The sequence below is a fragment of the Meleagris gallopavo genome, chromosome 1, assembly GCF_905368555.1.
Source record: "Meleagris gallopavo chromosome 1, MGAL_WU_HG_1.1, whole genome shotgun sequence".
In the NCBI taxonomy this organism is placed as follows: Eukaryota; Metazoa; Chordata; class Aves; order Galliformes; family Phasianidae; genus Meleagris; species Meleagris gallopavo.
This window is the reverse complement of record NC_139404.1, coordinates 186039495-186500242: the sequence shown is the minus strand read 5'-3', so window position 1 is coordinate 186500242 and position 460748 is coordinate 186039495. Positions and strand designations below refer to the sequence as shown.

Genomic DNA, 460748 nt, shown 5'->3' with positions numbered 1-460748 from the left:
GAGAACACTAACATTTACCCACTGGGAACACTCCTTGCAGATCTGGATCACTTCTACAGCTTCTGGTAATTAAAAAGTTACAGAAATCTTTTATAATACATCCAATTCACATACAAATGCACCAGCTTTCAATTTAGTAAGATAACTTGTCAGAAGCAAACTTCCTTATTTATTGCCTTGAAGACTTGTATAATGCTAGATAAGCAGGAATAAAAAATGGATCTTTTTTATCTTACAGAAGAAAAAATCTTCACTCTAATAATGATTGCTCCAATTGCTTCCTAACACTGGAACTCAGTGCAAAATATGCCTACAATTAATCATTTGGTGTATGATGATACACATTTGTCCAGGCCACCAGCCCCAGCTCTGAGCCCCACACTCTGACAGTTTTTAGCAATTCTTTTAGGAGAATCTTCTTCTAGGAAAACTCCTAGGCTTCAGGCTAAAGGAACCTGCAGGTACTGACTGCATTTTAACAGGCAGATTCATGGGTTATGTTAGGAGGAGCACAGTCCATTGCATGGTTTAAACCTGAGATGTGATTTCCAAGAACTGCTCCATGCAGAATCTCTTGGCAGCACCACTGACATTCACTGTTTGTTTTCCTTACCTCTACTTTGCTCCATGCCTTGCTCCTTCCTACTATTTCCCAGCTTCTGCATGACTATCTGAGTAAGCCATGGAACAAGCACACAAAGTCTAAGCCCATTTCCTAGAGAAATAACAGTGAGATTTTAAAAATTACTGTGTTGTCCCTGAGTTTAGGGAAACACTAAAACTGCAAGATACCCAGTTGCCCAGTACTTAACCTTCTCGTGGTTGAACCAAGCTTCATGTTCACAGCAGCATCTGCTTTAATGGGCATGGTTGTGATGGACTGATGGTTGGAATAGGTGATCTTAGTGGTCTTTTCTAACCCTAATGATTCTAAGATTCCGTTTTCCCGAAGTTTGATCCCTACCTGCTTGAAAGCCAGTTGCTCCCAGTTCTAATTGGGCTGTCAGATGCAATGGTAAATGTGGCAAAACGCAACAGAAGATGCATGAACTTTACATACATAAACGTCCTAAATAAATGTGTGGCATATGTACCTGTAAGGAATATATCTGAGGCATATCTCTGCTTAAATAGTGATTTTCCATGCTTTTTATACTGTACCCTGGGATGAACTTTCCCTTAGAGCAAAAGTGTAGAGGTCTGGGGTTTTTTTTGTACTCGTAAGTTGTTTTTTTTTTTCCCATACAAATATTTTAATGATTTTAGTCCCATAAGCCCAAGAGCTGCAAATGCATTTTTTACTTGTTTGTCATAAGGATTATCCAATATAAAAAATAACCATGCTTTCAGCCAGAATGAGTTTGCACAATGCTTACTATTAAACTGAAGTCAAAACTCTTTTCATTATACTGAAATAAGTCTTCATAAAAGTGCCACTTGTGAAACTCTAAAACCAGCAATGGTAAATTAAGAAATGCTTTAACTGGTGTTTAGGAGGTGAACACTGGCTCCTATCAAAGGCAACAACAATCTCTTAATTGATTTCAACAGTTCTTAGTTTTTACACAGAGATTCAGCTTTCAGCTTTCTCACCTTTTGACTTTCTGAAGTCTTGAATTATTTCCATCCCACCAATATCTCTTTTACCTGTCATATATTAACCAAACTACCCTGCAGAGTTAAGTCAATCGTTTTCGCTAAGATCCCAATACATGAATGAAACTAAGCACTGACTTTTTGAGAGGGTCACACAGCACTGCTCACTTGACTGACTTGTTGTTAGATTGACAAGACATGGATTTACACGTTCAGCTTCATATTCCTTCTCCTGGGAGCATCCAACCACTTTGATAGGGCCTGGATGTGTATACAACAGAGGAACCCAAGGGGGTTGCATGACTGTATGGAAATGCATGCATGTACTAAAGACCAAACTGAAAGTGAATTGATTTCAGGAGGCAAAATTCACTGTAACGTTACTAAGAGCATGATTTGGATGTTTCTCTTCCAAATATACTTATTTCCATCCTCCTTGTGAAGAGTAGTTGCAGAGGGATCTGCAGTCTGTTTCAGTCAGATGTGCTTAACAGAACATCCATCTCTCCTTCCTCTGTAAGACAGTGTCATCAGTTATCTAATTGTTTTTCAGACTTCTTATCTTTCACTTTTTGTTAATGATTTTCCCATAAGCAACACTGTTTGTTTCTGGAATTACTTGAGTAATGCCCACTTAATTGTCTTTCATCTGTTTCACCTTGTAATGAACTCAGATAGGAGCAGTGATTTACCTAAAAGGAAAAGTTCTTTCAGCCTTCAGTTAAATATTTACTCATGCCTTTTTTGGCTTGCCTCGGTGACTTATTCCCATGCCCTTTGAGACATCACTATCAATTCCCACTGACTTTATAGACACTTCTCTGCTCATTTGGGGTTACTCAATACTGTTTGGACTCATTTTCTACTACTTGACTGCAAATATTCTTGTATTTATGTTACAAAGGCCAGCAGAGACCTCATGAAGTACTTCCTCTCTTTCTTCCAAAAGTACATTGACAAGTGGTTAGGATTCAGACATTTCAAACTGCGTTCAGACTGGACTGTAGGACTGGGACAGGATTAAACTAGAACTCAGGGTGATTAAGAAATTACAGATTGAAGGACCTATGTCACACTTCCCTCATCACATCACACACTTACTATCAGTAAAAGGAAGATCAGTGCTGAGGTACCTTGAAACCTCTTGGCTTTCCGTAAGATCATAGGGTGTAGGATGAAGAAGGCTTTATTTGTGCATTACAATATTTCCTCTTAAGCATTAAGGCTTTTCCTATGGTGTTAGGCATCATCTAACACGGCTCCAAAACATCTACTGGGACTCTAGGATTGATTTTCTGTACCTAAGTAAGGAATTTGGTGCCTGAAATCTGCTGTGAACTTTGACTTTAATGCCTGCAGTCCAGAAAACCATTTTTTGTATACTCCTAGCCTTTCCGTGTAGCTAAAGAGAGGAGCTTTTCTGAGTTTTCCACTCTTTCCCAAAAAGGATCCTTCCATATCCATTCTGTTTTAGCTGAAGGCTCAAGATCTCTGCAGTTCAGTAAGAGTTGATGGCTTGGTCAGCTTTCTGCCTGAGAATTCACCTCCCCAGATGATTCAGCATTACCAGAATTGCTCATTTGCAGAAGCTAACACCCGAGCTTTCTGAAATGCAATGTGTATAATTTCTGCTTGTCCCTTGTCTATGAATGACATTTATATGGCAAACATACAATAATGAGGCAAAACAGAAATATTACAGGATTGTGTCTAAAATGTTTATGAGTTTTATCCTGTGTATTAAATATGACATCCCTATCAAACACAGTACGGCATGTTTTTATTTCAGTATTTCATTTTATAAACCACAGCGATGCTGTTTTGCCTTTTGGCCTTTTATTATCAATACCCTGACCCTTGGGTACCTACATGCCTATCCTATACACACAGATTTCAAGGTTTGGTGGCTTTCAAAATAAAACAAAAGGGAATAAAGAGTGTTGGTAAGAAGCAGAGCCCCTAAGGTATCTTTTGCCTCTGAGGAAATATCTGTGCACTGTCAATCTGAAGAACTACTAAGGGTGGTGGCTGGTCTAGGCAATCCAAACCTTCCCATACAATTACTCACATAAGAGTGCCTCAGGTTAGGAGATATTTGTATTTAGCTTGAAGATAACAACTGATCAGGTTCAAGACAAGCTGGCTTGAACAGGCCTTGTACATGCCCACAGGCATGGAAAGGTATTTGGGAGGGACAGTGCTAAGTCTTCTATGTGCACGTTTAATCTTTGGTTGCTGATAAAGTTTAGGAAGTGTGAGAAAAACCTCAGGGCACAGCCTGTGCTTTGACAGAACACCGACATGTGGAAGTGTTCTACTCTTCCACTAAAGGGGATTGAGGCAGCAACGTCACGACTGTGTGTACCTTTCTTTAGAAGATACCCAGCGCTGCTTTTCACAGGTTGGTTAATTGGTCCAAGGAGCTTGTTATTAAAAAGTCCCACTGGCTACATCTGTCATACTAACTGCAACAGACCAGTGATTGTTGCCTGGCGAGAAGCCAAAGGGCATGTTATGACTCATATCCACATGACTAAACTCTTTTCTCCCAAAAAACAGGGTGGCCACACCCAGGCTGCCTATTGGGAATGGCCCCAGGAATGCACGGTTCTTTGTGCTGGGCTCAGGTGTTGTCTGCTAGTTGGTGCTAATCCATGTCAAGAGACCATTAAGCAATAACAGATGATCACATGCCAGTCCTAGTGCTAGTGTCATAGTGCTGTTTAACTTACTAGTCTAGATATAGCCATTAATATCAAGAGTTTAGCAGGATTCTTGAAAGAGACAGTGTATTTATGTATCTAATAAGAATATCCGAAGGGACAGGAAAAAATACTTCAAAAGGAAAAAACAAAGCCAGATTAGTGTTTTTTGTTTGCTTGTTTTTGTTTTTGTCTTTTTTTGGTGGTGGTGGTGGGGAGAGTAATGATAAAATACTAAGCTCTTCTGGGAACCGTTTACACAGAAATGCTTCCTAAAGGGTTTCTGATATCCTTCCTAATGTCTGGTGCTGCAGGTTCTTGAGAAGAAGGTGCTGGATTGGTGGTCCTGTGCCCATTCTGCCCACCAGTCACACAGACACAGAATCACAGAGAATGGCCCGGGATAGAAGGGACCTCAAGGATCATGAATCTCCAATCCCCTGTCACAGGCAGGGCCACCAACCTCCACATTTAATACTAGAACAGGTTGCTCAGGGCCCCATCTATCCTGGCCTTGAACACCTCCAGGGACAGGGCATCCACAACCTCTCTGGATTCAGCACCTCACCACTTTCTCTGTAAAGAACTTCATTAATTCATTAATTCATTTGCTTGTGGTACAACTGAAAACTTTGGTTCTCACCTGTTCGATGCTCAGTGGCTGAGGACCTTTTCATACAAGTGATTTTCCCTCTGTGTGCCACATGGATATTGAAATAATACTAAAGAATCACAGAAATGTGGAGTAACTTAGGTTGGAAGAATCCTTTGGATATCATCTATTCCTAAGCTCTCTCAAAGTCAGGCTGACTGGACCAAGAGTTTGCCCAGTTGGTTTTGAGTATCTCCAAGGATGGAGATTCCACTCCTCCGGGCAATCTGTTCTAAGCCTTCACAACCCTCACAGTAAAGAAGTCTTTCTTAGTATCTGTTTGGAATTCCTGCATGGAAATTTTCATATCAAAATTCCAGAAAAAGCCTTAGGGTCCCCTGGGAGTCCATTGCCCCCCTTGATCTGAGCTACCTCAGATCAGTAAAGCTGTGCTTTTTGTATACGCCTTTGGGAAGGGCTGGTGTAGCTGGGACTGAGAGTCCTTTGGGGACACCAGGAGACAGGGAAAACATTGATTCCATTAGTAATGTATTTTTTATTGCCCGGCATTTTTATATTTGTGGGAAATATACAGCAATGTTGTGTCTGTCATGAATTTTGAACTGACTCATTTAACTGATCTCCCGCTTAAACTTTTTCCTGTGTTTTCTTATTTAAATGCAAATAAACAAAGACATGGTCTCTCATGAGAAGACATACCATGGTTTGCCTCCTGGGGACCTGCTTTTAACTCCAGGATGCAAAACATCAGAAAGGGCTGAGGAAGCTGTGTAGACATGGCAACATGGGCAGACTGAGCCAGCCAAGGCAGTGATCCTTCATAGGGGCCTACCCACATGATTTCCCTGGCTGGAAATGGCAGCAGGAAGTTTGGAGTAGCCACCAACAATATCTGCATCTCCTCTCCTGAGGGCAGAATTTGGGACACAAATGTAGTCATTATATGAAAAAATACAGTGATGCCTAAGTCAAGAGTGAATCTTAGGGAATAATCTGCACAGGAAGATGAGTTCCCATGTGGAGAAGCAATCTACTCTGCTGGTGTGACCTCACCTTGAGCACTTAATGCAGTCCTAGCCATCACAGCAGAAGGACATAAAACTGTTAGAAAGCATCCAAAGGAGGGCTGCAAAGACAGGGAAGAGTCTGAGGGCAAGGTGTGTGAAGAGCAGCTGAGGTCTGTGGTGTGCTCGGCCCAGAGCAGAGCAGGCTGAGGGGAGGCCTGATGGCGGCTGCAGCTCCTCACAGGGAGCGGAGGGCAGCGCTGGGCCCCAGCTCACACCGTGGGGCAGACACTACCTCACAGTGTCAGAGTGAAGACACAGATCATGAAATCACAACAGGGCACCCTGAACCAAAATGACTCATGAGACATCACTTCCTTTAGATGAGTGTCTCTACCTTTGATGAGCAGTAATTTGTCTGTGGGTATTTTATGTGCTGTGTCTATTTACACTGAGAAGCTATTAGCATAGATAATAAATCCACATGCCCCTTTCAGCACAAAGGCAGGTTTCATCTATGAGGTGAAGCTGGAAGCCACATTCTATATCTCCCGCTGACTCCAAATTCCTATCAGAAAAGGGCTGTGGAAATACAGAATCAGGCCTAGGGAAAACCCAAACGCTGTTTATTCATGTTCGTTCTTCTGAATGATATTCAGGCCACTGAAGGTTAGCACAAAGCCCAGCCAACACATAAGCCCCTCGGCAGGATGTTTAAGTGGCGTCTAGGCTTTGTGTAGGGTCCCTGCACTAGCATGTATTTTTACCAGCAGGGAGAAGGGTTGCTTTGTCCATACTGAAAAGTACACAGCCAGCCTTCTTGGTAGTATGCCTCTTAATTTCTTTTTGATTTAATCCTTTGCACTTAGGGGATGCTAGTTGGTTGCCTCTAAGGAACAAAAGCTATCACTCTGAAGCAAGTGTTTTTTTATTCATGCAACCCAAACAGTTAAATCAAATTGAAACAGTCAAAGAACCAAATCTAGAGCAACTTTCTTAATTGCCGCGTAAAGTTTTTGTTCCTTTCATTAATATTTTTAGGCACTTAAAAGCAGTATTTTAAATGCTAAGGATTAAGTACTGTCGGCTCAGGCATGCAAATACTCTCTCATCTTTCTTCATATGGTCTACCTGAGCTCTGACTAATGGTAACCGCATATCTTTGAAGACAGCACCTAATCCGTAAGAGCTGCAGTAGCTGTATTAGGCATAGCTCATCACAGGAATAACAGTATATGCCAATACAAATCCATTTACAATGATAAAGGTACCTTCACTTTGCACTGTATATGAAGATTTCCCTTTGCTGCTACTGTGATGCCATGACCACTGGCTCTTTGGATGTTAGGATATTGCATACAGGCCACATTGCCTTTGCATGGTGTGTTTCTAGTGATAGTCTCAAGGGTTTGGGCTGTAAAATGGCTGTCATGTAAAAAGAGGGGCTGAAAAACTCTGACAAAACTGTCAGCTAGATAACAAAAACAAAGATTTGGATCAGTGGCTTGGTAAATATTCCAGGAACTGCTCTTCCCTCTATGGCACTGGGGGGCAATCTGCCCCATTTTCTCTGTCTCCCTGTGGAGGTGGATGTGTCTGGTATTCATTAGAGGGTGGTTAATACAGTGGGACCAAAAGAGCTGAGATAATAGTTGTGAAGCACTGCAGGCTCCTGGCTCAGGCAGGGGGCTGCGACTCAGCTGTCCTGGCTTGCACTCTGTGTTTGTCACACTGACTCAGGTCAGGCTATGAGCAAGTCCTGGGTGCTCAGATTCCTCTCACCCTTATTCTAGGCACGCATGGCACTCTCCAGCACAGAGACTGGTAAAGGCTTTGATAAAAAGCACTTTCAGTGCAAGGATACTGGTATAGAATCATAGAATCATAGAAGCTCAGGTTGGAAAAGACCTTAAAGATCATCAAGTCCAACCATGACCCATACTACCCTAACTCTAACAACCCTCCACTAAATCATGTCCCTGAGCACCACATCCAAATGGCTTTTAAACACATTCAGACTCAACCACCTCCCTGGGGAGCCTATTCCAGTGCTTAACAATCCTTTCTGTAAATAAGTTTTTTCTGATATCCAACCTAAACTTACCCTGGCACATAAAAGTGATGCGGGAGAAGTATTTTACCAAGCAGACCTATAGATGTCAGAATGGGAAGGGGAAGATGGAAACAGTATCAGTAACCAGCCAAGAGGCAACACTGGGTAACTGAGAAGAGCATGGTGAGGAACCCTGACCCAGTAACTGCCGTGCACAGGACTGCCATCACAGCATGGGCTTAATCACTGAGCTTAAATCCACGAGTAAACAGCTGCTTTCCAAGAGCTCTGAGCACCTAAATGAGATGCTCTTGAGTTCCTGTGAAGTATTTGATTATATAAACTTACCTTGTCAGCTTGGGTGTTGGGATGTCCTTTCTTTTTGACGAGTAGGAGTGTCACAAGGCTATGGGGTGGGAAGAGTTAACCCTGTCCCTTATACAGCCAAGCAGTCCTAGCACATCTCAGCTAACTTCAGGCACTTTTATCTCAGGCATCACCTTTGCCTCCACTAATAAACAGACCAAAGAATGCCACTGGGTACAAGGACTTGAGCTGCTGTTACACTGTCAGAAAGGTCCCTGACATTGGTACAGTGATGGGTACTTGCCCTGCCCCAACAATACCCTGACATGAAGAAATGGCAGGAGTGGCTGGCTAACCAGAGAATGATGCTATCCAGAGCCACCTCGACAGGCTGGAGAGTTGGGCTGACAGGAACCTCGCTGAGTTCAACAAGGAGTACTGAGTCCTGGAAAGCAGCACTGCGGAACAGGACCTGGATATACAGAACAGAATCCAGAATAAGCCACCAAGATGGTGAAGAGCCTGGAGCACCTCTGCTGTGAGGATGGGCTGGGAAGATGGGACTGTTCATTCTGAAGAAGAGGGGTTTCCAATCAATATCCATAAATATCTGACAGGAAGTGCAAAGAGGAGGGAGTCAGGCTGTTGTCAGTGGAGTCCAGTGCCAGAACAAGAGGCTGTGCACAAACTGGAACACAGGAGTTCCCTTTGAATACCAGGAAGCACTTCTGTGCTGTGCAGATAATGGAGCACTGGCACAGGTTTCCCATAGAAGCTGGGGGTCTCCTCCTTGGAGATCTCCAAAAGCCACCTGGACATAGCCCTGGCCACCCAGTGCTGGGTGGAGCAGGGGTTAGAGCAGATGGACCCAGATACTCCTGCTAACGCCACCCATTCTGTGATTCTATGATGACCTGGGAGCCCAGATGGGTGGGCTGGCTCCCATCTGCGGTCCCCACAGACACCTTGATCTAGAGGACAGCTGCATTTGTTGCTAGCTGTACTTGCTATTTGACCTCAGGGATGGAACTTAGATGCATTTAATTTGCAGAGACAAAGCCTAATAATCTGGAAAGATATAGATGCTTCCAGAGACTGAATCAGCCTCCCCTTCCCCCATCCCTGGATCTGGAGCACTCCTGGAGGTGTCTGTCTGTCTATCTGCATTGGAAAATGAAGGTGTTATCTTCCTGTGCAGCTGCCTCAGCCACAGGCAGAGTCAGGTCAGACAGACCAAGGTATCCAAGCTATATGGGATTAGACTGGAGGAATGCATTTTCCCTTGTAATTCACTGGATGAGAAACTAGCTAAATGATTGTTATTGTCCAGTACTCCTATCCTAGGTTTTTGGGAGCTGGAATCATAGCATGTAATGCTTTGACAGCTTCTCTGGATGCTTTTAGAATAAGAATGTAAGGCTTTGCATTCACCCAAGGTCACAGACCGCTGTATAAATTGTAATTCATTTCCATAATGTTCTTAACAGGACTCTTGAGTAGTAGTGCCCCCACTTGATGAATGTACAAGCTGAGGTTTGGAGAGCTGAGAGGACTTTTATCCTGTTTCCCATATAGATCCTCAGAGATGAAGCTGGAAGAGCAACCCCTGGGGCTTGATTCCTCATCTCCCAAACCTGCCAGCTGAGGATGTGTCTTACTTTGTTTTAATGAAGCTCTGTTTGCTGTTTCATTTTACAGGCTGTTAGCCCAGAATAATGGAACATGGGTACACTGATGGATGACAGGAAGCTTCTGCAATTTGCTGAAGTACAACTAATAGCTGGCAAACTGAAGATAAACTCTGTCTGTAAATACAGTTTGGGTCAGAGTCACTTTAAGGTTTCTGTCCTTGTGTCAGCTGCAGCTCAGTCTGGAGGTTGAATCCATGAGTGCAGAAGTAATGCTTGACCCTGCAGCCTGCTTATATCCCAGGCCTCCAAGACCACGAGTCTTTCACATCTGGTCAGAATAAAGGCAGAGACAGGCAGCAAGGGGCGAGGTCTGATTTCTGTCTCGTACTGAGTTTTGCTGTCCTCGAGCTCTTCTCTGAGGTGAATGTTCTTGCCAGACATTATCAGCTTCAGTGGTTTGGCTCAGAGTTTTGCTCCAGACTCTTTTGTTCTGTTGACTTTTGGATCAACTCTGCACTGGCTCTGTTTTGAAAGTTACTTTACCCATATTAATGTTTAACTTAAACAAGTATTAAATCATAAGTCTTAACATGAAAATGTTTTAGTCTCTGGACAGTTCCTTTCCTTGTTGCTTTTGAGCCATACACAAGCACAGCTTCACTTGCCAGGATTTCTTCTGTTTGGTGCTGGTCTCATGACACTGTTATTACTGCTGTTTTAATGCAGTGAAAGAGAAAACCAAACCAAATCAAAACCCAAACCCACTATCATATTGTAGGCAATACTGTGGGTTCTTGTGAATCAGACAGCCTAATGGTGAGGGATGGAAGCCTGAAACTCATTCTTTTTCTTCCCATTGTAGCTATTTTTTTTCCACAGAGAGTGTTTTGGAGCTGGGGACTTGATGGTAGATCTGAAAGATCTATAAGGAAAGAAAATATCTCTTTCTGCCTCTTCTGATCATGGTCCAAGCATTTGAAACCTGTACCAATAGTGCTGGCAGAGAAAAACAGATGTAAGTGTTATTAGGACAGTACTGTGATGAAGAGCAACTCAGCTTTCCATATTGGTACCTACTTTGGTCCCAATTCCCAGGGTACATGCTGATCCCACTGCCTTCGATTGCCTTTCAGATCTCAAAGAGGGACTTCTAAAGGCTTAATATAATCCATAGTATGCATCTACCACTTTCCTTTTCTGGTGTTACTTTGTTCCACACCCTCACTTTGTCTGTGCCACTCTGTGCAGATTAATACATAGTGGAGGAGGAGGCACCGTTAAAATGCATCACGTCGTGGTGCTAATCAGTGAGAATAGAAACATGGACTTGGCCTTCTCCTCGCCTTCTGCTCCTTAGGCAAGACAGTGGAAATAGCAGCTAAGGCCTCTCCAAACTTATACAGACCTGCTTCCATCCATATTTGTCTGTGGAGAAGGTTTTTAGAGAAAGAATGACTTATTTAATCTTTATTTCAAGCACATTACATACAGCCCTTCGTTCTGAGTAAACACACATAGTAATTCCTTGCAGATGAAGAGAACTATGAATATGGAGCAATTGCTGAGCCTGGCTGTCCCCTGCTTTTGCTCACACAGGTGAACGTGCCGCCAGCTCACACTGCTTCAGCTCTCTCCTGCTGTGTTTCAGCTGGGATTCCATCCTTGCTCTCAGTCAAAGAAAGGCAGAGCTTCATGCACCAGCTCAGCTGATAAAGTCAGGGTGATGGGTACGTGTCCAACTGGTACTGTCAAAGCAGTGCAGATAAGTACGTTTTGTATAGATTGGAATTTATCTAAGGCTCGGAATTTAACAGCTCTGCTTTGCAAAAAGGTTGCAGGGTCTTTAGGGAGCATGGGTGGTTTGGTCCTCATATTTCTCTCTCTTCTTCCAGCAGTACATGTGCTGTAATGTACAAGGGATGTAAAACAAAAGTCACTTTCTATGATGACTGGGAGGCTTTCTTGGAGCCTGTCAACTCCCTCCTGATTTCTGCTGCTGCTGACTGGAGCTGATCACAGTCTGAGGGTAACTCTGGCATCTCTGCCTGGTTTCACAAAACAGAGCCAAAAGCCAGCAGCATGAGTAAGGCAGGATCCCATGTGACAGAGTAACCACTGCTTTCCTTGGGAAGATATTTCTCATATTAGAAAGTCCAGCGAGTGGAAGGGGGAACTCTATAACAGTCATTTGGCTTGGGACTGTGGAAAAGAGATGTGATGCCACCTTAATCCTGGCCTCTCTCACCTTTACTTGGCATGGAAAAACTGTCTCTTCTTTCCACTGGCAAAGGCTGTGCAAATGGTTATCTGATAAAAGGTGCTGTAGCTCTGTGCTCCTTGCTGTGATTTGTATTATATTAAATGTGAAAACTCAACAAACTTTTGCGTTATCAATACCTGGGCAGAATCCTTCCTCTGACACAACCCCCCAAACGAGGAGGAAGGTCACTCAGTGAACCAAAGGGGTGCTAAGAGGAGCTGTGCACACCTCTCCTGTCTCCATCCAGCTAACTGAGATAGCTTGCCAGCCTCCCTCATCAATGGTGATGCATTCCATTTTTCTCCCCATTACATGTGAAGTTTAAATTAATCATAGCAGCAAATAGAGACAGAATCTCTATTGACTGATTTTGGCTGGAAGTACTCTTTCCGAGTTCCAACCAAATTTTTCATGGAAGTTAAGATCATTTTATGATACAAGCATGTCTCACTGTTTTTATGAGAAGACAGCTGGATTCTACAGAACAGGTGTGAGTTCATGCTCCTACAGTTTCAGTCTATGCTAAAATAATAAAAGGAATATATACGAGGGAAGCTTTTCTCCCCTTCTGTAAAATTGCTGCTATCAGAGCTAGCTGAAACCTTAAGTTTCCATTCCACAAGAAATGCCAGCATTTTAATTCCAATTCTATTATGGTCCAAACAAAGAATGCTATTCTGACTTTAGCTTTTTGGAGTATTAATATAATGTAATATAGAACAAAATATGTCCGGGGACAGAAAGTCATTGTGAAATGAAAAGTCAGTTAAAGTCATTAAACCAAAATATCATCAAAGTCAGCACTGTTACAGAGAGTTTTCAATGCAGATGAATCAGAAAGGGAAAATGTGTTGTCAGAATATTTTCATGCAGGCATGGATGCAAGTGATGTTTTAACTACAGTTGCATTATTTTATAGGTAGACGAAGATTAAGTAAATATATGTCTCTTCCTATTACAAAATCCAGACACTAAGTTCAGTTGTCCTTTGGTATCCTTTTACATAGTGTTGGCAGAGTGAGAGCTGCAGCAGCCTTACAGCAGAGGATCTGGTACAATTCAGTAAATAGGTTTTATCTACCGAATATTTTACACTGATTTATCTTCCAATTTCCAGGAAATTGCATTTCTGGGAACAAGGCGAGAAGACTTTCACCAAGCGACTCTCCAGCTTTGAGGAGAAGACACCAGCATTACTTCCTAGGATGGAAGAATGAGCTTCCAGAATTTTCCAGGATTTTCTTGGAGGTGATCACAGAGGCAGCTGCTCTCCTCATTAGCACTTCTCAGAGCTCATCTCTGAATGAGATAGGCTGTGTATCTGTTCCTCAGTTGATATTAGCCTTGCAAATACCTTCACTCTTGCCTCATGTTCAACAGGTTTACAGAGATATATACACAAGGCACGCACCCCGCTGAGCTGCCAGGCTTTGAAACACCTGTTTCCATCACAGGGATATTTTCAGGCTGCCTGACCCAGAAAAGATAATGTATCTGAGCCACAGAGCAAGAGAAATGCTGACATTTCAGAGCAGTTGGCATGAACCCCTGCCTGGCTATCGGCTCCTTGTCCTTGACACACTTCAAGTTCACGTGGGACTTGGATTTGATTGCCCTACTTTGGCAATTCCTTCCTGCTTCACAGAACAAACTGCATCTCTCAGCTGCAGGTCCTTCAGTCCCTCACAGTGGCGCTGAGCATCCTGTTGAGCTGGCGTGGCCTCTTTTCTTCATATGATGGTCTGGATCCTATTGTGGGAAGCCCAGAGGTGGCAGAAATACATACTCGTATCTCATTTAGTTATTTATTCACTGCCATTCCCTTTTTTTTAGCTAGGAGTAGTGCTGGGATCTGTAACTCCGCTGAGGTTGAGCTTGGCTGTTGGCAGCTTTTTGGAGAAATCTCCTCTGTTTTGGGGAAAAAAAAAAAAAAAAAAGCTATGATCTTGTCCGCAGTGGGACTCCTAAGTGAAAAAGATTGTGACCACCTACAGTTATTCACAATTAAGTGCCAAATGACCTCTTGGAAATCGCTGGAAAACACTACTGCAGGATTAAGGATATAGAATCATAGCATTGTACAATCATAGAATCGTAGAATGGCTTGGGTTGGAAGGGACCTTAAAACCTATGCAGTTCCAGCCCCCTGCTCTGGGTTGGTTGCCTCTCACCAGCTCAGGCTGCCCAGGGCCCACCCAACCCAGCCTTGAGCACCTCCAGGAGCATCCATGTCTCCTCTGAGCAATGCTACCAGGACTGGAATACAAGTAACACGGAGGGCACAGGAACTACCAAAAGCAATAAAACACAGTACTGCATATATTTGAAACACAGACTAATAAAATAACTAGCTGCTTCTATCACTGAACATCAGTTTTTCACCTGCTGTAAATTAATATAATTGAATAGGCAAAGTTGTGACCAACCTCTTCTTACAGACCTAAAAAGGCTTTTCTGCTTCTTATAATTTGTAGTAGTAAAAGTCTACTTCCCCTGTAGAAAACCTGTCCTACTTCCACTCTATCAATTAAACAATTGTGGTTTCATAGGCTGCCCTGTTTTCCTCTACAGATGCAATACTTCCAAGAAGCAATTGGATGTAAGTCTACCAAAACACAAACTAATTACTGACTGATATTTCTAGACACAAGTGTTTTTTTCATCAGAGGATACCAGGAACTTGTCTTCTTGGCAGCGTCTTTGTAATTCCAGATTTATCACTGATTTCAGTGGCTGACCAGGAGGAGAAAAAGTTATGTAGCAAAATTCAGGGGAATGAACTGTGACAAGGGAGAATGGAAAATGTAGGCTGGCCTCCTGGTGAGAGGTCTGTGAGGCTGAAGGATAGTCCTCCATGGGAAATGACTTGTGGGGGATTGTGGAGAAATTTTGTTTCTAAGGGAGCTCTCCTTTGCACCGAGCACAGCCTTTTGCCCATCCTCCCTGTCTTTCCTAAAAAGTGAGTGTGAATCTATGGCAGTTCATCTGTGTCCTCCAGCCATGCCAGCATCTCACCACGTACTCATAACCCAGTGCTGACGTAGCTCTGCAGCTGCAGAGACCTCCAGCTCCTATTTGTCTTCCATGGAGCACAAGAAGGTTGCAGAGCTGGTGGAGTAGGTCCAGAAGGGGGCCACAAAGGTAATCAAAGGGTTGGAGTACCTCTGCAATGAAGAGAGGTTGAAGGAGCTGGACTTGTTCAGTCTGGAGAAGGCTTTGGGAAGACTTTATTGTGGCCTTCCAGTACCTGAAGTGAGCTTATAAACAGGAGAGGGAATGGCTGTTTACGAGGATGGATAATGATAGGACAAGGGGAAAGGTTTTAAACTGAGCCAGGGGAGGTTTAGGTTTGATATTAGGAGGAAGTTTTTCACACAGAGGGTGGTGATGCACTGGAACAGGTTGCCCAAGGATGTTGTGGATGCCCCATCCCTGGAGGCATTCAAGGCCAGGCTGGATGTGGCTCTGGGCAGCCTGAACTGGTAGAGGGGCAACCAGCACATGTAAGGGGTTGGAACTGGGTGGGCTTAAAGGTCCCTTCCAACCCAGACCATTCTATGATTCTAGGGAGGATTATTCCTACCCACATATGAATCTACCTCAAAGTCTTCCTTGGCAAGTCAGAAGAGACAGCCCTCAGAGGATTTTGACAGGGTTCCTTTTTGTCACACACTCAAACTGGCTCCATGGCAGCAGCCAGAGTTAGGCAGCTGGCACTTTGGGGATGTAATCTAAATCCAGTCTTCCAACAGCACTGCTTTCTGACGTGTTTATCAGCAGAAAGGCCAGAGAGTGAGTTAAGTGAGGAAGATCCCGGTGTCCTCTTAGCTGCATTTAGATGGAGCAGCCTGCTGGTGTGTGAGATACTTTGGGTCCTGCAGCACCACCAATCCCAGGGGAAGCCACCTGTCTGTGCCTAAACCAGGAGTATCCTGATTCCCATGTGCAAGGTCTCTGTCAAACTAGGAAAGGAATTAGCCAACATGAGGAAACAAACAGCTCCTGAAATAGTTTTCTAAAAGAGACCTCCAAGTGCTGCTGTTTTCCAGCTCTGCACTCCTTTTGCTTTCTGATCTTCAGACGTTTCCTGGAAGGACAATCAGCCCCACAGATTTATTTCTATCTCTTTGAGCACATTAGAGACAAATTAACATTCCTGTCTGTCCTTCAATGGATGACATGTGGGGTTTTATTATGGGAGCTCTGTCAGCCTCCTGAAGCCATTATAGGCATGTGAACTATGAAAGAATATGAAATTTAAAGGCAAGTTAAGTTCTAAGGTTAGGAGAGTAGCTGAGAAGTAGAACTGAATGAGAGCAATACTGCCTACAGGTCTGGGTTTCAGGGAACCTCAGCTTTATTCCATGATCCACTAATGCAATGTGCAAACACAGGCAGATAAACTTGCTTCTACTTTAATTGCAAATCAGGGCAAGAAAGCATTCTTTTTTAATTTATTATTTTTTTTTAGTAATGCACATCACAGTGCAACTGAATTAGACCTGTGGATTCTGGGGTAGCAATAAAATATAACGCTGTCTTTAAGCAGACAGCTCCCATTTATTTCAAGGAGAATACTGATCAGGTCGTCAGGTCCTAATTAAGGCTGACTCATCTGTCAGCTTCCCCTGCCCAGCTCAGAACGGGGGGCTCAGCCTCATCTCCTCATCCTTGTGCTGTGTGCCACCCTCACAACAGAAACCCAATATTCACATTCAGAACGAGCATTTGTGATGCACTGATTTAATTCTGACCAGGCCTGGCGTTTCCCTGGCTTTGTTCACGTCTGCGCTTTCTTGGGTGCTGTCCCTTATTGTAAGCCTAATAAGTACATAAAGGGCAAGGAATGGGGATCCGGGCAGGCTCACAGCAATGAGCTTTGAGGAGCTTGTTTGCCCGGGCAGACAGACTGGGTAAACAATTAGCTCCAGCTCAAACGTGCAGGCCCTGTGGAAGAATTGGATGCTTGGCACCGGCCACTCTCTATGACATTCAAAATCTGGCTTTTCTCCAATCCAATATTTAAACATTTGCAATCGTTTGTCCAGCTGCAAAGGAATTTCTGCTGCATTCTATTTTTGTAAATGGAGATTCAGCTGATGTTTACCAAGAACTTTAAAAAAAACCTGAGCTTGGCTTTACAGCAAGGGTGAAAGTTTGTTTGAAAGTCATAGAATGGAACGGGTCAGCAGCTACCAGCAGTGTACACTTAGGCAAAGTCCAACCTGGAGCGTTGCTTTCATGGACCCTTCTGTGTTCACTGACAGTAGCAACCAGACAGCTTTTAATGAAACATAATAGAGAATTTGTTATTTTAAAAGTGCCTTTCCATTTCTAATCATGCCTGTTGCAGTACAATGGAGAATTGTATCCTTATTCCTTCGTGCCAGCAGTGCAGGAAATACTCAGCAAGTGCTTAACAAGTACTTGTTTTAAAATATGTTAACAAAGTGTCTCCAGATCGGTGAAGTTAGTGCACTGTGAGTCATGCACACACGTTATACCTTCTGAATCAGGACATCATATTTATTATAGTTCATACCCTTTGTAATTTCAGATTGATAAAGATGTACCCAGAATCCTAGCTGTATATCACAAAGCCTATGTTTCATCCTACTTTACTTCATCAAGCCCGACTCTTTAGAATAGGAGACTTCATTAAGTTCCCAGGAAATTGCTCTGCTGTATGTCGTGGATCTGCCAGCTCAGCTTCAGCACAAGTAGAAAAATAATAAAGTCTGGTAAGCAATGGATAAACAAGAGCAAGAAAACACTTTTGTTAAAATACATTTGAAGAAAATGGGGAAAAAAGGGTTGATTGTGATTTTTTTATTGTTTCCTTGAGAACAGGAGAGTCATTCTTTCACATCGCCACTAAGCTTGCTACATATTGTTCTCCTCAGCCACATATGCACAAAACATTTAGAAAGGAACGGGGCAGATGGATGCAGATCTCTCAGCCTGCCAAGCTGTACACATTTCCACAAAGAACTCTCAAAGCTCACCCAGCCCCAATCCCCTGCCATGGGCTGGTTGCCCCCTACCAGCTCAGGCTGCCCAGGGCCCATCCAACTTGGCATTGAGCACCTCCAGGGATGGGGCACCACAGCTCTCTCAGCAGGAAGCAGCTTAGAAGATTGTTGAAGAGATTGGGAAGAACTGGTAAAAGCTGGGCAGAAGCTAGCTGGCAGCTAGGTAAATTGCACACATTCAAAGCCTTGACAAATGTTGGGCTATTTTTCCTTGTTAAAGGAAGCAGTTTATAAGGCCTCTGAGAAAGGCTTATAGATTTCTCTGGGACCAGGCTGTGACATTAAGCTGATGGGAGCAGAGAAGAGGAAAAAGGTAGAGCAAAAATGCATGCATTAGCGTAAAATTAAACGTAACATAAATGAACACAGCAGCCAAGAGACTTAGTAAGAAGAAAACATCTCATTTTAGGCTAATACTCTGAGTCTGGATAATAAGCAGGAAGAATTCGCCTGTTCATTAATAAGCATAAGTTCGACTTAGCTGATATCATTGAATTTAGTGGCAGGATTCTTCTGATCAGTTAAAATCACTTGTTATAACCGAGCCGGCAAATGATGGTCTCAAAATAGCAGAACTGGTATTGTGTCAAAAATGGCTTAGCCTCTTTCTGTCACTGATAAGGGAAACCATTGATCTCAACTGTTTCCGAACCACAGGATAAATATCTGCATAAAGCACCTCTTACAATGTGCAGAGCAAGAGACTTAGAATGATGGAAGCTGAATTTCCTGCAGTGACAGTGAGATTTTCTAAAAATTGCTTATGACAGTTTCCTATATTGAAAATCCACACTAAAAATATACACTTCCATTGCCAGCTAACAGAGGTATCATTTCAAGAGTTGAATATCATTGTTTACAACAGTTGCTAAAATGAGATATTTTAAAAGGAGTTTTAAAGAGCTTGTCTGGAAGGCATCTTGGACATTGCTGCAAGTTTTCAGTTACCCTAAAGCAGAAGGAAAACTGCAAAGCTCTGGGAGAAAGTTACAGTGATGCAAGTATTTGAATGGGTTGTATAGAAAACCGTGGGCTTGTCCGCTTGATTCAGATCTCAGATTAAATAATCTGATAGATGAAGTATTTCAGAAAGGATTGAATGAATACAGTTAGGATTTGTGGAAACAGCTTTTGTCAAAGAACAATACTGCTTTTGGTGCAATTACACTTTTTAGAATAGCAGTAATTGTACTGATACAGAATACTCCTACGTGGCTACAGAGCAATGCTTCTCAGAGACAGTCATAGGCTGTTGTCTAACACAAGGAGATATCTACACTCTGCTTCTCTTGTTCACGTTTTCAGCGTGGAGCCAGGAGTTGGACTTCAACCTTGAGGGTCTTCCAACCCAGGATATTCTGTTAAATTCCAAATGCCATATACAGGTTAATGCATCACTCAGCCCTTGGTACCAAAGTCCTACTCTCAGGTCTGTAGTACCCACGCATTCATATGATTTGGCTTCTGTGAGGCTGCGCACTCATAGCGAAGAATTAAATTTATCCACTTAAATCTTCCTTCTTGGCTTAGAAAGAAACTCAAGTTAACTGAAAGAATGTAGACCAAGTACGTAGATTTGGCACTTAGAAAACAGACTGTTTTGCTGAATACATTTGAGAATATTTTCTGAGCACATTTGAGGAAAGTATTTCCGGATCACCAGTAAGTACCTGGTACATAGCATGCAGAGGCACAAAGCTACTGTCAGACAGTCATCTCTGAGTTTTGATGTACACTGGTGTAGGAAATAAATTATAAGTAACCCGGACTTCTTATAACTATTCCTTGTGGGATCCATCTCTGCAAAACATTTTACCAAATGATTTTCCTGTGTGCTAGGTTTTGATCTGTGGACTGCAGTAATTATTGCTAACAAAGACCTACTGGATGACTTCGACCACTAGAGGATATTCAGAGTCGTTCGCTTTCCTAAAGTTATCCCCTCACACAGTTTATATATCCTTTAGAAAAGGAAAATCCCGTGGGATAGTATTTCACAATCATTTTGCATGGTCATTTTTTTCCAGTGACACTCCGCTCAGATACGTCTTTTCTTATCTTGCTGCTTTATACTCTTGTCATTATATTATTTAGTGCTATGTGAAATAATTCCTCCTTAGGGCTCTATATATTCCACAATGCAAGTATAAATAGTTAGATTTCTCTCTAGCTAAACTATAAAAATATCCTTTACTTATCTTCTTTTTTTTCTTAACTACCTCCATTTGTCCATGTCTCACATGGAACTATGTAGCCAAAACTGCACTGAGTACTGCTGCTGTAGTCTCAGCTGAGAAGCATAAAAGAGCAATTATTACCTTGCAAATGTAAGATGTCATCTGCCAAAGGGAAGGAAAGGATCATAGGTTAGTGAAACAGGTTGCATATTTGGGAGGAAAATCTCCTCTGTTTTTATAGCTGGATACGCAAGATTTGGAAAACAAGCCAAGCTCATCTTAGCAAGATGTGAAGAAGAGATTTCCAAAAGCAATTCTCTGCTGAGGAGCACTTAACTCTGAACAGTGTATTGCCATCTCACTATAGAAGCCAAACGTCCTCTCCACATGAGTTGTTTAGGCTTCTTCTACTGACACCCCAGAGAAAGTGATTGCTGAGTGCAGTTCATCCCAAAATACCTGCAGCACCTGATGTGGGTGCAATGGATTACCCTCTGGAGGTGCCTCTTCTCCAATTTAAAGATGACCTTGCTCAGGGTACTGGCATCATTTTTAGATGGCTAAAATTATCTGAGGTCAATTTTGTTTACTCGTTCCCAAGCTAATCATAACTGACCTCTTCTGCTTTGAATAGGACTCCTCTTCATGTGTCAGACCATGGGCCCCTATTACACCATCCTATATGCTGGACATGACAGCTATACTGCCTTCTTTATGCTAGAGGGAGGTGTCCCTGCCTGTAGGCAGGGGGTTGGAAATAGATGATCTTAAGGGTCCCTTGCAACCAAACCATTCTATGATTCTATGCTCTATGCCCTTACATTCATTCCTCTTGGGAGTACTAATTCATCACGGTTATGTGGACTCACTGAAATTCTACCAGCAAAAGCTGATTGACTGAAAAATTAATGCAAAAGAGTTCATTAAAATAGTCCCTGCCTGTTTTACCTTTTTTTTCTTTCTTTCTTTCTTTTTTTTTTTTTTTTTTTTTTTTTTTTTTTTTTTTTTTTTGTAGTCATTCTGTGAAAGTCAAAAAGACCCACTTGCTTCAGGCATCCCCACAGCCCTACATTCATCCCGGGATGGCCTTGCCAGCAGCAGCACCTTCAGCCCTTGTTCTCCCTGAATGGAAGCTTTAACCATCTAAGCTCTGTCTGCATTGCCTGACCCAGAATAGCTAGAGCACAGCCTGAAATAGGATGGGGTCCCTCATGAGTCACGCTGCTAAACTCAGGGTGCTCAGGCATCACAAATTCCACCAGCTTTGCTGCACAAGAGGACTAGGAAAGGCCCTTCCCAGCATTAACCACATGACATTATTGCAGAGTTGACAGGTTGGTGATGAAAGGTTTGGGCCAAACACTGTGCCCAAATGGGCTCTCATGTGGGGTGACACAAGCTCCAGCCTCCTCCTTTGCTGTGTGAGCTGAACATGAGCGTCTCTTTAAACAAGTTGGGCACAAGGTGAGCATGATCTCAAAGAGCTGCTGAAAAGCAGTCTATTAATATCCTCCATGGCGTAAGAACCATACAGTAACCTCACGGTCACATAGAGAACTTATAAAGTATTATAGCTCACTATTCTTAGATGAGTACACTGTGGATTCAGAACTGCCAGAGCACTGAAACCTACAGCAGAATCTAAACCCAGCAGGAAGACACAGGCTAGCATAAAGATAAAAACAGCAGTGATGAATGTGATCCAGCTTCACACAACACTGAAGATTCCCTTTTGCAGGAAATTCCTGAGGGTCTCAGTGAGTGCAGTTGCGGCGAATGTTTTATTTTTAAGGTGTTATTTTGGAATTACTTCACTGTATTGATATGCTGTTTATCCAAATGGTAAAGACGCAGTGTCTTACAAGAACCTCAGCCTTGCTGGAGCAAATCCAGGTGCCTGCTTTATTTCAACTTGTTTTCACTATGATGAAGTTAAAGGGGCACTGTTAGTCTAAATATCACTTGTCATAAATGTTTTCAGTAATACGATTACCAGTTACTCCCAAGATCTGTAAAGTTTAGAGCATATATGATATATATACTTGTGAACTTTGAACCAAGCTGAATTTAAAATGTTTCTCCTTGTTTTCTTCTGCTGGTTTATGTATCTCATGGTTTGATCAAAATCTCTATATAATAGACTCTACTTCAAGCACGTGTTTAAAGAACCTGTCACACAGATGTAAATAATCCTAAAGAGCCTTTCAGTTGAGATTTCTGACCTCTCCCTTTCCCCCTTCCCCTCAAAAAAAACACCCTACAAAATTATTCCTAAACGTATTGATTGGCCTTCACTGTATATTCAATCCAATGTCACCTCCTGTGCTTTCCACATAGTAGTAGGTTATTTTGTCAGTAATTTCAGAAACCTTCTGTAAAGCTTGGGTCATCTCAGGCAAAGGTGCTTATTTACAGTTACATCTGTAGATGAAATTGTGCAATTGAAACCTTCTCCTATTAGTGAAATGTGCTGCTCAAATTATTCCCACTAACCCAGGAAGAAGATAGATATGTCAAGTGAGACTGACCTCATGTAACCGTGGGCATCTGCAGTTTAACCCCTCCAACAAGACAATGGAAGGAAATGAGCATTTGTAAAGGACAATTGCCTGGCCTACTTTAGGATGTAATAAATCAGGGCTGCAAAGGGAACCCATAGTGGTCATGTCTGGCTTGTAGTTGTTCTTATTTGGGCAGAGGAATCCTCTCTAAGGGTACAGAGATCCACTGCATCATGCTGTTGACAACATATCTGCCAAGACAAGAAGGGTATTGTGTACATTCAGCTGTCAGTTCTCCTGCTTAGAAATCTTTTTCATACTATGAACAACTGAGTTTGACTCCTCATATGCTTCCTTTAAGAGCTGAGTCAAAGCATCGTTCTTCTGAAAACTGGGACTAAGTGCCTCCCCCCAGCATCCTTGTATCCACAGTCTTGGAAAACTAAACATTCTTTCTGGGTGACCTCATCTTATGGTGTAACATTTCTGAGGCCAATGTGTGGCCTTCCCCTTCCTGTCATCAGAGCTCCCAGTCATGGGACAGCTACTGTATTAATATCACAGTACTACAGTGAGATTGAACATGCTCTCACACTTGTTGCACAGATCAGGAACCAAGACAGCAAAGAGCTTTCCTGTAGTGCTGCAGAGAGTAGGGGCAGAGATGGGGACAGAACTTGCTTCTCCAAAGCCATTGCTCACGCCCTCATTACTCCATCATTCTTGCCTTCAAAAATGTCTTTGAAGGGTTAGAGAATATCTTCACATTGAACTTCTTCCTTCCACATTTACAAAAATCTTTGGGAAATGGGGCACCTGTATGCAGGGTTCTTTATCCCACACAAGTAAAAGGGTGCCTGCTGAATAGATGCCATGACATGGGGAGCCCCAGCCCTCTTCTGCTGCATTACATCAGCAGTGAGCAATGGGAGGACTCATTTGAGCCAATTGTGGGTTGTCATTCTTCCTTCCAGACTCAGTGGCCTCTGAAATCACTCCATTGTCTGCAGCAGAATCTGGCACAGGCCCATAATGCCAGGTTACTTCACTTCCCTGCAGAATAAAAGATTTCTTCAACCATGAGAAATTATCTCCTGACAGTGCTATTCATTAGGACTCCCACCTGTAGACTGTTTCATTTTCAGCTTACTCGCAAGGTGGTGAAAAGTCAGCATGTGTGTTATCACTTGACAATATAGTACAGCTAATACCTCTTCACCCTTACACATGTTGTCACTTATTGCTCTTTACCTCAACAATGGCTCACAGTAATGCTGAGATCTTGGACTTCACCCTTTTTTTTTTTTAAAAAAAAAAAAGCTCACTGACCAATTTCTCCAGAACTCTTGTTTCTTAGGAATGGTACACACAGAAAAAAGTATCTGCAATTCATTCATTTTTGTTATTTCTTTTGAATTGGAAAGTTAAAACATTATATTTTTGTTTGAATGAATTGCCTAAACACTGGTTTCCAAACTTATCTGAGATGTCTTAGAGCATCCCACCTGACTTTCAGCTCGTGCTCCAGACCTGTAGAACTATATCCTGTCATGGAATACCCCAGGACATCCCAAACCCCTGCAATCTATGAGGCAAATTCCACCACAGGCATCTCAGCATTGTCTTGTATCTCTGCCTGTTATCCACTGCAAACATTTTGATCGGTGTCATATTTTCTATGTCTGCGTTTATCTGAATTGCGTCTGGAGATCAAGCAGTCCCACAGTCAGCCAGAATGTGAAGAAAAACATAAAAAAAAAGGGAAGAACTATGCTAATATTCATTGCTTCTTCATTCCCTAAAACCTGTGTGATTAAAAAAAGGCTGAAAGAGGGAAGGCACAGTTCAGTAGTAGATTTGAGGCCATCTAGAAATGTCTGCAGGGCAATGTGTACAGTATCAGAGGGTATGAGAAGACAAGAGGCCTCATCTGGTGTGAGGCCTACTTCAGTCTGGAAGACTGAGAGAGGAAAGTTGGGAAGTGCTCTGGAACAACAGTGTTGTCATTCTCTCATTCTCTGCAGCTGAGAAACACCTGTCTGAGTACTGATGATTTTTGTATCTCTTGCACATTGCAGCCATCTCTTCACATCTTTCTGCATGCTAAGCAGGGTTGGTGCATGGCCCAAGTAAATGCAAATTTAAAAATCCATTCCTAAGACTTTATGCTCCCCTAACAGCCCAGCTCCTCACACAGGGCCGGTGCTTGGGGCAGGGCTTCAGGCTTCACTGGCCCTTTGTGAAAGTCTTAGCATGGAGAAGAGATCAGCAGAAGGAAGCAAATAAACTGGTTCCTGCAAAATTTACATTTCCTTTCTGGGGCAGCGGCCATCAGCTGGGAATTTTGGCAAAAGCCTTCACGGATTATTCTCTCGGAGCTAAAACACATTGCAGGATTTTTGCCTTCTTGGCTCCAGCTCCTACTTTTCCTGCCAGGTATCATTATAAGAATTCAAGCAGGATGAGCAATTAAAACCCATAAAAAGAATGTGTCTGACTATTAAAGTCAAATATCTGATGAGGAAATGGAGGTGACAGACTGCAGAGCTCCTGGACAATGTGCTTCAGTGAGGGGGATCACCCAGGGCTCGGGGTGCACGGAGAAGTGATGTGCTGTACCAGGGACCCGAGGTGCTTGGTGACTTGAGGGGATCCCAAAAAGCCATCACTCCACCCCAAAACTGGGGTGGCATTCAGTCCAACTGAGGCTGAGGTGACCACAGACCTGTAGCCACCACAGCACCGCAACCTTGGGTCTAAAACAAAACATAGAATCATTAAGGTTGGAAAAGACCAATAAGATCATCTAGTCCAACCATCAGCCCATCCCTGTGACTGTCCTATACCATGTCCCAGAGTGCCACATCTCCACGTTAATCTTGAAAATCACTAGGGACAGTGACTCCACTACCTCCCTGGGCAGCCTGTGCCAATACCTCACCGCTCTTCCGGAGAATAAATTTTTTGTAATATTCAACCTGAACCTCCCCTGGTGCAACCCGAGGCCATTCTTTCTCATCAAATTGCTGTTACGTGGGAGAAGAGGCCGAGCCTCACCTCACCACAACCTTTCAGGGAGCTGTAGGGAGTGATAAGATCCCCTGAGCCTCCTCTTCTCCAGACTGAACAATCCCAGCTCCTTCAGCCATAAGATTTGTGCTCCAGACTCCTCACAGCTTTGTTGCCCTATCCCTGGACATGTTCCAGGGCTTCAATGTCTTTCTAGTAGTGCGGGGTCCAAAACTGAACACAGTACTCAAGGTGCAGCATCACCAGAGCTGAGTACAGAGGGACCATCACCTCCCTGCTCCTGCTGGCTGCGCTACTGCTGATACAAGCCAGGATGCCATTGGTCTTCTTGGCCACCTGGGCACACTGCTGGCTCACGTTCAGCCAACTGTCAGCGAGCACTCCCAGCTCCATTTCTTCCACACAGCCTTCCAGCCACTGTTCCCCAAGCCTGCAGTAATCACTAGAGCTGTTGTAACTGAAACGCAGGACACAGCACGGAAAAGGGACCCACCAGATCAGGGACCACAGGCACTTGTTGCTTTGGTGGGACTCCTACAGAGCCACCACCACACCCCAAAGCCTCTCACCCCAGGACATGGGTGACCATAGTCCCTCAGCCAGCACAGCACCACCGCACTGGGACTAAAACCAGCAGTGAGTGGGAAAAAAAGAAAAAAAAAAAAAAAAGAAGGTGTTTCTCTTCAGGAAACTAATAAAAAACAGTAGCACGAGGGTAAAAAGCAGAGCGGCGGCGGCCCGCGGAAGAAGCTTGCAGGGTGAAGCCTGCAGGGCGAAGCGCGCCGGGCCGTACCGTGCCCCAGCCTCGCCCGCTCGGGCAGAGGGCGCCTGCGCCGCCGGGAGCGCTGCGGAGCGGCAGAGCGGAGGCGGCGGCCGCGGGAACCACCTGCGGGAGGCGCCGCTCCGCCCCGCCCCGCCCGGAGCGCGCCGCTGAGTGAGGGCCGGCGGCCCCCCGAGCCCCGCGGAGGCGGCGGGAGGGATGGGAGCGGCTGCGTCGCCGCCACCAGCACCGCCCGCCTGAGCGGCTCCCGCAGACGTCGCGGGGAGCTGGTCGGTAGCGGGTGCCGCCGAGGGGAGGGGGGACAAAGGAGCGGCGAGAGAACGGCGAACTTCGAGGACGGCGCTTCCCCGGGCGCAGACGGTCGGCTGGGAATTTCGGGTCATTCATCGGCGGCTGACGCCGTCCGGCGGCGTTCTCTCCTCCGTGCTCTGCGAGCGCATCTCGCGGGGTCACCCGATGGCAGCAGCTGGGCAGGCAGCTCGGTAGTGCTGCTGCTGCGGTTGTGCGGCTCTTGGAACGGCGACGGGAGAGGCTGACCGGTAGGTTTCTCTTTAAGTTTACGTTACTTTTTAAATGCCTTCATTTTGCTACTTAACCGCTTCTTTGGTAAAGAGGAAGGATCTCCTGCGCACTGATTTTTGGTTTCTTGTTATGAATAAGGCGTTTGCTGTGTTTCATTGCAACTACGGGCTGCTTTATTACCAGAGAAGACACGATCGCAGAGGCGTCTGTCAGTGCTATGGTCTGCGAGTGCTGCCTCGCACCTGCGGCCAGGTATAAACTCGCAGCTGTTGCTTTATTGCCGAGGGCTTTTACAAGCGTTTCAAACAGCAACAAAGGTCTTCGAAGGGTGAAGAAGGCGTTTTATTGCGCGTCTCTGTGATGCGAGCAGCGGGGAGGGGTGGGAAGGCTCGGAGCAGTGAAGTGCGCTGAGTTCCGCTCTAACGCAGCTCAGCCTAAGGACAGGTACGGTCTTTCCGAAGCCTTTTTCTGGGGGGACGAAGTTGTGCTGCAGCTCCTGCCTCGTTCTCTCCGTCGGGCGGCTGCCCTCTGCTGTCTGAAACTGCCTTCCCAGTGCTGGAGTGCTGCGTGGGGATGGCAGGGAGGTGAGCAGGGCGGACTGCAGGTAACTCCTCGCCTTACGCTGTCGGAGTGCACTGCTGGAATCTCTTTGCTTGTGCCAGTACCCCACAGGATGCTTCCAGCTTTCCCCTGCCAGCTAAATTAACCTGACAACTTTTAGATCTGAGGAGTGTGATTTAAATTGAGATTACATCGACTGAAGAAGCTTCAAATGTCATTTAAGGGAGTTACTGTGGTGGGAAGCAGATGACAGCAGACTGCATACGAATATGTGCCCTTAATAGTGAGATCTGTTGCCTGATGCACAATGTCAGTGTGACTTGGTCTGCTGTGAGCAGCTGGCAGGGTCCTCATGATCACAAATTAGGGCAGCTAACATTAACAAATGCTGGTGTATATTATCTTTGTGGGGATGGAGCAGTGACACCTATCACTGTTACCTTCTTTTTTTTTTTATTTCCCAAATTACTGTTACACACCAAATGCATTTGATATACATCAAGTGTTTCTTGTTATATTGCTTGGAGACTGTCTAATTTGATAGCTTGCAAAACAGCCAGCATCCGGTGTTAATCTTGCCATAGAAAGAGCCAGTTTAATGATAGCCTTTGCAGAAATATTAAGATTGGAAAAGACCTCTATGATCAGCTAGTCCAACCCAGCCTGCCCTCACCATGCCCACTGACCACATCCCTCAGTGCTGCATGTCTATGATTCATGAATACCTTCAGGGATGGTGATCACCACCTCCCTGGGCAGCCTGTGCCAGTATTCCCAACAATGAAAGAACTCAGGCCCAATATTTGAGCTGGACATCTTCGGACTTTATTGGTCTTCTGTGTCTGAAGTCTTCTTCAGTGACCCTTTAGGGTTGGAGCATTCCTCGCACAGCACTTGAGGAAAGGCGTTTTCTTTTTTGTTCTTAGATAGCTGTGGTCATCTCCTGCCTGATTTGCTTTAGTTTGCTTGGTTGAGGTATTTCAAGAATGATCCCACAGTTGTGATCAACGTAACCTCAGCAGGGTTTAAATGTGTAAGCTCAACATAATTGTGAAGTTTTGTTTGAATAATCTTTGTGTAAGGGAGATCCTGGCTGCCTTCTTGCCCAGGGCGCGCTGCCTCCTGCCGCGATTCAGCTGTATGGCTAATTTTCAAGTAAACTGAAGTTACACATTTTCTTGACACAATACTAGTGCACGCTGTTCTCTGCAGCCCAAGGCACTCTGCCTGGGGTTCATAAACACATTTACCTCCCCGTGCTCAGAGGGAGGTTGGTTTGCATCTCTAATTAATTAAGTTTGTGAAGGAATAAGTCAGTATGTTAACTGAAGATTCCCTCAGGAATTGTAGGCTTGCTTCATTAGCTGCCCTGGTGTAATCGTACCATCCTTTCACACCGTAAGCTGAAGGGAGAGCAAATGCTACATGGAGCAGAAAGCTTCCTCTGGTGTGAGCTGCGATGGGAAGCGAGCTGCCTGTGCAGCACTCTTCTCTTCTCTTATGGTGATTTCCTTTTTCCACCTGCCCATTCCTGCTCTCAGTGTGATGTCTCAGGCTGGAACAGCAAACTGTGAGGTGGCTGAAGAACCTCTCGGTGGAGTCAGAGACTAGGTGGGAGCTTTTTGAGAATTTCAGAGTGCTGTAATCTAGTGACAGTAAGGATGTGTGTTGTGTGCTGGAGTTACAGCATCTGGATGTGGCGATTTATGCATAGTCTGAATTTTCTTTATGCTGCGTGAAGGCAAATTCTATGGCTTGTCACAGAAGTCAGGTGGCTCAACATACTCAAGGGTTAAATGTTTCATGTGCTAACCTAGGATGCTTGTTTCAAGACACAAGTTAAAGCATTAGCTTTACATTGAGAAGCTTAAAGAATTTTGTGGCATTTTTGCTGCATTCAAATCATTTGACCCTTATTTTATAGTACTTAGTTAGCAAACCATTGCTTAGCAAGGTAAATGAGTCTTGGAACACTTTGGGGTGAGTAACTGGGCTTTCTTTTGCTTTCCACAGAGTGGTGTTCAGAATGGCTGGCTTGTGCACTCTAATCCTCCTTTTGTGTGCTGCTAAAGATGTGATGCCCTCCGGTCCTCACTGGAAGCCAACTTGGCCCTCTTACAGAGTTCCAGTTATCCTGCCACAGTCTACCTTTAACTTGGACAAACCACAGTTTGATGCTGAAGCCAGACTGGAAGTGGCATCTCCGTGTGGCCCAGAGTGCCACAAAAGTTCTCCGCTTCCAACTTATGAAGAAGTGAAGAACTACCTGTCCTATGAAACCTTGTATGCTAATGGTAGCCTCACTGAAACCGAAGTGGGCATATATATTCTGAGCAGCAGTGGTGATGAGTCTCGAGGCAAATCTCGAACTAAGAGGCAGATCTATGGCTATGACAGCAGGTTTAGCATTTTTGGGAAGGACTTCTTGTTGAATTACCCATTCTCCACGTCAGTGAAGCTATCTACAGGTTGCACGGGGACGCTAGTGGCTGAAAAGCATGTGCTTACTGCTGCTCATTGCATCCACGATGGCAAGAGTTATGTCAAAGGAGCTCAGAAACTGCGGGTGGGGTTCCTGAAGCCTAAAGTGAAAAATGGCAGCAAAGGGGCCAACATCACCGGCTCGGCAATGCCTGAGAAAATGAAATTCCAATGGATCCGGGTGAAACGGACACATGTCCCCAAAGGATGGATCAAAGGCAATGCCAATGATATCGGCATGGATTATGACTATGCCCTGCTGGAGCTCAAGAAGCCTCATAAAAGAAAGTTTATGAAGATAGGTGTGAGCCCACCAGCAAGACACTTGCCTGGAGGGAGAATTCACTTTTCTGGCTACGACAACGATCGACCGGGAAACCTGGTGTATCGTTTCTGTGATGTCAAAGATGAAACATACGACCTGTTGTACCAGCAGTGTGATGCCCAACCAGGTGCCAGTGGATCTGGGGTGTACGTGAGGATGTGGAAGAGGCAGAATCACAAATGGGAACGTAAAATTATTGGCATATTTTCAGGCCATCAGTGGGTGGACATGAATGGCACCCCGCAGGATTTCAATGTAGCTGTTCGCATCACACCCCTCAAATACGCACAGATCTGTTACTGGATCAAAGGCAACTATCTTGACTGCAGGGAAGGATAAAGATGTAGAAACTCCTTGAAAGCACTTAATGACTGGTTTTAAATGAGGAAAGGCTAGACTTTTGCTGCAAATGTGTGTGATAGGGTTTTGTAATGTCAGGATGTGATATATGGCTTTTCAAGCGAGCCACCTTGTCGGGACAGAGGCTACGTGGTGCTATCATAGCAGCTAGAAACTGGGATGTAAAGGGGCATCTTCTGGGTGGGAGAAGGAGCAGGTGGACTTGCTGGGTTTGCAGCTGAGCAACTGAAGATTAATTAGGGGCGGATCAATAAACAGTACAAACTCAGAACCATCTCCAAAGAATCCTATAAAAGGGACGGTGTTGACTATCTCATGCCTACAATGTTTGTTTTAATAAATCCTAGGATTAGTAGAACTGCTTTGATCTGAACTTTTAAAAGAAAATATTTCTATGCTCTTGGGGGCTGAAGAGGGGCATTTAATGGTGTTTGCAACCCAAACATTACAGCTTTGTGTTCCTGCATGAGAAAGGGAGTGTGAAAAGGGCAAAGCATGCACTGTGGGAGATGACTGCCACACAAATAGCATGAAGGGTAAATAACTGCATAACACTTGTAACCTTCTTTCAGCCTGAGTGATTCAAGACTTTATTAGTAACATAGTTAAGAAAAATGTTTTTCGAGCAGACAGACCTTGATGTTGTAAGGTCTTAACCTTGAAGATGGTGTTGGTCATAGGAGCAGTGCCATTGCATCCTGCTTTTGGAAATCATATCTGGGCTTAAATCTTTATAGTACCTGTGGCACAGCCTTACACCTGGTAGAATCCCTATGAAAGTATATGGGGACTGATACATGTTTTCTGTTATATCTTAGATTTTTTTTTTTTTTAATGGAAAATCTGATGTCAGCAACTCAGAGGGGAAGCCTGTCTTTGCACTTGGTGGCCATCTGAACTGCTGACTGTAAGGCAGACAAAGGATAGAGCAGGACAAGGGTTGTCCTGAAGTTTCCACCCTTCTTGTTGAAGATCCACGCTATTCAACCTAAAAATAAGCATGGTAGAGGGACCCTAGATTTGTGTCTCTCTTTTGTATCCCTTTCACATTGTACTTTGTAGAGCACTTTGACTTCTGTTTCTTGTGTTGTTTGGGTCACGGAGTCCCCTTCCCTCCCCAAATCCTTGAGTTACAAATAATTCTTGGCAAGTGCACTGTTCAGTAATTCTACAGCTGAAGTAGAGCCAAATTACAGGATGCAATATGAACTAGTTAGGAAGTGATGCTCTGCTGTCTTTTAAAGATGTCAGCAACTTTTACTACAGCAGAATTTTAATTTAAAACAATAAGTGCCTTGCATAGGTAAAATCAGTCCAGACAAACACTTGTGGCTTAGCAAACAGCACTGGGAGATCAGCGTGGTCTGTACAGCTGTTTCTCAGGTGGCTCGTGCCACGCAGCTGACACATGCTGCCATGACAATTTTATTTTTTTTAACTAGGAGGATAGACACTGGCTCCATTTCCAGTCTCAATTCCATCCATCTTCCACTGTCTCCTAAAGCTCACCCAGTTGTTCTGTTGCTAGGTGTTATGGGGCAAAGCCACGTCTCTTGTGTGAGATGGCAGAGCAGGGAAGGAATGATTCTGAGCAGAGCTTCCCTGTGCTACAAGGAAAATGTTAATTCAGCTAAGCCTTTCTTTCACTCTCTTAATTACTAAGGCATTTGTAAACATATGCCTGATGGTGCTTTCTGTTTGTGATGGCTTCAGCTCTACTTCTGAAAGCCATTTCTTGCTAGAGCTGCCTATGATTATTACTTGTAGAGGTGCAGCATACAAAAACATGGATCCTCGTGGAGTTTGGTGCACTCAGATACAAGCAGTTACTAATGCTTTGAAATATGAATAATCGCCTCATGTATCTGACGTCTTTTTCTCTGCCTTTTTATTTTAATTTCTTTACTCTATGGCTGTTATCTGGAGCACTTTTGTTTGAATGTATCACAGTGAATAAAGAGAAGTTATGGAATTTCAATGCAGATATTCTTGTATTTGTGCTATACTTGGGTTTTCTTTTCAATCCCATTTCACAAGTACTTATTTGTAAAGGCATTCAAGCACTGAGAAAGTTGTATTTACATCCTCAGTGATGTTTATTTTCTTATAGTTTTCTCTCCACCTGTTACGTAAATATTTTTGTTTTCAGTAAGCTTAATTACTACTGTATGTTTTGGGGCAGTAATAATCAATCTTGGCTTTTGTGTAATTGTTGTGGTTCCAAAGCCAGTCATGACCTTGGATTAGTTAAAGCTGAAAATGACATATTAGACTGAAGAGTCACATTGTTTTTATTAACTTCAGGGCCAATAAACTTTGGAGGAATTTGAACCAGTCAATATAAAGACATAAATCAGGTCCATCTCTTCCTTTCAGTTGATGCAGTAAGAAAAAAATTCCTTTGAAGCCAACTGGGGTCACTGCTTTTAGAGGAACACCAGAGTGCAGAAATGTTCTAGTTTGTGACTTGGGAATTGCTACCCATACGATTTCCTTACCTCTGGTTGTGGGCTTGAGTGCACGACTCCTGGTCTACGTTATGTATCTCCCATCTGCTGGGCTATATTCTCAAGTGCTTGCTTGAACTCTAGGCTGAGATCTTTAATTCTTTTGAGGTGTCTGGCAGAATGGAGTTGTGCTGAAGGCCAATAAGCTAACACAATAGGAGCAAGTTAGGGTTTTGGTCTTCTTATAAAGTTGTGAGGCAAGTGTAGAGTAATCAAGGAGTTGTGTCTCTGTATTGTAATAAGAATATTCCAGATTGTTACTGGAAAGAAAATAAAATCTTAGATAATGTGAGCAGAATTTTGGCTTATGCTCAAGACCATTGCACTTGTGCCCATCTGGGCTTGTGGTAATTTAGCTGCAGATTTGTTCAGAACCAGGTTGGGTCATTGCTAAGCAGTTTTGGAAACTGTTATCTTTGCCTTGATGATGTAAAGGGGGTTATTCCAAGACCAGATGTAAAAATGGTGAGGGAGATAGTCACATAGCCAAAGCAGTTCATCAAGGAAACACATGGAACTAAATCATACACAGGCATGGCACTAGAAATGTAGTTGTCCAGTTTATCATCACTGTTGCTTATCTGCAGATCTGAATTGAGTGCCTCATAATGGTTGTACTTTAAGGCAGAGCAGCAGATGGATATAGGGAGGCTGTTCTGGGTGTGAATGGGAAGGATTATAATCTTCTGTTCCTGCATCTTGAAGAGACTGACACAAGATAAATTCTGGTTATTACAACACAAACCCCTCAGAGAGCAGATGGCAGCTAAAGGCTCGAGAAGGCACAGAATGCGTTGAGCTCCTCCAGAGCACAGCAGTGAGCATGGTTCACTGGAGGCTGCAGAATATCATCACGTTCCTTTCTCAGAGGAAAGGTATTTTCCTTGCATCTGTAATTGTTTTGCAACCGAATTCCCAGGCCTGCCTGTTTAGAGGGCAGCCCTCGTCTTAAAGATGCATGCTGAACTCCAAGCAAGTATAATACATGCTTGAAATTCTTTTCCGTGTTTCCACTTAATCTGCTATTTGTTAGCTGGGTTTGGTAGAGTGCCAGCCCAACGTGCACAGCCCTTCAGAGGGGAGGCTTTCAAAGAGTGGATCAACTATGACGGGTGGGTAGAAACCGCTCTGCTCTCTGATAGAGAAAAGGAAGCACACAAGATTTATAGTGAATCAGTTGCTGTGGGTATGTGCACATACAGGGCTGTGCACAGGTACTGGTTTGGTATATAATGGTGTTCATTTCCATTCCCTGTTCTGCTAGACATAGAATAAAAACATCCATGCTGAACTATGTTAAGCTTCTTAAAATGAGTGTGTAAATGCTAATCTGTGTGACACTTACGTGTGAAAGATGTAGATGTGACCCATCTGTAGGTACACAGGAAAAGCATAAACATTGTAAGTGATGGGAGTTATTTCTGGATGCTTTTTTCCTGCCTGACGTGGTGGCAGTTTGGTAGTGTGTGGTTTGTGTCTGCTCTTAGAACTAGTCCAGGCTCTTACAGGTAAATGGCTTAACAGCACTGGAAGAGGAACAACAACTGGAAGAGAAACGTCTTAGCATACCCTGAACATTATTATCAACACTGATTATTCCCAAGATAAAATAGAGTATTAGCACATGCAGTGAAATATCTGATGCCTGTTAGCTGATGGTTGCTTGTTTTCGATTTCTTCAGTTTTGGAAATCGCCGTTCATGCTGATGTGGCAAGGAGAGTGTTCTGCTGATGACCCTGACCATCTCCAATACAAAAAGTGCCACTGTAATTTCTTAGAATGGTTTAAGTTGGAAGGGACTTTTAAGATAATGTAGTTCCAACCTTCTTCTATAGACAGGGACCCTCCCTCTAGGCTGGGTTGTTCACAGCCCCATCCAGCCTGGCCTTGAGTGCTTCCAAGGAGGGGGCATCCACAGCCTCACTGGGCAACCTGTTCCAGTCTCACCACCCTCACAGTAAAGGATTTCTTCCGAAATATTGGTTTATGATAGGTGTGTGCAGGTTGTCAGCTATTAATTGTGGTGACAGCAATGGTAATGTACAATACAATTGTCCATCTTATCCTACAGAATCTCTTATACGTGCTTTATGCTGTGTTATCATAGATTTGATGATTTTCCACAGCCTACATAGAAGAAGAACTTGCTTTAGTCATGACTTGGATTTTTTTGACATCTGCTATCAGCAATGCAGGTAATATTTGCTGCTGCGGGCAGCTCAGAAGAGGACAAAAATGTTCATCTCTGCAGATGTTCATAAAGGCTTGTATAAAGTCCTGCTTCTGAGCTGAATTTGAATTACCTTTGCCTTCATACAGAAGGGGATAGGTTTAAATTGGGTTGTTTAGTTTGTTTTAAGGCTGTGCTAGCTGGGTAACAGGTTCCCACTGCCTCCATCTTTCTCCTTCTGTTCCTTGGAAAAGAACACTTCTCTTGGTGGAAAAAGATGGTGATCCTTAAAAATGAGATGTAAAAAAGATGATGCCATGGCTCTCAACTGCAGCCTTCATTTCTCTTGTCAATGATTTGCATTTTACTGACTTCCTGCAGTGTTGTTCACTCCAAATGGAGCACCTGGGGGCTTGTTTCAGTGTTGGTGGGGGGATGAACATGCAACAGGCACCAACACAGTGAGCTGAGTGTGGGAGCAGGGACTACAGAAACAGGTGGGACCGCTGGGGCTTTCTGTCCCTACGGTCTCACAAAAGTTTCAGTCACTGAAGAAGCGTGGGGTGGAAGAAAATGTCACACTGGGCTCAATGCTGCACCCTCCAAAGCATGCTATTGTGTTCGGTGGGAGCGGATCCCTGCGCAAAGGGACTCACCAAAATGTCACCAGTGTGGGAGCACGGCTCGGCAGCCAGCCCTCTGAGGGGTCTTTGTGGGCAATGAAAGAGCAGGGAAGGCTTTCCCAGCCTGTGTGGGTGGTGAGAGGCAACCTTTTGTGCTTGTCAGGGCATTCCAGATGTGTGGAGATCTCTGAAACACTTTCCTGAACTACAGAGTCAGATTGGGAGAGCTTTGCAGGTGGAGGGCTGCAGCCTTGCTCAGTGAGTGAGCTCAGAGATGTTTTTAACTACAGCTAAGTGGGGGTTTGGCCACCTTGTGGCCTTTCTTGATGAACTTTGCAATACCTCCATCCAATGGGAAGTCATCCTTTAATAGGTCTTCGCAGTGCAGAAAGCCAACTATATCCTGCATCAAAAGGTGCGTGGCCAGCAGGGTGAGGGAGGTGATCCTACTGCAGCATAGGAAGTTCTGCACAAATGTGCGTAAGAACTTCTTTACAGTGAGGGTGACAGAGCACCAGAACAGGCTGCCCAGGGAAGTGTGGAGTCTCCTTCTCTGGAGATATTCAAGACCTGCCTGGACACCTACTTGTGTGACCTGGTGTAGGGAACCTGCTTTGGCAGGGGGGTTGGTCTCGATGATCTCTGGAGGTCCCTTCCAACCCCTACAATTCTGTGATTCTGTGATCCTGCTCCTGTGCTCTGTGCTGAGACCTCACCTGGAGTACTGCATCCAGGTGTGGAGTCCTCAGCATAGGAGAGATGTGGACATGGAGAGTGTACAGAAGAGGGCCACAAAAATGATCCAAGGGATAGAACATGAGGACAGGTTGAGAGAGCTAGGCTACAAGAAAGAAGGGGACAGACTCTGTAACAGGGTCTGTTGTGATAGGACAAAGGGAAATGGTTTCAAATTAGAGCACCTGATGGAGCTGTAGGTGCCCCTCTTAATTGCAAGGTGTTGGACTAGATGGCTTTTAAGGGTCCCTTCCAACTCAAAGAATTCTATGATTTTATGAATTGTGGAATTATAGAATATCCTGAGTTGGAAGGTTATGGTCATTGAGTGCAACTTCTGGCTCCACAGAGGACCACTCAAAATCCAAACCCAGTGTCTAAGAGCAGCGTCCCAACACTACTTGAGCTCTGGCAGCTTGGGGCTGTGCCCACTGCCCTGGGCAGTCTGTTTCATGCCCACTGCCCTCTGGTGAAGAACCTTTCCCTAACTCCTCTGACCCTTGCTTAACTCAATTCCATTCCTGTAAAGTGTGTCTGCAGTTACCTGCATCAGGGAGTCACAATTCCCACTCTTTATCACAGAACCAGGCTTCCTGTCTCCTTGTTTGAACCTGAGCTCATTGTGGCAGCATGGTCCCCTTTACAGTGAACAGTCATAGGGTTTGTATAATCGAATATTTTTAGAGTATTTTTCAGTAACTGGATCCCTCAGTTCTTCCTGTGTGATATTTATTCTGCTGCTCCCCCCCAGCCTTTAGTCATCACTGAATTTCATCAATGTGTCCCCTCATGCACTGGTAAATATATTTAGTGAAGATTGGGTAAGAGTGATGCTTGAGAAGCTGCCTGCAACCTCCCTCCCCAACAGTTCTTTCAGCACCTTTTGTTTTCACTCCAGCCAGACTCTATTTTACTAACAATTCACTCTATGGCACCAATTCAATTGCTTTGCTGAAACCCAGTTAGATTCACAAAAAACAGTTATAAAAATTAAATCGTTGCTTGAGCAATGCTAAGAATCTGCAATAAATCAAGTACAAAATAACATATTTCATCACATTTACTTTAGGCTTTTTTTAATGCTTAACAGAAAGAAATACTTCAGTTAAGACTGTAGTATTGGGGCATGGCTTTTGGTTTATTATTATTGAAATAATTTGGGGCCTTATGGGACAAAACTTCAAAATTATCCAGAGTGCAAGCTTAGCAAAAAGTTGTATATGTTCATTTTTGTTCAGCAATAATCCAGACCATATGAACTGCATTTGTTCTCTTTCTTCCTATAGCTGATTGTTTAGAAGCTGATAAACCACAGATAAAGCCTAAGGACGTAACTTTGCATTAATGTTTTTTTAAATCCTCCATAGCTGCTTTATCTGATGCAGATGAAAGATCTTTAATGTTGTCATGATGATAAAACAGCTCATTCTTTTGATGTCAGATAAAACACAATTTTGATGTAATTCCAAAGCCAAGAGTCATAGAATCTGCTGTCACAATATCTTCCTCTACACTTGAAAAGGCTGTGAGGCACACAAAAATAGTGTTGCCATCTTATTCCTCCTGGTTTTGGCTCTTGCAATCTGGAAATTACAAAATCAGTCTGTGAAGTCAGTTTATGGAAAGCTTTAGTAGAAATCCTCTGTTTGGAATAGGAAATATTTTGCATATTTGAATGTAAGAGTTAAATCAGGAGTCACAGTTCTGAATGTCACTGGCATGAGGTTGCACAATCCCTTTATCTCAGCACTGCTGCTTGTGCAAGGGGCACCTTTCCCCCTCCTCGCCTTACTTCTGTTGCATGTTGTGGTGACCTGGCATGAGCTGGGGTTTGCCAGGACCCTGCTTTGTCCCTCCACAGGGCAGCAGGAGCAGCCTGGCCACTTCTGGCTGCTTGGCACTGAGCTGGACTTTGTTCCTTTCAGCAGCATCGCAATACCACAGCCAAAGTCATGTACCCACCTGACCTGAACAAATCCTATTTCCTCCAATTGACTTCCATAGTTCCTTATTGGGTAACTTGGATTTTGGTTTGCATATCTCTGTTAACTGCTCCCAGCTGTCCATAATGATGTTTTGAGAAACTGCAATCTCTGGACTGTTCTGCAGCGAGACTTTTTGGCTTACTGGTACCAAACTCTTGCCCCATCACTGTTTGGCTTGCTATTATGTGTATTATTTTTCCAAAACCCTGTTGCTGACTCTGGAGGGACTATTCATATGAAATAAGGGAACCATGTGCCTCAACTGCACAATTGCTTTTGTGAAAGATCTGTGAGCTGAAGGTGAAATGGGAAGAGGCTGCGGGAATTAATGAACAATTAGACATGATCTCTCTGAATTTAGTACGTATGGAAGCTGTAGGTGTTGCAGCAGGTGACCAAGTACCCCACTACAACATTCTTTAATAAACCTAGTAGCCAAGGTTTGCAGCATCTAAGTTCTCCACACATTTTTGTTCCAAGTCTTTTCACACAGAGGGTGGTGACACACTGGAAGAGGTTGCCCAAAGAGGCTGTGGATGCCCCATCCCTGGAGGCATTCAACGTCAGGCTGGATGTGGCTCTGGGCAGCCTGGTCTGGTGGTTGGTGACCCTGCACATAGAAGGGGTTTGAAACTAGATGATCATTGTGGTCCTTTTCAACCCAGGCCATTCAATCATTCTATAAGTCTGGTTTGTGCACAATAAGTATGCGCTAAGTGTTCTTATCAAGGCAGAACATGTTATATTAAAAGGCATGTAATGAGAAAGCATGGCTTGCTTGCTTTGATCTTAGGGCTTCTCCCATTACTTGCCACTGAAGGTTTACATTTGCTTTTCATGCACTATATGCAATTTGTTTGGCTTTCAATAAAAATGACAGACAGGATTAATAACAGTCCTGATATCTCATCAGGAGATGCATTCCAGAAATATCTGTCTATCTGCACAGTCTGTATAGGATCCTTGTCAATAAAATTCTTCTTTCCTCACAGAAGTTTCATTAATCTGGAAGACTGCTTTCCCCATTACCATGGCTCACTTTCATGTGTACAGAGTTATTGAATGTAACTACTGATCATTTCTAAAGAACAAACCTTTCATACTACTATTGCCTAGGTTTGCTTTTTGTTTATTAAAAGAAATTATTAAAATAATGCTCTTTGTGGCAAAGGATGAGGCTACATTGTAATGCTCTGGGGCACTGAAGAAAGCACAAAATACACAGCATGCTGTGTAGTTAAGGGGTTTTATCAATGAACATCAACCTTGCATTAAAAACACTTCCTGACAACAAAGGAATGGTTAAACTTAGGACCCTCAGATTCCAATCTCTGCCTTAATGAACAGAAATTCCTCTCCATATTTTCCTGCCAAATTTTATCTTGTCTGTTCCACTCCTCTTTCTTCTTCATCTCTACCATCTGGTGCTGGTAACGTTCCACTTTGTGTTGTCTAACTGGTTATCAGAGAGTTAATGAGTACCTGGGTAATACGGGAAGGAGTCATGCTCCATCCTTCCCACACATCCTGTTCAGTCAGTGGGATTTCCCCCTCCTCAGCTTTATTTGTGATGCAGTAAAAATAGCTCAGCAAAGTTCCATGCAGTGTTGTGAATGGATTTTATTTTTAATCCAAATATGGTCGTTTCAAAGAATCACTGATAAAACTGCTATTAAACACCTCTGAAGTTCTTCATGCCCTCCAGTCTCAAATGGTCTAACAAAACAGACCCATTACAACGTATAGGTAAGAGATAGAGAAGATGAGTAGCAGGAGCTTGGAAATAAAACTGGTTCTTCTTTTCTGGTGCATTAAACAATTTTTCAAAGGCCAATGGGCATGAACAAGCCCAGCCTTGGAAAGGAAGGGAGATAAGGACGTGTTTGGATGTAATTCTCAAGAAGGTGAGGTTGAGAGATCATCTTTCTCAGAAACAAAATCATAGTTTCTCATCCTTGTGTCAAGCCCAAGGACTATCTTTATACAAAAAAATGGAAATGTCCACCAGATGCTGAGATCTTGGTGGCAGCACGTTGAAAACAGGACCTTGATCTCCTGAATTTCACGGATTTTATGCCTAGTGAGTATATATTTTATGTCCAGTAGGGTCCAACTGCAAGACCACATCCAATCTCAAGGCAATTCATGACATTCAGCCCTTTGCTTTGACTGCTACATGTGCAAACATCAAGAGATCTTTCTAGAAAGGTCAAAGTTGCTAGGTGTCTATAAAGGTGCTGAATCAGGAGGCTGGGAAGAGTGGGCTTCTGCCAGGAGGCAGCTTGGCTTTCACAGTGAGCAGCTGATCTATGAACCAATGAAAAGCCCATCCAGACAGAAAATAGACAGCATTACAGATTAAAGTCTTGAGGTCACGGTACACAGGCTTGCTTTGAGTGAGCCAGCCCAAACTCTTCTCCATCCCTGAAGTATATCAATGGGACATATTCCTCCCCTGTATGTGTGAAACAATTAGTCCAAGCTACAGGTTCCTTGGAGAACAGTGAATACAAAGCATTCACAGTAAGGATGAACTCTTTGAAAACGGTGGTTATCTGTACAGAAGAAACTTTTGTAGAGCATATATATATACATGTATATATTTGTTTTCTTCTGAGAGCCTAGGGAATACTTAGCTTTTGAGCAGACATGAAAAAACAAGAGAAATACAACTTCAATTCCCTGATCTGCTAAAATATAAGCTTCTCTTCTAAATCCAGCAGCACTAGAGCAGCCTTTTTTATCCAAGGTATAGCTAGTGCTTTAATCCTATGCAACAATCTCTTTCAAATCCTTATTTTGACCCAGGAATGGGTGATGTATACAAGAATGTGTCAGCAGGAAGCTAAACATCAGAACATCACTACCTACAGTTTGAATTTGCTAGCTAGAAGTGGATAGAAACTTCCATTCCCTGAATGAAGGGGAAAAGTTGCTTTACCAAAAGAAGAAAAAAATGGTGTAAAGGCATAGGAACATTAATAAAAGGAAGAGACAGGCAAAGTAGTTATTTCTTTGGGAAATTTAATGTTAATATTAAGGGAAAAAAAAGAGAAATTTGCTACAAAATTAATTAACTGGGTGATATCATCACAAAGAAATCCTATAAAATATTATCACCCTATTGTACAATTTCATCTAACTGACAGAAGAGATTGACAACTCAAACACCCATAGGGATTTCTGACAGGATTCAAACGTAAATTCTCTGAAGCAAAGTAATCTGGGATCTGGGTAGATGTTATTTTAGACAGATTTGGTCTGCTTCAAAATTGAGACAAATTAGAGTTGAGGTTTTCTATGATCAGACAAGTAATTTAATTCAGAGTAAGAATTCTAACATAGAAGAAATACTGAGAATTGGCCTCCTGGTTGTGTTTCTACTCTGTTGAACACAAAAACTCAAACCATAGTGGCCTGTCTGGAGAATTTAGTTGTAACTGAAAGAGAAGCCAACAACAAACTGTTTCTGACTTTATACCAGGATGTAAGAATAATCCAGTGATCAGAGGTTAACCTGGAATTCAGACCTGGATTTATTTCTCCCATCTGTGTAACCATGCACAGATTTGGAAGATGTTTAAATGTCAATCTCCAATGAAATAAAGAAAATTAGATGTGGGCTTTAGTTTCTCTGGATGCAATTTGAATGGAGTAAATACAGATGTCTACAATGTGATAAACACTCCTTTGCAGTCAATGGAGAGAAGAAGCCATCCTGTAGGTCAGGATCCAAGTTTCCTTGAAGCTGACATTTAAAATAGGGCAGATGAGTCACTGCATAAAATTGTTTTTCTCTATTGTCAGTCAAAGGAGCTGAGGGCTTCCAGCTCAGTTACAGGAGAGCAAAACTTTCCTGTTTTGGAAAGGTAGCCGACAGCTAAAACTTAAATTTGGAAGATACTCAGACACTGGTCTACCAAACATCAATGTACTATAGATAGATTTAATGAGTCAGACTGCAACATACTTTTCCTCTTAAAATGCAAAGGACTTTGAGTCGGATGTGAACTCCCGTTTAGGGTTCTGCCCATCTTTGAGAATTGTTCCTATTTTCTGGGATGCAATGACAGTAATTGATATGAGGGAAGAGTGGGAAGCCAGAGGGAAACGCAAGCTTTTGCCCTTCCTCTTCACCAGACCCCACATCACTGGGGCCTGGGATGGGCCCCAGCACACTCTCTCCTTTCTTTTGCCACAAGACTGTGTTACAGACCTCCAAATTAAGGAAACTTTAACAAAAAAACAGTGCAGAAGAAAAAAAAAAATTGAAATTGTCCCTGACTGGCTTAGTTCTTAGCTCCGCATAGTTTACATAATTTGCATCATTCCATTGTTCTCTGTAAGCGCACTTTTCCTTCCCACACTCAGTGCCTTCCTCCCTCCCTCTGTCTGCAAGGCACACTTGTTTCATGTGGCTGCAGCCCTGCGTGCATGGCCCGGCATCATGGCACCCACTCTGGAAACCACCTTGAAGTCAGGAAAATGGAGTTTCCTATCTAATTCCACATTTGGTGTTGTTTTGATCCTCCATTCACATCAAACGCAAGCTGAAATAACCATGTTCACCTAAAGGCATGCCTCCTTCCACCAAATCCTTTCTGTATTGGTCCAGGAACAGAAAAATTGCTTTGACCTTCAGAGAGGCTTTCCTGTTTCTCTGGCACCATTTTTAGGCGCTTGCCTCGATCCCGAATCCCTGGGATTTTTACAAGAAAGGTTCCATCACATCCTGCCTTGTTTCCTCCCAGCTGCTTTCTGCAGCACTTAGCTACTGACCACTTTCTGCCTTCAGCTGTGAGCTTTCCTAAGCCTTGCAAGATATTACAGTATGAATCTCCAAGCAACAATATGTTCTGCTTTTTCCAGGCAGCTCCCAGCACCATTTCCAACCTCCATCATTTCTTATCTTACCTTCTCCTCACAAAGTTCATGCATATGCTATTGTTCTCTAGAGCTGATGCCATGTGTTGTTTTAATATGCTATAAAACACCCAAATTGAAGACCTTGTGCAGGGATGTGCTGGATCACCAAGCCTTGTGGTAGAGAAATGTAACCCCCAACCTTCAGAAAACCCAAATCATATGAAAGACTGCCCATGTTCTTCATAGGACGGCGAGACTTTTTGGGGGAAATACTGAGCCCATTTTTTTTTTTGCAGCTCCTAACAGATGTGAGGGTTTCATGTGTAGGAAATCAAACATCTGATATGGGCAATAGTAACCTATTCACTTTCACATGGATCACCTTCCCATGCAAGACTCTTGGAATTCATTTAGCTGTTTTTCACTGGTTTATATGGCTTTTCTCCTCTCCAGCTTTGAGCAGAACTCCATGTGTGCTCTCTGTAGCTATTTTTTGACTTAAGCAATATCTCCCTTTGCTGTAACTTTCCTCCCAGTGAACTTCCTTCTCCTTTTTATACTATTGCCTGTAATTCACCTCTTCTCACCCTTGAAACACCACAACATCTCCCATCTTGTTGGTTACCTTGCCTACAAGGAAGGAAGATGGCACAAGATGCTCTGGGACAGACTGAACAAGGATCTGAAAGCAGGCAGAGGTAGAACAAAGGGATTCAGAGCTGTCCGGACATGTTTTCCTATAACAAGCCCACCAGAAGGGCTTTTGGATGCAAATTCAGTAGAGTGTGAACATGAGCAAGTTGGGTGGTTTTGTCCTGTAGGCAGGTGATTGGCTTTCCACCATCTCTGTTGCTTCAGGTTCTTACTTCCACATTTTGAAGACTGTCAGTTTTCTGTCTTTTTCTTTTCCAGCAGTTTTGGGGAATTCTAAAAATTCACAGAACTACAGTTGTCCCTGCGCTGGGTACCAGCAGGCCTGGCAGTTCCTTTGGCTTTTACAGCTGCTGGGTTTTTTTTCTGCTTTTTCTTTCTTGCAAGTCTGACAAGAGTCTTAAAAGTCTCTTCTACTGTTATGCCCTTAGTAGCACTCTAATACATTTAGCATCACAGACAGTAATGGCAAAAAAGATTTGTTTCATTATCTAGTTCATCCCTCTGCTGTTGCACAATTATTCCCCAGGGAGTACTTCAGGCTTCCATCCAAGAAGTTTTAATGCTCAGCTTCAATCTCAAAAGCAGCCTTGCAAACGTGATAGCGCAAGGCTCATTGTCTGCCTTTCAGCCATTTCAAAAATTAATTTGCCCAAAGTACAAATAAAAGGTTATTTTTACCCCCCTTCCAACAGTCAGGCCCATAAACTGTTTAAAACATCAAAGCCAAACTGGATTTCTTCTGGCTTTAACTTCATTAACCAGAAAGAATTCTCCTCTGGAAATGAATCCGCAGCTGTGTTGATGGTTTGCAATCCAGAATTAAAAATCACCTCCCTTTCTTATAGCTCCGTTAGCACTTTAGAGAAGCCTGGAGGGGAAGATAAGGAAATTATACTGTAATTAACACAGGTAGTTATTTTAGAAGAGCGATCTTTAGTGAGTAATATTTGTATGTACCAGTATTTCAAGGAACTGCATTTTTAACAGGGTGCTGAATTCTAACAGTCAGTTTTCTTAAGAAATGAATCACAATTCTTTCAGATCAGGCTTGAGTTGGACTTAGTGATCCTTATGGGTCCCTTCCACTTTGGGATGTTCTATGATTCTATGTTACTTGTAAGCAGGAGCAGGGACAGGTGATTAACACAGTGCTGCAAGGAGGAGACAGGTCTCTTGAGTTACCATGGGAGAAGCTACTTTACCTTGTCTTGATAAAGAGATATAAGGGAGCTGTAGGGACACAGGTAAGCCCCTAAACTTATTTTTGTTTCATGGTACAGCCACTCACTTTGTCCTAGGGTATAACAGAATCATTGGATTGTTTGAGTTGGAAGTTTAAAGCCCATCTAGTCCAACTCCCCTGCAATGAACAGTGATACCTACAGCTAGATCATGTTCCTCAGAGCCCTGTCCAGGTATCAACTACTCTCAAAGAGCTCAGGAAATGTTTTATAGGATTCTCACCCACACTCATGACTGGGCTGGTGTGAGTATTAGCTCATGGTTGCTGAATGTGTTTTCAAGAGTTCTGGACATCAGTAGCAACAAAACTCACACAGCCAGAAATAGTAAAAATCACTGCAAATGCAACATATTTTTCACATTGTAAAAACAGATTAATCTAGAGATAAATAAACACCGTGTGGAGGTTTTCCCATTGCTTTGATCAAAGAATAGTTTCCTTGTTGTTTAATTTAAGCCCAAAGGTCTGCTATTCCTCTCACTTAACAATCACATGCAGTTCAGTCTAAAATGCACTGAACCTGGAAGGTCTCCAGATTTCCCACTTCCCTTCTTTCCATCACTTGCCCTTTGCACCTTTTACTGCAGATTTAGCTTTGCTCAGAGGGTTTTATCACAGAATCACCAAGATGGATGGAAAAGACTTTCAAGGTCATCCAGTCCAACCATCCACCTACCACCAGTATTTCCCACTAAACCATGCTCCCTAGTACACCATCTAAAAGTCTCTTGAACACCTCCAGGGACAGTGACTCGACCACAAACCTGGGCAGCCCGTTCCAGCACCTGACCACTCTTTTGGAGAAGAAATTTTTCTTCACTAGTTAAGTGGGAAAAGAGGCCGATCCCCAACACTCACCTTGCCACAGTCTCCTTCAGGTAGTTGTAGAGAGCGATAAGATCTCTGTTGAGACTCCTCCAGACTGATCAGTCCCAGTTCCCTCAGCTGTTCCTAATAAGATTTGTGCTACAGACCCCTCACAGCTCCGTTGCTCTTCTCTGGACATGCTCCAGGGCCTTAATGTCCTGAAGTTAGCAGCCCAAAATAGAACATGATACTCAAAGTGCAGCCTCACTGGAGCTAAGTACAAAGGGACCATCACCTCCCTGCTCCTGCTGGCAACACAATTTCTGATACAAGCCAGGATGCCATTGGCCTTCTTGGCCACCTGGGCACACTGCTGACTCATGTTCAGCCAACTGTCAATCAGACTTCCTAACAGTCTACCCCAAACCTGTAGTGTTGCCTGGACAAAGGCACAACTTTGTTGTGGACAAAGTGCAGGCCCTGGCACTTGGTCTTGTTGAACTTCATCCCATTGGCCTCAGCTCAGTGATCCTGCCTGTCCAAATTGCTCTACTAGGCCTTCCTACCCTCAGGCAGATCGACACTTCCTTCCAATTTGGCATCATCTGCAAACTTAGTGAGGGTGCACTCAATTCCCTTGTTCAGATCATAAATTAAGAATATTAGGCAGGGCAGGCTCCAATTCCAACCCACAGGGAACATCAGTTGTGACTGGTCACTAGCTGGATGTAACTTCATTCAACACCAATGAAAGCTGAATGAAAATTATTCTGGGAAAGCCTCTGGCTTAGCTTTCTGAATAAAGTGCTAAGTGTCTGCAGCAGGAGCCCTTTGAGGGGGCTGCTCAGAGGGGTTCTCAGTTCTGTGGTCCCTTTTGTTAGAGGTGTGATATGGCCAGCCTGGGAGTCCTATCTGCACCTAGAACTGCATGACCTTCCAACTCAAGCCATTCTATGGCTCTATATTCCTTGGGAGACCCATGCTTACTTTGGTGGTGTTTGCAGGGTGGAAGAGGATTTGAATAGGGTCTGTGACTGCTTCACCAAGGGCTATTCTCGAACAGACGTGCCTGGGGCTCCAGTATATTGTTATGGAGCCCTTGCTGTATTAGGAACTGGCAAATTACCTGTGCTTAGAGCTGGATTTGGACTTCAGGGCTATAATTCTCTTTGTCAATACATGTGCTTTAGGCAGCTCTGAATGCTGCCCTGGTGCAGAAGATGGGAACTCAAGGCTTAAGAAACAATTTTGTCTTAAAACAGTTTGTCCCCCTTGGAATGTACTCTCTCCTTCTGGTCTGATCGTTTGCAAAATGTTACTTAAAAGAGACATAATGTAAAATCCCAGCTCCAGATGTACCCTACACTTAGTCCAAATATAATCAAAATCTGAGGCTAGAACCACATGCCAGTTTTGCAACTGGCTGCCTGACAGCAGTTAAACTATAACCACGGAATCAATCAGCCCAGCACTCTGGGAGGTTGAAATCCAGGCCAGATTTTGAAATCTGGGACCTCTCTTTAGTAATTTACAGCATACAAAAAGAAATTCAATAATAAGCCTGGTTTAGCTTCCATAAAACCTTCAGGTCAATAGAGAAGCACTTCCACATGTTCAGATCTGTCTGGTCCCTACACTCTCTGCAGTGAAATGCTTGCACAGCATGATGTGAGACAAGTTGGTATTTTCAATATATATATATATATATTTTTTTTTGCATGGGTTCTAAGCTAATTCCCCTTATTCTCACTGAGAAAGAAGAAAAATACAAAGGAGGTTTGCTGAGCAGCAGAGCAGCTCTATACAGCAACTGCATGTACCACAAATGACATTACTTTGCTGAGGGTTCAATGAGCCGTTCAGTTCTACCTCTTCTCTTGAAGCAGTGGCTCTTTCCTCTCACCCAGGACTTCTGAGACCTTTGTTCTGCAAATATTTTAGGGTAGCAAATTCCTTGAAAAACAAGAGTTACTACAGTTCATTAAACTCCTGATGCTTTTAAATGTACAGCTGGTACTTTTACCAAATGCTGTCATTTTTGCCCTATTTTTCTTGTGCTGTCATTTTTTGATGATAGCTTATTTATAGTGAAGAAAAGGTCTGTGAAACAGCTGCCAGCAAAGTGGTGGTAGCCAAATAACATCTGTACATGTGAAAATCTTTCAAGATAATATACAAAGCAACACTATTAGAACGAGTTTTTCTGGAGTTCAGAGGGTGCTTCATGCAGGAGTTGTTCTGTTGAAGCCTACGTCTGTTTTTTTTTGTTTGTTTGTTTTTAATTAAAAGACATAATTAAATAAGAATAGTGAAAAAGTTATTGGAATAATTTTTGATTAATTAATTAAGTTATTCTTTCCATACCTGCCTGCGTGTCATTTGAAGAGAGCACCTATCTTTGTTGAACACATTCTTTGTAAACAATAATGTGTTAACACTGCAAGCAATTTGGTGAAATGATGAGGGCCAGTATATCCTCACCCTACTGCTAGATATATTAGATTATAAATGGCATAGCCAAAGGTTGGCAACCCTGCCTGTGGCAGGGGGTTGGAACTAGACGGTTTTTGAGGTTATTTCCAACCCAAACCATTCTGTGATTTTATGGTTCTACTTCCAAATCTGATTTGGAGAATGATTGTTAAGAATGTCCAGGTCTTTTTGTCTGAGCTTGCGGGAATACAAGAAAAACTGTTCAGAGCAAAAGCTGCGGAGCAAGATAAACAGCATGAGCTGAGCTAGGAGAAGCCATGATAGTGCATAGATGTGTATATATCAACCTATTCAGGTTTTTTGTTACTTTGGATATCATAGAGTCATAGAATCATAGAATGGTTTGGGTTGGAAGGGTCCTTAAAGATCGCCTAGTTTCAACCCCTTGCTATAGGCAGGGACACCTCCCTCTAGACCAGAATGCTCACAGCCCCATCTAGCCTGGCCTTGAGTGCTTCCAGGGAGGAGGTATTCACTACCTCACTGGGCAATATGACAATTTACCATGATGTAGCTCTTTAACCTGATTCTATCTATATTCAAACCTGAGCTTTCACTTAACCCTTCCCTCCAGAATCTAAAATTAGATGCAGAATTGAGTTGGCTGACCTGGGAATGGAATCCCTCTTATTTGGAGAACATGCAGACGTCTTCGAGGAGGTCTTGAGAGTCAGCTGTCTCAATTCAATTCACAGCAGAGAGACCTGTGCCTAGCTGCATTGCTAGCAGGAAGGCTGCAAGCTGGAAAGGCTGATGTAGTGTATGAAAAGAACTTTGAGATGTGTGCAACAGCCACCATTAGTCATAGGGTCCCCACATGTGCACTGGGTATATCCAGGAGCAGCAAAAGTCAGGCTGCTCCATGAGGCCAGGTTGGGAGTGAAGAGTGACCTTGGCATGGATAGAGCACTGTCACACGTGGGCCAAGAGCAGGGACTGCCTGTGTTGACCACCTGCCAACCATTAGACTAGGCCAGGCCTGGGGACGAAGCTAGCATTTGTGTCCAGACAGCCAACCTAATCAGGAGCAAGTGGAGATGGGGACAGGGACAGGACTGGGGACAAATGTGCTTACTGCATGGGTGCAGGGTGATCTGGGCAATAATTTAAGCTTGTGGTTGTCCTCAGGGCCCTGACACTAGTTTGCCAAAGATCACTCATGAGCAAGGCAGTGTGATGGCAGGTGAGCCCTGCTCTGGAGAAGAATGCTGCAACAGGCAGTAGATGTGGTCACATGAATCTCTGCCTGACCTTTACCTGCTCTGCTTCTGTGCCATCTAGCTCTGTCATCTTGGCCTCAAGTCTCAAAAGCCTTAAGCCAGAATCCTCGAAAGTAATTTGGATTCTTACCACTGTCTTCATTTTTTTCTGAGATAGCCAGTTCCTGAGATGGGCTCTTCCCTGTCTCCCAGCTCTGCTGCCAAGTGTGCAGTATTTTCTACCCATCAGGAAGGCATCATCAGGGAGAGGACCAGACTGGGTGTCAGCCAGAGCTGTCTGTCACAAGTGACTGTAGGGAGCTCAATTATTAGAAATTAAAACCACACCAGGGAGAGACACAAGCAATTCTTGCTGCAAACGCAAAAGCATCTGGTAGCCAGAAGGCACTGCTCTGATTTCAGTCAATTTAGTCGAATTATCTCTCTTGGAACTTTTCTGGAATGACAAAATGACAAACGTGGCCTGTGGCATAATGTTTTTATAGGGCTGAACCTGTGCCTGGTTGTGTTTGTCTTTTCCTGGCTCCAGGGAGAGCAGAAGCAGCAGTGTCCCAGTCCCTGGGCTGCTGGGGCTAACTCTGTGCAGAGCTTTGGCTGAGGAAGGTCCCCTCTCTGCCCTTGAGCTAGATGAGAGCAGGGAACTGCTTTTTCTAACAGGAAAAAAACCCTTGTCTGTATTTGTCATTCTTCATTAGCCTTATCTCAGCCTCTCTTTATCCTCCCTTGTCCCGTGTTGCCTGGCCGCTGTAGCCCTTAATACTTCCTCTCTCGATAAAGATGTCTTGTTCGAAGTGTATTTATATCATTGACTTCAATTGCCTTACTTGGCATTCCGACCCTTTGCAATCGGCTTGTTTGTTGTTTTCTTAATCTTGGTCTGAAGAGCAGGGTTATAAAAATATAATGGATATTTAGTGAGGCCCAGCCCTTTCAAGGAAACATTTCCAGGCTTTCATCTGTGCGTTCTCCTATCAGCCCTGTGGGATCATGTAAGGTCCATGGGGCTGTGCAAAGGGGCAAGCACCACTTGGCGATCAGTGATTCTTCAGGAGGCTGAACCCCAGCAGCACCAGAGCAAAAAGCAGAGTGATCATCATCTTTTACACTTCTGAGCTCTGTGATGTCTTTCATAGCAAAGGCAAAACTGTGTGCTTTGGGTATTTCTGATTATCAGCCTTGCTGCAGTGCTTGCAGCATCACATCTGGTTGGGCTGCATGCTCCACTCTGCACAACAACCTCATCCTCTCGGACATTTAACTCTGAAGACCTTGCAGCCGATTTTTCCCATCCCTTCCTGGCCTTTGTTGCATAGATTAGATATTGAAGGGGAACTTTATGAAATCCTTGATTCCTAGTGTCATCCTGCAGAAATTTGTAGGTCCATGCAGCAGGAGCCAGCAGTCAGGCTTCAGCTATAAGTTACCCATGGAAATAAAGGATTAAAAAAAAAAAGAAAAGAAAAAGAAAAAGAAAAGAAAAAAAAGCAAACCCTCTGAATAGTTCTTAAAAATACTTGGAAGCTCAGGCCACTTCTCAGATGTATCAAGTGAGATTGCAAGAGCTGGTAGGACAGTGTGTATGTTTGATTTCTAAGTCTGAATTTCACTGAAACTGCATGATAGAAAGTGATTTTGGTCAGAAATCTCAGTGTCTTTTGTTATAGCACAGTTTGAGGTAGATAGCCCAGGCAGCCACTGCTAGTGCTGGCTTCACTTCCTCGTGATCGGAATCCAAACTTCAGGCTCAGGTTTTGAGTATGCAGGGCATGGTAAAACATTTTTTGTGGTTTGAAACTAGGTGTTATTTTCCATGTGGACAAAGCTTGAAACTCTTCTGGCACTTTGCTTTGAGCCATGGTATTCATCTCCGGGATTTAATTCAGGGGTATTTTGAGAACTTTTTCTTGCTGTGAAGAATATATCTGCAGAGGGAAAAAGTGGTGCACACCATGGAGTACCCTCTGGAGGGTATCCATGGAGTGGATGCATCTGGGACATATGAGTGGTTAGACATGAGTCACGTTGACTACAATTACACTGATGGCTCATGTTTTGTCATCTGGGTGGGATTCAGTTAGACAATAAAACAAAGAAGTGCATGTGTGTACATGAGGACTGATTGTCTATGCTCTCTTTATAGTCAATGGAGATCCAGCCAACACAGATTACATAATTTGGTTCACCCTGAAGGAGTCACCCTATAGTCAATCAAATCATTTCCAGACTGTGTTAGTGGAGACTATAATGAAATGTTAGTTCTTAGTCCGCATGCAGACACCTACAAGTACCTTCCTGAATCCCACACCAGTTTCTACTGTGGTGCACACCTTTGATGCCTGTTCAGATATTTTATAGGAGTCAAAATTTTGAGCAATAACATTATCTTTCATCAAAGTCCACCAACTTGGATATATCTCTTGGGCACCTGAGTTTCAAAATCTTGGCCACTGTTTTTATTCTTGGATTTCTCCCTCTAGACAGGTCAGTTTGTCTGGTTCTGGATGTGGAACAGAAACCTAACACCAAGATATTTCTCCAAGCTCTGCTGGCTTCTCCATGAATACCATCATGTGTGACTCATGCTCTTTGGCGTGGATAAGTAATTACATTTCAAATACAGTTCTGTAATTTTATTTCCAAATAAAGCCGAATGGAAAAATATTATTTATCTCTGCACATTGTGCATTAAAAATACACTAACTTTGTTACAATAACAAAACTGTTTAATATCCTACATTAAGGAAAAGGCTTTTACCAGCCATTTTTAAGTCAAACAAATCTGAGTAACTTTCCCGTTAGTGAAATATTTTCTCATTAGCCATGGCAGGGGAATACTTCCTTGCTGTCCCTATGGAGTAAAGCTAGGCTGTGCTACCTGAGAGGCTGTTTGGGATGGATTTCAGTGGAGATTATAAGGAGCTATAAAGCTTCTGACCTTTTAAACACTAAAGCGAAATGTGAAATGTCTCTTAAGTATTCACAACATTAAATCTCAGGCTGTGTCTTTAAACTTATCTTTAATTAGACACTCAAGTAACATCATAGCAGAAATAACCCAGTGTGTCAGCACCAATGTAGCCTTCAGCAGCAGACACAGATGCTGTCTGGCTGCCCAGCTCCTCCTGCACTTGCATTCCTCCTATGTGCACTCAACTTCCCCACTGGTATCTAACACTTCACCCCAGGCTCCTGTGGAGGAATAGGGAAAATCATTAATCATGATAAAAAAATATGAGCCTGGTAAAGCTGCAGCCTGCACAGTAAGGAAGAAAAGGTTAATGCTTTAAGTGTACCCTATATTTTCCAAATCCAGGTCGGAAAACGTAGGGTTTTCATATTGCTCTTCATAAGTGTGCCCTGTTGTCATCCCAACCATGGCTTCACAAGATCTGTGTGACCTTAGGCAAACCATTTGCACACTTTCTTCATAGAATTATAGAGTGGTTTGGGTTTGAAGGGATTTAAAGCCCACCCAGTTCCAACCCCTGCCATGGGCTGGTTGCCCCCTAGCAGCTCAGGCTGCCCAGGGCCCATCCAAGCTGGTCTTGAGCACCTTCAGGCATGGGGCACCACAGCTCTCTGGGCAGCAGTGCCAGGGCCTCACCACACTCTGAATAAATATTTTTTGCCTAACATCTAACCTAAATTTCCCCTCTTTTAGCTTATAACCATTCCCCCTTGTCCTATCACTATCAGACTGTGTAAAAAGTCGTTCCCCTTCCTACAGCTCTCTTCAAGTATGGGAAGGCTGCAATGAGATCTCTCCAGAGCCTTTTCTTCTCCAAGCTAAACAAGCCCAACTTCTTCTTCAGCTATTGGTGTCAATAAGGTTATCCTTTCTCCCTGCTCTTTGCTCTCTCCCTCAGCTGCATCAGCAAGGAGGAAGAACACAGCCTCGGCACCATGTGAATGCAGTCATGCAATGTTGGATCAGAGCTTGCTTCAATTCTACCTGTCTTGAGCAGTGGGAAGCAACTTCATGTCTGTCCTGATCTCCCATGCAGATTTATCCAGAGTGACCACACCTGAATGCTGGAAGTCATTAATGTGCTGCACTATGCAGGTTCATTTATCCTTCTTCAATAAAGGTAAATGGTGTATGAAAAGAAGGCTATTATTCAGCTACCCTGACAGGACATTTAGCTGTGAAATACTTCAGCCTCTTTAACATTTATCTCTTTGCAATTATGAGAATTGCCTTTTACTATAAGTACTTTGCACAATGCTTATCTCAGGGGAGTTCTTATCTTTATTGCTTTATGTAGGTGTTGTTCTAAGGCTGACAATGATAATACAAAGCTTCGGAAAAAATGATGTCCTTGTAATGGTGTTTTCTTCACTTCTTACTGTTTAGGGAAATTCATTTTGTTCCTAGTAGCGTGTTTTATTTAGGAAATTCAGCTTTTATAAGGGATATTGCCTTGGAGGAAGGGCTGGTTAGACCCACGTAAAAGACAGAGAGCTTTGGAGGAAGAATCATAGAATGATAGAATGGGCTGGGTTGAAAAGGACCACAATGATCATCCAGTTCCAACCTCCTGCTATGTGCAGGGTTGCCAGTCACCAGACCAGGCTGTCCAGAGCCACATCCAGCCTGGCCTTGAATGCCTCCAGGGATGGGGCATCCACAACCTCCTTGGGCAACCTGTTCCAGTGTGTCACCACCCTCTGGGTGAAAAACTTCCTCCCAATATCCAACCTAAACCTCCCCTGTCTCAGTTTAAAACCATTCCCCCTTGTCCTATCACTATCCACCCTCATAAACAGCCGTTCTCCCTCCTGTTTACATGCTCCCTTCAAGTACTGGATGGCCACAGTGAGGTCTCCCCAGAGACTTCTCCAAGCTAAACAGTCCCAGTTCCCTCAACCTTTCCTCACAGGAGAGGTGCTCCAGCCCTCTGATGATCTTAGTGACCCTCCTCTATGCCATCATCATTTGCCTTCAGATGGCGAATATTGATCAAAAGCAAATATTTTCATCTGGAGATGACCTTGTAGCTGAGACAGAAACAACAATTGCTTGCACTGACAGAGACTGAGTCACCTTTTGGCAGAGCTGATCCAGGCAGGAAGGGTTTACCTAATTTCCTAAAGGTGTTCAGGAACTAAATTTGTTTGATCTCCTTTGATAGCTAGACTCCAGTGAAAAAAATAAATAAAAACACCTCTTTGTTTCATCTCGATCCTGGGTTTTCATTATTCCTGAGGTTGCACTGTGGTTCCTGAAGTACAATGGGTTTATCTGCTGGTGTCAGAAGCTGCCTGACAGCCAGTGGAGAGACCTGTGCTCATGGAGACCCAAAGCATGGTGAAAGCAGTATGAGTTCTCTTGTCTTCAAATTGGGAATCACAGCATGTGAAATGAGAGGTGATGAAGACATGGGTCACTAACACCTCCTCTATCTTGCCAGAAATGAAATAAGGTGCTTTTCAAGCCGAGCCCTTGAGAAAGGGCATCCAAGTCTCAGCAGAGGCCACAGCCATAAAGGGAAAAAAAAAGTCAAAAAAGTAATTTTTCATGGTATTAGAGAGTCTTTCTTTTCCCCTGGTGACGTATTACATATTCTCAGTTAGTTTTGCTACCATCATTCTTTAAGAAGTTGACAACATCCTCACATAGCAAAGGAGTTGAAAAAAAAAAAAAAAAAAAAAAGGAACTGTATTTACTGGTAAAGATGTTTTAAGAGTTTTCTTTTAGTTGTTCTGGCAGAGACACGGTGGTCCCAGCTATGGATAGGAAAGAAAAAGTCCCATGCCTGCTTGCAAATTGGAATTTGCCATGCATAGGCAGAGGAAGGGCAAACAGGAACCCATCACTTTTGAAATGTAGACAAGCTATCTTAAAACATTTATGAGAATTTGAGGTACAGATGGAAATGAGTTAACAGGATGAGCAGCCCTGAACAAAAATTTAGCATTGCGTATTTGGGTAGACTAAGTGTAAATAACCATTTGGTGGAACCTCAGAACGTCAGCTAAAGCTAGGGAAGGCTTGACAGGAACAGGATAAAGTCTAAGATCCAGGTGGGATTTCGTCTATCGGAAAGCATGCAAAAATAGGGGATTTTGTACATGGTGGCTATGAAGTGACTATGGAAACATGTAAACATGTCTGGCCTTGGCTTATGCAACAGATGGAATTCCTGCATACACAGAACCTTACCAATGGACTTGGTTGGCTAAAATAAACTTGTACTGTTGCTTCTCCTTGCGAGCTCTGCACAGACAACACAGTTCACAGCATTAAAATGGGTTTATGGTTTATGGATTATGAACACTATTGTTTATACCATTCCAAACCAATTATTGGTGATGGAAAAGTAATAAAGAGCCAAACCTGATTGCAGATTTGGATTTGGGTGCAGTTTAGACACCACAGGAGAATGTTTAGGGTGAAATCCTGAACCCACTATATCTGAGTGTATATCGTTTGGTTCACTGGAGCCACCTTTAATTTTTTCATTAACTTTGTCTCTTGCATCAGAGATAGCAAAGGCACAGTTAACCCTGACTTCTACTTCCTGCTAACAGCAGTGCATAGACTTTCCAGGCTGAAAAATGTAATTTACTCAGCTCTGAAACAACCATAACTAATTATGAGGAAAATAAAGGATTCCCATGGTCTGTACTAGTGAGATGTATGGAGACCAAACTGTAACAGGAGTGTGAAGAACAGAGGAAGGAAGACCCTACTCTTGTTTTATTTATTATTATTATTTTGCAAATAGCCGTCTCCATATTCAAAGAATCTGTTTTATGCCAATATCTCAATCTATTAGATGGGCCAAAAGGGGTGTTTGTTTTCTTCAAGATATTGGCTTTGATTTCTCTAAAGCTTACTATTATGAAAATATCTGGAACTAATACAATTTCCATTTATTTACAGCAGTCTCATTTTGAAATATGTTTGGTCTTTGATTGTATTAGGACTGACTCTTTGCAAGGACTCTTCTCTGTGTGACTCCTGCCCGTGCTCCCATCACAGACTTCAGCAGCATTGTGGCTGTCCTGGGATGCTTCTACACAACCTGCTCCAACTTATCTCCAGTTTATGTGGCTTTATTTCAATGCCATTTCACATTGGTTTCACTGCAACAATTAAATGTCCCTAGTGTCATTTGTGTTTCTATCACAAATTATTTTTCCCTATGCCAGAGAAATGGAGACAAGTGAGCAGAAGGGAATAAAGGGAGGGAAGTGTTTATCGACAGCTGAATGCCTTCCTGGCCTCAGCCTGGATCATTCTTGCATGTGCTTTGATTTTGTTAGTATTTTTCCTCCAGAAATTTGTTGCATTTTGGAAGCTAATTTGCCTGTATAGAGCACAACAGATTTCCAAAAAGAATGACTGAGGGGCTGGGAGATGTCTCCTCTCTGGAATGATTGTTTCACACTCTTTTGAGAATGTGTCAGGTAGGATATTAAAAAAAAAATATTCTCAGAAGGAGTGGTGAGGCACTGGAACAAGCTGCCCAGGGGGGTGGTGGAGTCTCCGTCCCTGGAGGTGTTCAACAAAAAGGTAGATCTGGCCCTGAGGGACATGGTCTAGGGCAGTCATAGTCATGGGTGCTGGTTGGACTGAATGATCTTATTGGTCTGTCCAACCTTGATGATTCTATGATTCTGTTATTCTACGGGAATAGTAGAAACTCCCATAAGGATATATAATTACTGTCAGAGTCCCATGACACTAAACTGGGAGGAGCTTTGACTCTCACAAATGTAGAGGGATTGTCCCCTCTGCTCTGCATTGTGCAGCCTCACCTCGAGCACTGGATGCAGGTTTGGGTGCCACGATGTAAGAAGGACATAAAACTACTAGAGAAAGTCCAAAGGAGGGCTATGAGGATGGAGAAGGGTCTGGAGGGCAAGTGGTGTGAGTGGAGGCTCGAGGTCCCTGGGTTTGTTCAGCCCAGAACAGAGCAGGCTGAGGAGAGACCTCATGGCAGCTGCAGCTCCTCACAGGGAGCGGAGCCGAAGCACCGTGCCACTGCCAGAGCAGGCCCTACTTTCACCACTGCAGCTCGAGTATCCATTTCAGTGCTATACTTATTGCAAAGTGGCACAAAAGCAGGGGATGCATATTGCCTCCCCACCTCCTGGGGATCACAGCACAGCTGGAGCTGGGACTTTACCCTGCCCAGCTGCTAACAGAGACGTTAGTGTCTTTTAAGAGACTCATGGAGACACGGAGAGGCAGTGCAAATATTTAGATTTCTAATAATATTGGCATTGCTTCAAAGGACTCGCCTTTCCCCTAGACAAGTGACAGCAGACTAAAGGTGGCTGGCAAACAGCACTGAGAAGCCACTTGGCATTCTCTTTTTCACCCTTCGTATTTGACTTTCTATCATGGAAATATGTTAAAAATAAATGGTAGATTTGCAAAGGACATTCTTAGTATGATCGAAACAAGCCTCAGAGACCTGACCTGCTACCATCCCAATATTTTCCCAGTGCAGCAGATAAGGCAGGACCCATCATATTCCCTTTGGAGTGTGGTGGCTGGGACACAGCTGACAGCCTCCAAAACTGGATGCAACAGGCACTGTCTATGGCAGGGCTTGTTAGGTAAGAAACTGTGCTAATGTGGATGTGCTGCTTTGCTGAACTGGTATGGGCTCAGTGAAACTTACATTATCATCTTTCTGCAGTACTTTGTTGTATCAAAACCTACAGCCTGAAAAGATAGGCAAGACTGCAATGAGGGAAACCTTGCTGAAAATGGCTATCAGCAGACATCTTTCAGATATGGTTGAAAAAATATGGAAAGAGAGAAGGGAGGAAAGAAATATTAGTTTAAATGCGAAGAAGTAACACTCCATAAAAGAGACTGGGGATGCTTACATTCAAATCATATAGGTTTCAACCAACACTAAGTCAGGAAGGCAAAACAAAGGCAAACTGGAGGAAACCAGCCTGCTTCCAGCTCACTGGTGTGACTCGCAACCATCTTCTGCAGCAGCTGAAGGGATGTCAGGGGTGACCCCGGGCAGGGCATTTCACACCAGTCTAATCTGCCAGGTGTCTGACATCAGACACCAGCACCCTGTTTGCCAAATCCAGGCTGACTAATGCTTCCCTGACCTTGGCTGCTGCCTGCCTCACAGGGCAGGGGAACTGGCAGCATGACAGCTACACAGGCACTTCATCTTCAAGGCATTTTATTTAGCATTCCTGCAAGAAGTGGGGGAGTGGAGAGGCTAGGCTAGAAGGCGACGGGAGGGGACAAAGGGCTGTGCCTGGGGGCCTGGGGCCATTGCTTTCAGGTCTGGAATTTGGGCTCAGGAATGTCCAAGCCCTGCAAGCATCTCCTGTTCCTCTGACAGTTCCTGCAGTCAGAAAACAGCCTGCTCCTTTTCTAATTAGAAAGTAATCTCATCAAGGCAGGAGTATCACTGTCATTTAACATCTTATCTTAGTTATGGTAAAACACAGAAATGGGACTAACCCTTTGTGCTTCTCTATGCTATAGAAAGCAGAATTTGGACTGAGGTGGGCAGCAGAGTGGAGTAAGAACATTTCTGTGTTTTCTTTTTATTATTATTGCTATTTTTAAAGATTGTTCAAGACCGAGGTGGGGGATTAAAAATATGGAAGCTCTATTACAATATTTTGAATCTAGGATATTTCCTTGATGGTTTGCTTGCACTGTGATCCTTTGCCTTCATTTTAGGGGTGAGGGAAGCAGGAGGGGTTGGCTGATTTTTGGAAAAGCAATGAAACACAGCATTCATCTCCTCCGATAATAGTATAAATGTGAATTGGACAAAAACGCTGTTCTGGCTTTGAAGTGGACTTTATGCTGAACGAGAGATGTCTCCTACCCTTTGGGCAGGGAGGCGCCTTCCATCATTTCATCGTTTTTCTCTGAAGGAGGGCAGCAGTCCGCAGCCTCCTCCTTCAGCCTTGCTCTCTGAGCTTCCCCCGCTGCCCCCGGCCCCCGGCCGTGTCACTTCGTCTGTCGCGTTCGTGCATCTCCCCCTGGCGGCCACCTCCGCATCGTCCTGGGACGGAGCCCCACGCTGGGTTGGGTTTTCATGGAGCGGAATCAGTTGGAAGGGATCTTCAAAGGTCATCCAGTCCAACCCCCCTGCAATGAACAAGGACACCTACAGCTCCATCAAGTGCTCAGAGCCCTGTCCAGCCTGACCTTGAATATCTCCAGGGATGGAGCATCTATCACCTCTCTGGGCAACCTGTGTCACTGCTACACCACACTTATTGTCAAAAACTTCTTCCGTATATCCAGTCTAAATCTCCCCTCTTTCAATTGGAAGCCATTTCCACTTGTCCTATCACAACAGACTTGCTACGGAGTTTTTCTGCTTCTTTCTTACAGCTCCCTTTAGATACTGAAAGGCCGCTCTCAGGTCTCCCCTCTTCTTCAGGCTGAACAGCCCCAGCTCTTTTGGGCTGTCCTCGTAGAAAAGGTGTTCCTTCCTTTGGATCATTTTTGTGACCCTCCTCTGGATGTGCTCCAACAGCTCCATGTCTCTCCTGTACTGATATTCTACATCTGGACTTGTTTTTGTAAAGACTTGTGAGTGAAGAATTCTTCAATATTGGCTTAAAAAGTGAGGACTAAGGGGCAAGATTTCCTTATCTCCTCAGATTTAATGCCCAGATACACTTTTGCTGACTTCTTTCAGACTCCTTCTGAGCTTTGTGATGCTTGGTATTACTGTCCCACGGGGGTGTCACAGGTCTAAAGATGAACCAGGCCCATGTTTTTCTGCCTCAGCTGGCAGATGAGCTGGGAAAGCATCAGTCTGCTCAAGCACTAGCTGGGTGTTCTTGTCTGCAGATTGATAGCAAATATGGAAGCAAATCCAAGGGCATGGGATCAGTGTCCATGCTTCCTAGGGCACTCCTCCAATTACTGAACTACTTATCTTTCTTCTCTGGTTAACTCAAATTAAGTTACTTGCTGAGTGGAGCAGGTCCCAATGGAAGAAGACAAGGAAATTGCAGCTACATCTTCAGCTGGGTGGCAGGGCAATGGGAAATGTTGGTGTAGGTCACAGAATCACAGAACTGTAGAGATGAAAGGGACCTCTAGAAATCATCAAGTGCAAAACTCCTGCCAAAGCAGTTTCCCTACAGTAGGTCACACAGGAAAGTGTCTAACCAGGTCTTGAATATCTCCAGAGAATGAGATTCCATAACCTCTCCAGGCAACCTGACCTACTCTAAAATATTCACCAGAAGATCAGTGGAAAAGCATCTCAGGCTTCTCAAGCCCAACCTACGAAGGATGACATCCTTGTTCCAAGCCAGAAGGGCATTAGAAGCAGGATGACCCCATGTCAAAATGAATCTGGGCAGAGGAACCTCTTTGTATACAAGCAGAACACGAACTTGGAATGGAAAGGACCCAAACACACCAATAATCAAGCAGAATCAGAGTTATGCATTTGATGACTTTATTTGGGGATATCAGTCAGAATGGTTCAAGATGTGTGAAAAGGTTTCAATGAAAACAGTCCAATCAAAAGACTAAATACCACGTTGTCAGTATAACTGTCAAAATATTGTCAACCACCAGCATATATTTATAGCTGCCAGCAGAACTCGTGGTCTTTTCCTGGACCACTGATGTTTGCTGGATGATATTCACAAATAGCCATCTGGGACGAAATAAAGAGCCATGGAAATTTTTACAGATAGAAACACAACGGTCATTTTACACAAAGAAAGAGAAATCAAGATTTATTTTGTTTTCTTCACCAGTATGCACAGCTGTGAAGTAGATTTCTCAAGGTCAGCCTTCATCTGGTATAAAACAGCTCTTACTTACTATTAGTAGTGTAGCTACACACAGCTACTGAGATACATGGAGATTTAAGAGGCAAAACACAATATGCAATGTTTACTTGGCACAATAAATGACCATTTATTTCGATGTAAATACTGCTGATAAATAGCAGGTGAAATCCAAATAAATATAATGCATTTTATCCGTGCAATGATATGCAGATCTGAATGCAGGCCTGCATTTTTTTTTGTTGGCTCTCTCCCACAATAACATTGGTTCTGGCTCCTGTATTTCATCTTCACAGTTGGGATTAGGAGCGCTGGATGCCCAAAGGACATAGATTAGGTCCAAAACCTGCCTGGCATCCAGTGTTGGCAATACAACTCTTCAAAAACTGTGAACTGGTTCATCCCACACATACAGATTTGTAAAACTGAGAGCTCGTTTCTCTTTCACATTTTCCTCATGGGTGTTTCAAATATCCCATATTTTTTTGAGCTTCTTACTGTAAAAACAAAGGCCACAAGTGATTAGGTTTTGTTTTAATTGGGAAGTGATCATGCTAATGGTAAACAACACACATTTAAAAGACTTGATGCCGGTCACAAACAGGCCATCTATGGATGTTTACTTTTATTTATCTGTACTTCTTTTCCTTTTGGATCAGCATGGCAAACCCCACAGTTTCCTTTTTCTTCTAAATTTTTTTTCACTGCTTCCCTGTTCAACTGAAGTTGACATGCCTCAAGAAGAACCATTCAACTGTTATATTTTTCTGAACACCATTTTCTCAGCTGATCCCAGGATCCAACACTTTTGCTGTCAGAAAACTTCACGTTCATTTTTTATTCCATCCTTCCACCCGCACTCCAGCTAATGTGTTTCAAGCATTCACTTAACTGGACAGAACATGTAATTGGAGGAATAGCACTTGCATGGCCATAATGTTATCAGCTGAGAACTTTACAAAGTGTTCAATATAGTTGTGCTGACAGATGCCCAATAGCAGCTTGGTTACAAGGCAAATAAGGAATGTTTTCACAGCATGGAAAAAGCAATGCATGGACTTTTAGAGATCTATTGCTGTCAGAAATGTGAGTACTTGTTGGCACATATTTAATGTCAGAGGATCACTAGATCATCTATTTTGCCCTCTGACGTAATGCAAACTGTAGTGTGTCATCCAGATACCTGTATATGGAGACCAAAGTCTGGGCTTTGGAGCTCCAAAAGTTTGTCCAGTTTGTGTTTGTTAAATTCAGACACTCTCAAGGTATCCAGCCCCGTTCTCTTTCTCTCACTGTGCCTATAGAGAACGTTTGATAGCAATGGCAGATCTCTGGAACTCTGTGTTCGTTATCAAATATGAACACAGAGGACTATCAAGGAAAATTCATTGAACTATATTTTATCAGAGAATGAAAGACATTTTCAGAGAGTGCCAAATAGTGCTGGAAAATGTGACTTATATTAGCAATTCACCAGAAAACTTCTGAGGAAGATTCTTTATACCTAGGAAAAACCAGCTACCTGTATAAAGGAAATAGAATGGGAAATCCTTCATATTAATTAGAGCAAACATAGAACAGAACAAGCCAAAGATAGAATTATTACGATTGGAAAAGACCTCTCAGATCATGAAGTCCAACCCATCTCCACCATGCCCATTAAACCACATCCCTCAGTGCTGCCATCATCCATGAGAAATTCTGAATGTTTCATCTTATGTGTTCTAGGTTGAATACTCTGTCGTCCTAGGACAGCAGATCAAGATCCAATTAGAAAATGCCCCCTTCTCATTACACTCAGCACAACAGATCTAAGTACTACTTTATTCCCTCCTGCCTCTTTGACGTAGCTTAAAAGCAAAATCCTACAACTAACTTACAAATAGCAAATTTCAAGAATAACTATTAAAAAGTTATTCCAGCCAAATAACGGCACACTCATTGAAAGCACAGATGTTATTGAAAGCATAGTTAGTTGTTACTCATTGAATAGCAGTCTCCTTTGCTTTCCTGTGCCTTACCACAGCTCAGTAATCACCTGATATGATGCTGAGGTGAGGCTAGACTTGTTCTTCAGACCTGCTAGGATCAAGTCTTCTGGTAGGTACCACCTGGGTAGCTTTGCAGCATCCAGAGCAGATGTATTTCAGGAAACACAGGTAAGCACTCCCAGATATGATGACGGTGACAATGATTATGACTGTAGCACTGAGAACTGGTGACCCCGAATCCTCTGTGATGGAGTACTGTCCTCCTGTGGCAGAGAAGGGAGGCAACTCCGTGTTCTCTCCTGATAATGACAGAGTAGTCACAAATCAGAAACTGCATTAGGAGGTGAACAAAAGCCCTTAGCCTTGCACAAGGGTTACTAAAAAAGAGTTACTACTTCACAAAGGTACTTAGAAAAGGAAAAAAAAAAAAGCCAATGAAATGGGAACGTGGCATTCAGTTCACTCGGTTAGGTCCAGAAGTTCTCATGTGAGCATCTGAGCCATTGTCTCTCAGCTTCCTTGCAATAGAAAGCAAGAAATAGGCTCTTTGGGGACACAGTGAATGTGCCTCACTGTAGCTGTCTTTAGCATGAGACAAATCTCTCCCTCAAAGTGTTTTTTCTCTGTGGATATTCTAAAGGAAGTCAGAGGCTGACTAGCTTGGAAACAGATGCCTATATTTGGTCAAACGAATCCCACACATGATGCTTTTCATTCTTGGAAAAAGAAAATATGAAAGCTTATTAAAACTGGCTCTGTGGAAATATCTCAACGGGTGGCATGGGAATTGAAAACAAAATCAATGCAGTGAATGTGAGGATAGGCTGCAATTGTACCTGGAAATGATGCTGGAGTATTTCCTGTTATTGAAAGGTAAGATGTTTGACGTGCTTTGACCTTGATTTGGCTTCACCAATTCCTTTGGACTATCCTGGACACTGGCCCTTGCCCTTACCCTGGGGTTACATGCATGCAAGAAATAACCTCTATAACTACGGACATCCAGGATGTGACACTTGGAAAATCCACAGTGGAAATGCAGTAATCTCTTTGGCTATGATTTTTTTAAATCAACAATATACCACCTTTTCTCCAAAATATTGCTAAAAAAAACCCCAAACAAACAAAATAAATAAAAAAAAAAGCTCAACAACACAATGTTCCAGCAGCTCAGACCACATCCTTCTTGTCCACTGAGTTGTTACTCTATGTCCAGAGCAATACTAGATATCAATTCAGAGTTCTCCAAATACCATTCCTCTATGATCGTTGGTGTAAGGCATGTATATGCTTACCCTAACTCCTGTACTTAGGTTAAGGATGTGATCACATTGGTTTAAAATCTGTGTCTGAGCCCGCTTTCTGTTTTCCTTTCCAGTTCCTGGCTTATCAACATTCCTGAATAATTCTATACTTTACAGCATAGACATTTCTGTCTATAGGTTATAGATAACATGTCATACTGGTATTATTTTTTGAAGCTATTTGACCACTTTCACATAGAGGGCTGATTTTCAAGGCAGCATATTTACTCCTCTGCCCAGCCAGCTATAAGTCTGCACAGATTCTTACTCCCTTAGCAAAGATACAGTGATTTTTGCAGGATGTCACCATGCAGAATCCTGCTCTCAAACTTAGAGCAGAAACAAAACTCAGCCCATTTTTTTTTTAAAAGCTTTAACTATGAGCTTATTTTCTTTCCTTTGACCCAGATGATTTATTTTTCTATACATAGGTTGTGCATTTTGCATACCTAGATCTCTCTGCTGTTAGCAAAAAGAAGACCAAGCTGTGAGATTTTCCATGTGCAATTTCATCTGAGTTCAAAGGACAGCATGCTGTGTTTTCTGAAGGAGTTATCCTTATGTACATTTCCCAGGGGAATCTATCAAAATGAGGAAACAGAGCTTTAAATAGGATTTTCCTTTGGAAGCTTACTAAAATCACCATTTTAATTGAGAGCTTTTCTTTAATAGGGGCCAGATTTTTCCGTGCCTCATCTTGTGAGCAGAACAGGGATTCTGATTAGTTGGAAGTCTGGAATATTTGGTGGCTTATATTGGTATTTCTCATCTACAACTTCTTTCCCCAGCACTTCAGCTATTTTAAATGGGAGGTCTTCAAGTGCAGCCACTGCTCCTACTGTGCTGACATCCCACGGATCTCAGGCTCACACTAATTAAACACTCATCTCTGTTATGATGGCAGACAAAACACTCCCCAGCAGAGCCAGGATGTGGGCTTGATTTTGGCTACATCCAATATGGTTATAACTGGCTAAATTGATTAGAATGCCACTGTTACTTTCTCCTTTTTACTTGTTTTGTTGCTTTTTCCTGCTCTTTGTGTTGTCTCACATACAGACTTCAAACCATGTTGTTTAAGGGCTCATTAAGTGGGTGCCCAGAGCCTCCAAATGGAGAAGGTGGGTCTATGGGGTGACTTCTTGCTCCTGCAACAGAAATACACAACAGGAGCAGCTCTTGCATTGAACCAATGGAGAAAGCAAAGTCGGTGCAAAATGTGAAGCACTGCCAAAGAATTTGGATAGTGACACAAACAGACCTGGCACCTGTGAATGACAAAACAGCCCTTCATTTTCCTTTGTACTGTTCTCCAAGCCCAGGTTCATTTTTCACCTAACTCATGTTTACTTCTGCATCTCAGTGACTGCAGAAATGTATGCATGGCAACGCCGCAGAAAGAGGGAATGCGACTGCCTGGGACCATGTCTATTGAAGCTGATGTTGGCATACAAGCCCTCTCTTTCAGCAAATAAATGGTATGCTAATTGCATGCTCAGCCTCCCTGCATAGATGCAAGAAGTGGCAGAGCCATTTGTCCTGCCCAGGGAGAACACAGAGGGCTGTTCAGGCTTGTTCTTTCTCTGCACTGTTGACTTTTCCTATTAAGTTTCTCTGCCCCTTGATTTAATAACAGATTGACTGCCAGCTTGGCTACCCACAGTGCAGACTTTGCTATTCTTTGTCAACAAGATGTTCCACCAAGGAAGGGAAAACATCAAGCGTCACTCTTACAGGCAAGGATGGGGAAAAAGGCTGCATGGTAGAGAAGAGGAGGCTGTTCTTAGCTTTTGCTTCTCTGCTGCACCATCCCAAGGTTATGTGCCCTCACACCCAAGGACCTACACATTTCTGCTGACCAGCTTTTGTCTTCATCAGGTTGCTCCCAGCAATTTTATCTCATACTCATTGAATCATAGAATCATTTAGGTTGGAAAAGTCCCTGAAGATCACCAAGTCCAGCTACCAGTCTGTCTTCCCCAAGCCTTTACTGCTGCATGGGCTTGTTATGACCCAAGTGCAGCATCTGGCATTTAGCCTTGTTGAATGCCATGCAACTGGAAGCAGCCAATTGACCTTCCCTATCCAGATCCCTCAGCAGAGCCTTCCTACCCTCAAGCAGTTCAGCACTCCTGCCCAACTTGTGTCATCTGCAGACTTACCGAGGGTGCCCTCAATCCCTTTTTCAATATTGTTGATGAGTGTATTTAACACAAATGGCCATATACTGATCCCTGGAGAACAGAGCTTATCTTTTTATATTTGTTTTTGTATTCCCATGTTCATATTTACACTTTGCAACTCTGAGCTCAACTTTAAGGTTACAGTCTTTGAAATTCCTCTTGAAGACCTAATAATCTCTCCTTCTAAAATCAGCCAGCATGTGCTGGGTGGAGTGCAGATCTGCTCTACTTATAGCATTTAAAATTGAAGAAGCCATAAAAGCAGGCTGTTCACATAAGCAGAATTGTGTCTGCTTTGTCTGTCTTCTCACCTACTCAAATTCTGCTGTTTGTCTTCTCACACTAAGGACAAAACTGCTTCAGTATATTTAATGTGTTACTGAATTGTGGATAAAGCCCTTGATCATAGAAAGGCACATCTGCAGAACCGCATACAGGATTTTTTGCTATTCTTATTTTTCTTTGATGTAAATCAGTGCACAAAAACTGACCTCTCCCATGAGCATGTTAAGTGATTTGGAAAGAATTTGGGATGAGCATTTTAAGTTATTTTTTACAACTCGTTTCTTTAATGTGAGTACTGTGTGCAATGCTTGGGATCAAGATGTCTGAGGTTGATTGTCCTCTTAAAGGATCTCTCTTTTGCCAGAACACATTTTCTTGAATGACCCAAAGTTGTGTTTGTGGCAAAATGGAAAAGACCAGCGCTGCCATCACTTCACAGAGACATGTTTGTGGAGCAAAGGTAGCACTTATTGCTCTGGGCTCCTCTGGGTTTGTCTCCTCTCTTGTGGATTACAGTATCAGTCACATCTGATATTTAGATCTTTCTGAATGCAAACCTCTCCTGAAGGCAAAGCCAGTGTGTTGGTTTTTGGACACCCTATGAGATGGGAAGTTTGTGCAATATCTTGCTGTAGTGCATTACTGATGTGTAGTGCAGGGTTTGCATGCCCAGTGGAATGAGATGTCAAGTGAAGTCTGACACCCACATTTTACCACAATTAATTTAATTTTTCATTACTAGGATACAAGTACTAGTACTACTTCAGGAGACTTCTAAAGATACACAAAGTCTTTCAAAATTCCTTGGATACACATGGAAACACATGGGCTACAGCATGTTCTTTACTTAAATATGTTGATGTGAAGACCAAGGATTATTTCTGTCTTTAATGTCCACAATACTCCGGAGAGCCCTCACTGAGATCATGTGGCTCTTTGCAAAACAATTCTGTGTCCACACTAAACTCTTTTCCACATAGATGGTCTGCAGCTCTCCCATCTCCTTGCTCAAGATAGATTTGATGCTCAGGTTTTCTGGCCATTCACCAGACACTGCAATTCCTTCTGTCACAAAGTTCTATGCCAAGAACATCTCAGTAGAGATGAGATTAGCAGTGAAGTCTGCAGCTGTTTACAAAGGTCTCCATCTGACATTTTCCCAATCCAAACCTGTAATTCACCCTGCAACTCATCGGAGCCAATCTCAGCCACCTGTTCATCAGATACTGCATAACAGTGTGAAGCCACTTCTTGTCCTGTGGAGATGACTATGCTCAGCAAGTCATTGCCACCTCCAGTTCATAACAGTCACTTCATAATGCCTGTGATGTGTAAGAATGTGCTAGATGAGTACAGTACAGTAACTTCAGGTATGAGGTTGCTCAAAACTCATGGCATCCAGCTAGCAGAAGGCTCTCTGTACAGCTCCATTGAGCGTGATACGTTCTGCAGACATAAAGACAGAAAAATAAATGTCCCTATATGTAAGTCAGCTGGATGTGGAAGAATTAACACAATAGGTCAGAAGGCAGGAGATGTGATTGAGTGGAAATAAAGGGGAAGAAAATTCTGCAGATACATGAGATAGACTATCAAGAACATTTTCTAGAAGACATATAAGGTTAGGATCCATGTGCCATCAGGCTGCTGGTGCTAATAGTAAGAAAAGACAAAAAGATTTTGCTATACTATGCTGTAAATAGTGATTCGCATCTAAGCACACTTCTGAAGTAGGACACAGATTCATAACTACGATTTGCACTGAAACACACTCTGCAGACCTCCTCACCCCATCCTTTCTACAAATCTTTTGCCTTTTACTCAAGAGAGTGAAATCCAAAGCGTTGTGAAAAATATTAAACATCTCTTAATTTTTTATTTTTCTTAGTGCTTCTATTGTGCTAGAAAATGTATGAAGCATTTTATGGTGGAACTGGATAAAATCTTTCTTTATGAATGATATTATATAAAAATGACGCTCCACAGCTGTTAAAGAAGTGATAGGAAAAATAGAAGCCCTCCATGAGAGAAGTTTTAGACTGGATATAAGAAAAAAGTTGTTTACAATTAGAGCGTTGAGGCACTGGCACAAGTCGCCTAGAAAGGTGGTGGATGTCCCATCCCTCGTGACAGTCAAGATCAGGCAGCATGGGGCTCTGAGCACCTGATGGAGCTGTAGGTATCCCTGTTTATTGTAGGGGAATTGGACTAGGTGCCTTTAAGGGTCCCTTCCGACTCAGACAATAATGTAGACCAATTGCTCCAAAAGTTAAGGCTTCAGAAAGTCTCCGTGGTTTGTAAAACACTTAAGAGCAAATCTAACTGCCATCCTTCCCGGACTCTTGCCTTACATTTTTGTTTAGCTCCAAAGCAAACAGTAAGTGCCTGGAGAGTTATTTTTCATGGCAACTGTCTGAACAGAAAATATTGATGTGTTTGCATTTTATGAAAGCAGGTTGTTCAAACAGCTTGCTTAAATACTGAATTAAAAAATTGATAAGCTCTCTAGTAATGTTTTAATTTGTTTCTTCCTTAGTACTTAGCCGAAACTCTATTATTCATCACATGATATTAGGAATACTGATGAGACTTGCACCTGGTTTCACCTTGCCCATGTTATGAAGTTTGGATTCAAAGTTAAATCTTGTTGTAGGTAAAGTTTCAGGCCCCTAGAGCTTTGGATCTGGGTCAGATACGAAATAGCCAGAAGACTGTGCTTTGGATCTGGTTTATTTGTCTGTAGGAATTATCATGTCTAATTTTGCAAGATGAGTGCAATTGAAAATGATGACATCCCTCAGGAAAATTATTCCATGAAGCCTCCACCATGTGAATGGATTTCATTGGCTGGACTATTAAATTCCAAATGCAGTTTAGCTCTTCACATTTCTTTGAGTTGTAGTCACCCAAGCTATTAAAGAACACAAATAAGAAAACATATTTTAAAGTGGTATCCTTGATCTTGGGGATGTCCCTTATGTTTACAGTTATCTGCAAGCTTACTCTGTGTGTTTTTCATGATTAAGAACCTCTGTAATCCACTGGAACATAAAGTGTTTGATAAAAAAATGCATGTAACTGAACTTCTAATAGTTCCAATAAATACGTTAATTCCCCCTGATTTAACATCTCTATTGCCATCTCTATTTGTAAAACAAGTTGCAATACTCCATTTTCTGAATCACTGGCAAAGAGTTCACCTCAGATCAAAAGACAAAGCAATAGGTGGGGGGTTTATATATAACACTTAGCAGCAGTGAAAATGCCAAGAGCCCCAAGACACATCTCTGCTTGTACTTTCTTGGACAGCCATTGCAAATGTCCCAGGAGTCAAGAGCTCATGGTTCTCCAGAGACCAGGAAACAGAATCTCTTGCTTCTTTTACTGCATGTTTAAGAAAATAAGTGTCTTAGTTGGTAAACACAGCCTTTGGTTCTTAACAAAGTTGATAGCCCTGAGGTTGATACCACCACAACCCACAGAGCACATTTCCTGGCTGCTTTGCTGAGCCAGGCTCTAGGGCTGCTCTCTGCATGATGCTGGTGGTAATTCTGGAACGTAGTAATTGTCACGGCCTGGATTGCAAATGATCCTAGCTCTGCAAAATGGCTTGGAAATACAAACTGAGAGGAAACAAAGGTGTAAAACTCAGCCGGCAAATAGAAAGATGAAATGGTTCCTCTTTAGAGTAAACCACTCCTAATAGTGTTGGGTAGCTTTGTCTTGCAGGAAAACACGCCTGCAGATGCTCCTCTCCTGGCACATTCCTTTGTGCCACACCATGGTCCTACTGAGCTAGTGACACAAGCTGTTTCGTGCTGACTGTGACCCCTGCAGAGACCTGAAGCCTACTGAAGGAAGAGATGCAGCAGTGGCTTCCATCTCCTGCCATTATAGAAGTGTCACCTGCTGGGCAAGATGCTTCAAGTGGAGGGGAGAGGGAAGGAAATGCAGTGCTTTTGCTCTGGGACATTAATGGCTTAATTAGAGCTCCAGAGGTGGGTGAATCATCCCTGATGTGTTGTACCAAGAGTGTCAGCCACACGAAAAATAACCAAGACAAAATTAGCTTTCCTGCTTTCCTGTTGTCCCATCTACAGAATGACTCAAGGTACCTTTTTCCCTGAGTATTTACTCTCTTTCAATGAAAACTATTTCACATTTGATGCAGTCACAAAGAAATGGCATGTAAAAGAGAAGATAGTGAGATCATGCTAGACCACTAAAGCAAATGGAGTCTGGGAAGAGGAATGAGTTGATTTGCCCCTTTTAAACACCATATAACACCATCTATATGGTTATTTTATTAGAATTGTATAGATTTATTGTGCAGCTTTGTTGCAACACTGACGTAGCAGTCAACGTTAATACACTGTTCAGATGGGTGGCAACAGAGCAATGGAAAGATATTAAGAGACTGGCAGATACCTGGAATAAATTAGCAATTAATTACATATTAGTGGCACAACCAAAATGATGTTCAGTAGAAAAAATATTTTCAAAATCTAGCTAAAGATATCATAATTTAATGAGAAGAGGCAGGGGACATACAATGTCGCTACCATACAGGCATATGTAAGTTTAAATTTCAGAGGGACGATAAGCCATGAGGTAAGACTATGAGTAATAGGATGAAGTTATGCAAAGGAAAATTTAGGATGAATTACAGGAAAAAAATAATTAGTTTCACTGAGGTACTTCAGACTCATAGATTCCCAAAGGAAGCAGGAAAATCCCAATATATCTGTCTCCTGAAAACAATCTCTCAGATATTTTAGCCAGCTGAGATCAGTCCCTCAGCTTCTTCTGTGAATTACAGTAGATATCTAAAAGCACATTTTAATCAAGCCAGCTTTCCATGAGTCTGTATGTCCACAGGCTGAGAGCAGACCTTCTGAGGTAGCTGAATGCCTAAAGAAGCATGGAATTGCTTGTAGGACTTTTACATGCAGCGTAAAATAAGGATTTTGTGTCCCATATGTCTTTTTAGTTCCTACATATCTTTGGGGTGTAATCTTTAGTATAGATGAAGAGTAAATTAGAGTATCATTAAATCAGACATGCAGAGAGCAAAATCATCTTGCGGCAAGCAAACCATTAGAGAACAGATGAAGAAAATGCTATGCTTCAAATGTAACTTGGCAGTTTCTCGTCATCTCTGTAGGAGTCATAGCTATCATACAGGAGAGTAAACAGAGCATTTTGAAGTGAGAAGAATGCTTTCCAGTTTACCTTCTTGGTATGTAAGTGGAGATACTACCGGGGGTCACTCCTTTTGTGGTTTGTGAATGATAAAAAAGACACTTTCCACCAAAGACTGGGTGCATCGGAGCAGTTCTGAGGATACAGTTTGGAAGATGAAGTCACGCAAGTGCTTTGAAATATTTTCTTCTCCTTGTATATCATGCACAGCTTTGAAAGTATCAAACACCCATAAAACCACTCTTAACATTATTTGATAGAATCATAGTATTGCTCAGATTGGAAAAGACCTTAAAGATCATGGAGTCCAACCACAACCTAACCGTACTACCCTAACTCTAACAACCCTCTGCTAAATCATGTCCCTGAGCACCACATCCAAACAGTTTTTAAACACATCCAGGGATGGTGACTCAAGTTTATGAGATTCCTAAGGTACGCTACAGAACTTTAAAGAGATTTGCTTTAGAGACTTACAATAGATTGTAAGTCATTTCTAACTTCTTACTTTCTCCAAAACCTGCAGGAGGTTCTTATTATGGTGATCCTATCAAACCTATTTCAAACTGTTTCCTGCTTTGTATTGACTGGGAATCCCTCAAGATGTTATGATTGATTTTAATTCCCAAATGATGGAGAATAAAAACTGCAAACTGAGTCTCTCTGGAATAATTCCTTCTCCCTTTATGTTCTGTGTACAGCTACATACTGTAACTTTCATTGTACGTTATGAGGGTTATGATATTTTATTCTTTTTTTAATTAAAATGAGGGAATAACTCCTGAAGGAGTGTTGAATGCAACTTATACTCTGGTCTCAATTTTAATTAGAAAAACATAGCAAGTACAGGGGTAGTCCTTAGCTGTTATAAATCAGCATAATTGTGCTGAGTCCAGTGGAATTACATCAGCTCACGTCAGCTGAGGATCTGACCCAAGATGCAGGGTGATTAATCTTCCTCACATACTCTTGTGGAAATTACATCTTCATGTATATGCCATCCCTTCAGCACCTGCCAGAAAGGTTAACAAATACATTCACTGTGTTGTAACCCTAATGTTCCATATTCCTTACATACAGAAAACATCTGCTATTATATGTCATTCTTAACATCTGTCACCCATATTTACTAAATCCTAAACAAAGACACACTTTTTCCAGTAATGTCTGTGTCTACGTATTTCCTTTAACATGCTTCTTCTAAACAATTCTTTCCAGGTCCAGCTCCAGGTAGAAAAGTTAAATTAGCCAAACAGGATTAAAGCTGTGGCATGTCCAGTGTAACTGCAGAAGCATCCATACCAATGAAGGAAATAAAACCATAGAGTCACAAAATGGTTTGGGTTGGAAGGGACTTGTAAGCCCACCCAGCCCCAACCCCTGTCATGGGCTGGATGCCCCCCACTAGCTCAGGCTGCCCAGGGCCCACCCTGGCCTTGAGCACCTCCAGGGATGGGGCACCACAGCTCTCTGGGCAGCTGTGCCAGGGCCTAGGTGAAGCAAAAGTTCCCTTTTCTCCTGCAGGGAATCCGTTGAAGCAAAATATCTGAACAGTTTTCTTATCACAGGTTGCACTTCTCGGAACACCAACTGCTTTGTTGCTCATTTTGTGGTGATTGTGAGTGTGATTCTCCATTTGCTGGAGCTCATACTAATCCATCAATCACACCTCTTCGCATCTATGGCAGGAGAAATAGTTTGGAACAAAGCTTACATCTGGATGCAGAATAATCCAAACAGGAGACAAATGGTCACAGGAAAGCAGGTTCCATCACTTTTGCTGTTTGTGGAACTACTTATTTATATGTAGTTTCCAGGTAAAGCAACAAACACTGGGATATCTCAAAATGTATTTGGCATTTTGAAATAGATGTGGGAAAAGAAGAATCTGGAATTCTCCACCCTGGTTTCACAGATTGCACAAGGATTTATCCAACCTTAGCTGCACTGGGAAAGGAAATGGGGAGAGATGGAACAGCCATGGAGCACAGCACAGAGGTTCTGTGGTGCATCTGGTCCCCTGACACTGCTCATAGAACCTGGGGCATGTCTACTCTAGTAACTTCAGCTTAAGACCTAGATTTCAGTCTACACCAGTGCAGGGAATTTGCCTTCTTTGCTAAAGCTGAATGCAGCCAGATTCCTTCTTCTCCTTGTTCTCAAATGGCCCATGGCTCATCAAAGAGAAGCACGGATTCCTGCCCTTGGGTGTAACAGTCCCAGGCACCTGCACATACTGGGGAACTCAGCTTGAAAGCAGCTCTGCAGAAATGGGCTTGAGTCCTGGTGGACACCTAATTGAACAGGATAAAGCCTTTACTGCTGAGAAGGCTATTGATATCCTGGGATGCATGAAGAAATGTATTTCCAGCAGGTCAAGAGAGGTGATCCATTCTCTGCTTAATACTGGAGACGACACATCTGGAATCCTGTACCAAAGCTGCCTGGACATGGTGCTGGGCACTCTGCCCTGGGTGTTGCTGCTGGTGCAGGGGTTGGGCCAGGTGACCAAGACGTCCCTTCCATCCCCAACCATTCCATGATTCTATGTCCCTGAGCTGGTTGTAAAAGCAGACAAACTGCTCCCTAGGTCTCATATCTTGGAGAAATGGTATTTATGAAAGAGCAGTGTGGAACCTGCAAGATTCTCAAATGCACAGATATCTGGTTCATCTGTTGATTCTGATGGACCAGCAGAGGAACCCATTGGTTACTTCTTGGAGATTTTACATAGTGAACTAACAGTAAAGCAAGCTGAGGATACTCAGAGGCTTTGCAGTTATCTGAAGTTAATTTGTGTAAAGTTGGACTGTAATTTGTTTTGTTCCACTGCGGTCTCCAGTGTTGTGTCATTCATTAGTTTTCTTCCCAGCCAAGTAAATCATCTGCTAGTACTTGTGGGCTTTTTAAATTTACTTAGATTTTTATTTATTTTTTTTAGCCTTGCCCGGTATTTAGTTTATTTAATAACTTCATCCAAAATCAGATTTTTCCCAGTTCCCTTGCAAACAAATTCAAGAAGAGCCGTGTGCCTCTGACTAAGTTTGAGTAATTTTCTTTCTTACAAGATTCTTGAAACTTAACAGATAAACTCCATGTAATCAATCCTCAGTACTTTATGAAACCATCAGCTATATTTTCATGAGTTTTGGAAATACTGAATTTACTTCTGAATCTACAGCAGTCCTCCAAGTAAACATGAAAAATGTCTCTGACGAAATCAAGCTATCCTACTGATTCTTTCTCAAGTAATCTGGAGACATACTTGTAAAGCAAAGAAAAGAGTTTTGGGGGAATATTTAACTAGTCCTCCACATGTTAAGCAAATGGGTCAGATGCAAAAGTTCATTAGGCACAAGGAAAGACAATGTGGTGCCTTGAATGTGTTGCCTTGTATGAGCGATGGTACAAGAGCAACTGATGGTATAAGAGCAACTGATGTTCCAGACACTTAATCCAGAAACATAGGCTTCTGCTTTAAGTATTTGTCATTAGAAATGAGACACTGTGAAATTATCATCTAGATAAGCAGCTATAATGTTAATATGTGTTTTTAATAATACAAATGAAGATACGATGCCATATCCCAGTGCATTAGCATTTTGCTAGTACGCAGGGTCACAATGCACATAAATGGTAATTCTGGAGCACTGTTCAGAAGAGAAAATATTTAATACTTGGAAAGTTCTAAAAATAAATCCATGTAAATGAAGGAAAGAGATATTATGGCTTAGTCACTAGCTTAAAGCTTGGGACACCCAACTTCGAGCCAGGTTGAACAAAGTTGTGACAGAATAAAGAATGAAGTGCCAGTGACAGAACCATGGCCATAGGTCCAGATCAATATTTTGGCTTCTATGCAGGGTGTTTAGGACTGACTGCCCCTATCACAAATATGGCTGGCATAGAAAACGGAGGTACCATAACTCCCATTCTCAAATGAGAATTAAAGTACTCCTCCATAGAACATTTTGAGAACTGAGGTTGGCTGTGCATTGGAATGAAAATTGGCTACGATCTTAGCTGAAGATAGAGCTCAGATTACTTCCACTGATTCACATGATCCAAAGCATCTAAAGATTGACTTGAGGTACAACAAGTTTAAAAAAACATCCTGGAGACCTCAAAATCAGGTTAAAAACTAAGGAGAGATTCTTGTCTCTGAGATGCTCTTCAACAGAGGACATTCCCCTTCAGGAGATGTTCAGGTGGGATATGAGGAAAATTTCTTCTCAGACAGAGTGTTGAGACATTGGCACATGCTGCCCAGGGAAGAAGTGGAGTCACATGTCTGGAGGTGTTCAAGAAACACGGAGATGTGGTACTTGGTCAGTGGGCATAGTAGTGGTGGGTTGAGGTTGGACTGGATGATCTTTTCCAACCTTAATGATTTTAAGATTCTAAGGGATAATGACTAGATATCCCGGAGATTGTTTTTAAGATATCAGTAAACAATCACAATATGTAACATTCATTTCCTCCAGAATAACCTAACTAGCACTTTCCAGTTAATACAGAAGGGGGAAATCCTGACTGTGATGAAATCACTGAGAGTCATAGAAGCATAGAATGGCTTGGGTTGGAAGGGACCCCAAGGATCATCAAGTTCCAACTCCCATGCCACAGCCAGGGCCACCAACCTCCAGAGAAAGAATCACCATTAATTAAAGAGAGTGAAAAAATTCACTGTAGCCCTCTCTGCTCCTATCTACTATGTTACTGTGAACTGCGGCAACCTGAACTCTTTAACTCTTTTCTTAAAAATAAAATAAAATAAAATAAAATAAAATAAAATAAATAATAATAATAATAAAAGAGGACAGAGCAGTTAATAAAGCATGGGCCAGAATTTTTTTCTGTTTTTATTTTTGTAAGTATTAAGAGTCTTTAATGTACTGCCAAATCAATCTGTAGTAACTGGGACTCCAGTTCCCTGGATGAGTGGGTCCTGGAGCACCTCCCAAGGATTTTTGTTATGGCAGCAGATTGGTTCTGTGAGCAGCACTGAGCAGTGGTGCTTTCACAAATGGATACTCTATAGTTCAGTTCCCTGACAGTATGGTGCTGAGAGCACCTTCAGTCATCAGCGTGCATCTCTGGGTTCTGGAAGGGCTTGGGGTGCACCAGTGTCTTTTCTGAACAGTTGAGTAGTTTCAACTATGCATAAAGAACCAAGAGCAGACGTGTGTCCCTAATGGGCACAGGCCACAGGGTCCAAAGGATGCTCCTCTATTAACCAGTCTCAAAGAACATTCTAAATCTTTTTTACATGGCAGATGACTGCTTCCCACCCAAATCACAATGCTCTGACTGGCCTGTTGATAGAAACAAATGCAAAATACTTTTCACAGTGGGTGGTAGAGAGAACAGAAAACAGCTCAACTGATATTCTGTTACACTCAGTTTATTAGGTGAATTGTTATTGTCCAGAGGATCTATGATTGGTTACAATACAACTTGACAAGCTGTTAACTGCATAAAACAGATACTACTAATGTGTTCACTATACTCGGAACAGCTGTTAATGGTGCATTTATCTCATTCAAGTTGTTGGCAGAGGAGAATTAATTTGAGATATGATAAGAGAAAGTAAGTCTACAAGCACAATCAAAATTGGATTGTTATTCTAAAGCAGGAGAGATCTCCATGGCAATGAGTTTCATGGGAATATAATTATTCTTTCTTCTGGTTTTGTGTTGTTGTTGGTTGATGCTTTGTTTGCTTGTCTGTTGTGCTATATTCTCTTATGTCATGGAATCTAGAATCATTTGAGTTGGAAGAGACCCTGAGGGGCCATCTCATCCAACATCCCTGCAATGAACAGAGACACCTGCAGCTACAGCAGGTGCCTCAGAGCCCATCCAGACTGACCTTGAGTGTCTCCAGGGACAGAGCATCCACCACATCTCTGGGCAACCTGTGCCAGTGCTTCCATCATTGTTCTGTCACCCTAGCTATGTCATTCAGAAAGAACTACTTTTAATCCACAGCTATGGCTTATCAGGTAGCAGAGTGGACAAAATGTTGTTATTTCTTTCCAATTAGTTCTCTTCTTTCCACCAACATTAAAACTTTTGGTTGGTTCCAGTGTAATTCTGAGCATTTCTTCTAACTGTATTTATTTTGTGCTCTTTTCCAGCTGGAATGGAAGCTGTACTGACTTGACCCGAGAACCCACAATTAAATGCACTAGGAAGACATTTCACTTTCAGGCTACAGAAATATTTGTCTTGGAAATCAATACATGGCTCTTATCTTTCTATATGTTTCCTAGATTGTGAGTAGGAATGTTTCCAACCACCACAGCTATATTTTACAATAATTATGCTGTTTTATTCCTGACCCTTTCTAGGCAATATGTATAAGGATCATACATTTCAGCTGTGCTTTCCTCTCCAAGGATCACATAAGATTTTCTGTGTCCATAGAGGAAGAAAAACAAACTGATAGGAGAGAGATATCTAACTCAAAACTAACACAGAATCACAGAATCACAGAATCTCAGAATCTCAGAATCACAGAATAGCCAGGGTTGGAAGGGACCTCAAGGATCATGAATCTCCAACCTCCCTGCCACATGCCACCAACCTCCCCATTTAATACTAGACACAAATGCCTGCTTGGGAGATCTTGACTGAGGTATGTACCTGTAGCTCTGAAGCATCAGAAGGAGAAAGAATGGGGACTATGAATACCCATAATATTGCTCCCCTACCTTTGAAGCAGAACATACGCGGTTATAGCAATGTTTCCATCTTTTGCAAATGGCTTATGGGGCAGAAGAGGAGATGAGAATGAAGAAGTTAATGCTGAGTAAGGGAGGAAAATACTAGAGCTCCCAAGCATCCTGCAAGATGCATCTCTCTAGATAAAACTACAACTGCAGTATTGTAATTAAACAGCCAAGGAAGAGGGCGGTGATGGTGACCAGAGAGTCCCAAAGCTGAGGGGGTTTGGGGCAGGTTCATAGAATCACAGAATGGCTTGAGTTGGAAGGGACCTTAAAGGCCATCTAGTTCCAGGGTTTCCAACTTTACCAGGCTGCCCAAGGCCCAGTCCAGACTGGCCTTGAGCACCTCCAGGGATAGAGAATTCACTGCTTCTCTTCATGAGAGGGTGATCAAGCATTGGAACAGCTGCCCAGGGCAGTGGTCGAATCCTCATTCCTGAAGATATAAGAGATACATGGATGTGACACTAAGGGACATGGTAATGGTGGGACTCAGAGGGTCATAGAATCATAGTATCAGTAAGGTTGGAAAAGACCTCCAAGGTCAACTAGTCCAACAAATCTTCTACTACCAATATTGCCCACGAGACAAGGATGGTGGTTGGACTTGATGCACATAAAGGACTTTTCCAAGCTGAATGATTCTATGACTCTAGAATGCACAGGGGTGAGGGCAGGAAAGGAGACCTGGAAGTGACTGCTTCTATTCTCTTGCAGTATTGCAGCATTTAAGTCCACATATAAGTATGTAAAGGCTCAAAGAGCAAAAAGGGAAATCAGTACATGGCATCTAGCTCTTGCCAAAGGACACACTCCTGCTTCCAAACAAAACAAGCAAATAAAACCCTATTCGCTCCCATCCAAGTTCCTCTTTCATGCTACTCCAGCAGAAAAGGCTTCGAGTTTTTACAGACAATAATAACAATTTCTAAACATAATAATAATAATAAGAGAAAAAATCATTAGTTATTCTATCGATGCTTATTTTACACTCTCTTCCAACCGTTCCCCTGAGCACTCAGCCCCCCCCGCAGGGACATTCAGCTCAGCCCCTCACAGGAACGGGGACTCGAGCTCCACTAGGGGCTGTGCTCCTTTCTCCTCCCACCACCCCGGGACTCTCCCGCCCCATCTCCATCCGCAACCCCCCGCACTCACCCGCCGGCCCCGGGCCGGGCAGCGCCAGCAGCAGCAGCAGCAGCGGGGGTGGAGGCACGGCCCCGGCCCGTCCCGCAGCCATGGGGTGGGAGCCCGGCGACAGCAGCGGTGACCGCCGGCAGTGGAGCAGCTGAGAGAAGAGCCGCCGCGTCCCTTCGGGGTAGGCGGGAGCCGTGTGCTCCCCCTGCGGTATTGTATCCTCTCCCTCGTAGTGAAGGAGGGGGACGCGCCCACCGCGGGTACAGGTGTGGGCTGTACGCAGCGCTGCTGACCCACCGGTGGTGCAGGTGAGGCGGCAGGGGGTGTCCCCACCCCTACCCCGAAAACAGAGCACGATGGGTTGGTTGAGCTCATCAGCTCCGTGCCACACTGCTGGATGTCCTCACCTCTCTCCTGTCCCCGGGGAAGGGCAGGTGGTGTTTTCCTGTTGACTGGATTTACACGGCAAGCTTTTGTAGCAGGAGGTGAGGGCTGCCCTCTGTGTGTGGGGTCCAGCGCTGCCCCGTGTCAGAGCAGAGCAGCTCCAGCTTCTCCAACAGAGATCCGCCGCGAGGCAGAGCTGAGCCACGAGCGGGCTGGGTGTGCTTCTGGGAGAGCAGATTGAGGGAGAGTAAACAGGGCTGTGCAACTGCAGCTGGAAGAGGGGGGGCTGAGAAATCATGGAACTGCAGAATCATTAATGTTGGAAAGGACCTCTAAGTTCATCCAGTCAACCCACCCCCACCATGTTCACAAACCACCTCCCTCATTGCCACATCTCCACAGTTCTTGAACTGTGGCAGTCTGTGCCAATGCTTCATCACTCTTTCTGAGATGAAAGGGAGTGAGCCACGCAGAGCAGAGAGTGACCATGAAGTATTGGCAGAGAGAAAGTGTTATGGATTGTGTCTTTGGAAAAGAAAGGCATGTCTCCACGAGGAGGTCTGTGAAAGGGATGGATATTGAAGACCTGTGTCAGCCCATGGCACAAATAACTGTGGTTTTCAGATTGTCTAAAGAGGACAACAGGACACCATGGTGTGCATGCAGATGTTGGAGCTAGAATTAACCCACTCTCAGTGTAGTATAAAGACAAAGAATTTGAGAAACTGAATGAAAGTAAGAATCATTTGAAGGGCCTAAAGGAGCCAGTGGGCATACAGACCTGGGACCTAATGGCTAATACAGAGAGGACTGTATACTTGTGTACCTAACGGCCTAAATTTTCAGGATCTTAACATGGTCTCAGTCTTTCCTGGGCACCATGCTCTGGGTGTTCCTGCTTGAACAGAGGATGGATCTGATGAACCCAGAAGTCTCTTCCAACCCTGATCATTCTGTGATTTTGTGATGTGTCTCATTGCAGAACTTCATCTTCTTTCATTCTCCCTCATTTAATTGTGAGTTATGTGGTGGGAGACCATTAATTCCTGGCACGTATTTATAACCACATGAGAGAAGTTCACCACTGTTTTGCTTGTGGATATTTTCTTCCATTTGGAATTACTGTAATAAGCCACTGTCAACTGAAGTGAAGGAAAAAGAAATATCACAGCAAAGTAGTCTGACATTTCTTAAGATGACCTGGCATTTCCAAAGATTTTTTCAGGCACTTTTAACACAGGCCAAGAAATCACTGAGGCTAGAGACTCATGAACAGCTCTCTTTATAGCTGGGTCAAGTATTAACACTATAAAAACCGAAAAACATTTCCACCCCAGCACAAAAAGCATAGCCCAGGCCCATTAATACATGTGTATAAATCCCCTTACTACCCTTACCTAAATATCAGGGCCTTTGTGAATTTTGTGAAAGAGACTGAAGAAGTGCTTGCCTTGAGCTGAGGGGAAAGCACCCTTGTTCTCTCCCACGAGGCATGTGGACAAGACATGTGTGTGGCCCCTGGAAGCCCCACCTCGGCAGGAGCCCCAAGCCCACACGTGGCAGCGCCTCACGCCCTCCCTCGGGGCGCGGGTGCTGGCCAGGGTGCTGAAACCTTGCTCCAACTCACCCCTTATTCACTATCACGAAGTAGTTCACCTTTGCTTTTTTTTTTTTTTTTTTTAAAGTCCTTATTGTTTTTCTCTATCCATTACTATATTTTCCATTTCAACGTGTTTTGTCTTTGTTGTCGTTTGTCAGCTCAGATTGCGCCAGTTCAGTTCAGTCATCCGTCTTTTCTCTTAATGAGCATCTAGTTCTAGTGAAGATTTCAGAGTGAAAAGGTGGAATGAAGAAAGTCTGAATGTAGTCCATGTCTTGAGGAAGCCAAAATTCATGTCTTTTTCAGCCATCCATATTTAAAGACTCCTGTCTCGGTCCCCTGTTGCTCTTACCCACCTTTCCCTCAGACAGAAATTTCCACTCATGTATTACAAATTTACGGCTTGTGGAACAATGCACCAACTGAAGCAGCAAAAGATTCCCATAGTGTGTAGGAAAGGCAGGCAGGAATATTAAGGTTTTGGTGTATGGGATGTGATGGTAATAAAGTTGTGTTTGTTTCGTTGTAGTTTTGTTGTTGTTGTTTGTTTTTTGAAGTTTGTCATGGGTGTTTGCAAAGTAAAATTAACTACTCTTATCTATGTCACGTTCAGTTATTTTCTAGGGAGAGTGTGTGACTGTCAGGGAGACGTTTCAAAAAGCAATGTGGCTCCCTATATCTAAATTCTGTCTTACTATGAAGATATTAGAAAACAACCACCAACAAAAAAGTAATAATCTCTTACAAAAAACATAAAGATCATTGTCCCATTTTGTAAAAATTAATGTATGTTTCACCTCAATGAGTCCATTTGTCTTCTTTATTTTCAATAGCTAAAAAAGAAAGGAAATTGTGGTTTACTCTCTCACATCACACAATGTCAGGTGTAGCAGCACCAATGAGATAAAAATGTTCAGCTGAAGGGACTCTAGCCATGCTTAAAAGTCTCCAGGGAGGTCTTCTAGGTGATGTAATGTGCCTCACTCACACCAAAATGTGACGTTGTCACAGTTCTTTTCTTGTGTACCATGTCCATAACAAGAAAAAGATTAACTTAACATGTTGTAGTAGTATTTGGTGGTCCCAAGTGACTTAATGTTTACTTGGAATAAGACAGTAGAGTAAGGTCATACATATTTCATAGCTAGTGTGGATTTGACAAGGGTAAACCATTTTTAACTTCTAAAATGACACTGTGGATGTGGGTGAAGGTGAAATGGTAGGTGTTGTCTACCTTGACCTTTGCAAGGCTTTAGGCACAATTTGCTAGAGCATCCTTGCTTTCAAGCTGGCCTACTGAGGTGGATTACTAGGTGGATTACTATGTATGGAATAAAATGGTTGGCCCTTTTGGCTCCAGTGCACATTTATGTCTCAAATTGAACTTCTTGTCTAACAGAATCCCCAGATCTGTTTCCCTGTGGCTGCTCTCCAGCCTCTCATCCGCCAGTCTGTACATGTAGCCAAGGTTGCCCCATCCCATGTGCAGAATCTGGCACTTGTTCTTGCTGGGATGTGCTCATGGCACCAAGCCTTCCATAGTTCAAGAAGTGTGTGGACAATGCTCTTAGACATAGAGTTTGAATTTTGGGTGGTGCCAAGAGTAGGACTTGATGATCCTTGTAGTCCCTTCCAACTTGGGATATTCTATGTTTCTTTGATTCTATGGTTTCAACCCAAACAAAGTCCTGCTTGTAATATTCAGTATGTAATGGTGACACAAGCAACTTGGATTAGAGGAGTTCTATTCTTTATTTATTTATTTTTAAAAAATAACAAAGAAATGAAAAACGAATGGCTGCAAGAAAAATATTTTGATATGAGTTTTGACAATCTGGGCAATCATGTAATGTCAAATTGCCTGTGTCTTCAGCAACAGTGTAAAACTGCAGGCACATTTTCACAGCATTAGCTGCACCAAACAGCCTTCCTCGTGCATTAAATTTTGTCCTACTTATTGGTTTCTGCTAGGCAATCAAGTTGATTTTCCAGGAGCATAGAAACAAACAAATTCTCAGAACCCAGTTGGAACTTCTGGAGATTGGTGTTATTTTTATTTGCCTTACAAATGGTGCTGAGACCTGGCTGTGCAAAGTACTCAGCATTCTGGTCCTAATCTAGCAAAACAAGCATGCATTTAATCTCAGCCTCTAACTTCAGTGTTTCGCTAGATCAGAGCCAGAGGGAGTACCATCAGTACCAAAGATATATTTGTTATATAGCTAAACAAAAAAGGCAGACTTTTCAATAGTTGTCATTGCCTCCTTTTTTCATCCACATTTTTTAAAGTAATTTTTTTTTTCCTCTGATATGCCCTAACATTATATTGTTGCAAGTAAAGACTATATGGACTGGGTTCACACACCTGAATAAGCTTAGCTCGTAGCTGCATTAAACACAAGCTTGTATTTATATTTAATTTCCTTCTCCATTTATACATATAAATATAAATTGTATCTGCTCTCCTAGACTGTGTACATGAGTATCTCATTTTTGTGCACTTGATATATCTTATCGAGTTGAAAAGGGCAGGAACTGAGGCACTTTCTAAAGGCACACAGCTGTTCCTGCAAAACACATCAAAATTACTTTGACAGTCAGGATTGCTGAAGGAATACAACTCCGATATTCCTGTTAACTCTTACCATTTACAGCCGAGCACCGCTAGATGTCCTCTGCTGCCAACCCTGCTCCTTCATATACAGTTAACATATTGCTACCATGCCCTCGCTTTATGATTATACTCCTTGCATTGAAAAGCACATTATAACCAGATTTTTTTTTTTTGCTTTGAAGACGAATGTTAGAGAAGGTGTGATCACAGTATGTCCTGAAGAAATATTTGTACAGAAAAATTGGAGTTTTTCTGATTTCCTTCCCTTCTTCTATTCTACCTTATAAGCCACACTGTCACCATCACACAAGGGAAATGAATAGCTGGAGGCTCTGAGCTTTGACTCCACACCAGTGAAGAACTGGCCAGGCTCCAGCCATCACAGAGCCTTTTGTTTTCTTCTCTAACATGAACTCTTCATGCTGATCATCATGTCTTGTCTTTATACCTACAAAACCATCTGGTATCCTTTGGTTTGTTCTGGAGCTTGGAAGAGCCGAACCAAGCCAACTAATGGCACCGAAGTGACAGAAAATGTTGTTACATGAGCTTGCAGTCTGCATGATAATGAAATTCATACCTGTAAAGCTATAGAAACAATCTGGCATACAGTGAATGGAGAGAGGATAGCCATATTGTGGAAAAAGCATCTCATTGCATCTGGACAAAGAGTAGACTAGTCAGAGACTTGACTAGAAAGCTGTTTGTGCCCAAGGAGAGTGCGTTTATACCAAATAATGTACCACAAATGGAAGTAAAAAGATTTTCCAAGTGACAAGCATGTTTGTTATATACAGAACTCTAGGAATGAAGATTGTACATAAGAGTATGGGGACATCTTATGTCTTATACTACCTTCTGAGTGCCTGGGCTGAGGCTTTTTCTGAAGAAGCAAGCTTACATTTCAGGGTTATATTAATTGAAAGAACTTTTTGCTCAGAGCAAAATGAAATGTTTCTCTGTATTAACAATTGGAAAAAACTGTAATTTCAGGTGAGGGAAGGGAAAAGCTTTTCACAAAGGAGAAAAATCTCTGTAGAACATTTAGGCATTGAATTATTTTTACATAAAATGGTGAAAGACATTTCATTAATAGATTTTTTTAAGAAAAGGGCCTATAATACAGAATTAATTATAAAATCCCACGTGCTTTCAGTTTGGCAAGCCCACTTTTTCTCAATGATGCAAGCTATGCCTTATTCTATTCAATCTTTCCTCTGCCCATCTATTTTTACTATCTTAATGAAAGGATTAGAAAATGGGGCTCAGAAATTATTTTCTACTGCTTTTTGCCTGGAGTATGCATTTATTCCTTGCAGCATTGTGCTTACTTTTTTGTACTGTTCTTGTGCCAAAATAATTGTAAGATATTGTGCTATGCTGAATAAAAGATTTTGTTTGTTGTCCAAATAGTTTGCAGGCTGGCTGTGAATTCAGAAGTAGTTAGGGGCTGGCCATTAACTTCTCTCAATTCAAGATGCTTTACCATGCCTTCTACAAGTCAAAATAAAAGCAGCTTTGCTCTGAAGCACCTAATTTATTACTTGACAATTGAGAAGACATTTTCTCATACCTTGTATTAGCTCCATGAGTGCCTCTTTAGCCACCACTGTGTAATATAATATACATGCTGTAATATCTATGCCTTAAGCTTTGGTGTTATACGTTCATAGAGGTGTCTGAGGGATAGCAAGCAGATAATTACAGCAAAATGTAGGGAGCCTGTGTTAACGAGGAAGCAGCTGTGGTCTGAGAGTTCAATCTGAATTATCACAATGGCATTTCATTATCATTTGCATTTGCAGAAGTTGTAAACGAGTTGCACTGATGCATGGAAATACGGAGTAGAGGCTGGAATTTTTCACGCTTGCTTTGAACCTCATATCTAGTACTGGTAGATGCCTATTTTACTGCACTGGTTTTCTTTTTCTTTTTCTTCTATTCTGTCACAGACAGCATAATATTTATATTGGCAATGTTCTCTTTTTGTGTTTGTTTTTTTTTCCCCCCCCCGATACTTCACTTCATGCCTAATCATTTTGTCTCACTTTATTGCATCTAGCTTTCTCAAGTCATGCAAGAATTCACTTAATCTCACTAGAAATCATGTCACATCCCCTCTTATTTACATTACTTCATTCTTTGTCACCTCCAGTTAAAACAGGTAGAAGAATCTGGCTTCTTACTGCATGTTCCTTCAGACACAGAATGGGTGCACAAGCCAACCGCTCTGTCGGTTGCACACAGGCTTTTGGCATCTAACCTCAGACATCTCATATATAGTACTTTTCTCCATGGAGATCCGTCGTCTTTCAAACACAGTCCAATTTGTACAGTTACCCTTCCGTCAGCAACTAATAAAATCAGCTGAACAGATTGATCGATTTTCTCTAGCTCAAAGAGCAATGCAAAAACAAAAGAGGCTGCAGCAACACTGGGATTAGGGACATAAAAGTGCATTTAAGAAACGGTCTCTGTTTTTTCTTTTTGAACATTTCAGAAAGGAAAAAATTACTCTGCCACTACAGACCCCTTGGTGGCCATAGAGAAGCCAGGCGTGAGGATTTCTTCATTTCTGTTCCTTATTACTAGGAACAATACGCTCCTATATGAATATGTCCAATCATACTGTTCTGCAGACACTAGGCTTAAGAAATATCAATCCAGTGCTAGGGAGTTGGAATAGATGACCTTTACAGGTCCCTTCAGACAAAAGCGATTCTATGATTCCATGAAATAATAAAGATCATTCTAAGATGATGGATTATTCATTTTGAATGATTGTATTAAGAATAAAGAAAGCACCATGACGTCCTTCAAGAACTCTTGAAGACTTGCATTCAGCTGCATTGCCTTTCTAATGTCTACTGTATAGAACTTGGATAAAAGGCCTTGTAAGAAAGCAAAATATGTCCTGGCAGCACCCTTGCTTTTCAAGAGCTTCTAAGAGATCAGTTCAAACTGTGACCATAGTACATCAGAATAGACGAGAGGAGGAGAGGAGAGGAGAGGAGAGGAGAGGAGAGGAGAGGAGAGGAGAGGAGAGGAGAGGAGAGGAGAGGAGAGGAGAGGAGAGGAGAGGAGAGGAGAGGAGAGGAAGGAAAGGAAAGGAAAGGAAAGGAAAGGAAAGGAAAGGAAAGGAAAGGAAAGGAAAGGAAAGGAAAGGAAAGGAAAGGAAAGGAAAGGAAAGGAAAGGAAAGGAAAGGAAAGGAAAGAAAAGAAAAGAAAAGAAAAGAAAAGAAAAGAAAAGAAAAGAAAAGAAAAGAAAAGAAAAGAAAAGAAAAGAAAAGAAAAGAAAAGAAAAGAAAAGAAAAGAAAAGAAAAGAAAAGAAAAGAAAAGAAAAGAAAAGAAAAAGATAGTGCAATTGGAAGGCACCTTCAAAGACCATAGGGCCTGATGTAGTGGAATGCAGCCATCAGTGAGCCAGATCTATTTGTTAATAAATCTGATGACTAGGTTCATCACACAGCTCTCTGCACAAACACTCTACAAAACTGCAGACCTGGAAATGATAATTTTAATCCCATATTTCCCCCCAGAAAACATCAGGAAAAAAAATCAAAAATGAAAAGTGATCAACTAGCCAGCAGATCTCTGATTTGATTTCTTGTTGAGTATCCATCTAAGGAAGGCTAACTTCTCAGTCAGATCCCATTCTCATTGGATCATTTATTTCTTTACCAAGCAAGATTAACCAACGTGATGTGGCAGGAGTTTTCAAATTACACAAATTGTTGGCTTGAGAATTCCTCTCTCCATCCCTTATTGACTAGTCATTGAAAACAGTGCTAAAGACAGCACTTACACTCTGGATTCGTCTTGTACTGAATTCAGTTTCTTTCTGTAGATCTTAATAAAGGCCATTATTGGGTCCTGGCAGCATAAATATTCAATGTCCTAGGCATTACATATCTAGGTGTTACATGCTCTCATGGTGTTCTTTTTTCTTGTTTATGACTGCAAATACTGATCTGTTGAATATATAGAAAATGTGAAATGCTGCCAAGTACAAATGAAGTACTGAACTACTCTGAGGGCACTAGTCTGAATAAAACACAAATTGTAATTATTATATTATTTCGCCATATGCTTTCTTGTCTGAAAAATTGAGTTAGGAAAAAGTTCCCCTGTAGTTTATCTAAGCTATCACTTACATTGCCTTTTCCTCCAATCAGTGATGGTATATCAGATAGACAAAAGCCTGTCATCATGCCAACCCACTTAGAAAGCTCTTGGACAGGAAATACGGCCAGCGAAAAGCAGAAGTTCATCAGAAAGGATTTCCAGCATTTTTCCAGCTGACAGGAAACTATAGTTACCACAAGGGATTTCATGATGTTTTCACTCCAAAACATAGGTCAATAGCCAAACACTCGGCTCATGACTCAAGCAAGAAAAATGTAAAACATCAGGTCCAAATCTACACTATGAACGTGCTGTATGACCTTAACCTAAAGGCATCAGATTCACTTCTAAGGATGACAACTTTTGTTTGAAGAAAAACTACCTGCTTTGGCAGGGGGGTTGGTCTCGATGATTTCTAGAGGTCCCTTCCAACCCCTACAATTCTGTGATTCTGTGATTCTATGTAGCAACATTCTGAGGTATTCTACCTGCTAGGACTGTGGCAGTAAAATACCTTCTGCTGATCAACAGCAAATGGGAAAGTAACAGAATACATCTATATTCTGGATAATTTGAAAATGCAAAAATAGTCTTAATTATTCCACTGCATTGCATCAAGTCTCATTTTCTTGAAGTTTTGAATAAGCAATGACAAAGGAATAGTAGCAAAAACACCAACTGCATAGAAGCTGAAGCTAGCAGGAGGTCTTTCCATTTACATGGTAGGTGCTTATTTTCACAATCACTGTAACAGCAACTAGTTCACAAAAACATTTCATGTAAAATATGTCCTTTATAAACTCTACTGTGAGTGAAGAAATATTTATCCCTGTTTTGCAAAGAGGAGAATACAAGGCGTGCTTGAAAACAGAAGAATACTAACTGTGCTGGGAATGGACCCAATTCTCAACTGAGAACACCTGTGAAAGAAGAGTCTAGCTGAGAGAAGATCACACACACCTTCACTCTTGCAAAATCTTTTAAGATAGCTTGAGATGCAGAAATGATGATGCACATAAACAAATCAGTATCAGCATCAGAACCAAACCTCGAGAAACAATCTTGGAAGTTCATACAGATGGATATAGAGCTGCTACAGTGAAACCACATTAGCATGCAACTCGTACAATAGCCTCATAGTTATAAATGTTGTTGATAATTGTCTAACTGAGATCAGAGAAAGGCAAACTCACATCTTGCCTGTGTGTGTCTGTGTAGACAAAGCCATAAATCCTAGCCTCAGGCCAGAATGATGCAGAACAAGTTATGGGTGTCACCCATCACCATCCCTCAGACAGCAAAGGCAAAGGAATGCAGTGGAGAAATTTTGGTTTGCTCCACATATTCAAGGCTAATTCTCATCTACAGAACTGTGATTATCAGGCATCAGGAGGAAGAGCTCTGCCACTTCCAAAAGGACCTGTAAATCTGCCTGTCCATCCATGGTCAGTTCTAATCTCTGTTATTATTAACTATCAGTGCATTATTTTATGCGTGATCAACTAGTGATTTGATAATAGATTCTTAATTATTGGAACAAGTACTTGTAAAATATCTCTAGGTAATGCATTTTAGGTCATTATCATGGTCATCTTGTGAGCTTTTCTTCATGTGGCATCGCTTTGTTTCATTTTCATGGGTTTTAGTAATTTATCTTCTAGCAAATTAATTTATTTCCATTTGTTTCTGCTTCCCACTGAAACCTCTTTCACAGAAGGGCTTTGAAATGGCTTCCCCAGCTCTTGTGATAGGAATGGCTTTCTTACATTAGTTATTCTTAATTTCCTTTACAATTCAGAGCAGAGCTGAAGTCAGGGGGAGGGGGGGAAGGGCTTTGCTCTGGTTAGAAGATAGCACTTCATGCAAACAAATGGAAATAAGACAGACTCAGGAATTTAAGTGTGCATGTTGTTCAAGATTAAAATATTCCCATGGGAACCAGTGCATCAGCTGTTTCCAGTCTGATAGGGAAAAGCAATTTGGATGGGAACAGGTGGAATTCTTCCCAGCATGAGTCATTTTTCCTTTGGCTCCTCTTACTGACATTGGTACAGGTCCTAACACACACTTTTTTTTTTTTTTCTTTGTTTTACTGTAAACCCAATCAATTGGGCAGCATGTAGGATGACTAAGCAGGAAGATATGAGAATATTTTTCAAGATTGTTGATTTTGGCTGAAAATGGACTATCTTAGTCTTTTTGCTCAGATAAAATACAGACGAGTAACTTGGGCTGCAGGTAACTTGAGCCTTTTTCCCCAGAAATGAAAAATTACTCCACATGTCCATCATGAATGCTATTCCTACAAACTGGGAGAAGGACAAAGGAAAGAGAGCATCAAATCAAAATTATTCAATATTGATGAAACATTGCTGTTAAAATTTGATAACAACTTGACAGTCAGATTAGGATCTGGCTTCACTAAACATCAGGAGTGCCTACGTGTGATTTTTGGTTTCAAGTAAATTTCAGGTCCTGGAGAGGCTGACAAATCCTGCATGGAGAAATTGATCAAAGAAGTTAAGCATATCATACTCTCTTGTTGTCTTCTTCACTATTCCTCTAGTACTGTTTCTGTCAAGGCTCCATCAGTAACAGGTTGAAGCTGGAAATAGCATAGATGTTGTGGCACATTACAAATGAGATTTAACGAAAAATGCCTAACCCAGCAAGACAGCCCTACCACTAGGAGCAATAGTTGCTTTTCTGATGACTAGCTTAAATTTTGCCCTGTAAAAAGGTTGTTTCTTTTTTAGTTTTTAGTATATGGAGATTTCTTCCAGGCAGAAGGAGAAAGGAATATCATATATGCAAGTACTTGTGAGATACATGTAGGGAGATGTGCTGCAGCACTGAGCTCTTCCTGCCTGTGGTTTCTGCATCTGCCTTCTTCTGGCTCCTTCCTATCCTCCTCTCTCCCTTGAGGCATTTGATATTGGATAGTAGGAAAAAATTCTTCTCAGAAGGAGCGGTAATGCATTGGAACAGAGTGCCCAGGGAGGTGGAGGACTCAGGAGTCACCGTCCCTGGAAGTGTTCAAGAAAAGGGCAGATGGGGCATTTAGGGACTTGGTTTAGAGGGCATAGAGTGATGGGTTGGTGGTTGGACTTGATGATCTTTGAGGTCTTTTCCAACCTTAATGATTCTATGATTCTATGAAACACGATAGAGCAAAAGCCCTGAATCTTTCTGTGAAAAGTTTTCTCCAAGGTTTGAAGGGAAGTGGCATGTGAACAGTGAAAGTTCAGAGTGCTTGTAATGTGAAGATACTTTGTTGTTGGATTTTTATTGGTATGTTTCTTTTGTTTTCTTCTGGTACAAAGTAGCAGGAAGCATTAGTAAACAGTACATGTTTTACTAGATGCTCCAAGAGCAGAGCAAGAGCAAGTTGAAGTCCATGTTCCTCTCTGCTTTCAAAGGTGTTTTTTTTTTTTTTTTTTTTTTTTTTTTGCCTGGGTAGAAGATTGACATTTGTGAACTGAGTGTGTTTCCACTGGGCAGAACAAAGATTTCCTGGCCTTGAATACACGCAACAGTTAGGGGTGAATTCTGCATCAAAAAATCAATCCTCCAGACCACAAACACCAAGAATGGAGAAAACAAGCACTTATGTCCTGGTTCTATAGGTGACAGACAGGTGCAGATTTTGAAAAACCCAAAATTACACATCTATGCATTAATTTGTAGGCTGCCAGGGAGTTTTGTAGGCTGCCTCAGAGTCATGCATAGTGCTTCAGCCTATCCTATGAGTTATATATCAAGAAGACACGTCAGTCACTCACTGCATGTGGGCAGCAGATGGGGAAATTGATGACTGCGTTGTGCTTACGGCTGGCCTCGTACCTGCCCATGAGATGTAGCACAGATGTGCTATGAAGGCCAGAATTTGAACCTAAATCTCACTCCAGAGCATCCCTATTTGAGCTTTGTTCATGTTGCTGCAGATAGCATGAGTAGGTATATGGATCATGGCCTATATTTAAAGTCAGATTAAATAGAGCTTTATCCAATTCGCAGTTTATCCAACTCCACAGTGTCACCAATGTTCCTGTTCCTCATCGAGATAAGTCAGTTTGTTGGTCCTTGTGACTTCTGTGTGATTTTCTCCACAACACTGGCAGAAATCCCATAGATAAGCTGGAAATACAACGCAACTAATAAAAACATAATTAAACTCTCACAGCTTCCTATTTCCCATTTCTATTACAGCCAGCTGTGTGGCACCATGACTAGAACTGCCTGGCTTGGAGGCTTCTGTCCAGCCTCAGCTGTCGTCATGATTGCCATGGGGCAACTGAGACCTTCAGGTAAATGAGAAGACTACCTAGTAGTGTTGGGGTCGGGTTTAAAACCTCTGCTCCTGCCTTCCTTCTCTCTCATCCAACTCTGTCCTTCATCTCCAACCTCAGGTATATCATTAAATGCGTATTCTCTCTTAAGAAGCTCCAGGAACTACATAGATCATACAAGGCAGTCACACTGGTAAGCCTCCAATCCTCTGGGACCTCTCCAGTACACCAGGAACATTGATAGATGATGGAAAATGGCTTGGCTATCATCTCTACCAGCTCCCTACCACCCTTGGGCAGATCCCACCTGGTCTTGTTCTTCCCTTGGCAAGTCTTGTCCCATCTCAGCAGCTCTAACAAAGCATCTTCAGCATATACACCTTATTGTCTTTTGTTCACAAGAAATAGATGTTCAATATATTCAAATATTAATTCTAACTCTCACACTCGCATCAAGTGAGGTCAATTCTTGTTACATCGGGCTGTGATGCAGAATCTCCATATGTTTTTATGCTTGTGTAAAGAGGTTCTCACAAAGCATTACATGGATTTTGCAAAATGTTCTTTGAATACTTTTTGTAGGCAGTTTGCTTTTCATACCTTCTAGAGATTGTTTTTTTGGGCTTCACTTTTGTGTTTCCGCTTGTAATACTGTGTACTGATGTCACAATTTGTGTGTCTGGTATTTTGGCACTCTGATATGTTTGCTTTTACTGTAGTGGATGGGAACTAGTCGAATTTTACAAAGTTATTTGTTGTAAAAATGTAGGGTAGAAATAGGATTGAGACAAATGATACACTAGTCTCCTGTGCTTAAATTGACATATTATGCACCAGGACCACAGACAAGAAATGTGTGCTTCAGGACCCATACAGCCATAGCTAATTACTCTCTGTGCTGGATTGAGTTAGTCCTCAGAGTTATCTCAGAAACTTCTCAAATGCAATTTCATTATTATATATCTAATTCCAATAGTATGCTCTTTCCTTCTGCAGATTCAGGTGTGTAGATGGAACCAAGAGGTATTGGCAGATGAAACCTTGGATGTGAAACAGTATTCTGTGTGGGTTGCTGAAGTGAATAAGTGCTATGGAAGCTTGTGTTTTGCAGGATGTATTTGCAGCAAATATTTCAAAATTTGAATTCAGCAGTTAAAATTTCAGAGACAGAATCTCAATGACAGTCCCATCTTATGAATTCATAGAGTCACAGAATCAGAATGGCTGAGCTTGGAAGGGATCTCTGGGTCCATCTGCTCCAACCCCTGCTCCAGCAGGCACACCTCGAGCAGGGTGCCCAGGGCCATGTAGCACTGGAAGATCTCCAAGGAGGAGATTCCAAAACAGGACTGGACCCAGTACTGACCCCTGAGGTACATCACTACTTACTGACCTTCAACTGGACTTGGAACCACTGATCACCGTTCTCTGGACTTTGCTGTTCCCTTCAGTCAGCCTCAAATTCTGATGACCTAAGATGTTTTGTACTGCATCAAGATTAAAATGGACATCTTCCAGAGTTTGTAATGAAAGATGTAAGACAGAACAGTCAATATATGGCCTTGGGAAAAGGACACTTTCCTCAGTGTAGGAAAGTCTCAGGAAGGAGTAACCTAGATTCAAATTCTTTGTCTGTCTTGGGCAAGGTTGGGACTTTACATACAAAAATGTTCTCACAAGCAGCTTTATACAGCCCTCAGATAAAAAGCCACTGAGTAATTGTTGTCTTGTTCGAGTCCTGTCCTTGGCTACTGACTAAAGAAATCTTTATTTCTCTCACCTTATGTCCTCAGATTGGGAAACTGAATACAATTTTCTGAACTCTCTGTTAAACCAACTAGATTTTAGCAGCAGAGACATGCATCTGATTTCCAGAAAGAGTACAGGCTATTATCCAGTTACATTTCCTGACCTGAACTGTTCCCACACCTTCAAACAGATGGTACTGCTTTTCTTTAGCTATATGAGGGCTGCTCTGAAAGTAATGCCTCCTACTTTATTATGTTGGCCCATGATGTCAGAGGTGGATGTTGGTGATACTGCAGTAGATGTTGAACCTTCCCACCAACCATTGGGAAATGGCTGTTTATGAGGGTGGATAGAGATAGTACAAGTGCGAATGGTTTTAAATTGAGACAGGGGAGATTTAGGTTTGACATTAGGAGGAAGTTTTTCACACAGAGGGTGGTGACACACTGGAACAGGTTGCCCAAGGAGGCTGTGGATGCCCCATCCCTGGAGGCATTCAAGGCCAGGCTGGATGTGTCTCTGGGCAGCCTGTTCTGGTGGCTTGTGTCCCTGCCTGTGGCAGGGGAGTTAAAACTAGATGGTCACAGTGGTCCTTTTCAACCCAGGTCATTCTATATTCTGTTACATCTTGTGGCTGTGTGACAGATGGCAGCAGAGAGGCAGTCTGACAGAATGGTGTCAGACATGGAAGTGTGTATGAACCAGAATATTTGCACCTATTGACGTTCACCAACACTTGCTGAACATTTCTAGAAACCCAGCAATGAATGTGAACACAGTGAGGAGGTGGGTGGTGCATTTCAGCAGCGGTGACACTGACAGTGGGTCACCACCACTAGTGCAGATATGAGTGTGACATATAAGCTCTTGTTCATCGCTGGTGAAAATGCACAAGTGGTGGTGACTGTGTTGACAAATACTGTTTTGTAGCTGAGAATTTGCTCTATCAAATAGTGGGAATGTGCTCTTTGCATCTGTTGTAGTTTCTATGGAAAGAAATAGGAAACATTATTTTCAGAATGACTGAGTCTCTAAAGGTTTTTTTTCAGACTACAAATAGCAGAGGGATTCAAAACCCATAACACTAAAATGAGAGGTCTGTCTGCCTACACAGTACAAGCCTTCGTAAAGTGAGAATATTACTTGTACAACGTACTTTCCATTGTGCTTAGTGTTAGGATCTTCTGCTTTCTAAATTCCGTGATTCATTTCTAAAGACATATGGCTCTGCTGTTTGAGTTATGTTGTCATCCAAGGAATGAACACAGTCCACATGTAAAAAACATTCCTTTCCAAACACCGTTCTGGGCTTTCCTGCAGACAGGTTTGTTCAGAATCATCAGTGGCCAGCAGTCTGGTTTTTAAATCTCTTCTTACAGCTTCATCTCATGTAAATGAATAAATCTGACTACCATGCCTGATAGGTAAAAAGAAACACAAGTATATTTATGTAGCAAAGTTCAGCAGACTCCAGTTTTAACTGCTAAGCACTCTGTCTAGAAATAAGCCCTGGCTTCCTGTCTGCCAGATTTATTTGTAGACTCCTGGCAAATTACTCCCAAAGTGGAGTACTGCAAGTTCCATTCATTTCTCACATCACTTTAACACTGACTTCCTTGCACATGCCATGTGAAGTCACCCAAATACATTTGATTTACTCACTCTCTTAGTTTCACGGAAAGATACTGTCCTGTGATCCTGGCACCTATAGGGAACAAGCATCCACCAGTGCTTCTGAATCAGAGGAGCCTGCTATGCTCCTGTTGTTTTATCATACCAAGGCACTGTACAAGAAGAAAGAAAAAGACAGACTGTTGTATAAATATGGTGAAGTGATGCTCTGAGTGCAGAGAGATTGAAAGACAGGCAAATGATCACCCTTTAAAAGGAGCGTGAATCACATCCAGATGTGTGTGTTCAGTTCTTTATCTGTCCACTGTAACTCCTGACAAAATGCCATCAATGAAGGCACCAATTACGGAAGCTGAATGTAGTCTATAGTTGCATCACAAGAAGACAGTCTCTGTTTTGTCCCTCAACTCCTGTTTTGGAACGCTTTATTGTGGTGAATCACAACAGTGAGTCCAATTAGTGATGCTCGGAGGGAAAATGAAGATGTTTCATTTCATGAAGTCGTCATCAGAAATGATGGATGCAGTTAGAAGAGCTATTAGGATGCCCAAAGGCTTATGCTGTGAGGCTCCCTGTGTTCAGTTCCATTTTCTGAATGTGTGTGTGATAAATTAATGGATTCAGGAACGTCTGAAAGAACAGGAGGATGAAGAAGAGGGATACGTAATGCTGTCAAGCACCACCTACATAATGCTCATCTGCTATTGTAATTTGGTACCAAGATTGTCTGATGCCAGACAGCAATGGCTACATTCACCCATGATGTAACTCTATCAAAGGCCAACAAGCTGTGCTACCCAAGGGATTAGTCCCTCTTAAATATTTTTCAGTGTTGGATGTGCTGCAGCTGACGTGTTAACAACCCTTGACATATGCTGCAGGAATAACTTTGCAAAGCAAGATACAGTAAACCTGTAATATAGCTCTATTAATATTAATTTACATTAATCAAAGAATCACAGGATGGCTTGTGTTGGAAGGGACCTTTAAGCCCACCCAGCTCCAACCCCCTGCCATGGGTTGGTTGCCCCCACCAGCTCAGGCTGCCCAGGGCCCATCCAACCTGGCCTTGAGCACCTTCAGGGGTGGGGCATCACAGCCGTCTGGGCAATGCCAGGGCCTCACTGCCCTCATCATGAACAATTTCTTATTTATAAATATTACATACCCACCCTCCTTCAATTAAAAACTGCTACCCCTTATCCTATCACCATACTCACAGTCCCTCCCCAGATTTCCCACAAGCCATCGTAAAAACAGACTCCCACAAAATTTAATGACCAAGTACATCACAATGAGAAGCGGTCACACAGCCTTGCTGTGAAGGTAATCCCAATTCTAATGGTGAAAATGTAGATATGTGGGCTGTCTGGAAGTAGGCATGTGCAAGGTGCTAGGGAGAGTAGGAGGCCTGCAGGATGCTGATAGCAAGGCAGTGACTTTGGAAACAGAGGGAAGGTTTGAGCTGGCTCCTCTCTCACAGCCACAATCCAGATATATCAAGTCTGACACAAGCCTATTTGAACACCTGGTGAAGGACACTATAAAAGAAAAGGGCTGGATAAAGCTGATATCGTAATGCAGTTTAGGACTGGGAAGCAATCAGTCCGTTCTCTGTGTAACACCTGATTTGTGGTCTGGGGGGGAAATGACAGAATGTAAAGTATTTGGCACTTCTCCCTTTGTGGAGAAGTGGAACTGAAAAAGGAAATGGGGAAATTCATTCAGGGAAAATGCACACAGAAAAGAAAATAGATCGAGACTCATTATTTAAAATTCAATTTCTACACCACTGTAGAGGGCACATGTGACAACCTGAAATAGGGGGTACAACTCTGGTTGGCTGTGCTGAGGAAGTATTGGATTTTCCTGGAACGTGTGCTGGCACACTAAATTGTGGCACCTGGGGAATATAGACCCAAATAAAGATTTTGTTTTCTGAAGCCATTTCCGCAAGCTGAACTGAAAAACCAGTCCTGCACCTCCGATCCTCTGCTGTCCGTGTGCTGGGTAGGAGGCTCTGCTCACCCCTTGATGAGCAGAGGCATGACTGATCTCTGCTCGTTATGATTTTATCCGGATCGTGGGGTTTCTAGGAGCTGATAAGGAGCAGGGGCTCTGTGCACTGAGACTTCTGTGGGACAGCCGTGACACCTAGTGGCCACATGCACACATGCAGCAAGGAGCTGTTCTACGGCCCTTGGAGGCTTTTAGCTCCTGCCAGGCATGGGAAAGACAACAAGGTTTCTGTAAGAGCAAGAGTGAGAACATCAGTAGATATTTTCAAAGCACCTCCATTATTTACAGAAGGTTTTGCTCTGTTGAGTTCCCTACTGAGGATCTCCATTTCCCTGTGTCAATCTCCCTACTGGAGAAGAGGCCCAGGGGAAACTTTATTGCTCCCTACAGCTCCATGAAAGGAAATTGTAGTGAGGGGTGGTTGGCCTCTTCTGCCAGGTAACAGCGGTAGGATGAGAAGGAATGGCCTTAAGTTGCACCAGAGGAGATTCAGGTTGGAGAGTAGGAAATATTCTTCTCAGAATGGTAATATATTGGTTGGAGTAGGAAATATTCTTCTCAGAGTGGTAATATATTGGTTGGCACAGGCTGCCCCGGAGGTGGTGGAGTCACCGTCCCTGGAGGTGTTCAAGCACTGTATAGATGTGGCATTAAGAGACATGGCTTAATGTGCACTGTGCTGATGTGTTGGTGGTTGGACTAGATGATCTTAGTGGTCTTTTCCAACCTTAATTATTCTAAGATTTTATGAAACAGCAACAGTGGGTTTCACTCCCAAAGTCCTCATCTAATGACGATGGTGGGCCATGCTTGATCACATGAGGAATGAGCGTGTGATCCGAGACAGCCAGCACACCTTCACCAGAGGAAGGTCATGCTTGACCAGTCTGGTGGCCTTCGATGATGGAGTGACGGCATTGGTGGACAAGGGAAAGGCGACCAATGTCATTTACCTGGACTTGAGCAAGGCCTTTGACATGGTCCCCCACCACATCCTTATCTTCAAATTGGAGGGATTTGGATTTGATGGGTGGACCACTTGATGGATAAGAAACTGGTTGAAAGGCCGCAGACAGAGGGTGGTCATCAATGGCTCTATGACCAGGTGGAGGCTGGCAACGAGCAGCGTCCCGCAGGGGTCTGTCTTGGGACCGGTGCTCTTTAACATCTTTATCAATGACATCGATGACGGAATCGAGTGCACCCTCAGCAAGTTTGCTGACAACACCAAGCTGAGTGGTGCGGTTGACATGGTAGAAGGAAGGGATGCCATTCAGAGAGACCTCGAGAGGCTAGAAAGATGGGCCTGGGTGAACCTGATGAGGTTCAACACGGCAAAGTGCAAGGTTTTGCACTTGGGCCAGAGGAATCCCAGGCATCTACACAGACTGGAAGGAGCGGTCCTTGAGAGCAGCCCTGCGGAGAAGGCCCTGGGGGTCATAATAGAGGAGAAGCTTAACATGAGCCAGCAGTGAGCCCTTGCAGCTCGGAAAGCAAATGGTATCACGGGCTCCATCAGAAGAAGGGTGGCCAGCAGGGACAGGGAGGTGACTGTCCCCCTCTACTCTGCTCTTGTGAGGCCCCATCTGGAGTACTTTGCCCAGGTCTGTAACTCCCAGTACAAGAAAGACAGGGAGCTGTTGGAGAGGGTCCAGAGGAGAGCCACGAAGATGATCAGGGGACTGCAGCACCTCCCCTACAAAGCCAGGCTGAGGGAGCTGAGCTTGTTCAGCCTGGAGAAAAGAAGGCTGTGGGGTGACCTCATTGCAGCCTTTCAATACCTAAAGGGAGCCTGCAAACAGGAGGGGAACAAACTCTTTGAAAAGGTTGATAACTGCAGGACAAGGGAAAATGGTTTGAAGTTGAGGGAAGGAAGATTTAGGCTGGATGTCAGGGGGAAATTCTTTACAGAGAGAGTGGTGAGGTGCTGGAACAGGCAGCCCAGAGAGACTGTGGATGCTCCGTCCCTAGAGGTGTTCAAGGCCAGATTGGATGGGGCCCTGGGCAGCCTGGTCTAGTATTAAATGGGGAGGTTGGTGGCCCTGCATGTGGCAGGGTGTTGGAGATTCATGGTCTTTGAGATCCCTTCCAACCCTGGCCATTCTGTGATTGAAAAATCAATTGGAAAAGGGATATCTACTTTCACGGTACGAAGTGATTCTTTCCTTCTCAGCCATGAAGGAAAAGTATCCTTTCAGAGAAGATCTGCTACATTACCCAAGTAAGTGGCAAGGTGTCGAGGGAAACCTGAGGGAATTAGCTGTGCTTCGAGGTGATGCATAATATTGAACAAAGACAGAAGGTAGATAGAGATTGGATGCTGGGAGGAAATTCTTGAATCGGAGGGCAGTGATGCACTGGAATAGGTTGCTCAGAGAAGCTGTAGAGCTGTTACCCTCTTGCTTGGCAGATGAGGGCCCCATCCAGCCTGGCCTCAAACATCGCCAAGGATGGGGCATCCACAGCTTCTCTGGGCAGCCTGTGCCAGTGTCTCACCAATCTCAGACTACAGAATTTCCCCTACGACTTAATCTAATCTCCTCTTCTAGATTAAAACTAGATCAAACCATGGCCTATCCCTATCAGACCTTGTAAAAAGTCACTCACCACACACACTAGACACCAAATATGCTGTTAACTTGCCATCTTTACTAGACCCTCCAGAAACCTAGACTCAGATCTGAAGTGCTAGCGTGGCACCAGGGCTGCAAGTGTGCCCAAGGGACAGCTGCACTCCAGCATCTGCCACGAGGAGCTGTGCCAGCAGGTGGAGGGAGGCCGTCCTTCCACTCTGCTGCACAGCAGCACCGGGTCCTCACTCTGTGCTGCCTGCTTGGGCTGCCACCCTCTTGCTTGACGGCCCGCGCCCACACCCTCTGTGAGGCAGTGGCCGTGATGTCACAGTGGGTGTCATAGAGCAGCCATTGTGACGTGTGAAGCTTGGAGCAGAGCAAAGGCTGCCGGGCTCAGGCCAAGCATCAGTGCGGTCTGGTGAGGCGCAGAGAGAGCAGGGACTCTCGCAGTGCTCGCTATCAACGCACAATGACGTCCAATGGGAATAGGAAGGCCTCCTGCGCGGAGGAGCCAGGTGAGAGCACAGCATCCCTGTGCACAGCTCCCGATGCTGGACAGAGGGGTGCTGGGGCTCTGCCTGCGGCTGAGAGCTGAGAGGGGAGGAAGGGGCAGGCAGGAGCTCCCAGACAGGCACGGGGCAGGGCCCCTCTGCTCCTTGGCAAGGGGGCCCGGCTTCAGCTGTGGCTGCCTTGGGCCTGCCATGGCCCCTTCCCCTCCACCACCTCCAGCCAGCATGGCAGGCACAGAGCAGGACCCTGGGGACAGCCCTCAGGGACACCTGGCCCTGCCAAGTGCTCACCGCTGCTCACATTTGCTCTCTCCTCTGCAGTGTGTGTGCTGTGTGGCCAGGCAGATGTCGACCCGGATATCTGCGGGCACATGCTTTTTGAGACTGGGATTCGTGTCCACGAGTTCTGCTTGGTGAGTTCCCCCGTGAGCTCCTTGTGGACTCCTGTCGGGGATGCTCCCTTTCTTTCTGTCCTAATGAGACCGTGCTCTTCTTTTCTCTCCTACAGATGTTTGCCAACATCCCATCCGAAGCAAGACAGGAATGGCCAAGAACTCAGGGCCTCCCCGTTGCTGCCATCACACGCAAGGTCAAACAGGCAAACATGCAGGTGAGGACCTGTATGGAGCAGGCAGATCTCCTGGTGCCAGGAAGGGCTCACACCAGCTTAGTCTGGACCCGAGGAAAGCAATCACAGCCCTTCCAATCGCCTCCAGGACAAAGTCCTGCCCTTAGGAGATCAGCCCTGTCCCCCAGGCTGCTTTATAGAGCATGGCCCAGCAATGCCCACGTCCCGTGCCCTGCCAGAGGTGTGGGGCCAGCTGTGGAAGCCCTGAGCCTGCTGCTGACGGGGCTGTTCTGCTCTTTCCAGCAATGCTGTGTTTGCGGCGAGAAGGGGGCTGCCATCACATGCGCAGAGAGCGGCTGTGCACGCAGCTTTCATCTGCCCTGTGCCGTGGTTGGGGAATGCATCAGCCAGTACTTCGGAGAGCACAGGTAAGGGCTGTCAGCAGCAGCCAAGCCACGGAGGACCCGCAGTTTCACCTCCCAGAGCTAGAGGCAGGGCCTGGGCGCTCTTTCCTGGACCTCTGCCCTCCTCACAGCACTTCTCACAGTGCTCATCCCTTCCATCTTCCCCCAGGTCCTTCTGTTCGGAGCACCGCCCTCGACAGGTGACTCAGGAAGTTCCAGCAGAAGGCAACGACTGCCTCATCTGCCTTGAGCCTGTGGGGGACAGCTTGTCCTACCACACCATGGTGTGTCCAGCGTGCCAACACGTCTGGTTCCACCGGGCCTGCATCCAGGTAGGAGCCCTCCCCTCACCCTGCAGGCACGCTTGGTGCTCAGCAGCACCTGGCACTGCTCACGCTCACCCTGCTTGTGCTTCTCCTGCAGCAACAGGCATTGAGTGCTGGCACGGCGTACTTTGAGTGCCCCGGCTGTCGAGACTGTGGTCGATTCTATGACGAGATGTCCACTGCGGGGATCCGAATCCCACTCAAGTTAGTGTCCTTCTGCCTGGTTCTGCTCACATTAAGGCTGCAGTGCTGGGCCTGCCCGGGGACTGTCTCAGCAGGCCCGGCCTTTGGCTGTCATGTGAGGATGTGCCCCAGCCTCATGGAGAAGCTGGAAGTGAAGATGGAGTGGATGAGATGGGATAAGCTTGGATCTTATGCTGGGGGCTCATCACTTCCCCTCCCTCCTCTTGTAGAGAACCAGAATGGGACAGCGATGAGGCATACGAACCGCTCCTAGAGAGGCACAGCCGCTGCGATGCCAGCGAATGCCTTTACCAGGGAGGCAGAGAGCAGGCAGAGACAAGGGGGTGAGTTACTGCAGCAGCTCTCTGGGGCTCAGTGGGGGATCTCAGCCTCACCACAGGCTGGGAGAGCAAGGACTGAGCACCAGAGACGTGCTGTGCAGGTCACGCCCTGGCTTGGCTCACTTGGTCCTCACAGCCACAACCCCTTTGCTTCCCCAGGCCCTGGGAGCTGATCCTGTGCAGCTCCTGCGCTGCTGAGGGCACCCATCGACAGTGCTCCCACCTGTATAACACAAGAGACGCGTGGGAGTGGGAGTGTGACAGCTGTGCTGGCCTGGGTACCGGTAAGAGGCTATCAGCCGCATGGCACCGCGCTGAGGCCAGGCAAGGCCTGGCAGCAAGAGCTCAGGGCAGCTTTGCCAGAGTCTGTCTGACCCAAGTGGGATGGCAGATCCCACTGTGGTGCCGCAGCTTCACACTCATGACCTTCCTGCCTCCCCTTACAGCCTCCAGCACCAACACTGAGCTCACTGGTCCCAGCACTGCCAGCCAGAGGGTTCTGGGATCATCCAGCAGCTCCATGAAGCTGGAGACCTTCAGCTCCATGCCCGCCAGCCAGGCAGCATTGGAGACATTGCAGAGTTCCCAGCTGCCTGAGCACAGCGACCTGCCCAGTGTGCCTGAGACTGAGCAGGGGACAAATGGCCCACGTTTAAGTGAGGATCGGGCTACCTCTGAGCAGCTGCAAGGACGCTGTGGGAGCAGACAAACAGCAGCCCCCCGTGCCGAGAGCGACTCCCACACATCCACCAGACGGAGGGCACCAGGGTCCTCCAGGGCATCTCCAGCAGCTGCTCGCAGAAGACGGCGCAGGCAGCAAGGAGGAAGCCGCACACGAAGCCGCTCCCCACTGCAAGCTCGGGCCCCGAGTTCCCAGAGCCGGCCAAGAGGACGCCGTGGCAGCCAGCAAATGCCAGCCCCAGGGGAGCAGAACAGCACCCGCAGATCAAGATCTGCCACTTCGAGGTCCCTGAGGGCTTCCAGAGTGCCCGGACGCAGGAGACCGTCCAGGCAGCGAGGAGGAATTCGCACACGAAGCCGCTCCCCGCTGCAAGCTCGGGCCCCGAGTTCCCAGAGCCGGCCAAGAGGACGCCGTGGCAGCCGGCAAATGCCAGCCCCAGGGGAGCAGAGCAGCACCCGCAGATCAAGATCTGCCACTTCAAGGTCCCCGAGGGCTTCCAGAGCGCCCGGACGCAGGAGACCGTCCAGGCAGCGAGGGCGCACCCGCACCCAAAGCCCTCCTTCTGAGAGACGTTGGGCTCACAATTCCCGCAGGTCACCCCAAAGAGGCCGGGCCAGACAGGGGAGGCCATTCCGGGAATGAAGCTGCTCCCAGAAACAACTTCAGAGTCAAAGTCCCCGCAGACAGCCCACGAGTCTCCATAGGAGCAGCTGTGTACTACTCATAGAATGGCCTGGGTTGAAATGGACCACAATGATCATCTAGTTTCAACCCCCCTGCTATGTGCAGGGTCACCAGCCACTAGAACAGGCCGCCCAGAGCCACATCCAGCCTGGCTTTCAACACCTCCAGGGACGCGGCACCCACAACATCCTTGGGAAACCTGTTCCAGTGTGTCACTGCACTCTGTGTGAAAAACCACCTCCTAACATCTAACCCAAACCTCCCCTGTCTTATTTTAAAACCATCCCTCCTTGTCCTATCTCCCCTACTTACTCTGGTCCCAAAGGTCCAACAGAATAAAGATCAGAGATTCCCCCCCCCCCACACGTTTGTCAGCTTCATCCTTCCCTGCTTTTGCTGAGGCGGGCACAGGTAAGGACCTTGACAACAGGCTTGTCTCCTCCCCAGACCTCACTTCACCTGGCCCAGTTCAGGCTGAGCTGGGTTTGGGCCACATCCCCAGTGGGGCACACGGCCCACTTTGCTCAAGAACCCAGGCCACAGGCAGGAGCAGCCCGGTTCTGGGCTTGTTTCTGGGCTTGGGATGCCACCGTATTCAGGATGCACGTCAGGTCCAGGGCTGCTTCCAGCTGTGTCAGAGCTTGGGCTTTCCTTCTGCATTTGGGCAATGTGGCCAGTCCCACTATAGAGGGCATGATGCCTCAAAATGAGGCTGAAGCACGCCGGTTTAGATCATGATAGTTGCTGGGTTTTGGTTTTAAATCCATGCTTGTCTTTGTGTATATAACAACCCATGGCCAATATTCTGTTTATCGGGGGCTGAAAATCTCATGATCAAATTGTTCAAGCGAGTTGGCATGTTTGTTGCACCCTGCCTAGTTCCTAGCTGCTATATCCATGTGCCTCACGTCTCTGTGGTTCCTCTGCTGCCTTGCTGGGTGATGGCTGCTGCAGTAGTACTTCTGATGTGACTAAATCCAAAGCTCAGCAGATATAATCAATAAAAGTATCATGTTTACTACTAGGTTTGCATAAAGCAAACAGTTTATTTGTTTATCCTAGTAGACAATGTGCTTTTCAGAGTCTTATCTCTACTTTTCACAGAATCATAGAATGGTTTGGGTTGGAAGGAATCTTTAAGATCATGTAATTCCAACCCCCTGCTATAGGCAGGGACACCTCCCTCTAGACCAGGTTGCTCACAGCCCCATCCAGCCTGGCCATGAATGCTTCCAGGGAGGAGGCATAAACTACCTCACTGGGCAACCTGTTCCATTGTCTCACTACCCTCACAGTAAAGAATTTTTTCCTAATATCTAGTCTAAATCTACCCTTGTCCAATTTAAAACTATTTCTCCTCATCCTGTCATTACATGCCCTCGTGCTTCTTCTTCTGTACTAAAGATAAGGAACAAGTGCTAATTCTCTGTCCCTGGAGGCACACAAGGTCGGGCTGCATGGGGCTTTGAGCACCCTGGTCTAGCTGTAGGTATCTCTGTTCATTGCAGAGGAGTTGGACTAGACAGCCTTTAAAGGTCCCTTCCAACTCAAACAATTCTATGATTCAAAGGGTAAAGAGATCTGAAGAAGACATTAGGAAATTTGGAGAATCTAAACCAGAGCAGGACTGAGTTTGAGCTGTGCAGGGTACAGTGCTCTGCAAGCCCTGGGTAAACCATTTACAGGTAACAGCAGTGAAATTAAGGAGCTGTGGGGGGAAAAAGACAAATTAGACCATGGGGAATGATTGACTACAGCTAAAGGTCACAAACCTTTGTAAATATACGGCAGAATTTGAGTTAATGTAGTGAAACATTTACAAAGCCTGCTAGGTGGAGAGAAGGTGGCAAAACTAGGAGCAGAGTAAAAGTTGAGAGTCACGTATTGGGAGGAGATGAGCAGCCCTGTCACTGTCACAGAACTCAGCGCTGCCCTCCGCTCCCTGTGAGGAGCTGCAGCCATCATCAGGCCTCCCCTCTGCCTGCTCTGCTCTGGGCTTAGCACACCACAGACCTCAGCTGCTCCTTACATACTGCCCTCAGACCCTTCTCAATCTCCATATCCCTCCTGTGGACACTTGCTAATAGTTTTAGAGAAGTTCAGGACGTGTAGTGTCCCAGACTGACACAGCCTCAAAAAATCTGTAAATCATCTCACTTTGGCTCACCATGTAGGAGATTCTACTAAGGAGGTGCATCAGAACCCCCTCCTCAAAGACCTAGAAACTATGTAAAGGAACATATCTAAAAAATCAGAATGTGCAAGAGATACAATCCAAACAGAGCATGAGGTCAGTAGGAAGGAAGACCAGCTTGCTTGGATCAGAGTGCAAACTTTCACAAGGGCCAGTAAATGAACGTGGTGAATTACAGAGAGATCAAGGCTGTGGCCTTCCAACAGTTACGAACAGTTCTATATTTCTATGATACAGGCCTCCATCTGGGCAGGAAGGAGCCAGAAATCTCCTCAAAGCTGTGAGGAAGTAGTGCTGAGGCACAATTCACACTGACCCACCCAGAGCAAAATGCAAATAAAATAAGCTGGCTGTGAGCACAGCAGCTTGCTGAAATGCACCACATGCAGCTGACATGACAGAGCTAATCAGAGCTGTTCTGTCTGCCCAGATGCAAGATAACACCTGCACTTATTCTGCTTCAACAGAACAGTAGACAAATGCGTGCCAGCTTATCATTGGTTCCAATGAAGTCAGTGGGTTTTAGAGCTGAGCACATCTTCTGCTTTGACCAACCAACAACCAGAAGGTCTTCTGTGGGCCTTGGGCAGCGTGTTAGCAGCATCGATCCCTGCAGTGTTCAGTCCTCAGACTTACATCTGGAGGAAGCAGTTCCTTAGCAGCAAATCTACTCTGAATCAAGACATGCCAGAGATTCCTGTTCCTCAAATATCATTGCAACTTATCTGTGTATAGAGCAATAAAGCTTTCTCTTGAAAATCTTCATGATAATTTTCAAGATTAAAAAGTGCACTTTTCATATTAGAACTTACATCAAGATATATTTTACTTCTAATTTGTGTAAATTGCATTTGCCACTTCAAAAGGCAGCTGGAGCCGAATGCCTACAAATGGAATATGGAAAGCACAGGGTGACATCTCAGAGCAGGTATTTTCTGCTTGCAGATTCCACTCACATACCCTGAAGCTATGAACATTAGCTGAAAACAGATGAAATTCCAGGTCTTCATGCTTTTCAGGCTTTTTTAAGCAGAGAATAGTGCTGATCCAGGGAGAAAAGAGGACTCCTCTTCAGTGACTTCTGAGTCACCAGCTTTCTGCTCAGTCCACCAAATGGAACATTTGCAGCACATAATAAAAGTCTGAGCACCTTAGGATTAAGAAAAATGTGTATTTCTGTGCCTGCCTGTATGACAGCGCTGATTACATGTAACTAACTGGGCAGCAGAATGTAATGGTTATACATAATTCCTAGTTGATTGTACTTCATTTAGTGTAAGGACAAATAGGGTGTGAATTATGTTAAACTGAATATGTATTGAACTCTGATTTGATGAGCACACTCCCTGTGTACAGGGTGGAAAAAAAACTCACTTGGGGGTAGGAGGGAATTTTTGCTGTTCGTCACTGTGAAATTCAATTTCCAGAGTGTAAGTGGGGAGTTTCTCTCACTGTCTGACCTGCAGATCTGTCCTCAGCAGGAATCCCACCTGGTGTGCTGGTTGGTGGCTCAGGTTTGCCCTGGCACTGCTGATGGATAGGGACTACAGACTCAGAGAGCATGTTTTCTCCAAACTGGTGTTCTCAGGAGGGAAAACTCCAATCCCTTCCCTTTCACTGACACTGCCTAGATGAATGAGCAGCAGCAGTGTGGTCTGCAGAGCCCACATGCTGGTTTCTCACGTTTTGGTCAGTTGTTTCTTCTTTCTACTGAGCACAAATAACATTTTTCCAGGAACTTTGAGTCTTGTGATGTAGAAAGAACCACCTGCTAAAAAAAAACAAGGAGGTTTTGTCAGTGAATTTCCTGTTCATTTGTCTTCATAGAAAAAGGACCCCAAAATTATTGAACTACCCCCTTGCTGATGGGTTTAACATGTGGCAAAAGTTACTGGAGCCATCAGGAATGTGTTAACGTGTACTTGCAGCAGCCTGCAGAGATCTTATCTGAAGCCAGAAAATTCTTTTTTTTGCCTCTCACTTGAAGGAACTGAGATTTGTGGCACATAGAGGAATAAATCTACAAGAAGAACTGTAAGGAGGATCCGAGGAACTCGGTGCCAGGCAGGGTTATGGAGCAAATCATCTTGAGTGAGATTACATAGCACGTGGAGGACAACCAGAGAATCAGGCCCAGCCAGCATGAGCTCATGAACGGCAGGTTCTGCCTGACCAACCTGATCTGCTTCTATGATCAAGCTGTACCTAGCACCAGTGAGGCTGCACCTCAACCACTGTGGGGAAATACTGGTACTAGATGATCTTAGAGGTCTTTTCCAACCTTAGTTATTCTACAACTCTATGATTCTAAATCTTTCCTTGGCTCTGAGATGCTTGGTGGAAAGATCCATCCTAGATTGGACAGACTGGTTATTCAGCAATGAACAGAAGTCAAAATCCTGTTTCCTGCATGAGTTCAGAACCTCCTGCTTGAGTTAGTGGCAGGAGCAAGACTGCCTTCCTTGTTCTCAGCAGAAGTAATGGAGAATGGGGAAGTGTGGCTGAGCTCCAAGTCTGGTCTCTATAACATCTAAAGGGGAAGTCTGGGAAAAGTTCATCGAGCCCTCAAGGTCTGAAAATGAGTATTTTAGACCCACCATTTCTTACAGTAGATCAAGAATGTCTGACCTATATAATCTTAAATCACAATAGTTGCTATGGTAAACAATAACCATAGGGAAAATTTTGTAACATTGATAGAGAATACACTAAAAGGATTACACACAGAAAAGTACAGATGCCAAATTCTGAAAATTTGGGATAGTCTTCCTACTTGCACAAATAAAATGATATTTCACTGCTGAATCTGGTACATGCTTTCTTTTCTTATTTTCTGAAAATCAAGATGTGTCATGCAAGTTTTGCATGTATTTTATGATGAAATGCTTGTGGTTGTTTGAATAAAGGAAGTGCCTTTTTCTTCTTCCATGCCTGTCCCATTGACTTGTCTGGAAATGCCTACAATGAACTTCTGTTAGGTAAACGAGTCACAAAGAGATAGCAGTGTGAATTCTGTTCTTCAGTGTTTGCACAAGCACCGGCAGCAGAACTAACACAAACACTCTTGGGAATTTGTTTCTCCAAGGTTAATGTCAGAAATGATTTATTAAAGCCTTCCTTCTGCTCACCAGCCTGGCATCCATCATGTGAGCAAACAAGTCCTCCATGAATTCAGAATGCTCTGAGGCCAGTCACTGAGCAAACACTCCAGATCGGGGTCAATATTTGGGGAGTAATCAATCAGATGCTATTTGCTCTGACAAAATGTAGGTTGAAATACCTTGAATCAAGAATCAATGTCAGTGTTTTTGAAGATAAATCCATGTTTTCCTGTTGTTCCCTTAAAGTTGCTCAGAGAAGTTGGTGAGATAATTGATCCCACTAAAGTTATATTATGTAGAATGATTAAAAAAAAAAAGAAAGCAACTTTTTAGTGAAATGACAGAAATTAATATGACCTCTCTGCATATGCTGCCATTTTAAGATGAAAAAGAACATAGATGGTTTCCCTCCCTTCCTCCCTCCCTTTTCCTTCTTCCTTCCTTCCTTCCTTCCTTCCTGAACTGTGAGCAAGACCAGCTCTGAGGCGCATTCCCTATATGTGGGTCATCCTGGCCTTGTGATAACTGTGTTTCATCTCCACAGTCTAACCCAACGGCCCTGAAATTTATTAACATGGCACAGTTTTGGGAAGAGATGAGCCTGAGGAACATCAGCTCAGGCCTTCTAATCCCATGCTCAGCAACCACTTCCTTTGTAAAAAGAGGGTTAATTATTTAACTTGAGCTGTGTCTTGATTAAGAACATGGTTCTGCTGTACAGATGTTAGATATGCCTGGTTGCATTAGTTAAAAACAACTTTTAGTGTACCAGTCAAGTTTGCACATAGGTTGGGACCAGCAAGCTGTAGAAGTCAGATGGAGACAGGACCTTGTGGTGTGGTTTTTCAATAAGGCAGATTGATCTCCTCTCTCTGAAGAAATCACTTTCCTTCCTTGAATGGTGATGAGCCAGTATCCAGTGGGAATGGGATGAGAAGGGCCAGGTTTGGGAGTTGCTGCAAATCTATTCACTCTCCTGATCCTGATGTGCCTCTTTGAGCCGACAGATTCCCCATGCTCTTGGTCTTTTTGTTGCTGTTGAGAGAGAAGCTGGATTGTGGCCAAGGCTTTTGATCGTGAGTAACTCCAGCAGTAGCATTTCAAAGCCTTGCACTTCTTCAGTTGCTTTGGTAGAGATGGAGGCGTGGATTACCCTGCAGAGCCAAGCCAGGTCACCACTCCCAGCAGCCCTGGCAGCTCCTGGCTCTTGCTTTATCAGCCCACCACAGCAAGTCCAATGTGTGTGACACAAGACAGCAGCTCAGTAGCAGATTTGGGAATGGGACTGGAAGCTCCAGACCCCACACCAGAGCCAGCAGTGGGAGGGAGCACAGCTCCTGGAAAAGTCATATGTTCATGACTGGGCTGGTGGCCAATCCATCAGACTGGAAATTTCAGAGCCAAAAAGGAAAAAGTGCCCAACGTCCTGAGGCAGAGGAGAGATGAGGCTCTGTGCCATGTCCTGGTGCATCCTGGAGCTGGCAGCCAAGCAGACTCCAGCACACCATACACAGATGCTGCTCCCCTGTGTAATCCAGGAGACCTTGAAGTCTCCTAGCAGCAAGCCCCAGAGCATCACAGGCCACACTGAGGGCTGTCTTTGTCAGTGCTGACAGGATGAATTAAGCACATATCAGGATGAGGCTGCCCCTTCCCCTGCACCAGTTATACAACTGTCCTCTAGGGAAGCAGGGATGGCTCTTTTCTTCTTTTGGCTCTGCTCAGGCCACAGCTGTAGAAACAATTGTTTTGTGAGAGAGATGGTGTTATTGTTTGTCATCTTTTCATACACTGGGCCTCTGCAACTGATTTTTGGCATTATATATATATATTCCTTCTTTCTCTGAGGATCACTGTTTCTCATTTCCAGGCCTCTCCCACACCCCCTATCTTTCAGAAAGATGATGCAGTTTTATTGTGGTTCTCCAGCACGTGACTCTGCAAATGCTTTCTGCTGTCTGCCTAGAGCCTGGCGGCTTCTTCCCACCCCTGACTAATGGCAACAGAAAGAAGAAAGGCTATCTCAGCCAGGGGCTTCCTGTGCTGCTGTGCTTCCCCAGTCCCTTTTCTTTATAATATAACTAGTGTGAGGATGAGGAGGAGATGGTGTAAAGTCTTTTGAGGGAAGTTTTCTTATATATGCGACTCCGGTTTCAGCCACTAGCAGCTTCTCTTGATGCTATTCCTTTTGTAGAATCACAGAGTCATTAAAGTTGGAGAAGACTGCTAAGATCACCTAGTTCCACCACCAACCCATCCCCACCATGCCCACTAACCATGGCAGTCCCACATCTCCCCGTATCTTGAACACTTCTAGGGATGGTGACTCCACCGCCTCCTCAGGCAGTCCATGCCAATGCATTACCACTCTTTTGGAGAATAATTTTTTCCTAATATCCAACTTGTATGTCCCCTGGTGCAACTTGAGGCTGTTACTTCTTGTCTTATCATTGTAATGTGAGAGAACAGGCCAGCCCCCAACTCACCAAGGCCTCCTTTCAAGTAGTTCTAAGAGCGATAAGGTCTCCGCTGAGCCTCCTTTTCTCCATACCGAACAATCCCAGTTCCCACAGCTGCTCTCCATAAGACCCCTCATAGCTCTGCTGCCCTTCTCTGGACACACTTCAGGGCCTCAATGTCTTTCCTGTAGTGAGGAGCCCAAAACTGAACACAGCACTCAAGGTGTGGCCTTGACAGAGCTGAGTACAGAGGGATGATCAACTCCCTGCTCTGCTGGCTACACTATTTGTGATACAAGCCAGGATGCCGTTGGCCCTCTTGGCCACCTGGGCACACTGCTGGCTCATGTTTACCTGACTGCCAACCTACACCCCCAGCCTCATTTCTTGCACACAGTCTTCCAGCCACTCAGCCCCAAGTGTGCAGCGATGCACGCGGCTGTTGCAAACAAAGTACAGGACTCGGCACTTTGGACCTTTTGCCACATCCTACGTTTTGAGGTCATTTTTATTTTTGTCTGTGAGCAATCAGGTATAGGTTGCTCCGAGCCCAGCGCTGAGCAAGAGAAAAATTCACAGCAAAATATCCCAAGATCCTGGCGGCCACGGCGCGAGGTGCCCACTAGGTGTCAGCCCCTGCTTGCTGCTAACGAAAGACCCGAAAATGCAAAAGAAAAAAACCAAATCCAAAACCTAAAAGCCCATAAAAATTCATAAAGCCCACCCAATTCCTACCCCTTACCCTGAGCGGGTTGCCCCCCACCAGCTCAGGCTGCCCAGGGCCCATCCAACCTGGCCTTGAGCGCTTCCAGGGATGGGGCACCACAGCTCCTCAGGGCAGCAGTGCCAGGGCCTCTCAGCTTTCTGAGTAAAGAGCTACTTTATAGCCAGTTAAAATCTCCCCTCTTTTCTTCTTGTCCTATTACTATTAGACTGTGTAAAAAGCAGGCCTCCCTCCCGTTTGTAAGTTCCCTTCATGCCATGGATGCCCAATCTTTCAGCTTGCTTGGGCTGCACTGAACAAAGAATTGTGTTGGGCCACATATATAATATATAATATAGTTAATGTATATAAGTAACTAAACTTTTATTTATTAAAACAAAAAAAAAGGAGGGCAACAAAAACATAAAACTAGGGAGTTGGGCACATATACTTTAGACAGTGAGTTCTCCTTGGAGCCTTCTCTTCTCCAAGCCAAACAATCCCAGCTCCCTCATTCTTCCTCATAGGAGAACCGCTCCAGCCCTCTGATCATCTTTGTGCCCCTCCTCTGGACCTGCTCCAACAGCTCAGCATCCTTCCTTTACTGGGTGCTCCAGACCTGGATGCAGTACTCCAGATGGAGCCTCATGAAGGCAGAGCAGAAGGAGACAATCCTCTCCCTGTCCCTGTTGCTATTCCTCTGCTGGTGCAGCCCAGGCTGCTGTTGGCCTTCTAGGCTGCAAGAGTGCACTGCTGGTTCATGCCTAGCTTTTCCTCCACCAGAACCCTAAGTCCTACCCATTGGTCTAATACGCTTAATGGCAGCCTGCTTCTCTGTATCACAGTTTTTAAAGCCTTAATACATTAGAAGCCTGCATTTTTTCTTTTTTTTCCTTTTCAGGAAGGACATTTTCCTTTTCCTCAGAGCAAGCTCAGGAAATGAGAGAAGCAGTCAGGAAGCCAGCTAAGCACCGATGCAAACAAAAAGTGAACAGCCATGAGTAATTTTCTTTAAATATTTTAAAGCACAGATTTAAAAAAAAATGACAAAATTAATGCTGACTCTCCCTTTGAAGCATATCTCATTAGTCTGCTCATTTGGTTTTGGCAAGCAGATGCAGCAAGGACCAAAATAAAACGTTACAGATTACAGTGAGCTTTGCAGCACAATAATATTTGTGTTTGGGATTTAACCTGTTTCCTCTGGTGCTGTACCCAACGACTGGCACACGAAAGGTCCCACTGTCCAAAAAAAATCCCATGTAAACTGAAGAACAGCTGTTTCTCAGTGATCCCTTATCGTGTGAGACCTCATTTGCTGCCGCTGCCCTCTCAGCCACTTCTGTGTTGCATGGTAGGCTGTTCCAAGAGTGGAAAACAAAACATCTGGCTGTCAGCAACACAAGGCTGCTGCAACAGCTGGAGTTTGCCAGGATGCTGCTGGCAAGTACGATGAGCCCAATTAGTCCAAGTGTGCCAAAAAATGTGCTATTGAGCATCAGAGGGAGAGTTGCTATGGGAGTTCTCCCCCTGTGCCACAGGGCTCTCACCCGTGGGCTCGCAGTTCAAACCTAGGCTTGATCATTCCAATAGAAGCAACAGACTTGGGTTCCCAGCAGCCTCACTGGAGGCTTTGCAGCTCCGGCCTTGCAGCAGCTCTGCAATGCTCTACCTTCAGGAGCCTAGGCAAGTTCATGTTGTCTCATTTGTAGCCACATAGCTCTTTGAGGGGTCACATGAACCACATCTCAGACACAATCCAAGTTAAGAATAACTTGCAACATAAAATGATAAGTTTGGAGGTTATTTTTAACCCAGAACTTCTTTGCTGCTCTCCCCTGCAGCTCAGTGCCACATGTAGCTGGACAGATAAAATTAGGAGATGAAATGTAGTGCAGTTACAGAAGTTGGTGCTCCTGAAAGTCCTTTCCAACCCAAGTGATTCAGATTCTCAGAATGGGTGGCTGAGGAAGGAGAGTGTGTTGGAGACCTCAACAATGAAGGCAGCATCTCGTGACAGCACATTTTCACATCACTGGGACTCCTGAGTTCTGGCTGCAGAACTCTGCTTTCCTTCACTCTGAACTTCTCAACACTTATTCTTTAAAGAGAGCTTTTACAAAACAAGACAAAGTCAAACAAACATACAGAACCTCCAAACACAAATAGCAGAACAACCACAACCCCTCAAACATAACTTCTGAGGTTTTTGATAGGACAAGAAGTAACAGCCTTCGGTTGTGCCAGAGGAGATTCGGGATGGATATTAGGCAAAAATTCCTCTCAGACAGAATGGTGAGGCATTGGCACAGGGTGCCCAGGGAGGGGCTGGAATCACTATACCTGGAGGTGTTCAAGAGCCATGGAGATGTGGCACTGAGAGATGTGGTTTAGTGGTCGCAGACATGGGCTGATGGTTGGACTAGATGATTTTATTGATCTGTCCAACCTTTACGACTCTATGATTCTCCATTCATGCCAACAAATCCAATACGAGGTAGATCCTCCCTTCCCAGAAGCTCTTTAATGTTTGTTATGTTTAACTGTAGCTATATTAAAGACTCCTAATTATAAGTTTCAAATCAGAGATCTCATTAATCCCCAGCTAAGAACATTACCATGATGAGCTGCCAAAGGTATGAGGAAATCACTCTAATTATCAGTTTTAGGTGCTGCTCTTCAAAACTTGATTAGCTATAGATACACAGGTGATAATTCCTACTGTCTTTATAGCACATCCTCGCTATTATCCACTGTAGTCTGATTTAGTTCCTTATTAGAATAACACTATGCTAATTAAGCAATCCTGCATACAGAACATTTCGTGATGCAGATGATTAAGTGGGTTAAGATGATGATTAATATGACAAACTGTGCTATCAGTGTCAAAAGAAACTGGTGAAGGATTTCCACAAAAAGAAGGAACTCTCACCTAACTGGTGAACAGGAATAAATAAAAAGTAAGTGGAGCATTAAAAAAAACAAGAAAATAAGCTTTAAGAAAAAATCGAAAAAAAAAATGTAGACAGTATGTTGAATTTGTGGTCATGCTGCTTTTCCCCACCACACACCAGGACCCAAATTCTCTGCACATCTCTGGGTGCACACACTGTAACACATGGAGGAAAACAAAGTCTTATGCAGAGTCCTGCTTTCACCCAGACCACTGCTAACGCAGCAGTTGTGTTTCCATGTTTTCACTCCCATTTGGTGCTGGTGACACACTGGAACAAGCCCAAGCACACAGCAAAGCACAGCCTCCCCAGGCAGTGCTGGGTCCCGCACACCGCCTTGGAAAGGCTTTCTCTTTCCACCCCCTTTGCAAGCACGAAACATGTACATACTTTGCTCTTGCCCAATGATGTTTTGTTCCCAGTTACTTCCAGTTGGCAAAGGCACTCACCCAACCCATATGAGATGCAAACTGTGCTGCTTTAACCCGTTTGGGCCACGCATTCATTGCAATGTGAACACTTCTTCCTTCAGGAGCAAAGAGTTTGCAACAGCAGTGTGGCAAATTTAGGAAACAAAGTCACTGAGAACACTGGTTATCCACAGAGGTTGAAGTTTTATTTTGATATAAAAATTAAATAGCAAAGTTTGTTTTATTTTTTACAGTGATAAATTAGAAATTTACAGTACATACATCAAAGCAGATACATTTTCTGTACACCCAAAATAATCAGTGTCTATTTCCTTAGAAATTCAGATAAAGGAGCTGATTTGTCTGCTCAACAAAGGAGCTTGTACCTCTCCAGTAGATGCTCCTGAGACCCGTGGTCAGTGGAGTGGGGCTGGAGGACACAGCACAGTGCCAGGAAGGTAAGGGCTGTAAGGTCTCTGCTTGTATAACTGCAGCAACTGAATGTCCAAGACAGGATTAATCATACATTTTTTTGCTTTAAACTCTTAACAACATTGAAATGAGAGAATGTACGAGTTGCAGACACTTTTGTAACTGCTGGGTTTGGGGTTGTCTGTTGTGACTTCCCACTCAGCATCCCCAGAACAAGGCAAGGTGAATGCACATGGATGCCCAGAAAGGTGGGGGATGCCCTGTCCTTCAAAGAATTCAAGGTCAGGCTGGATGGGGCTCTAATTGATCCAGTTGTATGTGTCCTGTTCATTGCAGGGGAGTTGGGCTTGGTGGCCTTTAAGGGTCCCTTCCAACTCAACCAATTCTATGATTCTATGATTTGTGGGATGTAGTTTTGTTGCTGCTACAGCTGATGTTGCTTTGGGGCTGCCACAGTGGCCCTGGGAACAGGTTCCTTCAGTGACAGCAGCTGCTCCCCACCTCCTGCCCATAGCATTTGAATGCCTCATGCTGTAGTGGTCCCCAGCTCCCTCATGAGGCTACACAGTACTGTCCTCATTTCACTCATTTCCAATGCCCCCAACCAGTCGGGATATCAGTCTGTCACAGTCCCAGGATCACAGGCAGGGATTTGATAACAGGAGTACTACTTAACATCCACTTCTGTGCATGTAACACAGCTAAAAATGCTGTTTATTGGATCAGTCAGGTCAAACAGGAGTCACGTCAGCCAGGAAACTATCCAAACCGCTTCAGATTGAAGGACACTTGAATGAATGTGACACCTTGGCACAGCCTGACGCTACAAGACAAGGCTCATACTGTGTCCTTAGCCTTTGCAAGTTAGAATACAGCTGCTGATCACAAATCCCTTGTTGCGATGGGAGATGGAGCACGTGATGGAGAGGCTGAGCCATCTGAAGATTTCCAACTTGAAGAACTCCTTGCCCACAGAGGAATAACCAGATCCAAACACAACACTAATGGTGAGAGAATTTAGAGAGAGGATCAAAAGGCCCAGATGGTATGCAGTGCTGGCCAAGACAATGGCTGCACATTGAGCAGAATGTGTCAAGTTGTCACTAGTTCTGCTGGAGAGGGAGCCCAACCACAAAAACTGCAATTAGGGTTGGTTTGTTTTTTCAGTGTCTTTTTTTTTTTTTTTTTTTTAAATATGCTCTAGCACATGTTTCAACATTGCCATTGAAACAACACATGCTGCTGGGACAGAGCAGGAATGAACTGTGGTTTGGGAAGCAGCACATGGGCACCCGTAGGAAAAGTGAGGGCAAATGCGTGCTCTCAGCAGCCCTTGAAGATCACAGCAGTCAGGGCACGGGGCTTAGATGCCCAGCAGCTAAGCAGGATCCACATAAACAAAGCAAAAATTTGGAGTACTCAGAGCCGAAGGTCCTTCAGAGGGACAGAGCATTGAAACAGCATTCTCTTAAATATTTATGGGTTATTGCTGCTTGCATCACCTTTTTTAACAGCCAAACAAGTCCCAGACACAAGGTTCAAGCTCCCTGTGAGCACAAGCCAATGCCTCCTCAATTAAAAGGATAGAAAAACTTGGCAGTTGCTGTGAAACGACATTATTTGTAAATGGATCTCTTCTCTTGGATCCGTTTCCAAAAACTGACAATGTCTCTGTCATTCCTGAGGACTGAATGCCTGCACACATTCTGTATGCATCTATACAAAATAAAATAAAATAAAACCACTCCATAGCTGTCAGTGAGCAACTGGAGCGTCGTTCTGAGGCAATCAGCTGTATTGCGATGTCACGGACTGAGAATGTTCTTTTAATTGTAACTGACACACATAATTATACAACTGATCTGTGTGAACATGAGGTTGCCAAGGAACTCAACGTTTCACTTCCCCCAGACTGGCGTCTGCAGAGATACCATCACGCTGAACGAAATATATTAAGACTTAATTGCTTCATGCAATGGGTCTCCAGAGAGACAGATAAGTTTACTTGGAGAAAAACTGACATTGTTCTAAAGAGACCCTCAACTCGTTTTTCTCTTTCCTGTAGGAAGGAGCATGATAACACAAGACTTTATTTAAAGCTATTAAGCTCAGCAAAATGAAGCAGTCAGCTGGAAATAGCAGTAGCACCTGAAGGAATAGGAAGAGGCAGGCGGACGACGACAGCTGATGTGTAACAGCACGCACAATTTCCAGATTCCCACAGTTCCTCTACTTCTGACCATGACCTCGAGAAAAGCTTTTTTAAAAATATAAAGCACTGACAGAATAACAGAATGGTTCAGGTTGGGAAGGACCTCAGGAGGTCTAAATTCCTGCTCAAAGCAGGGTCTCAGCACTCATATCAGACCAGGTTACAGGCAGTGAAAAGAACAAGCCAAAATTATTACTAGACCATCAGATGATTTAAGAGTCATTCTCACTAATACCTCACTAAATCCTTCTTTTGGGTAATTCCCAGACTTGGGAAGTTCACGTGATTCTCTGTTGGAGGACCTGATCCTTGGCTGACTTGTGCAGCCTAAGAGGGCGATGGAATTCCCCAGGGCGCAGAGACAGCCCTCAGAGAGCACTTCTTTCACAATGCTCAGGAAGAAGACACCTATCTGAGGTCCTGGATGCTCCATCTTCTGGTAACTGCACCCTGTCTCAGCCCAGAATTTGGACCTGCACTGCCTTTCCTCTTGCAGCTGCAAGATGATGAAAATAAAACAGTATCCCGCAGCTGCGGCCTACTATCCCATTGCTTTTAAAGACTTTGGTATATTGCATCCTGCTTTTAAAAAAAAAAGGAAGATAACGTGTTCGGATATTTCACAGCTTTTAAAGCCTCCCTGGGCTTTCCTATTTCGGGCAGCACAGTTTATGGCTTTCATATTTCCAGCATTACTTGTTTGTTCGTTTATTCTTTAAGGCATTTTTTTTTCCTTCCCCAAGAGACAAGTTTTGTAACCATCTCCTCACTCAGCTCCCAACACTTACACTGCAGTTCTTACACACGAACAGTCCTTCAGGTGAGAGCAGTCAGACCGTCTGGACGCTGTCCTTTTCTCACACCACAGTCTCATTCCCTTTCCCAGGTTTCACCCAACCGTCCGCTCTTTTCTCCCGTTTCACTTTCCCTGAGTTCACCAGTCTGTTCGAGCACTTCTGCCACGTGTGCAGAGTTTTGGCTGACCAGATCCACATACCTGAAGTGATGCCCACCAGAAGGGACATGAAGATTTTGAGCATCTCCACTGCCATATTGGAATCGTCAGCCGAATAGCGGAAAACGGCCCAGTTGGAGATTTCGTAGAAATAACAGGCAATCACACACGTTGCTGGGACGGTGTACAGCACGGAGAAGACACCAATTTTAACCATCAGCCTCTCCAGTTTGTCAGTTTTAGTCCCATCTTTCTGAAGATTAGATCTGATTTTAAATAAGGCCACTAATCCCGCTGCAATGAATAAAGTTCCAATAACCAGGTAGGTAAAAAGCGGAGCAACCACGAAGCCCGTCAGCGCATCCAGGTTCTGGTTCCCAACGTAGCACAGGCCAGTGAGCTCATCGGCATCTACCAGTCTCATAATCAAAATGACGATGGTCTTCACTGCAGGGATAGCCCAGGCTGCGATGTGGAAATAAGAGCTGTGCATTTCTATAGCTTCGTGGCCCCACTTGAGTCCTGCAGCCAGAAACCACGTCAGTGTCAGAATAACCCACCAGATGGAGCTAGCCATCCCGAAAAAGTACATCAGCAAGAAAATTATAGCACATCCTGTGTTCTTAAGACCTTCTTGGATAAGAACAGGTTCTGCTGCCTCTTCAAAATCACAGGATATCCTTTCCCGGCCCACAGTTAGCCTCACAATATAAGCAATGCTATAAATATTGTAGCACATGCTCAAAAATATGATTGGGCGCTCTGGGTAGGAAAATCTGGATGAATCAATCAGGAAGGTCAGGACTGTGAACGCAGTTGATATGAAGCACAGACTGGCCCACACGGCCATCCAGATATCTGTGAACTCCTTCGCTGACCTGCTGTAGAGCCCAGCGTCGTAGCCACACTTCAGGACACAGTCCAGGTTTCTCTTGACCCAGATGTACTGATCTGAATTAGATCCCATGCTGTGACACTCCTCTCCAGGCTGCAAGGATGTCTTGCTATGAAGGGGAACCTCTTCATCTCCCGGGCCCTCCATGCACATGTGGTTGTGATCATTCTGGGGAGGGAATTTGCTGCAGTTCAGGCTGTCCGGCCAGGCAAATCCAAACTCTTTTAAAACAGGTTCACATCTTCTTTTGACGGAGAGGCACATGCCACCACAGGGACCTATGGGGATGTTAATCTTCTCCGTGCACATCGGGACATAGACCGAACAAAGGAAGAACTGCAAGAAAGAGAAACAAAAATCACGATCGTGTTAGGAGAGATTCCAGCGGGTCAAAATATAACAAGTTTTTGCCTTTTTAGCAGTAATTTTTGGTCCTTTGCCTTAAACAACAGGAAGCAGCGCAAAACAAACCAAGAACAATAAAAGCAGAGGAAGAAAACTCCTAGAAATGCTGCTTTCTTTCCGTTCAAATGTGCTCCGCATGCAGAGCCCACACGTTTTGCTCCCTGGATGAGCTCCACGCAAACTCAGCCCATCAGTTTCAATACAGTGAGCTGGACTCAGCCAGATGTGAAACTCCAGGGTTTGCAATTTAGGGAAGCAAAAAAAAACAAAAACAAAAACACCTAAAAAACAGACAACCTCCCCCCCCCCAAAAAAAAAATAATCCAGAAAGCAAACTCTAAGCAAACTGAAGAGGTTTAAAACAAATAGATTCGTTGGAGGCACCGCCTGGAGCAAGCAAACAGAAGAAAAGGCATTTAGCGACCGCTTCGGTTCGCGGTCCCACGAGCACGGCGTGCTCCTCTCTCACTGTAAGGTCGACTACTTTCTGTTTTTTGCAGCGGCAATACAACATCGCCGCTTTCTCCGCTCTTCCGAGCGTTCGCACGCAGCTCCTCGCCATCCCCGCACTCCGGCCGGTGTCACCACCGCGCTCAGCTCCCGCTGCCGGACCCCCCCCGGCCGACGCTCACCTGAAGCTGGCTGGAGCAGCCGTACTGGATGAGCGGGGTGAAAGTGGTGAGCTGCAGCTCGGCGTCCGCCTGCAGCTCGTGGCCCACCAGGTTGGGCATCTTGGTGACATTGTAGCCCAGGTTCTGGCACATGGCGATGCGGATGGCGTCGCAGCGCCTCTCCTCCTCGTCGCCGAAGCCCCGCGCCCCGCCGAGCAGCCCGGCCAGCAGCAGGGCCAGCACTCGGCCCCCGCCGCCGCGCCGCTCCATCGCCCCCCCCCGGCCCCACCTGCCCCGACCCCGGGCTGCGGGCTGCGGGCTGCGGGCTCCGGCCCCGGCCGCGCCGTGCCGCACGGGCCGGCTCCAACGGGGAGGGGCCGGGGGCGGCCCCGCTCTTAAACCGCCGCGCCAAGAAACTGCCCAGGGGAGGGACGTTGCCTCCCCGAGCCGCCGCCGCCTCCTCCTCCCAGCGCCGCCGCCCCGAGGACGCGCCCCGCGGTGCCGGGGAAGCGCCCCGCTGCCGGCAGCGCCCGCTGTCAACGCCAGGCGCTCGTTCGCTGCCTCCCGCTCTCCGGGGCGGTGTGCCTGCTGTCCTCACCGCGCGTCCCCGCCAGGCCGAGGCGCGAGGCCCGCTCCCACGCAGCACTGCCGGCCGAAAGGGCCCCCCGAGGGCACGGCTGCCCAGGGGCAGGGTAAGGCCGAGCCTTCCTCAGGCTGTGGGCAGAGCCGGGGCAGTTTTCTAGGTGCTGCCTTCCCTCTTTCATATATTCACTTCATAGAGTCACAGAGTTGGAAGGGACCTTAGAGCCCATCCAGTTCCAACCCCTACCATGGGCTGGTTACCACCCACCTGCTCAGGCTTCCCAGGGTCCAGTCATCTTGGCTTGAGCACCTCCAGAGATGAGGCATCCGCAGCTTGGTCCAGAGCACAAGCCTAATGGGGAGTGGCTGAGGGAACTGGGATTGTTTGATTTGGAGAAGAGGAGGCTCAGGGGACACCTTATCGCACTCTAAAACTCCCTGACAGGAGGTTGCAGCAAGGTGAGTGTTGGCCTCTTCTCCCAGGTAACAGCAATAGGCTGAGCAGGAATGGCCTCAAGTTGTGCCAGAGGAGGTTCAGGTTGGATATTAGGAAACATTTCTTCTTCTAAAGAGCGGTAATGCATTGGAACAAGCTACCCAGGAAAGTGGTGGAGTCCACTTGGGTCATGGCGATCCTTCGTGGGCAGCAAGCTATCAGTAGCTCATGGTATTTGTGTAAATCTCATAAATACGTTTGGATGTAGCACTCATGAATGATGAGAGAAAAGGGCTGTGGGATTGAACTGTGGAGTGTCAGCGGGAGGATGGATTAAGAGCAGACAAATGTGGCTTGCGCTCCACATAATTTACACCTGTAATGAAATCTGGTAGAGCTGGTTGTGCCTTTAGCAAAAATATGTCATCTATTAAAGAATTGTTTGTAAAGCACTTGGAAAATGTTTGTAGAGCCCTGGTTAAATGACCTCTGGCTAGGTGCGTGTCGCTGTGCATGCACTGTGGGACACGTGTGGGTGCTCTGTGACAGAGCTGTGTGTCCATCTGTGCATGGCCATGACACTGACTGATCTTCTTCCTCAAGTGCTAGAGATAGTGTTTTAATGGATGTTTCATGAGCACAGGTATTTACATAGCCCTCATCACCCCGATGCTTAGCTCCAATAAAGTGACTGCGGCCTTATAAACCCTTGTGAGGCAGACAAATTATATTATCTTAACTTTTTTAACACAGGGGCAGACGGTGCTGTGGTCCCAAGGTCGTGCAAGGAGCCTGCAGTGCAGTCAGCAGCTCAGCCCGTATCTGGTGAGGGCCGTATTTACTCATAAGCATTGCCTTCTGTGACTAGCAGTGCTCAGCTGCTAATCTTGGTTGGTGATAGTGCTGTGAATGCACACAGTGTACTGCAAATGTCCACTGAGCTGTTCCCAGCCCCACCGAAAGCGTGATCTAAATCAGACAGGGAATGGGCACTAGGCATTCCATACAGGCTAACACACAAAAGCAGAAGGCAAAGCCTCCCATGGGAGAAGTTGTGGTCTAAATTCTGTAGGTAAGGAGATTGGAGGGAGGAGGATCATGGCGACCTAAAGGCTATGAATCTTTTTCTTAGTATCATTTGATCTGGAAGGGACCTTCAAAGGTCATCCAGTCCAACTCCCCTGTTGGGGAGGGACACCTACAGCTAGCTCAGGTTGTTCAGAGCCCCATCCAGCCTGGCCCAAAGATATGAAAACTCTTTGCATTTGCAGACTGCCATGGCAATTAGGCATTGTAGTGGGGTAGACCAGAGCAGAGCTTTGCCTGATTTCCAGGAAACAAATTGCCTGTTGCACATTCAGCAAAGCCCTCTGCCAATGGACCCGGTCCTTTGACTCAGTGGAAGGGACAGGAGGACATGTTAGAGCTGCAGTGAGATACAAGTGTCTCTTAGAAAAAGAGCACTACCCCCCCCCCCCCCCCAAAAAAAAAAAAAATTACCACTATTGCTTTTTCTTTGAGAACACAAAAATAAATATTAGGAAGTGCTACACTGCCATGTTTGCTTTGGAGAGTCTTTTAGATAATGGGAATTAGTTTTCAAAACAAGAACACTGGCAAATCATAGCAGAGGTCTGAGTTGGAAAAAATGGTAATTACACTGCTTTGAACCTTGTGCATATATTAACAGTGATTAAATGTCACCACGATAAGCATGTGCATAATAGCTTCTTGAAACAGATCAAAGTAAGAAACCTCTGGGATAGTTGGTGTAGAGATTCTAAGATTACTGGGCAGTTGTGACATTCTGGCCTGAGTCCTGCACAGCCCAAGCTGTGTTATTTCCTTGTTTGTTATTTGAATTGCAATATATCTTTATTTATTTATTTATTTGTTTATTTTAAGGAATCTGATTTTGAGGTTGCCTTCATTAAAGAATCAGCTGCTAAGAAGCTCCCTATTTATTGTGGCTGCCAATAATTGTATCTGGTTTCTAGTTTGAGTTATCTCCTGCTTCCAGCCTCAGACTTTTGTTGGATCTCTAGTGCCCAGGGTGAGAAGCCATTCCCAAGATCATCCCCGTGAGTAATGTCAGACCAAGTAAGTCACTCTTTGGCCTTTGCAGTAAGCAAAATGGATTGAACTTCCCGAGCTTCTTACTGCAAAGTGTCTTTTGCAAAGCTTTAACCATGCTTTTGATTTTAAAGGAGTGAGATTTGAGCCTGACTTTTCGTCCCTTTAGAGTCAGCTAAGACAAGCAAACAACTGCAGGGGGCAACTCACATTATAGGAATTACATGAATATAAAATATTACTTATAGTCTGTTATTGTATTTCTGTTGTTGTAATTTTCCTCTGAAGTTTTTATGTATTTTTTTGCATATTTACTTAAGCTGTGAGCGTATTTCTTTGTCATAGAATGTCTCCGGTATATCTCAGATTCTTGCAGCAGGAGGTCTGAGAAGATTCATAACTGAATATTTTCAAGGCATCAGTGTTTTCCTGAACGCTGGTGTTAGAGTGTGGTTTGGCTCTCCAGTAGAAACAAGACTCATGTCAGACATGCAGGTCTTCATTCCTACACGAGATCAGCCTGCTTGTACATTCAAGGATGCTATCTGCCCTTCAGACCACAGCCTCACACCAAAAGCCACGACTGCTTGTGGGCAGACCTGAGGAAACTCAGGCACCCTCTCAATTTCTTTTCAAGTGTGGATACCACACTGGGATGTGATTTCCTTAATCAAATTTAGATGGTCAGGTGAATTTCATTTTAAAAGCTAGCCCAGAAGTGCAGGGTCACTTGGAGATGTCTAATGGTGGCTGGCTAATGGCCACTCCTGGGACACAGAGGGAATTGACGTTGCCATCCCACAGATTTCTGACAAAGTTCTTAGATGCAAGTGAGCAAAACTGGCAGGTTTTTAAACATGTGCAAATCCTAGAGCTGTTCTGGGACATCTCCTTATAGTACTACTGAAACCATAAGCTTGCATCTATCACTATTAGTCAGTTCTAACTTATCCCATGTATGTTTTCCAAAACTCAGCCAAATATCTGTTGGACATTTGTCACTTGCATTGTTTATTGACAGTTCCACAACTTCCATCTTGTAACATAACAGTACCATTTGTGGCTTTGTCTTGGTTTACATAAAACTCCATCGTCTTTGACTACCTGTCCATTAATTTTCTCTTTTTGCTTATTTTATAACATTCTTTTAATTCCTTTTGTGTTTGTTTTCATTCAACTCAATGTCTTCTTTCTCCTGTTTATCACTGATGTTTTTTTCTTAACTTTATAGTTTTAACGATGTTATTAAAGGTATTTTCTTTAATTTTCCACCGATACATTTAGCTAAATTTTTTAAATCAAGGCAGATTGCTTTCATAATGGCTTTTCTGGAATCTAGTAAAATCTTTACAGTTGATTCCTAGTTACTATGCTTGTTATTCTGTACTTTGAGAGGCTGACCTTTTAAAGCAGGAAGCATGTCTCTGTTTCGACATGGCTGTAGCCTCCTTTAAGGTACTGAGCTGTGACACATCCATACAATATCTGAATTCACATGTGTAATTCCTTGCATGCCAGCATGGGTCAATAATTGCTCCATGACCCCTGAAAGTCAATAATGTTAACTCAGTCTGCACAGAGACCTCAGACTTTGTTTTCACAGCACTGTAAACAGGAAATTTCAGCGCTGTTTAATATGCACCATTTCAAGAAACCATTTGCATTTAGCTGTCATCAAAATGGGTGCCAACGCTAGAGAATATATCAAGTTATTTGTGTGGGTGGAAATCTAGGAGGCACAGGTGTATCACACACACCCTATAATGCGGCACCAAGAGCAAAGCTGGCCATAACTTTCTTAAGATGACAGGTTTTCATGTACATGTCACTTCATCTGCATCCTAGTATTTGTCATGCAAGTATTTGTCTTTCTTGGCTTAAGAATATGCACAATATTTTATTTTTAACAGTTTTCCCAGAGCCCTTTCCTCTGATAATGAAGGATTCATGTATAGAATCATCATAAAATCACCGAATGGGTTGGAAGGGACCTCAAGGATCATGAGGCTCCATCCCCCCACCACAGGCAGGGCCACCAATCTCCCCATTCAATACTAGACCAGGCTGCCCAGGGTCCCATCCAGTCTGTCCTTGAACACCTTGACGAGGCATCCACAGCCTCTCTGTGCAGCTGTTCCAGCACCTCACCACTCTCTCTGTAAAGAACTTCCCCCTGACATCCAACCTAAATCTTCCCTCCCTCAACTTAAAACCATTTTCCCTCGTCCTGCAGTTATCAACCCTTTCAAAGAGTTGATTCCCCTCCTGTTTGTAGGCTCCCTTTAGGTACCGAAAGGCTGCAATGAGGTCATCCTGCAGCCTTTGTTTCCCCAGGCTGAACAAGCCCAGCTCCCTCAGCCTGTCTTCATAATAGAGATGCTTCAGCCCTCTGATCATCTTAGTGGCCCTCCTCTGTACCCACTCCAACAGCTCTCTGTCTTTCCTGTATTGGGAGCCCCAGACCTACATGCAGTACTTTAGATGGGGCCTCACAAGAGCAGAGTAGAGAGGGACAATCACCTCCCTGTCCCTGCTGGCCATCCTCTTGTGATGGAGCCAGTATGTCCTCTGCCAGATTAACAGAGCAAACCAGCATTTATTTGGCAAAGATATTTTCAGGATCCGATATGACAGAAACTTTTTTTTTCTTTTTTTTTTTTTCCAGAGTGTAGCTCCACTGTGCTGAAATACAAAACCATCCAACACGAACAGCCTCAGGCCAGGCTGGATGTGGCTCTGGACAGCCGGGTCTAGTTGTTGGTGACCCTGCACATAGCAGGGAGGTTGAAACTAGGTAATCATTGTGGTCCTTTTCAACCCAGGCCATTCTATGATTCTCTGATTTGACCAAACTTCCCAGGAAAGCTTTGATGCAGAGTTGCAGTATGTCAAATTTCAACAAAATCTGTTCTTTTTGGGAAAATCCACTGACTGTGTCTTGACCCATTGGGGAAGCAGAATTCAGCCTGAACTTTGGAATCCGTGCTGTTGTGTCCCTAACAGGCTTTCAGTTTGAACTGCTGCTCATGTTTGTGTTTGCAGTGCTCAGGGATTTGCATTTTGGCCTGAAATTTCCCACACTTGATCTTGGCCCAACAGATTTTTATTTTATTTTATTTTATGGAAAATGATAAATGGTTTTCTTCTCAGAAAATGGCTCAGAGGCCTTTTTCATGGTCAGATAACTCCAACACAGCTTGGTTTTATAACTTCAGATTTGGCAAGTGCAGAGTGCAGTCCTGAATGAGGAATGCACTTTTTTGCCTTGTTTGAAGACATTTCATTTCGCAATAGCGAATTAGTCTGATTCTTTGGAAATAATAGACTGATCGTTCACAAAGCATTATTTAACCATGGTGGAAAACGACAGACCGAGTTCTATTTCTCTGGGAGGTCACGAGTCTTGCTTTATAAATATGGCTTAGTTTCCTTTTTGCAGCGTCATCTTTCCTACTAAATCTCTCTGCGTCCCCTTGTGCTTTAACTCTAGCAGCAGCAGAGGTCATTTCTGCTATATTTGCTCTCCATAAGCTAGGCTGGTTGTACGTCCTTCTCATATGTAAGTAGACTTCAGAAATTAAGTTATGCTGAGATACACAGCCCTCAGAAGAGGAGCTCAGGAGGCAGATTTGCTGATACGCTTCAGCTGTTCTGCGCTGCCCCGGCGGTACAGCAACAAGCTGCTGTAATGAATCGCTTACTGCAGGCATGAGGTTGTTCTGTGTCACTGGAGCAGCACAGAGCTGTGAAGCATGCTGATGAATCTCGCCACAAATCTTGAAATATCTTCTTTTTTTTCCTGTTAAAAAGCCTGTGTGAGCCGATACGCTGTGTTTAATTACATAACAGCAAGTACTGGCTTGCAAGGCATGGCTGGAAAAAAACCTTCTTTGTGTTATGTTAGGCAGGCAGTGGGTCATCCTCCTGGGAAAGAAATTTGACATCTGCCAGGAGTTGAAGTTAGTGAGATTTGTGCTGCTTTCGTAGAGTTTGTGAATACACAAAGGGCAGATGGATGCAACTCTGCAGGCTGTCTGATAATGCCTGTTGTCTGGATGCTCACGAAGAGCAGCTCACATGCCAGCTAAGGGGCACCACGTTACACACATAGCTGCATTCAGGTCCTGCTAAAATGGCAGAGGGGTTTTGCCAGGCAGAAATACGTGGCTCTTCCAGCTCTGGCGGAACAGCCTGGTTTACAGTGGCAATATTCTTCACTTTGTGGGCCATCTAAAATATAGGTCTGAGTGCTAATTAGTTCCAAACCCCAGTTTCCCCTGTAATTCTTCTAATTTTTGGCTGTTTTCTTTTCAAATGGTCACAGTATACTCCCAGTTTGAGAGTCGGTATAGTTATTTCATTCAAGCATGTTATTTTTTTGCTGATATGTTTATACAGATAGTCTTTAGCATGAATGTCGTGGCAGGAGGTATTTGCTTTATTCTGTTCCCTCTTCCAGTACAGTTTATCCCTCTTCACACAAACAGAGCTTCTCTTCTGTAAACCATTTCTATATGACATTCACATCTTTCTCTACCTATTCCTATATGAGTAAAGACAAACATAAACTTCATTCCAGGCTATGAGAAGGACTGGTTTGGCAAGTTTTCGGCAAACAGATTTGCTAATTTCTACCCAAGTTGGAAAATTAACCGTATGGATTGCTGTTATACACACTCAAGGACTTACAAAATAGCACAAATAATGGCATTCATTCTTGTCTGGAAGGCTTTGCTGCCATTTTATATTTACCTTGTATTCCTTGCCTGTGTAGGTGCAAAGCAATTGAGACCTACAAATCACATCTGTCTCCACAAGCAGTTCTTTGTCCAAAGCACCATTTCCATGACCATTTTCTGACCTGAAATATCATTCCTCCTGACCCGCCCTGTCCCACGTGCATTTCTGCTGTTCCTCTGCCTCCTTGGCAGTGTAGGTGCAGGTTTAATTGTCAAAAAACGAACAGAACAGATTGAAATGAATATGATGACGAGGACGGGTGGTGTGACCACAAAAGAAAACAGATTAGCTTAGATTGGCTTCGACTGTCAAGGAGCCGCACCCTTAACCTTTTCTACAGTGCTGATCACTCTGGTATTCTAGCACTGCACAAAGGTTTTGTTATCAGTGGAACAAACGCGGAATCTTATTTTTGTTATTACTGGATGAAGCATTTGAGGATATAGTGATCTTTCGTTCTTGGGCAGTATTATTTATATTTGGAGGCTGACAATTCATCTAATTCCCCGTAGACAGATAGATGAAATTAGAAAATAATGATAGTTTATGTGAATTCTGTTTTTCTCAGGCATTTTTATTCCTCAGAGAGACTTCCATGGGGCCAAATTACCATGAAAACTAGAATACCATGATATTTCAGTTCCATATGGTAAAAGTTCATGCCATTCATTATTGCTGACACTGTACATATATCCTTGGGGAACTATGAAAAATATAAAAATAAAACTCCTGAAAAATGTGCATTAAAAAAAAAATCTATGGAAACTGCTCTTTAACCCAAATGTTCCCCAAGAAAATCTAAAGCCAATTATTCCCCAAATATGGAAATTTCAGGCCATAGGTGAAACATCGAGGAGAATTTCTGGAGGGTGTACATTGCCACAACACCAAGGCCATCATGATAGAGGACAGCCACTGAAAAGACCAGTGATGCTCTCTGTGCTGCCCCTTCTTCCTATGCACCTGATAGATGTGCAACTAAGGGTGAGTTTAATCTGTGTTGTTTTTTTTTTTTTTGGAAGGTTAGTTTGCCGTTGAATCCTGTGTAGTCAAGACAGAAAGAGAAGGTGCTTGAGAGTCCAGTTCAGAGCTATCGAGGCTGCACTGCAAGTGCTCCACTCTGCCTGACTATCAGAAATGCTTAGGTTCATAGAATCATAGAATCATAGAATGGCCTGGGTTGAAAAGGACACAATGATCATCTAGTTTCAACCTCCCTCCTATGTGCAGGGTCTCCAACCACCAGACCAGGCTGCCCAGAGCCACATCCAGCCTGGCCTTGAATGTCTCCAGAGATGGGGCATCCACAGCTTCCTTGGGCAACCTGTTCCAGTGCATCACCACCTCCTGTGTGAGGATGTCATCTCACTGGATGTCTGACTCATTCCTTAGCTGCTCGGGTAGCTGTGTAAAGCAAAGAGGAATTAACACAGGCTTAACTGTAATAAGAAAGTATAGACTAAGGAATTATTAATGGAAGAACCCTTGGGGGTACAATGCATCACTGCAGGATTAAAAAATGTCTTAATTTCAGGCTAACTAGAGTCATTACAATGCCATTAAGGCTTGCTATGAGACTTGCACATAGAGGGCAGCCAATCCAGCCTCAGAATTTTGAAAGGATGAACTGGGTCACAAGTCCATGATTTCAGAGAGCAAACAGACAGCATTTCAAGAAATTGTTTTCGAAACAGACACATAGGAAAAGGGAACTTTCAAAAGTCCTCCTAAAAAGTAGTACTGTAAGAGATGGCCCTGGGGGAGATCTTATTTTCCTTCAGCTAGAACAAAATGATGCAGGGCATAAAAGAAAATTTATGTTGAGACTTTCAGCTTTTGGTGAGCTGTGCTATAAATATTTTTTTGACCATTAACAATTATAGCTCCTTCACACAATAGTGAAAACTGTATTTCAAAATGAGCTATTTTGTTTACTTAAAATGTTCCCCCATCATCCCTCACTGTCTGTTACTGTGTACAGTTGTCCTTCCAGAACAGTGATGAATGCAGTTCAATGGGGGTGGGAGTGCTGGGAGGAGGTATAACTTCTTGAATAATTATCATTATCTTTGTAAAGTTTGCTGAAGTTCTGGTATGAGGGAACTTCTATAAAGCATTTGAGTTAATGCTCCTGTGTGGTACTGAGACTTCACCCATGGACCATCCTTAGTGTCGTGTTATTAGAGGCAGCGTATTATCCCATCCAAAGCTATATTGACTTCCCCCATCTGGGTTTTTGAGAAAGCGAGATCTGTATAAAATCACATTTCTTCTTCTCAAAACATAAAGAACAAATATTTTATATTCAGTAAAGAGAATGTAAAAGGAAGGTGCTTTCTTGGTGTGGGAGAGGAACGTAAAATGATAGCACATTTGGCCAGTTACCTCATCTCCATGCACGAGCATATGCACATGTATGCAGAAATCTGGCAGTAAGTAAGTTTACTTCTCCCTATCTTCAATGTTTTCCAATGCTACAAAACACTATAAAAATGTCAAGAGAAGCCTTCTGACAGTAACATACATCAGGCTGTGAAAGGAACTCTCCCAGTGAGTGGTGAAAGCCCTATGAACAACAGTGATTCTTAATACGATGTGCACAAATTTGATATAATGTTATCTACAAAACATGACTTTCAGACATTACTGCTACGCAGAGGCATGGGTGGATTTTGGGGCTTAGCTAACCTCAAAAAGCAGAACCATTCCTAAGAAAGAATTTATACTCAAGTTCATGTCTTCTGGCTGGAAACTCAGATACCGGGGTGACACCACAGCCTTTATTTACAACTATGCAAAATGCTGAAAACTATCTGGAAGACAGTATTGGAACAACCTGAAAAAAAGCCTGTTACTTTAGGAGGGGAATTTATTAAGAGGCACCAAGTTAGGTGTCCAGCCCATTGTAAACTGGGTTGTGATCTGAGCAGCTCTCAAGGGTTCTTTGAAAATTCTAACCTGAAATTCATAGAATCTTTGAATCATAGAATGGCTTGGGTTGGAAGGGACCCTAAGGATCATCAAGTTCCAACCCCCTGCTAGATTTCTATCTATTCTAGAGTTAGTATGGGAGAAGTCTCTGCAGGAGAACTCTGTAAATGAGATCAGAACTGAACCATGAAACGCTGACAAAGTCATCTGGAGCACATGGAGTGGTGCTCAGTGATGAGCCTACCATTTCATTATTTTTGTGTTTATTACATCTTTTTTTGAATGTGCTGTTTTTCTTTTATCTGCAGCCTTTATTTTGATTTGTATTTCATTATGATTTACTTTCATTTGATAGTTCTCAGTCTATTTACAGAGAACAAAAGAATGCACAATGTAGAACAGTAGAATAATAGTGTTTATTTTCACAAGTTTGGAACGATCGAATAACTCACAAGTCACAAAGTGGAACCATGCCTGAGGTAGGTTAGGTCATCTCAAGTGTGTGGAAACAAACAGAAATATCCCATTCTTCACTATTGTTTATTATATTTATGCCACTTGGGAGTTTTAACAATACCACGTATATAAAACATTTGTTCTTGCTTTCTGCGCTATTCAGGGTTTTCTCAAGGATCTTTGGTTCCTTTTTTCATAGGAACACTGTGATGTTGCTATGCTTTGGTGACTTTCTCAACTGATTTAGCAGAACTGTAAGAAATGGCCCCCATGAATGAGCCAGAAGTGCTGAAAAGGAGGTTTTGTTCTTTGAATGCTTCTGTGTTTAAAAATAGTTCTTTTGAGAGTTATAACTGGCTTATTTCAACTTCTCAATTCTTTTTAATGTACATTTAAAGCTCAGTCTAGCAGAGAGAAACTAGAAGTGTGCTGGTGATGATCAGCTGCCGTGCAGTCCCATCAAATCAATTTTTATAACACTTTTGTCTTTGACAGGAGGTCCAAACATGGATGTCTAAAGCCACATCTACCTGCTTAATCCTGCTATTTAAAGAGCTAAGAGTCATCATGGGAGCACTGCTTCTTTCATTTGCAACTGCTCACAGTACTGGATATCCAGAGTCCTGCTGAAGGATGATGCAGTTTATCAAACTTTGCATGGTAACCTAAAATCACGGCCATTTTGCTGGGAAACACAGACCTGCAAAATGCAGTGATTCAGCATCTGCATCTTAAGCTATTGAATTTCACTGCCGGGATGTCTAAGAGCTGGCAGCAGGAGTGATCAGACTCCTAAGGCTATTTCAACATGGGCATTTGAAAATTAAGTCAGTGAAATTTACTGTTCATTATTCCTCTGGAAAATTCAGGCTTAAATTGAAAGTCTTTTCAATAGTGCTGAGTTCCTCGAAACTGTCATTGCTTTTCAAAGGAGCTCAGTTGCTTTAAAATAACTACATTTTATCTGTGGTCTTAGCAGCCCAACCTTATGGACTGACAGTTTTATTACAGAAACTTAAAGTGTGTTAGGACTTCAAACAGAGAAAAAATGGCTTCTTCTGAGTCTTTTCTTAGTTTCACAAAGCAATTCATGACTATGAAAAAATTCCTGTGATTGAAGCATAAATAATGTTGTAGTAACAACCTCATATAAGATGGGAATGGCTGAGGGGACAGAGAAACAACATTTTTTCTAAAGGATTTCATCATTCATTCCTCTCTGCTTTTCTGTCCTGCTTTGGGAAAGATGTAACATCTGCAGAGCTGAAGAGCACAGCCAACAACCAGTTGCTTCTCCCAGCTTGCACCTGCCCTGCTTGAGGTCAGACTTCTCTACAACAGATTTATCTCAGAACTCATTCAAGAGGCCCAGAACTCTACTTCTCTCCTTCCCACTCATATCCATAGGAAGGTGAGCACCATCTGCTTGTTTGAAGGCTGCTGCCCCCAACTGGCATGAAGAGGTGAAGGATGTGGAACCTGCGCAGGACAGGTCTTTCCTGACTGCTGAATGTGAGAAACATCACGGAGGGAGGAAGGGGACGTGAGTTCCAGAGACAGCACTGTGATTGCAGGGAGCATGGGCAGACATACGTTTTGGTAGCACACAATTTTTCCACCCTAAAAGATTTTATTTCCATCTGGATGGAGTAGTGACATAGGCTGACAGTAGAAGTAGGTTGTTGCAGAGGTTTAGGAATGTTGGTCGAAAGAAGACAGAGAAACAGCCTTTATTACCCAGCTGGAGGGAGTTTCAAGCAGGTTGAGGAACCTGGAGTATGCAAGATGTTATTTTGCATTCTTTCCAAACTACTGTGAGAATTTTCTCACAGCAGGAAATGAGCAGAGAAGTAGCTGCTCCTTTGGGTCCCAGTTCCCATTCTGGGCTGCTGCTGGTGTCCACGTGCCACTGCCTCTGATTCCTCCTGTAGTGATCCCAGTGGCTCAGTTTAGCCCTTCATGGCTCACTTCAGCCAATTCTATCACCTGATATAGAAAGAATAAATCACCATTTCCAGGAACGGCAGCACCGTAGACAAAACACAATTGAAATACAATTCTCCTGGAGTGAGAAGCATGAATATAGCTCAGTATGTCATCTCTTGGTTTAGCCTACAGAATCAGTGTGGTGAACACCACGGTTCTGATTTCTTGATGTAATCTTTGCTATGTGGCTCTGGGCAGCCTGGTCTGGTGGTTGGCCACTCTACATATAGCAGGGGGGGTTGAAACTGGATGATCATTGTGGTGCTTTTCAGCCCAGGTCATTCTATGATTCTTTGATTCTATGAAAGACTTCAACGTTTATGTCTGGAAAAAATCCAGATCTGTATAAACTGGAGCACATTATTGTGTGTATTAAAATGTTCACATGGTATTATCCCACAACCCTTCCCATATTTATTTTGGAAATCATTACATCTGGAAAATGGGAAAACTTCCAGTTAATTCTATTACCTTGAAATATCAGCAAACACAAGGGGATGTTGAGATTATTCCCTGCTAGAAAAGAAAAAAAGAGCAAGTAGGATTCAGGACTATAAGCCAAAAGAGAATCCTTCTTCAAATAATGCAACATGGCTTAAGCTTACCATTGGGAAAACAAGGATGAAAAGTGATTCTTAAAGGGCCTCTGTACTCAGCTCTGGGGAGGATGTGCCTTGAGTACGGTGTTTGTTTTTGGGCCCCTCGAAAAGACACTGAGGCCTTGGAGCACGTCCAGAGAAGGGCAGCTGAGATGTGAGTGGTCTGGAGCACGAATCTTATGGGGACTGGCTGAGGGAACTGGGATTGTCCCGTCTGCAGAAGAGGAGGTGCAGGAGACCTTATTGCTCTCCACAGCTCCCTGAAAGGACGTTGTGGTGAGGTGGGGGTCGGCCTCTTCTCCCATGTAACAGTGATAAAACAAAAGGTAATGGGTTCAAGTTGCACCAGGGGATCTTCAGATTAGATATTAGGAACAATTTCTTCTCCAAAAGAGTGGTGAGGCACTGGCACAGGCTGCCCAGGGAGATGGTGCAGTCACCGTCCCTGAAGGCATTCAAGAACCATGGAGATGTGGCACTGAGGGATGTGGTCAGTGGGCATGGTGGGGATGGGTTGATTGTTGGACTAGGTGATCTTAGAGGTCTTTTCCAACTTTAATGATTCTGTAATTCTAATGCCAGCTCAATGAATGGCCACTCACTGCCATTCTAGACAAGCATGACAAGCTTTAGGGAATTTGGTTGTGTTGTGAGCTTATGGTTTACGCCTACAAAGCAAATTATAGCCTGCACTTACACTTGGGCCAGATCTTGAGAAGAAATGGAGATCGGTGAAGCTGTTTCCAGATACCGCTGATGGCATGATGCTCCAGACCCATCTCAAAGGCCTTCAGTTCTCTACTGAAATTCACTTTTTATAAATTTCCTGGCAATATTCTGACAGTGCCCTAAGAGAGCACACAGCACAGCCACGTCTCTGAGATCCTCTGCAGTTTACCAAGGGAAGCAGGTGTCTGTCAGTGTCTCTGTTCACCTGCACTGACCCGAGCTGAAAGATGCATTTACTCCCCAACTTTCATAGCAGCACAGTAATTTTCAGTGAGGATTTAACAGAACTTTATAATGGAAGCATGAGACAGTCACATAAATGGCAAGAGAAAAAGCAGAAGGACAAGAGTGGAAGTTCCACATAAGAGTGGAAGTATGAGAAAAGTGGCTGCAAAGCCCTATTCTGTTAGAGAGGGCAGTTCCTGGTGGATAAGAGGAGTTGCTTATGGCTCAGGAAGGCACTGAGAACTGCACAAGCAGCAGGGAAAAGCTGGATCACCTGTCCCAAGGGAGCAAACAAATATATGGCAAAAAAAGCAACAAGTTGGAAAGCACTATGAGAGAGGAGAGAGGGAAAAACTGTGCACTGCTTCCAAATCAAAATGGTTCCAGATTGTTGTGATGTGTAAAAATGTTTAGAAGGAAGATTTCCCAGATTCTTCTGCACTTGGAATGTGAAGCCTCCTGTGATGTGAAGTTCCCTGCTTATTTCTTTGGTTCCTTTTTTATTTTTTTTATTTTTTGGCTGATTACCTATCTGTAATAGGTTCTGATCCAGACCACCTCCTAACACTGACCAGCAGGGCGAGGGTGGTGATCCTGCCCCTCTGCTCTGCTCTATGAGACCTCACCTGGAGCACTGCGTCCAGATTAGTGGAGTCCTCAATACAGGAGAGACATAGAGCTGTTGGAGTGCATAAAAAATGATCCAAGGGATGGAACTGGGGCTATCCCAGCCTGAAGAAAAGAAAGCTGCAGGGAGAATGGAGAACAGCTTTACAGTATCTAAATGGGGCTGTGAGAAAGAAGGAGACAGACTATGTAGCAGGGTCTGTGGGGATAGGATAAGGGGAAACAGCTTCAAACTAAAAGAGGGGAGATGTAGGTTGGATATAAGGAAGAAATTTTTTCCAATAAGGTAGCAAAGCACTGGCACAGGTTGCCCATAAATGTGGTGGATGCCCTGTCCCTGGAGATACTCAAGGTCATGTTGGATGGGGCTATAAGCACTTGATTGAGCTGTAGGTGTCCCTGTTCATTGCAGGGGAGTTGGACCAGATGATCTTTAAGAGTCTCTTCCAGCTCAAACAATTCTATGATTCTATGGTGACTCACTGTGAGGGCAAGTAGAATTCTTCACGCCTCCATCTACTGTCAGGGCTGAGATCTCTAATTTCCCTTGCAGATAGCAGATTTGTTAGACACTGAAGATATTAGTAGATAATGTTCTCAGACAGTGAGACCCTCAGAAATCTGGAAAGGTGGACAGTGCTTTTCTGCATGCAGCCTTGCCACCTGAGACATCTGTATGCCAGTTAGCATCAGTATATGTGAGCTGTAGAGCTGTGGTGCTGTCCAATAAGAAAGGGGTCATGCCAAAGCCTGAGAGACAAAAGTAGGAGTCTGGCCCAGCTAATGCTTGAAAGTTGCATTCTGTCAGCTCAGCTGCAAATGGATGTATTCAGCTAGAAGAGTCCAGGGCAGTGGGATGCTGCTACATCGCTCACCTGTCTGGCAGAAGGCACAGAAATTGGGATATCGTAGCTGTCGTTTAATGAGGCTTACATGCATCTGACATTTTTGACTGTGTAAACTTCAACCCAGATGTCCTGGTATATCTGACACTGCTGAATGAATGAGGACCTGGAATAAGCTGAGCACTCAGAGCACTCAGTTCTCCCGTCATTTACGTTGCTTAGCAATTAGCTCACAGTTTTAGGACTACTCAAAGAAACACTCTCCGGGACACCCAGATATTTATTACAAGGCAAGTCCTGAGCCACATCACCCAGCCTCACACCAAGGGACCAATCCCTGGCATGCATTTAAGTAGCTTTATTGATGCAGCCTGATATTTTCCAGGGTGCAGCCTTGTCCATATGGCCAGGAGAGCTCCTGAAAGCCCCAAGAACATAAGGAGGTAAAAGTAAAGGTCCTCAATGCTTTTTGAATTGAAGTGAGTCTCTTCTTTTCCAAGACGCTGTTGTCCCTGTTCCAACTAAGTCTGAGCTCCCAGGACAGCCCAGCCTGGGATGGGCTGTTAGGCTTTTCCCATGCTACTTCACCTCTAGGGCTTCCCAGAATAGAGGACTGCAACCCAATGGAACAGAGCCTGGAGCAAAGTCAGTGCTGTGCTGCTGACTTCATTAGTGCACAGCCAGAGTTGGCAGAGATCCCAAACCTCCTGCTCAGGTCCAAGCAGAGCTGCTGCACATGTGAACGAGGCTGGGTTTTCCTTTATCAGGAGGTGTTTTCCTAAGCTGAGCTGGGCAAATCCATATCTTAGGCAACAACTGCCATTTCTGCCTGCAAACAGTTCTTTAATCAGAGCACTGCAGAAGCAAGAAGTGATGCACTGGTCACTGAACCACAAGACCTGCAGAGCTGCTCCAAGTTCTGCTCTGAAAGCAACATCTCCTATTTTACTGCGTTGGCCCACGATGTCAGAGGCGAATGTTAGTGGGATGGCAGTAGAGGTTGAACGTTCCCACAAGTATTCCAAGTATTCCGTTATGTTTTGTTGCTGTGTGACAGATGGCAGCAGTGGGGCAGTCTGACAAAATGGTGTCTTACATGGAAGGGCATATGAAGCAAAGGTGTGGAACTGAATCCCTCCACAAGGGAACTGGAGGATGAAATTGCCAAGCCTCTAACCATCATATTTGAAAGGTCATGGCAGTCTGGTTTCCACTGACTGGAAAAGGGGAAACTTAACCCCCATTTTCAGAGGGGAAAAAAAATGAAGATCCAGGGAACTACAGGACAGATAGTCTCACCTCTGTGCCTGGCAAGATCTTGGAGCAGATCCTCCTGAAGGCCCTACTAAGGCATATGGAAAATAAAGATGAGGAGATCAGTAGTAACCAACATGGCTTCACCAAGGGCAGGTCATGCTTGACAAACTTGGTGGCCTTTTATGATGGAGTTACAGCATGACACCATCTACCTGGACATTGTCCCACATAACATCCTGGTTGCCATGTTAGAGAAAAATTGATTTGGTGGATGGACCACTCACTGGATAAGGAGTTAGCTGGATGGTCACACTCAGAGAGTTACAGTCAGTGGCTCAATGTCCAAGTGGAGACCGGTGACGAGTGGTGTTCCACAGAGATCAGTATTGGGACTAGTGTTTTTCAACACCCTTGTAGGCAACATGGACAGTGGGATCAAGTGCACCCTCATCAAGTTTGCAGATGACACAAAGCTGAGTGGTGCAGATGACATACTAGAGGGAAGGAATGCTATCCAGAGGAACCTGGACAGGCTGGAGAGGTGGGCCCATGCCAACCTCATGAAGTTCAGACAGGCCAAGTGCAAGGTCCTGCACCTGGAGCAATCTGAAGAACAGGTACAGGTTATGTGGAGAATAGCTTGAGAGCAGCCCTGAGGAGAAGGATTTAGGAGTGTCAATTGATGAAAGAGTCAACGTGAGCCTACAATGTGCACTTGCAGCCCAGTAGGTCAACTGTATCCTGGGTTGCATCAAGAGAAGTGTGACCAGCAGGATGAAGGTGGTGATTCAGTTTCACTGGTGAAAATGCACAGCTAATGCTGGTGACCATATTGAAAAACAGTGTTCTGTAGCTGAAAATTTGCTCTATCAAACAGTGGTACTGTGCTCTTCGACACTTGTGGATGCAAGTTTCCAAGTAATTACATATGAAGCATTACTTTTGGAGCAATTTGCTGGGAAGATATGGTCTCGCACCAATAGGAGGCTTCCTGGGAGGAGTGCAACTGAGGTCCATAGTGTGCTCAGCCCAGAGCAGAGCAGGCTGAGGGGAGGCCTGATGGCGGCTGCAGCTCCTCACAGGGAGTGGAGGGCAGCGCTGAGCTCTGCTCTGTGTGACAGCGACAGGGCCGAGGGAACGGCATGGAGCTGTGACAGGGGAAGGGCAGCTGGGGGTGAGGGAAAGGGTCTGCACCAGAGGGTGATGGACATGGAACAGCCTGCCAAGGGCAATGGGCACAGCCCCGAGCTGCCGGAGCTCAGGGAGCGTTGGGACAGTGCTCTCAGACATTGGGTTTGGTTTTGGATGGTGCTATGTGGATCTAGGAGTTGCACTCAGTGATTCTTGTGGGCCCATTCCCGCTTGGGATATTATATGGTTCTATGATCTGGCCCTACTAGGCCATATCTGTCAGCCAAGCTTCACACAACTCCTCACTCAGCCACTGTACACCCTGTACCCAGCACGGACTGTTCACAAACTTCACAGAGACACCACAGGACATCCCAGCACGTTGGGCCCACAAACAGCCAGCACTGCAAGCTGGGCCACATGCCAGGGCTGCAGCTGACCTGTCTGCAGAACCACCCCTGCCCCCGAGGATTCTGTAGCCTAACTCACACTGCAGAGGGCTGCAGGGACCCCAAAGCTTTAAGCAAACCCAGATCTCAGATGTTCCCTCCCCCCTCCCCCCCCATTCGCTTTCCCAGACACTGATGCACTCAGGTGCAGATGCTCCCAGCAGTGAGGCTCCTCCCAGCACTCCCAGGACAGCACACCCCCCCCCCGATTTGCAACTCCCTAGCTTTGCCATCCACCTCTCCAGTTTGCAGCCCCTTTCACTTGATTGCAACCCCCTCCTTATTTGCAACCCCTCCATCTATTTGTGATCCCCCTCCCCAGTGTGCAACTCCCCATCGGTTTGCAATGCCCCCCACCCCTCCGATTTGCAACTCCCCCATCTATCTGCAATTCTCCTCCTCAGTCTGCAACCCTTCTACCCTATTATTTACAACCTCTCTTCGGTTTGCAACGCCCCCATCGGTTTGCAATACCCCCGATCCATCCTTATTCGCAACGCCCATCTATTTCCAATTCCCACTCCCCAGTTTGCCACCTTCCACCGTTTTGCAGTCGCCCATTTTGCAGCAACTCCATCCCCTCGGTGGTTTGCAAGCTTTCACCTATGTACAGTTCCCTTACCCCAACATCCATTTAAACTCCCCCTCCCCCATCAATAAATCAATTCTTGACCCATCCCCAGAGTTTGCGATCCCCCTCCTTAGCTTACTAACTTCCCACACCCCGCCGCCGTCGGTTCCCAACCCGCCTCCAAGCTCAACAGCCACCAGCCCTACCCCCGCCCCCCGGCGCCGCGGATTGGCTGCGGGGCTCACGCGAGCCCGGCTGGGAATGGGGGGGGGGAAGCGGCCGCGGTTGCCCGCGAGTAACCCCGCCGCCGGTAGCGCCCCGCGCGACCTTTCTCCCGCATCGGCGGTGACGCGGCGGGCGCGCGCGCGCGCGCGGTCCTCCCCCCCCCCCACCTCCCTTCATCCGCTCGCGCGCGGCAAGATGGCGGCGCTGAGCAAATCCATCCCCCACAACTGCTACGAGATCGGGCACACCTGGCACCCGCGCTGCTCCGTCGCCGTCCTGCATGTGACGCAGGGTGCTCTGGCCGAATCCCTCCGCATCTACGGCACTCTGTACCTGGTGGGTGGTGGTCGGGGTGGGCGGGGGAAGCTTGGGTTACGGGGGAAGGGGGGAGGAGAAGGTGTTTGGGAAGGGTGTGAGGGTGAGGGGTGTCACGGTGGGCTCTGTGGGGTGAGAGGTGTGAGGGTGAAGGGCATAGCGGAGCGTTCTGGGGAGGAGATGGCGTGGGGTGGTGGTAATAACCGCTGTGGGATGGTGAGCTGGGTGAGGAGGAGGACGCTGGGTGTGCTATTTTCAGCATTTCCTGGAGTGGTCAGGCTTGAAATAGAGAACAACAGTGTGCCCAGCAGGTTAGTGTTATGTCTTTGGAAGCAGTAAGTGTACCACGTGTGTGGTGCTGTTGGTGGCACCTTGGGGATGGAATCGTGGTTAATCAGTGCCTTAGGATCAAAGAGGTTCCACTGCCTGGTGGCTGAAGGAATATATTAAGGCTTAGAGGAGCTGAAGTAGTCAGAGAGTATCCTACAGGTGAGGTATTTTGGTTTGAGCGTGCAATTAGGCTCAGTTATATCATCTCCATTGTGGCTGGCTTGTGTCCAGCAAGTTAGGGTGTAGGTAGAGGAGTTGGCATCTGTTTGCATCCATATGAGTAAACATATCCTGAAAGCTGATCTAAGCTGAAAGCGCTGCAGGTATTTTGCTGTCCCCACCTCCGCGTTCTGGCTCTAACGGTGCTCACAGGGCTGAGCAGTGAGCTGGCTACAAGTGGAATCTGAAGCAAAGTAAAACAAGTCACTGAGTCATAGAATCATAAAATAGCACAGGTTGGAAAAGACCTTAAAGATCATGGAGTCCAACCACAACCTAACCGTACTACCCTAACTCTAACAGCCCTCTGCTAAATCATGTCCCTGTGCACCACATCCAAACGGTTTTTAAACAAATCCAGGGATGGTAACTCAACCACCTCCCTGGGCAGCTTATTCCAGTGCTTATCAACTCTTTACTAAAAGAAGTTTTTCCTGATATCCAACCTAAACCTCTCCTTTCTCCTGCTCTGTGCCAATGCTGGTGTTGTAAAGATATCAAGACATAAAATAGAAGGCAAAGAGTGGAACCACTGCAGTCCTGGCGTTTTACTTTAAGCTCCCATTTGTGAGAGCATCAAATGACATGCTAAGGAAACTTAATGGCTGTTTGGTAGTACTGTGGTCTTAAATAGTTGTCATGTCTGGCCGTCAGTGTTTTCAGGCTGAACTGGCACAAACAGAAGTTGCCACTGTTTATGTGAGTGTAAGCTGGGCTGGAACAGGAAGCCAATACCAAGAACATGTCCTCTTCTCCACCTCCCCACCTTACTTCAGGAATTTTTCCTCCGAGTCAATTTCCTGAAGCAGTTTGCCATGCAGGGGAATGAGTACTTGTAAGCAGCAGAGAACAGACCTGAATTTAGCTATGTAGTGGTTATCCATCCAGTGGTTATCCAGGCAGGCTAAAGATAAAGCAGCTTAAAGAGCTCTGTAGTTAAATCAAAGTTCTCCAGCAGCCAAACCTGATAAGTAGGTTCCTGCTCGTACCTATGTTACATTTCCTGCAACAGTGGGTTTGGAGAAAAGCTCTCCTAAACCTCAGTTGTTCTAAAATCTTGTTGCTACCTAAAGAGAGAGGAAAAATTTGCCTTCCTTTGCTCACAGATGTGTAAATGTACTGTATGGTCTTGGACTTCGAATCTGCTCAAGAAGAGCTATGATAATTCATTCACTAACCCAAAAGAGGTTTGTCTCCTGCCTGTAGCTAGGCTGAATTTTCAGCTGCATTAATGAGTTGAATTGGCTACTTAGGAGGGTTTTGATGAGCACCAGAACCAGCAGCAGGTGAAAACTGAAAGGGTGCAGTAGGGACTGTGGAGGGTGAAGGAGAAGCCTTGCACATTAAGTAGCTTGGCAGGAAAAGAGCACTGCTGAATTAAGAGTCATCCCTGAAGTAATTCTTTGTTGGGCTTAAAGCTGTATTTGAAAACCTTCTATTTGTAAGTGAAATATCGTGGTTGCACAGCACAAACATTCTGTCCTACATTTAGATTCACGTGGTAGTGTGAATTCAAATTGCTTTATCTTTGTAGTCCTGTCAGTGGATGTTCGGAGTGTTACTGGTACTGCTTAGTCCCAGTCTAACAGCACAGCATCAAGAAGTTCCAGTTCTGTTCTGCTTGTTTGTTCCTTCTGTTGCCACATGTAAATAACTAAGGCAAGCAGATGAAAGAGTTTGCTCTCAAAAGCTTGTGTGGAAATGAATCAGTATGAATGGATGAGAAGACATTGCCAGAGGTCGTTCTGGGAGAGAAGGACATGTAGTTAGGGACAGTTACAGTCCAGAGTCCAAACTCATAACATCTACACCCTACATCTCTTAAAAGTTTGGGTGCTCTTCTGTTGTTGAGAGACTGATGGAACCTAATTTACGTGATACTGCTGTTTGATGTGTAACTTTCAGTGCATAGCTAGGAGGAGTTTGCTTCAAAATGCTGCTGTTCAGTGGTGGTTGTTGTTGTTCTTGTTAGTATATAACAGAGCTTCTGTATTTTTACTTGGCAAAATAATCTTTAGATCATACTTTGACCAAGGTTGTTTTCACCTTAGTTACTAGTTGATTGCTTTAGCAGAAGAAGATTTTGTATCTAAATGGAAATGTCCCTCTCTGAGAGTATACTTAGTAACCATAAAGTAATTTGTAGATGTAGCCAGCGATCGAGTGGTCCTTTATTTGTTTTCTAGGTGCTTGGGTCAGCATGAAAAGCTTTAGTAATAGGGAGGGTGTTTGAGGGAAAGGCAAAAAGAAGGGAAGATTCTCCCTCTCTGGGAGGGTTGATATGAGCTAAGGCTCAACGGGTGTTAATCTGGCAAGGGATGTCAAGGTCTGCAGGAAGGGCTGCTTCAAATGCATCAGTAGCAAAGGGAATATTAGGGAAAATGGGTCCTGCTGCTGCAGGGGGTCGGCCCTCTGGTGATGAACGATGCAGGGAAGGTAGGTGGAGTGTTATTTGAAATATTTGTATTGCTTCACTACAACCTCAAAAATGGTTTTGGTGTTCTAAAGAAGATTCCATAATGTACTCAAGTAATTCATTATCACTGATAAGCTATGTATGTGTTTCACAACGTGCAGTTAATTGTACTGCCATTAAAATAAATGGGAGTTGAGTTGTATGAGAATTTTGTTTAAGAGAATTCTGTGGTGAAAGCATGTAAGAGCTGCTGTTGTGTGTTATGGTTCTTTACATTCTTGGTTAGAATGCTGTAATACCTCTGAGTTGACAGAGTTTATGCTTTTCATTTTCAACACTTGAACTTTTTTAGGGTTGTTTCTACGAGGAAAGTGATGCTAAAATAGTTTTCCATGTGTTGTTCTTGTTAATTTTTTCTTTTCTTTAACAATTATTTATGCAAAGGAAGTATTCGTAATTGTGGTGATGTTTTTTAGGGGCTGAGTAGTTGGATAAGTTCTGTACACTACGTTTTCAGGACATCTGAGTGAGCACTGCTGCTCCAAGTACTGTGGATTTGGCCACTCTCCAGAAGAGATCAGAAGACAATGTGGGTTTATGTTGTGTGTAGGGTTGCAGTTTGTGTGTGTAAACACTGCTGCTTACCTGTCTCTTTACCTATCTATCCATCAGCAACGCACCTACAGAACCATTTGTGTCTGTATCATTCTTTAATTAATGAAGGCTTAGCTATTATTTATATCAGTTCTTCATTAAGTGATAGTATCCTTTAGGAGAATGGATTCATACACTGCACAGTAATGTGGTATTTGGGTGGAGATGTACATCTGGCTGGTGGCTTTGTTTGGTTGGAAGCACCCATGTAACTTGTAGAACCTTTTAGATCCAGAGATACCTGAATGCCTGAGCAACCTGAAATACCTTCTTGAAAAATGTCAGCCATGTCCAACTGCTCCTTATGTGTCTGAACTTTGGCTCAAATGGAGCCACGTTTGGATATAAAGGTCACTTTTAAACACCTTGATGGGTTGATGTGAGCTGCAGATTCCTCTGGAATGGTATTTCGTTCATGCAAAAAGTCTAAGTCATCAAGTCCTGAGTTCATAGGTGATATTTTGACATTTTATTATGCGTTCAGAGTTAAGTTAATTTTTATTTTTTGAGCCACTAATCCTCTGAAACATCATGAAAATAACCGGTGAGGCTTTAGGATTAGAGACCACTTGAGTCAGGCTGCTGTGTGCAGACAGAATGAGAGGGTAAGAAGGTGGCAACCTGAAGAATTCAGAGGTTATGATGGGTATTTGGTCTCGCTAACATTTTGGATATAAAGTGGCTGGCAGGAATGCTTGTTTTGTAATTAAGACTGCTTGTATTTCACAAGTGAAGCGTTCCTTTGTGTAGCTCTTCTGAGAGCTTTGCTTTCTTTGGATCATAGGATCATAGAATGGCTTGGGTGGAAAAGGATCTCAAAGATCATGTAGTTTCAACCTCTGCCACGGGCAGAGTCACCAACCACCAGACCAGGCTGCCCAGAGCCACATCCAGCCTGGATGTACAGCTCCAAATTCAACCAATTGATTGTAGCAGCTGCTCTCAGTTGTGATCTTGTATTTTAGGAGCTCATGCCTTTCCCAAAAAAGAGAGATGCCTTCCATGTGTTGGCTGAAAAACAGGATGTCCAGGTGAACTTTTAGGGGAACTCTTTAGATCCAAGCTTTACTTAGCCTGTACAATATAAACCTGCATCTTCTGTAAGCTGTCCTGATCAGCTGGCCAGGATGTGATGTTTCTCTTCAGTCCTTATTTTGAACCATTGAATCACTAAGGTTGGAAAAGACCACTAAGATCATCCAGTCCAACCACTGACCCATCTCCACCATGCGCACTAACCATGTCCCTCAGTGCTACATCTCTATATTATGTGAACATTTTCAGGGATATTAACTCCATCACCTCCCTGGGCAGCCTGCTCCAATACCTCCCTGCTCTTTCTGAGCTGAATTTTTTCCCTAATATCCAACCTGAACCTCCACTGTTGCTACTTGAGGCCATTACTACTATGCTGTGCAACAGAAGAGAAACTTAGTAACTCCAGAAGAGTAAGATGTAACAGGTACTGAACTTCATTGATTCGTAACTCGCCAGGAAGGTTCTGAAGCCTTGTTGTCAGTAGTTACAGCATTTATTGAGGCTCCCAGATGAAAGTAGGTAAGGGAAAAAGTTAAAAATTGCTCCAATCTTAAAAAACAAACAAACAAAAAATCAACAAAGCAACCACCTATAAATATAGACTTGTTTTAAACTGTCTGCCTTGATCTTCTAAGGAAATTTTGCTAAAGACCTTCATCATGAGTTGGTATGCTTTACCTCCAAGTCTCCTTAAGATTAGATAAAGAAAAAAAAAAATAATAAATTGGAGATGTAACATTGTGTGTTCAAAATTGAAGAATTCAGGCTTTTCCCAGAAATTAGGATTAGGAGAAGAAAATGAGGTCATGATTAGAATGGCCTGGGTTGAAAAGGACTACAAAGATCATCCAGTTTCAACCCCCTGCTATGTGCAGGGTCACCAACCACCAGAGCAGGCTGCCCAGAGCCACATCCAGCCTGACCTTGAATGCCTCCAGGGATGGGGCATCCACAGCCTCCTTGGGCAACCTGTTCCAGTGTGTCACCACCCTCTGAGTGAAAAACTTCCCCCTAATATCTAACCTAAACCTTCCATGTCTCAGTTTAAAACCATTCCCCCTTGTCCTATCACTATCCACCCCCGTAAACAGCCGTTCCCCCTCCTGTTTACATGCTCCCTTCAATTATTGGATGGCCACAATGAGTCTCCTCAGAGCCTTCTATTCTCCAAGCTAGACAATCCCAGTTCCTTCAACCTTTCCTCATAGGAGAGGTGCTCCAGCCCTCTGATCGTCTTAGTGCTCTCCTCTGGACCTGCTCCAAGAGCTCTGTTAGCTTGTATCAGGCTGGGGAGAAGGATGAAGGGTCCAGCTGTGAGTGGCTGCATTATCAGGTCTGAGTTGTCTTGGCCTTGGTTCCCATTGATTTCACGTGGGAAGCCTGCCATTCATTACACGTGTCAGAGCAAAGTCCTCTGTTTCCTGAGGGGTTGAATGTTTTTCACATGTGTTGTTTGATGGTGCATGTTCCAGTAGTTGGAAATGTTTAATCAATAATATGAAATGGTGTAACCAGATGTGATAGTAACATTTCCTTTCATAAGGTAAAAATGGTTTGATCTCTACTTTGCAGTAAAGCTAATTCTTCTGACTTCTTGCTTGTGAGATGGCAGAGTTGTTTTTGTCCTTCCCCTTATCATTCTCCTGACCTGGCCATCCATCCCTGCTTAATTTAAGCCAGGCTCCCTCCTTCCTTTTACAGCCTGATGTGTAATTTTCCTGACTGTACCTACACCCTATGGGATAGGGCCACAGCCCAGCCTTAGGGCAGCTGGTGCCCATCGGCCCTGCCTCTCTCCAACCCTGCTTCACGTGTGATATCTCATAGGGAGAGCTGTTTGGATTCATCCTGAGCCAAGCCTGGAGTTAGCAAGCACCAAACAGATGCTGCTTTATCAGTCCATATAGGCACAGACATCCGTGTTGTTTGTGCTGTGTATGATTGTGTATTTGGACGTAGGGTGGGGAGCTTCAGAAGGCTGTTAGTGTTACCCTGTAACATGCTTCTGCCTATTGGGATGAGGCCCATCAAGAAATGGGATTTGTTTATGGCATGACCTGATGCTGTAATCACGCTGTGCTGGGATATCTGATCATCTCAGTTCTGCACTGTGTTCTGAGGGACCTGCAGGTCAGTGCGTTCTTGCTTTCAGGTTCTTCTGGAAGCCATTTTAATTATGACTAAAATTAGTTTAAATGTTACTAAAGAAAGAGCCTGGTTGCAACATCTTCATTCCAGGCTGTGATCATTCCAGTCTGTTCAGGCAGCTTTTAGGACAGACTAGTAACATTCTTTCATAAAAGTAAAATAAACCAAAACAGTCTTCTGGTGAGATGCTTATTTCAGTGGGGAAAAGTCCAAGCATTTCAAAAGAATCAGCAAAGGAATTCAGCTGCACCGAGGAGTTGAAGCTCAAAGGTACAAGGATGGCGTGGAGCCTGTGCTGCAGCGATAGTGAGAGGTCCCAGCCTTGACAGAGCAATGAGCTCAGCACAGGCACTGCGAAGCAGCAAACCTGGCAAAGGGACTTCAAGCAGGTATACATCTATTCTCTGAGATATGAGACTGATGCCAGAACTGAAGGTATTCTAGATGTTCAGAGAGTACGTGAATTCTCCTGTTCATTTCTATTTTTTTACTTGGATGTAAATGTGCGAAGATTAAAACAAATCAAAATACAACAAAGCAACCCACACCCCTAATGCTAATCCTTGTACAACATCTCTCAAGGCACAGAGGAAGGAAGTTGGAGGGCAGAGCAGGGGAACAGTCTTCCTTGAGGTACTGCAGGAGCTGACTTATGAAATTATGAAGCCTCACTTTTTTTTTATCTGTGAAATCAGGGTGGTACCAGCTAATTGAGGAACACGAGATCTGGATGTTTAAGAGGAGTCACTAGGAACAAATTGCTGGTTTAGACAACAGTGTATTTCGAAACACAAATGTTACGTGAGGGCATTTTGAGATTAAGTCATTCCAAAGTGCTTAAAAATAATTTTTAAAGCAAGGGAAAAATGCTCTTAGAAAATTCATACAGAATTGTGAAAATGTAGAATGTTAAGCACATGTGTATTAATTAATATATTCAAATATAGCTTTGAAACAAATCTGACATCTGTCTTTGTGTGGTATGAGACATTTTCTTAACTGGTTTAAATGCTGAGGGTTGCTTTGCTTTCAGTTTTCTCCAGAAGTCCTTAAGGTGGTGAATCAGGAAGGTGCCGAGCTCTGCTCAGGGGACCTGATGATAGGATGTGTAGAAATGGCACAGAGTTGCAATGGGGAAAGTCAATCTGGGCATTAAGAAAAATGTCTTTATCGTAAGGGTGAGCTGGCACTGGAACAGGGTTGCTGGAGAGGTGGTTGATGTCAGTGCTCAAGAAACATAACACAATGCCCTCAGTAATGTGGTTTCGCCCTGAAGAGATTGAGCAGTGGGGCTGGATCATCTCTAATGGTCCATTCCCATAACTTGTGCTGTGAGAGTTTTCCTAGCTTGTTAATGATTTGCTACATATATATTATATAAACCATCTGCACAGCATTATTGGTAGTCTCTAAATTTGCATTTTACGTGTGCCTATGCATGCTAGATAGCCACTTTGATACAAGTCATGGAGCTCTGTGCCTGGAGACGTGGCTAGGTATCTCAATATTTCTGTAGTTGTTCTTGTTTTGTTTTTTTTTTTTTAATAAAGTTTGTTATACTGTGCTCAATTTTAGTGGTGCTTGTGAAGGAATGAGATGGAAACTGAAAAAAGCATAATCATTTCTATCAGTCAGTGTTATATGCTGGGCAAAGGTCATAGAGTCATAGAGTGACCTGGGTTGAAAAGGACCATAGTGATCATCTAGTTTCAGCCCCCCTGCTATATGCAGGGTTGCCAACCATCAGCCCAGGCTGCCCAGAGCCACATTCAGTCTGGCCTTGAATGCCACCAGGGATGGGGCATCCTGCTCACTAAGGTTTGATGGAGGGGGTTGCATTCTTAAACATTAAGTTTGTGCAAACTTTTAAAAAAAAAAAAGAAAAAGTGGCTTGAAGGAGATAAACGAATAATGCTGTACTCACACAGCAGAGCTGGTGCAATTTCTGTGTTTGTAGCCTACCACAGAATCCATCAATGTATGTATGTCGATCAGCACATGCATTGAGTCAAGCTGGTGCTGCCTGTAGTTCATGGAATCATAGAATTTCTCAGGTTGGAAAAGACCTTGAAGATCATCAAGTCCAACCACAACCTAACCGTACTACTCTAACAACCCTCCACAAAGTCGTGACCCTGAGCACCACGTCCAAATGGTTTTTAAATGCGTTCAGGGATGGTGACTCAACTTATTCAGCTGATGACGTGCATAGTATCAAACTAATTGTCTTATTTGGGACCAGGAATGTTTTCCCTGGAAGTCAGCCTGACAGGTCTGGTTCTGCCCCAGCCTTCTTTCAGCACATGGCTGTAGGGCAGAAGTGGCACACGACAGGAATGAGGGTGTATTTCATCACACTGACTTGTTAGCACTGTGTGGGTGTTACTTATCTTACTGTGAATACACAGGTTTAGTTGTCTGAGGTCTGAAGTGCTGTGATCAAAATTTCAGCCAGATTTCCATATGCTTCCTATTTCTTATCTGGAAATATCTGTATTTTCTGTGGACTGTGTTGATCTGAAAGGAGATCAAGAGCCATAGTATATGGATGCGAAAAGGGAAATTGGGTTCTCTGGACATCTTTCCTGTGACAGTGCATGGCTTGTTTTAAATTCCTTTTTGCTCTTGGTTGTTGGTGCATCTAGAAGAATGTTTCTTGTAGGGGACTGAGACAGATGAGATTCACTGGTGGGCTACTTTAGAAGCTGAGAGTGCAAAACTGTTGGAAAACCTGAGCTGTGTATCCCATCTCTAGAGCTGTGCCAGCAGCCAGCCCAGCTGTTAGTAAGGGCCCTGGGCAGTGAGTGCTGTTCGATGCTTACACACCCAGATAGGACTGCATCTGCAGGCTCTCCTACCATGTGAAGTTTCTCTTGTAGCATAAGAACACTTAAGTTGTGCTGAGAAGGCAATGCCAGTTTTGGCATCTGAGTTTCCTTTATTATTTTCCAGGTATCTCTGAATTCTATAAATTAAATTAGAAGAAATTATGTTCTGCCATGACACAAATGCTAAGTTCTTACTTGGACTGGAATTTTCTTGATGAATAAAGAAATCTTTAATACTAAGTACTTCGAACTTGAGTATTCTTCATCTTCAGAACAAATCTGCTTGAGAAAGTGCAATTACCTAACAGGTGCTTCATGTGAATAACATCCATACTGGTTTATATAGTAGAGATTGATAGAACATCAGCTATATGGTGAGCATTGGTTTTATTAGGTCTTCTGTTCCCTTTATAATCTCCTCCTTAGAGAGATGTGTATGCTGGGTAATATTGTGATTTTACAGCTTTGTCTTTAAATGGATGACATGCAGCATGTGGGCAGATGAGAAGCACAAGCTGCCTTGTGCCTGCTAGTCAGAAAGCAGCACAGTCAAGGTTATTTGTTAGCATCTGTGAAACCATTCCACACTCTTACTGATATTTTTCAGAAGAAAAAAAGAAAAGGTGAAACTGTATTGCAAAGGGTTATCTTGTTATCTTTTTTGTTCCATGAAATCATGATCTTGTAGTGCTATGAGGGATGCATTCTTCCATGCCCTGGATTGCAGGTAAACTGTGGTTAGGAGGAGAGGTGGGGGCACAAGCAGTGTGAAATCGAAGGGAAGGAATATGGGGTCTGGGTTTCATGCAGTGGCAAACATTCATGGCATTATCTAATACAGCTTTGCTCCACTCGTGTTGCGGACATGCCGTGCTTTCTTACTAATACTGGAAATCTGCAGTGTTTTGTGAGCATTGAAGAATTTTTCTGCTGCTCTGTCTCAAAAAGAGAAGAATGTAGCTGAGAAACTATGGAGAGAAGAGAAGAGAACTGGGAGGCAGGGAGTGCTTTGGGTCACTCTTGGATATGTGGTAGTGAACAATTGACTCAGAATTGCAGTCCTTCATTCTTATAGTGAGTAACATCCCAAACTTTATCTGTCACTGCTAAGGTCATGATGCAGACCTCCCTTAGGTACCCAAGTAAAGGAGTTTGAGGATTCATCTACTCTTATATAGGATTTCAGAATTGAGTTGGAAGGGACCTAAAAGCCCACCCAACCCCTTCCATGGGATGGTTGCTCCCCACCAACTCAAGCTGCCCAGGCCCCATCCAACCTGGCCTTGAACGCCTCCAGTGCTGGGGCATCACAACTCTCTCTGGGCAGCAGTGCCAGGGCCTCACTGCCCCCTGAGTGTAAAATTTATTCCTAACTTCTAACCTAAATTTCCCCTCTTTTAGTTTAAAACTGTGCCCTGTTGTCATATTACTAACAGACGATGTGAAAAATAAGTCTCTCTCCTGTATTGGACTGCAATGAGGTTTCTTCCCATAGTTCTGGAGATCTGTGAGCGTGTTTTCAATGAGACAGCTGTTTCCTGGATCTGAATCTGCAGGGTGCCTCATTTAGCACTGGTTGCCATATAGCCTTGTGCTCCATCTGTTAGCACTCTCTTCATGGGCATTAAAGCTTGCCAAGGAGGTAGCTACTGGGTTTCCTGATAGCCCTTTCCTTCCATGCTGGTATCTGTTGCTACTATCTGGTGTTAAGCCTTGAGCAGAGCATTTGTTACAAAGCATTTGGCCTTTGAACTCCCAACTCACCCGAATGGGGTTTATCCCAATGGGAATCAAGAAATGCCATGGGCTGACATGGTTCAGAATCTCTCTTGCCTATTTCAACTGTAAGAATACTTTTTGTAACTGTGAAGAGCTGGAAGGGAGTACAAGGTAGAGTCTGGATGCATCACTGGTGTTCATCCCACGTAATCACACCATTGGGGTGGAGGAAAGGGGAGGAACTTGCTGTGTAACTTGCTTTTGTCAGATTTTGGCTGTACGTGGAATTTAGCTTAGTTGATGTCTTTAAAGCACTGTGGAAATGATGAGCATTATCTGTTTTTGATGTGCATACCTCAAGCCACGTTGCTTTTACATGTGTAGCCCCTTCAGTTACCATAAGCAGTGTTTCCTCAGCCTGACCTGTGTGGTGGTGTTCCTGGTTCTTTTCTGCCTTTCATTTAGGAGTTGAGTAGTAAAGAGAAGGGAAAGTATAAAACTTATTGGAGAAGCTACAGAGTTAACCATTAGCTTTTGATTTGACATTGCTTTATAACAATAGCAATATTTTCTTTTTGTATATTTAAAAAGAAATATAAAAGTATAAAATGCTTGTTCAGAGGAAACAAGACTTCACACTTCAGCTCAAAGGTTGTGTTCTTTAAAAAGAAAAAAATTCTTCTGTTCCAAATGTTCACAACCTTTGTACAGTAGACTGGAAATAGCTGAGGAGGTGGCAACAAGTAATCTGGTGTTTAGACTGCATTAAGACTTTGCTGCAACAAAAAGATTATCTGGATTGCATTGTTGCCTAATCCATTATGGCTTAAGCAGTCTTGACATGTGAGGCAGTGGTGTGTTAATCTATTTTCAGAAGTCTGTTTGTACGTATATTTCTCCTTAATCCAACCTTTGTTTTGGGCACTTATTTTGGCTCTCTTATGGTTAGTTCCAGCAGAATCATAGAATCACAAGTTTGGAAGGGACCTGCAAGATCATCTAGTCCAACTGTCCTCCTATTACTCTTGCTCCCACAAGCCATATCTCGTAGGTTCTCATCCAGATAAAAGCCTCATCCTATCTCTGTATCTAAAACACCTTGCTATTCAGTGCGAGTGGGCAGGTTTTGAGAAGAACAGTTCCTTCTCCCGTATCTTTGAACTGAGAAACCAAGTCCTCAAGAGGTGTTATTGACCAACAGGCTGCCTGTTGTTCTCATCAGCACTTGTAGTTTCAAGTTCTTTCTGTCTGCAGCTTTTCCGATTGTAAGCATTGGTTGAAAGCTCCTACTGGTTTTGAGAGTCCTTGAGAAACCAGTGCAGATGAACGTTATAATGCTATTAAAAACAAAAATCTGTCTGTCAGTGCACCCAAATTCTAAGTTCATGGAACCATGGGGATTTGGAGGCCACGTGGTCCCAGCCTCGTGCTCAAGGCAGGACAAGTTAGATAGGTGTTTTTGGGGCATTTCCTGGTCTGAGCTTTGGAGGATCTCTGGTGTTGGAGAGTCCACAACCTCTTAGGGCAGTCCGTTCAGCTACTTCAAAGTATAATATTTTTTATCCTGTCTAATCTGAGTTTCCAGTATTTGAATTGTCTGTTGGCTCTCAACTGTGCTCCTCTGAGAACAGCCTGGCTTCTTGTTCTAATAGTTGCAAGATTTCAGTGGACAAGAAGGATTTTGAGGATGTGTTATGTTTGAGCCTTCAGCTAACAGTTCTTCATAACATAAATTCAACTGACCAAGCAGAGCACTTATTTTTTCAGATCCAACCTGTTTTCTACTTCAGGCATACATAACATAATGTTTACACATAGCTTTTCTATAAAATTTCTCAAGAATGTGTTCTTCTTTTAGCAAATAGTGAAACATTTTTGGAGGACTTGGAGTTGTTTGGTAGGAGCAGAAACCTTTAGAAATGCATCAGCACTTTGTAGACACAGTGTAGGGCCCATATCTGGATTGCTTAGTGGTATGCTGGCCTTTGTTATGAGGTACTCCAGTTGTCTGAAAGGCAGATCTTTGTGAGTTTATTACATCTTAAAGTTCTGCTATCTGGCAAACAACCTTTCTGACTATTGTGGCCAATGGTAACAAGGTAGTAAAGCCTCTCCCATAGTTTCCACTTAGGCTTATGTGGCGTATTTCCTAGTATAAATACTGTAATATCTGGAACAAGATCAAAGGAAATCTTTGCGGTATTGTTCATAAAACCAGCAAATTTAAGGAGATTTGATTTACTACTTAAATGGGCATATTTCATTTTACTTTTTTCTTTTTTCTTTACAATGTGCAAGAAAGAACCTAATTGAATTAAAGTTTGTCCTCCCTTTTTTCTTCCTCCTCCCTCAGATTGCAGCTATTCTCAGGAAACGAAAACTTGACTATTATTTGCACAAACTGCTACCTGAGATCTTGCAATCAACTTCCTTTCTGACAGCAAATGGGACCTTGTATATTGCTTGCTTTTGCATTCTAAGGTTGGTATACTGTCCTAAAAGTTAAATGTAACAGAAAAGCCATTGAATGTAACTTCTTAGCTTATAGAATAATTTATCTTTTTAAAAAAAAACAACAAACAACCACACAATTTGTAATGGGTAGGAGTAAGACAGTAACAGCTGTGCTTTCTGATTTTTGCAGTTGACTGTGCACAATATGCACTTTCTTTTTTTTTTTTTTTTTCCCCTTGCTTGTGTAAATGTTTTTAAAATCAGCAAACAAGGCAATATATTCACATGGTTTCCTTTTCCATTTGTTACTGATTCCAAATGCATGGGTGCAGGAAATGCAGGTTGATTGTAAGGGTTATCTAAGGAGGTCTGATTTTTCTCTCCTGATTGAATTCAAGCAGACTTTTCAAACAGTGGGTCACAAGATTATCAGAAAAATTATGCTTTCCAATGTAACTGCTGTTCTTTGAAGAGCAAGCCTGTCTTTGGTGATGATTTGGTGATCAGTGTAGTATATATGAATTGCAACTGGAATTGAAATTGACAAGATTACTTTCTAGGATTGTTAAAGGGGAATGGTTTCTTATCTTCTAGAAATTAGTAAATCATATAGTTAAAGTATGTTGGGGGGGGAAAAAAGGGATAAATAAACAGTTTTCCTAATTGGGAGAAGTTGCCAGTAATGTTCCTGCTATGTTACTTGTTCTATATATAGCTACAGCATCTGGAAAAAAGAATTTAGTGTGAGATTATGCAAGATTACTTATGATAAGAAAATCAAAACTTATAGTCAGCCATTTCAGAAAAATATCTTGAATTTTGGGGGAAAAATATGAAGCTTGATAGAGAAAAGTGCGAAGTAATCAACTGGAAGGAAGAAAGCAATTCTATCCTATTCACACAGTGATGGGATTTAAACTGGGGACTAAATTAATCAAGGAGATGCTTGGGAGTCATCGAGGATAGGTTCTGTGAGCAAGTCAGCTGAACAAATTGAATATGATCAAAACAAGTCTTATGAAGAGAGAAACTGGGAACAAACCAATGAGCACTATTAAATACATGATATTTTTAAAAACTATGTGCTGTATACCTTTATGAAGAACTACTTCTGAGCTCCTAATGTTGATAAATCAATCACTTGGGTTTTGCTTAGTATTAAGTTGTCTTGCAGCTTAAGCCGTGTAAGCTTCCTACTCTAATCTAATGGGAGGATGACAGGATGGAGAGGTGCAATTGCAACTTCACTGCTTTTTTGTTACTACTTCATGTGAGGTGGTTGTTTTATTTAAAGTATTTGTTTGAACTCCTGATTCTTTGAGTTAATCCCACTATGTGACGTGGGAAATGTTTAACTTCCTGCAGTAGCTTCACAGAGAGAAAATAACAATCTCATTTTCCAGTTCAGAATGCCATTTGGTACTGTATCACAGAATCACAGAATGGCCAGGGTTGGAAGGGACCTCAAGGATCATCAAGTTCCAACCCCCTGCCACATGCAGGGCCACCAACCTCCCCATTTAATACTAGACCAGGCTGCCCAGGGCCCCATCCAAAGTGGCCTTGAACACCTCCAGGGATGGGGCATCCACAACCTCTCTGGGCAGCTGTTCCAGCACCTCACCACTCTCATAGTAAAGAAAACTGTATGTTTGAATCCATCAATGAAATGACAGAATGCCATAGATACGCTGTTTAACTGCAGCCTGAGTGTTTCTGAAGTCAAGCTATGACCTTTCATAAAAAGACTTTAGAGACCAGATCCTTTAGGTCTGATTCTGGATAATGGTAAGAGATGAAATGGGATGTCTATCATTTTTCTATCTTTTCACTTGCAAGATTTGTTGTGGCTTTTTTTTTTTTTGTCTTATCCAAAAAGTTCAAGTCTCTGTAAGGAGGTGTGTTTGTTCTATTGATATCTGAGGTTCCCAGAGCTCTGAGCTGATGCAGCATTTCCTGCAGACTTTGTGCTGAGTAGGAGACTTTCTAGAAAGTAGGAGCAGCAGTGACAAAGAAGCAGAGTTGTCCAGCAATCCCCATACAGTCGGCTCCTGGAATTCTAGAGTAGAGCAGCAGGTTAAAGGGTTTGTAGCTGGACATGTTAACTCATTTACCTGCACAACTCTTGCTCTGATAAAGAGTTGTGTGTTTCCTTATTTTATAACAGCTGGGCAATGTACTGGTAGGCATGTTAAGGGTCTCCTGGATAAAGCGAGCACTTCATTTTTTGTACATATACTGAAGTCTCGGTGATTCTTCACCCTGTTTTATACTGTATTCTGTAGAAAATACCTTTTATTCCCCCAGTAGCAATTGGAAGACCTAAATATGAAATGTGATTGTCAGTGGGATGTTTGGCTTGTGCTAATGTGTGGTTTTGATGCTCTTGTAGTATTTCCTTGCTTTCCACCAAGGAAAACTTTCAAAAACTGCAAATACATCTGAGGATGTAATATTTTAGAAAATTCTAAATTTAGAAAATTTAGAAAATGCAATTTAAATGATTCCAGTAATTGTTGAATATTCTCTCCTTTTCATTCATGAGTAAAATTTCATAACAATCCAAGTTCAGTTTCAGCAGTGATTTGGGCTCTGGGTAGCTGTTCTCATTCTAAAAGGCATCACTAAGTGAAATTGGCTGCTTTTTTAATTTGTTTTCTTCCTTGAAGTGAAATAGTGAATGTGTGCAGCCTGCTCTAATTGGCAGAGCTGTGGAGGTGGTGATCCATTTTACGGATGTGTGACAGCCCAGCTTTGGCTGTAATCTGTTTGCTAGCTTTGGCTGTAATCTGTTTGCTGAGGTGATGCAGTTAGACTACATCTGTCTACACTTCAGAAGGAAGTCCTAGGCTCCTCCACTGATAGGCATTGCAACAGTTAAAAGATGGGTCTGAGTTTTAGGTTTTCAGTTCTATTAAATTAATGCGAAACCTCATGAAGCCGTGGCTCAGTTAACCTTGCAGCTAGAGTAATTCAGTTTGTCTGTGTACATACAGCTTTCCATTAGTCTGCTTAGTTCAATTCAGCTGTATGTATCAACCAGCCTTTCAGCTTTGGATACAAGTGAAATTAGATGAATAAAGCAGGAAGAGAACACACACTTCTCATTCCATTATGCTGCCTCAGACTATGTAAGAACAACCATATAAATTTTAATAAAATCTTGCTTTCGTTTATTCCAGCAGAAGTTTAAATTTTCCACTTTATGATTGGACATCTAAATTTGTAGTGATTTTTATTGTGTAAGATACTGCTTTTACCTACATCTCATCACACTGAACATAGAACCATAGAATGGCCTGGATTGAAAAGGACCACAATGGTCATCTAATTTCAACCCCCTGCTATGTGCAGGATCGCCAACCACCAGACCAGGCTGCCCAGAACCATATCCAGCCTGGCCTTGAAAACGTGTAGCATTCGTGGAGTGATTCTAATCCATGCAGGCAGAGCAAGTTCCTGGTTTTTTTTTTTTCCCCACACAAAAGGCATTTGTTCTGTTACTTAACAGATGTGTCTGGTAGGATGTGTTCATACTTATTAGGATGTTTCAGATGGTTTCTCTGAAACTTCATACAGTCATTGCTTTCCAAGAGAGTCCTAATAATGAACTTTAGCTACTGCAGCATTTGGCATTGTCATCCAGAGAAATCATCCTTTTTCAGCCGTGGGAATGAGAAGTGTGTATAATTTTCATTACATCACTGGTTTTGGTGATACACTGGCTTTCTTTTTTCTTCTGAATGTAAGCTGGCATTGCTCACTGCTCATGTTATTTTAGCTGCAGAAGTATGAAATGAGGCTGATTGTGCCTTCTGCAGCAAGAATGAAAGTGATCTAACGCAGGTGGAAGTGATGAATAATCTTAGTTCTCTCTATCGATGTGAAATTTCTTATAAGCAAATCCTATTTGTATTTTGCTTTATTTTTAGGAGGGAAGACCTCACTGTATTTTCCTCAAATTTTCCTCAAATAATAATGCTTATCAGCTAAAGCAGCCACAGTATAACTGAAGTGTATTCCTTATCAAATTTCAAAAATGGCTGACTGTTGCTCACTTCTATGGTCAGCCCAAGTCAGTTGGAAGGTGCGGGTGTTTGGAGCAGATGAAGTGGTGGAGGCCACTGTCTGTGACTAGCATTTTGGTCGTCCTATTCTCTCAGCGACCAATTTTATAGAAATATCTTCCTAAATGATGTCTATATTTGAAGAACTCTTTCTTTCAGCTCTTGGAAGAGTTTTTATGGCTGAAATAGTGTGAACTTTGAGTGAAAGCCAGATCTAGTTGCAAAAAGTGAGAGCTTTCCCACTGGCCTTAGTAGATCTGGGATTTCTCTCTTGGTTCCAGCTGTAATTAATTCCTTGACTTACCATAAGTGAGTGATTTACTGTTTTTAGCAACTGTTTTTAGCTACAGTTTGATTATCTGTCTTCAGAGCACGTTGTGTAGTAGAACAATTTGATTTGATATCTGTCTCACTGGACTGCATTCCCATGTTCCACAAGGCACATCATCCTAAGGAGATGTGTGCAGACAAATGGCAGAGAAAGGAGTAACTGTAAGGTTGGAATTAGTACCTGCAGCTTTTCAGAAACGTCTCTTGGAAGTATTGCTTTCCTTAAATTAAAGAAATCATTTAACTGAAATGGATATGCTCACGAAGTTTTAGGTGTGAAATGCTAAGAGGGAGAGTATCCTCTCTTGGAACCCCTCTGAGAAGAACTATTCAACTGTAAGAATGGTTAGTATTTATCTGTAATTATCTGCAAGCACTGATGAATGCAAAATACAATTTTTTAAAAATAAATGTACATCAATATTGCTTTGCATGTAACACGTGTATAAATTATATTTTCAGGAAACTACTTGGAAAATTCTACTTTTGGTCTCCTGGCTTTGGTGCTGCTTTACCAGCTTCTTATATGGCTATTCTCATCGAAAGGAAAAGCAGGTACAGTTCATGTTAATGGATTTTTTGTATTATTTAATACTACTTCTTGTTTTGGTCATCTGACAATTCAGTTGTTTTTTTCCCTTCAAATTCTGAAGTGTTCTCCATTTGAACTAGTGTCCTTTGCAGCCTCAGTATAGGAGGCTATAGCGAAAAATTCTTTTTACCAAAGATCTGCTTTTTTTTTTTTTTTTTTTTAACATGAAGGAGTAATAGCATGATAGGGGGTGGGGAGACAGACTGAATGTCTCAAAGAGCTGAAGTAATCCAAACTGAAAGAAATGTAATGATAAAGAGAGCAGAGATTTTTGCTTATGAAATGATGCCACAGTTCAGCTATCAACATGAAATTCATTAGGAAGAGCATGGAGTTGGGAGAGGAAAGCTCTGAGTGATCCAAGGATAGCTGGAAGCTGCTATTTTTCGTGTGAGAAATGGCAGATGAAATCTGGGTTGTGAAGGTTGAATGTCTTGAAATGCAACTTCCACTGGTAGTTTGCATCAATAAAGGAAACTACAATGCTTAATTTAATATGGGATAAGATGGATGCCCTGTCCCTGGAGGTGTTCAAGGCCAGGTTGGATGGGGCCCTGCGCAGCCTGGTCTGGTATTAAATGTGGAGGTTGGCAACTCTGGCTGCGGCGGTGGTTGGAGATTCATGATCCTTGAGGTCCCTTCCAGCTCAAGCCATTCTATGATTCTATGTTTTGGTCATCTAGTTTGTGTGCCCTTTATTTGAAGTGGAAGTGATGACAAAAGTGTAGTGGAAGAAATTATTCTTTACAGTAAAAAGAGGTTTTAATCCTAGAGATGATGTGAACAACTTTTATGATGTCTATGAAAGTCTGAAAATTCCATATGCAGTCACTTCAAAATAACTGCAAATACACATATGTGTTATCACCTACTTGTCAAGCCCTAACTCTGAACTTCAGCTGTGGAGTTAAGCAGTACCCAACCTGAATTTTAAGTGAGACTGTCAGAGTTCTCTCCTCTGAAAATAACACACTATCTATTGTTTTTTGGGAACTGAAGAATGTTCCTTTATATGTAAGTAGTTCTGGAAAGGTGGTTGGTGCTTCTAAATCATATTACTGAAAGTAACTATAAAAGAAAAGGATCACAAAATTATGACTGCATTAATTTATTTAGGAAACTGAACTTTTTTTTTTTTAATTCCTTTCTAGCTGATTGATTTTCCTCTTACTATGGTTACTTCATAAAAGGGCAGATACCTTTGGTGCATCTTTTTGTATTTACTCAGACTCTGGAACTGTGTTGGCATCAGTATTTCATCTTACAATGCAAGCAAAAGTATATTTCACTTTTAATTAGAGTCACTTAACTTTTCCTACAGACCTGTTACAATGTGAGTTTTTCATACGTCAGGCTTCTGCTATTTCTAGACAAGATTAGATGGACTACCAGCCTCATTTCTTCCCACTTATGAGTTTCCTGTAATTTTCAGGATATTCTTGATCTAAGAGCTGTAACTACTGGTAAGCCCAAACTATATGGAGTTTTTACATGACAGTGGAACAGCTGTGAAAATCGTGCAAACCAAAAACTTCTGAGGTGCAGAAAGAGAGTCTGTAAGCAAATATTATGTCAAATGGCAATTTTTAAAAGCCTTAGTGGCAAAGCAAGAAAACTTTGGTGCTTTAGCAAGCACCTGTTTCACTTCTGAGATTTGGAAGCAATAAGAGCTGAAATAGGGATGTATGAAAATGATGAAAGTAGATAGAACATGTATGTGTATGGTATCCTAGGGCTTGTTAACATCAGTGTGGCCAGCAAGTCAAGGAGGTGATCCTCCCCTGCTGCTCTGCCCTGCTGAGGCCACATCTGGATTACTGCATCTGATTCTGGGCTCCCCAGGTACTGCATTGTTATTCCTTTGATAACATTTAGAAAATGTGTTGTATCTTCTGCTGAATAACTACAATTTGGGAGATGAAGGAAATTCAGATGTAGTTCTGTAGGAAATAAGGTGATCGTGCTGTTGGGCAGAAACATACCTGCTGCTGTGAAGGGAGCTTGAATATGAACGGTCACTGTTATTAATGACAAAAATAGATGAATGGCATTGAAAAGTGGGAAACTTAATTAGTTAAAAATACGGAAATGTATTTACACAGATGTGTAACTCTGTACAGTGTGTGAACTGCTTCTGCTGACAGACCCAGTGAGACAGGACTTTGATTTGAGAACTATCTGTTTGGTAGCTTCACTTAAAGGCAAAATGGAAATTTAATAGACTTCTGTAGTCTTTTAGGAAGGCAGCTTTGGACAAGGAGATATGGTGCCATTTTTAGTCATCTGCGGCGTAGCTTTCAACAAAGTGTATGGAAAAGTCTTGATTTTAGTTCATAAATATATCTCTACTCCTTTAAATTGCGGCTGACAGTGCCATCAAATCAGACTGTTGAATGTTGCTGTACCTGTGTGCCAGTCTTGCAGGATAATGGGAAAAAAAGATGGGCAGGCAGTCCTGCAGAGAACAGCTCCATGTGGCATAAACCTGAAGGGGGCTGTGTTTTCTAAGGGGCTGCAGAACTAGTTTGGTGATGGTTCATGTCTTTGTAACAAATAACTTAAGTTTTCATGGGATCATAGAACAGCCTGGGTTGAAAAGGACCACAGTGACCATGGAGTTCCAACCCCCTGCTATGTGCAGGGTCGCCAACCACCAGACCAGGCTGCCCAGAGCCACATCCAGCCTGGCCTTGAATGCCTCCAGGGATGGGGCATCCACAGCCTCCTTGGGCAACCTGTTCCGGTGTGTCACCACCCTCTGGGTGAAAAACTTCCTCCTAATATCTAGCCATTGCTATTTTCATGGCATTGGTGATGGAAAAAGGAGGTGGGATTGAGCCGAAGTGTCAAAGGTACTCAGAACGTGATCTGCATCATGTTATACTGCTAGTTTTCTTTAAGGACATAAGTTGTGCTTGAATTTATCCATGTGGGTTCTATTTTCTGAGTATACGGTATGACTGTTGTGGCCAGAGATGTAATTTGTTGGGGCGTGTGGAAAGGGCAAGCAATAAAACCACTTGTAAGTCATGATGGATGCTTGGGATAGGGATGTATGAATGTTCTGTGATAAAGAATGAGTAACATTATTATGATTAAGGAAAATGCTTTGATAAGAATGATTTCTTAGGTTGTAATTGAATGTAGATAGAAAAAAAAAAAAGTGAATATTTTGGTTTGCTTTTAATGTATTGATCATATTCTAACCCTTTGGTACCTCGTGTGGAGGTAACTCAGAGTTTCTACCTCTTTCTCGTGCTCCCTACAGCACGGAGTGCCTGCTAGAATAGGAGGACGCATCCTTACTGAGCAATACTGAGTTTGGAAAGTAACATCTGCCAACTCTTAGCTTCAGAGCTGGTGTGTGTTTCATGTTCTGAGAAGTGCACAGGGTTGGAGCTTCTTATTAAGTTATTGATGTCAGTCCTACCATGTTACTTCTTTTCTGTCTCTGTGGCTGATAGACATGATAAAAAACAAAAGAAATAGTGTTATATATGTTATGGCTTTTTGACATGCATAGAAAAAGTTCCTGGTGAAATGTACAGGTTCCCCAGAATATACATCCTTCTAATTCACTTTATTTGTCAGTTCTTTCAACATTTTAGTTACTCTTTAGATTTAACTAAATGATAGCGTAGTATTAGTGAGTATTAATATCCGTATAAAATATTAATAGTACTATTATAAGTGTATTTAAAGTAACATTTTCGTTTGCTTGTTCACTTTTTTTACATCTTGCATTAAGCCTAGTGTAGTGGTTGGTGACCCTGCACATCGCAGGGGGTTGAAACTGGATGATCCTTTTCAACTCAGGCCATTCTATGATTCTGTGATAAGCAGATGCAGTTTTCTTATCCCAGAATTTAATTTTGGAGTGTTGGATATTAAAGGTCTGTTAGTGTCTCTCCAGAAGCAGAGTTGACTCAGGTATGTTCATTTCATTAAGCCTGCTCAGGAAATCATCACATTGATCTCGTTAGTCTCTGTACAGAGTCGTTTTAGGGCACACTCCTCGGTTACTGCCACTGACATTGTCTCAAGCTTTCTACAAGAAGCACTTCTGCTGGTTTCTAACTTAAAAACAAACAAACAAACAAACAAAAAAACTGTTTTACTCATGCCCTTTGGCTTCTGTTTGTAGTTCTAAGCTTTTTAATGTCTAGTAAGTGCTATCAGGATGCCTGGAGCTCCCAGTTGAGGTGGGAGCAGCTCAGACCCAGCGATGCTGTGTTGTGGGCCAACTGGGGCTGCCGGGAGGTGAGGAAGTAACTGAGCCTTCTCGTTAAAATTGTCGTGAATGAAGCTGCTGAAATGTGCTGTGAGGCTTGGCCACAGCCTGTGTATTGCTGGAAGTATGACCAGATGGGCTGGGCTGTACCTTTCTGATTCCTGAGACAAAGGAGTCTGGCTGTTCAGTGAGCACCATTACTTCAGACATCTGTGATTAATTTTTTGCAAAGAAAAGAGTGATGCTTCCGCAAGTCTTTCATAAACCTGCTAATTCTCCAGGTTCTATTTTACTGATAGCTAAATGGTTAATTTCAGTTTGTTTAAACTCTTCTTTAAAAAAAAAAATATTAAAGAGTTTTAAGAATTACAAGTGATACTTTAAGAAAGGGTACAGTTACGGTTTTAATGAAATTAATTATCTTACTGCCTGGCTAACTTTTTTTCTGCCTTTGGTAACAATTAAGACAGAGAAACTGCAACTACATTCCCCTATAAGCTGTGAGGTGGCTCCAAAGAGACCCTTCTGGGATTGCCCCCACCACCCCACTGGCCAACAAATGTTTATGTATGGGCTGTTAACATTACAGTGGCGCCTGTCTCGTCTCTACGGGTATGACTGTGTCACTGATGGTGTTATAAAACCTGAGATTTAGGGCTTTTGTAATTTGGTTGTAAAATCTTGCTCTGGGCTACTATTGGCAGCAAGTTTTAATAGAGAATGTCGAGTGTTTTTTCATCAAGTTGCATGTACTGGACTCATTGCAGGGGAGTTGGATGGATGACCTTTGAAGGTCCCTTCCAACTTTAAGGATTCTGTGATTCTATCTGTATGTAAAAGGTGATACAGTGCAACAGTGTGTGTTAACAGAAGATACCTCTGCATGTATATTTGTGTTCTTAGAAAAAGAATGGAAGCATTTCTAGAAGAACTATGCAGTACTTTTAGAGTTCTGTGCATGTTAACCTGATGGCATGCTGTCACTCACTGGAGCTTCTCCCTTGCCACAAGAGCCATTAGCCTAAGTACATTACAAGGGTAGTAATAAAGTCTATGTTGTAAATAAATACATACATAAATTGATACTTTTTTTTTTTTGTGGGTTTTGTAGAATTCTCCTTTCAAATCCAAACTTAATATGTACTCTGTCCCTGGAGGTGTTCAAGGCCACGTTGGATGGGGCTCTGGGCAGCCTGGTCTAGCATTAAATGGGAAGGTTGGTGGCCCTGCCTGTGGCAGGGGGGTTGGAACTTGATGAGCCTTGGAGTCCCTTCCAATCCAAGCTTAGAATTCTATAATTTTTGTATAGACATATTTTGACCTGGGATGACAATTTCCTTTCTCAGTGTTTTATGGTTATCCAGTTTGATGCCGTATTTTTAGGAAGCTGCCAGTTTGGCAAGAGAAGGAGAGAATAATAGGCAAACAATCTCTTAACATTGCAACTGTATTTGCAAGCCTTAGGCTTACTTGCTACAGGTAAGGAATTGAGAGAGCAAGCTATTCTGTGTGATGATGAAAAAACCTCAGGTTTGGATCACTCACTTGGGTGTTCTGTACCATATCTGGTAAGGAGAGGTGGCAGGGAAACAAATTCTTTTGGACTTTTACCCCTGTAAAATGATTACTATTCTGAAATGCTGTAGAAGTGAAGTTAGTGGGAACACTTCTTTCTAAGCCAAAATACATTAAAATATATTGTTTTTCAGCAACTGTTTTTATGAAAGCCAACAACAGAGATGTACATTTTTATAGGAACAGCATGTAAACATTTGAACATGGAGTGCTGTGTGCTTTGAGGGCTGCTACTGCTGTAGTTATTGGAGGGAGAGAAAACACTGATTATTTCCAAGGCTGCTGGGGTGCAGGAGCCGATCTGGAAGATGCTGTGAGTCTGGGAACTCTGAACAGTGGCAGGTAGCCCAAGGCTGGCTGGGGTGTCTTTTGTGGAAAGCAGCATCTCCTGGAGATGCTCAAGGTCGGGCTGAACAGGACTCTGAGCAATCTGATGGAGCTGTAGGTGTCTCTGTTCATTGCAGGGGAGTTGGGCTGGATCACCTTTAGAGGTCCCTGTCAGCTCAAATGGTTCTATGATTCTGTGAATCTTAATCACTTAGAACTATGGGAGCTCCTGCCCTGTACAGAGCTAAAATACTTCTAATAAATTATTTGCAATAATTTGTCTTTCTGAAAAATGAGATCATCAGGCTTAAGCTATATTTGTCCTGATGCACTAAATTTCCGGTTTGAAGAGAAATAAAATGCCAACAGTAATAACCCGATATTTGACGTTCAAAAGACTGATGACTTCTGTACTCCGTGTGTGTATATCTGTCAGTCATAACTTTGTCAGCAGATGTCTATTTTTCATTTACTGTTTTACCATCGTGTGTTAATTCTGGAAAGAAATTTTGAACTTGATTTAACTTTATTCAGCTAAATTAATATTAATGTGGTAGACAGAGGTCAGGATGTAAGCCCAGGATTCTGTTACGTATCATACAAAAAAGAAATGGTGTGCCTTTTCCCAGTGGTGAAATTTATTTTTGCATCAGCCCAGAAATCTCTTTTCTATATGTTTTGGAAGTGAATGAGAATAGCAGTGACTATCATGGTGTTATTCTGTGGAAGGAAAGAATTCCAAAGCATTTGAACTTTGAACAAATTATGTTGTAGTGAGGTAATATTAAGTTTGAACTGATAACTCAGATGTGAGAACTGCTTCTTCTGTACTCTGTATATTTCTGAAAATCCCTATCCTGAGTTGCTCATTTTTTGCAATTTTTTTTTTTGTTATATAATGTTTATTTGCCTTTTGTGATTTTTACGTAGTATTTTTTTGGTTACATAGTTTTTCTTTGTAACATTTTATTGGATATTTCAAGTTTTTATTCAACTTGGCAGCTGAAGTACTTATCTACATTCAATTACGTAGAAAAAGAAGGCTGTAGGTCACATTACTTTGAAACTTGAATCATGATGAGGAGGTGGTGATTTGTGGTTATTCATGCTCTATTATTCAGATGAAGAAATAAGAAAGTAAGGGAAGTGTATAAATTCGGGATCTATATTGGAGAATGACAAATAATTGATAGATAAGAGGATTGATAGATAACTGATATATCAGGTAGTACATATAAGAACAAGCATTTATCTGATGTAGTTTAATGATGATCCCTTTCTGTAGCTTGCTGTCAGTGAGTCCTAGCATTGCTGGGGTTGGAAGGGACCCCTTCAGCTTCTAAATGCAGCCCTGCTCTGGCAGGGTCAGCTGTAGCTACCTGGCCACAAGCACGTCCAGTTGGGTTTTGAGCATCTCCTCCAAGTAGAGGCACCAATACAACCCTGGACAATGTGTTAGAATAGAATGGTTCTGTTGGAAGGGAGCTTCAGAGATCACCTAGCCCAACTGCCCAACCTCTTCAGGGCTAACCATAGCACATAGTTGGGTGCTGAGGACTGGAACAGGTTGCATAAAGAAACCATGGATGCCCCATCTCTAGAGGCATTTGTATTTTTATTTGAACACCTCTGCAGTTCCCTAGGTTTCCTGAGGGCTCACTGGATTAGGTACAAGAGCAAAAGTGAGGTTTCTTCATTGATAGTGCTGTAAGACAGCACAGGCAGTGGTTTTGAGCTCTGGACTATGTCTGTCAAGCTCACACGAGGCTAGCTTGGACGGACAGAGGGCAGTACTAAGGTTGGGTTATGCACTGATGGATCCCAGGTGGCTGTGTGCAGCCAACATAGTCTGTGCTGCTCCAGGTGAGACTTAACATAATAAAAACTTGGGTGTTCATTTTTTTTCCCATTATTCTAAGGACCACTTTTGATAAATCTTAGTTTTCAGCCTACAAAGTTAAAATTAAAAAGCCCAAACAATTAAAAGTGGTCATCTGAGCGTTAGTAGAAATTCTTATTGTTTTTTCATCATGAACGAGCACAAAAAAAAACCCTTCTCCTCCCATACCCAAATGTTGAAATGCCTGTAGAAAAAATGGTAAAATTCAGATATTATTGAACATCAGACTTTTCTGCAAGTCTGAGGTGAATTCAAACAACACAGGCAGTGGATTAATTGCTCAGTTCTGTCTGCTGCTCGCTCACATGCAGGAGACACTCACTTGGACTTCCTTGACCTAAACAAACACTTAATACATCTTCCGTGTCTGAATGCTTGCGTGTCACATGCAGCACCCAGAGGGGAATAATAGATATTCTGTTAATGTAGAGTAAGCTTCAGATGCTGTCTAGCTGAGCTGACTAGGGTGTTAGCTGATGTGGTGGTGAAAAGCTAGAGATGAGCCTAGGGGAATGATGATGGGGGCTGGGAGTGAGGCAAATGGCTCAGCTAAAGTGTGTCTACAGGTCTGGAGAGGAGAAGGCTCAGAGGTGAGCTTATGGCTCTCTCCCTCTCCTGTAGGGAGGTTATGGTGAACTGGGGGTTGGTCTCTCCTCCTTAGTAACCAGCAACAGGACAAGAGATAATGGCCTCGAGTTGCACCAGGGAAGGTTGAGGTTGGATGTTAGGAATAATTTCTTCTCAGACAGTAGTAATGCATTGGAGCAGACAGTCCAGGGACGTGCTGGAGTCACTGTCCCTGGAGGTGTTCAGGAACAGCACACGTGTGGCACTGAGTGACGTGGTCTTGACTGGTCACAGGCAAAGGCTGATGGTTGAACTGGGTGATCTTAGTGATCTTTCCAACCTCAGTGGTTCTGTGATTCTGTTGAGTAAGCTGATGTAGGAACTATCAAAAATGTTCTAAGCTCAGCTGTTGGTGTTTTAGATCTTTGAGCCTTAAAGACATAACATAATCAGTTAAAACTGAGCTTGGCAATAACTTTTCTGGTTTTGGTAGGTGAAAAGTCACGTTGATATCTGTGTGTGGTATCTGTCATGGGTAATCATCAAATACTGCTGTCCTGCCAGAAATTGACTTCTCAGACAGTGGGAATGTGTTGAAGTGACTCTCACTCAGCTTTCCTGCCTTTCTAGACAAGGTATGCACTGGCTTCAGACACTTCTTTTCCTGGGACCCTTCGTGCTTTAGGCCTTTTTGAATGTAGGCAAACTCTTAGCCTTGATAGTACGTATGCTGTATTACTCACTCATGGCTCCTAACTGGATTTAAAGCCTGTTTATAATGCAGCTTAATATACCATCCTTCAGGGTTCTACCAGGAAAAAAAACATAAATGGCTCTGTATGATGGCAAGTCTAACCCTATAGCCTGTTTGCATTGGAATAGTTGGTGTCTCCTTTTGTGAAGGTAAGGTCATTTCCACTTAACTGCACAATAGGAAAAGATGCAGTAATCTGCTTGAGTCAGATTGACTTGTTATTTTGCCTTTTTGCTTCTTGCTTCAGGTACTTTGGAAATGGTTTTTATCTGTAATTGTTAAAGCAGCTTGTGTGTTAGAAGAAAATAAGCTCTGAACATGAAAACAAAACAGTAGCTACTAGTTCTGAAGGCTGGAAAAAGAGCTTAAGTTTTTTGAGAAACATGCCAAGCTGATGGTTTGAGATATTAAACAAAATACTGTACATCTCTGCAATATCCTAAGATTTTTATGCTTTTTTTTCTCTTTTTCCTAACTTTCACTAACAGTCCTTTGCATGTCCTCTCTTTGCTGTGACACAGTAATGATTTATAGCAAAACAGAACAAAATTTGAGCCTTGTGCTGCTGGGTTCTGCAGAGCCTTGTGCTGGCTGAGCTGCACTGGCTCTGGGAGCAGAACAAAACCAGTGTTTTCTTCTTGATCAAGTGAGCCAATTAAAAACAATTCTGGTATGATCAACAGTCCAAAGAAATTGTTATTTGCTGCCTTATTTAATGGGAGATAGGCCTTCTTATACCAAGAATGTTAATGATATAAAAAATTGCCGGAAATCCTTCATTTCTTCTCCTGAGATTTGCACAGCTTGTTATTCTTCTGTTATCTACTGGTCAATCTTTTTATGAAAGTAGCAAGTGTTTTGGAATCTGATTTTTATCTCCTCATGAAATCTTGTGAGGTTAAATCACCCTTACCTTAAGTGCTCTCACCCACTGTAGCTCTGCTTTTGCTTTGGCTCTGGGTCTGTAGACGCCATGAGGAAACTGGGAGAGGGGGAGAGGAATGATGAAAGAAAATCTGTATAAAATTAGAGTAGAAAACAGTTAAAAAATCAAGCCGTTGATGCTATCTTGTGTTACACTAACTGGAAACTCAGTAAGAATTATTGGTACTAATTTAACTGGAATGTATTACTGTAGATATATTTTCCTTTTGGCTTCTGTCCCTCTCTAGTTTTCTCATACCCTTTCTTTGGCACATGCTCAAATCAAAGCACATGTTGTGTTTGCTTTTCCTTTTAAGAACAACAAATTCTGAGTATTGTGAAGAATAAAATAACCATTTTACTTAACATATAATGTGCTCAGCAATTGCTTATTTGCAGTTTTGAGCAACTTTAAGTTGAAGGACTTAGAAGTGTCCGTTTCCAACTTTAAGCCATCCCAAAACTGGCAATTCAGAGTCCTTTAAAACATGGTGGGCTGTGGGCCCTTAAGCTGTATGTTTCGATGGGAAGTTTTGTGCCTGAAGGTGCTATTTGTGTGACGGATTTGCCACTGGTATTTACTCAGCTCCAAAAGTAATGGTTTTCTTTTTTGAAAACTTATTGCTAAGGTCTGTTTTCTTAATTTTCTGCATTATTTTGAAAGCTTATCTGTTCCTGCTGATTCTAAGTGAACTTTTGCACCAGGATTTCACTGCTGGCCTCCAGCTGCCAGTAGGAAATCAGTGGGTGTGAGAGATTAACGATACCCTAAGCATAATCAGCACTTCTTGTGTTATTACAGGGATGCAATCACAACTCCACATCTATCGTTGGTTGGCTTTTGGTGTCAAGCTGCTGTGGAGCAGAGAAAATCCTCTTCACGTTGACCTTTTTCTTTTCGGGGAAAGCTGTGATTTGTGTGCTTGATTTAAATCTGCAGGTTCTGAAGTGGTGTGCTTTACAGTGCGGGGGGAGGAAGGTGGGGAGGGAATTCTTCCTGTTTTTGCAGACCACAAATCCTGTCTGGGGACCCATTACAAACTATTATGTTAGCTTCTTAGTTTAGGCTCAGAAATTCAGGTCAGAGTTAACTCTTTCTTTCTATTATTTTTAATTTCTTTATAATTCTTTTTCTCAGGATGACTGTAAAGTTTTCAAACTTTACCATGACAAGTCAGTACAGCATAAATGTCTGCTTTTCATTTGCTAAGCACTGCACTCCATATTTACCTTTGAATCCGCTGACTCCTTTGAAAATAGTTATACTTGTGATTTTAGAGGATCTAGAAAATGATTATTGGTGAAAATAAAGTGCTGGCTGTCAGAGTGTGCAGCAGATCCAGCAAGCAGTGATATTCATATTAAATTCAAAGTTGAACTTGGAGGAACCTTCTTAAAAATTATATTTTTTCAGAAAGATGACATTCGTTATGTTAAATCTGCCTGTGGTTCAGACCTTGTTATATAAGTCTCAGAAAGAGATAAGTTTGACATGCTCTGTTCTGGCACCTATTTACTCTCAACTCAGACCTGTCAATGTGACAACAGTAGGAATTCTTGGAGGAGCAAAGCGCAAGACTGAAATGTTAGGAGTGTGATGTTTTGAAGCAGGCAATGAGTTCAAAAGCTTTGTGAATGAGCTCAAACAATGCTTGTCTTAGCAACTGTTGGGCATTTTTATTTTTACCTAGCTTTTAAAATTTACTGTATACAGGGACAAACACAACCCATTGGCGAGGCTGCTTAAGAAGAGAACTCATGCTGTTAATTGCGTGCATCAAGATTGCTAACACTCTGCTGCTGTGTGCTGAGGCAGTGGGAATTGCAGCAGAACGTGGGGCTGGGATGTACTTGGCCATTGTGCACCTTGCTCCATGGTGCTGTTTTACTGCTCACTCTTACAGCTATCACCTGTTCTCTCTGGAAGTGGCAAATGTTTAGTAAATTTATGTGAATTTTTATGCACAATGTTACTCATGCTCTAGTTCTTTTGTGTTATTTGTGGTCTGGTCACTTTTTCCTCTTTAGTTTTGAGCAAGAAAAACAGTGATTGTAAAAAGTCAGACTGGTAAAAACAAAACAACCAAAACATATTTAAGAGTACTTCAAATCCATTTTATTAGTTAGAATGAACATCTAGATTTAAGAGAGCCTACTTGGAAGGGTTTGTAGTATAAATGAAATAAGGCATTGACATAGGCTGCGCAGAGAGGTGGAGGAGTCACTGTCCCTGGAAGTGTTCAGGAGCTAGGAGATGTGGCACTGAGGGACGTGGTCAGTGGGAATGATGGGGATGAGCTCATGGTTGGCCTAGGTGGTCTTAGAGGTCTTTTCCAACCTTAATGATCCTACGATTCAATAGAGAAACCAATGTTTTGAACTTAATATTGTAAAAAAAGTTCTTAATGAGAAAACCACTTGACTGGAATGCTGTCTATTAGGTTTGTTAAATTGGAGAGAGCAAGACAAGAAATTCTAAAAGGAGGAATGAATATTGATGAGAAATAGCTTAAAGATCGTAGGTGTCAAACCATAGATAAGAAGAGAGAACTGGCTGTGAGTTTTGTATGAAAAAACTTCCTTGTTGTATTTTAAAAATTAATATGACTTGCTGTTATGTTAAAGAAAAGATCATATTACTTGTGATGGTCAAGTTATTATTTGAGTTTTATAATCTGTCAAGCCAAGCCAGAGAACATTCTTTAGCAAGCTGTCACACAGACAACATGTTGTGGTGCAGAATTGGACAGTGGTCGTTGCTCCTCCTGGTGTGAGCAGGGTCTTTACCTCCTTTAGGGTAAGGAGGTAAAGGGGAACTGGAATTTGGCCTCAATCAATGTTTTCCAGAATTTATAGCACTTAGAATCATCGAATCAATAATGTTGGAAAAGACCTCCAAGATCATCCAGTCCAACCATCCACCTGCTATCAATATTTCCCCACTAAACCATGTCCCTTACTACAGCTAAAGGCTTCTTGAACACTCTTACAGAAAAGTGTAAATACCTTGCTCATGGAAAGATGAGTTCAAAGGTTGAAATTGGTGCTTTGTGATTTCTTTTGATTTTACAATTCTCTTGATTAAACAAAGAAGTGGAAAGCTTTAATCTGCTTTCTAATTTCCTGTACTTTCATTTCTAGTCCTTGAAAATGAGCTCGGAAAAGAGCTGTGTGTGATTAAAATCTTAGACAACGTGATTCAAAAGGTGAAGGGGCTCAGTTTTGTACCCAAGAACCCCCTGTAACTGGTGCCCTTCCCTCAACTTGTGCATGGTGGTGGATGTCTGTTGTGGTCTGGGGTTGCCTAAAGGCCACCTGTAAAGGGAACTGATCTCTTCCCTTGACCTCCTACCCACACTTCTGGTAGTACAGCCCTGTGTGCTGCTAGGCTTCTTTGCTATTTCTGTCCTATAGCTTTTTTTAAAAAAAAAAACAACAAAAAAAACTTTGTGGAGTTATTTTAGTCTCTTTCCTCTGAGCAGTACAGTCACAGGAATGTGTTGTTCTTTGAGCTTCATAGACCAGAGTTGAAGAGCTATTGCTGTTTGAATTTGGTCTGAATGCTACTAAGATGTTCAAACAGCAAGTTATACTTAGTGAAACCTTTCTTTGAGGTGTAAATCACAGAATGGCCTGGGTTGAAAAAGAGCACAGTGACCATCCAGTTCCAACCCCCTGCTATGTGCAGGGTCATCAACCACCAGACCAGGCTGCCCAGAGCCACATCCAGCCTGGCCTTGAATGCCTCCAGGGATGGGGCATCCACAGCCTCCTTGGACAACCTGTTCCAGTGTGTCACCATCCTCTGGGTGAAAAACTTCCTCCTAATACCTAATCTAAACCTCCCCAGTCTCAGTTTAAAACCATTCCCCCTTGTCCTATCAAATGAACAGGAGAATTATCTGGGAAGCATGTGTCCTTTCATTTAAACATTAAGAATGGAACAGATTTATAGAAAATTGTTCAGCCACAGATGACGTGAGGTGTCTTGGATAACTGCACTTGGAAACATTGCCTTTTTAGTTCTATAACATACAAGAATACAGGTGCGGCTATCTTGGATGCTGTCTTAAGTATGTGCTCTAGTTCAGCCTTGGCTAACCTTGTCAACCTTCCATTAATTGTTTCCCACCACTTTCTCTGAATAAAAGATTCTGTGTGTCACCGGGGACTGTGTAGGGTGTGGGAAATTTTATCAGTGGAAGGGAAGCAATGGGAAGCTAAGGCGAAGGTCTTGAGGAGAGCAACCTCTGAGAGAGTGGGCATGGACAAAGTGTTAGCTGTCTTTAAGCCTTCCAGAGCAGATGATTACGCATGGCTGGCTAATTATTATTGTTACTTAATTATTTCCAGCACTTGTAATACTGTTTCCCAATTGTATGTGCCTCTTATTTACCAGCTGCATCTTTAAAGCAGTCCTTGGTTTTATCAATGACCCTTTTGCTTGGAATAACTCCATCTTTCAGTCCTGTTTTCCATCAGCTGCCAATATTACAAAATAGTGCAACACTTTCTGAACTTCCACCTGCTTTTTACCAGTGAGTTCACAGTTGGGTTAAGTTTGCTGGATCACATTTGCACAAGGTTGGGAAGAACTTTTCTTTTTTTTTTTTTTTTTTTTTTTTTTTTCCAGAAACATGGGGATATTTATTGCTATAGTAGTCACAGAATGAGTTTGAGAAAAACAACAACCTATTTCTGCTTAGAGTTCAGCAGGCAGATTTGCTACAGGCACTTTCAGATGATGTCATATAGCAGCTTTCTGTACTTCCAGCTCCAGCAGTTACTTCCTTGGGCACTTTCATTGTGTGCGAGTGCTTTCCCTCCTCCTGACCACCTCCTTTTTGTATTGGTCTCACTGCAGCTGCAGTGCAGCTTCTTGTTTCTTTCCTTCCTCTCTTCTAGCCCCTTTTCCTTTCTTTGTCTTCGCAGGTCGTGCTTTACATTTGGCCAAGAGGGGACCATAAGGGAAGCTAAAACTTTGACAGATAGAGTTCCTAGTTTTTTAGTACTTCATTTGATTTATTTTTTATGTGGGAGGCCAAAGCCACTCCATCTGCATGTCATCTCTGCCCATGTGATACAGATGCTGTGGGAGGGAATCCACCAAGTTATCACCATGCTACTCACATAGTAACAGTTGTCAGTGTACACACTATGCTCTGAAAGCTGCATCTGTCACCGGTGGAAGTTGCCTTTGGGTTAGTATGTTACTGCAGGTTGAACTGCAGTCCTGGTGTTTTCCAAAAGGCTCAAAGTGCGCTGAGTTGGCAGGATAGCTGTCAAGTGTAAATTTAATGCTGTTTCCAATCACTTGTTTGTACATTTATCCTGAGCTTTTTATACTTGTGCAGGAAAAGGGAAAAAAACAAAAAACAACCAACCAACCCCAAGAAACATCAATTTTTTTTTTTTTTTGGTCCTATGTGAGAACAAACTAAAAAAATGTGCATAATTGGGAGCAGTAACACAACAGTGGTATTTAGTCACCTGAAACTGGCTGCAAGATTCAGTAGTTGTTTGTGGACCAGTTCGAGTTCAATTCATTTACCACCCAAAGTGAATTTTCACTCCCCCTTGGTCAGAAGCAGCATGCAGGATTTTGATACTTTGTTATGAGGTATAGAAGTCTAATTGCTTTAACAGTTGTGGATATTATTCCCTATCTTTTTATTTCTTCTGTTTCCTAACTTCACCAGATCTTCAGTTTTGAGCTTCCGGCTGCCTGTGATTTTGATTTGCTTGCTTGTGCAATTGCAGTGATTGCAGGTTATTTTGTGAACATACAGTTCTGTTAAGCACCCCACGAATGCTCAAAACTTAAAACTACAAGCCTGGGTTGGACCTTTCATGTTGTCACATCAAAACAAAGAAAACCAAACCAGAATGATGTGAAAACAGATGAATTCAGGTTATAAACTCATTTCCATATTAGCAATTAAACATGTAGCGCTGTTGTGTTTTTGGAATTGGTGTGTAGCAACACTGGGAACAATGCAAAAAATCCCAAATTCTCCAAGGCTGATAGTAAAATCAAGATGCTATGAGCAATAGTCAGGTAAGAAATGCTGACATTGTGCCTGTAAACTGTAAAAGCTAATCTCTGTAGAAGAGAGAAGACAAATGAGGGCAAAGGAAATCTGTAGTTGTAAGTGCAAAACCTTTCTCAAAGCTCACTGACTGGTGAATGACATACAGAAAATAACTATATTTTTGATAGCTGGACCTTTTGGAAACTTCTGATACAATCTGCTGCTGCAGCAGCTCACATCGATGTAGCCAGAGCTCACTATTTGGTCTTGTATTGGAAACATGGGGCAGCATGAGCCCAGATTTGTTTTTAATATCCAGCTAGTGGCACCACATGGTGTGAGGCATCATACAATAGAAGGGGAACAAAGAAGAAACTTGGTGAAGGTTTGTAGAAGAAAAAGCAGTGGCACTGTGGCTCTCAGCTGGAACAGGTGGGCATGCTGCTTTGTGCCATAACATCTGCATTGTCCATTTCAGTAGAAAACACTTTTTGTGAGAATATAAGGAGAATATAAGCAGAATGGTGAAGGCATCTTGGATGACACTGCACTTGCCCCAGGTAAAAGTTTACACGGAAGCAGTTTCTGTAAATTCCCAGTTTAACTTTGGCTGATTGCTGATAACGCTTACATTATCATTTCCTGCACAGGCTTTTAGATCTGGTACGTGCTGTGGAACCCAAGATGCCTTACCTCTCCCTGTGTGACAGCCTCAAGGCTCGTGCAGTACAAGTTATACATAGTAACTCGGTCCATGTAATTCCTCTCTGCTTTGATTCTGTGCTATGGAGGTGCTATTTTTGGTTTCATATCTGTTTTCCTGCAGGATGGTGATGATTCATCCCCCATCAATAAACCACTTACTAAACTCTCTTCTTTAATAAGATGTTCAGATGCTTAAGGTACTTTTATTTGATTGACAAAATGTTTAATCTATTCACTGATTCTATCATTTCTGTTTATAGGAGAGGTCTCCTCACAATTTACATGGCAAATCAAGTAAGTAATCCTTTATTCAAATGGTAAAAATATGTGAGATCATTGGAATTCTTTTTGAAAACCGCTATCAAATACTGTGCACACAAATATTTACCAGATGGTTGTACCAGTTTGGTTTTTTCTCATGAAAAAAATAGCAGTAGTAAGTTATCTAAATTCGTACTTTGTACCTTAACTTTTTCTAAAAATGTACTTTTATTACATGATCATACTTTGGGAATGACTGTATTATACCAAAATAATTATCTAACCAGCCTGAAACACTGTACTTTATTGGGGCCTTGAGGGAATCATGCAGACTTTGAAGATTCATTAATAGAAGTATTGAGGCAAAGGCAATTTCTTGCAGCACAGATCAGAGTGATAACACTGATACTTTCTCTTCCATTCTGGTAAGTCATTGTTGGTGACAGTTGTAATTCTGAGGATTCTTGGAAGACATTCAAAAAGAGATGATGTTACAATGTCCTACCAAGTAAATATTCTACCCATATAAATAAATGCATTTACAAACTCTATTAGAATTCCCTCTCAAATTTAGGTGTGTAAAAAAATTTCTTGTAGACAGGAATTGGTTCTTGGGCTGTCCTGAAATAGCCAGACTAGGGTTCACTGACTTCAGAGGAGAGTAATTTAATTCTCACCGTGAATTATATTGATTTCAACTACTGTTTTTATCTTCTATAGCTGTGTGATCTGGATGGTTCGTACCCTATCCTTTAAGATTCCTTTTCTTTGTAAAGTTGTTTCTAATTTGAGGAGGAGACTAACCATTTTCTTGAAATTAATATAATTCTATGTTCAGATCCTCAATAACATGCTAATGTGGCATTGAATTCCTACAAAGGTAACTTTAATATTGAAAAGTTTGAGTTTTTCTTTGAACCAAGAGCAGCAACTCTGTAGAAACTTCTTGTTCAGGATGTGCTGGTGGTCATGTCATCATTCATTGGGGGCAGACTTTTCAAGAGAAGGACAAAATAGGTGTGCTTGACAGCAACACTCTGAGTGTCCCAATTCTGAGAAAGCTATCACTATGTTTGCAGCTCTTAAACTGTGATACCAGCAGCTCATTGGGCAGTTCAACAGTGTTATAAAGGAAAAGTCAACAAATATAATTCTATTTTAAAGAGGCTGTTTGATTCCGTGAGTGTTGTGTTCAGCATAATGGTTTATTTTAGTCACATGTGTTTGAACTTTGGACAGCCAAGGATTTGCCCTATAAATTGCCCTTGATCATGATGTACTTTCCTTCTTAGTAAGCTGTGTAATCACTGTGAATGTTTGCCTACCTGTGTTGCTTGTCTCTGGTTTAGAACTTTATATGCTTGATTAAGATTTACTCATAACTTTACAATTCCTTTAAAATAGTTGTTATCTCTAGGTTGCAGCATGTTCTGAAAGGTGGCAAGCTGCACTTATTAATGCTGTTATCCACATTTCAGAGCTGGAGCGTAATGTGACTTAAGCTAACTTTTAGGTAATGAAAATGCAACGTGTAACTGGAACGTGAAGTGACTCTTGCATTCTGTAATACTATCTTCAGAGCCTATTAAAGTGTTCTTTGAACAAAACACACTGCATTGTTTTGTTTCATGTTTGCTAAAGTATATTTTGCAGCCTGAGCAACAATAATTGTGGCTTTCTGTGTGATTCGTTATGAGTGCTTTTGTCTAGTTAGAGGGGGGTAATTGTAATTAGGTTTATTGCTTATTACAAGCAATTATCTTGGCTATCAATTCAGTGAATTTTTATAGCCATACTAGAACTTCTAAAATAGAAATTTGTTCTTACTATCCTATTGGCAATGGTCAACAGTTTGTGCTAGAGATGAACTTATGTAGTGAAATGGGCACAGATATATTGAAGCCAGTATATGGCTGCTGTTATGGAGTGGAAGGCAGGAGGTGGAAGAACTCTTGTTCTGGGCAATAACATATTTATTGATTTTTATTTATTTATTTTTTTATTTTTTCCATCTTGAGCTACGTAAGTGTCATGACTAATTGTAAGTAATCCAGTAATTATAGATTTGTGACCCTGAACTCCCAGGCTGTATTTTCTGACTGCTTACACAATAAAATGACATTGAGAAGCATAAGAACCATAGAATCTATGATTAACAACTTATTTTTAATAACTTGTTAATACTATGTATGCTTTGTGGAAAATTTGAATGGAAGTAATTTCTTAAGGTAGCTTTCTGCTAGATTGAATCTATTGGAACAAAGCACCTAAGGACTGGATTTTTATGGGAATACTTAATATGCAGACTAAAATCAACATCTGAGCTTTCTGGAAGTCAGCTGAAGTTTTTTTTTTTAGAAATAAATTAATATACCTGACCCATAACATGGTTGAAGATGTGGGTTTGGAAATTTTTAACTTGTAACTTGTCTAAGAACTGACATTTGTGATACCCCAGTACAGACCTGCAGTAGCACTCTGTGCTGAGGGTCACACAGCAGCACGGAGCCTTTCAAGTTCTATTTTGGATTGCACTTGTTAAAGTCAAGACATTTCTAGGATTGTAAGTGATGCATTGGTGGTGAACATATAGGATAACCCTTCATGGATAATTTGAGATCAAAAGGAACCCCAAGATTCCAACAAAAAGTGGAAAGTGAAATGTAATCTCGTCAGTTATTTTTATCTGGAAACGATGATGATAGTAATAAATGAGCACCCCTGATTAATACCTATAGTTCTTATATTTCAAAACAGTTATGGCATACTTAATGATGAACAGCTTGACATTTGAGTTGTTGCTTTGAAGTTGAAAAAAAAAAAATTGGCATTTTTGTGTTGAAACAAAGTCTGAATTCAGTTTAAAAATAAAAATAAAAAATAAAAATAGGAAGAGATTAACCTGGGCTAGGGCATTTTGTTGTAACAGTTTGAGAAATAAAATTATTTAATTTTAAAGCTGATGCATTGTCATTGGAATGTTTACCAAGAGAAAATGCTTCTTAGCATATACTGAACTATAAAAAGGGTTTCTTGCTCTTACCATAAAGAAATTGAGTTTTATTTATATTCTTGAACTTGAAATTCGAACTGCGCCTCGTTTTGCACGAATGTGCATAAGAACTTCTTCACGGTGAGGGTGACGGAGCACTGGAACAGGCTGCCCAGGGGGTTGTGGAGTCTCCTCCTCTGGAGATATTCAAGTCTCGCCTGGACGCCTACCTGTGCGACCTGGTGTAGGGAACCTGCTTTGGCCGGGGGGTTGGTCTCGATGATCTCTAGAGGTCCCTTCCAACCCCTACAATTCTGTGATTCTGTGATGTCAAAGGCTTCCTTTGCTTTGTTTTGTAATTTCTACTTTATTTGAATACAATCATTTATGTTGGAAAAGGTCTTCAAGATCATCAAGTGCATCCATCAGTCTGACCTACCGAGTCCCATTACTAAACCATGCCTGACCACCCTCTTCATGAATAAATTCTTCCTGATATCCAATCTAAACCTAACCTGGGTGATGTAAGGCTGTTTCCTCACCTCCTATCCCTTGTTACTTGAGTAAAGAGACCAACACCTCACTGCAACCTCCTTTCAGGTATTTGTGGAGAGAGATAAGGTCTCTCCTTAGTCTCCTTTTCTCCGAACTAAACAACAAAAGTTCCATCAGCCACTCCTTGTAACTCTCATTTTCTAAAACCCTTCACCAGCTTTGTTGCTCTTCTCTGATATTCTCAGCTCAGTATCTGCTTGTCACTGGGGCCCCAAACTGAAGATGGCTCTTGAAGTGCAGTCCCACGGGAGCTGAGTACACAGGGGGGCCATCTCTCCCCAGCCCTAATGGCCACACTATTTCTGATACAAGCCAGGATGCCGTTTACCTTCTTGCACCTGGGAGTGCTGCTGTTTCATGTTCAGCCTGCTGTCAAGTAACACCCCCAGATCCCTTCTATTAGACAGCTTTCCAGCCACTCTTCCCCAAGCTTATATCACTTTGTGGAGTTGTTTTGACCCAAGTGCAGGACCCAGCACTTAGCCTTGTTTAATGTCATGTATGATGTTGTACTTACAAAATGGGAAATGTTAACATTAACAAGTTGTTCAACGGGGTCACAGGTTAAACAATGTAAAGTTCAAATGTGAGATGAAGCAGCTGGATGCAAAAGGCAGTGTGGTAATATGGGGGACTTGTTCTTGAGTGCAGTGGAAGGAATTAGTATAGTAATCACTCCCAGCCATAAAGGCAGGCGTTAGGGAGTGGTAAAAATATAATTTTGAAAAATAAGATGAGAAAGCAAGAAAAGGAGACGAATTAGAATCTAAAAATGAGATATTAGAACTCTTAATAGCAAGAGTTATGGAGGAATTGAAGCTAGGCTGCTGTAATGGCAGTTGGATAATGAGAGGAAGGCAGTGGGAGAAGTTGATCTGTTCTACGTGCAGAGAGCAGACGATAAAGAAAATGATAGCTATGCATGGAAAGGAAGTGATGAATTTTGCTGCAATTAACACAAAGAGAAATTTAGCAGGAGTCCAGAGTGAGTGACAAAGAAGGCACTGTTTTTGGTTCCTGGGTATGGCAGCTGGAGAAACTGTTGTCAGCAATTACATCTGGATTAATTTAATGCAGAAACATGGCTAGTCCATGGTATACTCACTGCTGTTCTGATGTTAACTCATCAGTGCATCTGTCAGTAAAGAAGTATTTTAATAGGACTTCATATACCAGGGAAGAGATGATGTATTAGGAGAAGAAATGTACAGCCATGCGTGTCATCAGTAGTAAGAAAAAAGAATGTTTTCCTATCAGAGTTTAGGAGGAGGGTACATCTTCCTAGATGAAATGTAAAACAGATCGCTCATTGGAGATGAGTATTAGTGAAGAGAAATACTACTGTTAGAGGAAGATATGAATAAGGAGAATTGCTGAGAAAACAGTCAAGAGTGTAACAAGGGAAAAACATCAGTATTTTGTACATTTTGAACTTATGATGTTTTTTGGAAAACTTGGGAGCTGTGGCTGAAGCTGAGAGCTTGCTTACTGTGTTACTATTTCTCTCAGCAAACCAACTCTTTCCATATATCTGCTTTCATAAAAGTACTGTTCATTGGTATTTTGAGTCCACTTTGGAAATACTGAAAGCTAATAAAAATGTTGTTCACGTTGAACAAATACTGAATCAAACAAATTGGTTGAAAGCACTCGAGTGGGCAATGCTCTGTTTCAGTATGTGATAGAGCGAGGTACTATAACTGAGCATGGCTTCTTGCACTTTTAAAGTAGTCCAAGCAGTACCAGAGTTGAACTGTTTTTAAGTTACGTAATTGGTTTAAATTTGGCTTCATTTTGGCTGAACCTTTGTTTATTTCAGCCAAGCAGTATGAAGGACAATTGTTGGGCTCTTAAGACTTGAGATAACTTGGTCTAAGAGCAAGCAAAATGCTGAAGCACAGATTCAAAAGGAATCCCTCTGATTCTAATGGAGAAATGAGTATCCAGGGTTCTATAGTCACAGCTTTAATTCTAGACACTTGTATGCTTTCTTACAGGATGGAAGTCATAGCGATTCCGAGTGCTGCTAAATCTTCGTGCTTTGCAACATTTAAACCATCAAAACCACTAATCTAGTTTAAGATGTGTGGTACGCTGTGGCAGCAAACAGAGCTTGACAGGAATATAATGGAATATAAAGCATGGCTCAAATGTTTGAGGCCAAGACCCTTCCAATATCACCTTCCATACACACTAAATTTGTTATTGTTTCATGCCTTGTGGGGGTGGTGTGTGCAGGGATGAAAGAAAGAGGGACGAGATTTGCTATGGTGAGACAAGCAGCAGCAGCAGAAATCCAGTAGTGAGCTGTGCTGTTGCCGAGCCTGTAGTTTCAAGTTTTTGCTAAAGGCAAAGTGATAATATTGTAAAGAAGTTACTGGCACACAATGAATACTTTGACGCCGGACATTCCTGAGTGATTTTTCTCACCAGCTTATCACACGCTTTTTGTACAAACTTGCAGATGCGTTTGAGTTATTATGAGTGCTTCAAGAAATACCTCGTGCCTGTTGTAATTAAGTGTATGCTCCTATGAAAATGCAAATTGAATGTTTTTTTTCCTTGCTATTTGACTATAAAATAGCATTTCTGTCACTCTGTGTACCTTGTAACTCTGTTGAGAAATTACCAGCCAATGCTGCAATGTACCAATTCAGAAATATCCTTTAAAATAAAATAAGGTACTGGTTATGACTTTTTCATTGATAAATCTAGGAGATAATAGGTAATTTAAAAATCCCATTTGTTTTGACAGACCGTTAGATTTGTTATGCAGTTTATATGCTATAGCACAAATAAATGGCTTCCATTTCAACTTACAAATTGACATTTTATAAACAAGTCACCAACTCCTTTTCTTTTCCATTGGGAATGGTACAGTTCTAGTTAAAAGATGGAGTCAGTGCAGAAAGAAAGGAAGATGGATTTACTTCTACCGAATAAATATTTCAGGATTTTTAGCAGAGATAGACTCTAGGAAGGTTGATTGATTGATTTATTTATTACCACTATTCGCTTCTCTTTTTAAATAATTAGAATGTCGTTGTGTATTTCTATGTTATCTTTGCATTATTGTTATACAAACACTGCTGGAGTGTCTTTTAGCATATGGTAAAATGCAATGAAGGTGAGAATATCTGTTTGTTTTTTTTTTTGTTGTTGTTGTTGTTTGTTTTTTTTTTTTAAGTTTTCTAATGTTTCAGAAGTAATTTCCATAACTGAAAACTCTCCAAGTAAATTCTTCAGGCAGTTGGCTCCATGGAGTTGTGCTGTCTTCCTGCCACCACCTCTTCTGTGATTTGTTGCTGTTATCTGTGTCCCTGTTTGGAGGTGACAGTGGCTTTGGTTACAGCGGCAGCTGGAAGGGACCATGTGTATTTATTCTTTAATGTTGTCCAGGCTAGATATTCCTTTCATTCCTTGCATTATTAGCTTTTGAACTGATAGTGTGGTAGTGTAAGTAGAACAGTTGCTTAGTTTCTTCTTACAAGGAAAAAAAAAAAGGAGCTAAGTTATCCTTAATGTCAGGGTAGTAAAATTCTTATTTATCTCTATCTTAAAAGATACTGATAGAAAATATGAGTATTTTGATATTGTGCTTCTGGTTAACTTATAGGAAAAATTCCACTTGGAGATCTTGTAGGGAAGCTGTCTGCTTTTTCTTCATTGGAAGTTACCCTGAGGTAGATCTCTGCCTTGTATAATCACCCCTGCCTGGAAGAACACGACCCCCTGATGTTGTGGTAGTACTCCCAATGAGGACAGGTCTGTCATTGCCTCGGTAAGGGAGGAGTAGAGACAGCATTTAGTGTTGTGTGGAAAGAAGTCTCATGCACCCATGGCAAAATTTTTACTGTTACATAGGTAAGGAGATAGCGGCCTCAGGTAATCATAGAATTTGTTTGAGTTTGAAGAAACCTCCAAAGGTCAACTTCCCTGCAGTGAACAGGGACACCTACAGCTCCATCAGGTTGCTCAGAGACCCATCCAGCCTGACCATAAATGTCTCCAGGATGACTTGCTGCTAGCTATAGTTGATAAAGGCTTATGGCTTAACTTCCAACAGACATTCAAAAAATAAGTACTAACAAGAAACAAGTCTTCTCTGGTATAAAGTTAGACCTCAACATCGTCTTGTGTCAGGCCACGTGCCACTTGTTGGCGAGACCTGCCTTTTGTTGAGGAATAGCATTTTTCTGCTCTTCTGTCATCTGGATTTGGTTGGAAAGCCTCTTCCTTAGCTACTGCTTCTTCAGTGCCTGGGTCTTGCTGGAAAAAGGAGATAGAAATAGAACTCCAGTCTTTTTCATAGGGGACATACAAGATGAAACTCTCCTAACACTCATTCTATAGCCTTCAGATGGTATACTCTGTCTTCATCTTGTCATGCTTCCACTTGTGTCAGCATCCCCAGGGTATGCATCAAGAAATGATGATGTTAGTACCCTCAGTGGGAAAGTATAGAAAATGTAAGTGTAGCAGTAGGCAAGAAGCAAAATGGTTTTTATTATGAAGTTAATAACATTGCAGAAAAAGGAGCAAATTATTTCCTGGGTAGTTTGGAGGAATATGGAAGTTACTCGGAAGAAATGGGTGCTCTTTAGTGACTGACATAACGTTCAGATCTGTTCCACCTAAGCAGAAGAAAAGCTTTACCCTTTCACAGAATCCTGGAATTTATTCTAGTGACTGTGCAGGGAAGTGTATTGTATGATCAACATTCCCAAGCTCCTTGCTTAGAAATTAAACACAGATGTTTTCAAATAATCAAAGACTTAGGCATGTTTTATTCTAGTCGATAAATGCTCAAAACACTTTCCAAAAATTTTATTTTGGATTTCAGAAATAGATGCCATAAATTAGTAAGCTATATACTTTACACATATCATGTTCTGTGGGATGGGCAGTTTGGCAACTGAAACAGGCAATACTGAAATAAATTGCTACTTTTAAATATAAACTTTACATAAAAGTCATGCAAAAAGGAATAAGCTGCAGTCTCTCTTTCTTTTAAATAGAACATAATGTAGACTAATTTGATTAACAGAATACTTTACATAATCAAATTATGGGTAATTGATGGCACTCGGATAATTTTAAAAGGTTGCAACTTAAGGTCATTGTCACTCCCCCCCATTTGAAGTTATTAAGAGGCAGATTTTGACATCAGCAGTCATGTGAACTTAAACATTGCTGATGTCTTCACTTTTAAGTAATACAGTAATAAAGCTAGATCCTGGCAGCTGGCGTTCTTGTGCATTTACATGGCTAATTGGCTTTGGCATCTTAGCCTCAGGAAACCTCATCCATCACTTCAGCGCAGGATGTTTTGGCAAGAGTCAGAGCAAACATTTAATTCTTTGTCTCTTGCTTTCTATGCAAAGCTGTTTGCATTTTTAAACTTTCCTATGTATCTTGTTAGGCACTGGATGCAATACTGAATGTTATGCTCCTTTAATGTGATCTTTCCTGGTGAGCAGCTACTTGTCTTGACTTCCTAGAGTTACCAATACTGTCAGAATTATAAATCACTTTTGTAACTTCTCTGCCAGGTGAAACTTTTTGTCTTTTATAATGCATTAAAAAAATTTGTCTTGGATTTGTTAAAGATTGTTGGCTTTTTGCTAGCTGGTAACTGAGGTTAAAGGAATGTTTAACTTCAGGTTACAAAGAGCTGTGGACACTCATCTCTAGTGTGAGCAACGTCTCTGATTTTTAGTATTGCTGTAGGCAAGATTTTGGTAGATTGAAAAAGAGGGTCAAGGCAGATCTTCAAGCTTCCCAGGAGTTAAAATCCCAGTGGTGTATTGAGAAAGCTGAGGATTTCCCTAGTGAAAAAGAGAAGAGCTTCAGAGGTCTCTCAATGAGGCATGTGAGAGCAGGAGAATCCTGCAGTCCTTGCCCCTTCTGCCAGCCACACTTTCCTGATCAAGACCCTCAGTAAGGGAAAATAGCTGTGTTCTGTGAAGGTACAGACTGAGGGGGGAGCAACTGGAGAGTAGCTCAGCAGGAAAGGACCTGGAGATGCTGGTGCCAGCAGCTGAGCAGGAGCCAGTGGTGTGCCCTGGCAGCCAGGAGGGCAAACTGCATTGTGGGGTGCATTAAGCACAGCGCAGCCAGATGGTAAAAAAAGGTGATTTTTCCCAGTGTATTTAGCATTGGTATGGCCTTGCCTTGATTATTGATTGCAGTTCTGGGCTCCACAATATAAAGAGGATATTGAGGTACTTGAAAGATCCAGGGGAGGGCAACAAAACTGGCAGCAAGGATGGAAGGCACGTCCCAGGAGGAGAGACTGAGGACACTTGGATTTCTGCATTATCAGTTATAGAATCGTTAAGGTTGGAAAAGACCTCTAATATCATCCAGTCCACCCATCAGCCCCCTCCCACCATATCCACTGACCACGTCCCTCAGTGCTACATCTCCACAGTTCTCAAACACCTCCAGAATTGGTGACTCCCCCACGTCCCTGGGCGGCCTGTGCCGATGCCTCACCACTCTTTCTGAGAAGAAAATTTTTCCTAATATGCAACCTGAATGGCAGGCTGAAACATAATGAAGCAGGGAACGTGTCCTTGAGCTGGGTTCAGAAACTTTGGGGAACCTCGTAAATGACCCTTTTTTAGCATAATCTTACTAGGAACACACACCATTTAATCAATTTCTCTTTCTGGAACACAGAGGAGATGTGCAGAGATGTTCGTGTGCTGTCGGGGATGACCTGACTGGTAGCAGTTGTGGACCTGCAACAGAACCTCTTGCTGCATACTCAAGATTATAAATGTCTCTCTCTCTATGGCCTTATAATAAAACTGGGAAGTTTTAATATGCAACACTTTGGAATTTTATTTTTTGGGGTTTTGGCACTTCTGCTTGAAATCTCCAATTATTGTGTTGACCATCAGGTGGTTGCTGTTGAGCTGTTTCTGGAACTGCTCAAGCATTATGACAGCTCAGGAGACTTGGCATTCTGATTTCATCCTATAAAAAAGAAAACTTTAGTTCTGTGTTCAAAATATGCAAAATAAAAACATTTCTAGGAGGGAAATAGTTTACGTAAGTATAAATTCATCCAGCTCATTTGTGAATTTATGTATTAAATTTTTTTTTATAGGCATTAGACTTACCATAAAACTGCCTGATGGAATGAGTGTGTCTCATTACTGATTAATCACTTTAATTATTTCTTTGTGTTCCAAGTGATTCATTCAGAATTAAATCCTTCACACTTTTAATTACCGATATCCACTCTTATTGTATGACTGTCCCTTCTGATGTGATTTTGTTCCTGACGTCATTTATAGTATAATGATAATTACAGCAGCAGTTTCAGCACAAAAATCATTTTGTTACTGTTAAAACTGTAAGCTTTCAAAATAAAAGCCAAGTGCTATTAGTGATGAAGTATGTGTTCCACTTCATGTTTTGTTGGAGAAAAGAAGCAGATGTTTAGTCTAAAAATGTGAAACATTTTCCATGCAAGAGCAGTAATTGAGGAGTTAGCAAAGACACTGCATAGAAGCGGATGCTACAAAACAAAAAGCACACCATTGCACACAGTATCTGAGATGGTTATTTTTAGTTTTTCATTTCTACATTTTGTAGTATTTTTTATATTAAGAAGCGTATGGCTTGGTTACGTATGTATGCAAAACTGATTCCAGAGGTTTTAGTAATGCTGTAAGTAAATATTTTTACCTTTATTTATAATTAGACATAGTGGTTGTGGTTGTGTACAGCCATCAGCTTGTGTAAACTGGCAAATGTTAACACGTGGTGGTTTAAGTTCTTTACATATCCCATAACAGCAGAGCACAGATTTTAAACAGTGCTGAGGAGAAGTTTTTTAATTGTGTAAACACTCATTGGTTTGGCATTCAGGGGGAGGTGGTTCATTTGAAATCTTGTCTTCGGTGATATGCTCCTTATGCCTCTAATAAGGTTGGAAAAGTGGAGGAGGACAACTTCTAGCACAGCTTGTAAATGTCAGTCTGGATGGAAGACAGCTCGGCTTGAAAACAATATTGGTGTTGGAAAAGCGAAAGGAAAAAATCCCTTCTGGAAACTTCTCTCAGGAGGAAAAACTTGCAGAAAATTTAGAATTATGATCATTTTTGGTAAAGCAGAAGGAAGTAATTCTGAAGTATCAAGCTACATCTAGTAAATGTGGGAGAAACTGAAGACAGAATAAAATTTATTTCAGCTAGGTCTAAAGCTGCCTGATTTCCTGAAGGCAGTATTTCACCGTGGCCTGAGCCCTGTCTGCGTGTGAAATTTCCCAATAAACGTCTTCTCTTTAAGACTGTTCTGCATTTGGAAGACAAATTAAATAAAATGATTACAGTAAAAAATGGAATCAATGTAGGAGAAGGATCCTTCTGGAATATCCTCCTGTCTTTTCTATCTTTTCCATGCTTTGTAACAGTGATCAGCAGCTGAGAATGTCAGAGCTAATATCTAAAGATGGGCTGTGAGAAAGAAGAGGACAGCCTCTGTAACCAGGTCTGGTGTGGCAGAAGAAGGGGAAATGGTTCCAAACTAAAAGAGGGGACATTTAGACTGGGAATAAGAAAATATTTTTATGATAAGGGTAGTGAAGCAGTGGACCAGTTTGCTCAGAGAAGCAGTGGATGCCCCATTCCTGCAGACATCCAAAGTGAGACTGGTCAGTGTGAGCTCTGGATGGAGCTGTAGGCGTCCCTGTTCATTGCAGTGGAGTTGGACTGGTGGGTGATCTTTGGAGGTCTTTTCCAACTCAAACAGTTCTATGAACATTAATCACTACGGAAATTTTAGTGGTGCAGCAGTGATGGTATCTTACTGCAACATTATGGTAAATTAGGTTGTTTCAGAGGAGCTGCATCATTTGAGGTTAGTTTAATATAGTCATCTCCATGGCCTGCAGCAGCTGTAAGTTTGGGTAGGACTTTAGCAGTTAGTCTTCTGTGTTCCTGTATTTGAATGCTGTGGTTTTCTAAGCAGTTTCTGTATGGTTCAGTAATTTATTTCCATTGGCTCAAAAGAAATAAAATGCTTCAGTAGCTGCTCCTCTTCTTGAGTCCAGTAGTTAGCTGTGAGGATCGTAGAAGATTTCTGCAGACTTCATTGAAATAAGTTTAGATTTTGTATTTGGGATACTCTCCCAATATTTCCAGGATTGGATTCTCCCAGTATTTCCAGGGAGAAGAATAATCTGAAGTGGGAACCAGGAAAGGGGTATAGAATGCTATTTACATTTATATATACTTACATTTCTTCACTTTAGTACTTATTTTAGATGGATAATTTTTTTTCATCAATGAATTGACACATATTCAACTTCTATGAGCTTTGTTAAGGATATCCACAGTAACGTATGTAATTAGAGGTAAAATCAGCATTAGTTTCATTGATTCTGTGTTAGATTGATTTTCCTAACTTTTAAATGATTTCATAAAAGTGTGGAATTTGTCTGGCCTTCCCCTATCCACCAATAAGCCCTAATAAATTTGTGTGTTTGAATGCTTTATTAATTGTATGCCTTTTCATTTAGAAAATATGCTTTCATTTGTATACAACAATTTGTTCAAGTTACACAACTGGAGGCTTCAGTTTCTTTTGTTCACGTTAGCATGTGCAATTCCTGAGGCAAAGCTCTTATTTGCAGCGCTTCATGTAAATAATTTGATGTGTGGTTTTGAAACGTGTGTTGATTGAAAGGTCTTTAAATATCAGTCAGGTTGCAAAAACTTCCAAAGAACGCACGTACGGTTGTACTGGAAATACGCACTTGATGTATGTATAAAAGTGTACCTCCCATTAGCTGTTTGCAAACAATTTATGAACAATTCTGTGCTTGGAATAGTTGGAAATTTTATTTTAGGTAGTTATTTAGAAAAAATGTCTGTTTTTAAAAACAAATATACATCTTTCCCTGCTTTCTGACATGCACGCACGTAGGGATGATTTTAGTAGCCAGCAGGAGCTTTACCAATTATGATAATTGTCCCTCCCATATAAAAAATATGCAGCTATCTTTGGTGTTGGGCTTCTATTAATACATTGAAGCTGTCTGCCATTCAGAAAACAACTTCTTGAATAACCTATTTCCGTTATGTTTAAACCCTGATGCTCACCACGTCATATTTGGAGCCTAACAAGGACTTCTGGGAACTGAGCACGATCCTTGAGCACATGAAGCTGTACAGAGTCCCGAGCCAATACTTGGATGGACAACATAAACCATTTTGTGTTGAAATGGATGTACTGCATTTGAATATGAGAACTGTTTGAAAATGCCAATGTTTGGGAGGTGGTTGAGTCACCATCTCTGAATGTATATAGAAACCCTTTGGATGTGGTGCTCAGGGACATGATTTAGCAGAGGGTTGTTAGAGTTAGGGTCGTATGGTTAGGTTTCAGTTGGACTTGATGATCTTTAAGGTGTTTTCCAACCTGACCAATTCTATGACTCTATGATTCTGTGAGACAGTGAGACAGTGGTCGTAGGCAAAACAAAAGGTAATGGGAATTCAGCAATGAAGACCTTTGCTGTGCTCATAAATAACAAAGCTCTCAGATTCCTCCCTGTTCCCCTCAAATCTGAAAATCTGGAAGATTTTTGATGAATTGCATGACTGCCCATATTACATTTATGAATCTGAACATTCCAGAGGTTGAAGATATTTCTGTTTTGATAAATTTTTGGAGTCAGGTCTCTCACTGGTCTGTGAGGTTTGGAATTCTACTAAAGGGAAAAAATCTGTATTTTTTCTTTCTGAATTCTAGCCTGTTTGTAACATAGGCAGTACATTGTATGTGGGGAGACTCAAAGAATGTGTGACAAACTAATAGGATTGTAAGATTATGTATGGAATTTCAGTGAGTGGAATTGTTGCAGTGTGCACTTCGAGTAACGAATGAAGGCAGTCCCACTGGTTGTGATCACTGGTATCCCCTCTTGTATGGAAGGGGGATTGGGAAGAAGCCTCAAATACAGGTCTGGTATGGGAAACCTTCAACCTCTGCAATGAAAGGTTTTCAAAATTGCTGCTAACAGAAAAGAGTGTTGGAGCAATACTAGGAAACTGCCAGTACAGGGATTTTGTCACTGTGTTAGGAGGAGCCAGCATAGTGATTTCTTGGGTGAGCATCGTCTTCTAGAGCTCAAAGAGCATTCGGACAGTGCTCACAAATATAGGGTTTGATTTTTCAGCTATTCCTGTGTGGAGCCAGGAGTTGGATCAATTGTGGGTTCCTTTCAGCTTGGGACTTTCTAGGATTCTTTACCAAAAGTATATGATAAATTATTTGAGTTTTAGTGAAGTCCTCACATCAGAGGAACTGTTAGGGATGAAACCCACTTATTTTCATTTTTATGTTTTTAATATTTTCAGATAGTGGATCAGCCATATACCAAATTAACAGCAATCTGTGTCCCATGCTACAAATATTATACAAAATATACAAAAATATACAAAGTATATACAAAGTATATACAAAAATATACAAAAATATACTAAGTATACAAAATTCAACCATAAGTCCGTGCACTTCTTTTGGGCTGCAGTGCATGGCTGTTCTTCCTGCCTTCAACCTGATCAATTCTACTTTACTGACTTTAAAACAAATATTTGCACAGTGCTGATGTTGATTTTTCAGGACACCTCCCGCCCCAACAAACAAACAAACAACAAAACCCACCAAACAAACAGGGAACTCACGGAATTCCTGTAGAAGTCATTTAATGTCTACCAGATTGACAAAGTGAGCAGTGAGGGGAAATGCAATTCATTAAAACAAAGAACACTGCCAACCTGCATGCCATTTTTTGGTCTCCTGAAATATGTTTGGGCTGGGAATTGAGAATAAAGTGACAGATTGGTTAGCACTTATGATTGTCTTGGAGGGATGTGTTCAGGTCTCAAGAAGTAATTTTATTGGGTCAAACCACTTGTGTCTCCCAGAAAGATGCAACCTGGTGAGAATGTAATCTGAGTTCCTGGACACTGCTGGAAGCAGGAAGGTTGTAAATAGCACAGAGTGTCACTGCACGGAGTGGGCAGCCATGCACCCTGCTCCTTTCCCTCACCTTTTGTGTTGGATTTGTAAGCAGTGGGGCAGGTGATGAGCAGAAAGGGAAGCCCATTAGTTTTCCGAGGTGTTATGTGATGGCAGAGCGAGGATGATGGTAAGAATAATGAAACAGTGTAAAGAATGTTGTGCTTTTTTGTGTTTATCTCAAAAATGTGGGGATACTTGCATATTTTGTTAATGATAAATACCATTGCAACATAAAACTGCTGTAGGCTCAGTGATGTGCCTTCCTGCCATCTCCTGGCTGCACTAAAGATCTGGCCTGCCATACAAATCACAGACCTGATGTCAGTAATTACTTACTCAGAGCTGGAGTGCAGTCTACTTTTCTTGTTGCCTGTGTGCTCAGGTTTCTTTTTTTTCCCTTCAACGTGAACCTGAGGGAGGCTGCAATGATTTTTCTGTTCCACACATGGAGTCAAGATGCACTCAAAGTGCTCTCAGAGTCTGGTGCAGGACTTGGGAAAGATGGCCTCTGTCCCAGGTGTCTGCAGAGGTAAAAATCCTGAGGTGCACAATGAAATCAATGGCAATATCCTGTGTTGGATGTATAAGTGTACTGCAGACTGTGCCATTAAAGGCTGTCCTCCTGTTCATTCAGAATCTTGACGTGTAGATCTTAGCATAAATATATTTAAAAAATCATATAATAATTGAAAAACAAATAGGACTTCAGATTTCTAAATATGGATAGATTTTATTCTGTAGTAATCTGAAAAGCTTAAAATTAAGATGTAAGACCTGAAGAAAATGGGAAGAATGGATTGATCCCAAAAAAGGGAACAACTATTCAGCAACAGAACACCAAGATAGAAAAATTAATGAAAAATTTGTGCTTTGCAGGTAAATAACAAATGTAGAGAAGTTGAGAACAAAAGCATATGGCTTTATGCTGAACTTGAAAGCACAGAACATTTTTTTTTTTCTCTGTGTATTGCTGTTTTGTGGAACCGTGCTAACTGCCTCCCCTTTTAGTTCTTTGAATTCAACCACAGCATTTCTGATTGGCACTACAAGGACCAGAATCATACAGTTAGTGCAAAATACTCAGAAATGGAGGAGAACACAGATTCTTCATTTCCAGAACATTCATGAAAATAACAAAGTGAGAAGGCAGGCATTTTACTGTTCATAATTTATCTGGGGTTGTGAAAATGAGAGCTGGTGGCGGAGCCTTGCAGAAGGCTCTTGTGATATTGTGCTCTTGACAAAGATCCAGCAATGCATGGGTGGAGAAATCTTTTCCTTGCCTCGTGTTGGACTGAATTACTACTCAGAGGGACATGATGTTGGAATTATGTTGGAAAAAGTCAGTTCAACACTCCGTAGTTATTAATCTCCCCCTTCCCCCAATTTAATATTAAAGATTATTTCGAAATGAATGAAGGATAAAACAGAAAAATCATTATCGCGCCACTGTGTAAGTCATGGGTGTGCTGACAGGTTTACAACTGTCTGCAGTTCTGGTCTTCTTTAAAGTGTAATAGTAGTAGGGAAAGCACCCTGTTGAAAAATAAAGATGCAAAGGTGTTGAAGAACACGTGTAAGTGGAGGAGCTAAACTGGGAGCTGAGCCTGGGGGAAGTGAGTAAGGAGGAATAGGGGACAGGAATGTGAATCTTTGTGTAGGAGAGGGGGAGTGGTGATGGATGATTTATTCATCATGCAAGAAGTAAGGGCTGCCAAATAAAATTGTGAGGTGTTCAAACCAACTGGTGTGCACACAGTGCAGAGCGCTAAGCTTAGCAACTCTATAACATCCTATAACTTGGGGAGGTTTTACATGCCAGAAGCTTCCTTTTGTGCAGCAAGGAAATAAATTGTAAATGAAGAGTTCCATTGTAAATGGATGTTGGATGTTGTTTGAGTGTTTCTGCCATGTACTTTGCTGAAGCACATAGCAGGGAGGATGTTTTTCAGGCATTTATTACTGACTGTCATTAGAAAATGGTTTTGTGTGTTGCTGGGTGTGCTGCAGGTTGTGCTGCTCCTGCCTTTGGAGTGAAAGCTTGAGGAGTTCCTGCACCTTTGAGGGAGGGAATCTTGGGCTTCTTCCCCCCCAAGCAGCAGAAAAGCATCTTGCAGTGTGTGTAACTTGAGAAATTATCCATCTCGTTAGCTAATTAACCCATTAGACCTTGAGCAGTCTGTGAGGAGCTGTCTGAAGCATGCTGCTCACCTTGCTGCATCTTGGGACCTAGCTTCTTCTTTGTGTGTTTGCTCTTCGCAGGCCTAGCTGTCCGTGCAGTAAATCATGGAAGAGAAATAAGCAGATTCTTCTCTATGCTTAATCATTTTTCCTCTGTGCAGAACAACTCAGTGTCTTGAATCAAGCAGGAAGGGAAGAGGTAGGGAAGCCCTAAGCATTCACAGCATGCTTGGTGGCTTCTCTTTACAGATAGTGGAAAGTCTTCAACCAAGGTTATTTGCCCCTGAGATGTCTGTTCTGATCCATGCAGATGGTAGAGCTTTTTAGCAATGCAGTTAGTTGCACTTCCTAACACTGTTACTGTACTTCTTCTCTACCTTACTGTATCCCAAGTTCTAAAGGACCCATAAGTATCACTGTGTCCAACTCAAGTCCAGGAACAAAGCAGATCTCTTCACCTTCCCTCCTCACTAGTTGAAAAGCCCCATTAATTGCTGTAGAAGGCAGAAATAGTAGTAATAAAAATTAAGAAATATAAAGAAATACTGGAAGGCTTTTAAAGAACCATAAACACAACTAGTTTCTCTGTTTATAACTTTTCTGTTTATAACTTTTTCAGTTTATTATCTAGTTAGAAATAAGCCTTCAGGAGGTATATTTCTGATTTCAGGGAGGAGGAATGGAAAGGAAGATGGCTGAAGGCGGGAGAAAACAGCTTTGTTTTAAAGTGCTTTTGAATCACAGGATATTTCTCAGCAGACTTCTAATTAGGAAGAAAAACACACCGTGTATGGTATCTTTGATGTAAATATCTGGAAGTATAGAGCATTATTTAATTGAAATGTAAGTGTTCCCTAAATATTTGTAGCAGCTAATGAAATCATTTAAGCACTTATGACTGTTACATCACTTAAAGGGTTAAAATAGTATTTTTGTTGGAGACTTTCAGTTTGTATCAATTACTTTAACGTTTTGCTGAAGTTATAGATGTGTTCTATTGCTCGTCTGATTCTTTTGATACTAGTATTAAACACATCTCTAATTTGAACCCAGAATAGTGAAAATGTTGGGTTTTATAGACTTTACTGTATAGGAAGTGAAACTTAAGGGAGTTCTTTTGATTTTGATGGCTTTGAGCATCTTTTCCATATGGATTCAATCCACATTTTAATCAGAATGTGGAAGTCATTATCCTGACATCTGAAACTGAGGTAGCAATAAAAAAAAATATCACAAACAAGACAGCAGACACAAATTATTTTGTGTTTATTACTGGGTGGCCCTTTTGAAACTTTCCCAAAGTTAATTGGTTCCAGATATTCGAGGATCGAAACTGTATTATGACAAATTTATTTCTGGTCATATTTAACTCGCGTCTCCTCAGTAAGGCTGGTTTAAACAAACAAAAAAGTTGTCAACCCACTCATGTCTGTCTCCAGTTTTTGTTGTAGTAGCTTTAATCCTAGTGATTTGGTTTAATAAAGACCACTGAGAAAACAAACACTGGTAGTTACTGCAATACTTTTGTAAATTATTTATCATTTCTCTAAGATTTTACTGTGGCATAAGTGCTGCTGTGTTAGTTTAAATTGTTCACAAAGATGTCATGTCAGATTAAATGCCCCTGTAGAGTTTATATGTGCCTGTGAGCGATGCTTCCTGCTGTATTTGATTAGAAAGTATTTGTACAAGTCTGTGTACGTGCAGACCTTCTATTGCCGCCACGGGGAGTGATCGAGAAGGGCAAATTGAACCACAAGTCTGATGGCTGCCTTGCTGTGGCAGGCAGTATGGCCTGGCAGAGCTGTCCTGGAGTAGATCCTGGTTGCTGGTCAGGGACAGGGTTAGTCATGTTGCTTTATGTGTGGTGGGCTTGGGGTCCTGACATGAAGGAGGCAGGATTGTCCAGGGTGGGGCATGTAGCATCTTGAGTTGTTCTTCTCAGGAACTGGTGTAATACATTTGTTGTGGAAAGTAGAATCATAGAATCATCTAGGTTGGAAAAGACCTTCAAGATCACTGAATCCAGACATAGAATCATAGAATATTCTGGGTTACCTCCTGAGTCCTGTCTCTAAACCACATCCCTTAGTGCCACATCCATGTGTCTCTTCAGGGATGGGGTTTCCACCACTGCCCTTGGCAGCCCATTTCAATGCCTGACAACCCTCTCCATGAAGAAATTCTTCCTAATGTCCAATCTAAACCGCTCCTGATGCAACTTGAGACTGTGCCCTCACCTCCTATCCCTTCTCAAATATGTTGAGTATGGCTACACAGCATTTTAAATGCATATTGCATGTGCATTGTCATATATATTCTTTCCCTATGCATATTTTTGTATAAACTACTTTTTATAAGTATTTCTAGGCCACTGATGGTGCAGCAAACTCCTCAATAGCTGTGTTTTTCCCTTGTAAAACTTAATGTAAGCAGAAAATCATTATTGAACCGGTGAGATTTGATATGTTCTTACTTGTCAGTAAGTACCTCAAAGCTTTTTAGTTCCTGCTAGAAGCAATCCATTTTTCAAAGTAGCATTTATAATAAAAAGTTCAGTTAGCTTTCACTTCTTAATGACTTCTAGTAGTTAAAGTTAGAAAGAGCTAAAGCTGTTGGTAACAACTAAAATTAGTAATGAAAGTCTTGCAGTGGCAAAGTTGAAAGAGGAGATTGCTACAAGTTAATTAAGTTTATGTTAATAGGAAGGTCATTAAAGCAGGACATACCATGAGCCTGGAAAATGGTCATTTTCCTGTCAAAGTTTGTGTATTATCAGCTGTGGCATGCTGGTAATAAGACAGACAGAAAATATACATTTGTATGTATACATAAACTTTTAAAACGTAACTGGAGAGAGCAGAGAAAGCCTTTGTCTGTCTGTATGTTTCTCAGAATCATCAGTAAGTAAAAATGTTAAAGGAAATGTTAGATTTGTGTAGTCATGGTTTTAATTAATACAAGCCCATGTTCTGTAAGCACTGTGTTTGTAAAATTTATGAAAGAGCACTAAACTGCATTAGGGTAATTTATGGACCAAATAAATGTCAGTTACTACGATGAACTGGTGTAGGAAACAGCGTGACTAGAACAAAAAAGTGAAGAACGAGAGTAAATTGTAAACACTGTAAGAACAGCCATACAATTGTTCCTTTATATCCAGCCAAGCAAGTGTAAGTTCATTTACAATATATTTATTAACAGTCTCAGGCCAATAAAACAACACTTACAGAGCAGCTTTGGAAACGTGCCAGCTCTCTGTTTCGTGCAGTGGCAAGTCAGACCAGTGTGCTTTTTTTCTTTTCTTTCTTTTCCCAGTTCTGTTTTTTCTTTAAGAAGGAAAAAGAAATGAGTATTCGTGATTCCTTTATAGGGCTGTTAAATCTGCCGTTCGGCGTTTCAGGGTAGCGTTTCGCATTGTGCTCAATTAGTGCAGCTGAAGCAATAGAAGTGCCGGTTTCAGAAATGCACCTAATTACTATAAAACACTGAGGGATCCATTCATTCGCAGTTCCTGGCTCCAGGGGTGCCAGCCACAGAGACTCCAGCAGCTTCTGAAGCCTAATCCTGCGTCGTGTCTCCACGTTTCTGTGGCACTTGCCTTTTGGAAGCTGCAATGCGGTCTGGCTGTTTACGACCATGTGTGGCTGTGCCTGCCGTCTGTAGTGTATTGTGGATGGGAAAGCTTGGTGCATGTGGATAAACTGAGAACGACCCTCGGTGGTGGGGAACAGAATAATGAAAAATAAAGCATAAAAATATGGTATCCCTTTATTTGGGAGGGGAGGGTTGAAAGGCCTGTTTCAGATATCAGATTGATTTTGGAACAGGGTTTGCTTGCTGCTTATAGTGGCTGTTCTAGTGGCTGCTTTGCTGACAAATCTCTCCCAGCAGCCAGTAGTGAAGACTTCTGGTTGATAACTTACTGGGCCTCTAAACCAGGACTTCCACAGATGAGCATCTGCTGCTTCCTGTGGTAAGACCAGTGTCTGAAAGAAGAAAAGTGCACCTCAGCACTCCAGCTGAAGCAGTTACATCCAGGGGCTTTTGTAAAACATCAGTTCACCCTTTGTTTTCTACTGCTGGCTGCCATTAGAAAGGTTTTCCATGTTAGTGCACAACCTCTTAACACAGCTGTGTCTGGAGAGAATCTCCCTGCTGTCAACTCGTGCCAGCAGCTGTGGTTATGCAGCTCCCAACAAAAACTGTCCCTAAGCAGCATCAGCACAAGGTGTTTTTTTCCCCCCTGTACATTATGTCAATGAAAAGGTGAGACTTTTAGTGTCTGATGGAGAGATGGGAAAGCTTCATGTAAAGACTTGGCCTGACACATGCTGGTTTAACCTGGCCTTAGCTATTCTTTGTAGTGTTTGCAAAACAAATGCAGTGTTTCTTCAGCCACGCTTTGAAAGCTTTCTGAAGTGTAAGCCTGGACAAGGGCATCATAATGGTCTGATTTATGAGTGCCTGGGATGTTTCTGCTCTTATCAGGATTAATTTGCTCATTTGATGGGCAACATATCGTGCTTTGGGCTCAGTTGGTTGTCTGCCATGGTCTCTAAATTGTTTTTAGTATTGCTACATTCTTTATACAATTCCTTCTTCTGTAAGTGTGATTTATGTTCTTTTTCCCCAAGAGGCATGAGCTATTATTTGGCTGTGCTAATGTACAGGATGTTCAAATGAACATGCTTATCCATGCAGCCCAGGGCAGTTTATATAACAGACCAACTACATGTACTTGTTACCTTTGGATCTTGCCAGCAGTAACTGCACGTTTTGTTCCTGGTCAAAAATCCTTTTCCTTGTTATTTTGTACTCAGTGAAAGCATTTGATGTCAATCTTGAGATCTGTTGTAGTTTCCTTATGTGTTTAATATAAAGAGAATGGATAAGTATATGGTAAGTAGAGTAGTCTGATAAAGGGGTTCTGTGGTTTGTCTGCCTCTCAGGTGGGAAGCACCAATTTCAACTTCAGTTTGAACTTAGATTAACTCCTCATAGCTTTCCCTACTTTATCCAGTGCTCTGACATAACTCTACAACACATGCAGTAGCCAAGGATCATACTATACTTTCTGGATTTGGTAAATCTACCAGATCGTTTACTGCAAATGGCTCCTGTGTTACCCTCAGAAATGCATAAACTCAACTCCAGGCTTAAAATCCCTTGCTTGTGTGTGAGCATCATATGTTGTCCATTAGGGCATGCAAATTTCCTTCTTTCATAAATAATGCATTGTACTAACAGAGTAGACTGTTACAACAGAGTATACAAACCTACATTTAATGTACCACCAGATACTCAGCTGCTGATTCTTTTAATAATTCAATTAATTCTGATTTTGTGCTGCAAAAATGAAATATAAGTACAGGGTTTTTCAAAAAAGAGTTTTTCAAGTTGTGGCAGTTTTATAATAGGCTTTACAGACCTGGCCTGTATTGCCACAGCACCATCAGTAGCAACCATCCCAATTTTATCTCCCACAGCGTATCAGCTGTGGGAGAATTGGTATGTGATAATAGGAATTGCTTTCTACAGTTTTTTTCTACGGTTTTGTGTTAGAGTAGGCTCAATTTTCTCCCTTATATGAAAGCATGCCTAGGTGTTTTTACGGACAGAAAGCAAGTTGACAGTAATTGGCAGGAGGTCCAGATTGAAAACCTATTGGAATCTCGTGTGTTTCAGGAAGAAGAGACTGTAGCCAACTTTATCCTCATAGTGTTTGAGTCTGACCTGTGCCTTGATTTTAAGAGCACTTTGCTAGTTTAGCTTGCTAGAGGCACTTCTCTCTGCTGTGAAGGTTGGTCTGTGAGGTCTGTTCTTCGGGGCTGCTGTTGGGCCACGGGAAGTCAAAAAATCACAGAGTGGTAGGGATTGGAAGAGACCTCTGGGGATCATCTAGTCCAACTCCCCTGCTAAAGTAGGCTCCCTACAGTTGATCACACATGAAAGTGTCCAGGAGGGTCTTGAATACCAACATAGAAGGATTCTCCACAGCCTCTCTGGGCATCCTGTTCCAGGACTCTGTCACCCTCATAGTAAAGAAATTCTTCCTCATGGTCCAGTTTGGATCTGACTAATATTTTAAAGACTGTGGGTAGCATCTAGGTTAAAATTGTTAAAAGATGAGGCTTCAGGGTACAATTCCACTGTGACTTCTGTCAACAGTCTTAGCATTCAGATTAGACATGACCCTTCTGATACACAGTACAAAGAAGCATGAATTCCTTCTGACATCAGTCTTCTGGTGAAAGCTTTCTGCCTTCCTTGAAGAGTAGTCATTGTACAGGTGTGCTTTGCTCTGAGCCCCACACCACTTGGAAGAGAGGGCTCCAGCCACAGAGGTACTGACTGCTCCTCTTCTACTTCTGAAGGTCTTTTGGAAGAAGACATCAGGTCTCCTCACTTCATTTGAAATGACCTCAGTTGGAAACTCTCAGCACCACCCACCCATCCATCCCTTGCTGTATGGGAGGAAGACATCCCACCTCTTTTTGCCAGGGACTGATCCATGGGGATGTTTCTTCTCCCTGGCCATGCAGGAAGGACGGATCTGTCCCAGCAGTCTGAAGTGAGCTCCTGCAGATCCTCTCAGAGGTCCCTTCCAACCCAAGCCGTGCTATGATCCAGTGAAGTTGACTTCTGAACTTTCTTGCTGATTATTTTCCTTGGTTTTAATCAATTGCAATCAGCATTTTTGTTTATCTACTTATTGTGGACAACCAACTGTGATCAAAAAATCACATTTTTGATAGGTCTTGTCCAAAATGTGCATCCTTCATTGAAAATAATCTAGCTCTTATCCAACATTAGATGTACTTTTTCTTATGAAGAGAGGCATGTTTATAAGCTGCCCTCAAATTAAATAGCATAACCTATGTGTTCTGCTTCTTGTTAGCTTAGAAATTTTGTATGGCATACATATGTTTAAACAATAAGATTGGTAAAAGAATTGAATGCCTCATCTGAAGTAGATGCAGTTTGTAATACTTATTGTTTACAGCACGGTGATGATAAATCATTAGTTTGAAAATGTTTTTTAGATTAGATTTGTATTGGTATAACTCATAAATTGTAACAAAACAATTGAGACAAAGAGTATTTTTTTCCATTTGCAAATACTAAGAGCTACTGCTTAAAATTGCTACCAGTGGGAAATGTAAAAGATGAGGTAATTCCCTAAAGAAAAAAAGGACCATGGTTGTGAAACACATTAAATATAAATCTTGTATAACTTGTAGCGAATGCACTAACTGGAACCCGCTTGTAGTTCATGCTAACAAGAAGTTCTGGTCAATGAAGGCAGATAAAGGAACGTTAAATGATTATATTTAAATGAATCTGGAATTCCAGAGTATGCAAGAAATGAAATAAAATCTTCTATATGTGCAGTGCTCATTAATTTAGTGGTCATAATGAAACATAAAAATGTCAGTGCTATAAGACCTGTATCTGTTGGAGTAGCTTGTCTGTGTCACTGAGTGCTTCAGTCTCCACTATTTTTCAGGAAGTTAAGCAAAGATTAGGGCTCGGCAGTCTCTGGATTTTGCTTTCAGTTGTCGCAGTAGCTCAGAGAAGAAATTGTCAGTCTGCTTGGACAGATCTGTCTGTCCTGTGAGGCCAGGGAGTAGAAATATCCCCATGGGTCTGTCCCTGGCAGGAAGAAGTGGGATGTCTTTCTCCTGTACAGTAAAGGATGGATGGGTAGGTGGTGCTTCTCACCATTTTGGAGCAGGAGATCGCCTGAGTGCAGGGGAAAGGAAGCAGTGCCTGCTTGCCAATGTGCAGACATTCTCAGGCTAGCTGAGGTGGTCTGTCATAGAACCATTGAACCACAGAATGACTTGGGTTGGAAAGGACCATAAAGTTCATCCAGTTCCTATCCCTTGCTAAGAGTTGATTGCCCCACACCAGCTCAGGTTGTCCAGGATCCCATCCAGCCTGGCCTTGAGCAGGGAAGGAGCACCCACAGCTTCTCTGGGTAGCTGTACCAAGGCCTCACCACCCTCATAGTAAAGAATTTCTTCCTAACTTCAAATCTAAATTTCCCCTTTTTTAGTTTAAAGCCATTCCTCCATATCCTATCGCTATCACACTGTGTAAAAAGTTGTTCCATCTGAAACATTTCCAGCATTATACTGCTGGATTTTTTTATTTTTTATTTTTTACTGACTACCTTTTATTTAATTGCAGCATTCTAGAGAGTTGAGCAGTTCACTCCTTTGTGTGGAGTACATGAGAAAAAGGTGAAAGTCAGATACAGGCCGGGGCCGGGAATCCCAATGAGTACCAAGCACTAGTACATTTTTTGGGTGGAGGGGGGAAGAGTGGGTAGAGAAATCAGGAGAACAAAAAATTATCATCCTGGAAAAAGTTGCAGATACCACAACTTCAGACTCCTGGGTTTAGATTAAGATAAATAAATAGTAATGCTTCTATTTCATACCTTTGGCAGTGTGTAATGCTCTGTTATTTTTGCGGTTGGTTCATTTGTTCAAAGTGTGTTCTGCAGCTGGAAGCTTTGAAGCTCATCTTAAGGGGAGGCTCAAGCTTGTGAGCTGGTTGGCGCAGCAAAGGCAGATCTTGTAGATTGCTCTGCTTTCATACTTGCTGTCAGCCTTTTCACTCTGATATCATGCTTGCAAAATGGAAATTGGTATGAACAGTCAACTTGAAAGGGAGAAATCATTTTTGGAGCAAAAACTCTGTCTTGGTGTTTCTTGGGAACTTGTATAATACCAGGGCTGTCATCTCACAGAATGATTTGGGTTGGAAAGGACCTCAAAGATCATCTAGTTCCATCCCCAGCACCGTGGACAGAGTTGCTAACCACGAAATCAGGCACTAGGTCAGGCTTCCTAGAGCTCCATCCAACCTAGCCTTGGTCACCTCTAGGGATGGGACATCCACAGCTCTTCTGGGCAGCCTATGCCTCATCACCCTCTGAGTACAGAATTTCTCCCTGACACCTAATCTAAATTTCTTCTCCTTTCAAGCCATTCCCTCTTGTTCTGTCATTATGACACTGTGTGAAAAGTCATTCCCCCTGCTGCTTATAAGCTCCCTTCAGGTACTGAAAGGACATGATGAGGTCTCTCCACAGATACTGGGTTGCTTATGCTGCATTAATTATGAGTTTTACAAACCTCCCAAATATATAGTAAGAGACACAGTGTTCTTTGTAATCTGAGGAAGGAGAGCCACGTTCAGCTGGTACTTTTGCTGTACAAGATGCATGGCTAGTTATGTGTTGTATTTACTTTCAGTCCTCTAGCCTTCGAGGTGGTCTTTCTCCATCCCTCATAAACTAGAGCAGATCTGCTTCTTCTCTTGTGTGCACTGTAACCTGGAGTTTGTGCATATTGCAAATAAGTGCCCTTCTGTCCCTTTCTACATCTGTGTTTTCATTTGAGACGGGCATAGAATTATAGTATAGAATCGTATTATCCATCTTTTAAAGTTGCACAAATGTCATGGAAGGGGAAGGAAGGTACGGTATTGAGAAAGAATGCTGCACTGAGTGTGCACATGGTAAAAGCTGACAATGAAAAAAAATAGAGAAGTTTCTGAAAACAGATGGAAGGCTGTCAAGATATTTGTAAAATGTGTTTTATTGTAGGAATTAAATTGTTTAGTTTGCTTTATTGTGTTCACACTTAAGTCACCTGTGTGGCAGATAAAGGTAAGAAGTGATTTGATCAGCTCATGACTGAGAGGAAAGAACATTTCTGGTACTGTGGTAACTTCATTGAACGGTGCAACAATAAATAAGCTCATTGGCTAAGTTAAATACAAACCCGTCATCTGAAGGAACGTTTGGATCTAGTGGATTGTCTCACATTTAAGGTTTTTTAGTCAGAAAAGATTCTGATTTGAGAAACTTCTTGTTTCCTTTTCTATTCATTATCGCTTCTGTATCTTATCAAATCCTCTGTTTGTAACACTCGTACTTGTTTTCAGAAGCTGTGTAGTGGTTTGCTGACAAGGGCTGTGACAGCAGTTCATTTGTGATATGTGGTCAAGCTGAAAAATGTTATTGATGATTTGGATAGATTGTCATGAACCTTTCTTTAATATCACTTGTTTTTTGAGAACAAACACCAATGTTAATGGCCAGAGCTGTCAGCCAGCTGCTGAAGCCAAGATCACCAAACTTAATAGGGAAAAAAATGTTTTGTGCCATTCCATCCATTCTTGTTCTTATAACAAATTGCACCATTTTCATTCCAATTAAATCCATAAATTGCTTTTAATGATTTCCAAAGATCTGTGCCTTTCAGGACATATCTTTAGCCATATCTCATTTTTCCTGTTCTTTCTTCTTTTCTTTCTTTTTCTTTTTTGGAATGCAAGTAGACTGGAATTTTTGAATGCCAGGTGATTAAAAAGTGTGTAGTCCTGAAATTAATTTACATTAACAGTTCCCACCACTGCTTGTATTTGCCATTTTAATTTTGGTAAAACAGGAACTATTTTGATGGAGTATTATGAGACCATTTTATTTTTTTGAAAACCTAGGAAATTCAAGCATCTGGAATCTGAAGTGCTGTTTTTCTTCTTGTTTCTCCCACTGTTTCCGTAAATAATGCACAATTATTTTCCACTTCAGTTCTGTTTCTTACATGTGGTTTTTCTGTTACTCACTTGCAAAAAACTTGAACAGAAGTTTTTTCTTTGAGAGAGGACATGTGGTCATCTTTGTCAACAGATGACATTAGAACTTATAATACGTAACAGATTTGTCAGATACATTCATTGGTCTGCTATTTCACCTCACATACACTATGACACAATATGCATTCCTTACTGTACAGTTTCAGGATTCAGTTGCTATCAGTTTGGGAACACATTTATTTCACACTGAGATCACTAAAACCATCTGTTGATGATTTTTTTTCTTATGGACCTCTGAATAGCAGTATGTAAAGTCACTGCCTCAGTCCAGATTCTTATTTAGAGCTCATTCCCAGCAAACTGAATGAAAATAAACCTTAAGTTTTTACAGCTTCATAAAAATTTGATTATAAAGAAAAACTTAATGCTAACAGAGATGCAGGCAGTTGAAAGTGATCTAAATTCCGAGTCAACATTGGGAACAATATTGTTGTTTCTTAATGTGACAGTTGTTTCTTAAATGGACAGTTTTGTCTTTTTCATTAGTTATTCTGGCATGATGATAAATATCTCTTGTCAGTTGTATCTCATAGTTGCAGTTACATGTCCTGAACCATACGAGCCCTGAGAACTGTTCTGTGGGAACAGGAAGGCAGTTTTGACTTGATGCCTAAAAGTATGCTGAATTTTTCTGGTAGAAATCTACGACTGAAGTAATCCAAGAAACTATTTTGTTTGAGAGCCCGTATTGAAACAGTAGGACTCTGTATGTTTATTTTCAGAGTTAATCTTAAATATATAAAAGAAAAGCATATAGTATATGGAAATGGAAAACCCATTTATTTAAAGTTTGTATTGAGTGGGTTTGAACTTCAAAATTGAAGCAAGTTGCATCAGAATTCCATGCAGTTTGGAATGTTGACTGTTGTCATACTAAAAGCTTTGGTAGATTTGAAATAAAAAACTTAAGAGTATACCAGACAAGATGTGTTCAATAAACTGTATTTGCAGTCAACAATGATATAATGTCTTGTAAAGATCCTTTTTACTGTCAGCTGCAACAAAGAAGTTAACTGCAGTACAGGAAGTTTAACTGCAACACAGGAAGTTCAAGCAAACGTGAAAGAACTTCTTTACTGTGAAGCTGACAGAACACTGGAGCAGGCTGCCCAGAGAGGTTGTGGGATCTCCTTCTCTGGAGATATTCAAAACCTGCCTGAATGCTTTCCTGTGCAACCTACTGTAGGGAACCTGCTTTAAACAGGGGTTGGACTTCAGCAGGGGATGATCTTCAGAGATCCCTTCCAACCTCATCACTTGTTCTAAGCTCTTGTCCAAATCTTTTTCCTTTTATATCCTCGTGCTTATTCCTCGACATTCAGAGGTTGCTGCAGGACCTCCATCCTAAGGGGTGGTCAGTGTATGGGCAGCCCTGGAGGAATCAGGTGGCCCTGGTGATCCCTGCCAGGCTAGAACATTCCATGGGTTTTGTTTTTGCTTGTATTTGGAGGTCAGAGAGAAGGGAGCTGGAAATTGAAGGGAGTGAGGGAGTTGGTTCAAAATGGAAATGTTATGGATAAGATCATGGTTTAAGGCTGAAATTTTTTTGCTAGCCTGCTCAACATTATTATGAGTTTGTGTGATGTTACATTTGGGTCTATGGCTAGTGGCTGCAACTCTGCCTGTGGTAGGGGTTTGTAAGTAGACTATCATAGAATCATAGAATGACTTGGGTTGGAAGGGACCTCAAGGATCATCAAGCTCCAATCCCAGTGCCACGAGCAGACCTGCCAACCTCCATATCTAATACTAGACCAGGCTGCTCAGGGCCCCATCCAACCTGGCCTTGAACTCCTCCAGGGACGGGGCATCCACTACCTCTCTGGGCAACTGTTCCAGCACCTCACCACTCTCTCTGCAAAGAACTTCCCACTGATATCCAGCATAAATCTTCCTTCCTTCAACTTTAAACCATTTCCTCTCGTCTTGCCATTATCTGCTCTTGTTAAGAGTTGATTCCCCTCCTGTTTGTAGGCTCCGTTTAGGTACTGAACGGCTGCAATGAGGTCATGATCTTTGAGGTCCCTTCCCACTTGAGCCATTCAATGCTTCTATGATTCTAATCATCATCCCTTTGAAAGTTTCAACTCCTTTAAAATTTCTCTTGGAATCTGCATACCTAAAACCCAAAGATCTCTGTCTCCAGCTTTGTTATTGTCCAGGCATCAACAGCTATGGGTGGCCTCATCCCCTGATGCTCTTGGGGTAGACAACCATCACTGCAGTCCTAATCTGCTCAGTGGGGTTCAGCGCAAGGAGCAGTGCCCATAGGGGGAGATCTCTCTCATGCTAGATTTGCTGTTGCTGTGAATTTTCCTTGTTTCTGAATGGTTTTGACATCTGGTATTAACTGTGCATTTACAAGCATATTAAGAGAGATCTTTTACTAGGGGATGTGAAAAGAAAGTCACACACACCAGTGGTTTTCAAAAGAAACAAAAGAAGCTCAGCAGTATTGACAGAATACTCAATTCACTTGAAACATCCTTGAAAATGTTGGTGGGAAGAGCTGATGAAAGAAACCAATTTGGAGAAGGACAAAAGGTGGCTTGAGGTTCACTTTACCTCTGGAAGGATGAAGGCTTGGGAAGCAGAGCTGCACTCAGGCACTGTCCTTGTTATGGCGGTGTCAATGAAGAAATGCATTCTGCAGTTGGGGTTCTGAAGCTCACACATTCATCCACAGACACTGGTGGGAAACAAGGCAAATAAAAACTCTTTTATAGTATTCTTTTCTGCAGGCAGTTATTATTTAGGGAAGGGTAAATATCATCTAGTTCACATCTAGAAATACTGAAGAATTAATGTCGGTAGATGTCTTTGGTACTAAATTTGCTGAGGTACAGCTGTCTTGAAGTACTGCAGCATGAACCCCACAAATTTTGCAGTCATGTAAGCACTTGTGAGCTGCTTACTTCTTAAATTGCTATTTGGGAAGACAGACACTACAAACTACTTAAACTTTCTAAACCCTTTTTCAAGCAGCCTGATAATTACGTTTTAGCATAGAGTTTTGAATGTTTGAGTAATTTTTTTAATTAGGAACAGATATTGAAAACATGTATGATTGCAGCTAAAGTTGAGACTCACTTCCCTACTTACTTTGGAAGCAGGGCTTTGAAACAAACCTATTCTTGCGTATACTGATGTGCCAGTCCATGTTTTTATGTAACCAGTGAATTTTTTCACTACTTTTTCTGACCGTCTTGTAAATACAACAACATGGCAATTTGGCATACTTGTGTTTAAACTCAAAGTTAGGAAATCAACAGAAATACTGGTCATTTAGAGAAACTTTCTCTGCTTGTTTCAGTTCTGTTGCTTAGTTCTGCTTTTTACCAGAAAGAAATGTGATACAGAACCTGTGGGTTACAGCTTGAATTACGAGTCAGTTGTCTATGGTTGTCAGAAATCTGTGTTCCTTGTCCCAGCAGACTAAGCAAAGGATGGGATAACTGACCTAGAGAAGTATGCAACCTAGCTATAGCCTGAAAAGATTTCCCCCAGGTTGTGTTCCGTGTCTTTTCCTTATGAGCAGCGTTATGTTTCCTGATGCCTAATTATTGAAGTTAAGAGTGTTGCAGAATTTTAAGGAAGAATTCCATTGTACTCTTGTTTGTTTGCTCTTTTAAGGCCATATTAACCAGCCATATTTAAAATAGTTTCATGATTTTGTAAAATTCAGTTGTAAAATGGATGGTGAATGTAGCTGACACTTCAAAAAATTCAATAAAATATGAAGTGTTCATGATATAAGTTCAAATTAATCTTCATGAGCTGAATGACCTTTCTTAAAAATAACTGATTTGTGTGTGTTTGTTGATGCAGGCCACAGAAACGTTGTTCCGAATGGCAGTAGCAAGAGGAGCAATCACGCCATTAAGACATGGAGAAGTAAGGCTATATATATATATATATATATATATATTTCTTTTATTTCTTTGTAGTATTTTTCTTTGCACATGTGGCATAAAATTTTAGTAATGTAGTGCTTTATAAATTCCTGGGAGGAATTGCATTGCCTTCAGGTAAGTGAAGAGGGCTGGGCAATATATAACTTGTATTTCTATGTTACACTTTTCCTAAAGAACAGTAGAGAATTTAAATCCTGCCCAGTGGAAGATTAAATATTCTTCCCAAATCTCTTTTTTTTTCTCTCTCAGCTTCAGTCATAATTTTGCATTATGGTACAAGAGGCTCTCAAGCACATTCTTTTGCCCAAGTGATATTCCACTGGATTTTCTGTATTAAAAATAAACAAACTGTAGAATCCAGAGAAATTGACAAAAAAAATTGAGCTTTGTTATGGGATGGCTGTAAAGAGCTCACTTTTATCCTTTCTTTGTTTCTCTCAAGAAATGTGTAACTTCAGGTATTATGTGTGTAGTTATATGTGTGATATAAAATGCATTACATGTATATTATATTAATACAGTAGTCACACGAAAGAAGGGGTGAATTATGTTGCTCATGCATAGTTCTGTGTTGGCATTATTTCCTTTTTGTTTCTTCCTTCTCTGTGTTTTATATGGTAACATTTTACTGAACATTGCTGATTAAATATGCTTAATACTGGTGGATGCAATTTATTCTTATGTTGAATTTGATTTAAAAAAGTTTACTCCAGTCAGTTGTGACACTCTGAACTGATATGGACATTGCCACTGCTGGATGCTGCAGTATAAAAGATTTTAATGTAGAAACTTTTTTTTTTTTCCCATGGCAATCTGATTTTCATCAAATTTTTAGGTAAATTTATGTAAAGTTTGTGTAGCAGACACAGCATTCAATTTGGAATCAGAGCAAAACTTACCTTTGAAAGCCCAGCTGTGCTATACAATGTTCCTTGTGCTGATAAAATTGTCTTAATTTCTCTTTTGAAAGAAAGTAATGTATCTTTGCATCTGCTGTCAGGTACTGACAGCAGTACCTGAGGTTCACCCAAGGAGGCTGTGGATGCCCCATCCCTGGAGGCATTCAAGGCCAGGCTGGATGTGGCTCTGGGCAGCCTGGTCTGGTGGTTGGCGACCCTGCACATAGCAGGGGGGTTGAAACTGGATGATCATTGTGGCCCTTTTCAACCCAAGCCATTCTATGAATCTACAAATTCTATGGTTCCATGATTTCCTGTCCTGACACTGTTCAATTTTCGCTTTTCTGAATATGGATCCTTTACACGTTTTGTGTTCTGCTCTTCATTCTTTCATACAGAATGTAATACAGCTTTCAGGAGTGGTAATTATAGAATATGTGCAATGCTTCTATATTCTCTCTGTTTAGATTTTTCAGTGCAGGATACTTAATTTTCTGTGTTTAAATGAACAAGTTGGCCAGAGAGTGTGTGAAATCTCCATCCTTGTAGATACCTGTTGGATAGTGTGAAGTATGGAAAAACTCAAATGATTCTTATAGAAGTGTTACTAATAATATTAAACGCTTACAATACTGGAGCATTTACAGCCATAATGATCTCTGTTGTGAGCAGTACCAACAATTTGTGTATCTTACACATTGTACGTCATAGAAATGATGTGGTAGAAAATGTTTATGTTTCTTCTTCAGATACTTCCTCTGATCTTTTTCAATTAATTAGCCTCAAGGGTTGGAGACCATCAGGCAGATAAGCAGTGCGAGCTCGTAACCATGATCAGGAAGGAAGGAAGTGGGTGAAAACACTTCTGTGTGGTGATGGTGAACTGCGAGTGTCCTGTGACACCGTAACCTGGGCATTCTTGGGGCTTGGTTGTAAATCAGTTCATGTTAGAATGGGAAAAATAAAAAGGTCTCTTTTCTCTCTTAAACTCTTGTCAGGCTCTATGCAGAGCAAAGATTATTGTGACTCACAGAAGATCTCTTCCCTACATTTCACTGTGGAATTGTAATTTATTAGTTAGAAAATGAGGAGGGATATTAATCAAATGATTTTTTTTTTCCAGAGGAAATATAATTATTAAGAGTCATATTAAATTTTCTTTAGCTCTTCCAAGAAATTGCTAAATATTTGCACAGTGCGTAACTAGAAAGGAAGCCAGAACAAAAGCTGAATGTGAGATAAAGTTGACTGCATTCTGTTTGAGAAGTGTGAAGTTGGCAGCTGAAATGGAAGCTGAGCAACTTGTTTATTGGCAATTGCAAACTATGCAAGCGGCAGTCTGAATGTGCAGAAGTGCTGTTGGGTTTTCCTAACAATATTTAGATTCTAGACCCCTTTAATATTTAGGAGGGAGCGAAAATGTTGAATACTAGAAGGAAATATTAATGCAGATACTTATTTGTTTTAAATTCTTTTTAAAAATTACAGTATGTTAAACAGTTTAATGGAGAAACATTTCTTCTATGCAGACAAAACAGAATGCATGAAAGGTTACTCATTATAATCCAGTTGTCATCAACAGGTGGATTTATAATATTCCTTGTTTAGGGTAAATGTCTTTTCTGGTGTTTCCAACCTTTTCCTCTTCCTTGAACTCAAGTCATAAAGCTTACAGAATTTTTGAATCTTGCTTTAATTGTCCTTGAAGAAATTGAAAGATGAGGTGATGCTGGATATTTGACTTTTGGATATGGTTTATAAATTTACTGCTGAGAGTTTAGAAAATTGTCCTGCCAAAAGTACTTACAAATTTGTGTACATAATGCTAATAGCCATTGAAATTTAGATCATTAATGTTCCTGAGGAATCTTCTTGACAGTTGTATTGCTTCTGGTTTGACTGAAATGTTGCAGCATCCCTGGGAGGGAATCAAACCCAGAAGGAGAATTTACTTTCGGGAATCAATATGTTGCCTTGTTAATGAGTTATTTCTGTCAGCTGCTTTGTCCTGGGGATGGAGCGTGGGGCAGAATCTTGTAAGGTTTCATCATAGAATCATAGAATTGCTCAGGTTGGAAAAGACCTTTAAGATCTTCGAGTCCAACCACAACCTAACCATACTACCCTAACTAACAACCCTCTGCTAAATCATGTCCCTGAGCACCACATCCAAACTGTTTTTAAACACATCTAGGGATGGTGACTCAACCACCTACCTGGGGAGCCTATTCCAGTGCTTAACAACCCTTTTAGTAAAGAAGTTTTTCCCGATAAACTTAAACTTACACTGGTTCAACTTAAGGCCATTTCCCCTCATCCTGTCACCTGTCACCAGTGAGAAGAGACCAACGCCGCTCTGCTGTAAGCACCTCTCAGATATTGAAAAAGAGCAATAAGGTCTCCTCTCAGAGACTTTTCCCCAGACTAAACAGCCCCACTTCCTTCAGTCTCTCCTCGTAGGCCATATTCTCCAAGCCCTGCACAAGCCTTGTTGCCCTTCTTTGGACCTGCTCCAGCAGGTCCGAAGATGTCCTTTCTGTATTGAGGTGCCTAAAACTGAGCACAGTACTCGAGGTGGGCCTCACTTCAGGCTCATTCCAAGATGATGCAAAGACTGTATGGGCAGATGTGAGCACACCGAATATGTGGCAGTGCTTACGTACAGAAGTCTTGGGCTGCATTTCATTAATGTCACAAACTTTATGATAGGCATAGCTCTCCAGTTGTGCATCCTCTGGAGCTTCTGCTGCTGTATGCTCACCCCATGAGGATGAGCATACATCTCCACACGAGGATGTCAAAAGGATCCTATGAGGAAGGACCCAAGCCCTTCTATGACTCTGATAAGGTTCTCTAAGAAGGAGGAATTTGGTGATGACAGTTTGCAGGACCAATGTTGGCAACCCCTGTGGAAGAGAGAAACAGAAATTGCACGCAGCCCATCCAGAGAAGGAGCAGGAGGATAAGGAGAGAAGGTAAAACCCTTAATAGGAAAAATGCCATGGAATATATGTGCTCACACAAACAATAGAGATAGTGGCAGAGACCAGATTCCCATAGAGCTGGAACTGATAACAGACATGCTTGAACTCTGTGTTTGTTAATTCATTTCTTAAAACATCCTCATAAGTTTGTAAGCTGTTTTAATCTCTTTTCAACCAAAAGCACTGGGACTTCTGTGTGAAAGAATTTAGACTTGTATCTTTAGAGTACTGTAAGTCTGTCAGAAAAAATACATATCGTTACCTCAGAGCTGAAGAAGATGAGGGTTATGTTTCAAAGACTGTGCTTTCCATCTGAAGCATTAAAATGTATGGGAACCTTCATCATGATGGAACTTCTGGAATCTTCCTGTAGAGTTTTTGTGATGGGATGTGAAGAAAAAAAATGATTTTGCAAAAGGCAAAGACTTGCATAGAAGAGTCAGAGCAAAAGAAGGGCTTAGACTGTATGATGGGCTCAATTTTATAATTACTACAACAGCTGAGGTGTTTTGAATAGTTTCAAAGAAAGAAAGAATCCTCAGTCATTTAAAGAATGCCATTAATTTATGATATTTGGTGATTTTTTTTTTCCTTCTTTTCACCCCTAGTTATACAAAAGCTTTTGTCCATGAAAATCCAATGGAAACAAAGTATGAAAAGGGATTCTCAAACTGTAAGTTTGAGAGAGTCTGTTCACAGTAACGGTTAGATTTAGCTGTATTACCTGAGGAGATATCTGTCCCCTAAGGGGATTATTAGGGAACTTGAAAAAGCAATTTATTTTATATTTTTAGAAGTAAACACATGAAAGTGGTAATAGCAATGTGAATTTCATTATGCAACAGTTCTTAAATTAGTTCTGTGGACTTTATCCTCTGCCTTCCAGTTTGTGCTTGGAATTGGTGTGAGATGACCTGGTCCAAGAGTCATGGATCTACCTGTGTGACTTGAGATCAAGCTTTAAAAAAAGCACTGAGGTGACTCTTGAGATAAAATCAGTTTTCTTTGGCCTGAATAAGAAAGATCTTAACAACAGCAATGCAGTTATTTCCAAATAAGCAATGATTATGTTTGTGTGATATAAGACTTGTTGTTACAATCCTTGTTGAACAGAGTATTCTTTTTTTAGGTCTAACCTACAGACATCTTTGGTATATTAGAGCATGTATATATATTTTCGAATAATGTTATTAAAGTCAGTAATATTAAAGTCAATAATAAAAGTTATAAAAAGCTGAAGTGATTGTGAAAGCATTCGTTTTTTGCTTTTGTGGATCACAAAATCACAAAACCTAGTAGTTAGGGAAGTTACATTTCTAAAAACCATTGTCTCTATGTGCATGCATGTATGCAAATGAATGCATAGGTTCTTTTTCATTGTGATTTTTTTTTTCCTTATTTTTTTAAAAAAGATAGAATTTTTACCTTGGGAAGGCACATCTTCTTCCTCATCTACCACATCAGGGCAGGGTGCAGTGTAGAGTCCTGGAAGCTTCAGCCAGGTAATTAGGTTGGGTAGACAGTAACCTTTATTATTAGTAGCAAAACTGTAATATGTATATATTTTCATGAAAAGAGTCTTCCTGATTTTACTTGTCATTAGAGCAATTTGAAAGAGATCTTAAGACATGTCTAGTATTATTTTTAGCTATGTACTGTGAAGCTGACAAGATACAGGGCAGTCATTTACAGGATGATCTCCTTTCTGTATGAAGGGACTTATTCTAGAAATTAGTGATTTCAAGATTTGAATCTTAAGTTTTGAGTTCTGTCTCAGCGTTGTGTCTGCCTGTGTTTTTGGCCAGCTTCATTTGTAATGCATGACATGCAGGAAGGCTTCATAAACGCCATCACTGTAGACTGTGAGAGGTATTGTGAGTCACTTGAGATGAATTTTCATTCAAATAAAATTGCTTCGGGCACTCTGTTTCCTGTGATTTCAGCCCGAGGGCATATCAGACCTAATCACTTACAGGCACGTTAGAAACCAAATGGCAACGTGATCCCAGACATCTGATCCTTACCCTTTTGCCTTCCTATCACAAAGATGTCATTATTGCCAGGGGTTCAAAAGTTCTACTCTCACAGACTACACTGACATCTCTGATTTCCACTCTTTTGTCTTGAATACTCTGTGACTCATGTTAATACGTGAGGAAAGATGTTTTCTCAGATTTACATAAATCTTACAGCGCTGGGTATGCTCCGACTACAGCCCTGATGACTCTCTATTTTTTAAACTTTCTGTTTTCAGCCAAGGACTCTTTCAAAGAGTGCTGTTGGTCAAAGCAGGTCTTGTTTGTTCTCACTGGAAATTGAAATGCTTCATAGCAAACTGTGTTTGACATATACAAAAGAAATTTGGTTTGCTACAATGAAACTGAAGTTCTTGTAAGGCAATGTCATAACACTCATGGACTTTTCCTGCCTTCAAAGTAGTATTGTCAGTCTCTCAGATCTTTTTGGTGTTTTCTTTCCCTCCCAGTTGAGGGTTGCTAGCACACAGAAAAAAGTGTATTTTTTAAATTTAAATGTGTTACAAAAACAATGTCAATTTAGTTTAACCAAAACCCACATTTTCTGAATATGTGGTGTAAGATTCAAAGTGCCAATATGTTTCAGTGTTCACTTCTCTTACCCAACACTCTTATTTTTGGAAGGAATTACTTTGCAAAAGCAAAAGAAGCCATTGCATGGGGACACATCTGAGTAACTTTTCCTTTAAAGGGTGATTGCTCCTCTCTGTCTTCAAGAGACAGAAAAGTTTCATTTTTAACTATTTTAAAAAATTATTAAAAAAATAAGAAGTATTATTGAAGAAAGTGGACTGAACAAATCAGCCAAACAAAAGCCATCGGTTGGAATTGGGGACATACATATCTTTTGCTTTTCTGCCTCCTGAAATCTTTTCTGGAAATGATTTTGAGCCAAAGCAGCAAATGGATAAAACATATACTTGAGCATAGAAATGTCTTATAGTCCACTTACTTAAGGTGGCTTTTTGGAAAGTGTTGTCAGTACTGTTTTAAAATTTGTATTGCTATCTGGAAAATCCTTCTGACAGGTCCGAATTTTGAACAGCTCAAATATAATTTCATTGTTGAAGTCTGACCTGCATATTTTATCAATAATATCTGGCAGTAAATTAAGAGTAAATAATCCCTCTGATTAAATACAGTGAAAACTGAACCTGGAAAGAAAGAGAATGCCATAGATCCCTGAAGAGGATAATTACCAGATTCCCTTCGAGCTGTTCAGTGTCTGAGTGATGTTTCTGCCATGTGCTCAGCTGTATGAAGGTGATTTCAGCCATGTCACTGCATGTTTGGTGCTACACTGTGAAGGATTGTCCTATCTATGTGGTTTCTAGGCTGGGAATCATTTCTAATAATGAGAAGAAGACGAATTTGTCTCAAAGCCTTAGTTGAATGTGAAGAAGCCTTCTTCTCTTTTAATATATAATTTGCCTGAAATTATATTGATGTATATTTTATATATGTACCCTGAAATATATTGATGTATTCCGGATAGATTTAAAGTGAAGTGGGGGGATTCATAAGGTAGGGAACTTCCCAAATGAATACACTGCACATATTGTGTATGCTGCAAATCTAAGGTAGAAATATAAGAAAATAGGACATCTGTTGCAGAATATGAGGAAAATCACTTTAAAAGTGTAATACTCTTGGAATCTTAGAGAACTAAATGTTTTGCTAAGTGATTAATGCTTTTATCTAAGCGATTAATGCTTTGTGATTTTCTTTTAAATGCACAGGGAATGTAGCCTGTCTGCTTTTTGTAGACTGGAACAATGGGGTTTGGCATTTAAAATGTTTGACATATCATGCTATGCATTGTTTCTGTTATAAAGTAGATTTTTAATGAAGGCTGATGGTATTTATTTATTTTCTTATAATCATAACTTCCCCTTTGTGAAGTAAAACATGAGTCTCAAATGTATATTGCATTAAGCTCGGAAATTTTTGCCAGATATCTTCCACCCGGAAGTTTTTGACAAGCAGCAAAGAAAGGAGAGAATTGCATACTTTAAAAATTTGTTTTTCTCTTAAAATTTTCTTTTACTTGTCATGTATTCTCCAGGTTTCTTATTCTTTCTCATCAGCAAAACAGCAAGTGCATTTTGCAGACAATAGAAAATTATGGCAACAAACTAAACATAAGGAAATACATTTACTTTCCAATTCAGTATTTGTTTAACATGACTTTTCATGATTAAGAAATATGGTATCTGGGGAACATACAAAGTTGTAAGGTAATAATATATCTTAATTTCTTTCTCATGAAAAATACAGTTTGTAATTGTCAGTTCAAATACGGACATTTCTGTAACACAACAGCATCTGTTTTGAAAATATTTGAATTTTGGTCTTACGTGCCATGGCATTATAATGGAACCATCATCTTGCTTTACACTTAGACCCTGCCTCCAAGGACATGGTCTGGGAACTGCATTGTTCTGCCAGAGCGAAGATAATCAATAGGGAGAGTTGTACTTCCAAACATTAGGAGAAGCACAATAGCTGTTGCAGGAGGATGGTGTTTGAGTCATGCTTCTTTCTCGGGCTGCTGGTGATGGTGGTGATGTCGGCATTTGTAATGCTGAAGAAATAGGAAATCGTAAAAAGCTGTTTAAATTCATAAAGCTAAGGGTGTGTTTTCATTCCTCTATGCATTTAAGAATGCTAAATACATGCAGAAGAGATAAGTAAAGCATAGAATCAATTGATCTTTACTTTCCATGTCAGCAGTTTCACTTGAGTTATTGGAGTAATAGTCTTGCCAATGGTGAATTCTCATTTTCTTTAACCCTTTACAATAAAAATCAATGCATGTCATCTAATTAATTTCTTATGCTATGTGTAGATTCACTTTGAAGATGAGATGCTTCAATTTTAGTGTAAACATTGTTTGCATTGAATAATTCCAAACTGATAAAAATTAATATTTCGTTAGGAAATAATGCAAATACAAAATTATGTTAAAGAGATAGTTGGTGTTTCATGCCTGCTCTTTGGAATTATCACTGACTTCAGTTTATTAGAGTTATGTCCTCCCATTTCAATGACAGATGAAGCAGTGGCTCATGGCTGTTCCTCCAGTCTCAACTGATTGGAAAAATCATGTTGACAGGAAGCAAAAACCTGGACAGACTGGAGTGACTGAGAATGTACATCATAGGCTTTTTCCTCTGGTCAGGTAACAGGTGATGAAGGGATATCACTGTGTTTCTCCTTGTCCAGTTGCATCTTTAATGTACTCATTTTTTCTGCTGTCCCAGTTCATAATATTTGATGCTCCCTATTCATATGTTAGATGACTAAACACGAACAAAAAAAGTAGCTGGCTTTAATAACTGGGCCTTTGCTGCAGAGAAGGCTAATGGGATGGTTTTGGGAGGAGTGCTGCTGGCAGATTGAAGGAGGTGATTCTGTCCCTCTATTCAGGACTGTTCTAATCTGTCCAGTGAAGGGCCACTTTGCTGGTTAAGGGACTGGAGCACCTCTTCTGTGAGGGGAGGCTCAGCCTGCAGTTATAAGTCATAGAGTCACAGAATTGGTGGAGTTGGAAGGGACCCTTGAAGGCCATCCAGTCCAACTCTCCTGAAATTAACAGGGTCACCTACTGTTAGATCATGTTGCTCAGAGCCCTGTCCAGCCTGACCTTATGGGTGTCTTCATGGATGGGGTATCCACCACATGTCGGGGCAACCTGTTCCAGTGCTTTACCATCCTTATCATAAACAACTTCTTCCTTAAGTCCAGTCTAAATCTCCCTTCTTTTAGTTTGAAATCACTTCCGCATGAAATCTTGCTGTATATTTTTCTTTATTTGTAAAAGTAGAATTATGGCATTTAAATATATGGACAATAAATGGAATACAAAATGTAGAATTTAAATATTCCTTATATAATCTCTTTCTAAATTCTTATAAAAATCAAAGTGCAGTATTTAGGACAAAAAATTTCCTGTTTTTACACTAAGGATTTTAGGATGACATCCCCAAAAGTGAAGGTGTATGAGAGTACTGTTCGTTTTCACAAATTCTCAGGAAGGTTGTCTACCACAGCTGGGAATGGTGAGACCCAAACCAAGGTGTGATCATAGAGTCACAACATCATTAAGATTGAAAAGACCACTAATATCATCTAGTCTAACTGTCAACCCATCCCTACCATGCCTACTAAACCATGTCCCTCAGTGCCACATCTCCATGGTTCTTGAATACTTCCAGATGTTGACTCCACCACTCGGGCTATCTGTGCCAATGCCTCCCCACTCTTTCTGAGAATAAACTTTTCTTAATACCCAACCTGATATTGGATAGTGTTTCTAGTGAATTGATTACAGGATGCCAGAGACTGAGGTATCTCTGTCTTATGGCAGGTTCAGATCCTCATTTGGTGAGCATAACTGGCTTCACTGGACCTCTGATGCCATGTTCCACTGGTCTGAAATCAGTTCATGCTTAGAATCTTTTTCTTCTTTCTTTTAAATGAAGAACTTTTGTGAGCTGGTTCTTGGAGACCAGCCCTGTGCCTGTGTCATGTTCAGGAGAACAGACAGCTGAATACCTCTACAAATGCAAAGCAACTCTTTGTTATGGGAAAGGTCAAATGCCATTGCTCAAGTGTGAGGGCACTTCGTAAAACACTAATAGCGGGTGCTAATTAAACTTTGTTGTAAAAATTCTCTGGTGACTCAGTTGTAATGTTTTTAGTGTATTAAATTGTTTTCTTCTATGAAAAAAAAATACTGTTTTTCTTGACTAGCAGCATAGTGTGGGGTAGCTGGGCCAGCAGCAGGTCTGGCCTGGCAGCAGCAGGAAGGTTAGCATGCTTGGGCTGCTGGAACAATCCTCCTGCTCTGAACCATGAAACCAATCTGTTCCCGTCAGTTACAATTTTATGGAAACTAATTCTTTCATGATGGAATCAGGTGAAAAATATGTGGTTCTGTTTAACAAACAGTGTGCGCGGTTCCTTAAGGTCATGGGGAGCATTCCCAGTGACATGTGCGTGCTTTCAGGTGTGTTTGTGTATGATTATGCACGTGTATATTGAACGTGCATCTTTATATATTGAAAATGGCAGGCTGTTTTTTTTTTTTTTTTTAATGTATACACTTGTTTTTTAACTATGTGTAATACACTTGTTTAAATTATATTAAATATTAAATAGTTGTTTATAATAATAGAATTAATATTCAGTTCAGTTGTTTCTAAGTTTCAGAAACTCATCTTTTTAAACTCAGTGAATATTCAATATGAACATTTAGCATAACGATATAACACAAACTCCAATAATGAGCATTTTTAAGCAGTACTATTTTCTGTAGAAATATGTAGTGACTACCTGAGTAAAATAATGACCTTTCATTTTTAAGCACCCTGCAGAGCTGCAGAAAATGAACTGCTATCTGCAGTCTGCCTAACAGACTGCTCACCACATCACCGCATGCAATTAAACATAAGTGATTTTTCTGCTCAAGACAGGCTCAGGAGTGATTTAGCAATGAAACTTAATTACTTCTAGCCCTTAGAGAAAATGGCTCAACAAGGTTGAGGTTGTCGGCAGGGCAATGTAGGAAAGCAATTGCTCAAACTCCCATCACCGTTTCTGAGTTTCTGGTAGTGGTACTTAGCCGTGTTAACCTCCAATTAAGCAAATATTGCCAAGAATTGTGCATTATGTGTTTTTGTTTCATTGCTACAGGCTAAAGGCAAAGACAAAGGTAATGAAAATGCAGCTTCTTAAAAACATGTGAGCAAATGAAAGCTCTTCTGTACTAATAAAAAGTAGTTCTCAGATGCCTATACATGTAAGGTCACCATTCTAGACACAGGAATCTCAGGCCAAAAGCTAAAGCTAAGTGCATTTGTGCTTCTCCAAGGTTTAATATCTCATAGTTAAACAGTTTCTTGAATTTGCACTAAGGTGACCAGAAAAATGATGAAGGAACTGAATATGAAATAAATCATATTAACAAATGACTTTATACTTAAAATCACTTCATCTGAGTTATTAGGAATGTGTTATTTAAAGGAAACAGGAACTTCAATTCTGTGACTCCAAGGAATACATCTGGAATAACAATTTGGAGAGCCATATGGCATCAATTGGCTTATATTTTCCTATATGGAGGTTCTGATTGCAGCAAAGAGAGGGACTGTTTGTTAATTATGTAGAATTTAAAATACAAACACTGTGTCACTATTTATTTACATACCCTGTAAAAGTCCAGTGAGTTCTTAAAAAAATGTGGGAGCTAAGCAGAGAAATTTGACTTTTCTGTTTGCAATCTATGACAGTAATTTGATTTACTTCTGTGTTTTATTCTCCCCTACAAGATTTTTACTCCTTCACTCTTATCTCTTCATGTAGATAAATTTCATGTACAACTTTATGAGAATTTTCATTTACAAATAGCAGTCATATGATAGTTGTAATTCGTTCAGTATAGTCACTCAGTAGTGCTCAAAGTCTTATTCCTGCTTACAGCATTGGGCATTTTTTTATCAATTGAAGTATTAATGGCAACATATTTAAGGACATGCCTAAATATTGGCAAGAGCGTGCAGCATGAGACACTAATTCTCAAAGGCACATTAGCACATGCTCTAGTGCTTTACTCAGTAGGGAGTGAATTTAAGTGTGTGTATATGTCCCCTTGATTTCAACAGTATTTAATGAAATGAGTGACTTAAACTTTTTACTGGGCAGGAAATAATAATTTAGGTCTGCACTTCTTTGATTTTTTTTTTTTTTTAAGACTATAATATAGTCTTTAAGACTATAAGACTAATAAGAACAATTCTAGGCATATATTTGCCATCTCTAGAAATGAAGTTGATGTATCTGGGTATTTCTCATAATGAAGGGGCAGTTTTTTGGGGAAGTAAACAACTATTTAAAAAAATAACACTGAAGTTTCTCCTGAAATTCATAAATACAGCTTCCAATAGTCAATTTTATAGATTGGCTTGTAGTACCATTACTTGGTTCCTTTCTAAACCTATTTTCCATTGCATATGCTCTTACTTTGAAATGATGAGGCTGAAGGTTGCTAAACCAAATGAATCTGGTGCCCCTTGATAATAAGTCTTATTTGCTATGCAGTCTTGATTCACCTCCTCTCATCAATGAGGCTGCAATCTTTGGCAAAAAACATTGTGTCACAAAGTAATTCAAGACAGGTGGACTTAGGGAATTGAATTACAGTTGCACCAGCTACATGTGTCAGGAATCACATGAACGTAATAAGGGATAATTCCCGTTCCAGTTAACTACCTAAATAAACTTGAGAAAAGGTTAGAAAAAATATGGTATTAACATCTCCATATGTGACTTGGCTAGTAATTTAGTCATATGAGTGAAAGTAAAAAGTAGACTTCTGGTCTTTTCATCAGTATCATGTTCAGCAGTGACGACAATGTGTCACTGATTGTTTTGTATTAGATTATGCAATAGCTTTATTTAATTCCTATCATGAGCACATTAATAGATCTTGATGACTCAAGTGGTCTCATGCAGTTTGGGGTTGCGTTGGACATAGGTCCCAATGGCTTGGCTGTTTTCTTCAGCCATCCAGTGATAACAAGGTAATGCTTGGGCTGCCCTGTAAAATACGACCCTCCAAATTTTGTGACTAATGACATTGTTGGGGTGTTAGAGGAATCACTGCACTCTGCCTACTTCTTGAATTTCTTTGAAGTTTGGAAGCTAAGCTTTAGTCTGTAGAAGAAGACTCTTTACTGTCTGCAGTATTATTGGGAAACTGCTAATAGCATTGATCCCTCCTTGCATGCATCACCAAAATGTATTTAGTATATGTAGAGATCAATTGCTTTGTTTATAAACTTCTCCTCTATTTATATAATTTTGTAAGACTGGTACATTGGCCCCTAAGTTTGTGTTGGATTTTGTTTCTCTGTAAGAAGAGCTCAGCAGTCATTTTTAAGTTACCCCTCTGAATTTTCTTTCCTTCATCTGAGTTGTGTTGTTGTACAGTGTGCAGAATGGAACTGTCCAGAGGCAGATGTGGAAATCCTTCTTTCTCAATAACCGTATTTTGTACACAATGTACTCCTCTCCCGTGGATTTCATTACCACTGAGTGGACTTTGTGTAAATTTGCGAGAAAAACATAGATAAATTGTTCCTTGTGTCATCTGCATGCCCTTGAACTCAGTTTTATTTCAGAAGTGCAAGAGAAACACTCATGGGTACAATTTTCCAGAAGGTTTGGAACATCATGAGAAAAATGTTCTGAATTCCAGAAGTTTGGAAGCATGCACATGTTTACTAACATATTTCTGAGGAAAAAACTCTTTTTCTGTTGCTGAAACTCAGAATATTTCAACTGCAACTTTTTGTACAATCAAATCTGAACTTGGAATCATTTTTTTAGAATTAAAGAAAGAGCCCTTCATTGTTTATCTGAGTGATAATGATGATGATGTGTAAAAGAAAGGTTGATTGATATTTGTTTCCACGTTGTTGATATCCATTCAAAGTCTTGAAACTCGTTCTCTTTTTCTTCATCTGAAATAGAGAAGAGCCACTTGAAGCAGCAGCTGATAAATAGTGTGCCCTGGTACAAACACTGGTCATCAAGTAATAGTTTGAATGTGAGATATTAAATATGTATTTTGCAAATATGACTTTCCAACAGTTATCTATACTCATAAGACTTTCATAAATGAGCATTTTTTTCATTTTGGTACACTAATAATAATTCAACAATATAAGTTATTTCAGTTGAGGTATATGCATGTGCTAAAACAGAATTTAACAAAATATTTTGATTATTTTATGACAGTGATGTGGGAAATATAAATAATGGAACTGCTAACACAAAAGACAAAGTATACCACTGTGGTAAATTGTTTTCGTTAGCTTGGTGGGTCTGTATTAATTTCATTAAGTTTTCAGACTAACTGCAGGATACTGTAAAATGCCATTCTTTAGTACTTTGCTAACAGTATATTAATTGTATATATGGCCACTGATCCACTAGTGTAGCAACAGAGGTCATTTACGCTAAGATACAATCAAGAGAAAATTATTTTTATTGCCTCTAATAACTAATAAATGTTTAGGTTTTGCCAACATATATAAAATAGCAGTGTGAGATTTCACTGCAGCTGACCCTGAATTGCTGTTTCACAGCAGACATAGTGACAGCAGTGACAGATGACTGGCTGAGAGACGGGTCCTCCCTCAGTTGCTCACCAAGGCATTTTTGTGCAAACAAAATGATGATTTGAGATTATGTTACAGATGCTGGTGAAACACTCCCAGAATGAAAAGCTACAGCTGTTGGATGCTTAAATGCTGTGCTTTTTTGTCAGAAGCAGAAAGAATGCTTTGTGCATTTGAAAGCTATGGGGAATTTTAGAAAAGCTGGGCAAAATGGTTCAGAATCGATTCAGTGCCACTTGGGTCCTTCTCATGGTACCGGACGTGTCTGTATGCTTCCATACTGTCTGTCTGTCCAGCAGATGCTGACATCTCGCCTTTGCTGTCCTCGCCAAACTGATCAGAGCTGCATCCCAACATAACCCCTGCTTTTGAGTATTTTCAACAAGTCTTAATGCCTTTTTACCCAGTGTCCTTATTCTGCTCACACCATAGCACTGTCACTTTGGAGATGCCATGTTACTGCCCTTCTTTTCATGGTGACCCACAGAATAAGATATTTCTAAATTTTCTAAGTTTTGTCCTGCTGTGTTTTTTATGTTTCAAGTCTATGCAAAAACCTGTGCTTGTACCCCTCCATGTGATGAGCTGCTGTCTCTCTGTTAGGTGGTTACATAGACTTGCAACCTTGAAGTCCCCATCCTTCCCTTGCAGATACTGGCTCAAGGACCTGTGTGTCCTTGCGTCTCATCCCTACCTTCTTTTATCTTCTCCAGTATCGCAACAGGGTTTTTGCAAGGTCCTCCAAGACAAAGTTACTACATAATTTCAGTATTAGCTGTTGTTAGAATCATAGAATTATTAAAGGTAAAAAAGACCACTAAGATCAGCTACTCCAACCATCAATCCATCCCCCCCATGCCCACTGACCATGTCCCTCAGTGCCACATCTCCACAGTTCATGAACACCTCCAGGGTTGGTGACTCCACCACCTCCCTGGGCAGCCTGTGCCAATGCCTCACCACACTTTCTGAGAAGAACTTTTTCCTAATACTCAACCTGAATGTCCCCTGGCACAACTTAAGGCTAGGGTAGAATGTCTACCATGCTCTAGTGCTCAGCATTTCCCTAAGCAAGGTTTTTAGGAGGCCTAAAATTAGACAAAGCTGCTCTTATTGCTGGAATACCCAATTCCATCATTTTCTAAGTATAGACGAGAGCTCAAATTTTTCTATATTAAATCACTCCAGGAATGTTAATAAATTTTATTTGAGATAACTTAAAAAATTAATATGATTTTTTCTTTTCCTGGCATTCTTATCTGGCATTATGCTAAACATTTGAAACTATGTGTATGAAACATCTGGAGATACACTAATGAACCAGAGTTGCATGAAATTCTCTTTGACCTATTCCTCCATTGCAGGCTTGCAGATTATAGTATCAAAATACTGCAGTAAATCACCTCCTAATTAAATTCTTTGTTGATATCTTAGAGGGTTGAAATTCCTCTGGGTTTTCCCACCACCACCTTTGAAGATAAGACTGATTTGTAATGTCTTCCACTACTCTGAAGCAGTTTCTGCTCAGGTGAGGTAAGAAGCTGATAAAAATGGTGCCATCTTCAAGGCACAGGAAAGATCTAAGGATTTTATTTTATATATCTGTTTATATATCTGTGCCAGCTTTCCAATGCAAATGTTTTTTAACTGAAAGAAAAAAGTCTGTGCTAGATTCAGTGTTTATCACATGTAAGGCCTGAGAAGTCTCTTAATTTTTGTCTCAAAACTGTCCCAATTGAAAGAAGGATTTCAAAACAAACCAGAAGGTAAGAAATTCTGAAAGATTTCTGAGGAAGCATTTTATTATTTTAGTTTAATTTAATTTAATTTTTATTTTTTATTATTTTACAAAAATGTTGCTTCATCCTGGCAATTTTGTATCTTTGGTTTATTTATGTGATAAGGCAGAGGGCACCCGGGATAGGTTCATAGAGGAATTAAGTCTGTAAGCATCAAGCCCTCAATTCTGCTTTGTTATCCTGTATCTGTGTTGTGAATTTGATCTGTGGTTTAAGAAACAAACTGGTGACAATGGTCAGTGTTTTTCCTAGCAGACAATGTTTTCAAATATGCTTCTCCATTGGTTATGGGCTACAGTGTTGATCAACATTGGAAGAAGCATTTCATGGCCCCGGTAGTGCAATAGGCGTTCAAATAGCAGGAAGCACTGCCTGAATCATGTAATAGAATCATAGAATGGCCTGGGTTGAAAAGGACATCAAAGATCATCTATTTTCAACTCCCCTGCCATGGGCAGAGTCACCAACCACCAGACCAGGCTGCCCAGAGCCATATCCAGCTCTGGAAGCTCTGGAAGCAATCTGAGAATTGCTTTGATGTGCTGATATCTGTGCATGGACAGTAAGTTAAAGACCCTGTCCAAGGCTCACTTAAGTTTCTGATCTATGCAATGTCAGCTAAACCTCTTTAACACAAAGGAAGCAGCAGAAAGTCCCTAACGCCGTTTTTTCACAAAAACAAGGCAGCTTGTAATTAGGGTTGAAAAGGCCCTTTAATGGTATACTAATTTATTCCTCTTCCTTGTCCTGACAGGTTTAATTACTCGTAAGTATCAGTGAGCAGACTGATGATTAGCCCAGAGTCAACCAGCTCCACTGATAATGGAACTGGTAAAACTGTTCCTGCCATTTTTTTTCATTTTTGTCAGTCCTACTAGTGAATTATTCTTCCCCAGGTAACCTGTGTTTTACTTCATTGTAAATAAGGCATTCAGACGTTTTCTTTGGATCTAATGGATCCTTTCTTTGACTCCTTTGTGATCATACTGGCTGCAATTTAGAGTGTTTAAGTCAGCTTTAGTAGGTGCGGTGTTTTTCCTTAAAGTTGTACTCTGATTTTCTTTCCAATGTGTTTTTTTTTTTTTTTTTAAATTAATTAAACTGAAATTGCTTCCCTTTCGTATTTTTCTTCTCTAGATTTCTTGCATTTATTCTTAAAGTAACTCACCATGCTGAACTTTTCCATATAGTCTCCACCAGTATTTCCTTATTTCTTTTACCTTCAAAAAACACAGCTCTCACGTCACTCTCAGGCTAGGGAGCAGTTGATTTGTACAAAGACCAAACCCCACCAAAGCCACCCTCCCTTACAGTCCCCAGCAGGACCAAGCTCCTTTTCTCTCTCCCTGCCAACCTTCTGCCACTGCCTCCCTCAGTGCTGTTCATTTTACAAAGGCTGTGCTGCTTTCAGCCTACTTCCATGCAATTCATCCCACCTGATGAATAGTTGCTGTCTGTGCACCCGTCTGCTTTTTGTTGTTTGTTTTTTTTTTTCTTAAGAAATGTGGAAATAAGCTGATTATCAATTTCACTTTCTTCAGGAGCTGAATATCATAATTCCACAGTTGCTTTCATTGTGTGGCAAGCAATGGGGAATAAACATGGGGAAGAAGGTCATATATTGGCAGAAAAAAAAAAAAAAAAGAATTATGCTGTTAATCACTGGTTGATAAATTGTGCTGAGTCTCTATGTACTTGTCTCATGTAAGACAGACCTCGTCCAAACAGCTTAATTACAAGGAACGAACATGGGATGAATGAGTGCAGCAGACATGACTCGCTGTGCAGAGGTGTGTTCTAAACTCGCTAGGTTGTGCCCTGCTGGCTCTGCTTCAGAGCTTTGTCATTACTACAGTAAAAGGGGAAAATTACAGTGGTTAGGCTGAAGGTATCACAGCATGCTCAAAGAAGTGGAGTTCTGATGTTAGAAAATATGCTGCTGTATGAATGCTGATAGGATGCTCCAAAAGCAATGCTTCCTATTTTATAATGTTGGCCCACATCAGGAGCAGATGGTGGTGGTATGGCATTTTGAACATCTCCAGGGACAGTGACTCAACCACCACCCTGGGCAGCCTGTGCCAATCCCTCACCACTCTTTCTGAGAAGAAATTGTTCCTAATATCCAACCTGAATCTCCTTGGGTGCAGCTAAAGGCCACTCTTGTCCTATCAATGTTACCTGGGAGAACAGGCTGACTTGCCCTCATCATAGCCTTCTTTCAGTAATCTGTAGAGAGCAATAAGGTATCCCGTGAGCCTCCTCTTCTCCAGGCTAAACAATCCCAGTTCCTTCAGTTGCTCCCCATAACACTTGAGCTCCAGGCCCCTCACAGCTCCGCTGCCCTTCACAGGACACTCAGTGTCTTGTAGTGAGGGGAACACAGTACTCAAGGTGCAATACATGAATAAAAATCTTAAAGTGTTATTTGCAAGATATTTATTAAAAGGAGACTTTGTGAGCACAGTGGTTCATTCTTATTCACCCAAACCATTATATTTATTTCCAAATTTTCAGCCAAATATCTATAACATGACTAATCTATTAAAGTGTTGCCCAGAGTAATACACAGAGTAGAGAGCGTTGTATTTCTACAGGGTTTTCTCTGTAATTTGATAGCTGAAAATATCTGTCTGTGCTTTACTCTGGTGTATACTTGCTTGACTTTGTGTAATCTGATCTGTTGTCTGAGTTTTGGTGAGAGTGGGCCATGTGCTGCCTGCTGCCTGGCTCTGCTCTGCTTTTGTCCCAGTTGTTTTCACTTTGGTAATGATTCCCTGTGGTCCGTGAACATTCAGGTCCATGTGAGGTCAACCATACCTCGCAAATAGCGACAGTGGTGCAAATAATGACAAATAGGAGGGGGTCACACGGTGTTTCCTGTTTCCTGCATTTAATCCAGAGGCCGCTGATTTGTGAGCAGTTGCACTGCTGTAAAGAGTTGGGTGCATCTTTAGGCATTTCTGAATATTCTCCTGCTCCTGACCTCCTTTTGTTACCCATTTTTCAAATACTTCCTGGAGCAGGAGCCTACCTGGGGATGTTCTCCCTCAGATATTGCCTTTTTCGTGTTTTACATGTGTTTTAGTTTGGTTTTCTTAATGGGTGTAGGTTAACAAAGCTGTTTCTGTTTAGCCACTACCTGAACTGGGATGGCGTGAAAAGGAAATTGGTTCTACTGAGGGATAATTTTGGTCGTTAACGACTGCTGAGAGCCCATGTTGGAAAAGGGTTTCAAAAAGAAGAGTTGACCCTCTAGGAAAATAGAATTTAGAAATTAGGAAACTGTGAGATTATCTGTAACATAGAACCGTAGGATCATAGAATGTCATAGATTGCTATGGACCTCAAAGCCCGTCTAGTTCCAGCCTCCCACCGTGAGTTGGCTGCCACCCACCAGCTCAGGCTGCATAGGGCCATCCAGCTGGCCTTGAGCACCTCCAGAGATGGGGCATCCATACATCTTACCTTATAGAGAAGCTCGGAGGATTTTATCTCCACCAAGTGATGCTATGAAGCATAACGTTGCAGTAATATTACTTGTAATTATACTTGCATCAGTGATGGAAGGCTATCAGGATATGATGAAAAAGAAAATGGAAACAACACAAATCACAATACTCTCTCCTCTGGCTTTTTATGAAGTCAGTTCCAAATTGTAAGATCATAGGATTCTGCTCACGTTGTGCTGTCTGTTGTTGGCTGATGGAAAATAAAGAGCTTTTGGATTTCCTGCGATAGCCCTGTGCAAACTGTGGTGCTGGGCAGCAGTGGGCTCATTGCGGTAGCTGGAATGGAAACAAAATAAAAATGAAATCCCTTTGTTACTTTCTTGGATTTCAGAGAAATGACTAAAATCCCCCAAACCTCTGGAAATTATGGTAAAACAGATTACTCAAAGATTTCAGGAGTTTTTGCAAAGCCAATCCTTTAAATATAGAATAACAAAATTTGATATTTTTTATTAATATATATTAGCAAATAAACAAGGTTTTGTGTGTTTTGTTGTTGTTGTTCATTGATTTATTCTTGTGTACCTTATTGTGAAGAAAGACAGCTACACCTTCTGGATGTGACTGATGCCCTGATTTCATGAACGCTGGTATTTTAGAATGGGATGTGCACTTCTGCTCTTTCACAGGAAAGCTTTTTGAGACTGTGGAGGAAGCAGACCAGAAATAGAATTATGCAAAAACTGCTGACTTTCTAAAAAGAACTCCTGGTGATAAAGCAGTTTAATTATGTTGCTGCCATTTTGAGGAAAGAATGTCAATCTTTTGTTTAAATTTGTCTGGACTTGAATTTGTTAACCCATTGTTATGACTGCTTAGTGAGCTGGGACATTTGCTTTAGCTCTTGTTTTCATCATTAACGATAAAATGCTAAACCTGGCCTTTACAAGAAATCATTATTTTACTGTAGAAGAGCACAGGAAAGACAGTTTTCTTAGAAACTTACAGTGGGAAGAGTGGAGCTTAGTAGAATGCGGTTAGAACTTCTTATAGCTTGTTTATGCTGTTGGATATAACATCAAAACTGCATATTTTTGTCTGAGCAGGGTACTGACCCTATGGAATGCTCTCAGTGCTTTCTGTGCGGACACCTCGCTTCAGGAAATTCAGAAATGCACAGTGGAGATTTGGAAAGCTGGAATCATTTTAATCTAGCAAATATTTTATGATCAGCTCTGTGTGTATTTCACCTTTCGCTGTGCTTCTTTCAAGGTTCTTATCCTGTAACTAAAAAAGCTGTTACATGCTGTTATATAAGAAATCAGCTGAGTTTTTTGGTGTGTTTAGAGATGCGTGTGTTAAATCAAAGCATTTCACAACATTCAGAATATTGAGTGAATCCAAGATGTACTTTTCTTCAGTTTTTCTTATTCCCCTAAGAGGTCTTTTTAGACTAATTGTGCTTATCTGGAGGTTGTTCATCCTTTGCTATCAACTAAGCATATCAGATCTATGAAATACTCAGACTTGTGATGTACCTTACCTTGAGAGATCAGGGCACTGAAGATATTTGGGACTAATTCAGCAATGAATGGCTTATGTTAAAAGAGATGAATTCCCCCTTGTACAGTATTTTATATTATTTTGCATTATATTCTTTTAGTTGGAAACCATTTCCCCTTGACCTGTCACAACAGACCCTGCTAAAGAGTCTATCCACTTTTTTCTTGTGGTCCCCCTATAGATACTGAAAGGCTGCTCTCAGGTCTTCTCAGACCTGTCTCTTCTCCAGGCTGAACAGCCCCAGTTCTCTCAACCAGTCCTCTTAAGGGAGACTTAAATAATAAAATTCAGATCTATAGACAGAAATAATAATTAGAAAGAGGATTAGCTTTTAGAAGAGTTTGGGAAATGGCTGTGGTATAATGCTAGAGAAAATTGAGATTTCTGGGTACATTCTTGAAATGTAGTCAGAGGTTTGCAACAACTGCACGCTAACCTTGGAGACACTGCGGCAATGTCAAGAGCTCATTAAATTTAGCTGCATGATTGATTGTATGGGCAGTTACAAATGCAGCTAATCTGCCCATAATCACTTTTTCATGTTCCCAGTAGATAATTTTCTGGGGACAACACCATATTCTTGCAAGTTTGTCCTGCCAACAGTTATATCAATGGAATACAGAGCTATTTTAGCAAATCAGCTTGTAATTAATTTCCACAATAATCATTCGTTTTCCTACATTAGAATAGTTTATGTAAATTAATTGCTTGGGGTTTATAGCTTTGAGCTTTTAAGTTGCCATTTCTTTAACGAGGTTGCAGGTCTTTTTGAGTTGTTTTGCACAGAATTGTGATATTCTTTGAACCTATTATCATTTATATTTTTTAAAAATTACAAAATCACTGTGCTTTCCAGTACCATGGTACCCTTACAATTACCAAGAAACAGACCAGAAACAGTTGATAGACTGGGAAAATCTCATTCTCATCCCAACCTTTCCTGCTCGTACACCCTGTTGGGCACAGCAACCAGTGGGGCCGAGTACTGTGACAGATGGCATGTGAGAAGAGGGGCACCTACAGCTAGATTTTCTGTTCTGTGTTTTGAATTCTATGCTGTATGAACTGGGATATTCCTGTGGTACTGTGCCTCTCTGCTCTTGTGAGGCCCCATCTGGAGTACTGTGTCCAGGTTCCAGAGCCCCCAGTACAAGAAAGACAGGGAGCTGTTGGAGAGGGTCCAGAGGAGGGCCACAAAGATGATCAGGGGACTGAAGCATCTCCCCTGTAAGGACAGGCTGAGGGAGCTGGGCTTTTTCAGCCTGGAGAAAAGAAGGCTGTGGGGTGACCTCATTGCAGCCTGTCAGTACCTAAAGGGATCCTGTAGAGGGGAGGGGAATCAACTCTTGGAAAGGGTTGATAACTGCAGGACAAGAGGAAATGGTTTTAAGTAGAGGGAGGGAAGATTTAGTTTGGATGTCAGGGGGAAGTTCTTTACAGAGAGAGTGGTGAGGTGCTGGAACAGGCAGCCCAGAGAGGCTGTGGATGCCCTGTTCATCCCTGGAGGAGTTCAAGGCCAGGTTGGATGTGGCCCTGGGCCATTTAAATGTGGAGGTTGGTGTCCCTGCATGTGGCAGGGGGGTTGGAGATTCATGATCCTTGAGGTCCCTTCCAACCCTGGCTATTCTGTGGTTCTGTGCCATGGAGTATTGGCCCAAGACGCAAATATCTGTTAAGTTCTGTACCAGCCTTTAAACATTTAAGAGAGTTTTTCAACCTAATCTCCCAAAGCCATAATCGTATAATGATATTAACCCTGTTTCACTTGCTTTTACTGATTTAGTAGTATTATTTCTGTGCTAAGAACAACAGTAGCAGAGGGAAGGAAGATTGTCCAGTCTTCTCTGTAGCATTGTCTATGAGTGCCAAGGCTTTTCTCTGAACCTGTAACATTAAGAAGTGGGTGTCAGATCCTCTACCTTTCAAATAATACTTAGTAAAACACGCAAAGCAACTTTAAAACTGCTGGGAGAGGGGGGTGTAGTGCAATGTAAACAGTTTATCTAACAAGGTTGTAATGGAGTTGCTTAATGTCAGAGAATTGCATGTTCCCTGGTGTGTGAGTTTTTGCTGTGTGATCTATTTTAAAAAGACATCATTAAGTATTTCAGTAAAACACCATTGTTTCCACCAGTTTCTGTATCAGACTGAGCTTCTCTTTATCAGTTCTAAGAATCTTAAAGCTTAATAATAAATAAGCTTTAAGGAAGGCACTGCAAATCCATCTCAAATGGCTTAAAATAGTGCATCTCAGCTTGTGATTAGCATCTTCTTCCTTCTTACTCTCCATGTGAGATTAAAGGACCAAATGTTAAAGTTAAAAGGATCAAATGAGGAGCTCTTTGAAGGACCCGTGAAGTCCTTCCTTCCCTGAAGAGCTCAAGTGCCCATGGCAGCTTAGGAAACTTCACTGAAAAGTAATCCCATTGCAGCACACTGTTTCATTCACCATATATAGAGTACTCACTGCTTCCACCCCTCTCCGAACAATTCTGGTTGTATGTCTGTCCCAGTGTGGTTATAATAGAATGTTAGCTGTTAAGAGCTCTTGTTACTCCGAGGAGTTAGTTGTGTCTTATGATGACAGCTCGTGTCAGCTGTGCATTACGGAGGTGGCTATCTCAGGAAATGTGAGAGGCATCTCCTTAACTCCCTGTGCTATTTCCCCCTCCTCACGTTCTTGAGAGGCTGTTACGTGCGAGGAAGCATGTGTGGTTTGTGATGCTACTGAAAACTCTGCCAAAGCAATAGGTAGCTGCAGAACTGATGTTAGGTGGTGCCATGTAGGATCAGGGAATCATTACAGATGGAAAAGACTACTAAGATACTCTGTTCCGACCATCAGTCCATCACCATGCCAGCTAACCCACGCCCCTTGAAGTTGCAAGTATGCAAGGGCTTATGCTTAAAAATAAATGATAATAAATAATTTTAAATAGTTTAATTTCAATTAGTAAGCACCAAAATACCACCGTATGTATTATGCAAGTTTACATACATTAAAAACACACACATTTGTAGTAGGAATCTGCAAGTGCTGCATGGCTTTCAGAGAGGAAGCCCACAGTTTCTTTGAACCCATATTTGTTCACTCCATCGTGTTCCTGCCACTCTGTGCTGCAGGGCAGCCGCGGGCTTGGGCACATGCACCAGGAAATTGTTGAGGCTGAAGAATAACTGTTTGTGCTGGGTAATTTTTCAGGCAGATCAGTTCTCTGGATATGTTCATCACACAGCTGCACAAACAGCTGAAGAGACTCAGGTGTGGGGCACTGGGCTTAAGCAGATCCGTCCTGAATGGTGGTCAGTCGTGAGAGGTGAAAGAGTTACAACAGTTGGGGCTGGAAAAGACCTCTGAAGGTGATCAGGTCTGTCTGTTAGCCACAGAGCAAGAAATTGAAATGTAAGCTGTTCTTGAAAGGGTTATCTGACTTGCTGATGTCTGATAATAGAGGTTCTTGAACTCATGGTGTGGTGGATTTTTTAGCAGTGAAATAGAAAACAGAAGCTATAATTAGAAATTGTTCATTTTAAAGGTATTAGGAGGGAACTGAAATTTAATTAAGAAAAGGTCAGATTATCTTAGATGATTATTTTTCCAGGCAAAATAGTCCAGTTTTCTGATTTAGGCATATATTTTTCTTGTCACTGGCTTTCAGAATGTTTTTGGAACTTGGGAACAAATAATTAAAAAAACAGTAATCAAACCTAAATCTTTGTTTGTTTGTTTTCTTCTCTAGTTCAAATGCTATATATTAGTAACGTAAGAATAAAAAGTACTTTTCCACCATGTATAAGTGTATGTAAATAACTGCTTGCATGGTCTGAGAGGGTCAGTATTTGAGCTGGCTCTGCTCAGATGCTGCTGTGCATTCTCAGGTGTTGATTGGCTGTAGCGTGCTGACTGCAGACATGCTTTTCTCTGTGGTGAAAATGCAGGTGATGTTCAGTGCTTGTTGCATACATTTATTCTGTGCGTGGTCCTAGAGCATATGTGAATCCCAAGAAGTGTAGTGAACAGAGCAATTTTGCAGGAGTTGTTTGTAACAAAGAGGTGAGTGCAATCTGTCCTTGCATGTAGGCTGATTATACCTTTTTCTGGTTGTCATTAGATGCTATTTTTATGGATGATTGAAATTTTGTACTGAAAATGGAGGTAAACAGCTCTGTTATAAATGATCCTGGCTGACATTGTGAGGTTATTTCTGAGTCACAGAAAGACATTCCTGAGGAGCGTCCAAAAGTTTAAGTAAGGCTTCTTTCCCATGAGTGCGTGATGACATTTTGCACAGAAAAGCCCTGATTCTCTGGGATCCTTTGACCCTCACATACTGTGTATATTTTACCTTTATACATGCAAACAGGCAAGGCATAAATGAAAGTTTAGTAAGTTGTAGCTTTTTATAACTTAACATGTCTTTGTACGATGGTTGGCGAAAAGTATTTGTTAGGAAGAGTCTGCTTCTGTTTTTTCTCCTCCAGTGATATTTTAGGGATAAGGAATTATCAGTTCTACTTATATGATGATAGCACATGCTTTCAGCATTGATTTGAGTTAATCTCCCTTTCCATATGCCTGTTGTCAAGTTACCCACTTGCTGAAACCACAAGAGGTCCTTGCAAGTGACTTGTGGTAAATCTGAGCATGCTACAATTTCTTGCAGTTGTTAAAGAAGTCAGCCTAGCTCAAAGTAATTCTGCTGCAGTAGTGGGTGAACCCTTCTCTTTATTTCAGTTTTGAGAATGTTATTTCTACATCTTTCAATCCATTCCCTTCCTGTCTCAGTGCTTATCAGAATTTCACCTTATTCTAGGATTCTTTATAATTTTTACCAGCACGAAAACAAATACAAGTATGTAATAAATACAATTTTCACCACTATTTCTGAATACAGCAGCTTTCAAGATGGCACGTGGCACAGAATCTTGTGGTTGGAATATTCCAGTACGTCTGCTTTTCAGCACCAAAAATATTTGAACACCTGTAAACTTCCAAAGACAAATATCTATTGCAGGATATTTGGTAATATCAAACTTCGTAATTCTTCAGTGATTATGAATTCTGGGATAGAAAGAGGCAAACAAAAATCCTCTTGGTAAAGGTGAAATCTTGAATGATATTCATAACATGAGCTAAGGACTTATGATGTCAGAAGTCTAATAGGAGACATCTGCATAGACTATTAAGAAAATTTATTTATTTATTTATTTATTTATTTATAGTATTTAATACATTTGTAATACTCCTTAAGATAAGTAACCAGATTTAAATTTCAGCTTACATATGGATTTAATGCTTAGAGATGTTAATGACTTTGTAGTTTTCGTTTGCACTGCTATATTTGAAGTATATTTCAAATTCTACATTTCAAATGCAAATCCTGATTTGAATAACTCACAGCCACCTACTCCTCACTTTTGTTCCTCAAAGTTGCATGGAGAGGAAGCACAAATTGTGCTGGAGGCCACAGTGTGTCATGGCCTGTGGTTTTATTACAGCAGTGTGCTTCACTTTGGTTCAGTAGGGCAAAAACGCAGTGGCCTCTTCCTGACCCTGTGCAGTCATCACTGAGTCACAGAATCAGAATGGTTTGGGTTGGAAGGGACCTTTAAGAACATCTAGTTCCAACCCCCTGCTGTAGGCAGGGACACCTCCCTCTAGACCAGGATGCTAACCTGCCCCATCCAGCCTGGCCATGAATGCTTCCAGGGAGGAGGCATCCACAACCTCACTGGGCAACCTGTTCCAGTGTCTCATCACTCTCAAAATAAAGAGTTTCTTCCTAATATCTAGTCTAAATCTACCTTCTTTCATTTTAAAAGTATTTCTCCTTGTCCTGTCACTACATGCTCTTCTAAAAAGTCTCTTCCCAGTTTTCCCCTAGGCCCTTTCAGGTACTGGAAGGAACTTGGGGTGGAGTCTTTGGGATGGAAAACAGACGTCTTCATTTTCGTATGCATCTTTGTTCTACTAGAAGGCATATGGCAGCAATCATCCAGAAAATGTGCCCCCAAACAGGAGTGATGCCTACAGCAGTTGGCATTGTCGGAAAGGAATCCATGAACCAAAACATGTAACCATCGTGAAGAACTCATTAGTTTGTAATACTGTCACAAGGATACAATCCTAGAACTTAGAACTAGGTTTAAGGTGTAAATTTTAAATCTGGTTCAGTACAATTCACTGATGTAATATAAAACACTTGAATGTGTTATCAGAATACCTTGGCATTGCTTCTTTCTGGACTCTATGTGTTAAATACATTTTTGTGTTTATACTATGCATGTAAGTATCTGAAAATTGAAACGGATAGAAATTTGGCAAGTTGTTTATATTTCTGAGGCAAATGAATGTTTACAACAACAAAAAAGCCCTACATAGCATATGAGAATTTCAGGGCCTCAAATTCAGTTCCATGGGCCCGTTTCAGCCATTTCAGAAGAATTTGCTTGAATGTGGTGCATTAAAAAGAAATTGGAAAAGTTTACTCTTCATAGTTTATATATTTTAAAGCTGTTCCTAGCAAAATATGGGATGAAGTTGGAGTGTGTGTAGAACAAATGCTGAAGTGTCTTTTTCTTATCATTTGAAGTGTACTGAGTGTGTGTGAGGGGAGGTTGAGGTTGTATTGAGAAGCACTGCATGTTATCTAGAATGTTATTTGACTTGAAGTAATTTTGTCTGTTTTTTTCCTCAAGTCAAGGCTACATGTATAAAATACATATGTTAACTGTAACAATTTTCAGCAATCCTACTGGCAAACAGCAGACCAGGGGAAAGAGATTACTTGACATGAAGGCAGAAAGCTCCTCCTGCATCACGGATGCTCCTTTTGGCCTCTCCACTCCCCAGATGCAACTTGTGGTGAATCTTGCAGGAATATAATTCTCATTAAGAAGCATAGCTTGGTAGAATTTGATTGAAAGCAGGCTAGGAGTTCTAATATTATAGTTATATAGGGATAGGAAATGAAACTCAAAAGCATAGAAATATTCTCTGTGAGTCTGTTAATTGCTAGAGTGAATGCTTATGAATGTAGCCTCAGCCAGACGGGTAATATGGTCAGAAAGAGGAAAATAAATTTTGATTCTGGAATTAAGAAATGAGGGTCAGTGCAGCTAATGGAAGAAAGCTGCCAGGATCAGATTCTGTGTGAAGCAAAGTTTCATCCTTCGGTTTTTGAGAGTATTATTCCCCAAAGAAGTTGAGCATTGGTGGAAGTAAGGTTAAGAACATGGTTAAGTGACTTGACAGTGATGGAAACAGCACTGACAAATGCTGTGGCTGTCCAGAACTGACTGTTTGAAGTACTGGGAATTTAGAGCTGAGCTTCGCAATCCTTGTGGATCTCTTCTAATGTGGAATGTTCAACGATACTGTAGTTGAAATTGCATTGATAAGAAAACAATTGATGCTAAATGAAAAGAAAAATGAGGCAAGAACACTAAATAATTCATGTGAAAGATAATCAAACCAGGACAAAAAGTTACCATTAGTGTACAAGTTAGACTGGAAAACTGAATGAGAATTAGGTAAGCTCAGTGATATGATATAATTGTACATTTTATTATATTCACTTATATTTACTCTGAAAAGTTATCTTATACCCAAAGAAAGTGCCGTAAGCTGAGAAAGGTGAAATAACTGCTAAGTCCCTGTAGAAAAAGCATGACTGGCATGCTGAAACAACCCAACACAAAAACAACCTTAATTATAGAAACATGAAAGCATTTCTACATTATTTTTGTTCAGTTCCTTTGAATGGAAACAGAACTGTGTAGACCACACAGTCTATAAAGGTTACTCACTCTTTGGATGTTTCTGGGAGTATTTGTGTCTGTGGAAAACAGTAATGAAATCAAGCACTTGCAAGGTCTGGTTTATGTTTGGGATTGCAAATCAGCTTTTGAAATTGGTTGTGCACTAACTTTTACTCCAATGTTTACTTGATTGAATTCCGCTTCTTTAGCACTATTCTAAACTACTCATTACTGTCATAATAAGTAGAAAGTATGTCTAGATTTTTTACATTTTACTATTGCAAACAGTTGGGTGTTTTTCTGTCATTTGTATTAATTTATCATTGATTTAGAAAAAAACGCTAGGCAAACAGATACCTCTTTATGCTGATTGTGACTGATAACTGAGGGCTTACATTTTAGAAGCCAAGACGTGCCACTCAGCTGCCCACGGAGCCCCACGCATGGTTGGTTTTCAATGGACCAATTGCTTTCAGAAGAGAAATTTCAGAATATACTGTTACATTTTTGGACTTTGTTCTCTCACATGCATTCTTACACCGCAGTGGCTTTCTGAAAAGAGGATTATGAAAGGCTATTTCACTGCTCTATTACAGCATGCTGCCACTTTGTTTGCAGTGGTTAAGATATTATTTAAAATGGAGAGAGGCATGGCAAATGCTTTGTGAGAAAAGAAATGAAGTGTTGCTGGAGTGCCCAACTACATGTGCATATAAGGAATTTATGAACTAGGAAGTCTTAGGGTTTAATTTTCTACCATGCTATTCTGACTCCAGCAGGTGCTCCCCATCTTGGCTCAGGGATGATCTGCGTTTTGCAATTGTATCATTCAGTTGTGATCATTTGTCAGTGCTTTATCTTGCATCTACACAATCTCTTGTTTAATAACAGTTATTACTCTTCCCTTGGATTTTATCTGTTTAGAGATTGCTTAAGGCTTGCTGGCAGAAATGCTCATGTGGTGTTAGTGGAGTAGGTGTAGCAGAATTGGCAAAATGCCCAATACAGATCTGACAAATTGTTTCATGTGTTCATAAAGCCTGTCAGTTTTGAAGTGGTAGAAATGTTGTTTTGCTTCAGAAGTCATCTAATTTAGAGTAGAAAATTTATTATGTGGATGACGGATTATGACAAAAGATCTCACCAGTACTTGGAAAGCTCATGACATTTTCCCCAAATGCAGTGGATTTCAAATATAGAGAATCGTGGAATCACCAAGGTTCAAAAAAACCTCCAAGATCACCCAGTCCAACTGTCCACCTACCACCAACATTTCCCTAGTAAACCGTGTTCCTTAGTATAACATTTAAACATTTCTTGAACACCTCCAAGGACAGTGACTCTACCACCTCCCTGTGCAGCCCATTCCAGCACCTGACCACTCTTTTGGAGAAGAAATCTTTTCTAATGTCCAACCTGAACCTCCCCTGGTACAATTTGAGGCCATTCCCTCTCATCCTATCACTGTTATATGGGAGAAGAGGCCGACACACACCTCACCACAACCTCCTTTCAGGGAGCTGTAGGGAGCGATAAGGTCTCCCCTGAGCCTCCTCTTCTCCAGGCTGAACAATCCCAGTTCCCTCAGCTGTTCCCTGCAAGACTTGTGCTCTAGACTTCTCATGGTTTCATTCTCCTTCTCTGGACACGTTCCAGAGCCTCAATGTCTTTCTTGTAGTGCGGAGCCCAAAACTGATCACAGTACTTGAGGTTTGGCCCCACCAGAGCTCAGTACAGAGGGCTGATCACCTCTCTGCTCCTGCTGGCTGCACTATTACAAGCCAGGCCTTCTTGGTCACCTGGACACACTGCTGGCTCATGATCAACCAACTGTCAACCAGCACCCCAGCTCTGTTTCTTCCTTACAGCCACTCAGCCCCAAGCCTGTAGCATTCCTGGGGTTGTTGTGGCTGAAGTGCAGGACCTGGCACTTGATCTTGTTGAACCTAATCTCATTCACCTCAGTCCAGCTATACATCCTGTCCTGACACTTCCTCCCAACTTGGTGTCATCTTCAAACTTACTGAGGGTGCACTCAATGCCCTCATCCAAATCGTCAATAAAGATATTGAAGAGGAGAGGCCTCAGTACTGACCTCTAGGGAATACCACTCATGACCAGTCACCAGTTGGATGTAACTCCATTCACCGCCACTCTCTGGGCCCGGCCCTCCAGACAGTTTTTTATTCAGCGGAGTGTACCTGTCCAAGGCACAGGCTACCAGCCTCCCTGTAAGAAGGACACTGGATTTTTGTAGAGTTGTTATAAATGTTACAATTTAACAGGCTTTACCACGGACAGAAGGTAAAAACATTGCACAACTTGAAATGTCCATGGAGAAGTGGTTCAATTTTAGGGTTGAAGGTGAAGATCACTGGGCATACATCTTTTGGAAACAGTGGAAATTTGAGCTTCATGAAAGATGACCACCATTTTCCATAAATCGTCATGCTTTTATACAAAAACAATATTTTTAACCTAAAACATCTTTATACTTTTACTTTTAAAGCTCTCATAATGAAGTTTCTCTGTAAGAATTGTGCAACTTCTTCAATCCTGAACTCACAGCATCGATTGTTCCAAAGCTGTTTGTTCCTGCAGAAATTCTCAGTGCCTTGCGTTCCTTGCTAGTGTCTCCAATCTCTGCGCTGTGTTGAAATTCAAGGAGGCTGTGACTAAATACAGAGGTTGGTTGTTGGAACCACCTCGTCCTAAGTGAGCTGGTTCGTTCTTAAAGATGTGATGTGGAAGGCAGCTCTATTGGGAAAGGCACGAGGGATTGTGAGGCAGGAATCTGAAAGTTTGCAATAGAGCCAGGCCTTCTGCAGGATTTTGGAGTTCATTTTCCCTTTATCCTTCCCTTTATCCTTCCCTTTATTTTCTGTAGTTTTATTGAGCTGTTTGACAGACGTAGAAGATGTATTCTGTTCACACATTGAAGTTTAAACAAAAATCAGTGGATTTCAGAAACTTTTGCTGAGGTGTGCACAGATGCATGTTTTAGTATTTGTAGTGCATTGTTTTTAGGGACACAGTAATACTATTTTCATGAATACTGACACCACAGGACACCATTGTAATCACACAGTCAGATAACTGCAGATTCACAAAGTCACTGGGATTAGAAGGGACCTCTGGAAAGATCATCTAGTGTAGTCCCCATATGGTTAGCACTGGCCAGTGAATCTCTGTGAATCTCACTGAATCTCACTGTGCTCTGAATGTATAACTCTTGGTACACAGAACAGTCTAATCATATTTGGTTAATTAATCTTACTAACAGGAGAAGAAGTTGACATCTTGCTGTCCTGCAATTTGGTAGATTTCAGGGTCAAGCCATTGCATTGAGGAGCAGTCTTTGTTCATCCAGGCTGTTGTAGTGGTGCTGCAGCTCTTGAGTAAGCCAAAAGCTTTCAAACACAGATGTGCTTGATTCCACTGTGAGCTGTGTGTTCTGTACATCAAAGTGCTCTTTGTTGCTGCCTTGTTAGAAACACTAACATTTTTCTCAGGAAAATCTGCTGTGCTAGCCCCAAAAAACAAGAAGCTCAAGATGCCCAAGGAGGTTGTGGATGCCCCATCCCTGGAGGCATTCAAGGCCAGGCTGGATGTGGCTCTGGGCAACTTGATCTGATGGTTGGCAGCCCTGCACATAGCAGGGGGTTGAAACTAGGTGATCATTGTGGGCCTTTTCAACCCAGGCCATTCTATGATTCTATGATTCTATGATTTGAGAGGTAAGGAAAGTAGACATGGAACGCTGTGAAAGCCTGACAACTTCTATGATTTGCACTCAAGGAGGACAGCAGACCTATAACTGTGATGGAGAGACAGAGAACATAAGAAAACTGGTGCAGTACTCGGGAAAATCACTTGCCAAATCCACTACTGATGTAATCAAGTAGCAGGTGTCTGCCGCAGCCTTTCTCTCTACTGTGTCTGGGTGGAGGTGCTGTTTATAGCAGCAAACAGTGGAGATGCAGCTGATATCATTAGAAGCTCCTGGTTTTATGGCCAAAGTCCTATGCATGAAAGGATGTAGCTGTCACCCATAATAACTGTTGTAAGCTAACGTTGACTCATTCTGCGACATGATCATGAACTACAATAATTTCTCACCTGAGGCATGAAATAGTAATAGAAAGCAGTGACTCCTGTTAGTAGAACTAGTCATCAGATCAGATTGCAAGTGGCTGAGGATAATGAAACTATTTTCACATCAGCTCTTTTCAATGACTTGTAGTATCTTTGTCTAATTACCCAGAGAGTTTCTGTGATTTCCATCCCCTGTAATTACCATAAAATTATAGAAAATTTTATGTTTTTTAACTAGGTATTTTATTATTGGGAAAAAAAAAAAAAAACAAAACACCCACAATATTAATTTTATGAAAACAGTTAATTGATGAGAAGACTGCTGCTTACATGCGTATTATGTGCAGGTAGAATAGAGATAGTTTGCACACCTTTTTTCCATGATCTTAGGTATAAGGCCATTGGGGTATAAGGCCGTTACATTAATCCACATATTTTCCATTGTTTGAAAATATTTGTTTTTTTTATAATCATTTTTTAATAAAAGTGAACTTCATTAAGATAGATTCTTACTGGTAAGAGTCATAGAACACATTTTTATTGGAGCAATAATGACTTAAATAAAGTTTTGGAACTACAGCCAACAGTTGACAATTTTCTCAGTTTACACCAGATTATAGTTACAGTGCTGTTGTGCAGCTCTGTGAATTTATGTTTTAATCTAGGTGGTAGAGGTTTTTTTTTTGGGGGGGGGGGAAGGGGAGAGCAAAAAATATGCATGGGAAAGGAACAGAGTGGCATTTGGGAACAAAAAATTGTTCCTTGTGTCTGAAGTAAAGGCAAATCTGGAGAATGGATCGACTAATCACAAATCGAAAGGACTATCTTCCTACCACTACTCAACTAGGTACACAGAGGCTGAAAAAGTGCTTGTAAGCTCTATCAGCAGAGAAAGCAAGAGCCTTTTCTTTGGGAAGATAGAAGGGTGGCTTTATTTGGGATTAAAGCAATATGTGAAATGACTTTTTCTTCTGGATTACGTATTTAAAGGGTAAAAGTCTGAGACCACATTTTCTTTGTAAATTTTGGAAGAGGTTGACTCAAGTAACAATTACTGGAGAGACTTGGCTTTACTGACTTTCAGGTCAAATATCATCTGAGTTTTAAGTTTCCCATGGTATTTATCAATTAATTTGTCCTCACACAGACTGCAACTGAGTGTTCTTTCTTTCTGCAGTGTGCAGCCTTCAAGAACTGCAAGCAGTAACTTTTTTTTTGTCCATAGCTTTAGCTCTCACATGGATTGCTAAGTGCTTCATCAAGAAGGTGATGGTTTTCACATCTCAGGAATAGCCTTGAAGTCAGGTGTTGATGTGCTAGTGGTCCAGACACCCTCGAAGCCTCTGTGAAATGGATTTAACACTATCCAGTGTTGACAATCTAAATACCACAGGCAGCTAGTATCCCTAGTATGTCCCCTTTATATAGATTACATATATCTTCAGTGCTTTTCCTTTTTAATTACAACATTTGGGGTACTTTAAAGCAAACTTAGGTTCTACTGTTCTTCTGACTGCGTGGACAATCAGCAGCCTCTGATTAGAGACTTTTTTAGCCCAGAAAATCTGACTATAAATATCATTGTGGTTATAAGAAAATGAGTGTCATCTACAAGGGGGTATATTCGGATATCGAGAAGCAGCATATTGCAGCACCAGAAATGCTTAGCTGATGCTTCTAAGTCAGTCCATACCCCAGCAGTCAGAGCAACCTCACTGCTATCACCTACTGATCCCAAAACTTCCAGGTAAATCAGCAGTCACTGACCTGCTCCTACTTTGTGCATCAGCGACAACTGGAAACTGTTTAACATCGCTTCATGATGCTGCTTATATGAGGACTGTGCTTTCCTGGGAAAAAAAAAAGAAGAAAAAAAAAAGGCTTTGTCACCCATGAAAATGAGAAAAAAATCATAGAATAGAATCATAGAATGGTTTGGGTTGGAAGAGACCTTTAAGACTATCTAGTTCCAACCCCCTGCCGTGGGCTGGTTGCCCCCCACCAGCTCAGGCTTCACAGGGCCCATCCAGCCTGGTCTTGAGCACCTCTAGGGATGGGGCACCACAGCTCTGCGGGTAGCAGTGCCAGGGCCTCTCTACTGTCTGAGTAAAGAACTTGTTTATATCCAATCTAAATCTTTCCTCTTTTGGCTTAAAACTATTTCCCCTTGTCCTATCACTATGTATCCATGTGAGAAGTTAATTCCTTCCTGTTTATAAGCTCCCTTTAAGTACTGGAAAGCCACAGTGAGGTCTCTCCTCTGCCTCTGAAGTTTTGTCAGGAGCTTTCCTTTTTTATTAAGGTTTAGTATAATGCAGTAATTAGTATAATACAGTAGAGTGCAATATAATGAACTACAGCATGAAATTACAGCACTCACACGACAAATTTGCTAATCTGGCATAGAGGATTTTCCTTGTTACTTCTGTGTGTTTCTCCGAACTTGTTAAAATATTCAGAGTGGATCGCTCTCGTTAGAAACATTTAGGTTGTCTGCTCCTTGTAGCTGTTACTGCAGCTGGAAAGTTTCAAGGTCTGTGTGTTGCTAAGCACAATTTGTTGACCCTGTATCATAAATCAAAAAGTGACGGATTTGCAAGAAAATCCTAAACTAGATTTCCTGCTCGCTAGCTACTATTTTGACACTCAATTCACTCAGTATTTAGAATTATATTTCTGTAGGCCTCAGTGTTTTTTCTCATTTTTAGTGTAGTTATTCTTCATATTTAAAACAGCCATTGGATGTTGTAGATACTGAGGATGCAGCCTAGAAATTTTATAGAACATGGAAAAGTTTATTTGGAAAAGCAAAAGGCTTATTTTGAAAGCAGCTTAATTTTGGAATACAGCGACCATTGACTTTCTGTATATTGGTGATACACTAAGCAGACAAGGGCTGGACTTTACATGTAGAACCATGCTTTTCATGTAGAAGAGCCTACATGGTCATTTTACTGTCCTTGAGTGTTGTGTAGAGACTGGGCTAGAAGAAGCTCTTCAGCAATGGTGTCAGGTATGCCCAGAGCATTGCTAAGAGATGTTTGCTTCTACTGCTTCTAAACCTCTCTGATAAGGAGGTTTCACAAGCTTGTGGGTGACTTGTTGCACTATACCACTGCCCAGTGAAGGAAGCTCTTCCTAACGTCCAACCTATGTTGTCCTCGCTGTAGTTTATTTCACTTCTCCTTCTGTACCAATGGCCAATGATATATTTATCAGTATGTGATTATGACTTTGTGTATATTTGAAAATAGTTCTATTTGTCATCAGTTACCTCTGTGTTTAGTTTCAGCAAACAGCTGTTGATTTTTCCAACATTCATGCCTTGCATGCCTGTTATTTTCACTGTCTCCTACACTGTGTGCACTGTCTTGTTTTGGCTACACTTTCCTTTAACAGTAATGCCCAAAATTAAATTGCAAGATTTTAATAGCACCAGGTTATTAGTGTAATATATTGCTACATCTTACCTCCTCTGCTTCTAAACGAGTCCATAATTATATTTCATAGGGCTTTCTGCAGCATCTATGGAGTTTATTATACTCTTGTATTGTCTATGTAGTTGTTTCTACTTTTCTATATTTTTTGAGTATATGTGTGTATATGTGATTTTTCCTGCCAAGTACTTTGTATTTGTTTTAATCAAATTTCATCTTGTTGACTTTGGACAATTCAATCACATTATGTGAAGACCTAAAGGATTTTGTTAATTTGTAACATAATCTCTATTCCATCGTTAGAATCATTAATGAAAAGGGATGCAAAACCTCTCAGTTGACCTCAGTTAAAATTCCTTTGTAGCTGAATAATGAACTGCTAACTTTTAGTTTTCTTCTGTATTGTATTTGAGCAGCTCTGTGCCCAATTTCTTAATGAACATATGCAACTGCCACAAAGTTGCATTCAGGTACAGATAAATTACACTTCCTTCTTTACTTAAAACATCTGTCAAATAAGAAAATTACAATGGTTTTAATATATTTGTTGGCAAAGTTGACTGTTTTTTTATCATTTTATCTAGATATTTATAAACCTGATGTTTCAAATAATTTATTCTAGTATTGCTATGAATATTAGATGTTGCCTGGCTGATGACCTAGGGCTGCAACCTCAGGAATTGTGCAAATGATACAAAACTGAGAAGAGTGGTTGATGCACCAGGTCAACCACCAGACCAATCTCTTGTGCAGCCATTCAGAGGAACCTGGACAGGCTGGAGAGGTGGCTGGCAGGAGCCCCATGGAGCTCATCATGGGGGCATCCAGCTGGGAAAGAGCTCTACAAGAAAGGACCTAGGGGTCCTGATGAACACCAAGCTGAACATGAGCCAGTAATGCACCCTTTGAGTGAAGGAAGGCAGCAGGCTCTTGGGCTGCATTAGAAGTGCTGCCAGCAGGTTGAGGGAGTTGGTCCTTCCTCTCTACACAGCCCTGGTGAGACACTTCTGGAATGCTGTGATCAGTGCTGGGTTCTCCAGTTTGAGAGGCACATGGACATACTGGAATGAAGGGACATGTCATGGTTTTATGATTATGAAAGGCGCTGAAGGACTTGGAGTATCTCATACAAGGAGAGGCTGTAAAGACGGGTTGTTGAGTCTGTACAAAAGAGAGATCAGAGGGAATATTAAGGGTGTGTATTTGTTCACGTGCAATAAAAGTGTAATCAAAGAACTTTAGAAGGAAGAAGATAGGGAAAACAAAAGAGAATATTTAATAAATTGTGTGCATTTAATATACAAAGATGCATTGTTTTCTTTTTCCAGGATATTGATTCTTCGCCATTCTCACTTATTTCTCATTGTCATTGCCTGGGGCTGTCAAAGCCATCAGGGCTTTTTGTTCCTTTTGCCTTGCAGCAATGGCATCCAGACAATTGGTGGTTGTTGTTTGAATGGCTAAATGTGGTTTGAACGTTGGAAGGTTATGGTGTATCTTTTTAAGTAAGTCTCAATAAGTCACGTGTCTGCACTTGCTGATAGTTTGAAATATTTTGCTGTCCTCACTTCACCCAAATGCTTTCATATAGAATGATTTCAGATGTTCACTTTGTGATGCAGAATTGTGAAATGTGATAGTACCGGGAAAGGAAAAGGAATAAAACACAGTGTTACAATATCTTGTCTGGCATAATTTGAAGTTGTATATCAGAGAGCATTGAGAACGGAAATAGTCTCATTGTAAGATTTTTTTTCTCTGTAGCTCACTATTAACTTTGCCTATTCAAGCTTTCTGATCTGTATCTACATGCAGCGTCCTAATCCACTCTTCTACATCTGTTTGTAGCCTTCCAACATGTAATGCCAACATTCCCCTTTTATTCCCTCTTACGCTGTCCATATCTTGTCTTGCTCAAAACCTCCTGAACCCTTGAAAATAAGTGCAAGTATTTTCTAAAATTCTTGTGAGTTGTTTGCAAGTTATTTTTCTCATAACTGCTGGTATGAATGTGGGCCAATATATTTGCGCAAAACGGTATTTTCTCACTCTCAAGCTCTATCTGGCAAAAAATATGGATTAAGGCTGGTTATGGATTTAAAGCATGATATGGTTGCTCCTGACTATGTTGTGTGTACACGCAGTTCTATGGTCAAGACACAACAGCCTGTTGCTGTATCAAGGAGAGCAATGATTCTGCCGTAAGGCTTCATCCTCTGTCATCTTCCATACTCCTGGCACTGAAGTCTTGCTCTACTCCTTTGCCTGTGATCCAGCCATCTCTTTATCTAAATTGGCAGAAAACACCATTTTGACTTTGTCTTTGTTTTTTCTTCTCTGGGTTAAAGACGGAGAAAAATACAATGTTTAAATTTCCATTCTACTGTCTTAATTATTCTTATTTATTCTTATTCTATTGTTGCTTTAATGATTATTATCTTTATTTATTTATTTTCCTATTTATTATTTAATTCCTTTGCTGTGTCTGCCATCCCACCTCCCTATTCTGTATTTCTGGTTTTTTTCTAACTTTCACAGGACTGACCCGAAGTCCACTATAAGCAAGGGAATCCTTTTTGGGGGATTCAGACAAGCTTTCATTTGTGCTATTGAAGCATATAAATAAAGTGTAACTTTTATAGGAGCAGTTGTAAAATCTTCGCGATCCAGAACATAAAGGAGAAGCGTGATGGTTGATGCAATAACACTCTTTCTCCTTCTTGTAGGTCCTTTTGTTCTGCATCACATCTGCTCTGTTCATGTTCTTTTTCAGGTATGTTACTCATATGTCTGCTTATGTTTTTAAAGATTAAGTAGCTGACTTGATTTTCAGTATTCTTATGAAAACTTGAATATAGTCCTGACTCAAGACTTCTGAGTTGTATGGAGTGCTTCTATGGCATTAAAAACCCATGGCTGTGAACATAATTTCGTTAAAAATGGAAATGCTGAGTTAAATGCTTTAAATCTTCTGGAGATTTCACTGATTACTTAAGGAGCCTCTTCTCATTTTGTAATTAACACCCTGGAGATTTAACATTACATAGTATGAAAACTGCTGAAATGCTGCTTTATTATAAGCTCTCACTGAGCTTTCTGCAGGGAAGACAACTTTTTTCTTCTGATGAAAATACTGGAGAATAGGAAGTGGATATTTTTATAGTCTTAAATAATACCAAATGTTTGCTGTGCATGGGGTACAACTGTTTCACATTCTTTTTTTCACACATTATCAGCTGTATTCCTTTCTTAAAACACTCAGTAGTGACTCAGATTATAAACTGCTTTTATAACTGTTTTTCTCCCAGTTTGCAAGATACGTGTAATAATTATTTACCTTTTCAGAGTTTCTTTTTTAAATACCAGGCTCCCCACAATTGCTGTTTTATATCTCTGGTTGGACAATTGCTTGTTAAAGTAACCTTTGACTACAACCCTTTGCCTTGGAATTTTCTATGGCTTGCAGCCATCAGTGATTCTTCAAGCCATATGATCCCCAGATAATTGCAAAACTCTAGAAATTGCAGCTTGTTTTTTTGTAATTCCCTTACTTACAAATTACTTTCAGATATTGACCAAGAACAGTCTGTGGATAGGGGAAAGCTATTAATTTGAGAGTTTCCAAAAAGCATTCCTCCTTTCATCTACCACCCATGCATCAGCAGGCTTCTCGTTGTATCAGCAGGCTTCTCCTGCTTCCAGCATTATAGCACAGCACCTCTGAAAGGTTTAGAAGTTGGTTGAAAAGCTAGTAAGAGTTGAAGTTGGACACCTGTCTGTATGAATGCTGATGAAACAAAAGCTGGGCAAAGGTATAAATGCTGTGTGATTATGGAGGAAGCTCGCTGTCTCCTGTTTATGTCTTGATAATGAACCAGTTTGAACAGAAAACCTGGAAGCTGAGTGAGAACTGACCAGAGCCCAGAAATATTTGGTGAATTCCTTCCTGACCTGACAATGCAACACTGACAGTTGAACGAGTTCCAAGCCACTTTCTCTTCTAAAATTAGTCTCACTGTGCCAGGGGTGACGGATATCCTGTTGAGCAATCATCAGGAACACTTAATTCCTTTGTCTCTCTTGTTATAGTAGAGGAATTAAATTACAGGGCTGGGTGTTTTTGGGTCCATTAATTTGATTCTCAGAAGAAAATATCGTGGTTTTATTTATTATTATTATTTTTTTAATGAACACCAACAAAAACTATACGATGGATAAGTTGAAATAGATTTATTTAAAAAACATCAGTATAAATCAGTTCATATTCATTTTTTTCTGAGTTTAATCAGTATTGGGGTTAAAACATCCTTACAGAGATTGATGATGTACGCTCCCCAAGGAAACTAGAGCCGGAGTCTCTGTACAAGGTGTGTAGCTGTGTACATAAACCTATTGGTTGGGAGTGCATTTACTTTGAAGAGCAGATTGGAATGGAGATGGATGCAAAATGGATATGCGATCTGAACAAATAAAAAGCTGGTCAGTTCTGGCAAAGTGGAAGTAATGTGCTTGCATGCAAGTGACTATGGGGAATGAAATGATGAGACAGCAGTTGCCTGAAAAAATTCCAACCGTAATTGTTGCAAACTTCAGTGAGTGTAAGTCAACAGTGTCCCATTCCCATAATAAAAGGAAACACTGTCACAGGATGTATAAATAGAATTAGCACTTGGGAGGTGTATAAATTTGTCTTTTTGTTGAACTTTAGATTTAAGGTGTTGGCACTGCTTTTTTTGGTTCTTTTTGGTTATCACACTCCAGTAAGAACATGAAATGGTGAGAGAAACTACAGAGTGTAATCTGAGTTGACTGAAAATGACTTATTAAAAAGGATAGATTGAGGTTGTTTAATTAAAAAATAAAAGGGATGGACTAAGTGTTTTCATGTCTGTATTATAAGACTGCTGAAAAGTTGAAGAGAATAACAGTCTGCTGTCTCTGGTATGACAGAAAGGATGGGACAGAAGAACAGGATATTTGCTCTTACAGCAATGGATTGTTGCAGGGATTAATTCATGAAAATAGTGAGGAAGAAAATCCTAAGAAGGAAACAATGGAAAGATTCTCTGGTGAAGTTGAAAGTTGTCTGTGCTTTCTGATCGTCAGGAGCAGATTTTGGATAAGTTGGGTAATTTTGCTTAGGGAAAGCAAGGGACCATTTGTCTTCCTGAATCTCTTCCATGTTTTAATTCACATTAATACCTGTCATACTGTGAAATATTTAGTGTAATAAGCTGTCAAAGCTAGTAAAGCCTTTGGAAAAGGATAACTTTGTGTGCTTTTGTTGAATGCAATCTGAAAATATATACAGGGGGAAGAAAATATTACAGCTCTGTGCTGTAGATACCAGTAAATCTTGAAGAACGTATGGAGAGATCATTACAGAAGTTGTTTGGGAGATAGTTTAAGGTAAATATTGCAATGAGATGCTGAGAAACTTCATCATGCCAAAGAAGGAAATATCAAATTGAGAAGAATTTGCCTATTCTTCCATGGTGAGCAAGCAACACAAAAATAACGGTGTGCAGCATCTCTGAAAATCAGTAAAGTGAGAAATGTAACTTTTCTAACACACATCAGATTAAACAGTTCTTCCACAATTTGTAATCATAGTAATAGAGTAGGAGAAAAACTCCTTCTCAATGAGTACAAACAACAGAAAAATCAGTGGAGCTGCCCGTGGAGTTGTCCATTTGTTTGGACTGGGATTGTGAGTTGGTCATTTTATCTAATGTGTGAATTCATTGTGATCACTTCTGGTAAGATTTTGGATAGTCCTCAGAGGAAGCCCCTCTGGATCTACTCAGCCTCCTGCATGGGTTAGATAATCTCCCTGTCTGTTTTGACACGTGAAATAGAAAGGAGTTGGAAGAGTCATTGCAGTGCTTTTCATGTGTTGAGTGGTTCAAAATTATCTCAGCCTTTTTCTAATCACAAACAGATTTCACACAAACTGTTAGATTTACAGAAAAGTAAGGAGTATTTTACCATTGCCTGTACAATGCTCTTTACTGCTCACAAGCAACTATTGACCTGAAAATAAATAGAGTCCTTCTTTGCTCTGTCTCTGCAACTTGGTGTCCAGAATGTCTTCTTGTCCTTCCCACCCCACTAAAAAGTCCAAAGAGATGCTGAGAACAATTGCAATCTTGATCACCAAGATCATATATAATCCCTTCCATCATTAAAGATAAAATCCTAATATCTAAATGGTGTAACTTGAAGCTTAAAACTTTCTAAAAGAAGACTAAACGTAGGTATGCCTCTATTCTGTCAGAACATGACCGATTCTTGGCACTCGACTGACAAAAATGAGAATGAAAGCAAAGTAATTGGTATTTTTTTAGTTCATATGAATTATCTGATCCAAGGTTATTAGGATCTCTGAACTGAGATGTTTATGACTGTCACTATCCATCATTCTGGTTACCTTCCCTGTAGTGCCACGAGTACTCTTGCAGCTCCACAGGTAACTGAAATAAGGCAGTGCTTTTGCTCTGTGCAGCAGGATGGTTTCCCTCCTATGGATCATACCATGATGCAAATAGCTAGCATCAGCACTGCGAGCCAGTTGTTGGAAGTGCTTGAGGTGAGCAGGGAAAGCAGAAGTGCTCCTTTCAGCATTGGCATGGACTTTTGTTGTTTTAAAGTGACTGCATCTAGAATCATAGAATCATAAACATTGAAAAAGACCATTCAGATCACCTAGTCCAACCATCAACCCATACCAACCTGACCTGAGGTGATCTTTACTGACCTATAACATGAAATGTTACTTGAATTGCAAAGTTAAAAGCTGCTATCTGTGTGAGGGATGTAAGATACATTCTATACATCAAGACTTCCTAGTTATCCTTTGGGTTGCCTTGTAGTTAACTAACAATTAGGTTGCACTTACTTTTTATTGATTCTGGAAGGCAAACAATCCAATAAGTCATTATCCACCAAAAGGGAACAAAGTCAAGATGTCCCTTGCTGCACTCTGGTTGGAAGTATCGCTATAATTAGGTGTATGAATTGTGGTCCGTGGAATAATAGACAAGTTCTTCTCCATTCATTAGGAGAAGATCCCTTTAATACAATGAAGTTTATCAGTATCTCATCATAACATTTATCTTAAATTGTTTTCTGTAATGGTCTTTTGGACAGTGAGATCCTGATCCTCCTAGCGTGTCCCTTTCTGGGTGTTTTACAGCGCTTAAAGCTTCACCATGCAGCCCTGATACCTCTGGAGTTTCCCCAGATATCTGTTGGACTGTTCAAGCATTATTGCATCTACAGCAGGACATCAGGAAAAGCAAGGTGCTAAATCTCAGATTAAAAGAACTGTAGTAGAACAATTAAAACCAGGAACAGATAAAAGTGAGGAAGAAGCCAAAATGAAAACCAAATTCAGCATAGCGATACAGAAAGGAGGAGCGAAGGGAAGGGAGGGAGATTGGAGAGTCAAAAAAAAAAAAAAGATGATGTCAGCAGACTGGACAAAAAATAGAAGAAAAAGAACTGGGAAAAATAGCAGCTGAAATGCAGATGATAGGTTTACAAGCAACAATGTTATATTTACAGGCAGAGGAAGCATATTTTAGTGTCTTATTTTTTTCTTCTTCTCAATCCTCTTTTACAGTATTTTTCTGCTTATACTAACATTTTGTCTCCAAAATGTCCTTCTTTGTTGCACTCATTTCCTCTGGAGTGCTGAAATTATGCTTCATTGATTTTTAGTTAATTGTAGTGCATACTAATTTGTATAGTGCAGCCTCTCTTACATGTATTTAATTCACACATACAGTTAATCCATTTGAAAGAGGATTCTTTCTCCTTCTACCTCTTTGTTTTTCTGAAAAACTTACTGAAAGGTGTAAGAGTTGAGCCTTCCCATATTTTCTGGGGTTAATTTTCAGATGTCATTGAGCTCTTTTGGGAATTAGGGGAGTTAGACTCCCCTGTTTGGCTTGAAGATCTTTTCCGACTCAAACCATTCTCACACAGTTTTATGATCAATGTTATAATATGTGATAAAACTGTGGATTTTGAGGGAAATGGGTGACTCAGTGGCAGTTCTCCTCTATATATTTATAGAAATTTGCATTAACACAGAACTTGCAAACTCTATGCAACAAGTGAACACCTAAATATAAATGCAGTCTACACAAACAGAAAATCAGGCAATTTGGGTGAATATGTGTTGTCTGGCTGCAACTCTGGTTGCTACAGTAGTTAATCCAGTGACTGTATGCTCCCAGGCATATTAGACATGTTAATACTTCTGCCCTGCCCACTGGAAAGGAAAGCACCCTGTACGGGCTGTAGCTAGCTATTATGGGAAATCAGATGGCTCTGATGATTGATTGATCATAAGTTGAGCATAAAGTCTGCCTTCTAGGGGTAGATTCTGATGTTATTTTCTGAAGCAGTAATTTCAGACCATCAGAAGTTACTGCTGTGCATGCACAAAGCTGAACACGGTGTTCTCAGACTCAGAGTTTGCAGAGCTCACAACAGAAAGCTCTTGATCTCTCAATTTAATTTATATTATATGATGATGGGAAGTGGGTAATGAAAAATAGAATGAAAAGCACATTTAAGAAGTGCATATGCACTGTCTTATACTGTCATTAAGATGGAATATTGAAACTTGTCTAAATTCACTGGAAACCTTAAGAAAGATCCTTTTGTTTGCAGAGCCCTTTATTCCATCTCATTAATGAAATCCTAGCCTCCCAAATTACAGCTATTTACTCTTCTTCCCCAGTGAAACACATATCCTGTAATTTATTCAATATTTTTTGACATGATATTTCAAAGTCTCTTTATTTACTTTTAAAAATGTGTGGTGCCAGTGCTGAATTGGACTCTATCATGTAATTGTTTAAGCTCCCTTTTGTACAGAAGCAACTACTGGAAAAGTACTTCTACTTTTTTAATATTCGTCTGTTTTTTACTGTAGAATGAGCAAACTTAATAGTTGAGGTTGATGTTGTATGGATTCAATATCAAATCCACTCCCCCTTTCTTACAATGTTTGTCTTTTACATTCGATGCAGAAATACAAGAGTACATTAAAACTCCTGAGCTGTTGAATTGTTAGGGTTAGGGTTAATTAGAAAAATTAGGGTAAATTAGAAAATTCATTTGGGTAAATAAGATAAGATTTTTTTTGCGTGTTTATATATATATGTTTTTAATATCCTTATGTAAACATCTCAAGTTCCGTGGTTCAGAGAATTATTTTGATAATCCCATGCAACTTCATTTCTGAGATATTTTGGATGACCTGATGAGTCAATGAAACATCCAATCTTTTAAGAAACTCTATAAATATCAGTTAATGCTTTTAGTGAAAGCAGGAGTAAAGAACCATGGCAGAGCAGCCAGAGAAGGTAAGCTGGTGGGTTCACTCTTGCACTTCTCTGGCAGAGCAGTGGTATAGAGTTGCACATTATTAGTTCAAATGCAAGTACATGTAGAAAAGTGAGATGTCTGTCTTCTTGCATAACAATAGAATAAATAATCAGAAAGCATTTTTCCTTTTTTATTTGCGTGGAGCACATTTCTCTTTTATGAGACTTCCACTGAATTTCTCATTTTCTTTTCTTTTTTTCCTTTAACACTTGTAATGCCATGCAGTATGGCCTGGGTTTGATTGATAGGGAACCAGCTCCAGAGTTCTGCAGAACTTCCATCATCATGCCTTGCTGCACTCACAGGAGCAGCAGACTCATCTCTCCAAGCTAGTGTTGTGTGCCATCCACTCAGACCTTGCAGAATCATTTTGTAGAGCCATAGAATGGCTTAGGATGGAAGGAATCTTCAAACCCACACAGTTTTAACCCTCTGCCATGGGCTGGTTGCCCCCCATGAGCTCAGGCTGCCCATTCTATTTATTATAGAATCACAGAATTGCTTGGGTTGGAAGGGACCTCAGAGGTCATCTAGTTCCTACCCCTGTGCCATGAGCAGGGATGCCAGCCATTAAATCAGGCACTAGATTGGGTTGCCCAGGGTCCCATCAATACTGATACCTGCAACTTGATCTAACTGTTTACAGTAAATAACTCAGGTCTCAAACTCTTCTTTTAAATAGTAAGTGCTAGGAGGAGAGCAAACTCTCTTAGATGGAGAAAACAAGAAGTGCACAATTTGAACTGAGCTGTGACAACATCCCCATTCTGGCACTGAGTGTCAGAACTGGATGGCCCATACTGGACTATCAAAGTACCTCATTTGCAAGGCACCAGATCATTTTTTGCTTATTTTCTTCCCTTGATCTGATTCAGAAATATGATATGCTTCTGCAGCATTACCTAAACCTTTATTCTGCTTGAATGATATCCCCTGAATAAAAGTGATCATTGTCCTTTATGCTTTCCTAAAGCAGATGGATACCACTTCTATTCCTTTGAACCTTTGTTAAAAGAGATTTTCCACTCCCGCCTCATACTATTCTTCACTTTGTTTTTCAAATTAAAAAGCTGAGAGTAGAGTGAAATAGGTAGGCAAGTATTTTAATGCTGTATTATACTCATCTTCAAAACAGCTTTTGTAGTTTGAATGTATGAGCTAAGTTAGATGAAGAGGAAACTTAACTCTGGGAGCTGAAGTCTTGGACTGGTATTTGATTTCCCCTGGTTAAATCAGTGCTACTCCTGCTCCTTCAGCATGCTGAAGGGCTGTATAATTGGCTTTCTCAGCGGTGTGTAAGGAAAACACTGTTCTGTCTAACACATGTCTATCCCAGCCTGTTTTGTGGTTTCAGCTTTTCATATCGAGATACTTAGGTATATTTGCCCAGAGATCTGTGGTGCCCCATCCCTGGTTGTGTTCAAGGGCAGGTTGGATGTGCCCTTGGCAGCCTGAGCTGGTGGGGGGCAGCCAGCCCATGGCAGGGGGTTGGAACTGGAGGGGCTTCAAAGTTCCTTTTAACCCTTGATTCTATGATCTGTTCACTAGCAATGTATATTTTGTGAAGTCAAGAAAATATACTTAAAGTGATTGAATTCTCTTTCTTTGGACTTTGATGCTTTTAAACAGGTAGAACTAATTTTATATTAAGCTCAGGTTCTTTGTTGCTTCTTGTGGATTAAATAGTGCAAAAGATTTAACCACTAAATGGAAAGAAAGAGATACATTTGGATAAAAGTATCATGTGTACTTTGCATGGTATAAATACAATTTGGCTGTTATAAAATAACTGAAATTGTGATTTTAGTTATGTGTATTAAATATATATTACATATTACATATATATTACCTATATATATTACCTATAAAATTAAAAATGTAACCAAATATTCATTGTAGAAATAGTTTCTTTTGGAGTTAAAATAAAACACCCAATATTACCAACAATTTGTTTACTCTTTCATGGAAAGCACTAACTTTTGAATGTACTGTGAGAGACGATGTTTCCTTTTCCATGTTTGGCCACCTTCAGACATATGGCAGATAGACTCCTGGAGATTATTTCAACCTCTTCTTTCCAACAGCAGGTCTTGTGCTGGTTTGACAGATTGCCCTATGTGTGGCTGGATCCGGTTGCCCAGACTCCTCAGTGGAGGAAACACATTGCTGCAGACAAGTAGTACAAGAATTAGAACGGTACAATAGGGAGTATTTTTCCACCATTATCACTTTTCAGCATGGATTCTTTTTCAGAGACGTAACTGCGGCTCAGTGAACCAGGAAGGTGTTTAGCCTGCAAGGTGATCTGGCTGTAAGGGGAGAAGCTTTTGAAGTCTACAGTTTCAGGCATCTCTATCCAGAGCCATCCCCAAAGGAAGAAAAAAGAATGTCCCCTCCCCATTTTCAGGTTTTCTCCATCAATCACAAAGGACTTTTGTCCTACTGCTGTATCGATGTGTGTAGGCTTTGGTGGTTTGTCACATTCCTGTCATCCTTAAATGCAAAATAAAGGAGGGGAAATAGCTCTTCTGTCTCAGGTGTAGAGAATCAACTGCTGTGGGTGTTGGGGACCTGCTCAGAGCCAGGCTGGCATGGCAGGTTGGGTGATGAGAAAGCAATGCAGATTTAATCTTTGTCTTTAATCCTGGTGTGGAAGTGTCGAAGTCCGTGAGTGGCAGTGCGGTATGAACACGGCATCCATCTGCTTTAATCCTGGTGCTGGAGATCCATTCACTGAGTGAAGAGATGGGATTCTATTTTTGCATGATTTCAAATCTTGTAGAGATATTTTGTCTATCTTTACGACTCATTATCAAACATTATGGATAGTTTTCATACAATCATAGAATCACCGAACTGTTTGAATTGGAAGGGACCCTCAGAGGTGATCTAGTCCAATTTCTCTGCAGTGATCAGAGACACCTACAGCTCCATCAGGTGCTCAGAGCCCCTGCCTTATTTAGTTCCTCCCCACTTACTTGTTTTCCTACAAGAGTTTTCATGTGTGTGTGTCTTCTATATGCTAGATGTTTGGCAGCTAATTGGCTTCTCTTCTCACTTATGTCTGAGACATTTAACATTGCACAGATGCAGCAGTAAGGCAGAAGATTTAAGGAGCATGCAGAAGGTCAGGCACAAAATTTTGGGTAGCGATGCGGTTGAGCCATGGAGTTCTAGTCCAGTTCCTAAATCACAGTGCTGTCATTGCTGCATTCCTGCTACAGTACACAACTTGAATAATGGGACACAGTTCAGAACTGTTGCCAGGGAATCACCATAGGAAGTAGTGTGTAAGTTGCAGGCTAAGGTGGAGTTTGAAGCCAAATAAACACTAATTCAGTAGATTTATTCTTCATTTCCTTCTTCAGCAAAATACTGATACTTCTATGTCTGTCCGATACAGTGAGAACATGGAGTTCAATTTCCAAATATTCTCTTTTCTTTGTAACCAATCTGAAAACAGAAGGGGAGAAAAGAGCTGAACAACAGTGTGTGTAGTGAGAGTAAAGCTTTCCTTTGACTTTGTGTAATTGCCTTGTGCAGTGTTTTCCTGGGGAACTTTGCACGTCGGTTAGGATTCTAGCAATGTATTTTTGTGATATGGTGAAAGCAAAGCTCATTTAATGCTTTTCTACTCTGATTTCTCTTGTTTTCATTACTCTCCCAGCTCCTTGGCTTAATTTCTTTTTCCCAACTGTTTCCTGTCTGTTCTTCCTGTTTCTGCTGCTCTATTAAAAATAGTTATCTGGTTTTGCTGAGCTGAGGGATATATATGTGGTTGCTCATTGAATTTTGAAGAACAAAATCTTCCTGACACTGAAGAGAGAAAGAAGAGATCCCTTTGAGCAGCAGTTATGCATCTGTTAAGATTAATTTGTTTATGAAATGCATTTAGGAAAACAGAGTCGCTCTAAGAGATAAATCATAAAGAGGATGGATTCAATTTCAGCTCATCATGTGAGTGTAACCTGTGCTTATCTGACTCTGCAGCACTCTTTGAACAAAGTGAGCAGCACAAGGACTGCAGAGAGGAAGGAAAAAGAAAAAGACACAAAGCTACAGTTCTTGCAGACACTGCCACGGACATGAAATATAATTCTCACACTGGGAACTCCTCTTCACATGTTTCTGATCTGATAGCAGTCAGGGCAGAAAATCTCCATTTCATGAAAAGCAGAATGCAATTACATAACGTTAAAAACTACATCTTTGGGAATGTATTTATAAAATAAAAAGCCTTTCTGTTTATGTAAGGGTTGTACACAATTGGGATCTTTCATGTGGAACTACTGTGTGACTTCAGTAGATTCCCATTCTATTTCTTTCTAGAGGATGGTCCCAAATATGGTTTTAACATATGACATTTCTATTTCATTTTAGAAACAAGCATATTTTTAACACAGGCATTGGAAATACTTGGAATTCTGTTCCTGTGAGCTAATTGCTGACTAGAATAGGAAAATAAGAGCTACTTTGTGGTTGGGTGTTTGTGGTCTTTCTTTTGGCATTTGGCCCTAAGATAAAATGTCAGGGAAAACACATTGATGGATAATGGTATCAAACAGTGTATCCTGGAGATAATTTTAAGCTTGTCAAATGTCTGATACTTTATAAACATTGAATTATATTATCCTTCTTCAATCTGCCTTCTGCTCATACATTATTTGGTTAGAGGAGTGTAAGTGATGACGTAGATGATTTTCACAGACATGCTTCAGTTCATAAAGGCTCAATTTCACTGAAAAAGAAACTGCTGTATAAAGGCAGCTTCTGCTGTGAAACTGAGCCTTTGTGGGCTGTTTCAAATATGCTGAAGAATGAGACATTCTTTATTCTTTTTCATACAGTTGGTAGATAGACTAGGAAACAAGCTGAGAAAAGGTGTTTAGTAGTACATTCTAGCCAAAATAATTCTTGCCTCAAGCTAACCAGATCTCATTAATGTTACAGCAAACTATAACTCAGAACCGGCCAATGCCCTTACTTAATGAAAGTATCTACTACATTATTATCAAACTTCCATCTAACTATAGCCATTGTTCTAAAATTCAGTGGCAAATTTTTAATTGATTTTTAGGAAACTTGAATTTCACTTATAGTGCATAGCTAAATAGAAGTGAAAAAAAAGGTGAAGAAACATTGAGTTATGTAGTATTTGCTATGAAGAGTAAGAATAAATGTATTTTAGGTTAAAATTTACTTAAAAAAAAAAAAAGAGAGAGAGAATACATTAGGAATTTTAAATAGTCATTCTCTTCTATGCCAGGGTACTATGTGATTTTTTGTAAAAAAAATTTGTAAGTTCACATGAGAACAAAGAATCATAGATTGGCCTGGGTTGAAAAGGACCACAATGATCATCCAGTTTCAACCCCCCTGCTATGTGCGGGGTAACCAACCACCAGACCAGGCTGCCCAGAGCCACATCCAGCCTGGCCTTGAATGCCTCCAGGGATGGGGCATCCACAGCCTCCTTGGGCAACCTGTTCCAGTGTGTCACCACCCTCTGTGTGAAAACAAAACAAAACAAAACAAATCATACTTAAATTCTTTTCAGTAAAACATTAAAGAAGTGTTTGGCCCAGGGTCATGCAATAAATTCTGGGATGGTTACTCAGATACACTCTGAGAAGACACTTAGAAGAAACAAGGTCTCAAATAACCATAAGCATAGGTATTTGTCAAGGATAAATTGTGTCAAGCCAACTGGACTTCATTCTGTGAGGATAACAGGCTCTGTTGGTTCAGAAGTAATAGTGCATACCATCTGTCTTAGCTTCAGTAAGTCTTTAGGCAGACTCTCATAACCAAGTCATTGAAGTATGCTGTAGAGTGTTTTAAAATCAGTTGAAAAACCTAAAGACTGAATTTACTATCGGAATGGAAATGTCATCTGGTGATGATGAATCATAAGATGGCTGGTTGGAAAAGACCTTGAAGTCTAAAATTCTTCTGATGTTTGCCATGCTTCTATAACAAGGAAGAGAATAATGCATTTTCTCTTCAGTGAGAAGCAGAAGAAATGGTAGACTGAAATTGAAGCAAAGTAGGTGCAGGTTAGAAATTACTATATTGGAACAACTTTCTAATACTAAGACTAGCTAAAGGGTAGGACAGTTTTTTTCAGGTATGGGGATATTCAATAATTCATCATAGAAGACCAGGTTAGACTTGAAGGGTAGGACTGAAGGGGGAAATTCTTTACAGAGAAAGTGATGAGGTGCTGGAACAGGCTGCCCAGAGAGGTTGTGGATGCCCCGTCCCTGGAGGTGTTCAAGGCCAGCTTGGATGGGGCCCTGGGCAACCTGGTCTAGTATTAAATGTGGAGGTTGGTGGCTCTGCATGTGGCAGGGGGGTTGGAGATTCGTGATCCTTGAGGTCCCTTCCAACCCTGGTCATTCTGTGATTCTGATTCTGTAACTGTCATCGTTTTTTTTAATATAGAGTGGACAGTGAACAATAGGAATTTCTCCTCTTCCTACCTTCTGTACTTCTGTGTAATTATTCTGTATATCTTGGGATATAACTGGAATTATTATTCTCTCATTGTGGTTACATGTTGACTTTCAGCTCAGGAGGACTTCTCAAGTGGGCAGGGATTTATAATTGGAGGCTAACTGGGTAGCATCAAGCTAACATAAAATTCTGGATATTTGTATCTGATTTTTTAAAATCAAATTTCCACTACCTGCAGGAATTTTTCCCGTGTTAGAACTGAACGATCACACCTTAAAGAGTATCAGTTAGAAATGTTTTGTGTATGACACCAAGGTGCCAGAGAATTGTGGACTGTATTTATCTGTAAAACACTAGCAAAATAAATAATGTGTCACTGGAGTGTCGAAGATTAGTCATGTTGAGGAGTAAATGGAACATCTTTGTGATTTAATGCAATATAAAATTGCATATTAGTGGTCATATATTGGGTCACTGGTGTACGTTTGTATGCATTCATTCTAGGAGTGCAATGTCTCCTCTATAAACAAAGGAAACAAAGATTGCAGCTCTGATCTTTCCTTAACAGCTTTGTAAAAGGTTGTTTGAAATGCTGTCAATCCTGACCCTCATCACTGGAGGGTACACTGGAGATACCAAGTAGCTTAAGATTTTCCTGCCTTTTCCCCTACAAAAGCTGACTCAATGGAATTTGAATTTAACCAATACTCTGCTGTCACAGACTCAGAGGTTAGTGCTAGTTTCTTGCTGGCATGTCTTTTCCCATGGGTGCAAATGGTAAGACTTATATTGAAAGCTGAACTTCTGAAGCATTATTTGTGGCTGAAGTGACGTTGTGGTAGGAGTGTAATATTTTCCCTTTAGTGCTGTGATTTGATGGCAAAGCAGCATCAGTTGAAGTTTGATCAACAGAGTTCAATCAGTGGTTGGAAAGGCTACAACCTACAAACACTAACAACGTACTCTAAATCCACTAACTTTTCTATGGTTGGACTGGATGATCTTAGTAGAGTTTTCCAACCTTAATGATTCTATGATTCTAGGCTGTTATCAAAAGTATTTAATCTGTTTTGCTAAATGCTTGAGTTTGTTTTAACAATGGATATATATATAGTGTTGCGTTTCTTCCTTACCCAGTATAATATTCATGCTTTTCCTAGGGAGTATATACACATTTGTTTACATTACATGTGTTGTGTGCTCAAGTTGTGTATGTGACTGTTTACAGTGTTTTTGCTGTCTATATTTATATCAGTTGCCTTTGGGAAGCATTGGAGTTGGACAGATGTGGTTACTGTGACATGCCAAAGCAGTCTGTGGGCTTTTTCTATATTATACATCTCCCAGCACATCCTGATTTAAGATGCATTAAATTAATAGACAGCTAATGTTAATTTAAAAATGTAAAAAATCACTTCAAAATCCTATAATGCAAAATCCAGTGCATTTCCCTTTTCTTATAGCACACTCACAATCAAATTGCTTAGCAAGATTGAATAAAAGTATGCTGAACGTACGGTCTGGCCCAGAGCACTGAAAGTATCACATTTGCATGCACGTGCACACATTGAAAAGCAGCTGTTTTGCAAGGATGTAAAGGCTTAAGTCAGCAACTCATTACATCGTCCCAAAGTCGATCTCTGTGTGTCTGATGTATCTAAAATCAAATATGTTATCCACAAACCAGAGAAGTTAAAATCTCTGTTATGACCAAGTGATGCTGACTTTCCCATTAGAGGAATGCTGGAGGTTTCCCATTCACAACTGAGATGGTCACCTACAATGAAGTGTTTTTTGAAATTTTATTTTACTTGCAAAAGCAGGCTACTGAGAAAACAAGCAAAACTCCTCCTTTTGCATCTCAGAAGTTATTTTATTTAACTTGATAACATACAGGTAAAATTGAGTCAAGTGCTTTGAACTGTATGCAATGAGAGAATTCTTTCCTTGTACAAATTCTCCTTGTCATACTACTTAACGGTAGACTGATGGTAAGCCTCTACGTGATATGTAGACATTCCTCTTATGTGTGACCACTGTGCAGTGAGCTATGTGCACAGTGATTGCTTTGGTAGCCATCTGCTTGATAATGCTTATCTTTTCCACTTAGCTGGAAAAGATTACCTGACATACTTGGCATTCATTTCAGGAACAGGATGCCTGAGCTCCTCTGCATGGCATACTTCTCCAGGGCTTAAGGTGCTCTTGTCTCGTGTCAGATCTAATCCAGTGCAGATATCTTCTATTGCTTCTTATCTCAGCAGGTAGAAGATAGAGCTTATCTGTACGTTGGTGAAGATTTTCCATTAATCTGAGAGTTGTCATGTGCTGTTATTTTAAAATGTGCAGTCAAATGTCCTTTCTAAATAGCATTTGCCAACTGTTTTATTTCACACTGAGAATGACTGTAGCATAAATATGAAGAGAGCTGAAAGAAAAGGAAGTTTAATAGACTGCATTGTTGGTATTTTAAGATTTATATATATTGCCAATATAAGATTCATCTGGGTTTTTAAGAATTAATTTTCAGTTCCTCTTTATTTTTAATATCACATGTTGTAGTCCTACAAGATTTTTGAATTTTTCAGATCATTTCAATTCTGGTATAATGATTATGTTACACATTCTGGAACAGGCTGCCCAGAGAAATTGTGGATGCTCCGTTCCTGGAGGTGTTCAAGGCCAGGTTGGATGGGGCCCTGAGCACCCTGGTCTAGTATTAAATGTGGAGGTTGGTGGCCCTGCCTGTGGTAGAGGTGTTGGAGCTTGATGAATCTTGGGGTTCCTTCCAACCCAAACCATTCTTTGATGCTATCAGAGAATGCTAACTTAGAGGTGATAGTTACAGTGAACACGGCTGTGAGCACTCTTTTGAGAAAGACTCAGTAATACAGAATATGCATTGGTTCATTTACGTGATAATATAACGTGTATATCTTAAGTAGTAGATACATACAGAAAAAAGATGCAATTACATCCCATAAAATGTTTATTATAACCAGATAATTGTCTACTCTTTTCTTCAAATGGCCAAAATTGAGTTTGACTGGATGACATTTACAGGTCCCTTACAACTCAAACAATTCTATCATTCTGTGGTTCTGTTGCTCAGATGAGGTTAAGATGGTAGATATGAAATTCATTTGCAGGGATTGATTTGGAACTAGAATTTCATTTGAGGAAAAATAAAGCCTAATGATGGGGCTTGTCTAAAAGAGATGGCTGATTCTCATGGGAAGAACTTAAAATAGGAGCCTGCCAAGTAAAAGGAACACCTTGTGGACAGTGGAACTATATTATGGTGCACTTCTCTGTTTAATTCCTCTCCAGCTGCCTCCAGAGATAGCAACTTGTTTATAAATCTTTACTTTTCAATTGGACAAACTTGATTTCTTTTGACTTTTGCATTTGGAGAGCCCAGGCAGGACTGCAGGCTTTGGATTCTTATGTGGAAGTCAACAGCTCAAAGCAAATCCATAGCAATGTAGGTGCAAGGTTGAGAACCCATGAAGTGTTTTATAAGTTACAGCTTCAGCAACCTGTCTGCAAAATTCGTTAAAGAGATGCTCAGTGATTCCTGAGCCCATGAAACAGTCATGTAGGACATGGAATGAGGCCTTTCTGTTATGCGGAAGAATAAGAAATCTTTTAGCCCTTTACAAGACTTTTTATACCTCCTTGTCTTAAAAGATGATGTCAGTGAACTCCTGCCTGTATAATGATAGACAGCTATTCAAGATCTCAAGGTGTAGGCACTTGTGGTTATCTCCTTTCGTATCTAAGTTCTCTTTGTGATTGTGTCTGACCTAATTGAGATGGGTTGAGGAAATTCAGGAAAAACACTCAAGTGCTGACTGCTTCTCTGGCTATATTTATTGTGTTTAGCACTTCACATCAAACTTTTCTGACATTTTATTTTATTTTTCCAGATTAATTTTGTTTTAAATACACAAACAAAATCACATATTCCAAATATAACTGCACAACTGAAATTAAATTCAGTGTTTAAAGGATGAAAATTATCCAGCTGGATGCTGTGCTAACTAGATGTGTGTTCAAATATTATATAGATTCTTCTGAGGTTATGAACATGCATAGAAATTATTGTACTGGAACAGATCAATGATTCATCCAGTCCTGCTGCGAACTGCTGGTATAGCATGCCAAAGCATAAATCAAGAACTTGATCAGGATTTCAAGTCTGTCACGCAATGCTTAGCCCAGCTGGAGACCTGGCAGCTGAGTACAAGTCACGGGTGATGACGCTTTCCCCACCTCCATCTTCTGACCCACAGGAGGCCTCATTCTTTCGCTGACCTAAAAAGTCTCAGCGCTGGAAGATACTTCCAGAAAAATCAACAGTGGAGTGATGGAGTTCTGGAATAAACCTGCTTGCTGACATTTGGTCCCTGCTTGCAAAAATCGATCATGTAGCCAGGAGTGCCCATGGATCCAGGTCTGCACCTCAGATCTTCTCTGTCCATCCTGTCCAAACTAAGAGTCTGTTCTAAAGACCTAAAGACCTGGAAGAACAGAAGTCTGATGTAAGTTGGGAGATGTGTGGATTGCAGAGTCTATGTAAAGACATACATGTCAACTGTAAACAGTACTTACATCATTTTTTGTCCATATGGATTTTAGTTCTGCTAATTAGCAACCAGTTGCCCCTTTCTTTAGAGGAAGACAAATTATGTTTAGGTATAACCTCAGACCTGCACTTTCAGGGTGCAGCGTGTCATGTGGAGGTGCAGAGCAAATCCCATGGATCTGTAATCCAAGAAATAGGAACAGTTTCAGGATGTGTAGCCAAGTCTGCCCATCATGGTTGCAGTGAGGCCTCAGAGTATTTAAACAAGACTAAATATGAATTTAGAATATGTATGAATGCCCTTCTTGAAAAACTGTGTGAGGGATCTTCAAATGATGAAGCACTTATTAAAAAGTGACAGGGAAAAAGTCACAGTGGTTCATGGGTCTGTGAGTTGAGAATCCTACATTAGGAGGTGGGAAGAATTTCCCCTTCCCTCTTGAAAGCAATTAAGAGCAAACATGATAACATACTTGAAAACCTGGCTGTTGCAGGTTGAGTAAGTACAGAGAAAGCCAAGTGGAAGCGCTCCTGCTGAGCACCTTCTGGGTTACCCTGGCTGCTGTAGGGCTGGGAAATTCTTCAACATTGACGACATGAGCAGATGATGCTGATGTGAGTTGAGGTCGTGGTATCCAGCTGGGAAAGGAGCCATCTTGTGGGTTTGCCTGGAGTCCCACTTACAACAGCACGTTTGTGCTGCTCTGGGCTCTGGCAGTGACATTCTGCTGGATATCTAACAGAGCTCTAGCTGGATGGATATTGTTAGGGATCTGTCACATTAGCTAGTGACATTCTGGTTAATTTGGATTGATCTTGCTTGGGTTTCAAAGCTGTTTGAAAACTTTCTTGTGAAATAGCACATTAATGAAAAATTGATGGTAGAAAGATGAGCACAAGTAATATATTTGTTGATGGCAGACTTGGAGAAGAAATTGGCTTTTAAATTAATTCTTCCTCCACCCCTTTGTTAATTTTTTTTTTTTTTTTATTTAAGAAGATACCTATTATAGTGTTTATGTAATACGTCATATGTCAGTGTACTGGGCAGCATTGATTACTTTGGATGTTTGCTACAAAGTTAAAGCTGACATGCTATAGAATGTAGTTCTGAGTAAATTAAATACTGTATTTAGCACATTTAATATTCCGATATTTCTTAGTTAATATCACACAATTATACATGAAAATAAAGTAGTCCTTCTTAGTACTGCTCAGCAGATAGTTCCTGCCTAGAAATCAGATAGGAACAAAATAAAATAAAAATTCAAATTAATGTATTTATGAGAGACGTAATCAAATGTGTTATATGACATACGAAGATTAGATACAGTTGTATATTAATAGTTAAGAATTCATGAAATGTTGATTAAGACAGAGGTTCTGTGGAGATCCTTGAAGCACTGTGCAGATGTTCATTTCATTGAAAATCTGATTTTGTCACAGAAAAATTTGAATAGATATAAATCTGTAAAGCTTGCTGCATTTATTTCTTCAGTAGTTTGTGGCAGTTCTCAGTTTTATAGCTGTTTTCTGTCAGATTTCTCCTGCTGTCAGCAGAGCTCTGGCTAAAAAATGTGACTGATGCCTCACACACAGCCGATTTTACAATTTGAGTAGTGACTTCTATTTTTTAGGACATGAATAAAACCATTAAAAAAAAAAATACATAAAGTTGTATAAAACTGGCACCTGCCAATTTTTTAGACACTTTTCTGCTTGCAGTCTTTGCTTGCATAAAGTCATAGTTTTAATAAATGGTATCCCTAAAAAAAATAACCTTTTAATAAACGGTTTTAATAAAACCGTTTTGTATTGAAGAGACATATGGATATAGAATACATCTAGCAACATATGTAGAGGAACAGTATTGTCAGACACTATCCTGTGATTGCATTGCGAAAGTAGGTATAATTTACAGATTAGTTTAGGAAAATAAATCATTAAAATATTATTTTGAAGATGAGCCAACTCATGTATTCCTGGACATTACCCAGAACACTCAAATCTGAAGACATGCTTTACATCTCTGAAATCTAAATAGATTCAACACAGCCTTGAACCATTTGCCTGCATCCAGCTGGATACCACCCATTTAGAAAGTAAGGTCTACCTTCTCGTCTCCCTTTCTTTTCCCATTTTCCTTAGCAAAAGACTTTGTGGTGAGTGAGCCCGAGGAGTTTTGGAGTAGAATCACTGAATCATTAAGATTGGAAGAGATCGCAACAATCATTTAGTCCAACTATCAATAATAATAACCCATAATAATGCCACAAGATTCATGTCTTAGAAATGTAGTGTCCCTTGTTGAGAATCGGATGTACTTATTCGTGACGTAGCTGCACTTGGAGAGCATCACAAGATAAACAAAGGGCACGATCCTGCAATGCAGTCTCTTTCCAATCATGATCGAGCTATAGATGTCCATGTTCATTGCAAAGGACTTGGACTAGGTGACTTTTGAGAGTACCTTCCAACTCAAACTATTCTATGATTCTGTATCTCTGTGTTGCAACAGCCTGGGCACGCCAAAAAGCAAATGCTGCTAATGAAGACAGATATTATAGGACATGACAAACCAATGTACATAAATATACATTTACACCAGAGGAGACTGTGATCTATGAAAAAGTTTGGCCAAGTTCAATAAAACTCCACACCTTTCTGGTATGTCCTATGTGATGAGCACATTGGACACAATGTGTTCTCAGTTTAAAAGCTTCTTTTTACAAAAGAATAGAAAATCAAAGATGAGTTTCTCTCATACTTGGAAACATATTTAAACAGGAGGTAAATATGAATATCCCAGATCTTAACACTTTGCTGTTTCACATAGATTTCTATTTTGTTCTGCATTTATCTGCAAATGGAAAATGTTCTTGAAAGCGTTTGCTTTCATTTCAGGACTGCAGTTGATGCTGTGGCAGCTAACATGCTTGCTCAGCTCCTCTGACCTGTAACAAAAGCATTTTCCAACAATAAAAACAAGGAACAGCAACAAACAGCAAATTTTCCTTTCTGTCATAGTTTTACAATTTCGCTGAGACCCATCTGGTAGGAATAAGGAAATTTTTGCCAATAAAGTGAATCATTCTGTCTAGAAATACATACATGAATGTACGCATACAGACATTTGCGTGCAAGCCAGTGTCGTGCTGTAATTTTTAAAATAATGCTGGGAATTGAGAAGGACGAAGAGTAAAAAGTAATTTATAATGTAAATAGTTTATATTTAGGTCCACAGTTAGGGTTTTGCAGGGACGTACCACAGTGTTGTGTTTTCTTCTTGTGAAGTACATCTCAAGCCATCAAAGCAGGGTAATGGTCAAGGAAATGGTGGAAATTAGAGCCTGCAGTTCTGTATCTCTCTGTGCACTTGTTTTGCAGTGCTTCCCTCAGTGTTGCACAAAAGGAGAGACACATTATGGTGGATCTGCTTTTATTTAAACAATTATAATTAAAAAAGAACACTTTAAAATGTTAATTTAATGAAATTTTAAGAGACAAACAGGCTGGGTGAATTTCAGTTTCACTGTGAGTTTTAAAGTAAGCTGCCTTGCTTACTTTAAAGTAGGAATGAGGCGGTCTAAGCAAGAAAGGGAGTTAGAAAAACAGGATTTATGAGAGTCCTCATCTCAAAATATAATATATTGAATTTAATATGCCATTTCTGAAAATCATATTGTGAACATATGTTAATAGAAACTTTCCACAAAAGCAGATGACAAGATGTGAAAAAGATAAGGTGAGGAGAGTTTGTTTTTCTTAAGTGTGTCTATGTTCATGTTATCCTTCTAACAGCCGTGGTTTCTGTCAGGGGAGATAAGTGCACAACCTCAGGTGTATTCGTCAAGTGAATTCCTAACTTCACTGACTCTTTTAACCCCATTTGCTAATGAGAAGAGACATTTCTAACAGGGTTATCTTATGTTCCCATCAGGTACGTCCTTAATAACCTTTGAAAGCCATTGCCAATTTTAGTACTATTTGCAAATGCATACAAGCCTGAAAGAGCTCTGTTTTGCCTGTGAAACTACGGAGCTATGTGGACAGTCTTAGTGAGGGACTTGGTTGAATGTGAGTCAAAGATGGGGATGAGTCTAGAGGGAAGATGTGTGAGGAGCAGCTGAGGTCCATGGTGTGCTCAGCCCAGAGCAGAGCAGGCTGAGGGGAGGCCTGATGGTGGCTGCAGCTCCTCACAGGGAGCGGAGGGCAGCGCTGAGCTCTGCTCTGTGTGACAGCGACAGGGCCGAGGGAACGGCATGGAGCTGTGACAGGGGAGGGGCAGCTGGGGGTGAGGGAAAGGGTCTGCACCAGAGGGTGGTGGGCATGGAACAGCCTGCCCAGGGCAGTGGGCGCAGCCCTGAGCTGCCGGAGCTCAGGAAGCTTTTGGACACAGCTCTCAGACATTGGGTTTGGATATTGGGTGGTCCTGTGTGGAACCTGGAGTTGTACTCGGTGGTCCCTGCGAGTCCCTTCCTCTCAGGATATTCTATGATTCTGTGACCAATGCACAGTGGCTGCAAGATGAATCTGGTCCTGCACAGAGCTCAGGAACACACCAGGATCTGTACACATGGATGAGTTTGCTGTGCCATCTATTCAGAGATGAGTCAACAAGGATTTGGTTGCTGGTTTAAGTATTAATGAAAAAAAGCAGAACTTATTTCACCTGTTTTTTGACTTTCCTGCTCCTCCCTTGTTTATCCACACCTAGAAAAGATGATCGTGAATGGCCAAGTGCCTTAAAACTTGTGTGGTCATTCATAATGGCTCTGTGTGGTTGTTAGCAATGGCTTTAAGTTGGCCCAGGGGAGGTTCAGGCTGGATCTTAGAAAAAATTTCTTCTCAGAAAGAGTGGTGACTTAAAAAAAAAACATTTACTATTTTTAATTTCGCTGGTGAATTAAAAAAGTCTTTCTTGGATTGAAATTCATCCGATTGCTGAAAACATGCCTAGGGTCATCTTTACCTCTTAATCCCTGCCTCCAGTCAGGGGCTATAAAAGAAGCAGTTTGCAGAAGCTGCATGCAGTGCAGTCTTCCCTGTATAAATCCAGGGGAGAGATAACAAGGCTGTTCTGTTTTCTGTCTTCTGTGATAGTGAGATGATCTTCTATAAAAGACCATCATTCTGTTTTATTTAAATATAAGAAAAATAGTCTGCAGATGTGTTTAGTGGTGGGAGGTATCATTTCTTGATTCCAGAAAATATTCCAGAGTTTAATCACTGAATGAATAAATAATGATATTCTGTATGGAAATACCTAGTATCAGAATTTTTGGCATCCTTTGTAATGTAATTGTGAACTTTCAGAGCACAAAGCTGATCAATATTGCTAGTTATTAATTTGAAACATAATTTCAATATCAATTTTAAAATCAAGTTATTGTTTGTAACTATGCCAATTCCATATCAACAGGACAATGAAAACTTCATGTACAAACATCATAAAAGGGCTGGGCAACATCAGTGTCTAGTAAAACAATCTGCATCCTCGAGGAGAGTTTTATTAACCTGAAAGGAGAAGTTAAAGATGTCATTCCTCCATTTTCAATCTCTGCAGCTTCATGGCATTCGTTTGTAAGACAAGAGATGGTCTTGTTTTCTGACTGAATCAAAATGAAGACTCTGGTGAGTTCCTGCTGTTTGAGCACACAAATATTCTAAAGCTTTAAGCCGTGTGCTGCTTTGAACTTTTATAGAGAGAGTTCGTGAATGCTCTATACATTCAGTATTACCCCTCAGTGTGGAGAAGATACTTAATTCTGGAATATTTGCACCGAGAATAGGAATGCACAATATTCTGATTGATTGTGTTAGAGCCTTAGAATCATTAAGGTTGGAAAAGACCTCCAAGATCATCTACTGCAACCATCAGCCCATCACCACCATGCCCACTAACTATGTCCCTCAGTGCCACATCTCCATGTTCCTTGAACACCTTCAGGGACGGTGACTCCCCCACCTCCCTGGGCAGCCTTGTGCCAGTGCCTCACCATTCTTTCTGAGAAGTTCTTCCTAATATCCAACCTGAACCTTCCCTCTAACCTTCCAGAGAAGATCTACTATAGTGATTGTGATCGTATCCACATCATAAATATAGGGGTAAAAAAAAAACAACAAAACCAAATGAACAGTGAGAACAGTGCAGAAGGCACTGAGGCTATACAATGTGCAGATTACTTCTGTAATGAACCCACCTCTGTTCCCTGCATGCTAAATGTTCTTGTACACATTTTGTTCCAGCCCATATGGATGGAGCATGGATCTCAAAATGAGGAAGGCATTAATGAGAATACTCTGGTTGGCTTTGGCATGGATAACACAGCTGTTGGTTATTTTATCCTTTCAAACTGTCAGAATAGATACTTGAGCCTGGGCTGCAAGATATGGCCCTGAAAGAGGACATGTCTCTGAGGAGTTTAGATCTCACCATTAGTTGTAGGATATATATGCACTAGAAACAGAACTAATAAAGTCCAGAACTCTGATATTCTGGACTAAAGATGGAACTTTTTATCCCAAAAGTCACTTGGCGGCATTCCACCATTCCATTTGTTGTGAGCACATCATGAAATACGTTCATCTCTGATTACTGTATGATGGTGTTTTGCAAGGTACAAATGCACAGATTTTTAATTTAAAATGTATTTGTATTTTTTATTTAAAATATATTTATAAAAGAAATGGTTATACTTTAAATACTTAACAAGTAAGTGAATAGAGAATAGAAAATATCCCAAATCCCCAGACACCATTCTTTACTTCATCGGAGATAAATCAACAATGTAAAATTGTTTTTCTACTAGTGCAAAAGTTTTCCAGCTGTATTTAAAAGTATGTTGATGAAAAGTGATTCATAAGGTGAAGTAATCCTTTTTGTTCTTTTGGCTGATTTCAGTCAAATTACAGCATAAAAGAAATATTGGATTTGATAGCAAATTGTTTGTATTCTGAAAGTCGAGGAAGTTGGCTGCCCAAATGGCTGTGCTGCTCTCTGACAGCACTCTGTTCCTCATCTCAGTCATGGTCAGTATATGTTGCTCCCCTCTTTGTTGGAGGTTTAAGCTTTAGCTACATTTCCAATATCCTTCCATTGTGAAACCATTCCTTTTCTTTGGTTTAAGCATTTTTCAAGGCTGTTTTACCTAGGTTGTCTACTCCACAGAATTCTTACTAGCTAAATATACTCGTAAAAGTAATTAAACTTAAAAAGTTTTGGGGTAGCTTAAAGGTTTTTGCATTATGTTCATTTTGTCTATTGTGTTTTCATTTGAAAGGGGCATGCATTACTGTGTGTATAATGCTAGATGACTTAAAACTGTAACAAATAATTACAAGGATTTAATAGAATGGGGCAAACCTCTTTATCCCCTTTTGCATGAGTGACTGGGAGCAAAAGGTTGTGACCCACAGGGTCAAGAATACTGTGTGGAGTGTTTGAGTGCAGTGGATTTATCAGACAATCCCATTCAGTCTCAGCTTTCCCATTGAAGCTGTCCTGATGCTCTGCAATTAGTATACACCAGTTACCAGGGTTGTAATGTTCTTCCTGGGTTTTGTTTGTTTTGTTGCTTGTATAGAGTACTGATTAGGGCTTTTGAGTGTGGAATTTACTTGCAAGTGATTTATTTTGTATCTCTAGGATGGGTTCCAGCTGTTTGGGATTTTTTTTTTTTTTCCCCTGGGAAATCTTGGTTTTGGATAGCAACCGGACTAGCTAACTTGAGAAGTTATAATCAGCTCCTGATAAACTTGCCTTTGTAGAATGAGATTTTCATTTTCTACCTATCATTATTTCTGCTTTGATTATCCTCCTTCAAAATCAATTCCAATCTTTTACTGCTTTAAGCATTAAATGAAATGCTGATACCAGATTTATAAGAATCTATTGAGTAAAGTTAGAACTGAGGATGTTACTGAGTCTGTGTATTCTAGGAAACCCGTGGGATGATTTACAAAAGAATGTGCCCTAGCTTAAGCTTCTCATTCAGAAATTAAACCCCTATTGATACACAGAAACAGACTCCTATTCATATGTTCCATATGATTTGTAGCATCCTAATCCTTGCTATGAATCCTTTCCTTATTCTCAGTATTTTAGACTGAAACACATAATTTCACAACATGGCTTCTTCACATTTCTTTTGGAAAACGTCAGCCCTTTGTTGATTAGAGTTTGAGTTGTCTCTTTTCACACGAGTGATTGGTTTCATAAGCCTGTTGAAGAACAATTTATTTTTAGTTATTTAAAACTTTTCTCCATGATTATATATTTTAAACTTGCCATGAATCTCATATCTATGCCTCTAACTCATTTTTAAACTTTTAATTTCTCCCACTTTTACCAGTTCTCGTATTTCTGACTTCCAACAATTAGTGTATTGTGTGTGGAGCATATAACTGCTCTGAAACAATGTAGTATGCCAGTAGCCTGTGGAAAATAATGAGTAAAACTGAACTGAGTAAGTAATTGGTAGGCTTAATGACCACGCAGCTCGTATGTGCTGCCTGGTTCACAGATTCAGAAAGACCTTTTTCCCCTTTTAGAGTAATTTCATTGATTTGTGGTTTTAGTAATGCATGGCTGTTGCTGTAGTTACTTGCTGGATTATGAGGGACATTCTGGAATCATAGCAGTTCATTCTGCAGTTGGCTTTGGCATGAATTGCGCTTCATAACTTTATTAGGAACACTTGAAATGGTGTAGGTCCAAGAATCACCATCTGCTATATGAAGTTTGTAACACTGTTTACATAACATTGATTAGTGTACTAAAGTTGTAAAAAGAGGCCAAGAACATGTCACTGGAACTTGCATTCGTCTCCAGCTAATTACTGCAAATTAAAAATTAGGCAGCCTAGTCTAATCTCCTTTCATGGCTACGCAGCATCCAGCGCAGATTGTAAGTCAGTATCAGGTGCAGTTTGTAAAAAGCCATGTTCTTGGCCTGGAAAAAGAGATGGAGAAACGTAATCCTCTGAAGAAAACGATCCAAAGGCTTTGGATATTACTGAAAGCTGAATTTTTTTTTACTGTAATGGTGTCGGAGCTGAAGGAATAATTCGTGGTGCAAAACGTTTGTGCACTGGTTTTCTTTATCTGCTGCTAAAATGTGTATCAGTAGCAGATCCAGTGTGCCAAAATGTATCTTTATGTACTACACTCTTCCCTTAGTTTGCTACGTTTTGTTGCCTCAAATGGAATTAAATACATGTAGCACCGGGAATTCATGATATTTGTTTATTTATTTTTAATCACGTCTCATAAAGAGAGCTCATCTCACAGCAAGACGAGGGCATAAAATGTCTCCTGAAGCATTCCATACAAGAAAACTGGCACCAAAAAGCAAGAGTGGGTCTCCTGCTTAACCTGGCTGGGTGTGCGCACAGCCATCTTCGTTCTCAGAATCCTTGAGTTATTGGCCACAGCTGAGAATAGTTCTTATGAAATGTTGACTTTGGAAGAGGTGCCTGGCACAAACAAGTAGAACACTTAATTCTGATTGGGTGCGTGTTTTTGTTTTATCGAGTTCACACATGGTGGCAGAAATGCTTCTTGGCCGTGCTATGTACTCTCCTCCATTGGGTTTCAGAACCAGTACAACTGTGTCACCTCTCCAGGTGTGTGCTGTAGCCAGAGAGATTTATTTACCTGGTTGAATGTCTTCTGTTGGTCTATAACTGAGCAGCAGCAGGTAACACTATGGGGTACTTTGTGTTCTCATGCTAGAAGTTCATATCCCAAACTGACCTTTGCTCTTGGGTAACAAACATAAAGCAACACTTTCTGTTTCACCCAAAGTCACTGAGTTTGCAGTCATAAGAAGGGCTGTTTGCCACACTTTTTTATTTGACCTTTAATTTTCAGGGACAACAAAGTACACTGAGCTTACTATCATTGTGCTCTTTGTGCTGTCTAAACTTCAAATTAGGATGACTCAAATTTCATTCTAGGTGGATAAAGCATTGCATTTGTGACTTCAGCATTAGAAGAGAAAGAAAATTTTAACAAGAAAGTAGGAAATTTGAAGTTAAGATGTACCCACTGTCCAATCTTTTTTCTTGCTCTCATGCAGTATTTCTTCAAGGCTTTTTTTTCCAGCTGTACGAACCTCAGGGTGACCTGAGGGTGCCCTCAGTAGAGCATTGCCTTCAAATTGAGAGTCCCTTCTGCATCCTCTTTCAATGTTTCTCTATTATTATACTGGTGAATACATACAGGTCTTCTGGAGAGTACAGTTATGGAGGATCTTCGCTTTACTTTCCCCTCTTAACAACCACCTTAGGTTATGTAGTTGTTTTAAGCATTCTATGTTTAAGAATATGTAAGTTAAATATTATTTTAACTTTTCTGTCTCTTAAAATAGAATAACAGGGCTTAAAGAAATCGTGAAAGATCATCTATTTTCACTTATACCATGAGGAAGCATCACTCAGTGCATTCCTATCAAGTGTCTGATTAACTTACTCATTAGAAACTGCAATAATGGAGAACTTGTGACATCCCTGAGCAATTTATTCCTACTAGTAACCATTTTTGTCATTTTTGACTCTCTAATCTGAATGCTATAATGCAACCTGAGTCTATTACTTTTTCTCATATCCATCACAATTACTAAAGAGAACAGAATATTTCGTCATAGCAAACATAAGTAGCAAAGACATATCACATCCTGCCCACTTCTTTCCTTGCCTCAAATCTTCTTGTCTCCTTTTCTAAATCTCAGCTGTTTCAACCATTCTTTACATACAATTCCAATGCTCTGTTCTGAATTCCCTGAAACTGATCCACCCATTTCTTGAAATGTGGTACACGTAAGTATTCTGGATGATAAAGCAGCTTTTGATTTTTGACCCCTCACAGTCCTAACAGCAGTTTCCAAAGAAATGACGATTGTTCTTCATTGTTTCTTATCTCTATTTGTGGTTTCCACCTAGTATGCCATTGATGCATAGAATCCTATTTTTTCCAAACCTCACTTTTCTGTTTATAGTCCTTTTCTGCTTGGTATTAGCTACAGATGTAGAAGGAATACTTTTTGCTCTGTTTTTTCCTTCATTGCTGAAATGATTGACTTGCAGACATCCAGGAGAGGTGCTTATGGAGCACCACTTAGTACGTCCTTCCAGTTGGTCAGAAGCTGCTGATAACTGCTCTCTCACTCCACTTGTCTAACTAGTTTTATATACAGCATGGATCCTTTCCATTAGACTGTGCTGCAGGGTCCAAATCATGACTCAAGTCAGTACTGCAACACATACTGCTTTTCTTCTCCAGTCACAAATTGTAACCCAGTGTTAAATAAGTTTTATTTAATTTTTTGATAGTTTTATGTTGATTGTTACATATACCTTAATGATTGTCTTTCAGATGCTTATAAGGCACCTTGAATCTAGTTGTGTTGATTTCTTACAGGAAACACCCTCCTCTAAGGAAGGCAGCTGAATCGCTGTTTTATCTAATTCGTATTTTTCTGCATGTATGCTATTTAGTGTTTTGCTTTTTTGTTTTTTGCTATAAATATCTTGTGTAAAGCATATGAAGCTATGTTAGCTGCTGTCACACTGGTGGTTCATAACCATTCTATAATTGTCCTCTAAAATGAGATTACTGGCTGCAAGGAAAATGAAGATAATGCCACATCGTTAGCAGTCAGCAAAAGATATGAACTCATCACAAGAATGCTCTTTATTTTGCTGGTTATTCATGCTTATCTTGAATATAAGGCTGAATAGACTCTTCTCAAAATAGTGATAGCTTGGAGGGTTCAGCCTTATTTCTTATAAAAGACCAACTTTCTGTGATTTTCCAGTCATGTTAATTCTGTGTGAGATAGATCTCTGGTGGAGACATGCTATGTGTTTGTGGCTCAGCAGGGGCATGTCATACTAACCAGTTCCAAGGCTCAGTGTAACCACTGCTTTTCTCAGTACGTCTCAGTTGAAAAGCCCAGTTTAGAGAGTGAGGCTGATACTTCTTTCACTAATCTTACTATTAATATCTATGCTGTTTTATTTTATTATTATTTTTCCTCCTGTGAGTGAGTACACAGGAGTTAGCCAGCACCCAGAGGTGTGTATTGATTAAATGCAACAGCAATTTTATGCATGGTGTCAAAATTAAAAAACAAAAACAAAAACTTCATCCCCCTCCCTGAAACAAGCAGGCAGAACAACAAGAAACAAGAAAAGCACAAGAATAGAATTGTAGAATTGCAGAATCCTTAGAGTTGGAAGGACCTTTTAAAGGCCATCTCGTACAACTTCCCTGCAATGAACAGGGACACCACAGCTCAATCAGGTTGCCCAGAGCCTGATCCAGCCTCGTCTTGAAAGTCTCCACGGATGGGGCATCAACCACATCTCTAAGCAATCTTTTCCAGTGCCTCTCCACCCCCACTGTAAAAGATTTATTCCTTATATCTAACCTGAATTTACTGAACTCAGCCATAGCATGGTCACTACAGCCCAGACAGCCTCCAATCTTGATGGCTGCACTGTTTCTGACATGTACATGTTACACTTACAGTTTCTGATTTCCTTGCTTGTATTCAATCCTTGTGTTCATGCTTTGCACCTGGGAGAGACTGGAAGTAACACTGAGGGAAAATGAGATGAAGAAAGCTGATAATTTTCTGAAACACAGCCAACCCAAGAACTGGGACAGCGTGACCCAGCCCAGCTATGTTGGCAGTCTCAGCACGATGGGACCTGCAGCATGTGGGTACTGGCTCTGCACAGCAGCCATAAGCACCACTTAGATATTTGCAGAGCAAATTGTGGCAGATTTTATTGGAGTCATAAACAATGATAGCAGCAGTTAACTTCCTAGCAGTAATTTTTTTGGAAAGTTACTTTCATAACAGCCATCATCATTTGCTAAATTAAACTACCGAAGCACAGAAAGTGTTTCATAGTACATAATTTTAAAAAATCTTTTCTTTGCAATTTTGGGGATTTTTTTTTTCCTGGTGATTGCACACATTTGTGGTATTGAGTTCATTTTCTGTTTTGCCATTAAAGCTTTACAGTGGAAGCTTTACAGTATTTTTTATTGTTCAGAGGCCACATTCCTGTGATTATGAGAGTAAGGAAGGACCAGAAGTCCATTACAGAGATAATACCCCACCCATAAATGGGGCAAGATTTATGAGCAGTTTCTTAAACTTTTGTTGGTGATGTAACTTTCTATTTCCAATACTGCACCTGGATGTGCAGAACTAAAAATACAGTCTCTCTGAATAGCACTGCTGTAATTTAAAATAAAACTATGTTAGAATAAAGTTTAGCCCCTTGTGTTTCTACATTATAAGCCAGCTAGGAAGCTATTAAGGAACGAGTTTCTGTGGAAGCACTGAAATGTGGTTCTCAAAGCAATGTTTTCTAAACTGTGCATAAATACTTTATTCATCCTGTGGTTCTTCAGACAGTTTTGAGAATGTAATATGTTCTCGGGAGTTGATGGTTAGGAACCTTAGAGATGTGTCCACACAGCACAGGATAAAGTCAGAGATATGTAGACTCCAGAGTTTATTCCAATAAACTTCATAGTTCAGACATAACAAAGAAATATTATATTGTACAAAATACAAGTTCAAGACTCAAGAAATTTTGCAACGTAGTCCTTTAGCTTGGTGGTACCAAGTTGAGGGTAGGGCTCTTTTCCCAAATAACTAGTAATAGGATGAGAAGTAATGGCCTTAAGGTGTGTGAAGAGAAATTCAGGTTGGATTCAATTATTCATTATTCAAAATTATTTTCAGAAAGAGTTTGAGGTATTGAAACGAGGTGCCCAAGGAAGTGCTGGATTCATTGTCTTGGACGTGTTCAAGAGCTGTGGAGATGTGGCACTGAGAGACGTGATCAAGGGCAATAGTAGGCATGGGTTGATGGTTGGACTGCATGATCTTATGAGTCTTTCCAACCTTAATGATTCTATGATTCGATGAAATGGATGCTGTCTTAGTGCAAACGTAATTAGAACAGTCTTCGTGATTTCTGCAGTGTTATATTTTTTAGTAACAGTCAAAATCTCACTTCAAGCCAATGTGTTACACATAACAACTCACTGATCTAAAAGGAACACATCATCAACCTAATTTGTCAATGGCCTTGACATACTCAAAATGATTGCTAACTTCTTTAAAATCTTTTTATAGCTTTTCATTTTTTTTAAAGGTTTATTCTGATTAAATACTCCCAATTTATTAAATGTCAGAGATATGGCTAATATGATACAAAAGTCTAAATGGACAGTCTCCTCATAATCACATTTTCCTCAAAGCAAACAGCCAAACACTGCCCTCACAATCCAATTACAGAATCATTTGGGAAAAGCAAATGGTGCATTCGTTTCTCTTGAATGCTTGAGTTTGCCAGTTAATCTTTGTGGGAGAGGTGTAGCCAACTGGAATTTTGAATAACCTGTAAATAGCAGGAAGGTTATTTGCAGAACACAGCTCCAAGAAGCCTAGCTGTTGCTTTTGTTTGTATCTGTTTTTTTCTCTCGTTGCAGAGAGCCAGTAGAGAAAGCCAGTGAGGAATTTGGCAGCAGATAAATTTAGCAAAGGGCACAGCATAACAGAATTACTGCATGTGCCACTATGATTTAAACCAAGCCAAACTCAGTTTGACTTTAAAATCGTTTGGTACTGATGTCCTAACAGTGCTAACATGGCACCAGCACATCCTCAGAGGTGGATGTAGGCAGGGGCGTGTGTTAAGGTATAGGTTTCCCCATCTGGGGCCTTTGAGGCAAGATTTGGAGAAGGAAGCATCACTGCCTGAGTCAGTGGCTGCTTTAGGAAGGGTTTGCTCCCCCCTACTCCCTTACTGAAAGGAAGGGAGGGTTGTGTACAGCTACAGTATATAAAGAATATATATGTTTTTCTAATCCAAGAGAAAGTGTTTCCTTAAAAATGCACATTTTAGGGGGGCATTCATCTCTCTGAAGAGATGAGAGTGTTGTAAGTAGCAGGGTAATTAACAGCACCAGAAATCAGATTTTGTATTTGGCAGTAACACACACAGCTCGATTAATGTGAAGCACTGATTGATAACAGCTTTGGTTTACAACTCAGGATCCAGTATTGTACTTTAGTATAAACAGCTTTCTTTTCAACTGCACCAAACTCTTACCAGATTACAGATGTTTTCTAAATAAAAAGTAATTATCTGGATTTACGTGGAAGCTTAACAGGGTAGGAGCTCAGTGTTGGCTATACTGCTTGCCATCTCCTTTCTTCCCAAGTATCACAGATGATGCATTCTGTCCAGATCTAGTAAAAGCTACATGCTTTGCTGTGCTGTCTTTGCCCTTCTCCTTAGAGCTGTCACTGCTTTCTCTCTCTTTTTTCATTCAGATATCTTTAAGTATAGTTTTACACTCACTGCATGCAGAAGTCACCTTTTCAAAAGATCATCTGATACTGAAAATATCATGGATACATTCATTTTGCATTTTATTTAAGTGCAAAAGTTTAAACTATCAATTTGATTTCAAAATGCAAGCGATGAGAATTCTCTTTGCATTTATATCCCAGCAGCACGGCACGTTCAGTGGTTTGGAATATAATATTTACAAGAATTTCAGCCACAACTTTTCCAACTTTACCTACTTGTAATCTGTTTCTAACATATCTTCTGAAAGCTACATGATGTTGGAGGACGTTACTGGGGGGTTGGAGGATTGTTGTTTTAACAACCCCTTGTTTTATGGACCTCTGAGGGAATACAGAAAAAATTATAAATGTTCAATCCACAAAGGGGGAAATTCGGAGAGAAAATCCAGTTGTAATTCTTTTTCTTTTAAAGTTGCCTCTGTGAGTTTCCTCCACATGAATCACAAGCTGTGTCGCATGATCCTGTTCAATGGTGGAGATGATTGCGGTTCTCTTTGCCTGCATCCTTGGGAGGAGGAGAGGAAGAGTAGGCTTTTCATCAGTTTCCATTCCTTTTTTTTTTTTTTTAATTTTCTGAAGCAGCCTTAGCAGTGACTTTGCAGAGGTGCTGCGCTCGGGATGCTTGGGCAGTCAGGGAGACTCCAAGACAATAGAAAGAGAAACTGATCATGGTCCTGGGAAAAGATTGGATATGGAGATTGTGCATGAAAGGGTGGAGGAGCTTAGGTTGGGTACTAAGGTGAAATGTTGATACTGGTGAATGTTTTTGCTCCCAGCATTTCCAGGTACCTTCATACGGTGATTGCTGGGATTCTCTAACAGAAAAGTTGCAGCCTGTCTGGATATGCAAAAATATGTGCACATCCATATAAGGGAGCCAAACTTTGTTTGAAGTATATTTTTCTTTTGGGAGTAAGGTGGTAAGCAAGTTTTAATGTCTTTACCTTGAGTACTGTGCTGTTTTGGGCTCCTCACTACAAGAAAGACATCGAGGCCCTGGAGTGTGTCCAGAGAAAGACAGTGAAACTGTGAGGGGTCTTGAGCACAAGTCTTATGGGAAACAGCTGAGGGAAGTGGGATTTTTCAGTCTGGAGAAGAGGAGGCTCAGGGGAGACCTTATTGCTCTCTACAGCTCCCTGAAAGGATGTATGTTGTGCTGAGGTGGGAGTCAGCCTCTTCTCTTAGTCAGATAGTGATGAGAGAGTATGGCCTCTAGCTGCACCAGGGCATGTTCAGGTTGGATATTAGGAGAAACTTCTGCTATGAAAGAGCGGTGAGGCATTGGCACAGGCTGCCTGGGGAGGTGATGGAGTCACTGTCCCTGGAGGTATTCAAGAGCCATGGAGATGTGGCACTGAGGGGCATGGTTTAGAGTGGTCACAGTCATAGATGAATATCTACACTAGATGATCTTATGGGACTTTCCAATCTTAATGATTCTGTGATTCTGAATTAATTAAAATGGTCATAATTGAAAAAAAAAAAAAAATCATTGAATAATCCATGTGAAAGCAACCTTACCATCTATGAGGCAGACATGCATATTGGAACTAGATGAGCTTTAAGGTCCCATCCAACTCAAACTATTCTTTGAGTTTGATCTCCAGTACCACCTGTAGTAGTAGACCTGGCAAGGAAGCTCCTTAGTGTGTAGGTGCTGCTCAGCTGCAAGTAGTGCCATGGATCCAAGGAAATCGCATCTAAATGTCTCTCTATTCCAACTTGGATACTGCAGTTTTACATTGATGTACTTTATTTCTGATAGGAAAACAAATAAGCAGAGTATGCATTTTTAAGCTGACGTGAAAGTCATGAGTAGCTTTGATCTCAAAAGAGCCATGTATAACCAAATCTTCTGAGATTTTTAGAAGTTAGCTTCTTACAAATTTATCTAAATGAGGACCAAAATGCCTGTTTGCATAAGATGCCATGTCACAATGAACAATAATCATGTTCTTCTCTGGTCCCTGAAGAGAATATTGTTCAGATACTTGGAAAATTCACTACAACCAGGTAATGACGAGTCAAAATAGTTACACCTCCAATCATAACTTTTAGAAATCTTTTTTCCACTTGAGAATGTGTATTCTTTCATGAGGAAAAATATTAGTAGTACACATTTTAGAAAGACATTTGATTTTAGTTTCCTCTTCCCATCAGAATTGACTACAGGAGCTCTTTTGTTAGCTTGAGTGCTAAATATTTCATTTTAAAATTATCTTTCTTATAAGCAGTTATATCTGCGAGGAAGATCTTATTGGTAGGAATTATTATTGGATGCCAGAGCTTTTTGGAAAATTTACATTTACAAATTAGTCTTAAAACAATTTAGTTCAACTGAGCTTGAACTAACTCTTCTGTTTCTGCAATTTAGAATAATTATGTGTGTCCTTGAATCTTGACTTGCTTTACAATCCTATTTTTCAGTGACACTTAATCTGTACCCTCGGTCCAGTAGTCACAACACATTTGATTAACAAAGTGGAAAGTATAAGACCCTGAGAAGATATGAAAGAAGTACTGCATTTTTTTTCTTCTTCTTTTTTTAAGAAAAGGGAGCTTTTTGAGAATAATGTTTAGAGGACAAACGGGAAGAGGACAAAGTACAAAAAAAAGGAATTTGACTTGGAGGAAGAGACCTATGATTTGATTTTTTGGTAGTCCTGTGTAGAGCCATGAGTTAGAAGACTTAATGATCACTGGGACCCCTTTCAACTCAGGATATCATATGATTCTAAAACAGTGGAGCAGAGGAGATGGAAAATGAAAAAGAACTGGATACAGAAGACACCCAGCTCTGATGAGGCTGCACCTCAACTATTGTGTCCAGTTTTGAGCCCCCTCACTGCAAGAAAGACATTGAGGCCCTGGAGTGGGTTCGAAGAAGGGCAACAAAGCTGGTGAGGGGTCTGGAGCACAGGCCTTATGAGAAGCAGCTGAAGGAGTTGGGATTGCTCAGTCTGGAGAAGAGGAGGCTCAGGGTGACCTTATTGCTCTCTATAACTACCTGAAGGGAGCTTGTAGTGAGCTGGGTGTGGCCTCTTCTATCGTGTAACTGGTGATAGGACTAGAGGGAATGGCTTTAAGCTTCTCCAGGGGAGATTTAGGCTGGACGTAAGGAAATACTACTTTTCTGAAAGAGTGGTGAAGCACTGGAATGGGCTGCCCAGGGATGTGGTGGAGTCACTGACCCTGGAGGTGTTCAAGGAACAGTTGGATTTTGTGTTGAGAGCTGCTGTTGACTGTTAACACTGGGGAGAAGATGAGAAGTAAAGATCGAGATACAAAAGTAGGAAGATGTAGTAACCTCTCTAAGTATGTTAAAACAGAGAATGGATTATCCTGCAGAGTTCATTGCAGCTCACAAAGGAGGGTAGGTAGCACTCAATTCCTTAATAGCAAGGGGTTTAATAGCAGGGGATGCAGATGGTGTGATCAGACACAGTCCCATTTCTTCATGATGACCCTCCCTTCTCTGTGCAATGAGACACCCTAATGTAGAAATGTGGTCCCCCGGCTGGTCCCAGCAGGCAGGGTGTGCTGCAGTAACGTACAAATCCATGTCCTGCGCTTGCAGGGCTTCCTTCCCACATGGCCATAATGAGCTCTCTGTAGAGGAGTTTCTAATTTACTCTTACCCTGAAGGATAACATAAGCAATATGGGAATGTCGTTAAACATGGCATGTGGTGTTTCTGTGAGCTACTTTCTCCTTATGAGTTCTATGGATGAACGGGGACTTGTTTCCTCAGAAGGTTTCTTGTGATGAGTACATCAATTGGTCACACTAAAAATCATTAGAAGGCTTAGGACAAGGCACTCTGATTAAAAAAACCCCAAAACATAATTGCTGGCACTCAGCCTCGCAGCTCAGTGTGGGAACTTCTTCCCACATGACAGAGAGAGAGTGGTGTGATCCCATGTATAGCACCTCTTTATGTATCCAAACATAAATAATTACGGTTAGTTCATGTCTCATTGGAAACAAAGAGACTATCACGCCTTGGCTCTCTTCCACTTTTGCTGTTTTCTTTATGAAAAAAAGAAACCTGTGTGTGGCCATAAGTTAAATTTACGTTATAATTAAACATGATTGAAATCGACCCCATTTGCTTTTGTCTTAAAATTGTGCCAGCGGGGGAATGTGGAGAACCCAGATTTATTGCTGCATCTCCTCCGTTCCTCTGCTGCTCTGGCTCCAGAGCTCAAAGCTGGGCTGTGAGCAGTGAACGATCCTACTCCGTTATGGGGTGTATGGAGCCGGACAGCGACAGCTGGCAGCCATGGGCTTTGCTGGCTTCAGACCAGGGGCAAATTCCCTTCTGATGGGAAAATTCTCTGCTGGTTGGCTGTAAGCAGATTGCGTGCCTTTAAAAGAGTGCTTACAGGGCAAAAAACGGTGCTTCCTTCCTGCAGCTTGAGATGGCTACATTAAAACAAAAAGAGGGGAGGTTTAGGTTAGATGTTAGGAGGAAATTCTTTACGCAGAGGGTGTGAGGCCCTGGCACTGCTGCCCAGAAGTTATGGGTGCCCCATCCCTGGAGGTGCTCAAGGCCAGGTAGGACGGGCCCTGGGCAGCCTGAGCTGGTGGCACCCAGCCCATGGCAGGGGGTTGGAAATGGATGGGCTTGAAGTCACCTCCAGCCCAAACCAGTGTATGATTCTATGGCTCTTCCAAATCTCCCAGATTGAAAAATACCACTAAAAAACCCAAAATGTTATTGAGATTTCTTCCCATCTCAGGGGAATTTGAAATGCTGGGTACATGCACTGTTTTTAGCTGTGCTCATTTGCAGCTTGAATGGCTCACAGAGGTCAGCAGCAGAGTAGGGACTTTTTCACCCCTTGAGCAATGAAGCATTGAGTAAAAGTTATTATTACCAATTAGCAGTGGCCTGTATGAAGCAAATCATTAGTCTTAGTTCAGTTATTAGCAGCCAGATGTTCATGAGAAGTACCATGTGCCACTGCCATTGTACATTAGCAGTATTTGCAGCTGCAATTTAGATTTGGGACATCTCCATGCTGTCTCTGGGTGTTTTTTACCTCCACCCAAGGAGTGTGTTAAGAGACTGCGTGGAGGTTTCTTTTGTTGCTGCCAGTTTTATGTATAAATTACTTTGGGAATAAATAAGGGAATGGCAGACTCTAGAGCAGTGGCCTTCCAACACTTGAAAAGAGCTTATAAACAGGAGAGAGGAAGAGTGACTTATTAGACAGGCAGATAGCAATAGGATAAGGGGGAATGGCTTTAAATTAAAGAGGGGAAATTCAAGTTAGAAGTTAGGAAGAAATTCTTTACTCAGAGGTCGATGAGGCCCTGTCACAGCTGCCCAGAGAGCTGTGGTGCCCCATCCCTGGAGATGCTCAAGGCCAGGTTGGATGGGCCCTGGGCAGCCTGAGCTGGTGGTTATCTTTGGTAACAATGGAGAAATAACTATATAGAACTATTAATAATAAAAGAACAACAAAAAGAATCCAAACCTCAATACAGCAGATATTTATTGCATAGGATTTACTCAACGTGTAGTGAGAATGGCTGTAAGAAATCCTTTTCATGGTTTTTGGGGTATGAAGAGCAAGTTAGAATGTGGCTTTCCCTTTCAGTAATTCAGATGTCTTGTGATTTTCACTAACAGCAAGGAGGGGTATGCTGGGCACTTTCCATGCAGGCGGCAGGGCTGGGGCTAGCAGCAGCTGGGAGGGACATCTGGTGGCCGATCCAGGAATGGAGGCTCAGCATCAGCAGCTGGAGTGTAATTGCACTGTAGTGATTAAGGCAAAAGCATCCCTGTGTTTTCAGTGTGATTACTTTTCTGTTTCAGTATGACTCTAGAAACACTTAAGAATGTTTTTACATTTTGGTTTGTGTATGGTTCTAATTTACTTGAAAATAGAAACTAAGGCCTTGTTCTTGAGCTGGCAGACATAGTATGTCTAACACCCATAATAACTCAACAGGACCTTAACTTACAGCTGTCAGTAGGTTTTAAAGTAAACTCATGATATTGCACAGTGGTTCTGTGGGCAGAGTGAGTATACCCAAACCCTGTGCTTTTGGGCTCCCTTCCAACTCAACGATTCTGTGATTCTGTGATTTCTTTGTTTCAGTCCATCAGTCTGCAGGCATGCTGATCCATCTTTATGTTAAAGTGTTATGAGAATTTCTTGCTTCCAAGTTCCATAAGTGAAGAATCATAAAATGTCTTCTTTGTGCCTCTGCTATATTAAGTAAAGATACAGTGGACAATGTTGTTTAAGATTACCTTGAACCCCTATAGATCCTATATACATCATCAATGTTTTAGATGCAGGAATTTTAAAAGAGAAGCTGTTCAGGATGAGCTTTCTGGCGTTGTGCAGAAGTGTCTCAAAGCTTTCTATGACATCTGCCTTCTGTTGGGAGTTTCAGAAGAGAGAAGGCAAGTGAGAGGCACACTAGTAATAAATGGAGTGAGTCCACCTGCATACTACAACCAGGGAGATGGAGCCTATTGCATGGCTGGTACCATCCATAATGCTGAGCTGGAAACTAGCCACCACCTCACTGTGTCTTTCCTGCTGCTCTCCCACCCAGCTTCCAGCAGCAGGCACTGGCTGTGTGTGCTGCCTCCTGGGAGCCCGTATCGTGTGCTCCTGGGGGCAAGCATGGACTTCCCAGGGACAGTATGGTATTTGTGGGCAGAAAGAGGAGGGTTGTGTTCATTCACTCTTGTTTATGAAGATCTTGCATTATCCAAATGGTCTTCTCTTACAACAGTGTGTTCTTGAAGTGATGATGTTGATAAGCTACTTATGCTTTGTAAAACTCATCTCAACTTTTCTTCTTTGTCACATGAAATTGCCCATTGCTACCCCAGTAGTTCTGTCACTGTCCTTTAAAGATTTCACCACTCTTTGTGTTGATAAAACAGAGAAGCACTGACGTTTATATGCTTTACCCTTTGTTTCTAAGGCATTCCAAGGCTGTGGTGACAGCTGTGAGATTGGGGGTAGCCACAGAGTTGTTACAGACTTGCTGTTTTCTGTTAATGAGAAACTGGTGTTCATCCACAGCCCTTCTACATTGTACACAGCCTACAACTCTTTGCTGCAAGCGGTCCTTTATAACAAAGATTGTTGTTTTTATGTTTCAGGTGCAAAGATGGCTTGAAGGGATTTACATACTCTGCACTGAAGTAAGTAAGGAGAATAGTTCTTTGAGTACATAGCTTGAAGAGAAGATTTTGAGGAATTGTGCACAGAAGAAGCTGCACTGCTGGAATGAGTTCTCCTAAGAAAAAGCATGCCATTATGTAATTTTATGATGGGGGGAGGGATATACAGCATATTTGAATGCACAGTATTCTGGTAAGAGAGGGAACTTTTCATATTTTGAATTACTATAGGAAGGAAATGAATACACGTGCTGTGTATGTTTTTGAAGGCATGCTAATCTTTTTTCTTTCTAAACCTGGGATTCATGATTCACATTATTCTCCTTGAAGGAAAGGGCCGCAGTGTTTTGACCTGGAATTTATTTTCTGTGTAGTTCTGTGACCAGCGACCAAATAAAGCATGGATTTCTGGCATATCCTATGCTACTAAACCTTGTAGCTGCCTTGGTAATATTGACTTTCCTAGAGTTTATTTTACCATGGAACTCTTTGGTCACATCCTTGCATTTTATACAGAGTTTTCCAGCCATTGTGCCTTCTGGCAGAAGTAGGAAGAGACATTTTTCTTATCACTACCTTATATACTCTGCTACGTGGTTACCACTACAACAGCCCATGGTCAGTATCAGCTCACAGGTGAAGAGAAGAACTGAAGCCAAAGTCAAGGAAAGCAGAGCTGCTGTTGGTAGTGGAAAATACTTTATAGAATTTGCAACCATAGTTAAGCAGTTAAATAAGTCACCATTCCTGGAAGTGCTCATGAAACATGTAGATGTGGCACTGATGGCCGTGGTTAGTGGTCATGGTGGGGATGGGTTGATTGTTCAACTGGATGATCTTAATGGTCTTTTCCAACCTTAATAATTCTATGATAATGAATTCTGTAGTCCAGAAATCTGGACATGAAACAATCCTGTGATGGCCTTCAGTACTTTCTGAAATTATCAGTTTTCTGGGAGGTTCTGTCATAAAACAAATGTCAAAGATTTATACCTTTGCCACCCTCAAGAAAACTGCTAGAGGATTACTAACTTGGATAACAGTGGTAAGTGTTAGGAAACAGTGCATTTTGCCATTGTGACCTCCTTTGCCCTTGATACCCAGTAACTCTACACCTGGGATGAATTGATTTTTTTGATAGTAAGAACTTCTGGGCAAAGGAGAACTAAAGATGAAGCTGAGCACAACAAAATTGGTGCTCTTGGTGAGAGCACAACAGTTTGAAGATTTTACAAAATTGTAAAAACATCTCAGTAGTTATCAACCTTTTTGTCAGTCAGTTTCTGGAGATAACTGAGACATTTCACACATAATTTCATTTTCTTATTTGATATTTTTATTTCCTATGAGAGGTGGACTTCCCCTGTAATGTTTTTGTGCCTGGTTTTAAAAAAATTCCTGTCTGCTATCTGGAGTTTGTGTTGGTGGATTAGTCTTTTCCAAGGAGATACAAGTATGGCACCTATTTGTTTTTGTAGACCTGTAGATAACTTCAAGTTTGTCTTACAGACTTCTAGAGACTTTGTTTTTGAGACTTCAGAGACTTCGCATATCTTTGAGTTATTTATGCAACTGTTCTTCTGTTTGTTTGTTTGTTTGTTTGTTTTTCCAGATTCATTGTAGGAAAAGAAGAAATCCCCACTCATTCATTTTCACCTGAAGCAGCTTTTTCGAAAACAGAGAGAAAAATAAAGCCTTGTGAAAAAATATCACAGCGAATGAACTTGTTGGCTCTAACGAAAAAGCTGATGGACAAAGTGTGAGTCAAAAGAAAGTAAAAGAGTAACAAAATAAAATGAATCATTCCTACTCAGCTTGTTTTAATGTTTAGATACAGATTTGACAATGTTTAATGATTCTTTTGCTTTGCATTTAAGTGTTTTGCAATTCTTTTTTGCTGGATAATTAAGAGTAACAAGTTATGAACCCTAAGAAAAACAAAATTTAAGACCTGTTTGTCATAGCAGGGATTCAAAATAGCTTGCAGTGCAGCTGTCTAACAAGGCAGCGTAAGTTCAACCAGTTCTGCATGGTAGAGTGCTGTTTGCTTTTTCTGCAGCGCTGGCTTATGGCATGGTTTCAGCAGTGCCAGTAGTGATATTAAAGAAGGAAAACTGCACAGCAGCTCTCCTTATTTAGGTCACCTTAAGTTACCATCATGTCATTTTTTTTTTGCGGGACCCACATCCCTGTATTCTAAGAACAGAATCTGTAGCACTTCCATGTCAGGAAAGTCCCAAGCAAAAGTGAATCTAAAGCTGTTTTTTACGTGAGGTCAGACACGGACTGGTAGATTAGCTAAGACATGTTCTGTCCCTGTCTACAGAATGCAATTTGCTGACCTTTATAAGGTATAAGTGTATAAGCTTAAAGAAGTGATATGGGATAGCTTTTTTTATAAAGACAATGGAATAACAAATAGAGAGGACATCTGACCATATCACACCTTGATTTCACTTCCACTGACTTCTTCAGGAGCAGTTCTATGACCAGATTCTACCTACTGATACGCAGGAAAGGAACAAGTCTATGAAGGGCAGTGTGTAGTGGCTTATCTTATTTGGTCAGCTAATGAGCAGATGTGAACTGGCACTGCTGTAATACTGCCTGTATTACAGGGAGACTTCCTATGATTTTTTTATGCCTTTGAATTGAAAAATATGAGGAAAATCAGCAATGCCTTTTCAGACAAGATTGTATTAATTAAAAAAAAAAAGACCTACAAAGAGAAGAAGCAGTGAGCTGTGTGCAGATTCCTCTAGCTGAGTTGTTTATATCTGTTTTGTCTTAAATACTCCTTATTCAGTTAGTTCATAGCTCTTCTGCTGTTCACTAAGTACTAGGATCAAGGGACTATGTGTGGAAGAGTATTTTTTCTTTAAGGTTTTGAATCTTCCTACTCAGACATTCAGAAAACTTCCAGTTTTGAGCCGTAATGCTCTCACAGCTTTCTCTTCCATATGGTTCTTTTCAATATAATTGAGTCTAAATGCCTGTAACCTGATCACATTCTCATTACAATTTTTGCTACATAAACTGACCTCACAGATGATTTATGGCCATTAGACTTTATAGTACGTGATTCAAAACTTCCAAGATATTTGGCATAGTATATAAATTGTGTAATTTATTTTATATTAAAACTTAAATACTTGTCTATAGCAAAATGTAACGCTCAAACATGGTATGACATTACTTCTATATAATTCCACATTATGCAGGGCTAACAACTGCACAGTCTGGGAATCCCACCATCCCAAGCCAATCTTTCTTATACACTGAAGGTCAAATTTGCAGTTCGAAGTCAGAGCCATAAAACAACCTACAGAGTAGGTGAATTAGCCCAGAAGTGAAATGCTTGTAATTGGAAGATGTCTCATGGGATAACTCTGTGCATTGCCTGCATTTCTTTCCAATGAACCTTACAGGCTATGAAAGATAGGACAAGGTGAAATGGGAGGCACTGGCACAAGTTGCTCAGAGATGATGGAAGCCCTGTTCCTGGAGACACTCAAGGTCAGGCTGGATGGGGCTCTGAGCACCTGATGGAGCTGTAGGTGCAGGGAGTTGGACTAGATATCCTTTAAAGATCTCTTCCAGCTCAAACGATTCTATGATTCTGTGTAAGGCCACAGATAATTGGTGAAATATACAGGCAGACTGGAAAGGGTGATACCCCTAGAGTTCTGTCTCATAGCTGCTCCCTGTTGCCCACAGCAGAAAATGCGTTGCTTAATTTTGTATTATAGGTGTAGCATGGCAAGAAAAGAGGTTGGATCAAAATAAATCTGCAGACACTTTTTCTGTACAACTAACGTATTGTTTCTTTTATTGCCCTTTTATGGCATCATAAAAGCTCACAGTGCCCTTCGATGGTGGGAAAATAACACTTTATGTATTTTTAGGCAAGAAAAATTTATGAAGTCTCCCATTGATTAGACTGAAAACAGCTACAGGTTAATACGTGTTTCATTGTGCTTTTTGCAGGTGCAAACATGGCCCAAGGCATAGATGCTGTAAACACTATGAAGATAATTGCATCTCATATTGTATTAAAGTAAGTGCAGAAGTTAGATTGACAAACTGGCAAAGATGGGGTAAAATTCTTTGGTTGGAAAAAGCCTATACTTCGGAAATGAAAAAGAGCCTGTTACTCGTTCTTTCTCTATTGAAAATGTGACTAGCCTGAAAACACGTTTTCTCAATTTTGAATGGGGCAGAGGTTAAAGTTTTCTCATCTCACAGATTAGCTGAAGTGAATGAATAACGTAAAACGTGTGGGAAAAATGGACTGGCAAGCAAAGAACTGAACTATGTGATGCACTCTGCGGCTGAGCCCATTTGTGACTCCACCCTAAATAAAGCACCTGGAATGTGCTGCTTCGGCAGCGCCATGCATACAGCTGTGGTGTTTGGCACACGAGGCTGGCTCTGGGCTCAGTCCTCCGTTCATTTATTTTAATGGCTCAGAGTAATGAGAGATTGCTCCCAGTTGCTGCGCACAGGAAGAGCTGGCCATGCCCAGTGGCAGAATTTGTCCTCCTTTAGAGGAGTGCCGTGCAGGGGAGGCTGTTTTGGCTGGCATTGGCTTGGCGCAGGTGGTACCACCTGCTGTGCCTTTTTTTAGGAGCTGGTAAGACTCCAAAAGATTTTGGTCACTTAATAAATCTACTCATTTTCATTTATGCAGATGCAGAAAATGATTTGACTGTTTTCAGTTGCTTCCAATGCGTTCTGCTTATTTGTACCAAATTTGTTAGAATTTGCCCATGTTGAATGATGTGGCATTTTATCTTTTCCTCTGGCCCACAAGGTAGTAGTAAATTTATCAAAGCTTCAGTATAAAATGGTCTTGCTCAGGGACAGGAATCAGAAGGCAGAAATAAAGTGTATGAGACTGGAGTGGATTACCTCCATACATTTTTTGCTTAGTAATTTACTGTACAAGCCAGAAATTTATAACACATTTCCTGTTGGCGGCACCCACATATAGCCAGCATGGTAAGTCAGCATCACATGCACAAACATCCAAGCAATGCCCACCTTCCTAAGGTCTTTTGGTTCCTGCTTGTATGACAGTGGTATCTGTGAAGTGCTGCAGGTTGGGCAGTTGATTAGGCTTGTGATACTTTGCTGCTCCAAATTAGATTTTTGTTCTCAACCTCTTACCACTGTCTCAGCCCACATGTGATCTCATTCCTGGGCTGTGCCTTTTCTTTAGGGTGTAGCATCTTAGGGACAGACTTTCTTCTTGCTTTGTGCTTGTTCAGTGCCTTGCCCAGTGAGTTTGCTATTCAAGGTCTCCTGGACACCTTTGACCTCCATCTCCTAAGAGTTTGAATTGGTCAACATCCTCTGTGTACTCTGTTTTCCTCAGAGACATAAGTGTCTGGCCCACAGCATGAATGTCCAACGCTACAGTGAAATTTATATTCAAAACAAGGAGTACAGTCAAGCAGAAGTGATGTTGTGGGTTGGTCTGGTTGCATTTCCAGATGTCTGCTGATGTAATATCTCCTACTGTGCATCTGTTTTAAAGGATGCCTTGCTAACTTCAGCATGCTTCACTTTTACATAAAACACTGGTTTTCATTACATATGCATATTTATAGCAATTAGCTTTTAACTGCTGCTAGACCAGACTTTCTGAGTTTTTTTTAATTAATGTTACCAAATTCTTAAGTAGTTTAGTAATCTCAGACAAAATCCTTATGCATTCTGTGCAGCATGTTAGCAGTATCTGAGTATACATCTGTAAGTATCCTCATAACCTTATTTTATTTTAGAAGCACAGCTAGAACAAAAGAATAGATTTCTATTTCTAGAGACCTGTAACCAGTGGTGTCCCCCAGGGGTCTGTGCTGGGTCCGGTCTTGTTCAACATCTTCATCAATGACCTTGATGAGGGGATAGTGGCCACCCTCAGCAAGTTTGCTGATGATACGAAGTTGGGAGGATTGGCTGACACGCCTGAAGGCTGTGCTGCCATTCAGCGAGACCTGGACAGGCTGGAGAGCTGGGCAGTAAGAAACCGGATGAGGTTCAACAAAAGTAAGTGTAGGGTCTTACACCTAGGGAGGAATAATTGCATGCACCAATACAGGCTGGGGGATGAGCTGCTGGAGAGGAGCTCTGCAGAGAGGGACCTGGGTGTCCTGGTGGACGACAGGTTGGCCGTGAGCAAGCAGTGTGCCCTCGTGGCCAAAAAGGCCAATGGCATTCTGGGGTGCATTAAGAAGAGCGTGTCCAGCAGGTCGAGGGAGGTGATCCTCCCCCTCTACTCTGCCCTGGTAAGGCCTCATCTGGAGTACTGTGTCCAGTTCTGGGCTCCCCAGTACAAAACAGACAGGGATCTCTTGGAAAGAGTCCAGCGGAGGGCCACAAAGATGGTGAAGGGCCTGGAGCATCTCCCCTATGAAGAAAGGCTAAGTGAACTGGATCTGTTTAGCCTTGAGAAAAGACGACTGAGAGGGGACCTGATCCAGGTTTATAAATATCTGAGGTGTGGTGGCCATAGCGGTGAGGCCAGTCTCTTTTCAGTGGTACGTGGAGACAGGACGAGGGGAAACGGACATAAGCTGCAGCACAGGAAGTTTCGCACGAATGTGCGTAAGAACTTCTTCACGGTGAGGGTGACGGAGCACTGGAACAGGCTGCCCAGGGAGGTTGTGGAGTCTCCTTCTCTGGAGATATTCAAGTCTCGCCTGGACGCCTACCTGTGCGACCTGGTGTAGGGAACCTGCTTTGGCAGGGGGGTTGGTCTCAATGATTTCTAGAGGTCCCTTCCAACCCCTACAATTCTGTGATTCTGTGATTAGTACTACTTATAGAATTGACACCCTTTTCTCTGTGAAAAACTGTATCTAGTGGAAAATTTGTTTTGTTTGTGATTTCATAAATACAAAGAGAGGTAATTTTAGGGCAAGATACTGGCATGGCTGAACCGAGACTTGCAGATCATCAAACTGAAGAGCAAGAAGAAAATACACAGGCATGGAAGCAAGGATGGGTAACCTGGGAGGAGTATAGGGCTACTGCTAGGCTTTGTAGGGATGGAGTCAGGAAGGCCCAACTGAAACTGGACTTGGGAAGGGGCACAAAGAAGGATGAGAAATGCTTCTATGGATACATCAACTGGAAAAAGAATGTCCAGGAGGGTGTACCCTCCTATAGTAAGCAACACTTGCAGACTGGTAACAACAGACAAGGAGAAGGATGAGGTTTTGTAAACGCTTGAAGAGTGTGGCAGGCTACTGGAGACAGCTGAATAACATTTTTCTTTGTGACTCCTGTTGATCACAGTGAGGAAGCCTTAGCCTAAAGCAGTAGTCCTGTCTCTTCTTCTCTGTCAGTGCTGCTGATGAAAACAGGTGGCTCACACAAGATCTTTGATCATAGAATCATAGAATGGCTTGAGTTGGAAGGAACCTAAAATCCACCCAGTTCCAACCTCTGCTGTGGGCTGGTTGCCCCCCATCAGCTCAGGCTGCCCAACCTGGCCTTGAGCATCTCCAGAGATGGGGCACCACAGCTCTCTGGGCAGCTTCGCCAGGTTCTCACCACTCTCCGAGTAAAGAATTTCCTCGTAACATCTAACCTAAATCTTCCCTTTTTTAAATTGTTCCACTTTGTGCTATTGCTGTCAGCCGTTGTGAAAAGAGAAGTCACCCTCCCTCCTACTTATAAGCTCCCTTCAGTTAATGGAAGGCACAGTGATGTTTCCCCAGAGCCTTCACTTCTCCAGGCTGAGCATGCCTAGCTCCCTCAGTCTCTCTTCACAGGAGAGTTGCTCCAGCCCTCTGATGGTCCTTGTAGTCCTTGTCTCAACCTGTTTCCTGAATTGAGGACTCCAGAAGTTTCACTCTACTGCTACATCTAACTGATCTCAGTCACGACTTTAAAATTGCTGTGGAGAAATGGCTTGTAGCAGAGTTTACTCCTCTCATTTAAGTTTATTATGGTTTCCTGCAAATACTTTACTGTTTTTTTACTTCTATTGTATGAGGTCTTTTTAGGGAAAAGTAACAATACTATGCATTAGTCTAAAATGTAATACTTCTGTGACTCTGGAAAACACCTGTAAATATGTGCTGTGATTTAATCAGTTAAACAGAAAGAGATTGTGTACTATTTATGATGCTTTCTTGTGAATCAAAACTAAGTGTGCTGCAGCTCAGCACTACTTATAAAATGGCAAATATAATTGACTGCCAGCTGGCACTGAAGTGTCTCTTAACATAATGTTCTTCTCCCTGTCTGAATGGTCTTTCCTACAGCTGGGAAAAAATTCTTACCTGATTGTTGTATGTTCTCTTGTTAGGACTTTGATCATAACTGGTATTTTTTGGACTCTCTTTTTATATAATGGTACCAGGTATTGTAATAATCTTTTTGTGCTAGAGGACAAGGTCTGTGCACTTTACAGTGGAGTACTTTCTTTGTTGATGGTATGAATTTATGTTCATCTTAATTTTGACGTTTTAACTATACAAAATTCACAATGCACTTAAAACTCTGCCTACTGTACATACCTTTCAGTAGGCATTTTCATTATAGGACTGCAAAACACTGGGTCGGTAGCACAGTACAATTTACACATCTTTAAAAGTAGCAGAGGAAGAAATGGAAAATTTTCATGTGTAGTTATGGGACCCACTGGATGACACAAAATAGTTTCTTTCACTTGATTCCTGTAAACCACTTTTTGAGTAGCAGCTCAGCGAGAGTAATTGTTTCAAGAAGTTTACTGCTGAATGTTTAACCAGAATAAAGTTTTATGAGTTTGATGATGCATTAGAAAGTTCTGCAGGAGGCAAAGATATTTTGAGTTTCTGAGCTGGAAAGGTTGCTCAATCCAAGTTTCTTCTGGTTACAACTGTCTCTGGGGTTATCTCAAAGATCCAAAAAATGGGCTGCAGAAATTATGAGCATTGTGTGCTGCCTGATTTGCGAATGATGAGTGCACAGCATTCTTATAATTTTCAGATGAGGTATCTAGCAACCAAACAAAGGATAAATTTTATTCAAAATTCTCCCAGAAGTTCAGCCATAGGGTAAAAATGATGATAGAAAGCATGGGAGGAAGTTACAAGAGATGGGGGAGAAGGATTTGTAGAGAAACAGCGTAGTTTTGTGATATAAAATAGCAGACCTATGTCTAAGATGAAACAGCAAGAAAAAATAATTTGAGCCGACATTACTCTTTTGCAATAGCTCTGCACAAAATCTCCTGTCCAGGTTTGGCCTTGATCTTACTGCAGAGCTCACTGAGGCTCCAGTTTGGTTGAGGAAAAGTACATGAGCTTGTGCCAAGCCATTGGGGTCAGTTTCTAATTCTCCCACTTTCTGAAATTTATTTTGTGTGGGCTTTTTACTGCTTTAGTGCGTTCTCAAGACATTTGAGTGTAGAAGTGCTGTTTTCCCGTTACTTTCCTCTGTGTATCCATTTGTGGTTAAAAACCAGTCAGTAACATGGAAGGGAAACCATCAGGATTATTTGAAAGGATGGAATTTTAGAGCAGAAGACAAATAGAATTTGCCTTTTGAGGCCTTTGAGGTATTCATTCAAATTAAAAGAGAGCCACTTGTTTATTACTTTATTGCTTTTGTTGCTAGGGAATCAGAAAAACAAAGTTGAAGATGGGAATGTATTTTATGTAGTATATGCAGAATGAGTTTTAAACTGCTGAATGTTAACAAAAAATAAGTACATCTGTAGACATTCTTGGTTTTCCTTCTTCTGAATTTGCGATTTCTTCCCGTTTCCTCTAGGGCTTCATTAGGATGTTTAGCATTGGTTACCTGATCCAGTGCTGCCTTCGGATCCCATCTACCTTCCGGCATCTGTTTACAAAGCCATCCCGGCTACTTTCACTCTTCTACAACAAGGAAAATTTCCAGCTTGGAGCTTTTCTGGGATCTTTTGTCAGTATATACAAAGTAAGCTTAAAACATGTACAGTAACAATTGCCCTGTGTTCTATTTTGCTTCTCAAAATATCAGGAAGATACTCTTCTAACTGGTACTGGCTTCTACAGAATGGCACTGGCAGTTCTAGTATTCTGACCATTAAACTGTAAACAGCAAACTAGTCTTCTATTCATTCTGTGTTTTGTTTTTTTATGTGTGTGTTGCTTCTGAAAAAACCGGATAGATTTTGCAGCCTGGTATTGATATCACGAGATAGGAGGTACTTAAAAAAAATGAATTCAGATTCCAAAGGGACTTTGTGTTATGGAAACACTGTAGTGCAGTGACTGCAGTAGCAGCATTGCTGCCAAAGAGAAGCCATTTGCAGATTTTTTGGCACAAATATCTGGAACCCTTACTTGATGCTGAGTAGAAGGAGCTTGCACAACATATATCATGCACAACTGAAGAGGCACTTGGAAATCAACCCTTCTGCACCATTAGAGGATGATAGATTGTGAACTGATATACATTCATTCAGCATTGTTGAAGTTAATTGATTTATGTGTATTAATGCCAAGCAGGATGTGAACAAGCCAAGGGAGAGGTTGTGGCAAAGCACGCTTCTAAAGTTGTTTTTTCACCTTTATGTTGTTAATCACATGTGCAATTTTTCAACAGCCACTTTACTTGCTCTCTAAAGTTAAGATAATTCTGTATTATACATGGTGAACATTACTAACTGGAAATTAAATGAAAACCAAGCCTTACTTGTAAGCAAAACAGAATCTCACTTGAATTGCCATTGGATTGAGATACCAGAATTTTTAAGATGTAAAATTATAATGGCAAAATGCAAATGGGCTATTCAGACTTTATTTGAAAATCAGATTTTTACTCCAATTTTACTAAAAGGGCCTCTGGGGAATAAAACCATTTAAATTACAAAAGTTGAAGTGATTTTCACTTATTTTAAAACCTGCAACAAAGTTAGTTTGGTTCTATGAGTATTTGTTTCATGAGACTGACACACTCTGACCTTTATTTGTTATTTATTAAGTAGGTGTTTTCTGTTATTGTTTGCCTTTCATAATTTGCATTGATTTGGATTGCACTATGTTTTTCTTACAGTTTCAGATAAGCATGTAGGGCTGTAGAGATCTTAATCAGTGCAAAAGATTGGATCTTGATGCCTTTTGAACCTGAGGGCAGATTGAAATGCCTCTATAGAGCTGCAGTAGCTGTGAATATTTTGTGTCCCCCTTTCTATAAATTATTGCCAGTAAACATGATTTTATAGAAAATAAATCAGCTGTGTCAGCCTCATTTCCCTTTTTAAATAAGATTACAAGTTTGATTAGTAAAGTTGACTGTCATAATTCAATTTTGGGACAATGTAGACATTTTCTTCTGGATTTTTTTAATTTCAATATTTTTTCAAGACTTTGAAATAACACAATGAATTCACCTGAGGGCCACCAAGATGATTTGAGGATTGGGTCATCTGATGTGAAAGGAGAGACTGGGAAAACTGGATCTTAAGAGAAAAAAATGGCTCACGGGACAATCTTACTGCTATTTACACCTCATGGAGGGTGCAGAGAAGACAGAGAGAGACTGTGTTTGGAGCTGTGCTGTAACAGGATGAAAGGAGATGGACACAAGATGAAATGCATGAGATTCTGATGAGATACAAGAAAATTTTAAAAGGTTGCCTGGTGAGGCTGTATGGTCTCCATGTGTGGTGACACTCAGAACTTAATTGGATGATGAGTTCCTGAGCAACTTGCTTTAATAAGATCTGGAGAGTGGACTAGATGATCTACAAAGGTCTCTTCCAAAATGAATTATTCTTTGATTCCATGAAAAGCACATTTTAGATGGGTTAAGAGGCTGATATTCAGCTCAAATTAGACATCAGCAGGCTATCATACAGAACTGTGTACTGTTGTCCCAGAGCCATCAGCACTGAATCTGGCCTTACAGTAAATCTTGAGCCATTTGGAAGCAAATAGATTTGCCAGGGATAAAATTTGGCAGCAAAGTATGGATTTCCCAAAATGTTAAAAAGAAATACAGAGGATATTACGGATTTCTCATGGGAAAGAGTCAAGACAACTACAGCGAAGGAAGATGCTCAGTTCAAAATTAGCTTTATTTTTCACACATGAATTAGATTGGTATTCAAACTATTGTTCTGCTCTGCGATTCTGAAAGAAACAGTAACAGTGAACAACTAAAACACTTCAAGTGGTGTGGATTGTGGGTATTACGACACCAAACTCTTAATCCATGCTATGCGTTGTATTACTAGCTTATAGCAGAATATCTCCAGTCTATGCATCCCGAAGGAGAAATGCCTGGGGCTCATCCTGCTGTCTGTTCACCTGCAGGGTACAAGCTGCTTCCTGCGCTGGGTACGGAACCTAGATGATGAGCTTCATGCGCTTGTAGCTGGTGAGTCCACTGTAAGAAAGCTACATGGGCTCTGCTGAGCTTTTGCAATTATTTGTCTTGCTCATAGATGGATGTCTATTTTCCATTCCCTTTCCAGAGTTAGATGATAAAAGTAGGACTGTATACATTAATGCTGTGTCAGTAGTGTTTCAAATATGAAAGCACGCAGTAGTGTTTGAAGTGTTTTCAAATATAGGCTTGCATTAAAATTGTAAGGTAGATTCAGTGAAACGTTCTTTTGTTTATTATGTTCAGCTTCTTGGACAAAAAATTATTGTATGCACAGATGTAAATTTAGCCTTTATTTTCCAAGTGTTTTGATTTGAGATTTCAGTAGTGCTTCTTCCATACATGATAGAATACACATTTGAAAGGATGGGCTCCACTGGATCCAAGGAAGGACCCTTTTTCAGTGAAATCTGTGTGGGAGGACCTTCCCTCTTATTTATGCACCAATAGGTGTATCCACCTTGTAGATCCTCAGAGGTCTCTCTTGTTTGTGGGATGGAGGAGGAGATTTGAGCCTTTGCGCCTGATGATTGAATGACAGCTGTATTTCAGGGCTTTTGTTGTTGTTGCTTTTTTACTGACACAAACCATATTTTATGGGCAGTACCAAAGTGTCACTGATTTATTTATTTTTATTTTTTAGCAATAGAAAGCATAATCTTTTGTAACATCTGTTGAGCTGATGCACTGTGACTGCAACAGTAAATCACAATAATGCTTCTTTTCTAACTGTTGCAGGGTGTCTAGCTGGAATTTCTATGATGTTCTACAAAAGTACTACTATCTCTATGTATCTGGCATCCAAACTAGTAGAGGTAAGATGCTGTCCTTATAACAGAGCTCTTTATTTTAGCTTCATTGAACTTCATAGTCTTTGTCAGAATATTCCAGCGTAATCCAGAATTGAATATTGAGGCTGTATTTTCCTAGGTGTGTACCACATGGCAGTGCCATTCTGTGGTCTCATTTCCTTCTCGTGTTTCATTTTAAATGTTCTTTATCCACTGATCTTCATGTATATTTGCCAGAATTTTTGTTCATCTGCTTTCTTCATAGTTCTTTGCTTTGTAGCTTTTGCACATTTTTAAATCTGAAGGTTCCAAGAATGTGGATTTTGTCTCTTCTGCTAGAAACATAAATCAGAACTAGCCCTTAATTGCAGATTTATTGCCAAAAGCTACAGCTCAACTTCCTGCCTTTGTTCCATAATTTTGGCATTCAGATATGTGAGATAACTCAAAATAGCTTAAGTTTTAGTCTATAGCTGAAGTTGTTTGTCAGTATACTTCAACTGATTGAATTCCTGGCATTGCAGAGATCTTTGTTCTATTTACCATTTGACTAATGTGAATTATTTCTATGAAATTGTTAAAATTGGGAGCCAAGGAAAGAAGAAATTAAGGAGGTTTGTAGAACTCTGTATGTTGATTATACTTTGCTAACAAAGTATAATCATTTTCATTTCTTACTGTGACTTTTCCATAATACCAGGATGTTGCCGCAGTTGTTTCCCCAGCAGCACCAGTGGAATAATTTGACAGCATTCTCTTGTTATGCTTCATCTCCAAATCACAAAGCTTTCTCCTGCAAATATCAAGGGCCTCGTTCCTTACCAGTATTTATCCACCACCATTAATTGTGCTGAATTCGTTTAAAAAAATATAAAAAGAGGGAAATTTTTATTATTTTAGACATAAGATTAAACATAAAAAGAGAAGTTCTGCTCTGCTTATGCTTTTTCTCTCTAATCCTAGATCAGGCTTCTGAAAGGAGTTCACACAGTGGTTATATAAAAGCAACTCTGAGTTATCCGTATTGATTCTTTTGGAACATCAATTGGAAAAGGAAAAAAAAAAAAACAACACCATAACAATAGTATCTTGTATTGCGGATGGTTTTCTCTGGACTTTGAGACATTGTGGCTGCAGTGCTGTGTGCTCTTTTTTTTTTTTTTAAACTACTTTTATCGTCTTATGCAAGCCAAGGGTAACTGACCAAAGAGGCGTGTGCTGCTTTGGAAGGTCAAGCTGTGCTCAGGAAAATAAACTCTACATGTTTTCTCAGAAATAAAAGTATGTGATTTCAAGCTGTTTAAGAACAGTGAATATTCACTTTGTTGGAATACTTATTGCATTATTCTTTTGCTTTTCTCAATTGCAGAATTTATCCTAGCAAGCTTTGCTTTTATTTTTCTCTCTCTAAGATCTATACAGCCCTTTTAGCACTCTCAGCTGTTGCTAAGTCCTGTTCTATGTATTTGTGGCCACTCATTCTATTGATCATGGATAACTTCTGTAAGCTAGTTCAATTGATGTCATATTTGTGGCCATATATGAAAATATAAGAGCATGAGTTAGTAATGCTGGCATATTCTGAAAATGTAAAACAAAGCAAATGTAAAAGGCGACTTTTTAGTTTTCCTTTTTTTTTTTCATTCCAAGTATTCTGTTTATTTTTATAGACAATATACTTCAAAGGCATTGAAGCAGGGAAGGTTCCCTATTTTCCTCATGCAGACAGCGTCATCTATGCCATTTCTACATCAATATGTTTTCAGGCAGTAAGTATGTTGTCTTCTGATAGAATATTAAGTTCTTCTAGTTTAACCAAAATGTCAAATGGAATGAGGACCATCAGTATACAGTGAAAAGATGTGATTTGGCAAGTTGTTGTGGATCCTACAACCTATTTTTGAGTGTCACTGTGGGAAGATCATTTCTACAACTCACATTTCTGATATAACTATGTATAACTATGTTACACAAAGCACTAAATTCTTTGGAAAATATCTCAAAACACATTGATTCGAGAAACTTTATAAATGTAGAGTCTTTCATAAACGTATGGAAGGACCATTTCTCAAGCAGGGAAACAATATGTCATAATATTTTATGTTTCTTTTTAATTAACTGGAGGTTTTCCCTGACAGCTAACTTGAAATGAAGTTGCCCATTTGCAAGAATCTGCAAAAATTAGCAGTTTTGTAGTTTTACACTTGAAACAAGCTGTAGTTACCCTCTTTTTCCCTTTCCAAGTCAATTATGTACCCTCATCTTCAGCTCCTTTTCTGGCTGCGTCAACTATAAAAGCTCCTTTTCAGCATGACCCAAATTACTCTACACTTTTCCATTTCTTTATTGATCCTTGGATTTGGCAACATAATGTACCAGAGCAGGCTGTCCCCTGACCAGCCACAACTGGCTCTTACAGATTATTCTCCTTGTAGGCTGTCATGGAAGTTCAGAATCTGAGACCTTCATACTGGAAATTCCTTTTACGACTAACAAAGGGCAGGTATGCAAAATCGGGGTATTTTACAGCTTTCTTAAACATACCATTGATCACATTCAATTTTCTGTGTCATTTTCTTTCAATAGCATAGTTGTAGCAGTACATTTGGGCTTATTTCCTGAGCATTTACTTTGCTTTTCAAGCAGCTTCCAGTCCACTTGATGTTTTTGACTGTTGGTTTAGTCTAATGACAGGAGCAAAGACTTAAATCTGGTTAAGATTCTTTAGCAGATGAGAATGTAACCAGAGGGCTTTTTATCTTTAGTTTCACTTGGAAAGGTGGAATGCTTTCAGGTTTCAGTGGAAATGAAGAATCCAGCAAATAGAGAAGCTGATGAAATCACTTACTACAGTGACTTACAGCTTGATATTACTATGTGTTTGAAAGTATTAATAGAAAATTTCTGAGCATTTCTTAAGGATACTTTGAATATTTGACAGTTTTTTATGGAACATCTATTTCAGTTGGAAAAGGATATTTTTCATTGAAAACTAATGAATAATTTTCGCTGATTTTAACCATGAATTTACACTGCAGCATCTTAAAATGCTCATCTTTTAAAATAGATTTTGCTGTAATTGAATTATAAAAATACAGTTTGGTGAAGTATGCATTGTTACGTGGGTACAATACATGGCAGAAGCAAGGCATCAAAACTGTGCTAAGAGCAGTTTATGAATGGGACTATAAAAGGTAACGTCTTGATAATACTGAGAGTTTCTTTCAGTCCTTTGGATACGACCTACTTAACTGAGGGACAGCACTGAGAGGAGGCTCTGCCTCTGTCTAGACTGTAAAAATAGAAGAGAGATCATTCCCTGGAGCGTGTTGAACCTACACACCCCGGCACACAACACGCTATTAGCTGGACATCAGGTGACCTAACGCATCGCTGGACATTGTGGGGAGCTCTCTCAGGATGCCTGGAAGCAATCCACAGGCAACCTCTGAGGCTGTGCAAACATGATGTGGGAGATGATGTCAGTGCAGATGTCCACCTTTGGCTGTATTTTTCTCTCTTGTGCTAATCATAGGATTGCTTTAGTTGACAGAGGAGAGGGAATAGTAATTCTGCTCATTTACTTCACCCACAGCAAATGTCTGTAATATTAATTTTTACACTGTCTATAAAGGCAGTTTATTTTGATATTTCATAGGTCATTCATTCAATGGTTTTGAAGAGTAAAAAGATGAAAATAACACCTATTAAATTGCTATCCAGACTTAGGCATGGCCAGACTTCACTCTGCTGCAGTGGGAAAGGCAGTAGTGTAGTTTGTTTGGACTTTTTTTGGTGCAGTTGAAAGTAGAAAGGAGCTCTCTCCTTTCTGTTTTTATACAAGTCATGTTTTATAAAGCATAATTACACAAAGCACTAGTCATCAGATCTGTCAAATGTTGATAGGTTGGCTTTTTGTTGTATAAATAAATGAATGATCTGTTCACTCTCTCATGTCTGCGCTTTCTCAGGTTTGCTTTGATGAACAGGAAAGTTTTGGATGTATTCGGTACTGAAGCATCCAGGAACTTCAAGGATTTCACGCCTAAGCTTGACCCAAGATACACTGTTGTACCACCAGAGCTACCTCTGGAGCTGTCGTGAAAATTATAGTATACCTTGTCGTTGAATGTGACCAGCGTTTTGTCCTGGAAAGTTGAATAACTTAACAGTAATGTATATGGAGGAGGGCTTTGGCTCCACTTCAGTATTATTTCAATGAGAAATGCTTTTTACCAATCAAAAGTACTGGAGCTTTGTAGGAAGGTGTGGCTTAGTGATTAAGCCTCTTCCACATACAGAACTTATTTCTGGGTTACTGTAGTTGGCTGACAGTATGGTAGATTCCTGAATGAATTAAACAAATGAGTAATATATTTAGAGAAGTAAAACATACATGAAACACAAATATGCATCATAATTTCAAAAATTTTATTCATACCAGTAGAATACTTGGTAAAACTAAAAGTAATTTTTAAATTAGAAGGGAAAATGTATGGCACAGATTAGGTCCAGAATTTCACCTGATCTTAAACCTATTACAGTCTGGCGAAAAAGTCTCCTTGGCTTTCCCAATTGTGTCGCTGATTTATCTCAAAAGAGCCACTGCCCACTCATTATTTAAAAGGACAATATTTTTATAGAGCTGTGGTTGCAAAGTAAGGCATTCCTTAGTGAAAAAAAAAAAAAAAAAAAAAAAAAGTGCATTAGTGCAGAAATCACATTCCAGGGCTGTAAATCCCAGTGACGATACAGAAAACAGACAAGGAAAATAAAAAGGCAATACCAGCGACTTGTGCGTAAGGAGCAGCAGGGTGTGGTGCTTTGCATTTGCCAAGTGGAAAATGACAAAACAGGCAGGGGAAGGAATGAAATGTTTCAGCCTCCGAGATGGTACTGGAAACAGCAGTTACAAAAATAAAAAGCTGAGAACAAAACAAAACAAATCCTCCAAAATATACTAAAATTAAATGTTTATTTTTAAAGGGCTTAACATTGTCCCTTTAGATGGCATTGGCTTGTTTGTCAAGCAGCATGCCAGCCAGCATTTCCAGTGGCCTTTAGAAGGGAACTGACCTCTGAGGTTAGATTGTTTTGATGATCATATTGATAGTATTTTTTCCTTGTATTTGGTGAAGAATGATTTTCTATTGCCCATCACACAGCCATAACTATGACAGTTACATTAAGTCTGATTTTGTTTTCAATGCAAGTAAACACCTATTCAAATTCCATTTTTATCCTACATATTTCTACATATACTAATTTGTGTTCTAAAGCAAGACCTTGACATGCTAATTACCTTTCTGTCTTTTTCTTTACTAGACTCCATTCATGTGAATGGTATTTGTTGCTCTAGAACTTAATGGAAAGTTGAACTATGTTTGCATTCAACTGAAAAGACATGTGGTAAGCCAGGGAGTAAAAGCTAAACTATGTTGCACGTATTTTAAGAAGAAAAAAAGAAGAAGAAATCAGTGTTTCTGCTGAAAGTCTTTGTCAGATAATATGAATTGGATTAATTAATAGAATCTTTGTCTCGTAACACTGTAATCCTACCCCAGCATTACGCATATTTTAATTCTCATTAATTTCATATTACTGACCAAAAAGTAATGTTATTGAATTTACAGAGATGTCAGGAAAATTGTACCAGTCTGAGCACAAAATCAGCTTCTTCATCAGCTGTTGTATCAGTGATTCTCTATCACTGTTACTTCTAACTTCAAAACAGCAGTTATCTGAGTTAATGTGAATACAATTCTGCATGCCAGTTTGTAAGCAATATTTTACTGCTGGAAATATTATTTTAAAATTCCTCAGAAGGAAATAAAACCTAATTCAACATGAAGTTTAAAAGGATTGTAATAGATTTGTAGTGTTTTTCCACTGGAATATGGTCTAAAGTATTTGACCGTGTAAAGTCTGAGAAGTTATATATTTTAGGTAACATGTTAGAACTCACACTCTATCTTATGAATGCTTTCTAGTATATATAACTATATGCTGTTCTCAAACTTCAAAATATTTTATAAATGGATTAATTTTCTTCACTGGAATGATAATTGTGATTGTTTCTCTATTTGAGTTAAAAAAAAAAAAAAATCCAAGTCCTACATCTCAGCAGCTAAAAGTTTTGTCTTAAGTTTTCTTGCTTCCAAAATTCAGTTCTTGTTTTATTTTCATGTAATATAAAAATAAAATAAATTATTTTTATTCAAATCAAATATATGTAAGAAAAAAAAAAGTAAAGTCCTAATGTTTTTCCCAATAAAGAGTTGCTGCTTGAAAAAAGTGGCTTTTTATTTATGTTGTTGTTAAGCTATCAGAAATCATGAGCAAAGTGGTGAATACTCTGATTAAGGAATGCTGGGCATGCGACCAAGCATTTGTATTATAAGTGTTTAGAAAACAAACCCCTGACACAGTGGAAGTGAAGAGGTAATGCAAAACCAGTTCAGCTGATGGCTTCAGCTCTGCACTTTCATACTTAATTGGAAAAGATTGGAATGATTGAGACCATTTAATCTTTCTTTTCTAAACAGAGGAAACCGCATAACCCATCCTCAAGGTGGAGAAGGGCTGCATGCCTCCAGCTGTGTAGTTGCTGTGTAGTTGACTGGTTGGGCCTCACGTGACTGAACCAGCAATGTTCCTTCCCACTTGGTGGGGCATAGCTATTGATTTATTTATTTTTATCATGTGATGAATATCTGTCTGATCACCTCCAACATCTTGCAGAACAAGTTGATTTTGCAGAGGAATCCTGGAGGAGAATCACTCAAGAGGTGGTAGGAATGAGGACCATCAGTAAATGTTGAAAAGATGTGATTATATTGTGTTATGTATACTTTACAGAAGTCCTTTTCATTGCAATTCCTATTTTGATGGATGGATACTCATTATTATTCTTTGCCTGCCAACTTTCAGCTGATTTTTGTTCCATGTGAGATTGCTTCCACTGCAAACTTCTGTCACCTTTTATCCTTGCTGGAGGTGATGCTGAAGATGCTGGCATCCGAGATCCACTAAAGAAGAGGAATTCTATTATAGAATCATTTTCATTCTGAAAACTTTTGCAGGTTTGCAAGATTTATGTGCTACAGATGCTTCCACCAGTAGATGTTTTGTCTTTTTAGAGGTCTTCTAATAAAAGCAAAGAGTAGGTAAAAATGGCATGTTTTTGTACATAATTCCATCACAGCTCATGAGGAAAGGAAGTAAAATATCAGAACTTTTTCAGCATAGGTGGATCGATTTCACTGCTGAAGGTAAAAGTTTGAGCCTCCTTGCATTCCCTCATACCTGGGTCTCCAGGACAGTCTCAATTTGGCCTGCAAGAGGCATCTCTCCTGGTAAGTCTATTCTTAGAAAATAGTATATTTCTGTTGTGTGGTTGAGAAGCCTTATGTTCTCATAGTATCCTTTCTCCACCTCGATGGTAACTACAATGCTTTCCCTAACACGGACAATCTTGTTTTCCTAGGAGCTTCCTGCAATCCTTCATATGCCAAGCTTTTTATCCCTTCTGGTCTTAGCTGTGGGACACTTCTGAGAACTGCCAGTAAAATTCAATTCTTAGAAAGCCCATTGGGTTGTTCCCTTTCTCCTGTGAGAGTTTGCTTCCTTTTGCCCTCCCCACCATGTTCTTGTTTTTTCAGGAAATGGGAAGGGTTGCATTTCAGATGCTCACTGACATCCCAGATAGCGATCTGTGGCTTGAGCTCACCTATGCTTGGTGAATGAAACATTCAGGACAGCTTATGCAGGGATATTTCAATTTCACTTAGTCATGTTGAAATGGGCTTGTGCCACCTGGGACATAGCACTCACCTTTTGCAGCTGCTAGATTTTGTCCTTCTGTAACCATCAGATGTGAGACTCAGTTTTACCAACAGGCTTCCCTGAACACAGCAGGGAACAAATGTGAATTAGCATCCACTTTGATCCGAGGGATTTTTTTTAATTCCTAGCACAGACCAGGGAGTTTTTCGCTTGCAAAATAAAACAGAAGGAGGTCAGAAGAATTTTAAATATTAATGCTACGCTTTGCCCATGGTTGAAGAGGCTGATTTGAAAGCCTGCCGGGTGATTAATCTTCCCAGCTCCATGGAATCCAGTCAGTATTTTCCCCTTCAACTGCCATAGCAGAGACATGGCAATCATAGAAATATTAAAGTTGGAAAAGACCTCCAAGATCGTCTAGTCCACCCATTCCTCACCATGCCCACTAACCTCATCCCTGGGTGTCACGCTTCCACAGCTCTTGAACTCCTCAAGGGATGGCAATTCCACCACCTCCTTGGGCAGCCTGTGCCAATGCATTCCCTCTCTTTCAGAGCAGAATGTCCTGATATCCAACGTGAAAATGCTGCTATGGCCATCAGAATGGGCACTAACAGGTGTTCCCAGGTTTGCCCAAAGGTCACAAGAAACCTGGTCATGTAGGGCCAAGGGCAAAAGCAAGGGATGTTTCTGTGTTCTGAAAGCTGATTTCCTCTTATAAAGTCAAGAAATGCCTTCCCACTTCAAGCAACAAAAGCTTTTGTCCTAGGGAAAAAGGGGAGGTTGGGCTGGGCTAAACAGAGCTCCTGTGAGAGTCCCTCGTCAAAACTCTGCTGCTTGCACTGTCTTAGCTCACACATACGTAAATAAAGTCCTGTACAATCCAGAAATGATGTTTTGCTCATTGTCTATCACACATTAAAAAAAAAAAAAAAAGAGGCATTTCCAGCCCTGGCAGTTTGTGATTATATTCCCAAATGTCTGTAACTATCTTACACTGAGATGTTGTTACGTCTCCTTGGACACATAAAAATAACATAATGTAAACAACATGAAGTGCTTGCAGACAGCAGTCCCTGGTTCTCCTGTCTGATGGTCACAGCCTGGTTGGAGGGGATGGTTCAGCTATTACATGGGCCACATGTGTGCCAGTGAGGCCTGGCCCCATGCACAGCACCCAGATTTCTGCTGGAGCTTCACAGAATTCACTCACACATCGAAGTTCATGTCAGACTATGACTACTACCACTGTGGTGTTTGTTTATCTGTTGACTTTTAAGAGGGAACAAAGTGGAAGATTTCATTTATTGCCTCAGTACTGCGTGGGTACCATGTAAAACAGGGATCAGGCCCCAGGTCCACCACAGCTGCTGGGGCAGCCTGGGCAGGGGACACCCTCAGTTCACCACAGTCCCTCCACTACCAGGGCCATCAGGCCTTGCTCTGGATCAATGTTCCTGTTGTGTTTAGGAAATCAGGCATATTTTCACTAAGCACATCTTCAGGTTGTTCCTGCAAAAGTTGTCTCTTAGAATCACAGAATTATTAAGGTTGGAAAAGACCAATAAGACCCTCTCAAGTCCAAGCTTCCCTATTCCCTTATCTATCCCTCCTTGTGTTCCCGATACCCAGCCCTGAGAAATGCTGTGTTAGCCCCATCATACTGGGCATATTGTTTCCCCAAGAATGATGGACACTCCAGGTATCCTGGTTGGAATTCCTAGGCTACGTGAATCCTATAGGATACTACATACTCCTGTAGGAGCGCACTGGTATTCTGCACAGAGCTGATCTAGGCCTCTTGGCTACAGACTAATTACAGATTAATTAGTAAAGGACCTTTCCTCATTACCCAGCACTTTCCATCAGGCAAGATGGCTCTGTGGTCAGGGTGATGTGGAGTGGGCCTTTGCTTGGTTGCATTTGGAACAAGACTACCAAGTTATTTGACAATTTCTGTTGGGGCTGCCATGTCAAGTGTTCTGCGATTGAATTATTGAATTTTGCCTTAACTGGATCTCTAAAGGCATGGCCTTGATTTCCCAGGCAACATATCATGGATGATGCAAAGATCAAAGTGGATTTCTAAAAAAGTTCATCTGAGTCCTGTGCCAGCAAGGAGCTATCCTAAAGACTGACACCTTTAGCTTGCTGAAGCTAAACCTGAAGCCACAACCTGCAGTGAAGTGTAACCCCAAAGGCAAAGGAGTGCTGTTTATGTAGGAGTTATCAGAAAAGTGAAAAACATGGTATATAATAGCCCTTGAAAAGTCTTCTTCATGCTTGCAGGCTTATAAGGAGAAAAAGCCATCAACTTCTGTACATGTTCTTTTCTGAATGAGACCAGCAGCAAAACCTTCATCTACAGTCAGCTGAGATTAAGGCAGGAAACTAGAGGCCCATGAGACCAAACTCCAGATCATTAGGCCACTCAACACCACTTTTCCTTTGACATTTTGGGATCCTTTTTTCAAGGAGGTCCTAGAGTGACCCAGGCCCGGGCTGATTAGATCAGTCTCAGCAAACTGTCTGGAGCCAGATCAGCACTTGCATCAGACATGCCCAATGGCCTCCTGCAATTTGCAATTTGTACCATGAAGAACAAAGCGGCACTGATAAAAGCCTCCCGCTTTGATAGTATTGCTCACATGGTAGCCTGCCTGGGAGCATGGCTCCGTGCAGTCTCAGCTGATCAGCTGCTTTGTGAGCACAATATCGGGCTTCACTTTGCAGCTCCAAGAAACAGAGGGAAGCTAAAAATTAAAGCTGGCAGTAGTCCTGCTGGAAGCTTTATGCTTGAGTCTTGCTCACCCCAGCAAGAGTTCCTGCTCATCTCATCTTCACCCTCATGGTTCTTCAAACCCAACAGTAACATGCAGCCTCTGAAGACTGTAGGTGACTGTGCTCCAGGGCACACAGAATCCAACCAAAACCCAGCAGGTCAAATGCAACCTTCTTGCTCAGCTGGGAGCAGTGGCAATGTCACTGCCTTTCTCAGCCAAGGGTGTGCTTGACCCAAATGCTGGCTTTGATCTGTATGTAGACATTGCTCCAGCAATCATAATACCACTCAGCATGGGATTAATTTTTGATTCCATGACTGGTTTGAAATTATTTTGCTTTAATAAATTCGAGTGGGAGGAGAATATTCTTACAGAAATGAGAATGAGTCCAAATAAAACTGTGTGTAGCAATGCAAAGTAATTTTCCTGAGAGCTTATGTGAGCTGAGGGCAGACTTGTAAGCTCTATCTCAGCTTAGATTCTCAGAGTAAATATTTTTTTAGGCTCCTTATCCTCCAGGGTTTCTACCTAAGTCACTCTGAAAGTAATGCCTTCTATTTATTTTCATTGAAACTACATCAGATACAATGAGCACAATAATGGTCTTTTACAGAGCAAATTCTCAGCTACAAAACACTATGTTTTAATAGTCACCTGTGCATTATTGCCAGTGATGAACAAGAACCTCCATGCTGTGTATGTTACCACCACTGAAATGGACCGCCCACCACCTCACTGTGTTCACATCCAGTGCTTGGTTCCACAAACTTTCAGCAAGTATTGAATGTCAGAGGGTGAAATTTTCTCTGCATGGAGAAATTCAGTGACACACGTTTGCCTCACGTGCACTTCTATGTCAGACTCCATTTTGTCAGACAGCCCCTCTGCTGCCATCTGTTGCACAAAAACAAAATGCATCAGAATGCTGCTAGGAAGGTTCAACCTCTATTGCTATCCGACTAACATTCACCTCTGACGTAGTGGGCCAACAACAAAATAGGAGACATTACTTTTGGAGCAGCCCTCATATAAGGAAGGAGTGACCTGTCGCTTGCTCTGTTGGGATATACTGACTTGGCATTTGGAATTCTGTATGCCATCACATAGTAAAAAGATCTCCTTCCACTCCTGTCTTCTCTCTCCTACAGCAAGTGAGAGCACAAATTGTACACCCAGAGAATTTAGGAGTCTAATTCGCCCCTTCTGCTGTTTCAATCTCAAATCATGACCATTATTCACCGCACTTTCTTTCTAACTTGCCTTTGGTGTGCCATTTTCTGATGATCTTCTGCTCTGCTAGTGCTACTGCACAGATTTCCTTAGCTGCGCAGGTACTAAGCAGCCTCCCACCTCCTGTACACACATGGGACAAGGGTGTTCCTTGGCCCCTGCCAGTCCTTCAGCACACCCAGGAGATGCAGACAGTCCATGGGGAACAGCATCTGGCCCTTGTGCCCTTCCAGACATCTCCCAGGGCCTGCTGGCCACATACTGCTTACTCTCAGCCAACTGATGCCAAGGAGCTTGCTAATGACTTAGCACCAAAAACACACCCAGCAATGTCCCCTGGGTTTTGTCCTTCAGTTTGTGTTGTGTGTGCACAAGGAGGGACAGGACTTCATGCAAGCTCAGAACTGATGTTGGGCCAATCCTGCATTCACTGCAGATCTGAAAGCAGCAAGATTTAAACCACAGATTTCCTTGTGATTTAGAGGTTTAATTCCTGATGGGACTTGTCACATCACCGCTTTGTCCCTTTGTTCTCACAGGAAGTTTCTGATTCCAGTCATTGCTTACTGCTGTTGCAAGGGAGGAAAGTGAGTCATGGTGTTTCCTATTGGCCTGATGAGATATGCAGAGGAACGACCTGCAGCAGGCTCTGCCCAGACAGCCCAGTGCCTGGCAGAGATCAGGGAGAGAGCTTTCAGATTCATTAGTACGACTGCAAATTTATTGCTCGTACCAGGAACAGACAGAAATATGTTTCCCCTGTGAGCAATCAATCCGGGAGGGAGCAGCTCTGCTTTGTCAGGGATCGGGATCAGGCAGGGCCATACGCACTTTATAGCTTTCACCTCTAATTTATTGTGGGGACAAAGCAGGGGAGGAAAACGGATGCGTGCAGAACAAAGATGGATGTGACCTTTCCTCTTGCTCACCCCTCTGCATGCTCTCTGGGATCATTTCCATTTTCCAGGGGTTGTTCAGCCCATCCAGAGGACACACTGCAGTGGCTGAGCACCTAGGCCAGCTGCCATTCTCCTCTCCTCTCCTCTCCTCTCCTCTCCTCTCCTCTCCTCTCCTCTCCTCTCCTCTCCTCTCCTCTCCTCTCCTCTCCTCTCCTCTCCTCTCCTCTCCTCTCCTCTCCTCTCCTCTCCTCTCCTCTCCTCTCCTTTGCTGCTCTGCAAGTTTAATTTTAGTGGCTGCTGCAGGCTCTGAGGTCACACAGGAAAAAGTGGAGAACCAAATTAAGGGGAAGACAGTGAGCATGGACCAGACCTAGGGATGGAAGGATATGAATGTGGCTCTGTCTTTTCAGCCATCACTGCATCTGAGAAATTGCACTGGCACAGGCTGCCCACAGAGGTGGTGGAGTCAATGTACCTGGGAGTGTTCAAGAAGTGTGGAGATGTGGCACTGAGGGACATGGTTAGAGGGCATGGTGGGGGTGGGTTGATTGTTTGACTAGGTGATCTTAGTGGTCTTTTCCATCCTTAATGAATCTGTGATCTTTCTCATCCTTTAAAAGGTGGATCCTCATCTTTCCATCCTCCAGATGGAAGGACTAAATAAATAAAATTTCATGTTACTGACTCAGTTGCTCATATTCTTGAGTCATTTGCAACCTGTTGGCTCTGTAATTTTCATGAATCTCAGAGCCAGCCCTGCTTTCTGCTAGGGCTATCCCCATGGAAGGTGACAGCTCCTTACTGCCTGCAGGGCTCAGATGTTGAGGCAAGAAATATCTCTGTATCAATAAGCACGTTTCCAGAACTCCTCACCCGGGAATGCTTCACATCCCTAATTGCCCTGATGCCATGAGATAACTTATCCATATATAAATACAAACAGAGGCATACATGCACATAACAGATGCCTGCAGTGCAGGGAAGAGAAATTCAGGATTTTGCTTAGCTTTGCTTCATATCAATTAATGTGATGCTCCTGTGAGAAGGGATGTTTGATTTTTAATCAAAGCAGGATTATGAAGGAAGCACATTTTTAATAGAGATGAAGTGTGTATATATTTCTCTCCTACCTATGCTTTATAAAATTCTGTACCAATGAGTATGAATACCAATCTTTTTTTTTTTTTTTTTTGGTGAGGGTATGAATTTTTATTCAAAATGAAGCATAGAAAATAAAAGTTACAGCTAACAGCATGTCGTCTCTGCCAACGAAGTTGTGTCCAAGACTCATTTCTTGCACTGATGCACGAAATACTCATCCTGCATTCATGCCATGTCTAATTTCTGTCCCTTCTCAGCAACTCATCCTGGGCTAGGAGTTTTTGTACCTTCTATGCCATACCTTGGGGGCAAGGTGGGAGAAGACACTGGGAAGTGTCTGTGGCATTCAGTGCTGTCTCTGCCTCTTTCAGAACAATATCGTTGACAACTGGAAATGCTTATCCTCGTAGTATTGCAGAGGAGGGAGGAACAATAAAAAACAGTGAAAACAGCTGACAGAAAAGAAAGAGAAATAGAGCCATCCATTGCTCTCCGTGTTTGGAGGACAAGATCAGACAGGCTAGAAGTGAGCAGGCTTGCTGGTGAGGGAGCGGGGAGAAACAGGAGAGGCAAACTCTATTTGAGTGCCAAACGGTTTGGACATATGTTCTTAGCCTTAAGACTGAGTCAAACCAAACCCTGCAAGGAATCTATTTTTTTTAAATCACTGAATAGCCAGATTAAAAGCCAATATGGTGTGGAAATAATTGGGAAGATATTATTTCCTGGTTCCCGTGGGAACGTGAGCAGGGATACCCTGTGCCAGTTGTTGTCAGCAGCAGCTATTCTGAGAGGACCCCAAGTACCAGGTTACAGCAGCCCAGGCTGGGAGGGCACGGACTGCAAGAGCAGCTGATCCCAGTTGTCCCAATTAGTCTACTACTAGTGTCATCACTCTGCTCCTTAGCCTGCAGGTGAAAAGGAAGCGACCTAAGTTACACCCTCCAGCATTTGTGAAATGCCACATCCTGCCAAAAAGCAGAATGGCTTCAGCTTGAGTGACTTGGAGTATGGGCATCGCTGTTCCTTGAGTTGGGTTTGTGTGCTCAAAATTCTGCTCTTTGAAGAGATTCATTGAAGAAACGCTCTTCCTCTGCAGTGGGGGGGAGGACCGTGGAGGAGAGCATCTCTACACGTATTCAGATCTGGTGAGGCCACATCTCAAGTACTGTGTTCTGTTTTGGGCCCCTCACTACAGGAAAGACATTGAGGCCATGGAGTGTGTCCGGAGAAGAGCAACAGAGCTGTGAGGGGTCTGTAGCACAAGCCTTATGGGGAATGGCTGAGAAAATTGGGATTGTTTGGTCTGGAAAAAAAGAACCTTCCTGAAAGGAGGTTGTGACAAGGTGGGGATCAGCCTCTTCTCCCAGGTAACAGCAGTAGAACAAGAGGGAATGGCCTCAAGCTGCACCACGGGAGGTTCTGGTTGGATATTAGGAAACATTTCTTCTCTGAGAGTGGTAATGCATTGGCACACGCTGTCCAGGGAGGTCTTGCAGTCACTGTCCCTGGAGGTGTTCAAGAGCCACATGGCACTGAGGGATATGGTTAGTGGGCATGGTATGGATGGGTTGATGATTGAAGCTAGATGATCTTAGTGATCTTCCCAACCTTAATTATTCTATGATTCTATGATCTCACTGGGTCAACCCAGCTTGTCTGCAGGGTCATGGGAATCTGCATGAACTTCTCTGATATGCCCCGTTTCTCATTCCTGTTCAGAAGATCTCCAACTGTCCTTTTGTCCATTTAATTTAATTGGTTTTATTACTGCAGAAATATATATTTTTTAAATCAGGTTAATTAAAATGTATTATAGGTACATGGGCAAGCAGCAGCAGTGGATATGTTTGCCTTGGGAAACAGAAGTGCTCTGGGTCAATAGCTGTCCATGTGCTGGCTTTGCTCTTTGTTCTCCTTCTCCTCCTGGGCTATTGCTGTATTTTTGAGCTGAGAGGTTCTACATCTCAAGTGGTTGGACAAGGGGAGAGGTTTTGGGGGAAAGGAGGAGGCAGGGAGGCTGATGTGTCAAAGAGGCAGCAAGGTCAACTTTACTGTAGTGTCAGAAAAATGCCTGCCAGGTCCCCTGTGTTCCTGACAGTGGGCTTCTCTCACAGTGCTTCTGCCAGGTGTGGCTTACTCTAGTAAGCAGACATTCAAAAAAGAAGAAAAGGTGGTCCCTGTTCTCCCTGTGAATGTACGAGAAGTTACATGAATTTTCTCCATAGTCCATCCTATTTGTGAATTTTTGTGGCCACATCTCAATCCACCATTAGTCATGGTGAAGCAGCTCTTTTTCCAGTGGAAATGGAGGTTTTGAGGGGGTTTTGGACACATGACAGGTAAGCAGCAATAGGAGATAGTTGTCATGTGCAGAGTGCTACTTCTGGAAACTTTCCCTCCTCTGAGGCCAAATTTCTTCGTCTTCCTTAATTCAGTGATTCTGAACTCCCATTTCCTCTTTATTCTGACTTCTGCATGGCATTTCTTTTCCATTTCTGCTTTCAAGCTCTTATATGAGTTTGGCCAAAACTGCTCAATGTCATTCTTTTGTTTCCTCTTTCAAACAGTGCTCGTCATATCCTGTCTGGCCCTGTGCATTCTAAAGGATGCTCTATTTTAACGCTAAGTGTGTGAGTTTGGGATCAGAAAACAAGAGTCTTTTATTATGCAACTGAACAACAGAATGAGGTTCTAGTGTCAAAAGGAATCACAGAACAATGTAGGCTGGAAGGGACGATGGGAAGTCATCTAGTCCAGCTCCCTGCACAGAGCAGGTCAGATGATGGCCATGAGATTTTGTCAGTATTAACAAACGACTCTCTTTATTCCTAGTTAGATTTTTCATTGTTTGAAATTCTCCTTTATTGTAAAGTAGCTGATACCTACATGTAGGAATGGGTATTTCTGATCTCTGAGGGTGGGAGAAGAGCCTTAGTTCAAGCAATGGTGTAGTCAAAGACAAAACACAGTTACTTCACCCACTTTTCACTGCTTGGTCTGATAGAGATGAGTTCCCCTGGTTTGCGTTCATTGCCAAATGACTGATGACTTGTGCACTGAAAGTGCATCATCCAGGATGTCAGAAGACCAGGATGTACCCAAAGTGGAAATTTCTTCTAATGTTAGTAGAGGATTACCAGACACAGCTCAAAGGTAGCTATTGAATACTCAAATCCGCATGGGAAATGGCAATTCTTCAACAGTCAGGAAAAAGCACCAAAGGATATTATATTGTCTAACTCCCTCCCTACATACCACAGTCCCACAGGTACATTTACAGCTAAGACAACCAGCAGTAAGCAGCTTAACAGAACCAATGTCATGTTTGTTATCACAAGACATTAGTGCCTCCAGGCCCAGCTCCAGGTCCAGCTTTGTCACCTGGAAGAGCTCTGGTTGTGGCTTTTGACGTGGTGATGCTAATTCATGCCAGCTGAGGATTTATTGCACTGAACTGTCCGTGTCTCAGCACAGGAGATGGGTTGATGCTGGTTATCTACACAAGGAGAAGGCTGAGAAATCTGGGGCTGATTGCCCTCTCATTTTCAGTAATTCAAGACTGCTGAAATCATACCAAGTTTTCTCTGTGTAGGAGCATAATTCAGTCTGATAGAGACACTAACTGTACAGTAGAGGCTAGGGAAAAGGCAATCATTTTCAAATTGGAAGAAAAAACACCTAACCAACCAGTCTATGTGTAAATCAATAAATCTGAATTTCTCTAAGCTTGTACTCGACACTACCGTTTTGACTAGGGACATAGTTAGTGGGCATGGTTGTGATGGGTCAGTGGTTGGTCTAGATGATCTCAGTGGTCTTATCTAACCTTAACATTTCCATGATTCTATGATAAGTACATCAATTTTAAACCATAAATGTTTATGATAAGTCTATAAAGTTTAACGTAGGTGTATATGTAGTACATGTAGCACAACAATAAAGACAGACAGTTTTCCTAGTAAATAATGAATTATTTAAAAGTTTGTGTCCACAACAATACATACATTTATAAAACATAATTATTCTTGTATTTTGTAATGTTATGTCAGCATGAGAGAACTAGAAAACTTTGTTCAGCTTCACAGAGCTGTGGTGTTTTATATGAGCCACTCATCCAATTTAGCACACTAATTCTGCTTGAATCCTTTTTATTTCAAACTTTGATTTCAGTTATGCTTAACCCAAAGGAAAGCTAAGCTTAGCAGCTTTTCCAAACTGGGAAACAGGACAGCTGGTGAAGGCTCTGGCTATCAGTGAAACTTGAGCCAAAGACTGTTTCAGTGTTTCTTTGGTTTTGTTTCCACCCCTAACCTTCTTTTGCCCAGCTCCAGGTGTGCATTTCTTTAGCAGATCCCTGATAGGTTGCTTACAGCCTTGGGGTGCCCAGTGCTAATGTTTGTCCCTTTTCCCATCACTCTCAGCTTGTTGATGCCACATCCCATCCCAGCCTCAAACCTTTGCTATCTTCCATGCTTGTTCTCCTGTACAGTGCATCGTTACCTCGAGGTCATAAATATTTCCTTCAGTACAGAATAACTACCATCTATATAGAAATTATGGTTTTACCACAGAATTAGATCAAAGAAAAATAAATCAGACAGTAGCCATCATGATTACTAGTAAAATCTGCTGGCAGGAGCTCAAGGAGACCTCCAAGCAGGCCAAGGCACGTTTAAACAAAGCCTGGCTAGTCCTGTGAGCTTGCAGAGAGAGGATGAATGAAGCCTGTGGCCTTTTACCATCAATAGTAATGCTGAATTTAGTGGGATAAATAATGACAGCAGAATGAAAGCATCACAGAGATTTGGCGTCCAGACTGACTCTTGAGAAACAGCACTAATAACATCTTCTCATCCTGCTAATTTCTCGGTCAGAAGACTGTTTTAGGACAGAAAGCACTATATTAAATATTTGCTCAAAGAGAGACAGAAAAATTACTCTGCACTATACTTTTGTAAGAAGTCCGTTATCACTTGAAAGATGTCCAATTTGTCAAACGTGATGTACCTTAGATTAGACACTGCTTCAGCTCTTGACCTCGCTGACCCTTTCCTCCCAAGTCTGTTCCAAGATCTTAAGTGCAGCAACCTAAACAGTGGCCAGGATCTTTTGTCCTTCCTTTCAAAGTCAACTCTTTCTTTTGTTGATATTTTTCTTTTATAGTGGGATTCAGCTCACCAAACTGGAGGTCTGCAGTGTGGGAGCCTATTCCTGATAGTGGCACTGCACATCAGTGGCGAGAAAAGGGTACTTCAAGGCATTGAGTCTTCTTTGCTTAGGTATCTGTTTTAAGATGAGATAATAGAATCCTCTGCAAAAAGTTTTTCCAGACACATGATTTTATTTTGTTGTTGATCTCTGAGGCATCAGAAAGTGGTTTATAAAATATATACGATATTAGTAAGAATTATATTCCTTTTAGACATTCACAAGCACATTCCTATGTGCACTGTAACATACTGCAATGAGAAGGTGGGAATAGTGAATAAAGATTGCATAGCTTTTTTTCCTGATTTTCAGTAACTGAAAAACTTTGCATGACAAAGTGCCAGGGGACAGAGATTTTTGTAAAAGTATTGTGTGATCTTTGGATTCAACAACGTTGATCAATGTGACACTAGGTGGCATTGTATAAATACGTATAAAGCTTTGTGTTTTATCTTTCTGTTTCAAAGGTACGATCAAGTATGAAAATCTCACTGAAACGAGTGGGTTTTGTTCACTGGTTTCTGTTTTCTGTTGATTGTAGTTTGTGATTTAGCATCACTGAAAAGTGTGGAGTAGTCCAGAAATAAAGTACATTTCATTGCTTCATCTGCTGGTGGGAATCTACAGCTCACAGTCCTTTTGTTTATACAATACCTACTACCAGTATCTTCTAGAATATAACAGAGAATATATTCAGTTGTCATGACTTCTTATCTTTTGTGAGCAGCTGAAGGTCTCACTGGTTCAGTCCCAAGGTGGCCAGTGAGTTTCTGTGAATCACCACAAACCATTGAGCATCCTTCTTCTGAAATAAATGTCGCCCACTTGTTTTTAAGAACTCCTGTCAGCTAGATTGTGACTCTCAGGAATCACATCAGGATATTGTGATGACTCCTTTTCTTGTAAACTTGTTTGAAACACCAACAAATCCAAACAGGAGGATGTTGATATGCACATCACGGGAGGAAATTAATCTGCTTTTTTTTTCACCAGTGGGAGATTTTGGGTGTCTCAAGTGTGAAATTATTCAATAGGATCATGTTCACACTGGAGACAGGTAAATAAACTAGATTAAAAATTTTCTTTGGAAACAGCAAGATTTCACAGCCTGTTCTGAACACTGAGATGGACAAGATCTTAAGAAAGGGAACAGTGCAGTAAAGCAAATCCTCTTCACTGATTATTCTTTCTAGGCCGATGCAGATGTTGAGGAACACAACCTGACTCCAAACGGAAGATGGCCCCTGATGGCCCAATGCAAAACTGACTGGAGCCAATGCAAGTGAATCTTCACCAACCTGGTGAAGAGAACTTTAAGATAGGAAAGTTCTTGTATCTTTTCTGGGAAATCAGTATGACTGGGCACTCTCTGGAGTGCTGACAAATGTGCAGTATAGCTAACTAACAGGAGGAACTGGAGCTCTGCGTGAAGCTCCAGGACTAAGACCTCATGGAGATCACAGTGACTCCACAGGATGAGTCATTCATTTGAAGTACTGCAAAGTTCTTTAGGAAAGACAGGCTAGAAAGCTGAGAAGTCATCATCCTTTTTATGAGAGAATGTGGGGAATGCCTGGGGCTTTGTCTTGGTCTGAATAATGAGCCATAATCTAAGAGTTGATGGATCAGTATTAAAAAGTGTTGTTATTGTTGTGGATGTCTGATAGAAATAGCCTGATCAGGAAAAAGTAGTCAAGGCATTTCTCAGTCAGCTGGAGGAAGTCTCACATTCACAGGCCCTAGTGTTCACGAGGGACTTTGACCATCTGAATAGTAGTCAACATTTGTGGAGGGGAAGTTACGCCAGATCAACCTAATTGACTTATACAGGAAATGATGACCTTGGTGGATGAAGAGAGGGCAGTGGATGTGAACCTTAATAAGACTTTTGACTGTCTCCCAAAGCATCCCTTTGCCTCATAAGTGAACTGATGAAGTATACGGTGGGTAAATGTAAAGCAAGTCAGACTAGAAACTTGCTGCACTTTTGAGATAAAAGACTTCCTCAATGCAAGAAAGACACTGAGGCCCTGGAGCAGGTTCAAAGAAGGGCAACAAAGCTGGTGAGGGGTCTGGAGCACAGGCCTTATGAGAAGCAGCTGAAGGAGTTGGGATTGCTCAGTCTGGAGAAGAGGAGGCTCAGGGAGACCTTATTGCTCTCTATAACTACCTGAAGGGAGCTTGTAGTGAGCTGGGGGTCAGCCTCTTCTCTCATGTAACTGGTGAGGACTAGAGGGAATGGCTTCAAGCTGTGCCAGGGGAGATTTAGGCTGGATGTTAGGAAATACTACTTTTCTGAAAGAGTGGTGAAGCACTGGGAGGTGGTGGAGTCACTGACCCTGGAGGTGTTCAAGGAACAGTTGGATTTTGTGTTGAGGGCCATGGTTTAGTGAGAACTATTGGTGATAGGTGGATGGTTGGACTGGATGATCTTGAAGGTCTTTTCCAACCTTGATGATTCTGTGATTCTGTGATCAAACAGTATGAAGTCCAGCAACTAGTGGGGTACCCCAGGAGCTGATACTGAAGCCAGTACTGTTTATCTTCATTAATGACCTGGAAGATGGAATAGCTTCTGATGGAGCAGTTTGCTGTCAGTACAAAACTGAGAGGAGTCCTTGATGCACCAGACTCCATGCAGACAGACCTTGAAAGGATGGAGAAATGAATGGGCAGGAGACCTATGAAGTTCAGCAAAGAGAACCTTGAGTTTCTCTCTGCTTAGGGCTGAACCTGTGGCTCAAATCTTCAATTTCCAGAACATCCGGAACTATTTTAAGCAGGGCAGAGTGATCGGTGCTCTGCAGGACTACCCCAAAGCTCTGTTCTGCTGCTCAGGGACAAAAGTGGCAGATGTGTGCACTCTCATTTTTGGAAAAAGACTGGTTATGACCAAAGCTATATTTACTTCTGTAGGCTGGCATATAAAACTTGGTCCTGCTGGAGCCTGTAAGAGAAGAAATTGGCTTTCAATCTTTAATATGATTTGGTACTTGGACTGACATGTTTTGTACTGGGGAGATTTCACACACAAAATATTTTAAGTTTTGATGGGTAAATAAGCAATATCTTTGGTAATTGAAATGCTGTGCCATGTTAGTAATACTGCTATTAAGTATAGGAAATTTATTTGTCTTCAGTCATTTGAAGAAGCAGTCTGTCTGAGGTTCATTCTAATGTCCTCGAGATCCACCCAACCCAAACAAACAAACATGGATTGCAGCTAGAAACTTTCACGTGTAAGGAGAAAGCCATCCTTTCTCATCCTAAGGAACAGCCAAAGCTACCTCAGTGCAGAAGGTGGGAGGTTTATGTGAGCAGTAAAGAAAAAAAAATATATTGATGGTTGGACAAGATGATCTTGAAGGTTTTCTCTAACCTTAATGATTCTATGATTCTGTAATATTTTAGGGAAAAGAACTGCTAAAAGTTACTTTAAAAACAAACAAACAAACAAACAAAAAACCCAGAGGTTATTTTCCTTTTGGCTAATTCCATTATCTTTTAAATACTTTTAAAACTTCTCAAAAAAAAAAAGATCTTAATAAAAAAAAAAGATATTCTGTGTTAGTGTAATTCATAATAGTACCAGATTATTTAAAATGGTTTAAAATTAATTAAACTCCTTAAAGTAATTCAATGATTGTAGGAAAATAGATTACATAGGTAGTGATTTATGGTGTGGTTTTCACAAGATGGAAATAAACCAACCAAAATATTATAAAAAATACATTTCTTGTCAAACACAACCCTGTAAAACATTTTATGTTTTATTTATTTTATTTTAAAAGCTTGAGATCTCCAGAGGAGAACTGAATGCTGCAATGATTAACAGACCTTAGTAATTGAGCTGGCCCAGGAAAAGTTTCCTGTGCTTGCTTGCCATCTTCGAAAGTACTTTCAGCCAATAGAGCCTGTTTTACTGCATTTATGGATCATTGTTCCTATTTCATAGGAGACAGTAGGGAAATGAAAGTGTGCTGAGATCATGGGGCAATAGAACTCAGCACAAAGACCGATTTATTTCTATCTTTAATAACTGTGGGGAATGTCACAACATCTGTTCTTTGTGACTATGGAAAGCATTTGGTCAACCTGCCAGTTAGCAATTATTGCATTGTACCGACAAGAATGAGCATCACACGATTTTAGACATATGGAAGGTGCCTGTTGGGATGAATTTCAATCTGAGTTGTAGAACTGAGCCAAAAATTCACAATCATTTATATGACAAATTTGGGTTCCCTTCTGTCCATCTTTCTGATCCCTTAAATATGATGTCTAATTCATTTCTTACAAATAGATGAGTAATTCCCTGGAGTTCTTTGGGCAAAAATGAAAGGTCTGGAACTCTCTTCTGGTTTTGCCTTTGTGATTGAACATCCTTGCACACTGGGCAAAATAATTGTAATAGATGTCCTTGTGGTTGCTCTTTCATGTCATTGTCATGCTGCTGTGTGACCACAAAGAAAGCTGATCTAGCCCTTGGTGTACCTGATAAGCAGAGGAGAAGGGAAGATGCAGGGTAAAAACCTCCTAGCTGCTCCTTGAGGAAAGGGGCACTTCCCTAACCTTCAGAGCTACGAGCCCTCCCCCACCATCCTACCTCCATGTTTTTATTCTCTCTCTGCTCCCCAGGATGTGCTTCACCCCTTGAGCTGTGCCAAATACTGAGATAGTGACTGCTGAGTATCATAGTATCACCAAGTCTGGAAAATACCTCCAAGATCAACCAATCCAACCGTCTACCTACTCCCAACATTTCTAACTAAACCAGCTTCCTTAGTACAACATCTAAGCAATTCTTGAACACCTCCAGCAACAGTGACTCCACCACCTCCCTGGGCAGCCTGTGCCAGTGCCTGACCACCCTTTCAGAGAAGCAATCTGCTCTAACATCCAACCTGAATCTCCTCTGGTGCAACTTGAAGCCATTCCATCTCATCCTATCACTAGTTATGCAGGAGAAGAGGCCAATTCCCACCTTGCCACAAACCTCCCTTTAAGTGGGAAAAGTTCTGTCAAAAAAATAGAGTGCTACTACTGCATTTCTAAATTGTTTCAAATTGCTTTTGATACACACAGACTAAATGACAGCTTTATTTTGAGGATTTATGTTGGAATTTTTCACACAGTTTGTAAAGAAGGAATCCGAGTAGCTCTCATGGTACCAGATCTCTTGGTGCCTTGTTTTCTCCTAGCTTTAAAATGCAGACAATACTTCTCATGCACAGACCACAAATCATTTTCTACAGAGACAGGTGTTACAGAAATGCTTATGTCTTACTTAGGATGGGCAATGACTGGCTTGGAAATCACACTGGATTGGTATTGTTACTGCATTGCATGACTCTACTCACATCCAGCTCTGTTGGTCATGGCATTGGAACAGGAAAGGGAGGTTTGGGTTCTCCTTGGGTTCTGCCAGGATGTGTTCATCCTGATTTCTGTGTTGAATATTTCTTCCAGCAGGCTAGCAAAGAACAGTTCCTTCTCCTGTGAGACTGACATGATATTTCTCAGTCATTTCAGATGTTAGTTCTGCTTCTATATTTATTTTTCATGTACTGGAGTGACTTTCCTATCCTGTATAACACCTTTGTCAGCACTGTCATGCAGTTCCCACCTTGGCATAATTCTTCCCAGCAGAGACTTTTTATTGGCAATTTCAGCTAGTGAAGGACATTTGTACCTGGAGAGGAAGGTCCCTTCTGCATCTCACGATTACCATACTACATGTACGACCCATGAATTCACAATATTCAACATCATATTCAACTCACTACAGATTTTATGTGCACTCATAAAAACTAAACCTCTGGGCCTTCCTTTTGGTGAGAGAAATGGAAGGCAGAATTGCACTGACATTATGGGCTGTCAAATACAGTCATGCTCCCTCTTCCCAGTTAGACAGAATTAGGCCCAAAGCTTGAAAATGGGATGCTCATATTGCCATCCGTTGGTGATGCTGCTAAGTTGCTCCCTGAGTAATTACTCCTGATTTTGGATGCAGTACTGTGCTCTGATCTGAGCATGATGCGAAAGGGCCCAGCCCACCCTCCTGTGGATTGGTTCTCCTATCCTCCTCCTAGGATCCTCTGGTGTAATATTTCCAAGGCTCCATCTACCAAAATGCCCCTTTTAAAGACCAGAACAAGCAAAGAACTTCTAAAAAGTTATAGCTAAACCTAGACAGGCACACAGTTTTTCTGGTGGCTCTGGAATAGCAGTAACTGGCATCAAGATGGGATGGCAAGATGGGGATGAGTGGCTGGGGACAGACTGGGGCACTGATCTCTTAGACCATGTCAGCTGCAGGCAGTATGGTGTGTCCAGTACAGACATTACGTAGTGCAAGGGAGAGGACCCAGACTGGAGACCACAGGGAGCTTAATTCTTCTTGCTAGGTCCAGACTTTGCCTGATGAGCAGATGCCCACTACAGCTGACTTGCCTATCCCATCTTTATTAGAGTTTTGGTGCTTGATTGGTTCGGCACTGCTTTATGCCTTTATACAATTAATTTCATTTTTCTTGGCATTTGAATGACCTTTTTTCCTCAGACCTTCATTTTATATTCATCTTCCCACAGACAGATTAATAGTGTGCTCTAATAACAGGTAAGTGGTGCAGTAAATACCCTTGGGTCTTGTTACCATTCCAGAACTTACTGTTTAAGGAATGTGGCCCCAAATGTGCTGGCAAATGAAAATAATTAGTCATAGCCCATTTCAGACAACTGCTCTATGCTGTGCTCTCTGTGTGCACTTAGCAACATACATGTGGCCATTGCAAACTACTGGTGAGGTCCTTTTTTCAAGCAGTGAGTCTGACTGGAGCTGGTGGTGTCACCATGCACTTCCCTAATATCTAGTGTACTTAGTGTGCTTGGCATACAGATTTCTCTCATTCTGGGGAAACAGGCTGATGCTTTAACTCATAAATAAAATGCAATGGTGTGGTGTGAAAGCTGAGGAGAAACTGTGATGTGTGCTGGAAGGTGCATCCCTTCACTCTTACCTACTCTTTATATAATCTAGGGAACCTGCCTTAGCGGGAGGTTGGACTAGATGATCTCCAGAGTTTCCTTCCAACACTCCAGTTCTGCAATTCCCATATTTTCTGTAAAATCTGAGCTCTGCCATGGGACAGTGGTGCCTCCTGGTTCCTCTGGCAAGATAGTGGCTATTTGCATAAAATCTAAATTAGAATGTAGTTATAATTGATTTCATAATCAATTAAATTAAATTATTTTCAGGCTCTGTGCTGCCATCTGATGGCAGAATCATCCTTTTTTTTGGGGACTTGAGATCTTGGACTCATGGTGAACCCAACCCAACTCTTTCCAGATCACTGTATGGAAGACTCACCTTTTTCCTGCTATTCCAACAAGCGTACCTGCCCTCTATGATAACAACTCCCATACAATGCTCCCTTCACACATCTTGTTGGCTTGGTGGGCCTCCATCTCACAATGCGTTAGTGATGGGGAGCTATTCATTAGAGAAGCAAGCTTTTCCACGTTCGTTTCTTTGGAGTTTTCTCCTGCAGTACATAATATGGATAGAGCTTGAGCCTGAAAAGAAAGAAGAGCTCCTCTTTCTGGTGATACAACAGACCCATTGCACTGAACTTTGAGATTTCCCAGATTTTATGTAGGAGCACAAGTCTCAAGAAATTTTTTGTAAACATATATGTGAACAATATCTTCACTTTCCTATTAAACAGACTTGAGGGGAGCACGTTTGCTTTAACTTCATTTCCACAGCTATTGCTACCCTGGAAGATTACAGCCGTTCTCTCAGCCAGTTCTCTCCATCATTATTAATTTCTCGAGCATTTAATCAATTTTGTGCAAAGAAGCCTGCAGACATTCCACTGCTCTGTATCTGTTGAATTTGCAGTGTGGCAACCTGCATTAGTAAATAGCTGTAGTTCTTGGAGAGCAAATCAAATCAAGCCTTTTTATTAGTGTAAGCAGCTGCTCTTTGCAGCTTATTTTTTTTTCTTCACTTGCTGCTTGTGAGTGATCAAGACTCTGGGCTCACATGAGGCCTCCATCCCCAGTTGCTTTGTTTGGGCTGACCCTTTGGTCTTTGCACACAAAGGCTAGTTTACAATTTCAACTTTAATGAAAGCAGAGTGCTGGGCAAACGGCTAGGTTGTACCAGATCTTTGCTGGTCTCCTCTAAGTAAAAAAGGGAGTAAAGGATAAGCATAAGTCTAAGGAATCACTGAAGTCCCCACCTCAAACCTCAGCTCTGTGCAGTGGATTGTTGCATTATTCAGTCTGAATGCAGTGTAGTTGCTTGGTTTCTAGGTCAGTTGCTGAATATTTTGCTATTCTTGCTATTTTTGGCTGAAGAACTCTATCCCCCTGTTCTTTCATTTTTCTCTAGTCAAAATTCTAGTTTAAAGAAGCGTAATATATACTTTGAAATATCACTGTTGATAACAATATCCTTGTTACCTTAACGATCAGAGGAAATAGTACGGTATCTTTAAGACTTAAGGAAAAAACACATTTGCATATAGGATTAATTTGGTGGTAGAAAGAGTGGCTTAATATTTTCCAAAAGCAATGCCAAGATTGGCTTAAAATTATTTGTTATTGATGAATACTGGGGAAACTGCTCTGTATATTTGAAAAGATTTACTAGTCTGGAAAACTTTGAGGACTTTTGCACGGATAGATCATCCAGAAAGTCACCACAGAAAGTTTCTCTTAGCTTAGTATTCTCTAGTGTCTGGTGTTTCTGTTACCACTCATCAAGTGGAGATAATATGACTTATGTAGTTACTGACATTAAAAAAAAATGAATAAGCACATTGCTCGTTTGGAGGCACTTCTAGTTTTTACTGTACAACTGCACAGACAAGATATTGGCAAAAAGCTTTTAAACAAGGAGTTGACTTTTATGAAAGAAATTAGTACAAATCTGTGGAAAAATACTGAGGGGCCACTTTTGCAGTGGATATTATTCTACAACTAATTTAACTACTTCTATTTATAAAGCAGATACAGCTGTGGAAAAGCTTTGTAAGGAAACCTATAAAAATGTAGCTTCCATTCACTGTTAGCCCTGAACTGGGGATATGTTCTCCTTCCCATTGCCAAGCCTGCGGATAATTTGCTTTATTTTTCTATATGTGGAAAACACGTAAAGTTGACTGGTGGCTGTAATGTAAAACCAGGAGACTTCTGCGGTTTTGGCTGGGGCTCTCTTTTACAATATGATTCTGATGGAAATAAAACCAACCTTGTTTCTTGGGAGATGGAACCAGAGTTGCCATCTCCTCAAGTAAAATACTCAATCTGAACTGCAAAGATGGTGCAGCTTTGCCGCCCATGATGATCCCTGTCTTCCTCCTGCAGATGCACGTGCAACCTGCCCTTGATCTCAGAAAGGACAAAAGGCCTCGCTGCAGGTCTACTATGTAAATTGTGTTTAAATTCTCACTTGGTAAGTATTTAAAATTTGTTTGTTTCCATTCCCTTGAGCTTTGCCAAGTTCATAATTATTTTAATGCTCTTCTCAGTGTTTGGAGAATGGAAACCAAGTGGTTCTGTCACCTTTTTCCCAGTCAGATTTGCTTTCAGATGGCTGTGTTTTTGGATCAAAACCACTGAAGAAGGATGTTTTTTCATAGTGTTTCTCAGGGAGATTTCATTGCAGGAATGTGCTGTTAACTTATGCTAATATTACCTTTGGCAGTAGCACTGTTCCTGCTTAATAAATACAGTCCAAACGGACAGAACAAGTTGGATGAACTGACCAAAGTCTATTTTTCTATTTCTGTCAGACTTCTGTGTGTGAAGAAAGATTTGACTGATAAGAAGTCCCTGAGTGATCTGTCATGGTGTCTATTTCAAAAAGGAGCTTTATTATAACGGAGCCCAATCAATTACTCTAACTCACATTCCGTGGCTCCAGGCAGCTGACAGTTACTTGACAATTTTAACTCAGAAAGTCAAAATCCTGGTGACAGACCATTTTCACCTATATAGCCCAAAGCAGAAAATATTTTTACTCCCTCTGTTACTGCTGAGATAAATCTGTTTCTCAGATTTATCTAATACACACAGCGTTTTGCAGAATGCTGTAGAGGAAGTTGTGTGGAAACCTCCCTGAGGAAAGCTCCAGCCCATATTCATATCAGGGTCACGCTGGATGAGGCTCTGAGCACTTGATCAAGCTGTAGGTGTCATTGCAAGGGAGCTGGACTATATGACCTTTAAAGGTCCTTTCCAACTCAAATGATTCTACAGTTCTATGATATTCATGTGCCTTCATTCCCCAGTGCCAAATGAAGTTGGTTCAGCATCACACTGGTATAAGTGACACCCACCAGAGACTGTCATTGCTAAAACAATTGCCCTTCTCAGTCCTTGCTGCATGGGCAAATGTGTAAAAGAGTGAAGGAGCCATTTGGTATTCTGTGCCCACACCAAAATGTTTGATACAAACAAATACAGGCTTCTGGCTGCTAATGTTCATCCCTATCTGCTTGCAATCAGAGCGGAGATGAGTAAGACCTTAATTCTTTGGGAACTTGGCAGACTTTGTAAACAAGATGAAAAATGATGTTGGAAGGGAGCTGGGATTTCACTGCTGCTGGTCTGAGCAGGATGGATGCCTGCTGAACATGTCTTCTGTCTACTAAAGATAATTAGAATAAAGCAGCTGGATTTTAACATTAGCAGGCAGAGTGCCTGTTATGCCAAAATCTTACAAGTGCCAATTGCTTTTTCCATCTTTTGTGAAAATTTCAGTTATTTAACACTGAAATTTGCTTGTACAAAACTGACCACATCTTGGAAAATTTTGCATCCCATGCACTAATTGTGATTGACACATCACATGTCATGACAAGCTGGGAGGTCAGCAGTACTGACACTAGATTTCTCCAAAGTCCTGTAGAAATTTTCTTGTCTATCATAGAATCATAGAATGGCTTGGGTCGGACTGCTTTAATTTACCTACTTAGAGCTCACCCAGTAAGAACTTCAGCATCACAAAAATAATTTATGTGGGTTTTTCTGAGGATAAATTAGTGGCTGTTCTGATAAAGCAAGGTCTATGCACTCTTAATTCAATTTAAACTGAGAATATTGAGAACATTTTCATGCTGGCTGCCCCTCAGTATGCATTTAATCAGCTTGAATTCTGATTACAGACAGTGCTAAACCCTGGCTTGTGACCTGCACTTAGTAAGTTTCATTAGAAGTGATTTGGACATCACTCAGATAGAACTAGAAGCACTCAAGCTAAAAATAGGGAAAAAAAAGAAAGAAAAAAAAAAAAAAGAGGAAAATTAGAATAACAACAACAACAGAAAATAAACACAAAATAGAAAAGCACCAAAACACCCAAATAAATGTAATTGCTTTGTTTTAAGATGATGTCCTTTATTTTGCTCACCAAGTGATTTCAGACAGAGCAATGAATGACCAATAAATTCTTAAATTAGCTCTGTCTGAGCTGAGCTGCATTGTTTGGGAACTCTCGCTGTGTCCACATGAGGCGTAGGCTATTTATCCTCAAAGTCATCAGAATTTGTCTTTGTTTCTCTGTCAGCCTTGCTGTGCGTCATGCTGGGGGCAGCCAGAGGACACACAAGGACTGGAGATGTGGATTCTCTGAGGGCTTGAATTATGCTGAGACTTGAGTGTGCTTTTCCCATGCAGACTACAGAAGATGATTCCCATATCAGAGTCTGTGAATCTTGTTGTTATCAATGGTGCATTATTCACTGGGCATCTGACTCTCGTCTCATGGAGTGCTTGGCTGCCTCTCAACATTGTTACAGATCCTTATGATGTCCTCACAGACCTTCTCAATCCTGATGGTTTTTAGAGCTTGCCAAAAATGTTCTTCCATTGTCAAACATGCCCCTGTTCATTGCAGGGGAGTTGGACTAGATGACCTTTAAAGGGCCCTTCCAACTCAAACGATTCTGTGAACTTCTGTTCTTCTTCACCCAACACATCTCGGAGTCCTGTGGATGATCTTCCAGAAACTTCTCCAAAATTCCTTCCAGATTATAAACTTTCCAAGCAAAAAACTATCTGAAATTTTGAGACGGTGTCTGCTTGTCACTGTGGCCATGACAGGCTGTGCCATGCTACTTGGTACCTCTCCATGTATTACTGATTGGAGAAATGAAATGCACATAGACTCACAGAAATGTTTAGGATGGAAGGGACCCATAAAGATTATCTAGTCCAATCCCCTGCAATGAACAGGGACACCTACAGCACCATCAGGTGCTCAGAGGCACATCCAGCCTGACCTTGCATGTCTTCATGATGCATCCATCACCTCTCTGGGCAACCCGTTCCAGAGCCTCACCACCTTTACTGTAAACAGTCTTCTTCCTTATACCCAATCTAAATCTCTCCTCTTTTAGCTTGAAACTGTTTCCTTCTGTACTATCTTTAGAAGAGACAGTCATTTTGGTAATTGCGACTGTTTTGTTTATAAATAGGCAGTCTTCACAGCAGGTTTTGGCTCAGAAAGCGCACAATACCCACTGTAACTGCTTCTTTCAGCTTAAGGCCTGAGAAACAAAAGTAACTTTAAGGCAAACCTCTTTATCATGGCATTCCTTCCTCCCTTTTGGTGCATAGCTGGTTTTCCAGCCTTCAGCCAAGAGCACTGAACACAGACCAAATGAATTACGTCCTTGGCTCCGTTACTTAGTTCCACCTCCTCCACGCAAAACATTATGTCAAAAGGACTCCTCCAAAAGCTTTGTGCTACTCCCTGGGGTTTCCTGCAGATCTCTGGGATATAATTTATCTGATCCAATGCTTGTCAGCCTTCCTTGTTTTGCAGTGTCCAGCTGTGTGCAACAGGACAGTACTTCATCCTTTCAGTGTTTACCTTACCCCTTCCCCACCCACCTCCACAGGAAATCTCACCAGAGCTTTTGCAACATGAGTGTCAGTCTTCTGTTTCTGGGATGAGAAAAGCCAGAAAATTCTTTTCATCTGCAAGTCAGTCTTCTGGAACGTGGAACTTTTCTGCCATACACTAATTTCTACTGCAGAAAAACCTTTGCCTTCATTGCCTTTTTTATCTGTCTGTTTGCTCCTTTGTCTAATTTTTGCCTTTGTTTTTATTCGTTGTGGCTTTTTTTTTGTTTTGCTTTCATTTGTTTTGTGCTTTTATCATTCTCTGTTTTGCATTGCCAAATTTATTGTAATTTACTTTATGCCCATGGCATAGTTTGGGGTTTTCTTTTTCCCAATATTTAAAGTGCTTTATCTTTTTCCCCTGAATGTATGTTTATATTCTTACAACTCTCATGGAGTTGCAGTTTTAAAACATGTACATATGACTGCAAGAAAAGAAGTTACTATGGTCTCACAATTTATTGCTGACGAATTGAATTACTTAACTTTCCTGGAATAAAAGAACTCATATTATTTTACAAACAGTCTATTTTTTAATTGCTAAAACTCACATTAAAGAGTGCGATCCATAAGGGTGTCTTCTGAATAATGTAATTTATTCTCAATGAGATTATTCTCTAACCATAACCACAATGTTCAGAGACAACCTGGCACAGCAGAGGGGCACACTGCAGCACAGCAAACTATTACACAGCCAGCTGAGCAGAAAATTCACTGCCTAGGTGCTGGCCTCTGGGTTAAGAGTTAAAAGCATTGCTGAGATACTTGAGTTGTGAGGTTGCCATTTCAGTGCTACAGCACGAGGAACTTAGTAAAGTCTTTGGTTTTATTTATTGACTAAATGAGCTATCCAGGGATTAGCTTTGTTACTCAATGCAACGTGCTCCTAACAGATGCCAGATACCGAAATTCCCCATGCACAGTGATTTGTCAGCTACAGAAAATGTTGCAAGACTTCACCATGCCAGGGGTGGTAGGGAAAATGCTTTTTAGGATATCCTCTCCAAATCTGTTTTGGAGGACTTAAATGTAATGATGGGGCCAGTTAGCAAAGCAGGGCAGCCTCTGGTGTCAGGCATTCCTCAGCTATCAAGCTGGGCCATGTTTTGCCTTGGCTTCTCATCTGCACAGTGGGTGCTATCACCTGTTAGCTCTTGCTGGGATAAATGACAGGATGAAAAGAAGCCACAAGTAGCATTCTGAGGTAAATATTTTAAGGGACAATCAGAAAATATTTTGTATGTTGTAAGGAAAAAAGGCCTCTGCTTCTCAGTGCTTTGTTGTCACTAGTCATAACCTCTTTGAGCAAACGCACTTGAGTGTTTCCAGTGCACATATGGCAAATCAAAATATATTTGCTTTACCCATGTCCTTTCTTTGCTAGAGGGACCCATTCATCTTGATCTGGGGACTGATAAAACTAAATTGGAAATTAAAAATGTACTTGTTATTATACAATTATTTAATGGATTATTAATATAATTGGTTACCAAGTGATGTGGTTGATGCCCTGTCCCTGGAGGCTTTCAAGGCGAGGTTGGATCAGGCCCTGGGTAAGCTCATTGAGCTGTGGTGTCCCTGTTCACTGCAGAAGATTTGGATTAGATGGCCTTCAGATGTCCCTTCCAACTATAAGGATTCTATGATTCTATGCTTGGAAAGTTATAGGATTTGGCAACCTTCTGCCTCTGGTCATATACTGGCTCTGGTCCTTCATCTGAACTGGCCATCTGAAGAAGAATCTGTAGGTGTGTGGCCACTGAAGACACCTAAGTCTTCAGGTGGAGCCTGGTTAGAAATGGCCAGGTGAAGGGGAAAAGGCAAATGTAACAGAAGACGGTTTGGGACACCCAGGTGCTTTAACATAGCTCTGCAGCTATACCTAATGACCATCTCAGGACAGTGCCCACAAACCTTACAGAGTCAAGAACACAAAATAGAGTGAAAGTGAAGCATTTAATGAACTTTCTTTTCTAGTTCTATGTTTTAGTTATAGTATTCTTACAAAATTCCAGTTCAGTATGAAAAGGAATTCAGCAATTTTTATTGACGTAAAGTTTTATTGCACATGTACTATTGTATGTTGGAAAGTTTTGCTGTTGGTTCAGAGCCAATTAAAATACAATTTAAAAAAGAAAGAGTCACAATGTACTGTTATTTATGAGACTCTTATCTCACACTTTTGTGTGAGGTCTGTGGTTTCTAGTCTAGACCGTCCAAGTGTGAAATCTGTATTTATTTATTTGTCTCCTAGGTGATTATGGTTAGCTTGGATGAATTCATAAATCAAGCAGTGCTTTGTCATATTTATTTCTTTTCTATTAAAAAAAAAAAAAAAAGTGTAAGTACTTGGATGACTGTACTGGACTGAAAAAACTTGTACAATGCCGGGCTTTTGGATCTTCGTGCTATTGTATTATAATGCCTCAGGGTATGGTTGTCTGAACAGGTAGACATTACTCATTCTTCACTGGACCAGTTTTCTGGAAGCAGAGTTAGAAGCACTAGGGGCTTGTCGGGTATGGGGGAACAGCAGGATGGAGCCAAAGAATTAATCTTCCCTTCTACCCAGCCCTGGTTATCTGAAGGACTTTGGGACCCCTAAGATGACCAGGGTCAGAGTTCCTGCCATCTAAATAGAGGCTCCTGGACTGGGACTCTGAAGGGATGGGGACAGTGACTCTATTGATATAAATTGTGGAGAAGGCAGGGTTGGAGTCCTCATAGCATAAGGACAATGAACAACAGGGAGGTGACAGAGCAAGGGCAATTTCACTTGGACACAAGAGAAAAAGTGTTCATCATGAGGGTGGCTAAGCTGTCCTCTGGCAACAGAGGGCCAGTGATCTCAGGGTCACTGAGGGCGACTGAGGGACGTGGTTAGTGGGCATGGTGTGGGTGGGTTGATAGTCGAACTAGATGATTTAGTGGTCTTTTACAACCTTAATGATTCTATGATTCTGTGTTGTTGGACATTTTCAAAAGTCATTTGGAGTCCTATGACTCCACTGTTAATGCTGAACTTGCTTTGACTTAGGATGGGGGCATACAGGATCTTTGCAGATACTTTTTCTAATTTGCTTTTACTAAAGTAAATGATTTTGCTTATGGAAAATGAAACTCCTACAGTGTGTCACAGTGTTTATTATGGACTTGGAGGTACAGTACTGGGCTTACATTAACTCTGTGACAATAGGTGCTCTTTTCCCTGGAGAACTCAGATATATAAGAAAATGCAAGTACAAGATTGAAAATACTGCCTTTGTCCAACTCAAACTCAGTTCTAATTTTGTCTCTTTTAAATCAGTATGTAACACCATAAAAAAAAAAAAAAAAAAGAAAAAAGAAATGATGTCTCGTATTAAAGTGTAGAAAATCATTTTCTAATGCAATAACAAGTTGTTCCTTGAGCAACAGGATGGATGACATACATGATTCAATTTTGTGGTTCTGAAAATATATGAGTGTAAAAGAACCAGTGTTCATAGTACTCATAGTGTTTTTCTCCTATGCAGACTTCCATAGTCTTTCTAAAGGTTTGAATTCTTTCTGTCACATATCTTTTGATAAGAGCAATCACTGGAGCTTGATCTCAATTGGATGTGGTGAAACCTGTATGAATGTAATGTGCTTAAAGCTCCATCAGAGTGTTCAACAGTTGCTTCAAAAAGCATCACGGAGTGGAAGATTGATATATATATATATATATAAATATATTAAGACTGATCATGTACACTTCATTTCTGTAGAAAATTTGGGTAAAATGTAAAGTATATCTAAATGCATTCAGCGTGGTTAGCCAAAAAGTGCCAAGTTTAGGTTCAATTAACAAACTTGTTCCATGCCCACCACCTGTTGGTGAAGAATTTTTTCCTAACATCCATCCTGGACCTCCCTCAATACAGCTTCATGCCATTCCTATGAGACAGGGATGGATGCTGGAGTGTAACTCTGTAATGAAATGGACAGTACACTGTGCCAAGGAGTAGCACATGTGCTTTGCAAGAAGCTTCACTCATGGGGGGTCTCTTTTTAATAGATGGCTGTTGCATAGCTGATACAATCAAAAAGTCAAATGCACATATGAATTGAGATTTAAAAAGTTTTTAAAATAATTGTAGGGATATAGAAACAATTTACAGCATGGAATTACCTTCTGTGTTTTCACTCCAGTACAAAAGAAAGAATTTCCCCATGAGGAAGATACACAACATACCCTTGTAGATGTCATATAATCTGTCCGAATAAAATTGTTTGTTGTAGTGAGTCTATCTGTCAGCATAAATATTAACGTAGTGTTGCTTAGCTTCATATAAACATTGCTTTTTGGCCAGACACTGAAGCTGTGATCTGGAAAACAGAGGTGATAGAGACCACAGTGGAATCAGTGAATGTCAATGAGGCTGAAGTCTACACTAAACAATGTTGACTCCTTCTTTAAACTGTGGCTTGGGGACTGAATGAATCAGACCACCTTTGTGACAGACTGCAGGTCCTTTCTCAGTAAGAATAACAAATAGACACTGTTTGCTTTTTTTTAAGCAGTGCTCTTTGGTCTTTCATTCAAATACTGATACAGAAAAGAGAATAAGAGGGTTCCTACCGTACTGGTTACTGGTTTCTCTCTTGTCATGACAAGACAAATGGGAGGAACCAACTTTTTCTGTGCTGTCTGGCACACAGAAACGATCATTTTAATTCAGTGCATATGGTTGTTTCCTGAGCCCAAGGGTCAAAAGTGAGTCCTTCACTCCCATATATACAGCATTGAACCTTCTATTAATGAGGACACTACTGAATTCCTTCAACTCATCTTGTTATCCAGCTAAGAACAAGGGAGTTGGAGCACATTCTCCAAAATGTAATTCTGCCAATCCTGTCATTTCTGCTTAGCACGATGAAAACACAGAGGGAAGCCTCCTTGCTGGTAAGATACAAGCATCTTCCAGCCATTAGCTATTTCAGAAGATGACTGAAAGGAACCATTGCTCTTCCCTAGAAACAATAGCCTGGCTCTGTAGTCACTCCTCATAGCCAAGTGTAGTAGCCAAGAGTCCCTACTTCCACAGCTGGTCCCAAAGCATCTGGAGTCATTCCCTTCTTTTCATACTTATCCCAGCTCTATCAGTTTAGGCTTTTGGAAGGTTAGTGCAGAGAATCTACCTCTGGTTTATCTGCTTTTCATCTATACAAGGTGTCTCGCTCCAATTTACAGGAGGGATAGGAGGTTCTCAAGCTTTGAGACAATGATGTAAAAGAATAATCTCTTATAGAAGGGTATTTCTAGGCTGGGAAAATGACAATCTAGAAAATGAAAACTTACTTGAGCAACTTAAAAATTCCTTGACTTCTTTCCTTTAGTAGATGTGGGTTTTGCATTATAGAAGATATTAATAAGGCACCTTTTTCAGTGTAACTGAAGTTTTTAGAATTAAATTGTATGGGCTGAAAAATAGTAGCACATATCTTATCCAGCCATTCTATAAGAAACTTGTTAACTAAAATGAAATCATCTCTGGGGCTAAGTTGTCTAACTTACTTTTGGTAAGACAATCAATTCAAATCCTTGAGCCTTACTTTCTGCAGAATTATTATGTATCTTCATGGGGGTAAGAAAAGGTGGTTTGGACTAGGATGTAGGAGCCTTACAAGGAGATTGTGTTGGGCATATTCAGGAAACGGTGTGACTGTTCTTAGAAATTGCTGAGCAGTTGTATCAGAAGGGGAGACATGTAGTTTGTACCATATGGAGAGTCCTACTCAGAGAAGCACTGCGGGACTGACAATGATGTCTCTTGGACAGGTTTAAAAAAATCTCCCTGTACTGAGAAACTCTTGTCCAGTCGGTGTGTTCACTCCTCCATTCTTCCCCTCTTTGCCCTCAACTTTTCTCCAAAAGCGATCAGAGCCATGAAGTCAAATGGAAGAAAGCACAAGGATTAATTTGTTGTGCAGCAGCATAGCTCCTCTACATCAGTGCACAAAGAAGGAAATCCATTCTTGTTGTAAGCTGGTTCAAAAAGGGAAAGATTTGTACATGGCTTTGTAGCACAATATAGTAGTATTTAGTTAAAGAAAGTCCATCTTGCAGGTTACAGCATAAGCAACCCAATCAAGCTCATAATCCAAGGATGCCCAGTACTAAAGAGAAAATTAGCTTGCATTTTAAGACATCATTAAGATTTAAGTTGAACATTAACTAGGAAAATGTGGATCATTTTACATCCTCTGATTGTTGCTCAATGTCTCTGATACCAAGTTACGATGCTATTACTGCAGACAAAAATCAGTTTAGTACAAAATTTTATACTGAAGTGAGAAAGCAAGAAGAGAAAGCAAGAAATATGTTTATAGGTATTATTGTGATTTTATAATGGCAGCTGCAATAGAAAGTTGCACAGATGGAACCTTCCTCTCACAACAGATTAACATTTTAAGTAAATTTAAGCAGTTTTTAAAATCCAGACTGGGTTTGGCTTTGAGAAATTTGTGCGTGTGGAATCTCCCAAAAGAATGATTTTTTTTTCCATTTCTACTTGGAATATATTCGTTAAGACTAGATTCTCATTTTAGTAGACATGGGAAAAAGATGAAGGCTACTGCTAAGCAGCATTTTATTAAAATGCTCTTCATATTTCCGATGAAAACTGGCACCACATTTCTTGCATTAAACATCGTCTTTGTTCACATCTCTTGTGAAAGCTCAGCTCTTTTGTTATGCCCATGAGGGTCTCTTATTCTTACATATGTTGACTAGAGTTTGACCTTCCTGCACAGTGCTGTACTGCCAGTGAGGTTGTTTGAAAAACAAGGTGCTTGTTGGTATGAATGGCAATGAAAGAATCTCCTGAAGAATACTAAAAAAGAGACAGTAGAAAAACTATACTCCTTACATAAGATACCTATACTACCTGTAATAGATTCCTTCAAGAATTAAATACATTTTGGTGTTTAGCCACCGTAACTATAACTACAATCAGTCAAACAGTGTAACTTAAGCTAGTTGTTTTTAGAAAAGAAAATAGATTGGTTTGATGCTATACAGCAAATGTAATGCAAATAAGAAAATCTAGTCTTAGGTCCACAGCATCTGATATATCTATATGATGACTGAGCTCTTTTCTGGGCTCCACAATGTTCACTCCTCCACAGTCTTTCAAAAAACTCTACTTTTCCATTCAGCATTGTGATCGTTTTCTGGCATCGTGCAACATGTTTGTTTTGAAGGCTGAACTTTCTCTTTGACACATTTTATTTCCTTCAAGGCATGTTGATTTTGAAATTTTCGAGGTTATTTAGACAAATTTCTATTGGATCTGTAATGCACACTTCAAACACTCAGATTAGTTCAAAACCACCAGAAAGAATCAATTCCACAAAACCTTTTCTTCTTTTCACTACTTGCAAATTATTCCTTCAGAAATAAAAATGAAATATTTCATCTCTGTATTTCCACACAAAAGCCAATAGATCTCAGTGGATGGGCATCTTTTTTTATTATATGGTGGTTAGGTTTGCCTTCAAGATGTTCACACTGCATTGGCTTTTCAGTCACACTATTTCTTTGAACAAGAGTTTCCTTCATTCTGACTCTTAGAAAATCAAAGTGACTTACTCTCTTCTGCTTCTAAATCAATTTTTCAGAAGAATGACTGAAATGGCCTTGTTTTCTGAAGTGATGAGATCCAGTGCATGGGAACTAAATGTGGTTAACAGCGATAGAAGCTCAAAACACATTTGGTAAGGAGTCTAACTATGGACAATGGAACCTCATTTTAAGCAGGAATGCTTTGTCATTTCAAACTAATGATACTGGGAAGGTTTTTGTTGTGCACTGTTGATTTTTCTAGAAGTAGAGTCTTTGACTTTGGAATGGGGAATGGGCTCTCTGGGAATGAAATATGTTGTGCAAGCACAACTAACTAAACTACATATTACCAACTTCATTTTCCAGTTTTTTTTTTTTTTTCCCCCAGTAGCAGTAAGACCAGCTGTTGAAGAACTGCCCAGAAATATATTATGGAACTCTCTGAACTTACAAAACAGAGGCCATGTGTGAACTGCCTGCCTGCTGCCTCAAGCCTGTGCTAATTCTCAAACTCTCCTAGAAAGTATTTTGGAGATTGCCAAAGCCATCTGGTATGGCCAGAACTGCATGAGGATAACTTCATACTGCAGATTTACAGTACAGACAATTAATTTCCACTGCCAAGGAATTTTCCCTGGAAGTGATAAAATTACAAGTATAGGCAGAGCCGTAACCTCTGTCCAGATGTCATCGATGTACTTTATTGATGCAATTTGTACCGTAATTGCATGTCTCCTATGTGACAACACACAGCATCCATCCCAGATACCATAAGAGTTACGTGTGAGTAACTGAGATGCTGAGGAAATAAAGCACAGCTTCTTCCCCTCATTCCTTTAAGAATTGGTGGAGGAAGTAATTTGCATAGGTTGCCCCTGTATATAAAGAAGTATATATAGAAGTAGTATAGTAGTATATATAGAAGTTATAGAAGTATCCAGTGGACATCGAATCACAGTATGGCTTTGAGACCATCCAGATCCAATCTCCTGCCATGGGGGGTTGCCACCCACCAGAACAGGCTGCCTGGGCCCATCCAACCTGGCCTTGAGCACCTTCAGGGATGAGGGTCATATCAGAAGTGTGTCTACATGCAGAGATAGAGATATCTGTGGAAGGAGACTGCAGTCCACCAAAGCCACTGCTGTGCTGTGCCAGGAGTTTCTCCACTGATGGTAACGGACAGAAGGCACAGGCAGCCAGCTTAGATATATTGCTGCTGCTGGGAGACTTCACTGATTTAAGGTTTACTCTTCCCTAGGTGTGAGATAACATCGGTCATAGTGTTGTTTCCACAAAGGATGCTGTGACAGACTTTGAAGTTTTATTAATGGGATCTGTAGCTGATGGCACACACCTCTAGAATTACTTTTGGGGAAAATGCAAAGGAGAAAAAGAAAAAAAAAGAAAGTGAAAGCTCTCTCTTATGGCAGTCCATGAAGAGGTACAGCAGGAGCCTGTACTGCAAGCGTCCTCTTCTGGTGTCCTCTTCAAGACATATTCATGATAAGGATAGTTCTCCACGTTTTCATGTTTTTCCATAGTATACCTTCTAACACACCTTCTCAAAATCCCTCCTCCTGGTTATGATGCTATTTGCTCTGTATGGAACATCAGGCACAAGTGTTGCACACTTGTATGATACTAACTGGGGTTTTAAAGGACTGAATGGCTTATTGAATCTATTATTTTACTGACCAAATCTTGTTTGTTAATTTGTTTGTTTAAACTAAAATCTACAAAAGAATGGATAAGAAAAAGTGAAAGGGGGAGGAAAGAGTTACTCTCACTCCGATGACAGATGTAACATCAAGGTTTGCAGATGTGAGACCATGAGAATAACAGCCTGAGAACATAAGAACAAAGGAGAAATACTGTGGCATTTGCTTTGGTGAAAGTAACAGAGTTGCAAGTAAAAAGTAGAATGCAGAACTACAAAAGGGTGTACCTTCCATATTACCCAGGAGATAATGTCTCCCTCTCACTCTCCATCACTTGCTACCTTCTTTGACACTGCTGAACAAAGCAGACAAGAGATATGAAAAGTTCTCCCACAGCTTAACAGAGTGGGCTGAGATGATCCTAACAATTTAAAGCCTAGAAGTTTCAAACCACTGAAAAGAAACTGTCTTCTGTATTATTAAGAAATTTTCTTTGATTGCTTTGTTAGATTTTATGCATCTGTCTTCTAAATTTATTAGATTTTATGCATCTGCTGTGTTCGTGATCACACAAAATCACTGAGTCCGTTTTTGTGAGAGTTTGCAGCAGCAGGCGTATTCTCAGGGCAGTTGTTCTGTATTTAAAAGTCTGTTCCTGATGAGTCTGTGATTTCCTCCACATTTACCTTTTCTGCACCATCTGAGGATACAGCCCTCTGGCTACAAGTGCTAGCAAACTGCCATTCCAAACCATAAAATTCATTACAGTATTAACTTGGCATGTGTTTTGTACGGTAACAATTTTCCAGGACAGTAAACTTTTCCAGGATAGTAAACTCCCAATATCTCCCTGGCAGCAGTTATATACTACAGTCTGCTGCCAGATGCTGCAGATTTTCTGAAGTCTGGCAAAGATCCACATGATTTAGCAAAATTGTGGTTGGTTTGTATCATTTCTTTTCTTAAAATTCCCTTTGAGATATTTATCATTGTAGGTCAAAGATGTCAAGTTCAACGGAAATAAAGTTGCAAATGCAGCCTTAAGGATGCCCCTTTGTTGCATTTTGATGGGTACGTGATTTCTTTATGAGGTTCAGTATAAGCCTTTAGGCAAGAGACAGAGTAAAGCAGAACAAAGCAGTAGTCACTCAACCAAGCACAGGGTCTCAGAACAGCAGGTCTAACTATAGGCAAGTGTTGCTGTTTGACCAGTTAATCACAGAACACCCCTACCTCCCCTCAGGAGAAGGGGAGGAAGGAAAAGAACCCAACTGATAGAAGATAGATAGAAGAAACTAATTTATTAAAAGGAATGTGAGATAATAAGGAATAATTAAGAATAATAAATCAAATGAACCAAAGAGAAATGGGAACTGAGTGAGTCAGTCTGAGTCTTTATTGGCAGGCCCTCACAGCTGGCCTCCTGGAAAAGATGAGAGCTCTTCCGCATCACCTGGAACTGGAAATCATATGGAGGCTCCTGGAAAATGCAGTACATTTTAGTGTATCTTCCTCTTGGAGACTCAGAACTCATGGGAGACTGCTAGAGATAGAACTGAAAGTACAGCTCCATCATGTACTCTGCCTCTGCACCCAACACCCAACAGATGTCATAGTATGGAATACTGATAAAATCAGGACAACAAGCTTCTTGGAATTTATCCAGCTGAATAAGTGGAATTTTGGTGTTCATGACAAGAGGATTGGAGTTGATGATCTCCAGAGGTCCCTTCCAAGCCCTACAGTTGTGATTCTGTGATTCATGAATAAAGGTTGGTGTGGGAGACAGCTGTAGGGCATTTGCTTGCAAATTGGCAAATGATGGTAGAAAGCTGACACTTTGGGCAGAGTGAAACTGGTTATTTACATTATGTATGGGATAATATTTCTTGAAAATATAGGTGATGGGGAAGGTGTGGGACTGGTTGGGATTGGTTCAGCAAGAAAAGTGTAGATGTGGTGCTGAATGACATAGTTTAGTGGGCATAGTGGTGATGGGTTGATGGTTGGAATAGATGATCTTAGATGTCTTTTCCAACATCAGAAATTCTATTATTCTATTACTCTATTGTGTGTTTGTGAATGACATATAGTGAAAGAAGCTTTTGGCAATTGTGGCCTATATTTGATTGAGAAATGATAAATAATGCTGGATGAAACAAATACTGAGAAGCTGGTCACAGTTGGAATAAATGTATAATTCATATGAATCAATTTGTACTTGGTCGTAACTATATTTATTTCCCTGTAATAAGAATGTACCAAAACTGGGTGGTAATTTGTACACATATTGAAAGAGCAGGGGGGAAATGGCTGTGAACATACATATGTACATATATAAATGCATTACGTTTGTGATGCTGTAGCAAATATATAGTGCATTGTATTAGAATGAATAGCATGCAGAAGGAAATGTGTGGTTGGTTAACTTGTCTTGGGGACATATGCTCCACTGCCTGTTGTTTAACAGTGTTGTGCTGCTTTGCTGATTGTCACCCTGCCTAAACAAAGAAAAATGAAGTGACTGTTTTGGTGTCAGACTGAGTATTTAGGAAAAGGGAACAGTGATTATTTTTGGAGAAGACAAACTCTGAAAAAAAACTGTAAAATCACTATGGGTCATATCATCTCCTCCTGTATTCATTATTTGACTAGTCAGTTATGGAAATTATAACTAGGGAATTACAGAGTAAAATGTACCATCCCATGTCAGGGAATGTATGGTACTGAAAAAGATCATCTCATTGCCTTTACTTCTGTCTGTGAACCACTACAAGTTGCAGGTTGGAATTCTTGTGGTGTCCTGTGTTTTGGGATACTGATCCAGGAGTTAGTTATGTAGAGGAATGGCACTGTGGCCATATAAAGGATGGATAAAAAGAGATTATATCTACAGAGAGCATTATCCTGGTTGTAAGCAAGTATGTGTGGATATTGTGAAGATGAATATCTTAGGGCAATTTGGTCAACAATGAACTTCCTCATAATTCAGTTTTTCAGTATTTCATACTGAACACAGAACAATGTTGACTTCAGGGGCAATTGAGAGGCAGAGCTTGTTTTCTTCATATGCAGCTCCTCTGAATTACTATTTGACATTTTCTTCAGTGCCTTGCTGAGCAAGGGTATTTTAATGATTCATTCTCTGATCCTTGCCTAGGATTACAGAAGGAACACCTTGTTATAATTTTCCCACCTCTAGTCCACCTGAGACACTCTCAACTGCTGAATATAATATGACTAATGATTAGATTTCTACAGGTAGGTGTACTGAGGCAGTGGCAAGCTGTTTCTCTTCTGCATTCAGGTCCTGCATCTCACTTTTGAGAATATTTATTATTAATGTCATTTCTGCTTGTCATTTCTTCTGTTACCAAGACAGTGAAGCCAGGTAGTATTTAATTTTGAAAAGTCTATTTGAAGTGGTGACCTCAATTCAAATGTTTTATTTTCTATAGGAAAAGAACTTAGTAAGCAGCAGAATAGAATCAAGCCCACTTACCGATAAATTTCTCTTTGCCTGATATCCAGACTAGTATAGACTCTTGTAGAAAACATTCACTTTCAAAATCTGTTTGTGAATGTTTGAGAAACAGATTTCATCTTTTTATGCTTCACATTGCATCACTTTGTAAATCACATTAAGGATGGAGAATGAGCAAGTGGTGAATGCAGCTTTCTGAAAAGTAGTTGCTTAGGGAACAATTCAGTAACAGACAGCTCCCTGTCTAGCAGATTAAGATACTTTGATATCCACAAACTGAATTTCAATGTTGACTCTGGAGAAACTGCATTAAAAATGAATGGTAAGTCTGTGAAGGCTATTGGAACAGTTAGGAACGGATGAACATCTTTTCACTGCTCAGATTTTATTTTCCCAAAAAGAAATTGTGTTCTACTTTGAGCATGCATTACTTCTAGGAAGTCTTAGAAGAGGCCTCAGAGAAAGGAAAGCGTGAAAACAGAAACTGGCAGAGCACAACCAAAGCCAAAGTGCACTGATTTATACCACTGAAGGATATGACCCGCTGCTCTTCAGACTCAGATTTACATTGAACTCACCATTACATAAGGCATTGCTATTTATCAACTTAACTCCAGTAATGCCTTATGTGTGGGTGCTTTGCAATGAAAAATGCAGGACGGCTCAGTTTAGTCCGATTTCATCCAGATTAGATTAAACTGTAATTGTGTTTTCTGCATGCACCAAGAATACTGAGAGTGTTTATGGACAGTGACTGTGCTTTGGCATTTTAAATTAGTCTGACTTCTTAATACTGCACCGCTATGGAGAGCAGTACCTTCAAAACAAAGAATTTTGGACCATGAGATGAGTCTGACTCTGGATCACATTCTCTGGTTTGGTTAAATCTGCTGGCTAGCAGAAGACTGCAGATAGCAATCTGTAGATAGCAGAGGATGACATACTGGATCCATGAGCTTGCAAAGGAAGTAGTCTCCTGCCATGACGCTTCTACACCATTTTTGGATTACCTCTTAACAAGTTCCAGCTGCTGCATGTAGATTAGCACCTATTGTTACTGTGAAGGAAATAACATCGTGAGCAGTTAAAATCCACTTCTGTTCCAGTGTTTTAATTCTTAATTTGTTCTGACTCATATACTCTGTGGGTATTCTTGCTCTCTCAGAAGCAGCTCTCTCAAGAAAGTAGTGAGTGTTTTCTGCTCAATATTTTAGTTGGAGGGCCATGCATATCTTCACAAGGACAAGTCATTGGTGCCCTTGGGGCAGCCCTGAGGAGCATAATGTATTTTCTCATATCTGGAGGCTAAGTAGGCATTTTCATATATATTATCTGTTATTATAATTAATAGATGCCTCTATTTATATATCAGAGCTGAAAGATGATGATAAAAAAATCACTTATCGTTCAACATGTCTACATATTAAGTAAGACTGGGATACCTTGAGCCCCAAATGGCTGCAATAAATATTCCAACTTTTCCCTTGTTACCCTTCTGGCTGTCACACTCTCCTTTGTTCTGATTAATAGAATCAACCTTCTAAAGTTAAAGATAAGAAATAATTTAAAATGGCATAGTAGGATACCTGTAGTGAATGCATATTCTCTTCAATAGAGAAAGACAGTGACATAAAAGACTTCAGAGTAGCTCTCAGCAGGGTATTTAAGAGTGTAAACAGAAAACTTTGTGAAAAATATCCTTATGTATCTCACTTCTGCTCGCAATTGCTGGTAGATATACCTTTACACGTACACAAAATTTATGTCATCTTTTACACTTATTCTGTACAGATGACATGGATTTCAGGCTAGCAAAACTCAGACCCCACAGAAGACTTAAACTATCCTAGTTTTCATCTTTCCTCACTTTCAGTGAAATCTTTCATCATGTTGCCAATATTCTGAAGGAGAAGTTCATTCATTCATTCATTTTGGATACAAGAAGGACATGGATCTTCTTGGGGTCATGGGAGAGTTTGTGGAAGACCAAATTGTGTTAACAAATCTTCAGACTTAATGCAGTTCTCTAAAACTCTTGATTCCAATCTACAGTAGCTGCTGCTTTCATATTAGTTTCCATAATTCTGTCTATAGCAAGCAGTAGATTTAGTAGATCCATGGAAACATGTAGCGTGCCTATTACACATCATGCACTAATGTCACCCTTCCCAGCTATGTAATGGGGTTTGTAGGAAAATCCTTCCACACTACCATTCCACCTGCCCCGAGTTTAGTGCACAGGCCATATTAATTGCCTTAAATAACATGTAGGTCTCTGTATCCAGTAAATGGAGAAAATCTGGCTTCTCAAAAGGCTTCTGGATCAAAAAACTCTTCAGCATAAGGTCAAATGTATCCTAAAGGGAAATGGAAGCAGAAAGTTCCACAGAAATTGGACTTTGTGAACATACCCACGCATTAATAACAGATAAGATGAAAGTATTTAGACAGTGACCATTACCTTATAGTTGCTGTTTTGTTAGAATTGAGATTCTATAATTCCAAAAGAGAGGATTTCTATGGTGATTGTCAGGAATTTCCCTTTCCTTCAGGAGTACTTGGGAGCTTAAGGCTGACTTCATCTTTCATAGAATCATAGAATCATTAAGGTTGGAAAAGACTACTAAGATCATCTAGACCAACCATCAACCCATCAGCACCATGCCCACTAAGTGACATCACTGAATGAGACACCATTTCCTTAAACAAATCCAGGTACTGTGACTCCACCACCTCCCTGAGCAGCCTGTTCCAGTAATTTACCATTCTTTCTAACAGGAAATTTTTCTTAATATTCAGCCTGAATCTTCCCTGGTGCAACTTACAGCCATTACCTCTCATCCTATTATTAGACGTTGCAGTGTAGAAATGAGTGGAATTTAATTTTGAGAGTTTTAATCCTTAAGAAGATGTCAAGATTCGGAAGAATCTATTTTTTTCAGAATGCAGAGATGATGTATATGGCTGTCTCAAGTACAAACATCAACTTTGCAGAAGAGAGTTGGGTGAGTAAAGACTTAGCTTCTGTTCTTAGAGATTTGCTGAAAACACATTCCAACAGAAGAAAGACTGATTTGAAACTGTTTTCTACTAGCAAATTATGCAAAGGAGTAGGATTGAGTGAGGTGCTGCATTTGTGGGTTGGTTAAAGTGTTGATAATGTTAGTCCAGAGGGATATACAGATGAGCATTCAGAGATCACTGACATCTGTTGTTTTTCTGACTGCTTGTTCTTTAAAGCCAGACAGAAGTTATTGGTAGAAATAGCTGAATCATTAGTCAGAACAGTTGTCAGAATTGTTGTGCCTGGGCTGTCATTTTTGATATTTAAGTGTATGAAAGTTTGTTTTCATGGGACTTTGACATGTTTTGAGATGAAATAATCCTTAATGGTAAAGGGAACAGAGGACTTTCTGTAGTAATCATAAGGCAAGAAATTGAAGCCTGGGCAATTGTTAGTGCCAGGCTAAACTCAGGGATAAGGTTGACAGCCAGGTATTCTCATAAGGACAAGCCAAGTCTGGAAGCTAAAAAAATCAACTCTTGTTTTAAGCTGATTGTGGGGCAAAGACTGGCTGTCAAAGTTTGGGCAGTCAGGATACTGTAGAAGACATGAGGGAACAGTGGGTTCAGGCCAAAAGCCAGGTTGTCTCTATTACAAAGTAAATCCTGGACATCGAATGGTCAAGCTGGAATGAGGACATAGGATTTGGAAGCAGGGATTGGAGCAAACAGTCAAGGCTGAGTGGATGGACAGCAACATGAAGTGTGAGATAGATGCCTAGTGCCATGCTGAGCTACTTCTCAACAAGCTATTCTGTTCTGGAAGCAACTGCTGAAAGCAACTGGATCACACAGCTTTCTTGGCTGAGCTAAGAGACTGAGTGAGGCCCTGATCTCTTCTGCAAAGCTTGTTTTCCCAGGGCCTCACAGTGACATGATTGAGAAGCAACAAGAAAAACACTTGCTGAAGTTCCTTAGATCAGACATTCACACTGGAAGCAAAGCCTGAAACTCAGATACCCTTCTTTCTGTTTTGAAGTTCCTCTGATGGGCTGAGCCAGAGCATTCAGCTGCTTTTTTGGTGAGTGAAAGCAGTCTGCAACTCCTCATCCTTATAACAAACTTCCTTTCAAATGTGCTGTCATTTTTTCCACCATTTTGAAGCGATCCCTGTGGATCTCAGAACTGAGCAATGTGTGACCTTCACGGTGGTGTGAGAACATCCATTAAAGCCTGTGGAGCACAAGAGGTACAACAGTGCTGAGTGATACAGTGCTTGTAAGGAATTGGTCCTAAATCCTTGTGAAAAGTGGAATGAATAATCTGTTAGTTTCAGCCAGTTTTTCTCTTTTGGGAATAGCCTACACCAGATTATGAATTCTTAGAGCACATTCAGAAAATGATTCTTTGAACACTGATCCCACTGCTGAACATGAAGGTTAAAGCTATGGGAGGATGTTACCATAAGACAAATCCTGTGGAAGTATTCCATTTTTTCTTAGGCTGTGCTCAGTTCCAAACAGCAGAAAGAGAATATTTTAAGATATTAATGCTCCACAAGTGAAATGCGATAACTGACCATATGAGAGCCTTGTCCTAATGCAAATCACATCAACAGACTTTAAAAGGACAAAATGATGGGAAATTAGGAATTTGTGAGGATGATGGGATACAATGCAACCTTAGTAAATTCAAAATTAACCCAGAACTGGAGGGAGTTAGCAGGGGACTGTGCTGCCATCCAGAGGGACCTGAACAGGGTGGTGAGATGGGCTGACAAAAATCCCATGAAGTTCAACTAGGAGATGTGCAAAGTCCTGCACCCAGGAGGAAAAAATCCCAGAAGACCAATTACATTCTGGAGGCACCCAACTGGAAAGAAGCTCTGTAGAAAATGACTTGGGAGTTCTGCTGGACACCAAATGAGACACAAGCCAGGAATAGGTTACAGTAAGTATTAAGTTATGGCTTGATGCTTTCCTATGGCATTACAGTATAGTTGGATGGACACTACTTTACCAGCCTTGTCCTTCATGTTGCTAAATACTCTCAGTATCAGTTAAAGACAATGGCATTGAACATAACAAACAGTCAGAACTGAAAGAGATGGAGCTTCTGCTTGTTTTTATTTTCAAGGTACACTATTTTTATCCTTGTACCATGACCAAGAATTGCCCTTGAAAGAGACACATCAGAATTATCTCCTGTGCTATCTTTTCTACAGCAATCTTATTTAGACATGATTCGTTTTTTGATGCTATATCCTTCAAGTACAAGCTAAAGGACAAAGTGTCTGAAGAACCACAAAAATAATATATCCTATGTTTAAATGTCAATCCTAAACAAGAGGATTAGGGACTGAAGACTGAAATAATCCTTGGAGACATGAAACTAACAGAGCCAGATCTTTTTGCCATATAAATCCACATAGCTTTGCTGGCTTCACTTCACCAGAAGGGCACTGACCAAGTGTACTAACCCACTGGGAGAAGCAAATTGGTTACCAAGAACTCCATGCAAATTGCCTTTCTCATCTCAAAGTGGTTATAAAACTTGAGGACTGAATTAGGGAGAGCAAAAGTGCCTTTGGTCTACTAACTCCTTTAGGGAATAAAAGAATTAAAATGTGTAATGAAGTATTCATTTAATTTGCTGTTTGCTCTCTCTGCTAGTTTTTTGTTCCTTTGAGAACTGTGTGAATAGACATCCCTGGTGCTTTTGTGTGTTTTTGGAGGAGGATCAAATGTCTGGCAAGGAAGGTGCCAGCCTTTCAGACGTGGTCTGTTGTTGGAGAATGTTGCGCAGGATTGCACCTGTATTTGGGACACAGGAGGATAAAAAAGCTAGGTTATGCAACACTCATAGTCATCCATTTGTTTTCTGTCATATCTAAAATTATCTTTTTTTTTTTCTTTTTTTTTTTTGAGATTTTTTGCATGTATTCTTGTCTGTGACTCAGTTGCTGTACTTAAGAAAATGAGGAAGAAGAGATGTTATGCAGCAATTATGTAGCTATTTGCTGCAAATATACCATTATTGTCTTAAGGTCTTTATAAAATTTTATCAGTAAGGAGGGAATACGAGAAGCTGAAAACAAGCCATCCTGGTTCCAAAGATTTCTGTGACTAAGCTCTTTCTGTTTCAGGTGGCTGAAAATCATTGCTTTTGCTGATAATATATATGATTATAGATTTGATTATATACATTATTATGAATATGTATGATTATCGTTATATGTGATTATACATATATCCCCATACAATATATATGATTATAGGTTGGATGTAAGGAAGAAATTTTTTGCACTGGTGGTACTGAGGGACTGACACAGGTTGCACAAAGAAGTGGTGTATCCCCCATCCTTGGAGACATCTGAGGACAGGCTGATGGGGCTCTGAGCAACCTGATGGAGCTGTAGATGTCCTTGTTCGTTGCAGGGGCTGGAATAGATACCCTGTGAGGGTCCCTTCCAACTCAGATGATTCTATGATTCTGTAGCTTAATGCTCATCACCTTTATTGGCTGACCTGTGAAGAATTCAACATGCAGAGAGATTCTTTCAGGTTTCAAGGAGCTTCCAGAGCCTTTTCTCTCTGGCTTCCGTTCCTGTCAAGTGGGGGTCTGCTTTAAGAGCTGAACCCACTCCTTTGCCCAAGAGTGCTGCCGGTTGGGCACAGCTGCACTGGGCATGCAGTTGATTAAGCAAACTAGTAATGGGCTTCTACAGACATCCAAAGGTTCTTCGAGATCTGAGAATGGACTGAGTGGTGAGAGTTCTCATTTGGGCATAGGAACATCCAGTTTCCGCCTTTTCCTGAAAAGATTTTAGTGTTCATCTTGAAGCTCACCAAGCATTGTATTGGGAAAATTTGTCAGCTCTCTCCCCCTTTGGTCTCTCAAGGCTTTCTTCAAGGGCCATGGGAGAATGTGGTTTCTTTTACCATTTGTTGTGATTGTACATGTGGCTCTGAAAATTGCCTGACTCATTTGCAGCAGAGACAAAGCTACCAACTGAGTTATTTTTTCTATCGCTGGTAGAGCATTCAACTCTCGACTGAAAAATGGAATCAAATTTTCCACTTAAAAGAAAATCTGTTTTTGTTGAAGAATATATTATATGATCAATCTACCTCTGGTATCTAGTTACAAAATCCACTTACATCTCTTATCTTTTGAAAACCTAGAAAATTGTGTATATTTATAGGAAGTTGCATTTCCCATGATATTCCCTAGCCTTATATGTAGAGAAAAAAGATCCGCCAGGAGGTAATACAAACATGTAAGTCATGTTCCTTCTCCAAACTGCCCCCTGGAGGAATTTTTTCCCTTCTGCTATTTAATGAAGATCTGTCTGTCGCTAATAGCTCTGCTGAAATCCCAGCATAAACCATCCCATTAACTGACTTGAGTCAAATGGATAAACTTATTCATAGTGCCTATATAAATGAAGATGGAATAGTTCAGGAAGAACTGCTTTCTATTCAGGAAAGGTTAAATATAGCCACACATTTGTAACAGACTGCTCTTTGCTCTCAATATTTAAATTCCTCTAAGTGCCAGGTCAAGGGTCAACCTTTATAGAGATGGGAGGTTGTTGCATCCTCTGGGGAGCTAGCAAGCTTGAATAAGTTTCAGAGGCCACGAAAGGAGCCTGTGAAGAAGTTCATGGAATGGAGCTCAGAAAGATGTTGCAAGATCAGTCAAAAACAGAATAAACAGACAGGACACAAAAGTAATTAGAGGAATTTTCCTGGTACCAAAGGGAATTATGCAGAATTTATTCAGGCAACTGCAACAAAGTGCAAGAAGGGAGGGCACAGTCAGTGGTGAGGGAGTAATATACTTTTCCATTTGAAAATCTGTTTTTCTCATTTTTATTACTTTTTATTTTAATATAAAACATTTGGACATTCTGGAATTGCATGCTATAATCACTGAATCATTGAATCACAGGATCATAGAATAGCTTGTATTGGAAGGGAGCTTAAAGATCATCTAGTTCCAACCCCCTACCATGAGCAGATTGGTCAACCTCTGAATTAGGCACTGGATCAGGCTGTCCAGGGTCCCATCCAGTCTGGCCTTGAGCAGCTCCAGGGATGGAGCATTCACAGCTGGAGGTGGTCAAGGCCAGGTTGGATGGAATAATGGAAGTGTCTGGGTTACTCAAAGCTCCATGTGTATATTGATTGACAGGTATGCAAATAATCCAGGGGAAGAAGGGAATATCTAAGAGCTGGTGATCCAGACACCTCATTGCTTTATAAAAGACTAATGTAACAAGTCTCTTTAACAAGGATGGTTAATGTTTCCACAATATTTCCAGTTCTTTGAAAATTGCTTATATCATTGACATAAGGATGAATTTAATTTTGTAGTTTTCATTTTTCATTTATAATTGAAGCCTTAAAGAAGCCTATTTGGACAGATGGTCAATACTTTTATATGAAAATGGAAGCTAAGAGAAGGATAATTTACCTCAGGTCTGTATATTTTTTGTATTTTTGTATACCAAAACTGGCTTTTTCTCCACCCTCTCTAAAGTAACACCTACAGACTGCCCTTTGGCTTTTGAAATTTCATAGATGAATCTCAAATGAAAAATAAGATTCTCATAGGTAGGAACAAAAAGAAGGACAAGAAGCAAAAAGAAACAAATGTATTACAGACTTATTCTTTGTTTTATCCCATAAATTGAGCTTCTCATAGGTATAGCAGAAGAGAACTCTTCACTCTCAAATGTTTATGACTAATCTAGAAGCAGCATTTGGAGAGCTGAAGAAAGGAACTTGCTTTTTTTTTTTCCCCTAGAAAAAGGCCATCTTCTGTTTTCAAGGCTTTTAAAAATTTTTTCCCCTCAAACAATAAAATTATACTTTCCATTTTACAACTATGGAACTGAGATGTGAAGTGTTCAACCCTACTGAAGTTAAAACTGCTACAGGTTTTAATGGAGCAGAGTGTGATCTGAATCAGTCTGCTGCATGAGTGTGCAGGAGCATGAAGCAAAGCCCAGAGCAGAACAGATTTCTTAGGCTGTGTCTGTAAAACTGTGGCAGTACTGGAAAGCAATGATGCTGATGGCTTAGTTGTTAGCACAATTCCTGGCATAGTTTGGACCCATGAGAAAAAGAAGAGTAGTTTTGGACTGGATTAGAGTTTTCTTTTGTGGATTAAGCTGACCCATTTACCCTCACACCTAGCGAAAACATTCTTCTTTCTTCCAGTTTAGTAGGTCATATGCCTCATTTGAAGTTCTTGAACAAGACAAAACATGCAGCAAAAAGTTAAGAAAATATATCATTAGTATTGTTCCTTTTTCAGTCCATGGTTCATGAGTTTTCATTGTTTTATTCATGTTTTTCTTTTATTGTTTTCTCTCTTTCTCTCTTTTTTTCATGTGTGATTCCCCCACACTGTGAAGGTATGCTATGCACAGTGACTGCTAGCCTAGAGGGTCCCACAACACTGTGAAAAAATGGAATGGTCTCAATAATGTTGCATATGAATAGAAGAAAAGAAGTGATGATGTAATGGTTCATAAAACTAACAAGTTCCTATAGTGACAGAAATGACCTGTTTTTCATCTTCATAATATTAACACTTTGGAACATTTTTATAATTTCCATTTTCCAGAAAAAAAGCAACCTGCTGCTATTCTTTATCTGATTGATAGTTCTTAAGAGATGAAAATGGAGATGGATGAATAACTGTATGACTATTTGATTATTCTTTTCTTTGATCATGTACAGGCTTATTTTGCATTTATAATTAAATTATAAATGGGAATTATCTAGGAGTTATTTAGAATAGTCATTATCTAGACTGTCAAAAGTGATGTGAATTAATTTTTTATAGAACTGTGTTAGAAGAGTGCTTCTCATGCATCTGCTTTATGGTGGACTAGAAACATTAACAATAAAAAATAGTTTAAAACTGCTACTAAGGAGTATATTCCCCTTTATAATCATCTAATAGACCATAGTTCTGTACACATTTATATAAGCACAGAGGTGTTATGAAGAGCAGTCTCCATGTTTGATGGACAACTATTTGGATAGGATGAGCATCTTTAACGAACAGCAGTGTTTTGTTAAATCGTTTACATGTGTATTAATATTTACATATCCCTATCTTTGTGCTCCACCCACTCTGCTGAATTTACTACTGGACTGATAACCACATGGAGAAGAATGGATTGGGCAAAGAGTATAATAACCATTTTATAAAGGAGTTGCTTGTTCTATCTGGTTGTTTTTTATCCTGTAGTGCTAGTAAATTAACAACAGAATTTGTGTCAGCAAATTTGATAAACACTAAGTAGAAGCCAGAAGTCTGCATTCGTATTGACTGTAAGTTCAAAGCCAAAGTATTTGTAGTAGAATGCAGCAGAGGACATATCTTCTTATATCTCTGTTTTAATTTTTATTTCAGTAGTCTTGTATGTTCAAGTTAACTGCAATTTTAATCTAGCAGACATTTTCATGTGAAATTTTTGAGATGATATCTGTGATATTTAGTAGGTTGAAAACCAGCATCAGAGCATGATTTGCTGTAACCTTTTTTTACAGTGACCTGAGGCAGTCTGACATTCACATCAAAGCTAGACACTATGTCTTTGGGAAAGGCTGCCCTTAAATTTTTTGGAAAAAAGAAAAGCACCCAATCATGATTATTTCAAGAACTGCTTTTGAATGGACCCTCAGAAGACAGAAGATAGTGGAGGCCAGGATAGCTGTCATGAATGCCTTATAGTCATGTGAGGATGGTGACCTAGCTATATCTCAGACTCACATACTCAACATAATAGTGTGGCAGGTTAAAAAAAAAAAAAATGCATTAACTGTGCCACTGAGCCATGGCATCATGACAGGTATAGCATAACTTCTCATTAGGTTCTGAAACCAGTAACAGGCTTTTGATGCCAATAATTTTTCATCAAGTGTCATTGGAAGAGGCACATCTGGGAAAGAAAACCTCATTTGAACTATTAAGGATGTCCTGACTGTATATGGAGACTTTGAAGAGAAGAGTATTGTCACTGTAATTAGGGCCTGAAAGTTTCTTTACACAGTACAGACCCACCTGACTCTCACCATACGGGATTCAGGAGCCTTCTTGGACTGTAAGGGTTTCCTTGGCCAAAAAAAAAAAGAAAAAAAAAAAGAAAAAAAGAAAAACAACAGCATCCCTTCAGCATTTTGAGAGGTGTAAGACAGCAGTGCCAACGAGCACTTCTGGAGAATAGCAGTAGTGCCTGTAAGAAAGGGCTGCCAATGTGCTATTTGCTTTCCTCCATGAGGGCATGAGCACAAGGTAGAAGAAAATCGAAGGTGGTCAGCAGTGGTGCTTAGGGATGAAGATAAAAGAAAGTATAATATTCAGTCTGAATCTCTCCCAGTGCAACTATTATCCATCTTGTAGAAGAGGCTGACTTCTATCTCACCATAGCCTCCTTCCAGTGAGCTGTAGAGAGTGATAAGGTCTCCCCTGAGCCTCCTCTTCTCCAGGCTGAACAATCCCAGCTCTCTCAGGCAGCCCCCATAAGGTTTGTGCTCCCCCTCACAGCTTTGTTGCTCTTCTCTGGACATGCTCCAGGATCTCAATGTCTTTCTTGTAGAGATAGGCCCAAACAAGAGCACAGTACATGAGGTTCAGCCTCAGCAGGGCTGAGTACAGAGGGATGATCACCTTGAAGGGTGAGAAGGGCCCCATAGTAAAAGAGTAAAAAGGCAAAAAGGCGGCTTCACAATGACTGACAATAAGGGGGGTGAAGGAGGATAGTTAGACATAATTTATAGAAGTAAGAATGTACAGCCTGTTAGAAAAATAAGGGATGGCAGACACTGGGTCTGAGATAGTGAGGGGGATGAAGGCCATACAGATAGGGGATTGAGAACAGCTTGTAGACATCTGGCAGGGAGGTGATTAGATGTCCACAGGGCAAGAAGAAACCAGTATGGGGGTTGCCTCTCCCAAAGGTCAGAAGTTTGCAGCTACGAAGACAAAGAAGCTTTCACTAGGAAGACAAAAAATCTTCATCCCACGACCCTCTACACATGCACAAGTGGGGAGGGTCTGCATGTTAATGAACTCTCGGGGGTGTAATGAGTATGTATCCAAATTCCGGGAAAACTATTGATTATGTATCATTTCAGACTATATCTGTAGCACGCTTTTTCCCAACGGTGTGCAAGTTAGGCAGATCTATCCCCCTTGCACCTGGCGTACACGTACTGCTGAATAAACCATGCCTGCTTTGTAATCTTACTTGGGTTACAGAGTTTGATTCCACATGTCAACCTCCCTGCTCCTGCTGGCTGCACTTTTTCTGATACAAGCCAAGATGCCAATGGTCTTTTTGGCTATCCAGCTTGTCCAGCTTGCTCTGTAGGGCCTTCTTACCCCTAAGCATACAGATAATTCCTCCAGCTTGGTGTCATCTGCAAACTTAATGAGAGTGCACTCAATGCCTGCATCCGGGTCGTCAGTGATGATACTAAACAGAATAGGCCCCAGTACTGATTCCTGGGGAACACCTCTCCTGACTGGTCACCAGCTGGATTTCATTCCATTCACCTCCACTCTCTAGTCCCAACTCTCCAGCCAGTTTTTTACCCAGCAAATGGTACAACTGTCTAAATAATGAGCTGTTAGCTTCTTCAAGAGAAAACTGGAAGACAGTGTCAAGGGATTTACTGAAATCTAAGTAGAATACAACAAAAGCCTTTTCCTCATCCACTAGGTGGGTCATCTGATCATAAAAGGAGATCAGGTTACTCAAGAAGAACCCATGTTGTCTGGGCCTCATTCCCTGGTTGTACCACACATGCTATTTGATCACACTCAAGATGATCTGCTCCATCCCCTTCCCCAGTGCTGAGGTCAGGCTGACAGGCCTGTGGTTCCCTGGATCCTCAGATAAATATAACACTAGCTATAATGATTAATCCTAAATGTGTCCATGATTATAAGCCACTGTTAGAACCTATATGCTGAATCTAGGATTATTCTTGACGAGGAAAGCAGTCCTGCTCAGACAGTTAAACTCCTGTCTGTAATTTTATTTTTCACTCCCCAAAGATTAGGACACTGAAAATTGGTTGGTTTGTCTCACTGATGGATGACTAAGGCATTTGATTAACTTTGATTAACTTTTCTTTCAGGTGCCTAGAGACAAACAGTTCCCACCTTTCTGTTAATATTAACCTCAAAGCTCACTTTTAGTTGCTTGTCTCCCTTTGGCATCAGTTTGGGTAGTTAGGGGTGTCTTTGCCACAGCTAAGCAGATACTATACGCCTATTTTCTTGGCTTCATTACACTCTTAAGAAACAGCTACCTTGTGTCTTGAGAAGGTGTCTCGTGAGATGAGACAAGAAGTGGTCACTTCAGAGAATGCTGTAAGTGTGTGTGTGGGGGGGGGGGGGGGGAAAGAAAAAAATAAAGGATCTACTATTTAAAACATTTTATTTGGGTATTAACACTGTGGATGGGAAAAAATCAGAAGCCTGGAGGAGAAGTGGAAATGGTTGGAGGAGCTTTAGAGCTTACTTAAAGGACAAAGTTTCAGTCTACTCACCACTGGTGGCAGAAAGTTTTAAGCACATTCTTCTGGGTACCGTGGGAAGTTAAAAATAAGTGAAATGTCTGATTTTAATTGCACTGGTGGGTTAGGTGTCCCATCGGTAAGCATACTTACTTTTAATTGCCTCACATTTTCTTTATCTGGTCAAGATGTTCTTCACAAGGAGTTGTGAAATAATGAGATAGATAAGGAATGACTCTGTTTAAAAGAAGCTTCCTTTTGAGAAGGCAAAAATGATAGTAAAATCAGCAGTGTCTCTTATGCATGTAAAGATTAGTCAGTTAAAAGATAGTAGACAGCAAGTGTTAACATTGCTTTGTTTTATACCATGTCTACTATGTTATATGGTGGTAAGATAATGAAGAGAGGCCTAATTAAACAGTAAAGACCTACTTCCATGTCCCTAATGTTCATAAAGGAGTAATAGTCTGATGTACTAATAGATGGTGCTTAATATTTGGCATGGTCGTTAACTTAGTACAAAACAGTAATTATTCAGAAATTCTGTTATAAAATAATCACCAATATTTATCTCCATACAAGAGAATATATGTGGGATAACAGTAAAATATAGGTAAATTCTAATGTAGAAATACCAAAGCTAAGAAGTTGGGATTAGGTTGGGTTTGGGAAAACAGCTGCTGCTGCAATGTGCTTGTGTTCTACAAAAGTAGCTGCCAGGTTGGTTGTCCAGGACGTAGTAATCCCTACATGGTAAAGAGAGAAGCTCTTTAGCTATCTTTGTCTACCTAGGACCCATAAAATGTGAATTTTGCTTGTGCCTTGAAGTTGACTGTTTACATAAGAATGTGAAAAAATAAACAAAAAAGTTCTTTTTGTCTTGCCCAAAATCAAGGCTGTTCTACTAAGTTAAATATTCTCATTCAAATAAATTAATCTGTATCCTAACTTGAAATTGTTTACCTTCTATTCATATTCTATATGAAATATTATTTTTGTTATAAACAACTACTTGTTGCCATACGTACTTCAGAAGAAGAAACAGGCTGGGAAATGATTTATGGATCAGCAAATTCAGGTCGTCATGGTCACTGGAAGCAGTATGATAGAAAATCCACAGAACACATTAAATAATACCTCCGCTTTCTGTAAATCTTGGAGCCTACGATCAGAGTAAGTCAGCGAGATCAGGATCATCAGTGATCCTTCAGCAATGGCAAAAGATTTATATCAAACTAATAGATGGAACTTCGAAATAGGCTAGATCTTGTGCTGTAAAAGAAATAGTAGAAAAACAAATGCCTGGCTCATTCAGATAGAAAATCAATGGCAAACCTGAAAGAAGTTTTAACCCTGAATCAAGGCTTTGCCCCAAGCTGTGACCCATTTCAAAGAAACTGGTTTTATTCTGTTGCTTCAGAGCAAGGCAAAATGTCTTTTTCATTCCTGATTATATGTTGTGCACTGAGACAAAAATAAATCAATCATGTAAATGCGGTAAAACAAATGCAATCAGTAGACAATAACAAGTCTTTTTCAATTAGCTTTCGAAATGCCAGTAATTTAGAATTCCAGAATTTCACAGACTGTGATTAAGGAATTTCTCTCCCTGTTTTTCAATATTAAACTAACTGGAGTGGCCTCCTCAATTGCCTTCTGCAACATCCATCCTAAAATTCAGTGTTCACTACTGTGATTCTTTAAGACCTTTCTAGTAGTTCAAAAGCTGTCTGATATCTATCACTATTCCTATAGTGGTCAGAGCCGCTTCAGACTTATAGCCCCAATAGCATGTGCTCCAAATCAACATGTTCAGATAGCTCAAGATCTCATCCAATCTTTGATGATAGTGTCATATGGAAGATGACAATGAGTCTAATGCCTGCCATGATCTCAACTCTATTTCAGAATATTTGGCATGTCTGAGGTACGTCCAGCATCTGCGGACAACGTCGTATCTTCCTAGATATTCTTTTCCTGTTTTTGAAAGATGCACTGCTTCCTTGCTTCCTGGCTTTTCAAGAGATCAAGGTTCTTCTGTTTCACAGTTTCTCTTTGTGATTTATCATTTGCCCATTTTTTTGCCTCAGTTGTAAGCTTTGGATTTTTTTCTTATTTTTTGGAGGGAGTGGGAGGAGTGTGGGAAAAACAATCTGTGCAGGACCTCATAGAAATATTTTTCATAAGACCTGAAGACAATTCTACTTTTAAAGGAATGTAAATTTAAACATAGCAGTTTTGTTTAAACCTCTTCCTCTGTTGTAAGCCTTTCCAGGGAAACTAGAAAAAAAATTATCTGGAGGTTTCCAGTTTTATTATTCTACATGTTTTACATGTTTTGGAAGTGCTCTCGATGAAGTTAATTTCCCCATATTCCTATGTAGTCAATTAAGTTTTCTGTAAATGCTTCAGCACTTGCCTAACTTCACTCGTGGGATGCAACCGCATGGCAGTAAAGGGAACAATTCACATAAACAAAATTCAGCACAGGACTTTAGCAGGTTGTTTTGCATGGCACATGCAGCAATGGAGTGAGGAGTATTTAAAATAAAGAAATGTAATGCAATGACGCATCACAAAACTGGTCAGATCTAAGATGGAATTAAAAAAGAAAATAAAGTCAAAACCTAAAGAGCCAGTTATTATAAAGGTATCTTTTTTTCCCTGCTCTCTCTCTTTTTTTTTTTTAATTGATTCATTGATTTCTCAGATTCCAAGATCTATTCCTAGACAAGTAAATAAAGCAGGGAAGGGGCTGTTCCCTAGCCCTGAAACCAACTGCGTGGCACAGCTTTTGTCTTGCATCTACTGAAAGAGATTGCTTCATCAGAAATATCTTCTGGAAATGCCACCTGGTCAATCTACACTCCCTCAACCACGTCTAGACTTTCCTTGGGAAGCTCTTAGTTGGCAGAAAGCAAAACCATCAAATGTACTCTGCTATTACATGCTCAGAGCATCATGCCCTGTTTAGTGCTTTAATATGGATATTGTTTCTGATTTTCTATCTTTAGCAGAGATATCTCCTCCCATTTCCTTATAATAATTAACAATAAGCTTTTAAATTCTTAGCTTGCTAATTGAAAATGGGAAGGATTTGTTCCTAAGGAAACATTCTTGTATCTATGGCAAGGCATCTCTGCCAGAGGGTAAAGAAGTGATTACAAATATATACTTGTTTCTTAGCAACCATTAAGAGCTCCCTTTTCTAATTAATGTCGTACCATTCCTTGAAAGTCTTGTTAGTTCACAGTACTGAAAGATCAATTAATCTCTGTTAAAAAATTGTGATACGGGTAATTTTCATTGAATTCTAGCCAAGCCTGCAATTAATGTTAAGACAAGCAAGAAACCACTTTTTTTTTTGTTGTTTTATTATTAACTCTTATAAAAAGTTTTAAAATACTAAAATACGGAGTATGTGTAAACATTAAGAATGATTTTTTCTTCATTCACTGCCGGTTTAGTTCCTGCTTTACATTCTGAAATTCTAGCAGCCTAAATGGGAAACAGTTTCCCCACGAAAAATTTAATGAAGAAGTCGCAAAAATCAACAGCAAAAACAGAAGCGAGAGGGAAAAATGGGTTCTCCAAATCTTATACCTTACCATGACTTTACATTGTAATAGCTAAATTGATCTTAGGATCACCAAGGTTGGAAAAGACCTCCAAGAACATCCAGTCCACACTGTCTACTTATCACCATTATTTCTCAATTTCCCTTAGTACAATATCTGAATGTTTCTTGGATACCTCCAAGGACGATGACTCAATCACCTCCCTGGGCAGCCCATTCCAGCACCTTACCAATAGAAATTTTCCTCTCAAATGAGGACGTATCAGATATTAATTTGGTAAGAACAGATACTACACTTGATCTTAGTCAAGAGAGCAAGAGACAAAATAGAGTGTCTCAGACAAAACAAAAGCTATGGAAATAGGCAGTCAGTGAAAGCTGCGTATGTGAACAGCAGTTTCAGTAAAGAAACGAGGAATGTGGTAGGACAGTGAGAAATGGTTTCAAAATAAAGAGGGGAGATTTAAAGTTTTTTAAAGTAGTGAGGAGCTTAAACAGGTTGCCCAGAGGAATGGTGGAGACATCCCTGGAGACTTCCAACGTCAAAGGGCTCTGAGTACCTGATGGAGCTGTAGGTGTTCCTGTTCATTGCAGGGGGGCTAGATTAGATGGCCTTTAAAGGTCTCTTTCAACTCAAAATATTCTGTGATTTTATGAATGTGATTTTTCAGAAAAAATCTTTAGGATTGCACATAAAGAGCTACCTCTATAGATATGACTGCATAACAGAGGTTTTATTAGTGTCACGACAGATTTATAACTCAGAATTTCTATCATTTGCTATAACATACCTTCTCCAAGGTAACAGCAGATGGTGCTGGTAGATAGAGCCAAGCTGTGTTCCCTTGTTACTATGTAGAAGTCCAGTTTGGAGTAGAAGAGTGTGCACTGGATTGATGTCGACTATACCAAAGGAGTGTTTTTTTCCTATTATTATTAATTTGATTGGGTGTTATTTAGACCTGAGATGAATATTGTTGTAGACTGAAGCACTGGTCTGCAGCACTTCAGTGGAGAAAAAAAAATAATGTTTCCTCTAGCAACAAAAGCATTGTTTTGAGCTCCTGTGCCTTGGGTCTGTTACGTAGGTGCTCTGATAAAGTTACAGATGGAGTACACACACAGCAGATATATTCAATGTCTGCAAGCTGATTTCTACACTACCTGGAGAAGAAGTGCTTGCTTCCTGCTGCTTTCAGTGAGAGGCAGATCCTGAATTATCTAAAAAAGTTCGTTTTGCTACAGAAAATTGCTGTTGTCTGAATTACAAGAGATGACAGACAAGTTAAGCAGGCAGGGTGTAGGCAGCAACAATGCCTGGTGGAGGCACCACTCCTACCCAAATCCATCAGATAACAGCACCTTTCCCCATCCTGACAGTGAGGATAGGGACATAAGGCCCTTAGAATCATAGAATCATAGAATCACCAAGGTTGGTTAAAAGACCTACAAGATTATCTAGTCCAATTGACTACTGATCACAAATAGTCCTCACTAAACCATGTCCTGCAACACAACATCTAAACGTTCATTGAACAACTCCAGGGTCAGTGATTCCACCAACTCCCTGGGCAGACAGTTACAAAGTATCACTGCTCTTTTGGAGAAGAAATTTTTCCTAATATCCAACGTGAACTTCCCTTTATGTGACTTGAGGCCATTGCCTCTCGTCCTATCTCTACTTGATATTTACCTGGATGTCATTTACCTAGACTTGAGCATGGCCTTTGACACGGTCCCCTACCACATCCTTATCTCCAAATTGGAGGGATGTGGATTTGATGGGTGGACCACTCGATAGATAAGAAACTGGTTGAAAGGCCGCAGACAGAGGGCTGTCATTAATGGTTCTGTGACCAGGTGAAGGCCGGTAACGAACGGTGTCCCCCAGGCGTTTGTCTTGGGACCAGTGCTCTTTAACATCTTTATCAATGACATCAATGACAGAATCGAGTGCACCCTCAGCAAGTTTGCTGATGACACCAAGCTGAGTGGTGCGGTTGACATGGTAGAAGGATGGGATGCCATTCAGAAGGACCTGAACAGGCTTGTAAGGTGGGCCTGGGTAAAACTGCTGAGGTTCAACACAGCAAAGTGCAGAGTTTTACTCTTGGGCTGGAGAAATCCCAGGCATCCACACAGACTGGGAGGAGCAGTCCTTGAGAGCAGCCCTGCAGAGAAAGACCTAGGGGTCCTGATGGATGAAAAGCTTAACATGAGCCAGCAGTGTGCTCTTGCAGCTTGGAAGGTAAATGGTACCCTGGGCTCCATCAGAAGAGCGGTGGCCAGCAGGGACAGGGAGGTGATTGTCCCCCTCTACTCTGCTCTTGTGAGGCCCCATCCGGAGTACTGTATCCAGGTCTGGAGCCCCCAGTACAAGAAAGACAGAGAGCTGTTGGAGAGGGTCCAGAGGAGAGCCACGAAGATGATCAGGGGACAGGAGCACCTCCCCTATGAGGACAGGCTGAGGAAGCTGGGCTTGTTCATCCTGGAGAAAAGAAGGCTGTGGGGTGACCTCACTGCAGCCTTCCAGTACCTAACGGGAGCCTACAAACAGGAGGGGAATCAAATCTTTGAAAAGGTTGACAACTGCAGGACAAGGGGAAATGGTTTGAAGTTGAGGGAGGGGAAATTTAGGTTGGATGTCAGGGGGAAATTCTTTACAGAGGGAGTGGTAAGGTGCTCGAACAGGCTGCCCAGAGAGGTTGTAGATGCCCCATCCCTGGAGGTGTTCAAGGCCAGATTGGATGTGGCCCTGGGCAGCCTGGTCTAGTATTGAATTAAATGGAAGTTGGTGTCCCTGCATGTGGCAGAGGGGTTGGAGATTCGTGATCCTTGAGGTCCCTTCCAACCCTGGCTATTCTGTGATTCTGTGATTCTGTAGTTGTGTGGGAGAAGAGGCTTCCCTCCAGCTCATTGCAACCTCCTTTCAGATAGTTATAGAGAGTGATAAGGTCTCCTCTGAGCCTCCTCTTCTCCAGACTGAACAATCCCAGCTCCCTCAGCCAGCCACCATAAGACTTGCACTCTGGACCCCTCACAGTTTCTTTGCTCTTCTCTGGATCCACTCCATGGTCTCAATCTCTTTCCTGTAGTGAGGGGCCCAAAACTGAACACAGTACTCAAGGTGCAGACTCACCAAGGCTGGATACCAGTTTTCTGCTCCTGCTGGCAACTCTATTTCTGATTCAAGCCAGGATGCAATTGGCCTTCTTGGCCACCTGGGCATGCTTCTGGCTCATCCGAGGATCAACCAACACCACCAGGCCTGTTTCCACACAGAGGAAACTTGTTCCATCAAGCATTCCAGCTTGCAGTAGCTGTTGGTTTTGGATTGCTCTTGCAGTTCATCTCACAGCATTTCACAGCACTGCAGAAAAGTTGAGATGGGAAAAGACTTCTGTAGATAGTCCTGTCCACCCCCACTGCTCAAAGCAACTTCACCCAGGGCTGAGTCTAGATTGGTGTTGACTATCTCCAGTAGATGGAAACTCCACAGTCTCCTTGGACATCCTGTGCCAGTGCTTGACTGCTTTTACTGGGAAGAAAGATTTCTTGTCATAAAAGACTTTGTTTCAGTGGAACTGCCATTGTTCCAGGTTGTGCCCATTGCCTCTTGACCTGTCACAAGACAGCACTGAGAAAAGCCCTGCACTGTCTTCTCAACAGAAGCTATCTATACACATTGCTAAGATCCTTGGAGCCCTCCCTTCTTGAAGCCAAGCATTCCCCCTTTTCTTGGCCTATCTTTGTATAGCAGATGGGACAAGCCCTTAACAATCTTCATAGCCCTTTGCAGGACTCACTTCAGTACATCCATATCTCTCTTGTATTAGCAGCTCATTGCTGGTTGCAGCATGCCAGGCATGTCTTACTAGGGCTGAGCAGAGGGGAAGGACCACAGATCTACTGGTAAAACTTTGTCTAAGGCAGACCAAGAGGCTGATTGCTTCTCTTGCCACAAGGGCAAATTGCTTGCTCATGTTCAGCTTGGTGTCCACCTGAATTGGTGTGGAGGAACAGACAACTACAAGGAAAACACATACACTAGTTGCTCAAAATTCTTCTGTTGTTTCACTTAGAAATAGCTGTTCCTCACAGGAATGTTTCTGGTATGTTTTTCTTTTTCTTTTTCTTTTTCTTTTTCTTTTTCTTTTTCTTTTTCTTTTTCTTTTTCTTTTTCTTTTTCTTTTTCTTTTTCTTTTTCTTTTTCTTTTTCTTTTTCTTTTTTTTCTTTTTCTTTTTCTTTTTCTCTTTTTCTCTTTTTCTTTCATAGAACTCTGTATGTCGGACATACAGAGGAATTTGGGTGAGCCCTGCTTGTGTAAAGATGGAAATACTGGGTCTACCATTATTAAAACCAGTTGTGAAAAATGTGGTAAATTATTGATGGTTATGGGAAAATGAAAATGGGGATCTCAGTGACTGACTGGCTTAGAGAAGAAAGTGATAGACTACTCCAATTGAGCAATGACAATAATCTGATTTTCACGTCTGGTAAAGAGAACCAAGGAAAATCTTACAGAAATATTAAAATTATCACTAAGTTCTGATGTGACATTTTATCTTGCATCTTATTGATGCAACAATTGAAACCTAAATTGGGCCACTGATGAATTTCAGTAATAACAGTAGGTATCCTTATTATTCAGTGTGAATTCAGCAGATATTCTCTAAAAGAAACTGGCTGTTTAAAATCCTTTTCCACAGTCTCCTTCCATTACACATATGTACACATGTATTTATGATTGGCATGGAGTTAACTAGGTCAATCTATGCCCGTGACGGGGGGGCAGTAGGCCCCAGGGCCCCTGCAGCCCCACAAAATGGGGAGGAAAAGGGAAAAGGGATAGGGAGATGGGAGTTGAGCTCAAGGAAGGAAAAAAAAACAGCGGCAATGATCGATGGAGGAAAACTTATTTTACAGACTATGATATCAGAATGCAAGATAACACAATATAATACAATCTAATTGAAATTGAGATTAATAAATCAAATAAAATAGGAGAGAGAGGGAGTTCCTGAGACCGAATCAAACCTGAAAAGCTTGGAACAGCTAGGAAAGCACCCTCCAGCACCCACTGCCAGGCAGTAAGAGACCGCTCCACCAGGGGAAGGGCCAGATCCCATGACTTCTGTGATGTACAGGGACAGGTACCTGGAATTGGAGCATTAACACTTTAATTCCCAGTGCACTACATGATGTTTTGATGTGGAATACTGAAAACCAAAAAACACAAAACCGTGACATTGCAGCCCTTATTCTAATCACTACGTCATGCTTAATATATATACATATATATAGAAACAAACAATGATTAAAATGCACTACACAACACGTCTATATACATATATATACATAGAATTACTGACTGCACTCCCCCAGTATCAAGTTTCCTTGTGGTACACAATGAACATCCCCGTTTTTCTGCATCACCCACCAAGTGGACGCAGGTCCCTGGGCAAAAACAGTACCATGGAGAGGTTTGCCATTTCCAGAAGCTGGAAGGACCCAAACTGCTTTTCCCAACATACTCTTTACATATACTACAGGTACTTTATCTCCCTCTATGGTATGTAGGGAGCTGGACTGGGTTGGACCATCACGATTGATAGATCCTCTGGTATTGACTAACCAGGTGGCTTCTGCCAAATGCTTCTCCCAGTGCTTAAATGTTCCGCCACTCATTGCCTTCAGCATAGTTTTTAACAACCCATTGTATCATTCAATTTTACCAGAGGCTGGTGCATGATAGAGTTTATGATAAATCCACTCAATGCCCAAGTATTTACAAAAGAATTTTTGAAATGGTTCCCATCATCTGACTCAGTTCTTTCTGGGGTGCCATGTTGCCATAGGACTTGTTTCTCAAGATCCAATATGGTGATTTGGGCAATAGCATGGGGTACTGCATATGTTTCAAGCCACCCAGTGGTTGCCTCCACCATAGTAAGCACATAACATTTACCACTGCGAGATTGTGGCAAGGTGATATAATCAACCTGCCATGCCTCCCCATATTTATACTTTAGCCATTGCCCTTCCCCCCAGAGTGGTTTCATCCTCTTGGCTTGTTTAATTATGGCACAGTTTCACAGTCATGAATAACCTGTGCAATAGCATCCATAGTTAAGTCCACCCCTCGGTTGCTAGCCCACTTATATGTCGCGTCTCTTCCTTGATGGTCCAAAGTCTCATGGGTCCACCGAGCTAGAAATAATTCACCCGTGTTCTGCCAGTCCAGATCTGTTTGAGCCACCTCAATTTTGGCAGCTCAATCTACCTAATGGTTATTTTCTTGTTCTTCAGTAGCCCGACTCTTGGGCACACAAGCATCTACATGACGTACCTTTACAACCATATCCTTTATTCAGGCAGCAATGTCTTTCCACAGTTCAGCAGCCCAAATAGGTTTACCCCTCCAATAAGGCATTTGCCACCATCCATGAGTCAGTATAAAGATCAAGCATTGGTCACCTCTCCCGTTCAGAAACATCCAAGGCCAGTTGGAGACCCTTTACCTCTGCAAATTGGCTAGATTTTCCTTTCCCTTCAGTTCGTTAGACAAAATCATTGCAAGGGAAATGTGATGAATCTATTGATAGAGGGAGTGATATGTAACAGCAGCTGAAATATAAATGACTGTCAGGTCACAGACCTAGGGGATGTGCTATAAATCATGGGAAACTTGAGACAGTCAGCTGCAACTCAGTCTATGACCTCAAGCAGCAGGATAGCTAAGTCCTGCTGCACTTGATGAATAACGCAATGCTCCTTTGCTGCATGCTCCTTGTAAATGTATATCAAATACAGGATGAGCAGCATGACTGGTGCTAAGCCTGTGGAGAGGGGGAACAGCCCAGTAACAATCAGGAAAAGGAGCATCCTGTTATTTAGTCATCAGCATGCTGAGAAGGCACAGAGGAAGGCAACTGCTCTTTGAGTGAATCAATCCTAAAGGAGGTAGATATGATACCAAGTTATGACTGAAGAGATCTGCTCCAGGTCTTTTAACTGGGTTGTGAATGACTGAAATTACTATGAAGATAGAAAGGCATTCAAGGCCATTTTGCTGGTTGTGTGTATTTCCTTTTTGTATTTTATAATATCTTCAGAAGAAATCAGCTTCCCCACTGTCCTGGTTTCATGGAATCATAGAATGGCTTGGGTTGGAAGGGATCTTAAAGATCACGCAGTTACAGATCCCAGCTGTGGGCCTACCAACCACTATGTTAGGCTGCTCAGATTTCTGCTGCGATTTTCTTCAGTGTCTGCCATAAAGCTGTATTTTGACTTCAGGAGAAATAGTTGATTACATACTGATGTTTTAGTTGTTGCTGAGCAGTGCAGAGGGGTACCACTGTGTGGAGGGCATCGGTTGGCAAGCGGTGTGCAATTTCTTGGTGCATCATTTGTTTTGTAAATATATATATGTGTGTGTGTGTGTGTATAATTATCGTTACTATAGTTTCTCTCTTCCATTTCTTTCTCAGAAAACAGTTTTTATCTCCTTTTTTTGAGTTCCACCTTTTTTTCCCAGTACTTGCCCTCATCCCACTGGGTGGGACAGGGAGTGAATGAAGGGCTGTGTGCTTTTTAACTGCTTTCTGGGTTAAACCATAACATCCAGAATCTGTGAGAGGGAGGAGTCTGTGGTTTTGATTGATCCTGCCAGTGGTCTGCGTAGAAGAACAAATTGCTGGTAATTACAGAGACCGAGTATATCCACGGAAGGAGCTGAGACTGTCAGTCCTACAACAGCAAAATAGAAAATAATGTGCAGACCAGATTCCTAATAACGGTCAAAATGTTAAGGTCAACAAAGTTGTAGACAGTATGTACAAATGGAAACTGATCTTGTTGACGTCAGTGCAAGTACAGAACAGCCCAACTCTAGTTAGTGGACTCCAACTGCTTTACAAAGCAAAATAAAGGCAAAAAAAAGTTCAGCCCAAGTGTATTGCAGTGGATTCTTCTATCATCAGAGTATGTGTGTCATTCAGCTCTTCTACAAGGCACTGCAAACTGTAGCTGAACTCGTGATCATTACTTTCCTTTCTTCCTCTAGCTGTCACAGTTAAAAACACTTCAGTGCTAGTAATTTTATTTTACCATTCTATTTGGCACTGCCCCAGTGTACAAAAAGGAAGTAACATCAAGACTGAAAGTCAAGAATAAAATTCTCTTAAATAGAATGCTTAGTAGCATATATTCTGGTAATGGACTTGCTGTGGTACTGACATTGTCAATTGAAATACTGATGTGAGTACAAGAATATAGACTGAAGGTTTGTATTTTTTTTCAGTGTAATGAGAAATACCTTAACGTATGATCTGAAAAGAAGAAAATGTTATAGGCCTAGACCTTAACGTATGATCTGAAAGGAAGAAAATGTTATAGGCCTAGGGTCTGATACAGTTCGCTGGATTCTGTTCTTTCTTACATCAATTTAAATGAAATCTGTTGACCTTAAATCCATGCCAGTAAATGGAATCAAAACCTTTTCCATTTTTCTGGTGTACTTAGTGTTTAACTATCTACAGGAAATGAATGCTAGATGTGAGCATGAAAATCTCTTTAGGTGGAAGTTATCACTAGGTGAACAATAGCTCTGATATTCCTTTTGGAACAGCTCTAGCTTTTATTGATGTCAGTGCTAGCACTACTTTGGTTGTTGTGGCGAGTAGGATTGTAGTGAATTTCTGTAATGTAAAACAATACTGAACAAGTATTGTCACATAAATTATATTGTTACTAGCACAGATGTTCTTAACATTAGAAAATTGCTTGTATGAGAAATAAGCAGCAAATTATATGATACAACGTAAAGTCTCATATCCACAGGCTTGGGAATGATGCATATCTTAAGATCTGCGGCCACCAGCATTAATGACATATGCAATATCAATGGAAAATCAATGTTTTCTGAAAACAGAGGAAATACATTTCCAGAAAGTCTTTGTTTTCAAATAACCTGATATAAGTGCTTATAGCATCTCTTCAAGCAAATCAGTACAAACTTCTGAGAAATATTTCTGCATTTCTTTTGTTTGCAAGCCTTCTGGTGAGTTACCTTCAAGAAGGGACATAGTAACTTTAATAAAATTAAGGAAAGATGAAGGGAAAGAATCAAAGAGGAAATTTGTTAGGTGATGTGGACACTGTCACATCAATGGGAATTCACACAGTGCATTGCAAGAGAAGCACAGTTGCAAGTCTGAATCTACCCTCATACCAGATATACACATGGATACACCTCTGATGTGCTCATTTCTTCCATGCTCCATCTGTATTTCTCCCTAAACTTTAAGGGTAGCCAGAGGAAATTCTAACATATTTTACTGTCTTAGTAGATTGAAATGTATGGGGAAGGATGAAGGTAGTAAACCTGTTCTGTATAATGCGAGGAGCCATTCTTGGGCACTGAAATTTTACTGACCATGCAGTTTAGCTGTCTGTATGTTCCCAACAGAGCTACAACTCTCCCAAGCCTTTGCTGAGGTTTGAGTTAGAGGCTGCAAGGACCAAGCACCTTTCCAAATGGCACTTTAAATGCAATCACATTCTTTCTGAGGATAAGATAAATAATGTAAACATGGGTTAGTCTGTACCATTTAGCATCATTTTCTGCAATCATGTTTAGTTTCCACAAACACTTTTAATCTCTGGTGGAGGTGTTACAATATGTGTGCAATAATGTTTTTCTCTTCACTTGAGCCAGGAAGAATAACATGTCTCTACTTTCCTGGCCAGAGCTAAATATTCACAGGTTGCTTTATCTCTAGGTAATTTAAACTTTTGCTTATTATCATACTTTCTATATTTCTGCAATAGAGTGGAGGTAATTCAAGTAAAAAATATATATTTATTAAAAAGTTTGGAAAAGGTGACTTAAACAAAATAAAATTAACTCTGTACATGCTGTGATACATGCTGAGTTACTACATTACAACATCTGTAATGTAGTGACACTTGGCAGTGACACTTATCATTCACAGTATGCTTTAAGATCTGAGCAAAACAGCTACACGTTGTCACTCTGAATGTCTCCTTCTAAAATAATTACAGTCATATAGTATATCAAAGTAGCTAAGTGAATTTATACAGTAAGGTGGCAGAATAGCTAGGCAAGCAACTGTAGAGGCTAACACTTAAAGTTGCTACTCGTATCTGCTGATGGAATCTGTCACACAAAAGACTGGCTCAAAAATTTTCTGTAAGTTGCAAAGCCATGAAAAAGAATATTGCCTCTTGACTTTTAAAGAAAGCAGTCAGTAACCTAAAGCATAAGGTTACTCATGGAAGCACAGATTGCATATTCAATTGAGATAGAATATGAAAAACAGTTTTATTTACAGAGCAGCACATTTTGCTGTGTCATCTTCTAGTACTACTTTATTTTTTTCTCCAAAGGATTTAGCCAATTTTTAGTTTTCTCTTTGGGATGCATGAAACCATCTAAATCTAATTAGCTATTCATATCCTGAATCAGCTGATACCAGAATGACAGAATATTAGGAGAAAAAATAGCCAAAAATTACAGCAATGAAAACCCAATTTAATGAAGATGAGAATCAGATTCATTGTTCATTGTTGTCATATCTGAATTTTGTTCTTTGGAGACAGAATCTTTGCCAGATGCTAAACATAAAATTGTGACATAATGCAATTATGTATGTTTCATCTCTATCTAGTCAATAGCTTTTTCCATAGACTCATAGAAATTAAAGATGGGAAAGAATACACATGCCAAACTGTCCACCCAACAGGGTGCGTTGCTTCCTTGCAGACTATTAATCATGACTTTATCCATTGCATTTTGCATATTTCTTTTAATATAATACATCTTATTGGATATGAAATGAAAAGGTGCAAATGTCTTTTTTCACATATTTTATAAACGCTCTATGCTGATCAGTCTTGAGGACAATAACCAGAAGTATGTTTAATGGTCTAATTGGAAAATCTTAGAAAAAGGGAGAATTGAAATCTTCATGGATTAAGGCGCACAGTGAGAAAAGGAGAACAGAGCATTGAATTCTGCTGGAAGATGACTTTGTATCTTACTTTCACTAATTTAAAATTTAATCATAGGAAATGAACTCCTCCATTTAGCCTTCCAGAATCAGTCACACTAGTCTGAATATTAGAAATACATCTTCTTTAATACAGCTCTAAAATTTATTGCAATGTGAAAAGCAATGCTGTGGGTTTTTTACTTGTTTGTTTTATTATTATTATAAACAAAACATTTGGAAACAGACTTCATAGAAAGGTTATGGAAAGTCAAAGCGGTGTTAATACCTTTTTTTCTTTTTTTTAAGGAATAATCAGTGTGCGATTTTTATCAGCAGCCTTATTTAGCACAAAGATGTAATTGAATTTCAACTGACTAATTTCACTTTCTTTTTGTTTAGTGTGAAAATTTCCCCAAGCCAAACTTCTTTCTGTGTGTGTTTACACATTTTTTAAACAAAAGTTCTCAAGAAGCATCCTAACACCCTCAAAGTGAATGTGTTGCTATTAAAATCTTATTTCACATCATCCTGTGTCCATTCTAGATGATTTACTAATTTTTTTTAAGTCAACAGAGCAGAAAAAAGCTTTATTACAGGTATTTGTTTAACTTAACTGATTGTGGTACCTCAATAGGAATTCCACAGTGTCTTTTAGTTTTCATGATGTGGGCAAGAGAGCAGTAAAATTGCATCTGGAAGCTATTTCAATTCAAATTTAAACTAAGGGACTTAGGAAATGGAGCAGACACTGCAATAAAGGAAGAAACCCAAAAATATTAAAGAATAAAAAACCAGAAGTCATAATAATAATATTTTTTTTATCTTTTATAAGAGCTTTTAATTAAGAATAGAATCTTAAGAAATGTGAATAAGTAGATTGATTCCCTCTGCATTGTATGTCCCAAAGATCTACAAAATTGCGTAAAATTAGGCAAAGGCTGATCCTTTCTGCAGGAGAATTGACTTTTCTGGCCAAACCTAATTGCTAACAAGATCCTTGGCTGTTGCTGTAACTCACAGTAAGAAAACAGTAAAAGCAAGTCACCTCCACAACTTCCTCTCCTTACATTGTTAACCAGGGTAGAAAACCAGGAAAGAATGAAAGAACTGAGTAACTGGGAAGACAGTAATTCTCACTGTGTCTACTTATTTATTTTCCACTTCTGAAGAAAAAGCCATTTAGAAACCTTGAGCAGCTCTCAAGATGTACAGCTGGCAGGGACAGAATTTGCTGGTATGGATTGATATACATGTACTTGTCCAGTTCATGAGGAAACAGAAGAAACATGCACTTTTGCAGGTGTAAATTTTGTGTGCTTCACCCTCTCTTAGTCTTTGGAGTTGCTTTACAATAAAGGATATGTAAAACTGCACAGGTAGTGTTTAGCTATGTACCAGGGGACAACTATAACATTCTTAAGTGCCAAAAATGTGGTGATATAAAATGCTTTCAGATACTCGTTCAAAGAAACTCAACCACATGTTTAAATTTTGTTAGTGTTAAGGGCAGTCTAGTCTATGTTTTGCTAAACAGGGATTGAAAATATGAGTCTACAGTTCTAAGTAGTTCTAAGTAGTCTATGAGAAAATCTGGAGATTCTAGCTAAGAACTAAAACTATACTGAGCTCATGAAAGAAAAAGATATTCTTATCCCAGTTAAATCAATTCTTTATAATAGGTGACTCAGAAGCTCTTATTCACATTTGCTGCAGCTGTATCCTGTACCTCAAAACATTTCAGAGGAAAAAGTGAGAAACATGACTAAATGAAATGAAATGATGCTTTTTGTAATTATTTATTTATTTATTTATTTTAAGAGAAAGAACATAACATGAAATTTCCAATTACTTTTTTGGAAACAAAAGGTGAATGAGGTGAATTCTCAGAAGACAGGACACAAGGACTGAAAGCAGATGTAAACAGAGCAAATCAAAACGAATTAAACACAGCAGCAGTCATGGAAACATGGAAAGTGACTTGCCCACATCCTTTTTCTAAAAGCAAGTATTTACAAAAAGGCTCCTTGGCAAATACAGGACAGTACTGAAATGTTGGTATAGCTGTTTGAACCATCAATTATACGAATGAGAGACAGTGGTCTCATTAAGTATGCAGTGTGGAGATCTATCCAGTGAAGATTCTCCTTTTTCCTTTAAGACTTCCTATAGCACTTTAATTGCAATGTAAAGAAAAGCAACATCTATCTTTCTTTGCAAATAGTACCTGGAAGAAAAAAAAAAAAAAAGAAGGGATAAAGGAATACAGATGGAGCTTTGTTAAGCATTGCCAATGATTTGAATTTACATATGTGGGAGCGAAGCAATTTGGATGACAAAAATGACCAACAAAATGAACTTAAATGAGAAAAAAGGTAGCAGACTGCGGTCTTAAGCCAGAACGAATCATGCCAGGGTAGTTTTAGATAAACCCTTTCTACATTTCTTGCTTTCTGAACTCCTTTGTCTCAATTCCTGCTCTTGAATATTCTGCTGTTCTGCTGCTGATGTCATTACATAGTTGCTCAGATCTCTGAAAACAAACTCACACAAATACAGGGCCCAAAAGACATAGGAATGGCTCAAAGAAGCTGGACTAAAGGCCTGTCTTGGCATGTGGCACTCTCTAGAGTATAAGGGAATAGCAGGCTTCCCTTAGTTCTCTCAAAAGTATACTGAGTTTGGGCAGTTATGCACGAGCTGTACAGCTATAACAGAGCCTCCAGCAACATACTACTGAAAGTAGGTTACTCTCACAGAAGATGCTTTGCATATACACTCTATTTATTATAGAAACATTTATTATATAGAGACTGCAACAAGTGAATCCTGAACTAAATGAAATGTTTAATGGGGTACCTGTTATGTCAATACTAATTCTTCTTTCTTATGGTTCTGCTTTATGGAAGATGATGAATAAAGTTAGTTATTTTATTTTTTGTTTGTTTGCTTGTTTTGAAACTCTCTTTGACTATTCTCACAAATGCAGATTGTTATCCCAGTCCTACAAATCTTGACTTACTGTTTGATGATAATTCCTCACTGTACTATATGACCAACTCACTTGATCACTTATAACCCAATTTTCAGAGCTTAATGGATTTTCAATATTTTTGTCTCAGAGCTAACAGAAACATATATTTCTATAAGGAGATGTTGTATATATATCTTTATTAAAAATGCTCATACATTTTTAAATGATATTGGAATAAAGAGTTTTGAGTGTCTAATCTCTTAAAAATTACCATAAATTTGTACACTACAATTTTTAGCTAATAGCAGAGTCTCGATGTATAAATCCCTTTACAAATACACAGTAAAAGATGTGACAAGCACATTTTCGTACTAAATTACTATATCAGAGGCAAAGAAAGAAGCTGTAATGGATCCAATAGATGTATCTGCTGTAAAACGAAAGAAAGTCACAGCTCAGGTTCAAATTTTTTAATTCTCTTTGTTAGCTATTAACTCTCTCTTTGTTCTGTTCTGGGCCATTTTGTCTACAGTGCTTGACTACAAAGGTTTTGGGGACAGTTCATGCTTCTGACATAGGACTGGTATGGGCTTTCTATCAGCAAGCTTTGTACCTTGGAGGTCCCCTGAATGTATTGGCGCCATCCCCGCCAGGAAAGGTAGCACAATGCCTCACTTACATGTTGGGCTGCAACACAACCTTCACTTTTGTCATGGACTGCTAATTGAAAACCCACTCAAGATAAAGGAACTGTATCTTTTAATTGCAAGAGTTTGGATCTGATTTATGGACTGCTATGGGAGTCCCATGTCAGCGACAATTTTGGCAACCGGACAGTATGAACAATTTAACTACGGAGACAAGGTACACTGTTTGGCTTTGTTCCACCATTGGAATAGAGACCCAGCCCATGGATTCAGGTAGGCCATACCATGAAGGTTCAGGCTTCTGGGCTGGTTTTGTGTTTAATGGGGTAGTTTTCTAGCTCTTTCAGTAGATAATTATGGGTATATTTCAACTGATTTCAAATAGGAAGGCATATGTTTACATACCTTGCTGACTCAGTGTTCCGCGTCTGAATTTCTCATGACTAGGTCCTTCTACCATCACTAGATGTCGTGACTCATCCATGATATACCTGGGTTTCTGCCCCAGAGCTGAATAACCCTCCCTGTCATTAATAAAGACATTTCAGTGCATCATGATGTTATCTTACTGCAGCTTTTCTGTTAACTGTCAACCCAGAATTTTGCAAGGAAGCAAGTGAATTCACACAGTGTCTTCCTGGTAGATTTACATTTAGGTGCTCAGTGACTGTAAGCTTTAGAACAACCTTTCTGTATCTGTAAGTTTGTTTTATTTTATAGGGTGTAATTAGCACAGTCCAGTGTTTTTAGCAGCTTGGCTTCGTGAAACTGCATGCTTATTAATGCAATTGCTACACTGGGAGATATTCTACACAGTCCATTTGACACTGATGAGTTTCCTTTGATCTCATTTGTATTAACCACCACTACTTTCTCTCTTAATCAGTTTTTCTCAATCTTTAAATTCCCCGGTGCCCCAGATATGCTTGTTGCACTCAAGACTTTAATGCTGATCTGGAGATCCAAACTCCACTGGAAAAACTGAGCTTGGAGGACATGGGTGTTATGACAGCCAGTTAAAACAATTTGTTAAATATTTTTGCTATTCTGATGTTCAGATATTCATGTTATTAATTATTATTAACTTCATGCATCCCTCCTAGGTGGTCTGAGAGGAATTTGCTCTCAGTCTTTTTTTTCTGTGTGTGCTCTGAGCGAACTACAGATAGCTTATATAACACTATGGCATTGACAGGTTATTTAGGATGAAGCAGGCAGTTATGAAACAACCAGTTGGAAATTGATTGAATAATAGCTTTTATTGGTTTAAATGGATTGCATTTTTATTGATTTAGATTGATTGCATAATAGCTTTTATCAATAGCTTTAAAATTTCAAGTAGACTCTACTGAGCTTTCTTTCAGACATTTGGTTGAGTTTGAGAAGAACATCTTCATGAACAAATTGAAGGTCTCACTTTTCAAATCTTTTCAGGCTCTTGTTAGCATACTTTGAAATAGCTTAGTAAAATTTAAACTGCTAGGAAGATGCAATGACTATCTCTGTATCCCAACTTTATACTGTTTTTGCTTATTGTGTTGTAATTGGGCTAAAAATAGTATGTAAGTATAATACATTTTTCTCTTTAATATTCAAATTATCAGGCTTTTCACTCCAGAAATAACATTAGTCATTACAACAGAAATAGAATATTTTTAAAAGATTTTAAGGTGAGAATAACATTTCTTCACTTAAGAAAATGCTGAAGTAAAGCATTTTGAAATATTTTTTACATCTGAAATCACTCATCAAATGTGAACAATGTTTATCAGTCCATGGAAACAGGTCCAAAGGAGGACCTATGATGATAGGGCTGGAATACCTCTCTTGTGAAGACAGGCTGAGGGAGCTGGGCTTGTTCACTGTGGAGAAGAGAAGGCTCAAGGGAGATAAGATAGCAATCTTCCAATACTCAACGGGAGCTTATTAGTAGAAGGAAACTTTTTACATGTGTGGATAGTGATAGGCCAAGGGGGAATTATTTTGAACTAAAAGAGGAGAGATTTAGAGTAGAAGTTGGGGGAAAATTTTCACTCAGAGCATGGTGAAGTGCTAGCAGAGGCTGCCCAGAGAAGCTGTGGATGCTGCATCCCTGAAAGTGCTCATGGTCAGCGTGGATGGGGCTCTGAGTAACCTGATCTGGAGCCTGATACAGTGGTTGGCAACCCTGCCTGTGGCAGTGGGGTAGGAACTAGATGATCTTTGAAGTCCTTTCCAACACAAGTCATCCTATGATTCTATGAAAATGCATTGTTAATCAAATAAACTGTACCTATGTTATTCTTCTAGTGATACTTTCCGACTCCAGTTGTGAGCACTGACAGGAAATCTGTTTCTGCTCTTTGTTCATTGTAATAACCATACTAGCATCTTCCATTGTTACTTGGGCTTTGGGGATTTGTGGTAACACAAACACTGCTAACTGTGTGTGAATTTTTGATCTAATTTCAGAGCTAATTGGCATCTGGATAAAGGAGTCTAAAATACCAAGGCACAACATTCTATTTGTCTCTGCCCATCAGCAGGAATATATTTTCTTCAGGAAAATGGTCACCAATCTGCTGTGTCTTTCACTGGCACTGGGGGATAGCACACATTACCTTCAGTCCCTGGGCTATCTACAGTCTGTCTGTCTTCCCTTTATTCTTTTGTAAGTGTAAACTACTTCCAATTATTTCTGATCTAAGAATGAATTACTGATATAAGTTAATGAAGAGAATAACATACAGCAAATAAGAAACAGACGATGAGCTTTGGGTACAGATTTTATGAAACATAGATATTTGTGCTGGTGTTTATGCATTCAGGAGCTGAGAGTGTTTCCTCTGTTATATAGAAGATGTATAAGAACTTTGTATGTTTCTGATTGCATTTTCTTGTTGCTTTTACTTTTCTCCTTAAGATCAGCTCTGTGTTCTCTATGCTGAACATCAAACCTCAATACATTTTGATAGCCTAAATATTTGTTTCAGTTAATGAAAATCTCTCATATGGGCTGCTATTTCCTGTTAAAAGTGGGATGCCTTTTGTAACTTGAAGATGGTATTAGATTCTTAATTATATGTTGCTGTGTAACACTACTTAAACAGAACTTGAGAAAGAATTCTTGTGTAGCAAATAAGTGAAATTTAAAGCATGTGTTCCATTTAATTAGACATTTTCTGCTTTAACAGTTGAATTCCCTACCCAAATTTCATTTCCATAATCAAGCCATGTTGACATACTGTTTTTTCATCAAAACAGTCACTGCAACCTTCACTTTCCATAATTCTAGTTACACTAAGATTAATTGAGAGTATTTGCATAATGCCAAAAGACTGTGAAGTTTCACACAAGATGATAGAATGTTCTCTCCCACCTACCCCCAGTTTTAATAGTCTAATCACTAAAGTCAATGAGTAAGATTCAGCACTGGAAACAGAATACTTACTGTGAGCTTTATGAACGGTGATGGAAAATATTGACAGTGTAGTAAGTGCAGTAAAAAATATGTATTTTTATTTGTCCTTTAAAAGGCTGATTTCTCTTTTTGTAGATTCAGATGCATCTACAAACTTCCTCCCCTCTATCATCTTTTCCTACCTCAACCCATTGAGCAGTGCAGAGTAATGGGGAACAGAGACTGTGGACAGTCCATAACTTTGTCTCTGCTGCTCCTCCATGGTCACTCTCTGATCCACATGTCTCCCTCCCATAGGATGCCATCCTTCCACAACTGATCCTGTGGGCTTCCCAAGATCTCTATGAACAACAGTTACAGTATTAATTCTAGAAAGGAATGCAGACAAATAATTCATTGGAAGCTCTCATCGCTCCTAGACAAAGAGAGACCCCTCTGATGGAGAAGTTAGAGAAGGCATTTTTTTCTTCTGATGTTAAGTTGTTGCTGCATTTGAGTGTGTCACACTGCCACATGTCCACAGAGAAAATTGTAGAAATGAGAAGGGTAAGAAATAACAGTGCTTCTTTTAAAACTGAAAATAGATAGATGGCACTGTTATGTATGTGGGAATATTATATAATGTTTCTTTCTGGAGTCAGTGTTAAGCCATATTTTTTCCTCTACCTGAAAGTATCCCACACAAAACAAGTGATGAAACACCCACAACATTCCTAGTATTTTTACTCATGGTATTTGTTTAGTGGAAGAGAAATGTTAAGCTCTGACAGTTTGTTGAAACTTGTGGGGCCACTAGGGAAGTAGTGGAGTCACCATCTCTGGAGTTGCTCAAGAACTGTGGAGATGTGGCACTGAGAGACATAGCTTAGTGCGAATGGTGGAGTGGGTTGATGGTTGGACTTGATCTTAGAGGTCTTTTCCAACCTCTGATTCTATGATTCTATTAAATGGTTGTTGCCATTAATAACTCTATCTTTCCTCCTGGCCATGCATGCTGGTGTGACCTTGGGAGCCATACAGCTCAGGATGTGAAGTACAAGGCCATCTATACCAAGAATAAGAAAATTATTCAACTAGAAATTATTTTTTTCCATGGCTTTCACTATTGCTGCTGTTGGCTTTGTTGTTGTTTTTTTGTTTTGTTTTTCTTTTTTTTATTTTTTTTTTTCTGAAGACAAGACAGATGATGCAAGATATAATGTAAATCAATGAAATGCTAGGAGAGAGCTTCATGTATATATATGTGACAGGCACTGTACTTCTCAGTCACCAGTTATTCAAAAACAATCTGATATCTCTTAGACTTTCAAAAGTCCTCCTCACCACTGCACAATTGAAGCACTTTGATACAGTTTGAAATGTGAAACTTTCAGTTTCTTGTTAGAGGTTAAAACTGCTGAAGGAGAAGTACTACTAGAATGGAGGAACTAGAACAGAAAAAAGTGAAGAACCATGTCCCCAGTGAGACATTTTGATCAGCAAATATCATGGCTAGAAGACAGGCTGATAAATTTTCTCTTCTCCCAGGTACCTAGCAATAGTATAAGAGGAAAGTGCTTTAAGTTGTATAAGAGGAGGTTCAGATTGGATATTAGGAAGAATTCCTTCTTACAAGGAGTAGTGAGACATTGAAACAAGCTGCTCAGGGAGATATAGAGGTGTTTAAGGAAAGGTTAGATGTCACATTGAGTGACGTGGGTCAGTAGGCATGGAGACAGGTTGATGGTTGGATTAGATGATGTTAGTGGTTTCCAACCTTAATGATTCTGTGATTCTATGACTTTTTCTCCCAGTTTTGGCACTATTATAAACAACAATTTGCAGATCTGTCATTCAACAAACTGAACCTTAACTCTACATCTTCTTGCCTTATTACAGGGTCTCAACATCCTTCACATTGTTCATGGGATCTTAAACTTGTTAGTAGGGGGAAAGGTGCCTGGCTAATACTTCACTAGAAAATTAGTTTGTAGACTAATATCTGAGATAACCTAGATGAGGAGATGTGGATGTATTCGTGTCTATTGTAGTGTTACATAGTACAAAATGTTGCATTTACTTTTCTTAGACCCTAGAGAGTTGGCTAATGCTGTTGAGAATTCTTAACTACTCTAAAAGCTGATGCATAATCCTCCTTAGTCAAAGCTTATAGAAAAAATGCAATTGCACACAACTTCCTTCTTTTTTGTTTAACAGTAGAATGGGCATCACAGGACATTCCATAGCAAAGTTACTTCACTGTCATAGTCTAATAAGCAGTGCTATTTGATAAATGACTACCTGCTCACTCCACATAAACACCTCTCTGCAATAAGCCTTTTGCTTTCTGTTCTGCCCCTACGTGGCTATGCCAGTATTATTTTCTTCTCAGAATCTGTGCCAGGATTGTGCGTCATTACTGTACTTCAGCCTGATATATATTGAAATTGTTTCAATTTCCTGTTGAAAAGAATGAAAAGAGAAAAGATCATTTTTAACAAAATAGGTGTTAGTATCATTTGGTACATACATGTTGGGACAAAGCCTAGGTACTGAGTTAATAGTAACACAAGAACAGTGTAACTTGATAAAAGACCTGTATGCTCTTGAGTACCTCTCTTTGCAATAAGCATATGTGAGCAGGATGGGGGTGCACAAGATGGGAGGGAATGCAGCCAGAATGGCTGACCCAGACAGGCCAAAGGGATATCCCATGTTGTACAGCATCAAATCATGCTCAGTAATAAAAACTAGAGTAAAGAAGAAGGAAGGAGGTAATGTTAAGCATGATAGCACTTGTTTTTCCAAGGTACCATTATGTGTGATGAGCCCTGCTTTCCTGCTAATGAGAAGTAGCAAATGAATTCCTTGTTTAGCTTTGCTTACACCAAGCTTTATCTAGTAAGTTATTGTTATCTCAACCCAGGAGTTCTTGCACTTTTATCTTTCTAGTTCTCTCCCCCATCTCCCCTGGGAAGGGGAGATGCTGCCTGCTGAGGCTAAACTGAAGTACACAGCTTCTCCTTGGCCTTGCTTCCGCTTTCTTTCCTCCATCTTTGCATATAGATAAATCATTTAAGACCAGGGCTTCTTTGCGTGGTTCCTGCCAAAGGTAGCTGCTTATTAAATTGAAAAGCTGGAGGACAAGTTTTGAGATTAAAATAATTCCTGTGTTCCTGTGGCAGTGACTCAGGGATGGTGCCTTGTCTGACCTCTCCCATGATGGATTCATTAATCTCACTGAAGGTGCCAGCAGATCAGTTAACTGCTATTCCTTTTTGGCTGCTCCAGATGGTATTTCTGAGGAAACAGGGAAGATTAGATGGAAGATATGACTTGAATTTCAACAGCACAGTGTATTCAGCTGAAGAAAAACACGGGTGTTACCTTTGTCCATCTCAAAATAGTGCATCAAAAGCATTTGGAGGAACATGCAGACGGTTTCTTGATTGACTGAGACATGACCTTCAGACATAAGGAGAACCCACATTCTCTGCTGGGTTGCACAGAAATTTCATTAGCATTAAAAAGCTTTTTGAAATAACCCACTTAGTTCTTTTGCCCTCTTGGATGAGGAAAAGATGCATAAAATGTTATTAAAGTCCTGCATGGTTAGAGTCAGGATAACTTCAGCGATGATTTGGTACAGCTACATAAGGTCAATCTGACAGAGAGCAAACTTACCCCAGCCCTCAGGGGAGTGTTATTCCTGCATTTCCCATAATACTCATCTGCCTTAAAATACTGTTTTATACAGACTTGAACAGTTCACTGCTTACCATGTATTGCTTCTATAAGTTTATAAGCCTCTTTGGCAACTGCTACCTAATGTGGTGAAAATATGCATTCATAGTTAAGCTAGGGAAATGGGCTTTGTCCAGCAAGAAAAGTTCATGTTTAATTTATATATTTTTTTTCCTATTAATTTTAAAACAGAACCATAAATATGTACGGTGGACTGCTCAAAGTATCATGGATTGGATTACTGCATTGTCTGAACTCGCAGTGTAGAACCAAGAAAAACTGTGAGGGTTATGCTCAAATAAATTTTGTTTCTTCAGTGTAGTAGAAAGGTCATACCTGGCACAAATGAATAGAACAAGCAGGGGCTTTGGAAGGAAAGAAATGCTCTTTTGAACTCCCAACATGAAGAAGCATCATTAAATATTTATTTGTGGAGAGCTTGTGAGGCGACCAATATTCTCATACTAGGGGTTGTGTGATATTGTGTTGTTGTTGTGCTGCTACCTAAAGAAGGATAAGAATCAGGAAACAAATAGTGAGAGATATGGCTATGTAGGGGTCCAGAGTTGGAGTTGCCCCATTATATTCAATTATTTAGCAATGTAGACATAACTTGTTAGAGCCAGTCCATGCCCAAAGGCCAATGGATTGATCAGATGAACACGTGGTGGGGCCCAGAGAGCAGAAGTGACAAAATGAGTGAAGAGGTTGTCTGGAAATAGCTTCATTGTGTCTCAGGCTTGATTTCTGGATGTAATTAATAGCATAAGCTATGGGAGGAGAATAAAAATGGAATCTCTGGAGAGGTCCCAAATGGTGGCTGAAACTATAACGAATAAGAGAAGTTGTAATGGAGTTTGTGGATCAACTATCTCACTGATCTAGTTAAGGGAAGATTCAGAGCCAAGGGTGGAGGAAATAAGCTGAGGATACTACTCACTATAGGGCTGTTTTGGTTATTTTATTCTGGTGTTGACCCTTTGGATTTTTCCTATTATTTTTTTTCCAAAATGCAGCAAAAAGTTGCTCTGTTCTCCTGGAAGGCTGCCCTTAGGCCAGTTTCCCAAGGGCTTCTTTGTCTATGGAAGTGCCAAATAACAAAGCTGCACTTTACAGACCATCTGGGCAAGGACTGAGGTGGAACTTTAAACCATGGCTTCTATTTCCTGAATAAATCCTTGACAATCAAGGAAGACTCATACAGGGATTTCAAGTCTCTGTCTTTCTTTTTCTGGACCTGTTCTTATTTATTTTAGCAATTGAAGTGATGAGAACAAGAAAACCCAAGAATTTTCAAGACTAGACTTCTGTCTTATAAACATATGATTATGGCACTTAATTACTGACCTATAGTATCAGAGCCAATTGGACTCTCACTCATAATTTTACTACTCATCCCACTTTTCCATGTCTGAGGCTGTATGGTTTATTTTACAGTCTACATTGGGATGAGTCATCTCTAAAACTGCCCATTTTTCTTCTTCAGCTGTATCTGAGGGTCTAGTGACTGACTCAGAAGGATGAAAACATCTATGTGAATTTCAGATTAAATGTTCCTCTAGAGTATTGGTTAATCTCTGAAGTCTAGAGTAAAAAAAAAAAAAAAAAAAAGAATAAATGGTAACCAAATTCAACTTTTTTCACAACCAACAGCTTGCATAGCATTTCATTAAACTGGTTAGGTAGTGAGTATGGAATGAATTCCAGTTCTTCAAGATTTCCTCTGAACAAGCAAGTATAGATGAAGAGCCTGTATGTTAAAAAGTAATTATTTCAGCACATTTCAGCTTTAAAGGAAATGCACCTTGCCATTGAATGTCACATTCTGTGAAGTTATTGCTTCAGTAATTTGCATCTAACAATCTTTTAAAGTGGAGCATGCATTGTGAAGAGAAGTGATAACTTTGATTAGAAGAAAAGCTATGGCTGAAAGAAATTAGTTAGCTTATCCCTTTTTAACTTGCCTCTCTGCAAACATAGCCTCTTTTACATCCACCATAGCTGCCACTGCACTTATTTTGTAGGTTTCTTTTCAAAGCAAATGGGTCCTGACTTCTTTTAAGCTAGCAAACTTTATTCCAGTAGACTTTCCATCCAAGATAAAATCTCTATAAGGGTTTGAATTATCTGTGCCTGTATAGGCTGAAATTTTTTTTCACTTGATTGACTACATAGCTTCTCTGAGCAACATAATTCTTTTTTATAAAGGAAGTAAAGCCACAATAAAGTATACACTGATATAATTCATCATATGCCTACTTTTATTATGAAATACATGATTCTTGGTACTGTCTTCCCTGAATTAGAAAAGCCACTTCTACTCTGATTCTAGTATCCACATTACAATTTATGTCCTTAAACTGGTGGTGATATAATTGCATTTGGCATATCTTTCCACTTAATTGCTCCGTATCGACAAACTTTTAGTTTAAACTATGTAATATAAAATGTGGAGACAGCCAGATCAGTATAAATAGCATCAGTAATTCTGATTCCAGAGGCTAGCTTTCTTGAAATTGCCAATAAGACATTCTACTTGACTTTAATTTAATAAGTGTGGGTGGTTTTTTTTTGTGTTGTTTTGTTTATTTGAAATAATTAAAGCAAATTCTAGTTAAACTAGTATACTGATCCTTGAAATAAATAAAAAAAAGAGTGCATATATTTGCTTCACGTGCAACTATGTTATATATATATAATAATATATTAACTATATTGCAAAAGCAGATATAATTGTGAACATTTCAGGTGGTACAACAACATCTTGACAAGCTTGATGGATTTGCTATTCCACTTTAAAAGAGGTTATTCAACTTTTTCAATATGCTTTTAAGGTTTGTCCCAATGGAAATGGTAATACTGAATAGTTGGATAGCAATTCACATACTCAAAGCGCTGCAGAAACATTAACTAATACACTTACATAACATGTAAATAACTATAATACTGGCTGTCAAGGCAATGAAGAAGCTGACAAATGCACTGTGCACAGCTCTGGAATAGATTCTACAGGGAATGAGTGCAATGCCTTACAACAGGGCGAGGTGCAGCCTGCCAGTATGCTCAAGATTTGCATTGTTCTCTTTCAATCACCTGCAATGCTATGTTTAAAGTGTTAATTAGCAGGTAGCAGATGCTGGTCCTTTGCCAGTTCAGCCTTGGAAATGTATTTTGGTCTGTACATCAAAATATAATGGTGTCAGTTCCAGTTTTCTTGTGATTCATTTCCTATTAATTATCTTTAATGTTAAATATACTAAACATTGGGTACAATTTTGGGCACCGATTTCTTGAGAAATTGTTCTTTCAATCTTCCTCTTTTTTCCTCTTGTGTGTTTATTTAAACAAGCTGCTGGCAAGAATGAAAAAAAGGATGGATTTGGTGTCTTGGGTGACAGCAGCCTGTCACTGTCATTTTTAGATGTTAGCTGGTCTGTGGCAATAACAGCAGAATATGGTGACAAGTCTATTGGAGTGCTTGAAACATACATCTGGAGACATAATTCTTTGGACCTTTTTGTTAATTTCTAGTTAAAAAACTGTTGCTTCTGAGGTCTGTTAAACAAACTAAAATCACATTACTGACAGTTTCAGATACATTTTATTTACTATAACTTGAACAGATAACTATTACTTTACCTTCATCCATCACTATACATTACTAGTTATGGCCTTGCCCAATGTAATATTGTGCAATAATAAGCCAATTTGGAGGTGCTAACAGCATTGATTATTACTTTGGTTTTATGCCAAACTGAGAAGAATGAGTCTTTGACCTTCAAGTCCAAGGGAAAGCTTTCTTCTCAGTTTTAATGCTCATCCATAACAACGTAACTTCCTCCATTTATGTGCCATCTTTCAGTATAAACGTTTTAAAGCAGTGTGGATGTGATTGTGCACACTGTGAATGAATAGATCTCTTCACACATGACTGAAATCAATCAGAAGTTGCTGGGAGATGCGCAAGCATTCTGTAGTGACTAGTGTTCTGCAGAGCAATTTGGAGCATGTTGAATCAAGGTTCTTTTGCCTATAAAGAATGACATGGCTTTAAAGATCATCCATTTGGTAGTTCTGGTTATATTGTTTATATAAGCACAGGTACCTAAGGGCAGTCTGGCATTCCTTTAGCAATGTGATGTTGATTCACCTGCTGGAAGCTGGGGTCGAGTTAACAAGTAAGATTTGTAAATATCTGTTAGTAAAAATTCTCACTGCTAGAAACTGGCTATTGCTTCTCCTTGTGATGGTTTTGGTTCCCAATGCAGACCTGAAGAGTTTGTGATTTTGAATGTAGTGAAAATCCATAAGCATGCAGTAGGTAGAGGGTAATAGGAATTTCAGAAAATGGTTGTGCTTAAATATTGTTCCTGAATATTGAATTTCTGCATTTTGTTGGACTCTAGTGATCTGTGAAGGCCCATTATGGGCCTCTATGGGAAGTTGTCCTTTCAATGCTTTTTTTTTCCCCTCAGTGGCTTCTCTGGCTTTGTAAAACCCCAGCTCCTGTCTCAATTTATTGCAGTGCTGTCACCATCATTTCCAATTCCAAAGTGGCACTTGTGTCTGAACAAAATACTCTTTTCAACTGAAATCACTAATAATGGTCTATTTCTAGGTTTTTTTTTTTTTTTTTTTTTTTTTTTTTTTTTTTTTTTTTTTTGTTAAAAACCAGCAGATGTCGTAGTTTCTCCAAAGAGAGCAGGTTTATCCCTAACCCGTGGAAACTGCAGCAATTCCTGGGCATTTCTGTGCAATGTTTTACATAGAAATAATTCTGTGTTTGCAAATTATTGCTGAGCTATGTGCTCTAACCATCTAATATGTCAGCTCCTCTCATTGTTAAGCAGAATACATCAATATATAAGAATATTCACCTGTTTTATTTGCTGAAACATAGGGAAGATATTGCTGTGATGCTAAACATGCAGGACTGTGTGGTACTGTCTCAGGTTGATTACTGCATGGTGATATTTTCTGAATTTTATTGCCATTATCCCTTCATTCAGTCATTTTTAGCAAATGACCTTTTTTTCTGTTACTGCTCAGATATGTTAATGGTTATATGGATGCAAGCTAATTTGACATTGTGCTAAGGAAACTGAGTAAATGCTTTTGTAATGAAAGCATAAAGGTACTGAAACCAGCTGAAATTCATCTTACCTAACTTAACAATTCAGGATTGGATAGTTAGTCTAAGGTAGTACCAGCTGCCTTCTTAAGGGAGAAAAATAAACACTTTAAAAGGCCATTTAAATCTCATCCTGAGTTAGTGTTGGAAAATTGTAATTTCGTGATACCTATATCTTTCAATTAAGGATAGGAGGAGACTAAATGACAGTTTCAACCTACAAAATTAATTTAGAGATGACTGGAAGTAGATAATCTTAATAGACACAGTGAATCCTGCCCTTCTTTTTGCTTTCTTTGTAAAAACAATAAGAAAATTGTTAGTAAATATTTGTTCCATTATACCTACACACATGCTTGTGGGTGTCGCTGGAGCAGCACCTAAGCTCCTGCAAATTATCACCAGCATTTTCTTTGCACTGTCTATGGGCAAGGGGAGGTGATGATGATTCAAATTGTTCAGATGCAGAACTGATGTATAGCAGTTACTTTCCAGTTCTACTCCATTCTGACTGGTGAATAGAGAGCTAATCTCGGGGTATAAAGCTGCTACCCAGGATAGGAGTAATGTCCTCTGTGGAGGCTGGGGAGGTAGGGAAAACAAGAAAAAACGTGAAAGAGAAAATATGTCAGGCAGACATTTTTTTACTCAAAGGATGGTGAGACCCTGTCACAGGCTGCCCAGAGAAGCAGTGGATGCCCCAACTCTGGAGGTGCTCAGGGCCAGGTTGGATGGGCCCTAGGCAGCCTGAGCTGGTGGGGGGCAACCAGCCCATGCAGCGGGTTGGAACTGAGTGATCTTTAAGGTCCTCTTCTACCTAAGCCATTCTGTGGTTCTGTGAAATGTGAGTGGAAGTTGAGCTTTGAACAGACTGCTTGGGAATTTCTCACACAGAAAGCTGACGACACAGCCAAGAACAAAATATAAACCTATTGAATTATCATGGTGAAAAGCTCATCCACAGTGACGCCTTATCCAAGCACACTCCTAAATTTGCGGTAGATAAAAGAAACAAACAAACAAAAGCCACTGCAGATACAATATAGCTAACATTTAATTTATTGAATAACTGTTTAAATTTAGCTTTTGTGGTTAAATTTTACCAAGAGGAAAGAGTGAGATTACTCTTAATATTAAGCACCCAATGCTTAGGCAAGCAGACTGATCTGTGTATCTTGACTCTCCCAGTACTCAGTGCCATCTACCTCCCTTACCTATAAAGACAACTTACGTAAGTAGGAAAAAAAAAAAGATGGAAAACCATGACAAAACTAACAGTATTTATAGAAATCTAAATGTTGAAATAAGCATATGCTTACAGAAATTTATACTTGGGATCAGAAAGAAGTTGGCAATTTGAGCTTGTAGGGAGCTAATTCAGATAAATTGCTGAGATAATAACGAAGATACATGTTTGCAATAAACTGGAATAATGAAGATGCATGCTCTAAAACAGAATGGAATAACAGAAGAGGGTTTCTAGCCTGTGGCATGCTGGGAATTAGGGAAGCTAGAACTGAGCTAAGCTGAGATGTCTTGTTCCTCAAAGAACATCATATGACAGGCAATGATTTCTTGCCATTCACACTTCAGGCAGACATAAAAAAAGAAGGAGGTGTAGGGAGGGGGCAAACTGTGCTCACTCTAAAAAGTCCTGGCACTTTTTCCAATCAGTGCTCAAAATACAGATGTCTGTCTTGGATAAAAAGGAAATCATTTCAGCATGGAAATCAGGAAAATTTGTTGTGAAACAAGTCAGGGAAACAGCTCTATAGAGCTGTATCAGAGGCTCTATACACTGCCTGGCCCTATCAAAACATGTGCAGTATTAAATATAGCTCCACCTGACATTCAGAGTTGCTCACTACTGATGTGGTTCTAGCTGAGAATTGATGGTACTGATGGTGTAGCTTGAGTGAAATGGCAACAGTTAGCATCTTCTTGAAAAAGTCAGCCTATATTAAGTTCACACCACCTTCTGCAAGACCGAGGCTATTTTATAATCTTTTAAATTCAATTTCTGAATTCGTCGATCTGTAAACAGCCCCTCTTGCTTTAGCAGCAGTGGTGAGGAGACAAATACCCGATTCTCAATTTCAACTTCTGAGTGAATGCCACTGACCCAGTTCTACAGATGTGGAAATCAGAGCTGGCTGAAGCTGACCAGTTCAACCAGTCAGTTTGGGATCTTCTGGACTGTCTATGGTTTCAGCAGTGAGATGTCATTTACACTTACAGTTTTGCGCTTGTGTGCTGTGTCGTGTTGGTCGTGCTGGTGAGTAAAGTGTATTTCTCCATTTGGAAACTGATGAAAGCAGGATTGCATCACGGCTTGGTTTGGGATGGAATGGGATGGGATGGGGTCTGTTCCTACTTCTCCATCTCAGCAACTGTGGCTGTGGATAAGGGGAAGGACGGTGGGGAATTAGACAAATAATGATATGTGATGAGTGAGAGCACTTTGCAAGGTGTTGAACATAGAGAAGAAACAGAGCAGAGACTCTACCACAGCAGCTTTGCATCTCCATAGCTGCCACCTCACACACTTTGCTCAGAAATGTAGGACATCAGGAAGCAGAAGGGATCAGGGCCACATCTCTATGTCTGCAGCCTTTCTCTGAGTGCTTGCTTTCCTTTCTCTCTTCTCCCACCAAAACATTTGGTCGTGATTAGTAAAGATAGCTTGCAGGAAATACTGAGACAAAATGTCCCAATTACCCTCACAAAGAAAGGATCCATCTCTGCTGCCAGCAGAAGTTATAGAAAACTTGACCACATGAAAACAAACGGATCTTTTAAATGTCAGTGAGCCAAATACGTACTGATGATATTTTCCTAGACTGACGAAAAAGGAGAGTGGTGTGCTATGGTTTGATATTAGCAGGTCTGGTTTATGTATCACCTCCTACGTTCCTTCTGAAACAACATTGTTAGAAATGTTATTTGCTGAGAGAGGCCTGTTTCGTATGTATTGTTTACAATACTGTAGTTTAAAAATAAATCATTCTCACGTCAGCATTTCTAATTGAGTTGGGCAACTATTACTGACTCCTAAAGTACATCACACCAATCTGGGTGACCTGACAGCACCTGACAGTGGCTCTAAGAAGAGCAGAACCCTATTGTCAATCGCAGAGAGGTGAAGAATTAAATGAAGAATCAGACTGATTGATGAATGCCGCCCACGAGCAAGAACCTGGCAGCAGGTGGAGGCGGTCCTTACAGGTATCTGAACAATGTGTAATACATATCAGAGTTGTTTTTTAAATCTCTTTCTCAAAAAGAAAATGCAACCCCATTTTGGGGCCAAAGGGAAAAGAAAAACCCAAGTATTACTTGAATTCTCATTTATGAAATTTGATGAAGGGCTGAAATTCACTTTTTCTGTTGGATCATTTCTTGGTCTATTTTCTGTCTTTAAAAACACCAATAATACCTCACACTTCTCATTACTTTACAACAGATTATAGCCTGTCTCATTTAAGACAGAACTCTATTTTCACAAACTTTTTGAATCTATCTTTTCTCCTTCAACTCAAACCAAGGTATTTTAAGAGCATTTCATGCCTTTTTTTAGGTAACGAACATTGTTTCACCTCATATAAAACTTGTCTTTCTTCCCATTCCTAAGCATGGACTGATGGAAGCTACTATCAAGAATACATCACAATGTTTTTTTATTATTATTTTTTATTTGTTTTTTTTTTGCAACCTTTTTATTACTGATTATTTCTGTCTGTCTCCACAATCCCCAGTAAAGAACTGGGTGAGAAATTGTTTGGTGAAAATCTTTTTTATCCAAAAAATGTTTATCTCATAAGATCATCTGAGAAAGCAGCTTTTGTGGCAAAGCCTTCGCTGAAAGAGTACTCTGACCTTTGATGGATTTAATTTTCACATCTGGGAGAGCAAGAACACAACTGCAGAGTGTCGAACACCCAAACAAAGAGCTAGAACCTGAGCTCAAGATTGTTCTCTGAATCAAGAGAATCCTTTAACTTTTCCCCTACTGATCACAACATCTCATTAACTAAAGGCTTACTGGCTCTTCTTTTACAAAGAGATTTGCAATAACAATTGTATGCAAATTTGTTTTATGTTTATGATGCTCCAGAGGAATAAACAAGAGGAAGATTTTAGGAAGAAGAAATCCCTTGTATTAGAGCAGATAAAAAGTTTATGTATGTCAACGGTTTACGGGCTGGTTCGGCCCGGTTCTGTGGCTAGAAGGGTGGAGGGATCCGCGGATCCGCGCCCCCGGAAAAGGAAAATAGGGGACCCTGAAATAATTGAAAACAGCGGCAACAATCTGAGGTGAAACAAACTAATTTACTAAATGTGGTATCAGCAGAATTTTATAAGGAGAGAGAGAGAGTTCCTGAGACCGATTCAAACCTGAAAAGCTTGGAACGGCCAGGAAAGCACCCTCCAGCACCCACTGCCAGGCATAAGAGATCGCCCAACCCGGAAGCGCCAGATCCCATGACTTCTGTAATGTATAGGGATAGGTGCCTGGAATTGGAGCATTAACACTTTAACTTCCTGTACACTACATGATGTTTTGATGTGGAATACTGAGAACCAAAAACAAAAAAAACATAAAACCATGACATTCCATCCCTTATTCTACATCACTACATCATGCTTAATTTATGTACGTATATATGAATAAGCGAAAGATGATTAAAATGCAATACACACACGTCAATATACATATACATAGAATTATCGACTGCACTCCCCCAGCATCAAGTTTCCTTGTGGTACACATTGAACATCCCCGTTTTTTTGCATTACCCACCAAATTACCCAGGACCCTGGGCAAAAACAGTACCACAGAGAGGGTTGCCCTTTTCAGAAGCTGGAAGAACCCAAACTGCCTTTCCCAACATGTTCTTTACATGTACAACAGGGACTTTATCTCCGTCTACGGTAAGTAGGGAGCTGGACTGGGTTGGACCATCACGATTGATAGATCCTCTGGTATTGACTAACCAGGTGGCTTCTGCCAAATGCTTCTCCCAGTGCTTAAATGTACCGCCTCCCATTGCTTTCAGCATAATTTTTAACAACCCATTGTATCGTTCAATTTTACCAGAGGCTGGTGCATGGTAGGGAATATGGTAAATACACTCAATGCCATGATCTTTGGCCCAAGTATTTACAAGAGAATTTTTAAAATGAGTCCCATTATCTGACTCAATTCTTTCTGGGGTGCCATGTCACCACAGGACTTGTTTCTCAAGACCTAATATGGTATTTCGGGCGGTAGCATGGGGTACTGCATATGTTTCAAGCCACCCAGTTGTTGCCTCCACCATAGTAAGCACATAACATTTACCACTGCGAGATCGTGGCAAGGTGATATAATCAACCTGCCATGCCTCCCCATATTTATACTTTAGCCATCGCCCTTCCCCCCCAGTGTGGTTTCATCCTTTTGGCTTGTTTGATTATGACACATGTTTCACAGTCATGAATAACCTGTGCAATAGCATCCATAGTTAAGTCCACCCCTCGATCTTTAGCCCATTTATATGTTGCATCTCTCCCTTGATGGCCCGAGGTCTCATGGGCCCATCGAGCTAGAAATAATTCACCCTTGTTCTGACAGTCCAGGTCTATTTGAGCCTCCTCAGTTTTGGCAGCGCGGTCTACCTGATGGTTATTTTGCTGTTCTTCAGTAGCCCAACTCTTGGGCACATGAGCATCTACATGGCGCACCTTTACAACCATATTCTTTATTCGGGCAGCAATATCTTTCCACAATTCAGCAGCCCAAATAGGTTTACTCTTTCTTTGCCAGTTATTTTGCTCCCACTGCTGTAACCATCCCCATCGAGCATTTGCCACCATCCATGAGTCAGTGTAAAGATAAAGCATTGGCCACCTCTCCTGTTCAGCAACATCCAAGGCCAGTTGGACAGCCTTTACCTCTGCAAATTGGCTTGATTCTCCTTTTCCTTCAGTGGCCTCTGCAACTTGTCTTGTGGGGCTCCACACAGCGGCTTTCCATCTGGAATGGTATGCCACATAATATGCAGATGCCACATAGTTATTTCCATCAATGTTTTCAATTGACTATATATACCTATTGCTCCATAGAGCAAAGTGGTGAACTTAATTAAGGCCCAGTATGTTTTTAGCATTAAGGAAGAAGAAACAGTGGCATGCAGCCCCTTAAAAGGCAGTTTCAGTAGAGAAAGCATTTTTTTTCTTTTACAGAAGCAAGATAGCAAGGCTCAAAGTTTACAAATATCCTAGAGTATTGGCAGTCCGCCTGGACTTTTCAAGGTCACGCTTTCAGACAGTACTGATGAAACAGATAAACTTTCCCAATGAAGCTGTCTGAGAGCAGAGAGAGAGATTTGTTCAAAAAGCTAAAAAGCAACTGTTGCCTGCATTCTCCACCAAGAATGTCAACGGTTTACGGGCTGGTTCGGCCCGGTTCCGTGACTAGAAGGGTGGAGGGATCCGCAGATCCGCGCCCCCGGAAAAGGAAAATAGGGGACCCCGAAATAATTGAAAACAGCGGCAACAATCTGAGGTGAAACAAACTAATTTACTAAATATGGTATCAGCAGAATTTTATAAGGAGAGAGAGAGAGTTCCTGAGACCGATTCAAACCTGAAAAGCTTGGAACGGCCAGGAAAGCACCCTCCAGCACCCACTGCCAGGCATAAGAGATTGCCCAACCCAGAAGGGCCGGATCCCATGACTTCTGTAATGTATAGGGATAGGTGCCTGGAATTGGAGCATTAACACTTTAACTCCCAGTACACTACATGATGTTTTGATGCGGAATACTGAGAACCAAAAACAAAAAAAAAACATAAAATCATGACAATGTAAAACTTTCTTCAGTTCCTAAAATGAACTTTGTTTGATAAAAGATATTATTTCACTTGACAAAACTTCCCATCTGGAAAAGTTTGTTTCTTTCTGGTTTGCTACAGAAAAAAAAAAAAAAAATCCCAAGCAAACATAAGTATTGTTTCTCAAGCAGCCTGTCTTGCCTTTTGAAACCTGCAAAGACCTTCATCAAGCTTTGACTGTTCTTAGCAGGAGACAAGTTCAGATACAGCCCAGTTCTGACTTTTCCTTTGGTCTAGTGGTTTCAGGTAGGTTTGAAAAGAGGCTAAAGGAGTTCAGTGTTCTCTAATTGCAGCTAAGCTCATAATAAATCCACCTCATGAACAGAAGAGTAGGTACACAAAGTACTTGAAGCTGAAATATTATTTTCAGTAGTCTGTTCCCTTCACAGATAATGAGTTCCATGTTGTCAAAGCAATCTTAGCTTCCCATTTCTCATCAGACTCTCCCTCTTTTATTGCCAATTTCTTGTGTGTCACTAATGCTACCAGAACTTTAGACAGGATCAGATCCCAAAGCAGTATTGCTTCCTGGCAGAAAACATTCCTAAAGTGGTTATTAGTGATAGCACATAATTTCAGGAATGATCTTGGGAGAAAGGAGATTGGGATCTGGGTTTCTCGAGTGCATATGTTGACCTAGTTGAATTGGGAGCTGAGAAAGAGGAGTTTTGCCTTTTCACTTCTGGGATTTTACTCTTGCAAACAAATTGTAGGTAAAGAGAGTGGGGAATATTTTCCTAGTGACCATAATTAGAGTTTCTTGTGAGAGAGAAAGCTCAGTTCTGCTTTCTGTGACAGTGACAGGGCCCGAGAGAACGGCATGGAGTTGTGTCAGTAGAGAAGTGGCTGGGATGAGGGAAAGGGTCTGCAGAGGGCGGTGGGAATGGAACAGCCTGCCCAGGGCAGTGGGCACAGCCCTGATCTGCCAAAGCTCAAAGATGGTTTGGACAGTGCTCTCAGACATTAGGTTAGATTTTATTGAAGTATGAGGATGGCTGAAGAGGGAACCTTCTTCACCTTTCTTTGAAATCACATATAGGCATGTGGACATGTGTTACTATCTCCATCTCTTCCATCTCTTCCATCAGCAAGCTGCTCAAACTAAGCTCATTGGACCAGTTTGCCCATTTAAATAGATCTGAAAGCTAAGCACTCATGGGAATACTTATTCTTCAGTGGATTGAAAAAATAAACCTTTAATGACTGTTCAAGGTGCTGTACTTCTTGGAGAACAAAGACTTGGAAGAAAAAAGAGTTTAAATATTGTGTTGAAAATTAAGTAGATTGTGTGCGTAAAGGAGATGTATTACAGTATTGCAGACATTAGTAATTAATCCTGATGCTTTCTCACATGTGATCATTTGATTTTGACACCTTGAAATCATTTTCATGCCACTTTTTTGGGTACTAATAGACCTTGGAGCATTAGCAGACACACTAAGCATCAGAATGAAGTACGAGAATTACAGGAATTGGAGCTGATAAAGTTTGATGAATCTGAAGATTGTTGATAACCAGCAATGTTCTTAAGGGAACTGTTCTCCATAACTGATTAGTACATATTATACCATCTGGCAAGTCCAGATGGTTTTGAGCAATCATCTGTATCCTTCAGGAACTTTATGGACCTGAAAGACTTTAGAGCAGCAACCTGATTATAGGAAAGGAATGGGCCAGGTGTGCCAGATAGCAGGAGAAAACAACTGTATAGGCCTATAAAACCTACCATCTTTTAAGAATATGTTGCAGGTTCACAGGCAAAACCAACGGGAGAAGGAGATCCTCACAGAGCTTTCAGTTAGATCTACAAGGAGAATTATGTTGCAATATTATAAGCACTATAAGACTGTGTTATTATTAGCCTTTTAAACTACATTAAAGGATAGGGCACATAAAAAAGGGATCCACCAAAGTTTTGTTAGTGGGTTGATATCTGATCTTGTCAAGTTGTAGAGGAAAGTACATTTTAAATGAGAGAATCACAGAATCATATAATGGCTTAAGAAACCTTAAAGGTCATTTCATTCTAATCTCCCTATCATGGGCAGGGTTGCTAGCCACTAAATCAGGCACTAGATCAGGCTGCCCAAGACCTCAACTAACCTGGTCCTGAACACTTCCAGGGATGTTTCACCCACAGCTCTCGAGGTAGCCTGTGCTAGGGACTCATCACTCTCTGAGTGAAAAATTTCCCTCTAACATCCAATTTAAATCTCCCCTCTTTTAGCTTAAAAATTTTTCCCCTTGTCCTGTCAGTATCAGACTGTGTAAAAAGTTGATCTCCCTCCTGTTTATAAGCTCCTCTTAAGCACTGGAAAACTGCTGTGCAGTCTCCCTGGAGCCTCCTCCAGGCTAAACAACAGTACTCCAGATAGGCCTAATGAGGATAGAGCAGAGGTGATCAACCCCCCTCCCTCACTCTACTGCCACCCTTCTGTTGATGCAGCCCGGGATACAGACCTTTCAGGCTGCAAGAGCACTCTGCTGGCTCACGTCCACTTTTTGTACACTATGAGCCCCAGATTCTTCTCCACAGGCCTGATCTCAAGAAGTTCTTTCAGTCTGTACTTGTATCTGGCATTGCCCTGACCCAAATGCAACACCTTTCTCTTGGCCTTGTTGAAACTCGTTAAATTCACATAGACCCAGTTTTCAAGCTTGTCTAGGTCCTTTTGGATGGCATCTCTTCCTTCTGCCATATCATCTGCACCACTCAGCTAAGTGTCATCAAAAATCTATTTCTCTGATAAGGATTCAGATGTTTACTGTGGAGACCAGGTCAGGCATCGCACACATTCGCATGGGAGGTACTGGAAGGGTATTCCACAATCACCTGCTCTTCCAGTGCCTAGTATTGAGAATATGAGATTTTGGTAACTGATAGCCTTTTTCTGCCTGAGTTGATTTGAAACAGTATCACCTACACCACTGGTCTACAGCCTTTTGCACCAAAGGCAGCATTTCTCTATTTGTCTATCGAAGCAGTTTCAATTTACTGGAATATTTTGATATTTGATAGGCTAGAGAAACAAGAGCAGATCTATAGTCCTGTGGAGTGTTGTCACCTGGAAACACATTTTTATTTACTAATGCAATAAATGGGTAATTTATAGCACATACTTTCTCTCTTTAATGTATGTTTATGGTACCATCAGACTGAAACTGTATGCTAGTTCATTTGAGCAAATTCTATAGCTTTATCCTAGTGGAAAGAAGAGTGGTCTAGAAGATAGGAAGTTTCAAATCCCTAAAGAAAACTGGGGTATCATACATAATCCTTCCTTATCTAGGCATGTGCTGTCACTGATGAGCTGCTAAAGAAGAGTAAAGATGACATCCTGTCTCCTTATTTGTTTGTTTGCTTGTTTATTTACCCTCCAGGATCTGACTTCAAAGTTAAGGAATGTTTTGTGACTACACTGCTGCACTGAAGCAGGCTGGACTTCCTTCTGAAAACAGGTAGGCATCTGTTCGCAGACTAATTATTAAAGCCTTCTTAACAGTTGTTAATAATTTTGAACACTCTAAAACCACCACGTAACTCCCAGTCTTGCATGAAATTTGCTTACTCCTTTTGTCTTTACCTAAGTCTAAACAGAGTTGCTGGCTCTGGAGTGGATACACACTTCTCTAAGCCTCTCTGAAAAGCAGAGAGGAATGTAAATGCTCTGCGTCTGGAACAATTCACCTCACTCAGAAAGGGCCAGGCACTGTCAGCAAGAACAAGAACCTCCAGAACTGAAGTCAGCTTAGAAAAATACAGGCAGAAGAGAAGGCAAGATTTCCTCCTCCCAGATCTTTCACATAACATCCTGCTAATTCAAAGACCTGCCTATTTGTAGAAGGGCTTGAACATTATAAAAGAATCACAGAATCATTAGGGTTGGCAAAGACCACTAAAATCATCTAGTCTGACCATTAATCTTACAACAAATTTCCTAAAAGGAATGCATACAGAAAAGAAAAAAGAAAAATAATAATTCTCTTGAAACTGCACATTCTGCATGAGTTAGCATCTAATTTGACAAAGGAGATATTTGTTGTGAATTTTTCCTCCTTTATAAATTCAAATACGAAGAAATAGGTTTATTTTGATCTCTGCTTTAGATCCATAGAAATTAAGACTGAGAAATCAGTGTGACATTATTATAGTTCTCTTTAGATTTTGAGAAAATCGAGTACTGTCTGTAAACAGGCTTTAGTTAATTATCATTTTTAGTGTTCTCTCTTGTGAAAGAAATCCCAATTTGTGCAATAGTACGTGTCTGCACACAGCACACAAAGTCAGTGTTAGAATTCTGTATGGTACAGCTAGAAGCAGTCAGGAAGAGAGGATATAATTCCACATGTCTGTGTCTTATACAGGAATTCCTAGGTGTCCTAGTTATTTTTCACATCACAAAGATTAATCCATTATTAGTATCTGAAATAAGAGAAAGCAGTCAAGAAAAAGTATGAGATGGTGAGTTTGGGGCTAAGTATCTGTGCTAATAATAAAGATAAATAGATAGAAAGTCTTTCTGTTGTATCTTAAAATATGCTCAAAGACAACCTGCAGGAGAAAAAAAGTATCAGAAAATCTACTTACGTGAAGTGACCTTGAGAAGGTAAACCTCCAGAGAAATTTGGGAGATTATGGATAAAGTGCTCACCACAGATCCTGCTGTTGGACTGTATACATCTTCTGTTCCTGCTGTTGATACAGACAAATATACAACTAACTTCATTAAATTAAATTTCTACTTAACTGCATACCTACAAAAAGATGCAAACAGAGTGAAGTTGAAAAGAGATCATCAAATGAAAGGAATTATTTTCCTTTCTTCTTCAAAATGTTCTAAATCTGTACCTTCGTATCCTTGAGGGACCTCCAGTAGGTATCTCATCAGACTACCTTCGTATCTTTGAATGTTCATCTTTACTAGTTGTTTTATAGCCCTAATGAGAACCTATCTGTCTGAGATCACTAGTTACCCATTAGCTATAATCCTTTATTTAAAAATAAATAAATACAATTTAAACATAAATCACTGAAAAAGAAAATTGAATTGATGGCTAGGTCTATACAGAGCTACATGAAAGTGCATCACAGAAAGCAAATGGCAAGAAAAATATTTACCAGTAACAGAAATGAATTATGTGTTGTCCGGGAAATTATTTGTACACATCTGATTATTTATCTTTACATAAAGGGCCCTAGGTAGGTAGCTTCTGAGACTCTGTTTACTTACAGTTGGGAAATGTCTATAAATGATACATATTTCATTATCCTGAGGTACTTGGCAGCTTTTCATACCTATGCAAATAGGGCTGTTTATCAAGCTTTGAATGACTGCGGGCATCTATTTCAGAAACTCTAGGGGCAGATTTAGAGGATAAACAAGTATATATTAATGTGCATAACTTAAGCTATTGCTTGATTGCATGTGAAGGCTGGAAATAAACATAATGATGTCTGGTCAATTGACCAGTTAACAGTAAAAAATTTTGCTTATTCTACTGTATAAGGATGAAAATATTCAATCTCCTTGAACTATAAAATAATTTCAGGAGGTTCCCCTCAAATACATGGCTTGGGTAAAGTAAGTGTGGTAACTCCAGAATAAATCAAAGACCCCATGGACTTTATTGTGACAGAAATGAGATGGCACAAGCATATTCTTCATTCTAAGCAGTCTAGACCATTGAATCTCTCACTTTCAGGGACTTATCTCCTTGCATTTTTGTCAGTTTTTCTAAGAATGGAGAGAACTCAATAGAGATATTTTGGTGGGACTTTTTGGTTTAGTTTGGTTTAAATATTCTTTTTTTGTTCTTTTTCTTTATTTGTTTACACAATATAACCTATTTAAGAATGGCTGGGCTGATGGCACAACAACTTAAAATGAAAAGGCAAAATGGACCAAACTGCAGAAATCCATATCAAACAAAATATCTGAGCAACTTAGATAACTTATTGTTCCTTGATTGAATATGAGTGACTTTCTCAGAGCCTCAGGGCCAGATCATCATCTGGTACAAATGCATTTAGTATGAGCTTCTGTGGACTTACCCTACTAAGCGATAGGTGCAGATCTAAGCTATTTATACCTGCACAGAGGTGTGTTTTGTTCTAAGCCTTTGAATAAAAGCTGGTAGAGTATCTTGAGCATGGTTCAGGCCATGGTTGGACTCATACTTTGTTGAGTAGATAACATTTGTTTTCAAATGAGTACCCAGAACCTCAGATCTCACCAGCAGTCAAAAAGTGTAACATCTTCTGACCCACAGAGGTCTGATCTAGAGCAATTTCTCATAGCAAGAGACAATCTAGCATGGTTTCTCTCTTCCTTTCAGTTGTTTCACTTGGATGGAAACCCCGCCCTTACAATAATGAATAGAGCACTTCAGTGGTTTACATTTTGCTTGTATTTATAGATCTCCCCTCTTCACATATTTATTTCAATTAACACATCTTTTATCAATTGTCATTTTGTCCACTTCGGATTCTAAGAGGGAAAAGAAATATTCATTATTGCTGTTAGGCTGATGATCAGCAGCTTAATTGATTTTCTGTATTGTTTAAGTGAAGTTTAATAAACTTGGAGTTCTACTAGGTTAATTTTGAAGAATTACATCAGAATAATATTATCCTGGGTTAGAAAATATTCTATATAAATAGCAATTCCTATGGAGACATAACAGTGTTAAAAGTAAGTGCTCGCAGCCTAGATAATCCACAAAAGACTTAAGAGCCTTCCAGCTGATATTGTCCTTCACCATCACCTAAAGGGATTGCGTTGACTTTTAAAATGAGGAACTGTAGACTGACAGATGAATGACTAATTAATTTCATACCAGTGAGTCATAAATATTTTGTTGCTGTTCTTTTTCTGGAGATTTGTGTTTAAGGCAATATTTAGACAGAATCTATGCTGCTCCTGAGGGATAAAAAGGAAGGTGGCAATTTTGTGTTTCCATGGTTCTGAGCTGCTGCAGTAGCACAAACAGCTCTGGAGTTAGGAAGTGAAGACCTGGCTTCCTACAGTTTTGAATCACAGTGCAAGTGGTGTATCATGTAGAGGATGCAGCTCACCGCAGACTTCTTGTGCTTTTCTTTGGGCCTCCCCTAAATTACCTTATGGTATTTAGATTATTTTGTTAAAGGTAGGAGTAACCACTCGGATAATTAGGAGTGAGCTACTCGTGCAAGCTCTCATTAAATGAATTTTCAAATAAAAAGGCCTCGGCTATCCTTGATAAAACTTGATTTCTGGCTCCAGAAGTGAATGCCTGAGGGAAAAGATCTCTTCATCCATTTAGATATGCCAGTAACAAGAATAGGTCTAATTTTGGACAGCTTTCGCATGCTGAGAGGGAGGAAGTGGAACACTCCAAACACTATAGACAAGTCTGGAGAAATAAAATAGGTGGAGATAACAAAGCTCACCAAGCACCAGAAAATGTTTGAAGATCACATTTTTAAAATGTTGGCTAGAAAGTGGATGAGAAACTCAGTGGTGACATACTGGAACAGGTTGCCATAGGAGGCTGTGGATGCCCCATCCGTGGAGGCATACAAGGCCAGGCTGGATGTGGCTCTGGGCGACCTGATCTGCTGGTTGGCAACCCTGCACATAGCAGGGGTTTGAAACTGGATGATCATTGTGGTTCTTTTCAACCCAGGCCATTCTGTGAATCTATGATTCTATGATTCTATGAACACATGTAACTGGATGAAATGCTCAGTGTCTCTTTACTGTTATTCTACCCTTTGGAAAGAAAAGGTACCTTTTCTAGGTATCTTTTGGCATGATGTTGCAAGACAGATAGGATAAGGTCTTTGGTTGGACTGTGCAGCAGTTTTGTTACAGAATCAACATAACTGCTCTGTGCTCAGTCCATGTATGCATGGTCTCTTAAGCTAGTGAGTAAAACAAACCAGGATCTGGTCTTTGGCCCTGAAAACAAGGGTCACAGAGTGGGTAGTCATGGAGCAACAGAGACATGGCATGATTGAGTTCACTCATACAGGCACAGTTTTGCTGCCTATTGTATTTACAGCAATTATAAATGAGTGACCCATGTTGTAACATAAACTTTGGTAACATCTGACAGGCAGGAATAACTTTGAAGAGATGCAGCAGAGAGAAAAGCTTTGTATCCATGTCTGGAAAGTGTATGACAGCACTCCCACTGAATGTTTCTGGGAAGCTACTTAGTGACAAACTGAAATTCTGTGACTTTCCAGACTTCAGTCTAGGTATGCGTCTTTGTATTTCCTACACGAAGGAATTACTTGAAATTTCTGTGGACTGTGAGTGAGAATCTAGTCCTCTTTGTCCTCTAAACTTGGGAGAGGCAAGGACAACCTCTCTGAATGAAAGCAAGAGACTGAAGCCACTCTAAGTAAGAAAAATAGTTGGTGTTTTATATACATGTCTGAGACTTAGAGACCAGAAAATGTCCAGGAAACTCCTTCTGTCATTAACTTCAGACCAGCTCCTTTGAGTGAAAAAAGTGAGCTACTGGAGCCAACCCAGAATCCCAAACAAAGCAAAGCAAACTTCCTTCTTCTTCCACATCTCAAACATGCAGCTGGATTACTCATGGGAAATCATTTGCTCTTATTCTATGGAGAGATAATGACAAAATCTGAAAAACTCTGAATTCAGGCCATGTTTTGATGACTGGTATACCAACTGACTTGAGGGCGTACTTTTGAAACTGTTCATTTCTTTCACTTTAACCACTAGCGTCTCTCAGAACATCTAAGGGTTATGAGTCAGGTGTAGCAGATGAGATAAGATCTAATCCTCCTAGGATTAGGGTGAAGTTTAAAAAACAGATATTCAATATCATTTCCACATTCAGTGGAATTTAGAAGACTAAGGCTTAGTCTTGTAAAGAGACTAGAAAGGAGAGACTCTAACAACTGCCTTGATTTTTATTTTCTTCTAATTGCTGGGAACTGTGTGATATTGTTTTGTGGCATGAGAAAACTTGATTTCTTTGCTTTTGTAAACAGCTGTAAAAATGAGGTTGATTCAAGAGGAAATCTCCAAAGCCCTATTTGTGTTAGATATGGATATGTTGTTTGGCTTCTGTTCATGTCTTACATTTTTTGGCTTGTCACTTACTTCATCTGACTGTTAGGAAATTGGTGTTTATTTTATGCTGTTTCTTTGTCTACCCGGCCACTAAAGAGCAAGATAATATAAACATAACAAAATTTAAGCAAACTATAATTTGACTTTCTGCTAAGCCTTTGTGGCATAATGAAATGCGTATAGAACTGGGGTAAAACTAGGATTGGGAATAGTTTTGGGACAGACTGCAAGGTATTTACCAAAATGCAAGAAGGAAAAACAGCTCTAGTATTTTAAGGTAAAAAAATAACTCAGGAAAGTAAGCTAGGTAAGATATCTCTTAAAAAAAAAAAAAAAAAAAAAAAACAAGCAAGAAAGAGAAGTTGCATGTTTTCCTTTGTGATGCTTACAATATATTTCAGCTGAAATATATAGACCTCATGTTTGTTAAATGCTTCTGTTGGGCAGTAGGATCAATGAGCTGAGATGTGGGTTCAGAGAATCACAAAACAGTTTGATTTGGAATATCTATCTGCTCCAACCCCTGCTCCAGAAGGGGCACCCACAGCAGGGTGGTCATGGCCATGTCCAGGCAGCTTTTGGAGATCTCTGAGGAAGAAACTCCTCAACCTCCCTGAATCCTTGTGCCCCATCACCCACACAGCACAAAAGTGCTTCCTGAAATTCAGAGAGAACTTCCTGTGTTCCAGTTTGTATCCATTACTTCTTATCCTGGCACTGACAAGATCATGGCTCTGTCCTCCTTGAGACTTCCCTTCAGGCATTTATAAGATCCCTCTGAACCTCCTTTTTCTCCAGGCTGAACAGTCTCAGCTGTCTCAGCATCTCTTCACAGGAAAGGTGCTCCAGTGCTCCAGCTCCTTCATCATCTTAGTGGTCCTTCCTTGGACTGTCTCTGGTTGTCCATGTCCCTCTTGTACTGGAGGGTGCAGATCTGGACACAGCGCTTATCTGCTGACTAAGTGAGAAGAATCTTCCCTCTTGACCTTCTAGAAATTCTTAGAATGACAGAATCATAGAATCACCAAGGTTGGAAAAGACTTCCAAGATCATGTAGCCCAACTTTTCATCTAGTACCAATAATTCCCCACTAAACCATGCCCCTTAGTACAGCATCTAAATGTTTCTTGTACAACCCCAGGGATGATGATTCCACCACCTCCCTGGGCAGTCTGTTACAATGCATCCCCACTCTTTTGGAGAAGAAATTTTTCTTAATATCCAACCTGAACCACCCCATGTGTGACTTGAAGCCATTACCTCTCATACTATCTCTAGTTACGTGGGAGAAGAGTCTTCCCCCAACCTCACCACAAAGTCCTTAAGGTATAGAGCTGTAAGGTCTTTCCTGAGCCTTCTATTCTCCAGACTGAACAATCCCAATTCCCTCAGCTGTTTCCCATAAGCCTTGTGCTCCAGCCCGCTCACAGCTTCAGTGCCCTTCTCTGGACACGCTCCAGCACCTTGATGTCTTTCTTGTAGGTAAAGGCCCAAAACTGAACACAGTACTGAAGATGTGGGCTCACCAGATCTGAGTACAGGAGGACAGTCACCTCCCTGCTCCTGCTTGCCACACTTTTTTATTACAAGCCAGGATGCTGTTGGCATTTTTGGCCACCTAGACACATTGCTGGCTCATGTTCAGCTGAGCATTGACCAACACGCCCAAGCCTGTAGCGCTGCCTGGGAATTTCAACCCATTGGCCTCAGCCCAGAGATCCCGCTAAAGGGCCTTTCTACCCCAGGGAGATCACCACTTTCTCCCAACATGGTGTCATCTGCCAACTTAAAACATTAACGTACATTGCAGCATTAGCTTACTTACAGCATGAAACTCAGAGGCTGAGAGCATCACTTTCACTCTGCTACGAAACCTCTTGCAGTTTGAGGGCTGATGTTGCAGCCACACCATATGACCCAATCATGCTATCTTTCTGGCACTAAGGGCAAGGTAATAGCTTTTGACTGGGAAAATTCATCTTTGCATTACTTTTTTTTTTTTTTTTTCAGCTGTGATTCAAAAGCAGACGAGTCTTAATTGAAGGCACTCTGTAATAATGGAGATGTTATGCCATGACTAAAGAAGAGGAGAAATGTGAATTGTTCTCCAGTGCCTTATAGCAGGCAAAACAACTGGTTTAACTGCAATCAGGTAAAGCCACTGGGTAGGAATGAGCTACAGAATAGGAGCAAGTCCCTTTTTGAAATGCTACTATCAAGAAACAAGATGGAAAGAAAAATGGATGTGTCTTTATGGTTTGTCCAGATATTTTATAGAAAGGTCTATTCAAACTGTAAAGCAGTAAGCATTTACTTTTGGGTCTAGAAAATCCTTTTGCTGTCTGGGAGCTGTAAAAATCTACTCTATCTTCAAATACATGGCACTATTTGTCTTTTCAATTTTTCCTGCCTGTCAGAAATAACTCCAAATAGTTAAAGTTATGACAAAATATAAGGGCAAGTTCTTCCCACAAACAAGAATGGAGAGCATTGTCAATGTTATATTGATATAATGGGAGGAAGAAGGCCTATTTAACCTTCTTTCTAATAAGATTCTGAGACAAATCCTACAGTTACACAAAAAATGCCTTCAAATGCTGTTACCCTAAGTGCCTTTGGAAATAGTTTCTATCAGCTCATTTACTGACCTGCAGCAGATAAAACCTGTAAGGATTTTCTTGAAGTAGTGAGCACATTCCTCTCCATTTCTATATGTCTCTTCCTTTGTATTATCAAGTCTACTGGACAATTGAGACTAATGTCTTTTTCAATTTGAAGATATGGTAGAAGTGCATTCCCCAAGCAAAATATAATTATAGAATCATATAATCATTAAGGTTGCCAAAGACCACAAAAATCATCTAGTCCAACCATTAACCCATCACGACTGTGCCCTCTAAACCATATCCCTAAGTGCCACATCTACAAGTTTCTTGAAAATCTTCAGGGAAAGTGACTCCACCATAGCAAACAATAAAAGACCTTGTATGCCTTTTTGGGAATGCCTGGGTGATCTGTGCAAGCTCCTTTCTCCCTGGACAGTAGTGTTAATTCATGCCACAAAAACACTTGACCAACAATGAATAGTTTGTGGCTACACTATTCCCCATGTTTACCCTGTGAGCATGTGTGCCTTGAAGAAAGTTGCACCAAAACTAGAGGTGGTGTCTTGTGTCCTCTCCAGGAAATGCTAACCATCCTGGACAGAGTGCACTGTCCCATTCCACTCTTTCATACATTTATCCAGGTAAGTTAGCATTCACAGATAAACAGAGTAATGAGTTGGGATGGAGAACCTGGCTTTATACGTGCATATGGCAGTATAGACTCCAAATCTTCTTAGTTGAACTCCAGGACGTTTTACAGGGTAAGGAATCTACCAAAGCTGCTGTCCAAAATGTTACGTCAGATTTTGTCTCTACTTGGCCAACATTTTTTAAAGAGGATCCTGAAGACAACCTGCATTCTCAGTCTAGCCCCCAAGTACAAACTCTTCCAAACAAATAAATCAGCATCTCTCAATTGATTATGTGCCTCACCAGAAGTAATTAGCCTCTAGTTTTGTTTTTGCAGGTTGTATTTTAAAGTGCAGAGCTTTGCACTGAGAAGGCAGATAGTGAATCCTAGATCATTCATTTTTTTTTAAAAAAAAGCTTGTCAAGGAATGGTAAAGGCTGAGATGTTTCCTAATCAAGAGTTCAGCCAAAATGGTGCACAAAGCCATGATGCACATACCCTCTGAGGGTCAGTTTTGTCTCTGAGATGTTTGTTGTTACGATTGCCTGTGGTGCAGTGACTAAAATGCAAGTTTCAGTTCTGGAGCAGTTTAACACATCAGCTGTGCTCTGGTGTTTAGCAGGAGGATACAGAGTTCAACCTGGTGGCACCTAGAAGTTGCTGTCTTGTTAGGTACAAAAGCACAGAGGTAATCCTCCTTTTCAGGAGTGCACTGTTCAGATAATGCACAAGAAAGACATAGAGGGAGGTAAAGGAGTTTTGCTGAAGACACGAGGATGGTAGCAGTTAGGTAAAGAACATTTCTGAGAGGGTATTTTTATAAGGTTTCAGATATTCTCAATAAACATCCCATGCACTTATAACTATATGTTTGTATACGTAAAGCCAATGCATCCTTAAAAATTTCTTACAGATCTCTGCAGTCATTCAAATTGTTTATTTAATACAACACTTTGAAATGAAAGCTACTAAATACATAAACGAGAAAAATAAACATTGGCTTGTTTTACATATATGTATATGTGTGCAAAAGGAGAGAGAGAATGAAAAGTTGAAGCAAAAAAAACTTGCAGTGAAAGTGACATTTGTACTTTGTTGTGTTTTTGTCACCCATCAGTTTCAGCAAAGCCTTCTCCTTCCCAACCATTTAAAGTGTATTCATCAGAAAAAAAAACACACAAAAACCTGAGCCAAGCAATTCATCATCCTGCTATGTTTTTGCCCATGGAACATAACCCAACCATAAAGCTTCTCCAGCTTAATGAATAATTTGTCTTGTGGGTCTGGCAAAAGCTAACATTTCCTTGTAGCAATATAAATCTTGATACACCTATTTGAGGTGTAGAAAATCAAAATATGGCTTCAGAAAACAGGAGAAAACAATCAGAATAACTTTTGGGATAGAATTTATAATATCAAATGTTCATATACATGTTAGCTGAGCTTACTGGACTTGATAACTTTAAGTTGCTCCATTCCTCCATTCAGGTATGGCAGATTGACTTTCAGGTTTTATATACAGATAACACGTAGAATAAAATCCTACAAAAAAATTAAGATGGCTTTTTTTTTCAGAAGAAAAAAAAAAAACACTGAAGTTTTCTCCTCAGACTCTGAACTAACTGCTGTTTCCAACAGATGGAAATTTGCAGAGGGGGAAAATTGAGTTTCTTTTTTATATCCACAGGTGACATTAAGAAGACAAATCATTTGATAGTTTCTTCTTATACATTTGAGGACAACTGTTTCCATTCAATAGATTATTTTCATTTAGCTCCTCTACACTCTTGTCAATCGATTCATTCTTTTTGAAAAGCAGTTTTGAAAAGTACTCAGAGCAGAATGAAAATAGAACTAAAGTGATACCAGGACTGAGGAAAATAAAGGAATTACTCCATTTTTAGGCAGCAGTGAAATTTAGCAGAAACCTTGTGGGTAACTTGGTTCCATCTAGCCTGCTTATCACCTTTATAATACCCCCAGTGCATGATGAGGTTTCTTCCATTGCGCACTTCAAAAAGAAAAAACAAGAAAGAAAAAAAGCAATCTTTAAATTAGCTTTTTGTTTCCATTTAGAGCTTAATCATATTTCCCAGACTTCTTATAATGTCCTTGTAAAACCATTTACTGCTCATTTCCTATTTTTGATACATAAGGCTCTTACAATCTGAGTCAAGGCTCCATATTAAAACACTCTATTCAGTAATAGAAGGGTAGATAATTCAATTCTACGTTGGAATAATGTGAGTTTCATGTTTTTTGTTTTTATTTATAGCCAAATAATCCACCTCCTTTTGCCCTACCTCTAAATGCCCATGAAAAAGGTCTGAAATCTCCTCTTGTTAAATCCAACTTTTTTTTAGTCACTAGTATCATTACAGCCTCACGCTGTGGATTTTCCTCCTTTTGTTCCTTCCTTCATCTCCCATGATACTGCAGATTCAGCTTATCACCCAGCAGCATAAAAGCATCCAAAAAGTTCTTCAGGCCTTTTCAGACATTTAAACACAGCATGGCAACACAAAGGTGATTCTCCCTTGCAGCCCATGAGATTTCCACCTTTGCTGTAATCAATCAGGGTGTTCATTGTCTGTCTCTACTTCTGTCCATGAAGGAGCTGTGAGTCTGGAGACTGAAAGTCATTGCTTATAATTAGATTCAAGAATTGGAAAAACTTCTACTCTGTATTTCTTGATTTTCAAGACATTGAAAATATTAGGATATGCAAATACAGGACATGAAGCTTGGCAGAATCAATAGCTCTTGGAAAAAGCAATTGAACAAGCTCGTGTAATTTCTGGAGCCAGAGCAGAATTACTTTTAATGATATGCTCTTGGTTAAAGGGCAACTCAGAGCAGCAACTTGTTTTTCATTGTTTTATATCACCCTTCAGAGTCCTGCTCCCTCCTTTGAGAAGGAAATAAGCTCTTGAAGAAAAAACCCAGAAGTTGAAGTCAGCTTGGAAATATAGTCCATGATCCATTTCCTACACAGGCAATGTTGCCCATTTGTTAGGAAATCACATCAGGTGTGTATAAATTTGGTTCTGTTGCAGCCTGGCCTTGCATGTGGCAGGGGGGTTGGAGATTCATGATCCTTGAAGTCCCTTCCAACCATTCTGTGATTCTGTGATTCTGTGTGATTCCCCGATCTGGGAGAATTTGAATATGCTTCTCTCAATTCTCAGGGCGTAGCAGGATTTGCCTTGTGTAGATTCTTGTGAAAAACATCTAGTCCTTGAGTTTTCCAAAGTTGACTGCAAAGTTGACTGCAGTCATGCTATATTTTCTTGAGAGGCTGGTGATGTGAGTATATCTTCATGCAGAATCATGAGTCACAGAATACTTGATGTTGGAAGGGACTTCTGCACGTCATCTGGTCCAACCCTCCTGGTCAATGTAAGGTCAATCAGAATACCTTGTCCAGGGTCATGCCTGGTCAGAACCTGAATGTCTTTAAGATGTTCACAAACAACCCATTTAGGTAACCTATTTTGACCACTCTCACAGTCAAAAAATATTTTTTACTGTGCTCAGTTTTCATTTAGCGTACTTCAGTTTGTGGCTACTCATCCTGTCACTGGGTACAACTGAGAAGAGACTGCATCTTCTTTCTTGATCCTCATTAGGCATTTGAAGACACTAATAAGATCTCCCAGAGCTATCTCTTCTCAAAACAGTTCCGACTCTCTTGGCCACTTTTTGTATGGCAGATCTAGTTCCTTATCAATTTGTTCTTTGGCCCTTGGCTTTGCTAGTCAAGGTGAAGAACCTATACTGCCCTCTCCTTGACCACTGAGTTGCTCATCTCAATGTAAAAGGTTCTCACTCTGCTGAGAGGCACAATTTCCCATTCATAAATTCACACTGACTACTGCCAATCACTTTCTTGCGCACTAAGTATAAGAGTTTGAAAATAGTTCTCAGAAATAGCTGATCCATTACCTTCCCAGTGATTAAGGTGAGGCTGAGGACTGTACATCCCTCGCTCTTCCCTCCTGTTGTTCTTGAAGGTGAGAACGGCATTTGCTTTCTGTTTGTCCTTAGGAATCGTCCCAGTACCATGACCTTTCAAAGATGACTGAAAGTGGCCTCATGATGACATCAGCCAACTCTCTCAGCTTATATGGGTGTAAATTATTAGGTCCCATTAGTTAAGTATAACCAGTTTGTTTCAGTGCTCCATAACCTGATCCTCGTACAATTAGGATAAGTGTTCCTAGCTTCAGACTTAGCATCTGATCTCAGGGGCTGAGATTCCTGAAGGCTTCTCGTACAAGTATGTAATGAGGCAAAGAAAGCAGTCAGAGGTACTTAGTCATTTATCATGAAGTCCCCCAGTTCATTCAGCAGTCAGCCCACATTTCACCATTTTCATATCTCTTTCACTGTCTGTATAGCTATAGAAACCTTTCTTTATGCTCTTTGTGTCTCTTCTCAGATTCAACTCCAGGCAGACTTTGGCTTTCTGAATTCCATACTGGTGTCCATCGACAGAGTCTCAAAATTCCTTCCACCTGATCTGATTTGTCATACACATTTCTTATGTTTAAATTTAGTAGGAATTTTTTTGTTCATTAATGCAAGCCTTTTGTTGGGATTATCCAGTCACTTTCATTTTTTGCTCTCCAAAATGTATTTTTCCAGTTTATGTTTCTGGTTAATACATTTGTACAAATCTTTTCTTCAAGTGACCTGAAGTTAACTGTACTGATTGTTGATAGTCATTTGATTAACGTATATCTATCTTTCTTTACCTAATATCTGTCCAAACTTTTATGAAGACCACAATCTCCATTGTTTAACATATATTTGGTGGAATGTATGGAGTCACCTGCTTTTTCCTTTCCATATCTTGACAGATTATGAGTTCTTCCATTTATTATGGACAAAATGGATTAAAATATTTTTCATTTAGTCAGTTAGCTACCAATTCCTCAGTGAACAAATGCAGAATCGTGAAAGATAATCAATATCTGAACACACTGGGCCGAGTAGAGACTGCTGACTCATTGATAATTGCAAGTGAGAAAGAGTGACTCAATCAATACTCTGACTCAAAATTGCATGTTAGTGATTTTGGAGACAAATACTAGCATAGCATTCAAGCATTCAACAAAATTAATCCAAGTGACTGCAAATCCCTTGTTAAGACTAATGATGATATATGAGTGATCAGGATCCTGTTTAATACTTCTTTAAGAAAACAGATCTCTTCTGTGTGCATCTCACCTCAGCTCCCCAGTTTGCTTTCCATCTATTTCAGGGCTCTTTCAAGCTAGGCAAAAATTTCTCTTGGATATCCAAACTGTGTCATGAGGAAGTCTATGAACCTAGATAGGGCCTGTCAACTCAATAATGGCCTTTTTCTGCCCTATATGCACTTTTTGATTATGTTCTTTTTCACAGTTATATTCTGGCTGCCACAATATCACTAATACCAGACATTACGTAGCTCCTATGCAGATTCATCATATAATAATCTGTTCTGCTTCCTCTTACTCTGCAGCTGTCAAAGGCTGGATGCTAGCCTGATTCTGTCTGAATTAACAGAAGTCTTTCAGAAAGTCTTCTTGCCAAAGGAGGAAATGCCCAAAGCCCTCAGCCTTGTGCTTTTCTCTCTTTTAGATGAATGCTAGTGATATTAGAAAGACGTGATACTGAGTTAACTGTTAATGCACATGGATTTCCATGACACACTGGAATGGCAATGGTAGATAGAAAGGTAGTTTCTATCTTGTCTAGAAGCCAATCTCACCAGTGTTTCAAAGGATCTTTTCTACAGCCTGCTATATGTTGCAGTCCTCCAGTTTTGCTAGGGAAACAACTCTACTGGTTTGATCCATATGACATCTATCAGAAGTGCAGGAGCTATCCTGCCTCCCACAATTCTAGTAGGAAGTTTGCATTGTGACACTTGGATGGCAAAGACAATTCACATTAACTAGTCACAGTTTTCTGTTTTGGAGTGTTTATTTTAACAGAGTGAGTTATGCAAAGTTCAGTCCCTCTTCCCCTCTACATTGGATGCACAGTTCAAATCTCAGAGTATTACACAGTAAAATCAATTGGTATTCAGCTGCACATCCTCTGCACTGTGGAAGAGACTTGCTGGCTGCCTTCCAAGGCTGGTTTCAGAAGGGCTTTTAAACACCTTGAAAAGAGAGCAGACACTTAGAGGAACTATTACTTAGAGAAGGAGAAAAGAGGCGTGATTCTCAAACTGACTTGTGAGTCCTTTAGAGAACCACTATCGAGACAGTCTGTCTTGCAGTTTACATATCCACTTTCCCTTCCCCAGAAGTTGTTCTATTAATGTTTTTCTTCACTAGTTGCTGTTAATCCTATCTTCTCAAGAAGGGCATCTCTACATGTTTTCCACATGTTCAGTCAGTGTGGTGCAGCTGTTCAAGTGCCTTCCTAAAAGTGCAAATTGCAAATACCTGGACACCAATGTTACTTATCATTATGGTTGGGGATCTGTATTCTGAAGACTGAGGCAACATCATTTTTGCTTCAAACACAGATTAATTTCCTCAACTGGAACTTCAGGAAACACAAAGCCTCTCCCTGAAGAGAGCACTCCTAGACTGAACTCATCAAAAACCAAATACTGAATAATGAATAGATGAGTCATATCCAAAAGTACCTATTTTTCTTTCTTCTTCTTTATTTTTATTTTTATTTTCATTACGGAGGATATCATGACATATATGTGAAACAGTTATATGAGATTCCAGCCTTTAAAATTACTTGAAAATTCTTCCCTGGAAAAAAGCATGCAAGCTCCTGATCCTTGCACATGATTATCTGCAGAAGTCTTTCTATCAAGAATGCAGAAGGCATATCAGAGTGAATTAGGAAGGTCAGAATTAACAAATGCAGCCTAAAATACAGCAACCTTTTTTTTCCTTATTTTGCCAGTAATTCATCACTTGGAATCCCTTGGTGTCAATCTTTCTGAATGGTGTTTTGACAACCTGAAATTGTTTCATGGAAATTAGGATAATTCTTCACTTTCTTCTAGATGGTAAACTCAGAAATCATGTGTGTGGGATATCAGATATGACTTCTTCAGAAATCAGGATATGAACTCCAAATTTAATGAGCAAAACTGGACAAAATGTCTCATTGCATTCATCAGTTCCAGTTTTGACAGTGTTCTTGCTTTTGTAGGTCAGATTGCTTTGTCGCTGACATTTGTTCCTGTTTTTTGGTATTCTTAGAATTGGTGGTCTTTCCTTTTTGGAAGGCTGGGGAGTCAATCAACATCTGTCTCCAGTTGTAATGAAATAAACCTGCAAGAACTCTGTTGACTACCAATGCTTGTTTTCATAGGGTTTTAATTTCCTTTTTTCCCATCTTCCCGGCCTCTGGGTAGTTCATTGAAGATCCCAAAGCCTGATGGGGTCCAGGTCATTGCCATGAGCAGGGGCAGGGCTGGAGGAAAATGCTGTAGGCATGGAGATGGAGCATGAATAGCCAATGTAGCTGAACTGACTGGGTATTAGTTCAAGGAGAGGATGGTAGAAATGACTTTTCAGTTCTTCTCTAATTAGTAGTGGGTTTATACATCCTTACAGAGAATAAAGCTGTTGATGAAATTATGGTCTGATATTGGACTGGTCCCCATGTGGAGCCAGGAGATGGACTTGATAATCCTTAGGGGTCCTTTCCAACTTGAGTTATTCCATTATTCTATGATTCTCTGGAGGTCCACTTTAATATACCCCAGAGTGAATGAAAGCAGGACTGGAACTGTATCCTAACTCTCATTTTTATTTATCTCAGTGAACTCTTCCCATAACAACTCCAAAATCAACCAGCAGTTTCCATAGTTGCAAACTGTTTGTTTTTCATTTGCTCTTCAGATTTGAAGGTCTTTTATATTATTGGTAAGCCTTTGTATTCACAGAAGCATATATACTAGAAACTCCAATGCACTGAGATTAAGGGAAATATTTTGAAAAATTAATGATATTTGAGTGCTTTATTTAGCATTCTTAATTATAGAGCATGTTTTCCTCAAAAAGAAGAATAAAAGATTAGGGGAAAATGAAAGTTAAGATTCTTGGGAAATTAACAATCTCGAAAATTTTGTAAATCACATAATTTCTGAGATGTGCAATGAGATTTGGAGCACTTAACAACACAAATTACAACTGTTTTTTTCTAAAATATATTTATTTCTTCCTTGAACCTGTGAAATGCACAGAAGTTCATTTTGTTGCTGTTGGCTTTTTATGTTTGTGAAGCTCTGACATTGGCTGATTGGCAGGAGCAGCTGGTGGAGCTGTCCAGCAATTGTTCCTGCTTAATAAGGATGAATAGTTTCCAATTATGCTAACTGTAATCTGTATCTTATGATTGGTGTTTAGAAAATAGATATTTTTTATTATGGCCTTATTTTCCAAACTTATTATGCTAACAATATTGAACTGTACATTCTGCAGCAGCAGAAGGGATGTTGGGCAGAACAAACATTTTGTGGGATAAAGAGTATGAGGGCTGGTGCATACTTTGCACTGGGGAGGGTTGTGAAAGGGGACTGTCAGTTTAAACCAGATGAGTATGTTTTGACATTCTTTCTTAAGACTTTCTTAAGATTATGAAATCTAAACACAACTACTATGATGCTTGTATCAACAAAAGGTCTCCTAAGTGCTAACAAAAGCTGTCTTATACGTATCAAGGTGCTTAATTCGACTTCTCTGAGTTAACTCAAATCTCATTAAGCACATGCAGAAATGGCTGTGGAATAAAGCGTGGAAATATCCAAACAAAAGCATCTAGTGGTCCGTATGTTTTGAGCATTTGCAGTTTGACCAGAGTAAAACTTACGGGTGCACAAGAGCACTTATTCAAGTGCCTAAAAATAATTTCCAGTGCCTAAAAGTATTGAAAATCTTCGCTTAATTTTACTGAGTCAGTATTCTATGGTAATGAAAAAAGAAACTGCAAACACATGTTCCACTAAATTAAACTATTGCTCTTCACTGTTTGCAGCTAGAGCCCAAGAGTAAAACTCATTTCAAAGTCAGTAATCCAGCCTGCCAAGTGCTCAAATGCTAGATCATGTATATCTGTCTACTTTATTGTAAGCAGTTCACGTACATTATTTAGAAACTTTTAGAACAGTTGAGTAGGAGGAGAGGATTTTCCAGCCTAATACATCTGAAGAGTGTTTCAAGATTGCACCATAGTTTCATAGGGGAGGTTCAAGTTGGATTTTAGGAAAAAATTATTCTCTGAAAAAGCAGAGAGACATTGGCACAGGCTGCTCTTGGGGAGGTGGTGGAGTCACCAGCCTTGGAGGTGTTCATGGAATGTGAATATGTTCATGAAACATGGAGATGTGGCACTGAGGAATACGGTTTAGTGGATATGGTGAGGATGGACTGATGAGTAAATTAGATGACCTTAGTGGTCTTTTCCAGTCTTAATGATTCTATGATTCTATATTTCGTTCTCTGCCTTACCTTAAAGATAGTGCAAAAATTCCATGGTTAAATGCTCTGGAATTTGATCCTCAAATTTCACAATTTTTCTTCCACCACGGAATGGGTCAGCTGAAGAAAGCATTAAAAAAAGCCAAAAACAGACAAACAAAAAAACAACAAAACACCCACAAACAAACAAAAAAACTTGTTTAGGTTTTTAGGTGTTTGTTTTATTAGGAAGGATGGGAGGGGAGTTGGGAAGCTCAAAGTACTTGTGGGAAGTTTCTTTGTGTTCAGTTATGCACTAGTCACCTGTGGATATTGTATTCGTGGTGCTGCTAGAGACATAAAATCCTTGTATCAGGGCTTTCATGACAGAAGCAAGCTGCGTGACTGCCAGAAGCAGGCAGCTTCTCAATGGCCCTTAGCACTGGGCATACTCCTAAGCAAGTGATGTGGACAGCTCTTGACTGTAGGGTGCAACCCTACAGATCTGGCTTAATTTAACAAAAAGTGGCTAGTTGGTTTTTGGGTGGAATCAGCCCAGCGCATCCTGGACTGTATTGCTGTATCAGATCAGCACTCAGTTCCCTTCGCCTTTCTTATTGCTTCATGATAGAGATGCTCCATTCCTCAAAAGTGTAATTCCTGTTTTACAAGTTTTCCTTTAGAGACTGTATTTTAATATTTCTTCCTAATATTAGTATCAGAAATTGGAGATATTTGTCAATGGAAGAGGCTAAGTATTTTAGAAAAATTCCCATTTGAATGAATTCCCACTTGAATGAATGCACTTTTCCAGTATTAGCAGCTTGCATTTATACAACCTAATTCAGTTCATTTGGTGACTACAATAGATATGGACAGTGGTAACAGCATTTCTCCCAGCTGTTCAACCTTGTGCCTAGAAGAAGGCACTTAGCTTCCCAAGAGCGACTCCTAAAGCAGCCTGGAGCATCTCATGTAGTGCATAGCAGTGCTCAGGCTGGGAACAATACCAAGGTTTCTTGGTTTTTCATCATGCTCAAAGCATTCCTATGAACTGGCAAACTGTAAAGTCAAGAAGAGAAAAACCTTTGTGTGCAGGAGCATGGTTTGGAGTAAATGGGGGAATGTTAGTGGGATACTGCTTTCAGCTCCTTGGGAATCCTGACATGCCAAAACAACCTTAGTGATTGATACCAAGGAAATATACAGGTAGCAATAACCCACAAAAACCTGATTTAACGGGAAAGGCTGGAGACATCAGGAGCTGGTAGCTGTGTGCACAGTTGACGCACACACTGTGTTTCAGCTGTGCTTACATGTTACTTAACCTGTGCTCACATGCACATGGTGTGCTCAGATTCTTTACAAGCCCTGCTCTCATTCCTGTACTGGTCTCACCTTCAGCTTCCTTGCCACTTACAGACCTGACATATTGCACATTTTGAGATGTCAATTAGGGTGAAAATAGAGAGTTGTTGTTGGAATTAGGTGATCTAGGGAGACACAGTTTTGCATTGCCTTTGCCATGGATGGATGTTATCATGTTAACAGCAACAATGAACTTCCAGATTTACTTTAGAAATTAAAAAAAACAGGGCTTTGAAACTTTGGTAAAAGCTGGTGGAAACAACTATCCACAGATTTTTAAAAAATAATTATACTTTTTCTGAATCATAGGATCATAGAATCATTAAGGTTGGAAAAGACCTCGAAGATACCAAGTGTAACCATCAACCCACCTCCACCTGCCCACTAACCACATCCCCCAGTGCTACATCTCCATGGTTCTTGAACACCTCCAGGGACAGATCCCCTGGATCTTGAGCATTGATCTTATGGAATCCTCACTTCTAGGTAGCTACTGTTGTTCTAAGTACAAGAATTTCTTTTGGGCAGACTTGACAAAGTCTACTTTGGAGCTAATAATTAAAATATATCAAATTATCAAAATACTTCTGGGGAGTAGTATCACGAGAAATTAAATACACTGCTGCTGTAAATAGGAAAGCAGCGACTATTTAATGATGCACAGATTTAATTATAGGCAAGATGACTTCTTGATGATAACATTATAAATGTAATTATACATTGCAGGAGCTGAACTGGAAGTGCATTCTGTCCTCCATTTTCAGTGCACAGCTGTACAGAGCAGGTTATCAAACATCCACAAGTCCGTGAGAGTCTGTTTTATTCTGTAGCCAGCTGAGTGTCTGTGAGTAATGGTTTGCCTCCCGCGATAGAGCAGTGTTTAATTGACCACAACTAAAAAATTGGCAGGGCAGATTTTAAGCAGACATGGTCTGAGAGAAGTGTGTGTGATTGTGTAGTCAGTAGAAAGCGTGTAACAACGTAATTTGGATCTCTCACTTGTAAGTAGCAGTTGTTTGTCAATAATGAAAAGCTAAAACAAGAATAAATATATCACCTCTACTCTACAGTTTCATTTGTCTGAAATGTACCCAATGTCAAGAGAACATCTTTCTTAATGAGATTTTTCAAACTTTCTGCACAACACATTTTCAAGCCAAATTGAATATGAGGAATGTTTCAGAAACACACATATTATTCAGGAACAGTTTTAAAGGAAAAGTGAAAGATGATGTATTTGTCCTTATTGTTCTTCTTGTTATTATTATTTTTTTTAATATTTATTTATTTTATTTTAGTATTTATTATCTTCAGTCATGTTTTCTATCTCAATTCATATTACACCAAGAGGAAATGTCTTGTTTTTTTCTACCTGAATATGTAGCCACTGTGCAAAGTCCATCTTAAATTAAGAAAACGAAATACTGAATGAGATCAGGGAGAAGAAGGATTCAGGGGGAAGAAAAATTTATTTAGCTGAACTTAGCTTAATATTAACAGTTTGTAAGTGGAGACTGGGGCTCACATCCTGGCTTTGCATCAAATCTGTATGCAACTCCAGCTCAGCATCAGAGTCCAGGCCCAGAAGATCTTTGGATCCCAGCAAGAACAATTCATCTGATGTAGTGATGGCACAATATGTGTAGAATTACAGTCCCAAATGGTGAGAGAAACTGTGACAAAAGGAGAGTTATATAACCAACGTATATTAGTACCTTCTACAAACAAGCACCTCCATTGAGTCTCATTGATTCCTCTTTATGGATAGGCGTTGTGTCATCTCTTAGCACTGCAGACTGGCTCTAAATAGAAAGACGGAGGGGTTGAGTTTGTACTGCAGCTTTCCTGCACAGAATCACAGAATAGCCAGGGTTGGAAGGGACCTCAAGGATCATGAATCTCCAGCCCCTCTGCCACATGCAGGGACACCAACCTCCCCATTTAATACTAAACCAGGCTTCCCAGTGCCCCATTCAATCTGGCCTTGAACACCTCCAGGGACAGAGCATCCACAACCTCTCTGGGCAGCCTGTTCCAGCACCTCACCACTCTCTCTGTAAAGAATTTCCCCCTGACATCCAACCTAAGTCTCCCCTCCTTCAACTTAAAACCATTTCCCCTTGTCCTGCAGTTATCAACCTTTTCAAAGATTTGATTCCCCTCCTGTTTGTAGGCTCCCGTTAGGTACGGAAAGGCTGCAATGAGGTCACCCCACAGCCTTCTTTTCTCCAGGATGAACAAGCCCAGCTTCCTCAGCCTGTCTTTGTAGGGGAGGTGCTCCAGTCCCCTGATCATCTTCGTGGCCCTCCTCTGGACCTTCTCCAACAAATCCCTGTCTTTCTTGCACAGGGGGCTCCAGATCTGGATGCAGTACTCCAGATGGGGCCTCAAGAGCAGAGTAGAGGGGAACAATCACCTCCCTGTCCCTGCTGGCCACCTCTTGTCTGATGGAGCCCAGGATACCATTTGCCTTCCAAGCCGCAAGAGCACACTGCTGGCTCATGTTAAGTTTTTCATCTATCAAGACTCCCAGGTCCTTCTCTGCAGGGCTGCTCTCAAGGACTGCTCCTTCCAGTCTGTATGGATGCCTGGGATTCCTCCAGCCCAAGTGCAGAACTCTGCACTTTGCTGTGTTGAACCTCATCAGCTTCACCCAGGCCCACCTTTCCAGCCTGTCGAGGTCCCTCTGAATGGAATCCCTTCTTTTGATAGTACATCTGGATAATGATGTGTATGTGACAAGCACCACTGTTCACAGTACCTCCACTTCACCCCAAACTGGCTTCCACCAGTTTTACAAGGTATACTGTAGATATTAGTATGCAAAATTATGTGTGAAGGAATTGTCTTGGCTCATTAGAGAGTCATATAGCTAATTAATAATTTACCTTACTAAAGGATCACTGTTGATCCTCTGTTTCACCTTCCCCTGTCAAAGCAAGGCCAACTTCCAGGATGTTTTGTTATTCAGCACCTCCATTGCGTGCTTATGAAAGGTGAGTTGATGCTCAAAAAAAGTCCTGTTATGGAATTGAAAGATATACAGAATGAACCACATGAATAAGTCAGTGAATGAACTAGCATACTGTGTTACACGGAAGATGAGATAAGAGCTTGAGAGACATGACAGCCCTTCCTCTTACTGTAACTGGCTCTGCAATTGACCTTGGGAAGATTTCATCTTTTTCATATCTCATTTAAGAAGATAATGATGTTTGTTTCCTTTGTCAAGGACTCTGTGATGTACAAAATAAAGGAGCTGTATGTCAACCACCATTATTATCTTGATTTTCTCATCCTGTAGAGCAGCTTTGGTCCCTACTGTGAATGAAATGTTTTCTTTTCTTGGAGGCAAACAACAGACAAAGGGAACAGGAGTCTGTCCTTCTAGAATTATAGAAAATGAATCAAGGAAAGCAACTTGAAACTCTATCTTATCTACACTTCAACCTAAATAATTATTTCCTAGAATATTTTGTCTTCAATTTGTCTAAACTTTTTAGAAAAGTCTAAACTTTTAGAAACCTTCAATTTCACAGATTTTTTTACTCCATATTTTTCCAATGTATTGCTGTTTTTACTATTTGAAGGATTCCACTATATTTGAAAACCATTAAGGTGATATTCTTCTGCCTTTTCTTTTTTTGGATCAAACAACCTCAGCCTCTTACACCTTTCCTCTTGAGTGATGTTGTAAAGTCTTTTTCAGTTTCTCAAGGTCACACTGAATTTTTGTCCCAGTTCCTTCCCTTTTTATCAGCTGAAAATTCAATCTCTATACATATTGAAAGTAAGGCTGATAGGAGAGAAGTATAGTTAATAGTGAGTTCTGCAAAAATTCCTCTAGGAACTGCTCTTGATAAATCTTTCAAGTCTAACTACTGGTGTACCTTCCTGGTAATTACTCTCTGACTGGTTCACAATCAATTTTCTATCTGACAAGAATTTCATCATTTTGCCCTAGTTTGCATTTCAGAATGTTGTAGAAAATAATTTGAAAAGCCTTGCTACTGCTTTGTTACTGATGTCCACAAAATCTGTTCCAAGGTAGACTGACTTGATGTTTGTATTTTTGTTCCCGTTTTTTTTTTTTTTTTTTCCTTGATGGATCCATGTATTTTATATGTACATATATGTATTTTACATACTTACAGACTGAAACTCTAGGGTGATATAAATAAAGTTTTTCTTCTTCTATTACAAGATAATTTCATTGTAAGGCTATTTTCACTGTCACTGTACTATGTTTTCTTGTGTTAAATCTCCACAGAGAGCCTGAACATTTCTTCATTATCCTAACATCTATGAACAGTATGAACTACTTTATGCCATACTTTTTGTTGTGGTAGCCTGAGCCACTAAAAGTGCATTTTGACTTTGTAATGAAGAGGTTAAGCAACATAGATGTCCAGATGAAGTCTGATTAATAGCCTTTTATTTTCTTTTCAGTGTCAGATATAACAATAAGTCACAGTCAGCCCTGTTTTAAATTCCACAGATTTCAATACATTTAATAATGAGATTTTTTTTTTTCTGGTTATGATTTCTTTTAATAAAAAAGAAGATTGTATCATTGTAACCAGGAAAGGAAATGCTTACAAATTTTGCACAGTAGGTGAAATACATAAAGAGTTTACACCTACTGTGAATCCAAAGTGGGCTGGAGATTAGTTTTGTTCTGTCTTTCATTTAGTGCAATAAAGTGGTAAAAATGCAGGTTTCTTTTTTTTTTATTTTAAGTTTTCATTTCTTTTTGCTTTCAGTTTCCCTAGAGATTTTGTGCTCTACTTTTTCATCTAATCAAACATCAACAAAATCATTTTATTTACCTAAGACATCAAATCCCTTTCAGAATGTTAAATACTGCAGAATGCCCATGTAGTTCAAAACAAATTAATATAGACCATTCACTTTTGGAAAGCACTTGACCAGTTTTTTCTTCAAGGACTTGTGATCTTATCTAATTAGTCTTGAAAATGGTTTTGTTTTGGAGGTAGCTGAGAGCATGTGTGAGTCATAGAATGACTGATATACTTTCAAAATATTTGTTTATATGATTAAGAAGCAAAAGGTGCCCTCCAATCTCTTCAATCATTTCACTGTTCTTAGGACCAGATGTTATCTTCAGAAATGAGGGCAAATTTGCTTAACATTTAAAATACTTTGAGCAAATAATAAACATTTATTCTAAATCCAGACGGGCTGTTCTTCTCTCTTACTATGACAAAGATTATAGCATGAGGCACACCCAGTGACGTGAAGGCAATTTTTGTTTTGTACCATGTTGTTAGAGCCACTGTTGGGATTTTGAGTTAGAAACAAGAGAGAAAATAGAGTGTTTTGATGCATAATGCTGATGGGATTAAAGAGTATTCGATATTTATTTGTTAGTAATGCTTTTTTTTGTTTGTTTGTTTTCTTATTGAACTAAATAAGATAAAATGCTTATTATTTTCAAGTATTTTTTTTATTGTGACAGATTTCTCAGTTAGCTTGGCCAGTTTCCTTCATCTGCTATTGTTAGAATTATTTTGTTTCTTGCTGTTCCATAATATCTTTATTTCTTCCAAACTCTCCAGCCTGCATATTGATAATTCACATTAAATCTTCAATCATAAATTTGCGAATTTGTATTCCTTTGTTTTTCAAAGGCTCCTTCTGCTAGTGATTTTTCTTCCTTGAAAGAACATTGTGAAAGTCTTCCAGAACCTCAGCTAATTCACTAGAACACTTGTATTAAAAGCATCTTCCTTGACGTCTTGAAAGTTAATTTCCCATCGCCTGCTTACATAATTTTCAGATATCACTCCATGAAAGAGAAACAATTTGATACATTTTTAATGATAAAACATGACTGCAAGCAATTTTTCCGTCTAAAAGAATGCTATGCAATCTGCTAGTATTAAAAAGTATACTACAATAATCTGTAACAGCAGGTTATCTAACAGGTAGTTATAAAAAGACTTAAGTAGTATATTTTTCACTACATTTTCTATTATCTGTCATGTAAAGAATGCATGCAAAAATTTTACTTTAAGGCAATTTTATACCCTTTGGATTTAATAACTGAAACTCCATAATAAACAAATCTATACAAAGGGAAATAAAGTAACAAAAAGAAGAAGCAACAAAAATTAGTGGCAAAGATGAGCATTTGATTTGTAAATTTAAAAAAAAAAAAAAGGAAAGGAAAAAAAGAAAGAAAATAGGAAACTGAAAGCTATTAAAAAAAAATCATGAGAAAGCTTTTGTTGAAGTTAGTAGTTTGTAGTATAGATTTTGAAATCATTCATCTGTAACTGGCATTACAGAATTACTCATAACTGAATTTCTCAATTTCATTTAAATGTGTTTAATTCTAAGTTTCAGGATAAAATTGTTCAGTCTTTAGTTCATCATTTTAAAAAGTAATTAAGATGATTTTGTGACAATCAATAGATGTTCATATGATAAGAGCTGAATAGTTGAATTTGGAAGGAACTCATGAAGACTGTCAGTTAACCCCCCAACTCAAAGCAGTGTTTTCTAGAGGAGGTTGATCAGGGCTGAATCTAGTGGTATAATCATAGAGCTATTATGAGGCCTCTGAGGATGGAAACTCTATAGCCCCTCTGAGCAGTTGTCATTGAAAGAAATACATATATTTTACATCTTCCTCACTTCAGAAGTAACCAAAATATTTTGTACATTATTTTAAGGTTGAAAATAGTGGTTTTATGATCAAACCCATGATGTTCTAAGAAATCATCACCCTAGAAGTAGCAGATAGGTGGTTTCCATGCTAGAAGGTATAGGAGAGAGCGCCTTACCTTTAGATTTCAATTTTTGGCTGCACATTTTCATAGAATGGTTTCAGTTGGAAGTGACATAGGATCACCTAGTTCCACTCCCCCTGCCACGGGCTGGTTGCCTCCCACCAGCTCAGGCTGCCCAGGGTCCTATTCAGCCTTGCTTTGAACATCTCCAGGGATAGGGCATCCACAGCTTCTCTGGGCAGCAATGCCAAGGCCTCACCACTCTAATAGCAAATAATTTCTTTGAAGTATCTAATCTGAGCCTCTTTTAATTTAAAATATTTCCTCCTTGCCCTATCTCTATACTCTCTGATAAAGTGTTACTCTCCAGCTTTCTTGTAGGTTCCCTTTAGGTACTGGAAGGGCCTCTTTAAATTTTGTGATTATAGACAGGCTTAAAACATTTCATTATTTAAAAATGTGAAAATTATTTCTAACCTGGCTTCATTGCTGCCTATATTTCAGAAAACTTTTATCATAGACTGAATATTATAGGTGGTACCCATTATATGCTTCATTTTCCTGTGTAAAGTTCTTTCAAAGCACTTTTTTAGAAGTAGAGGTCCTCAGTTGTGGAGCAGATAAACAATCTCTTACATCCCATACTTACTGAGGGATACACTTAAATCAGTTTATGCCAATGGTTAACTTAAACATGTGCTCATTTGCCTGACAGGTAGCTACCTTCTTCACTGCAACCTCTGAAAGAATATTTTACATTAAGAAAAAAAAAGCTTTTTCTGTTTATGAAATGAAAATTTTCTCTAGCTGATAAATTCACTCATGCAAATTTGTTCTCATTTGAAGATATTAACATAATTTGATTTAACATTTTATCTGTATCACACCTAATTTTGAAGATCATTTATTATATAGAGTGGAATATAAACTCACATAATGTGTAATGTCATAGCTGTAGACCACAGATGATTCATGAAAGCAAGAAGGAGTCTATTTTTGAAAATATTCAATTCTGCAGTTTATGTGAGTCAAATATTTCTTGAAGGAAATAAACCCTCTAAGTGGATAAACATATTTTGCGTGCTTGGATGAGATCATGCTAATTATCCATTGCAATCTGGTACAGGCATAATCCTGCTAGTGCTGGGACTGACAGAGGTTACAGACATAGCAAAGCATAAATTCATCTCTCTGCTGCTTTCTTGTAACTTTGCCACAGAGGCAGGATGATAAAGACATATACGTTCCCACAGGCTGGGCATATTTCAACCATTAGCAATTTGAAGACATTTTGAGGGAAGTTAGGTGGCTGTAAGTCATAAATCTTCATCTTGGAAACAGAGTATATTTGATAAAATAAAAGGCCAATCTGGGCAGAAGTTCTCCAGTCAGCTGAGCTGCGAATTGCTAAAAAAGCCTTTCAGCTGGAGAAGAGCTATTTGTACTAGAGATGCTCAGAATGATATGTGAGATTTTCTGGCAGGATAAATCTGCCAGCGTTTCTTTTACTGTGTAGGCAGTAAGAAATACAGCTTGTAAGAGAAGTGGGAAAATTAATTTGGAAAATTTGCTCTTTCTTTGTAGGACATCCGGGGGGATGACTGTTTTCCATAGCCTGAAATCTCTTGATACCAATACTGGCTCAATTTCCCATTAACAAGAAAAGTTTTAAATGAATTAACTTAGAAATTTTTATTGTAATGAGACTTTACTCTGATGTGAAACTAGACTTCTGGAAACAAAGTGGGTCTCAAAATACCAATCACTAGCCATCTGCACCAGATCTTACTGTAATTGTACTGCAAGCACAACTAGTTAATCAAAAGTGCTCTGTTTGGGTCTTAACAGAAGCTGAAATGTGCAAACGAGAAGATCTCACAGTTTCAATAAGTTCCCAGATATTTTCATGGGCTTTGGCACTGGGCAAAAATAGAACTGATGAACTGGGAGATGGTGCTATAAAGAAGATGGGGAGATTTGCCTATGCTCTTATTTTTCAAGCACCAAGAGTTACAGGTGTAAAGTGGCAAGAGGCCATGAGTGGCCATGCTACATTCTTCTTGAGGCTTCGCTATAATCATCTCTTCAAATTCTTGAATTTATACCTAATCACAGTTCTGTGATGACAAAATCACAGAGTGGTTGAAATTAGAAGGTTCTCTGGGTCCATCTGCTCCAACCCCTGCTCTAGCAGGGATACCCAGAGCAGGGTACCCAGCGCCATGTCCAGGCAGCTTTTGGAGATCTCCAAGGAGAGGACCCCACAATATTTTGTAACAAACTGTTCCAGTGCTCAGTCACCCACAAAGGAAAGCACTTTATAATGTTCAGTTGGAACCTTTTCTGTTCCAGTTTTTGCATATTGCTTCTTATTCTCTCTCAGCACCATTGACAAGAGCCTCCTTAGTCTTCATTGCATTCTCCATTTAGGTATTTACATATAGATACATCTCTCAGTATGGGGAATACCATGGTGATTTTCTACACTGTGTCTTTGACAGCTTGTGTCTCTTGAGACATTTTTTTAAACCTGAATGTTATATAATTTGTTGGTCAGTTCGCTCCCTTGTGTCAGCAGAGCTTTTTATGCATAACCAAAGTATTCCATAAATGCTAGATCTTTGGCCCATGTATTTTGTTGTCTATTCTGAGAAGATGTAGTAAACATCAGAAGACATAGAAGTGTCTTTGCCTTCATCCACAGTGCAGATCAGGTACGTGCCAGCTGAAGAGAAACCTTCCCATACGCCAGATGTTCCAGATGTAAAGTATCAACAGACTCCAGTGAGATAACTTGGCTAGTGGAGAGAAGGGAGATCAGAAATTAGATCCAACTTCAAGCTTTAGTGAACTCCATAGGATGGCATACATTGTGTGTATCACAGATCATTTTCATAAAATATTCAGCATCAGAAGCATCTTGATACCAGAATCTGGTCTGTTATGTTTTAAGCACTTATGTCCTATAAAGATATTGCTTTGTACCTCTGTAGAATCCTACAACAACTCTAAAGCCTCCAAGCCTGAAATTGCTTACCAAAAGCATAAAATAACTATTCTCAGCTAAATGTTCAAGTGTTCATTTTTATCATTCTTCTGATGACTTTTAATTAAGGAATTGATGAAAAAAAAAACAACATGGAAATGAAAATTTCACAGTTGATTGCATAAAAGAAATTGTAAAATGTTCTTTTCAATGCTGCTCAGTTTTCAGCACTACTTGGAAACATTTCCAGACACCAAACCTGATACTGCTCTTTTGGTCAAAGAGCCCCTGGAAACTGTCAATATATAGAATTCCTGTTTGCTAACATATCAGCCTCTACTTCCTGATATTTCTTTTTTTTTTCTTTTTCTCCCCCATGAAGTTTAGCTAAAAGGAAGTTTGTATTTGAGAGTCAAAAATTAGTTATTGCCTTCTTCTTTGTAAGATCATTTTGACAGTTTTATCTGTTGAGAAATAATATCATCTAGAAATTGGAATTGCGGTCAAATTGGAATTGTTAAAAAAAATCTTTCTCCCTCTTCAGATCTGATCAAAAAGACTACTTGGCTTTTAGATTTAAAAAAAAAAAAAAAAAAAGACTAAATTCTGCAAATAAACCATTTCTGTACAATTTCTGGAAGAAGTGGGATTTTCTTCCTGGAGTAAACACATGTAATTATTTCTGGGAAGAATCAAAGTAACATTTTTCATCACCTGACTTCATTGGCTGGTAAATATTAAGAAACATCTATTCTACACAGATAAAATATGGCACATGAAGCTCATCATCCACAAGAATGGATGCAGTAACCAGATCCAACATTGCTGTTAAGTGCATCTGGTTGTGAGCATGGGAGGCGTTGCTGAAATAAATGGAATAGTTACAACATATGCAAAAGGGTAGTTCACATTGTGATTTAAGAGGAGCTGGTAACACAGATGAAGGGATGTTGTTCTTAATAAGAAAGTTGGAATGGACATAGAGAATGGGATTCATCTGACCTTAGTGCAGAAGACCACTGAACTGGTCATTGTGGGCACTCCCTTTCCTAGAAGAGTTAAGTATTTAGGGCATAATTCATGTGGCTGCTTGTCACTGTTTTGTGTTTTTTGGTTTTCAGTATTCCACATCATAACATCATGTAGTGCACTGGGAATTAAAGTGCTAATGCTCCAATTCCAGGTACCTGTCCCTGTACATCACGGAAGTCATGGGATCTGGCCCTTCCTGGTGGGGCGGTCTCTTACTGCCTGGCAGTGGGTGCTGGAGGGTGCTTTCCTAGCTGTTCCCAGCTTTTCAGGTTTGACTCGGTCTCAGGAACTCCCTCTCTCTCCTATTTTATTTGATTTATTAATCTCAATTTCAATTAGATTGTATTATATTGTGTTATCTTGCATTCCGATATCATAGTTAGTAAAATAAGTTTTCCTCCATAGATCATTGCTGCTGTTTTTTTTCCTTCCTTGAGCCCAGCTCCCATCTCCCTATCCCTTTTCCTTTCCCTTCCCATTTTGTGGTGCTGGGGGGGGCTCAGGGGCCTACTGCCCCCCTGTCACGGGCATAGATTGACCTAGTTAATTCTGTGACACTGCTCTAAATACTTTTTCAAGATGAGTTGAATCTTGGTTTGAATGCCTTTCTCCTTACACACTACAGAGTAGAAGATGGGTTGGAAGGTAAACATCTGCTTTCTATTTCTTTAAGCAACTAGACCTCAAATATCTTTTCAAAGGTGAAGTATGTCCCCCGCACCATTGGGTCTGATGTTGCTTATGGCATTTGAAGCAAATTCCACTTGTGTAGGAGGCTTTGTTTAACCTGCTCCTGGGATTTTCTCCTCTATTATTTGGGATCTAGGAAAACTCTGTCTCACCAGATTGGATATCATAGAATCATAGAATTATTTGAGTCAGAAGGCCCCCTAAAAGGCTATCTAGTCCAACTCCCTTGCAATGAACAGGGAGACTTACAACTTGATCAGATGCTCAGAGCCACATCCAGCCTGATCTTGAATGTCTCCAGGGATAAGGTTTCCATCACCTCTCTGGCCAACCTGTTTCAGTGCCTCAATGCCCTTCTTGTAAAAATCTTTTTCCTTCTATTCAACAGAGATCTCCTGTTTTACTTGTAACCATTTGTCTTTGTCTCTGATAAAGTCTGTCACTTTCCTTCTTATAGCCCCCCTTTAGATGCAGAAAGGCCACTATCAGCTGCTACTAAAAATTACTTTTGTCAGCAGTTAGGAAACAAGAAAAAGACAAGTATTATGGTTATTTGAAATATGAAACATGTCAGAGTTTTTTAATTTAATAGAAAGGACAAAAGTAGTCCTTTGCATGAATGTCTAAAGCAGAAGTACAAGGACTTTCCCATCTGCTGAACTTGATGAAGGTTGATTCAATCACTATCTGCTGCAATTATCACTTGACAACATCAGATTTATACTTACAATGGATGCTATTAATGCATCTTTAATAAGATGAATACACTCGCTAATGAATCCCAGAAGTCTCAGACATCAGAGGATGAAGAGTTCTGTGTGCACATATGTGTGAAGGCAATAGTGAGGCACCAGGGGCTATCATAGAGCTATTATGAGGCCTCTGAAAGCTGTATATCAAAGGCAGATAAAACACTTCCTGGTCTTGCAGCTTTGCAAGTTCTTCCAGTAGGTACGTAGGCTGACTTGTATAAAGTCTGATTTCTTCCTCAGAATATTGAAGACACTGACCAAGTCGGGCCACCGACTGAAATAATTTATCTCAGTCTAACCCTTGTCTTAACCTGTTTGCTTTCTGACTCAGCAAAGCAGTTGAATGTTTGAAGTTAAACATCAAAAATGCCCAGATGGTCATGACTTAACCAGAGCCTTATGCACTACTCTTAACCCTAAATGTCAGTGGGGTGTTTATTTCATCTTGCTTTATTGAATTGTACGATCATGGTTTACCATAGCATATGATCCTCGAGGTCCCTTGCAGCCCAAGCTAATCTATGATTCCATGAAATGGAGCATAGAAACAACCTTACACAAGCCCTAAAACTGAGAAGATCAGAAGAAACCAACACTTTCAACATCAGCCTTCTTGTACTGTATGCTTGGAACACTGCAACTTCTCTCTAAAGAAAAAGAATCCGTGCTCACAAAATCCAGGGATTACTGGGGAGGTGCAAATATTCTGGGCAAGAAGGGCAGCTCTAGGATAGAGTGGTCTATACTTTAGTATTTAAGTGGGTTATTAATTCCACCTTCTGTTTTAATTCAGTTATAACAAGACATCATTTTAACTAAACCAGTAACTAACTTTACATTAGTTGGATTAATTCACCACTAATTGTCTTCTCTTTTTGTAGTCAGCAAAACTGTTAAGCAAAACAATAGTAAGGACAATGACACACAGATAACAAACAAACAAACAAACAAACAAAACCCAAAACAAAACAAAGAAAAGGATTTAAAAGGAGAAAAAGGATTTAAAAGGAGAGCAAGCAGCACCATCCTTCTCAGAGCTGTTGTACGAGTCAATGAAAATGTAAGATTGCTGCATATAGTGGAAGTGTTTGTTACACCATGAGCAAGGAAAGGAGAGGGCAGAAGTTCTTCCTCAGGGTGGGGGCTCTCAGACCTGAGCTGTCTGTGAAATGAGGAAAATATCCCTATTGGAAGATTTGTTACAATACCTTCCCATATATAAGTCTTGTGGGACTTCTGTATGAATCCCCAGGGGTCAATAACAGAGAGAAAAAGGATCAGAAGAGAGTTGATACCTCTTTTCCAAAAAACTGTGTCTGTTAAAGTGGAACCCTTGTCCTTAGTCATGCTGCTAGCAAAGGTTTTGTGAGAGCGATAGCAGGGAGGTGGTTTCCCCATGCTGATGCAATTCAGCTCCCTGATGCAAACAGCAAGGATATTGAGTGGACACATATTGGTTTTCTCCCCGGCTGGAATTGTGGATTTGGAGGTCTCTTTATTAGTTTCACAGTGTGCTTTTGAAAAGGACCCTCTTCTCATGGTTTGCTTTGCATTGTGAAGTCTCATGGTGAGTGAACTAGATTTTATTTTATTTTATTTCACATAAGATAAGCCAAAGATGTACACACTTAATGCACTCTTAATGTATTCCAGTCACTAATGGGTGTCTTGTTTCTGGGAATATCCTACAGATATGAAGTAAAACTCCCCTGAGCTTGCAAAGTGTAGATATCAGATCCTCAGCATCAGCTATTTTGCTTTATGGATATGCTCTTATTATGCTGCAGGAATTGCTAATGTAGACATTAAAAGGTCAAACCTTGTTAATGGATGACTCTGTATTCCCCTATGGGTTACAGACAGACAAAATGGAAATATCTGCTGTATATGAGGCCTGAAAAAGAAGAATGTTACCATCTCCCAGACAGCTCCACAGGGTTGCAATATTTTTGTGAAGCCTTGTAGTAGAAAAGGAAGCAGAACAAAAGAGACTATTAGGAAGGCCTGAAGGAGGCTTAATTTGTATTATATGTTTTAGCAGTTTGGGGAGTGTTTCTGAAGAAAATGGAAGAGAAGGAATAGAAGGGAAAAAAGGATATAAGCCAAAAAGCTGAGGAGAAGTTATCAACTGAAGGGAACAGACACATTAGCAGGGTCTGCTGTGATAGGAGAAAGCAAAATGGTTTCAGGCTAAAACATGTGATTTATATTGGATATAAGGAAAAGTTTTACAATAAGGGTGGTGAGGCACTGGTACGGGTTGTTCAGAGAGACTGCAAATGTTCTGTCCTTGGAGACATTCAAGGTCAGGCTGAATGGGCCTCTGAGCAAACTGATCAAGCTGTAGGTGTCTCTATTCATTGCAGGCGAGTTGGACCAGATGATCTTTAAGGACTCCTTCCTACTCAAATGATTCTATGATTCTATGACTTACAAATGTCTAAAGACCTGGGTCAGCTAACAATGACTAAACATGCCTGAGGTGATGTTTGGTGCACTGGAGACCACAAGGGAAGAGCAGAAAAGCCTGCTGTGACAGATCTGATGGGTACAACCAGCACTGGATGGCCATTGGTGTAGGAATGGGGAAGTGCAGGATAGCTTTAGATAGACTTCTGCTGTCCATCAGCTGGGGTTAAGATTCACCCTGAGAATCACTATATTATGCATGGAGTAAGTGCAGAAAGGCAGTGGATCAAATAGCAACAAGTTACAATTATCTTTCCTATTTTTTTTTTCTTTTTCTTTTCTCCATCCAATGAATTTCAGTTTTTAAACCATTAGATTTGCTTTTCTATATAGTCAGTAGAGACTACACATATGAGGGAAGGCTGAGTAACTTGGGTCTGTACAGTCTGAGGAAAATAAGACTGAGGGGGGGTCTGATTGATATTTATAAATATCGAATGGGAGGTGGGGGGCAAATGGATGAGGCCAGGCTCTTCTTTGTGGTGTCTAGCAATAGGAAAAGGAGTAATGTCCTAAAACCTGAAAATAGGAAGTTCTGTACTAACATGCAGAAGAACTTCATTACTGTAAGGGTGATGGAGCACTGGAACAGATTGTCCAGAAAGTTGAGGAGTCTCCTTCTATGGAGATTTTCAATATCCATCCGGACACCTTCCTGTGTGACCTATTGTAGGGAAGCTACTTTAGCAGGAGGGTTGGATTCGATGATTTCTTGAGGTCCGTTCCAATCCCTGTGATTCTGTGAATCTGTGAAATAGAGGCATAGAATAGAGAAGAACAATTTAATTTAAATGCTTAATTTCTCTCAATTTACATTTCATAAATGGAACTGGGGACAAGCTTATATGTACCAGACTAACACTAGGTGAATCATAGAATTATAGAATGACCAAAGTTGGAAAAGACTTCCAAAGATCATCCAGTCCAACATCCACTTATCACCGATATTTCCCACTAAACCATGTCCCTTAGTACAACGTCTAAATTTTGCTTGAACACCTCCATGGAGATTGACACAGGCAGCACCTGATATTGCTACAGGTTTATAAAATACACCAGGTTTAAACTGTTATCCACTAATATAGCAGCATGGAAGGTATATATACTAACAACAAACTAACTGATTTCATCCACTGAGTGGGCAGTAGAGGGAATCATACGAAGCTGGGATTGCACTGGGGCTTGGAGGGATCATTATTTTAATTGTTTAAGTTGTTGCACTACATTTTCTGCAGTTGAAGATGTGTCATGCTCAAGAATGAAGAAATACTCTCTGTTCTGAACAGCTAGGAAAACTATTTTTAAGAGGAAATTTGAAACACTTGAATTCATGTATTATTATTAGAAGTAGCTACCAGAAGAGCTAAAAATTAACATCGTCATTCAAAACGATGATGTATTTATTAACGATCTAGCAATCAGTTACTGCTGTTGCAGTAGGAGATTGATAAGAATGGTTTTGGTCTTTGTTATCTGCTACCTCTTGCTTCACGAGAGCTTCAATGTGTGAAAGGGAGATTCCAAGTGCCTGTGGGAAATGACAAATTGCTTTTGCATACAGAGAATTTTTAAGGTAAAGGAAGGGAACCTTTAATTACTTCATGTAAAAGTGTGCCGTTTTGTACTTCTGGGAGGCCACATAATAATACTTAGCTCAGCATTGGCCATTATTAGACTGGAAGATGATTAGCTGAGTGAACTGCCTGTGCAGTAAAAATCCTGTTTTTCCTGACTCTGCTGTTAATTTTCTGTGTGATATCTAGATCAGTCATCTCTGTGCCTTGCTGTTTCCTACAACCTGCTGCTTCTTAGCTGTTTAGACTCTTTTAACATATATTCTTACTCTAACAGCACAGAGGGATGCTGATCTACTGGGCACTACCATGACACAAACAGTAATAACTGTCCCTGTGCCCCCTGTGGTGTACAAAAGTTCACTGCCTATACATCACTTTGAGCATGGACCATGATGCTGATGAATACACTGACACTATTGTATGGATTAAGAACTGTGTATATCCAAAGTTTTATCTTACACCAGAGAAATTATTGTGAATGACTCTTTTTATATTTAACCAAAGAAGGACTTTAAGACTGTGCTTTAATTACATTGCAGATAATTTTCATCCTGATTACAAACAGGTTTTGTAGACACTGACATGATTTTTTAAAATCCATTGGTGTTTCCTTGTGAACATGTGTCTGAAGTGTTGATTACAGCATCTCCACTCAACTCTGTGGGGGAGAACAGCAGGATTACAGCCTAATGGGCTGAGCCAGAAAGGAGATAATAAAAGGTGAAAACTATATCTGCAATGAAATTGGATGGATTTTATAGTCATAATTCCAGAATGATTTAATAATAATGGAATCATAGAATCATTAAGGTTGGAAAAGACCTTTAAGATCATCTTGTCCAACCACCAACCCCCCCTCACCATGCCCACTAAACACATCCCTCAGTGGCACACCTCCATGGTTCTTGAACACCTCCAGGGACGGTGACTCCACCACTTCCCTGGGCAGCCTGTTCCAATACCACAACATGGTGAACATTGTACATGACAGTTATCCAACTTGTCTTTCCTCTCTTGCAACCTATACTAAAAAATAGATACTTTTGTTCACACTTGGAAATTTTCATGAAGGTTCCCATCTGTATGCAAAAAGTGTGTCCCATTTGGAGACAAAATGGTGTCCAAATCTGTCTGACTCATTCCACTCCTAAACTCACATGTAACAAATAAGATCTGTATTTACCATAGTCAGATCTGATGAAGTTGTATTGCTGAGGTTCTTACATTCCTGAGCCTCTTACAGTCTGTTCCTCCCACCTTCCTCGGAGATGATGTTAACTAAAGGGGGTCTAAAATTTATCAACACTTCACAGTATTAATGCTAACTCTGGTGCATCTCCTTTTGTATCCCTTTTGCCATTATGTTACGTCCTTTTGTTAAATTTTCCTGTGACATCTCAGTGTCTGAAGACAAACAGATAACAGATAATAACAAAATACATATTTTGTTAATAATATGAACATGTTTGTTTAAGGTACTTGTTTGGAATTTTCTTCTTATTTATTTTCATTCGTATTATCACAGGTTTCAGCATTGGAAGTTGGAAGCTTCATTTCAAGCCAGCTCCTTCTAAATCCTCTGTCTGAAGCAGAAGACACATTCTTGAGATAGCAGCCATCCTATTTAGAAGAACTAAGACCAGAGATATGCAGTGCTGTCACTATGGAGTGTCAGAATCACTTGGAGACCTCGCGTTAATTGCAACCTGCTGATAAGTATGAACTGAAAATGGGTGGGAGTAATAAGAAGATCAACACATTAACAAAATCTCCTTTTCTCCATGTCCAGCATTCTTCCTACTATATTATCTGGATTCCAAATATCATTTTAAGACCTACCTTTAAAGTGTTCTCTAATCTACCCTACCTTTTTCTTTTTTTACCTACTGTTTTGTGAATATTTCATTTTTCTGTCAGAATTACATATAGAGAAATGCTGCAGTGATCAGGGAAATTCAAAATGCGAGTGAGCTAATGAAGTTTTGCTGCTGCATGTGTTACATGTGCTTTCTTATTGTTCAAAGAGCTTTACAAGAAGAGAGACCATTAAGATGTTCATCTGATCCTCAATAACACACTGAAAAACACCCCAAAATAAGAGATCTATATGTAAAACCAAAAGGAGACAGAGGCGATAGCAGGTGCATGATCCTCCCAGTAATTTGTCATCTGAAACGGATTTAGTCCTATGCTGCAGCCTTGTTTGCTTCAGTTCAGCAGAGTAACCTTGGTTCTTCCTTCAGCACTTCAATGGATTTTAAAGGCTTTGAGAATGGCATTTTTATGCTGTCAAATTTTAATAACTTTCCATTGGCTGGCTCCCTTAATTAAGGGGAAAATGCAGAGCTGACAGCTGGAAATGAGGGGGCTATGACTATGATAGGGTTTGTAATGGCTTCTCTGGGCTTTGTATGTGCAGCATGAGGAGATGGGGGACTGCTGAGTCCGAATTAAAATTCTTGTTCCATAGTTACAATTCTGGAACGGAGTTATTTCTATATATATGTCTTAAGTCCTACTGCCATGCTTTTCCTCAGAGCAGTAAAAGTGTTTCTGGCTTTCCTTTGTTTACTTATAAGGTCACAGACTGAGGATGGCTCTGAAAAGAGCCACCTGAGCAAATACAGCAGCACTGCAAGGGGTGGAGGGTGCACAGAGTTGAGACAGAAATGTGTGCTGAAACTGAGAGAAACATGGAAAGAGATTACAAGCAGGCCAAAAGCAGGACATGAATGGTGTTAAGGAGAAAGTTAGGTGAGAGAAGAACCTGGTGTCTGAGTCTGGAGCAGGTGGTTGAACTCGTTTTGCTCACTTAATCATCAAGGACTGGAAATGGGCACTGTTATTGCACAGCTCTCTTCTGTGGTGCTCTTTGGGTCTCTCAAGAGCTTGTTACTGGAGAAGTGTACAGACTTAATTACTGTCTACAGAGTACCTGTTTTTATACCTTGCTGTGTCATTCCAGGGAGACGTACCCTTAAATAGCCCCTTTAGTTTCTATGGGTGTTGAACAGCTACCAGTGCATTAAAGCCAGTGGAGTTATGAGGTGGGATACTATTAGCCCTGTTGTATAGAGGGAAGAACAGGAGCAAAAAAATCAGATAATTTCTCTTTTCTCTGAACTTGTAGATTGCAAATATGGCAGCACTGCTCCTGCATCCAGGAGCTCTGTGGATTAGGAGGGCTTTGGAAATGGAGACATGAAGAAGCCTTTCTGCCTCTGTGGCCTCATACTAAAAGCACTTGCAGGATTATAACTGAGGGTTAATGAGAAAGAACAGTCTTTGGAGCTTCCTCTTACTTCTGGCAGCCAACTGGAAGGAAGCAAGGAGGTGGAGACTCTTTCATGTTGTTCCCTGGTCCATACCCACCCACATAATGGCTGGATGAAGCCTGGTCTTCCAGAATATACACAGAAGTAATCAAACATATACACAGAAGTAATCGAACAATGAGTCATTATTCAAGAGATTTATTTTGATGAAAAAAATGTTCATAAAATGCAAAGGAAGAGCTGGTGACCTTTTATTGGATGAATTTTCTTACCCTTCTGGCAGGAGGCTTTTGGCTAAATATTAGGTTGGTGATGTGAAGAATGGGCTTCAAAGATTTCTAAACACCTTTCAAATCCTGCTGATTGCCTAGTGTTTACCTCCAGAAGAAAGCAATTAGCGAAGTGGATTCTTCAAAATCAGAACAGCCACTGCAGCAACAGAATAGAGAGCAAACTTCGCTATTATTTTTTTCAGAGAAGACCTGCAATTTCATCTGAAGTTATATGCATTGCCTGTGAAGAACATTTTTGCCTGAAGCTGCTCCTTGGATTATGAAAAAGCTAAGGAAAAGCAGAGAGACAATCTGACACATTTTATGTGCTCTTTAGAAATCATTCTATGTGTAGGTATCAGTGTTATTTGAGACAAGCTTTAAATCTGAAGTTTCCATTTCATAGGTCGTGTGCTTAAATCTCTTCTCTGAAATGAAGGAAATTGCTGTTGTACCTAAAGGGTAATCATCAGCAAGGCTGGTATGATCCCAGCTTCCCCTCAGACTGATAGCATTTAAAAGGAACCACAACATCTGTGTTGTAATGTGCGTAAAGACAAGCACTGAAAGAAGTAGACAGTCTTGTCTGTGAGCTTTTGCTTAAAGCAAATTTATTGGGTTTGTATCCATCTTAGAGCAGTTACTGGGAAGAATTGCCGTTTTTGGTGAGGACAGACTTGAAACGTTGCCTGATTTTTAGTCCCATACAGAAGACATTGCCTCTAGCATCACTGCTAATATAAGAGAGAAAATCCATTTTTGTTAGGCAAAGGAAGAAATTTGTTTCTTTCACAGTGAGAAGGCAATGAAAGAAGTGCAATAGAATAGAAATATTTAGTAAATGAAACACAAAAAGCAATTTTGTGCTTTAATATCAGCTATTTACAGCTTGAGCTCAGTGATCATTTTATGCAAAAGACAGTAATTTAATGTACTAATGTGCCACAATGTCACAAAAGGATTCCTATTTCTAGAGTCTATTGTTATGATGAATGACATCTATTTTAGCAAAGAAATGGTATTCTTGAACAAAGCTTATTGTAGGTATTTTTATCTTTTCTGTCACATTGAGACATAATGATATTTAAAAAGAAATCTAAATATACAGTGCTTACAGTCTTACTCCTAAAACAAGGAAAAATACTGTCTCTGAAGCTGGTTGGATACAGTGTTTGAGGCAAGCTGATACAGATACATCAGTATTAGGACTACCATCTACATTCAACTGTAAATGAAAGTATCTCGAATTTTCTTTTAACAAACTAATTTATTTGTTTGCTATTTTAGTCATGACAAGAAGGAGGTGCCTAAGCCTATCTGATGGCTGTAAGCTTTTTTCTTCTGTAGTCTGGTCTGTGCTTGAAGGTTTGCTGTTCTGTAGGAGCCAACAGACGCTTGTGCCATAGAAGCTCATCCATGTCTTCTGATGTCTGCTTGTGGAGGCAGTAGGACAACAGGTAACAGAGTGGAAGGGCAGTCGAGGTGAAGATGGATGCCAAGACTTAATATCTCCTGCAAAAATCTTCTGTTGCCAAGGGGAGAGTAAAGCTATCAGAAATTTGATCTCAGCTTCTTTCAGCTTGATACAACAATGACTGAAGCTGGCAGACAAAGGCACAGTTTGGGTGGAAAGGCAGCCTCTCAGTGACTCAAGAATGTCATAAGCTGCTGCAGACACTGACTTGCCAGAGACAAGGACAGCTGCAAATAATATGGGCTGGAGGGGAGTAAGGTGGCATTTTCAGGGCCGAGTCACTTTTCCTTAGATCAGGCATCAGATCTGAATAACACATTTAGTGGGTAGACAGGAAGAAGCCAGAAATTTTGTGCCTACTTATTTGTGCCTATTTGTGGTGGCTATCTATAATACAAGAAGTGCAAAAGCTGTGTAGAAATAAAACATTTTTCTTATAATGAATGTAGTAAAAGTAACACCACTCAAATTCTGGTAAGATTCTGATGCTGATAACACATTACTGTTTTGAGTATCAGTTTTCTACTCCCTTGCTCAATGGTCTGTGCTAAAGCAATAACCACGAATAAAGGCAAATTCAGCACAATGTGGTTTACTATTATGGCTAATTTATATTGCCCTCAACAAGATAAAATAACATCCAAGGTGCTGGACACATAAAGCTGGAGACATAAAGCTTTGATCCAATGCAATTTTCCTGAAAATTTCACAACACTTATTGTGAAATATTGACTTGTTTTCTTCCTTCAGCTTCGGAGCAAGTGGAATTTCTGCTGCACACCTGAGTAAAGACTTGCAGAACTACACCAAATAAGGTGGTCAAGAGTGGGTCAAAGTTGACCAGAAAGCATTCTATGCAGATTCCTCATAATATAGACCAACCTTGAGAAATATATATGCTTTTCTGTAAGATTTGGTATGCAGTGCAGAAGAGTAATTCAGAGAAAGCAGAATTCAGTACTCCAGGCAGGCCAAAAAGAAGGCTATTACCTCTAAAGAAATACCTACAGAACTAAAGGTGGGAACCATTCTGCCCATAGCCTGCATAGGGAAGCTGGGCACTTCCTTCAGGGACTGCAGAACTCTCCGTAGAGTGAGGGGCAGATGGACTAAAAGACAAGCTCCACTCTTTGCCAAGGCTCATATAATCAGACTGGTTATCTAACCTAATAGGACTGCCACTGCTATGGGTGCCTGTATCTGCAGGTGGTTAAAATCCCAAGACAAATTTTTGGCTTCTTATACTTACTATTTAGCCTTACAAGAGAGTTGTTGCTTTCTGATCATTTTCCTCACTTCTTTAAATACATAACTGCAATATTTCGAGCCCCTAGGCTTGAAATTCTTAGGCTTTCCTTAAGTTTGTCTTCAATAATCCTGACCCCTCTGAGTTCCTTCTTACCAAAATACATAAAATCTGCTTATGTGTTCATCCAAATATTTTCATTTTTACAGACCTATAGACTATTCCCATGCCTTTGTTGTCTAGTTAAAAACATTCATCCCAACTCCCACATCTTTCCTTTTTAAGTTTGGATTGCCAGGAAATAGAGGTTAATCTACTTCAGTTATTCATTAGGCAACATTTCTAAGCTATCTACGGGCAATCAACAGCATATCTAAATTATGATATTCCAACATTAACATAATCTTCGTAGTGTGCAATGATGAAGCACATTTGAAAGAAAAATTAAATATTCAGTGGGCGATCCAATATTCATACTGATATTAAGTGAAGGATGATATTAAGTGAAGGAGTTCACTCTTCAGTTTCCATCTCATGATAAATCTTTCCTTCTGACTGTAGTGCAATTACAAAGCCTGTGGTTGTTGATACATGGGAGGAGGACCTGCTTCATTACCATGAAAATGTTTCTGTTCCTGCACTTCCTCATTTGAAATTTTTAATGTTTCTCTCCTCTTAGATTCATGGTGCAAACCACTGAACCTTAGGTGGATTTTCGTACAGTTTGCCCTATAAATCCCTCACCTTCTTCAAAGCTGTGCATTGGACAACTCTCTAATGGTTTTATGTCCTTCTTACACTGTGACACCCAAAACTGCATACAATACTCAGGGTGATGCATTTTCTCATTTTCAGAGTATTCTCTCATTTCCAGAGCTGTATTGCAGATAAAATGTTCCTGATCTTATACCTCATTCATCTTAACCTTGCCTTGCTGATTTTGGGTCTGCTGCAGTCAATAAAGACAGATCCAGAACCATTGGTCTGCTAATAAAACCTGCTTATAGTCATTGGACTTTGTCTATTTTTTAATTTTTTTGAACAGATTTGTTCTTCTAGTCAGTCCATACCATCTACCTGGATCTATAGATTTTTATGGTTTTTCTCTTCTCCTGTCACTATCTTACTATCACTTGTCTTTATTTATACAGCTAGGCTGTAACACTTTGGGTATAGGCATCTCCTTAATTCAGTCTATTGTGCTATGCTCTGTACAGTGTAAACATTTCCTTTTAACCATCATGACTGTATGTGTATCTGTATATGTGCATGCATTTCTAAATTAAACAAAGCAAAGAGAGAGTAACTATCTGTCACTGATAATTTCTGAGAACTACTGAAGGGATATTACAGATAGGTTTACTTCAGTTATATGACATTATTGCATTGATTTTATAATGAAGCAGTTCTGGGTGTTTGAATTATGACCTCATTATCAAATAAATACTGAATGGGAGGTGATTCACGACATGATAATCTTGCATGTTAAACATGATGTGGATGCGTGACATAGCAAGACAGAGTTTATTAAGTCATAATCAGCTTTGAAAATCAGGTTAGAAGAATAATGACTTCAAATGATCTTTTAATGAAACAGCAGAAAAGCTTGGCAAGATCAGTTATGCAAGAACATAGTTATGATAGGAAAGAACTATTCCAGAATAAGGGAGTGCAAGTGCAAACATCAGCAAAGGTGATGGCAAAACCCAAAAATGATAGGTCACAAGATACCAGCAGTACCACTGCTGCAGAAGGCTGACCTGTGAAATACATTATCACCCTGATACTGGGAATTAGGATGTCCTGGTTTGAATTCTTGTTCTGTTCCTCTCTTGTAACTCACTTCACCTACACTACTCCTTTTATTCTATGAATACTCTGTCTCTTTGGTTTCCAAAAGGCAATCCTCAGCTTGTTATTTGCTCAATACCTTGTTGTGGTTTTCTTTTGTGGTCTACTGGTTAGGAAGATGACCAGTCTTGCCCTGAAGACTTCAATTTCTGGATCCTTTAAACAGTGTTCAGAATCTGTGTCTTCTGATTTGAATTTTACTGGTTTTCTAGCTCTTGAGTCTTTCTGTTTTCTGCTTTATTAAAAAGCTTTGTGATACTGCATATAATTTCCCTGAGGAAAATTTGGTAATCATCAAAATGGAAAAAATACTACAAATCTATTTTCAATACATGTGTATGGAGAACAAAAAGGATTTAACTGTTAGCAGAGATTGATCAGCAGGTCTGGATTACATGTTATCCTACTGATTTAGAATTGAGCACTTTGGAATTGCTTGAATGTGGAAAGTATTTAGAGGACCATAAAATCATATTATTTTTGAGTTGGAAGGGACCTTCAGAGGTCATGTAGTCCAACTTCCCTACAATGAACAGGGACACTTTCAGGTAAATTGGGATGCTCAGAGCCTTGTCCAACCTGACCTGGACTGTTTCCAGAAGCAGAGCATCCATCACCTCTCTGAGCAACCTGTTCCAGTATCTCACTGCCCTTATTGTTAAAAAACTTTTCTTATGTCCATTCTAAATCTTCACTCTTTCAGTTTGAAATCAGTTTCCCTTATCCTGTAACAACAGACCATGCTAAGGAATCCATCTCCTTCTTTTTCACAGCCCCCCTTTAGATACTGAAAGGTTGTTCTCAGGTCTTCCTAGAGCCTTTTCTCATTCAGTCTGAACAGCTCCAGCCTGTTCTCATAGGGGAGGTGTTCAATCCTTTGGATTTTTTTGTGGCCCTTCTCTGGGTGCACTCAATAGTTCCACATCTCACTTGTACAGAAGACTTCACATCTGGACGCAGTACTCCAGGTGAGGTCTCACCAGTGCAGAGTAGAGGGGCAGGATCACCTCCCTCGCCTTGCTGGTCACAATTCTTTTGATGTAGCCCAGGGTAGGGTTGGCTTTCTGGCTTCTGAGAGCACATTGCTGGCTCATGTTCTGCTTGCCATCCACCAGCACCTCCAAGTCCTTTTTGGCAGGACCAAAAAGGCCCTATATGATTTAATCTCCCAGATTGTATTGATAGTGGAGGTTGCCATGATTATGATACAAGATCTTGCACTGTGATTTATTGAATTTCATGACATAGACTTATCAACATCCATAGACTTATGGATGTTTAGGCTCCTTAGGTGGTAGCAAACCTGATCTTTGCTTACAGTGGTAGGGGCTTCGCTTCCCCTATTCCCACCTTGTGAACCATCTACTCGAGGATTTTATATAGGACAGTTGCTAGTGAAAACTGAGGCAAAAAATTGTTGAGTACATCAGCCTTGTCCATGTCTGTTATTACTAGCCTTCCTGTATTGCTCATTGGAGAAGGCGCTTCCTCCTGGACTTTCCTCTTCTAGTTGAGGTACCTATAGAAGCCGTTCTTATCCTCCTTTGCACCCCTTGCCAAAACCAGTTCCACCACCACTCAGCCTAGCAGCATCTCTATACTCTTCCCAGGATACCCATCCCTGCTTACACCCAATAGGTCCAGCACTGCACCACTCTTTGTACAGCTGTCTATTGTCTGGCTCAGGAAGTTACCCTCAATGCATTCCATGAGACTCCTGGATCACTTACAGATCACCATGATACTTTACCAGCATATATCAGGATGGTTGAAGTCCCTTAGCAGGATGAGAGCCTGTGATTGCAATGCCTCCTGTAACTGGAGGAAGAAGGCTTCACCAACAGGCTCCACCTTATTGGGTGGTCTGTAGTAGATCGCAACCACAAGGCTGCCTTTGCTGCTTCAGTCTTGTTCTCTAGCTCTCAATCCTAAGTTTAAAAACATTGAGTTGGTGTGGATGATGAATGAGGAGGGGTTTGGCCTCTTCCCCCAGGCAACAAACATGACCCAAGGAAATGGCCGCAAGTTGTAGCAGAGGAGATTTAGATTAGACACGAGGAAAAACTTTTTCTCTTAGAGAGTGGTCAGGCACTGGAATGGCCTGCCCAGGGAGGTGGCGGAGTTGCCATCCCTGGCAGTGTTCAAGAGGAGTCTGGATGAGGATCTAGAAGATATGGTTTAGTGGCATTGTGGCATCAATGGTAATGGGCGTACGATTGGACCTGATGGTCTTGCAGGTAGTTTCCAACCTTGCGATTCTATGATTCTATGATTGAGCTTTGAAACGGGGAGCACAAAGTATAATGAATCTTTCCTTTGCAGGAGATAGGAGATCAGTTGTTCAAAGTCACAATGGGAAAAAATAATGCACAGATTTGAAATGTCTGAAAACAGAATTAAGGATTAAAAAGATCTCCTAATACATAACTGAAAAGTCTAGATGGCAAATTTTTGAATTTGAATTTTTGAAGTCTACAGTAGAGTTATATTATAGAGTGATAGATTGGGAAACAGTCATACATAATAGAATTGTACAGTGATATAAATAACTATGACACATATGAATTTATACACATGCAGTATGATTGAATGCCATGACTTCTTCAAGACCTCCACATTGCCACTAGTTTGGAAGTAATTGGAATCCAAGTGAATTATTTTGACAGATGGCAGTAGATCATGACAGATGGCAGAATAACTGAACTAAATTCCAAATTTCAAAACCTAATTGCACATATGACATGCCAGTTCAAGATACAAATGAACTATAGAAGATGAAAGAAGCAGGGAGGGAGAAGGCAATGGATTCTGCAATTTTAGAAAAATTTAAGCGGATGTTATTACACTTAAAAATGAGAAACTGCTATTGGTTTTCACCAGTGACATAGAAGGATTCACTTGGGCTTTTTGTCCAGCTGCCTGTTTTCATCTCCGCCTTCCTGTCACTTGCAGAATGCCCCTGCAGCCCTATGCCCTGGTATAGTCTGAACATCTGACAGATATGCTGCTGATCATTGCATGCCACATGATATTTCACACCCCTACATCTGTCTTTTTCTGAAGGGTGTTATGGTGCTGAGTGGGTGTAAACTGAGAACAGAGATAGCTGGCTTGCTTATATCATTGTTCCAAACCTTCCCTGTTAAAAATATTCTATGATATTTTGCTCTAGTAATCCCAAGCTTTGCAAACTTGTAGGTGTCATCAATATATCCTTTTTCCACTCGAGTACTTAAAGCTGAAACCAATATTTTAATAAATTTTTACATCAAGTTGTTGAAGCTTTCTTGAATTTGAAATTAAAAAAAAAAATACTTGCAGTTTGAGAAGTTGATGATCTTTCTACTAGTATTTGGCAGGGACTCTTAAAGAAAGACTTTGAAGCAGTGTAGAGTCAGTGTAATGTGCCTTTAAAAACTATTGCAAATAGATTTATTATGTAGTTCCATCTTAGAACTCTCCTAAAAAATGAAGTTTTCACTTTCAATTCCTGAAAAAAAGAGTCATAGCTCTTATTTTCTCTATTTTTTCTATTATTTAATCACTCAAACAGGAAACTCTCAGATGCCAATGGCTATGTTAAGGAATGGGGTTATAAAAAGATGTGATATAGTCATGATTTCTTCTCTTTTCCTCATACAGTGTGCGACTGAACATCTGTAAATAAGGAAACTTTAAAGATTAGTGTCTTCTCAGATCATAGAAATGTTGAAAGATCAGTGACACATTGGTGAGATTAGACAGGAGAGCTGATATGGGGCAGTATTGGTCATTTTGACATTTTGACATAGATGTGCAAATGCTGAGTTGTTCTGTGACTGGATTCTTCTGTAATTCTTCTGCTTGGAAACACATGTAAAGAATCAGAGGGAAAACAGAAAAGTGAAAGTTAGAAATAATCTTGGGACATGACCTCAAAAGTTTTATAGGGAAGTCTAGTTTATCATAGAGGTGTTGAACAGATGAGGGTGTGCTGATACTTAGAGTACTCAATGCCTCACTGTCTTTATTACTTGCAGTCATTTCCTGTCCTTAGGAGTATTTATAATTCTTAAGAATCATTAGCATTGGATGAATTATGGCAAATGAAAGTTATTATTTTTGAAACTCCTATTCTCACAGGTTCACAATCAATTTTCTTTCTACGCATAAGACAAAATATACACTACAGCCTGTCTAGAATTCTATCATTTTAATGACAATGAACCACAATAAAGAAAGGAGAGCAAATCCGATGAAGTGATCTGTTTCAGAAACTGTCCTCAGATTTGATTTAGTGCTGCAGTTTCTCTGTGGAATTGCTCTTAATGATGTAAGGACTCACAAAGCACTCAAAGAATATTGAAAGACAACTGAGAAATTGTGCAGAGAATTGACCAAAAGTCATCAATATTTATTTTAACAAGATTATTTTCATAGCTGCTCCTATTACTATGCTGAAAAACCTTGTTTATAGGCAAAGAGTAAGCACACTGTTTATAAAAGTGAAAAAGCTAATTTATAGCTAATATTTTTACAAGTCTAATCTCTATTAGTCCAGATCCACTTGTTGCATAGAATGAAAGAATAATACATCCTGATTGCTATATACACTTTTTAGTTTCAGTCACATCCTTCCACTGCTCGTGTATGTAAGATTCTTTGAACTCTTCTTTGTTTCTTTGAACTCTTGTTACCTTTAAATCTTGTTTTGTCCAAGTCCACGTCAACAGGTATTTTAACTGACCATTCATAAGTTGTCTACTGGGATTCCCAGTGCCAGCTTATGTCCCATCTCTCATCATTGTGTGTCTGCATTTCTCTGTGCAGCATCCACTTCTCAAGACCCCTGTTCTTGAGCTGTGTTTGTTGACACTGCATCATTGCACTAGAATCCCACACACCTCATTCTATGCAGAACAATTGCTTCTTATTGCTGCCTATACAGAACTACAGTTGTACTGTGCAATGGTAGTACAACTACCATTGCATATGAAAGTAAAACATACTAGCTGTGGACACTTAGTCAACTGGAAAAATTGCTCTTACAGCTGAATTAAGTAATGCAAACTGCAAGCAGATCAAGAAGAGCTCAAACAAAATCAGTGCCTTGCAAAAATTATACTTATTTCTTTTACTTCCTTTATTGTATTTCATTGTACTGGTATGTAGTGATAGGACAAGGAGCAATGGCCTAAAACTTGAACATAGAAAGTTTCAAACAAACATGTGGAAGAACTTCGTTATGGTAAGTGTGGCAGAGCACTGGAACAGGTTGCCCAGAGAAGTTGTGCAGTTTCCTCTGGAGATGCTTAAAACCCTTCTGGATGCCTACCTGTGCAACCTATTGTAGGGAACCTGCTTTAGCAGGAGGGTTGGACTTGTTTGTCTCTTGAGGTCCCTTCCAACCCCTGTGATTCCTAACTCAGCTCTGTATTGCTCCTGCTCACTGATGCACATTCATTCCTCTGCTGAGAGCCGTGGACAGGCTATCCTCGATAATGGCTCTGATAGAATTGTCATATTGTCATATGGCTGTGACATATCGTCTGTTGTTTCAATGTATCCCTAAAAAATATTAGCATATTTCATGTTAGCAGAGTTCATTTGTGCCTCATACATTTTGATGAAGTAAATCTTTTCCATACACTTTTCTATATAATGATTCAGAAGTTAATGGTTAAAAAAGATGCCTAAAGTTGTAATTCACAAATTTTCTGTTTTCTTTCTGCTGATGCTATAGCTTTAGAAGAATCACCATTGCAATTAAATAAAGTGATTTGTAAATAAAGAACACAGTCCACTATCTGATAGTTATACATATTTGTTCATACTGCTCAAAACATTATCTATGCCTTTGAGCTCATGGAATTTTCAGAATAATGCTATTCTCTCTCTGGTCTCTCAGATTCACTTTACTCTTTCTCTGATGAGGATTCTCATGATTTCCTTACTGAAATTACTAGAAGCCAACCAAACCAGGCTGTCACACTAAATAACAGCCATAATCTCCCTTGAGTTTCCTTTGTGTCAGTTTTCTTCAGCACGATAGCTTGTACAATAGATAATATCAAAGATGTTTCTTGTTGTAGAGAGAAACCTGATTGAATTTGTCCAAAAAGAGGATGCTAATAGAACATTATTATGCTCACAAAATAGAAAAGTGTTATATTCACATAAAATAGGGAAGTGGAAAAAAGAGAAAACTTGACAGTTAAAATATTGGAGGTAGTTGGAGGTATATTCTATGGCTTAAAAAAGGGGAATAATATTCCCTAATGCTTAGGAAGTATGCAATTACAATTGAAAACATAATCAATTTTCCAAGAAGGAGGGCTATTAGAGGCAGCATCAGTGTAACTATTCTTCACATTGACTACAACATGGTCCAATTCATTGATCAAGGATTTGATTTCTTTGTATGACCACTAAGAGTGTTTTTATAGTTTGTGCACTCAGCAGTTTTTCTGGGAATAGCAGGAGTGAAATAATGTCCCAGAAAGCTGATAATGGAAGGAATTGCTCTATATCAGAAATATGACATTCCATTGCAATTTATTTTATTCCCATGCTTGCTTATTTCATGAATCAAATTATCTGATTGCCTCTCAGTCACTAATGGGTTTATCCTCCAAATACCCTTGAAGGTTAGGTAAATGCTAAGTATCTGCAGTTTCAAAGAGGAAAACAGAGATGGGAAGAGATTGGTTGCCTAAGTTTCCATGGTATTAAGCAGCTGCTTTTTTAAAGATGAAATCAACAGAAATAACAGCTCTCAGCACATGTGAAAATCAAACTATAATGGGCTTAATTAAGACACCAAGAAAGTCAGTTTCAGAGATGAAAACACAACTGAGATTTTGTAAATTGCCATTAGAATTTCAGCACAGAGTTTTATTTCTCTTTTTCGCGCACAATCAAAAATAAGCAGTAAATATAATAATTTTTTTTTTATGAATACCTCACTAAATGCAGTATGAGGATATCTGTGGTTTTTTGTTTGTTTGTTTGTTTGTTCCCCCCTCCCCCCATTCCCCCAAGGAGAATTGATGATTTAGTTCAGTTGGCTTATTCATAATGCACCAAAATGCAGAGACAAGAAAATTAGTAAGACAAGTGAAGCTTTTCCTTTATTTTCTATCCTAGTAAACTAAGTGTTAGAAATATTCAGGGAAATAGGGAAATGATGTGAGAGCGTAAGTCTCTGATGTGAATAGTCTATACATTATCTCCTAGGAAATATTCAAAGTCCAATATCAGTAAATACTGGATGGCAAGATTACCCTCTTCTTGCTGTTATAACAAATTATTATTTCCCATGTTCTGAAAATGAGAACATACGTTTCTGGTGCTCCAGGTATTTTAAATGCTGGGAAAAGTCAGGAGTCAGAATTCATATGCCCTCTCTAAAATAAACTCCTCATTTATTTTAATGGGACTTTTTCTGTACATTAATTGCCACTTTGTTATTCATAGTTTTATTGCTGCAGGTAATGCTGAACAGACAGTTTTGTCCCTCTGTGGTGCTAGTCACTGCCAAAGTACAGATGGATGTCAACTTCTGAGAACTCACTGTAAGGAGCAAGATCCAGCCCTCCTATACCAAGCAAATAAAGGCAGTCCATTCCATAGAATGTAAAGAACCTGTAACCAAGAGACAGAAATGTACAGCCCCTGAAGAAGATCAGACTGACCGAGGTCGTTCCTCATGCTTCCCAGCTGTGAACCTGAAGTTAAACAGATAACTACATCCTCAGATGTTTTTGACTACTTGCAGACACAGCATTGGTTGGAGCCAATTTCTCTCTACTGTCTGTAAAAGGAGCCTATTTTTACAACACAGAAGAGGACTTATCCATTTCTAAGTATCCACATTTGGTCAGTATATAAGCATAAATGATAGAAAAGTTTATATTGAAAGAATAATTTATTTTCAAAGTTTCAGCAGACATTAACTTAGTGGCAGAAGAATTAAAATTGCTTTGATAGTTATTCATTCATGAAGGAATCCTTTCTGAGCAGGAGGATGTGAAGGATCTAAATCTAGAAACACCTGTGAGGAGCACTTAGAATATGCAAAGATGCATGAGTCCTCAAATCAAACCAGCAACAGCACAGACTAAGCCAAGGATTTTATGATTCTATGACAGAGGCCATGCCTAGCTACCAGCTCCCCAGCTGTGCTGTTTTTTAAAACCTTGCAAACTGAGAGTGTGGAGTATACAAATAAAACCATATGTGCTTATACAAATGAGTTAGCTCCTAGGTTGATTTTCATTTTCTTTCACTGTATCTCTTTCTAAAATATTTGCATTACATGTACTTTACCTCTGGAATCTGGAAGTTATTCTTGCTACTGACAGATTGTAAGGTTTATGATTGTACTCCCTGTTGACAGAGATTATCAGATTAAGACAGAACATTAATCGTGACTGGAGCAGATTTGTGATAGATGGCGTCACATTAAGACTCCCAGAAAGGCACCGTGGATATATCTTCTTTATCTAACAATACTATTTTATCTACCATTATATTCCCTTCAAGAAGTCCTCCATCATCAATGGCCAACAACAGCAAGTAGATTCCCAATACATACTGCCATATATTTACTACAATGGCTTGATGTAACATTAAAACAACAACAACACTGAATAGCTGAAGTTCTACTATGTGCTTTAAATAGGGTGACAAGAATAAATATCTTGCACAGCCATTTCAAATAAAAATTAATAAATTGAAATGTTTTTAAGAATATTTATATGTAAACAGCTAGCTATCCTGACTGGCAATATAAAATGCAGCAAACTTTTAACTCTGCTTTTCTGAAAATGAGTTATGTTCTCTGAAAAGCAGTCTTTTAATGTATGATGCTGCATTTGGAATTGTATGGCTTCACTGTTATCAAGCCTATTTTACTCTGCTATGCTTTAGAGCATTTACATTTATATAATACATTATAATATACATTTATATTACAGGATAATACATCTATAAAAATATAAACAATATTTTTAACTCCTATTTTTCTAGTGAATTGTATTCAATATCCCTCACACTTTTTTTCCAATCTGTCTGAGGATGTCTGAATTTGGGGAATTTCTATAAAAATTTGCTATTTTCTTGTTCTTTTAAGAAAAACAGCAATTAAATACTTCATTTTCTCTGTCTTTTGCATAAAGGAGTGCACTCAGCATTTGTGAATTCAAGACTCCTGGTCCAGACATGCTCACTGGGAGGCACATGCAGAGGGTGTGTGTTCACATACAATTAAGTATATTCCATTACTACATAATTGCATTTTGCTTTTATGGGTGAATGAATAAGAACTACTTCTGTTCAGTGAAAACATAGCTGACCCTTTGGTTTTGTGAAAGAGGAGTTAAAAATGGGCAGTATGGTTTTAAAAGAAAATGAAAAACCTTTTTTTAACATCTCTCAGCATCAACTTTCATGCAGTATTCCAACTTAGACTCACCACCACCACCAAGCCTGCCATAATCCAGCACAAATAAATGCTCAACAAGTGTTATATTTGGCAAGATACCTTCACAGCCATTGCAATTAGTATTGCTACAATAAAACCATCAGAACACATGGTTCATACATTTTTATCCCCAAATTTGGTATATGTCATGCAGCATACAAAATGTCCTCCTGGAAATTGTGTGGGTGACACTTAACAACTACTATACATCAGAAAGGACTCACACAGAGAGCTGGAACAGGATAGAAGCATTCAGTTATCAATGGGAAAGCATTTTCTACAAAATAATCATTTCCTAAAGCAAAGGAAATCTAAAAAATAAGGTCTAAAGACGAGTCTAGAAAAGGAATTCATAACCACTGGATTGTACGAATTATGGTCTCAGCAGAAACACCATTTAGGGACATTTTTATGATCTTTCTCGTGCCCTCTTTCTCTTTTGCAGTCACTAAGAATGGCTTTTTTTCATGCTGTTCCTGTTCTCACTTTCCCTGCGCTTGGGCAATTAGCCATTCTGTTTGTGTAAATGCTCAGTGTAATCAGGCTGGACTAACAGTACTTGTGTTCTACTCTGGATTTTGTTCTTTCATATCATATTTCTAGCTAACTCTTCAATGGGATGAGCTGAGGGGAGTATGACCTTAGGTGTAGAGTCCGATTCCCCACAATAAGAAACCCACCAGAGGGTCAACCCATTACAATCATATCCTAAGAGAACTGGCTGTGGTGATTTTACAATGAAGGGCAAGGAAAATACACCACATTACTCTTACACTCCATCTTTTCAAAGGAAGAGATGGAGAAAATACAATGAAAAACTGCTCAAGGGTTGAAGTAAGGACAGAGAGACCACTCCTCAATCACTGTCACAGGCAAAACAGACTATGTGTAAGGAGGTGAATATAATTTATCCATTACTAACAGACTAGGGCAGTGAGAACTAAAAGCACACAAAAAACACCTTTTTTCCACCCACCCTTTCCTACCTCCTCCCACAGGGCACCACAGGGCAACATGGAATGAGGGCTGCGCTCAGTACAAAACTCCTTGGCTTTGCAGCTCCTTCATGGTCACTCTCTGCTCCACGTGGCTCCCTCCCACGGGATGCTGTCCTTCCCAAACTGATCCTGTGTGAGCTTCCCACAGGCCACAGCTCTCCCAACACTGCTCCAACATGACTCCGCACCATGGGGCCCAACCTTCAGGCAGTGCTCCAGCACAAGGCCCACGGTGAGGCACTAGAACAGGCTGCTGTCTGAGTTTCAGCTGTGAAGGAATTGTTTTTTTAAGAGTATTTTGTCTGATGCTATGTTTTGTTTCTAGCAGAAAAAGAATGCTGATAACACATTGTTGTTTGTAGTTGCTGCAAAGCAGTGTTGTACAGAGCCAAGGCCAATTTCAACTAAGAGCCCAAGCAGCTGCTAGGGAACAGAATCAGCACATCCAAAGGGATATTCCATACCATATCACATCAAGTGGAAGGAGTTTTTAAGTTCATCTCTCTCTGCTTGCTTGGGAGACTAGCTGGCCAGGAGGTGGTGAGCAATTGTTTGTGCATCATTTGTTTGTACATTTATGTATGCATATGTATATGCATATGCATATGTATGTGATAATTATTATCCTTTTCCCTATCTTAGTAAATAGCTTTATCACAACACAAGTTGTTTTTTTTTTTGTTTGTTTGTTTTTTTAATTCATTCTCTCCCCATGGAAGATGGGGAGTGAGTGAACAGCTGTGTGGAGTCCAGGAGTACAGAAATTTTCCTATTTACGCAGTTTATGCATTACAAATGATGTAAAGATCAAGCAGTAAAGTGATCTGGTAAATTCAGGACGTTTTGCAGCACTAAAGATCACAGAATTCAAATCTGTCATTGCCCTATAGTAGTCCATTTGAATAAGGATATGTGGAGGTCTTGTAGTAATACAAGCACTTTAGTAATGCAGTCTCTTTCTAGGAAGAAAGAAATTCAGAATCTAACAATCAGGTCCTAATAATTCAGTATCATTTTCTCACTAATGTTGAAATGGTAAAAAGAGCATTGAAAATTCAAAATATTCTGGGTGCCACCAAGCCAAATCTGTCAGCATTAAATTCCGGATGCTTCTGAACTCTCTAATGATACAGCCTTTAAGCCTTTGATGGTTGCTTTGATTCAAAGGACATTAGATGGCTGCTTTTCCATGCAAATACTTTGAATCTATAAGCTTCCAGATTGGAAAGAAATCTGAGTGGGAGTAAGAAATTTTCAGAAGAAAGAAAGTTCTTACAGCTCTTGTTGCTTGGCAACTATTTCCTTTGCCTCTCTGTGTTAAGAAAAATAGCATTCTTTGGCGTTTAACTCTCAAGCCTGGTTTGAGGGGAAGTAAAAAGGGAGAAATAAGAGAAATGCAGGTTACGGGCTAGGTTGCATACCAAATGTTAGACTCTAAGGGGCAAAGTGAAACCATGAAGTCTCTGTTTGCAGATGCAGTCCAGCCAAAGGAAATAGAGTAGACAGGGATCCATGGCCCTTCTTGTTGGACATGGGAGCAGATACTTGCACAGTCCTTAAAATAGTGCAAAGTTATAGAAGATGTCTTATGGAGAGAAATTAAAAGAGTTCTGCCTTTTTCATGCATCAGAGAGAAGACAGAAGAGTGATTGCACAGTAAAATATAAGTAAATGAATAGGGGAAAATGCCTTATATGAAAGATATTTTTATTGTCTAAGAGTGAACAGTTCAATGAGAATTAGTTCCAGTGCCATGTGAAGGCAAGCACATTTATGTTCAAATTAAGGTGCACATTTTTAATTTTATCAGCAGTCAAGCACCAAAGCAAGGGAGACCTGTACTCTTTATCTCTTGAAGTCTTCAGGTTGAGATAGATGCTTTTTGGAAAATATGCCTTAGCCAAAATGTTTAAATACAAAGGAATCGTGCTCAAAGGAAATGTTATGTGATTCTTATGGGATCAATGTGTCTTTACTGTATCTTCATCTTGAGACTGACAAAAAGGGTTGGAAATTTTACCTCCATTAAAACGTGCACTGAGTGACGTTCCTGCATAGCACTTATTGCAGCTCGACACAATGACTTCATCTCTAGTATGAGATGAATGACACACAGTGAAATTATCAGCTTATGTCATATAGGAGAACTTTAAATAAAATGATGGCTGACACAGCCTTACTAGGCTTCTAGGATAATTTCTACTCCATTAGAAAATGCAACATATCTCTGTGAATTTTATTATTCTTCTATTTTACTTTTGCCAACTCAAAGTTCTTGAGTGTTTTTGTTTGTTTGTTTGTTTGTTTGTTTGTTTTTAGTCTTCAGTCCTACGAAAACAGCCCTTACAACCATTTATACTTGGCCATTCAAAGGTACAAGGTAA

At 40.7% G+C, this 460748-nt stretch overlaps 5 protein-coding genes, 3 long non-coding RNA genes and 1 pseudogene across 17 annotated transcripts; 6 read left to right on the top strand and 3 right to left on the bottom strand.

Annotated features, from left to right (window-relative positions):
• Positions 1 to 26698: 26698 nt before the first annotated feature.
• Positions 26699 to 32913, top strand: PRSS23 (serine protease 23). The gene is made up of 2 exons (XM_003203525.4): positions 26699 to 27225; positions 29783 to 32913. The coding sequence occupies exon 2, from the start codon at positions 29796 to 29798 to the stop codon at positions 30912 to 30914; it is 1119 nt and encodes a 372-aa protein (XP_003203573.1). The 5' UTR covers positions 26699 to 27225; positions 29783 to 29795; the 3' UTR covers positions 30915 to 32913.
• Positions 32914 to 102292: 69379 nt separating this feature from the next.
• Positions 102293 to 105959, top strand: LOC104909419 (uncharacterized). Its single transcript, XM_010706226.4, has 9 exons — positions 102293 to 102338; positions 102654 to 102745; positions 102841 to 102942; positions 103204 to 103328; positions 103474 to 103636; positions 103728 to 103834; positions 104044 to 104157; positions 104314 to 104438; positions 104601 to 105959. Exons 1-9 carry the CDS (start codon positions 102293 to 102295, stop codon positions 105476 to 105478), a joined length of 1752 nt encoding a protein of 583 aa, XP_010704528.3. The 3' UTR covers positions 105479 to 105959.
• Positions 105960 to 117525: 11566 nt separating this feature from the next.
• FZD4 (frizzled class receptor 4) lies at positions 117526 to 123241 on the bottom strand. Its single transcript, XM_010706198.4, has 2 exons — positions 122873 to 123241; positions 117526 to 122171 (listed from the first exon to the last, which is right to left on the bottom strand). Exons 1-2 carry the CDS (start codon positions 123119 to 123121, stop codon positions 120843 to 120845), a joined length of 1578 nt encoding a protein of 525 aa, XP_010704500.4. The 5' UTR covers positions 123122 to 123241; the 3' UTR covers positions 117526 to 120842.
• A 25-nt stretch (positions 123242 to 123266) lies between these two features.
• On the top strand, positions 123267 to 139260 carry LOC104909409 (uncharacterized). Of its 8 annotated transcripts, XR_014881142.1 has the most exons (6): positions 123267 to 123543; positions 123631 to 123892; positions 124623 to 124694; positions 125775 to 125969; positions 131517 to 131666; positions 134565 to 139260. It is a non-coding gene; the product is annotated as an uncharacterized LOC104909409 (long non-coding RNA). The 8 variants fall into 8 exon arrangements; XR_014881139.1 differs by having other exon boundaries at positions 123267 to 123892; positions 125867 to 125969; XR_014881138.1 differs by having other exon boundaries at positions 123267 to 123892; positions 125775 to 125950.
• Positions 139261 to 142697: 3437 nt separating this feature from the next.
• On the top strand, positions 142698 to 309566 carry TMEM135 (transmembrane protein 135). 3 transcript variants are annotated; one of them, XM_085216410.1, is made up of 15 exons: positions 142699 to 143049; positions 156734 to 156861; positions 161694 to 161786; positions 179099 to 179132; positions 211378 to 211443; positions 251401 to 251447; positions 291662 to 291703; positions 293295 to 293441; positions 295670 to 295739; positions 301454 to 301621; positions 303985 to 304048; positions 304796 to 304872; positions 306519 to 306617; positions 307284 to 307351; positions 308077 to 308799. In XM_085216410.1, the coding sequence occupies exons 1-15, from the start codon at positions 142750 to 142752 to the stop codon at positions 308114 to 308116; spliced, it is 1443 nt and encodes a 480-aa protein (XP_085072536.1). In that variant the 5' UTR covers positions 142699 to 142749; the 3' UTR covers positions 308117 to 308799. The 3 variants fall into 3 exon arrangements, with proteins under 3 accessions (XP_085072537.1, XP_085072536.1, XP_085072535.1); XM_085216409.1 differs by lacking the exon at positions 308077 to 308799 and adding an exon at positions 308820 to 309566 and having other exon boundaries at positions 142701 to 143049; XM_085216411.1 differs by lacking the exons at positions 156734 to 156861; positions 179099 to 179132; positions 308077 to 308799 and adding an exon at positions 308820 to 309566 and having other exon boundaries at positions 142698 to 143049.
• A 5625-nt stretch (positions 309567 to 315191) lies between these two features.
• On the top strand, positions 315192 to 370948 carry LOC146545833 (uncharacterized). Its single transcript, XM_085231495.1, has 3 exons — positions 315192 to 315524; positions 368527 to 369140; positions 370912 to 370948. Exons 1-3 carry the CDS (start codon positions 315192 to 315194, stop codon positions 370946 to 370948), a joined length of 984 nt encoding a protein of 327 aa, XP_085087621.1.
• On the bottom strand, positions 366807 to 366961 carry LOC116216218 (U2 spliceosomal RNA; annotated as a pseudogene).
• A 56994-nt stretch (positions 370949 to 427942) lies between the features above and the next one.
• Positions 427943 to 458627, bottom strand: LOC146545831 (uncharacterized). Its single transcript, XR_014881133.1, has 3 exons — positions 458353 to 458627; positions 438754 to 438955; positions 427943 to 433077 (listed from the first exon to the last, which is right to left on the bottom strand). It is a non-coding gene; the product is annotated as an uncharacterized LOC146545831 (long non-coding RNA).
• LOC146545832 (uncharacterized) lies at positions 437122 to 447062 on the top strand. The gene is made up of 3 exons (XR_014881134.1): positions 437122 to 437306; positions 441311 to 441501; positions 442916 to 447062. It is a non-coding gene; the product is annotated as an uncharacterized LOC146545832 (long non-coding RNA).
• Positions 458628 to 460748: the final 2121 nt, after the last annotated feature.

Bases quoted from the DNA above. Each gene is read 5' to 3' on its own strand.
- PRSS23 (XM_003203525.4), top strand. From the start codon at position 29,796: ATGGCTGGCTTGTGCACTCTAATCCTCCTTTTGTGTGCTGCTAAAGAT.
- LOC146545833 (XM_085231495.1), top strand. From the start codon at position 315,192: ATGCCCAATGGCCTCCTGCAATTTGCAATTTGTACCATGAAGAACAAA. The intron at 315,525-368,526 runs GTAGGTGACTGT...GGTGTCCCCCAG, and splicing joins ACATGCAGCCTCTGAAGACT to GCGTTTGTCTTGGGACCAGT. The intron at 369,141-370,911 runs GTGGGGTGACCT...TTTCTTTCATAG, and splicing joins ATCCTGGAGAAAAGAAGGCT to AACTCTGTATGTCGGACATA.
- LOC104909419 (XM_010706226.4), top strand. From the start codon at position 102,293: ATGACGTCCAATGGGAATAGGAAGGCCTCCTGCGCGGAGGAGCCAG. The intron at 102,339-102,653 runs GTGAGAGCACAG...TCTCCTCTGCAG, and splicing joins CTCCTGCGCGGAGGAGCCAG to TGTGTGTGCTGTGTGGCCAG. The intron at 103,329-103,473 runs GTAAGGGCTGTC...ATCTTCCCCCAG, and splicing joins CAGTACTTCGGAGAGCACAG to GTCCTTCTGTTCGGAGCACC.
- FZD4 (XM_010706198.4), bottom strand. From the start codon at position 123,121: ATGGAGCGGCGCGGCGGCGGGGGCCGAGTGCTGGCCCTGCTGCTGGCC. The intron at 122,172-122,872 runs GTGAGCGTCGGC...TCTTTCTTGCAG, and splicing joins GCTGCTCCAGCCAGCTTCAG to TTCTTCCTTTGTTCGGTCTA.
- TMEM135 (XM_085216409.1), top strand. From the start codon at position 142,750: ATGGGGGGGGGGAAGCGGCCGCGGTTGCCCGCGAGTAACCCCGCCGCC. The intron at 251,448-291,661 runs GTATGTTACTCA...TTTATGTTTCAG, and splicing joins CTGTTCATGTTCTTTTTCAG to GTGCAAAGATGGCTTGAAGG. The intron at 306,618-307,283 runs GTAAGTATGTTG...TTCTCCTTGTAG, and splicing joins CATCAATATGTTTTCAGGCA to GCTGTCATGGAAGTTCAGAA.